At 44.3% G+C, this 526,849-nt stretch overlaps 2 protein-coding genes across 6 annotated transcripts; both read left to right on the top strand.

The window, feature by feature from the left end:
* Positions 1–87,424: 87,424 nt before the first annotated feature.
* On the top strand, positions 87,425–125,410 carry PGM2 (phosphoglucomutase 2). Its single transcript, XM_041753194.1, has 14 exons — positions 87,425–87,560; positions 91,815–91,982; positions 97,944–98,050; positions 100,884–100,968; positions 102,600–102,683; positions 102,808–103,001; positions 106,858–107,047; positions 107,979–108,076; positions 109,756–109,936; positions 110,026–110,119; positions 111,572–111,701; positions 112,506–112,695; positions 119,256–119,389; positions 125,050–125,410. The coding sequence occupies exons 1-14, from the start codon at positions 87,471–87,473 to the stop codon at positions 125,150–125,152; spliced, it is 1,848 nt and encodes a 615-aa protein (XP_041609128.1). The 5' UTR covers positions 87,425–87,470; the 3' UTR covers positions 125,153–125,410.
* Positions 125,411–152,242: 26,832 nt separating this feature from the next.
* On the top strand, positions 152,243–391,256 carry TBC1D1 (TBC1 domain family member 1). Of its 5 annotated transcripts, none has more exons than XM_041753548.1 (22): positions 152,243–152,445; positions 163,333–163,840; positions 269,123–269,644; positions 271,601–271,690; positions 275,228–275,332; positions 275,997–276,129; positions 281,942–282,033; positions 288,721–288,831; positions 296,214–296,342; positions 297,737–297,823; positions 301,426–301,706; positions 303,632–303,793; positions 304,616–304,735; positions 305,889–306,028; positions 340,762–340,947; positions 347,335–347,496; positions 354,571–354,729; positions 368,468–368,712; positions 371,035–371,194; positions 378,771–378,940; positions 385,648–385,821; positions 389,468–391,256. In XM_041753548.1, exons 2-22 carry the CDS (start codon positions 163,424–163,426, stop codon positions 389,669–389,671), a joined length of 3,849 nt encoding a protein of 1,282 aa, XP_041609482.1. In that variant the 5' UTR covers positions 152,243–152,445; positions 163,333–163,423; the 3' UTR covers positions 389,672–391,256. The 5 variants fall into 5 exon arrangements, with proteins under 5 accessions (XP_041609482.1, XP_041609481.1, XP_041609483.1 ...); XM_041753547.1 differs by lacking the exon at positions 152,243–152,445 and adding an exon at positions 152,513–152,960; XM_041753549.1 differs by lacking the exons at positions 152,243–152,445; positions 304,616–304,735 and adding an exon at positions 152,514–152,960.
* Positions 391,257–526,849: the final 135,593 nt, after the last annotated feature.

Raw genomic sequence — 526,849 nt, 5'->3', positions numbered from 1 at the left:
AACCAAAGGCAGACGCTCAACCACTGAACCACCCAGGTGCCCCAAGAGTACATTTTAGATACCCCTCCTTCCTGCCATTTCCTTTTTCACATGTAGGAAATGAGGTTCAGGGAAGTGAGACGCCTTGCCCTGGCCACACAGTGCAGGGGTGAGAACAGAGCGATCCTGCTTCTCTGTGTGGTGCTGTCCACTTGACCAATCATCTCCAGACACCGGTTGGCAGAGGGGGCCCCCCTAGGAGGCAGCTCCCAGACGTCCAGCACGTGAGAATCCTGTCAGCACAGCGAGCTCTATATTATAATGACCACAACTTATAATCATTATTTGTTCATTTGTTTGTTTTGTACCTCATCATTATGTTAATAATATTACAATATATTCGCTCACAGGTGAGGGAGCACGGCGGGCTGCTGACAGTCCTCCCTCTTGCACTGACAAACTCCTACCAGTCCTTCAGAATTCGGCTCAAACATCTCACCATCGGGGAGGCCTTTCCTGAGGCCACCAGCCAGTGCAAGGACTGCCTCTTTGCTACTTCTGTAGTAAATTCTATTTGATGAATGAATGAGCCTTACATGATTTTTTTTTATTCTAAAGGCTTTATTCATAACCCATGTTTTTGTTGGCTAGGTCTACTGTAGCAAACTACCGCAGATGTGGTGGCTTAAAACAGCAGAAATGTACTCATTCATAGTTCTAGAAGCTCGAAGTCTGAAATCAGGGAACCCACAGGACCATGCTCCCCTCTGAAAGCTCTAGGGGAGGAGCTTTCCTTGGCTCTTCCAGCTTCTGGTAACCCCAGGCTCTCCTCACTTTGTAGCAATATTCCTCCGCTCTCTGCCCCCATCTTCACGTGGCTGTGTTCCCTCTGTGTCTGTCTTTCCTCTTCCAGGAGGGCACCAGTCAGAGGCACTGAGGTCTCACTCTGCTCCGGTGTGACCTCACTGTAACTTTACTACACCTGCTACAGCTCGAATTCCAAGTAAGGTGTCATTCAGAGATAGCAGGAGTCGAGCATATGTTTTTGAGGAACACAATTCAACCCTTAACAATATATACCCACAAATGTACACTTAGGTGCACAGCTCCAACTCAAAGTGAACTGAGCCATGTTACCAATACTCAGATCGAGGAACAGACCATGATCAGCACCCCAAAGTCCTCTCACGCTTGCTTCTGGGGACTTGCCCCCTTCATCACCGGTAACCACTATCTTGCCCAACAGAATGGATTCGATTTTTCTTTAAGTTATAATTCATATGCCAGAAAATTTGCCTTTTAAATAAAGTGAAAAAACTCAGGAGTTTTTAGTATATACCCACAAAGTTGTGCAATCATCACCATTATCTACTTCCGGAACATGTTCATCACCTGTGAAAGAAACCCCATACCCATTAGTGGTCATTCCCATCACCCTTCTGGTGACCCCAGTCCCTGAGGAACCACTAACCTCCCACCCGTCTCTACTGACTTGCCACTGCAGACAATTTCATAGAAATGGAATTGTACGATATATGTCTGGCTTCTTTCATCCATGTCATAGCATGCATCGGTACTTCATTTCTTTTTATGATTGAAAAATACCCTATTGTACGTACATACCATGTTTTGTTTGTCCATTCTTCCGTTGATGGGCATCTGGGTTCTTTCCATTTCTTAGCTATGAGAATAATGCTTCTGTGAACATTCTTGTATATGTTTTTGTGTGGATATATGCTTTCAGTTCCCTTGGGTGAGTACTTGTCTGTTTTGTACCCTCATCGTCCAACACAGTTCAAGGCTTAGGGTATATATCAGCTGATGGACTGCAAGTTAAAAGCAACCCCAGCCTCGGAGAAAGCTGGCCTCTCCTACATTAGGGAGTACCTTGGACACTTGAGAGAATTGTAGCTCTCCTCTGTTTGATGCACAGCATCTTTTTATACTCATTCTTCCAGGTAGTTAGTAATCATCTGGTTTTCCACAAGCTTGTTAGTGCAGGAAGCAGCGCACGGCTCATGTGCTCAGAAAATGTCATCTGAAGTCACCATGAAAGGGCATGTGCTTAAAATAACAAAATGAAACATTTTGGAAACTGTTAATTTGGGAGGGGAAAAAAACCCCAGCAGGAAACAAAGCATATACCCATCATCTTTCTCTGATGAGGCCATCAAAGAAGTACAATGTTAGTGAGATTCCCCTGGCTCTGCTTTGTACGCCTGACAACAATGATGTAGACACAGTAACAGAGGCAGGCTTCCAATTCTCTCTACGTCTTTACTTTTTTATAATGTTTCAAAAGAGTGGATCCCCAGATAGACAGACAGACAGACAGACAGACGATAGGTTCTTTTGAATGGATGTATAGCAGATAAGATATAAAGATTAATGAAACAGGGACCAGGAGTTCCTGGGAGGCTTAGTTGCTTAAGCGTCTGACTCTTGATTTCAGCTCAGGTCACCATCTCAGGGTCATGAAATCAAGCCCTGTGAAGGCTCCATACTGGGTATGAAGCCTGCTTAAGATTCTCTCTCCCTCTCCCTCTGCCCCTCACCCCACCCCCACTCATGTGTACCTGTATGCACTCTCCCTTGTAAAAAAAAAAAAAAAAAAAGAATATTAAAACAAATACGTATGTATCTATTAACCCAGCTTAAGAAATAGAATATTATCAAACTTTTTTTTTTTTGAATATTATCAAACTTGTTGAAGGCTGTCTTCCCCCAAGAAACCCACCTTACTGAATTTTGCGATAATAATTGTGTTATAATCTTATTACATTTGTATGTATCTCTAAATAATATATAACGTGGACACAGAGAGCATGAAAACTCGGGGAGGTGGATATACTCAGTTCTCCTAAATGATTTGAATTTCTATTTCCTTGATTAGTATTAAGATTAAATATCTGTCAAAAGTTTGTTGGTCACTTGTGTTTCCTCTTCTGAAATGCTTCTTCATGGGGCACCTGGGTGGCTCAGTGGTTGAGCATCTGCCTTTGGCTCAGGTTGTGATCCAGGGGTCCTGGGATTGAGTCCTGCATCAGGCTTCCTGCATGGAGCCTGCTTCTCCCTCTGCCTGTGTCTCTGTCTCTCTCTCTGTGTGTCTCTCATGAATAAATAAAATCTTTAAAAAAGAGAGAGAGAAAAATGCTTCTTTGTGTCTTTTTTTATATTTTTATACCAAGATTTCATCTTTTTTTTATTCATTCAGAAGAGATTATTATGACAGTGGTGATGATTAATCCAAATATTAATCCTTTGTCAGGTATATGTGTGTTTCAAATATCCCCTTCTAGTTTCTATCCTTCTCTTCACTTATTTTCTTTACTATAATCAACTCATAATTCTTATTTTTGGTATATGTGTGTGCTTTTTTATCTTATTTATGACATCTTTTCATATTCCAAATCGTTAGGGTAATTTCTTATATTCTCTTGTAATATTTTTAAAGTTTTGCTTTTCACATTTAATGTACCAGGAATTGGTTTTCACATCTGAAATGAAATAGAGATCCAACTTCCACTTTTTCCCATATGGAAAAACACCATATCCTGGCACCATTTATGGGCTATATTCCCCTTTGCCCACCTGACTTGCCACCATGATCATAAATCAAGTTTTGTTTTATCTTTATCTCTATTGTTCCACTGATCTCTTTGCCAACCACCATGCCAGCATCACACTCTCTTATAAATACAGTTTTTAAATAAGTTTTAATATCTGTTATAACAAGTTTCCTTACTTTGCTATTCTCCAGAAGTATCTTGACTATTCTGGGCAATTGGGTTTTTCATTTAAGTTTTTGGATCAAATTGTCAAGGTCCTTGAAATGCCTCCCAGAATTTGGATTGAAATTGGAGTTTCCTATAGATCAAATTGGGAGAAAACTGAAATCTTTACCATATCCTGTCTTCCTTCTATTAACATGTCTCTATATTTACTTGGGCATTACATTATGTTTTTAAATAAATGTTAATAATTTTCTTTCTAAAAGTTTTGCCCAACCTTGTTAAATTTATTTATAGTCATCTTAATTTTTTTTCTGTGGTTATTGCAAAACCTTGCCTTTAAGCATTTTCTTAACTGTTGCTGGTATCAGAGATAAGACCGATTTGTATATTGTTCGTTGTTTTTTGAGCTTTTTGTGCCTGTATGTACAGATAGTTATATTATCTGCAAATAACTATAGTTCTCTTTTTTTCTTTCCAGTCCTTAGAGCTACTTAATTTTTGTCTTATAGCTCTTAATTTTTGCCGGTTTTCTAGTGTCTTCACAATTGCAAAGCACAGTTATTTTCTAATTAATCCTCAGTAATGGTTTTCAAAGTTTGTTACATATGATTCTCAACTTACTGCACAGTTAGATGCTCTTTTGTCTTGTGTTTTGACTGATCAGTTATCTAACATATCGAGATCCAATTGTTTGCATGGCCCTTGTTTTTTCAGAAAATAAACCTGCTCCATGTTCTTACACTTCCATTCATCTATCTGGTTGAACACAATAGTATGAAATCAGTGTTTTTCAAACATCTAAATTTTTAACTAAGTTAAAGGAGTTCATCAAAGAGAAGAGGTCAGGAATATTTATTAATTGCCTTCCACATGTGCTTTACATATTTTAAATGTAACCTACTTCTTATGTGTTTTTATATATATTATTGCCATGTAGCAACCAGAAGGTAAGTCCAATAATTCTACTATGTTGTCACTTTAAGTAAAGCGAGAAGTTAAAGGAAAACTTACTTGCTTTCTCACACGCCATAACTAACTCAAGACTGAAATTGTTCCGAATCGGTAAAGGATGATTACCCTGCAAAGCACTGTTGTACACCCCACCTCTTACCTATTATTAACTGGAAACCTGCAGAAGTAATTAGCACAAGCCCCAGTCCCCTCCTCCCTTCTCTGAGTCACTTAAATTATCTAGTGGTTCATGTGAGGAAAGGAATAACTGCGAAGGTTGGCAGGCTTCCAAATGCCTGGGTAACAGTTGAGATAAAAATATAAGTGTTTATGTATGATGACATTATTGGAATCACAAAGTTTTTGTAAGATATATTCTCGCTAAGGAGTGGCTCTGTTCTCCACTGTGCCTGCTGGCTAGCCTCTGGGCAGGGATTTGCTGCTTTTTACACAAGTAAAAAGTATTACAATCACCACCTTTAGAGAGATAACTTCTATCCATTAGCTCATCTTATCCCTCAACAATCTGGTAAGGCACACGGAACTGGTAGTTTTATACTCATCTCACATCTTACAGACCTGCTCATCCTTAGGCTTAAGATTATATGGCTGTTTATATTCAGCCCTAAAAATTAAACACACTTTTAGGGTCATTTGGACTAGAATCATGCAATTCCCTCTTCCTTACTTTATTTCTCTGCCTGGACACCAAACCAAACCAAACAACAGCAGCACAAAAAAACACAACATAAAGCCCTTTGAGTTTGTACCTAATTTCATCCAGAGGTACCTAAGAAGCTGCCTTCTCCTTATGACTTCTTTAAGATCATCTAGGAACTAGAGAAAACTGGTTTTCCATCGACTATTCATTCTGGAGTAGTAGAAGGAAAATAGAGATGGGAAACAGGCTTCCAGAGGAAGAATCAGCTCTGAGATGGTCCCTGATGGGATGTTGGGCCTCATCAGAACAGGTGGATCAGGAATAGGTGCTCACTCTAAGCGTTAGGGTGCCAGGAGGGTCAGAGTGAAAGCAGAGACAAAAACATGAATTTTGAAGTCAGATCTTGAGCAAATGGTTAACTTCTCTGTGCTTCAGTTCCTTCTTCTATAACAATTGAGGCCTGTAATATCATGAGCACCTAACCTCAGAGGATACTGATGAGGATAAAGTACAAGAATATAACTTTAAAGTAGGCAAAACATTCTTAAATAGCACCCACAAGAACTGGCCACAAAAGAAAAGTTGATAAATTGGACTTCATCAAAATCAAGAACTTTGGGATCCCTGGGTGGCGCAGCGGTTTGGCGGCTGCCTTTGGCCTGGGGCGTGATCCTGGAGACCCGGGATCAAATCCCACGTCGGGCTCCCTGCATGGAGCCTGCTTCTCCCTCTGCCTGTGTCTCTGCCTCTCTCTGTGTGACTATCATGAATAAATAAATAAAATCTTTTAAAAATTTTTTTAATTTAAAAAAAATAAAATAAAATCAAGAACTTTAAAAAAAGTTTTTTATTTCAATTCATTGAGCATATAGTGCTATATCAGTTTCAGGTGTACAATATAGTAGTTCAAAAATTCCATACATTTCTCAGTGCTCATCATGGGAAGTGTATTCTTAATCCCTATCACCTGTTTCACTCATCCCCCCACCGACCTCCCCTCTAGTAACCATCAGTTTGTTCTCTATGGTTAAGAGTCTGTTCCTGGGTTTCTCTCTCTCTCTCTCTTTGCTCATTTGTTTTGCTTCTTAAATTCTACCTGTAAGTAAAATCATATGGTATTTGTCTTTCTCTGACTGATTTATTTCATTTAGCATTATACTTTCTGTCTCCATCCATGTTGTTGCACATGGCAAGATTACATTCTTTTTTATGACTGAATAATATTCCATTGTATATATACATCCCACATCTTCTTCATCCATTCATCTACGCATGGATACTTGGGTCACTATTGTAAATAATGCTGCTATAAACATAGTGGGGCAGGTATCCTTTTGAATTTGTGTTTTTGTATTTTGGGGATGTATACCTAGTAGTGTGATGCTGGATCATAGGGTAGTTCTACTTTTAACTTTCTGAGAAAGTAGTTCTACTTTTAACTTTCTGAGAAAACTCTATACTGTTTTTCATAGTGGCTGCACCAGTTTGCACTGCCACCAACAGTGCAAGAGAGTTCCTTTTTCTCTACATCCTTGCCCACACTTGTTTCTTGTGTTTTTGATTTTAACCATTCTGACGAGTGTGAGGTGGTAATTTTGATTTGCATTTTCCTGATGATGATTGATGCTGAGCATCTTTTCATATGCCTGTTGGCCATCTTCTTTGAAGAAGTCTATTCATGTCTTCCTATTTTTTAATTGGACTATTTGGTTTTAGGGTGTTGCGTTGTATCAGTTCTTTATATATTTTGGATACTAACATTCTATTGGATAAGCCATTTGCAAATATCTTCTCCCATTCTGTAGGTTGCCTTTTAGTTTTATTGATCGTTTCCTTCCCTGTGCAGAAGCTTTTTATTTTGATGTAGTCTCAATAGTTTATATTTGCTTTTATTTCCCTTGCCTCAGGAGACATACCTAGAAAAATGTGCTACAACCAATGTCAGAGAAGTTACAGGTTGTGCTCTCTTCTATAATTTTTATGATTTCATGTCTCACATTTAGATCTTGAATGCATTTTGAGTTTATGTTTGTGCATGGTGTAAGAAAATCAAGAACTTTTATTAACTATAAGATACACACACACAAAGTGAAAAGCAAAGTGTGACAGATTGCATTTTCCAGAAATGTCCATAATATTTCACAATAATATGCTCCTTCAGAACCTTGCCACAATCCCATCTAGGTCTATGTCCCAGGTTTATGTCCCTCCCCTGAACCTGGGTGGACCACTGTGGCTATTTTGACCAATACAATATGGCAGAAGCAATGCCATGGGACATCCAAGACTAGGTCATAAAAAACCATACAGTTTCCACCTCTCTTGGGAAATTCACCCTTGGAACTCAACTACCATACTGTGAGGAAAGCCCTCACATATGGAAAAGCCCATTTGAATAAAAACTAAGGCATCCATCCCTCAGCCCAGCTGATAGTCCATATCAACTTACCGGTCAGTGAGTGAGCCATTTTGGGAGGAAATATTCCATTTATATAAGGATCAAGAACAGGCAACACTAAACTATGGTGATAAAAGCCAGAATAGCCTGTCATGGAGAAGGTAAAGGTATTGTCTGGGAAATAGGAATTAGGGAGCCTGAGTGTTAGAAATATATCATGAAAATATATCATTTTATCATGATCTGGGTGGTGGTTATGCAAGTGTATACATATATAAAAATTCTTTGAGGCTTCTTCTGTACAATAAAGATTTATGTACCTTACTGCATGTTACACCTCAGGAAACATTGTTCAGTGCATATAAACCATGCAGCACAGTTTCTGGCATATAGTAAATGTTCAGTAAATGTTTGATAACATGAACCCAGTTGCTTCTTACAATAGTCAATTAATATTAGAGAGTAGCAAAGGACCCATAGCCCTGGAGGGTACAGTGTATTCCCTGAGTTTGAGTTCTCGGAGTTATTGAATGTGACCAAAAGAACATGAAATATGGTAGAAGCAATCTGATGTTTTATCTTTTCAGGTCCTGGTTTGATAAAGCTCCCAGGAAAATCTGTCTTATTTCCAAGTGAACTATTAGCAGTACAGGTCCCAGGAAGAGTAAACACAAAACAGAGTTCTGTTTTAACAACCCTAGGACTGAGACTGGGATGATAAAATGGCCACAATAAATGTAATGCCTGTTAATAAAATGCTTTCTCCAGGGTTACCTTTCCTCAGAAAACAAATAAAACTACATGAGCATTTCCCAAGGAATGTGATCAATGAACTGCCCAGATAAATAATCTGCCAATGAAATGGACTGGAGGAAGTCTCAAGCATCAGGAAGTCTCAAGCATCAAAAGAGTCTTTTGTCATAGTTCGAAGGAAGCTATGATTACCGAAGCAGCCATCAACAAGAGAGGAACTCATGGCCACATGGACCAGAGGAAATTTATCAGTTTCTCAAGTGAGGGTAGGATAATGGTAGTCAACATGTAGTCAACCACCAATTTCTGTAGGAAATACTTATTATTTAACCTCTGTTTGGTCTTCCCAGTGAACCAATGGGAAGCTCTGATGTCCTCAACATGATGATCAACAACTACACTTGCCTATAGACTAAATTCTCCCTAGCAAAATTCCCTCCTAGTTCCCTAATTTTTCAGGACAAGAGAAGTCTATTTAAAAATTATAACATTGGGATCCCTGGGTGGCTGAGCGGTTTAGCGCCTGCCTTTAGCCCAGGGCACGATCCTAGAGTCCTGGGATCGAGTCTCATGTCAGGCTCCGGGCATGGAGCCTGCTTCTCCCTCTGCCTGTGTCTCTGCCTCTCTCTCTCTCTCTCTCTCTCTCATAAATAAATAAATATTTTTTAAAGTAAAAAAAAAAATTATAACATTGAAGTAAACTGGAAAGATTAATAAAATATTCATGGAAATAACTTTGATCCCTCCAAATAGTCTTTGTTCATTCTTAAAACCTCTATTTGTTCATTTCTCAAATTCAAACTATCACTGAGTCCTAAAAATACCTGGCATCCACCCTCTTCTCTTCATTTCCATCCCTAGAAATTGGCTTCCTTCATTTCTCACCTGGTTGTCTGATCTGAATGGTTACATCCTTACATTTTAGCTCTCACTTACCTATACTCTACACTAACACCAGAGTGATCGTTTGAAAACATGACTCTAATGGCTTTACCCCTTTTCCCCTCTACCATATCACTCTAATGGCTTTCCATTGCCTTGAAGATAAATACCAAATCCTTAGCATGTCTATATGCCTTGCATAAGTTTGGTCCCTGCTCATCTCTTCAGCCATGACCTTTCAGCCATCAAATTCATTCAGGTCACACCTTAATTGCTCTTACTGCAGGGACTTTAAACGTGCGATTGCCACTGGTTGGGAAGTTCTTAACCTCCCTCTTCACCTACTCAAACTCTATTATTCCTTCAGGTTTCACTTAAGTCATCACTTCTCAGTAAAACCTTCTCTGATCCTTTAGCACTTAACCACAATTTCAATTTTTCCAATTATTTGTATGATTATTTGATTAATGATCAAAACAATAGAATAGAGAGCAAGCTCCTTGAGGACAGAGATAACATAGTTTTTTACTCATCATTGTACCACCTAGTCCTGGCTGAGTGACTGACACATGAAAATGTTCAATAAATACTTGTCAAACGAATAAATGCACAAATTGCTGAATGACATTTCTAGATAGTACAGTCAAGAGTTATTCTGTGCCAAAACTTGGCCTTCTCTGATACTTTGTGAGAGGCAAATCTGCTTCCAGAAATTGTGAAAGGTATATGACTCATGACCCAAAAAGCAGTGACTACATCCATACTCTGAAAATCCTTACTTGAAACTCATGATGAAGAAGTCCATCCAGTAAAGGAGGGTGCCCTATGAGAAAGGGGACTCCAATAGGATTCAAATGTGTCACAGTAAAAATATCCTGTAGTGATACCTGGTGCTGCTCTTCATCCTGGTGAGAGAGAGACTCCTCTTGAATGGAGATATGAGCAGCTGCCATTTTCTTAATCTGACATCTGACTCTGTTTATTATAATGGTCACAGAATCAGGATTTTCAACATACATACCCAATGAGCAATTCCTAGTGTTTAAATAGAAGAAAATAGACTAAGGGAAAATGGAAGCCAACAGTGTACTTCAGAAGGGATAGCATCTGGGAAGAGCATGGAGGACAGTCAAGATGTGAACCTGGAAAGGACCAAGATAACTACATAAATAAAGGAAAACTATTGTTCTACAACTCTAGGACAGCAAGGTCCAAGGGAAGTAGGGGGTGTTGGTTATAATGGTCAAGGTTACTTGAATAGGTTAAGGTTAAAATTAGAGCACATTGGGTACGCTGCAATCAAAGAGTTAACACTTGCTGCAGGCTTCTGCTTAATCCTGAGGTAGAAAGTACCTTGTGATGAATGTATATCTGAGACCATGGTGATCTATTGGTAATAAGATGATTTGAATGACCTCTTACAGTCATGGTGTCTCTAGCTTCCAAGACTAACTGTCTTTGCCATGTTTCCCTGTCAACACTAAAAACTTGAGAACCATTTTATTCCACCAGGAAATAAGCTTTATGTCTTGGAAATGCCTCATATTAAAAGCTCTAGTCCAGGTCAGAGACATTTTCTCTAGGTCACTTCCATAATTGAGACTCAAAACTCTTTTGAGTCACCAGTTTTCAGTTACAACCTAAGAAACTGTAGTCATAGAAGACCCTCAGTGTGTGAAATGTGGACTCAAAGAATGGATGGTTCAGTATGATATGGAATTCATTCAATCACCCATCCAATGTTGGCATGCAAAAGAGGATATGTAGGTCAGTGAATAAAAAGGAAATATACAGAATATTGTGTTAGCACCGTCTTGTGACCATGCATAATTGGGATCGTTATTTAGCACCGAGATGCTTACAGCTGGCCTGATTAGTAGTTGTGCCATATGAGTTAGTAGTTTTGTCCATGGATTTGTGAAAGTCAATCCAGAGTAGATAAGCTCAGTCTGTCATAATGCCTGACTGATGCCAACACTCCTCTCTAATTTTTCATTCTAAGAATGCACATTCTTAAAATGCAATATTCAGAATATTACCTAAAGGACCTTTGATATCACTGCTTATGTAGTAGTTCCTGGTTCCAATGTCTATAACTACCATGATAGATTCTAGAATTGGTAGAATAGAATTCTAGATTGGTAGAATAGGATTATCCACGTACCCTGCATCAATCCCACTGCTTGCTAGTACCAGTTATTGATGAGAGGCCCTTGGGAACAAGGTCACACTGATAGAGAGAATGCAATCAATAATGAAGGGGAAATACTGAGCTACCACTGAATGTACTCTACTTGAATTGGAAAAATACACAGGCTTCAATTTGTACTTGGCAAGTCTCCACATGACTGGTTGTAGGCACTTCTCAGTGTTATTCATAAGAATATGATTAGGTGCTCCAAAAACATGCAAAATGAAACTCCTACCAAAATCTATATATGCTATGATCATATATTATACATTTCATTTTCTAGAAATTTAGTGACCTACTTGAAGGTTTACAAATAAGAAAAATAACTTTAATTAATGTTGGTATTAATGGAGATCTATTAAGAATCAGATGGATCTGTGTTTGAATATTCTCAAATTAAACACTATGTGGCAATTATTCTTAGTTTTTCACTCTAGTTTTACATGATAAATTCTAATATAAACAATTTAAACTGAGTTAAAACAAAAGTTTCCTAGGGACCTGGAGAATAACAATACATATAATTACCATCAAGTAAAATAATACGATAGTCAAAAATTCAAGTGAATTATTCTTAATTCTCTGGTTATGTGATAAATGGAAATCAAGCTTGTATCTATTTTTTAAATGCTAAGATCATAGGAAACTGCTAAAATTTTAATGCAATACATTTCTGTTAGGGATACTGATTCATTAATGTATTTCAACCTAGATACAATGGAGATCTTTGATTGCACTGTTCTAACCACAAATTAATTGGTGGGTTTTCAAAAAAAATGAATGTAATCTTTTATTAGAAGCCAGAAAAATATTTTTGAGCTGTTCTTTCCACTTGCATTTGAGTTTCAACTATTTCCCTGTTAAAGGTCACACGTTATCATGCAAATAGGTCAGTATTGGCGGACTGTCTCTGAGTCATCACTCTACAGTGATGTGGACATTCTGGACACCATGTCTAGACATCTGCTTATTCAGCGAGAACATGGGGCTTCTTGGGACTCATGCCAGCTCTTGTATTCTCTGCTTAGCCCTGGATGAATCACTGCTGATCCCTAGAGCCACATTTTTCAGTCTTTCAAATAGGATGAAAAACTGCCAGCCTTTCCATCTTCTGTTCTATGTAGCTCTCAGCACTAGGCAAAAATGCCATCTCCAAGGATTCTCATGAGGTCTAAATAGATAATGTTGACACTCCCTGGAAGAAAGATGCTGTGTCAACGGATGAGGCACTTATTATGATGTAATTGAAGACCCTTATTAAAGTAATGTAAATAAGACAGGATGTTGAAGTCCCTAAATAAAGGTTAAATGTTCAACATAGCATTGCTCTTCTGATTGCAAAAGTAATACATGTTTGTTTTGGAAAAATATATATATATATAAAGAAGATAATAAAAAAAACCCTTGCCTATATCTCCACACAAAAATAATTGAAAATATGCAAAAATTTATAAGTGATTGCCCTTTTTCCCCCAAGAGTCATACTCAAAATAATATACTGATTGTCAAACAAACATCTTTGTTGAATTAAATGCATTAATATAAAATTTCAAAGTGTTTTTCTTCCCTGTTTCTCTGAGAAATATACCAAGTTTCTGGGAAGAATTTGCTACAGTTAGAGGAATTTATATACATATTACTAATATATATACATATAATATATATGTAAGCATGCAAAACACACACATATTATAATACACACATGCAATATATAGTACATAAAATATACATGAATCTCAAAGTCTATGTGTGTGCATATTTACATACAAACGCATGCATGTAAGATACACGTGTGATATATATACAAATACATGCCAATACATATGTGTACCTATACATGCACTTATCTATAAACTGAAGTCTACAAGCTTTACCTTTCTCTTAGATCCACCTAGATTCCTTGGCTTGACATCTGGATCTCCATCCTTCTATCATTTTCTCCCATTACACCTTTGATCAAGCTGAAACTTTTTTTTTTTTTTTTTTAGCTCCTCATGCACTTTCTGGCCCCCAGGCCTTTGTTGGCATAATTTTTTCCACCTGTAAGGCACTCTGTATTTCTCATGCTGAAGTCTCCCAGACTATGGTTAAGAGCACGAGGTTTGGAATTAGAGAGTTTTTTTTGTTGTTGTTGTTGTTTTTTAAAGATTTTTTTATTTATTTATTCATGAGAGACAGAGAGAGAGAGAGAAGCAGAGACACAGGCAGAGGGAGAAGCAGGCTCCATGCAGGGAGCCTGATGTGGGACTCGGTTCCGGGACTCCAGGATCACGCCCTGGGCCGAAGGCGCTAAACCTCTGAGTCACCCAGGGACCCCCTAACCCCCCATTCCTTAAGCATGGGATGTGCACAGTGACTTCCTCTCAGAAAATAACTTTACAGTGGGGAGACCTGACAGGTAATCAAAGTCCACTTCAACAGCAGCAAGCCATGTCCGTAGTATGTTCCTTTGTCACGCTATGATGAGAGTATCATGTCACTTTTATAGTCCTCCTTTCAAAAATTCAGAATTCCATTCTAATCACAAAAAGCATTAGACAAATCCCAATTGAGGGACATTTTGCAAAACATTTAACCAGTACACCTCAACACTCTCAAGTTCATTGGAAACGGGGCAAGTCTGAGAAAATGTCACAGCCGAGAGGAGCCTAAGGGGACATGACCACTAAATGTAATGTAATGTGGCATCCTAGATGGGATGGGATTTTGGAACAGAAGAAAAAAAAAAAGTTTTTTTTTCAAAGGACATCAGGTAAAAAAAAAATACCCAAGGAAAAGTAAATAAAGCATGGACATTAGTTAATAATAATATACTGATGTTGGTTCATTAATTGTGACAAAGGCATGATACTAATGTAACAGGGAAATGGGGAGTGGGGTAGGTATATTGCTGACTCTATACTGTTTTCACATCTTGTCTATAAATCTAAAACTGATCTAAAATAAAAAGGTTATTTGGCAAAAAAGGTCTAGCCATACTATCAATTTTCTAGATTTTATGGGGCATCTAAGGAGAAGGTTGCATCACACCTTGCAGCGAAACTTAACCATGCTTCTCCATTCACTTTCTACTCCTCTCCAGATTCTTCCTTCTGTGTTCTAGCTGAGTCTCTGTTCTCTATTTTCACTACCCCCAATCCTCCACTTCTGCTCCAATGTAACAGCATCCAAAAATCCCCAAGCATTTCAGGTTTTGTCCTCAGCCTGCATGGTCCACTCAGCAAAATAAATCCCCATATTCAGCTAAACAGCATTTGGACTTTTTCCTCCAGCATGTGCTTTGGATGGATCTGCTCTGCTGCCATATTCAATTTAGGGAAATGTTCTAAAAAGGTTTCATTCTAACTCAGTGTGTGGTTTCCAGAGAAATTCCAAAACAGCTCCAAAAGTAAAAAATGTATTTGGAAGAAGCTCCTGAACCTAACCTCAAACAGAGAGACGATGTCCAAAAGCCTACAGGATTGGAGGAGGTTTTGTGAAACTCAATTATAATGGTCATAAAAATCACAAATAAAAAAAAGAAGGCTCAAATGGCAGGCGCTTAACAAGCTGAGAGGCAAAATCGATGAGTGCCAAGAGAGCACAAAAAAACGAAGCTAAGGGGGAAAGTTCCTATTGAATTCTAATGATAGATGCTGCTTACACAGGGCTGACTTCGCCCTCAGATGTGGTGATGTTTCGTCCAGACTCACCCACTTGGTCTTCTGATTCTTCTGGGTAAACAACAATAAGTCACCTGAAAAAGAGCCAGGCAGAGCCAGGAATGCCGAGGTGACCAGAAGGCAGCGGTGTCAACTGCCTGTGACCTTGTCCACATTCCCATTTTCCGCTACCCACGCTGAGTGCAGTAGGCAGAGAGGGAAAGACCTAACCCTCTGAAGGTATAAACCACAGCAGGAATGCCCTTAACAGTTTACTAGTATTGAGGTAAGCCAGTGATGCCTGCCAGAGAGAAGACAAATAACAGCACAAATGACACTCTTCTTAAAAAATCCATTATGTATAAATGTTTGTATGTATATTCAAAATCATACGTAGCACTCTGGTTTTAAAGTCTTCAGTGTCTTCAGAATATTTTTGTTTTGGGGTGCCTGGGTGGCTCAGCCCATTAAGCATCTACCTTCAGCTCAGGTCATGATCTCAGGGTCTTGGGATCAAGCCCCACATTGGACTCCTGCTCAGCCAGGAGTCTGCTTCTCCTCTGCCTCTGCCTCTCCCCCATCTCACGCTCTCTAATGTGCGCATTCTCTCTCAAATAAATAAATAAAATATTTTTTAAAAGATATTTTTGTTGTAAGAAACAAATACATGATTTTACTTGGTGCTAATCTTATAGTAAAGGCTGAGAATCTATATTTATATAATCATTCTTTTCCTTTTTTTTTTAAGATTTTATTTATTTATTCATGAGAGACACAGAGAGAGAGAGACAGAGACAGAGAGAGAGAGAGGCAGAGACACAGGCAGAGGGAGAAGCAGGCTCCATGCAGGGAGCAGACGTGGGACCCGATCCCGGGACTCCAGGATCAGGCCCTGGGCCAAAGGCAGGCCCTAAACCACTGAGCCCAGGGATCCCAAGCCACCCAGGGATCCCATAATCATTCTTTTCATTTGCATACCAACCTCTATGGCTTACCTGTGCTTCCTGGCCTCCCATTATTGGGGCCTCAGAAGAAAACGGACAGCGTGAGCTGAAGGCAGAGAAGGGGTCAGAGCAGTAGCTACGAAGGCTTGCAGATAGAGAAGTCAGAAAGCAAGAGTGGAGCTTGCCAGTAGCCATGGTGGCCACAGCAAGGGCAGAAATCACCCCAGGAGGCAGAAGCTCTAAGACAGGAGGAGGCAGGAGAGGGTTGGAACAGCCCTATTCAAGAATCTCTATGAGCCAAGGATAATTAGGGGCCCAGTCCCAACATCTTTAAATCCTAACTTCACACAATGCCCATCCCCAGAAAGCCTCATAATTTATTCTATTACTCTTCCTACTTCTGCATTACTCATGTAGTAAATGGCAGACTTTGGAAGGTTGTCTAGTATTCATGCATTTTTTTTCCTTCAAAGACTTCATCAGGGATGTCTAGCTGGAGGAGCTGCTCTATATTAAGCACTTATCCTGTACGGACATTCCACATGTATTCTCTAATCCTTACAATGCTATCAGATGGCTACTATCATATGGATGATAAAAATGAGGCTTAGAGGAGCAAAGAACGTAGCACAGATCATATCTCTGGAAGTGAAGAGGGACAGTTAAATCCCATGCTCATTCAAATCAGAAGCCGAAGCTCTGACCCACTCCAGAGGCCATGGGGAATCCTTCTGACCAGAAGGGAGAGGGTGGTGGAGAAAGGTGGTGGTCCTGCCTTCCTCCCAAACCTATAAGGATCCCTCCACCTTTAAATATTAGCAGTAAGTGCTTCATTCTCTTGAACATTTCTCTTCTTAATTCTAAATCCACCCATGGATGAGAGCTGCTTACCAGCTAAGAAATGTCTGCATTTTTCAAAATTTGGAGGGGGAGGGTACTTACCTTTTCAGATGACCTCTGAACTTGCTTTCTTTGCTTACTTGAGATTATAAAATGACCCAATGGGCTGCTGGCTGGGTTTTTGTTGGTGACCCAGGAGAGATATTGTCTCTATTTCCTTCTCTTGCTCTCTCTCATTTGTTTTCTAATGTTGTTTGTTTGTTTTTGTTTTGTTTTGTTTTTGTTGTTGTTTTTTTTACTTTCTGAACCTGTTTGAAGTTTCTGAGCCATTTCCTCAATGTAAAAAGGGGAAAGATGTTACTTGGCTCACTTGGCTGGATTCAGTTTATATATTGTCTAATCCTTCTATCTATTTCCAAAAGTGTGCAAGCCCCACCTGCACTTATCACTCTAATGATAGTCAAAAACCAGCTATGAAGGAAGGAAATAATTATTTCTCCTGTTAAACACCTCTATGCAAATAAACACTTTGAACAAACACCTATATGTATGTTAATACTTAAAGTTTTTAATGGGAAAAATGAGCTTTTTGTTGTTGTTGTTGTTGTTAATTTAGCTAATTGGGTTAGATTGTGACAATGCCACTTAGTGTAAATCTAAACTGCTTCTACATTTTGTCTTATTAACAGAGCAGAGAAACCAATGTTACAGAAGTATGTGGACAGAAATGGGATAGAGATGCTGAAACAATTTTAGCAAGCTCAGGATATTTATTGACTCATCCAAAATAATTAATCTTCAATCTTTCACTAGCAGCCAGACTTAACAATTTATTCTATAAAATTTTGCTAAATTTATATCATCTTTGGATGAATAAATAGATTCCAGCTCCAAAAATTCCTTTTGTATGGAACACAAAAGTCAAAACATTCTATCAAATTCATAAATTGCCTGGTGATAAGAAAAGCTCTGAACTATTTAGTTTATCACCTATTTCATTGATAACTAGTGTTAAGAGAAATGTCATAACACTTTATAAAAACTCTGTTATTCCAAGCTTAACTTCTATTTTTGCCCTGTCATTTGTTTCTGTCATTAAAAAACAATGTTACTGGGGCACCTGGCTGGCTCAGTTGGAGGAGAGTGCGACTCTTGACCTTGGGGTCATGAGTTTGATTCCCATGTTGAGTGTAGGGATTACTTAAAAATAAAATATTTTTAAAAGAACAATGTTACTCTTTTTCCTTGCATGGAATGTTATTTATTTAATATTTAATATTATTTAATAATATTATTAAAATATTACATAATTAAATTTATAATAACTTTAAATATAAATTAAATAATATTTAATTATTTAATATTATTAAAATGTGAAGCTATCAGACAATAAGAAAGATGGCTTTTTTTTGTACCTTGAAAAAGTTGGAAGACTGGTTTCTTATCTTGCAGAAATGCTACAAGTTTAGAACTTAAGCATTTCCAACAGAATGTCCCCTGAAAACCCATCACATCTCAGCATTAACAATTGTTCTGGTCAGCTTCTATTTTATAAGCAAATAAGAAGGATAATCTTGAATTTAACATGTTAACCTCTGCATAAATTCTCAACTGTTCTTGCACCACGAAGCACATTGTTTAGTTCAGCAGACATGTTTTCTTTATAGCAAGACTTTCTCAATGAAGAAAGCAGTTGGAGCTCTTGATCAGGATAATCATTCCTTCCACAATGCTGTTCTGTCCCTGATGCTGTCATCAGAACACACTTCTACACAAAGCTGAAACCTCAAACCGCATTTGCTAATGCTGATCAGGGGCTTGGATTTCATGGAGGTATAAAATAGCTCTGAAAGTTCCAAATTGCTTACTCTTGGTTTCCATACTGATCTCCCAGCAGACAGGTAACACGTGGTTCACAGACCAGGTCTGTTGCAGAAAGCACTGTGAGCACGTTCCCCACTGCTCTATCACCCTCCCATTCCTAGGACAGGGCCTGGCCCACGGCCAGCACTTGATAGTTATTTATTGAATGAATGGATGAAAGGTGAATAAAAGCCACAACGTGAGTCCAGGGTTCATTCCTTAAGCACACGTTAGGCTCTTGTGCTCAGTGACTGGAGACACAGAATGTGTGGCATGGTCCCTGCTCATTGCTTTACAGTCTATTAGAGACATGATACATATACAAATACTATAAATCAAACCAGCGTAAGGTGGGGGCTCACAGGAGAGCTATAAATTAGTCTCATGGTTCAGAGGAGACAAAAAAAATCACTTTTTAGCTTAATGTAAAGGGTGATATTTGTGCTAGGCCTTGATAGATGAGCACAACTTGGATAAGACAGATGTTCATAGGCAAGGCAAGAATGTCAATGCATCCCTAAACTTAGTCTGCAAATTGGGAATCTTCTTTAGAGCCAAGCCCAGAACATTGCTAACACTGGAGTGGAGATGTCTGTAAAAATAAAGCAGCAGCGCCCTGATCCTGAGTTTCAGTTTCTCTGAGACTGTTTTAGAACTATGTATATGGGGGCACCTGGGTGCCTCAGTGGTTGAGCGTCTGCTTTTGTCTCAGGTCAAGATCCCAGGGTTCTGAAATCGAGTCCTGCATCAGGCTGTCTGCAGGGAGCCTGCCTCCCCCTCTGTCTCTGTCTCTGCCCCTCTCTGTGTGTGTCTCTCATGAATAAATAAATAAAATCTTTAAAAATAAAAGAACTAAAAAATAAATAAATAAATAAATAAATAAATAAAAATAAAAGAACTATGCATATGTTCATTAGAACTACGTTAACATAGATAATGAGAGGATAGCTGCTCAGCTACTGTCTGAGCAGTCTTGTAAAGTTTCAGTTATACAAGATGCATATTTCTGGAAATCTGCTATACATAGTACCTATAGGTAATAATATAGTATTGTGAACTTTAAAATAGGTTAAGAAAGATAGATCTCACGTCAAGACTTCTTACTATACACAGACACACACACACACACACACACACCACAAATTTTTGGATGGATGTGTTCAGTACCTTGATTGTGATGATGGCATCATGGGTGCATGCATGTGTCTGGACTCCATCAAAATGTTTTCATTAAATATGTGCACATTCTTTGTATACCAGTTGTACCTCAAATAAGCCTGAAAAATAAAGATAAATAAATAAAAATAGTGTATATAGTGGATAGAATATGGAGCTTGGGGTCAACCAGAGTGTCTGCACCCAAATGCCAGCCCTATCACCTTACCAGCTGATGTCCTTTGGCAGTTTGCACTATTTCTCTAAAATCTCCATTTCCTTTTCTATAAAATGGGAATAGTGCCTTCTTTAAAGTTTTTTGAGAGGATGAAATGAGATCTGCATAAAATATTTTGCATAAACTAAGCTCTCAACTAAAACAGATATATAGATGTACTCTCAATCTGGGACGTCAGAGCACCTGCAATCATTCTTTAAAGTCTAGTGACATCCAAATATATGTGAATTTATTCATACTCAATAAAGTGTCAGTTCTACAAAAGTTTGTTCTCAAAGCATCATAAAAATTAAAAGGTTTGCTAGTGCTTATTCGAGAAATACTTATTGAATATATATTATGTGCCAGGCACTATTCTGGGTGCTGGGGAGAGTTATGAATAGAAAAGGAAAAATCCCTTGCCTTCATGGAATTGACAGTGGATAAAATAGATACTAAAAATATAAATCCATAAAAAATATGGTAGATTAGATGATAATATGTATTAAGGAGAATAACAAAGTAGTGAAGGGGGGTGGTTGTGGTGTGAAAGAAAGAGGAGGGGAAAGCTAGATTAATATCCAGAGGAAAGCATTCCTGGAAGAGGTAACATCAGTCAGAAGGTTCTGAGACCAGGTCATTCCTGGCTTGCTCCAGGAACTACAAGAAAGTCAGTATGGTTGGCTTGGAATGAGCCTGGGGATGGAATAGGTAAGGGGCAGAAATGGGGGGAATCAAGTGTGGTGCCCCAGGAGTCAGGTGGAGTAAGGGTTTAAAGAGAGGAGCGAAAAAAAAATAAAATAATAAAATAAAGAGAGGAGCGATACAACTGTTGAGTGCTGCTGATAGCTTACAACAGGATGGGATGGGTGAAGTCAACGGACATTACCAGTGAGCTAGACAAGAGCAGCTTTGATGGAGTGGTAGGACAAAGGTTTGACTTCAGTGAGTTCAAGAGATAGCAATCAGAGACTTTGAAATCCAAAATCTCTTTCAAGGAATTTTGCTCTAAAGGGAAGGAGAAAAGTAGGGCAATATCTGTAAAGGAAATGGGTTCAAGAAACAGGATTTTTCAGATTTCAAATGGGAAATAACAGCAGGTATGTGAATGGATAGGATCCATGAAAGAGAGAAATTTTGACAAGGCGAAAGAGAAAAGGAATTCCTAGAACAGTTCTTGAGTAGGTGAGAGGATCTGAGGGTCAGTGATGAGCAGTAGGGTTGGCCTTACACAGAAGAGAAGATAGATACATGCAGATCAGGTTCTCTTCTAGTGGCTTCTATTTTCTTAGTGAGTTAGAGAGCAAGGTGTAACTAGTGAGCCCAGAGTGAAGGGCGATTGGAGGTCTGAGGAGAGCAAAGGAGATGTGAGTGGTCATCTAGAGTAATGGAGGGCAGAGGTGGCATTCAAGGGCTGCCTTTGGTCAATCACCATCCATATAAAATGAAGCCAATCAATGTGCTTGCTATGTTTTGATCATTCCTATCCAACTACACATAAAAGGAAGGGATCCCATTGAAGAAAAACAACACAACTGAGTTTGATACAAAGAAAAGATAATAAGGCTTTCAAGAAAAAATTATCAGTTCTGAAAGAGTGAGGATTTTTCATGCTAATGAGCTCCATTAATCAGGAAACACTGGAGGCAACAGCTGAGATAGTCATAGCTTGGATATTTTATTAAGAATCCAATAAAAGGAATTGCCTCTGGATTAAGTGAGAAGTTTTAATTATTCATATCACCGGCTAATAGGAAATTTTAAATTAAAGTTTTAGGTGTATGAACCCAGTTTAAATCATTCAAACTACTTCCATTAATGCTTAGCCTACATTTGATGGATTTTTTTTCCAAATAATGTATTTGTGAATCTAATCCTAAAGTGCAAAAGCACTGCACATATATCATTTGATGAGCAAAAGAACCCTATAAGGAAGGTAAATAAATCAGAAATAATCTCAGTCAGAGAAATAAAGATACAAGCCATTAGCAGCCAGGTTACCAAGAGTCATAGGGCTATTTAGTCTTAAATCTGGGGTGTCAATCCTGTTTAAAACATTAGCCTGTCTCTTAAAGATGCAGGTACAGTCAGGGAAATAAACTTTAGAAGATAGAGAGCACTTCTGGGTGGCTCAGTGGTTAAGTGTCTGCCTTCAGCTCAGGTCATGATTTCAGGGTCCTGGGATTGAGGCCTGCGTGGGGCTCCCTGCTCAGTGGGGAGTCTGCTTCTCCCACTCTCTCTGCAGTTCCCATCACTTGTGCTCTCTGGCTCTCTCTTTGTCAAATAAATAAATAAAATCTTTAAAAAAAGAAAAATAAGTGAGAGAGCAGAAGGCACTTACATGCCAGCAACTCAGAAAATCTGTGTCTACTAGCAGTTGCCCACCAGCACCACTGGATTTTCTCTGCTGTGCCAGTTCTCAGTGTGCCCCAACATCAGGCAATAGCTTATGTGGCCAGAGGCCCAGGCCCAGTGTAACAAGCTTCAAACCCCAGGATCCCATCTAGGCCTGAGATTTTTGGCTGCCTACCTTATTATGTATTCATTTCCCCCTGTTCCTTACTAATAAAAACACTGATTTGTATCATGGTGTGTGGCTGCCTGGAGAATGACCAATACATTTCTGCACCTTTAGCCACTGAAATATATGTAGAAAGGGATGACAAATTTGAGGAAGTCTCCTTAAAAGACAACTGGTTCTTCTTTTGCCCTTTCTGATCTCTATCTCACCACCTGGGAAAAAATGCTATGACTGGTGATGCTGTAGTTGCCACCTAGGACCATGAGGTTGAGGGTCCCGCCCCCTGTGGATGATAGAACTAAGAACTGAAAAGTCACCTGGCAGATCCCTAGTGACTCTGTGGAGCACCGTCCCAGCCCTGGATCACTTATCTCTGGACCTTGCTTTCAGGTAAGAAAAATAAACTCCTACTTTGTGTAAGTCATTGCTTTTTTTTTTTTTTTTTTTAACATATAGCACTCAACTGAATCCTACCAGACATGCCAACTCTTAAAATAAGTTAGGGTTACAGTCACAGGTGAAAAGGACAGAAAATGAGAGAAGGGGAGAAGATGCCCATTGCACCACTGTTGTACCCTTGATTGCATCATCTTATTGTTTCTCACTTCCTCACAGCCTGTGAACCCCACTTTAACAAAATATCACAGGCATCTTTTGGGGATCTAAAATTATTAAGAAGTTAGTTATTGATTTTTTTTTCTATCTTCCCTGCTAAATCCGAAATTGGTATTCTCAAAGCCTGGTCCATGGACCACCTGCCTCACAATCTCCTGGGGAGTTTGTTAAATCCGTAGAATCCTGTACACAAACCCAGATCCTTCGCACAAGAATCTCTCTGGTAGGGCACAGGAATCTGCATGTTTAACATGCCTTCCACTTGATTCTTAAGCCCATTCAAGTTGAGGACTACGCCTGCTATCTCCCTGCGTGCCACTCATTTATTTGCCTTTAAAAATTATTTGTTTTCACATCTGTATTCCCCAGTGCTTTGTCCTTAGTGGGCCATAATGTGTATATGAATGAATTAATCCTATATTTGCATTTGTGAATTTTCATTTGTAAATTTTAGCCATTTACACTATCTCATTCTTGTATCACTTCTTCTAGGTGGCAGGTGAGGGAGGGCAGGGATTATTCTTGTTTCAGAGACCAAAATAGATCCAAGATGATAAGTGGTCTTTTTTTTTTTTTTTAGAGCTTATAAAGAGCTGGTATTTAAGCCAAGATCTTCTCACTCAGAGGTCAAGACACTTTCATCCATCACATCTTGTGATCCTATGTGGATGGATGGATGGACCCATGGTGTGGGCAGTGAAAGAATTTACCCAAGGAAGAGCAAAGGATATAGAAGACCAGCACTTCATTTGCTTTGCATAAAGATAGGATCTGAAGATCTGAAAATGCTTTATTCTGAGCATCTCATTCATCTTCACAATATAAATATGGATTTTATATACATTCATAATCAGCCACCAAAACAACATAACAAACAATTCTTTTTTTTTTTTTTTTTAAGGAGACAGAAGTTTATTGAATACAGCTTAAGGGAGCAGCAGGAAGGACAGCAAGGGAGAGACTGTCTGCCACAAGGGGTGGGGGAGGCTATATTATGAGGGGAGTGAGGAGGTTTGGGAACATATGGAATTTCTTTTTTCTAGTCTGGGCCAGGTTGTCAACCAGGGCCTATGGCCATCTCCAGGCAGGCTGCTTAATGAGCCTGTTTGCTTTCAGCCCTGTGGTCACTGTAGGCCCTATTCCCTGACTCAGGTTTCTATTGCTCAAGCCTGTTGCCTACAGGCATGTCTACATCCCCCCTTGATGAACAGACAGTGACAAATATTTGGCACCTGGGCGGAGGTCTCCAGGAGCTCCTCCTGCTGGACAGGGGCACCTCCACACACACACACACTTGCCCCACTGTCAGGGATCCCATGCAACTCAGACTCAAGTTTGGGATCAGATAAACGTGCTGACAGGCCATGTGAGTGAAATTCCTTGGTGGCCAGGCCAGGGGATCTAGGGGAGGGGACCCTCCGATGGTATAGACTGGAATCCCTGTTGAACCATCCTTCCTATTACATGAGATTGTTGGATTCACTCAGCTGCATGGACACATATTTTGCCTACAGATCAAGTTGGTGGCTGGATCCACAGGAACAAAGGGAAAAAGGAGGCCCCAAAAGAAGCAAGGTGGCTGAGAGTCAGCCAGCCTTGGGAAAGGGTCCCAACCAAGCCTGGAATGTGTGCAGATTCACCCTGGACTAGCTTTCACTGCCAGCTTCACCCAACGTTGGGAATGGAGGCCACAGGGGGACGGGGTGGGAGTGGAAGAGGAAGGGAGCCCTTCACACTCACAGGCACCATGGTCCAACCTGTTCATGTTCACTCTGACACCTGCAGAGCTCACCAGGCAGCTGCCCTGGCCTGGGACCTTCAGTTGGCTGGGATGTCCTAGGGTGAGATCACCCAAGGGCCAAAGAGCAAAAGAAGAGGAAGGGAAGGATTCCTCCAAAGGGCAACCCCACCCTTTGTGCTCCCCCTGGGAGCTTGGGATCCTCACCCAGGAGTAACCTCAGCCTGAGGTCATCAGTACCCAAGGAGTACTACAGTAGGCCCACTGAGGGGAAGTCCTGAGAAATTTCTGGAAAATCTGGGGAGAGTCCTGGCCTAGCATGGCAGAGGCTCCCAGTATAGATGCCACCAAACATTGGGCAACCCAATCAGGAGCAGGCCAGCAGTATGGGCAGCAAAAGAGTTCACCCAAGGCAGAACAAAAGAGATGGAAGACAAACACTTCATTTTCTTTGCAGCCGATCACCAGGGTCACATGGGTGAAAATCCTGTCATTGATATAGCATAGAGATAAAATCTAGAAGCTCACCAGGTATAAGTTAACATTTCAATTCAGGCTAACAAAAATTCATTGAACTCCGACTAAGTGTCAGGTGTTGTATTAGATGCTGGGGACACAAAAACAAAATAAACAATACGATGATAAATATAATTCCTACCCTTGGGAAGGAAAATTCTGGGTGAATTTGAGAGAAGAGGCCCAGTTGAGGCAGAATGCCAAGGTTCTGACTAACGAGTCAGAGTCCTCAAACTGGGAGATTTTAGAGATTGACTTGGGGAGGATTTTGCAGGGTTGGCAGTGCTGGTGTCTGGGCGTTACCCTGGTGACGGATTACAATACACTCTTATGATTTTCAACTGTGCCTTCACAATAGAGATCATTATAAGTGTGCTTCCAAGGTTTAAGCCTTGAAAATATACATCTAACTCCAGAGGCAGATGTTTAGAATCGAGCTTTGAAAACTTCCTTTACAGAAGCATTTCTGATAGATGAATGTCCTTCTGCCAAAGAAACCACACAGGAAGTCACAGACAGATGGCAATAACAGAAGCTCTAGGGAGCTCATAATGATATTCCATATGGCATATGGTGTGGAGCTCATGAAAGTGCTTCTAATGTCCAGAAATGAATTAACCGGCAGTCACGGAGGAATTAAATCTACTTTTGTGACCTTCTTTGCCATGCAGGACTCCATTTCAAATCAGCACACGATGCAGCAGGAGTAAGTGTGCAGAGGTAGAGAAAACAAGCCCAAAGTTAAACCAAAATGAGATGCAAGTCAAGCAATCAGCCACAGAACCATGAAGATTTAGTCGTCCAGCAAAATCAATACTACTGATTGGAGGGGTATCGATATTTTACACGAACAGAGTTGGAATTTTAACATGGGAGTGATATTCTAAGGTAGGAATGAGCATACCACAGCCTGCAGGCAAGGCAGGACCCTCTGCCCATTTTAGGACAGCCTACAGGCTAGCAAGAGGTCTTGCATTTCCAAAGGCTTAAGGGGAAATCAAAAGAAGAATAATATCTCATGACACATAAAAATTATACAACATTCAAAGTCCTACTGGAATCTCCAATGGACTTGCAAAGCTTCCAATCGTTTTATTGGACCACAGCCAATACTCACAATACTCATTTGTGTAGGTACTAGCAAGGCTGCTTTGCGCTGTATCAAAAGAGTGGAGTCGTTAGGAAGGAGACAGCTCAGCTTACAAGGCCTAAAACATTTATTATGTCCCCTTACAGAGAAAGTTTGTGTACTTCTGTTCTAGCTCCACATCAACAATTTAAAAATGAGAAACTAGTGCATAGATTACACTATACATATTATATGTAACTTTGATTATATAATACACACACACATACACACAAATGGCCAAGAAAAAAGAATAAGATGTCGGGGCACCTGGGTGGCTCAGTGGTTGAGCATCTACCATTGGCTCAGGGCTTGATCCCAGGGTCCCGAGATCAAGTCCCACATCAAGATCCCCATAGGGAGCCTGCTTCTCCCTCTGCCTATGTCTGTGTCTCTCATGAATACATAAATAAAATCTTAAAAAAAAAAAATGAGATCTCGCCATTTACAACAACAACATGTGCGGACCTAGATAGTATTACGCTAAGTGAAATAAGTTGACCAGAGTAAGACAAATACCATAGGATTTCACTCGCATGTTGAACCTAAAAAACAAAACGAAGGAACAAATGCACAATAGCAACAAAAGCAGAAACAGATTCACAAACACAGAGTGGTTGTGGTTGCCAGAGAGGAGGAGTTGGGGGATGGGCAAAATAGGTGACGGGGAGAAGAGGTACAAACTGCCAGGTATAAATGAATAAGTCACAGGGACGAAAAGTACAGCACAGGGAGTGTAGGGAGAGAACAGAGAGACTAAGCCACGAAATAACTTCTGCAGCACTGGGATTGTAAACTCAGAGCAAAGATCTGTTGTCTTCACTTGGTTAGGGTTCTGGAGCCCACTTGTTGCGTCTACACTTGTCCTACTGTCCTCTCTCTTAGCTACCAACTCTGTCAAGCGGGTCGGCCATGTATTCTGATGTCCGTATATATTTGTTGAGTTAAATGATCCCCTTCAAAATCCTCTTTACGAATGCCAGTGGGATCTTCCTAATCAAAGGGGGAGGGGGCGTCCCCTCCCCAGCCACAGCTACAGACTAAACCCACAGGTGTCTATACTAGGCCGTGACTCTCTATTTCCAGGTCACGGTGCCTCCCATTCTCAGAAAATAGACCACAACTACAGAACATATGCTTCTCTAGCTGGACCACAATCCACACCCTGGACAAGGCCTGGAGAGGACCCTCCCCCTCCCCCCAGAGAAACTGTCACCTCCTGCTCTCCCTGGCCAAGAATCAGGCCCCTCCTCGCATACCCTCCCTGGTGGGCATAGCTGCAACCCACTCACATCCAGAAAACCCCTTCAAAGGCCCAGCCTAACAGAAACTCTCTTGATGTCTGGTCTCCTCTCCAGCCTTGGAGAGTAAGTAAACTCTGTCCTGCTTGTCACTCTACTCTCCGTGTAATTCTTTGCCGCCCGCATCATGGGCCACCCTAACACTAACATAAAAAAATGGGTTTCTCGGTGTAATGCAAGTTTTTACATTCATAAATTACGGTCTAACAGGGTACAAACTTGGAAATGCACGACAGGAGATATGATGAAAAATGAATTTCTTCTTACTCAATCCCTCTCCCACCTAACTCCTCCCAAAGACAAATACCACTGGGGGCTTCTTGGATCTCCTTCTAGAAGAATTCTATGCAGAAATAAGCATACATGCACTTTTTTATTTTTATTTTTTTTTTCACTTTTTTATTTTTAATTGAAGCATAGTTGGCATACAATATTATATTCATTTCAGGTGTATAACGTGGTGATTCAACATTTGTATACATTGTGAAATGCTCACCAAGGTCAGTCTAGTTACCATCTGCCACCAGACAATGTTATTATAATATTATTGACTATATTGCCCATACTGTACATTATATCTCCATGATTTATTTATTTTATAACTGAAAGTCTCTACCTTTTCACTCCTTCACCTATTTTCCTAGGTCCCCCCACACACACATAAATCTTTATTTTACCTAGTGTTGGCATACAGTGCGTACTGTGTGCTATGCCTTGTTTATTCCATTAAAGGACATTTTGAAGCTTGTTTTATGCAAAACACAAGGTGCCTACATAAGAAAACCTAAGAATTTTTTTGTAAAAAAGATAGCTTATCAACATATAACATATAATAAAATCACGGCTATGTTTCCAGACATTATAGCCTGCCAGCATATGTATTGGGATAAAAATCTTCATGTGCCTTTTATTTATTTATTTTTCACATGCCTTTTAAAATTCCCTCAACAGCTCCGTCTTTCACTCCTCCTGCACCTGGTAGCCCCTCCACTTTGGGACCCAGATGGAACACCATGGAGCAACATAGGTCCCAGGGTCCTGGGTGCCACCAAGGGTCAGGACCTAAATGGGAAGTGAGAAGCTCCACCCGTTGAAAACAAGAACAGGAGGAGCCAAGCAGTTGACTTCTCCCTTCTACCTCTCCTGCACAGAGAAGGCTTTTGCTTATAACCCACCTGCTGAGCGAAACACTATGTCTCTACCAGCAATTGATCTGGTGGTCATGCTAACAGGTTGCATGGCCCTGAACCTTCTCTTGACTTACTTCACACTAGCCTCCCTCTCGCCATCCCAGGCTGGTACCTCCCTACATCGTTAGCTTGGCTTTCTAGAGAACGTGATCTAGGACACTGTAGATTTGTCTCATTCTTTAAAAAAAAAAAGATTTTATTTATTTATTCATGAGAGACACAGAGAGGCAGAGAGACACAGGCAGAGGGAGAAGCAGTTTTCACGCAAGGAACCTGACGTGGGACTCGATCCCGGGTCTTCAGGATCAGGCCCTGGGCTGAAGGCAATGCTAAACCACTGAGCCACCCAGGCTGCCCTTATTCTTTTTTTAATAGCTGCATAATTTTTCATTTATGTATATGCAAGATGTATTTAACAAGTCCTCTATCAGCAGATGTCTCGGTCCTCTCCAATCCTGTGCACACATGAATAGTTAAAATATTAATTACTTTGGACCTCTATGCTTTCACATTTCTTATTTGGTGGCATCACACTGCTGTGTAATTATTATTTTTGTTCCCAAAACAAAGAAACTTAAACACTTTTAGAAAGATCTGGCACTGGCTTTCCCCAGAGACAACTCATTTTCTGCCACTCTTATCTTTAAATTTCACAAGCCATCAATATTGAACTCCTTATAATTCCCAGTAATTCCCAGAGCTCTCTTCAGCCTCCTTCCTTTTCACAGACTGTCCTCTCTGCCTGGAAAACTCCTATTTGTCCTTGAGCTAGCATCTTGAGTCAGAATTATACCCTCCATGAATCTTTCCCCAACCCGCTTCCAGGTAGGAATTTCTTTTTCCATAATCCACCTCTGCTCTGAATATGGGACCATCTTAGCAGTTACCACATTGGATTTGTTTGTGTTTCTGTTTCTCCACTGACCTGTAAGTTCTCTGAGGACAGGAATCACATTTTTTCACCTTTGTAACTCCAAGGTTATAAATGATCAACAACAGTTATGCAAAAGCTACATTATACTTGCCCCTAGGGATACCAACAATCACCCACCTTAAGTGGATTTGGTGCCCTTTTTTCTGAACAGCTAAAGTTTTTAACAAATATTTTGTCCTATGAATCTATCAAATAAAAAAAAAAGTTGCATGGATTCTTAAGAAAAGCATGGGTCAGTTGAAACAGACCTGAGTTAGCTCTGCTGCTTACTAACTTATCTCACAAAAAGTCTCTCCAATCTTCTGAGCTTCAATTTTCTCGCTGGTCAAGTGGCTGTAATAATACTTATCAGTGTGGTTGTTTGTAATGATTAATATGTCATAACACAGGGATGTATGTTGTCTTTCCTCTGCCTGGAATAGGGAGCATCGTCAAAGAGGGTTTGTTCTCTTACTTACCCTCCCCCCCTCCCCTGCTCTCATTAACGTACCATCCTCATATAAATCACGTGGTCTCTTTCCATTCTGGAAGAGTTTTTGAAATCTATACCACCACCACCAACAAACACTTTATATAGAACTCACTATATGTAAAACAGTATTTTGTGTGCTTAATGTATGTTGACTTACTAAAGTTGCTAAGAGCTACTCCTTGGGGATGTTACACTTGGATGGTCTCAATGAACTCTCAAAGCACTGAGGTGATAAACATTTTTTTACATATTGTTTTGGGTTCCATTGGTGACATGCAGGACTAGAGAATTCCCATGAGCAATGGTGCTTTACCCAAAATAGAGAATAAGCACATATTTATGGGATCTGAAAAGTTACAACTACCAAAAAATTATTTTTGAAAAAGATATTGTTATTTTTTATATTGTTATTTTTTTAAAAAGATTCATTTATTGAGATGCTTGGGTGGCTCAGTGATTGAGTGTTTGCCTTCGGCTCAGGTCCTGATCCTGAGATCCTGGGATTGAGTCCTGCTTAGCGCTCCCCGCAGGGAGTCTGCTTCTCCTTCTGCCTGTGTCTCTGCCTCTCTCTGTGTGTCTCTCATGAATAAGTAAATAAAATCTTTATAAATAAATTATATAAATTAAAGATTTATTTATTTGACAGACAGAACATGTGTATAGGGTGTGGGGAAGGGGACAGAGGAGGAGGGAGAGAGAGAATCTCAAGCAGACTCCCTGATGAACACAGAGCCCAGCACAGGGTTCTATCTCACCCCCCTGAGATCACGACCTGAGCCAAAATTAAGAGTTGAACACTCAACCAACTGAGCCACCCTGGCACCCCTTGGTCTTGCTATTTTTAAAAAACACTGAAATGGGTACTAGTCATGGCAGCTGTGGGTTGGTAGTTATGGGTTGGACTTCATATTTATTTTCAATCACTTGAGGCAAGGTGGGAGGGAGAAAGAGGACTCCCCAGATCTGTCCATTGCTTAGAACTTGTGCTGTTAATTGGCCCTTCCCATTGCCAATAACAGCAGTTCATCAAATAGCATCTGAAGATCAATAGAGAATCCCAGATAAGGCCTTTAGCCTAGAACGTGGAACTTTCCTTCAGAATACAGGAAAAATGCATTTGTGGTGTGGTTTCAGCAGCCTTAGCCAGAGCTGCTGTGATAAGCATGGCTGCAGCTCTTTTCTTACAAAACCAAGAAGCTTGTGGTTTCTTAATTCCTATTTCTCCTCTTCTTCTTCCTGCCAAGCCATTTCATTGCTTGCTTGTGGGCAAGAGTCTATTGGATACCCAGTAGCCATCGCCCCACTTTTTCTCTGCTAATAACTTCAACTGGTGGAAATCCACTCATCAGGATCCTCTCTACTCAAAAGGGAGGGAGGCATCTATTCTGCTCACAGGTGATTCATTATGAGCGGTGTAAATCATCATGTTGGCCCATCCCCTTTGATAGATAGTGTTGGGTTAGAGGTGGGGAAGTGAGCCAGTTCTGGCCAAAGAGATGCAGGAGGATGTTGGCTGGGGGAAGAATGGGGTCCCCATCTCAGAAGAATATAGCTCTATGCACTACCCCCACCTTCATTCTACCTTGGCAAGCTGATGTGAAGCTAAAATACCTAAAGCTGCATCAGCCATCTTGCAACCATGAGGTCACCAGAACAAGAATGAGAAGCCAATGGCTGGGAATGTCCTTCTTTGCAGAGAACAGGGGTCCTTGATGACATCATGGAGCTTCAGAACAAACCCTGGAATCACCTCCAGACTTCTGGTTGAGTACAATTAAGTGTCCTTGGAGTTTAGCTGCGGTTAACTGGTTTTGTTACTCATTTTAGCCTAAAACACTTACAAATGATACATTCTGTCCCCCATAGCACCACCTTCTGTGTTGTTATTTATAAAAGATAGATGATCAGGAATATTTAGAGTGTTGAGATTTTATGATTGTGATTATTTTTCGCTTTCTTTTCTCCATTTTCCCTGTTACATGAAGAAGAGAAAGCTGCTATGATTTTATAAAAATCTTCACAACTAATATTCAGCCTCGGTAATTTTCTTCCCTGTCACAAGTTCTAATTCTTAATACTTGTTCAAAATACCATCTTGTAGAGTAAAGTAGAGCCAAGGCTGTGGAGACAGTCTTGCATCCCAGCTTCTCTGGTTAAAGGCACTCAGCTGTCATCTCGGCAGAGCATCTTCCTCTCTGCATGTGCTCGCCTGGCTCTTGCTCCTTCCAAACTCTGAGTAGCAGTGCATTACCATCTTGGCAATTTCAGTTCCATCTCTATAACCCTTTCTGATTCCAAACTGCAGCAACCACTTATGACAGTCATCTATGTCTCTCACCTCAAGCTCTTAAGGAAAATTTTAATGAGGTGCTGGCAAGCTCCTCCGTTGGCTCCCCGTTAGTCAGTGGCTACCCATGGTCCACTCCTCTGTGACTATGCTACAGGATCATGAGATACAAACACAGATGCCAAGGCCTGGCCTGGAGACAGGGCAACAGGGAAGGGGTTTGTTAGAAGGACAAAGAAAGAAACAAAGCTTGCAATAGGTCTCATTTTGCTTGCTAATGGAACATTAGCAAGACTTCTGTGTATTTATAGAACATCAACTGGCATGAACCTACAATTATGCTTTGTATCTTGATCAAAAGGAAAGGTATTGAGGGTAGATGAAATAATGACCTCCCTAAAATGGCCAGCACCCATGAACATGTTACATGACATAGCAAAGGGGAATTAAGGTGGTTAATCAGCTATTTTACAACAAAGAGACTAAGTTGGATGATCTGGATGGTCCTTAGATGTGGAAGAGAGAGGTAGAAGAGCCCAAGTGATGTAATGTGAGAAAGATTACTGGCCATCCTTGGCTCTGAAGATGGAAGGGGGACATGCATGCAGAATGCAGGTGGCTTCTAGAAGCTGGAAACAGCAAGAAAACAGATCTTTCCCCAGGGCCTTCAGAAAGGAATGTGGCCCTGCCAATATCTCAGCTTTAGCCCACTTCAGATTTCTGGCCAACAGAACTATAAGATAACAAACTTGTGTTGCTTTAACGCAGAGTTTGTGGTAATTTGGTAGGGCAGCGATAGGAAACTAATCCAAGGGGCAAAATGGGTACTAACTTTTATGTGCTAGCACATCTATTCTCTTCTGATCCAAACAAAACTGGGAAATGGCATTGTTCTCCTACAAAAACAATTTAGGTTAAGAAATTACACAGATAGTGAGCAGCAGACTGTTTGGTTCCCGAGTTCGTGTTCTTTCAAGCAAACCATAGCTGCCTCTTTGGTGCAGTCATTCCCAAACTTAGCTGTGTTTTGGACTCACCTGACGTCTTTAAAATATTCTGATGCCTGGCTCCTGTGCCCAGACATTCCCATTTAATTGATATAGGGTGTAACCTGACCATCAGGAGTTTTAAAATCTCCCCCAGATGATTCTACTGTGCAGCCCAAGTTTGGCAAGCATTATTCTGGAGAAAGGTATATCGCATCTCGATGTTAAATGGTGACAATTCAATCACTTTTTCTCCTAGAAGTAACTTCTTTTTCAGTGGTTCCCACCTGGATTGCCCAATAGAATTGCCTAGAAAGTCTTTAGGGAATATTTATGCTTGACCTCACCCTCACAGATGCAGACCCAAATGGTCTGGAGTAGGACCAGGATAGTTTAAAGCTCCCCCAATGACTCAGATGTATAATCAGGATTGAAACCCCCAGTTTCGACAGAACACAATGGAGTCCTTGCCAGTGGCAAGCCAATCTATTTTGTGAATCATTCTGAAAACCCTGGTTGCCTGTAGAAAGTACAGAAGGTTTTCACAGCAAAGCTGATTCCTCTGCTACCCAGTGGGGATGTTTCAGGGCAAGTGTTCCCAGCTGTCCCTGACAGGAAATGTTTACACATATTTGCAGAACTTCTCTATCAGCATTGAGCAAGATACTGTTTTTGAAGAACCGCCAAATGAACACTTGTAACCTAGGATTCATAAGAAATACAAGAGAGCTCATTGGAGGTACTTAAAAATATGCTAGGCGGCCGTCATGAGTTGCTCTCAAGCCTTCAAGGAGGACAAGGTTGTTGTTTTTAAGGACTAAACCACTCCGTGAAGATTGCTGCAGATAAAGATATGTGCAGGGTGCTAAGTTATCTCCCCACTGCTTTCTAATTGCAAGGGGGGGAGCGGATAGCATTTCAGCAGAAAGTTCTAGCCATTAGTACCTTCACATATTGAATGTCAGTCACAGTCGGATACCTCAACATTATGTGACACCTGATAAAATACAACGTGAAGTGCTCAGGGTCATCTGTCCAATAGTCTTGCCAGAAGTGTAAAAGCTGAATCTTGTCAAACTTCTGGAGCCACCTTCCAGCTGTCAAGAAATTCCTGGATGGAAGGAACAAGGTGAATGACACCACGAGTAAAATCCAGACAGTGGAACATTCTCTAAGACAGCTGGCCTGGTCTCTTCAAGAAGGCAATGTTCTAAAAATGAAGCTAAAATAAAACACGCAATCCTTTCAGCAGAAAAAAGAATAAAGAAATGGAACAACCAAACGCAATGCCCTTAATTAGATCCTCGAGGGGTGGAGGGAAAAGACCTTCACAGATGGGAAACCGGACTTACAGGAAGGTTTCTTGGCTAGTGAGTTCAGGGTCAGGATTCAAACTTACACCTTCAAGGGAGCAATGGACCATCGAAGAAGCTTAGCTTGAAATGTTTTCAAATGATGCTAGTATTACCCAAAACATCACTGAGCCGCATTTAAAAGAAATATTATCAGAGCCAATTTGTCTCAGAAAATAAACATCACCCTGCAGAGTCACACTTGGTGTTCAGCCTCGAGGGCATTCCTGAGCTTGCTGAACTGCTTTATTTACTGCTTGGGACCCTCAGTGATAGTTAGCAGTCCTCACAAATCAAATTCACCCTCAAGGGACAAAGGTAGATGAGTATTGAAGAGAAGGTAAAATGGGCTCTGGGGGTGTGTCTTAAAAGGCGAACTTCCAAGCTTTTTTTTTTTTTTTTTTAAAGATTTTATTCATTCATTCATTCATTCATGAAGACACAGAGAGAGAGGCAGAGGGAGAAGCAGGCTCCCTGCAGGGAACATGATGTGGAACTCGATCCCAGGACCCTGGGATCATAACCTGAGCCAAAGGCAGATGCTCAGCCACTAAGCCACCCAGGTGCCCCAACTTCCAAGCTTTTATGTGCAAGATTATGCTTTGGAACAGGAGTTTAAACACATAAATTACAGTATGCTGTTTCCAAAAAAAAAAAAAAAATCAATCACACTGATGTGGGAAACAAAGGCAAAGGAAAAATTATTAAATTTCCTACTACTTACAGCCCATCAAGGAGCCCTTGAAACAGGCAGAGTGACATTCCTCTGGGGACTCAGCTGCCTCGATGTTAATACTTTCCCAAGGGCAAAAAGCAATCTTAGCCCAACCTCCTGGATCCTGTAAGTCTAGCTTAACACAGAAAAATTCCTTTGGAAACTTCCTTTATCTCTACTCCCAAAACACATGTTGGCAATCATCCCTCAAGCGTATGACCTGCTGATATACATCCGAAGGGTCTCATGACTCAGGTTTTATTAGGCGGTAATAAATTACCTTTTCCTGACAATAGCTAGCCTCTTCAAGGTCCTGGAAACTTTGCTTCCAAAATTTCTTAGATATTTCCATTCTCCCTGACACCCTTCCCAAATTGAAAGTATATAATGGGCCACTCCTCATAACCCCAAAAGCAGCTCCTTCTGCCCATGGATCCTGTCACTCATGCTTTAATAAAACCACCTTTTTGCACCAAAGATGTCTCAAGAATTCTTTCTTGGCCGTCAGCTTCAAAACCTAACATCTTTCCTGTATCAACATCACCTTATGCTCACACGTTACTATTTTTTCTTTTCATTATGTCTCTAACAGAGGCAAGGCATTCGGGCACCTGCATGAGGGGATGTGGTGACTCTAGCTGGTGCCCAGAAGACGAGTCTGAGGAAGGCTATTTAACTTCAGAATCAGAAGAGTGAGAAAGAAGTGGTCCTCTGACGTGGCTTGCACTTGGATGACCACTTCCGGGAGTCTAGCAAAAAAAGAAAGAAAAAACCCTAAGAAAAAGTTACAGGAGTGAATTCTATCTCTCACACTTCCAGAGATCAAATCTCAAAGAGGCTTGTTCCAGCGTGGACAGATCAGGAATGGAGATATTTATCCAAATGTGGAAATCAGTCTCAGCCTGACAGAAGCATCAGCTTTTTCCCAAGACACAATTGTAAAATGTGGAAAAGATGTATTTGAGAATGTGGGAACAGCTAGCTACTCGTTAATCGGGTTATAGAAAGATAGACTTGGCTGAAGCCATCTGGGGCAACAGCTAGTTGCATACCCAATAATTATTCCCTTTATTCCTGGGGCAATATTGTGATTCATAATTAATACATGTATTTGGCCTTCATCCACAGTTCTTGGCTCACACTCCCCAAAGCCCTTTGAATCTCCTGGGTGTAAGAGCAATGGGAGCATCTTTAGTCATATTTGGTCTCTTGTCATCAAGTCCTAAAGAACTTTTGATCCATTAAAGGTAAAATGGGTGTCTTGTTACTCATAAGGAGCCTCTGTCCATCACAACTGGATTTATGTTACTGAAGGGACTTTTGAAATGCACCTAAGGATGGGGGTTTGCTGTCAGTAAAACCAACCAGAATTAGGGGTTGGAAAATTTTAGTCCTACCTCCTAATTTCCAGAGGGGAGAGAAGCTGGAAATTGAATTGATTGCCAATGGCCAACGATTTAATCAGTCATGCCTACTGTGTAAAGACCCAAAGGACAGGGATCCCTGGGTGGCTCAGCGGTTTGGCACCTGCCTTTGGCCCAGGGCGCGATCCTGGAGACCCGGGATCGAATCACACGTCGGGCTCCCGATGCATGGAGCCTGCTTCTCCCTCTGCCTATGTCTCTGCGTGTCTGTGTGTGTGTGTGTGTGTGTGTGTGTGTGTGTGTGTGACTATAATAAATAAATAAATAAAAATTAAAAAAAAAAAACCAAAGGACAGTGTTTGAAGAGCTTCCAGGTTGGTGAACGTGTAGATACTCAGGGAGAGTAGCAGCCTGGAGAAGGCCGAAAGCTCCACGCCCTTCCCCACACACCTCACCCTGTGCACCTCTTTCATCCGGCTATTCCTGAGTTACATCCTTTTATAATCAACCACTCATCCAGTAAATAAATGTTTCTCTGAGCTCCGTGGGCCACTCTGGCAAATTAAAAGAACGCAGGTAGGGGTTGTTGGAACCTCTAATCTAGAGCCAGTTGGTTAGAAACACAGGTGACACCCTGTAATTGATGTCCGAAGGGGACAGGGGTGGGAGAGTGGTGTCGGTCTTGTAGGACTGAGCCCTTAACCTGTGGGATCTGATGTTGTCTCCCGATAGACAGTGTCAGACGGAGTTGAATTGTAGGACACCCAGCTGGTGTCTGAGAATTGCTTGATGGTGTGGGGGGATGAAGCCCTCCTCCACATGTTGAGATTGGGTCCCAGAACACTCTTACTTCACTATCAGAGCCCTAATTTCCTGTAATGTTGGGCATTCACATGTTACATAGGTCACTCCCCAGCGCCAGGGGCATCAATTATGATTAATCTAAGATGACTACTATCATTTGGATTCCTTCAAGAGTCAGGAACAAGGATTTGGGGAGGTGATCCCAGAAACTTCCTAGAAATATAGTATAATAGATTAAAGAAAATGTATGTAGAGGGCAGTCCCAGTGGCCCAGCAGTTAAGTGCCGCCTGCAGCCCAGGGCGTGATCCTGGAGACCCGGGATCGAGTCCCACGTTGGGCTCCCTGCATGGAGCCTGCTTCTCCCTCTGCCTGTGTCACTGCCTCTCTCTCTCTGTGTGTCTGTCATGAATAAATAAATAAAATATTTTTTTAAAATGTATGTAGAGCACCAAGGCCAAAGCTCTGGTCATAGTAGGCGTTGATCTGTCGTCATAGCTGTCGTTATTACTGTGGTGTAACAGTCCCGGCTTACCACAGTGGCATCCAAAGCCCTGTAGGATCTGAGTGATATGTGTGCTAGAATCGATGATTTCCTGATGGTGGGCTCATCTTCAACATGTGCCGGAATAGGCAGTGCTTGGGGCCAACTAGCACACTTGAAACCCATAGCAACAGTGTTGATTCATGGCAACAAAGACCAGCATGCCAAGGAAGAAAGAAGCAGCAGCAGGACTGGGCTTGCTCTGCAGTGATGGGGCAATTGCCTCTTTGGAGGGCAGGGGGAGCACAGAGATTCTGGTGTGTGAGTAGTCTCCCCGGGCTTAATGGAAATTTTTGTTGTATTTTATTTTGTTTTATTTTTGCTTAATGGAAATTTTAAAGCATAACTACAACTCTGCTAAAGGGTGGGAGAAAATGAGAAAAGATTTTGGTTTAGCACTAAAAATGCACACTACAGTGAGGAACTGCTCTACCAAGCCTTTTCTCACCTTCTTTCATAGAACGAAACTTGAGCTCTGGCGCAGCACTGGAGACTACACTTCCCAGCATCCCTTGCAGCTTGGTATGGCTGCGGGATCAGGTTGTCACCAATGCAAGGTGAGTGTGCTCCATCCACCTCTTTTGTTTAGAGGAAATTGCTGCCTTGCACTATTTCTTTTTCCTCTTCCTGGAAGTTGGATCTTCTCTTGACCCAGCTTTGACCATACAGAAGAGGGCTGCTTTTATTCTGAATATTACCTTAGAAAAGCATGCCCCTTCCTAAATAAAACCCAGAAGTATAACATGTAAAAGGGTAGTCAATAAAATAAAAAAAGCTACTGATCACACACACACACACACACACACACACACACAGTTAATGCAGTATTTGCATTGACTACCCTCACTAGGCAAGCTGATAGAGAGTTGGGGGGCGGGCGGTGGTGGTGGTAGGCACACACAACCTTAACAGTCTGGCCAGTCTATGTCTTCCTCCTTCCCTGCTCACTCCCAGGCAGAATGTCATTGACCTCTGCTACCAAGATTGATTTCTGTCATCTACAGGAGGAGATTGGAATCTCCTCCAAACCATGTGCCACCATCTGCGAAACCCAGTTCCATATTCTCCCAAGAGATGCAAGGGATAGATGTCCGATATTCAGTGGCAGCAGGGAAGGCAGGGCTCTTATGCAAAATGGGATCACTAGGGGACTGGGAATTATAGGAGTATCACCTTAGATACCAGTGCCTTCACCGGCTTTCTCTCTGCTGCAGACAACTTGCCTATATTGCTTGCTTTCAGGGATAAACACGCTTTCCTTTGTGTTTTAAACTTTTCTCAAAAGCAACATATGTCATAACAAATTCTATAAATATTTTTATGACATCTCTTAAGTTCAACATGTTTACAGTTTATCACAGTGGGGTGTAAACACTCCGTCAAAACAGGTTCCCTTTTGTGGAAAGGGAGAGTGAGGCACCCTTTAAGTACGAGACAAACCACGCACATCACAGGGGCAGAGGGTGGCACGGAGAGATCCTGAATGATCATATGGAGCTGGGCTGTCCTGCCAACCTGGGCTGCCTGGGGACAGCAAAGGCTTCTTTCCTTCTTAAGCTACCACGTTTCTTTATTTGTTATAGCAGCTTAACCTTTATCCTGGCAAATACACTAAAGACAGGGTGAGTAAATAATCAGCATTTGCTGAGCGGTGCCTGGGTGGCTCAGTAGGCCAAGCATCTGCCTTTCACTCAGTTCAGGATTCCAGGGTCCTGGGATGGAGCCCAGGTGGTCTCCGTGCTCAGCGGGGAGTCTGCTTCTCTCTCTGCCCCTCCCCCTGCTCGTGCTCCCTCTCTAAAATCTTAAAAAAAAAAATTACCAAATAAATGAATGAATGCACAAGTAAAGTGCAAGTGAGTACATATCGGGGATCCCTGGGTGGCTCAGCGGTTTAGCGCTTGCCTTCAGGCCAGGGCGTGATCCTGGAGTCCCAGGATCGAGTCCCACATCAGGCTCCCTGCATGGGGCCTGCCTCTCTCTCTGCCTGTGTCTCTCATGAATAAATAAATAAAATCTTAAAAAAAAAAAAACCACAAATGAGAATGTATCTCCTCATACTTCTAGAATAATGAAGCATCCGGTATTGTTTTGCTTTATCTGTTTCTGGAAGAGCGTGTCCCCAGAGACAGCTCCAAACTGACAAGAGACGCATTGAGTCACACTACGCCTGGCTGGGAGCGCCAGCCGCAGAGTGGCGAGCCAGGTCCACCTCTGCATCATACAGCTGCTGGCGAGCCCCTGAGAAACTAGGGCAGGACCTCTGGCCTCCAGGTGCTCTGGGGCACGAGTACAACGGCATCGCCAACTCTCCCAGCACAAATGCTCATGTGTCAGAGAATTTTGAGTGAAAAATGAAACAACAGATGGCAAAATAAAGACTCTTTACAAATGTGAAGTCTATGCTTTGTCTGTATGCATAGCACACTTTTTGTGTGTTCAGTTAACATTTATGCCACTTCTGGATAATGAGTTCATTTTGCCAGCTCCATTTACAGCTAATAACAATCCACAATCATAATTATTGACGTCCTCGTCACGGCCACCTTCTAACACATGAACATTTATTGTCAACTCTACTACGTAGAAAGGAAAATTGTTCCGAGAGCTACCAAATCAGATCTCAGGGTAAAAATAGCCTTTCTTGACTGTAGCCACATTGATCAAACCACTGCAAGATAAACCTTGGAATGGTGGATTTCTTGGAAGAATACATGGATTGTTAAGATGTAGGGGGAAGGAAAGCGAACGGGCAGCCGGTAGGAAATGTTGGATGTATAATTAACAGGTTTCAGGTTCTACGGGCATAGAGCCTGACTGTCTAAATATTATCTTAGGCTCAGAGACCACATCAATGAGCCCCATCTCCTATGCATGACAAAGTGTCTGGTTTAGTGGCTACCTTGACTAGAGAGGGTACAGGGTACATTATTAGAAAAATAATGATCTAAGGGCAGATGGTCTACTAACCTGTTCCCAAAGTAACTGGTGGCAATTCTAAATTGTAAAATTCTATCTTCTTTAAACCATTCCAGTGTTAGGTTTCTTTATTTCAACATCTTAACAAATAACTAAAACAGGACAGATGAGGTCCCTAATCAAACGCGTGTTGAAGCAAGCGTGCGCAAGCTTAGTTCTCAGATGAATTCACTGGTGTCATCAGGGGGCAGGGAGTATGAGGTACCCGAGAGGGTAGTTCTAGAACAGCAGAGGAAAAGGAGGGTAAAAAGACACCTGGGGCCTGGGGCTGGAAGGAGAGAGAGAATAGGGGACTCTGTTTCTCCTAGTACCTGGGCTTGCAGCTCTTGCAATAATGCTAACTCACGGTCATACTGTGAGTTACTTCACTTAGGAACTTTTTAAAAAAAGATTTTATTTATTTATTTGAGAGAGAGAGAAAGTGTGTATGTATGTGTGGGGGAGGGGGAAGGGGCAGAGGAAGAGGGAGAAGCAGGCTCCCCACTGAGCAGGGAGCCTGATGACCCAGCTGGATCCCAATACCCCGAGATCATGACCTGAGCTCAACTCAGACACCCAACAGACTGAGCCACCCAGGTGCCCCTGATTAGGAACTATTTTAACGTTCATGTGTGCTAAATCATTGCATCCTCATGAGAACCTCTGAAATCAATATACTCATTCTCCTCAATTTATAGGTAATGAGCCCAAGTCACAGAGAGGTTAAGTCAGTTGCCAAAGGCCCCACAGCGGTAAGTGGCGAAGTGATAGTCCAATCCCAGAAACCAGGCTTTACCCATCCTGCTAAACTGCCAAGGCCCTATCCCTGCCAGGAATAGGTGGGGATCAAAATGCTACCTACCAGTGTTCCGCCCTGGCTTGGGACTATGTCTATGCAAAATAAAAGGTACCTTTTTCTAATCGGCTCCAGGAGACTTGTGCTGACCCAGGTTGCATCTGTCCAGAGAGGACACCTTTATCCTATTCTCACGTAGAGCCTGGCAGTCACCTGTGAGCCACCTCTCATTAGTACAGGCCAGCACTTAGGGTGGCCCGCTGGCGTGTGCGGCACCCACTGGGGTGCATGCTGGTCCGGCTACAACCCACTCCCACTCCTACTAATCATGGCTTTTGCGTTCTCCACTCATTTGCTTCCCCTCACATGGCCAGCCCAGCAGAAGTGACCTACAAGGAGCAGGAGCTCAGAGCTGCGGGCAGGCCACCTGCTGGTACCTCCGGATGGAAGGAGCGGAGCTTTGTGCTGCCTGCCATACTGTGCAGAGCAGGAGCAGGGCAGCTCCTTGGGGATGGGACACACTCAGAACAAAATCGGGGTCCGCACCTAAAGTTAAGACTCCTAGAGAAGGCTTTTGTTGCCGTTTCATAAGAAAACAAATGAAACAAATGTTCTGATTGTTCTGCTTTTGAAAATAAGCAGCAAGAAATTAAAACCTTAATCTAGCAACGATGAACTAAACCCTATGGTTCTAGGCCGGAGACAGACGTGGAGTCAGAAGACTCCGGCCAGGGTCATGGCTCGGCCACCTCCTACTACAGACAGCTGGCAGGTTACCTCACCTCTCTGGATCTCACTGTGCCAATCTCTGACAAAACAAGAAATCTGTGTTTGGTCTGGGCTCCTGGTTCCTGACATAGAGATCTTAAATCCCTTGAAATGTCTTGGGTAGCTAAGCACGTATTTTGTTGTAATGAGGTGACCGCTGGTGGGCTCCTGAGTAGCTTCAGGACAATCACCAGAAAGACCAAACTCTGATTAAAAGCTTGGAATCTACAGCCCACCTCTATGCTCCAGGCTGGGGAGAGAGGTCGGAGATTGAATTAATAATCAATTGTGCCTCTGGGATGAAGCCTCCTTAAAAATCCCTAAACCGTGGGATGTGGAGAGCGTTGGGGCTGGTGAGCACATCCACAGGCTGCGAGGGTGGCGCACTCCAACTCCACAGGGACATGCTCCTGCACTTGAGGTCCTAGGTACTTCTTCATCTGGCTGTTCATCTGCATCCTTTATCATATTTTTTTTAATATTTTATTTATTTATTCATGAGAGACACACAGAGAGAGGCAGAGACATAGGCAGAGGGAGAAGCAGGCACCCTGCGGAGAGCCCAAAGTGGGACTCGATCCCAGGACCCTGGGATCACACTCTGAGCCAAAGGCAGACGCTCAACCACTGAGCCACCCAGTATCTTTTATAATAAAACAAAACAATAAGCATTAAATGTTTCCCTGAGTTCTGTGTGCTGTGATAGCAAATGATCAAGCCCGAGGAGGGGACAATGGGAACCCCCACGGAGTAGCCAAGCAGGACAGAAGTGGGGATCTCCCAGAACCTCACTACTTAGCATCTGAAGAACCTCTGGGGGTCTCCCAGAACCTCACTACTTGGCATCTGAAGAGGGAGCAGCCTTGTGAAACTTGGCTCTTGGCTTGCAGGGGGTGCCCCAGCTCTGAGAAGTTAGTGGCAGAAATTACAAGCCCCCCGTGGATATCCGGAGAGTTGGAGAGTGGGTTGGCGTGGGGGGGAATGCCCACGCCTTGCTGTCAGCAGTGGAGTATGAAACCGATTTTCCTTCGCCATCAAAAGGAAATAAATAGGTCTGCCTCACATGGACGTGGCAAGAAAGAAATGAGACAGTATATGTGAAAGGGACCAGGGAGACGCGAAGGAAGGTTGGCTGAACCCAAAAAGATGGCAGGAAGAGGAAAAAAGGAAAACCAGCATTGATTTGAGTCGGGTACCCACAAAGTGATCTCATGTTATGTTTCACAAACCACCCCCTCCACTGACATCCCACCTATTCCAATAAATAAGGCATTTAGGGTTCAGAGAGGCTAAGTGATTGGGCCCAGTTTATGAAGTTGGAGAGTGATTGAGCCAAAACTCAAAGATCGGATCCACCCGACAGCAGGTCACATGCTTCTTCTTGACACAGAGAGGAAGCAGAGGCAGAGGCAAGAGAGGGAGCCAGTGTAGACGCACTGCACTGGGAATGGGAACTGAGAGACAGGCGGGAAGGTGAACGAGGCAGGAGGTGGTTAGGCTGCCTCAGCTGTCGGGGGTCACGGGATGGGGGCCCTGAGCGGATCCTGTCATCCCTGTCACTCGCCTTCATTGGGTTTCTAACTCCTCAGTAGTGAACTCACTATCTGAAGTTATCTGGCTCAATTTTCAGGTTTTTCCTTCTTGGAAATTCCTTTCTCCTTCCCTGGATACCTGTGCCAGCCTGAAAACCAGCTGTGCAAACAGGTCCCTGTCCTCATCCCCAGAACCTGTGAACACGGCGCCTTATTTAGCAAGAGCCACTTGTACAGGTCATTATGTGAAGGACCTTGAGATGAGTGTCCTGAATCTTCCAGGGGGGCCCAATGTCATCACGAGTGTCCTGAGAGGAGGGAGGCAGCAGCGTCAGGGGCCGAGGAGCTGCCCACATGGAAGCCAAGATCAGAGGGGAGAAGATGCTTGGCTGCCGTCTTTGAAGATGAATGAAGGGGGCTGTGACCCCAGGAAAGGAGTCAGACTGTAGCAACAGAAAAAGGCAAGGAAGTGTTCTCCCCTAGAATTTCCAGGAGCCAACCCTGCTGGCCCCTTGACATTAGCCCAGTGAAATGGATTTCAGACTTCTAGCCTCCAGGACTCTACGAGCAGAAATTCGTGTTGTTCATGGTCATTCGTTACGGCAGCAACAGGGAGCTGACACGGTTACCTCACCCCTCTCCCTGTGCATTTTCGCCTCTACAGTTTGGCGCTGTCGGGCCTTAGCTGGCATCACAACATTATAATAGCGACTTGCACAGCACTTCGAGATTTGCAGAGAGAATGAAGCAAAGCCTGAGCATTGATCCTGTGACAGGCCTTCTGTAAGCCCTCTCCATGCTCCGACCACTGGATCCCATGGATATCCTACTGCTTGTCCAAGGCGAGTGGAGCGGAAACCCAAACCACGCGTGTCTAACGTCATAACCCATGCTCTCAATCAGAACCCTCCACTGCCTCTTCACTTTATAGTCTACATTCAATGATCGCCTTTGGTCCTTCTGCGAAGCCTTTAAAGAGGGTATTTTTTTTTTTTTCAAATCAGACTTCATTTATAGATGAGGAACTCGAGGCTCAGAGGGTTTAGGTAATTTTACCAAGACTGTTCATGCAGGAAGAGTCAAAGCTAGCCCTTAAACACCCCGACTGCTTCCTTCTCTCGGACCCACTCATGAGACAGAACTGCTCCTCCCTTGAACTCCACAGGACTTGGTAAATACCTCGGTCACCACAATGCACTCTGATTGTCTGTGTGGAATGTGAGCCTTTAGCAGGCCAAACCCTTGTGGTCAGATTTTCTATGACATCATAATTAAAGAGGCAGAGGCAGCCCAAAACAGGCAAAAAGGACACCTGTATTCTTTCTCTCTCAAAAATAAAGGAGGAAGGGTCTGATTGAAAAATCTCCAGCTGCGTGTGTATATCCGCTCCTCTGTGCCCCCCAATTCCCTCACCCCACACCTCCAGAGCCTCTCATTCCCATCCACCCACCCAACTCTGTCCTCTCCCGGCCCCAGGAGGCATTTTTTTCCTCTCACCTCATCTCTTCTCTCACTCAATTCCCTGTTAGGTCTACTTGGCCTCTCCTGTACACCTGTCATTTCCTGTTATCTAGATTTTTTTTCTCATTGAAGTACAGTTGACACATAATGTTATATTAGTTTCCGGTGTACCATGTAGTGATGTGACAATTCTGTGCATTACTCTGAGTTCACCACGATCAGGGCAGTCACCACCTGTCACCATGGAGCGTAATGACAGTAGTATGGCCTATCTTCTCTACGCTGTACGGTCATCCCCGTGACTCATTTTATAACTGGAAGTTTGTACCACTTATTCCCCTTCACCTATTTTCGATTCTGTATCCTAATCTTTCACCTCCCCTCCAAGAGTGTTTCACACCCGTAGAAGCCCACTAGCGAGCAGCCCAAGAAAGGAGTCAGTCTCTCCATCTAGAGCAGGGTTAGGGGTGGGCAAAGGACAGTCGGGAAACACCTGCACTCAATGACCTCATGCCCTGTCACACGGGTCATGCCAGCAAGCCATTTTGTGAAGACCACTTTTGTCCTAGACGCCGTCCTGGTCAGCTTATCTATGCTATTTCTTATCTTTGCAACCCCCCTGAGAAGTAAGTATTTCATTTGAAGAAACCAACTCTGGGATTATGTGGTGTGCCCAGCACTCCACAGGATACTCCATGAAGCCCTCTTCCTTGCCTCATCCAACATTACCTCCCACCAAGTCTTCCCACTAGACTTGGGGCTCCTCGAGGCCAGGTACCCTGTCTTCCTCATCATTTTATTCCCAGAGCCTACTACAGAGTCAGGCACCAAAAAGCATTTAACAATGCGATGTTCTCACACCTCCAGCACCACCTGAAGAAGTCACCCTGGCACCATCCCACCCCACCCACAAGAGCAATCCTTCTCCTTGTGCTCCATGACTGAAGCCACAGTGTTCACACCTATCTGGGTTCTTAGAGCCCTCCCTCAGGCATGGGGTTGGATGGGCTTTCACATACATCTAGTCCACAAGTAAATGAGCCCAGAGAAGTTGCTCAGCTGGTCAATGACCTTGTTCCGTACCGTTTCCATTATGTGACACGGTTTCTCCTTGCTGAAGGGTAGTTGCAAATAAAAAGTAGGAATTTGGCATTGGCATTTGTCAAGTGGTTTTTCTAGGTGCCAACCTGGACCCATTCCCAGCAAGCTATATGGTGAACAGATTATCTTTTTGCATAATTTTCCAGGAAGTATAAAGCTCTGTCACTGAACTTGGAACGGGTTGCACCAAAATTCTCCTTCAAGCCATTTGATCTCGTAAGGGTTTTATTTAGTCATCCAGAAAAGGAAAGCTCACTGAGCTGAGAACAAAGGAGATCTGAGTTCTAGTCCTGACTTTGATATTTAGTCTCGGGCAATTTCCCGAACATCTGACAGTCAACTTTGAGTCAAGGGCTCCTTGATGACTTTTCGAACACTACACAACCATCTAGGATGCTTCTATCTCAACTTCCTTTTCTCCCTCCTTTACTCATGGTCTGATGGCTCTTGTAGCCTTGCCTGGAATCCCTCTTCATCTTGTCTCAGGTGCTTCCCCTAACAGAACCCTTGAACGTTTTATTCCATGTTGGTGTCTGTTTCTTGGGGGACCCAAAATAACACAGAGTTCCAGCCCATCTTTCCAGACACATTGCTTCATTGGATCAGTCTCATTGCATCCGTCTCATTGGAGTCCTTCTTCCAGACGTGGAATTTATTTTCGTTCGACTGCTATTTACAGACTGTGCATCTTGCACCAGGCACTGTGCTGGGTGCTGGTGGCAACCGAGATGAGCGAGCCAGACATGGTCTCTTGGAGCCTACATTCTGGGGCAGGGTTCTCCCACCTTTATCTCTCCTTATCAAAATCCTACTCCTTCTTCACAAGGTCCCTCTGAGCTCTTCCCAATCCTACTCAAACCATCCTACCCCAGACTCATCTGGCGTCTGCAGAACCTCCCTAGCCCTCACTACCTATATTACTCTGGTACTTACACTGCCTTATGTTACATTTTGCATTTACATATTATCTCTGCAGCTTGATTATTAAATATTTGAGGCTAGGAGCAATCTTTCATATTTTTGCATGCTAAAGCACAAATGGCATGTAATAAAAATGATATTTAGGGATCCCTGGTTGGCTCAGCGGTTTAGCGCCTGCCTTTGGCCCAGGGCGCGATCCCGGAGTTCCGGGATCGAGTCCCACGTTGGGCTCCTGGCATGGAGCCTGCTTCTCCCTCTGCCTGTGTCTCTGCCTCTCTCTCCTCTCTCTATGACTATCATGAATAAATAATTTTAAAAAATGATATTTAGCATTTATTGAATGCCTTCTATTTTTGTCAAAGAGATTTTCAAAGCTGTGGGAAAGGGATAAGTGCATTAAGCACATCTTTGATTTTCTGTATTCTGACGCTTTGACATCTGGGGCTCTGCTGCCCTAGAGTGACTGCTCCTCCCAGGGTTAGTCAATTCCTAGAGAAAATAAACAAGTCACCCGTTAGTGTGCTCTTCAGATACAAACCAACCAACCCAGAATCCACACCCCAACCATCTCCTTCCCTTGTGCTCCAAACCGCTACCCATCTGCCCTAATGATCACAATGTCAGCTACCAGACGACTATGGACAGTTCCTATGGCCTACACACAGCCCACGGAAATCATTCAAACTAGGCAGTTCCTAAGACGGCTTGCTCCTCTTCACCCATTCATTCCTCAAATAACAACAATAAAGACTCTTCCCCACCTCTCCCCTCTCCTGCCTCCTGACCAAGACCCCAGTGCTTTCCTGTATGGCCCCAGCCCCCATGGCATGGCTTGTCCCCTCCTCTTGGGAACTGTAACAAAATACCTTTTTAATGGCCATCAACTTCTGATCTGTTGGCCTTACTGCACCTCAAATTTCTATTACTAGATTGTTTTAAAGCAGTAAAGGAGGTGTTAGAACTGTTTTTTTCAGGGATGTGAGGTCGTATGGGAAAAATTAAATGAGGTCACTTTTTAAAAAAGATTTTATTTATTTATTCACGAGAGACACACAGAGGGGGAGGCAGAGACATAGGTAGAGGGAGAAGCAGGCTCCATGCAGGGAGCCTGATGTGGGACTCGATCCCAGGACTCCAGGATCAAGCCCTGGGCCGAAGGCAGGAGCTCAACCACTGAGCCACCCAGGAGTCCCAATGAAGTCATTTTATATTTGGTAAAAAATATCCAGTTTTCCTGCAACTTTCAATAAAGTCAAGTTTGATTCCATTTTCTTGAGTGGGTGGAAATATCCAGGCTCTTCAATAATTTTCCCCCAGAGTTAGCAGTGGAGTAAATACATGAGGGGGAAAATAGAGACCTTTATGTTTGTCTAAATGGAGCTGTGTTTGGTAGGAGAGGACTAGGACGTTGTAACAAAGGAGAGCAACAGGAGCTTAAGGAGGGTAGGAGCTTATTGCTTTCCCATGAACAGTGCAAGGTGGCTATTTGAGGTTGTTAGATGCTCTGCTCCAGTCATTCAGAGCCTTGGGGACTCGGCCTCATCCACATGGTCAAGGCTGGGCAGACACGTGGAGGAGGCACATCCGGCCTCTTAGCCAGTAGGGGTGTAAGGATCTAATGTAAAACAGAGGGGCCCATCTGATGTCTACTCACTTTCCACTGGTGAGAACTTCGTCACATGGCCAGATCTACCTGCGGACAGCCTGGGAAAGAGAGTGGCCGGGCGGCCCCTGCCCAGCTGCCCCTCAGGGACCGTGGGAGGAGAGAGAACTGGCCTGGCAGGAGAGAGGCTGACTCTGCTACAGTACAGGAGATGGAAAAGCTTGAGAGATACAGCTTTGCTGGCATCTTAGGAGGGATTATTATGTTCATCGGACAGTTGGGGACACTTGAACTCAGAGTGGTAAATAATTAATTAGTCCAAGGTCACAGCCTAATTGAAAGTAGAACTGGAATTTGAAGTCGGGACTATGGGATTTTAAAGCTTTTCTTTTTCTTTCCCCCACCCCAGCTTTACTGAGGCAGAATTAAATAAAACCGTAAGAGCTTTAAAGCACAACGCGATGATGTGATCTATATGTGCCATGTGGAAGGACTCTCTCCCTCATGGGAATTCACACATCACCCTACGTAGCTACCTTGTTTTGTTTTGTTTTGTTTTTTGATGAGAACATTTAACTTCTCAGCAAATTTGTTATGCACTACAGTCTTATCAACTGCAGTCACCATGTTTTACATTAGATCCTTACACCTTATTCATCTGACAACTGGAAGTTTGTACCCTTTAACTAACCTTTCCCTATTTCCCCCAGCTCCTGGCAACCACCTTTCTATTCTGTTTCTGAGATTATTTTTCCTTCTTTCTTTCTTTCTTTCTTTCTTTCTTTCTTTCTTTCTTTCTTTCTTTCTTTCTTTCTTCTTTCTTTCTTTCTTTCTTTTTTTTTCTTTTTTTTCTTTCTTTCTTTGTTTCTTTCTTTCTCCTTCCTTCCTTTTTCTTTCTTTTCTTTTCTTTTCTCTTCTTTTCTTTCTTGGGATTCTCCATATGATACCATGAGGTATTTGTCACTCTGTGTCTGGTTTATTTCACTTAGCATAATGCCCTCCAGGCTCATCCATATTGTTACAAGTTATAGGATTTCCTTCTTTCTCTTAAACACTTAGTACATTTCACATCTCTTTCTCTTCTTACTAATAGACTTAGTTAATATTTCTTCACTGCATTAGTCTAGAGTGAAGTTTTATTTTATTCTCCCTTTGTTTCTTAAGCCTATTTACAAAATGTGTCTATATTGATTTTTTTTTTCCCAGCTCAGGTATGTCTTATTTGGTTTCCATCATGTACATTACTCTTTATTTGGTCATCCTTCTTTCATTATTTAAATTATAATTCAAAGATTGTTGTTCCATTCACTATATCTTTTTTTTAAGGATTTTATTTATTTATTTGACAGAGAAACAGAGCACAAGCAGGGGGACTGGCAGGCAGAGGGAGAGGGAGAAGCAGGTTCCTCTCTGAGTAAGAAGCTTGATGTGGGACTTGATCCCAGGACCCTGGGATCATAACCTGAGCCGAAAGTAGAGCCTTAACCAACTGAGCCACCCAGACGCCCTTACTATATCATTTTTTTGTTGTCGCTTTTTCTGACCTTATCTTTTCTAACAATTCATTCTTAAAGGAATAGGCTAACTCAGACCAAAGATAGTCCTAGCTTGATTGAAATCAATCAATAGGGATCCCTGGGTGGCGCAGTGGTTTGGCGCTTGCCTTTGGCTCAGGGCGCGATCCTGGAGACCCGGGATCGAATCCCACATCAGGCTCCCGGTGCATGGAGCCTGCTTCTCCCTCTGCCTATGTCTCTGCCTCTCTCTCTCTCTCTCTCTCTCTGTGACTATCATAAATAAATAAAAATTAAAAAAAAATTTAAAAAAAAAAAAAAGAAAAGAAATCAATCAATAAAGCCCATGAAATGTTACCTTAAGTTTCCAAAATGTTTGTATATTAAATATCAAGCCATTTTATTAAATAAACTGGAATTAGTATTGATTCTTTTAGTTCCATGTACAAAACAAAATGTCCTATACTAAGGTCATTAAAATCACATAGTGGGTTCCTGGAAACAGCTAAATTCTAAGCAATGACATCATCGTTCACAAGAAAGGTAAGAATGTTAAACATAAACTTGTAGGAACCAACTTGACAAACATCAAGAACTTTATCTCCTGGGTTTCATTATGTGGCCTCTCAGTATACTTGGGCTTTGGTCTGGAGCAGTGCTTACATAAATTAACCAGATTTATAAGGGTAAAATAAATTGGATTTCTAACCTACTAATTTCAAGAGAATATTTCAACTAGCAAGAAAAAATGTATTTTCCTGTTACAAGTAGAGCTATGCAGACTTTGTCCTAAAACTTCAATAGCTTATGCAGTCAAAAAAAAAATAAGTTGAATACTATTTCATTCCCTCAGTCTAATAAATATTCTCTTTTATATTCTAGTAGTCATAAGATTTGGATTATGCTTTTGTGTTTAAAAAATAAAGAAAAGTAGCAAAATTTACAGATTAATGATACTCGTCTAAGTATCACTTAGGAAGCACATGTGGAGGAGGCCTGGGGCCACAGGCAGTGTGAAATCCAGCTGTACCAGTCAGGGGAGGTTAACTGCTGTGACAGTCAGTGCTTGGCACAAAAAGTGCATTTTCATTTAGGAAAATGTGGTATTCCTGGCCAGGCAGCCCTACTGTGTGACTCTCTTCCAATCACCCAGGCTCCTTCGACTTTGTGTCTTCACCATTACCAATGGCAATAGAGTCCTCTGATTCCTAACTTCCTAGATGGCAAGAAACCAAGAATGTGGAGGATTGTGTGGAAGGGTAGTTACCAGCATCAGGGAGGGTGAGCCTGGATAGGGTAGCCTGGTTCTGTACCTTAAAAGAAACGGAAGTAATCAGTGAACACATGGCAGTCACTAACACTATAGCCTAAATACATAGCAACTAATGTTCTTTTTTTTTTAAGATTTTATTTATTTATTCATGAGAGACACAGAGAGAGAGAGAGAGAGAGAGAGAGAGAGAGGCAGAGACATAGGCAGAAGAAGAAGCAGCTCCCTGCAAGGAGCCTGATGCAGGACTCAGTCCCAGACCCCAGGATCACACCCTCAGCCAAAGGCAGATGCTCAACCGCTAAGCCACCCAAGCGTCCCGCAACTAATTTTCAAAGTATTCCCGTTTACACCTACCTTCAAGGGGGAATAACCCTGAAAATGCAATTGATGGCAAGGCACTACTACTAGGGTGTTCATTATTGGCCAGTATTATTTGCACATTTGGAGTTTTAAAAAGTGCCAAATTAAAGCCGGTTATATCTGACTAGGGCCAACAAGTTCCAGATTCACATCCATGAAGGCTGGGCGGAGGAAAACATTTAGCAGAGGTAAACAGAGGCATCCCAGGATAGCCTCTGAGAGGTTAGTTTCCATTTTTGAGGTACCTATCATGGGCAAAATTTTAAGATGATCTCCAAGATTGCCGATCCATAAGATATCACTCCTGTGATTAGGCTATTTTATATGTAATAGGAAAAGGGACTTTATAGCTGTAATTAAGGTCCCTAATCACTTGGGTTTGAGCTATTCAAGAGGATGATGATCCTTAGTGGGCCTGCCCTTAACCAGGTGAAGCCATGGAAAAATAAGTCGAGATCAGAAACCAAAGCAGCAAACCTTCCTGTTGGCCTTGAAGAAGTAAACTGCCATGTTATTTTGAAGAACTCAAAGTCCATTATAGATGTAGATAACACTTATACCACTTACAAGCAAAATGTAGCTTTCCGATTTTACTATTTTATGCAGAGGGATGGAACAACAAATAATTTTATGCTGTACAGTTCACCGCATATGTATTATCTATATTTAGACATGTGTCTCCATGTGGAGGCTCCATTGTCTCCTGTAGCTTTCTCTTAAGGTTTTGAGACCAACACTGCTACTTAGAAAAAAAAGGGAAAAAAATCCACAATTAGGCTTTTGCTCTTTGCCAGTATAGATACCATTCCTTCCACAAAGTATTCCCAAGGAGACAGAAGCCATTTAACATTGCATCTTTGGAAATACTGAAACCACAGCGATATTTCAAATTCACAAATCTGATCATGTTTGTCACCTGCTTAAAATTCCCCAGGACATACCATTGTCTACGACACGGAATCCAATCAGTGTGCCAACAGCCTAGCCACTGCCTCCCTGCCTAGCTTCATCTCTGGCCCCTCTCGGGAGAAGACAGGCTGTCAGTCTTCTTGTTCTGAATGCAAGTGGTGAGTCCTGGCTTGTGTACCTCAGCCATCTCGGCCTTCTTCGTCTTTGGGCTAACATCTCCTTATTCTTGAGGATTTTATTTCAACTGCCACCTTCCATTGTACTGGTTATATGCTTCAGTTAGTTGGCTCTTATACAAATATCACTTTCTCCCCAAATACTCAGTTTCTGATATTGAATGGTGAGAGCCTACATAGCTCCTTTAGGTAACAACAAATGCCGTGTCATCTAAATGTATTTCATTCCTGATTTCAACTTGCATGCAGTAAGAGTATGGATAGTGAAGGCTCTGAGCAGTATGTAAAGATAAATAAATACACACACACACACACACACACACCTCATCAGTTTCTGATGTTGGATAGCAAGAATTCAGAAAGTGAAGGCCACTTGACCACAGTTTTGTTTCAAAACTTACTTCCTACCTGCATGTGTGGTATATGCTATGCAGTCTGTATGGTTAGTGGCGTGGGATCTACAGCAAAACTCCCTGGGTTGAAATCCCAGCTGTGCTGCTTATCACCTAACTCTCTTCCTCACCTCCATAGCTGTATAACAGGAATTATAATAGCACCAGTATTATTAAGCTATGGGGACTCGGGACACCTGGGTGGCTCAGTCAGTTAAGCATCTGCTTTTGGTTCAGGTTATGATCTCAGGGTCCTGGGATGGAGCCTTGCATTGGGGTCCCCACGCAGCGGAGAGTTGGCTTCTCCCTCTGCCTCTGCCCCTCTCTCTTGCTCTCGCACGCACTCTCTCTCTTAGCTCTCTCTCCCTCTCAAATAATAAGCAAATCATTAAAAAATGTTATGAGGATTAAATGACTTTTGTTTGCCCCAAAAAGGATATAAGGCGGTGTGCATATGTGTGTGTATGTGTGTGTGTGTGTGTGTGTGTGTGTGTGCGTGCACTTTACTCTTCAATTTGCCTGCATGCTCCCTGGGGGTTAACAGCCCTGCTGTATCTCTGTGTATCTCTATAACGGCTAGCAGAGTGCCAAGTATATGGTGAGCGAGTATTAGATATTAATCCCTCCCTCTTTCTTCCAAGGAGACACACCATGCCAGTACCTCTATCTACTCCCATGATGCTGAGCGCTGTGCTTGGTTCAATGGCAAATGTGTACTGGTTGGTTGGCTGCACTATACTTGATTGCTACTGGCAGTCACGTCCTACATATGTGCCTCAGCCTCGGGTGGATATTCACAGACCCATACAACAGGCTTTCTACAGTCCTGGTCACCAACCTGTGCGCAGTTCAGGTGAGCGGTGATAAAGGCCTCTGACAGGACAGCAAAGACCAGTCTCATCAGGGCAATTTAAAATAACCCACTCTTCTCAAAGGCACAAAGCTGAAATTGCAGCAAAATACAATGCTTATAAATAGAATTTTTGAAAATGTGACTCACAATTAAAAATATGTGAAGAGCAATGAGCCTGAATGAATGCAATGACTCAGAATGATCTAAACAGTCACTGCTGCCAGAGGAGAGAGACCTGCCCGGAGAAGGCCCTCCGTCCCACCCTTTCTCGAAGTATATCCCACAGAAGTTTAATGATGACCTGAAGCCTTTTAGAAAGCTGATTAGGGGATTCAGGTATGGGAGGAGGGTTGTTTCAAGCCACCGCAGAATGTGTAGTTGCTCTTCATGACCTTCATTTGTAACCTCCCAAAGCGTGTTATCTACACCATCTCCTGAGGCCCTAAGAACTTCTTTGTCCTCTGTGGGCTCATCCACAGCCCTGATGGATAAGCCAGCTCCTGCTCAGACAGGGGGTTCGCACTATGAGAATGTGGTGCTATCACTTAGGGAGGGAAGACCACCTGTCAGGCTGAGCTAAAACAAAACAAAACAAAAATCTGCACTAATGCCCACGCATTTCGACGCTAATATAAACTCCACAGCTTTATGGGCTCTTTGATGTGTCCACCATCCCTTACCTACCCAAATTACCTATTTGCTTTTATTTTCCTTTGAAAGAGAAAAATAGTCACTTCAATCCCTCCGCCACTTGATACCTAGATGGATCTTCAGGTGATGAGCTTTTGCTCCTCCCCACAATTCTGTGGTGGCTCGGGAGGAGAACAGGAGCATGAAAGGGGAGACAAAGGCAAATAAGGGTATAAAAATAAGTGACCTGCTTTCTACACTGTCCCCTTTCTCAGTGGAATTTGAAAACTGTCTTTGTAGGTCCTTTTATGGCAGCTTCAAAGCCATCTAAGCCGAGCTGCAGGTACAGACCAGAAAGGGGCTGGGCTGGAAACCACAGCAATTTTCTGGGGGCAAGTGCCTCTGGGTGGTCCGTTGATCTTCATCATTTCCTACCAGACAGAGAACATCTCCACCTCAAATAAAACTTAGCACCACAAAGGTCTGTTTGGGAGGATGCTTTGTATGTATTTCTTTATTCTTTTTCAATATCATCTACAGTTTTTGAGCACAGGGGCCAACATTTTGCAAGCATGGAGCAACAGCATTCTGGTTCTACATCCTCAAGGTCCTGGAAAAAAATTCTAGAAACACAAAACACGTTTGCATGCTAGCTGAACAGCGCAGAGTAGCTAAACTGGTTGAGTTTCTACATACTTTTTAAAGAGCAGCGTTACTAATTTGACTTAAATGCTCAGCATGATAAATCTAAAGCAAATTCTTTTGTGCAAAGTGCACTCTCAACAATCAATTAAGCATGGGAAAATTCAGAATTCTTACCTCTGTGACCACAAGCAATACTGCGTGGTCAGCAAGAACTAGGACCGTATACAAAGAAATCACAAAGCTGATCATCTAAAAGGCACGGAACAAAAGTGGTCTGGGAGTTCAGTCTAGTATCACAGAACCATTTTGTTAGTGAGTTGGTTGGTTTGTCCCTAAATACAGCTGGAGTGATTGACCTCCAGTTTTGTCACCTTGTTGGAAATCACCCCATGGGAAGACGCTTGCCGGTGCCTGTCTTGAAGTCAGAGATAGCAGATCTGTGGGGCTTGGAGCTGAGTCAGGGTGGGGTTAGCTTCTGGAATCGCCCTGGCAGCTTTCGTAACTGGCTCTAACTTCAAGCTGCCAAAAAAGCCTTTGGAGGGGGAAAAAAAAAAAGTGATGAGCACTGTTGATGAACTTTATCACTTGATTTTTTTAAAATAACATTTTCTGATTAGAAAAGCCCCACAACATCACTTTAGAAAAAAAGTAGAAAATAAAGGTGAGAATAGAGTAAGAGCTTTTTTAATAATCCCATTATCAGAAATCATGCTGTCAACTGACTCTCATATACCAGATATCCATTTCAAACTTTTTTTTAATGTGAATATGCTGACTAGCTAGTGATCCAAGGTTTAACTCTAAAGTTAGCTTAAAAGGGAGAAAAACTCAGCAAACGAATGCTGAGCTGCCCTCAAATCACTCATAAGGGACAGTGTACACAGTTTTATGTTGACGAGCTGGAAAATGCCTCTTAAGCATACTGAGGTCAGAGAAACGGCTCAGCTAGATAAAGGAAGAAAGAAAAGCAGTATCTTAAAATAACTCGGGAAGGGGGTGGAGAATTCTAAAGTTGTCCTGCTTACTGGAAGTTTCTACTCTGTTATGTTTGAATAAAGCAACCATAACCTTGATACATATTAACACATTGGTAATTATGTAGATTAAAGATGATAATGGAGCCACACCTTCCTGGAAATTCAATTTTAAACTTAGTGCCCAAGATGCATATACAATGCAATGCCTCTGTCTCTCTGTGTCTCTGTCTCTCTGTGTCTCTGTCTTTGTCTCTCTCTCTCTCTCTCTCTCTCTCTATATATATATATATATATATACACAAATATATATGAGAAAACTCAGATCATACATACGGTTGGAGCCCACTTCTTTCATTTAGCAAGATATTTTAAGGATGTTCCCCAGATAACTATTCTAAAACACATTTTCTATTTATATTATCATTCAAAGTTTGTTTTAATATAATTATAGTTCCGTTGCTTGCTATGGAGAGATGAGACCTGTCTATTTGAACTTTGCAAATAACTTGCACCAGAAATTATTGGTGTGGGCTCTCTTTGTACCTGGGAATCCAAAGGAACTCCATGCTGCTCTGACAGGGGGCTAAAGATCTGAGGCTGAAGGACCTCTGTGTTTGAAGATAGAGTTCTCAGGAGCAAATGAGAGCACATCCCCACCCTTAGGTGATGGGTGATTAGGATGATTATTTCTATTATTAGTTTAGATGACTATTTCTGTTATTAATTTCTTACCACCATCTAAGACATTCCATCATCTAGCCATTTATTTATTATGCTGAAAAATTGCTGAAAGCAATTTTGCAGTTTTTTGGGTGTTGGACAACAGCTAGATATCAACAAGCTACATGAAGCTGGACTAGTAGGAGAAAAACTTAAGGCAGAGAAACAGGGCTGTGATGGAAATTTCCAGAATGACATGGAAGACATTCACTTTGATGTTAAAGAAGACACTGTGTGGAAGTGGCAAATCTGAAGACCGTAGAGAAGAATAATTAGTAGGAATTGGTGATTAACTAGAGGTCAGTATAACTCAGAGGTTAGTCATGAGATCTAATTGTTGCAATTGCCCCACCCTTCAAATCCACAGCCCATGAGGCCCAAAGCTCTCCCCACGATTTCTGCTACTTCTCGAAGGCTACATTCTCCTGGCCTTCCCTGCTCTGTGTCATCTGACTTTCCCATGAATTTCTTCTGTTCACACTGGATCAATTCCCAGGATGAAACTCATCGCCCTCTTTCATTTCCCAAACTAGTTCACACACAGCCAAGTTTTATGCGTTCAGTAGAAGAGGCAGATGTGGAGGCTGGCTGACCCAGCACCATGCCTTCCCCCCTGCCTGCCTCTGTTAAAGAGAATATAAAGGCTAATTATTTCCTTCCACCCCCTGAGCTCAGGGAGACCACATGGAAATAGAAACTTGCTGCAAGTATTTCCAGGAAAGACTCCACTTTCTTAAAAAAAAAAAAAAACATGGCCATCTTTGGTAGCTTTTCCCTCTTTTTCCTTCTTCCTGCCTTAAAAACCAACTCAATGTGTGAGCCCACAGTAGCTACCTGAGACCATCTATAGTAAGCATGAGCAAAAAGCCAACAGAATAAGTATGATAAAGTGGAAATATAGAAAGTACGTGGATCCCTGATGGTAACACAGAGCAGGTGAATCCGTGCCAACAACTACGTATCTCTGATTTTAAATGAACTCCCAATCATTTAAGCCACCAGGAGTCTGGTAGTCTAATATTTGCAGCCTAATACACCCCTAACAAGAGAGCCAACTTTTACTTGGGCGAACTAGGGAGGATGAAAATTATACCACCTTTTCCCAATTTGCTTATCCCTCATCCTATTTCTCCCTTTTATTTTACCATGTTCTCCAAAAGGCAAAGAATTAACCCTTTGTTCCCAATAAAGCATTAGTAAATATAATAACCCTTTTCACTTAAAATTTAACATAGACATCTCTTCCTTCATTCTACATATTCATCAAATGTCTTCTCCAACAATATAAACTCTTTCACTAAAAGGAATTCTGATGCCAAATATTGAGATAAAAATACCCTCCACTTTCATACATAAAATATAATGCATTTCTTAAAAGGCTACCTACTAATGATACAGCCCTAGAGACTGAGAAAAGAACATTGCCAGTATTGATGAGGTAATTCTGCATAGCTACGAGAATGTAGCAGCATTGACTTCATCTGACTGGAGAGCACTGCCCATCCATGGCTGAACAATTTGGTTTGCTCTTTCTACACAGGGAAGATCATTTCTGTGGGGCATAGTCACCCAAACATGTTCCTCATATCTTGCACATTCACTTTATTTTATTTATTTATTATTTTTTAAGTAGTCTCTATGCCCATCGTGGGGCTCAAACTCATGACCCCAAGATCAAGAGTCACATGTTCCCCTGACTGAGCCAGCCAGGCGCCCCTTGTTCATCCACTTTGAGATAACTTTGTAAACGCTGGGGAGAAGCCATCTGCCCCAACCAGCTTCACCTAAGACCCGCCCTGAGGGTTGATAAGTCATGAAATGCTCATCAGATAAAAATGTGAAAGTCTGCATCAGACTAGGCCCAGAAGGTTCCTGTATTCAGCCAGCAGAGGTCAGCGGCCAAGCACATCCAAGCCTTGGTTTGGAGAGCTCAAGACAGCTTTTTTCAGAAATAATATTTTGTGTGTTTTCTATCAGAAAGAATCAAGACTTCTAGGAATAAATCAGAGTGTACTTCCTTGAATAAATATTTTCAAATGTCTTTATTTTTTTCTTTCTCTCTGTGCTAACCCCACACTCTACCCCCACATATTAGATCCTTTGTTAAACCTATTCAGGACTTGAAAAAAAAATACATTCTAAATTAGTGAGTCTCAAGAGGAGTGATTTTTGCCCTCCAGAAGACATTTGGCAAGGTCTGCAGACATTTTTGGTTGTCACACTGGGGTGTGGAGAAGAATGCTACTAGCATCTAACAGGTAAAGGACAGAGATGCTGCCAGGCAGCTACAAAGGCACAGGACAGCCCCAAATATCAGGGAATTATCCTGCCCAAAATGTCAATAGCGCTGAGGTTGAGAAATCCCAGTCAAATTCAAGGACTAGAAAAAATTAAAAGAGGAAAAGAGTTTAATTCTTAGATGTATTGATGCATTTTTCATTTATTTGTTTTGTTATATGTTGTCAACGCCTCTGATTGTATCTATTATATCCTAATATAATAAATATATTTTTATAATCCAGTGACATTAACTGGATATTTAAACTCCCTTGCCAATATTGATTTTCTTGCCTACCTTTTGTGTATTCTGTTTTTGTTTTTTAGTCTTGAAGCAAAACAATCCCTTAACACCCTTTCTAAAGTGGAAATATTTATCCAGCTTTTTTCCCCTCCATGACGACCTGAGCATTTCCCCTAGGGAAGTCTACAGACTTGGTGCATCCAATTGCTTGGCCTGCAATTCAGGGCCCACCATTGTGCTGCCACAAGTAAAACTATTTCCATGGGGCTTATGTATTTACCAATTTCATACTTGACAGAGAAATCGAATGGGAGAGAGGAGTGTTGGAGGTAAGTAACAAATCCCCAGGAACCTTCCCTCACATCATTTCCTCCCCTGATCCTTGTTATATCAAATTCTACCAATCCCATTTCCTTCTCCTTTCTAGAAGCTTCTCCAAATTCTTTATTTTTTTTTTAATAGTTTACTTTTTTAAAATATTTTATTTATTTATTTGAAAGAGAGAGAGAGCATGAGAGAGAGAGAGATCATGAGCAGATGGGAGAGGCAAAGGGAGAAGCAGACTCCCCACTGAGCGGGGAGCCCCATGAGGGGCTCAATCCCAGGACCCCAGAATCATGACCTGAATCAAAGGCAGACACTTAACTGACTGAGCCACCCAGGCACCCTCCGAATTGTCCTTAATCAGCTCTCCCCCTTCAGAATTCTGAATGCATATTCCCTCTTCCACTCAAATCATACTTTACAAATGTAACTTGCAGTGGCTGCCATATTTTGGTCTGTAGAGTTATTAAACATTTGTTTTCTCTCCAACCACAGAATGATCTGGGGGGGAGGGACTGTGTCTCACTTTTTGTTAAATCCCTGAAGTACTAGACTATTGTAGGGTGCCAACAAAAAAACATCCAATAAACAGTGACATAATACGTAGATCACGGATGTACATGTTTAACACAATATGGATACAATATTTTATGTCCTCAGACTCCTAATTTGGCCATAATGAGGTGAAAGAAAAGCATCTTGTCTTCCTGAGAACATTTTTCCTACAATAAAAGTCATAGGTAGGGGCATGTGGGTGGCTCAGTCAGTTGAGCATCTGACTTTGGCTCAGGTCATGATCTCAAGGTCCTAGGATAGAGACCTGAGTCTGCTTCTCCCTCTCCCTCTGCCCCTCCCCCTGCTCATGCTCTCATTCTCTCTCTTTCTCTTTCAAATAAATAAATAAAATCTAAAAAAAAAAAAAAAGTCATATGAAAGCTTGGCCAAAGTTCACATGACTAAGTCATACCAAAAAGAAACTTGATCTGTGACCTTCAGTGAAATGCTTGATGTAGAAAATGCAAATAGGTTTAATGATTAGTGACGCTTGTTAAAAATTAAAGGCTTTAAAAAATCTATCTGAATTTTTAAGACTACACCATACCTGGAGGTAATAGGTGACATGCTTCTGACCAAATTTCTGTTTCTACTATTTTTCTTCTAATAGCCTTCAGAGCAAATAGAACAACTTAGCCAATCAGAAAAGAGACAGGAATGTATTTTCCATATACCTATCGTCTAATTTCCTTTCAGATGAATCCTTGATCCTCAAAGGACTTGTTCCAAAATAACTTGATTTAAAATACCTCATTTCTATAAATTCTATATAAAACCATGTCTACTATTCATATGGTATGAGTATTCATAAGTTCCTTAAAAAGTTTCTCTTTTGCCAGTAATTGTATATCCTATTTACTGCAGCCCTGGCATAGCACCAATTATTGTATGCTATTTGTGTCTAAAATATTTTTCAGATCTCAAAATGGAAAAAACAAAACATCACAGGAAACAGTATGCCTTTAAAGAAAGAACTACAACAGAGAACTATGTTCTAAGAACATAGGCATGTTGCAGCCAGTGGGGCTCCAGTCCTACCTACAAGGAGATGTTCCCCAATAAGTATTGCTCTTGTGCCCTCTCTTTTTTTATCCTCACTAGCTACCAGTTTGTATGCACTGGCTGACAAAACGTGAGCCAACGATAGTGCTGGACCTGCAGTAAAAGGAAGCCCATCAGGCTGAATGTTAAAAATGCAGATTTTAGGGGCGCCTGGGTGGCTCAGTTAAGCACCTGCCTTCAGCTCAGGTCATGATCCCAGGCTTCTGGGATTCCCTGCTCAGCTGGGAGCCTGCTGCTCCCTCTCTCCACCTGCCCTCCCCCCAACCCACATCCCTGGTTCATGCTCTCTCTCTCTCTCTCTCTCTCTCCCTCAAATAAATGAATAAAATAAATCTTTTTTAAAATGCAGATTTAGGGCAGCCTGGGTGGCTCAGTGGTTTAATGCCGCCTTCAGCCCAGGGTGTGGCCCTGGAGACCTGGGATCGAGTCCCGCGTCGGGCCCCCTGCATGGAGCCTATTTCTCCCTCTGCCTGTGTCTCTGTCTCTCATGAGTAAATAAAATCTTTTTTAAAAAATGCAGATTTAAAAAAAATTAAAATAAAATAAAATGCAGATTTTAGAGCACCTGGGTGGCTCAGTCGGTTGAGCATCTGCCTTTGGCTTGGGTCGTGATCTTGGGGTACTGGAATCGAGCTCCACATCGGGCAACACGATCAGCAGGGAAATCTGTTTCTCCCTCTTTCCCTGCTCATTGTCTCTCTTTCTCTCTCTCAAATAAATAAATAAATCTTTAAAACAAAATTAGTGGAGATTTTAGTACAGAAAAGAGCTAATGAGGAAAAGGTCAAGGAAATCTAGGATGTGGAGTAAGAGACACTTAGGCCTTGGTGGAAGCCCTTGACATTGTGAAAGGCTCAGAAACAGCGCCACAGCCTGGCAAGCCCGACCAAGGCCAGAAGACACAGTGGTCACAGGCAAGGAGTGACCTCAAGGGAGGAAAGCGATTGCCAACGCGCGATGAAGAATGGATCTCAAGGACAGGGATGCCATGGGCTCATGAAGAACTGAACATGTCTTTCAGTTGGAGCCCTCATTTCCAGGAGGGATTTTCATTGTTCCCAGGGCAAATTAAGAATATGAAAGCGTGATATATTTTTCTTCAAATTTACATGCAAGCATCTTTGTGGCACCTGGGAGGCTCAGTCAGTTGAGCAAATCTTGGTTTAGACTGGGGTCATGATCTCAGGGTTGTGAGATTGAGCCCCCACATGGGGCTGCACTGGGCATGGAGCCTGGTTGGGATTGTCTCTCTCTCTTTTTAAAATTTCTTTTTTATTTAGGGGATCCCTGGGTGGCTCAGCGGTTTGGCGCCTGCCTTTGGCCCAGGGTGCTATCCTGGAGTCCCGGGATCAAGTCCCACGTCGGGCTCCCTGCATGGAGCCTGCTTCTCCCTCTGCCTGTGTCTCTGCCTCTCTCTCTCTATGTCTATCATGAATAAATAAATAAATAAATAAATAAATAAATAAATAAATAAAATCTTTAAAAAAATAAAAATAATTTTTTTTATTTAAGTTCAATTTCCCAACATATAGTGTAACACCCAGTGCTCATCCCATCAAGTGCCCTCCTCAATGTCCATCACCCGGTCACCCCATCCCCCCACCCACCTCCCCTTCTGCAACCCTTTGTTTCCCAGAGTTAGGAGTCTCTTATGGTTTGTCTTCCTCTTTATTTTTTCCCCATTCAGTTTCCCTTCTTTCCCTTGGGGTCCCTCTCACTATTTCTTATATTCCCACATATGAGTAAAACGATATGATGATTCCCCTCTTCCTCTGCTTCTCCCCCACCCACTTCATACTTTCTGCCTCAAAAAAAAAAATAATAATTGAACAAATAAATGCAAGCATCTTTGTTCTCCATAGTCATGTGTTTGAATAACATCTATTAAGTGTCCTTTGCTGAGAACTGAGGATGCAAAGGCAATAAGACAGATTTCTCATAAGAAGTTCACAGTTGGTAGCCCGGGTGGCTCAGCGGTTTAGTGCCACCTTCAGCCCAGGGCCTGATCCTGGAGACCCAGGATCAAGTCCCATGTCAGGCTCCCTGCATGGAGCCTGCTTCTCCCTCTGCCTGTGTCTCTGCCACTCTTTCTCTCTCTGTGTGTCTCTCATTAATGAATAAATAAATCTAAAAAATAAATAAATAAATATTATTTATTTAAAAAAAAAAAAAAAAGGAAGCTCACAGTCTTAGAGGGGCTGGCACCGAATATTCTCCTCTGCTTCTTGAGATCTGCTCTCCACGCTGCCCAATGCTTCTGCAGGCTGACTTTTATGGGCTTTTTATGACTAAGCTCCTTTGCCCCCTGGCTTCAGACAGACTTAGTCGATGGGAGGTACCGTAGGAGAAGGATGGGGGGAGAGAATGCTAAAGATTTTTTTTGGCCCTGCTATGGCTTGATGGTGGCTACATTCCCTGACAGCCACAGCTGCAGAGGAGCAGCCTTCCTCAAGATCCACAGATGAAGCCAGATTCCGGGAACCATTCCATCCAGTTGGCTCTTTCAGGCCCAGGGCTGACAGTGGCTTCCCCCTTTTGGTTTTTCCTTGACTGTAAACATCCTGCCTAAATTCTCCTTCATCTATTTCCTGTAGGCTGATACAACAGGCAAGCTGGACAACAGGGAAATGTCATAGAGTATCAAATGTCTGGTGAGGGTTCAAAGGAAGGAGTCATCAGTCCTGACCAGGAGATTAGGTAAGGCTGTGGCTTATATTTTCAATGGCCCATTGACATTTTCCTAGGAAGATGGTATCAACCACATTATTTTCCAGCAAATGCGGTGGAAAAATCTAATGACAACACCAGGAAAAAGTTCAACGGTCATGTGATTGATTACATAATGGAATTCCATTTATCTAAAGATGGCACCTAATTACATTGGTGTGCCTTTAGGTTATGTGAGCTACACACATAGGGTAAGGGAAGCTACCTGTAAAATCTGTTCCATTTTGTAGTTGGCTATTCACAAGAACGGCTAACAGTTATTCTCACTAATTACTATGCTGATTAATATAATACAGTATAATATAGTAATCACACATGGAATTACATGTCTAGATATTATCCAGAGTAATTCCTTACCACATCACCATGGGATAGTAATATTATTATGCCCATTTTACAGCAGAGGAAACTGAACGTTAGTGACTCATTCAAAGTCAACAGCCCGTAAGTGGCCAAATGGGATTCCAAGCCCATCTACCTCCATTCTTTTTTTTTTCTTTTTTTTTCTTTTTTCTTTTCTACCTCCATTCTTAACCACTTGGCTCCCAAATAAAAAATTCTCTTAGGTTATATATTAATTAACGTGGCATTAAATGCTATAACAAACTCCCAAATCTCAGTGACTATCTGTAAGACTTTAGCTCTCACTAATCTCAAATCCAACTGGATTTGGTCTATGTGGGAAGGGTCTGCTCCATATAGGCATTCAAGGAGCCAGGCAGATGGAGGCTCTGACATCTTCAATATCTACTTCTAGAGTTGCCCCAAATGTTGAAGTCCAGTCAGCAGAAAGGGGAAGAGAAAGAAAAGGAAGATTTTTATGGGCAGGCCCAGAAAGGCCGGATGTAAATTCTATCCATATTCCATTTGCCAGCAGTCTGTTGTGTGGTTGGGAAATGGCATCTGGCTGAGTGTCTGGGAGGAAAGAGAAAGGATTTGATGAAGGGCTAGGTATGCTCTGCTTCAGGTGATAACTCCCCATCTGAACACAAGTGTTCCCAGGGAACAGGAAGCTCTGTCTGAATCTGATGACTTTAGAATTCCCCTGAAGATCAAGTGAATTCCACAACATAGTCTTCTCTAAGAACATTAAATCAATCAGATCCTGTCACAACAGAGAACATTCTAGGGCTTTCAAACAATGAGAATTTCAAGGGATGAATTTATAAGAGGACTTGAGAAGCCAAAGAGAGACAGTGAGACTACCCAGATATTAGAGATATGGGAAGTCACTACCACCCCCAGGACAAGAAGGGCCGCAGGATGAAATGGTGTCACCAGAGCCCACTGGAAAGCCACTTTCTGAGATGCACAGGAGAGAGGGGGGCTAATGGGCAGGATGTGGAGATGCAACTGCCATCAAAGACTTCAGCAGAGAAAGAGACATCAGGTGGCAGGGAGAGAGAGAGGGAGGGAGGAAGGGAAAAGAGAGAGAGAAGGAACACTGAAGAGAAGGATGCACAGACACACAGAGAGAAACACTCCCTCTTCTCTCTTCTTCCTGGCCCTAAATCTTCCTTTAGTTGCTCCTTTTAACCCACCTTATCAAGAAGCCAGTTGACAAGGGAGCCTGAGAAATGTAGGCCCCTGCCCCAGAGAGCAGAGCGGGAGAAGGCAGAGAATGAATCTATGAGCAAACCGGCAAGTGATCAGCAATAATGTCTAACCTCCTCCAAATAGACCCTTTAAATCAGAAGGCAGACAGATGTACTGAAATTGTTTAGCTTATATCTATACAAATAAAGCAATGTGAATACCAAGTTAATGAAGCAAAAACCTAATAAGGCTGGGGTTTTTGGTCCTTGTGGCTCTGTTGTATCATACCTCAAAGTCATGTAAAAAATTAGATTAAGTCATTATCAGGGCCGGTATTAAGCATAACTTTTTTTTTTTTTAATAAATCAGAAATACGGAAAACTCTGCAGAAGGGAAAAACCTAGTCGGCACCCAGTCGGCTATGTACTAAGTGCTGCGCTCTCTGCTATGAGCCGGGACAGGTGTAACACACTGAGCATTACCTCTGTCCCATTCCCGGCATTGCACATCCCACAGGTTGTCTCAGCTGCACAACTACGCGGTATCCACACCCAGAAATCTTGTGCACTCTGCCTGTTAATTTTAACCTCTAATGTTCTACTCTCTGACAGTCTATCTTTCCAGCATTCTCGTTCGTGATATTCAAAAATCATCAAAATCTCCAGTCCCATTATCTCCCTTTTCTCCAGATTTTTTCAACTACCATCTTTTCCCTCATCTTTTCCTATCATTCCAGAACCAATGGTCCAGGAGTCAACCACTCTTTTACCACAGTGAGTAACAGGGCTGTATTGTTTGTTGGTTTGTTTTCCTATTCAGTGTCTAAACCCTCTTTCTAACACAGCAAGGGGCGCAATCCCCATGCTGAGAATCTGATGGGAGGTCAAGACTCCTTTCCTGAATGGGAGCTGAAGGGGCCAGGTACTTCTCCCTTCCTCTTAGAAGTAGAGACTGGACACATGGCCAAGGGTTAGCTCTCACCTGAGGTCAACTCTTGACCATGGAGGACAAATGGCTAGTTTAGTATATATTCATGGGTGCAGGATGCAGGTAAGGTGGGTCCAGATGTAGGGGTGGGGAGGCCCGGTGGCAGTGGGCCACCTTAGCAACAGTGGTAGCCATTCCGTCAGGGTGCCCTGGTCACCCATTCCTGTGTGAGCTGTCTGGTCTCCTTTGGTTCACACCTGCTTTTTAAGCCTGATTCTCTAACCTTCCCTTTGATCTATGAGCTATTCATTATTTACTCAAGTTAATGTTTCATTAAATGTTACTTTCAATGAAATGACTGATGTGTTTACCAACACTTTAACTCACATGTTCCATTGTCATTCTTTTCACCTCTCTGCAAACTCTTAACTTTTGTTTATTGACTCTGTCCCCATTCGTTGCGCCATGATCTGACTTTGGATCTCTGCCAGGAAAAAAAAAATCACTCTTCAGACTGCAACAAATTCATGATCTATACCTTCAGCCACCATCCTTCCAAGAATATTTGTTCTGTATCCCATGCCCTAGAGCATGTCCATTCTTAGACAGTGTTCTTTGGTTACTCCTCCCTCTTTTTCTGCCCTCCTCACTCCCAAGTGCTTCCAACAAACAACTCTGTCATCTGATTCACAGAGGAAACACAGACCATGAGACATAAACTCAACTGAATAATGATCACATGAATGGGTTCAGCTGCACTCCGCATGGAATTACTATCTGGTGCTTCTCCTTTTCACCATAAGATTATTTTCATGAAAGCAATTCCAAGTGTTTACACAGACCACATTAACTCTTGCTGCCTAGAGAATATGTCGATGTATGTATAGTATGTATGTATGTATATTAAGTATGCACATACATGCACGTGTACATACATGCATATGCATATATGTGTTGTGCGTCCTATGTTTTTTCTTTTTGGTAAAATAAACTCTCTTTCCCTTTCTATTTATTTTGTACTATAAACAGAGAAGCTATATTTGTGCTTTAACCACTGATATTTTTTCCTCTAACTTTATTTCCTTAGGGTATATTTCCAAAATAGAATCAATGGGTTAAAGGGTCTGACTAGTTTTTAAAGAGCTTGCTATATATTGGGAACTTATTCTCCAGAAAATGTAACTCTTCTGCAGTGAGAAAGTACATTTTGTTTCCTCGTCATGACCATGTAGCCCTGGCTCCATTGAACATTATTACTTTTATTAATTTTTTGCAACCTTATTTTATATTCCTTTTTCTCTTGGCTCACAGACACCTCCCATGAGACAATGCACTGTCTCTTGTTCTGGATTGTCTTCAATGCCTCCTTGATAAACTCTAGCTGTTGATTTTTGCATTGACATACTTGCTGTATTTGAATAGTCAAGCTTTTATCAGATGTTTATTTCCTCTACCCTGTTAGTTTCTTTCAATATTCATTTCAGTACAGTTAGTATGGCACACAAATATTTGTCTGACTTCCCACATTTGACCATATGCTTCGCATCTCTGGTCTTAGCCAATACTTCTGAAGCATCAAAGATCTGTCACTCCTCCACAACTGGATTAAATTTGACTTTCCATTTTCCCAAGGACTTTTTTTTGTCTTTAATAGATTGGTATTAAATATTTAACTTTTTGGTCCACCTGAAGTTTATTTCAGTGAATAACATGAAGTACAGATCCAAGTGAATTATTCTCCTACTGTTCTGCTTGCCTGAGAGCATTTATGAAACAGTGATTTAAACCCATCGTTTTTCTAAACTCCTGACAATGATTTTCAATCCAATTTTTTTTATTAGTCTCCACATCCAACATGGAGCTTGAACTCACCCTTAGATCAAGAGTTGCATGCCCTACTGACCAAGCCAGCCAGGTGCTCCTCCATCCTATATTTTTCATTGTGCATTTAGAGGAGTGAATTATTGTAGGAAGGTAATGTAGATCATTGAGACCTGAAAACCCTCTGATAAGCAGGGATTTGAGGCTTCAGAAAACCAACTGGTGAGGACATGGAAACTTAGGGCTAAAAGATTTTTAAACTGTTTGGTTTAATTTCTCCTTCCTAATACAAATGAGAGAACAAATGAATTAAATATCATATAAGTAACTCTGCTACAGACTGTGGGAAAATAAAGGGAATTAAAGCACATAACTCATAATTAAGAAGATGAATTTCAGATTTTAAAAATGCACATAAGCATTAAAAATACTGTGAATAAAATACATGCAGATAATAATACACATAAATATTTGGCTAATAATAATAAGTACACAGCTAATAAAAACATATGGCTAGTAATAATGGCAGCTTCTATTAATTAAAGATCTATTGTGTTCCAAGCACTACACATCTCTTTTAAGCCCCATGACAACCCTCTAGGGTATGTATTATTATTCCCATTTGTATCTTTAGTAATTTTTCTCCATCTGCCACCCAGTGGTGAAAGCCTGCTTTTTTGCTCTATCTCTCGGACTTGGAAGCTTTTTCCCACTATACAACACTGCCTCCCAGCTACCCAATGATATAAGACGGGGTGGGCCAACTACACACTAAGTAACGTACTCCATTAAGATAAAAACTTGTTACTTAAGTCCATTTGAAACTAGTTAAAAGAGTTATCTCAATTACTAAAATAGTGTGATTTGGAACAAATCAGGTGTACATAGAACTCCATCTACTCAGATGAAGGCAGTGGTCCTCAGTAGGGGGCAGATAATCTCTCAAATATGTAAGACTCTAATTTCTATTGTCTACTTTTTGTTCTTCCACACATTATTAAAAAAAGCACACATTTTCAAAAGCAGTGCAGCCCATTTTTTTTTACTCAATTAACATGTTTTTTATAAAACAATTTTATGGTCAACAAAACCCTTCACAGAAATTCAGTTTATGATAGCCATGAAAGAAAGGAAAGATAATAAATCAAGAAATATTTCACATTTTTTTTCAAACTAACATATAATGTTTGAAAAAGGAATTTCTTTAAAGATTATTTTTCATGCAATAATGACATAAAAAGGAATTTTTTTAAAGATTATTTTTCATACAATAGTGACATAAGATGATCTAAGACAAAAAAAAAAAGATGATCTAAGACAATAAATACTATGCTTGATTTAAGGTTAAAAGAATAGTAATCATAAATAAGTGCTTATTCAGTGAGTTAACAAAGGAACAAATTTAAATTAATTGTAGTGGTGGGGTTAAAAAAATGGATTTAGTAATTCCAAGTTACTAATGCTACAACTTCAACTATATTTTTAGTAATTCCTGTCTAAATGGTAATTTTTACTCAGATTCTTTTTATAAACTAGTAGTATTCCATATTCAGTAGAGGCCTGTGATAGATATTTAGGCTAATCAGAGTAGACCCCACCAGATTTGAGTCTGAATAGATTTTTCCTGTTTGAATAGAATAGAATTCTGAAACACTTGCCAGAATATATAAGCTATTGCCAAGGACAAGAAACCCAGTCTTTCTCACCTGTGATGTGTTACAGACCAGGGGAGGCATCTCAGGCTGAGCAATTCTGTAGCTGTGCCTTAAATCTTCCAAGAGAGGGGTCCAAGGGACTTTGTATACTGATAAGAAATAGAAATTAGGATATAGGGACACCCGGGTAGCTCAGCAGTTGAGCGTGCCTTCGGCTCAGGGCATGATCCCAGATTCCGGGTCCTGGGATCAAGTCCCCCTCATGATCCCTTCAAGGAGCCTGCTTCTCCCTCTGCCTGTGTCTCTGCCTCTCTCTGTGTGTCTCTCATGAATAAATAAATAAAATCCTGAAAAAAACGCTTCCCTAGAGATTTCTAAAAATAAATGACTTCAGACTGACTAAGAATAGTCATAAAACATCTCACAAAGTACCTCTTAGTGATGCTATTCTTTGAGTTTCTGGTATTTTTAAAAGTCTACAATACAGAAGACCAAGGCCCTGAGCACGTTTAGTGTCTTTCCGTACTGGGCAGTGTCTCAAGTGCTCTTGTATACTGGGAATATGACAATATGTATTAATAAAATATTTGTGAATATTCTTTAAAAAAAAGTCTACATTTTGGGGGCTCCTGATGGCTCAGTTGAGTCGCAGTCCTGGGATTCTGGGTCCTTGGATGGAGCCCATGGTCCCACGTCAGGCTCCCTGCTCAGCGGAGAGTCTGCTTCTCCCTCTCCCTTAGCCCCTCATGTTCTCTCTCCCTCTCTCAAATTAATAAAATCCTAAAAAAAAAAGTATACATTTTCCATAAGAAATCTTCCACAACATTGGACATATTTCCAGAAGAGGGCACCCTTTCCTACAAAACCAAGATCTGTTTGCTACACCTCTAATATGTAAACAAACCTGTGGAATAAAGCACTATATTAACTTCAAATGATCAGTAGCGATGTTTTTTCAAAAATTCTATTTCTAGGAAAATATACATTCATAAGTGTATATTTATACACATACGATTTAAAGTGTGAAAAGGAAAGGAACCCCTATGTGCCCAGTACGAGAATTTAGGAAATAGAAGCATTCTAGTAGCTTGGAAGCTTCTGTCTTTTCTCTGCTTTTCTCTGCTTTCTCCCAACACAGCCTCATCTCTCCCCGTCCCAAGGGAGCTACTTTCTTGAATTATGTGCTAATAATTTCCTTGACCATTTTTATAGTTTTATCACCTATGTAATACTTAATTTTGCCCCCGCCGTTTTTACCCTTAATGTAACTATCATACTGCATGAATTCTCTTGTGACTTCCTTTTTTGATCAATATTGTTTGGGATCTATTCTATAATACATGTAAATGTATTTCATGCATTTTTAGTGCTGTGTAGTGTTCCATCCTATGACCAGGCCATTAACTATTGTTCATTGTCTATGCCTCTTTGGTAGACTTTCTCTTTTGTTGCAATTACAGGTAACACTGTTGGAACCTTCTAGCAAAAGCCTCTCTAAGATTTTATTTACATTTAATCAACTAACCCATAGCATATTATTAATTTCAGAGGTAGAGGTCAGTGATGCATTAGTCTTTTTTTTTTTCATTAGTCTTATATGATACCCAGTGCTCATTACATCACATGCCCTCCCTAATGTCCATCACCCAGTTACCCCATCTCCCCACCCTACCACCTCCAGCAACCCTCAGTTTGTTTCCCAGAGTTAAGAGTCTATTATGGTTTGTCTCCCTCTCTGACTGTCTGATTTTTCCCTCCCTTCCCCTATGATCCTCTGTTTTCTTTCTTAAATTCCACATATGAGTGAAATCATATGATAACTGCCTTTCTCTGACTTATTTCCCTTAACACTATATCCTGGAGTTCCATCCACATCGTTAGCAAGAGCCTCCATAACACATGTACGAACAGTTCTTTAGGAAACTCGGCTGCCTGTTTTTGTATGGCCATTAAAGTGGGAATTGTTTTTACATTTTAAGTAGTTGGAAAAAGGAAGAAAGAGGAAAACACTTTGTCACGTGTGAAAATTATATGAAATTCAAATTTCAGTGTCTACAAATAAAGTTTTATTGGAACATAAACACAACCATTCAGTTCCATGTTTTCTATGGCTACTTTGGAACTACAACAGCAGAGCTATGTAGCCGTGACAGAGATCTTCTGGACCACAAAGTCCAAAATATTTACTACTTGGGTCTTCACAGAAAAAATGTGCAGACCTTTACTCTAAGTTATATATCTAAGTTGGAAGTGCTGAAGCATAGAATGTATGTTTTCGATTACACTTGTTTTCCCAGATGGCTCTGTCAATATACCAATTTATATTCCCATTGCCAGTGCACAAACATTCTCGAGGTTCACATGGTGGGGACAGCAAAGCTAGATAGGCTATAAGGAAAGGTATAGAAGCTACGTTGCTGTGGATATATGAGTTGTGGTAGTTATTTGTAATAATTCTTATACTAATAAGCTATTGCAAGATGCTATTAATAATTATTTTGACTCTATCTTGGCTAACCTTGAATAAACTTTCTTAATTTAAACTTATCAGTAGATAAGACCTGGAAGGTTGCTATTTTCTACACCACATCTTAAACTACCATACTTTGCCCGAAGACCATACCCTAAGGTTCCCAACTCCTCCATCTAGAGGAATTTCATCTAGTTAAGACCATTCATGGGCCTCCTACAAAACCAGGAGAGTACAACATGAATTGATCATAATTGGCACAACTACCACGTGCTTGTATTTATTCTGCAATCTTCTGCTTGTGAGATCTAGAATAAGCTCTAGAGTGTTCAGGTCCAGACAGTCTTCATTATAACTGGTGTGTCTTCAATGCAGCAAATATGTTAACATGTGGCTACTACTGAGCACTTGAAGTGAGTCTAGTCCAAATTGAGCTGTAATCCAGAATAATATACTCATCAGATTTCAGAGGGTTAATATGATACAAAGAAAGTAAAATATTTGTTGTTTTTAGCTGCTAATCTCGGATAATTCATTATCCATTGATAGAAAACTAATAAAGTAGGAAAAAAGAGGAAAATGAGATATTTCAAGATACTCGTAAGTTATTTTATTAATTTTCTCTTAATATTTGTATTAGTTTTAATTAGCTTGGCCAACACTGAATTCTTTTTTAAGATTCTATTCTATTTATTTATTTGAGAGAAAGAGACAGAGAGAGAGATCAACAGGGAGGGTCAGAGGGACAGAGGGAGGGGAAGAGAGAGGGAAAGAATCCCAAGCAGACTATGCACTAAGCACAGAGCCCAATGAAGGGCTTGATCTCACAACCTTGAGATCATGACCTGAGCCAAAACCACAAGTCAGACACTTAACTGACTGAGCCACCCAGGCAACCCCCAACACTAATTTTTTAATGGATGTTAAGCATATAAAACAACTATCTTCAGACATTTTTTAATGAGTTGTTTTAGTTCTAGAGACGGATGATGGTGATAGTAGGTGATAATAGGAACATACTTACTACCAAGGAACCATATACTTAAAAATAGTTAAAATGGCAAATAAAATTATATATTTTTTACCACAACAAAAGGGCTGTATTTAATATTTTCACCTTCAGAGAAGAGTATTATAAAGTTGCGTTATAGAAATAGATAAACATTAATGCAAGAAAAATTATTTATTTTTACTGTTACAGGAAGTCTTTGTAGCTTAAAAGATGGCTGCAAAGGGGGACAGAGTTAGCTCAGTGGGTAGAGTGTGTGACTTTTAAAAAACAATTTTTTTAAGTTTTATTTATTTGAGAGAGAGAGAGAGACCTGAGGGTGAGGGGCAGAGAGAGAGAGAGAGAGTACCAAGCAAACTCCATGGTGGATCTGGAGCCCTACTGAGCCACCAGGCACCCCACGTATGCACCTCTTGATCTCGAGGTCATAAGTTCAAGCTCCACACTCGGCATATAGTTCACTTTAAAAAAAGATAAAGAGGTGCCTGCATGACTCAATAGTTAAGCAATCGACTCTTGGTTTCAGCTCAGGTCATTATCTCATGGGTCATGTAGGCTCCTTGCTCAGCAGGTTCTCTCTCTCTGTCCCTCTCCCCACTCATACTCTCTCTTTCTCCCAAATAAAGAAATCTTTAAAAAAAATAAAAAGATGACTACAGGACCAATAACTGAATTAAAAACTGTTTTGTTGGGGCACCAGGGTGGTTCAGTCAGTTAAGTGTCTGCCTTCAGCTCAGGTCATAGTCCTCGGGTCCTGGATCGAGCCCTGCATCCAGCTACCCACTTGGTGGAGAAGTCTCCTTCTCCCTCTGCTCTCCCCACTGCTCACTCTCTCTCTCAAATAAATAAATAACATCTTTAAAATAAATAAATAAATAACAAACCATTTCATTTGCTGTTTAAATTGTTCTTTACAAAAGCCGTTGAAAGAGCAGTTTTGCCTCTTTTTCTCAATGCTTAACTTTTTTATTAAAAAGAGACAACCTGGAGTGCCTGGCTGGCTCAGTCTGTAGAACATGTGACACTTGATCTGGGGGTTGTAAATTTGGGCCCCACTTTGGTCGTAGAGATTACTTAAAAATAAAATCTGTAAAAAACAAAAACACATGCAGTCCTCTGCTGGTGTGTTTAGCTAAGGAACAATTGTCATTGGCACAAAAGGCAAAAGTCTAGAGATCTCACTGCCTTTATTTTTTTTTTTTAAAGTAGTCTCCATACCCAGTATGGAGCCCAATCTGGGGCTTGAACTCATGATCAAGAGATCAAGACCTGAGCTGAGATTGAAGAGTTGGACGTTTAACTGACTGAGTCATCCAGGCACCCAGATCTAACTGCTTTGTAAACAGACTTTCGAGTAATCTTTTTGTTTTTTGCTTTTACTTTCAGAAGTATCAGGATCTACCAATTCCTGAGTCCTTTGGGGTTGTGCCTTTGAATTGGACTGTTCCTGGCTTCCTCTATTAGTTCAGGATTCAGTGCTCTCAAGCCTGCTGTGTCAGTTACATTCTTCTAATTGCTGACCAGCCTCCAAAATTTGTTGCTGTCTCCCATCTCTTCCCATTCTCTTTGTCCATGTGAATTTATAAACTCCTAAAATGTCCCTCCATTTCCATCCTAGTGGGATTTTAGAAGTGAAAGCAAATATATGTGGTCAACCTGCTATTTTGGGGGTCAAATCTCAACCCAGGTCTTACCACTAATAAAACTAATATTTTAATGTTTATCAGATTGATTCTGTGGCTTGAGGTAGTTTGTTTACCATTGTGAGCCTTTTTTAAATCCTATTTTTTGGGGATCCCTGAATGGCTCAGAAGTTTAGCACCTGCTTTCAGCCTAGGGCATGATCCTGGAGTCCCAGGATTGAGTCCCACATCAGGCACCCTGCATGGAGCCTGCTTCTCTCCTTCTGCCTATGTTTCTGCCTCTCTCTCTATGTCTCTCATGAATAAATAAATAAAATCTTTAAAAAGAAAAATCCTGTTTTTCTTGTTCATCATCATAGGTCCTGCATCTAGCCTTCCATGTATTACATATATGTCATCAATGTCACATAAAATTAAACCATTCAATGTTTTAGCACATTGTGAAAAACAGTAACATTTTAAGATGTGATTTTAGGGGCACCTGGGTGGCTTAGTCAGTTAAGCATTGCCTTTGACACATGTCGTGATCCCAGGGTCCTGGGATCCAGCCTCACATCAGGCTCCCTGTTCAGTGGAGAGCCTGCTTCTCCCTCTCCCTCTGCTGCTCCCCCTGCTTATGCTCTCTCTCTCTCTCTCTCTCTCTCTCTGTTAAATAAATAAAACCTTTTAAAAATAAAAATAATAAAATGTAATTTTAAAGTTGATCATGGGGGATCCCTGGGTGGCTCAGCAGTTTAGCACCTGCCTTTGGCCCAGGGCACGATCCTGGAGTCCCGGGATCGAGTCCCACATTGGGCTCCCAGCAGGGAGCCTGCTTCTCCCTCCTCCTGTGTCTCTGCCTCTCTCTATGTCTATCATAAATAAATTTTAAAAATAAAAAAATAAAGTCGATCATGAAACTTCTCTTCCATTACTAAAACAAAACATACACACATACATTTATACATAAAATGTAAGTGAATGTTAAGACATAATGCTAAGCAATGGGCCTTTTGACATTCAGAAATGATAAAATTCATTGCAAACCTTTAATTATTTAGATGTCCAGCTATATAATTATCTAAGCCTTTAATTTGAGAAGGAGCCTGTCTAGAGCAAATTACAGTTGTCAAACCACACTTTAATAAGATTTCATCAAGTCACATGATGACACAGTATTTTTCAGAATGTGCTAATTACCAGTATGCAAGAACTGTGGAAAAATTTTCATTTGAGCTTTTTGCAGAAGTCTGTGTGCTAGTCAGAGGTCATTTGGAAAAGCAAAGCATGAAAAATTTAACAGTAAAAACTTTTCAATGAAGGAATTATGCTGAGTGACATAAGTCAATTGGAGAAAGACAATCATCTTATGGTTTCACTCATATGTGGAAAATAAGAAATAGTGAGAGAGACCAAAAGGGAAAGGAGAGAACCTGAGTGGGGAAAAATGAGAGAGGAAGGCAAACCATGAGAGACTCCTGGCTCTAGGAAACAAACATAGGGTTGCAGAAGGGGAAGTGGAGGGGATGGGGTAACTGGGTGACGGGCACTAAGGAGGGCACTTGATGGGATGAACATTGGGTGTTGTACTGTATGTTGGTAAACTGAATTTAAATAAAATATTTTTTAAAAACTTTTCAATGATTTAAGGTACATGGTGCCTGGAATTCGTTGAGAAACATTTGGGAGGTGTTGAGAGGAGGCTGAAAGCCCTGATTGACCCTCACCAAGCAGGTGCCCCCGGGGGAAAGGTCAAATTCTTCATATGCTGCAGGAAAACTCAGAAGGGCTGACTTTTTTTTTTTAAAATTTTTTATTTATTTATGATAGTCACAGGCAGAGACACAGGCGGAGGGAGAAGCAGGCTCCATGCACCGGGAGCCTGATGTGGGATTCGATCCCGGGTCTCCAGGATCGCGCCCTGGGCCAAAGGCAGGCGCCAAACCGCTGCGCCACCCAGGGATCCCAGAAGGGCTGACTTTTAAAGCCCAAACATTCCTTTATTCCAGCAGGTAAGGACCAGTCCAGGGTGGGTCAGTCAGCTTTGCTGCAATAATGAATGATCCCATAAACCCCTCATGGTATACAATAGCAAGTAGGTCTCTCTTCCCCATTACATGGCTGTGGCTCCAGTGGGAGCCAGACTGCTACAACTCACTGCTTGGGACATCTCATCCCCAGATGGAAGTTGAAGGTGAGGCACCATCTGGGACATGTTGCTTGGTAACAGAGGGAAGGAGAACTGCCTGAAAGATATGGTGCCTGTGGAAATTTTTGTCCACATGTGACCCATGTTTCATGTCCTCACATTCCACTGAGCAAAGCAAGTCATGCGGCCAGGGCCAGCATCAATGGGGAGGGGAAGTTTCTCCCCCAACAGGAAGTCCCTGCATGTTGCACGGTAAAGGGTGGATGTGTAATCCTCTAATAAAGAAGGGGATGACTCTTGAGTCATCCAAAAATGATACTGTAATATCTACAGGTAAAAAAAGCAAAGAGGGGGCAGCCCGGGTGGCTCAGCAGTTTAGCACCACCTTCTGCCTGGGGTGTGATCCTGGAGACGGGGGATCTAATCCCACGTCGGGCTCTCTGCATGGAGCCTGCTTCTCTCTGCCTGTGTCTCTGCCTCTCTCTCTCTCTCTCTGTGCCTCTCATGAATAAATAAATAAAATCTTAAAAAAATAAAAGGAAGAATAAAAAAGAAAGAAAATGGGATTTAAGAAAAGTTGAATAGTGATGAGTACAGGAAAGTTTATAAATTTAAAATGTGTTTTTCTTAGGTTACACATAATGGTATGTTAAAGGATTTAAAGCTGGACTATCCCCCTTAAATTATGGTTTGTCAGTTATCCTTGCCACATAATTTTATTGGAGACCCGTATTTTAACAGTATGCTCTTGGCCTCCTTTCTGATACTGTTTGGTTCAAAGAGTATCAACTAAATTTCACTTTAATGCAGGTAGGATTAACAGACTGAGTTGAGAAGGTAGTAGATCAAAATAATTTGGATGAAAAAGCAAAACACAGTGTATCAGTCAGCTTCATCTAGAGCATACTCATTTACCCAGTGGTTACCCAAACAGAAACTGTGGGTTTCGGGATGCCTGAGTGGCTCAGCAGTTGAGTGTCTGCCTTCATTCAGCTCAGGGTGTGATCCCAGGGCTCCCAGGATCAAGTCCCACATCAAGCTGCCCACAGGGAGCCTGCTTCTCCCTCTACCTATGTCTCTGCCACTCTCTCTGTGTATCTCATAAATAAATAAATAAATAAATAAACAAATTTTTTAAAAAACCAAAACTGTGGGTTTCTGTGGGTTGTAGCTTCAAAAGCAAGGCTCAATATTCACTTGACAAAAAGTGATGTCAGAAACACCAGGAATAATGTGGTGCTCAGGAAAAAAGAGAAGAAAGAAAAGAAAATCCCTTCTTATTAAGTCTCTTAAATTCAACACTCTGTAGGAATGCATTTTTTAGTAGAAGGCCCAGCCACAAGCTGAGATGAGTAGACTAACACTTTAGTGCTAGTGTTTAGAGGATGTTGAGTTTTCAAACATGAATCTCCTAGAGAGTCTGACCCTCACAGACTCTGACAATGTGATCAGAGCATTTCCTTATCTGACCAAAGCAGAAACCAAGACACACAGCAGTTCAGTGATAGCACTTCCCTGAGTTCCCCAGCTCATTAATGCCTGCTCAGATCCCCGTACCTAAGGGGAAAGGACACCATGATGCTTAACTGGTCACCAAAGTTTTAATGAGAATGAACGACCGGTTTCCCGGAGACCTATCTGGCTGGGGCAGGTTGGGGGTAAGGGGCAGGGGAAGGTGTGCTAGACTGGGCACACCTGAGAAGGAAAAAGACGTGGAAATTTTGAAAGCAGAAGCTGAAGTAAGGGAACACAAGCCAGGCCTGGTGTTAAATTTCTAATGAGCAGAAGCCCTAGTAGGTATTCAAGTGCAAAGAATTATTAAAATAAGGAATGAGAGCAAACTAAGCAATTTCATTAATTTACTTAATGAAAATAGGCATAAATAATAGATATTTAAATATTTTCACTGAGAAAGGCCGTCAAACTCCAGCTGGTCTGCAGAAATGATTGTTGTCGGTGTGGTTTGGGTTTATGGCCAGTAATGAATATACTGATAAAGTCTACTGACACATTCTTATTCACTCTCTCAGCAACCTTGAAATTGGGGCACTAGAGAAGAGCGACAGGCATTTCATTCTTCTTGGTTAGTCAGAAATGCTAGCTTATTTTAAAGAAAAGGTTTGTATAAGTATATCTTATTATTATATTCCATCTTTCTTTTTTCTTCTTGAATATAAGGGGACCCAATGATTGCTTTTTCAACAAATATTTATTGAACATCTATTATGAACCAAGCACTGTTCTAGGTGCTGGGGACTCTGACAAAAAAAGGATTTATATTATAGTAGGGTAGACGGACAATATTAAAATCAAATTTATAATACTACAGCAGGTACTGAAAAACACTTTGAAGAAAAAAAAGTAGGATAAGAAGGTGGTGAAAGTCTCATTTTAGGAGAGGCAACAGGTGTTGGTGACAGCTCACACCACTGTCACTGGAACTGACTACTACATTTTTAGGAATTTTGCTAGTCAGATGTTAAAACAGCCATTATTAAAAATTAAATCGCATAACCTTATGAAAAACATTATAAGCAAAGGTAATAAATATGCGAAACTCACCATTTATATTTATTTTTCTACTTGTTACTAGCATCTATGCTCTTTATTTACGTCTATTATACACCTGCGTGTTGGAAATCTTACATACGGGTGTGCTACTACACACCTTTTCCCGTGTCGACTGATGTCACATTGGTAGCTCACAACCAGCTGTGGTGGATGTATTTACACCATGGAAATTGGCAAATAATATAAACCTGGAGCTTTTTTATTCCAGAGAGCTGATTAAACACTTACCAGCACGGTACAGAGAAGAGTGTTTCTGCTCGGGCCGTAGTTGAGCAGAGGCCTGAATTAAATGCAGGCATTGTCATCAGGATATCTGGAGGAGAACAATGCAAACACAGGCCTCAGACCAGCACCTGCTTGACGTGGTCAAGGAACAGCACAGAGAACAGCATGGCTGTTGACTGCACTCAGTGAACAATTTGGCAAGAAATCAGGGCAGGGGACAGATTAAGTAAAATTCTGAAGCCCTTGGTAAAAGATATTTTTTGTGATAAGTACACTAGGTAGCCATGGGAGGATTAAAAACAGGAGAGGTCGTGAGCTGATCTCTGTTACGAAGGAGCACTCTATTGTATGGAAGAAAATAGATTGTTCTATCAAGTGATTTGTTCTAAATTTCAACTGAGTGGCATCTAAGAATTACTCCTTGCTTGCTGGAAACGTACCAGAATCACTGATATTTGCAATCACCCTAACAGTTAATCACAGGCAACATGGAGTATATGGAAGTGACTACGAAAGCTCATCCCTACCCAATTCTCTTCTCCTTCCCAGGCACATGGGTTGTCTACACTTTCCAACACCCTCGAAATTAAGTGGGTTCATTTGATGAGTTTTGGCTAAGGAAATGTGAGTTGGAATGCTATCATATGCCACGACAGCAGAAGCATTTAAAAGCCCCTGGGATCCCTGGGTGGCGCAGCGGTTTGGCGCCTGCCTTTGGCCCAGGGCGTGATCCTGGAGACCCGGGATCGAATCCCACATCGGGCTCCCGGTGCATGGAGCCTGCTTCTCCCTCTGCCATGTCTCTGCCTCTCTCTCTCTCTCTCTCTGTGACTATCATAAATAAAATAAATGTTAAAAAAATAAAAAAATAAAAGCCCCTGGGAGACCTCTACGCTTTTCTCGTCTTCCATGGTGACTGCACAGGCCACATATTGAGACAGAAGGACCACAGGATGAAAGCATCCTGATCCTCGAGTTTCTGTGGAGTATAGCAGCCACCAATTTCCCCTGGGCATGTAACACAAGCAAGAAAAAAAAAATCTTTGTTTCACTAAGTCTTGAAATTTAGGGATTAATTTCTTGCTTCAGCTCAACCTAGCCTATCACGACTAACACAGAGTTTCAAGCTCGCAGTCTTTTTTCATAACACTAGCTAGCTAACGTCTATTCAGTGTTTACCCTATGCTGGGCACTACGCTAAGCATTTTACACATATTTCCTCATTTAAGACCCACATCACCTCTACGAGGCAGACACTATTATTGCTTCATTTTAGAGAAGAGGAACGGAAGAACCCCAAGGAACCCCAAGCGGGGTTAAGTGGCTTGTCCAGGTCACCCGCAGAGCAAAGGGTAGAACCAAGATCCAGTACTGACTCTGGTGCCTTCCCTTTTCCTAATCAGGAAGGAACACACAGCCTCCTGACTTCATTCATTCCCTCACCCATTTATCCAGCACTTATAGTGAGTGGTAGGCTCTCAGCAGGCAAAGATAAATGAAACACTTCAAGGAGCTCACAGTCTAGTGAGGCGGAGATCTTGAAGAGTAGTTTATAATGAAAAAATTTACAGGAAATACAGCAGACAGAGGAACAGGCTAAGAGACTCCAGTCGGCAAAAGCCAGACTGTGGGAAACCCTATAGGACAAATAGCCTGGTTTCTTCAACAAATAAATTGCAAGGAAATTGAGAAAGAACCTACAGATTAAGAGAGATTTAGAAGACTTACCAACCAATGGCAAGATATTCTGGCTCCTGATTCCAGCAAACTGTAAACAAACCAGCCAAAAATGACGACTCCTACTAGATATTTGAAAATTTGAACACAAAGTGGACATTTAATGATATTAAGAAATTTTTAACTTTTAGAAGTTTGGGTGAGATAACGGTTTTGAGGTTATTTATAATGTATCCTTACCTTTTAGAGATACGTGCTAAAATATTTATAGATAAAATGATACAATGTCTGGAATCTTCTTAAAAGTATACAGGAGGGAGAAGTGGATAGACGGAACAAGACTGGTCAAGGATGATCATTGTTGGCCTGGGAGATAGTTCTATGATGATCAATTTGAGCAAATATTTAGAACTTTCCAAAATCCAAAGTTTCAGAAGAACCATTCCTGGGCTGGATACAAAGAAACTAGTAGGATCGCTGACAAGGTGTTTGGGGATGTTGGCAAAGCTTCCAAAGAAAATGGGACATCCACATGTGAAACCATTCTCAGGCAGCAGAGGATCACGCACAAACAAATGAAACTGTTTTGAGCATCACCCAACATGATCGATGCCAGAGATGGTTAATATTTGTTTTTCAACCACAGCTGGCTGCCATCGCATGGAAACATTACCAGAGTTCATGAAACTTCCTTCTATGGACATGCATAGGAATAGACTGAGGGACCAGGAGATTGAACATTGGATTAGAAAGTCAGGAGACCCGACAGGAGAATCCTGGCTCTGTCTTTGTCCAGCTCTGTGTCTCAGAGATGGACTCTCCCATTCTGTGTCTCCAATCCCTCTTCTGCAAAACAAGGAGGTCCCAATTGTTCCCAAAGAACCCTTCCTGCTCCAATAATTCTACACATGTTGGCTTCCATCGACATGACATGTTATTTGGGGGTCATGCGTGGGAATCAGCTGCTTCAGGTCACTGTAGCATCATTATGAGAACCAGAGAGACTTCTGGTAACAGGCATCGCAATTACAAGAGACCCAGGGAAAGTTCCCAGTGCATAGAGACCCCCTGATGCGGCCTTCCCCATCGTGTGGGAAGCAGATGGGGGGTATTACTGTGAGACCAGCGTTCATTGTCTTCAGTACAGTACCCCAGATCTTGGTGCCCTTAGCAGGTTAAGGGAGGAGAATTTACTTACAATTTGGCAACTTCCTTGTTAATCCCATTGCTTTCTTTCCTTGAATGTTGACTATTGTGAAACCTGCCCCCTTGGTGTCCCTAACAGAGGTTAAAATAATACTGGCTGAATGATACGATGGACCCATAATTCTGTGCTGAGAAATACAGTGAGAAGCATCCAAATATCCCCTTACCACCCCACTCCCTGCACCTTTTCAACTGCAGCAGAGACTCGCCTGCAGTCATTCTCACCACGGCAGAAGTGACAGGACCTGAGGTCCAGAACCCCACTAGCTCCCCACCCCCTCCACTCCTACCTGGCAGAAACTGGATGCCACCCAGACTGGTTCGGGAGAGTTCTGCCATTTGAGAGGGAAACGAAGGGCAAGGGAGACCAGCCTGGTCTCTGACCTTCCGGTTCCTGCAATTTCCATCCTGGCATGATTCCCAAGAAGGTGGCTTTGGTTGAGAGAACGAGGCAACCCCAAGAGGGGGCGACCTGCAGACACCCTGACAGATGGGGAGGCTGAGCCTGCCCACCCTTCTTTGCTTCTTTTTGCCTGTGTTCCAATCTCACAGGCCTTTTGGTTCCAGAGAAGAACTCTTGAAAGAGTCTCTCTAGCAGGAAAGCCTCGTCCAGGCTGCCTCCTGCAACATTAACTGTCCCTCCCTCGTGTCTCCACATACACTTCAAGTGTGAAGGGAAGCTTCCCAGACTAGGTCAGCACCCTAAGGGGCACCCTCATGGAATCTCCTCGCTTCCCTTCTAATGTTTCTATCAGTCTGTAATTATAATTAGTGTCATCATATGATTAATCGGCCAGATACAACAAATCCTGGATACATATTGTTCTCTTTTTTTATTTAAGATTTATTATTATTATTATTATATTATTATTATTTTAGAGAAAGAGTGTATGCTGCAAGCAGGGGGAGGGACAGAGAGACAGGGAGGATCCCAAGCAGATGCCCCATTGAGGGTGGAGCCCGACCCAGGGCTCAATGTCACAACCCTGAGATCATGAGCTGAGCTGAGCCTAAACCAAGAGTTGGACCCAACTGACTGAGCCACTCAGGGGCCCCTGTTTTCATTTTAAAATTGAAATAGGACATATAAAAATGTACAATTTATAAGTGCAGCCCAGTGAATTACTACAAAATGAGCACACTTGGGCACCCACTACACGGGTCACTAAAACAGTCCCAGCATCCCAGAAGGCGCTCTCCTCCTTCCCAAAGTAGTGACTGTCCTGATGTCCATAGATTAGTCTTGCCTCCTTTTTAAAGTTTTAAATCTTAAGACTTAAAAGTTGAGATACATACTGTGAATTCATGTACAGTGAAATGTATCTTTCAGAGTATGCAGTTCTATGATTTTTCATTAACACGGGATTGTGTTTATCACAACCTCAATCAAGATACAGAACAGTTCCCTCACCCCCCAAATTCCCTTGAATCCCTCGTAATCAATCCCTCTCCCCCATCTCCAGTTCTTAGAACCCACTGATCTGCTTTCTTTCCCTATCGTTTTACTTATTCTAGAATGTCACATATATGGAATCGTCCGATACTGGTATTGGCAGGGGGAGGGAAGGTCTGGCTTCTTTCCCTAAACCTAATGTTTGTAAGATCCATGATGTGTACAGCAGTTGTTCGTTTTTATTGCTGTATGACTACACCATAATCTACTTACACGATTGTATGAACATACCACAGTATTGTCCTTTGTATTGTTGATGGACATAAAGTTGTTTCCAATTTGGGGCTATTACAGGTAATGCTGCTAGAAATGTTCTTGCACACACCCCTTAATGCTCACTACATACATCTCCTTTATAGTTTAGTGATCTCAAGGTCATGAAGATGTTATTCCTACCATACTTTCTAGAATTTTCGTTCTTTCACACTTAGATCTACAATTGACCCGGAATGCTTATTTGCATGTGATATGAGGTCGGGGCCTCAAGCTTCTTTCCCTTTTTCGCTACCTGGATATCCAGTTGAGCCACCATCATTCATTGAAAACTAAGTCCTTTTACCTGGCTCTACAGTGTCGCCTCTGAAATAAGCTGTCCACACACTTGCAATTTCGTTTCCAGCCTCTCCATTCTGTCCCACTGTCAGTGTCTCTTAACCCTCCCCTTGTGTTCCTTTTCAGGATTTTTCTCAGTTATTCGTGACCCTCCGGATTTCTACACCATTTTTAGGCTCCCGCGTGAGTTCACTCATCCTTGGCCCCAGTCGTGACAAGGTGCCTGGCACACAGTAGGAGCCCGGTGAATGGCCCTTGTATGGATGGAGGTGACGTCGGGATCTTTCAGAGATTCTGGGAAAGACTTTCTCAGCGACACCCTCCTCTCCTCCCCGGGCCTGCCTCCCGCGCCCCTCCACTGCTCCCGCCCCTTCCCCCTGCCGGTTGGGTGCATCCGCCCCAGTCCCCAGATCCAGGCCCCCTGCAGGTATTAGGGTAAACCGCAAGGAGGTGGAGCTTGTCACCGCCCTCCCGGACACCGCCTTCTCTGCCGCGGGTTCTCCCGGCCCCGCCCCGCCCCCGCCGCTCTACCCGCCCCTGCCCCTCCCGGCCCCGCCCCCGCCGCTCTCCGCCCTGCCCCTGGCCACTCCCGGCCCTGCCTCCGCCTCCTCCACCGCTCTGGGCCCCTCCAGGCCCCGCTCTGCGGCCCCGTGCCCGCCCCCTCCAGGCCCCGCCCCTGGCCCCTCCAGGCCCCGCCCCTGGTCCCTCCAGGGCCCCGCCCCCGGCCCCTCCAGGCCCCGCCCCGCCTCTCTCTGCCCCGCGCCCGCTCCCTGTCTGGCCGGAAGGGCCGGTCCCGCCCCCGCCTCTCTCCGCCCTGCCCCTGGCCCCTCCCGGCCCCGCCCCCGGTCCCTCCAGGCCCCGCCCCTCCCCTCCAGGCCCCGCTCCCCGGCGCCTCCAGGCCCCGCCCCTGGCCCCTCCGGGCCCCGCCCCAGCCCCTCCAGGCCCCGCCCCGGCGCCTCCAGGCCCCGCCCCTGGCCCCTCCAGGCCCCACCCCGGGCCTCCAGGCCCCGCGCCCGCTCCCTCCAGGCCCCGCCCCTCCAGGCCACGCCCCTCCAGGCCCCGCCCCCGGCCCTCCAGGCCCCGCCCCGCCCCTGTCTGGCCGGAAGGGCCGTCCCGCCGCCTCCCCAGCTGTGCTGCGGGCAGCGCGGGGATGGCAGCGGCGGTCGCGGCGGCTCCGGGGGGCCCGAGCATGGACCCCCGGCTGGACCAGGAGACGGCGCGGTGGCTGCGATGGGACAAGGTGAGGGGCGACGAGGGGGAGGGCGGGGGAGGGCCGGGGGAGGCGTGGGTCCTTTCCCTTTCCCGCGGAGTGCGGGCGCCCTCGCTCCCCCCCGCGCCGCTCGCGGCCGCCGGGCGCTCGGCCCGTGGAGGACCCGAGAAGCTCCGGCCTCACGGACGTGCGGACCGGGCCGAGCCCCGCCTCGGGGCCGCCGCGGGGGGACGTGGGACCCGCCCGGGAATCCTGATTTCCGTCCACCGCGCGGGGAAGCAGAGGCGCGAGCTGCAGTCGAGTCCGGGGGGGGTGCAGGGGGCGCCCGGGACGGGGTGTGGGGGGCCCGGGACGCGGTGTGGGGCGGTCCTAACCTTCCGCGGGGCCGGGCTCTAAGTGGCTGAGTTTAAGGTGCCCGGGAACGGCGAGGCGAGACCTTGGGCGGGAGTCCCCCGGTGTGAGCGGGGTTAGGAGGCGTGAAGTGGCTTGGCAGCAACCCAGAAACACGGAGTTGCTTTTCCCATCAAACAGGGGTGGCCGGGCCCCTTGCGCTGGGCCTGCGGGTGGCAGATCCCAGGTTTGCTCGGGACCGGCTGCCCCGGGGCCGACCCGGCGGTCCGGGCTGCCAGCTGGGGCGCGGGGAGCGAGGCGGAGCCGCCGGCGACCTGGCCGGGCAGGCCTGTGTCACCCCCGCAGCCCGCCGTGCAGCGCCGGAGCCCGGATCCGGAGCCCTTCCCCCCTCCATCCCGTCGCCTTTGCTCCTGGGAACTTTGCAGACCACTAGGCCCGTCCACCCCTCCCGGGTGCTCCACTGCGAACATAGGCCCTCCTGATTGGGCCTGCCCTGCTTCGGGCATCTCCTTCCAGCCCCCGCCTTTCCTGGAAAGGTAGAAGGGCTCCTTGAACACAGCACTACTAGCTTTTCTCCTGTTTACTCTCCTGGGTGCTAGAGCAGAGAGAGAGAATCAGGGACCCCACTCCAGACAGCACCCCCCCCCCCATGTCTACTTGCTCTCCTACTTGCTCCTTTGGGACATGCGGTTTGTTTTCCCAGAATGTTCCTTGGCTCTACCCCTGAACTAGTTTCTCATGCTGTTACTCCTGTTTTGGGTCTGAACTTACATGTGTTTGATGTCGACAGGCCTGCCCTGGCCACCGACCAGAGGTAAATTAGGGCTCCCTAAAACCATCTCTAGATTGGTCAACAAAAGGAAACAAAACAAAAACTTGTTTGTAGGTTTATTTTTGCTTAATGTCTGGCCCCAGGGCTGACTTCAAAGGCGGGATGTATGTTGGGTGGTACAGCCCCTGTTCCAGGAGGGCCCAGCACTTGGGTTTAATCCTCTGTCGTCCTGCATTGAAATTCTTAAAACTTGTTGTACAAGGAGTCTCACATTTTCATTTTGCCCTGGGCACAGGCAAGTTCCACAGCTGTTCCCCTCTACTCCCTCATCGGTTTTTAGGGCCTGACGCAGCACACTGCTCACACTTGTAGGGCGAAGGAAGGGAGATTGCAAGCTGTCAGCAGAGGCCAGGGCTTCCTCTTTACGTCTGGCCTCTGTACGAGAAAAGTGAGCACATCCCACACAGGATGTTCCAGGCAACCCTTTGGGTGGTTTTCCTTTTCCTGGAAAGGGAGTCTTGTAATTCTTTAGGGAAGGAAAATATTTCCTTTTCTGATAACTTAGTAACTGGAAGTGGGTAGAATCCGTCTTTGTTTTTTGTTTTTTTAAAGGAAGGGAGGGGCAGAGAGAGAGAGAAAGAATAGTAAGCAGGCTCCATGCCCAGCCCAGAGCTCAGTCACTGGGCTCAATCTCACAACCTGAGATCATGACCTGAGCTGAAATCAGGTCAGATGGTTAACCCACTGAGCCACCCCAGGGCCCTCAGGAGCCTTTTAAAGTCATCACTGAGGGCAGCCCAGGTGGCCCAGCAGTTTAACTCCGCCTTTAGCCCAGGGCGTGATCCTGGAGATCTGGGATCAAGTCCCACATCAGGCTCCCTGCATGGAGCTTGCTTCTCCCTCTGCCTGTGTCTCTGCCTCTCTCTCTCTCTCTCTCTCTCTGTGTCATGAATAAGTAAAATCTTTAAAAAATAAAATAAAGGCATCATTGATAATGCATTTTCCCATGAGACTTTCTCTTTGAAGAAATAAAAACCTAATTTCCACAAAATGTTGTATCTGTTTATGGAGAGAGAGGACCTCCCTGGGTAGAGGTGAAGGGATATTATCCTTTTTATTTATTTACATATTGTTTAAAAGATTTTATTTATAAAAAAAAAAAAGATTTTATTTATTTGAGAGAGAATCCCAAGCAGACCACACTGAGCGCAGAGCCCATTGTACAGGCCCGACTCCAGGACCTCAAGGTCATGACCCGAGCAGAAATCAAGTTGGCCTAACTGACGGAACCACTCAGTTCCTTTTTATTTTTTTAATTTCTACCACTCCTCTTGCACTTTCCTCTCTGTCTTCCTCGGTTGGAGGCAGATGCCAAGTGGGGAGCATCTTGCCAGCCACTGCAGCCATCTGGTCTGCTTCCCCCAGGGCGACAAGGGAGGTCCCCTCGGCATTGCCACTGTGCCTCCATCCCCTGCGTCTCTGCTGTCAGCCTTGGTCCCTCTTATGGCTGATCCTGGTCTCTGCCACCCTCCTGACTTAGCCTTCTAATCTGGCTTCTTTGGCTTCTTTCAGGCTATTTGGTCTTTTATGGCTATCAAAGGCCAGTTGGCGTTTGCCACATCTACTCTGTGTACAGGAGAATCACCAGATATTGGGTGTGACCTTGAAGTCCGGGTTTCCTTGTTCACTCAGCAAATATTTATGTGTTGCAGATCTAAGCCCTTCCTTGAGGGCACCTGACAATCTGATCGGTCAGATTGTGCTCTGTGATCAGTAGCTATTGCTTTTAACCAGAAAAGTGGGGTTTTACCGGTTTCCAAGGTGGAACAATCTGGAAAAGTGGGCTTCGTTCCAGAAAGCCAAGGTTTTATTGCAATAGCATTTCAAAGTTTAATTATGTGGGATATCTTGGCTGCATGTTCAGTAGTTGGATAGCGACTAGAAGATAAAGTGCTTACTCCCTTGTTCCTCTGAATTCTTAGCTTAAAAGCCTGATGTGGAATTAAGGTGATTATCATTTTCCTCAATTCTTAACATTTTCTGCAACTCTTGTACAAAGAAAATAGGGCAATGATTCGTATGAGTGTCTATTTGAAACAGCTAATGTGATAGAGAAAGCACTAGATTAGTGTCCATCTCTCAGGCTTCTCCATCTGTAAATTGAGGGTTTTGTTATTTGCCTCTTGGGGTCACTGCAAACTTCACATTTGACCAGGTATATGAAAGAATTGCACACATTAGAATCACCACAAGAGTAAGGTTTTGATATAAATTGTATAATCTCAGGGCACCTGGGTGGCTCAGTGGTTGAGTGTCTGCCTTTGGCTCAGGTTGTGATCCTGGGGTCCTGGGATCAAGTCCCTGCATCGGGCTGCCTGCATGGAGCCTGCTTCTCCTTCTGCCTGTGTCTCTGCCTCTCTCTCTCTCTGTCTCTCATAAATAAATAAAGTCTTTAAAAATTTTTTTTAAATAAAGGATAGGACTCAGGAACAGCCAAATGAAAGGGCTGCTAAGGGAAAGGTATGTGGGAAGGGGTACAGAGCTTCCTTGCTCTATGTATCTACACCCCCAAACACCCAAGTGTTCACCACTTGGAAGGTCTCTGACTCCAGTTGAGGGTTTTTGTGGGGGGGTTCTGTTTCCCCAGGTGGGACTGAATCACTGGCTACAGGTGAGTGAACTCAACCTCCAGGTATCAAATCAGGAACTAAGTCTCCTGGCAACCAGCCCTGTGTTCCACCCCTACTAGCATAAACTCAGGTTTGGCTCCAAGGGGTTTGTTATAAACAGCAGATGTTCTTACCCTTCCCACTCTGGAAATTCCAATGGTTTCAGAAGCTCTGTTCTGGGAGCCAGGGACAAAGACGAAATATATATTTCATATTGTATCACAATATCATGGGTTATAATTAAAAAATTGAATCACCTGAAACTACTGTAAGATTGTGTATTGGCTGTACTTCAATTAAAAAAAAAAAACGTACCTCATATTTCAAATTTCAACATCATCAGAAAACTGAAAAGCCATATGTATAGGGCTTTTCAAATATATACACTTTTCCCCTATAGGTTAAATTATTGTGAGTCTTTTTTTTATATTTCAGATTTTTTATTCTGTTATTCAGCTGGCTGTATCTGTTGTATACATTTCTGTTTCACAGAATCCTTTAACTTCGGAGTCAGTGAAACAACTAATTGCAGACGGTAACAAAGAAGAACTAGAAAAATGCTTTGGAGCTCGAATGGAGTTCGGGACAGCTGGCCTTCGAGCTGCTATGGGAACAGGAATTTCTCATATGAATGACTTGACCATCATCCAGACTACACAGGTACCACACTTTTATATTTCTTGGTTATTCTTAACATACTCCCAGCATTACAGGGTAAACTGAGGAATGTTAAAAATTGTAAGCATTTATTTGGGCAAAAACCTGTTTGAATCGGGCAGTGCCCAACTGGAAGTAGTTAGGAGCACCCCACTCCCAGGAGCTGGGAGAAGGACTTACAGGAAAGAGGCAGAAGTGAAGCAAGGAAATTAATAGATCGGCTGTAGCTCAAGCAGTTGCCTTATTTGGGAAAGTCTCACTGGCTGTCCTTAGGTTTTATTTACTTATTTTTTTTAAGATTTTATTTATTTATTCGTGAGAGACACACAGAGAGGCAGAGACAGAGGCAGAGGGAGAAGCAGGTCCCATGCAGGGAGCCCAATGCAGGATTCGATCCCGGGATCCCAGGATTACGCTCTGGCCAAAGGCAGCGGCTCAACCGCTGAGCCACCCAGGGATCCCCTGTCCTTAGGTTTTAATTTCTTAACCTGCCAGCATTTACAGGCTTGGGTTTTGGTTTGCTTCTATAGGGTACCTGGGCATTAAAGCCTCCTCCATCTAATGGCATCCTTGTCTAATTAATATAACCCTGGGCTCCTTTTGTATTTGAGGGATCTAAATTGTTTTAATTATATTAATTATACCCGGGTCTTGTGGGTTTGCCAAGGCACAGGGAGTCACACATTTACTCGGTAAAGTAAGACTTGTGCAGTGGGTAAAAATGGTACTTGTTTCAAAATTCATAGAGCTTGTCTTCCTTCCTTCCTTCCTTCCTTCCTTCCTTCCTTCCTTCCTTCCCCTTCGTTTCTTCCTTCCTCCCTCTCTCCCTTTCTTCCCTTCTTTCTACAGAGATTTATTGAATGCCTACCAAGTGCCAGGCTTTGAAGATACAATAACTAAAACAGATTCCCTCATGAAACTGTCATTCCAGTGCAAATCCACCAGCTAAGCTGACACCTTTTATGGTCTTAGAATTTTGCAATGGTGGTACAGATGCAAGCATTGAAAAGCTTTTCTAGGGACACCTGGGTGGCTCAGCAGTTGAGCGTCTGCCTTCGGCCCAGGGCATGATCCTGTTTCCCAGGATTGAGTCCCACATCGGGCTCCCTGCATGGAGCCTGCTTCTCCTCCCTCTCCCTGTGTCTCTGCCTCTCTTTCTGTGTCTCTTATGAATCAATAAATAAAATCTTAAAAAGAAAAAAAAGAAAAGAAAAGAAAAGGAAGGAAGGAAGGAAGAAAAAGAAGAAAGAAGAAAGAGAGAGAGAGAGAGAGAGAGAGAGAGAAAAGCTTTTCCAACTGCCAGAATGACCAGGAGCTAATGCTATTTCATCTTACTGTATAGTACAGGTGGAAATTATTGCTGAGTTCCTTTGCCTTCATTTGGGAATTTTACTGTCAGTCTACACCCAACTTCTAGGAATAGAGGTGAAACCTTTCTGCCATGGAGGATCTGGAGTTTTGTTTATGGAGGAAATGAATAAGTTATTCTGTTTCTTCAACTACTTAGGCTTGTTTAAAATGAAGGCCACTTTAATTGGGGGAATAGTCTAGAAAAATTGACTAATGATAATTATGTGTACCTTACATGTAGATCCTGGCATAAAAGACAGACTCGGGCATGTTCCAGTGAAACCCTAATAAGGAAGTCTTGCACAAGGGTATGGGGTTGCCATGGGAACCTTGGCTACAAATTCCTGTTCAGCAATAGGGCTCCCTGAGATCTTTTTGGAGGGAAGGCTTAGAGTGGAGTGAGCCCGGGAAACCTGTTCTCGTCTTTGGATAGCATGGAATTGTGCCACTGCGTAAGGTCACCCTCTGCTCCAGCTACTAGGGCTGTATAACACATCACCGAAAACATATGGTTTAAAAACACACACACACATTTATTTTGCTCACAAATCTATAGGTAGAGTTCAGTGGTGACAGCTCATCTCTGCAGGACTTGGCATCACCTGAGCCAGCTGGAATCACCTGAAAGCTTATTCACAGCATGTCTGCAGTTACTGCTGCCTTTTGGCTGGAGATCTTAGCTGGAGCTGGGACACTCCATGTGGCCTGGGCTTCCTTACAGTATGGCTGGGAGAGCAGCCAGTGAGAGCGGCCAGAGAGTGTGTGCAGGTGGAAGCTGTATTGACTTTTATGACCTAACCTTGAAAGTCACACGAATTCACTTACTTCCATCGTATTCTGTGCAGTAAAATGACTCAATAAAATCGTTCCTGTTCAAGGAGAGGGCACATAGACACCCACCTCTCGATAGACAAATGTCACTGTCCTCATCAGGGAATTAGGTATATTCGCCTGGCTATCTTTGGAAAATCCAGTGGGTGACATCTCCTATTAGGCTTAATTGTTAGTGGATTCTAAGGGATTCTAGATGAACCCAGAACCTTTTCTCCTATCTTCATCCGCATCCAGTTTGTAGGTGTGCTGAAATCTATCTGCAGGGAACGCCTGGGTGGCTCAACAGTTGAGCGGCTGCCTTCCACTCAGGGTGTGGTCCTGGAGTCCCAGGATCGAGTCCCACATCAGGCTCCCCCACAGGGAACCTGCTTCTCCCTCCACCTATGTATGTCTCTGTGTCTCTCGTGAATAAATAAAATCAAGAAAGAGAGAGAGAGAGAGAAAGAAAGAAGGAAGAAAAAAAAGGAAAAGAAAAGAAAGAAAAAAGAAAAGAAAAGAAAAGAAAGAAAAGAAAAGAAAAGAAAAGAAAAGAAAAGAAAAGAAAAGAAAAGAAAAGAAAAGAAAATCTATCCGTGGAAGGGTCTTAGGCCCTATCTCGAATATCTTCTCCCCTAGGGGAATTGGCCTCTTCTGGGAGTAGACCTTGTGATAGTTAAGAATCCTATAAAACTAAAATGAGTTGGTCCTTTAAAGGTCAGCTGATTCCAACCAGCCACTCCTTGTGATAATTTCCTGTATAGCCCCCACGAATTCCAAGTGATTATGCAGCCTACGCTGGGACACTCACAGTAGGAGACACGGATCTTAAGAGTTAGGGCAGTTCTATGAGATCGGCAGGTACATTTTTTAAGTCTTAGGAGTGGTTTAAAAACCAGAGAAAAAAAAAAAAGAAAAAGAAAAAATAAATAAATAAATAAAAATAAAAAAAAAAAAAAAAACCAGAGAAAGAGTCTCCCAAGACAAACCACCCAGGCTTTCATGGGTGGCTTCCTTGGGTGCTGTCACCTGAGAAGAGCGAGCTGGCTTTCTCTGGGGTCTAGGCAGCTGTGCTGGTCTTCTCCAGGGTGGACTCTTCTCCTAAGGGTGCCCCAAAATTCATCTGGTTGGACTTAAGAAGCGGATATATGTGAATCATAAACATCCCCATGGGAAACAGGATAGAGACTGGAGGGAAATTTCTGTATTGTTTGCCTCGTTGCTAGAGGTTATGATTTCCTCTAAGGTTACTTCACCAGGCCACGGCACGTCGAGGGTGGAACACTCACTGTCTCCTGAAATAGCCATTCTGTCTTTGGGTTGTTCTCATTAAAGAAGGGTTTGGGGGCACCTAGGTGACTCAGACTCTTGATTTCTGCTCAGCTCATGATCTCAGGGTGGTGAGATCGAGCCCCGTGTTGGGCTCCACGCTGGGCATGGAACCTGCTTAAGATTCTCTTCCTTCTTCAGCTTTTACGTATTGGTCATAGCTTGAGCTTTTGAAGCCAAAGTTCATTTTTTGTGTCCTGTAATAACATTCCAATTCTGTAAACCTTCCTCAGCCCACACTGAGTCTTTTCTCCAGAGCAAACATCCCCTCTTCCTTTAGCCATTTTTTAAGGCTTCCAGTCTCTCCTGGCCCCAGAGGTTTTTAGAGAAGTTTGGTGGTGTGAGGATTCGGGACTAAGACCAAGTAGACTGAGTGTTCTTTGTGTCCTTGAACACTGGGGCTGGGGAGAGCCTGCTGTCCATGGTGTAAACCTTAGAGGCATTCAGAGACTTTCTAGAAAACCCACAAAACCAGTGCACATGTGTCCTTGCTTCCCTGAATCACTCAACCTCAGAAGGCATTCTCGGTTGGCATTGCTCTGGCAACAAAGCTGTGAAGTATCTCCTCTACCAAAAATAAGAGTCATACTTATTTTTTTAAAGACTTCCTTTAAGGGCAGGAGGAAAAAAAAAATGACATTCTTCAGTCAAAGTGAAGTCAGTAATATTATTACCCAGTCAGCCAGAGGTCTCTTTGTTCTGTAAGAAAAACCTCTTTTGTCCAGTGATATAAACCTGTTGAATTCAGAGTTCACTGTTTTTCTGAAATTAATGATTCTGATTGATGTGAGGTTACCGTTCACACTGAGATACAGGAACTGTGCGTTCCATCAGCAGGTGGTAATAGCCCACACTCTGCACAGTCTTTACATGTATAATTGGCTGAGCTGTGTAGTTGGACTGATAAGTCCTCCATAAAAGCTCAGCCTGCTGGAAAACAAGATCCCAGGTTGAATGGGATTAGATCAGATAATTCTCAAAAAACTTATAAAACATATTAAGTTTCAGGACTCCTGGGTGGCTCAGTGGTTGAGCATCTGCCTTCAGCCCAGGGCATGATCCTGGAGTCCCAGGATCGAGTCCCAGATCGGGCCCCCTGCTTCTCCCTCTGCCTGTGTCTCTGCCTCTCTCTCTCTCTCTCTTTCCCTCTCTCTCTTTCCCTCTCTCTCTCTCTCTCTTTCCCTCTCTCTCTCTCTATCTCTCTCTCTCTCATGAATAAATAAATAAAATCTTTTTTAAAAAATTAAGTTTCTTTGATCGGCTGATTGAACAGAACAGGCAACAGTGTCTGAAACACGTCCTTTTCCTCACTCAGACACTTTAGAACTAGTGTGAAGGGAGGAATAATGGCTTCAAAGGAAAGTAATAAAAATAATGCTCATAACAGCAGATAAATAGTACTTAGTTGGCGTTCGATTGGCAGCACTCCGCAAGTTTTACTTAAGCCTCAGAACAGCCCTTTGAGGTAGGTACTATTGTTTTGCTGTTTTACAAAACAGGAAATTGAGGCACCAAGTGATGAAGGGATTTGTTATTTGCTGGTAGGTGCCAGAGTGGAGTGTGAGCCCACAGATTCATGTGCTCTTAACCCCTGCACTATCTGACCTCTAACCAGACCCAGGTGGGAACCAGGCTCTGCTCTTCCTGTGTGTGGGCAAGCCCCTCTGAGCCTTAGCTTTCCCATCTGTAAAATGGGACTCCTTGGGCAGCCCGGGTTGTTCAGTGGTTAGCGCCGCCTTCAGCCCAGGGTGTGATCCTAGAGTCTCAGGATCGAGTCCCATGTCAGGCTCCCTGCATGCAGCCTGCTTCTCACTCTACCTCTGCCTGTGCCCCATTTATAAATAAATAAATGTTTATTTATTTATAAATAAATAAAATATTTTTTTAAAAAATGGGACTCCTTGGGGCAGCCCCGGTGGTGCAGCAGTTTAACGCTGCCTACAGCCCGGGGTGTGATCCTGGAGATCCTGGAGATCCAGGATCGAGTCCCACATCGGGCTTCCTGCATGGAGCCTGCTTCTCCCTCTGCCTGTGTCTCTGCCTCTCTCCTTGCTCTCTCTGAATGAATAAATAAATAAATCTTAAAAAAAAAAAATGGGACTCCTTGGTAAAGATCTGGGAGTTACTGATGATAGATACTAAGTGTCTAGCACAGGGGATCCCTGGGTGGCGCAGCGGTTTGGCGCCTGCCTTTGGCCCAGGGCGCGATCCTGGAGACTCGGGATCGAATCCCACGTCAGGCTCCCGGTGCATGGAGCCTGCTTCTCCCTCTGCCTGTGTCTCTGCCTCTCTCTCTCTCTGTGACTATCATAAATAAATAAATAAATAAATAAATAAATAAATAAATAAATAAAAATTAAAAAAAAAACTAAGTGTCTAGCACAGTGCTTATATATATAGGTAGACAATAAGTAAATAAAGCTGTTATTTTCTTATTGTTCAGTTTGTTTAATTATCCATGGGATATTTTTTTAGGGATTTTGCAGATACCTGGAAAAACAATTCAGTGATCTGAAGCAAAGAGGTGTTGTGATTAGCTTTGATGCCCGAGCTCATCCACCCAGTGGAGGCAACAGCAGAAGGTATTTAAAGATACTTAAGAACCCATTTTTTTGTAGTGTGTTTCATAGTTTTAATTCTTAATTGCTTCACCTACATTTGCCAGCTACATTGCTTACCTAGAAAAAGGATGAGTACACTCTGTTTGCAACTTTCACGAATTCTGATTTTACTCTTGGGTTAAGGGAATGAAATTATTTAGATAATTTAGAATTTAAGGTCTGCCTAAAAGACTTTTTTTTTCAAAATGGCAACATTGGGCAGCCTGGGTGGCTCAGCGGTTTAGCACCGCCTTCAGCCCAGAGTGTGATCCTGGAGACCCGGGATCGAGTCCCACATCGGGCTGCCTGCATGGGGCCTGCTTCTCCCTCTGCCTGTGTCTCTGCCTCTCTCTCTCTCTCTCTCTCTCTCTGTCTCTCATGAATAAATAAATAAAATCTTTATTTAAAAAATGGCAACATTATTTCTCCCTCGTTTTCTTCCATTTGTCATTTTTTTCTTCCACTATTCGTAAGCCACCTGAGCTCCTTCCCATTCTTGAACACCTGTTTTCAGCTACAGTCTTGTATGATTTCCAAACCATTGGTACTCTCACGTAGCCACAGGCAGACGATGATGCAGAGGACAATGATGAGGACAGTAACAACAATTACTTGGGTGCTGGATATGAACCAGGCCCCAGGTATTTACTCATTAAATTCGCACAACAGCTTATGAAGTGTCTACTCTTACCTCTGTCATCCAAGATCGTGAAGTGAGAGAAGGCGCCACAGTTTCAGATAAAGAAGCTGACATCAGTGGTCAGCAAACTTTATTTCCAAAGAGTAACTAGTAAACGTCTTACTCATTGCGGGCTGTACAGTCTATCACAGCTACTCAAGTCTGGCATGGAGCACAAGCACAGCCATAGTAATACATACCGAATGGGCGTGTGGCGTTCCAGTAAAATTTTATTTACAAATGGACTGTAGGTTGCCACCCCCTGCTCTTAATCCTGTTACAGGACCCTCTTTTTCACTTGAGCACTTCCCCTATTATGATGAATTCTTTGTCACTCCAGAGTAGACGTATTTTAAGAGTTTCTTAGATTGGAAGATATACAAATATTTAACATTAATGAAAAGTCTCATTGCCTTTACAGTGCAGGATGAGTTCATAGAGTCCTATTCTTTGCCCCTAAAGAGCTCCTAATCTAAGAGAGAAGCATTGATGGGAACAAATGTGTAGCTCCAGGGAAGGGAATATGGCCAGGGCATAAGATTAGATGGCATTAGCCCCTAGACTGAGCTCAGAATCACGTAAGATTTTCACTCTTTTTTTTTTTAAGATTTTTATTTATTTATTTTTATTTATGTATGTATGTATTTATTTAGATGTAAAGCGTGAGTGGGATGGGGTGGGGGAGGGACACAGGGAGAGAGAGAACCTCAAGCAGACTCCGCGTTGAGTGCAGAGCCTGACACAGGGCTCAATCCCAGGACCTGAGCCAAAATCAAGAGTTGAACGCTCAACCCACTGAGCCACCCAGGTGCCCCCAATAAGATTTTTGCTCTTAAGCTACAAGCCCAAAACTGTAACTTTTGTCAACAAAGCAAGAGAGAAACTATCACTCTGCATTTATAAGAGAGGGATGTAGCATAAACCAGAATGTCAGTTTGTCAGTTCTCAGTGAATTTACAATAAGAATTACGTCAAAAGCATGCTTTACTGGCCCCAGGGGCAGGCACATCGTCCAGCCAGAGCATGCCCAGTGCATTTATGTGCCTGCTGAGCTTCTGAAATTGCTTCTTTTTAGGCTCACTCTCCTGCTTCTGCTAGACACATCCTTCAGATGTGTTCACATTGTCAATGAAGGTATGAATATTTCTTACTCTGGCCTTGGAGCTATAGCGTTTCCTTAAAGTAACTGCTATTTGAGTTTATGGTTCAAGTCTCAAGTGTTGTTTTTGTTTTGTTCTTTTTTTTTTTTCTTAAGATTTTATTCATTTATTCATGAGAGACACAGAGAGAGGCAGAGACATAGTTCGGAGGGAGAAGCAGGCTCCCTGCGGGGAGACTGAGTGGATCTCGATCCTAGGACCCTGGGATTACAACCTGTGCTGAAGGCAGACGCTCAAACACTGAGCCACCCAGGTGTCCTACAGATCTCAGAATTTGATGGGGGTGGAGTGGAGCTCAAGGTTGCTCTCTGTCACCTACAACCTGCAAGACAATTAGAGATGGTAGCATAAATATTAAACCACTAGAAGGTCAAATATTTGTGATGAGTAAATGGAATCTTCTTAAAGAGTTAGAAATTATTGCAGTTGAAAGATTTTATGCAAGGAACTGTTTATTCCTTGGTCTTCCAATTTTAAGTATCTGGTGGGGAACATAAACACATAAACAGTAACTGTGAAACATATGCAGAGAACACATTGAATCTTTGCTGTGCTAATTTGTGACTTAGTTTGTATATATAATGTATATATTGAGTGTCTCCCTTGCTTCTTTTAAGAAAGCCCCTTTAAAGTGAGCCAGAGGGACGCCTGGGTGGCTCAGCGGTTGAGTGTCTGCCTTGGGCTCAGGTTGTGGTCCCCAGGTCCTGGGATCAGGTTCTGCATCAGGCTCCCTGCAGGGAGCCCGCTGTGTGACTGACTGACTGACAGTGGGACAACTTGTCTGGCTTTTCTTGGCTTTAGTCCCATTTCTGTAAAATTTCTGGTGTGACAAGATGACTCCTGAGATTCCCCCAACTTGAATGTTCTATGCCAGTGGAAATAAAATGAACCTGAAGGAGTCAGGCACTCATTTCCTTTTTTACCATCATCCATAGTCCTGACAACCCTACTCTCCTTTCTCCCCCCACATGTCCAGATTTGCCCGCCTTGCTGCAACCACATTTATCACTCAAGGGATTCCTGTGTACCTCTTTTCTGGTATAACCCCAACCCCCTTTGTGGTAAGTAGTCCTTTCTGTTTATAATTTTCTATCACAGGATCAGGGATGGCAGGTGGCTGCATTTTACGGTCTTCAGTGCTATTGGGATTTGGGTATTTATATGACAGAAGAGCCCCCTTGGCATTTATCAGGCATTCTCTCACCTCTCTGGGTATGTTTTCCCCACATCTTTAAAATATTTCTCTGGTGTTCAACTCCCAATACATCAGAGCTAATTTTCTTGTAAGCTCAAATTTCCATTCAAAGAATATTTTAGCTAGTTAGCAAAATGTCTTTTGTTTGTTGACTGTGTTTCCATTTGGTTTATATTTCTTTTTCTTGCTGGCACAGTTGGAAACTTCTGGGGTCTAAATCTGAATTCGCCCCAAACCATGCCTTACCCTGAATATTTTTGACAGGTTGACGTACCAGCTTTTCATACAAATGTTTTGTTCTACATACTATTCATGACCAGGACATGAAGTATGTTTGGCATATTTTAGCAAGACTTTTTTTTTTTTTTTTTGGATGAAATCCTTAATGTAGCAGAACCTAAAGAAAAAGACAATAGGAGCTATAACAACTGTTGTTTTTAAGTAGATAGAACTTTTAAGAATGGGGCCAGATGCTGAGAATATATGTTTTCAGAAATTAAGTCAAAAACGTGAGTAGAGTGCAATTCCTTACGTCAAGTGGAGAAGAGAGGGGATAAATACACAGGCCAGCCCCGTAGTTTGGTGCTTACTGGCTCTAGGGCACTGACAGGTAGATGTACCACCTCCCAGGTTGTAAATAACCCAGCAGACATGCAAGGTCACATCCAAACATAGCTCAGCTTTCATTGTTTGATGGAAAAACTGCAGTGCATTCAAGCATCCTTGGTCTTCTGTACTATGTGTTACTGCTATTATTTTTCTATCAAACATAAATTATATGAGTGTCTCATGATCCTTTTCCCCATGCTATGGAGTAGTTCTACCCTTTTCTTTGGGGGATATAAAATAAGTCCTAAAGGGACAAATGACCACAGAGATTCTTGGAGGAGGGCAGATGGTTAGAGTCTCAAGCCCCCTGTGTGTAGTAAATCCCACGTAGGGCCGGAGGGAGGATAAGCCCACTCCTCTCCCCACCTGGGGAAGTAGTCTTGCAAACCATGGGAGCTGAGTGGAAACACAAGAGAGGGATTTCTAACCCTGGAGTGGGACATAGGTGAGCAGGCTCTTGGAACATTCCATTCCTTCAACCTTGCCCTACATTGTTCCTAAAAGTGAATGGGAAAGAAGGGAAAGTCGTTGGAGGGAAGAAACAGAATCCATAAGCTTCTGTCCCAAGCAGAAGGCTTAAAAAGAATGTGAAATGGAGGATTAGACCTTCGTATTTGAGCAGATTTCTAGTTCTACCAAGTGGAAGATAGAATGAGAGGAAGGCACCAAGAAAAATATCACCTGTCTCATCGGTGCACGGCCCAGAATTTTGAGCAGTCATCTAAAGGTCATTGTATCCTTGGGTGTGGTGCAAAATTATGGCATGACACCTTATGATGTTTATCTGTTATGTTTATTAAAAGAGAATGAATTGATACGGTCTACAGTAAACACGCTCAGTATATCTGAATTTTTGCTTACCACCGCTCTTCTTTCCTGCCCTTACAGCCCTACACAGTGTCTCATCTGAAACTTTGTGCTGGAATCATGATAACTGCCTCCCACAATCCAAAGCAGGATAATGGGTACAAGGTACTCTGCTTTTTCTCTTGACACCTCTGTCCTTCCGCAGGCATCCTGTACATTTACAGGGTAGGCACGGAGGCTTTGTTTGCATTCACCCTAAGCCATCTGGGTATGTTCCTGCGTTCCCCAGGTCTACTGGGACAACGGAGCTCAGATCACCTCTCCTCATGATAAAGGGATTTCTCGAGCTATCGAAGAAAATCTAGAGCCGTGGCCTCAAGCTTGGGACGATTCTTTAATTAATGGCAGTCCACTCCTTCATGACCCAAGTGCTTCCATCAATAAGAGCTACTTTGAAGACCTTAAAAAATACTGTTTTCACAGGTAAATGGATTGTAAACTCACTTCAAGTGAGTTAAAATAATGTGATTCAGCCAAATTCTATCAGTTTTCATTAAACTTTTCTCTCCAGTCACTACATACAGGGTAGCTGTGTCTGATTTGAGAGACCATAGGTCAGGGTCAGCAATTTTCCTTGAAAGAACAGGTAATAAATATTTTTGGCTCTATGAGCCACTATTTTACAACTACCCAACTCTGCTCTGGTAGTAGGAAAGCAGCCATAGATGATACATAAATGAATGAACGCAAACATAGGTTCAAAAAAATTGTTAGAGACAAAAGCAGGTGGCTGGCATATTGGCCATAGTTTGCTGACCTGTGTTGTAGAATCACACACACATGCACACATACATGAGAGTGTTCGCATATATGTATGTAAAAAAAAAAAAAAGCTTGGTGAAAGGTGGCAAAAGGAAACACTGATTTTTTTTTTTTTTTATCTTTCCAGAAATTTTCTGTGCATGTGCTAGCACATTATGTGTCATATGCTTCAGAACCATAAATAGAAATGTAGCGTGCAGGTCGTTTGTTCTATACCCTCTTTCCCCAGTTAATTTGCCATGGATACCTTCTGTGTGGTAACACATCCCAGTCACGGTCCCTATTAGCTGTGACTCTTGCTGCAATGTGTGCTGTACCCATTTCTTTAACCCAGCGACGCACGTTTGGATACATCCAGTTAGCATGCTGTGGGTCCCGCCACCCCCGACTGTCCCCCAGCAAGAAACCACTGATTTCAAAGAAGCCAATTTCTAGGTTGTCTCTAATACTGTAATTGTTGGACCACTGGGAGTGGAGGCTCCATTGTAGAGTGCAAAACCCTAGCTATACCTGAAGGGAGTGGCCGTCCTAGGGGGTGCGTAGTTACCAGGTGCAAGTGGAAGTCCAGACTTGCCAGATCACCTGACTCATTCTCCCCAAGAGAGATGAGAAACTTACATTTTCTACGTGAAATCTCCTAATTTTTAAACATCAGGGACCATTTCGTAAATGGTGTATACACCGAACAAAGCACACCTATGCGACTGCGCCTTCTTTCTGGCCCACTGATTGAATTTCATGAAGACCAGGTTTTCTACTTGTTTGCTGCTCCACTGAGGCCCAGCAGCAATGTGCCCGATGCACAATTCCTTGAGTACTTGGCACGGGCGTGCGTGCATGTGGATCCATAAGACGCATTTCTGGCAGAAGCACTGTACATGCATGCACAGAGTTGGCAATGATTAATAAATTGCTCTCCACACGTGTCATGCTAGCTGATGTTCCCACCAACATAGTCAAAACAGTATCAAATACAACGACGTCATATGTCAAGTGTGTCATAACTATATGATCCACACATCTGGCCCCTACTGAGTATTACCAGGTTTCTTATTTTGTTAGAGGGAAGTAATATCTTACTTTATCTGGATGCTTTAAGTATGAATAAGCTGCTTTTTTCATATTTACTTAACCTATATTTAAGTATTTATTCATTTTTTGCATTTGTGAAACCTCTTTGCTTATATAGGAAACCACTCTTCATTTATTTCAAGTATTGTTTTCCCTCCTGTTGTCACCTTTGGGCTTTTTTATTTAAACTTTTTTTTAAGATTTTATTTATTTATTCATGAGAGAGAGGGAGAGAGAGGCAGAGACACAGGCAGAGGGAGAAGCAGGCTCCATGCAGGGAGCCCGACGTAGGACTCGATCCCCGCATCTCCAGGACCAGGTCCTGGGGTGAAGGCAGCACTAAACCACTGAACCACCCGGGCTGCCCATTATTTAAACTTTTTGATGGCCTCATTAAAGATGGATGATGTCTATCAGTCTTTTAATTTATGAGTTGTGAGTTTTGTGTTATACTTTCTGTACACCAAGATAATTTTTTTAAAAGTACCCCTTGAAAAAAAATAATAAAATAAAATAAAAGTCCCCCTTGTTTTTTTCCTAGGACTTGCAAATTTACATGTTATGTTTAAATCTTCTCAGTCATAGTGGTTTTTAATTTTGTGTGAGACATGAAGTAGGAAAGCAACTTTTTTTAAGTTTTGCAGTTATAGCAACACACTAAATTGAAGAATCTACCTTTTTTGACTAATTGGAAATATCACCTTTATAAAATAATTCCTAACATGGATTGAGTGCTCCAGCTTCTATATAGGCCTTTACTTGTATTGGTTAATTTAATCTCATTTTAATCCTCACAGTTATGCTGAGGGTAGATTCTGGTATTACCATTTTATAGAGGAGACATGAGAAAACTATGACACAGAGAAGTTAAGTCAATAACCAATAGTCATACAGCTTATAAGTGGCAGGACTCTAGGATTTAAATTCAGAGTCTGGGGATCCCTGGGTGGCGCAGCAGTTTAGCGCCTGCCTTGGGCCCAGGGCACGATCCTGGAGACCCAGGATCGAGTCCCATGTCAGGCTCCCTGCGTGGAGTCTGCTTCTCCCTCTGCCTGTGTCTCTGCCTCTCTCTCTCTGTCTCTCTCTCTCTGTGACTATCATAAATAAATAAATAAATAAATAAATAAATAAATAATAAATAAATAAATAAATTCAGAATCTGTCTTCAAAGCATATTAACCATGAAGCCATTACACCTTCTCATATATATTTCCCATTTCAAACTTCGTGATCCCGGAGACCCGGGATCGAGTCCCATGTCGGGCTCCCTGCAGGGAGCCTGCTTCTCTCTCTGCCTGTGTCTCTGCCTCTCTCTCTCTGTGTCTTTATGAATAAATAAATAAAATCTTAAAAAAAAAAAAATTTCTCTCTCTCTATTCTGTTCATTTAATCTGCCTTTTTACATCTAGTTCTACACCGTCCTGGTTGTGATAACTTTATACTTCACTTTAATATCTGAGTGATTTTTTTCCAGATTTGTTCTCACTAGTCTTACATATTTACTTTTCCAGATGCACTTTATTTCCTATTTTAAGAGAAGACCTTGTGCATTCATCCACCTTCCAAAGAAACGGGTTAGGTTAAGACAATAACCCAAGATTCTAGTGGTTAGAACCCTGGAATCTTTCTCAGTCTTATTTTTACCTTCCTTTTACCTTTTGATATATATTGTCATTCTGTTTTAATTCCCCGACCCCAGGTATTTTGACAAACAGGATTGCTACTTGACAAAGATAAAAACTTTTTTTTTTAATACATCCATGTATGAGGTGTTCCATCACATTTTGTAAAAAGGGACATTTTGAAAATCATTTTGAAGCTAGTAGAGTATTGGGAGCCAGGACTCAGGCATGGCCATGAGCAGGCACCACGGGCAGCTGGGAGTCTCTCCTGGAATGTGAAGCTGGACCGTTCTTTTTTTTTTTTTTTTTTTAATAAAGGGTTTTTATTTTAAGATTTATTTATTATAGACATAGAGAGAGAGAGAGAGAGAGAGAGAGGCAGAGACACAGGAGGAGGGAGAAGCAGGCTCCATGCTGGGAGCCCGATGTGGGACTCGATCCCGGGACTCCAGGATTGCGCCCTCGGCCAAAGGCAGGCACTAAACCTCTGAGCCACCCAGGGATCCCCTGGACCATTCCTTAATCTGCTTCTAGATGTGAAAGCTATCTCATGAAACAAACTCTGAAAGTAATCAGATAACTACAGAGTAAAATTTAAAATCTGAATACGTTGGGGGGAGGGTGCATATTTGGGTAAGAATGAATAAGTTTTGCTTCTTTTTTTAAATGGAGTTAGATAGTCGGTTGTCTTGTACACTCTAATCACATGGATTTCATCCTTTATTACAAATCTGGTCCCTTGATAGCAAAGCTTCTAGTTTTGCAAGCCATATTTGCATCTTTTATCTATATTCTATCCTTTTCTGTGGTGTGTTTAATTCCAGGAGTGTGAACCGGGAGACTAAGGTGAAGTTTGTGCATACATCTGTCCACGGCGTGGGCCATGACTTTGTGCAGTCGGCCTTCAAGGCTTTTGACTTTGTTCCTCCCGAGGCTGTTCCCGAACAGAAAGATCCTGATCCGGAGTTCCCAACAGTGAAATACCCAAATCCTGAGGAGGGGAAAGGTGTCTTGGTAACCTACTCTTTTTTGTTCTAGAACTTACCTATTATATCCAGAATTCTTACTATCGAGTATAATAACTTTGTATGTGTTTCCATTGTGCTGAACAAAAAACCCAGCTTCATCATCTGAGAGATATGTATTAGTCATCCATTTCTTATAGGAACTTGCAAAATACACATCTTAGCATCAGGATGTGAGAGCTGATACTGAAATGTTTTAAATTGAATTAAATTTAAATTGAGTTTATTTTGCTTTCTTAATGTTAAAAAGGAACAGAAACAGAATGCATATTTATCACATGATTTCTATTCCTTAATTTTTATTCCTTAATTTTTCTAATTTGAAATAATGCTACTTAAATTATGGTCTCTTTAACCTTTTTAAAGGTTAGGGTAACAAAGATATTAAGAGAAGGGCACCTGGGTGGCTCAGTCGGTTAAGCGGCTGCATTTGACTCAGGTCATGATCTCAGGGTCATGGGACTGAGTTCCTCGTCCCTGCTTAGCAGGGAGTCTGCTTCTCCCTTTCCCTCTGCCTCTCCCCTCTGGCTTGTGCTTTCTTTCTCATTCACTCTCTCTCAAATAAATTTTTAAAATCTTTTAAAAAAACAACAGCAGTGATATTCAGAGAGTCCATTTATTTTGGTTTGTTTTTGAGGTTGATCACTTGGCAAGGCCTAGAAATACCAGTCTCACCACATGCATGCTATCGGATGTGGGGTGAATCCCGTGGGCAGGTGTGGGTCACGTGGGATGTTCCCATTACATCACCTCAGGATTAGGAAGTAATAGGTGACCGGCCAAGACCAGCTCCAGAAATAAAATCCAGCCTTCGTTTGGGGAAAGTTCTTTTAGTTCTTAAGGAATTGAATGTGTTTTAAAGACTATAATATGATCAATTCTTGACTGAAGTAATCTTTTATTTTACTACTCTTTTTCAGACTTTATCTTTTGCCTTGGCTGACAAAACCAAGGCCAAAATCGTTTTAGCGAATGATCCAGATGCTGATAGACTTGCTGTGGCGGAAAAGCAAGACAGGTGCAGTTGATCATGATTACCTTTCTGATAGAAAACATAATGGGGTGACATCTTCAGCAGTAAAATGTTCCTGGGGCAACTGGACCTATTTGGAAATATTTACCATTTATTGTCCCACAAGTCATCCCTGAACCTCCTGTCACTGAACCTCTAACATATGCAAAACGCTGTTCTGGAGGCCAGCATAATTAATGCAGAGTAAACCGGACCAGGATGGACTTGGAATTGAAATTACTATTAATCTTGTCTCATTTCATCATTGATTTTATTATAATTAATGACTCAGTCCCTAATGCTGGCAAGTACTGTGTTTGGTGCTAGCTTTACAGTTCAGTATTTGCTTCCAGGAAACGTCAGATTTAGGTTGAGGGGACCAGAGAGGAATAGCAGTGGAGTACCCAGTGTTTAAGACAAGTTTGACCATAAGTGGAATAGGACATAAGTGGAGAGAAAAGATGAAAGGCAGGCAAGGTCCACACAGTTTTGGGTGTCAGACAGCACATGTGATGTTTTAAGTTTTTTGAGAGAGAGCGAGCAAGGGGCTGAAGGACAAAGGGAGAGAGAGAAGCTGAAGCCAACTCCGTGCCAGCTCGAGCCCCACATAGGCTTCAGTCTTATCACTGAGATTATGACCTGAGCCAAAATCAAGAGTTGGATGCTCAACTGACTGAGCCACTGCCACAGAGGATTAGGGTTTTAGATTATGGTCGAACAGATTCAATTCTTTTTTTTTTTTTTTTTAAGATTTTTTTTATTTGGGGGAGAGAGAGAGAGACAGCATAAAAGTGGGGGAGGGGCAGATGGAGAGGGAAAAGCAGACCCCCCACTGAGCAGTGAGCCTGATGTGGGGCTCGATTCCAGAACTTGGAGATCATGACCTGAACTGAAGGCAGATGCTTAACCAACTGAGCCACTCAGGTGCCCCCAAACAGGTACAATTCTAATCACTTTCTAGAAAGTTAAGCTAGAGTGATACATGTTGAAACATGAGATGTCCTAGCCACCCAGATTACAAAGAGGAGAGTGAATCCCATGTCTGTTCTTTGGTATCCTCATCGTTTTAGTATGAACTTGCTCTTGAGGCAGGCTAGGCTATTGCCTCCCTGAAACCTCAATACTGACCATACTGAAAATTGAGATATGCAGACTGTTATCCTGGGGTAGGATAGGGTGCGTGGGATCTTGCAAGCATATTTCTATCATCTTTAAAACCAAAGCCTTGGGACACCTGAGTGGCTCAGCAGTTGAGCGTCTGCCTTTGGCTGGGGTCCTGGGATCAAGTCCCGCATCAGGCTCCCTGCAGGGAGCTGGTTTCTCCCCCTGCCTATGTCTCTGCCTTTCTCTCTGTGTCTCACATGAATGACTAAATAAAATCTTAATAAATAAATACATACATACATACATAATAAAACCAAAGCCTTTGCCAAAGACAATTGAAAGCTTCATGTAGCATCACTCTTCAAAGATGGGAGGTTTGTCTAAGCAAACTGGTTGAGACAGAGCTACTACTCAAATGTTTGTGAAGTGACAGTCACGGTTCCAACCAGTTATTTAAACAAGAAAGACAAGGACACTTGCAGGAACCACTTTGAGCCTTGTTTGCCTTAATTGTCATGTCTCAGTCACTTCCAATGTCTCTCTTAAGATCACAGCAATGCATTGGTTGTTTTTTCTTTCAGCGGTGAATGGAGAGTGTTTTCAGGCAATGAGTTGGGGGCCCTCCTGGGCTGGTGGCTTTTTACCTCCTGGAAAGAAAAGAACCAAGATCACAGTGCCCTCAAAGACTTATACATGCTGTCCAGCACCGTCTCCTCCAAAATCTTGCGGGCCATTGCCTTAAAGGAAGGCTTTCACTTTGAGGTAAGGTATTTCTGGGACTTGCCCTTGAATCTCTTTTGCTCTGTAGAAGGTCTAAGGCATTTCCTTCTCTTTTGGGTTATCCCTTTTAGGAAACACTAACTGGCTTTAAGTGGATGGGAAACCGAGCCAAACAGCTAATAGACCAGGGGAAGAATGTCTTATTTGCATTTGAAGAAGCTATCGGTAAGAAGTGATAATGGTGATTATAGCATTAGCTAATATATAGAATGCAAATAAATGGGATTTGGATTTGGGTTAAAAAAATTAACAGTAGAACAGGAGCACACCGGTGCTCAAAGGGTGTTGAACTTCCCTACCCTAAATTTGGCATCTCAAATTTTCTTTCAGCTAAAAAGAATACCTCACAAATAACCAAGCCATTAATAAAAGAAAGTGAATCCATTCCCTTGATGAAAACAGTGATGTTCTGCACACGGGTGCTTATAGCTCCGGAACCCCCATATTTTGGGCAGTTGTGGTAGTTCCTCAAGTCAGATATGGTTTGCTCCTCTCCCAAAAGTGCTTAGACCGAAGTCTGTCCAGAGGAAAGGAGAGGACTCAGTTATGGGGCTTTCATCAAAGTGACTGTCACCTGAAAGGACAGCCCCAAGTCCAGCCAGAATGACTGAGAAAGACTGTCTTAAATTGTCAGTATAGGTGAAGAGAAAGGGGAGCTAGTATAGAAACCTGAAATTTAGATGTTTGTGTGGAGGATGTTTTAGCTATCCATTTAGTAAAAGTTATCATACCTTATACAAGAACATTCCTCCAGGGTCCCTTGGATGGCTGTCGGTTAAGCATCTGACTCTTGGTTTCCGCTCAGGTCATGATCTCAGGGTCCTGAGATCGAGCCCCACATTGGGCTCTGCACTCAGCAAGGAGTTGGCTTGCAAATTCTCTCCCTCTGCGCCTCCCCCTGATGTGTGTGTGTGCCCACACACATGTGCACACGTGTGCCTCCCCTTCTCTCCAATAAATAAATCTTAAAAAAAAAAAATTCATCTGTATTTCCTGCAGCACAGATGCTCCCAAATATCATTTAACTAATTAATCAAATGAAGTGTGCAATAGCTCAACTTTTGCCCTTTTGTCACAATTTGGCAGTCTTTCTATAGCTTTTTATTAAACATTTTTTTCTTGTACTTGTTTATCAAATATTTATTGCACATCAATTACATAGTGACCCTGAGAGAAAAAGATGACACTGACCTCAGCCTAGAGCAGTGTGCATCGAGCTCATTACCAGCCACACAAGACAGCACAGGCTAGGTGTCAAGGTGAAGGACGTAACTCACAAGGACTTTTGGAATTTAGGGAAGATGGAATAAGCATTGACTAGAACAACTGGGAAGGAACCATCTTGTGTGAGCGGAGGGGTTTGAGCTGGACCTGGGGAATGAACAGTTTGTCTAGGAGGAGAATCTCCTAGATTCACCCAATACAGCTTGAAGGCCTGCCTCGCCCCTAGGCCTTGAGCTGGATTCCTGAATATACAGGTGGTAAATGAGAAGCATTCACATATTCATACCGTACAACCTCTTTTGCGATGGGCAAGTTGCGTGGAGATAATGTGCATGTACAGGGTGGTAAAGGAACCCAGTCCTAAGAGCGTATGTATGACACGTGTTTCTGCAGGATATATGTGCTGCCCTTTTGTTCTGGACAAAGATGGAGTCAGCGCCGCTGTCATCAGCGCCGAGTTGGCTAGCTTTCTAGCAACCAAGAATTTGTCTTTGTCTCAGCAGCTAAAGGCCATTTATGTTGAGTAAGTTTCTATTAACTCTGTTTAATTTTTTAAAGTTTTATTATGTTTTTATGTGTGACACTAATATTCTTTCTAATGCCCTTACTTTGGGTGAGGGTTCTTCTGAAAACTAAAGATCACCTTTTCTTTTAATGCTTAACTATTCAATACTAATTATCACTTATGACTGTGTTAATCCTTAACAAATGAGAACATCAGTTGCAGAAATAGCTAATTGAAGAGGGTGATTCCCTGATGTCAGAAAGGACAAAGGTTTTCGTGAAACATCTATTACGTGTTTAGAGCCACTAGTCAAGTCCGCCTTTGTAGTGCAAAAGCAGCTGATGGCAATACATACAGGAATGGGTGTGGTGTGGCTGCGATGAAATGAAACTTTCACCTCCCAAGATAGGCCAAAGGCCAGGCAGCAGTTTGGCAATACCTGGGGTCAATAGTTATACCTCTTTTTTATGCTAAATTATTCCTTTGAAGCTAGTCATTGTTATTCGTTTCATTTAGCTTAAAATATACTGATTGATATATGTTCTGTATACACCAGTGAGATTATTTGTTCCTCATTTTCCATATTTGTACTTTTTTTTATTGAGATGTAATTGACATTAATGTCAGGTATAATAACATAATGATTTGATATTTATATATATTACAAAGTGATCACCATAGTAAGTCAAGTTAACATCCACACCACATATAATCACAAATATTTATTCTTGTGATGATAGCTTTTATGATCTGTGGTCTTAGCAACTTTCAAATATAGCAGTCACCATGTTGTATATTACTTTATTTTATTTCTTTTGATAGATATGGCTACCATATTACCAAAGCTTCCTATTTTATCTGCCATGATCAAGGCACCATTAAAAAATTGTTTGAAAACCTTAGAAACTACGATGGGAAGAATAATTATCCAAAAACTTGTGGCAGATTTGAAATTTCTGGCATTAGAGACCTTACAACTGGTTATGATGATAGCCAACCTGATAAAAAAGCTGTAAGTAATAACATCTTTTATTGATTAACACTCTTCTGTATTTACCTTCCATTATACTTCGAATAGCTTAACTCATTTAATTATGGGATTAATTGAAGCTGATTTTAGGCATTCGGGTATTATAAATAAACTATCGGAATATACAGAAGGTTAAAAATCATGCACTAGAACCAAAAGGATTGTCACTCGCCATCTAAACCAATGCCACCATCTAACGCATAGGCAATCAGTGCTCCGAAGTGCAGGACCTGCCTGCTTGGAAGTGCAGGACCAACAGCTAGTTGGTGACGGTTGTGGTAAAATCTGGGTCTTCTTGCCTCCAGATCCAGATTTTCCTCGGTCTCCACACCTGCTCAAAACACCGAATATGGCAGCCCACTATAGTGTTTCCAAATGAGTAGATCTGGGGTAAGGGCCAAGAACTTGCATTTCCAGCAAGTTCCCTGCTGATGTTACTGCTACACACTTGGAGAGCCACTGTGTGCTTCCTAGGTCGTTTTACCCTATTCTCTGAATGTCCAGGAGCTGTTAGCTATAAAGTATGAGTTTGCATTCTTCACATTCTATGGATCCTCCACTGGAGTCAAAAGAACATTCAAATATGACAGAAGGGTATTGCTAAGTAGTGGCAGGGGTTTGGGGAAGGAGAGTAAGAATATCCTTATTAGATATTAGACATCTTTGATAGTTCCTTTTTATTTTTTTAAATTTCCATCTGCAGGGCAGCCCTGGTGGTGCAGCGGTTTAGCGCCACCTGCAGCCCAGGGCGTGATCCTGGAGACCCAGGATCGAGTCCCACGTCCGGCTCCCTGCATGGAGCCTGCTTCTCCCTCTGCCTATGTCTCTGCCTCTCTCTCTCTCTCTGTGTGTGTGTGTCTCTATGAATGAATAAATAAAATCTTTAAAAAAATAATAATAAATAAATTTCCATCTGCACACAATATATTTTTAAAGAGAAATATTTTTGGAAGAGTCATGGTGAAACATGGCCGCGCCAACCCCTGCCATCTCTTTGCCTTGCCGGGACAGCCACCTTCCCTCTCAGTTGTCTCGCCTGGCATTTTACCACCAGATTTCAAATCGTATGCTCATATGGTGATGCTTGGGCTTCTCAGTGTTGGACTTTATTCCTTTTCCATTATGGAGATAAGGATTTAAATCTGACATTTCTGGGACGCCTGGGTGGCACTCAGCAGTTGAGGGTCTGCCTTCAGACCAGGGCATGATCCTGGAGTCCAGGGATCGAGTCCCATATCAGGCTCCCAGCGTGGAGCCTGCTTCTCCCTCTGCCTGTGTTTCTGCCTCTCTCTCTCTGTGTGTCTCTCATGAATAAATAAATAAAATCTTTAAAAAATAAAATCTGACATTTCTTACATTCACTCTTACCCCTTCTCCCCTATCATCACAAACAGGCCACAACACTTGGTGAATTCAGATTCTGTGCTTGTATTATTATGACTACTTAGCTAAGTAGTCTACTTTGGTTAGGTTCCCCAAAATTGTAGAATTATTTCTTCTAAAATTAATAGTTGTTCTGTTCTTTCATTTTCTTGGATTTTTATATAAAATCCCCAGTCTTCCCACATCCTTCAGATGTCTCTCAGTAGGCTTTTTATGGTCCGATGCAATTTTATCAGTTCTGTTTTATTTCCACCCAGCTCCCTCCCAGTCCTTCCATCCAGACAGAGCCAGCTCCTCTCTGTGTTGGGTAAACACATGTCATCCTGGGAATGCCCTTCACCACTTGTGGGGTGGAGTCCTTTGCTTCTGGACCCCATGACGTCCTCTTGCTGTACTTATTTTCCTAAATCACCTCTTCTTTTTTTTTTTTTTAAGATTTTATTTTTTTATTCATGAGAGACACAGAGAGAGAGGCAGAGACACAGGCAGAGGGAGAAGCAGGCTCCATGCAGGGAGCCCGTTGTGGGACTCGATCCCGAGTCTCCAGGATCACGCCCTGGGCCAAAGCCAGATGCTAAACCGCTGAGCCACCCCGGCGTCCCCCTAAATCACCTCTTCTAGTAGCTTCCTAAAAACAAGTGAATAGGAGGTCAATTTTTGGAGACATTGAAGTCTGCAAATGTCTTAATTCTACCCTCACACTTGATTGACTCACAGTTTTGAAAGCAGTGCTCCACTGTTACGGAGTTGCCAGTATTGCTGGTGAGGGTCTGATCTTTCATTCGGTCAGGAAATAGCTGAGGCCTACTGTGTGCCACCTAAAGGGATGTTGATGCCGTATTTATTCAGTCCTTTCCATGCAGCTTGCTTTTTCCTCTATGAAAAGATTTCAGGAATTTTTTGCTAAACTTTTCCTCTAAAATTTCAGTGATCTGCTTTTTCAGCCATTCTGGACAGCTGGTGGGTCGTTGGTTTTTGGAGTCATTTCCTTCAGTTCTGAGAAATTTTCTTAATTTTCTTTCAGAGAAGGGGGCTGGATGGTTATTTTCCTAATATTCTCTTCCTCTGTGTTTTCTGTTCTCTCTTTCTGGCTGAGTTCTTGGTTAGATGCTGGCTCTCCAGGACTGACGCTCTACTTTCCTTGTTTCTTCTTCCCTAATGTCCATCTGTATCTTCTTGTCCAACACTTTGGGAAATTACATCAACATTAATTTTCAGTGCTTTTATTCACTATTTGAGCTCGTATTCTCCACTTTATTAGAAATAACACCTGGGGCACCAGGCTGGCTTGGTTGGTAGAGCATGTGACTATTGATCTCGGTCGGGGTTGTGAGTTCAAGTCCCATGTTAGACATGGAACCTACTTTAAAAATTTTTTTTAAATAAAAATAACATCCTATTCTTGTTTCATGTATATAGTACTTTTTAAAAAATAATATAATGATTCAACAGTTCTGTATGTTACTTGGCTGTCATCATGATAACTGTATACTTGACCCCTTTTACCTATTTCGTCCATTCCCCTACCCATCTCCCCTCTGGCAACTACCAGTTCGTTTTCTATATGAAGAGTCTGTATTTTCTGTTGTTGTTTGTCTCTTTTTGTTGCTGTTATTCATTTCATTTGTCCCTTTAATTCCACATATGAGTGAAATTATATGAGATTTGTATTTCTCTGTATTTTTTTAAATTTAAATTCAATGAAGTAACATATAATGTATTATTGGTTTCAGAGGTAGATGTCAGTGATTCATCAATCTTATATAATGCCCAGTGCTCATTACATCACGTGTCCTCCTTCATGTCTATCACCAGTTACCCCGTCCCCCTACTCACCTTTCTTTCAATGTCCCTCAGTTTGTTTCCTATGATTAAGAGTCTCTAATGGTTTGTCTCCTTCTCTGATTGCGTCGTCTTATTTTTCCCTCTCTTCCCTATGATCCTCTGTTTTGTTTCTTAAATTCTACATATGAGTAAGATCATATGATAATTGTCTTTCTCTGATTGACTTATTTTGCTAAGCATAATACCTTCTAGTTCCATCCAGATCGTTACAAATGGCAAGGCTTCAGGTTTTTGATGGCTGAGTAGTATTCCAGTGTGTGTGTGTGTGTGTCTCCATGTCTCCATTCATCTGTCAAGGGACATCTCTACTCTTTCCACAGTTTGGCTATTGTGGACATGGCTGCTGTAAACATTGGGGTGCAGGTGCCTCTTCAGATCACTACATTTGTATCTTTGGGATAGATACCTAGTAAGTAGTGCAGTTGCTGGGTCGAAGGGTAGCTCTATTTTCAACTCTTTGGGGAACCTCCATACTGTTTTCCAGAGTGGCTGCACCAGCTTGCATTCCCAGGAACAATGTAAAAGGGTTCCCCTTTCTCCACATCCTCACCAACATCTGTCATTTCCTGACTTATTAACTTTAGCCACTCTGACTGGTGTGAGCTGGTATCTCATTGTGGTTTTGATTTGTATTTCCCTGATGCTGAGTGAGGTTGGGCATTTTTTCATGTGTCTGTTGGCCATTTGTTTTGTCTTCTTTGGAGAAATGTCTGTTCATGTCTTCTGCCCATTTCTTGACTGGATTATTTATTCTTTAGGTGTTGAGTTTGATAGGTTCTTTATAGATTTTTGGATACTAGCCCTTTATCTGATAAGACATTTGTGAATTCTGTCTGTTGTCTTTTGGTTTTGTTGACTGTTTTCTTTGCTGTGCAAAAGCTTTTTATCTTGACGAAGTCCCAATAGTTCATTTTTGCCTTTGTTTCCCTAGCCTTTGGAGATGTGTCAAGCAAGAAATTGTTGCAATTGAGGTTACAGAGGTTGCTGCCTGTGTTATCCTCTCGGATTTTGATGGATTCCTGTCTTACATTTAGGTGTTTCATCCGTTTTGAGTCTATTTTTGTGTATGGTATAAGGAAATAGTCGAATTTCATTCTTCTTCATGTGGCTGGACAATTTTCTTCAATTTGTTGAAGAGACTGTCTTTTTTTCCATTGGATATTCTTTCCTGCTTTGTCGAATATTAGTTGACCATAGAGTTGAGGGTCCATTTCTGGGTTCTCTCTTCTGTTCCATTGATTTGTGTGTCTGTGTTTGTGACAGTACCATGCCATCTTGATGACTACAGCTTTGTAATAGAGATTAAAGTCTGGGAGTGTGATGCTTTGGTTTTCTTTTTTAACATTCTTTTGGCTACATGGAATCTTTCTGGTTCCATATAAATTTTGGATTATTTGTTTCAGCCCTGTGAAAAAAGTTCATGGTATTTTGATAGGAATTGCATTGAATGTGTTGATTGCTCTGGGTAGCATAGACATTGTAACAAGATTTATTCTTCTAATCCATAAGCATGAAACATTTTTCCATTTCTTTGTGTCTTCCTCAATTTCTTTCATGAGTATTCTGTAGTTTTCTGAGTACAGATCATTCACCTCTTGGGTTAGGTTGATTCCTAGGTATCTTACGGGTTTTAGTCCAGTTGTAAATGGGATCAACTCTTTAATTTCTTTCTTCTGTCTCATTGTTAGTGTATAGAAATGCTACTGATTTCTGTGCATTGATTTTATATCCTGCCACTTTGCTGAATTCCTGTATGAATTCTAGCAATTTTGGGTTTTCCACATAGTATATCATGTCATCTTCAAAGAATGAAAGTTTGACTTCTTTGATCTGTCTTAATTCACTTAACATTATACTCTCAAAAAAAACAAAAAAACGAAAAACAAAAAACTTTATACCTTCTGTGTTGTCCATCTGTGTTGTTGCAAATGCTAAGATTTCCTTTTTTTTTCCTCTAAGTAATCTCTATGCCCAACATGGGGTTCAAACTCATGACCCTGAGATCAAGAGTCACATGCTTTACTGAGCCAGCCAGGCACCCCAAAATCTCATTCTTTTCAGTTACTGGGTAATATCCCATGATAGATAAATAGATAGATAGATAGATAGATAGATAGATAGATAGATAGATGATAGATTGATCTAGCTATATATGTATATATCACACCTTCTTTACCCATTCATCTTTCAGTGGACACTTGGGCTGCTTCCATATCTTGGCTATTATGAATAACCATAGGGGTACATATATCTTTTTAATTAGTGCTTTCATTTTTTTTTTTTTTTTTTTTTTTTTTAGTGCTTTCATTTTCTTTGGGTAAATACCCAGTAGTGGAAGAATCACTGGATCATATGGTAGTTCTATTTTTAATTTTTTGAGGAACCTCCATATTGTTTTCCATAGTGGCTGCACCATTGTACATTCCCACCAAGAATTCACAAGTGTTCCTTTTTCTCCACATCTTTGACAACACTTGTTATTTCTTGTCATTTTTAATGTAGCCATTCTGACAGGTGTAAGGTGCCACCTCATTGTAGTTTTGAATTTGCATTTTCTGGGTAATGAGTGTTATTGAGCATTTTTCATGTGTCTGTTAACCATCTTTATGTCTTCTTTGGAAAAATGTCAATGTGGGTCCTCTGCCCATTTTTAATTAGTTTAGTTTTTTGGTGTTGAGTTGTCTAAGTTCTTTATATATGTTGGATATTAACCCCTTATCAGGTATATTATTTGCAAATAGGTTGCCTTTTGTTTGTTGATGGTTTCCTTTGCTGTGCAAAAGCCTCTTATTTTGGTGTACTCCCAGTAGTTTTATTATGCTCACGTATGTATTTTATTTCTCTTAAGAATAGTCATTATAGGGGTGCCTGGGTGGCAGAGTCTGTTAAGACTGTTAAGACAACTCTTGGTTTGGGCTTGGGTCATGATCTCAGGGTTGTGGGATTGGGCCCTGCCTCAGGCTTTGCTCTCAGTGAGGAGTCAGTTTAGGTTTCTCTTTCATTTTCCTCTGTCCGTTCTCCTTGTGTTCTCTCTCTCTCTCTCTCTCTCTCTCTCTCTCTCTCTCATAAATAAATAAATAAATAAATAAATAAATAAATAAATAAATAAATAAAATATTTCTTTAAAATAGGCATGATAACTTTTTAAAATGTAGACATTTTTCTGTATTGCCTTTATATCCTCCAAATATCCTTTTTTTTTTAACCCAGTATATTTGTTGGACATTTATTTTCTTGCATATACAGGGGAAAACTTTTAAGCCAGAACAGTTTATGTTACAATTTAAATTTAAAACGTGTAAATTAATTCCTAGGTTCTCCCTACTAGCAAAAGCAGCCAAATGATCACCTTTACCTTTGCTAATGGGGGTGTGGCGACCATGCGGACCAGTGGGACCGAGCCCAAAATCAAGTACTATTCAGAACTGTGTGCACCCCCTGGAAATAGGTATGAAATGGTGGCAGCACCTGTGATTGTTATTCCCTAAAGCTTCTAATTGGTTCTTTGCAAATGCTAAGTAAAACACTTTATCTTTCCTGTATGTACTTTAATTAGGAATGTTGTTTCAGAACCTGCAACAATATTATGATGTTAACAGCTGAGTAAAGCATCCAGGCACAGGAGAGCTGATTTCCTACTTACTTATTTCTGTCCTGCCTTTCTTTGTAGGGAAAAATTTCATTCTGAGTTTCAGTAATAGTAATACAGTTTCCTTTTTCTAGTAATTTTATTTGAGACTAGTATGAATGAGTTTTCTTCTTTTCCTTCCTGTCTCTGATATAATAAATTAAAATCCATTGCACCTGCACTGAACAAATATCTTTGAGCACCTACTGTGCATAGGTCTGTGCTCAGTTCTGGAAATTCTCGATAAAGTACCATAGCAGAAAGAGGCCTTGCCAACAAAGAGCTGATGGTTTGATAGATTTAGAGTCACATTTTTGTGACCTTGGTTAATTAAGGGCTTGAGTTCACTTTGTAGTACCAAAACACCTTAAACTTTAACAATCACGGTACATGTAGTTAGCATGCGTAAATGTGATGATGCACACCCCTTGAGCCCTCAGTAACTAGCACTGCTCTATTCAGAGTAAAAAAAAAAATCAGAAAAAAAAAATGTTTTTAAAGGTCAATTAAGTCAGTACTGTCCCATAAAAATAAAACGTGGGGGCAGCCCGGGTGGCTCAGTGGTTTAGTGCCACCTTCGGTCGAGGTCATGATCCTGGAGACCTGGGATCGAGTCCCATGTCGGGCTTCCTGCGTGAAGCCTGCTTCTCCCTCTGCCTGTGTCTCTGCCTCTGTCTCTCTCTCTCTCTCTCTCTGTGAATGAATGAATAAATAAAATCTTTTTAAAAAATAAATAAATAAAATAAAATAAAATAAATAAAATGTGAGGGGTGCCTGGCTGGCTCAGTTAGAAGAGCATGTGACTCTCGATCTCAAGGTCATGAGTTTGAGCCCCACATTGGGTGTAGAGATCACTTAAATAATTTTTTTTTTTTTAAAAAGAGGGGTGCCTGGGTGGCTCAGTTGAATGAACTTCTGACTCAGTTTTCAACTCAGTCATGATCTCAAGATCTCATAGTCTGACTCCTTGCTCAGTGCAGAGTCTGTTTGTCCCTCTTGCTCCACCTCTGCTCCTTCCCCCCAACACACACACACACACACACACACACACACAAACACATACACACATGCATGCACTCTCTCTCAAATACATAAAATCTTAAAAAAAAAGGGGGGGGGGAATTAATGGACACTATAAAAAAAGAGAAAATGTGAGCCTCATAATGCAATTTGAAATTTCTACTAGATACATTTTTCAATAATGAAGAAACAGGCAAAATTAATTTAGTGATTTATTCTACTTGTTTTAATATGTGAGAATATTGTTATACCCTATATAATTTATATAAAAATTATTGAGCTAATTTATTGTTTTCACACTATCTTCAAAATCCATTTAGGATTTTATACTTACCACATATCTCGATTAAAATGCTAGATTTTTTAGAAGTACTTGTTCCATACACTTGACCCTTGAACAACATGAACTTGAACTGTGCAGGTCCACCTATATATGGATTTTCTTTTTGATAAATACAGTATAATACTATAAATATATTTTCTCTTCCTTATTTTCTTAATAACATTTTCTTTATCGTAAGAATGCACTGCATGATACGAATAGAAGGCTTTTAATAGCGTACTTTTTGGGAAATCAAGAGTTATTACATGGATTTTTGACTGTATGGGAGGGTTGCTAACTCCCTAACCCTCATGCCATTGAAGGGTCAAATATATTACAATTTCAAAAACTTTACAGTTGAAAAAAATAGATTTTGATACCTAAATTGTTCAAACATACATAAATTTTCCAATAACTGAATTAAATATCAGTTTTTTAATTTGAATTTCAATGAATTAAACTTAAATGACGTTAACCATTCAGTTCCTGGGTCGCACTAGCCACATATCCAGCTCTCAACACTGTAGTGGAGAGAATACCTCTAAGCAGTTGTTAGAACATTTACAAATCAAAGCTTTGCTCCTTGAAAAGTTGTTCTGGTCTGGGGAACTAAATTTGCACCCTGTGGAAATAAAAGCAGAGGAAATTTTCTGAGCATCTTCAATTGGCCAGCCAGTAGCAGATTACATGTAGCGAATAAGAGGGGCGAGGACAGAATTGTTAGCGTATGCTTTCCTTGGGCAGGAAGAAATGACTGCTGTTAGCAAGGTAAAAAATACTAAAACAAAACAGAACTATGAAACAGAGATACAGGAACTCATAATGTTCACTGTTTTATCATAGGGGAGATAAGCATTCCACATCCACGTGGGCCTTGCATTTTCTGAATAAGAGCCCCAGTCCACCAAAGTCATGATTATGGCTTTGCAATTCCACAGCAGTCAAATATATTTAAGAAGTCATAGACTGTGTCCTATATTTTGCTGCAGATTCCCGTTCAAAACCTTTTGGTGTTGCAGGAGCAAAAACTCAGCTAGTAAGCAACTCGAGCAAACACATAAAGCACCTCATTTTCTAAGCATTCTGGATTACTAAGATTTTATTGTAATATTGTGCAAGTATCAGTGTTTCCCTGTGTGTTACATAGTAAGCTGTTTGCTACTCTTGAGAATGGGGTTTTCCATAGACATGTCTTTGTAACTCTCATTCTCATTTAATATTTTCATATTTCTAGGCCTCTTTTTTTTATTTTTTATTTTTTATTTTATGATAGTCACAGAGAGAGAGAGAGGGAGAGAGAGGCAGAGACATAGGCAGAGGGAGAAGCAGGCTCCATGCACCAGGAGCCCGACGTGAGATTCGATCCCGGGTCTCCAGGATCGCGCCCTGGGCCAAAGGCAGGCGCCAAACCGCTGCGCCACCCAGGGATCCCTAGGCCTCTTTCTTTTGAAAACAAAGGGACAATAATCCAACTTAAAGACCCCCCCTCTCTGATTTGTCCCTTCCTTGTCATTACTCTGTGAAAATACATTCAGACTTTATAATAACAATACTCTTTAATGTTTGAGGATCTAGTGTTTTACACTTTTCACATGGATTATTGGTGCCCTTAAATTCAAATATTAGCTTACAGGGATCGCTGGGTGGCACAGCGGTTTAGCGCCTGCCTTTGGCCCAGGGCACGATCCTGGAGACCCAGGATCGAATCCCACGTCAGGCTCCCGGTGCATAGAGCCTGCTTCTCCCTCTGCCTATGTCTCTGCCTCTCTCTCTGTGTGTGTGTGGCTATCATAAATAAATAAATTTTTAAAAAAACAAATATTAGCTTACAAATTCCTAGAAATATTTTGAAAAATCATCCTTTTATTATTCATTGAAACGCTACTCCAGTTTATGAATTGGGACTTGGGCACTAGGTCAGTCCATGGAAATGCTGTCAGGACTCAAGCAGGTCACCAGCCTACCTAATGTAAAACAGCAATAAAGCCATGGATAAGTTTCTTTATTTTCTGATCACTTTAATACTATTACTGTGTTTTATATCATCATTATTCATAGAATTCCATGACCTACTCATCCTTTAGAACAGAAAATACTTTTTTTTAAAGATTTTATTTATTTATTTATGAGAGACACAGAGAGGCAGAGACATGGGCAGAGGGATAAGCAGGCTCCCTGCGGGGAGCCCAAAGCAGGACTAGATCCAAGACCTGAGCAGAAGATGGACACTCAACCACTGAGCCTCCCAGGTGCCCAGAAAATGCTTTTCAAATTTATGTCCTGCTTTTAAAAAATATTTTTTGTTTGGTAGATATCCAATTTTTGATTTTGGAAAATTTCAACGAATACCCACATACTCTCACTTAGACCAAGGGTTGGCAAACTTTTTTTGTAAAGAGCCAGATAGTAAATATTTTAAGAGTTTGTAAGCCATATGGTCACAACTACTCACCTCTGCTGTTGCTCAAAAGCAGAAAGAAATCTTACACATCTGTGTTCCAATAAATCTCTATTTACAAAAATGGGCATTCAACAGGCTGCCAGCCATAGTAGCCTACTTTAACCTAGACTGAACAATTGATAACATTTTGTAATATTTGCTGTCGCTTACCATATATTGTATATGTAGGTTTGTTTTTATTTTTCCTGAGTCATCTGAAAATAAGTTGCAGACATCAATACACAATTCCCAAAAACAAGAATACTCTATCACTATCTCAGGATTTAGATACCAATTATATCAGGCAAGGTTCTAACAGAAAAAACCAATAGGAGATATATATTTATATATTTATATTTGTATATTCACTGGTGAGTTTAATTTTAGCTATATTGTTAGAAAAAAACCAGTAATTATTAATTATGTGCCTTCCTGAGAAATGTTGTCTTCAAAACACATTTATGGAAAAGGAAATAATGACCTATGTGATTCATATATATTTATGAAGCGTAATTACTTTATATGTCACCAATGGGGATAAAAATAATTTTAATGAAGCTACATTTATTGAGGTTTCGGGGCCAGGTTCTGTGCTAATTGCTTTATATAATTTATCTCAATCTACACAACAACTCTCCTGAGAAAATAAAGTCGTTTATCCCAATTTTTCAAATGAGAAATCTGGGCCTTGGAGAGGCTCAACCACTTGCCTGAGGGCATACAGCTTGTAGGAGAGCCAGAATTAATGTCTGCAATAAAATGGATTGTATAGTTGTTAGGGGAACTATTACAATGTAAAAATGATCTTAACTAGTTACAAGAATTTCCATTTCCATTAAAATAAAGTTGCATGTATTGAAGACAGTCAAAGATGAAGAAAGGAAAGTTTGAAATGAAGGATTCAGTTTTTTAAATTCAGCTTTTTGGTTTCAAGTATTCGAAACACCAGGAACCTGATGCAAACATGAGTGGCTCCTTTTATCATTACCTCCCTTCCAGTTGTTTGCATGTAAATGCGTGTTTTCCCTATGCTTGAAAACTTGATTTCCTTAGAGGGGGAGGGAACTAGTTCCCTAGATTTTTGTTTATACTTTAGTTGTGACCCTTTTATTCTGGAGGTAGACTAAAAAAGATGAAAGCTGGGGTGGGGGTAGGGGGATCTGAGTTGCTGGTGTGTGATTAGCAGGCCCACTAGGAGGCTCCCATTCTCTGTACTTTCTGGAAGGCCTTGCAGACCGGGCTGCTGATAGTTAGCTTCCTGTCATTTGGAGGCAAACAGGAGGCTGAAACGTTCCTATCAGATGCCATTTGTAAAAGCTTAGGAGGATTAGATGACCATGACAACTGAAGTCTTGAAAATTTTCTTTGCACTGTTAGGTACCAACATGGCAGATCTTTTAGGGAAGCTAGAGCAAAAAGTGTTTCTTAAAAATTCTTAGAAGAAATGCACAGAGATGATTTTGTTGATAGTAGAAACCTTGGGAGATCTTTTCAGGGAAATAATGGATATTGTCTCTTGGGGTCTTTACATCCAAGTCAGCAGATGCATTCCCATGCTTCCCTCACTGGGGTTCTGATCTGTCTGACTTAGCCCTCCTCTTAAGGGTACGTTTCAATGTTATTTGACCAATGTGGGGAGAACTTAAAATCTGCTTTGGAATAATCCACTGATCTGGGATTCTCCTCCTTATTTTCCAGTGATCCTGAGCAGCTGAAGAAAGAACTAAATGAATTAGTCAGTGCTATTGAAGAACATTTTTTCCAGCCACAAAAGTACAACCTGCAACCGAAGGCTGAGTAAAATATTCTAGCCTTGGGCATAATTACAGTTAAGCTGAACTTCATTCATTCAGCAATGTGTTTGAGGACCAAGTGACTTGAACAATCGCTACAAGTATTTATAAATTTTTAATAGACCTACATTCCTCATTCTATTGTTGACCTTTAAGGTGAATAAAGAAAAGATGGACAAACCTAACCAACATTTCCTTTTACACGGTTGAGCCTGGGCATTATCTGAATTAAAAAATAAAGATTTTTAAAATAGCTAACTCAAAAATATATTGTAATTAGTATGCTTTAATCAGAATAAATCATGAATATGATTTATTCATAATAAATCCTCCATAATATTTTTATGAATAATTGAAACTACCAGAAAGCCTATACAATTACTAAATTATGGGCTGTCATATTATGGGATAGCCACTTTTTAGATATGTGTATATTTACTTTTCTGTCAGCTGCTTATAAGATAAAATTATATAAACAAACAAATGTCATATTCATGTTTAGGGAGACTAAAGTGGAGGAATTTACAAGAACCTCTAAAATGGAGCAAAAGATACTTTAAAAAGATATATTTCTTTTGACCTAAAACTTTTTAGTTCTAATAATATATCATTATGCATCATATATGTGGTAGGAAAAAACAGCCTGACCATCTTTGTGCAGTACATTAACATTCATTTTATCTCTAAATCTTGAATTTTAAAAATTGTTTACTTGAAACTACAAAGTATTTTATTGTACACTTGTTTGCTTTGGTACAAGTTCATGTAATTTTTGGTACTGAGGCAGCAAGGACTATTAAGTATTAACTATTTAGCTGATTTGGGGGTTTTTTTGCCTTGTTCATATGTGATTAAAATCTAAAACCATTAGATTTCACTTTCCAGTTTTGTATTTGACCTGTGCCTCCTACCCTCCTCATAATCAGTGGCCTTTAAAACCATCTAAAATGACTCCCTTTGAGTACCCATGACTCAGGACCATGCTGTTCTTTATATACTTTATGTCCTTTTCTGGTTTTTCTATTTTTAAAGTAAATGATTGCCCATTATTACTATTATTAACCTAAATGGTTGCCAACAGTTTCAGAACAATGAAAAATTACAATCTGATTGGCACTTTTTTAAAGTAAAAGGGAAAGAGGTTTTTATATCTTAGTGATACATAGTTTGTGCCCTTTCAGAACCCTTAAATCTACAATATTCGATATATTTTGTCAGCTGCTTCATTAGAGAAGCTGTGTATATATTTTTGTTTTATGATGTTTTCTAGTCTCAAACTCTTGAAATAAGAAATGTCAGATCTGTATCCTCTCAGCAGATTTTGGAGCATATAAACTATATCCCAGTTTGTTACTAGATATGCGACGGTGGAGACCCACCCTGCTGTGATGATGCTTACAGTCTAACTGGAGGGCTAGTGAGTAACTGTAATGCTTACAGATTGTCTAATGGAGTTATTTGCAAAGCACTGAGGGTTCAGAAGTATGAGAGAGGGATCCATTCTGCCCAGAGGAAGACTCACAGAAGAGAGATGAATGACTGCTGCCTTGCCTTTGGGAGTGAGTAGCAGCTGAAGATGAAGAAGGAGGGATTCCAGGCGTAGAGCACAGCACCAACAAAAGTACAAAGGTGCTGGAAAATGTGTGTGGATTTTGGGGAGGAGGGCATGCTAAAAACACACCCCAGGTATAAACTTCGGGACATACCCACTCTTCTCTGCCACTCTCAGGAGCCGGTGATTCAGAAGGAGATCCCCCAACTCTATTTCTCACTTGTACTTCCAAGAAATAGGACACCATGTGTGCTCACTGAATATTTCATTAGTTTGGGACGCCTGGGTGGCTCAACCGTTGGGCATATGCCTTAGGCTCAGGGCATGATCCCAGGGTCCTGGGGTTGAGTCCTGCATCGGGCTCCCTGCAGGAAGTTTGCTTCTCCCTCTGCTATATTTCTATCTCCCTCTGTGTCTCTCATGAATAAATAAATAAAATATTTTTTAAAATAAAATAAAAATTTAAAAAATTTTTTGTGAGTTTTTGTATTATGGATGGCAGGTAGGAAAATGTGTGTTTCATAAAGCTTGCAGCATAAGAACCCTGAATACCAATCGTGGTCTGCTGTGAAGCGTCTTTGTGACCTTGATCAAGTCACTTAACCTCTCAAAGTCTAGCAGAGCCTAGAACTGCTGTAGAAATATCCTATGTCCCCCTCGCACCTCCACTCTCTGACGTAAGTAGCCTCTCCTGTTATCAACATCCCCACCAGAGTGGTATATTTGTTATAACCAATGAAACTACATTGATATATTATCACCTGACTGTGGAGACAAAAGATCATTGTTTGCCAGGGGTTGGGGCAGGAGCACAGAGCTGTGAATAGGTGAAGCACAGGATTTTTAGGAAAGTAAAAATACTCTATACGGTACTATACTGGTGAGTACCTACCGTTATACATTTGTCCAAACCCATAGAACGTACAACACCAAGAGTGAGTCCTAAGGTAGACCATGGACTTTGGGTGATAATTTTGTCAGTTTTTAAATTAAGAGATTTTGCTAAATGATCTCTGAGGTTATTTCATTCTGCGAGTCTTTAAATTATGTGGAAAATACACGAAGGATGCTATCAACAACAATAAATCATTGGCAAGGGGCACCTGGGTGGCTCAGTGGTTGAGCGTCTGCCTTTAGCTTAGGTCGTGATCCCAGGGTCCTGGATCGGGCCCCTGTGAAGAGACTGCTTCTCCCTCTGCCTATGTCCCTGTCTCTCTCTGTGTCTCTCATGCATAAATAAATAAAATCTTTTAAAAAAAAATCATTGGCAAGTCTTCTTTGGCAGAATGCATAACTAGTCCTCTCACGAGACCTAACCTTGGAGGTAAGGGGAAAACACTTGGTACCAGAGGGGTAGGCAGCCTTGCGTTCCTATCCTGCCTGGTCTTACAGCCTGATGGGTGTGAGCTGAAGCTCGGGACAAGCCATGCAGAACCATGTGGCCAGCGGTGCCAGGAAAGGTTTTGCAAGGGAGTAAGGTGCTGATCAGGACTGAGCACCGTCAGTTTCTAAGAGCTACCCCTGCTTGGGGTACGTGGCCCCACTGGAGTGGAGAGGTGACACCGCTTTCTCTTGGTGTCCTTGAAAGAACAGATCCCGTCTGGTCTGAGAGACTGCCTCGCAGGAGGAAATGCAGGCCAACTTTGAATTTTCTTTGCGGTCTGTGGAGTAACAGCTGTTACTCTTTAAGAAAAAATTGAGAGCGCCTTTCGTTCATCTCATCCATCCCCCTCAATCATCACGCGAACATGGGAAAGTATTGTTACTTCATGACATTGGAAACTCTTGGCCTTAAAAATAAGTGAATGCCATGGGGCACCAGGCTGGCTCCATCAGCTCCATCAGAAGAGCAGGTGACTCTTGATCAGGAGGTCGTGGGTTCGAGCCCCACGTTGGGTGTGGCGATTACTAAAAAGCAAACAACCAAAAACACAAGTGAACTTTCAAAAAATCCATAAATAAAGATAAATGCTTTAAGTGATGGAACAAATGCATATGTCCTACTTTGGAGGGACTTTGAAAGGATGGCATCTGCATCAGATTTCTAATTTCTACCTTCTAAAGACCGATGTGTGCGTTCATGCGCGTGTTCAGGTCCCGTAGCACCGCGTGGCACCAGCCCGGTGAGCTGCGCCCGCTGTGGACAAGCAGTTCGGTGACGGCCCCTTCTGGCCTTGTCCTTTTCGAGCCCATCAAATTCCGATCCCTGACACTGGTGTTCAAAACAGTTTGGCAAAAAAAAAAAAAAAAAAAATTAATTAATTTAAAAAATTAAAAATTAAAAATAAATAAAAATTAAAAATAAAAACAATTTGGCTCCGGGAGGCTCTCTGCAGGTCCTTGCCGTGCATCGAGACTTGGTTCCATCCTGGCTCCAAGCAGATTGGGAATAACTGCAGGGGAGGGACGGCTGTCTGGAGACGTGAGGCCCTGGGGGGCGTCCAGCCGGGAGCGTGGGCACCAGGGTGGAGAGCAGTGCTGGGGCCCAGGTTGCTTTCTCCCTGGCTCCCCCGTGTCAGTCCTGCCAGAACTGAGCTCTTTCTCAGTTTCTTCCCATCGGGCCCAGTTAAAGTGGCTTAGGTGTCGGGCACCCACGTGCTGCAGGGTGCAGCAGGGCACAGGGACCAGAGAGCCAGCTCCAGGTCTAAGCGGCTCTTAGAACCACTTCAAAATAGCACTGGGAAATTTCCAGAAGGAAGTTCAGGTTGCAATTCAGAGACGATGGGCCTGATTGATTCTTAAAAAAGAAATGGTCTGTTCAATATTTCTTTCGTCATTGTGATTGTCAACATTCTCCCACATAAGACATTTACCTCGGCTGCCTGCTCAGTTTGTTTCATCCACAACAAGGTCAGCCCACTCCATCGCGACCGTCCACCTCTGTTCTTTGAGGTGTCCCCTCATTAGCCCGCCTCTGGCTTGTGTGTTAACTAGTGATGCTCAAAGCAGAACAACCCTTTAATCTCGTTTGAGTTATTGATGATAAAGATGATACTGATGATAGGACACAACACTGACCAAACTGTGACTTCACAGACTTCCTTCAGAATTTTTTTCTTTTTTTTAAAGAATTTTATGTATTTATTCATGAGAGACACAGAGAGAGAGATAGAAACATAGGCAGAGGGAGAAGCAGACTCCCTGAAGGGAGCCTGATACTGGACTTGATCCCAGGACCCCAGAACCCCGGGATCATGACCTGAGCCGAAGGCAGACGCTCAACTGCTGAGCCACCCAGGCACCCCCAGAATTTTTTTCTTTGTCTTAGTTTGTGAGATTGATTTTTGTTGCTTGCTGCACAAGTGCATATTCCAGGGAGGATTTCATGGCATCACATAATTTAATAGCTTTCTGTCCAGCATCCTTTCCACCGAAGTTGCTAAATGCGTACTCTCTGAAGAGACATAGACGTAGACCTCAAATGACACCATGCTCATTTAATCTCTTGATACTTTATCAACAAAGGTCGTAGTTTCCATTCTGGTTGCACACCAGAGTATACACCATCTAAAAGAAGATTCTCTTATTTCCTGACTGTGGTTCCATCCACCATGTGGCTGGTCGACTCAAGCAAAGCCTTCAACATGACCTCTTTGGGAATTCTTGGACCTCATTCATGTAGCTCCCTTTATTTGTTGGTCTTCATAACTCAATACAAAAATGTAATTTTGTTTTCTAACAGGCAAGTAATCTGTTAAAAGAAATCACTAAAGGGGCACCTGGCTGATTTCAGTTGGTAGAGCATGCAACTCTTGATCTTGTGGTCATGAGTTTGAGCCTTGCATTAGGCACAGAGTTTACTTAAAAAAAAAAAAAAAAGAAATCACTAAAATCCATAAGATGTGTAAAGTCACTGTCTTTGTGCCATTGGAGCCCAAGAGAACTGAGAGCAGTGCTCTTTCATTAAGGTTGACATAAGCTGGGACACCTGGGTGCCTCAGCGGATGGGCATCTGCCTTGGGCTCAGGGCATGATCCTGGGGTCCTGGGATCAAATCCCACATTGGCTCCCTGCATGGAGCCTGAATCTCCCTCTGCCTATGTCACTGCCTCTTTCTGTGTGTCTCTCATAAATAAATAAATAAAAATCTTTAAAAAAGAAAAAAAAAGGTTGACATAAGCCACAAACCCCACCTGAAATTTTTATCAGCTCCTTCTGTGGGAAGCTGGCATTTTGTGTGACACTGGATGCATCAGTTCATCCCTCTTCTTAACTCCTTTGCCATTTACCTGATTACTTTTATTATTTTTTAAAAAGATTTTATTTATTCATGAGAGACACAGAGAGAGAGGCAGAGACACAGGCAGAGGGAGAAGCAGGCTCCAGGCAGGGAGCCCGACGTGGGACTCGATCCCGGGATGTGAGATCATGCCCTGAGCCGAAGGCAGGTGCTTAACCGCTGAGCCACCCAGGGATCCCCCGAACAGACCATTTCTGAATTGAAAAGCTCAAAAGGATAAAGAAGTTGATACATACATTTGCTCACAAATGGTAGCACAGCATACACGTTGTTTTGCCTCTGCTTTCAGTCCCTTAGAAGGACATTTAAGTTGTTTCCAGTTCTTTGCTCCTATAACAGCAGTAAATAGCACTGACTGTATGGCATTTTCCCTCTCCTTTACTATAGGACAAATGCCATTTTAACAGCTAAAATATCTCTTTGTTGAAAGAGTAATATGAGAGGTGCCTGGGTAGCTTAGTCTGTTAAGTGTCAGACTTTTTTTTTTTTTTTAAGTGTCAGACTCTTGATTTCGTATGGCTCAGGTCATCATGAACTCAGGGTTGTGAGATCGAGCCCCGTGTCAGACTCCAGGCTGGATGTGGAGCCTGCATAAGATTCTCTTCATCTCCCTCTGCCTTGCCCCCTCGCCCCATGTGCTCTCTCTCTCTCTAATTTATTTTTTAATTATTTTTTAAATATTTAATTTATTTATTCATGAGAGACACAGAGAGAGGCAGAGACACAGGCAGAGGAGAAGCAGGCTCCATGCAGGGAGCTCGATGTGGGACTTGATCCCAGGAGCCCAGGGTCACGCCCTGAGCCAAAGGCAGACACCCAAACATTGAGCCACCCGGGCATCCCCTCTCTCTCTAACTGAAAAAAAAAATGGGGCACCCAGGTGGCTCAGTTGGCTGTCTACCTATGGCTCAGGTCAGGATTCCAGGATCTTGGGATGGAGCCACCCACCCCCCAGTCACCCCAGGTCAGGCTCTCTCTTAAGTAAATAAAATCTTTAAAAATTTTTTAAAAAGAGTGACATGATCTGATCTTTGGGAGAACACTTTATAAATTGCTAAGTGTTAAGTATTACCATAATTTGACAAATGAACATATTAGATGTATAAACTATGTTTCATTATTTCCCCGTTTAGTGTTTGTAGGTCTCTTAGAAAATCACTTATCTTTTATGCTGCCCTCATTTTCCCAGATATTGACAATAATTTTTTTTGACAATAATTTTTAAAGAGAAAAAAGAATCTATATATTTTACACCCACTACAACCTATTGGGGTAAGGTTGTGGACTTCGTAGCAACATCTTGAGTTTCAATTCCAACCTCACTGCTTCCTAACTGTGAGATGCTTCTTCACATCACTAACCTCAATTCCCTCATCTATGGCGGGGATGAAACCAAATTATTTTTCAAAGTCACTGTTGACATTTTTCAATTGTCTAGGTCATACAGGACACTCATGGGTGATTAGGGAGAAATTGAAGTTTTCAGTAGAAATTTATTACCTACTGAAGAAATCACACAAAGGACATTAGACCCTGTGGACTGACACACAGATGTACCCTCTACTGCTCTTGCCTAGAAGAGAAGTTTGTCTGGGGAAATGAGACTCACACAGGACCTAGGAGAGTGTTGGAAGAAAATAGGGAATTCGTTCTTTCACAACCTCAGAGTGAGAAAGGCCTTTCTATCGAGACTCATGTTAAAAGAAAGGATTGAGAGCTTAAATAAAATTAACACATTAAATAAAATCTGTGACAAACTGGGCAAAAATGTTTTGCAATTTCTAACAGAAAGGGCTTCTCTCCCTAATGTATAAAGATTCCCTGGATATCAGTCACAAAAAAGATCAACAATCTAGTAGAAGAAAAGAGGGCAAATGATGTGGAAAGATAGTTTATAGAAAAGGAAACATATGGCTCTTAAGACTATTTTTTTAAAAAGCTCAAGATAGTTTGTGCCATTTTACATTCAATTCCATGTGTGTTTGCGTGTGTGGTTACTTTTAAAATCTTAACATGTGGGAGCCCTGGGTGGCTCAGTGGTTGAGCGTCTGCCTTCGACTCAGGTTGTGATCCCGGGGTCCTGAGATCGAGTCCTGCCTTGGGCTCCCCACAGGGAGCCTGCTTCTCCCTCTGCCTATGTCTCTGTCTCTCTCTGTGTGTCCCTCATGAATAAATAAATAAAATCTAAAAAAAAAAAAATCTTAACATGTATATTTCCTTAAACATGTCTGAAGTTACTATCTCTAGTCTCTACCTAAATGATTCAGGAAATTTAATTTTTGCTTAGATAGTATATTCAAATGGTAGAAAATTCAAAAGTAAAAAAGGGAAGATAGTGAAATGTCTCTTGTGTACCAGTACCATGGCCAGTCAATTCCTATTCATGAAGACAATCACTTTTGCCAGTTTCAAGTTTATTCTTCTAGGGATCTTGTATGTAAAACAATTGTGTGATGGATTCTTTGTTTTGACTTATTTTATCCAAATAACAGGACTCTGTACACTCTGTTCTGCATTTTGTGCTTTTTACTGAGCCTACTTAAAAAAAAAAAAGTAGGCTCTATGCCCAATGTGGGCACAGACATTGAACTCACAAACCCAAGATCAAGGGTAGCATGCTCCACCATTAAGCCGGCCAGGCGCCCCTGTGAAAGTGTTTTAATGTTTGCAGTTATTCATTCCTCCCCTGTAGATGGGATGTATGAGAAATCCATGTTCATTGTTAAAATCAACTGACATGGTGTAATTGTTAATGCAGAAAAATCGGACTCATACAAAAATACATTTATTCCATACTGTATTCTAAAATGTAGGAGTGTCTGGGTGACTCAGTCGGTTAAGCGTCTGCCTTCAGCTAAAGTCATGATCCCGAGGTCCTGGGATGGAGCCCGGCAACAGGATCCCTGCTCAGCAGGGAATCTGTTTCTCCTTCTGTGCCTCCCTGTGCTCATTCGCTCTCTCTCTCTCTATCTCTCAAATAAAATTTTTTTTAAAGATTTTATTTATTTATTCATAAGAGACACACAGAGAGAGAGAGAGAGAGGCAGAGACACAGGCAGAGGGAGAAGTAGGCCCCCTGTGGTGAACCTGAGTGGGACTGGATCCCAGGATCCCGGGATTATGACCTGAACTGAAGGCAGATGCTCCACCACTGAGCCACCAAGGCGTCCCCAAATAAATAATTTTCTAAAAAATGTATTTCATTCATTATAATGGCCAAATGGCATCTCAATGATGGATGAATATTGAGTTTGTTTCTTTTTGTTTGTTTGTTTCTAATTTGTGCTGTTTCAATGCCATGATGAATAACCGTGTCATGTATCATTTTGTGTGTGTGCACATGTGTATATGTCTACAATATAACCCACCTAATTTTCAAAACCCAGCAAAATAATTATTTTTTAAAATGAATGCTTATATAGTAGCTTCACTAACATGTTTGGTATTATGCTTTATGCATCCCACCTCTTCTTGCTAAAGCACATATTTTATTTTATTTTTTTTTATTTTATAAAGATTTATTTATTTATTTGGGCGAGAGAGTGTGGGGGAGAGGGGCAGAGGGAGAGGGAGAAATTTAAGCAGACTCTGTGCTGTGTGTAGAGCTCAACATGCAGCTCCACTCGAGGCTTGATTCCATGATGCCAAGATCACGACCTGACCAATGCCAAGAGTTGAGTCAATTGACTTGGGCCTCCCAAGTGCCCCTGAAGCACATGTTTTAGAGAATGTTTTAGTCTTGACCTGGCAATATCTTTAGTCACCCTCATTTATTAATAAAAGTTCTGCTGGGTAAAGGACTCTAAGTTTATGTCTATGTTCCCTGGCACTTTGAAGTCACTGTTGAATTATATTTTGGCCCTTTTAGTTTTCTGTTAATTTAGCTGTCATTGTGCATGATTTTTCCTCTTTTCTCTGATCCCTTTTTAAGTATTTTTATTCAAGTGATAATGTACATAGAAGAAAGCACACAAAATCCTAAGTGTACAGCTCAGTGACTTCTTATATTTCCACAGCCATGCAACCATGATGGTATAAAACATGTCCGGTACCTCACAGCTACCCTCATGCACTTTCTAGCTGGAACCCTTCCCTTGCCCCCCATTGATAACTGATATTTAACAGCTAACATCGTAGATGAGTTTTGCCTGTTTCTCTTTTTTAAAGATTTATTTATTTTAGAGATAGCGAGAACATGAGCAGGAGGGGCAAAGGGAAAGGGAGAGAGAAAGAATCTCAAGTAGACTCTACGCTGGGCATGGAGTCTGATGTGAGGCTCATCCCTCCATCAAGAGTCAAACACTCAGCCTGAGCCCAAACCAAGAGCCAGACGGTCAACCACTCCACTGACTACACCAGCAAGGTATTGCTACTTTGACCTGTTCTTGATCTTCTTATAGGTAAGGTGGTATCTTTTGCTCACTTTTGACTGCCTGCACGCCCTTTTTTTATGCTTGGTCATTTGTAGTTTTGTTATGATTTTAGGAATACGTGTATTTTCCATTTCTTTATGTCGGCATTGCTGTCTCAGCCATTCCCTCAGAGCTGTCTTCCAGGTCACTAATCTCTTATATAAGCTTTTCCTAAACTGCCATTTAACCTTTCTTTGGAATTTCAGTTTTTAATTGTTTTTTTTTCCCCTAGTTCTATTTGATCTATTTTTCAAAGCCTTCCTTTTCTTTCTTTCTTTTTTTTTTAAGATTTTATTTATTTATTTATTTATGAGAGACAGAGAGAGAGAGAGATTGGCAGAGACACAGGCAGAGGGAGAAGCAGGCTCCATGCAGGGAGCCCGACATGGGACTCAATCCCGGGTCTCCAGGATCACGTCCTGGACCGAAGGCAGGTGCTAAACCACTGAGCCACCCGGGCTGCCCAAAGCCTTCCTTTTCTTTATTATTCCATTCGATTCCATTCCATTCTCTTGGTTCCCATTTTTGCTTTTTGAGTTTTTTAAAATAAATTTTAATATGATTGTTTCAGCTTATTCTATAATCTAAAATTCTAATGATATTTCTTCAGTTTACTATGTATATTGATTGTCTCTTGCAGTGGATGGTTTTCTAGAGTTTGTGAAATTGCTTGTTTTTATTTTCAGCAAAAGTTCATTTTTTGTTTTTTGTTTTGTTTTGTCCTTCGTGCTCTACTTTGTAGAAATGTGATAAAGGCTATTCTGTATTTACTTCTGTGAGATCTCAGAGGGTTCTCTATTCTGTTGCTATTATTGTTGCTGTTATTTTGTTTGCTTTCTAAACTATGTTTGTTGTTGATTTGTGGTTTCTCTTTTTTATTTTTTATTTTTTATTTTTTTTAATTTTTATTTTTTTAAATTTTTATTTATTTATGATAGTCACAGAGAGAGAGAGAGAGGCAGAGACACAGGCAGAGGGAGAAGCAGGCTCCATGCACCGGGAGCCCGATGTGGGATTCGATCCCGGGTCTCCAGGATCGCGCCCTGGGCCAAAGGCAGGCGCCAAACCGCTGCGCCACCCAGGGATCCCTTTTTTATTTTTTATAAGATTGTTTTTAAATAATGTTTACACGTAATGTGGGGCTTGAAACTACAACTGTGAGATCAAGAGTCACATTCTTCACCAACTGAGTCAGCCAGGCACCCCTGTGGTTTCTCTTTAAACTGTTAATTGCTTTGCATGCCTACAATTACAGTTACTAATTAATTATAAAATATTATTTATATGCAGTTTTAAATAGCACTTTTTTTTGTTCTTTTTGAGTACGTTTTTTAAATGATTTGAATAAATTTATACCTAGCAACAATCTATCCAAAACAACTATACAGATCGATTTTAAAATTCATATGGAGGGATCCCTAGGTTAGGCTTGGTGGTTTAGCGCCTGCCTTCGGCCCAGGGCGTGATCCTGGAGACCCAGAATGGAGTCCCACATCGGCCTCCCTGCATGGAGTCTGCTTCTCCCTCTGCCTGTGTCTCTGCTTCTCTCTCTCTCTCTGTCTCTCTGTCTCTCATGAATAAATAAATCAAAAGAAAAATTCATTGGAAGAGGCACCTGGGTGGCTCAGTGGTTGAGCATCTGCCTTTGGCTCAGGATGTGATCCTGGAGTCCCGGAATCAAGTCCTGCATCAGGGTCCCTGCAGGGAACCTGCTTCTCTTTCTGCCTGTGTCTCTGTCTCTCTGTGTGTCTCTCATGAATAAATAAATAAATAAATCTTTTAAAAATAATAAAATAAAATAAGATCCATATGGAAGAGTAAAGGGTCATAAGAAACAAAATAATACTGAAGAAGAATGGAAGTCAAGGGACAATGTTCCATTTGTCTCTTGTATTTCTGCACATCTGAGCACAGGCATTGACAGATTTTTGGGGGGCTGTCTTGTATAGCAAGAAGCTTTGGAAGACAGAGATAATGTCTCCCTCCAGGGCATAGGGCAGATTTGTTGAATGTACAGGATATTTAAGAAATGTCTCTATCTGGGTTAAAGGAAGGGCAGGTTTGCTAGTACCTCCCCTTCAAAAAATTGGGGTTTCCTTTATATTTTAAAAGATTTTATTTTTAGGTAATCTCTACGGCCAACAGGGCTTGAATTTACAACCCTGAGATCAAGGGTTGTGTGCTCTGCTAATGGAGCCAGGCAGGCGTCCTAAATTTGGGATCGCCTAATCTCGGGTTCCTCAGTGCAATGTGTGCAGCATTGATGTCAGCTCTTCTGTGTCCCACATGGGACTTGGAAACAAGAGTAGCTCTAAGACTTAATAAAGTCCTTTGCTCCTGGCTTATCAGCCTCTCAAGTCTGCTTGTATCCATGAAACAGTGACAAGCTAACTGTTCCCTTGCAAATGAGATAAATTCTCAGACTCTTCAGTTCTTAACCAGAAGAAGAGAGGACTTGTACTACCAAATATTCAAATTTGTTATAAAGATAGATTAAATAAATTTGGCAGGGAGATAGACAAAGAAGCCAATGGAAGAAAATAATAAGCCCACGTATGTAGAAGAAGTTGGTGTATGACCAACATGGCATCATAAGTCTCTAGGGAAAGAACTTTTGAGTAAAAAAATTCTGGAACAATTAGCTATCCCAATGGGAGAGCTAAAATTAGATCCCCGTCTCAAACCATATCCAAAGCCATATCAAAAAGCAAACCGCAGTTGGATTTAAAATCTAAATGTGAACACTTTAAGCATTTTAGAAGAAATTGTAGATCATCTCTATGATAATATGGTAGAGGAGGATTTCTCAATTGAGACAAAAAGCTGGAGCCATTAAGCAAAAGATGTAACCACATTAGAATTTAAAACTTCCCTATGAAAAAAAAAGCCATAACAAACAGAGTTAAAAGGCAACCTACAATCTGGGAGAAAATACTTGGAACTCTTCCAGCTATGTTAGTGATGGGTTTTTATGTGACTTTTATTAGCTGTTGTAATTAGCATTCCGGTACCAATTTGTGAGCATAAGCTCACACCTCATCCACTGTGTGACTCAGGCTTGGAGTTGTGATTTCTGGTCATGAACTCACTCTCCCTACCTCTGCACCTGCCCGTCCCCCCATTCCCCACTCCCACCCAGCATCTCAAGCTGACTACAAGCTTCCCTGATCCTGGACCAAGAGTACATTTGTTTCCAGTTACCCTTCACAGAGGTGCAGTCCTTTCAGGTTTCTAGGACACTGAGGGATAAGATAGAAGACCATGAAAAAGAATAAGAGATTTGAAAAAAGAATCCAATAGAATTTTTTTGGGTGGGGAGACACCTGGGTGGCTCAGTCAGTTAAGCATCTGCCTTCGGCTCAGGTTATGATTCCGGGGTCCTGGGATTGAACCCTATATCTGGCTCCCCGGTCAGCAGGGAGCCTGCTTCTCTCTCTCCCGCCGCTGCATGTGTACTTTCTCTCTCTCAAATAACTAAATACAAATAAATTCTTTAAAAGAGAGAGAATTTGGGGGGGCACCTGCCTGGCTCAATCCATAGAGCATGTGACTCTTGATCTTGGGGCCATAAGTTTGAGCTCCATGTTGGTTGTAGAGACTATTTAAATTAAAAAAAAAAAATAGAACTTTGGTGGGGGGAGGGGGAACAAAAAGAGCTGAATCTGCTCCAACTACCTGCCTTCTATCAGCCTGGGGCCATACTTACAGTGTGTGTGTGCGCGCCTGTGCATGCACATGCATGTGTGTGTTAGAGACAGAGAGAGAGAGAGAGAGAGGGAGAGAGAGAGAGAGAGAGAGGTCTCAAACTCCTAGCTCTTGAGACCCTATGTCATCTCATAACTCTCCAAGGCCATGGATGCTTCAGCTGCTTTTCTGTTCTTCCCAGTTCACCTAGGAAACTTTTTTCAACACCTAGGAAGCTTTATTTTCTTTCTTTGGAGTTCAACTATATATTTTGAAACATTTAAAAAATATTTTAGGGATCCCTGGGTGGCGCAGTGGTTTGGCGCCTGCCTTTGGCCCAGGGCGCGATCCTGGAGACCCGGGATCGAATCCCACATCGGGCTCCCAGTGCATGGAGCCTGCTTCTCCCTCTGCCTATGTCTCTGCCTCGCTCTCTCTCTCTCTCTCTGTGTGACTATCATAAATAAATAAAAATTTTAAAAAATTATTAAAAAAATATTTTATCTAGCACTAATATCCATTTCAAATGTGAGCCTTCTCCACACCTGCACAGCCCACGTGTAGCCAGAATTGCCTCACTCCTAACAGTCCTTTCCCACACACCCTGCTAGCTCCAGGCGAAATACCATTTTTGCGGGGGGGGGGGGGGGACAGGGCTTGAAAGATTTTTGAAAGATTGTTAAATTGTTGTTAAATTTTAAGTCAAAAAAAATGTTACCGGCTTTGGATAAGCTTGCCTGGCAAAATCTTGACCATTTAGAAAATAATTTTACACTTTTTTCTTTTACAGAAACCATTATACTGTTTCTAAAGTGCACAAGTGCTAATTCCTGAAGAATCCCTGAATTCCCAAAGAACTTCAAAAAGATTGGAGTTTGTTTGATTTGCACCTGAAAGAAATAGTCTCTTAGGTTAGCATCCCGTTCTCCCTCCAGAGAGATAGAAGGCTGATAAGTTCCAGAGAAGGAAAAGAAGAGAAATTGCAACCCTGAGTAATACCGATAATTGCATGCTTTAGTGAATACTAGAATCTGTTCTAAGTATTTTCCCTTTATTAACTCATTAATCCCATTGACAACACTATAAGGTGAATACTATTATTTTTATCTCTGTCTTATGAGTGAGAATATCGAGAACCAATAGAAGTCAGTTAAATATTTGCCTAAATTTACAAAGCAAGGAACTAATCCTTGGCCATCTAATGCTGGTCAGTGCAACAGGTATGGGGTTTTCCTTCAAAGGAGCATTCAAATCTAGAGGAGCTTCTGTGGTTCTGGAACACTAAAAAGGAATTTAACACAGATTTGTGGAAGGAGTCTTGTCACTGTTACAGGAAGACGTGAGTTGTGAAGATTGGAGGCTGAGGTTGAGTCCAGGTGTGATTTTGCAGGATGCCCAATGTAACTAGAATTTTTTTTTTAAGATTTATTTTATTTTATTTATTCATGAGAGACAGAGAGAGAGGCAGAGACACATGCAGAGGGAGAAGCAGGCTCCATGCAGGGAGCCCGCCGTGGGATTCGATCCTAGGACCCTGGAATCAGGCCCTGAGTCGAAGGCAGACGCTCAACCACTGAGCCACCCAGGCGTCCCGTAACTAGAATTTTGAAGCCCTGGATGGGTAGTGAGACACTAAGAAAATACTGGCCACTCAGAAGAAACTCTCTGGGTTTTGAGAACATCTATAGATGTTATAACACAAAGTTTATTAATCTTGGAGCACTTGTGGAATATGGGAAAATTGCCAGGAAACATAAATTTGGAAAACATTACTCACTTGTATAAATTAGCTTTTACTGCAGAAGAACCAACCCCTCCCCCAATGCACACACACATGAATGACTTAAGGCAATAGACATTTAATTAGCACAGCCTGTGGATTCGCAATTTGGTCTGGGCTCCGATAGGTAGTTGTGTCTTGGGTAGGGTTGGCTGGACTTGGTCAAGGCTCACTCCTGTGTTTGCAGGATGAGTGGGTAAGAGATGAATTAAAAGGATTACCAAGAGGTAACCGGGCCTAGTTAAAGTTGAGTAACTTGGAATTGTATGGAAACCTAAGGGTTTTTTTCCTTTTCCTTCCTTCCTTCCTTTCTTCCTTCCCTCTTTCCTTCCATCTTTTCCTCCTTTCTTCCTTCATCAAATTCTATTTTTTAACTATTCTTTAAAAAAAAACATTTTTATTTATTTATGAGAGACACAGAGAGAGAGGCAGAGACACAGGCAGAGGGAGAAGCAGGCTGCCCTTTGGGAGCCCGATGCAGGACTCCATCCCAGGACCCCAGGATCATGCCCTGAGCCTAAGGCAGATGCTCAACCACTGAGCCACCCAGCTGTCCCAAGGGAAAAGCAATCTTTAACTTGACAGTGGCAAGGCCTCCAGTATCTTGTAGGTCTTCCTCAGCACATGAAAATCCTTTTGAAATCTCCCTTTTTTGGGATCCCTGGGTGGCGCAGCGGTTTGGCACCTGCCTTTGGCCCAGGGCGCGATCCTGGAGACCCAGGATCGAGTCCCACGTCAGGCTCCCAGTGCATGGAGCCTGCTTCTCCCTCTGCCTGTTTCTCTGCCTTGTCTCTGCCTCTCTCTCTCTGTATGACTATCATAAATAAATAATATAAAAAAAATAGTTTAAAAAAAAAAAAAAAGAAATCTCCCTTTTTTGCTTACCTCCCCCAACTCTGCAAGTATATAATCAGCCACCCCTCATAGGCCAGGGCAGCCCTCTTCCCGCCCACAGGTCCTGCCCTTGTGCTTTAATAAAACCACCATTTTGCACCAAAGACGTCTCAAGAATTCTTCCAAAGACGTCTCAAGAATTCTTCCTTGGTCGTCGGCTCCGGACCTCATCCAATATTCCAAAACTTCATCACGAGGATCCTGGGATCATGATCTGAGCCAAAGGCAGATGCTTAACTGACTGAGCCACCCAGGCACCCTTCCAGGTTTCTCTTAAAGGAGTAGGGGAATAGGCCACATGGATGGGGACAGATTTGCACATGGTACTTAGAATTCCTCTCTCCTTGCTGAGTCATTTTACTTCAACTTAGTCTTCTAAATCTCTCTATCTCTTCTCATCTCTTTCTGTCTTTTTAAAATATTTTATTTATTTACTTGAGAGAGAGAGCAGACAGAGGGAGAGGGAGAAGCAGACTCACTGCTGAGTGGGAGCCTGATAGGGTACTGTGTCCCAGGACCCTGGGATCATGACCTGAGCTGAAGGCAGACACTTAACTGAGCCAGTCAGGTGGCTCTGTCTTCTCATCTTTATTACAATTGTGATCTCAGGGGCCCTGCTGGTTCAGTTGGTGGAGCATGCCACCACCACTCGAGCTCAGGGTAGCGAGTTTGAGCCCCATGTTGGGTGAAGAGATTACTCAAAGATTTGAAAATTTTTTTTAAAGATTTTATTTATTTGTCCACGAGAGACAGAGAGAGAGAGAGAGAGAGAGAGAGGCAGAGACACAGGCAGAGGGAGAAGCAGGCTCCATGCAGGGAGCCTGATGTGGGACTTGATTCCAGGCCTCCAGGATCAGGCCCCGGGCTGAAGGCGGCGCTAAACCGCTGAGCCACCCTGGGCTGCCAGAGATTTGAAAAATCTTTTTTTTTTTTTTTTAAAGGACAGTCTTTTTTTTTTTTTTTTAATTTTAGATTTTATTTATTTATTAATGTGAGACACACACGGAGGGGGGAGAGAGAGAGAGAGACACACACACACACAGGCAGAGGGAGAAGCAGGCTCCATGCAGGGAGCCTGATGTGGGACTCGATCCCGGGTCTCCAGGACCACACCCCAGGCTGCAGGCGGCGCTAAACCGCTGCGCCACCAGGGCTGCCCCAGATTTGAAAAATCTAAGAAAAAAAACTGTGCTGTCAATGAGGAGGCCCTTCTAATTATCTGATTTCCCCAGCCCACATTCTCCTTGACTTCTCAGGACCTCTTAACCTGAGATGAAAGACTCTCTGATGGCTCTATGCATAGAATCCAGAGACTTTTTAGAAAATTACTTCCAGCAGTTCTAATAAAAATTTAGATTTTCCTTCAATTATAAATGCAATCAACACAACCACAAAAGTTTATCAGTTCTCATGAGTTTGTTATCAGTGGAAGTCACAGATTTTCATGTCACATTTCAGTTGTCACAGGTATCTCAGAATATTATACGTACTCACTACTCAAAATCATGGTTGTTATTAGACTTACGGCCAGATCTTGTTATTTAACGTTATTAGAGAAGCATCTATTAACCCTTATTTGATACGTGGTTTGCAAATGTTTTCTCCCCTGCCATAGGTTGCCTTTTCACTTTGTTGATGGGTCCCTTTGCTGCTCAGAAGCTTTTGAGTTTGATGAAGTCGTTTTTACATTTTAAGTGATTTAAAAAAATAAAAAAATATTTCATGATATGCAAAAATTTGTGAAATTCACATTTCAGTGTCCATGGTCCCTAGAAGACAGCTATATTCATTTGTGGGCACATAGTTTATGGTGACTTTTACACTATCGTGACAGAACTGAAAGTCGAAACAGAGACCAATATTTCTGCAAAGGCTGAAATATTTAGTAAATGGGCCAAAATTTGTTGACTCTGAATTAAAAGAGCATTAACAGTGCTGAGGACGGGGACAATGTGTCATCCGTCTTTCCATCACTTCCGAGCCTAGCTCAAGTCCATAGAAAGAATCGCTGATCAACAAAATTTGATGGGTCAAAAGATTCTACTAATCCCTTTGGGGTACACACCTGCCAGTTTAGGAAGCTTGGTATTTTAAATCTTAATTTTTTCTTAATCTCCTCATATTAATTTTTCTCTAAGCTTCAAATTCGAAAACTCAGGTTCCTTTCCCCTGAATAATACGACAACTTTAGCTTACGTTTTATATTTAGCAACAGGAAAATGAGAAGAGGACCGAATGTCTCTAGCTCAGTTTTGCTGTTAAAGGAAATTACCAAGTAATGAAGCGAACTCCTGCTCTAATGCTGTTGCACAATGTGAATTATTATGCAATAGGAAGGGTGACCAAAAGGAGACTACCCTGCAGCCCATTTCTTCAATATATGCTGATCCAGGGAACCTTGATTCAGTTCGGCAGATGCAATGCTCCCTTAAGCTAAAGGGTCAGAGGGACCTAGCAGAAGCACAGGCCTCCCCCGGGACACCTTGCAGCAAGGAAGGTTATTCTGAAGGCCAAGGAAATAACCAGTCTCCTGATGTCTCCTTAAAAATAAAAGCAAATGTGCACCTGGGTGGCTCAGTGGTTGAGCATCTGCCTTCAGCTCAGGTTGTGATCCCAGGTCCTGGGATCCAGTCCCATACTGGGCTGCCCGCGGGGAGCCTGCTTCTCCCTCCACCTGTGTCTCTGCTTCTCTCTCTGTGTCTCTCATGAATAAATAAATAAAATCTTAAAAAAAGCGAACCCCAAACCTCTGCATGACACCATCTTCAAAAAGAGTAGTTTTAAAAGGTGGTAATATGGGGATCCCTGGGTGGCTCAGTAGTTTGGCGCCTGCCTTCGGTCCAGGCATGATCCTGGAGTCCCCGGATCGAGTCCCACGTGGGGCTCCCTGCATGGAGCCTGCTTCTGTTTCTGCCCCTCTCTCTCTCTCTGTGTCTATCACGAATAAATAAATAAAGTCTTTAAAAAAAATAAAAATAAAAGGTGGTAATATGGTATGGAAGAAAAGAATTAGGCCTGGAGGGAGAAAATCCAGGTTAAAATTCTAATCGCCATCCCCTCCCCCACCCCAAGTTTTCTGCCAATGAGGGAAAGGTGGAAAATAATACCCCTGAGTGCTACTGAGAGGATTAAGTAAGATGAGCCCTGTCAATTACAGAGCCCTGGATGCTTGCAGATCACATTCAGGGGGTGATGAATGAGAGCCTTGGTGCCTCGGAGAGCTGGGGAGCGCTGAGCTGGGGCAGGTCGGTGTGTTCTTTGTTTTGTTACACAAAAAAACAAAAAGTCTCTCCCTTCCTTCCTTCCCTTCCTTCCTTCCCTTCCTTCTTTCCCTCCCTCCCTCCCTCCCTCCCTTCCTTCCTTCCTTCCTTCCTTCCATCCTTCCTTCCTTCTTTCCTTCCTTCCTCCTTCCTTCTTTCCTTCCTTCCTCCTTCCTTCTTTCCTTCCTTCCTTCCTTCCTTCCTTCCTTCCTCCTTCCTTCTTTCCTTCCTTCCTTTCTTCCTTCTTCCTTCTTTCTTTCTTTCCTTCCTTCCTTCTTTTCTTCCTTTCTTCCTTCCTCCTTCCTTCCTTCCTCCTTCCTTCTTTCCTTCCTTCCTTTCTTCTTCCTTCTTTCTTTCCTTCCTTCCTTCTTTTCTTCCTTTCTTCCTTCCTCCTTCCTTCCTTCCTCCTTCCTTCTTTCCTTCCTTCCTTCCTTCCTTCTTCCTTCCTTTTCTTCCTTTTTGTCTGCCACAATCAAAAAACAATTGAAGGTGTCTTTTTTTTTTTACATTCATAAAACTCTTGTGTTTTTTTTTTCAACAATTTTTATTTATTGAGAGAAAGAGAGAGGGAGCAGGGGGAGGAGCAGAGGGAGAGGGAGAAGCAGGTTCCCCACTGAGTAGGGAGCCCTACAAGGGGGCTCAATAGCAGGACCCCGATCATGACCTGAGACAAAGGCAGATGCTTAACCAACTGAGCCACCCAGGAGCCCCAAACCCATGGATTTTTATTTATTTTTAAAGTAATCTCTACACCCAATGTGGGGCTGAAACTCATCTTATGACCCTGAGACCAAGAGTTGTATGGTGTACGGACTGAGCCAGCCAGGTGCCCCTTGAAGATGTCTTAAATGTGTACAAGGCAACAAAAATCTTAAAAACAAGTGAATAAGAAAATAAAATTAAAGGAAGAGAAAATAGGTGAGGTTGTATGAAGCTAGGGGGGAAATCACTGACTCTTCGACTTCAGATTTTCTGAACTAGTAAAATTTCCCCAAACACTAGGAAAGAACAGAAGTGTGTCAGCATCCTCTTTTTGCCAGGTAAAAGCATTCACAAACAAAACTAAAACAACCCGACAAAGGCTCCTACCACTCTCACCATCATTTCATAAAAGATTCTTTTGATAATACATACAAAGTGGAGATAACGTGACTTCAGAATACAAGATAGTCTAATTCAGCTTTGTGGGGTTGTATATTGTTATTTATACTTTGTCTTGGGTGGGTGAAAACACGAGCTGGCAAAGGCTTAGAAAGGGCATCTGTGAATCAATGACTTCATATATAAATGACCTTGATACTCATCAAGAAACGGATCCCAAATCTGACCCATGAGCACATTCGTTAGTGCAAGGAGGAAGATACCACCAGTTACTAAAGAAAAGTTATTCCCGGTAGAACCCTAAGAGCATTGTTTTTCCTGGATTCTCCTTAAAAGGACATTATGTAAGGTATTAAATAATATCCTCAGACTGAATAGGGCATTTTTATAAAACGTATTCCCTTGGTATGGGCAAATGTGAAAATGTCAACGTGCAATTCAATAAAAGGAATTTTTATGGATACAGTCCCAGCAAACTGCTTTTCCCTTGGGTTGACCTGATACAGAAGCTGATTTTAGGGGGTCCAGATTCTAGAGGGCAAATGGGACTGTGTATCTTTCAGATAGTACTCCAAAATGGTATTTTTCTTAACCAAACTTGCGACAAATATTGAGTGTGGATGAATTCTCAGCTGTTCCATGGTTTTACAACCCTTGTATAGTATATCTGGAAATCAGATCCTATGTTGATGGTGAAACAATGTGTTTTACCATTCAGCTCACCTGAAGGGGAGGAATTAGCTCTTAGGACAGTTGAGAAACTGGACAAGATCACAAAGGGGTAAATAGAGGGAAACCTTGAAAGTTTCTAGTCTAAGGGAAGTCCTATATAGATACTCAGTGAATTCACAAATGTCACAAGTTATTTTCATTCATTCATTCAGCACCTATTTATTGAACGTCCACTACATGCTAGGTTCTATTCTATGCATTGAAGATACAGCAGGCAGCAGTGAGCAAGGCAGAAAAAATTCTCTGCCCTCATGTGGTTGGGTGGTGGCAGAGGGAACCGTGACAAGATGTTCAAGTAACAACAACAAGAGATATACAAGTAACATATTAGCAATAAATGATATGAAGAATGGAGAAATATAGATCAGGAAAAGAGGATAAGAAGAGTGTGTGTGGTGGGGTTTTGTGGGGGGGAGGGGTAGCAGTGGTTTTCACTTTCAAAAAATTAGCCAGAGAAGGCCTCATGGAGAAGATACTATTTTAATCAATGACTTAAGAAGGTAAACTAGGGGTAATGTGGATATCTGAGGAAAGAGCCCACCTGGCAGAGAGAAGAGGGAGTCAAAGGCCCTGGGGCATGTATACGCCTGGCAAGGTCAGTGTGTGCAGAGTGACCCAGGGCTTGTAGCCGGCTGGCAAGGAAGTACAGAGGTAGTGGTGTGGGGGTGGAGAAGGGGCTTTATAAACCATTACAATGACGAACTTTTACTCTGGAAAATCTGGGAAGCCGTGAGAGGGTGCTAAGTAGAGCAGTGACACGGCCCAACTAATATTTCAGCACCTTCGCTTGACTGCTGTATTAAACACAGACTGCAGGGTGGCGAGGACAAAAGCAGGGAGACCAGGTAGCCGGCGACTACATTTTTCTTTTCTTTTTTTTTTTCGACTACATTTTTCTAGGTGAGATTACACCCTACGTACCAATACTGTGCTAACAGCAATCGGGATTAAATAAAGCGGGAATCGCACAGTAGTGGAAGCTTGGTCATTTTGCCCATTTGGGTGTGGGTAAAATCCCCAAGATCCAGAACTCCTACAATTTATACAAAGAAACTCTCACTGACTTGAGACAAATCCAGACACCATAACAAAAAGGTGACATGCGGGGCAGCCCTGGTGGCTCAGCGGTTTGAGCGCCGTCTGCAGCCCGGGGCCTGATCCTAGAGACCCAGGATCGAGTCCCATGTCGGGCTCCCTGCACGGAGCCTGCTTCTCCCTCTGCCTGTGTCTCTGCCTCTTTCTCTCATCTCTGTGTATTCTCATGAATAAATAAATAAAATCTTTAAAAAAAAAAAAGGTGACATGCTATCTTATGACACTTGCTGCTTAGCTTGGTGCTTGATGCTCAAACCCACAAAACCGGGCTCATGTGGGCAGTGGGGACCCCAAGTAAAGGCTGGATACTGCTAGAGGGCTGCGTGGAACCGTTGCTTGTGCAGAGACAGCAAGGATTTAACAAACAGGAGAGGACGCTGAAAAGGGAAATGGAAGCAGTGCCCAGAGTTTTATCTGCTTTGTCCATAAAAGGAAATTAGACACTTCACAGAAGCTTACTCTATACACTTCACTTGCTCTCGCTGCATGTAGATTTATGTTGTCTCATCCATGGTAAGCATGAGTCTCCCATGCAGTGTAACTTTTGTTTACTTAAATTGCTGAAATTCCGAGATCCACATTGGCTAACTGCTCATTTTATTTTTCCTACACTATGTTTTATCATTCTTGTGCCTTTCAGAAAGCAACCCCAAGGTTCTAGTGTTGTAGGCTAGACAATGTAATGTATTCTCTGATTTGACTTCCATCATTTCTTGTCAATGAGGAATATTTCTTCGTCTTTTATTTTATTTCTTAAGATTTATTCACTTAAAAAAAAGATTTATTCACTTATTGGAAGAGAGAGAGAGAGAGAGAGAGAGAGAGAGGCGTCATGCACGGGCAAAGGCCAGAGAGAGAGAACCCCAAGCAGACTTCCTGCAGAGTGTGGAGCCTGATGCTGGCTCAATCTCAGGACCCTGAGAGCATGAAACTGGCTGAAATCAAGAGTTGACACTTAACCACCTGAGCCACCCAGGAGCCCTGGTGAGGAATATTTCTTTTCTTTTTTTTTTTTTTTTTTTAAGATTTTATTTATTTATTTATTTATTTATTTATTTATTTATTTATTTACGAGAGAGAGAGAGAGAGAGAGAGAGAGAGAGAGAGAGAGAGAGGCAGAGACCCAGGCAGAAGGAGAAGCAGGCTCCATGTCAGGAGCCCGAAGTGAGACTCAATCCCGGGACTCTAGGACCAGGCCCTGGGCCAAAGGCAGGTGCTAAACTGCTGAGCCACCCAGGGATCCCAGGAATATTTCTTAAAGCTAATGATTTAACGTTTGATTACATGCTAATAGTTATGCCTTGGGTTGGCAGGATTGGGGAATTAGCCAGCATTGCTTCCGCTTCGGCCGTGCTGCCTGTTTCTATGCTTTCCACACTGATTCTCCATCTCCCACCCTTTCCCACTGAGCTTGGGCTGGACTCAGAAACTGTCTCCACCTCAGGCTCTAGAAAGGCACCATCAATTAGTGGGAGCATGTCTGGTGAACCACCTTACCGTCCTAGGGTTCTATCCAGCATAATTGTAATTTTTTGCTTTTATTGATGCTCATTTTAGAAATAGGCCCACTAGTGAAGAACTCTTACCTTATTACGAATATTTAGAAATTAGGTTATCATAGCAATAATAGTTTGGGTTCCAAAATACTATGAACATTTCAACAACTGATCGATTTAATAATATTTTTATTTTTATTTTATTAAAGGTCTCTTTCCTACATTAACCAAAGCTTTTTCACTCCAGATTTATATATGGTTCCCTTGCCCTTTTAAAAGGAAAATGGCCTCTGTGTTTTCTTTCTGTCCCTGGGCTTCCCAGTTGATTTAGTGGCATCACTGGTTCACAATTTTCTAGAGCTCCATAGCCATCTTTAAGCTGATAAAAATGTTCTTGGCCTTAACAATGAACAATTACATATGCTGCAAAGGACTACATTAAGGGAGAATCTATAGGGGAAGTCCCCAGAAGAATGATTCATGGCAGGATTTCAGGAGGAGCTAGAGGTCCAGAGGTTGTCCACACAAGGAAATGACCCTTCCCTAACCCAGGGTAGGGTCAGGGCAGGCGGTCATTTCCCACTAAGTTGTAACTCTTGAGCTGCAACTTGCTAGATTTTAGCAGTGGGGTGGGAAAAGGTTTCGCCCCTCCACACCACAAAAATATGAGAGACTTGGGGTCTAGGCCCACCTCTGCCCCTCACCCGTCTCACTTTCTACCTTGGTGACCTGATGAGCATCCCATCTGGCTGCCTGCCTGTACTAAGTTTTCCTGCACTCTGGAACTGGGGGTGTGGATGGAGTAGTGGTGAAGGGGGCTAGTGAGGAAGAGCAAAGGTTGTGGGGTGGCAGGTGGGAGGGGGTTCTGCATGCAGTGCTCAGCCTTGGCCTGACTCCACCTCCCAGGGGGTTAGTGGCTAGCACGCAGGGTTGTTCGGTCATAGTTTCATAGTTTCGATCATCGCCTGGCAGGATATGATAGAAGGGCAGTTTGGGGGTGTCAGTGAAACGGATGACCGTGTACCTACCTTGACATCCTAGCACTCTGGTGGTAGGTGTGTTCAGAAGGCTGCTGCAAAGAGGGAAAGAGAACTATATAGGGGAATTGGAGATAAAGATATGAAATAATCATGGTGTGATCCAAGAGACAACAATATGGCTTAGCTGGCTTATTTGGTCCTTATAACCTCATGAAGAACAATGTCCATAACCCAATAAAGGTCATAGTCATTAGAGTACTGATGTCTGTATATATATTTGTCACCTCTCTTTAAAAATTCAAAGCTAAAGGGATCCCTGGGTGGCGCAGCGGTTTGGCGCCTGCCTTTGGCCCAGGGCGCGATCCTGGAGACCCAGGATCGAATCCCACGTCGGGCTCCCGGTGCATGGAGCCTGCTTATCCCTCTGCCTGTGTCTCTGCCTCTCTCTCTCTGTGACTATCATAAATAAATAAAAATAAATCTTTAAAAAAAAATAAAAAATAAATAAAAATTCAAAGCTAAGGACACAAATGCCTGTGCTATAACACAGAATGAGCTGATGCTACGAGAGAGGTACACAGTGGCTGGAGAGAAGTGTGTTACAAGCAGCTTTGGATCTGGGGGGGCGGGGGGTCCCAGCACCGCCAAGAGGCATTAACCTCTTAGTTTCCTCACTAGTCAAGTAGGATTTAATAACCTCTGCACAGCAGAATTCTTGTTAGGATTACAAACAATATATGTCCAGCACCTACCATAGCCACTGGCCCCGGCTATGAATAACAGCCACTGCTTTTAGGAGTGTTTCAGAACAAGCCGCGCATAACACTTTTGTGTCCCCCCGAAATACACCTTCCCTGGATGGGCGCATCCAGAGGAACGGGATCAAGGAATCCCATGGGGGAGATCTAATCAAAAAGGCTTCAAAGAGCCTCAGTCAACTTCTAAGAACCCACCGGTAGGGCTTGGGGAGGGGAGAACCTTGGCTTTCTATTTACCTCCCAGCCGCGGTAATGAGAGCTGCTGCCAGAAACCGAGGTCTACACTGGCGCCAGCGTGCTAAGTAAGCACTCGACACGCACTTTCCCACTTTGTCCTCGCAGTCGTCCTCCCAAGCGTGCAGCCGCCCCATGTTCCAGGTAAGGGAATGGAGAACCGCGGTGCAGCAGCTTGCCGGGGCCAACCCAGTGGTGCAGCTGGGATTTGGGTTTTAAGTCCAACTCCGCTGTCCTAACTCTCAGCCACTTCCCTAAAGTCAGCTTCCAGCTACACTGAGCAAAAAAGAAAAAAAAAAAAAAATCCTGCAAGAGAGGCCGCCTGGCTCCTCCACCGCCGCCGCCTCCTGTGGCTGCCCCCGCCGCGCCCCGCATCCCACGGGGTCCCCTTGCAGCTCACTGGTCCCTGCAGCCGGGGCCGCGTCCCCCACCTGCCCCAGATCGCCCCGCTCCCCCTGGAGGGAAGCTGCCCCCAGGCCCCCGCTGGGACGGGCATTGGCAGGTGTGCGGGGTTCCTGCGCCCGGCCATCCCCGAGCCCCCGTCTTGGTCCCCAGGGCGCGCTCCACACCCTGAGGCCCGCGTCCCCGGGCCCCCCCTAGGGGATGCGGGGGGGACCCGGGGGGGCCCGGGGGGTGCGCGCGCTGGAGCCGCGGGAGGGACACGCGCCGGGTCAGAAAGGGGGTGACCGGGGTGCCCTGGGGGGGGGCGACGTCTCAGCCTTCGCTCCTTGCGCCCCCGATTGTCCAGCCCGGCCGGCCAGCGCCCCGCAGAGCCCGGCGCGGGTCGCTCCCTGCCCTAGGGCCGAGGGGCGGGGCGGGGCGGGGCGGGCCGGGGGCGAGGCCGTCCTCCGTCCTCCCCGTGCCGGTCTGGCGAGGTGGCAGCGGCGGAGCGCGGCGGGCAGGGCCACCTGCACCTGCTACGAAGCGGCGGCCGGGCCCGCGCGTGCGACCGCACCTCCCGCCGCGAGCGCCTCGGTCACGCGGGGCCCGGGCCTCGGATTCCGCGCGGCCGGCGGGCCAGGCCCTGCGCCCCGGCTGCTGGGGCGGCGCCCGGACACCCGCACCCCCGCCCCGCCCGGCAGGGTGAGGATGGGCCGCCCGCAGGGGAGAGGCGGGAGGGCCGGGCCGGGCGGCCGCGGCGGGACTCGCCCGTCCCCTGTCCCCGCGGGCGCACGGGGGGGGGGGGGGGGCGGAGGGGGAGGGAGGGCGCCGCGTGCCCCGCTCGGGCCCCCGGGGAGCGAGCCTGGCGATCCCGGCCTCTGCCCCCCCTCGCCTCCCCCGCGCTCGCCCTGCCGGGGAGGAGGAAACGCGAGCCGCGCGCAGACACCTCCTCCGCCTCCTCCGCCTCCTCCGCCTCCTTCGCCGCCGTCGCCGCCGAGCCTGTTGCTGCCGCCGCCGCCGCCGCCGCGGGACCCGCCGCGTCCTCAGCCCGGTGAACGCGAGGCGGGAGCGGGGCGCAGGGGACCCCCCCGGCCCCCCGCCGCGGGACAGCGCGGCCCGGACCATGGGCGCCCCGCCCGCCCCGGCCCGCCCCGCGCCGCGCGCGAGCACCTGCGCGCCCCGGCCGGGCCCCGGGCTCTGAGCGCGCCGCGGGCCAGGTGGGTGCCTCCCCGGGCTGGCGCCCCCCGCGGGGCCCCGGCCGCCCCGCCCCGCCCCCAGCACGCCCCTCCCGGGCCCGCGAGGCTGCAGTCCCGCGGCCCCGGGGCGTAGCTGCTGTGCGGCCGCGCCGGGGGCTTCCGGGGCCCGGGGGGTGCGTTGCCCCCTGCTTGGACGAAAGTGAAAGCTTCAAGCCCCCCGCCGCCCGGGAGCTCCTCCTGCGGCGCGGGGCGCCCTCCTCCTGCCCCCCCGCGGCCTCCGCCCCGCCAGACCTCTCTGGGGCTGTGGGGTGCGCAGGGCGAGCGCGCGGGGCGCGGGCGGGCACAGGGAGCCCCTCGCCACCTTCCCAAGTTCACGGTACTCCGCGGTGGTAACTTTGGCAGCTCCACGCGCGCACGTTTCTTTCTGTGGGCACGTCCCGCGCCGGCCCTCGTGAAACCCTCCCTAATTGTTTCTCGCAGCTTCCTTCCCGGCCCTTCTGTGATCGGGAGACCCCTGGAACTCGGTGGCGCGCGGCGGCGGTGGTTTTCGGGAGGCGGTTTCCTTTGACATCCCCCTAGAGGTGGCTTTACCTGCTATTTTGTTTGAAACAGGCTGTTCTCTGTAGGTTGCTTAAAAAGGAAAAGAAATTGAAAGTGATGGTTGTCCCTCCCCTCCTCGGAGTACCTTCCTGGCGTTTAATGGGTGAGCTGTAGATCTCGTTCCTCTGGGATGCTTGGATGGTTCCGTGTATTGATAGCATCAGACGTTGAAAGAGCGTTTTTAAGTGGCCTGGTCTACATGGGTCACACCCAAGACCCTCCGCTGTCTCAGCGAGCCCCAACTTCAGAACTTTTCGCACTGTGCTTAAGCAGGACTACAGAGGCCTTGGTAGAAACCCCTTCTTTTGGAAAGCAGGAATTCATTCTCTGCCTACATTTGATGGGATTGGTAAGAGTTGGAGCATAGCCAGCTTCAAGTTTTGTTGTTTTTTGGGGGTGGGGGGTGGGGGCCTGCTGTGTGTGGGAGGGGCTGGGGTGGAAGACTGAATGCAGACTTGTTGCCCAGGCCGGGGAATCCACCTTGCTAAATGACTCCCCTGTACTTCTGAACACTTCATGTTCTGTTAGTCTGGGTCAGGGATCCCTGAAACCAGCCTTAGTGAGGTGGCTTCTCTCGCTTGGGGACCAGGAGTTCCTCAGGATCAGCTCCTGCCTGAGAATCCTGAAGCCTGTCTAAAGGAATTAGAACATTGCATGAAAAAAAAAGTTTGTATAAAGAAGGATTGACTGCTTTTGCAAACAGGTGTTTTAGAACTGTTTAAAACGGAATGTTTATCACAGTCTTGAATCTCCCTGTTTCTTTCTTTTTTTTTTTTTTTTATCAAGTTATAGGGAAATAAGGCCATGAAGAGGGGTTTCTCCTTAGATTTATCTCTAGGTAACGGCTGATGTAATAAGAGCTACTGGACGGTAGACACAGCTGTGAATTACAGGGTGTCCTGTGAAATGTTTAGGGGATATTTCCTGAAGTGAACAGAAGAGGAGGATCCTGAGACTATTAATTGAGTGCGAGGAGATGGAAAAGGGACTACGTGTGGCTCAAAGCAGGAAATAAAAGTATCGGGTGATGACTAAAATAAAGGTCTTTATGTTGATTTGTCCAGCCATTTGTAAACCAGTAAAATAGGGGGAAAACTCATCATGGTATAAATTGCTAACGTCAAATTAGAGTTTTGCAAATGGGGCTTCCTGCCACTGTCTTTCCCACTGAGAGGTCTGGGGATTTCCCTTTTCACTGCCATAGCATTCTTGTTGGGTGCTGTCCTACCAGTATTGGGATGACATTAATTGTCCTAGGTGGTACTGGAGGGTCTGGGGAGGAAGTGGGTGACTCGGAGGAAATGCAACTTGCCTCTTCTTCCTCATTACCCAGCTCTTGACGATCTTTGCCCTGCATTTGCGGAGAAAGCAGCCTCCACCAGAGAGGCTGCATCACAATCAGGTGGACTGCTGTGTGGAGCCAGGTGTGGGTGGGTGGCTCCTTTCTGCCAGGCCTTCTGGAACCTTCTAGGGCGTAGGACTGGGTGAGCAGCAGGGAGTGCTGCACCAGGCGGCCTGGCGCTTACCTGTTCCCCATCCACCCAGCATGTCTGATCATTATGGTGCCAGAAGTAGGGATGCCTGCTTGAGAGGACCCTGTCTTTGAATATACTTTTAATTTTATCTTGTCAAAAAGGCAACTCCCTCAGGCCCCTTTTCTGCCCGTCACAGCATTTCTCTGAAGTCCCCCAGCCTCTGCTCTTTACATCCCCCAGATGACCTACTCTGCTTCTGTGTTGGTGTAGTTGGCTTTACCCCTTCCCCTGTCTCCTGGGCTGTGCTTCTCAAGTATAATGGCCACAGAGCCCCCAGTATGTGACATGTTTTCCGGCCCTCTTCTTTTCTTGATCATTAAAACTTGGAGGATCAGAGTCTGTGTGGGAAGGTGCCCGTGGTTCCACTCAGCAGACAGGCAGCCCTGGGTTCGAAGCCCCCTGGTGATGATAGCAGAGGCTGTAGGTTTTCAGTGCAGAACTGACACCTTACAAATTGCCTTAACCGACTTTTATCTTCATTTTTTCCTTCCCAGCCCCACGTTCCAAGAAAAAGATTTTTAAACCAGATTCTTCACAAAGGACATGAGGGTTTCCATTCTCGCAATTTTTGACATTTTCAAGCTGAGATTTCCATTTGCTGGGTTCTTAGATTGAAGGGCACTGTGTCCCTTTTCAGGTTTTCGAATGTTTAGAAAAGGATTCGTCATATTTGGGCCATATGAATAATCTTGACACTTGGGTTTCAGTAAAGCTGTGCAGGATGTAGGAAGTATGTTTTAGCGCCAACAAAGAGGCATTTAATTTGAGTGTGCCTGTATCCTTTGTGACAAGCAGTAGTGTTTTTCTCTTAAAAAGAGAGCGTACATATTTAACGACACATTAATTCTGATCAGTAAATCTAAGTTTCCAAAGTAGGTAAGTAGTTGTGAGTTTGTTGTCAAACTTAATGAATTTATACAAGTAAAGTTCTGAGAATAGTGCCTGATACATAGTGAGCATTCAGTAAATATTGCTTATTGCTATTATTATATTTATATCTTTTACACTTCTAAGGTATAATTTGGACATCATATTTAGATTAATGAGACCAAGCAAAATTCAGATAGAAAAACAAGCCAGCTAATTCCCAAAAAAGATATTTTAGAGTTATTCTCTTCTAGAGATATTTATATCACAAAGAATAGAAATTTGGGCATAAGACAAATCCTGTCTACACCATTAGCCAGGAGACCCTTATGAAAATGGGGATGAGGATCCCTGGGTGGCTCAGCGATTTAGAGCCTCCCTTCCGCCCAGGGCGTGATCCTGGAGTCCCGGGATTGAGTCCCACATCAGGCTCCCTGCACGGAGCCTGCTGCTCCTTCTGCCTGTGTCTCTGCCTCTCTCTATGTGTGTGTCTCTCATGAATGAATAAATAAAAATTTTAAAAAAACAAAAACAAGAAAATGGAGATGATAAAACATACATCTCCAAGTTGTAAGAATTCAGAAGATCATATATGTAATGTCCAAGAAGAGGTACAATGTATTGGTCAATAAATATTCCTCTAGCAAAGCAATTAAGAGCAGGTGGAAAGTCTAGACGGGAAGGACCTGGGTTCAAAACCTGGTTCTGCCATCTGCTGCTGGTATGACCTTGGGCAAGTGACCTTACTTCTCTGTGCCAGCCCCTTCTTTCTCATCTCTTATCTGAAGATTGGCACTGATAATGGTAAAAATCCACCAGAGTCCTTATTTAGATATGATAATAATAGTCTTTATTGTCCAGGGATGTTGTGAGAGCTCTATTAGTTAACAGTCACATAGTGAGTACTATTAGGTTATGTGTTAAAATTATTATTATTATTACCTTCAGGAGAATAACAAAGCAGCCGTGCAAGAGGGAGGGATATTCATGCTCCCTGAGGGCCAGCAAGGGCCCCCACCCCTCTCTCCTGTGCCACAAAGTAGAAGAGAATACAGGAAGTGGCCATGGCATCCTAGAGGACGAGGCTTAAGTTGGCTCTGATCCATGTAGGAAGGAAGTTATTCAAAACATCATTACTTTATGTGTCAACTTAAGGCCGGAGCATCCTTGATGATGAAGAGGTTAGATCCGTGGGCTCCAGGAGCTCCGCGTGGTGGCTCTGGGAGAAGCTGCTCTGATGGGGTGGGGTTCTGGGACAAATAGTGCAGCCACGCCCCACGTGATCCCACTGCGTGAGATTAGAGGATTCAGGTGGCAGAAAAATTCATGCCCACTCTATCTGGGCTAAAGAACAGGAAAACTAAACCACTGATCTGTAAGGGGGAGTGAATAGCTATCCAGGGGACTCCCTGCCCATCCTGGGGGTCCCTAACAACTGGCCAGTCTTAGCTGGTCCCTAACCTGGCTTGGAGCTAGAAGCTTCAACACGGCTCCCTTTATCCCCCTTTTATTCCCTCCTGTCCTCCCACCAGCACTCCGAGAGGGTGACAGCTGAGTCTGTAGTGGCTGTGGTATTGCTGGCTTCTGGAAAGTCCCCATCCTAGTCCCCTTGGTTTGCTGGGAGGGCACAGAGGGGGGCTGGGAAGAGAGGGGGTTCCCAGCGACGGCTTGCTAACTCCCACCATCTCTTCTCTCACTTCCTGATCAATTAGCCCCATTCTCTCTTCCTGTCCCTCCCCCACATTTGTATTCTTGACAGGAAGACGAGAGCAGCTTTCCATCCCCACACAGTGTTGGGGACATTTGGTATTAGACATTATGAAAAATTAGAGTTACCCGATAGAAGACAGCTCGAGGATGATCTTGTTCCATTCTCTTATGAGAATAAACTTGAGATTTGGAGAAGTTAAGTGACTCGTCTTCTCAGCTTCACACTGGAAAGTGTTTTCATCAGGAAACGTAGGTCCTCTGCAGCACTTGGATGGCAGTCAGTGACCGGATTGTCCTCATTCTGTCACCCAACTTGGACAGGCCTCTTAGCTTCTCCACAGCCACGTTTCCTCATTTCAAATATAAGGGAAATTACTAAAGAGCTTAAAAGGACATTTCCAGCTTTCAGAATTTATAATTCTACGTGCATGCCTAAAGGGATGTTTGACATCCCTTGACACAGAAGGACTCACCAACAAGGTGAGGGCAACTGTTCCAATAACAGCATATGTGATAAAAGTGGTTGGGGTGCCTACCATGTTTAGGGACAGTGGTAGGCAGGGATTGTGTAGTGTACAGACGGTCTCTGTGAGGGACAGCTGGTGCACAGGTGAAGCTACCAGCAAGAACACAGCTGGAAGTTCACTGGAATAACAGATTCAGTATTTCTTACTGAGGGTAGGAGGCACACGTGCCCTCTTTGAATGGGTGGTTCTACCTCGGATGGTCAAGGTTGCATGCAAATCCTGTGGACTGAGACGGCTTACAAAATAATCTAATGCTGTCTTAGTATTACTTGAGTAGGTCATCTGTTTCACAGAACTTTTTTTTTTTTTTAAGATTTTATTTATTTATTCATGAGAGAGGCCGAGACACAGGCAGAGGGAGAAGCAGGCCCCATGCAGGGAGCCCGATGCGGGACTCGATCCCCGGTCTCCAGGATCAGGCACTGGGCCGAAGGAAGATGCTAAACCGCTGGGCCATGGGGGCTGCCCCTCACAGAACTTTTTATTGGAAAGTAGTACAGACAGGGGTGCCTGGGTGGTTCAGTCGATTGAGCATCTGCCTTCAGCTCGGGTCATGATCCCAGAGTTTCCGGATGAGTCCCCCATCTGGCTCCCTGCTGGGGGAGGAGTCTGCTTCTCCCTCTACCCCTCCCCCACTCATGATCACTCTGTCTTTCTCTTTGTCTCTCAAATAAACAAATAAAACCTTAAAAGTAGTACAGACAGTTACCTAGTCTAAGTTACCAAGAATCTTACATTAGCAGATCTGAATTGCTGATAAATAATTAGGGCTATCTTTGGGGCAGAACTTAATTTTATTTTTAAATTTTTATTTACGGGGTACCTGTGGGGCTCAGTGGTTGAGTGTCTGCCTTCAGCTCAGGGAGTGATCCTGGAGTCCTGGGATCGAGTCCCGCTTTGGGTTCCCCATAGGAGGCTCCTTCTCCCTCTGCCTACGTCTCTGGCTCTCTCTGTGTCTCTCATGAATAAATAAATACAATCTTTTAAAAAAAGTTGTAAACTTAAGTAATCCCTATACCCACTGTGGGGCTCGAACTCATGAGATCAAGGGTCACATGTCTTCTGACCAAGCCAACCAGACATATTTGTTCATTTACGAGTGGTGTTAAGGACCAATTGGCTTTTTACAGAGAAACAAAGAATGTGCCATAGCTTGTTCAAATGAAAATGAGAGCTCTGCACATTTAAATAGTTTCGTCAATGTCTAATTTGGTAACTGGTTATTTATTAAATGTTTGAAATTCTAAATTGTGTAAATTTATTTTGCACTGTGGATATATTGCCTTCCAAGAAAACGGAAAATAATTCTGTATATTGTTGCCACCATATTAATAATTGCCTCATCTACACTAATTGGTAGATCTCAGGTCTCTCCTTTGTAATAATTCTAGTACTTCTTTAAACATGTCTTGGGATTAGCGGCTGTCAACAGTTAGAACTTGAAGCAGATTCAGTTACAGGAGTGGAAGTTGAGCCAGACATTTAATGCCACTCTCACCAGGTGAGAGGGAGAAAAAAGAAGAGAGAGAGAGACCATTAATATGGGGTTATATGAACTTCAAGTCTGTTTTCATCATCAAGAGAAGTTGTACTTTAAAGGAGACGAGATGGGGAATATGTTGCCATGAACTCTGTTGGAGCTCGAAAGTATTGGTTTCCTTCCGAACTTTTGAACATTCAAAAGTAAAACCTAGCTCTGAACTGTGTTCAAATCCTATTATAAAAATCCAATCTGATATATGCATATGTGTCATGTAGAGTTAAATGAGTAGACCTCAGTTCTATTTCAGAAAATGTTTAGAATTTGTGGGTTTTTTTTTTTAGATTTTATTTATTTATGCATGACAGACACAGAAAGAGAGGGAGGCAGAGACAGAGGCAGAGGGAGAAGCAGGCTCCATGCAGGGAGCCTGATGTGGGACTCGATTCCGGGTCTCCAGGATCACGCCCCAGGCTGAAGGTGGAGCTAAACCGCTGGGCCACGGGGGCTGCCCAATGTTTAGAATTTGAATATTGAATATATTCCGGGTTCATACACAGCCATCTTTTCTCTTATTTCCTCACATGGAAGGAAGCAAGGGAGCACCCTGGTCTCTTTATGAGGATGCTAATCCCATTCATAAGGACTTCAGTCTCATGACCTAATCATCTCCCAAAACCCACCTCCAAATATGGTCACATTGAGGATTAGGATTTCAATATTCAGTCTGTAGCAGTGACTCTTTGGCCTTTGGCTTGGCCAATAAAATAGTGATGCTCTTTACAGAGATAGAGTTTATGGGAAGCAAGAGAAGTTCTGGGAAGGGAGGTGGTGGGACTGAGTTAGTTTAAAAAATAATAAACTTGAGGAGCACCTGGGTGGCTCAGTGGGTTAAGCATCTAACTCTTGATTTCGGCTCAGGTCATGATCTCAGGGTACTGGTGGTGGGGATCAAGCCCTGCGTGGGGCTCTGGGCTCAGTGGGGAGCCCACTTCTCTCCCTGACCCCCTCCCCCTGCTTGCACGTGCATTCTCTCTCTCTCTCTCTCTCTGAAAGATAAATCTTTAAAAATGACTAAATTGAGGCTGAGGTGCCTCTAGGCTATCCAGATACAAATATTGAATGGTCTGCCCTGATCTAGATCTCAGGAAGGAGGTTCAGTGGGAGACATAAAAGTGGGAATCATCAGGGTATGTGGGGTAGAAGACATTTTTTTTGCAGGACTCAAGAGGATGGGTGGAGAAACAGCAGCAAACTCTCCCGTGCCCACCTGTGACAAGCAGCCCAAGCCCTCCAGGCCTCAGTTAGGTCACAACTATGGCAATACTAGTAGTCTGTGGCCGAGGCTAGGGTTGGAGATGAAGATGGAATGAGATGATACTTGCAATGTGCCTGGAGTGCAAAAGTAAGCTGCTCGCAGCAGCAAGAGCATTAGAATGTGGTTGGGGACACCTCAGCCATTAGGACACCTCAGCCATTAGGTGAGACTGTCCAAAGAAAGCAAGTGGAATGAGGAGAGGGGATGCAGTTAGATTGGGGTGGAGGGTGGAGGGGTGGGGAAAGCCACCAAAGAGCCTGGAAAGAAGTAACCAAAGAGATAAGAGGAGCAGCAGAAGGGTTTCAGGCAGGAAGGAGTGGTCACCATAAGGGTTTGAAGCCCGAAGGAGTAGTCACCGTTGAGAAATTCATCAGAGAGGACAAGGCACGGGCACCTGGGTGGCTCAGGGGTTGAGCATCTGCTTTTGGCTCAGGTCATGATCCTGGAACCTGGGATCGAGTCCCCCATCAGGCTCCCCGCAGGGAGCCTGCTTCTCCCTCTGCCTGTGGCTCTGCCTCTCTCTCTGTGTCTCTCATGAATAAATAAATAACATCTTTAAAAAATTAAATAAAAAAATTAAAAAACAAAAACAGACACAGCAGTTAACGACTAAAACACCCCCTTTGGGTTTTACAGCCAGAAGATGTAGATGGCCTCAATGGGAGCAATTTCAAGGCAGAGCCAGTGCATCTATCAGGTCACAGTCGAGACATCAGGCCGTGGAGCAGAAAAGCCAGGAAGAAAGCTGTGTAGGGAAGAAAGAATTGTAGCTCGGGAGGTTTGAGGTTAAGGGAAAAAAATTTTTTTTTCCCCAGATGGGAGAGACTTCATTCACTTGTTCACAATGCTATCGAGCTTCTGGTGTGAGTCAGACACTGCCAGGCACTGGGGCATGACAGTGAATCAGACGGATGCGGCCTAGAGGTGCCCAGGGAGTACGTGAGGGAAGGAAGACCCGGCCAGCAGGTGGGACAGGACGGGGCTGCAGATCCTGGGGACAGGTGGGCTCTGCACAGGAGGGTTTTGTCACCAGTGGAGCAGGAAGGCGTTAGGATGCATCAGATGCGATTGTTGAAGGTCACCCTTAGAGGGGGGACGGCAGGTGAGAGAGTTTGGGTCCGTGGGAGCAGCACCTTCTACGGATGAGGAGAGAGGCAAAGTGTGGGCGTGGCGGCTTGTAAAACGTGAATTAAATGAAGCAATATTTATGGCGATATCTGGAGCGTAACTGGCACCAATTACATGTTAATGGAATTTGAATTCACGTTCAGAACCTCTGGACTATGTCAGGGAGAGCCTTTAAAAACTTACGTAGTATCATAATTGAAAAGATCAGTTGTTGAAAACTGGTCTGGTCCCGTAGACTATGATAATGGATAGCCAATATTTTTTTCTCTCTGGATTGTTTTTGGGGAGGGTGGAATCACCACTACTGAATTTGATTATCTTTAAAAAAGTCCTTGAGGGCTACCTGGCTGGCTCAGTCCATAGAGAAGGCAATTCTTAATCTCAGGGCTATGAGTTCGAGCCCCCGGGTGTAGAGCTTACTTAAAAAAAAAATTCCTTGGGCATCCTGGGTGGCTCAGTGGTTTAGTGCTGCCTTCAGCCCAGGATGTGATCCTGGAGACCTGGGATCGAGTCCCATGTCGGGCTCCCTGCATGGAGCCTGCTTCTCCCTCTGTCTGTGTCTCTGCCTCTCTCTCTCTCTCTCTCTCTGTGTGTGTGTGTGTGTGTCTGTCATGAATGAATAAATAAAATCTTTTTAAAAAATTCCTTGAAATACATGTTAATAGAATGATATTTAAAGGTATCGGAGCAGGACTATATTGCTTTCTGTCCTTGCCTTCGCCAGCTCTGTAAGGCTTACAGAGGTTTAACAGGAGTTTACTGGTGGGATCTCTGTAACCTGTAGTGTGTGTGGCACTTATGGCATCCTCGGGTTTTATATAAGCACATTCTCGAGAAGGCTCTTTCTAGGCCAAGCACCTTGTTTGAACTATTATCTGTTCCTTTTTTTTTTTTTTTAAAGGTATATTTTTAAATTTTTTTTTTATTTATTTATGTATTATAGTCACAGAGAGAGAGAGAAAGAGAGAGAGAGAGGCAGAGACACAGGCAGAGGGAGAAGCAGGCTCCATGCCCCGGGAGCCCGACATGGGATTCGATCCCGGGTCTCCAGGATCGCGCCCTGGGCCAAAGGCAGGCGCTAAACCGCTGTGCCACCCAGGGATCCCTATTATCTGTTCCTTTCTGTTTTTGAGTTCCAGGCTTTTAAGTTCTTCTGAAATAATAACTCTTCAAAAGTAGCTGTTGCTGTGATTTCATTAAATTCTAATGCCTGTGTTTTCTCCCCCAGGGTTCTCCCTCAGAAGCACACCAAATAGATTGCTCGTTCTAAAATAGAAAACAGTGGCAACGTTTTGCTGAGTTTCCAGACGTTTCCCAGGATGGAACCGATAACATTCACGGCAAGGAAACATGCGTTCCCTAACGAGGCCTCGGTGGACTTCAGCCTGCAGCTGGTGGGCTCCCTGCCTGTGCATTCCCTGACCACGATGCCGATGCTGCCCTGGGTGGTGGCCGAGGTGCGAAGGCTCAGCGCGCAGGCCTCCAGAAAGGAGCCTGGGACCAGGCAAGTCCGGCTTTGTGTGTCACCCTCTGGTCTGAGATGTGAACCTGAGCCAGGGAAAAGTCAACAGTGGGATCCACTGATCTGTTCCAGCATCTTCGAGTGTAAGCCCCAGCATGTTCACAAACTGATTCACAACAGTCACGATCCAAGTTACTTTGCTTGTCTGATTAAGGACAATGCAGCCAGTCAGCAGAGTATCTGCTACGTGTTCAAAGCCGACGATCAAACAAAAGTAAGTGGAAGTGGGGATGAAAATGATTGAGGTGTAGCAGGATGGCTTTCATTGTGTGGGGGTCAGGACGCTGACTGTACGTATACTAGAATGAATGAATGAATGAGATAGTGCTGTGGTCATACATAGGTTATTTCATTGGGTTTTTGGTTATGGGGGTAGGTTTTTTTATCGTTTGGAAGAACATTTGATAACAGATATTGGGAATTCTGAGTTCAACAATTCAACAGAGAAATCTGCCTCAACTTATAAATAAGAGCTGAATTGTTAGAGTTTGGATCATTTAAGGCAGGTGTTTTATTTGTTTATTTGTTATTTTTTAAAGATTTTATTTATTTATTCATGAGAGACAGAGAGAGAGAGAGAGGCAGAGACACAGGCAGAGGGAGAAGCAGGGCTCCATGCAGGGAGCCTGATGTGGGACTTGATCCCGGGACTCCAGCATCACTCCCTGGGCCGAAGGCAGGCGCTAAACCACTGAGGCACCCAGGGATCCCCCACTGAGCCACCCAGGGATCTCCTAAGGCGTGTGTTTTAAAGCAGTGCTTCTCAAACAGAAATGTGCACACGAATTACCTGGAGATCTTGTTAAAATACAAATTTAGGTCGAGGAGGTCTGGGATGGACCCTAAGACTGCATTTCTAATAAGCTGCTGGGTGATGCTGATGCTCCTCCTTTGCAGATTGCAATTTGAGTAGCAGAATCCTGGCTAGATCAGTGAGCTCTGCATCTTTGACCCTATTAAAAAATAATACTATTCAGGAGCTGTATATGAATACTATTAGCCAATTTCCCAAGGTATCATGGTCACTTAGGCAAAGACTGTTGATAAGAATAGTGTATACATGGGGCACCTGGGTGGCTCAGTGGGTTATGTGTCTGCCTTCTGCTCAGGTCATGATCCCGGGGTCCTGGGATTGAGCCCACTTATCTTTCTCTGCTCAGCAGGGAGTCTGCTTCTCCCTCTCCCTCTGCCCCTCCCCCTGCTGGTGCATGCTCTCTCTCTCTCTCTTTCAAATAAATCAATTTAAAAAACCTTAAAAAAAAGAATAGTGGGTATGCATCCAAGTTTTGATGCTTTCAGGTTTTGTGTGTGCAGATGCCCACTTTATATCAGATCTGATTAACTCATTGTTATAGCTCATGTGTGGCTGAGAAAACTATCATAGGAGAAATGATAAAAGTATCGTCAGCTCAATTATTTTCCTGTGTATTGGTGCTTGCTTTGTTGTTACCATGCTTTGCGGCTCTGTGCTGGACTCATTTAAAGTCACTTACCATTTTGTGAGGCTCAGTTTCATTTTTTTAATTCATTTTTTTTATTTTTTAAAAAGATTTCATTTATTTATTCATGAGAGACACACAAAGAGAGAGAGAGGCAGAGACACAACACAGGCAGAGGGAGAAGCAGGGGCTCCATGCAGGGAGCCCGGTGCGGGACTCGATCCCAGGACTCCAGGATTATGCCCTGGGCCGAAGGCAGGCGCTAAACTGCCGAGCCACCCAGGCATCCCCATTAGGCTCAGTTTAGATAAAATTGAAAATATAATCCCTGCGGCTACTTTCTCAGCTGGGCCCTTAGGAACTGCACTTTGGTATAGCCTGTGGACAGCGAACAGGCAAGGGCCCACTGCTGACTAGCCCGTGAGCTGAGGACACCCACGCGGGGCCTGGCATCCATCCACGCACGCGAGGAGGCCAGTGTCAATCATGTAGTAAATGTCAGTAAATAGCAATAGAAATGCTAATGTTTCTCTACCTGTACTCTTCTGCTGTTTGTTGGTTTTGCACACCCCCCCCCCCCAGGGTGCAAGACCTTCCCTTGGAAATTAATGTTCTTGGTGACTAAGTAGATTCTTAGAGAGTCACTTTTTAACAGAAGTGCTTCTGACTCCTTCACTCAGCGCTGCTCCGAGTGGCATGCAGGATGTCAGTACAGGCTAGAAGGAGGGCAGAAGCAACAAGAGGTACGTGCTACATGGTCCGTGTCCGGGTTGTGACTGGAAGACAGAGAATGGAGCCGAACACAAGGAGGGTTTTCTTCAGTAAAGGCTAGTTTTGAGCTTACAGCCACTGTTAGACCCACAGAATTGGATAGCTCCTCATTCATAAATCATTCAATGTTACTGTCCACGAATCTCCAACAGACAGAACAGCATCCCAGTACAGGGGTTCTGAGGGACCAAATTCCAGACTAGTCTGCCACTTATAAACTGGGTGGCCCCAGGTGACACTGAGCCTGTTGTCTCCTCTGTAAAAAGGGGGTAATTACTGTGTCTGTCTCATATGTCGCCAGGGGGACCGAATGAGCTAGAACAGCACCTTGATAAGCACGTAAGGCCTCAAAAAGTTTTCATTAAAGAAAGTTTTATTGCAGGGCACCTGGGTGGCTCAGTGGTTGAGCGTCTGCCTTTGACTCAGGTTGTGATCCTGGGGTCCCGGGATCGAGTCCCGCCTCTCCCCATAGGGAGCCTGCTTCTCCCTCTGCCTGTGTCTCTGCCTCTCTCTCTCTCTCTCTCTCTCTCTCTCTCCATGTCTCTTATGAATAAATAAATAAAATCTTTCAAAAAAAAAAGTTTTATTGGAAGCAGAGTACATGCTAATTTCACTTCAACTCTTAGGTAACAGGAAAAAGAAGTCCAAGAGGAGTGTCTTCAGCTCCCAAGATCCTGGTCATCCTTAAGCAACATTTTTATAAACTAGATACTTTAAAACCTACATAAATAAACTTAATGGTTCTTATTATTTGGGCAAATTCCAGAATGTAAATGAAAGGACTGAACAGCTTGTACTCCAGCCCAGCTCTATATAAGGACTGAATTTCCTTGGGGAGAGTCTTTGCATGGAAGAGTTGTCCAGCACTTTACACTTTTGACTCTTTCCCAAAAATGTTATGGCCTTCAGAGAACAGGCTTCTGGCCGGTCATTCAGATACCTAACAGGAAGAAGAGATTTATAACTAAATTCTGTAACTGGAGCTCCCAGTCTTGCCGAAAGTAGACAACCGGCCTTACTCTGTGTTCTGGAAAACCATGGTAGAAATATGAATTAGGTCTTGAGTTATTTTTGGCTTGCATACACAGATTTCCAAACACAAATTGCGGGTACTCAGAGTAATACATCACTGGCATCCTGCTCCTTTTATAAAAGAGTAATTTGTAGCGGAGGTGCCTCAATCAGTGATTCGGTTTTGTTGGAAACTGAATGGTAAACCAAATTGGCCCTGATTCTCTATCTGGCTTTGATGTTCTTGGGACATCTCTGGCACTGTATCTCATAGGAGAGGATTATCTGCTGATGGAGCATGTTCACCTATGTCATCCTTTCTCGTGGTTATTTGTAACATTTGCTCGGTGAAATCATTCTCTAGATTAAGGCCTCTCCTAAATAGATGAGGTCACTTTTGGTTGCGCTTGCCAGAGGAGATATATGCATTTACTGCCAGGGTTATAAGCACAAAACTACTATTTGAGCGGAAACCCTTTGATAGCATATAAATTAACTTGCTGAAGAATGTCCAGGGAGAAGAGGCATTAAAAAAAAAGAATAATATTTAGAACACAAATGAGATTGTGTTTCTCATTGTATGTTCCATAGAATATGTTCAAGGTGTTCCACAGAGAAAGATTTCCACAATCAAAATGCGTTAGGTCAAGGGTGCCAGGGTGCTTAGTGGGTTAAGTGTCTGCCTTTGGCTCAGGTCATGATCCCAACGTCCTGGGATTGAGAGTCTGCTTCTCCCTCTACCCTTTCCTCCTGCTTGTGAGCTCTCTCTCTCGAAAAAATAAATAAATAAATAAATAAATAAATAAATAAATAAATAAATAAAATAAAATCTTTAAAAAATGCATTAGGGTAACATCTTGTCCAACTTTTTGATACAAGAATCCCTTTTCAGTCTTAAAAAATGAGTATCCCAAAGAGCATTAAAGGTGGGTTATATGTATTAATAATTACTGTATTAGAAATTAAAACAGAAATTATGAAGGTACTAATTTCTTAATTTGTTAAAAAACAAAAGTGATAAGCCCCTTATGTGTTAGCATAAAGAATATTTTTGTGAAAAATAACTATGTTTTCCAAAAATACTCAATGATAGGAGTGACATAATTTTATTTTTTTTCTCCCCAGTCTTTTATTACCTGGATTAATAGACAACTACTGGATTCTCTGCTGTTTCTCCATTCATTCTGTTGTGATATGTTGTTTTAGTTGAGTATAAGAAGGAAAACTTGTCCTCACACAGATATGTGGTAGGAAAATGGAGAAACATTTTATAGCCTTTTTTAGAAAATTGTGGATATTTTCTTCAATACTATACCAAAACTTGACAAGTGGTGGTTTCCTAAAGATTTGTTGCAGTATGAAATCTGAAACCATATCAAAGCACCTTTGCACTTTGTTATATTGAAATCCATTGGTCTGCCGAGCATTTTATTTTATTTTATTTTATTTTTTTTTTTTTTTATGCCGAGCATTTTAAAGACTCTTTTAAGCACGTGTGATTGTGTAACATCACGCATTGATTATTTGGAAGATATTGGTTCACTGCGTTATATAGACCACACTCTGAGAAACACGGTTTTAGGGAAGCTATCTTTTCTATTTCACTCTTGAGTGGTACATTAGTCTATGACATCCCCAAATGTATTGGGCCATAGATTACATTTTTTCTCATAACATCCAAGAACACCCCTCAGAACACATGTGAACGCAGTGGGATAAGTTCCAGGTTGAAGTGTCATTTTGAATATGGGTCCATGGTAGGAGATGAAGACATGCATTCTGGAAAGCAGGGGGTTGCATGAGTGACCCTGACGAGGCCTTTCCCTATCACGACACAAAGAGGTCAGGAGTTTCGCTTAGACTCAGCTCTTGAAAAATAGCCCAGGGAAATTATCTCAAGATTCTTTCCTCTAGTTCTTCAGCTTCGTCTCTTCTATGAAAATCTGTACTCACAATAACATCAGATTTGCCACTCACTTGAGTTTTACTTGAGAGTATTCATAAGACTATTTTTATTTGGGGACGCCTGGGGGGATTCAGTGGTTGAGCATCTGCCTTTGGATCAGGTCAGGATGCCAGAGTCCCGGGATTGAATCCCTGCTTCTCCCTCTGCCTGTGTCTCTGCCTCTCTCCGTGTGGCTCTCATGAATAAATAAATACATTAAAAAATACTTTTTATTTCTATCCTCTTCTTTATTTATGGAGTGGGAAAAACCCTCTGCTTCCTTGAAAGGGACTTTCCAACTCAAGGGACCCTGAGTTGTGGGTCATATAAGCGCTGGGGCTTCTGACAGTGTTGCAGTTGTGTGTCAATAGGAAGAAAGAATGAATTTTGAAAGGGGAGTGGTGGGTATTATTGAGATGGTGATCAATGGAGAAGCGTTGGTTGGTGTGCAGGGGAAGGAAGGAGACTGGGTGCGGGACCCAGGGTAAGTCAGAGATTGGGTACACCAGGGTAGTTTTGCTACGTCCCCATTGTTTTTTAAACCAATCTTCCTTTTCTTCTTGAAATATGTCCTGACTTTTCAAACACTGTTCTTGACTCTTTTCAGATTCTGATCTTCTGGATGCTGTATCCAGTCTGGGCACAGCGTGGGTGTTTCATAATGGTTATGGGGACAGATGTCGTTAATGTGGGAGTGCTCATGGGCTTCTCCTTCTCCATCAGAGACTCTTGTATTTGCTAGGATCTTGCTAGCCTTATTCCTCACTCTTCCAAAGAGGAAGCCTTATTTCTTACCAGGAGAAAGGCTCAGTTGATCTCCATAATAAACTGCTTAAAATCTCCAGGATGAGGAGGGGGAATGTGGGAAAGGAGCCCGGGGTCAGGGCTAGAGTTAACTGCATGAACTTATAGTAGAAGTAGACTTCTGGAAGGAAGTCTGCTTATGGTAGAGGACTCTATGTAAAGTGTTGCTGAGGAGGACGTCTTTGAGAGGCTGTCAATGTCCTTTGAGGGAATGGGTTTCCTTTTCAATGATTTTTGGCCTCTACACTGGGTTTCTTGAATGTGACACGTGCCTGAAATTGAACCTGATGGGCTCCCTTCCCACTAATTTTAAGGCTACAGTAAGAGCAATAAGTATTTTCTTTGAAAACTGCCAGTGAGGAACCAGTGTGTGTATTCTTCTATGCTGCCCTGAGGATGGTGGCTTCCTCAGGAACTCCTGGGTTTCAGAGCTCCCTCCCCTGGCCTCTTGGGAGTAGGCTTCCTTACATATTCAGTGAGGAGGTGGTCTTAATTTGTTTTCCTGTGATCAGCAGGTCGAAGACTTCAAATCCCTATCTAAAAAAGCCAGAGTTTGCTTTGGCTGTTTTATGATATAATTTACATTTTTTTTTGGAGTTTGATTTTTGATTGTAGCTTTGCTTTGGTTGCGTTTTATCCATTACTGACTTGTCTTAATAATTCCCCACCTGGGACGCCTGGGTGGCTCAGTGGTCGGGGGCGTGATCCCGGGGTCCTGGGATCGAGTCCCATGTTGGGTTCCCTGCGTGGAGCCTGCTTCTCCCTCTGCCTATTTCCCTCCCTCTCTCTGTGTCTCTCATGAATACATAAATAAAATCTAAAAAAAGAGAAAAAAATCCCTGTCTGCTTGGGGTTTTGCATTAGTCTCTGAAAACTGTACCACTTATTTCAGGATTTTCGGTAGAGACTGGCTCCCATTGCGTCTCTAGCTTGGCTCTTGTATTTGCCGGCTCATTACTTTCTTTCTTTGCTAGAGTGAAGATGGAAATTATAACACTGAGCTGGAGCGTTTTGTTCCTGAGGGTGATGATTCCGAGGAATATAGGATTACTGTTCAGATGTTCTTATCTGTTGCCCTTCTGCATTTGGTTGTCACAGTTTCTAAATTTCAGACCTTAGTGTCTTTTTGCTACTCAGGGGGATGGTTCCGGGAAGGTTTTATTGTGCATATTTGGAGGACATTTTATGTGTTCACCTCCTGCTGGGTATCTTTGATCCTATTCTGGTTTATTATGTAAGGTTTCATGTGGGGTCCCACTCGGTGGCTATGACTCAGTGCATGGCTGCCTGGAACAGTGTATCCGCGTCAGCTCATCAACACTTGACCGTCTGTCACGCTAGACAGGAGTTGGTTGCTGGGTGCAAAGGTTGGCAGGGATTCTTTTTCATCTATAAAAAGAATGTCCCGGACTGCGTGAACTCCGAAGTATTTGTTGGAGGGTTTGGGTTCATGACACGGGATTGATTACATAATTTATTTTCGACTTTGAAAAATGAGTCTAAGGGCCTCAGAAGCAACCGCCTTGTGATAGATGCTTAATTTTTAAAAAGTCTTTGTTTTTAAAAATCACTTAAATCACTTGAATAGAGCTTTTAAAAATCACTTGAATAGAGCTTTGCATTCTTTCACCACGTGCTATGAGTTTGGAATTATTTTTTAACATAAGTCTGTTCCTAAGAATAGAGTTTACAAGTATCTCAAACCTAAAGTTGACTTGAATCATAAAAGCATTTATTTATAGCCTAGACCTTTACTGTCCAGTGTAGTAATCAGTAGCCCAATGTGACTATTGAGCACTTGCAATGTGGCTAGTCTAAATTGAGATGTGGTATAAGTGTCAAAACACAGTGGATTTCAAAGACTTCATTTGAAGAAAAAAAAAAAAAAAACCCTTAAAGGATCTCAATAATTTCTATATTGATTACATGTTGAAATGATAATATTTGGGATATATTGGGTTAAATAAAATATAGCACTAGAATTCATTTCACCTGTTCATTTTACTTTCTCTGATATGCCTACTAGAAAATTTACGATTATATATGTAGCTTGTACCCTTTCTACTTGTCAACACTGGACTAGGCTAGCTTATGTAGGAAGTATTTCCGAAAATAATCTGAACACTTATCACAGAGTGATTCCAGGCTTCCCTCTTTTCTTTGCTGCCTTCTATCTGTTAGTGATAGAATTTTGCTCAATGTTCTTCTGAAAAGATCACATTCAAAACTACATCCTATTTTTAACTCTAGATTTGTATTGTGATGGACAAGAGTGCTGTGAGCTGCTAGTTTGGGATATACTGAAAGAGATAAATTTCTTCTTTCTACTTTTTCTCTCTCTCTTTGTTTTAAAGATTTTTTAAAATTAATTTGAGAGAGAGAGTGCACAAGCGGAGGGGAGGGGCAGATGGAGAGGGAGAAGCAGACTCCCCACTAATCAGGGAGCTCGATCCCAGGACCCAAAGCTCATGACCTGAGCCAGTCAGACACCTAACCAACTGAGCCACCCAGATGCTCCCCACCCCCCTCTTTTTTTTAATACATTTCCTCCCTTTGGATCCTTAGGCATCTGCTCCACTAATTGTTACCTGTGAGTTTGAGCCAACAACCACAGCGGGCCAAGTGCCGAGCTGGCCTGGCTCTGAGAACTTGAGAAGAAGCCGGATGGCAGCTGGGGCTTTGGGGAGGAGCTGATGCAGGACTCCAGAGAAGAGGTGGCCTTGAGTGGTGTGATCACTGATGTTGGACTCTGTGTCTGACTGAGTACTTCAGATGAGACTTGATGACAGCTGGTCCTGCAGAAACACTTTCTTAGTTGCTTTAGTTCTGGGCAGTGTGTCAGAAGCTATGATTTCTTGCGGTCGAGTGATGTAGGTATTTGAAATGTTGCAGATTCAACATTAATTCGTGCTTTGGAATGTTACCAGTATGTCATGTACTTGGCTGGGTGCTCTGGTACAAAATCAAATAAGATAAGATTGCCCCCTCAAGAGGTATAATGATGTTTTTATGTTCTGAAGGCTGCGCTGCCAGGAGTTAGCAACATCTGTAAGTTATAGAAGAGAAAATTTGGGAGAATAAGAGGAGATCTAGTGTAAGCGCCTACAGTTATTTGAAAAGCTGCCATGTAGGTGCAAAAAGAAATGGACACACTGTGAATTGCTCTGGAAGGCAAAATGGGAACAGTAGAAATTTGTAGAGATAGATCTTTGGCCCTTCCAAGCAGTGACAGGCAACTAATTATTAAAGGGGCTGTGTTGAACAATGGATGTGGATGGATTTTATCCCAAAGAAATTTCACTTGGCAAGTCATCTTCCTCGTGTTTCTACCCTTCCCACTTATGAGGAATGTATCACCTGACAATGTTCCCCTTTTGTTTCGGACAACTGACTTGCTCCTAAGTCTATTTTATGTTGAAGCAAAGTTGTTTCCTGTAATGTCTTGCTGTTTGTCGAGAACTCTATCTTCTGGAAGGACCCCGAGTAAATGTATTTTCCGTGGGACATTTGAACGGGTATTAAAGACCCACTAGGAGTTTTCCAGGCCAAGGAGCTGGGTGCAGATTGAATGGAAATTCTAGGTAGAGGAACGAGAGCGTGCCAAGCCATAGTAGGACAAGGGAGTGTGGAGGTGCCCACTGTGGCTGGGGCTGCTGTGATTACAGTTTTGCAAATTGCATGGTCTCAGAGGAGACTGGGAGGAGAGGTTGGGGACAGACGTTATGAGGCTTTGTATGTCTTACTAAGAGGGTTTGGTATTCATTTTTTTTAGGGTTTGGTATTCTTAATAGAGAATAGAATAGAGTAGAGGCATTCACCAGGGAAAGTGAAGTAACGGGACCTGATTTTAGATTTTGTGGAATGAGTGGAGGAATGAGAGACAGATGAGGCCGACCAGTTAGGAGGCTATTATTGGAGCAGTGAGTGTGAAAGCTCAAGAAGTCTCTTGATCCAGGGTGTCTGGCTGGCTCAGTTGGTGGAGCATGCAACTCTTGATCTCAGGGTTGTGAGTTCAAGCCCACACTGGGTACAGAGATTACACAGATAGATGGATTGATAGGTAGATAACGTCTTGATCCCGAGGTACGATGTGAAATAGCTTGTTATCAACCAAGTTGATGTCTTTGGTCACTTTCCCCTCTGGATAAATTAATATTTTAATTTTACAGTTGGTTGATTGGTCTCTGATGGAAGAGAAAACCAGTCATATTCTAATTTGCTGTCCTATTGATGCTGACCTGCCAGGTTCCTAAGGAATGATAAAGAAAAATAACATAGAAGTAAAATTCCTGATCTGGTTCTGCTTGGTCTTCTGAAAATATTTATCCTGGCATCTCCTGTCTCAAAAACAAAGCCTCCACTGACCCCGTATCCCATTCCGAGCCCCCTCCAGGTCCTGGCCCAATTTTCTGCTTTATTTTTTAAGAGTTGTCTTGGTGGCTACCTTTACTTTTACTCACCCATTTTCTCCTCAGCTTACCAGTTGGCCTTCCGTTCTGATCTTTGCCCTAAAAAGGCTCATATCATGTCACCAGCCACCTCCAGCTTGTGAGATCTGGTGGTCCCTTCTCTGCTTCTCTCATCCAATTTCTCAGTTAGCTTTTGGCATAGTTGGCAAGACAGTGTTTCTTCTATCTTGAAACACTCTCCTCTCTTGGCTTTTGGAGAACCATTTCCTCCTGTTTTCTCTTTTGCTTCAGTAGCGCTTTCCACTTTTCCCCTTTGTTTCTTCTTCCTCTTCTCAATTCTGAGTTTTATGTCCCCCAAGACCCAGTCTTCTACATTTCTCTTCTCGACACTCTTTCCAGGTAAACTCACCTGGTCTCGTAGCGTTAAATACCACCTGTTTGATGGTGACTCCCCAAAATTAATCTATTTCTTCAAACTCACCAATGAGTTCCAGACTTGTCTGTCCAGCTGCCAACTTGACTTGTCTACTCAGCTGTTATGTAGACAGCTCAAACTCAACCTGGTTCAAAAAGAACCCTGGAATTTATTCCCCACCAACCTTGTTGCCTCCCCAGTCTTTGGCAGCTCTGAAGTGGTAATGACAGTTGCCCCAGTGGAAATCTAGTCCTTGTCTTGATCTCTCTCTTCACATTCTCATTCAAATCATTCAGGACCCAGTCCAGATCTGCCCCTTTGATTCTGTTGCTAACCCTGAGCCAGAGGCTCTGTCCTCTCTCATCTAGACTGCTAAAGTACTTCCTAACTGTTCTCCCTGTTTCCATGCTTGTTTCTTCTCTCCACCAGCCAATCATCCAGAGAGAACCTGGAAGCATTTCTAGAAGACTTATAAATTCATGACACTGCCCTGCCTACAACCTTGCTTTTGACTTTTCCCTGTATATAAACTAAAATCCCAGATCCTTGCTGGGACCTGCCAGGTGGACCTTGTTCCACACACCTGGTTTCCAGTGCTGTCTGGCCCCCAGCCACAGTGGTGTTTATGTTCCTAAGACATCACAGCCTCATTCTCCACATGGGGACTTTGCATTTGTTGTTGTCTCTGCCTGGAAGACTCTGCTACTTCCCCAGACAATTATGGAGTTGCTTTAAACCTTATCCTTTGGCCACCCTGTTCAAACCAAACCCCATACCAATTTCGATCACTTCATCTGGTTTTACGGTCTTTATAATACTTCCTAGCATCTGAAATGACCTTGTTTGTTGTTATATTTCCTTGTTTACCATGTTCACACCTGCCTAAACTCCAAGAGAACAGGAGTTCTTGCCTTTCCTCTTCATTGCCAGACCTGGGCATCCAGGACAGTGCCTGGCACATAATGGGTACTTCATGAATGGATGGATGAATGAATGTTATCTTCTGGTGACCGTTCTTGAAGATGTGCTTCTCTTTTCTGTTTTTCGTTTTTGTTTTGTTTTTAAGATTTTATTTATTTATTTATTTGACAGAGAGAGAGAGAGCACAAGCAGGGGGAGTGGAGGCAGAGGAAGAAGGAGAAGCAGGCTCCCCACAGAGCAAGGAGCCCAATGTGGAGCTTGATCCCAGGATCCTGGGATCCTGACCTGAGCTGAGGGTAGATGCCCAACTGACTGAGCCTTCTAGGCGTCCCTCTCTTTTCTGTTTTTGATTTTTTAACCCAATCTCATCTGGAAAGCCCACGTGCAGCCATTTTCATTTATATTCCTGCTTTGCCTTTCCTTCCTCATCAGGACAGATTTCTCTCATTCAGTCAGGATTTTGTTCTTAGATAAAACATCCTTCTCTCCCCATCCCTCCTGAGTTTCTTTCCTCTTGGGTTTTGTTCATAAAATGATATTCATTGACTCTCAGCTCTTTGAAATCTGTATGCTTCTCTTCCTTGCTTTTTATGAACTCAGAATTTTCTTGGCATTTATTGGTGAGTATTGGGGGAATGATTTCATGAATATTGAGCAGTCTACTATTGTGAGAAACCCTTTTTTGTATGTGAGTTAAATCCTTTAAGCAGTGGCTTAAGCATTTTTTTTTTGCATCAGTCTTTTATTTTCCAAAATAAATAGTTTTCTGATTATAGAGACATTAATATGTTGAATGTAAAAAAAATTAGTATACAAGTGTTAAAATTTGAAGTTCCCTCTTAATCCCACCTCCTAGAAAGAAACCAATATTAATATATTGGTGTTTATTCTTAGAGATATTATACTTTTATTATATAAACAAATGTTTCTATATGGAATCAATTCATATATTTATTCCTACCATTTCTTTTTAAACTCTGGGCTCTCCATCTGTCTACATATATAGAATAGAAATAAACACACACAAAGATATGGCTGTGAATATAGGTATATCTTAGACACTTTTCATGGTAGTAGAGGTACATCTTTTGGGTGATTGCAGAATTGTATGCAGCAGGGAGAAAGGAAGGGCTGGTTTCATAACTGTGACAGAACTGCTCTTGGGTGACTAGCATCATCTTTGTTTAGTTCTGATGAGCCATTTTCATTATGAAAAGAGAACATGGCCAGGATGGGCTGCAAGTGACTCAGAGCTGTCTAATCTGCTTAGCATAAGAAACAAACAAGATTTTGGAGGAACAAAAGCAAAAAATAAGCAATGGGGACCACATCAGACTAAAAAGCTTCTGCACAGGGCAGGGGGTGGGAGAAAAAATAAAAGGCTTCTGTACAGCTTCTGCATAACCAAATAAAAGCCAATGGAGGGGGAGAAGATATTTGCAAATCACATATCTGATACGAGGTAAATATCTAGAGTATATAATGAACTCTTACAACGCAAGAGCAAAAAACCAGTTTGATTTAAAAATGGGCAGAGGAACTAAATAGGCATTTTTCCAGAGAAGTCATACAAATGGCCAACACGTACATGAGAAGGTACTCAGCATCACTAATTATCAGGGAAAGACAAATCAAAGCCATGATGTGGCCTCATACCTGATAGAATGACTATTGACTATTGTGTGACTATTGACAAAACAAAAAAAGAGGTAGTAAGTGTTGGCAAGAATGTGGAGAAAAGGGACCCCTTGTGCCCTGTTAGTGGGAATGTAATTTGGTGCAGCCACTGTGGACAACAGCATGGGGGCTCACTACCAAATTAAAAATAGAACTACCATATGATCCAGCTCTTCTGTTTCTGGGTGTAGATATAAAGGAAATAAAAACGATGTCAAAGAGATATCTGTACTCCCGTGATCGCTGCAATATTATTCACAATAGCCAAGGCATGGAAACAACCTAGGTCTGCATTGGTGGATAAATGTATAAAGAAGTGGTGGGATCTATAGACAATGGAATACTATGCAGCCATGAGAAAGAAGGAAATTCTGCTCTTTGTGACAACATGAATGGACCTTGAGCACAGGATGCTAAGTGAAATACATCAGGCAGAGAAAGACAAATACTGTATGATCTCACTTATATATAGAATCTAAAAAAGCTGAGATTATAGAAACAGAGTAGAATGGTAGTTACCAGGGGCTGGAGGTGGAGGAAACGAGGAGATGTTGGTCAAAGAGTGTAAACTTCCAGTTATTTTATTTATTTATTTATTTATTTATTGCTGAGGGGTGGGGGGTAGGAGCAGGGATGGGGGGTGGAGGGGCAGAGGGACAGGGAGAGAGAGAATTTTTTTTAAAGATTGTATTTATTCATGATAGAGAGAGAGAGAGAGAGAGAGAGAGGCAGAGACACAGGCAGAGGGAGAAGCAGGCTCCATGCAGGGAGCCCGATGTGGGATTCAATCCCAGGACTCCAGCATCACGCCCTGGGCCAAAGGCAGGCACTAAACCGCTGAACCACCCAGGGATCCCGAGAGAGAGAATTTTAAGCTGGCTCCATGCCCAACGCAGAGCCCGATGCAGGACTTGCTCACAACCCTAAGATTATGACCTGAGCTGAAATCAAAAGTCATATGTTTAACCTACTGAGCCACCCAGGGACCCCTAAACTTCCAGTTATAAGGTAAATAAGTTCTTGGGATCTAATGTATAGCTTGGTGATTATAGTTAGTAATGCCATAGTATATACTTGAAAGTTTCCAACAGAGTAGAACCTAAATGTTCTCACCCCCAGCAAGAAATAGCAGTTATCTGATGAGCTGGAGGGTGTTAGCTAATGGGATGCTATGCTCAGCTGTGGTGGTAATCATTCTGTGATACATACTTGTATCAAATCAATACCTCGTACACCTTAAACTCACACAGTGTTAAATGCCAATTATATCTCAATAATGGTGGCAAAAAGATACACAAGAACAATGAAAAAATAAAATGAAAATAAAATGAAATACACTAATAAAAGACGAGAACCACAAAGAGTTTGGAGAAAGTCAGGCCTTGACATTGAATATGGGAAGCTGAGGCCAAAGTGAAATTCCTAGTCTCATTGGTAGAATTGGGGGAATGGCCAAGGTCTTCTAAGAACAGGAGGTCAGACACTAGTTTTTAGTTAGCTGCAGTGGTGTGTAGTGTGGCTGTAAGATATCTCACTCCTCTCTCACCATGGCCTCTGCGCGTCAATACTCTCAAATAGCTCTCATAGCCCACTACATGGAAGAGGTTGTGTGAGTACCATTTGGGGGACATCAAAGAAAAAGGGGCATTTAGTCTGCCTGCACATGGTGAGCAGGGAAACAACGGGTATTAGGAGTGGTAGGAAGCAGGGGCTCATTTGGTTAAGCAGCTGACTCTTGATTTCAGCTCAGGTCAGGATCTCAGGGTCCTGGGATGGAGCTCCGTGTCAGGCTCCCTGCTCATCAGGGAGTCTTCTTGAGGATTCTTTCTCTCCCTCTCCCTCTGCCCCCCCACCCCCAGTGCTCATTTGCTCACAAACAAACAAATAATAATAGGAGGCCAGGACAGGAAAGAGAGCCGGTAGTTGCTAGGGTCTGGGAATTGGAACAGGGGAATAGGAGAAGCCACGGACTCTCAAGAATCCCCGGAGACTTTGGAATAGATGCTGGCCTTCTTTTTTCCCCAGGAGAAGAGATTTTGATCCAATTTTTTAATCTCTCAAATGACAGAATGACCCCTGCTGCTTATCAGGTCTATATATGGATGTACCATAGTTTAGCCAGCCCTTATTAACAGTAATTTAGACTTTCCCTATTTTTCTCTCTTCATTACAGTTTTTTCCTGCAACAGAAATCCTGCGTAGCTTTGTATCTGTTTCTAAGCATAAATAGTTAATTCATAAAGATTAACAGACACGATGCTGCCTCCCTCAAAGAAAAATGGACTAAAAATATTTTGATGATCCCCTTAGCAGCAGGCATGGCTGGGAGCCCATAGTTGCCCTGTGCTACTTCCATGATGTTGAATTTCAAACCAGAGATTACATTTTAATTATGATGGCAGAAAAAACAATTATGATGGCAGGCCTTCATGAAATTCAGAGTTTTGAAAAACAACTGGAGACAAGTTGTACATGTAAGTGAATAAATGTCACATCCGTGTGATTTCCATCCTCAAAGCTTGATTTATAACACTTGGACTTCTAAAATCTGTTTTTGCCTTTCTCCTTTTACGATACTATGGATTTTCTCAGAACTGTTTATAATAAATGAGGTCACTACCACTGATTTTTACAATGTGAAGAGAAGATAAAACTGTATATACCATTTGTGCTTTTGAAGCAAATAAAATCACACTAAATAAGATTTTATATTTTTCTTTCTTCATTTTCATGTCTTAAATAGTGACTAAGCCAATGTCATCATGGAGTGCTTCTGGCATTTTCTTTGTAAGGCTAGCCTACAATTTTTTTTTATAAGATTTTCTTTGTTTATTCATGAGAGACACAGAAAGAAAAGCAGATACATAGGCAGAAAGAGAAGCAGGCTGCCTGCTGCTGATGTGGGACTTGATCCCAGGACCCCGTGATCATGCCCTGAGCCGAAAGCAGATGCTTAAACACTGAGCCACCCAGGTATGCTCTAGCCTACAATTGTCGATCAGTATCCAAAACCCAGATATACAAATGTACATCTTATCAACTAATTATAAAGGATGCTTTTATTTTTATAAGTATGTAACATATGCTATCTTGATATTTCTTTTTTTTTTTTTAAGATTTTATTTATTTATTCATGACAGACACAGAGAGGGTGAGAGGCAGAGACACAGGCAGAGGGAGAAGCAGGCTCCATGCAGGGAGCCTGACATGGGACTCCATCCTGGGTCTCCAGGATCACATCCTGGGCCGAAGGCGGCACTAAACCCCTGGGCCACCAGGGCTGCCCAATATTTATTACATTCTTGTATATATAACTTTTTTAAAAATGTTAATTAGTATAGTTCAACGTAATTGTTGAATAACTCTTCCTTTAAGGTTTTAGTTGATATTTTGCTTGTAACAAAATACCAAAACAGGGAGAAAAGATGTGAACGAAAATGATTCCTATCTGGAGGCTTGAAGACTTTCCCCCACCATACACATACCTCTTCTTTTTTAAAAAAATTTTTTTTAATTTATTTATGATAGTCACACACAGAGAGAGAGAGAAAGAGAGAGGCAAAGACATAGGCAGAGGGAGAAGCAGGCTCCATGCACCAGGAGCCCGACGTGGGACTCGATCCCGGGTCTCCAGGATCGCGGCCTGGGCCAAAGGCAGGCACCAAACCGCTGCGCCACCCAGGGATCCCCCACATACCTTTTCTTAAGTGAGAAATGTGCATCTTGGAAATAAAAAGGTTCAAAAGAAGAAATAGACCAAAGAATTTTAAGGTCATAGATTTTAATTTGACCAGACAATTTCTGTGCAGCTAACTATACTGGGAAAAGAACATCTACTCCTATTTAAGATTCAAAATGTGATCACTAGTTAAAAAAAAATGCATGTGCATATTTCTCAAAATAAATACTCTAATGTAAATTCAGAATCTGCTGTATCATCTGTTTCATAGCTTAGATATGTGAACTTCCCCTTCTTTTGGCTCTATCAGTTGCTGAGTGATTACGTTAAATTGTCTATAGCGGCTCTTAAAAGTTAACAAATTACTTTCATCACAAGCAGAATGTTCTTATTTAGCGTCACTACAGCTGGTGAGGATTGTTTTCATTCAGTAACATTAACTGAACATATACTATGTGCCAGACACTGTGCTAGGCCTAAGGGGTACAAAACCCAACAAATTGCCCATGCCCTCTAAGAACTCAAGAGTCCAGGGCGGTGAAGGCCATGCAGAGGTTTGGAGGACAGTCACAGACAGATGCTTCAATATAACCTGGTAAGAGGTAGTGGGGATCATTTATACTCAGGGCACTAGATGTGCTGTCCTCCACCTGGGGATTTCAGGAAGCTAACTTGGGGAAGATGGTGTGTAAGCTGAATCTTTAAAGAGGAATGAGGACCAGGTGAAGATACAAGGCATAGAGCCCTGGAAAGTAGGAGGTGGGGGTGGCCAAAAAGAGGAAGGAGAATGAGTGAGTAGGTTTCTGACCTTAGTGGCTGTCTGAAATGGGGAACAGGAAGAAAAGGGGGCAATTCTGGGGGAAGGGAGCTGATGACTTACATTTGGGATGTGTAGGGTATTGGAGCTGTTTGAGGGACATCCCATGGGCTGAAGCTCAGATGAGTGGTCAGGGCTAGAGATACATTAATGGAGCATGATAGTCAGAACTATGAGAGTGGTTGACAACAGCCAAGAAGAAAGAAATACCTGAGAACGTGACTATTTCAGGAGTTGAGCAGGAGAAGGGGAGCTCAAAGGGGAATATAGAGAGAGGAGGAGACCCATGAGACAGCAGTGTCCCGAGAGCCAACACAATGTGGATTTTCAAGAATGAGGACAAGGACAGCAATGTCAAGGGCAGTAATGAAGTTTGTATAGATAATAGCTGCCAGCTGCTCCCTAGGCGTGGCCCCGTGGGAGGTCCCTGCATAGCCACCTTTGCTTCAGTGGAGTAGTAAGGGCCGAATGCCAGTTATCACTGAAGAATGGATGGACATCAAAGACACTGAGATGCTGTTGTGACTCCTAACACGATCCAGAATAAAAAAGTACATGTACACACATATAGATACACACACACAGATAGATAACATTTTCATTTTGATTGACCTACTTTTTCTGCCTTCTCCTATTTTTATCAAGGTTTTGGTTTTGGTTTTGTTTTGATACCACGCCTACCTTTTGACTATAAAAATAATAACTAATTTGCATGGTTCTGTAATTTACAGAATTTTTGCTTTCATATACATCATTGTCTTCCATTTGCTCACCCACCCTTTGAGATGATATTAAAACTAAAATTTTCAAAAAAAAAAAAAAAACTAAAATTTTCAGGGGCGCCTGGGTTACACAATCAGTTAGGTGTTCAACTCTTGGTTTCAGCTCAGGTCATGATCTCAGGGTCATGAGATGGCGGCCTGCGTCAGACTTTGCAGTGAGCACAAAGGAGTCTGCTTAAGACTCTCTCCCTCTCCCTCTGCCACTACCCCTGTGTGCACATATTCTCTCAAATAAATAAATAAATCTTTTTAAAAGACCTAATTTACAGTTATATAGAATGGAGGCTCAGACACATGGAGTCCTAGAGGCCTTCTAATTCAACCTCCTTTTGGGTAATTAGGAAAGTGAGGTTCAGAGAGTGTCTTATGTCAAATGTCACCACCCTTTGGAGGGTCCTAGCACTAGAAGCCAATCCTAATTTTCATGGCGTGATTCTAATTACAGAGTGGGGACATCGGCGAGGTTCAGGCAACTGTGTTAGAACTCAGTACAGAAGGAACTTTGGCCCATGGCCAGCTAAGATCCTGTATATTTAAACCATCCTGACTCACCCATATGCTATTTGGCAGTGGGCAATAAAACCAAACCACAGACCCTCCAGCCTCTTCTGTGTTAATTACCTAAGCCTCCTTCACTCGGTTCCCACTCATGTCCCCTACTGTTGGGGCATTTGTTCTTTTTGCCTGAGCAGCATCTATTCTTACTTAATCTATCAATAGCTTCTCCTGTAGGTCCACTGGGAATGACCCAAAGCTAGTTAGCATACTCTGTTACCTTGGCTTCGATGATTGGTTCAGGGGTGTTTGTGATCCAAGCCACGCAAATCAGATTCAATCTTGGAAAGACAAGCTCTCTGCTGGGGATGCTGGGGAACCACATGGCCCCTGCCTGGAAAGAGCCTGTGAGAATGAAGCCAACATGGAGGCAGGGCAGTGATGGATGGGGTAGCTGGGCCCTCATGACATCATCTCCACCGGGATCCAGCTTGCCTGCGCTCTCGGGTGCATGAGCCAGGAAAGTCCCCATTGATGCCTCATCCCTTTAGGTAGCTGTTGCAACCACAAGAGCTTTAACTAATAATTCTCCTCTTTTTTTCTTTTTTTTTTTTTCAGTTCACTTGCCCATGTCTTGACTTGACTCACTGGGTTTGATCATTCCATTCTCCAGGACTTGCCTCACACCGATCCTCTTACTCTGGGCTTTTTCAAGTATAACTGCACCTTGCTGGCTCCTGCCCTGTTCCCCCTCCCCAAACTGCCTCATGGGATAGTTTCTCATCACTCTGCTCTGAGTCAGAGTTTATAAGTTTATGAGCGGCCTGTGCTTTGTATGAACTGATCATTGCTGTTGTTAATAATGACAGAAAAAATGTCTACCATTAATGCAGCACTTCTTTTTTATGGTGGTAAAATATGCATTACATAAAATTTATCATTTTAGCCATTATTAGAGTACAGTCCAGTGGCATTAAGAACATCTGCAGTGTTGTACAACTACGCCACTAACCATTTCCAGAACTTTCATCATCCCCAACAGAAACTCTGTACCCATTAAAAATAACTCCCCAGACCCTGGTAATGTCTATTCTACTTACCATCTCTGTGAATGTGCCTATTCCAGGTATCTTAAGTAAGTGGGATCCTATAATATTCGTCCTTTCCTGTCTGGTTTGTTTCACTTAGCAGAATATTTTTAAGGTTCATGGAACATGTATCAGAATTTCTTTCCTTTGTAAGGCTGAATAATGACCCATTGAATGTATAGCCCACATTTTATCTATCCATCTGTTGATGGACATTTGTTGTTTCCATCTATTGACTATTGTGAATAATGCTGCTATGAACGTTGAGACCCAAGTATTTGGGTCCCTGCTTCCAATTCTTTGAGAATATATTAAGAAGTGAAATTGCTAGATCAATCCTGTACTTTCTATGTGCTAGGCATTGTGCTGTGTATTTTATGCTCATTATTTAATTTTTCTAGAATTTTATGAGGCAGTATTCATAAGGGACACAAAGAGAAGCAGAGACATAGGCAGAGGGAGAAGCAAGCTCTTTGTGGGGAGCATGATGTGGGACTTGATACCAGGACCCTGGATCATGACCTGAGCCAAAGGCAGACACTCAACCATGAGCCATCCAGGTGCCCGAATGAGGCAATATTATTATTCTTACTTTACAGTTGAGGAAACTGAGGCTGAGGGAAGTTAACATGTCCGAGGACACATCTTTTTTCCATGAACAACCCACATATGTTGGACTCCAGAATGCTGTGGCTACTATCAAGTTAGCCCTTTAGGCCCTCCATGAAACACATGTCATATTCTGTGTGGATATCCACTGGGCTGCAAGCTGGAGTACATAGTCATGCATTCATCATGCCTAGGGTACTCTTTAGTGAATGGAGAAGAAGGGCAATGACTCCATAGCTTGTAGCATGGACTGTGGGGTGTCTGGCCCGCCTTTCTTAATGCTGTATTGTCTCCTCCATTTGCAGTGCTGGGCTTTATTCTTGCCCAGCTGGTGACCAGTTTGGCCAGCCTCTTTCAGAACATGTATAGCTGCTATCTTTTATGAGCCCAAGCCTGTCTGTAGGTGGAGGGAACAAAGAAATAGGCAAAAAACAAATTTATATATTTCATGTGATTGAAAAAATGACACATAACCATTGCAGACAAAAAAAAAAAAAAAACCATTGCAGACAATTTAGGGGGAAAAAAGAAACATATAACAAAGAAAACAGAAACCACCCTAAAATTATGCTATTCAGAGATCACTGTTTTTAATGAAGTTTAAAATAAATTAATAAAATGCTATATTATCCTCTATTAGAAAAGATCAGAATGTTTTGGTATCAATTTACTCTATAAAACAAAAGGGAGAAATTGGCCCTGAAAGTCCCCCCATCTACCTCTAATATGTTTAAATTACTCAATTCAGTTACTGAAGATTTATGTCTTTCTATTTGGATGACATTCATCCTACAGAATTTGCCAGATGGTGCCCTGCAATGGCTCTATGATTATCCATCATCATTAGAAGGAAATGCTCTATAATCTGTCTGCATTAGCTTTAAACTATTTCAAAGGCATGTGTGTGCTTTGGAAGAAAGGTACTACATGAGGAAAACATACAGGGAGACCTTTCTAGAGAAGATGGGGAATGGTAGGAGTAAACACTAAACTCCAATGCTGAAAGCAGAAAGAATGTAAATGACAGGTGACAGGATGTACTCCAAGACATAGATTCCTTCCCTTTGTCATCCCCTATAGGGTGTTCTCTGCCTCCCATCCCTTAGGTCCTGTTGCTGTGGCTCCTAAGTCCTTTAGCATTGCTCTCCAGGGCTGCTAAAGTCCTGTGGCACCTTCGTCCACGTTAGGGAAAGTCTTCCCTTCCTTCCTCTGAGAAGAGGCGGTCCTGCTCTACAGCTTGGCCAGCGGAGCAGTGGGGAGTTCACTCTTCACTTGCTTTCTTGGCCAGGCACCCTTGTTTAGTGAGCAACACATGAAATTCCATGTAATGGTCCTGGCTCTGCCTTTTTTTTTTTTTTTAATTGAAGCATAATTAACATCCAGCGTTCTATTAGCTTCAGATGGACAATATAGTGATTCAACTATAATATACATTATCCTGTGCTCATTACCTAAGTGTTCTCTTAATCCCCTTTATCTATTCCACCCATCCTCCCTCCCACCCACCTCTCCTCTGGCAAACACCAGAGTGTTTTCTGTATTTAAGTGTCTGGTTTCTTTTACTTCTTTTTTTTTTTTTTTTTCCTTTGTTCATTTGCTTTATTTCTTAAATCCCACATATGAATGAAATCCTCTGGTATTTGTCTATTTCTGCCTGACTTATTGCACTTAGCACTATACTCTCTAGATCCAGCCATGTTGTTGTGAATGGCAAGATCTCATTCTTTTTGTGGAAGAATAAAAGTTAAAATTCAAGTAGTATACTGGCTCAAAAAAATCAAATATCTTAGAAACGGCCTGTAGAGAATGTATCAAGAATTCTCAAACCTCGGTTAAAATGAAAACACACCTTGGGAAACAATTTGTTTACAAAGCTTACACCTGCAAGGTGACCCAACTTTTCCACTTCTAGGTATTTAACCAAGGGAAACAAAAACGAACCAACCCAAATATCCAGCAACAACTGAATGGATAAACAATTTGTGTTATATTCCTTAATGGCATATTACTTAGCAGTAAAAAGAATGAACTATTGATATATACAACAAAATGGATGAATCTCATAATTATCCCAAGTGAAGAAAAATTAAGCAAAGGTATATACCATATGATTCCTTTTATAGAAAACTCTAGAAAATGCAGCCTAAACTCTTGGGTGACAGAAAGCAGATCAGTATTTGGTCGGGGTATGGTAAGGGGACATTGGGGGAGAAAGGAAGGAGATACTACAATGGGAAATAAGCCAATTTGGGGAGCTAATGATGGTTTCACGGTATATACGTCAGAACTCATCAGATAATACACATTGTGTGCAGTGTATTTTCTACCAGTTATACCATCATAAAGCTGTAAAAAGAAAAATTTATCTTGATCTCCTTTTCTAAAAGTTTGAGCAAAGACTAGTTTTATTTAAAACCAACACTCAGTGGAGTGTCGAGCTCTTGATTTCAGCTCAGGTCATGATCTCAGGGTTGTGAGATCAAGCACCACATTGGGCACTCAGCAGGTTGTCTTTTTCTCTCCCTTTGCCCCTTCCCACCCCCATTTCTTTCTTTTTTTTTCCTACCCTCATTTCTTTCTCTTTCTCTCTTCCCAATAAATAAATCTTTAACAGAAAATATAAAAATAAAATGAAGAGAAAAGCTGCAAAACTAACATAGTACATCTTTATCCATCATCTCTTGATGAACACTGGGTTGTTTCTATGTCTTGGCTGTTGCAAGTAATGCATCACATAAGCTTTAAACGATGGTCCTGGGTCTGCCTTTTTGAGGCTTGACTCTCTCTGGGCACATGGAGGCTGTATATATTCTAGATCTAGGTGATGCAGCCCCAATTCTGGATGAGCCCTGGTGATGTGGTCCTCAATTCAACACGCATTTATTGAGCTCTATCCAAGCCTAGTTCCCATGGAGAGTTACCTGGACCTGGACATCAGTCCTACCTTTTCCTTGGCCGCTGCTACCGCCAGCTCTGTTTTTTAGAGGTTAGTACTTTCAACAAAGTCCTCTAAGTCTTAGCTGAATTTATGTGAAGTGGTTTTGTCTACAGGTGCTTGAGCGATCACTTTGTGACTATTAGTAGCTATTCAGAATAACACAGATTCCTAATGTAGTCAGGAATACATCTGCTGGATCTTCCAGAGCTCTGATTCCAGTTAAAATTCTCTTCATTTCTGATTTTTTTAAAAATTGAAGCTAGTCCCCTCTCCTGCTAAAATAAATTGTTTCTTCTTTGGATCTTGGTTCTTAAATTTACCCAGGCTACTTGTTGTTCTCAAGTCTTTCCCTCTATCGCTCTCTCTTTTTTTTTAAGAGGGTGTGTGTGTGTGGAGCAGGAGTGGGAGAGGGAGAGAAATTTTTTTTTTTTTTAGAGAGAGAAGATCTTAAGCAGGCCTCACACCCAGTGTGGAACCAATGCAGGGCTCATTCTCATGACCTGAGATTATGAGCTGAGCCGAAATCAAGGATTCAGATGCTTAAATCAAGATTCAGACTGAGCCACCAGGCGCCCCTCTTTCCCTCTTTAAAGCTACTCCTGAAGAGTCTTATTGCTACTTAACTCGTATTTTCTTTGGTCTGGAGAGCCCAAATCCAGGGTCCCAGCTGTGCTAGTTAGGCATCCCTAGTTTTTGCTTTACCACAGCGATGTTTATATAAAAGCAAACCCAGCAAGTATATTGTCTTAGATGTGCTGGATGAGTTCTTTATGTTAGAAACAATCATTGTGCCATTTTGCAAAGGAAATGTCATTTTGTGGAAATATGTGCTAGAGTGTGATGCTGAGCGGCTTAGACACAAATCCGTAGGTTTTTATCTGGTTAATGCACCTTCAAAAAACATTGGTGGCTTGAAACTCAGGTCATTATTGTCTCTTCTCCCAAATAGTAATGATTGCTATATGGCAAATGTGATTAAAAGCTGCACTCTAGAGCCACTTATTAGCTTAAGGACCTTGGGAAGTTCCTGAATTTCTCTGTGTCTTAGTTTCTTTGTCTGTTAAACAAGGATAATGATAGTACCACTGTCTTGGGTTGTTGCATGGATTGATGGTGTTGGGATGTGTCACATGCTAGAATAGGTCCTGGCATGTAGGTGGAGCTACTACTCTGTAAGTATTAGCTATCTTATGAAAAATTCCACGTGGCTATCTTTTGGAAGACAGACAAGATTTAGGTATGCCTATTATAATGTAGCATTACTTTTTGTATACACTGGCCAAGCTATTGTGATCCCAACCCTGATAAATAGCAAATGTTTAAATGCTTTAAAACAGACTGGTAAAAAAAAAAAAAAAAAAAAGGATCCCTGGGTGGCTCAGCGGTTTGGCACCTGCCTTTGGCCCAGGGTGCGATCCTGGAGTCCCGGGATCGAGTCCCGTGTCGGGCTCCCGGCATGGAGCCTGCTTCTCCCTCCTGAATCTCTGCCTCTCTCTCTCTCTCTATGTCTATCATAAAGAAATAAATAAATCTTAAAAAAAAAAAAGACTGGTGTTGGGGATCCCTGGGTGGCGCAGCAGTTTGGCGCCTGCCTTTGGCCCAGGGCGCGATCCTGGAGACCCAGGATCGAATCCCACGTCGGGCTCTCGGTGCATGGAGCCTGCTTCTCCCTCTGCCTGTGTCTCTGTCTCTCTCTCCCTCTCTGTGTGTGTGACTATCATAAATAAATAAAAATTTTTTTTAAAAAGTGGACAGGCGAAATTAATTTTTTAAAAAAGCAGACTGGTGTTCTGTTTTATTTTGCCGAATTTTGATAATTGAATGGCCTCAGGAGTCCCCCCCCCCCCCCTTAGATGGGATCCAGAGTTATCAGAGTCAAGGTAAGGGTAATAATAAAAAGAATCTGAATGTTTCTTTTACATCTGATTGGTTTTTTGGTTTGTTTTTACTTCTGATTGTTAAATCTCTGTTTCTGTTGCTTTTTCTTAATCCAGTGGCAAGATACTCTGTTCTGTTTTGCTTCTTGCACAGTTTGTTTGGATTCTACTTTCTCTCTTACTCACTGCAGTAAGGCAGCCAGCCCTTGCAGTGGGTACACTTTAGAAAATTTAGATCTTGATTTTGCAGCTTGTCTGTGCTCAATAAACAGCCGACCTGTGCCAATTTTTTTCCAGGCTCTTTTTGGCAGAGGAATGACAACTGGCCACTCTGGTCAGGAATGCTCTGCGTTCGTCAGTGGGTGGCTAGAATCTGAGCTAAAATATAAGAAATCCAACCTTAATCTAACTTTTTCTATCACAGACATGAACATCATTATAACTGAGAAATTTTTGGGGGCCACTTTTTATATTGCAGTAGTTGTTTAACCAAGTAACTTCTGGAAATTCAAGGTCATATGAAACATGAACAGAGTTACCTGAAGCGCTGCAAGCTCTTCCTGAACCATGTCTAGGCTGGGCTTAGAACTTTGGGCAGGAAACAGAAAAATGTTCTTCTGGACTACTAGTCCTAACACATTGTTGCCTCCCTTTATCTATTGGTACTTTATTTTTAAAAATTTATTTATTCATGAGAGACTCAGAGAGAGGGACAGAGACATAGGCAAAGGGAGAAGCAGGCTTCCTGAGGGAAGCCCAATGTGGGCTCCCTATCTATTGGTACTTTAAACTGGTTGTGATGAAACTATAAATGGCTCAGTGTATAACCAATACAGTAATTTGTGTCTTAATTTTTTTTGATAATTTCGTGACTAGTGCTATTTTTTTCTTTCTATATGTCTAGTCTGGCATTTATCTGTCTACAGATTCAGTTCTTTTTTTTTTTAAGATTTTATTTATTTATTCGAGAGAGAGAGAGAGAGAGAGGCAGAGGGAGAAGCAGGCTCCATGCAGGGAGCCTGACGTGGGACTCGATCCCGGGTCTCTAGGATCGGGCCCTGGGCTGAAGGCGCCGCTAAACCGCTGAGCCCCTGGGGCTGCCCCAGATTCAGTTCTTGAATCAGAAATGATCATGGATGGTTTACAAGTCGACATGAACTATAACAGTATTCTATTGATTAAAAGTTGGGTGACAGGGATGCCTGGGTGGCTCAGCAGTTGAGTGTCTGCCTTCAGCTCAGGGCGTGATTGTGGGGTCCAGGATTGAGTCCCACATCAGGCTTCTTGCAGGGAGCCTACTTCTCCTTCTGCTTATGTCTCTACCTCTCTCTCTCTCTCTGTGTGTGTGTGTATCTCTCATGAATAAATGAATAAAAATCTTTAAAAAAAAAGAGTTGGGTGACAGAGGAGAGAAACACAATGAGGACATACTATTGAGTCAGAAAGAAAAGTTAGGATGGGGTGCTATGTAACATTATTTTATACTGGTGGTTTTCCAATATGGTGTGCATTGACCTCACAGTTGGGTATTTGTTAAAAGTGCAGGTTCTTTGGCCTTGCGCCATGAACTCTGGCCCCCGTATTATTAACATGTACCTCCAGGAGGTTCAGACACAGTGGTGTGGGGCCATCTCTAGAAGTGCTGACCTGTTTACTTACTGCAGATGAGTAAATTTGGCTCCAAGCTTTCTGGAAGTCAAACATGAAAAGGGAAGGTTGCTTTTGCACAGTGTAAAGAAGATAGTATCTTTGGCTTAGGTATAAATGAAAGTTTAACTATGCTATATTAGCTTTGATCCCTGGATCCGATGTTGACTTGCATAGGAATTTGGAAAGAAACATCTTCTATCATCCTCCCTAACATGAAATACATCAGTGAGTCTGTTGTATTCCACTAAATGGTATTAACTGACTTTTTGGAGGGTATGTACTAAAATCTCTTAGAGAGAAAAGTAAGGATGGGGGGAAAAAGTGGAGATGAGGGGATGGACAAATATGAAGCAGGAAAAAGAATGAGAGAATGAAAAATGCAGATGGCCACCAGTTTGGACAACAGTTTGGGATTATCTGCCAAAAGTGAATATATCACATACCCCATAACCCAGCAGTTTCAATCCTAAGACAATACCTATGAATTTCTGCACACTAATGCCAGAAACAGGAACAGGACATTTATGGCAGCATAGTTTGTGATAACTAAAAATTAGAGACAACCCAAACACCTGTCACCAGTAGAAGGGGAAAACTGTAGAATAGGATGGATTTCTAAACAGCAACAAAAATGAGTAAGTTACAGTTATGTGTAAAAACATGAACTAATTTAGAAACCATAAAGCTGATCAGAGGAAGCCGAGTAGAGGAAAATACACATTGTGTGATTCCATTCTTTTAGGTTTCAAAAGGGTAAAAAAGAACTGAATCTATTGTTTAGGAGGTGCGTGTTTGGAAGTTGGGAATCATCACCTTTCTAGGGAAGGAAGAAGCTGGGATCACGAAGGGGTATGTGGGAGTCTTTGGGCAGATGATGCTCATTCATTTCTTTCTTTTCCTGTTTTATTGAGGTATAATGGACGTGCAGCACTGCATACGTACGAGTGTGTGGCATAATGATTTGACTTACATGTGCTGTAAAATGGTAGCCATGGTAAGTTTAGTTAATATCCATCATCTCATAGAGATATGGAAAAAGAAAAAAGGAAAAACAGTGTCTTTCTCCATGTGGTGAGAACTATTAGGATTTACACTTTTAACTTACTTATATGCCGTACACCAGTGTTAGCCAGAGTCATGTTGTATATCACATCCCTAGTACGTATTTATCCTGGAGCTGGAACTTTGTACCTTTTGACCACCTTCCTCCAAACCACCCCCCTACCACCACCACCACACACACACTGTCACCCCTGGTGACCACAAATCTGATCTCTTTTTCGGAGTTTGTTTTGTTTTTGTTTTCATTTTTAGATTCCACATGTAAATGAGATCATATAATATTTATCTTTCTCTGTCTGACTTATCTCATTTAGCATGATGACCTTAAGGTCTACCCATCTTGTCACAAATGGCAGAATTTACTCTAAATAATATTCCATTTGGGCAGCCCGGGTGATTCAGCAGTTTAGCACCTGCCTTCAGCCCAGGGTGTGATCCTGGAGACTGGGGATCGAGTCCCACGTCGGGCTCTCTGCATGGAGCCTGCTTCTCCCTCTGCCTGTGTCACTGCCTCTCTCTCTCTCTGTGTCTCTCATGAATAAATAAATAAAATCTTTATAAATAAATAAATAAATAAATAAATAAATAAATAAATAAATAAATAAAATTTCATTGTATGGACATACCACAGTTTCTTTCTCCAATCATCCATTGATGGATGGAACTTGGGTGGTTTCCATGTCTTGGCAATTATGAATAATGCTGCTGTTGACATGGAGGTGCAGTTATGTCTTCATAGTGTTTTCATCTCCTTCAGATATATTCCCAGAACTGCTGGATCATATGGTAGTTCTCATTCATTTCTTGACTTGGTTGGTAGTTATCTATGTGTCTGATTTCATAGAAATTGATAAGCCGCTTTAGGTACTTTCCTGTTCGTGTGTTACTTTGTTTTCCTCGAGGCGTATGGTCAGATATTAAAATACTAAATAATTATTTAAAACTGTAAGTAATGAAAAGGTGAAGAGTTAAGGGACATTCACAAGATTAAAACTCACTTCAACAACGGTAGAGAAAATTGGATTGGGTTAAACTTCGAGCACTTTACCTGTCATATGGAGAAAGAATGCATTAGGAAACTCTCTGATAGTGAATTTATATAAGAATAATAATGGCCATTACTGTTTCTTTTTATAAGATTTATTTGTTAATTTGAGAGAGAAAGAAAGTGCAGGGCATGAGTAAGAGGGAGAGGGAGAGAGAGAATCTTAAGCAGGCTCATACCCAGCTCGATCTCACAGTCCATGAGATCATGACCTGAATGGAGACCAAGAGTTGGACGCTTAACTGACTGAGCCACCCAGACACTCGGGCCATTACTATTTCTTGCAGGCCTCGTTCATGCCATTCTCCATGATAGGTACTTACTGTCACAAAAATTTATGAGAAGGAAGCACTGTTCTCCCCATTACTCCTAATCTTTTCTGTTCCCCTCGTTCCTTTCTGTTGAAACTCATTCACACCAGATGTTCTACAATCTCATCCTGTGGTGTAAAGCCTTTTCCTTTTCCCTGTGCTTCACTCCAGACTTCCTTTGTCGTGATGATGGTAACTAGAGCAGGATCGAGAGATAAATTGTGAAAAAATGAATTAGATCTAAGAGCTCTGTGTCTGTTCCATTTTCTCCCCCCGTCAGCCTCAGTCAGTAGGGTTTTGACTAACAAATTTGGAATCATCTGAGAAAACTTTAAACTCATCTGTCGTTGTTGTTTTTTTTTTCCTCCCAGTGGCAGCTGAAGATTGCATTCATGGGCTTCTGCCAGAATAAACAGTCTGAATCTTTAGTGGGATCTCTGAAATCCAACTCCCAGTCATTTCTAAAGGAGATGTCAATACGGGGCATCTTTAGTTTGCCCTTTAAGGAAATAGCTTGTCAGTTCTCTAGAACCAATTCCTTGCATGATGCCTTCTGGAGCCCACTAAAATCAGAATATGCAATGAAATTTTCATTTCTGAGCTTTTCATTGATGTGGGAAAATAAGAATTACCACTGATGGTCCGTAATGGTTATGTTGTAATACATTCATTAGATTGGAGGTCATATGAAATCAGCTTTTCCTGTTTTCATTGATCCTTGGGGAAAATGGTTTTACAAAGCTTTTGGGATGGAAAAAGACAAAAGAAAATCAAAAATGAAAATACTAGTAACTGATGAGCAAGCATTAATCTACTTTAAATATAAAGCTCTTCTTTTAAGAGGGGTTTGATGTGACATTTAATGTCTTCTGAATTGTGGCGTCTTAGAGCAGGAATGACCCTGATGGAGTAAATCAAATTCCTTCATTTTACAGATAAAAAGACTGATTCAGAGAAGGTACGTGCTGCTAGGCAATGTCAGAGGTGGGACAGAGACCCGGGACTCTTGGATTCCTGCCCTCATAGAGCAATCTCTAAATGACTTTCACATAAAATATAATTTTAGAAGAGTCTATTTAATACACTTAAAAGCTTAATAAATCCCAGAGTCTTAAAACTTCCACTGGAATATTGTATTGCACTAGGTGTGATACCAGGCAGTTAAAACACAGTGTAGTTGGGACACCTGGCTGACTCAGTGGGTAGAGCACGTGACGCTTAATCTCGAGGTTGTGAGTTCGAGTCCCACATTGGACATAGATTTTACATTAAAAAAAAAAAAACTGCCTTTCCGCCGCCATCCTGGTTGCGTGTGGTTGACTGTGATCGCCATGTCTTCTCACAAGACTTCCAGAATCAAGCGATTCCTGGCCAAGAAACAAAAGCAGAATTGTCCTATTCCCCAGTGGATTTGGATGAAAACTGGTAATAAAATCAGGTGTAACTCCAAGAGGAGACACTGGAGAAGAACCAAGCTGGGTCTGTGAGGAAGCATCGCGCATCATGAAATAGCCAACATAATTGGCACACGTATTTTTTTTTTTGGCACATATATTTAAGCCGCATGGAGATCACATGTTCCTATCCTGTCAATATGGAAACATCCTTCCTACTTGGCCAATAGACATGTCTTATCAAGGGAATGATTTTCTCTGTTACTATGCCTCTATTCAAGTAGGTTGGTTCAGTAATAAATGTGAGACCTTTCAGCTGAAAATAAAATAAAATAAAAAATAAAAAATAAAATAAAATAAACTAACAGCAATGCATATATTACCTACTGTCTAACAAAGATTAGAAGATTTTGACACCTCTAACTACACACACACACACACACACACACACACACATACAAATAGTGGAATAGTAGGAAATAAAGACTCTAGAATCAAGCAAACTTATACCCCTCCTGGAACTGGCTGTGTTTCCTCCTGCAATTATGTAAACTTTTAAAATCTGAGGTTCCACATTTGTAAAATGAGGAAAGTAAAACTACTCCTCCGCTGACTGTGAGAAACAAAATGGATAACATGTTAAGCATTTAGCACATCGCGTGCAATAAGCTTTCAATAAATGTTAGTAGCCAACAACATGGACAGAATGTCGAACCGTGAGTGAACTTAAGGAAAAGGAGGTGTGTTCATCATCTTGACCCCCATGCTGATCATAAGCATTATGTAGGCTGGCTATCTCTGGTCTGGGGACTGGGTCCACACCAAGGGTGTGGCATAGTTTTGTTCATTTGGGGGGGGGGTGTAGAAAAGACTTTTAGGTGGAAGGAAAAGAAAACATGTCAAGGAGCCTGGAAGATGGGGGAGCCAGACAGCCCAGTGAGTAGCCTTGTCCCGGGGGCTGAGGTTAGCAGAAGCTGTGTCACAGTGTTCAGTGTAAGTGAGGACAAACTAACACATGTCAGTTTGTACCAGGTGAGCAGTGACTCTCTGGTCAACGGGTAGAAAGTTGGTGGATGAGAAGCTTTGGCAGTAAGCATCCAGGGTGTCATGGCCTGAATCCAGAGGCTTGGGTGGTGGGGTTGGGGGGATGATATGCATGAGTATGAAGGAAAGAGGAACCAGACTGCCTGGAATCTGGAAAGGTCCACTGGCCAGACAACTGTTTGTCTGGGGATGTATCTGGGAGCCAAGGCCAGAAGCTCGGGATGAGTCAGAGTGGGCATGGGCACCACAGGTGCAGACTGTCCCAGGGGCTGTGCCAGGAGTCAGTGCACATCAGGCTACCCAGACAACCCAGATCCGGGGAGGGGGGTGGCTCCAAGACCCATGATAAGGTTGGCCAGAAATAAATCTGAGAAATTGGTTAGAAATTGGAGGGAATCGGGCAGCCCCGGTGGCGCAGCGGTTTGGCACCGCCGGCAGCCCAGGGCGGGATCCTGGAGACCCTGGATCGAGTCCACGTCAGGCTCTCTGTATGATGCCTGCTTCTCCCTCTGCCTGTGTCTCTGCCTCTTTCATGAATAAATAAATAAAATCTTAATAAAAAAAAAAAAGATCGTATTCATTTATTTGAGAGGGAGATAGCAAGAGAGAGACCACAAGCTGGAGGGGGGTGGATGGCAGGAAGAGAGGGAGAAGCAGACTCCTCGCTGAGCAGGGAGCCCCGTGTGGGGCTCAGTCCCAGGACCCTGAGATCATGACCTGAGCCAAAGGCAGGTGCTTAACCAAGTCACCCAGGTGCCCTGATGATAATGTTGCTTCTCCTGTTATCTGTCACCAGATGTGCCCCGTGCAGAGTTGGTGTCTATAGGCCTGAAAATTGATGTAAACGGCTTCTGACAAAAGGTAAAGGAACAGAGTGATCAGGAAAAAAAAAAGGATTGCTTTTGTTAGGATGGAAACCCAAGTTGGCCAGCAGAGAGGAGTCTGACAAAGGCTAATTTGTCGAAGTTTCTACACATCAGAGGCTGGGGCAGGAGTGAATTTTCTTTGGAGGCTCCCCTTTATCTGCTGGCCCTTACATATCATTTGCCCTCAGGGTTCCATCACAGACCTGCTTCTCTTCCCACCTGTAGCAGCCAGAGGAGGCCTGGTTTTGCTGCAATAACCCATGATCTTCAGATCTCAGTGACTTATAATAGTAAATGTTTATCATTATCACTTGGTTGCTTGTAGACTTTATTCTGAGAGCCAGGCTCACTGAGTGGCCTCTGTCTGGGATGTTGCTGCTGGTCATAGCAGATGGAGAAGAGACTATGCGGAGCCTTGAGCTGGCCTCAGAGCTTCTGCACAGAAGGGAGGTGACGCCCATCATTTCCGTTTGCACGTCATTGGTCAAAACAAATTACATGACCAAACGTGACATCAACAGGGTGGTAAAGTCTCATTGTTCCCCAAGGAGGGGCAGTGAAGCTTTGTAACAGTCAGTCCCAGTCCACACCATGATTGTACAGACCCCAGGGTCATCTCAACTACTCCTGTGATCTCAGGGGTTGTCTGAATGATCCTAGGTCCCCCTCCTCTACCTCAGATATCTGGGCTGATAGCCAGACCCACATATACAGCTGGGATCAGGCTGTTGTCCTCGGCCACTTTAAATTGAACATGACCAAACTGAAGTCACTTCCTCTTTTGCATTTCTTTGTTTTTTTCTTTTTTTTTTTTTCTAGCATTTCATTTTTTTAAAAAGATGCATTTTTAGGCAGCCCGGGTGGCTCAGGGGTTTAGCACCACCTTCGGCCCAGGGCCTGATCCTGGAGTCCCGGGATCAAGTCCCATGTCGGGCTCCCTGCATGGAGCCTGCTTCTTCCTCTGCCTGTGTCTCTGCCTCTCTCTCTCTGTCTCTCATGAATAAATAAATAAATCTTTTTTAAAAAAATATTTTTTTAAAAATCTTTTTTTTTTTTTTTAAAGATGCATTTATTTATTTGCAAGAGAGAGAAGGAGAAGAGGGACAGAGGGAGAGGGAAAGAGAATCTCAAGCAAACTCCCTGCGGAGCATGCAACCCAACACAGGACTTGGATCTCGTGAACCTGAGATGATCATGTCCTGAGCTCAGATGCTTAACCGGCTGAGCCACCCAGAGGCCTCTAGCATTTCATTTCTTTTTGATTAAAGTCCCACTGTCCACCTGGCTACCTAAATCAGGCACTTGGGTGTTGTCTCTGACTTCTCGTCCTTCTTATTCACCCAGGATCCAGCCCAACCATAACGTCTTCTTGATGGTAACCAGTGAGTGTCTCTTGGATATTTCTGCTTCTTTTCCTCTCTCCTACCCCTGCTAGTTCAGGATATGGTCCATCTATTCTGGACTACTTTAGTGAGCTCTTAAGCAGTCTCCATGCTTCCGTGTTTCCCCTCTTCAGATCATTCCACCCAGCATCCAAGTGATCTTTCTGATTTGCAGATCTGAGGACACACCCTTCCGTGCACCTCTGCGAAAGCTCTAGCCTGGCTTCTGATGGAGAACACAGCTGTAGATCGCTGGTGAAATTCTTCCTCTGCCTCTGCAGTCTCCCCTAAACTATTATCCCACCCCTCAGGCCTGCTTACATTTCCTGCCCCCACCATAGTGAGCCCCTTCCATGTTCTCTCATGTGCCATGCTCTCTCTTGCTTCTAGAATACTCTGTGTGTTGCTCCTACTGACTGTTACGCTCTGTATCCCCTTCAGCTGCCTAACTGTAGCTCATCCCTCAGATCTCACCTTAATCATCACTTTCCCCCAGGAAACCTTCTCTGGCTCCTTCCCCCTAAACTAGATCAGATGTACTTTGGTGTCACCGTACTTCCTTTTCGGTGGCACAGATCATCCATCTGCTTTACCGCTTACTTAAATGCCTGTTTTCTGTCTTTGCTGCCACACGGTGATCTCTTTGAGGGCAATGACTAGTTTTGGATTACGTCTCCCGCTCCTAGCAGAGTGCCTTGAATAGTCCAGGGGCTGGTAAGTGTTTCTGGCGTGAGGGTGAATGACCACTCGTGGTTTCAACTAGCAGGGTTTGTCCTGAACTCAAGAACGAGGCCAGAAAGGCACAAAAGGGTCCTTGCTTCCTTAATGTCAGGGTGAGCTGAGAGGAACTAGCTGGGGTAGGGCTAGAGGGATAGGATCAAAGTAAAGCAGACCTCTGGAGAAAGGTAAAGGGAGGCAGCGTTGGGAAGAAGTGAGAGCCGCGGGAATATAAGCTTCTCAAGGGAATGAATTTTTTGTTCACTGCAAATCCCTGTGCCTACAACAATGTGCAACCTAGATTAGCCAGTTAATGATCACTTTATTGAATGAATGAGTGAGTGAGTGAATGAATGAACGAACAACTTGTGGCTCAGACTTCCAGAGCCAATCCTGGCTGATGGAAGCAGAAAAAGGATTTAATAGAAGGACATAGGTTTGTTCACAGGATCAACATAAAAACCAGGGAATCAAGCCTTGAAAATGAGCAGCAACCAACAGGAGGTGAGCGGGGGTGGGACCATGGTCCAGGTTACATCACAGAAATGCCCCGCTAAGGAATCCCCGCTGGCACACTGCCACCAGACACTGCTGTCCTGGCCCGGCCACCACTGGCCGTAGGCTGCAGTGCCGCAGGCCACTATCGCCACTGCCCTCCTCCTGAGTCCCATCTCACTGACCCTGTGACCTGACTTGACTCCTTCAAGTTTCAAAGTCCCAGACAGGAACACCGGACTGAACCAAGGCTGACGGCCCTCTCAGTGGCTGCCGGGAAGGAGAAGAGAGCAAATAATTGTCCCCCGTCAGCAGAGGGGGCCATGCCGCCACCTGTCTGAGATTCCTCCCTAAGGAAGACCTGCGATGCAGGCCAGCCTAAGAGGCTCTAAGTGTCCTCTGCAGGAGGACCTGATAGAAAAATTGAGAACCAAGGAAAGTATTTTCTTTTCTTTCTTTCTTTTTTAAAAGATTTTATTTACTAATTGGAGAGACAGCACATAGTGTGAGAGGAAGAGGGGGAGCAGGCTCCCTGCTGAGCAGAGAGCCCATTGCGGGGCTCTATCCTAGGACCCTGGGATTGTGGCCTGAGCCAAAGGCAGACACTGAACCGACTGGGCCACGTGGCCCCCCTTCCCCAAGGAAAGTATTTTCTCATTTAAATTATTTTATCATAGACACTATTAAAAGTAGAACCGATTCAGAATTTTGTAAAGTATAAGAGTGCCTGGGTGGCTCCGTGGGTTAAGCATCTGTCTTCATCCCAGGTAGTAATCTCAGGGTCCTGGGATCCAGCCTCATGTTGGCCTCCCTGCTCAGGGGGGAGTCTGCTTCTCCTTCTCCCTCTGTCCCTCCCCCTTCTTGTGCTCTCTCTCCTTCTCTCTCAAATAAATAAAATCTTTAAAAAATAACAGAAGTTTGTAAAGTATAAAATGTAAGTTTACTCCCTACTTCCCGATCCTCTGTTATCAAGAAATAACCCCCATTATCAGCTGGGAATATGTTATTACACACTTACTCAAGAAACCTCTTGGATGAGAATTGTTTCTCGGGGCACCTGAGTGGCTCAGTAGTTGAGCATCTGCCTTTGGCTCAGGGCGTGATCTCGGGGTCCTGGGATTGAGTCCTTCATTGGGGTCCCTGCAGGGAGACTGCTTCTCCTTCTGCCTGTCTCTGCCTCTTTCGGTGTGTCTCTTATGAATAAACAAAATCTAAAAAAAAAAAAAAAGAATTGTTTCTTGAGCCACACAGGGCCAGATCTCATAGCTATTATTGGGTATTTATAATTTACATACAGGGCTTATTATCAGGTATTTTTTTACTTGGGAATCAAGTGGTGCTTGGAATCTCAAGCCTGGTGATGGCATCTGTCATTTTGATGGGTGAGCACAATTTGAGTTCTGTTGGAGGGAAGGTATTCACTCTGCCTTAATTGATTTGAGTTGCCAAGGAGACCACTTCCTATTCCAGATGCCTCATGTGGAGAGTTCTTTTCTTCTTAAAAAAACAAAAATTATCTAAAATAATGCTTTGCTTGTATTTTAAAGAAATAAAGTTCTAGCGCTGCCTGGGTGACTCAGTTAGTTAAGCATCTGCCTTTGGCTCAGGTCATGATCCCAGTGTCCTGAGATCAAGCCCCACATCCAGGCTCCTTGCTCTGTGGGGAGTCTCCTTCTCCCTCTCTGTGTCCTTCTGCCCCTCCCCCTGCTCGTGCATGTGTTTGTGCTCTCTCTCTCTCATTCTCTCTCAAATAAATAAATAAAAATCTTCAAAAAAAAAGAAAGAAAGAAAGCTCTAGAATGAATCCATCCTCAACCAACTTCCAGTGAAGTTATTCTGGATGTGCAGTTGTAAATTTTCCTTATTGTGCTGGTAGCTGGCTTGTCTGTAGTGTCCAGGAAGCAGCGCTCAGGTGCCCCATGTTGGTTGGACAGTTCAACCATAAGACTCTTTGATTCAAGACCATTTCACATAAAAAACAGAGGATTGCTCAAGAAGCAAGTTGAATTTTAACAAAGCAGAACTAGTTGTTAAAGGTCATATTCTTAAGATTTATGACAAACCATATGCTAAAGTTATAAACTGAATAATATACTTAAGTGAGGTAGATAAATGTGTATCAGATTGTTACGAGGCTGACCCAAATTGGTCATGAGATTAGTCCCAAAATAAGTATCCAGTATGGTATCCAGTGTGGCCTCTCAAGAAGGAAGCAAATCTAGTACTTCATTCCAGCCTGTTTTGCTTTATTGTCACATGACTGGGTTTATGTCAATGAAAGATGTTGCATATGTAGTTTTTAAATAGTGCCACGTGCTGCTTCTTTATCAAGTAAGCAGTCCGCAGTATTTCTACATGAAAGGGAGCAGATATGATAAGATTTAGATGAGACATCAGGATTCCCATATATAACCTTGATGTCTGAAGTTTATGTTATGTTAGTACTGAAACTGGTGGCAGTTCAGTCTTATAGTCAGGATAAATTCTCAGTCTTTTTGATAGACTCTAATAAGCAGATATGGGTTGAAAATTTTAAGTGTGGATTAATTGCAATAATTCCAATTTGGAATCTCAGCCAAAATAAAAGTCAGCTTTTTGTGGGCATTTTGATAACAGAGAAGGGTCTTCATTTAAAAATATCATTTTACAAGGGGCACCTGCGTGGCTCAGTCAGTTAAGTATCTAACTCTTGTTTGCAGCTCAGGTCATGATCTCAAGGTCATGAGATCGAGCTCTGCATTGGGCTCCATGCTCATTGGGGAGTCTGCTTGAGGATTCTCTCATTCCCTTTCCCTCTGTCCCTCCTCCCCACTTACACGCGAGCACACACATGTGTGATCTCTCTCTTTCTCTCAAATAAATAAATGTCTAAAAAATATATATCATATTACAAGTAATTATAGCAAAGCAGTGGTGAATATGGCAGAAAGCCATAGTATTTTACAAAGAAACACTGGCTTTTTTTTAAAAACAAGGTACCAGTTCAAGTGGCAACATTTAAAAAGAGGTGAAAAGCATGAACTTTGATGTTTTAGTTGGAATTAAATTTGCCCTTGCCTTGGTGTCTCATCTGTTATACAAACAATCCTCAGTAGACGAGAAATGTTGGAAAACCCAGTATCCTACGCATCTGTTAAAATACTACCATTGTTTTGTCTGAGCAGGAAGTGAACAGTTCTGCTGTGTCCCCAGGGAGAGGCTAGAGCATAACCAGGGCGTTGAAGGGTCAGCAGCTGCCCAACGAAATGAATTAGAGGCATCAGCTGCAGAAAAAGGAAGCTGCACAGTGGTGGCCACCGTGAGGAGAAGTGGGAGCTGTGGTGGTGGCAGCAGGGGATCCGTGGTGCCTGGAGAGGGTGTTTGGGAGTGCAAGTCATGGCAGTGCTGATTCTGGTTTCCTTTTCAGCCTGTGGGCCTGAGCCAGGTGCTTTACTGAGCTTTACAAAATTTTGGTACAGCCACAGGATTCTACATGGAAATGAAAATATGTGTCCATGCAAGTCTTGTACACAGCAGTGCTCCTTGCAGCAATCTCTGTAATAGCCCCAGATGGAAACCAGCCCAGAAACTGAAAACAAGCCAGATGTCCAACAACAGGTGGCAAATAGAGTGCTACTCACCAGTAAAAAGGATGCACATGGCGATGTGGAAAATGTCGAAATCATTATGCTGCGTGAAATAAGCCCCTACCGCCAATAAAAAGAGTACATGCTATGTAATTCTATTTATATAAAACTCTAGAAAAGGCCAGCTAATCTTTAGAGAAGAAAACATCAGTAGTTGCTTGTGCATTGGGTGGAGGAAAGGATGGATTGCAAGGGGGTATATGGATTTTTGAGGGTGATGGAAATGTTTGGTAGGTTGTGTTGGTCTCATAGATTATGTTCATATGTCAAATCACATCAAATTATAGTCTTTGGGGCAGCCCCGGTGGCCCAGCGGTTTAGCGCTGCCTTCAACCCAGTGCGTGATCCTGGAGACCGGAGATCGAGTCCCACATTGGGCTCCCTGCGTGGAGCCTGCTTCTCCCTCTGCCTGTGTCTTTGCCTTTCTCTCTCTCTCTGTGTCTCTCATGAATAAATAAAATCTTAAAAAAAAAAACCCAAAGTGTAGTCTTTAATTTTTTTACTTTTTTAAAGCTTTTATTTATTTATTCATGAGAGACACACAGAGAGAGGCAGAGACATGGAGGGAGAAGCAGGCTCCTTGATGGGAGCCTGATGTGGGACTCGATCTCAGGAGTCCAGGATCACTCCCTGAGCCAAAGGCAGATGCTCAACCACTGAGCCACCCAGGTGCCCCCAAATCATAGACTTTAAATATATACAACATTTGTTGTAAATAAATATTAAACAAAAAAACCCTCCAAAAAAACAAAAAGAATAGGGCCATGAGACAGTAAGTGCTCAGTAGGTGTCCATTAATAATAATAGTAATAACAATACAAGATAGGCACTATTATTGTCTGTTTTTTCAATTTTTTTAAAGATTTTATTTATTCATGAGAGACAGAGAGAGAGAGAGAGAGAGAGGCAGAGACACAGGCAGAGGGAGAAGCAGGCTCCATGCAGGGAGCCTGACGTGGGACTCGATCTCCGGGCTCCAGGATTGCGCCCTGAGCCGAAGGCAGCGCTAAACTGCTGAGCCACTGGGGCTGCCCTATTGTCTGTTTTATAGATGAGTAAACTAAAGCCTAGAGAGGTTAAGTAACTTACCTAAGGTCACACAGCCAACATATAGTATGGCCAGAATGCAGGCACAGCCTGAGACCTGAACCCTAGTGTGAAGACAGAGCTAGGAGGATGAGAATGAGAAGGGTTCCTCTTACCATCTTGTACTTCTTCTGGGTAGAAGATTGTAAGAGGCAACATGCCTGAGAGGCAGTGAGAGGAACGAAGAGCAATCCACGGAGGAAGAGCGTCCACTCAGAACATTTTGGAGGACATTCTTATTGAGTACGGAAGCCATCCTCTTCTCATTCAGTTTTTGACTCACATACCGTGAAATTCACCATTTCAAGTCTGGAATTTGATGGTTTTTGGTACATTCATGGGCTTGTGCAATCATAACGAGCAAACTAGATAACAGTTTTGACACTCTCAACAAAAAAATGCCATACCTATCAGGGATCACTGTCCATCTTCCTCTTCACCCTATGCAACCCCCCTTGCCCCAGAAACCATGAATCCACGTTCGGTCCCTATAGATTTGCCTCTTGGGATATTTCCTGTACATGGAATCATATATCATGTGGCCTTTTGGATCTGGCATCTTTCCCTTAGAATAATGTCTTTAAAGTTCACCTGAGTTGTAGTGTGTATCAGCACCTCGTTCCTTTTCAGGGCCGAATAGTATTCCATCATACCCGTGGACCACATTTGGTATATCTGGTCATCAGTTGATGGACATTGGATTGCTTCCACTTTTTGGTGACTACAAATAATGCTGCCATTCTCAATCAGCGTTGTTTCAGCAACTGATGGTGATTTTAAGGGAGAGGCAGGTATTGGTCATAGGCACCTCTACCATCCACATGGAAGCCGATTTATTGGCGGGCTTCTAGTTCACCCTACATTTAACAACATACGTGAGGATTCTTCTGAAATATTGCCCGTGTGGTAAAGAATTTAGACTTAGGCTAGAGGTTCCAATGCTAGTGTTTCTTAATATTAATGTTTAGGTTAATTGTTGGCAAAATTCCTGATAATGTTTATTGAGCCCTTTTTAATTTTTGGAGTGTATTTTGCAGTATAATTTTACAGTGATCTTGGTGCTAAATGATGATTATTTTTGTTATCGAAGAGGCCTGGAGGCCCAGAGAGGAGGTGGCCTGTCACACATGCTGTGGTTGCCTGGCGGGTGGCTCCTGACCGCCCCCTGAGCTCACCTGCAGCTACATGCACTTAGCTTCCCGATTTGGCCACCGCGTATCCCTGCTTCTCAGCCTGAGGCTTTCTCAGGAGCCCCAAGGGTGAGCTCAGATTGCCTGAGGCCAGCCTGGCAGTGCTGGGGATCTGATGACCCCCGGGCAACCCGAAACTAATAAGGTAAATAAATACCCAGCTTCCCTCTTTTCTCCCGAATGTTCTACATCAGAGGTCAGCAAACTTCTCTTAAGGGCCACATAGCAAATGTTTTCAACTTTACAGGCCACACGCTCTCTGTTGCAACTATTGAAATCTGTCCCTTCTGCAGGAGAGCAGCCGCAGACTGTGCCAAGGGAGGGAGCCTGGCTAGGTGCCAGTTAAACTTTCCTTACAGAAAGGGACGATGGGTTGGAGTTGACCTGCTGGCTGCAGGGTGCTCAGCCCTATTCTCTGGGATTCCTGATGCCCCGGGGAGTTGAACCCCGGTTGCCCCCGGAGGTAACCCATTCATTACCACACGTTTTGGGGCTTTGCCTTCTTTCCTGTGTTGTCACTTGCCTGTCCTCACTTGTGCTTCCGAGGATTTCTAGCCAAACACATGCCCTGCCCCCAATTCCTTTTCTCAGGGCCTGTTTTGGGGGGAGCCGAACTGAGAAGCCAGGGGCAGTGCTAGTCCTATTCACTATAATCTTAGGACAGGCTAACTATGTGAAGAGGCCACAGGCTCTGGAGTGAGTCCCAGCTGCCGCTCTGCTCCTCAGTGGCCCTGGATGGCGGACTTCCCCTCCTTGTCCTGGGGTTCCCTCAGCTGTAAAGTGGGTATCATCATAGAACCTACCACAAAGTATTGTTAAGATTTTCTGTTACTCCTTGTGTAGAGGACCCAATATAGTGCATTGAGGTATTAGAAAGCATAGCAGCATTGGCACAGCTGACGACGTTTTATTTATTTATTTATTTTTACACATGAAGAAGTACCTTGATGGTCTCTTTGCAGGAAAACTTTACAGTGAATTGATGGAATTGTGTTATTTATTAGAGGTGAGAAATATAATTGGCTGACCCACAGTATGCATTCTTACCCACTTTGGATCCTTGCTTATTTGAAAACCTGTTGTCTATCATGTTTAAACTACACAAAGCACAAAGAGTTTTTATCTTTTAGAGTTATATGCTGAAATATCTATGGATGATATAGTCCATTGAGGATAGTTTCCAAAATAATCTGTGGAAGAAAGTAGATGTGGTTATAAATGAAACACGATTGGTCTTCAGTTGACAGTTGTTGAAGTTTGGGTGATAGGACCTAGGGGTTCATTGTAATCTCTTTACTTTCCTATTTGTTTGAAAATTTCTATACTTATAATTTAAAAACACCCACAGTTTCAGGGGCGCCTGGGTGGTGCATTCGGTTGAGCATCGTACTCTTGGTTTCAGCACAGGTCGTGATTTCAGGGTCGTGAGATCAAGGCCCATGTCGGGTTCCACACTCAGCTCAGCTTTGGCTTAAGATTTATTTTCTCCCTCTCTCTCTGCCCCTCCCCTCGCCATGCCCCCTTGCCATGCTCTCAATTCCTCTTTCTCTCAAATAAACAAATAAATCTTTTTTAAAAACCCCACAGTTTTAGAATTTAGAAACAAAATCTTGTTGTTATAAGAACCATGCTGTAGGAGAGAAAAAGGGGAATTATCTCCAGCTGGAGCCTGGGGACCACTGAACCCCAGTTCCTCAATATACCAGAAGTATAGGGTCTTTCTCATTCTTTTTTTTTTTTTTGGTCTTTCTCATTCTTGAGTATACCTGAGCCCCCCCACCCCACCCCCCGCAAGCTTTGTCTTACGTGGTCAGCAGTGAGAGAAGGAGCCTCATGACACTCAGCTGGAGGAGAAAAGTCCTGGTAACACTCAGCAAGGATGGAAAAATAGACCTTATGGTCACAAATTGGCAAACTTCAAAAAGAGTATTTGAAAGAGATGTTCACAATAAATACTGGAAAGAGATCAGAATCTCGGTTCAGTAAAACACTTAGGATTTATAAAGTGGTGATGGTATTTGTCCAGGAGAATAAAACACTGATTATCTAGAAAGGGGTCACAGTCTCTGCCCCGGGGAGGAAGTCATTAAGAGTTTTAGATTTTAGAAAATTATCCTGAGTTCAGTTGAAAATGGGCATGGGATTTTACCATGGTCCCCCTACTCTGTGAGTGTAACCAGTCTACAAATTAATGCCTAAGAGTCCTCAGCCTAAGAATAAGCCTTTCCCTTGATTGTAAGGAGATGTAGGCGAGTCTGGGGAAGACCTTCCTAGGTCTGAAGGAGCACTGAGCTTCTGGGATCAACAAGGTAGAGACCACACGGCCCAGGAGCTTCCAGTTCACGGTGGCCCTGAAATGATTTTTCCTGCATCTTCAGATTGTTCTTTAAGATTGCGTTGTGGTCTTCACTCAGTCAGGGGAGGATGTAGTTTTTGAGATTTTTGGCTTTTACAGTATATGATTTAAAGTCCGTGATTCAGCGGATATTCCTGGGCAGTCATTGGAAGAATGTGAATTAAAACCTCCATCTCTGGAGGCTTCTGGGTGGCTCAGTGGTTGAGCGTTTGCCTTCGGCTCAGGTCGTGATCCCAGGGTCCTGGGATCGAGTTCGAATTCAGTTCCCTCTAGGGAACCTGCTTCTCCCTCTGCCTATGTCTCTGTGTCTTTCATGAATAAACAAAATCTTAAAAGAAAAAAGAAAAGAAAAACCTCCATCTCTGGAGCTCTGGTTTTTTAGTCATCTCTCACATCCTATTTGTTTCACAGATAACGTGATGGTTTTGAGTCGATCTGGGCTGCAGGAAAACTGTGCTAATTTACAGGAGAAATCAAAGCAAATCCACTCATTTGATTGAGGATGTGCAGTCATCACCGTGTGCTGATTGATGTGCAAGGTCTCTGACGGCCCTTGAGACTATTACCCACACACGTCTCATACCTCTCCCACCCTGGCACTCAGGCATGTTTTGCATTCAAATCAGGTGATTTGATGCCTTTTCTGATGAGTTCAGGATGAAAAGTGTGAATGCTAAATTTTGGAATAATATTAAAAAAGATATGTGGGAATATGGTGTAGCATGAAAAGCATGTTGTTAATTAATGACATAGAGTCAGGTAGGAATTCCTTAGGTAAGAGAGGGATAGTGCTTTTAATCTGGAAGTGATGTTGAAGAATTCTTTGGAGTATTTTTTTTAAAGATTTTATTTATTTATTCCTGAGAGAGACACATAGAGAGAGAGGCAGAGACACAGGCAGAGGGAGAAGCAGGCTCCATGCAGGAAGCCCTACGTGGGACTCAATCCCAGGATCCCAGGATCACAACCTGAGCCAAAGGCAGATGCTCAATCACTGAGCCATCCAGGCATCTCTGGAGTATGTTTTTAAGCTGATACACATTAATATCAGACTTTTTAAAAAAGCACCAAAAAAAAAAAAAAGCGCCAGAAAGCTATGTGCAATTAAGGCTTAATCAAGGAGTGACACATGCCTATCAGTACTGGTAATAGAACACTGCTTACGTAGTTTTAAATTCCCACATTACTGAAGCAGAACATACCAGTTATATAATATGATATATAAAATCTACTACTTTGGGCCGCCCGGGTGACTCAGTGGTTTAGTGCCACCGTCAGCCCAGGGCGTGATCCTGGAGTCCTGGGATTGAGTCCCATGTCAGGCTCCTTGCATGGAGCCTGCTTCTCCCTCTGCCTGTGTCTCTGCCTCTCTCTCTCTCTCTCTCTCTCCTTGTCTCTCTCCTTGTCTCTCTCTCTCTCTCTCTCATCTCTCTGCGTATTCTCATGAATAAATAAATAAAATCTTTTAAAAAATCTACTACTTTGTCATTAAGTTTGAGATCTTTCCAAACCATTTTACCTATATGAACATGTCCCTGTAGTTGCTTAATAATGACTTGGATAAAAGACTGTTGAAAAACATAGTTGCAAGTAAGTGCAAATAAGTTAAAATGAGAAAAGTGACCAAGGCTGATGTGTAGAATCCTGGTAAAATCTACAGCAGCTCCTTCAAGAGAGGGGTGAGCATGAGCCATCCGGGAAAGCCCGGGAAACTGTAGACACTGAGAAGTTTGGATGGTTAGTGTGGTCAGTTTGGTGTGTGGGCAAGGACAGTGGACAGTGAGGGTGGGTTCGGCTAAAAATAAAAGAATGTCCATTTTATAGCAGCTTATAGCCTCATTCCTCAGAATGTGGCTTTTTAGACAGCTTAGCAGCATAGGTTCTCAGGCCCCACTGAATCAGAATTTTCATTTTAATGAGATTTTCAAATGATTCATAGATACATTAAGTAAGTCCCATTTAGACAACAAAGATATTTTGATGTCTCACTTAATAAGGAGTTGGAAGGAAGAAGTTCCTGAGTGGGGGCGCCTGGGTGGCTCAGTTGGTTGGGTCATGGTCCTAGGGTCCTGGGATTGAGCTCTGAGTTGGGCTCCCTGCTTTGGGGGACGGAGGTCTGCTTCTCCCTCTCCCTCTGCCTCTCTCCCCCTCATTTGTGCTTCTCTCTCTCTCTCAAATAAATTAATAAAAGTCTTAAAAAAGACTTTTAAAAAAAGAAGAGAGAGAGATTGTAATAAGTAAGAAAGGAATCTTCTCTCCATCTTGTTTCTGAAACGTGCCATTCTCCATTTCTTTCCCAAGGTAATACAGACCTACTGAGATTCCTATACGCGTACATATTTCTCTTTTCCTCGCTCTTAATCATGCTCTTCATGTAAGTCTTCCTCGTATAAGTCTTCCTTGTGTGTGGTTTCCATTTTACTCTTTTCCACAAAAATCCCTGCCCTTTATTTGTCATGAATGGCCTGTGCTCCAAGAATAACCACGGTTACCCATAAGAGAGCTTTACCTCAAAGTGTCCACCTTCCATTTTTCCCTTTATATGTATAGATTATAACCGAGACAGTCTGCCTCTAATGAACTTATAACATACTACAGCATTAAATCTCTCATTTTGTTTGTTGACTGTCCTCTTTGCTAGATGATAGGTTTTGTGAGGGCAGGGATTTGTGTTTGTTTTGTTAACAGACCTGTCCCCGTAATCTATATAGTATCTGGCCCCAGAGAGGTGCTCAGTAAATATTACTGGATAAAAGAATGAATTTCCAGTAGATTGATTATCCTCAGTGTGCTTTGCTTTCATACATTTAAAATCTCCAAATGGCTTTTCCCTGGACCTCTGTTCTGTATCTTCCCCCCTAGACCTCATATGGCATGCTCAAGGGTGTCAGCTAATTTTAATATGAATCTAAAGAAAAGGAGAGTACAGTAATAACTCCCCCAAAGCAGTCATTTGATTTGTGCCACGGTGGAACATGGTTCTTGTTACCTGGTCTCTGGGGTTATCTGTGCCGCCGCCTCTCCTTGCATGGAGCCTAAGCTGACTGGGTCAGCACTTAGACTCCCTTCATGTGTTGGGAGAACATAAACAGTGGATGGGTTTGTAAAATATCCATGGCCACAAGCTCAAGGCGGAAGGCCTATCCCTTCCTTCCCGTAGGCAAGAAAGACACAAAATATATGTGATACGTGGTATCATGCAATGCTTTTACCCCTCCCAACCATTAAAGTCATACGTAATATATATATTTAAAGATTGTATTTATTTATTAGTGAGAGACACACAGAGAGAGGCGGAGACACAGACAGAGGGAGAAGCAGGCTTCTCACAGGGAGCCCAGTGTGGGACTCGATCCCCGGACCTGGGATCGTGACCTGAACCGAAGGCAGACACCCCACTGCTGAGCCACCCAGTGATACATAATATTGTCTTCCTGGAGATGAGGAAATTGAGCTCATCATAAGAATATATAGTAAAAGGAGAGAGTTGAGATGTCAGCATAGCCTCTCTGACTCCAAATTCCAATTATTATTTTTTTTTACCCTTGACTGCTTTTTCATAAAAGTTCAGAACAGATTGTTTGATTTTTTTTCCTTCGTCATTACTTTTAAAAAGGTCAATTCTGACATTTGATTTACATTTCCGACAAGCTACATATCCTTTCTCTTCCTCCCTCCCTTCCGCCTTCCTTCTTCATTTCTTGCATTTATAATGCAACAGATGATAGTTTTCCACAATGTCCTGTAAATGATATGTTTTATTGAAAATGCCAGACCAAAAAAATGATAAGTAATCACTGGTGGGATCCTACAGTGGAAATGATTTCAGCCGTAGTTCTGTAGTTTAAAAATACTATTTTTGCTGATGTGTACCCAGAGCCACAGACACAGATGGCCACATATGCTGGATTTGCTGCTAGTTTTTGTACCCCTTTTCTCATATACATTTATAGTGACCAATTTGACTTTTAAAAACATATGCTAAGAATAATATTTTTCAGATTGAAGTTGTCTAGGAAAAAATGTATGCTAAAGAGAGTCTGTAAGATCATGGGGGTTGGCGTCTGGGTGCCTCAGTCCTTTAAATGTCTGCTTGCAGCTCAGGTGATGATCTCAGGGTCCTCAGATTGAGCCCCACATCAGGCTCCCTGCTTGATGGTGAGTTTGCTTCTCTCTCTCACTCCTACTGTCTCATAAATGAATGAATGAATGAATAAATAAATAAATAAATAAATAAATAAATAAATAAATATCCTGGGGCACCTGGCTGGCTCAGTCAGTAGAGCATGTGACTCTTGGTCTTGGGGTCATGAGTTTAAGCCCCATGTTGGGCATAGAGCTTACTTAAGAAAAAAGAATCTGTAAGATCAGCATAGCAGGCTTATCTCCCAGAAAACCCATTTTCTCATCTGTCCACCTTCCAACCCCAATGCCAAACTCCTTAGCTTGACAGTCAAAGGCCTTGACCATGATGACTTTTCATACTTTTCTAATTCCACGATTTTGTACCCTATTCTCTAGAAAAATGGGACTGTTTATTTTTCTTTATTAAAATATTTAATTTAATTTAATTTAATTTTTTTAAAGATTTTATTTTTTTAATTTTTTAAAGATTTTATTTATTCATCCATGAGAGACACAGAGAGAGGTAGAGACACAGGCAGAGGGAGAAGCAGGCTCCCTGTGAGGACCCTGATGTGGGACTAAATCCCAGGACCCCAGGATCATGACCTGAGTCAAAGTCAGCTGCTCAACCGCTGAGCCACCCAGGTGCCCCTAAAATATATTTTTTTAACTAATCTCTACATCCAACATGGGGCTTGAACCTGCAACTCCGAGATCAAGAGTCACATGCTCTACTGACTGAGCCAGCCTGGTGCCCTGTTTATTCTCCTGAAATAGTCACGCTTTCTTCTTTTTGCTCACTGCTGTTTCTTTTATCTAGAGATGTTCTTCTCTTCCTTAATATAACAAGAAGCATTCCATCTCTCTGAGTTCAAATGCCACCTCCTCCAGAAAGCTTTCCTGGATCGGATTTGCTTTTCACACCTCTACACCCCACTAGTCTTTGTTTATCCCTTCTTTAGGACACTTAAACTACATCCTTTACTTTATTTCTGCTCTGATTCAGGGCACCATTTTAAGACTATTTATTTAAAAGATGAATGTGTCAAAACACTTTGAAAGATTGCAATTAGCAATAGTTTCTGCTAACGGTGGAATGGGGCAAGGTTGCCAACTGGTGCCTGCGGATTCCTTTTTTTTTTTAGAAAAGCAATTCAGGGCAGCCCAGGTGGCTCAGCAGTTGAGCGTCGCCTTCAGCCCAGGGCTTGACCCTGGGGTCCCGGGATCGAGTCCCACATCGGGCTCCCTGCATGGAGCCTGCTTCTCCCTCTGCCTGTGTCTCTGCCTCTCTCTCTCTGTGTCACTCATGAATAAATAAATAAAATCTTAAAAAAAAAAAAAAGCAATTCATGGAATACCTGCAGATTGGCGTGCAGTCTGTTTTACCGGTCTGCGTACTCTCTATGCCTTCCACCCAGCATTTCCCACATTTCCATTGTCTGCCTGGCCCTTAGTGGCCACTGAGTTCACAAGCCCCGTGTAGCAGTCCCTTACACCAGACACCGGATCCAAATCTGGCTCCCTCACTCACTAGCTGCCTGTCTCAGGTTAGGACTAAGAGTTCTGATAATGCCTCTGCGGGCCCTTTTGTATTTGAGGTGGGCCCTCTGCAAATAAACAGATTTTGTTTTTTTGTTTTGTTTTTGTTTTTGTGTTTTGCATGTACACTCAAATTTAGACACACGCTTGGCCACGGGTTAAAGAGTCCTGGAATGAACTGGAGAGCAAGCATATTTATCTTTGAACTGAAGAAACTCTCAGCAGAACTGCCTACAACTTCGAAGCAGAAGTGCCCCCTCACTGCTGTGCATCAAGATGCTGGGCTGGGTTGGAGGGGGTTGGCGAACACAGGCAGTTGTCACAACACTCCTGTACCCTGTGCCCGCGGCCAACGTCACTTGTACTCAGGTTGCCCAGGACAGGAGCTCGGACAGATCCTCGCCACTCTGCTCACCACGGAGGAGAGCTGGTGAAAGAGAAGTCAGGGTGGGGTCAATCCGGCCTCCTGCGGTTGCTTTGGGGTAACTCTGGGGAGCTGCTTTAGTCACAAGTGGAGGACACGAATTTACTAAAGGTTAGCAGGAAGTGAAATCATGTGTGCAAAACTCTGTTATAAATTAGGAAATGCCATGGAGCCCGCCGCGGTTTCTTTTTGGGTTGCTCTGCACTTGAGCTAAGTTAGGTTTTCAATCATTTCAAAATGCCTGAAAAATCACACTCTGGGCATGGAAGTTTGTGATGACAACAATAATTTCTATGATAGTTAACATGCTATTTACATATAAAGTGGGTTGTGTTCCTTCTCATTTTGCCTCCGCTGTCTCATCGTTTCACACTCCTTCCATGCTAACGCTCTCACTTTTTGAAATATGTGAACAGGATTTGTTCCTGCAGAGAAAACAGGAGACAGGAAATAGCAAAGAATCAAGGAGCAAAGGCCAGGATCAGGTCAAGAGCTTCCCACGCCTTCTCCCCAGTCTAGGGGGAACCAGATGAAAGCCTTGAGGAAGGTCCTAAGAGCAAAAGGTGATAATCCAGAGAAGATGGAGAGTTAAGTGGAATATGCTGGAATAATAGGAAACACATTTGCAGCTTGGACTAACATTGATTATCCTAAAATATCTGAATGGTTAGGGGCGCCTGGATGGCTCAGTCAGTTAAGCGTCCGACTCTCGATGTTGGTTCAGGTCATGATCTCAGGGTTGTGAGATTGAGCCCCGCATCGGGGTCCGTGCTGAGCATGGAGCTTGCTTAAGATTCTCCTTCCCCTCTAAAAAAATTGTCTGAGTGGTTAAATAATATTCATAAACTCTCATTTTGCTTCCAACAACTTACAGCTTCAAGCAGCTTATGCCCATGCCTTAGATTCAGAGCTTTGCTGGAACCACAGATGTCCGATGGCAATCTAGGAGTTGCTCTGTGGTGGCTGACTTACAGGATTTAGTGAGTTTTCTAGATCAAGAGTCGGTATTTATCATACGTGTTAGTAGTTTGCTGCTGCTACTGAAAGTGGGTGGCAGTTATGTCTCTGAATGTCTTATTCCATAAAAAGCCAACTGGATATGCCTATTTAAGAACCATCTGAGGCAGCCAGAGGTCAAGGATTCCAGATTCCTTCCCATTCCAAGGATGCTCTAAGGGACCTCCAGAAAAGATACAAAGTCTCAGGCCCAGGGCTGCCTTACAACTCCTTAGAGAAGAGTCATGATCATGAGACCTTCTCTCCCTCTCACATGTCCCACTGGAGAGGGTTTAAGTTTCAGAATTCAAGACAAATCATGAAATGTTTAAGAAATAATTGTAGACAGCTCCCTCTTCCTATTGTTTTCAGTAGTTGGAGGCCATTCTTAATTCTTCTGTCTCATTTCCACCATATTTTCCATTCTATTGCGAGTCATGTTGGTTCTGTTTCCAAAAGACATTTTTAATCCACTGGTTGCTACCTATTTTTCCCTATGAGCCCCAGCTTAATCCAAGCCACCACCACAATAGCCTCCTGAACTGGAGAACTGGTCTCTTATTCCCATCCTGCCCCCCAGTATTCCATCCTCCATATGGTGTAGGAGTGACCAGAGTAGAAGATTGAGCCACGTGATTCCTTTCCTTAAACCCTCCAATACTGCCCCAGTTACACTGAGGATAAAGTTCAATACTGACCACAGCCTCAGGCCCTGGGTAGTCTGTCTCTTGCCTGTATCTCCAGCTTTATCTTGAGCCACTTTCAACCTCACTCTGTTGTATTCACATATATTTTTTCCCCTTCCTTTACACAGAGTCTTTGCACACGCTTTTCTCCTGACTCGTGACATGGCTTCCTCATTCAGATCTCAGTTTTAGCATCAATGACTACACATTCTGAACTAGGTCTCTTACCCATAAGTCTTTCTCTCTCACATTACCGTGTTCCTTCCTTCATAGCACTTAGCATACTTTGTAATTGTATATTCCACTGTTTTCCTTACTTGCTTAATGCCTGTCTCCTCCTCTACATTGTGAGCCCCAGAAGGGACAGGGACCATGACGTCCAAGTACTTACTCTGCCCCTGAAGCTGACCCTGTGGTGGGTTCTTTATATAAGTACTCTTTGTCTTGGATCATTGACCACGAAGGTCAATGATGAGTTTCTGTTAGGTGTGGGCATAAGCTCCTTATGCCCATCCATTGCCTTACGCCCATCCATAGCCTTACGCCCATCCATAGCCCTCTTTAGTGGAAGAACTGGATCTCATCTATGAAGGAGGACGTCATATTGTGCAAATGGCAGGACCTTGTTCTTCAATAAGGTTCATATCTCTGTGTTTTGAACTCAGGCCAAGCATCACTGGTGTAGCCTATGACAAGACTGGAAGTATTGCTGGGGTCAGAATCTTTGTGTCTTTTTTTTTTTTAATCTTTTTAAAATCTTTGTACCTTGTCCCTACCTTTCCTCTATTTAAAAACCTTGAGCCAGCTCTTTAACTTCTCATATTTTACCTTTTGAAGCTGCTGTCAGAGACATCAAATGTGTCTAAATTTTGTTTTAGTGTCTAATGTTTAAATGTCTAATGTTTAGAGGGCACCTGGGTGGCTCAGTAGTTGAGTGTCCGTCTTTGGCTCAGGTCATGATCCTGGGGTCCTGGGATCAAGTCCTGCATCAAGCTCCCTGTAGGGAGCCTGCTTCTCCCTCTGCCTATATCTCTGCCTCTCTCTCTCTGTCTCTCATGAACAAGTAAACAAATAAAATCTTAAAAAAAAATAAATGTCTAATGTTGAAATTTGTATGAATTTCTTAGCTTAATGCCTGGCACATAGTAAGCACCTAACTGATATCTGTTAGAATAGAAACTCAATAAATGTCTATTGAATTATTAAACAAATGAATCATGTAATCTCTCAGACTTCAGGTTCATCACTTATAAATAAAGAGGTTTAGCTAGATGATAACTTTCTAGTCTAATATAGACTATATAGTTATAGTCTATAGACTTAGTTATGAAGCTATTAATAGTTATGATGATTTGTGGTTATGTTCTTATAGATTTTTTTTCAAGACTGTTTGAAGCAATGATAAAAAGTCAAATTCTGAACCAAAATAAACCAAACAAATTAAACAAAAAATTGGACAAAAAACACCATACTTTTAAAAATCACCCTATTAAAAAATAAATAAATAAAAAATAATAAAAATCACCCTATGTTTGGTAATAAGCTGGTGTTTGGTTTAGTGTGCCTGTGATCACCACAGGGCTTGGAGCTCCTCTGATGGTCTTTAACACTTCCAGGACAGTAATTAATCATTTAGTGTAGGTATCTCCTACACTAAATGAACAATAACTCTTCATTTTAGATGCCTCTTTGAATATCCCTGAGGGCAGGAGACATGAAACCGTTAAGAAAATATAAACCAGGGGCACCTGACTGGCTCAATATGCCCATATGACTCTTGGTCTCAGGGTGGTGAGTTCAAGCCCCTTGTTGGGCAGAGGGCTTCCTTAAAATGAGTAAGTAAATAAAATATATAATGAATTTTTATTTTTTTAATTTTTGTTTTTTTTAAGGATTTTATTTATTTATTCACGAGAGACAGAGAGAGAGGCAGAGACACAGGCAGAGGAGAAGCAGGCTTCTTGCAGGGAGCCCGATGTGGGACTCTATCCCAGGACCTGAGATCAGGACCTGAACCAAAGGCAGATGCTCAACCATTGAGCCATCCATGTGCCCTGATAATGAATTTTTCTAAATCAGTTTAAAACAAGACAACTCAGGGCCACCCAGGCGCCCAGATTTTTAAAATTTAAAAGCTTGGTAAAATCAGGACTGACAAGGATGTGAAGAAGCAGGCACGGTGGGAGTATAAATTGGCACAGCGTTTCTGCAGAGGAGTATGGCCATGTGCAGTAGACTGGAAGAGGTGGATACCTGTGATCCAGCAGTTCCATTTCCAGGCAGATATTGTGGACATGTGTGCAGAGAGAGAAGTAAGAGGGTGTTGTTGCTATGGTTAAAAAAAAAAAAAAAGGAAAAGTTCTATATGTCTATCAAAAAATGGAATAGATGGCAGCCCGGGTGGCTCAGTGGTTTAGTGCCGCCTTCAGCCCAGGGCCTGATCCTGGAGACCCGGGATGGAGTCCCACGTCGGGCTCCCTGCATGGAGCCTACTTCTCCCTCTGCCTCTCTCTCTCTCTCTGTGTCTCTCATGAATAAATAAATAAAATCTTTTAAAAAAATGAATAGATTATCAAATTATGGAATAATAATTTGTTGCAACTGAATTTTTCCAACAGTTAAAATACAACGTGTTGAGTTATAAAAAAAAAAAAAAAAGCAACTGCCAAAAAATATAGTATACATGGCGATACCATGTAGGAAAAAATTTAGAAGCACAAAACATGAATATATATTGTTTGTGTATTAATTAGGGAGATAATATATAAAAGCAGAGGGAAAGATAGACCCAGCACGGGAGGGTGGGCACTTCTGGGAATGTAGGGAGAACTCTACAAATTATGTCTTAAAAAGAAACACATATATACATACTTGTGCAAAAGATTTAAAACTGTTAAAACTCAGTAGTAGCTACATGAGTATCATAATATTCTTTTTTAAAAACAATATTTTATTTATTTATTCATGAGAGAGAGAGAGAGAGAGAGGCAGAGACACAGGCAGAGGGAGAAGCAGACTCCATACAGGGAGCCTGATGTGGGACTCGATCCTGGGGTACCGCCCTGAGCCAAAGGCAGATGCTCAACCGCTGAGCCACCCAGGCGTCCTGAGCATCATAATATTCTATTTGATCTTTTTGAAATATTTTATAATTTAAAAAACCTTAGAAAACAAGAATGTTGTGTGTAATGAAAAGTCCACTATCAGATTCAGCTCTTTTGTAGCATAGGGATAAGCTCACTCCTTTATTGCTGTTCTGTGGCTCATTTCTGCCTGGACTTTGTGTGCATTCTTCGTCCTCACTGCTTCCAGGTGGGTTCAGAGGCCCCAGTGTTGGGTCCAAGGCCTTCTGTGTCCTCTTTCAAAGCACTTTCTCTTTTCCCTGTTGCAACACTTCTCACTTAGCTGCGCAGTTTCCTGTTTACGTGCTGCTTGGGCCCACTGGACCCTGAGACGTTCCTCTGGGGGGCAGGTGGCTTGTTTACTGCACCAGCTCCAAGGGACTAGTGTGCACTGGTGTGCACTAAGGTATATGTAAGTGACAATGAAATAATGGGTGCTTCAGTGGTTTAAGTTCATGGCTATGCACGTAGTGGGCTGGAGTTGGATACTTGAAATCACCAAGTATATGTACTCTGTACCAACTATGAATTGAACCTAGATAGCAACATTTCTTGCCCCAGAGAGACTGTGTGCACCATTAATGATTTGGCCAACCTGGTGCTGCAGTGTCACAGTGGAGAGGAGGAGGGTGATGTGCTTCTTGGAAGGAAACCTTGTCTGAGACCCACTGACCGCCTCTAACTCAAGAATCAGTTTGTCATTGAGTTTTGGTGGGGGACATACCCCATCCAGCTAATTTCCTGGGCACTGGGAGGTCAGGGTCCTTTAGCCCATTAGCCAAGCCAGGTCTTCACAGGAAGGATGACTGCTGCCAGCAACTCCACACCCAGGAGCCCAGCCATTGCTTTGTCCCTGGTCAAATCGGGTTTGGATCAGGTGGGGTTACCAGCCTCCAGAGTGGCCTTAGTGGAGAACCTTCTGCAGACCTCATTTCCTTCCTGCTAGCCCTGGGCCATTGGTAGCCTTGGGAAAGGCCTTGCTTTATCGGACCCAAAGAGAATGTTTTGTGGCTCATTTCATCCTCTTTTCTCTTTTCATCCTCTCTCCTTCATTTGATTATTCACTAGAATCCCATTTCAAGCCCACCTCCATGTAGCCTAGCTGGCACTGGCTCAGCCTCCAGCCCCCAGAAGGGGCAGGACCTCTTCCCTGACAAAGCCTGCTGTGGCTGGAAGCTGGTGGGTGTTTTCAGAACCTCTCTGGACCAGAAGAAATCTTAGAGCATGTAGCCCTGTGTCGATAGCACTTAGGACCAGTTGCTTACCTTCCATTGTGGCGAGAGGCTCAGCTCTCCCCAGACTTGACCTCGGGCCAAGTATGTTACCCCTCTGACCCTCAGCTTCTTTGTCTGACAAATGGAATAAATAATACTGTGCAGCAGAGTTTTGAGATAATTAGGGACTGTGTTGTAAAGTGGTTAAGTTGACAGGGTGCTTGGGCCTGAATCCGGGTTCTGCCCCTGCAGCTTGCCCATCCAAAATAGGGTAACCCTGGTCCTACGTGCGTATTGCAAATGCTCAGAACAATGCCTGGCCCGTAGTGAGCACTTTCCAAAGGTTTGCTGGCTTAGTGGTGTCTCGTACACAATATGTACTCAATCCACATTATGTTCTATTACTATTATCTTTACTTGTCTTTACTTGTCTTAGTTCCTCCAGGTTACTATAAGAAAAATAGCACAGACTAAGTGGCTTATAAACAACAGAAATTTATTTCTCACAGTTCTGGAGGCTGAGAATTTCAAAATCAAGGTGCTGGCAGATGCAGTGTCTGATGAGGACCACTTGCTGGTTCCTAGAAGACCATCTTCTTGCTGTGTCCTTACATAGTGGAAAGGGCAAGGAGCTCTGTGGGGTCTCTCTGTAAGGACACTAATTCCATTCATGAGGGCTCCACCCTCATGACCTAATCCCCTCCCAAAGGCCCCACCTCCCAATGCCATCACATGGAGGATTTGGTTTCAACGTGAATTTGGGGATGATATGAACATGCAGTCTATGGCGTTTTGTCCCTGACCCCCCGAATTCATGTCTTTCTCACATGCAAAACACATTCATTCCATTCTCAAACTCCCCAAGTCTTCACTTGTTCCAACATCAACTCGAAAAGTCTGAAGTCCGAAGTCTCATCTAAATATCATCTAAATCAGATGTGGGTGAGACTGGAGATATGATTCATCCTGAGACACACTGAGACAAATTCTTCACTAAGCTGTGAACCTGTGAAACCAAACAAATTATATGCTTCCAAAACACAATGGTGAAACAGGCATAGGATAAACGCCCCCCCGCCCCCCAAAAAAATCCAAACTACAAGGCAAAACTCCATCAGATCTTAAGGTTTGAGAAAAATCCTCTTGGGCTTGATTTCCCCTGCCCTCCAGACCCAGCTGGGGCAGGAGTACCACCGTCTGGACACAATGGGACAGAGGTCCTGACCCGGCAGCTTTGCAGGGCAGCAGGAGTTAGGGTTACGAGACTTTGGGGTTGTTGTAAGAATTAATGAGATAATATATGAAAATACCTGGCATGCAATAAGTATTCAGTAGGTATTATTTCCTTCCTTCTGACCCTTGATCTTGGAGAAGGAGTAACTCAGACAGGAGGCAGGTGACCCCTACCATTGAGTTGTAGGCATTCATTCTCTCAAACTTCTCTCTTGAGGTAAGGAGCCAACTCTAGGTTTCTTGAAAAGCTCCAAGGGCTTTGGCATCCTTGTGACATTAGGATCTTAGGATCGGTGAGCAGGTGTGTTTAGTTCTGCCTTGACCCTGAGCTAAGGCTGCCAGGCATGAACCCATCCTGGGCATTTAATTGAGCACATATTCCTTAGCATTCCTGAAGGAAGCTTGGAAGGGCCCTTGGAGATCTTGAGTCTAACCTCTGAAATGTACACGGTAGAAACAGGCCCAGAGATGTAGCCTGAGCTGCCTGAGAGATCACATAGCCAGTCGTGTGGAGGTAGAAGCTGGTGCACACCTGGATGTCCATCCCAAGCCCCTGCTGCCGCCAACCTCCACGGAGAGAAGGACGCCAAAGGGCTGTGTGCAAATCAATCAGACCACTTTAGATGAATTCTGATCTCCTCAGAAAGCTGATTTATCTTCACCTCATCCAGAGCATAACCTCTGTCATGCCTGAAAAATTCTAGGTGAGGAGAGCAGTGTCTCAGACCTCTTTAGTCCTAAGCATTTGAAAAATCAAAGGAGATGTGAACACAAAGGGAAAGGAGAAGCCATTTCCTTCTTACACCGTCTCATCCCTTATATCTCCTGCCAAAGCGAACAGAAATGGTTTTCAGCTGTGTACCTCCTCTAGCTGTGTATAGAGACTAGGAGGCAGGTGATGGTTTGTTTTATAATCTCTGTATTACTTTACTAAGCTGTGAACCCAGAGGGACCTTTTTTTTTTTTAAGAGATTTTTTATTTATTCATGATAGACATAGAGAGAGAGAGAGAGAGAGAGAGCGAGGCAGAGACACAGGCAGAGGGAGAAGCAGGCTCCATGCTGGGAGCCTGATGCGGGACTCGATCCTGGGTCTCCAGGATCACGCCCTGGGCCAAAGGCAGGCCAGGGATCCGCTGAGCCACCCAGGGATCCCCCCAGAGGGACTTTTCTTTTTCTTTTCTTTTTTTTTTTTTTGCAGGCTCCATGCAAGGAGCCCGATGTGGGACTCGATCCTAGGTCTCCAGGATCACACCCTGGGCTGCAGGCAGCGCCAAACCGCTGCACCGCCGGGACTGCCCCCAGAGGGACCTTTTATCTTAAAGTTTCTAGGGGGATATTGACCCAAGAACGGGCCACTTGTGTTTTAACTTCTAAGAAAGTGTGTTTGCCCTGGGTACCTAACAGTTGCGTTGAGCATAACCAGGCGCTCTTCTCTGGGTGACGTGCGAGTGTACCCAGCTTGGTGGACACTTGGGGGCATCTCAAATGATAGCAAGGAAACAGATGTCAACTGTTTGCGTGACTGTGCAGAGGTACGTGGTTCTGTACCAGGCACAAGTAACCAACATGGAAGAGTCACTGTTCTGCTTTTTAGGCGCTTGTTGCACGGTTCCAAAAATATTGTCATCCAAAAATACTGAAACATACAAATTTAGGCTTTGAAAAGAGTGAGAACATTCACAAGAGAGTTTCCGTTGTGTTTAGAATTCAATTTTCTTTTAAGACTTAATTTTTTTAGAATAGTTTTAGGGTCACAGGAGAAGGTGAGCAGAAAGTATAGAGATTTCCCCTACATCCAGCTTTCAGGAGTAAATAGCTATCTGAGTTGATAGCATTTATTGCAGTTGGTGAACCCACATTGACACAACATGATCACCCGAAGTCCGAAGTTTACCTTAGGACTCACTCTTGGTGTGGTACAATCTATGGGTTTGGGCAAATGTATGATGACATGTATGAATCATTATAACATCATACAAGGTAATTTTCACTGCCCTAAAAATCCTCTGTGCTATTCATCTCTCTCTTCTCATCCCCAACCCCTTGGCAACCACTGATCTTTTACTATCTCCATCGTCTTACCTTTTCCAGAATGTCACATAGTTGGAATCATACAGTATGTACAGCCTTTTCAAATTGGCTTCTTTTATTTAGTGATAGACATTCACGGTTCCTCCATTTCTTTCTATGGCTTAGTAGCTCATTTCTTTCTAGTGGTAAATAATATTCTATTATCTGCATGTGCCACAGTTTATTGATCTATTCACCTACTGAAGGACATCTTGGTTGCTTCCAGGCTTTGGTAATTAAATAAAGCTGCTACAAACATCTGTGTGCAGTGTTTTTCTGTGTGGATCCAAGTTTTCAATTGCTTTGGGTAACTACCAAGGAGCACGATTGCTGGATTGAAGCTTGATGGTATTAAAGAACTAGATGATAGTGAACAAATAGAAATTGTTTTAGAAGTGGGAAATCAGGGTGGGGGTGACTGGGTGACGGGCACTGAGGTGGGCACTTGACGGGATGAGCACTGGGTGTTATTCTATATGTTGGCAAATTGAACACCAATAAAAAATAAATTTATAAAATCCTAAAAAATAAAAAAGAAGTGGGAAATCATCCTAATCAAAGATAAACTAAACTACCTTTAAAAGAAAAAAAAGAAATCATAATCTGTGAAAGGAGAAAGGGGAGTTTGGGTCCAATTTTTATTCACTAATGTATTTGATCAGAAAGTAGGAATTAATATTTTTCAGTCTCATTTTTTAGGAGAAACACAACTTGCAGTTTAGAAAAAAGTTATTTTTTAGTAAAGTTAGTGCTATGCAAAGTGCTGTTTTTAATGTTTCCATTGTAAATTTTAGTGAAAATGTCTGAGCTTAAAGCTGAGCGTCTATGTTTAGTTATAACCCAGGGTAAGGATGTCAAAAATCTTATGACTAAATTTTCAGTGTTTTCTTTTGTGAGCTCATTGCTGCTGGGTTTTTCCATGATTTTGAAACATGTGTGTACAATTTTTGGAAAGACGATTGATTATTTGCTTAAACTTTATAGACCGAGCTAAAAATAGAAAAACATTGTTTCTATTTTTGGAATGTTTTAGCAGCTAAAAAGTGAACACAATTACCATACATATTAAGCAAAAATACTGAGTGAGGAACAGATATTAAAATAGCAAATATATTAATTTAACTGGTTTAGAAATGTCATAAGCATTTTAATAAATTCATTGTTATTTTTAATGAAGAGAGAAATCTGTCATAAAGTAAATTTCTTTCTTTCTTTCCAATTTTAAGTAGGTTCCAGGCCCAGTGGCAGGGATTGAACTCACGATCCTGAGATCAAAACCTGAGCTGAGAGGTGCCTGGGTGGCTCAGTCATATAAGTGTCTGCCGTTGGCTCAGGTCATGATCTTAGGATCCCAGGATTGAGCCCCACGTAAGGCTCTTTGCTCAGTGGAGAGCCTGCTTCTCCCTCTCCCTCTGCTGTTCCTCCTGCTTGTGCTGTCTCACTCTCTCTCTGATAAATAAAATCTCTAAAAATAGCAACAACAAAAACCTGAGCTGAAACCAACAGTTGGACATTTAACTGAGCCATCCAGGCGCCTCTAAATTTCTTTTTTAAAAAGATTGCTGAGTGGTGCCTGGATGGCTCAGTAGGTTAAGCATCCGCTGTTGGCTCAGGCCATGATCTTAGGAGGTCCTGGGATTGAGCCCTGCGGGGAGTCTGCTTCTCCCTCTCTTTCTGCCCCTCCCCCTGCTCATGTTCTCTTTCAAATAAATAAAATCCTTAAAAAAAAAAAAAAAAAAAAAAAGACTGCTGAGTGCAGAGAGAAAAAAAGGCATTCTGCAATTGATGTGAACTTTACTTTTGAGGGGATTTGTCACTGGCTGGTCCTCTCTAGAGTTAATTCAATGGCTCACTTTTTTATACTGCAGTCTTAGTATTTCTAGTTGGTCTGCAGCCAGCTTTTAATTTTGTGAGGCTTTTTGATAAACATACTGAAGGTGTCTGGAGCCATTAAATATGTCTTACTAAATCTGTTTGCTGTTATTTTGGCTAGCAGGAAACTACAGCCTGATGCCCAGAATCAACACAAAATTAGAGCCTTAATTCAAATGTTGATATAGATGCATCAAAGTAGAATGTTCTTTAGCCAATAACCTGAATTTGTTGTCTACCCCCAAATAAGTCTTCACTAAATTTATCCTTCCATTTCTCCCCTTGAACTTTCTTTCAGTCACTCATCAATTTTTTCAGCACCATTTATTCTGAAGTTGGTCTTCAGGTACTTGGTCTTGCCAACCAAAGACTCCACTTTGAATTTGCCATGATTTAAAATGTGCTTGCAGCATCTGGGTGGCTCAGTTGGTTAAGTATCTGCCTTTGGCTCAGGTCATGATCCCAGGGTCCTGGGATCGAGTACCGCATCAGGGAGCCCGCTTCTCTCTCTGTCTCTGCCTCCTTCTTTGTCTCTCTGTTTCTCATGAATAAATAATACAATCTTTAAAAAAAAATTTAAAAAACCCCACAAAATAAAATATCACTGCTTGTATGTGCTTGAGAGAAAGTGAGAGATGTAGACAGAAAGGAAGGATGGGATGTGTGGGAAGAGGAACAGGGGAGTAGTTGTCTGAATGAGCAGGATCCATTGCCAAAGGAGGAATTTCTGAAGTGTCTGAAAGTGAAGGGCAGGAATGCTGGCACATTCCAGTTCTGTGCCTGGCTAGAATCATGGGAATTTACCAGAGAAACTTGGACAATTCATGGTGTGCCTGACAGAGTTAAAGTAACAAATGGAACACAGTCATGCTGCTAGACTTAGCAACTCATAAAAAGGGAGAGGAAAATATTGAGAGTCAGGGAGGCCCACCCGTCCTGAAATGAATTTTGGCTGACATACAATCTCCTCTTTGATCTCAACTGTTTGTCCTGTCTATAAACCCAGTCACGAACTTGAGACCTCCAGCCCATCATTTCTGTTTTATTTTTGCATTTATAGCATATACTGTTTTAGAGTTCTCCAGAGAAACAGAACCAATAGGATATAGATATGTTCGTAAGAGGAGATTTATTGTAGGAATTGGGTCAGATGGTTATCCATAACCATAAAGTCCCATGATCTGCTGCCTGCAAGCTGGAGAACCAGGAAAGCTGGTGGTGTAGCTCAGGACAGATCTGAAGGCCTGCGAATTTGGGGGCTGGTAGTGTAAGCTGTGGTCTGAATCAGAAGGCCCAAGAACCAGGAGCACCGATGCCCATAGGCAGGAGAAGATGAATGTTTCAGCTCAAATAGAGAGCACAAATTTGCCTTCCTTGGCCTTTTTGTTCTATTGAGGTGAGGCCCTCAACTATTGGATGATACCAACCCAACGCTGGGGAGGGGTATCTTCTCTAGGCAGTCTACTGATTGAAATGCCAGTCTCTTCCAGAGACACTTTCACAGAGATACCCGGAAATACTATTTACCAGCCAACTGAGCATCCCTTAGCCCATTCAAGTGGACTCATAAGATTAATCATCATAAATACCGGTCACTAACCAACAGCAATCACCACTACTACTACTACTATTGCTTCTACTACTACAACTAATGTTTCTTAGGCACCTATTATATGCAAAGATTCAGGCTGAGATGCTTCATATGCATCTCATCTGATCCTAAAACTCCACCTGGCTGGCTCATTCTGTACAGCCTGTGACTCTCCATCCTGGGAGTTGTAAGTTCAAGGCCCATGTTGTGTTGCAGGAATTCTCTGCCTTTTGTGCCCAGGTTCTTGGTCACACCATTTTGAAGAATGAAGAGGTAGACCAAATGAAGAGTGGTGGGCACCAAAACAAAGTTCATTGGGCAAGAGTATAAAGCTTCCAGAGAGGGAGGGAGCCTGAGAGGGTTGCCCTCAGAGTTTCTAATTGTAGTGGTTTTTATGAGGTCTTTTGAGGAATTATCTTACGCTATCAGGGTGTGCTGAGTCATGCCAATCAGGGTTTGGTCACATATCTATCTACCTATTAGGTTAATGTCCACATGCTGATGGTCTCTTGTTTGTCTGACATCTGGGGGCTTAGGTCTTTTTTGGGGGGGGGAGGGGAGGGACCTTAGGTCTTAATTGCCCCTTGCCCATGACATTGACAAATGCTTTGTGGTTAATTGTCTTATTTTAGGACGTTTTGCAGAAGTCATTTCTGCAAAGGTTGCAAAGCAGAATGCTAGTGCAGCCCTGTCTAAGCTGTAAAACAGGATGTTAGTGCTGTTTTATTTTAGCTGTCCATTATTTTCTCACTGGGGACTCTGGCCCTGACTACCTACCCAATTGTCCAACTAACTCCTACCAGTTGGATGTAGAGATCACTTTAAAAAAAAAATCCTAAAACCAGCCCTCTAAAGTGTGGATTATTATTCCATTATTATAAAGTCTCATAGATGGTCACCTGGGTGGCTCATCTGCCTTTGGCTCGGGTCATGATCCCGGGAAAGCCGGTGGTGTAACTCAGTACAGATCTGAAGGCCTGTGAATTTGGGGGCTGGAGCGTAAGCTGTGGTCTGAATCAGAAGTCCCACTTACCTAAAGTCATTAAACCATCATCACCTAGAGGGATCCCTGGGTGGCGCAGTGGTTTAGCACCTGCCCTTGTTCCTGGGTGTGATCCTGGAGTCCGGGGATTGAGTCCTGTGTAGGGCTCTCGGCATGGAGCTTGCTTCTCCCTCTACCTGTGTCTCTGCATCTCTTTCTCTCTCTCTATCATGAATGAATAAATAAAATCTTAAAAAAAAAAAAACCATCATTACCTGGAGGGATTTAAAAAATTGAGACATAATTCACATACCATGAAATTTAGGTTTTTAGTATATTTTGAGTATATTAAGTATAGTGAATATACTAAAAGTTCCAAAATATTTTCATTACCCCAAAACAGAAACCCTCTACTCATTAGCAATCACTCCCCATTCCCCCCCGACCCCCAGCCCCGTTCTGTGGAAACCATGAATCCAGTTTGTCTCTCTATGGATTTGCCTATGCTGGATATTTATTATAAGTGGAATCATACAATATGTAACCTTTTGTGTCTGGCTTCTTTCACTTAGCATAATGTTTTCAAGGTTCATTTACATTGTAGCATGTATCAGTATTCATTACTTTTTATGACAAAATAATCCCCTGTTGTGTAGTACGCTGCATTTTGTTTAGCCATTCATCCGTTGATGGACACTTAGGCTGTTTCTCCTTTATAGCTGTTATGAATAATACTACAGAGAACATTCAGGTGCAAGTTTTTTCATGGCATATGTTTTCAGTTCATACAGAGGGATTTTGTTGCTTGATTTTCTTGGACTTGATAGTATCCTCAGCAAATATTTTTTTCTGGAAACAAAGTCTTAGGCCAGAGAGGGATAACTGCACACCTCCAAACTAGAATTTACTAAAATTCTCTTTTTACAATGTGAGCTCTGATTCTGTCTGTAATAAGGCTGGATTTCCAGAGCCCAGCAGTGTATTTTTACTGCCTTTGTCCAGCTGATCCCCGCTCCTGGAAAGCCTCATCACCATCTGTAAAAGTTCTAAAGCTTTGGGGCACCTGGCTGGCTCAGTCAGTAGAGCTTGGGGTTCCTCATCTCCCAGTTGTGAGTTTGAGCCCCTCACTGAGTGTAGAGATTACTTAAAAAAAGAAAAAAAAAAAAGTCCTATGACTTTCCAACCAGGAAGCTGTGTCTTCCTTTATAGCCATAAGTTATCTTTCATTTTTTTCTGGAAACTCTGTGGAGCTTCACCGGGGCCTTTCCAGAGGCATTGTTCACTCTCTCCCTTTCCAACAATACTGGCTACCATCCTCTGCCCCCCTTGAGGTCAAGATTCGGGTTTTAGCACATTTCTCTTCCTTGCCAAGACACGTGTTGCTTTACACAATAGGTGCCGATGAATAGCCCTGAACGGAATAAATCTCTGATTAGTTGCTGCAATATTGTGATTTATAATAAATATATATTTGATCTTTGTTCCCTTTCCTGGCAGGGAGCTCCTAAGACCCTTGGAATTTCCTGTGAAGAGAGCAAAAAATGAAGGTGTTCTTTTGTTATGTTAATGAAGCCACTTTTGGAAAGCCCCTTGGTCACCTAAGAAAGGAGGTTGGTTGCCAGGGAACCAACCACAGGATTAGAGAGTAGGAATCCTGAATCCTACCCCTGGACCTTGGCGGGGGGAGGAGTGGCATGGAGAGAGGACTGAAGTTTCAGTTTAGTCTCTAGGGGCCAGTGATTTAATTGATCAAGTTTAGGTAATGAAGCCTCCATTACAAACCCAAATGAGTTTGGAGAGCTCCCGGGTTGGAGAACACCTGGAGATGCCAGGACAGTGGCTCTCCCAGGGAGTATGCAAGTTCCATGCGCTTCGTCCAGGCCTTACCCCATGCATCTCTCTCATCTGGCCGTTCCTGAGTTATAGCCTGTTATAATAAACCAGTAATCTAGTAAGTAAAGTGTTTCTCTGGGTTCTGTCAGCTAGGCTAGCTAGCATATTAATCGAACCCAAGGAGGGGGTTGTGAGGACCTGTGGCTGGTCCGTTAGAAGCTCAGGTGACAACATGGCCTTGTGATTGTCACGGGAACTGTGTGTAGGGGGCCCCAGGCTTGTGTGGGACCTAGCTCTTAACCTGGGGGATCTCCAGGTCAGTAATGTCAGAATTGAGGTGAACTGTAGGACACCCAGTTGGTGTCAGAGAATTGCTTGACGGTGTGGAAAAGAAAACCATATTGTCATTGGTTGGTCAGGATCATAGTTGCCAAGTCCTTCTGATTCACTTGAAAGCACGTTGAGTTTCCTAGTATTACAACGGCCCTATTTTTAGCCAGGTCTTGTGGGGAGGAAGAGGTTGGCAGAGTGAGGTCATGCTTTTGCATGCTTCCCCCTCTTTGCCTCCACCTCTGAGTTGGTGCAGCACAGCCAAGGAGGTGCATGTCCTCTGGAATTCTCACAGGCGATTTCGCAGTCCTTGCTTCTTGCTCCTTCTCAAAGGAGGAAGATGGCAGGAGAATCGGGCAGCAGTGGTGGGGACTTCTTGGGTGGAGGAGTTCCGGTCAGGCTCAGGAGGGAAGCAAGTCTTCCAGTTCCTAGGTTCTCCCATCCATCTTCAAGTCCTCCCTTAATGTCTCAGGAAAATAGATTAAGTTATCCTTGTAAAGTTACTTAGAAAGACAGCAGTCTTGGATTTTCTATAGATCCTGTTCATTTAGATCTCAGCCATCCTATTTGGATAGCCTATTGCTCTTCAGAGAGCAACCATATCTTATTTTTTCTTTTAATTAATTAATTCATCCATTCATTCATTCATCCATTCATTCATTCATTTATGTAATCTCTACACCCAATGTGGGGTTTCAATTCATGACCTGAGAACAAGAGTCACACATTCTTCTGAGGCATCCAGGCACCCCTTACATCTTTTTTTCTTTTTCTTTTTTTAAATAAGGCATCTAGAACTGTGAAAAGAGGTTCTCAATCCTGGCTGACAGACTCGCCTGTTAGAGAAGGAACACGCATACATCCACTCTCCCAAGCTTTAAGTAGAGCTAGAAGTCAACACCAGTATTGACCTCTGGCTGAATTTAGTTGGCTGACACATTTTGCTTGCTTGGATGGAGTTGTAATAATTGGGTGTCCCATCTCTGAGATGCCACAGCTCGTTCAGTCCTTTATTGTCTCACACCTGGCTCTCTTCATGCATTTATGTGACCTGCCTGCCCTTTGAGGTCCTTGCCCCCAAAGCAGCCCATTTATTCACCCTCCTTCCCCACCTACCCCCTGTCATCACAGGCAACTCTGATGGACGATCAGGGCTGGGAACCATCAGCATCTTTGAGCAACGACTATTCTGTCTAGGGGTTCTCAGTTCTGACTGGAAGAGAATCACTCAGGAGCTGTTAAAAATAACCAGTCCCTGGTCTATGTACAGTCCTTTCCTGGGGGGAATATATAGTTTCTTAGGGGAAAGGATACTTTCTTTTTCAGCCAGGAGGGAGTATGGTGTTTTAAGGAAAATTGTTTCATTATTATGTGGAATCAGTATATTGTCTGATGTTAACAGTTTCCCTTTAATGAAATTCCAAATTATAGCAGATAATTGATAATAATAACAGATAATATAATTCCAATTATAACAGAGTTTCTTCCTGCACTGTGACTACTACATGGTGATAGTGAATTAAAACAAGACCCTTCTCATAGATTTCTTAAGCTGTTTGGTGTTAGAGCTCCGCATGTTCCTGCCCGGCAAGTCTATTCAATGCAAAGGCCCTTACGTTCCCATGAAATGAATGATTCTACACAGTTCTGGATCAGGAAGAGAGATCTGGGGCAGAGGGAGACCTCTGTGTGTCTAGGGGATATGTAAGCTTTGGGCAAGTCCAAACCAGGTCTGACTGATGAGCCTCCACCCTGATGTGTGTATAGGGAGAACTGGATCCAGGTTTAAACAATGAAGACTTGATGTCCCTATTTCACCTGCCTGGGCGCTTTCCTATTATAATTGTTACATCCACGATTTGGTGTGACTTTAATTTTTTTTCTTTGTGCGAGAAGTGTGATTTATATTCTCCTAAATTTAATCTAATTTCTTTTTTGTCACCCCATCTCCGCCCCCACTGGCAGAAAATTTATCTCAGTCAGGAATATTTCATGTTTCTTTCATCAATTTTGGGTTCTTTTCATCGCCACCCCAAAGGTGCTTCTAAGTTATGGGCATCTTCGTAGAGTTCAGTCTGGGGATTGGAGTGATGGAGTATGGTGACATTTGTCATGGGTGCAGCTGGTCCCACCTGGTCCTCAGCTGCCCATCAAACTATGTTGCTGCCTAGGAACCAGGTCTCCCTCTGGATGAGCTAGTGCACATCATCCCTGGGACACAGGACACAGAACAGTTTCTGCTGTTCTCTTAAGAGTCTGTTGGCCAGAAGCTCAGTTTAAGCCCCACACCAATGATTCTCATATGTGCATCTCAAACTTGAATGTGCACCCTAGCCATCTGGAATCACAATAACATGAAAGTTCTGACTCCGTAGGTCTGGATTATTCAGGGCAGGGCCCAAGATTTTGCATTTCTTTTTCTTTCTTTTCTTTTTAAAGATTTTATTTATTCCTGAGAGACACACGGAGAGAGGCAGAGACATGGGCAGAGGGAGAAGCAAGCTCTCTGGAGAAAGCCTGATGCAGGATTCGATCCCAGGGCCCCAGGATCACCACCTGAGCCAAAGGCAGACACTCAACCACTGAGCCACCCAGGCGCCCCAGATTCTGCATTTTTTTTAAAGATTTTATTTATTTATTCATGAGAGACACACACAGAGAGGCAGAGACACAGGCAGAGGGAGAAACAGGCTCCATGCAGGGAGCCCGATGTGGGACTCGATCCCGGGCCTCCAGGATCATGCCCTGTGCCGAAGGTGGCGCTAAACCGCTTTGCCACCCAGGGATCCCCCAGATTCTGCATTTCTAACAGATTGCCAAGTACTGTCCAGGCTGCTGGTTCTTTGAGTAGCAAGGTTGTGGAGTGCAGAAGGGCTCGCAGTGTAATGGAGTTGTCAGCCTCGAACTCTTCTACTGGCATGGGGAAGTGATTGGCTAACAGGGAAGGATTTGGTCAAACTGCTGCAAATGCCCCCCCCCCCCCCTTTTTAGCTCTTCATTTCTTTTCTTTATTCGTTTTAAAGTTACTTTTTCTTTTTTTTACTGTTTTTTTTTTTTTTTTTTAGTTTTTTAAGTAAACTCTGCCCACAAAATGGAGTTCCAGCTCACAACCCCAAAATTGAGAGTCACTTGCTCTACAAAGTGAGCCAGCCAGGTGCCCCCAGCTCTTAATTTCTTTTTTTAAATATTTTATTTAGGGCAGCCTGGGTGGCTCAGTGGTTTAGGGCCACCTCCAGCCCAGGGTGTGATCCTGGAGACCCGGGATCGAGTCCCGCATCAGGCTCCCTGCATGGAGCCTGCTTCTCCCTCTGCCTGTGTCTCTGCCTCATTCTCTCTCTCTGTCTCTCATGACTAAATAAATAAAACCTGGGATCCCTGGGTGGCGCAGCAGTTTGGCGCCTGCCTTTTGGCCCAGACCTGGGATCGAATCCCACATCGGGCTCCCGGTGCATGGAGCCTGCTTCTCCCTCTGCCTGTGTCTCTGCCTCTCTCTCTCTTTGACTATCATAAATAAATAAAAAATTAAAATAAATAAATAAATAAAATCTTTAAAAATAATAATAAAATATTTTATTTTATTCATGAGAGACACACAGAGAGAATGAGGCAGAGACACAGGCAGAAGGAGAAGCAAGTATCCCGCCCTGAGCCAAAGGCAGATGCTCAACTCCTGAGCCACCCAGGTGCCCTAGCTCTGGATTTCTTTAGGGAATGTCAATCACTGCTTACAAGCACGAAAGAGCAGCACTTCCTTAAGATGCTCCTAAGGCCCTTTTCAGTTACCCAGGTGGCCCCCGTTAGAATGCTGGCACTCTTGGCTTTCCCTTTGCATCCCACCTGGAAGGAGAAACAAAAAGATGACATATCCCCCCCCCCCCCCCCCCCCCAGCCCATCCTCTCCTCCTGGCAGTCATGACAGTGGTGTGTAATTCCCTCTTGCCCTGTGTGTGGACTGGAATCATTTCCTCGCATTTTAACCAATAGAATACAGCAGGAATTTGGGGCTGTCACTTCTGAGATCAGTTTATAAAATGACTGATTTCCTTCTTGGACATATGCTCTTTCTTGGATCATTTGTGCTGGGGGATGCGAACTGCCATTTTAGGAGCAGCCCCATGGAGGGGACCACCTGATGCAGCAAGAAACGGGAGCCCCGAGTCAACAGCCTGCAAGGAACAGACTGTGTGAGTGAGCTTGGAAGTGAATCCTTCAGTCCCACTCCAGTTTTGAGATGGCTTCAGCCCCGGCTAACAGCTTGAACCCAACATAAAGAGAGACTTTGGGCCGGAGCAGCCACCTGAGATGCTCCCGGTTTTCTGACCCCCCCCTGTTTTAAGCTTCTTGATTTTGGGGTATTTTGTTACTATGCAGCAATAGATAATATACCCCCCTGACTCAGATGCCAGACATTTGGACATCATTAAAGTGTTCTGTTGGCCCATCATGAAAATAATGCACAACATAAAAGGAAACAGAAGCAAAATCTTGGTTGCTTTCTGGCCTGATGAGCTCAGAGGGTGGCACAACATGACACGTGCATTCACACATTGGCTGTTAGACCTCTGGACTTTTTTTTCCCCCATCGTGGAACTCTAGGGTGTCTTGGGTGTCTTGAGTCAGGAATTTACCTTAACATTTGTGGCTCTCAGCGGACCACACTGTCTTACCAGCTTGCCTCGGCAGAGAAGAAAACTGGTGAAATGTTCCTCCCGGGGCTGAACGCCGCCGGCCTGCGGGAGCCGGAGCTTCTTTACCCCCCGCCCCCCATCCTTGTCTCAGTAGCTTAGTTTTCGGACTCCAAGAAAACCACCTTTGATTATATAAAGGTATTAGGGGCTGGGGAAACACTAGTCCTTTTGTTGGCAGCTATCTCGAGCGTTTAGAAAGCAACGCGGGTGGGGGTGGGGGTAACCCCGGGAAGGTTGGCCCGGCTTTGTGGCCGCTCAACTCTGGGGCTTTTAAGAGACCGCAGAGGGAGGAATTCCGAGTTTTCTGAAAGTTCTTGGACTCCTCCTCCCGGGGCTGCGCCGCCCGGGGCACCCCGGAGTCCCTGCTTCCCGCCCGGAGCGCGGGGTGGGGGCGCGCGGGGGGGGGCGCGCGGGGCGGGGGCGCGGGGTGGGGGCGCGAGGGGCGGGGTGGGGGGGCGCGCGGGGCGGGGGCGCGCGTGGTGGGGGCGCGGGGCGGGGGGCGCGGGGGGGCGCGCGGGGCGGGGGGCGCGGGGGGGCGCCGGCCGCTGCCTGTCCTCCCCTCCCCTCCCCTCCCCTCCCTTCCCCTCCTGCCCCTCCCCTCCCCTTCTGCCCCTCCCCTGCCCTCCCCTCCCCTCCCCTTCTGCCCCTCCCCTGCCCTCCCCTCCCCTCCCTTCCCCTCCTGCCCCTCCCCTCCCCTTCTGCCCCTCCCCTGCCCTCCCCTCCCGTCCCTCCCCCCCCTCCCTCCCTCCCCTTCCCCGCGCTCTCCCCACCCACTTCCCTTCTCGGCCGCCTGCAGCCCTGCGGGCCGACCTCCGCGGGCGGCGCGGAGCGGGGAGGAGCCGCCGCCGGGATCATGCCTGCGCCCCGCCGCGCCCCGAGCGCGCCCCCGGCTGCCCCGCGCCCCACGGGCCGGCGGCGGGAGTGAGCGGAGCGACGGGAGGGGAGCGGCCGCCCGGCGCGCGATGTCCCCATTGTTCAGCTGGGTGGCCAAGGTAGGCGGCGGCGGGGCGGCGGGGGCGGCCGCGGCTCCGGGGACCCCGGGGGCGGGGAGGGGGAGGGGGAGGGGGCCCGGCCGCGCGGGACGCGAGCCGCGGGGGGGGGCGGGCGCCGCTGCCGTCGGGCCCCGGGCGCCCCCCCTTCAGCGCGGGCCGGCGGGGCCCGGGTGGCGTCCGGCCCATTTCGCGGGTGGGGACGGTGAGGCCGCTGTGGCACCCGGGGCCCCGCGCTGTGCCGGCCGCCGGTCGGGTGCGGGAGCCCGAGGCTGCGCCTGCTGCGCTCCGGCGACCCGCCCTTTGTTCTAGCCCCCGATTTCCGTGCCTCCCGCGGTGCGACTTTGGGATGTGAATTGTATTTCCATAAAGTTTTGTCTTCAGGACAGTAGCGCTTTGAGGATAGCTGAGCGCTACGCATCCTGCCAGTGTCACTGCTGCTACAGCGAAGGGGCTGGAGTAGATTTCTGGAGTTCCCACCGGCTTGAACACGTAGAATTATTTTCATTAACCCCCCCGCCCCCCCCCCGACCCCCCCCCAAGCACCAGGCTCCTGGGTGTTTGAGGGACGCATCCCTCGCAGCCTCTGCAAGGGGCAGCAGGGCACCTTTCTCACCCTCCCGGGCTCCTCCTAGCAGGGCTTGCTCCTGGCCTCTGGCAGGTTGAGTAATAAACTGACTGGGTTAGCCATTATGTGACCCTTTGCAAATAATAATTAGGTGCTGGTTGTATCTTCTAGTTGCGCAGAGCTTCCAGAGTGCTCGTTTTATAATAAGTACCTGTTCGTGAGCCACATAAGGCTTTGCCTGTCACTTAAGTGCTAATAAAACGGAGACACAGAAACCAAGTTATTTATTAGGCACTGTATCCTATCTTCTCCTCCTCCCCAGAACTTTCACCTCCTGAAATGAAAAAGTTTTGACTTGTAGTTTTGCAAAAAAAAAAAAAAAAAAAAAAAAAAAGAATGATAACGTGCAGATTTTCTGGTTCGAAAAATTAGCTTTTATACATAATGCTAAATTTAAAAAATAATGATGTTAGGTAGTTAAAAAAGTAACTCAAGGTGTGTTGTCGGATTATATTTTATTTTAGGTTGAGGATTTGAGTCTACTTGTATGTGGTTATGAAAGACAATTGTATACAAGTCGTTTAACAAACGTGTTCAACGAAGATATTTATTAAGTGCCAGGTAGTGTTCAGGGAGTTGAGGATTTAGCAATGAGCAAGGCCGACCAGGTCCCTGTTTTCGTGGAGCTTTGATTCCAGGTTGGGGGAGACTGCACAGAAGCAAGCAAAGAGATAAACAAGGTGGTTATACAAAAACAGAGGGAGAACCTTTTACCAGATTTTTTTTTAACCTCAAAATCAGTAAGAAGTAAATCTAAAAAAACCCTAAAAACCCGAAAAACGTATTGCTGGTACTGTTTTATGATTTTATTTACTTTTCCAAAACATATTTAATAAAGATGTTTTCGCTATTGGAGTGGGGTGGACTTCTGTTTACTTTGGCCTAGGAGTTGACCGTGAAAACACCAGACCAAAGCTTTATTAAAAAAAAAAAAGAACCCCCCCCAAAACAAAACATTAAGAAACTTTTATAAGGATTATCTGCTTCCTCCAACTGACAGTACTTTTGAAAAGGTTATTTAAATGAACTGTATGTTGGTAACTTCATCTGAAGTCTGAATCATGTTATTCCAAAGTTATTTAAACTACAGAACAACAAAACTATGTATGTTTTTAGAGCAAATTTATCAGTTGTCAGCAGAAAATGTAGTTATTTTATATTTTATTTTTGCCAGGTGTTGTGAGATTTTAAATTGCATCCTGAAATTGATTTTTATAGACAACATGTCCTTTGAGTTCTTAGAATATGAAATTACTTGAAAGTCCATTTCTTGAGGTTATAGATTTTAAGAGTGACTTTCCATGGAACCTAATTTGGTTACTGCTAAGAGATAAGGCATTAACACAGTTGGCATTATATATTAGGGGATATTTTAAAAGCAGAAACAGGAGATGCAAATAAGACAATGTGCATAATCCCAAAGTACATTTATATTTGATTTCAGAATGACCCTTCAAGAACACACAAATGAATGTGAACACACACCTCACACAAACACTTGCACATCTAATTGCTTTTCTCTTTTGACCTTTGCAAACTGACTCAACACCTGGTAGGGAAAGAGAAAAGAGTGGACATCACTTGGTACAGATGGTTACCTGAACAGGAATTTTTCTTGGGTGCCACATTAAAATTGTATGAATATTGAATATGTAGAGCAATTTCATGGTTTAGGAATAGAGCCCAAACAGAAGAATTTTATGTTGAAAAAAGGAAAAATTAAGATGCACTTTTCTTTTAAATTGGACATGACCTGGAATAGTAGGGCAGGTGTGCATTATATGACAAATGGGGCAGTTTTTTTTTTTTAAGATTTTATTTATTTATTCATGAGAGAGAGAGGGGGGGGGGGCAGAGACACAGAGACACAGGCAGAGGGAGAAGCAGCTCCATGCAGGGAGCCCAATGTGGGACTTCAGGATCATGTCCTGAGCTGAAGGCAGACACTTAACTGCAGAGCCACCCGGGCGATGGGACAGGTTTTATAGAGGTGTGATTTCTTGATTAGCCTTTCATAAGGGTATGTGAGTTTTTATATAGATTACAAATAAAAATGAATTTCTCAAGCATCATGATTTTTTTATACTAAAGCCCACAGTGGTCCCTAACCACCTGACAGTTTTGAGTATTTCTGTTGATTACTTCTGTGTCTTTTATGCATCAGTTAAGACTGCTGTAGAGGTGCCAGATAACTTTCTGAATTTATTTGGATTCACACCTGCCTGTAAAGATAATGGCTAAGATTATTGCTAGTATCTCACAGTAGTGGATTTTATTTTATTTATTTATTTTTTTCACAGTAGTGGATTTTAAATATATGTTATTCAGTCAGGTAAAGTGGAAAATGAACCTAAATATATCCACATTTGCTGTGTTCTCAAATTCAAGCGCAGTTTCATATAGTTTATGCTTTGTCTTATTTTCCAGTGCGCCTGTATTCACTGGCTGTTTATTGGATACCTTCTATGTACCAAATACTGTTCATGAAGGAGTTAGTTCAATTTGCACAATAGGTTTATCCTTTAAAAAGTGTGCACACTGGGGTACTTGGCTGGCTAAGTGGGTAGAACATGTGACTCTTGATCTCAGGGTTGGGAGTTTGAGCCCCACATTGGATGTAGTGGTTACTTACAAATCAAATCTTTAAAAAAATAGGAAAAAAAGGTGTGTACATTGAGGCTTTGTAGGCCAAATATTTAAAAATGCATTAGATAAGGAATCCTTTTGTAAAATATGGTTTATATGAAACCAAGTTTTTTTCATGTTTTGGCTTTCTGAAAACAAGTCTATAGCTATTACTCATTCAACAAGTCGTTTAACAAATGTGTTGAACAAAGATATTTATTAAGTGCCAGGTAGTGTTTGGGGAGTTGAGGATTTAGCAGTGAGCAAGGCCGACCAGGTCCGTTTTCGTGGAGCTCTGATTCCAGGTGGGGGAGACTGCACAGAAGCAAGCAAAGAGATAAACAAGGTAGTTTCACGTGGTGGTAAGTGCTCGGGAGAAAAGTAAGCAAGCTGCTTTGGTAGAGAGTGACTAGGGGCTGGGGTGACAAGGAGGTGGCATTCATCTGAGCAGTAAGGGTGCTCAACATGTGCCAGGCAGAGGCACCTGTGGAGACCGGGGCCTGGAGGTGGCTCCAGGTGGGTGTGTTAAAGCAGTGGGAAGAAGGCAGGTGTGACTGGAATAAGTGAGCTGGGACCTGGGGCCGAGTTAGGGAGGGGGCAGTCTGGGCTGGGCCCTTTAGGGCAGGCTCTGGAGGCAAGGGACTGGGTTTGCATTTGCTTTAAGTGCTCTGAGAGCCATTAGAGGCCGTGAACTAGAACTCGGTGCTGTGGGCTGATGTACACCTTGGGTGGAAGCAGAGAGCCACGTAGGCTGTTACGTTTCGGGCAGGCGATGATGATAGTGTTTAGCTTGGAGTTTGGTAGTGAGGAAGGGACACCCGTGAATATATCATTGTTCTTTTTTTTTTTTTTTTTTAATCATTGTTCTTTATCTTCTGAAATGCTGTCACCGGGTGGCTTTGCTATCTTGTTTGTCCCAGACTGGTGCAAATGACCGAGAAACCAATTGCTTCTCTTGTTGAGTACAACTTGCCCTTGGTTAGCTGCCTCCCTACGCGCGGCCTCCAGGCCCGGTTGTGTCCTGATGCTGGTCTGGCGTGTTTACTTTTGTGGTTTCCTGCAGCCTGGAGTGGCCCAGGTTGGGTGCCTCTGGCCTTCCTGGAAGGTGGGCATCTGCCTACACCTGGCACTTAGCGGTTCCTCTGCTTTGTCCTGTGAAAGTCAGTTCCCTGTTGGCGTGTCCTACGTTAATGTGATGAATTATTTAAAAACACAAAAGTGTTTTTTTCGGCAGACTTACATTATGTTTAATTAGTGTCTGTTTGAGTTTAATAAAGAGGGGAGAACTCCTCGTCATGGTGAAACTATTCCTTGACTGTGAAAAATTTGCTGCCTCTGCTAAGTGAAGCAGGTGCAGCCGGGACCAGGATTTCGGCTCCCAGGGGGCCTCTCGGCTGCTAGTGGCAGCAGCCTCTTTTTGGGAGCTCCATTTGCTTACAGTAATGACACCGTGGGCACAAGTTGGTTTTATGAAAAGGGAGAAAAAAAGCAGGAGTGGAAATTGTGTCTCATCCACGACAGGACACTGAGTTCAGAGCAGATCTCTGAATGACAAAAAAGCAAATTCGTTTCTTCCCCAAACTGACTTTGGCATATATGTCTCTGCCTTAGTCTGTTTTTGATAAACTGTTCATTTATCTAAACCCCTCTCATCCTTTACCCCCTCCCGGAAGCATCTCTGATTATTCTTCATTCCTCCCAGGAATATATGAAAAGGAGTAGAAAATAGCCCCTGAGACCTTTCCTCTGCCAGGAGGCCAGCCCACTGGCCATAGGGGGAATAGAGAGTGGCCCTTGCTCCAGTCAAAAGGAGGCTGAGAGCTGGCCAGGGAAGGTCAGGGGGGCCGGGTGGTTAGAGTCCTATGTACAAAGGCCTGGAGTCACGTTGGAGAAACCTCACTGTCTGTCGGTCGGGTCAGGCTGGCTGGAAAATCTGTTGTAGGAAACAGGAGAGGAGGAGACTGGGCAGATGAGCAGTCGCCAGAATGCACATGGCACACAGACCCCTGCAGAGAGGCTGGCGTTTCATCCTGGGGCAGTGGGCCGCCCCTAGGGACCAAGACTGACTGGTCCCCAAAGTCTTGTAGCCGCGTAGCCCGTTGGTGTATGATGCCTCTTGTTACGGTTGTTTTATCTCTTCCACTAGCCTGTAAACTCTCTGAAAACAGGGGTGGTGGTATCTCATGTACTAGTGCATACATATGACTTGGGCGTCTCTTTAAAATATAGTTCTGCGCTCGTAGGTCTGGATGGAACCCATGATCCTGCACTTCCAACAGGTTTGCGCCTAACAGTAAGGCTGATGGTCTGGAACTTTGTGAAGCAAAGTTCTCTGTATTTTCTATTATAACTATCGTGAGGCATAGGAATGGCTTAAGTTTTTGGAACAAATGCCTTCACTTTAGATTAATCACTTGTATCTTGGAGGATCATAGTGGAAATAGCGTCCCATGAAATAAAACCTTAAAAAAAATTAAAGTTGAGTGAGGAATAGAAGACAATATTTGTAGTGCATACTCTTGTATCTTTTTTATTTTTTAATTTTTTTTCTTGTATCTTTTTTAAAATGTCAACATTTGTGTATTAACTATTCGTTTATTGAATTTAAAAAATATTTTGGCCTTGGGATGCTGGGGTGGCTCAGTGGTTGATCCCGGGGTCAACCTTTGGCTCAGGGTATGATCCCGGGGTCCTGGGATCGAGTCCCACATCGGGCTCCCTGCGAGGAGCCTGCATCTCCCTCTGCCTACGTCTCTGCCTCTCTCTCTCTCTCTGTCTCTCATGAATAAATAAATAAAATCTAAAAAAAAAAAAAATACTTAGGCGTTTTCACTTCTCAGTGAATTTAACTTTGCCCCAAATACCATTAGGATATTATGTTAGACTAGAAATCAAATTATCACTGAAAAATTGACTCAAATTGCACTCCTGCCTTTTCTTTTTTTACATAGACTTAATTTTTTTTTAAGAACAATTTTAGGTTCACAGCAGAATTGAGCAGAAGGCACAGAGTGTTCTCGTATACCCTCTGTTCCCAAACGTGCATAGCCTTTCCCCACTGTCAGGGTCCCCAACCATTTGTTACAGTTGATGCATCTGGATTGACACATTATCTCAGAAAGTCCAAGTTTAAGCTATAGTTCACTGTTGGTGTTGTACATTCTGCACGTTTGGACAAAAGTATAATGACGTGTATTTTGACTATCCTACAGAATAGTTTCACTGCCCTAAAAATCTGTGCTCTGTCCATTCATCTTGTCCGCCCTCCCCGGCCCCTGTCAACGACCGATCTTGATAGTTCTGCCTTTTCCAGAATGTCCTGTAGTTGGAATCGTGAAGTACATAGATCCTTTTCTGATGGGCTTCTTTCACTTAGTAAGGTACGTTGAAGCTGCTTCTCTGTCTTTTCATGGCTTGATTGCTCTTTACAGCTCTGAATAACATTCCATTGTCTAGATGTATCATTGTGTAGACCGGCACCTTAGTTGCTTCCAAGTTTTGGTGGTTATGAATAAAACTGTAAACATTTTTGTGCAGGTTTTTGTGCGGACATAAGCTTTCAGCTCCCCTCCGCAAACCTCAAGGGGAATGATTGCTGGGTTATACGGTAAGAATATGTTTAGTTTTCTAAGAAGCTGCCAAACTGTCTTCTAAAGCGGTTGTAACCATTTTTGCATTCCCCCCTGCAATGAATGAGAGTTCCTGCTGCTAGACAACTTCCTTAGCATTTGATATTGTCAGTGTTGCAGATTGTGGCCATTCTAATGGGTGTGTAATAGTATCTCATTGTGGCTTTGATTTGCTATTTCCCTGATGACACAATGTGGAGCCCCCCCCCCCTTCCTTTTGATTGTTAACTTTTAGGCAGTAGAGATCATAAATTTGTCCTTTTGCATTTTATTTCATAATACATGGTGGTATTCAAGAACATTTACAAAAGTTATTGAAAAACAAAAAATGTAAATGGTTATATCTGTGTATCTATACTTAAGTATCTTTACTCTTTCCGTTACCTCCGTTGCCTCTGATTTTGCTTTTGGGAGCAGGAACTAGCCGTTTATATCATTTTGTTAGATTTAAAAGGAAGGCATGATGAAAAAGAATTTCCTTAGTTTTTATGTACTTTGGTACTACTTTTGCAAATTATTTTTATATCCTTCATGTGCTATAATGAGATTAGGCTCCTAGGCCTTGTTCATTTACTCTGGTTGGGCTTGGCTAAAATAACCTCCAGCCTTTCTCATCTATAAAATAACGTATTCCATATTCATCTTTTTAAAGATCCTGTTTTAAAATTCAGTAATGTCAAAATCTGCAGAGGAAATTGTGAAGATCATCTGCAGGTGAAAAGTCTTTGAACACGGTTGAGTTTGCAGCTTGTCAGCAGTTTTGGTGCCAGTGTGGTGTAGGCATGAGGATCCAGACATAAGCAGGACACAGGCCCAGCCTTTGAGCAGCTTGCAGTTTAGCAGGGAGAGGTACACCTGTGAAGATGATTTATTGTAATCATACAGATGTGTGCACAGGGAGTCACTCATCTGGGGATTCCGGCGGAGACTTTTTTTTTGAGGATATGAGAACTGAGCAATTTTTTTTTCAAGATATATTTCTTTATTTGAGAGAGAGAGAGGGAGAGAGTACACATGATTGCATGAGTGGGGGGAAGGGCAGAAGGAGAGAGGATCCCCAAGCAGACTCCCTGCTGAGCGTAGAGCCCCATGTGGGAGTTGATCCCATGACCCCCGAGATCATGACCCAAGCTGAAACCAAGAGTCGGCTGCTTAAGCAGCTGACCTACCCAGGCGTGGAGCTAAGTCTTTAAGAGAAGTTGATTGGGTTGTGGGTCACTGATGTGTGGTGAATTATGAAAAAGAATGGTTTGAACATCCTTGTGGTAATTTTCCAGCATGTTTTAGAATCATTCAAGGTTGCTCTCCTACACTGTTGCCTTGTATTTGAGACCAGCGATTTTTAACCGTGGGGAAAGCAGTCACTTTAAACAAATGACCCAGGTACAGGGAGATTCAGAATTAAGGCTCCTTTTCCTTTGTCCTGGGGCACCCCTGGGCCTGCACACACCTGTCAGATATGGAGGCTAGCGAGGTGGTCATTCTTTTGCAACCAGAATATAATTCCATTTTCTCTCTTCTCCATTGGAAAACCGAGACCCAGAGCAAGGAAGTTAATTAACTTGGACGAGATCACACAGCTCATTGCGGCAGAACTGAAACCTAAAATCTTGGGTTTTGCACATCTTGTTGATGTTGCCCTGCTGATTTGTTTGTGCCTTGGTCTTTAAAGTATTTTACTAAAATCAAAAGTATGCATGTCTATCAACATATCCTATTTCAGAATACCTTACTCACCTGGCTGAGTTTATGTGTCTTTCAGAGTAGGCCCAGGTGCCTGCAGGGACACAAAGAAAAAGGAAGCATAAAGTTGAGCCGTCTGCTGGGGCAGGTAGAGGTCCTTCAAAATGTGAAGGGTGTCATAAATGCTCCACAGCCTGGGAGGCCTGAAACCAGGGCCCAAGCATTTGAAGAGAGTGGAAGTTGCCCAAGTCCAGTGTGGCGACACAGCTCCCCCGTGCCGGGCTCCAGTGACCTGCTGAATCACATAGCGCCCTATTTCCTGGAGGGCGTCCTGTGGGAGATAGGGTAGGTGTGTATAACTTGTCTCTTCTCCTCTAATGGGGGAAATGGGGTTTTTGTTCAGAGAAACATTTGCAAAGCAGATTTAACAGGAGAGGAAACTGCATTAGTGTTAATGCAACCGTGGAAAGGAAAAGAGGATTGCATTTTTGAGCACTTACCATGTGCCAGCCTTTGCGTGGGGAGTAGCAGCTTCCAGATCTTCATGGGTGGGGTGTTATTCCCTCCTGTTTCTTTGGGAAAATAGTATAAAGAAACTGGAGTTTGGAGAGGTTAGGTCATTTGTCAGAACAATTAAGATGGAAGCTTGAATTGCCTGGCTGTAAATTCACGTGTTATCTGTTGTACCTGTGTGGTCGCTGTAATAAAGGGATTTTACAGCACATGTTCCAAGATACGAAGCGAGGGCGGTCAGAACTTAAAATATTTTGTCCCACCAAGAATTTGAATTTTCCTTCTTCCTTAGATGAGAGGCATAAAATGTCCACCTAACGTGCTTTTAAAAACAGGTGTGTAAGATTGAAGTCAAACAAGAAGTGGAACTAATATTTTTAAAAAGCCTGAATTTTGTGATGTTCTTGGTTAGGGAGAGAAGAGAACAGGAAATAAGAGGCAAAATCGCTGGCAGGAAGATTGAAGATGGGTCAAGATTGGCGGGCAGGTTAGGGGCAATTAAATGATGGACCAAAGAGGTCAGTTTTGAGATGACCATAGCCTGATTTTTATTTTTTTTTGTTGACTTGAGTCATGGGCCTTAGGAGTATTACATTTTATCTGATATTCTCAAAGCACCGTGGAAGCATATTTTTGCCTCTCTAGGGAAGTCTGTGTGTTTAGAGACTACTTAGAATAGGGTCTCCAATGGCTGTACCATCCGAACACACCCGATCTCCTGAATAGGCTCTCCAGAGAGTCCTGCCATACTGGACATTTCTTCGAGCCTAGGATAGTACACAAGACTGGAAATTAAAGCGTTGGGTTGGAGGCCCCAGTTTGCCTCGAGTTTGCTGTCTAACCATGGCTAGTTGCCTTGGGAGTGGTACTCATTGCCCTGCTGCCATCAGTCATGTTGGGGTGTCACACAAGATGTTTTAAGTGATATGCATGGTTAAAGCCACTTTTTGGGATAAGCTTGTGTAGGAAACAGGATGGGTGTAGCCATATCTTTACATTACATTTCCTGACATTAAGTTCTACGTCCCTGGGTCTCACTGAGTCCTTGATCTGTGAAATGAGAACACTGTGTTGGGTGATTGCTATAATTGTTTTCAGTTTGGACTCTATGACTGCAGGTCAGGCCAGTTATCTTAGATTGTCCACCTCTGATAAGAGAGAGCCCCCGGAGCCACAGGCCTGGGACAGATCCTTCCTCCACGTGTTGTTACCAGTGGAGATGTGACCGCAGACAAGCCCCTTCTCTGCGAGAATCAATGTGTTCATCCACAAAATGGGCATGGTAAGTGCCCTCCAGGCCGTGGATGATTTACCCGCATGATGTACTTGGAGCAGTGCCTGGCTCAGATTCAGCTCAGGGGTGAGATACCACCATCCTCATCATTCAAGTCAGGGGTGGAGACAACACTTGTGGTTGCTTCATCCTGTTCCCTCTTTTTGAAGATGAAAAAGCCGGACCCTCCAAAGGTGAGGTGGCTTTCCCAAAGTCAGAGTGAAGTTTTAGGTATTCTGAGTCTGCTTAGCCCAGAGCTCTTCATGTCACCTTGTACTCGCTATGATATTTAGATTCTTTGTTGTTCTATCACCTTCTGCATGAATTAAACATAAGCCCTGCTTCAGCAGCATGGAACAAGAGCAAAATGCTTTTGTCAGGCCGCAAGTAATTTAGATCAGATAAGGGGAAAATCGACCTCCCCAACCAGCCAGCCCCCCCCACCCCCCCACCGTGTGACTTTGGCCAAGGTCACAGCTTCGTCTTGTTTTTCCCCTTCCATAAAATAGAGGTGGGGAGCAGCTGTCTGGCCGCTTCTGAAGCCCTTTTCATCTCTCAAAATACTGTGAAGAATTTCTTCACTGCCAGGGCTGTAAGTCCAGGAAATAGTGTGCCAACCAAAGATGTAGATTCTCCAATTTTGGAAAACTTTAAAAATAGGAAGGAAGTTTATTTGTTTAACCGGGTTCATAATTGTAGGCCTGCCGAAGGCAGAGAATTGGCCAAATGGCATTTTGCGGAAGTTCTCTCTACAGGGTGGACCCAGAGGAAATCAGTCATTAGGTGAAAATAAACTGTAAGATGGGTGAGACAATATTTGCTCAGAGATATTTACATGGGTCTATTGTGATGGTCACCATTGTGTCAGGTTCTTTTCTTATATGTGTAAGTTTCGAAAGTTGAAACATGAGAGTTTTAATTGTAAAATGTGGCTTCAGAAACACAAACCAGAAACCTGCTTGTGAGTAATGACATGGTGGCCCTTTGTGTACTGACTATTGATGAATTGTATGAATATGAAATATTGCTCATACTTTTACTGTGGTCGCCGCTCTCCTGTAGTTCCACCAATAGCCCTATTACTGAGTTTGTAGGTAAACTGAAGGGCTTCTCTTTCCTTATTTGAAGATATGTGAAGGTAGCACATAGGAATTTATATAGCGCTGGAGTCCTAGTAGGGGCAGCTCCTGGAGTCTGTACCACCTAATATTAGCTGAAAGAATGAATATCCCAGCGACGTTTGATTGCGGCAATTCTGTAGTGTGTAAACTAGCTGAGACTGTGATCTGTGGATGTTTTCCCCCAGGGAAAGAGTTCAGTGACCTAGACCACCAGAGCATCCACTTCTGTATTATTGTTTTGCAGTTGCCACACCATTTTTAGGGTAGTTTTGTGGCATTTCCAGGCGTCTTGGCCAAGAAGGTCAGCTGCTTCAAGTACAGCATTGGTCACGATACGTGAGTTGTGCAACCTCTCTGTGCCAGGTGCCAGGCACTCGAGACACAGATGCTCCAAGAGGAGAAGCATAGCCTGTCCCCTTGTGGAGATGAAGACTGGTGTTCGCAGGGGCTAACCGCATAGGCCTGTGGTAGAGCGGGCTGAGGGAGATGTAAAGCCTCTGAGCAGCCTTACACAGAGATGATACCTGTCCACGCGCAGTGAATCCCACCTGACAGTCTCGTTGTTTTTAATCAGCAGGGACAGGACTGATGTACACGTTTAACTCAAATAAATACTGTTTTTCTCAAAAACAGTGCTTTCTGTTTGGGAGCCAATAGTGTGGTTTGGATATGGTTGTTAAGAAGGTCTGCAGTGTCCTGGAGTACCTCTCTGCAGATTCTGGGGGCTTTTTAGGTCTAACGATGTTTTGCTTTGATCCTGGTTGCATAAAGAGAGGCAGTGAAGCCTGCTTGGCCCGTCTCTGTGGGAGAGAGGATCGTTCCGCCCTCAAAACCCTGCATGCAGACCCTGTGATGGAAACCAGTCTTATCCTCACACTGGGCCTGCTGTTAAACTTGAAAGTGCAAATCCAATAAGGCTTGTGAATCTGAGAGACTAGAAATCTGGGCAGTGGCTGGTGCTGTTTTGTTTTGGGAGCTTTTTTTGGTGTGTGTCTGTGTCTGTGTATGTATGTGTTTTAATTTAATGGTTTAGAGGCTTTCATCTCATAAGGAAAGTTTAAACCGAAGACTATATTTCCTCCTAGGTAAAAACAAACCATGCGGACCTGGTGTGGTCTAGAAAAAGAGTCTTGAATGGGGAGGTCTGGTTCTGTCCGGCCCAACTGACCTGACGCCGGTTGTTCCAGCCGTCTGAGGCTCTGTTTCCCGGTAAAGTGAATAGGTTGAGTGAGTGGTTCGAGGGTCCCATTCAGGGGATGAGAAAGAACATTTGGCTGGAAGAAGCTGCATAAGCCAAGACATGAGGCAGAATCCAAATGAGCAGAAGCCCAAGATAGGTTTGAGTGGAGTTGCATGGACTCCCCGCCCCCGGCCTTGGCCCCTGCTGGGAGAACTCACAGGAGGAGATGATGGCAGTGCTTCCCTGCCGTCTGGAGGTTTCTAAAGGCCTGGCTGCACTGTTAGTGTTTGGTAGAGATGACAGAGGCGCCCTGGGAGGTTTGTGAGTAGTAGACTGATGCCGTCAGGGCAGTCCGTGGAGAGTGGGATGGATGGATATCTGTCCTGGGAGAGGCCCAGCCGAGCTGAGCTTAGTGGGGTCTTGTTATGGCCTGGCAGGGGCGTGTATGGGCTCAGACCAGCGCTTGAGGTTTGGGGCTCATAGTGATGGAACACACACTCTTATCGATGATGGCAAGTAGAGGGAGGAGAGCGAAGAGGAGCTTCCCAGATTTTGAAACTAGTTACCTGGAAGGCATTTGGGGAAACAGGTAAAGAGAGGGGCCTGTTTTAGGGCAAAGAGATGAGCTTGATTTGGATGCTTTAAGGTCATGGTGCTGATGTCTGGGGATTCTTAGAGGTGATTAGAAGTTGACATTCAGTTGAGAGAATTCAGAGCTAAAGATGTGGATTAAGAAATTATCTTTTTTTAAAAAAAGATTTTATTTATTTATTCACGATAGACACAGAGAGAGAGAGAGAGAGAGGCAGAGACACAGGCAGAGGGAGAAGCAAGCTCCATGCCAGGAGCCTGATGCAGGACTAGATCCCGGGACCCCAGGACCACGCCCTGGGCCAAAGGCAGGCGCCAAACTGCTGAGCCACCCAGGGATCCCTCTTTTTTTTTTTTTTAAGATTTTATTTATTCATGAGAGACCCCCCCAGAGACAGAGACATAGGTAGTCTGATGTGGGACTCGATCCCAGGACCCTGGGGAATTATGCCCTAAGCCAAAGGTAGACAGATGCTCAACCACTGAGCCACCCATGCCCTAAGCCAAAGGCAGACAGATGCTCAACCACTGAGCCACCCAGGTATCCCAAGAAATTATCTTTTTTTAAAAGATTTTCTTTCTTGAGAGAGCGCATACATGAGAGCAGGGGCTGGGGTAAAGGAAGAGAGAGAGGCAGAGAATCTCAAGCCGACTCCCAGCTAAGTTCAGAGCCTGATACAGGGCTTGGTCCCAGGATCATGACCTGAGCTGAAACCAAGAGTTGGATGCTCAACTGAACTCCCAGGCTCCCCAAGAAATTATCTTTGTTGGTCTTGAGGCAGTGCGTGAGATCCTCAGAGAGAGAGAAAGAGTAGAGAGAAAAGCAGAAGACCATAAAGAGTCGTCCCCAGGATGTCTGAGAAATGCAAGTGCATTTTACTAAAGACTTCTAGAAGAGCTAATCACATTCATAAGATTTCATTGCCCCATTCCTTCCTTTAGGGCTTATCTTTCTTATCTCACCTCGGAAAATGTCAGGATTCAGAGACTTCAGAAGTCCACTCAGTAGGTGGACCTCTCGTTCCAGGATTTAGAACTAAGCGGACGTCGATCAGAGTTCAGTGTCAGCAGGTCACTGAAACTTCTTGACACCCATTAGCCGTCCCCTGGGCGTGGGAAAAAAGCAGCTGGGCTTTGAAGGCCTTGCAGCAGCTCCTGGCTGGAGCAGCTGTCTTTATCTCTTGTCAGCCTTGGTTTCGGTGTTGGCTCCCTAGGAATGTTCCTGATTGTAAAATATCTTGAAGATGAAGCCAGCCCCCCACGCCCCGACACGTCGGGGAGCCGGAGCCGGGGAAGGAACTGTGCTTTCAGACTCCTGCCTGCTGGGACCCACTGCCTGCTCAGCAGGCCTTTGCAGGCGGTAGAGGCAGGTGCCTGTCTTTAAATAAAGCCCTAAGTGGGTGGGGGGGATTGAAAGTGTGACTGTGAGCAGTGTGGACCTGCCCCCTCCGCCCGGTGCCCGAGTCTTCCCGGGGGACGCTCAGCATTGCTCAGGAGATCCAGACCGATGCACGCAGCTCTGATCGAAAGATTGTTTTATCCTAAGGAGAAATCTTTCTCGTTTTATGTCTCCTCACTTTGCCTTCCCATTTATGAGAGCACGAACGCCTCTTCCCCACGACAGATGTGCAAAGGCTTCCTGGCGTCCCCTTCCCACGCCGACAGCCCTGGTCCCCGTCCGTGGAATTGCAGGCGCCTTGTGACTCTTGCTGCTGCTGCTTTTAAAGTCTGCTAACCCCGAAAAGGACACTTCTGTGTAGCCGTCAGTGGGAAGGCTGGTGAAGCTATGACACCCCCCCCCTTAATGTAAGGATGACTTTTCTCCTAATACCACAGGCTTTTGTTCCTTTTCATTCTTTTGGTATCCAGGCCGCTCTGCTGGCTTATCCTGGGCTTACAGTCAGCTAAAAATCCTTAAATCTTTTTCACATGAACTTCTGGCAAGCCACGTCTGCCCCATGGGTACTTACTTACCTGGCTGAGGTTTTGGTGGTTTTTCTTTTTCCTTCTTTCTTTTGGAGGTTTTTTTTTTCTTTTCAGTTTGCATATATGACAGATTTAACATACAAGTTCCTGATGTTGGGATTTTTTTGTTTTTCATATTTTCATTCTATATTCTAATGTGTTTTTAATTTTTTCTATATTCTAATTTATGTTTATAGAATAGTAGAATTTTGGAATGGGAAGTGATTTTTTTTTTGAAGATTTTATTTGCTTATTCATGAGAGACACACAGAGAGAGGCAGAGACACAGGCAGAGGGAGAAGCAGCAGAGGAGGGGCTCTCCCTGCAGGGAGCCCGACGCAGGACTCGATCCCAGGACCCCGGGATCAGGACCTGAGCCAAAGGCAGATGCTCAGCCTCTGAGCCAGCCAGGTGCCCCATGGGAAGTGATTCTGAGAGTACCGCAGTTCGTTCCCTTTACTGTGACACGAGTCAACCGCCTTAGGGAAACTGGCCGTGGAGGTTTGGTTGGGTGCTAGGACAGGATCGTATTTTCTTTCCCACACACTAGGTAGGAAGGTAGCATGAGTCAGGGTAGGAAGAGAAATGTTAGCTGAGGGCTAGGCCCTGGTTATGAATTCAGGCTCAGGCTACTTTATTTATTCTGTGGGCAATTGTATATTCTTTCATTTTTATCTTGTGTGTCTCCTTCATTGATTTCCTTCATCTCTGAAAGCAGGAAGGCAGTGTTAGCCACTTACTCTGCTTTTGCACTATTGTGCTAGGATATGGTTTGAGTTCCATAAACATTTATTGAAGTTATCTTACATTTAAAACTTCTGAGAAAGCCAAGGAACAGCAAATAGTATTGTTATTGTTATAGTTGGTATTACACAAATTTAAAATACGTTAAACGAAAAACAGATTAGACCGGTTCTAGCTAATATCCTTTACTGGCCAAAGTTCTCATTTGTCTGTTGATCAAGATTAAAGAGAAGGACTGACTACTTGGTGAGGAGAGTTCATTTCAAGGTAAAACGGTACGAGAGAAAAGACCTATTTCTACTCCTGATCTGAGTGAAGCTCAGGATTCCTGAACATATGTGACTAAGTTTTATTCAAGAATGCAATCCATGTCCTAAAAGCTAGTGTGGTGTGCTTAAAGGCTGTAAATAATTGCCTTGTTTGTTTGTGACACCTCGGATTTTTGTTTTTAAGATTTTATTTATTTATTCATGAGAGAGAGAGAGAGAGAGAGAGAGGCAGAGACATGGGCAGAGGGAGAAGCAGGCTCTATGCAGGGAGCCCGACGTGGGACTTGATCCCAGGTCTCCACAATCATGCCCTGGGCCAAAGGCAGGTGCTAAACTGCTGAGCCACCAGGGATCCCCGACACCTCGGATTGTGATGGAGTCTGGCAATCGTGTATTTTTTTTTTTGTAAGTTTAAATTTCAGACATTTCCTTGGCACTTGCCCTGCACCTCACCGATGCTGGTGGCAGGGCAGTGACCGGGCAGCTTGCATGAGCTTCAGCAGGTGCCATGCTGCACAAAGTCAGACCTGCAGTCCAGCCCACGCCTGCCTTGCCAGAGTCTCCCACACACCGGTGTTAGGATGCGGGGTGGAGGACAGAGTTCTGGCTTTGAATAATTTGAGTGGTGCCTTGAAAAAGGCCCCGAAAATGTGAGGAGTAGCCTGGGCTGTAAATAATTTTGTGTTTAAAAAATTAATACTCTTGCTGTCAAAGGGATTCCATACTGTGTCCACAAATGTCAGAATTTAAATTATATTCATTTTATTGCAGTTACTAGGAAGTAGCAAGAATATTTACCTGGTTAATAAGGTTAATGGTTATCTTAAACTTAGGGTTGGACTATATCAGCTTCATAAAATAGACCAGTTCTGCCTATTATCCCAATTTTGATCTAAGCTATAATTTTTGTTTTGAGTAATTGCCTAGGCATATCAAAGGATAGCCTTTTGAATCTTGCTTTTTATATTTAGACTGTCATCTCAAGTTTTTAATTTTTATAGATGTTGACATTTCTTTTTCAGATTGCATTTCATGATTTAAAGGCTTTTTGTATGTTACATAGTGAGACATCGGGGGCCACTTAGAAATGTATGCCATTTCACTTGTACTGTTGAAATAATTTATCATATATTTACGATGAAGATTTTTCTTTCCCCCTCCACTCTCCAAATAATTGTGTCCCTGAAAGGTCTCATCTAGTAAGAGTAGGCCATGATCTCTAAAATTTCTTAAAGTTTAAGAAAAAAGTACTTTTTCAAAAATGAAAAATAACCTTTAGGATCACAAAAGCAATACGTGAAAATTATAGGAAAACAACCTACTGATGAGCAAAGATAAGAGAGCACCATATTCCTGTTCCCCAGAGACTGCCAGCCCTCCAGATCTTCTCACGCTGCATGTCTTGGGCTGAGTAAGTAGAAGAAAGAGCCGCTCTCGAACACACACTGCATTTTTTTCAGTCTATTGGAACCCGCGGCCCATAGGACAGGGGGGTCACAGTGGGGACCCCGAGCCAAGCCACGGCTCACCCAGGCTTGCGGTTCTCAGCGATTCCAATGCTGCTTGGACAAGGAAACGGCCTTGAGCAGAGCGAGAACTCGAAAATAAATCCTAGATTGTAATCTGTGTCAGGTTCCTGGAGGTTTTTCCTCTCCGTGCGTGGGATCTGCTAACCTGTCGGCTGCCCCATCCGCTGGATTTCCCATTTTCGCTGCCGTGTCACCTTCTGGTCGTGGTCGATGTCTCCCCTTCTCTGCACGTGCCCCCCCCCCCCTTCATCACTCATCGTGCGGTCTGGGTGCGAGGATGGGGTGGGCCCCGGGTGACTCTCAGGGTCCTGCTGCCCACTGCCCCCCCTCCTGCCGTGTGTCCCCAGCCACCCTTCTCTCACCCAGGCCGGCCCACCTGTCCCACCCCGGGGGCTTGTTGGTGGGCCTGGGCAGGCGGGTGGGGGCTTCTCCTCCTGCCCTGCGTGCTCCCCAAGCAGGTGCCTCTGCTCTGCTCACCTGGTGGGCGAGGCTCCTGTCTCTCCCAAGGCCTCTCTCGCCTCCTTTCCTAACCAGTGTCCCATCTCGGTCCCCCGCTCCAGGTGGTGCCACTTCATGTACAGCCCTGGCGCCCAGCACAGGTCCTGACCCAGAGGAGCCTGCATTTCTGTTGAGATGGAAATGTTTTTCTCAGATGCTTGATGTGAGGAGGCAGTGAGGTGATCTGTGCAAGCACGGTGGTGGCACAGTTAGGGCCTAGAGGTGGTGCAGGGCCTCGGATGCTGTATTGCTTCCGTTCAGGTGAAGGTGTCAGCAGTTTGGCTTTTCCTCCTGACAGTGTACATACGGTTCTATGTAATACTGAGGTCATACTTTCTCTACCTGATTTTAGGTGAGGTTAGAAAAATAAAGCTCTTTTGTTGTTTCTTACCTTTCAAATTATTATTATTTTTTAAAGATTTTATTTATTCATGAGAGACACAGAGAGAGACAGAGAGACAGAGATTGGCAGAGACACAGGCAGAGGGAGAAGCAGGCTCCATGCAGGGAGCCCGACGTGGGACTCGATCCCGGGTCTCCAGGATCATACCCTGGGCCGAAGACGGCGCTAAACCGCTGAGCCGCCCAGGCTGCCCCTTACCTTTCAAATTAGAGTTCACCTACAGCACTTGGGTGTATTTTCAAATAAATACACTTAAATTGAGATTAATTAGTATTACAATATCCACTTTGCACATTAAGGTAGAGAACTAGAACACTGCCATTTATTTTCCTTTCACATTCAAGTTGTCTGTTAAGTAAATGCTCTGACAAGGTCTGCATGGTCCACACAATGACTTAGATTGAGGTGTGGGAGACAGACTCAGTGTGCTGACCTATGTGACGACAGAGGTCCAGGTGCCACGGGAACCTGGGGAGTGGAGCCGAGGACCTGTTTGAACTGGATCTGTACGAATGAGCAGATGGTAGTGACGAGTTGATGGAAGGACAGTCTAGAATAAAGGCTCCACTGCCTGTCTGCAGTTGTCAAATGTGAGCTGCAACCCAAATAAGTTTCCCGAAATGAGAATTCAAAGATAATAATTTTGTCACATTTTTCCTCTTCTCCCACTGGCAAAGATAATATGAAGTTTGTAGTAGAAAATAATTTTCCATCTGTTTATTAGACTAAACTGTCACATTCTAGGAGTAGCTGGGCAGTAACTCACATCAGACTTGAATTGAGTCTTTCTTGATAACATTTGTATAGAGTTGTAATGGTTTTATATTGATGAAGAATTTGCATTATGTAGAAATTAATTCCATAACTCTAACTAATGGACACTTGAGGTTTACTCTGTTGGAATTTGCTTTCCATATTGACGACATCATTCCATTTTAATTTCTCTTTGTAGACTTTGATGGCCATAGCTTCTGGTGTAGCTTTCCCATTTTCATTTGGATTTATGTTTGTATCAGAATGGTGTGATGACTTTCTTGCATTATTCATATATATAATATGTACACACTGTGGCCCTAAGAGAGATGCCTGGTGGTGATGGTTATGTTATCTTTGAATTAGTTTTTTTAAAAATTGTATTTATTTATTCATGAGAGACACAGAGAGATAGAGAGGTAGAAACACAGGCAGAGGGAGAAGCAGGCTCCATGCAGGAACCCCAATGTGAGACTCGATCCCAGGACTCCAGGATCATGCCCTGGGCCGAAGGCAGGCGCTAAACCACTGAGTCACCCAGGGATCCCATTATCTTTGAATTAGTTGGGTGTACCTGGTTTCCCTTGCCTCCAGGCCCTTCCTTTAGTCCACGGGCTCTCAATTTAGGATCTGGGGTCCGGGAGGGGTGGTCCATGAACTAGAGAAAAAAAATTGTATCTTTATTTTTACTAACTTCTAACTAAAACTTAGCATTTCCTTCAATTATGAATGCAGTCATTAAATCCAGTAGCATTAGCAGCTCCCAAGGCAGTAACATCAATAAAACCAGTTATTTTCATATTGCATTACAGTAGTTATACATTTTAAAAAAAATATTTCTCTGAGAAATAGAGACAGAGCATGTGAGATGTCTGCACATAAGTGGATGGAGGGGCAGAGGAAGAGAAGCCTCAAGGAGACTCCCTGCTGAGCACAGAGCCTCATGTGGGGGCTCGATCTCATGACCCTGAGGTCATGACCTGAGCCAAAACTAAGAATCGGACCCTTAACTGATTGAGCCACCTAGATGCCCCTACAATAGTCACACATTTCTTAAAAATACTGTTGATGTTTATCATTACTCTGAATTATAGCATTTATTTGACTTGCCCCTAGATTTTGTCAAATATGGTAATAAGTACATACTAAATCATAATTTTTAAAAAAGATATATTTTTTCATGAGAAACACACAGAGGCAGAGACACAGGCAGAGAAAGAAGCAGGCTCCATGCAGGGAGCCCGATGTGGGACTCGATCCCAGCACCGCGGGATCATGTCTTGAGCCAAAGGCAGATGCTCAACCACTGAGCCACCCAGGAGTCCCACTAAATCATAATTATTCGGGTAATTCCCTTTTAGTATAATTAAGTTCTTTTGTATTTCCTTGTGTTCTATTTCGTACATTCTAAAAACTTTATTCTGAGAAGATTCCATAGGCTTCACTATGCTGTCACTATGTTTGTCTGGGACACAAGTTTAGGAACCTCTGCTTTGGTCCGTGGGATGCATTCAAGAGAAGAGCATGGCAACATTTGCTCAGGGAGGATTGGTAGGAATGTGGGATATGTAATGAAAAGCTGAGATACTGGCTCTCACCCGAGATGCCTACTAATCCCATGCAGTCTTGCCTGTTGCTCCAGCCCACAGCAATACCCAGTTCAACACCTCAGTAGCTCTTCTTTTTTTTTTTTTTTCTCAGTAGCTCTTCTGATCATCATAATACATGTGCATTGCAGCCCTTCCTTTGAAGGGTTAAACTTCATTCTCTGTAGTCTTTGAAAAAAAAAATACACTAAATGAGTTCCCATCTAAAAATGGTGGAAATAAAAATAGCTTAGGCGTTTAAAGGGGTCAGTCTTCAGCTGTCTAGAAGAATCTTATAATCCAAAAGGACTTAGTCCCACTGTTTCTGGTTTATTATTTTTTACAGCATTTGTTCTTCTGCAAATACTTGGTGTATGCAAACACTCATACCTTGTGTTGGAGATACTACAGATGTAACATGGTTCTCTTCTAAGATCTTCTTGAGATGTTTCTTTGTCATCACTTGAAGTCACTTGAAGTTTTTAAAAAATATTTTATTTATTTGAGGGGGAGAGAGAGAGCATATGCACAAAGCAGGGAGAGGGGGAAGGGAGAGAGAGAGAGAGAATCTCAAGTGGATTCCTCACTGAGTGTGGAGCCTGACTAGGGGCTTGATCTCAAGACCTTGAGATCATAACTTGAGCCAAAACCAAGGGTCAGATGCTCAACTGCCTGAGCCACCCAGGCACCCCACTAACTTTTTTTCAGTTGCCATTATACATTGAGCAAATTTATTGAGTACTTGCTGTGTGCCAGGCACTGTTGTAGGCATGTTGGACTACATCAGTGAATGAAATACCCAATAATTCTGTCTTAGAGCAGATATTCATGCTCTGGAGTTTGTAGGGCTGTCCTGCAAGCTAGAAAAACTGCTTGCAACCCACAGACTGGTGCGTTTTTTAGGTAGTGGTTTTCACACTCTGTTCCGGTGGGTCCTTATGACAACTCAGCGCTGGCTGAAGGAGGGGAAGGGAATGTTCTGCTTTTTCAGCTCCATTTTAATCAGGGCATTCCTGCTTTTACATATTTGAAATTTCTGGAAGGTTAGGGGTGGGGTGAGGAGGTAGGGGAGAGTTCTGTTGCCTTTGGATGTTTGGAAAGATGGTCAGATTCTTGATGTGATTGGCATTATCTGTTGCAGGCTGGCATAGAATAACTTGTCTGTTCTGTACTGAAAGGCAGGTGGAATAATAGCAAGCCCGTTACCTTTAGGTAGTGTCACTTCCGTTAAAAATTTTTTTAATGGCTTAATACAACCGTTTATTATGTATGTGGTTATGTGGGTAAGGTATTTGGGAAGGGCTCTGCTGGGCAGTTTGTCTGCCTGGCTTCCTGTGGGGCCGTGAGGTCTAGATCATTCATTTCCAGTGTGGTTTCTTTGCTCAGGTGTCTGGTGGCTCAGTGGTCCTGGGCTTCTCTTGCTGCCCACCTGGGGACCCCAGGGCTCTTTGGTGTGGCTTGGGCTCCTCAGGTCCTGTCCCTTTCATAGGGGGTTGATCTTTTCTTACTCTGAAAACATGAAGGGAACAGCTAACAGTTATAGGGAGTGAGTATGTGCAAGGCTTCATACCTACAACTTTCACACTTATTGTTTAATTTTATCCTCCAAATCTCCGAGGTACCTGGTAACATCCCATTTTGATAGAAAAGGAGACTTAGAAAGATTCTAAGAAGTGGGTGACCTGCCCAGACTTGCAGGTGCAGCTGCAGAGGCTGGAGCCTATGTCTGCATTTCCAGTTACAGAACTGCCCAGAGGACCTGTCAGGGTAGTAGAATGACAGCTGCGGCTGCACAGGCGTTGTGATCTGCAGCAGTGAGAATTCATCTCTGTCTTTTCAGAGTTATTCTGTTTCAGCGTTTGCTCCTAGAGGGCCCTTTGCTTGCAGTGGAATGCTTCTCTCAGGTCTAACAAGCAACACTGGGTTCATTCTCAGAGTTTCCACCCCCCGCCCATGCACTTCTCTCTCATAACATGCACACAACCACCAAACTACTCAAAAAAAAAAAAAAAAAAGCTAGGGGTCCAGGTGGGGTTTTTTTCCTTAAAGATTTATTTATTTTGGAGAGTGAGACAGCACAAGTGGGAGGGGCAAAGGGAGAGAATCTCAAATGGAGTTTATGCTGAGTGCGGAGCCCAACTTGGGGCTTGATCCCAGGACCCTGAGATCAGGCCCTGAGCCGAAACCAAGAGTTGGATGGCTAACCGACTGAGCCACCCGGGTGTCCCGGGGTCCAGGCAGTTCATGCAAAGGATGAGATGCTCATCACACATTTGGTAAAATGGTGTATTATTGAACAGAGTTCATGACAGTTGGCATAAGCTTCATTGGAACTGGATCCTGAGTAGGTTTAATTTTTTTTTTTTTTTTTGTATTCCTATGTGTATGGTGTTTGCAGTGAATGGAACTGATGCTGTGGTTATCAGAAAGGAATAGATGGTTCTCTAGGGGATGATATGTCAATGCAGTATGCCCATGATTAAAGTTAGTTGCAAAATGCTGATCCTCTGCATATGCCTTTTTTTTCCTTTTTTTTTTTTTTAAATAAAGAAATTACCATTTAGCATAGGCAAAGAACCCCATGTCAGAAAGACCATATCGTTAGCTGGATATTTCTGAATTTAAGATTATATGGGCAACTTTATTTGTTTCTATATTTTTCTTCTACATGGATGTGTATTGAACTTACTAGAAATAAAGATGACTAAGGAATGCATCCTGCCTCTGTGTTTAAAAAGGAGGCTGTTTTGCCGAGAAGTGGTTTTTCGTGGCCCTTGAGGTTGACCCTTTCCCAGCAAGGTGAGCACAGCCTGGCCGGGTCTGGATGGGGCCCAGCTGCGGTGACCTCAGCCCCTGGAAGGGAGGAAGAGGCAGGGGCGAGGTGTTCCTCCTCCCTTGTCCCTTCTTCTCAGTAGGGACCTGCCTGCAATGTCCTGACCTTCAGCCTGGACACGTCTGCCCAGTTGGCCCAGAGGCACCTTGGCTGGTGCTGACTGGGAGCCGAGGGCCCAGGGACTGGGGAGCAGAGTGTAAGTTTGTAAGAGGAAAGCATCCCAGAGGGGGAACATAGCTTTACTTTCCTCTTAAAACAAGGGGACAGGGCGAGGAAGAATTCGAGAGCAAAGGCTACATTGTCCAGTAGTTGGCCTCAATTCTGATTAGCAGATTGCAGTCAGTGTGTTTTAAGTACACAAAGTCAGGTTGTAAGGTGCTGTCTGGGGCGAGTTGTCCGAGAGCCTCAGGGGTTGTACTTGAGGCTGAGAAGGTTCTGATTTGATTAAAAAGACTTTGGGATGGGTGTGGCCTCGGGATGGGTGCGTCTCTGTCCTGCACCCCTGATGCTGTTCCCAGCCTCGTGCTGAGATTCACAGAACAAGTGCAGCCTCCCCAGGGGTGACTCTGAACCCCACACCCGGCCCAGAGAGTTCTCCTGTATCCGTTTGCTTTCTTTGCGGGAGGAAAGGCTTAAGGACAAGCCTTTGAACAGCTAGCAGAAACCAGAAAATTCCTTTGCCGTGTTTTCCCTTGGAGTGGATTCTGCTCACAGGTCAGCGCAGGAGAGGGATGTGCAGCAGGCCCGCGGGATAGCCCAGCAGCCCCAGTCACTGGGGACTGGCACCTCTCCAGCTGTCCAGGTGGACCCTGGTGCAGAGGGGAAGAACACGACCTCTTGAGAGGAGCAAAATCCTCCTCGAGTGGCTCATTTAGACCTGTGTGTAAGGCAGGGTGTGGATACTTGGTACATTACCCCTGGTTTTTGGTCCCGCTTCTTACTTTTGTGTATCATGTGTGATTACAGTTCAAGGTGGCAGGGAGCGGACAGGCTTGGGAATAATGTGTAAACAAGTCATTCAGGTGTGAAATCTACTTTGGCTCTTTCTGAACATTATTGGATGTGATCTAAAATTTTATATAGTCCCTTTTTTTTATAGGGAAAAAATGGAGTCAGTTGGACTCCCTGAGGGTCTTTGGTGGCTGGTTTTATTCTAAGGGCAATGTTTGGTAAATATTTAAATTTTCCTATTTTCTCTTGATAATTTATTTGAAATGCACTCCAGACTGAGATTCTGCGTTTCTCAATCTTCTCACCCTTCTTAGCATTTCATTTTCTGTAGTGTTGGTGTTCTACTGTTTCGAGTCATTTGTCTTCTTTATCCCCTTTGTTTAGGTTGTAGGTTACTGAAGAATAGGATCTACGTGTGATTCATCCTTATGTAGAATTTGGCATAAAGTTTTTTATAGGGTGGGTGTGTGAGCAGGCCTCTTAGGTGCAAGTGGCAGACATCCAGTGTAAAATGGCACAATCAAAAATGTATTGGGACAAGAATCCCAGTTTATTGGCTTCAGGCATGGCTGGATCCAGGTCCTCAAACATCAGAACCATCATTCTCACCCTGTCTCTTCCATTTTCTTCCTCCCTGTCTTTGTTTCATCTAGTCTGGAACTATCTAGCAAGGCTTTATTTGTGATGGCACCAGAAATTCCAGGCTTGCGTCCTTAGAATTCAAAGTCCAAAAGCAGGATTTCTCAACCTGGGCAATACTACATCTGGGGCAAGATAATTCTTTGTTGTGGGGAAGCTCTCCTATGCATTGTGGGATATGCAGCAGCATCCCTGGCCTCTGCCTACTAGATGCCAGTTGCAACTCTTCCCATAAAGTTGCGACAACCCAAAATATCTCCAGACATTGCCCAATGTACCCCGCCCCAGGAGAGGGGGTGTGGTGGTGGGCTGAATTTCCCTAGATGGGGAACCACACTGGTATAAAGCCACAGTAAGTTTCTTTTTTCCTACCAGTTCCTTAAAATGCATAGGCCTGCCAGTCCTGGTCTGGATTGGGTTACGTGACCAACCCAGACCTAATTATATGGCGGCATGTGGTAATAGAATATGCCGGTTGGTTTAGGCCAGGGTTGCCAGTCCTCTCGTGAGCTGGGGCTGGGCCCGGGCCTCTCTGTGCCATCTAACCACTGGAATGAGAGTGGGGTGAGGTACTGCTTATTATTAGGGCAGAGGGCACTGGATTCCACATAAGACCAAACAGGAAACTCCCAAACCAAAGCCAAAAAACACGTGGACCACCACGGCAACTGAGAAATCTTTTTGAATTAAGAATGAAGTCTTGGTGTGGTAGAAAGAGGATGTGTCTTGGCATCAGGCAGGTGCTGTCCTGATTCTTCAGGTCATTAGCGGGGATAACTTTGAGTGAGTTTTTTACCCTTTTCTCAGTCAAATTCTGTCATGCTTGTAAAAATACTATTTTCCCATAAAATTTTCAGCAATGTTATACAAACAGAATTATACATAGATCATATACTCAGTGATGTCAAAGTTTGAATAATCTCATACACCTGGTGCCCAGATGAAGAAACAGAACAGCCCAGAAACCCCACATGGCCTACTCCCAGTCACTCCTCCTCCAGAGATAATCCCTATCCCGTCTTCTGTTGTCATAGTTTAGTTTTGCCCGTTTGTGAAATTTTGCAAAAGTGGAATTCCACATGTGATTCTGTTCCACCTGTTGTTTCCTCTCAACATGACGATGATGAGTATTTACAAATGCCTGTTGTTGCACCTAAAATAGCTTGCTTGTTCCTCTTCTACGTGTTTCTGATTATATGAAAATAATACATATTTGTCAGTTCTATTTCTGGTCAGTGTCTTGTCGCTAGTTTTTGGCTCTTAGAAATGCTGTGACTGTCCTTGCACGGGTCTCTTCTGGGATGCGCTGGGCTGGGGTACTGGTCCTGCACCAGAGGTTGAATTAACTGCTTTTAACCACTGGGAGGTTCTTAAGGACTTCAGTTTTGAGGCATAAATGAAAACAGATGAAAGGGCTTGTGTCTGTTGTTGGATAGAAGAGTTTCATTAAGATTATGGATTTGGACATGAAAAGACAAAACCTGGGCACTTGTTAGCTTGAAAATCAGCTTTAATAAGTTTAGTGTATTTGGCTCTGGATGATTTTAGGTAGAAGCAAAACCATTTTAGATCCCAATGCTCTAGCTGACTTGGCTGTTTTGTCAATAAATACACACTGTGTATGACCAAATACTCCTTTACTAATGGTCTCTCAGTGGCAAAACTTCAAAAGGGCCTCGTTCATAAAAACTGATTGTGGTGTGTGTCCTGGAGAAGGAACCAGTACTTTGATGTTTTTTTCCTAGTACATTTACACATTTATAGTTCCCTACCTTGTAGAAAAGGGACCCTAGTGTCCCTTTGCAAAGATTGTGTAACATACATAATATGAGGGATTGCTGTGATTAACTGCTGGTTCGTTATATTTGTGTTTCTTAATCTTTGAGAGATTTTGAAGTAAACTTTGATCCAAATTATGGGGTAGCATTCCTTATAGGGCATTCACACCTATGTATTTAAAGAGCTCAGACCTTAGAGATACAGTGAATTTGTTTGCCCTTACATGGTATAAACAGCATGTCAAATATCTGTGGTGGGTTTTTTTGTTTGTTTTTTCTTTGTCTTCACTAGTTTGTTCATCTCAGCCACAAGCACAGCGTGGATCTGTGCTGTTGGGCTGCCTCAGTCCTGCTACACGACACAGGTTGCCTAGGGCCTTCATAATCAAGTAGGTTTTGGGGATGATGGTGTGGGGGACAGGGCAGGGAGGGAGCAGTCCTTACCCTGTGACATGAGAAAGGACAGGTGATAGATACATCAGGGCCTCTGCCCGTCAGGACTGCCTGGTGCCTCTGAGCACTGGGGATGCCAGGGCCCCACCTCCAAACAGGCTGCTTCATCTTGGCCAGGGTGCGGCTATACATTAGTTTTCCTTCTTTCTTTCTTTTCTTTTAAAAGATTATATATTTGTTTATTCGTGAAAGACACACACAGAGAGAAGCAGAGACACAGGCAGAGGGAGAAGCAGGCTCCATGCAGGGAGCCTGATACAGGATTTGATCCCAGGACCCCGGGATCACGACCTGAGCCAAAGGCAGATGCTCAACCGCTGAGCCACCCCGGTGTTCCCTATACATTAGTTTTCTTAAAATCCTGGCAGTTCTCAGGCACAGCCCCAGCTGAGTGGAGAGCCAGTGCATTCACTGCAGAGGATGGGACTTGAGGACTTACATTCTCAGGTTGTTGAACATTCAGTGATTTATTCTGTGATCTCTGTCAGTATTTATACCAGCCAATCAAAATGTTTTGACTTCTCAACATTGCTTTGGAAAAGTCACAAAATAATTTCACAATATTCCAGCGCTGCCTTCTCTCACTCTTCTTTGCTTACCTTCTCCCAACCGCTTTCGTTAGCTCCTGCAGCTGTTAGATCACTTACTTGGATTTTTGTCTCTTGTTTTTTAAACATTTGTAGAAACATGTTGGTTTCGTCAAAAGGTTGTAGTGAACCTTTCAAATGATTATTTTGGAGTAGGATGCTGGTTTTTGTGTTTGCAGGGACTCTTTTCAAGGCGTTTGAAAGCTAAGAGTTTGTTCTATTTGCCATTTCAGAACTTGGGAAGCTGAATGCAACTCTGTTTTACATGAGAGGGAAAGATCAAGACCCAAAGGAGAGAAGGATAAAGATGAATGATGTGGGTGGCCCCGTGTTAGGGGCCAGCGGTCATTAGCATTTCTTAATGTGCCAGATGCTGCCCCAGTCAGCTAATGAGCGGGTCTGATCTCTCTTTCTAGAAGACCTAACCCGTGAGTCTAACCTTTGCCCTTATCGTAAGCGTAAAGCAGCAGTTGAGGCCTTAGTTGGCCGTGAGGATCTGCAAGCAACAGGCAGATAAGAGACCTCTGCTCAGGACCAGGCTTCTTTAGCACATAGTCACTTTGCTCATGGTTGTGTTCTAGCATCTACTGGAAAATTCTACATTCTACTGGAAATCACACATCTCTACAGTGTCTCTCAGTTCCTAGACTGTGAGCCTCTCAGGTCAGAAGAATCCCATCTTATTCATGGTAGGAGGGTGTTCGCATCTCTGTAGTCAGTCGAGTCTCAATAGGCCGCACATGTAGGTCCACATGTGTTGTATCTGGATGGTGTCGAACGGGTGTTTTATTCTCTTCCGATAATTTAAGTAGGGAGTGCTAGTAAGAGGATGTCTCTATAAGTGTTTTGTATAAAATCTAAGGCATGTAAGATAGAGGAAATCCAAGGAAATACTTGGATTAATTTAGTTTTCTTCCCCTACGTTTACCTCATTTCTGGCCAGCAAATGTAGGAACCACTCATTACCAGCAAAAATGAAACGCAGGTCTGTTCCTTCTGGAAAATAATTATACAGGATAATTTTCTCTTTGAAGTGCCTGTTTTAACTTTCTGCAGTGATTGAACATTTCGTCCAAGGGACAAAAGCACAGTGCAGCCTGCTGTATTTTTGCAGTTTGGAAATGTTTTAATGTTAAATAACAGGAAAAAATTATAGAATTTTAAATACAAATCTGGGCTTCTTCATTTGATATTTATTTGTTAGTAGTTGGCAGCAAAACAAAAGTATAAATGTAAAGTAAAACAACTTTTCATTCTAAATACTGTTTTAGAAACTCTTTCCTCAGTCCCTGTGAGTAAAATTACACTTGCAGTATGTTTGTAATCCTTTAAAAATCCCTAAATCCTTAGCAAAAAAGTTGACCCAAATGTTTAAATGAGGACTTTATTTACAGAAATGAATGTTTCTAGTTCTTTTACACTAAAGATCATTCTAAATATCATTTTTTCTGGTGACTTATAAAAACAATATTCACTTAAGCCTGCTGCAGAACAACATGCATATATACTGTGCTTTTTTAGTACCTGAATTCAAAAGAAAGTTATTTTGATTGTGGAATAGTGCAGATTTACTTTAAAAAGGAGCTTTAGTATAAACTCAAATAGGTTGTCAGAAGAGCAGTTTAATAAATTTTATGTCTAAACTGGGCTCTTTTTATTACTGGTGATTAATTTTAATTGACATTTTTGTTGTTGTTGTTGTTGTGATTCCCAAAGTAAAAGGAAATAAAATCACAAACCCCTGTTGAATTTATCCCAGTATAATTCTTTTCAGGTTCTTGTTTTTGCTGTAGTTAGCTTTGATTCGCTCTATCTGCTTATCTGTGATCAGAAGTGACGTAGATATTATTGCTGCGACTACACTAAAAAAAGAGTTTGTTAAAAGTACCCAGATCGTATCAGTGGAAATAAACTCCACGGGCCTCAGTGTATTTGCCCTAAAAGGGTCAATGTGTTTGCGGTAAACGTTGTAACTTGAAGTTTATGTTCTCATAGACTAGTTTTTACCTTGAGACACTTTTCAGTTCAGTTTGCTTATTTTAGGGGTTAGTATTGGCATCACCCCTTGATTTAATTTTATATGTCTCTGTAAACTGCCAACTCCAGCAGCTGCTGATTCTCAACGGCCCCTCTGCCTGGGTTGACATCTCCAATGTCATCCTTGACCACATCCCATCCTCCCCCTCTGCCTTCGATCCCTCGGTTTCTTCTCGTCTAAAACACTGGTGTGGCCTATGGTCCCGTCCTTGCCTTCTTCCTTCACTTTCCCTTGTTCTGTTCCCAGGTGTCAGCCCCCTCTTGGACGTCCCAGTCTCCATGTCCTGTCTTGGACTCCAGGCCCATTTGCCCAGCTTCCCACTAGATGCCTTTACTTTCACATCTTCCTGGTCTACTCAACACGAACAAACGCCAAACTGCTCATAATGTGTCCTCAGAACTGTGTTCCCTGCTCACGCAGCCTAAGGCAGACTCTGCACATCACGCGTGCTGGCTTCTGTACCCTCAAGCTCCCCCATCCACATAGCCGCCAGATCTTGTATGTTCTGTCTTCTAGAAGCTTTTATTCAGCCTTTCTCTTGGCTCCCATCCTGGTTCAGGCTTGCCCAGGCCCCATCTCAGGACTGTAAACGTTTAGCTTCCCTTGGGGCCCTGCTTCCTGCCAGGGCAGGGCCGCCTGGCTTCCATGACATGCTTTTGGATCCCTACCTCCTGGCATTTCTTGGTACCTAGAAAAACCTTTGGAAATAACATGAAATAAATGACTCAGTCCCCTCATCTGACAAGTAACCTCATAGGTGAGTCCAGGGCAGAGTTAAAAAAATGGAGAATTCAGGATTTCATCAAAGGTGGATCTTATGCCTTCTTTTCTCGAGAAACAGTGCTCCAGGTCTGTTCTGGTAAAGGGAACTAAACTATCAGTACAGATTTTCAAACTTACACACAGGTGGGGCCCATTTTCTATGGGAAAAGTCGCCTGTGTTACTTACGGTAATCCCCAAACATTAAATTTTCAACTATTCACCATTTATTGCTGAAATGATGCTTGGCAATATGCTGTCAAGTGTTCCGAGATGGTTTGTGTTCTTGTCAGAATGAATCCCAATGATTCTTTTTTTAATTTTTCAAATTTTAAAAAAATTTTTAAATAGATTTTATTTATTTGACAGAGCGTGAGCAAGGGGAGTGGCAGGCAGAGGGAGAGGGAGAAGCAGGCTCCCCACTGAGCAGGGAGCCCGATGCGGGGCTCGAACCCAGGACCCTGGGATCATGACCTGAGCAGAAGGCAGGCACTCAACCAACTGAGCCCCCCAGGTGCCCCCAATGATTCTTTTTAACCCCCGTCGTCTCCCTTCTGCCCATGTTAACAACTCATCGGACAAGGAGAGGGAGCTCACAAAGCTTGTGATTAGTGTGTAGGAAGGATGGGCTGTTGGAACAGCCTGCGCAGCTTCAGCCCTGGCCGAGGTTGTGGTTGCTCCTCAGCCTCTTCTGACCTGGGGAGCAGGGGAGCAGTCGGGTTCTTCACTTTGTGTCTTACTCGTGTCTGTGCCATTTGCTGTCGAGTCACCATCGATTCACATGACTTCATACATTTCCACTGCCCTGGGATCATGTAGTAAAAGCCACCGTTACAGATGCAAGGGAAGACCCAGCATGGAGAAATGACACTTACTTTAACAAGCCTCAGAAGCCTGTATGAGCCAGTGTAAGACTTTTCTGTTGAGAGAGTTTAGTAATGGGGAAGATTCATGGGAGTCCTGATTAAAAAAAATATAAAAAAAATAATAAAAAAAAAAAGCTAGAGTTTTAAATACAAATCGGGGCTTCTTCAGATTCATTTAAAATTTATTTAAAATAGGGCAGCCCGGGTGGCTCAGTGGTTTAGTGCCGCCTTCAGCCCAGGCTGTGATCCTGGAAACCCGGGATCGAGTCCCGCATCTGGCTCCCTGCTCAGTGGGGAGCCTGCTTCTCCCTCTGCCTGTGTCTCTGCCTCTCTCTCTCTCTCTCCTCTCTGTGTATTCTCATGAATAAATAAATAAAATCTTTAAAAAAAAGAGAAAATTCTTTACTTCACAGAAATAACTTTTACCTCAAAGTCTTTACAAGCTTGTTTTTTTTTTTTTTTTTCAAAGAGAAACTGAGGCGGTTCTTGCCCACATCCTACAGTGACTTGTTGGCAATGGTGTGAATGGAACCTAGGCTCCCTCCCTCTTCTCTCTGTCCCGATTTCTTTTATATTAACCACTTTCAGGTCTCCATGTGTTGTGTAATTTGGCAGGAGGGGAGTGTGTGACAGCACAAGCATATAGTGTAAATTCATGCATGTGTTAATTTTGGCTTATTTCCTATCGTTAAGCTTGTATGCTTCAGGAATCAATTTTAAAAATATAGGATATACCTAAATATAGTTTAACTCTTTGCTTCATATATATATCCTGGAAGGATATATCCTTATGGCAGAGATAGTGTCTTTACGACATGTTTGATATGAAATCACAGAGAGAAAAATCTTTTGAATCGTTGGGTCTTGGAGAATAGAGGCATACATTTCAAATCTGCCACCACGTCCCTTTCCTGGACGTGTAGATCTTTGACCTGAATTCCTAATGGGTTTTTTGTTGTTCTTTCCTCTATAATGTTGTTAGAAGACACTGAGCCTGTGGGTATTGGGCCTTAAATGGAATTTTCTTACATAGAAAAAAAAAAAGGAAAAAAAGTTGCTTTGGGTGTTAGGTCCTAACAAAAACTGGTGCTTCCTTATGAAGATTGAGTCTGTGCCGTCTTGTTTCAGTGTTGTGGCTGCACATCATCTAAGGGACCACACAGACACTGTGGTCACAGACCCATCTTCATGCGTGCTGCTGCCGCCTTGAAGGCTCCCGTCGGAAGCTCCTGATGAGAGGGTGTAGCCGTAGGGACCATGAAAGCACACGACACCCTTTGGTTCATTCTCTTGATCACGGCTCTGCGTCGACTTCGGAGTGTGTGTGGGAGGACGCCCCAGGGTGTTGCCGTGATAATGATACTGTCTTGGCTGCTCACTCCTCGGTTAAAGCTCCCAGCCCTGCAGTCAGAGCTGGTCGACTATTAGGAAATAGAGAACCGGGTAATAAATTGCCAGTTGTCCTTGCAGAAAAAATAATGATGTGATTGGAAGAAATGTCGTATACGGTAACTTCAGTCTTTGCTTGTCATCCTCATCCCCCCCATCTATTGTGGAAGATTCTCCAAGACCTACTGTTGTGAAGTCTAGAAAAACCGCGTGATGTTTTGGTGGGCCACAGGGGAGACCGACCTCTGGGAGGTGACAGCAGTGTGGAGAGGACCGTGGTCAGGGCAGTGGCACTACCCGGGGTTGGTGCCCAGGCTCGTCACTGACCCTTGTGCGGTGTCGCAAGCACGTGCAGCCTGCGGCGTGGGCCTCGGGCGCATTAGGGGTGCCCAATAAGTATCGTTCCTCGGCTCTTCCCTGCGAAAGTGTGTGTTTGTTTCCCTGGGGGGGGGGCATTGGCGCCCCCAGATGGCCCCGGGGTCCCGCCTGGGTCCCGCGGGGCACGCGGCCGAGCGGTCGGGAGAGCGCTGCGCGGGCTGCCTGCGTCCAGTGCCGGGGTCCAGTGCGGGGGTGCCAGCCGCTGCGCGCCCAGTAACGCTCTCCCCTTCTCCGCAGGTGCCTGAGATCATCAGCTCCATCCGACAGGCCGGCAAGATTGCCCGCCAGGAGGAGCTCCACTGCCCGTCCGAGTTCGATGACACGTTCGCCAAGAAGTTTGAGGTGCTCTTCTGCGGCCGGGTGACGGTGGCTCACAAGAAGGCGCCCCCGGCCCTGATCGACGAGTGCATCGAGAAGTTCAACCACGTGAGCTGCAGCAGGAAGGCCGAGTGTGCCCTGGTCGCCCAGAATCCGGAGGCCCCCCCGGGGCCCGCGGGAGGCCGCTCCTTGGCCGCTAAGGTCCGGGGTGTGCTCCAGCCCGTGGGGAACGGGGAGCAGGCCCGGAGGCCCATGCGCAAGTCCTTCTCCCAGCCCGGCCTGCGCTCGCTGGCCTTTAAGAAGGAATTGCACGATGGCAGCCTTCGAAGCAGTAGCTTTTTCAGCTCCTTTGAGGAAAGCGACATCGAGAACCACCTCGTTGGCGGACACAATATCGTGCAGCCGACAGATATTGAGGACAATCGAACTATGCTCTTCACGGTAAAATATCCGCAAGCCCCGGGCTCACCCCCAGGCTGAGATGTGCGTTCAAAGAGCAATCTGCTTTCTCGAGCAAGGATTCTTAGTAAATTGCTTTTGGATTTATGGTTGAATCTGTGTATTTTTATAGTGACTGATCCTTTTCTCAGGATAAATTCCTTACTTTAGTCCTAGGACTTTAAAATCATAGTTGGAAACCTGAAGAGAATTTATCCTATATCCTTGTTTTTAGCTCTCCCCTCCCCTCTCCCTTTAGTATTGTAAAAGAGGCCCCCAGAAGGATTTTTTTTAATATGTGTTAAGTTCAAGTACTATATTTCAACAAAATCTTTTAGTTAGAAAATACTCCCTCTGTACTATTTCTATTAAGTCATAAAACATCCTTTGTTAATCAGGATAATTGGATTTTGGGATAAGATGTCATTTGAAATTTGTACCCAAACTGAAATAATACTTCAGCCAATTGTTTACTCCCTTTTTTTCCCTCTAAGAACTTTGGTAAATTAATAGTGAAGTGCCAGAAAATGAATGGACAGGGAAGCTGTGTGTGGCACGTGGGTGGGGTTCCTGGGTTCTGCTCTTCTGGATGGGCTTGCCCTCCTTGGGAGTCCCCTGGATCTGAGCTGCTGGGACCCAGGGCCCTCCCAGCAGGGAGCCGGCCTTCTGTGATATGGGGAACTGATTGTTCTTCGGCCCCCTTCTAGAATGTCATGATCGGTATCCTAGAGAGAGCAAAATTACCATGAATGTAATGTTCTCGTGCCTGACTCCAGGCAGTGAGATGGCTGGTGAGTAAGAGGGGTGTTACTTAGGTTAAGATGTTGTTGGATGTAAGCAGGTTTGAGACGAAGATTATGTGTCAGTGGGTAAATAGGGCTGTTTTCTTCCTCTCTTCGTCATTGACCTACTGTACTATAAAGAGCTCTGTGTCGGCACTCAGGCTTGTGCTTTAGTCTCTGATCTGTATTTAAAAAGAAAAAACTCTTGGTGCCATTGTGAAAGCTGCTCCACGCATGTATGTCCAAATACTTAGTGTGTGACTGCTGTGTACAGGGTACCCCTTGCAGCATGCTAGAAATAACAGCAGTGAACAAGACAGGCATGTCTCGGCCCACGTGGAATTTAGATTCCAGTAAGAGGGACTGAGTGTACAAGTAATTGTCTCATTACACTTGTGGTCAGTGCCACAGGGGAGAAGTAGAAGATGCTGTGAACCATCTGGGGGGATTCTGGGAAGGCTTCTTGGAGGAAGTGATTTTCACGGAGCAGAGAGGTTCAGTGTGGCCAACTAGATATTTTTCTAGTTGGAGTATCCTGGGTTCAGGGAGCAGCAGGTGAGAAGGCCCTGAGGGAAGGGATGGGCTGTTGCAACATAGTCCTCTGCTATAATGGAGTTTAATATGCTGACCCAAGGCTATAAGGCAGTGTTAAGTTATGCTAAAGCTCTAACTTTAAGAAGTCAAGTGAGTAGTATTTGACCGCCTAACACATAGTTGCCTAACACATAGTTGAGTACTCAACAAATGGCAGGTTATTTTAACAATAATTAAAAAAAAACTTTTCAGTAAAATGGTTAATAGAAAGTGTTTTAGAAGTTTCAGAAGGGCAGCTTTAATTTTCTGGAAGCTTTACATTCAAAGAAACCTCACTTCCTTATAAAGGGGAGATGTGGCATCTGCAGTTTCATTGCTAACTTTTGGATCTTTGGTTCTTTGATCTCAAAGACGACTGACTGCTGTCTTATGTAGGTGAATGTACTAGCAGGTGTCCTGTGCTACCTGAAATCCAGAGGGTCAACAGAAAACCTCTAGAGGTGATTCTCCACAGTGGAATAGTCAGAATTTTATAGGAGCTTGCCCCTTTTATTTTATATTTACACGGGTCACAAAATGAGAATGTTTGTATAAGTTTGAATTCGGCTTTCATGAAAAATAGTTTCTTTTTTTGTCTTTTAAGATTGGCCAGTCTGAAGTTTACCTCATCAGCCCTGACACCAAAAAAATAGCATTGGAGAAAAATTTTAAGGAGATATCCTTTTGCTCTCAGGTAAATGGAGATGGGTTATTGGCTCATTTGCATTTGAATTTTTAATGAATTCTTCTATCTGTCATTCAGTGCTAAAAGGTCACAAGATGCATGCCTTCTAGCTACACTTGGTTTACTATCTTGCATTTTTCCTTTGATTTGGTATAGTAAGGCAAAATACACATAAAATTTTGAAATTAAGAAATTCGCTGTTAGCAACCATAATCTACTGGAGAACATAGATCTACCTTTCTCTTTTTCAATTATTGGTGGTAAAGTTCTGTAGTCACAAATTCCAGATGTATACGTGTGTGTCTGTATGCCTGTCTTATATATACATTCATACATACACAAATATTTTTAAATAGATTTTCATTTTTACTTTATAAAAATTCTTATTTTCTTTTTGGATAAGAGTCATTATTTCTTCTTCCTTAAAATAGTGATTATCTTTAAGGATGTTTTCTTCAGAATACAGTGTCTGCCTCTGTTTCTTGATAATCTCCCAAGGTACGTTTCGTAGAGAGATTTTGGAAAATCCGTTACAATGAGCTATGTCAATTGTACTCATGGTCTTCCTAGCAAATAGTAGTTTACTTAAAGTTATTGTTTGGCTATATTTTAAAACACTGGCTTCTTATTTCCTTGCTTCCATTTTCTCATAATTAGTAAGATAAAATGAAAATCTCATTGTTGATTTATAACATGATCTACATAAAAAAAAAAAATCCCTTTTGAATCCTTTTCCCAAAATGTGAAAGAATGTTCCTTTTTATAGTTGAATAGGGAACCATTTACAAAATAAATTTTTCCAAATCCTGTTCCCCAGAGAACTAATGTCTAGCATGTGCTTATCTTGCTGTGGGAGAACATGGATTGAGATGCCAGGATATGTCCGTGATTGCCCGTTTACTGGAAAATGTTCAGCCTGAAAGTGAAATTATCCGCAAAACTTAGTCTCGATTTGCTGCTATTTCTATGGAAATGTTAATGTTTAAGGTTTGCTCCCTCATGTAACAGTTTTATTATTTCCTAAACCGTGCAGCTTACAAGCATACATGATGACTCAGATTTCTAGTTATTAGCACTTGTGTCTCTGCATGCTGGTGCTTTCTGGAGACACTCAGTATTAATATTTATGGGCTATGTCTTATTTGTATCAAGGTGCCTCTTAGTTGATACTTTTCTTCCCTTTTTAAAAAAAAATATTTTATTTATTTATTCATAAGAGACACAGAGAGGCAGAGACATGGGCAGAGGGAGAAGCAGGCTCCCTGCGGGGAGCCCAGTGTGGGACTCGATCCCAGGACCAGAGATCATCACAACTTGAGCTGAAGGCAGGCGCTCAACCACTGAGTCATCCAGGCGCCCCTTAGCTGATACTTTCAAAACAAGTTTACATATTTATTCAAAAGAGCTCATAGGAAACTATGGTGTATGGCCTTGGCCTTCATATCTTACATTTAAAAACTTCCCTGCACTTTATGTGTATAGTTCTTGACTTATTCTTCATACCAGTGTACTTCAGTACTTACCTGTTTGTTCTTGTAGGAGTACAAATATGTTTGAAATCTTTTTGTACTTAACCTGTTTGTTCTCGCAGGAGTACAAGTATATTTTAAATCTTTTTTTTTTTAACCTGTGTGTCTGTGAGTGTTTGCATGTGTGTGAGTATGTGTGTGTATAGTTGTAGTTCATTAATCTTTTGTCTACTTTTGATTTTCAATGTAGGTTTTTTTATTCTTTAGTACTTCAGAAAAGTTCTCATTTTTCTCTGTCCACTTTTCTACACTTCCTTTTAGTACTAAAATGACCATTAAAAACATTAGTTGTTCTTGTATTATGGGAGTAATAAGAATAATATTTTAGTAGAACGTTGTTAATCTTCATATTTGAGAGATGTTTGTAGATATTTAAAATATCTGAGGAAATTGTGTGGAACCACAAAAGACCACAAATAGCCGAAGCGATCTTGAGAACAACAAAACTGCAGTTATTGGAATCCAAGATTGCAATATATACTACAGAGTTGTAGTATTCAAAACAGTATGGTACACACATAGATTAGTGAAACAATATAGAAAGCCCAGAAATAAACCCATCACTGTATGGCCAGTTACTCTATGACAAAGGGGGCAAGAGCGTACAGTGGGGAAAAGACCGTATCGCTTCAACAGTGCTGCTGGGAAAACTGTGGACAGCTACATGCAAAAGAATGACATTGGACCACTTGTTTACATTGTACACAGATATAAACTCAAAATGGATGAAAGATCTAAATATGAGAGACATGAAACTGTAAAACTCCTCAAAGAAAACACAGTAATCTCTTTGACATCGGCTCAGGTAGAATTTTCCAGATATCTCCTCAGGCAAGGGAAACAAAAGTAAAAATAAACTATTGGATTAAAACAAAATAAAAGGCTTTTGCACGGAGAAGGAAACCAACAAAAAAGAAAAGGTGGCTTAATGGGAATGGGAAAAGATATTTGCAAATGATATATCCCATGAGGGGCTAGTATCCAAAATTATGTAAAGAACTTACACAACTCAACACCAAAAAGCCAGATAATCTAATTAAAAAATGGGCAGAGGACCTGAATAGACATTTTTCCAAAGAAGCTATATAGATGGCTAACAGACACATGAAAAGATGCTCAACATCACTTACCTTACCAGGGAAATACAAATCAAAATCACAGTGAGGGGTTCCTGGCAAGGATGTGTAGAGAAAGGAACCCTTGGTACACTGCTGGTGGGAACACAAACTGGTACAGCCCCTGTGGAGAACAGTATGGAGGTTCCTCAAAACATTAAAAATAGAACTACCATATGGTCTAGTAATTCCACCACTGGGTATTTACCCAAAGAAAACAGAAACACTAATTCAAAAAGATCTGTGCATCCCTGTTTTTATTGCAGCTTTATTTACAATAGCTAAGATGTGGAAGCAATCCAGGCATCCGTAAATGAATGGCTCAAGAAGATGTGTGTCTATATACACAATGGAGTATTACTCAGCTGTAAAAAAGGATGGAGATCTTGCTATTTGTGACCACGTGGATGGACCTAAGGGGCATTATGCTAAATGAAATAAGTTCAAGGAAGACGGATACTGCATGATTTCACTCATGTGTGGAATCTAAAAAACAAAAATGAAGAAGCAGAGACCGACCCAAATATACAGAGAACAAACTGACGATTGCCAGAGGGGACAGGAGTGGGAGGTGCAGGCTTCCAGGTGTGGGATGCTTAAGTCACAGGGACGAAAGGCTACAGCACAGAAACTACAGTCGATGGTATCACAGTAGCATTGTATGGGGACAGATGGGAGCTACACTTGGGGGGAGCACAGGATAACATATAGTCTTGTTAGATCACTGTGTTGTACACCTGAAACTCCTGCAACCTGGGTATCAGCTGTGCTTCAAAAAAATCTGGGAAGTGACTTTAAAGTGTTTGAGAAGACCACGCTGTGTAAGTCTTGTTGCCTTCTGGCGCTTGTGCCTCTTTGGGATATAGCTCAATGTTCCTTCCTGTCTCTCCCACCTTCAACAGGGTATTAGACATGTGGACCACTTTGGGTTCATCTGCCGAGAGTCTTCAGGGGGTGGAGGCTTTCATTTCGTCTGTTACGTGTTTCAGTGCACAAATGAAGCTCTGGTAAGTGAGACTAAGCAGTCCTTTTTTTTTTTTTTAAGATTTTATTTATTTATTCATGAGAGAGAGAGAGGCAGAGACACAGGCAGAGGGAGAAGCAGGTGCCATGCAGGGAGCCCAGTGGCGCTAAACCGCTGAGCCACCCGGACTGCCCCCAGACTAAGCAGTTCTTACCTGGAAAACTAATTTACGTGCAATTTCAGCCTCACTAATTTTCCTTTCCTCGGCAAACCATACATAGAACTTCATCGACGTGTGGCTATTTGGCTGTAGTTATCAGTCATGACTGTTTAGTAACTAGGTAGTGCACATGCAAGACTTGTTTATGTGTCTTCAATTTTCATTGTTTTTGAGGAACCTGCTCCATTCCACCTCTATGGCTTAGCATGAAAAAAATGTCATTTTGAACGTTTGAGCCGGAGGAGTTGGCTTTTTCATCAGTGTTGAATTTGTGTTTTTAATTCTTACCTTCTGTCCTTTATGAGCTTTGAGCATCTAGGTAGTGTTTTTCAGATTGCAATCCTAGCAGTTATTACGGTGATTATTATCTGTCAGCAGGTGATTAATAGTCCCCCTCCCCCCCAAACCTCAAAATCCTAAAAGTCTTTGCAGAGTCCTGAAATCTCCGGGCTTTTGGCTGGCTACCGTGTGTCTTCTCTCCCATCAGGTTGATGAAATTATGATGACCCTGAAGCAGGCTTTCACCGTGGCTGCGGTGCAGCAGACGGCTAAGGCACCTGCCCAGCTGTGCGAGGGCTGCCCCCTACAGGGCCTGCATAAGCTCTGCGAGCGGATAGAAGGTGAGTAGGGGCCCCCTTCCAGGCTTAGCACTGCGGGAGTTAAAGGGCTCGGAGGTAAAGGGCCCGGAAAAACCTCAGGCTGTCTGCCTTCCTTGAAAGCTTCTGCCAAACAGAAGCTCCCGTTAGTTACAGGGATCACTGGTGAACTTTCAGCACGCGGGGCGGGGCGGGGTGTGGGGTGTCTTCTGTATGTTGCCGAGCTGTTGTGCTAGGCGCTCAGGATGTGAAGATAAACATCCATGTCCCCATAGACCATCACCCCTCCAGGGGTCTTGGTGGAGAGAAATAGAAGCTACAAATCCAGCCGCCTAGCATTTATCCAGGTTGTGAATACAAATCCAGGTCAGCCCCCTTTGCTGCCTTGAAGAGATCTGGTAAGGTAAGGCCACAGAATCTCCACCAGCTTTTCAGTTACACGGTTGTTGGTAACCCCTGCCAGAACCAGGTTCATGGAGCTGAAGGTGGCACCGACGGGTTGTGTCTGAGTCATGGGGAAGGAGTAAGAGGGAAAAAGTGTCGACTGTAGTTTCTGGACACGTGGTGTAGGGAAAAATTTGTGGCAAGTGTTATCATTTGCAGCTAATACTGAGTCCTGAAGATGAGCCAGGCACTGTGCTCTGCTGTCTTTAACGTGTGGGAGGAGAGGGGATTGTTTATTTGTACACTTTAAGGATAATAAGTCAAAGACTTGTGAAGTCTAAGGGTAAACTAGTGTGAGTCCAGGAGTCTGCCCGGGTAGGAAAGCCCTCCCTGTTACCTGTCCCCAAAGCTGCCCCCTGCCCCCCCCAGGAGAAGGCTGTGCTGGGGGAAGAGCCAGCTGACCTGGCTTTGCACAGTTGGGGAGGTTTGAGCGAATCCAGAGCCACAGGGGCCCAGTGGATGAGAAGGAAAAGGAAGAGACCCCTCCTGAATGAGGGTGAGAACTTTCCTCAGGTGGGAAGACAGATGCTCTGTTTCTGGGCCTGCAGTGGAGGCCGGGCAAGGGGAAGAGAATCAGGGTAAACCCGTTACAGTGATCCTCCAAGGGAACCCAGCATTGAAGGGGTTCATCCCCCCTCTCACTTCGGTTTTTCATTTTTTTTCCATTTATAGGAGGATTTTAAAAACTGTGTGTGATTATGAGGGGAGTCACAGGATTGAAGCAACCCATGTTACTGTTAAAACAACAAAAAAACCCCAGATTTGATCATTTCCCATGACTCTAGAATACTTCTAATAAGCTCAACTTGGGTAGCAAAAAAGCCCCTATACTATTTAGATTTCATCTCCCTTTTTTCATAATTGTGGTAAAAGTACACATCATATAAAATTGCCCATAAAATTGAAGTCCATTCATGTTGTTTTGAGGCCATCACCGCCATCCATCTCTGGAGCTTTTTAATCTTTCCGAATGGAAACTCATTAAACCCTAACTCCCCAGCCCCCCTGCCCTGGCTCCTGGCAACCACCATTCTACTTCTGTCCCTGCTCGTGTGAGGGGCTGCAGGTACCTCATCTAAGTGGAGTCGTGCAGTTTTTGTTCTTTTGTGACCGGCTTATTTAGCATGACCTCTAGGTTCATTCATGTTGTAGCATCCGTTTTGTTCTGTTTTAAGGCTGACTGGCATCCTATTGTGTGTTCATATCGCATTTATCTAGTCATCTACCCATAGACATTTGAATTGTTTCTACCTTTTGGCTGTTGCAAATGATGTTGGTGTGAAGTTGGTGTATAATACCTGTTCATGTTCCTGCTTTCAGTTCTTTTGGGAATATACCCAGAAGTGAATTGCTGGATCATATGGTAATTATGTGTTTAATTCTTTGAGGGACTGCCATTATGTTTTCCACAGTGGCTACACCATTATAGATTCCCATTAGCAGTGCACAAGGGTTCCTGTTTCTCTACATCCTTGCCAACATGTGTTACTTTCTTTCTTAATTTTTCTTCTTCTTCTTTCTTCTTTCTTCTTCTTCTCTCTTTCTTATAACCATTCTAATGGGTGTGCAGTGATATCTGATTTCCCTTTTTAAATGAGCTAAATTGACAATTATCATCTTAAGTTTCAAAAGTTCATTTGCTGGCATTATAGTGCTCTTTAAAATGAACCAAAGTGATTAATATTTTCAGCTCTGCTTCCCTAGTTGTTACTATTTGCTGACATTATACAAAATATAGCTGGGAAGGAGAAAAGTTGAGCTTTACCTAGAGATCTCATCGGAAAGGATCACTAACCCTTCTTTTAGTGGTTGTCAAGTTAAGGGAAACGATGACAGAAATGTCCCCTAAGAGCTTATTAAGAAGCCAAACAACAATGTTGGCCTTGAAGATAAAGCAGACTGTGATCTGCAGGGACTGGAAGGATTCCAGAGTTCTACTTGATAAATCTTCTGTGGTCTGGCTTAGCTTTCAGAAAGTTAGAGCTGAGAAGTTCAGTCAAGGAAGGGATTTTGCTGCTGTAGTATTGGAATTATTATTTAATACATCTTTTTACCCGATAAAACCCAAGCAAAGCAGAAAGCTCTGCTAATGTAAAAACAATCTTGATGGAACAGTTAGAAGGCTGGTGTACTGCTGTCCTGAGGAGAAGCATTTCTTAAGTACAGAGGGCACACAGTACAGGCATCCTTAGTTGGGGAAATGCTAGTTTTACGAATACTTTGAGGCCTTGGCTTTTTGCTATAATGCATTCCTAGTAAGTAGAATGAAGCAGTTTATTTTTTTAAAGATTTATTTATTCATGAGAGACATGGAGAGAGGGAGAGAGGGAGAGAGAGAGAATGGCAGAGACACAGGCAGAGGGAGAAGCAAGCTCCGTGTAGGGAGCCCGATGTGGGACTTGATCCCGGGTCTCCAGGATCACGCCCTGGGCCGAAGGTGGTGCTAAACTACTGAGCCACCCGGGCTCCCCAGAATGAAGCAACTTATTAAAGCCTATGGTGTATTCCCATAAGAGTTGCTTTAATAGGAAGTGAGACTCTGGCCAGGAACTCCATACACTGGGGAGAGGACCAGTGACATGGCCATAGAAAGAAAGACGTAAAGACTGTTTTCTTAAGTCAACTGATATAGTCAGCTTGTGCTCCAGGATTTATATAAAAGGATATATACACTGTCCCCACCGATCACCTTGGATGCGCCACTCACAACATGTAAGAGGTGCAGCTGTGTTCAGGGCTGGATTGGAACTCTGAACAACTCCTAGTAGTGCTTAGTTAGCATTTTGATTATTTTATTTCTTTTAAAGATTTTTATTTTTAGTTTTTTAATTCATGAGAGACACAGAGAGAGGGGCAGAGACACAGGCAGAGGGAGAAGCAGGCTCCATGCAGGGAGCCCAATGTGGGACTTGATCCCAGGACCCCAGGATCATGAGCTGAGCCAAAGGCAGATGTTCAACCCCTGAGCCACCCAGGCGTCCCGGCATTTTGCTTATTTTAAAGTTGAGCAGAGCATTTGGGGAATTATTAGAATGAATTGTATGTTCACTAAAAAGGAGAAAAAGTTGACCTGAGTCTCTGGCAAAGCAAAGCCGTTTGTCAGCCCTCCCTTAAATAAGAGCCTTTTCTGCTCCAGCTGTGTGAAGGTGGCCTCTGTAACAGCTGGGCTGGAGGGATTAGGGTTTTGGAATGCCCTTGACTGTGGTTACCTCTTTCTCTTCCTTGCGTCCCTTTCTCCCTGTAAGCCTTTGGTTCGGCATCACATGTGGAGGTGGGGGTGCCACCTTCTTGCTGTAGAAACCGGCCAGGAGTGGCTGACATGTTGAGAAGCCATGTGGAAGGCTCACTGTAACCTGGACAGGAGAGCCAGGCACAGGGGCATTGGGCAGGGGGGGGTCAGATACCTCACCCCCCAGCTTGAGGTGGGGCAGGAGGGACCTGATGAGCTGAGGCATCCTGAGGGCAGGGATAAAACTTGTCAAAGAATCTCTTCAGGCCCCCTGAATATGAAGAAGAGTCTGTACTGTGGCCTGATTGTCAGAAGGGTATAGTTTATTGTGTAATTTGCCTGTTATACAATTAGTCTGTTGTATAATTGGTTGAAATTTTCTTAGAGCTCGGGGGTTCTCTCCACACGTGAGTGTCTCATCAAAGAATTACCCAGATGTCCAAAATAGGATGCTGATTACATTGTGTGGGAGACCCATGGAGAGGGCTCTTGGTTAATGATGATAGTGTATTTTACTCGCAAATTTAAACACTATTTTGACTCACCATTTAAGTAGTTAGTGCAGTAAAACCATCTCTCTGTTTCCCTGGCTTCCAGTTTGCTGGAAGAGTACCTGAACACCTCCCCCCCACCCCCTGTGGGTCAGGCGACTTGACTCTGGGCTGAGGGAGGCAGTGGAGAGTTTAAGGGTTGTCTGTGGAGGTAAATGGACATGTCTGTCCCTTACTTAGTCAACGGCCTGGGACAAAATACTAGACTTTGCCTGTGCCTCTTCATTTATACACTGGGATTCCTAAACATGTTGCCCACTTCAGGGATTATTTTGCAGATTGAGACGATGCACATAGCATTGAGCGTAGCGCCATAGCAATCACTTAAGAAGTATTGGCTTTATTTTTATAGGATCTTCTTGGCAAAACATAAGTGGGGGAGCAGGGGTGGTTTGCTGCTGGGAGGAAGGATGTCTTGGAAGCTGAGAAGGCCCCTGCAGTTTGAGGGACAACAGCTTCCACCAGAGATGTGAGCAGGATGGGGGCTCTGCATCCAGCCGGGGTGGCAGCTCCGGGGCAGGCTTGGCTACTGATTGGCCTCCTGACTTGACTAGTCACCTGCCTGGTTTCTCTAGACCTCAGCAGACACCTCCGTAACACACAGGCTTGATTTCCAAGTCCCGGGTCCAGACTTCAGAGGTGTCCCCTCTCTGCCATCCTTAGCCGTGTAGATGCACTCACACTGTTCTCCGGGGCAGAGCCTTGGCCGAGCACCTGCCCAATGGCTCAGCCTTGGGAGGAGGGGCAGGGAGTTGCAGCAGGTGGGTGAGGTGAGGGCTGCCCTTGGAATAAAAGTCCTCAGCCGCAGTTTTCCCACGGTAGTTAGGTCAGCAGATCCTTTCATTCTCAATCTTCTCAGCATGTGCAACATTTATCTCGGGCACCAGGAAAAGGCAAACAGGATCTAAGCCGTATTTGCGTGGGGAAAGAACTTTCCAGAGTTATCAGATTCTCATTGGCACGAAGATTGTGAATTTATAACTTTTCCTTGCAATCCTCTGTAATGGTCATTAGATGGGCTTCTGAATGTTAATAGGCAAGGGGTGATAAAACGAACATTGTTAGGCACACGAATCCGTTTTATGTGAAGGAGCCTCCCATGGAAGAGAAACATGTTTCAAATTGAGCAGTAGTTGTCAAGTATATATATATAAATACTCAAGAGAATCTGTTTTCTGAGGTCAGTGTTCTGACTGTGCGAGGTGTTTTAACACGGAGTGGTGGAGAAAAAAGCAATTCGGCATCGTGCAGACCCCAGGTGGAGTCCCACGTGCTGGTCTTTGGAGAGCACATCAGCTTTCTGGGTCCCCGGTTTCCTTAACTGTAAAATGGGGATAACTGAATCCCCTTCACTGATTGTTCTGAGTGTTAAATGAGGCAGGCCCAGGGTTTTGAAAACCGTGCCCAGCACACAAGGGCTCAACTAAAAAATGTCAGTTGTCATCATTGCCATCATGAACATTATCACTGAGAAGAACGTCCGTAAACATCGGAAGCCTGAGGGAGGTGGGTAAGGATGTAAGAAGCACGGGGACGGAGGTTTTACTCTGCCCTGTGACTTCTCCATGGAGTGTTCTCATGTCTCTCTCTCTCTCTCTCTCTTTTTTGATAGGAATGAATTCTTCCAAAACCAAACTAGAACTCCAGAAGCACCTGACGACATTAACCAATCAGGAGCAAGCAACTATTTTTGAGGAGGTTCAGGTAAAGTACTGGTCTCTGATTTGTAGACTGCAGGCAGAGGTGAGCAGCTTACCTCTCACCTCTCCTGAGATAGAGGTATGTATGAAAGATAGCACACGAGAGCTGTCACGGCTCTGAGTTCTTCTTGGTTTATGCTTAAAAGCCCCAGGGTAAGCGCCGGGTCAGATGGCAGGCTCACACCAGGTGAACATGACCAACCCAGAATAGGACTCCCCCCCCCCTTTTTTTTTTAAAGATTTTTATTTTTTCATGAGAGACACAGAGAGAGACAGAAACACAGGCAGAGAGAGAAGCAGGCTCCATGCAGGGAGCCTGACGTGGGACTCGATCCCGGGATACCAGGATCGCACCCTGGGCTGAAGGCAGATGCTCAACTGCTGAGCCACCCAGGTGTCCCTAGGACTCCCCTTTTAAAAACTAGTTTGGGGGACGCCTGGGTGGCTCAGTGGTTGAGCAGCTGCCTTCGGCCCAGGGCATGATCCTGGGGTCCTCGGATCAAGTCCCACATCGGGCTCCCTGCGGGGAGCCTGCCTCTCCCTCTGCCTGTGTCTCTGTCTCTCTCTGTGTGTCTCTCATGAATAAATAAATAAAATCTTCAAAACAAAACAAAACCCAAAACACTAGTTTGGAATGAGAGAAAGGAAATTGCAGAGTGGAAAGATCCCTCAGCCCAGGAGACGGAAGGCGTGAATTTTGGTCCCCAAGCACTGCTCTGCTCCACAGGAGGCATCTTCCAGCCCCTTCCTGCCCGGGGTTGCAGCCCCGAAGTGTGGGGGGGCGGGGTGGGCAGAGACCGCATTTTGTACGTGAACTTGGTCAGTAATGTGGTCAGTAATTGTTCCTGCCTTCTTCCTCAGTGTTGGAAGTGAGTTGGGATGATGTTATCTACGTAGAACCATCTGTCAAGCCTAAGTGTAAAAACAAAATTGCAAAACTGAGGCCAGGCTCGTCGGTTTTCTGTGTTAAACCTGGAAATTGGCTCTTGCACGTAGATGCGGCGTATCTGGGGGAAACCATGCTGCGTGTGCTGGCATGCCCGTAGTGTGCTCATTAGGAATCCTTAATGAGCTCATCACAAATTTCACATCTGCTTTAGCTGTGGGGCATTTTCTGTGGTTTCCTGGCACTTCTGTAGGGAGGAAAGCACATCAGGACAAAGAATACGTATCTTTTTGGGGGTGGGGGGAGAGCAGCAGGGGTCCTTCGGAGGAGGCACGAACCAAGAAGAACCAAGAAGGCCGGCAGCCCTGGATCGCAAGTTCTCTCTGCCTCCTCACTCGGTGCAGGGTCTGTTTTCTGGCAGGACTGACACATGTTCAGAGAAAAAGCACAGGAAGGTTTTTTAAAATTTCGTAAGTAGCTTAGAATGTAACCTTCACAATTTCCAGTTGCCTTTAAATTTTCCTGTTTTCTTCTGAATTGACTTGAGACAGGCTACTGTGTGTTTTCTTAAAGGATCTTTAGAGTTCTGAGTGCACAGTAGTCAGAACTTAGTGTGATTTGTACTTGGGATTCATAAATGGGCAGGTAGTTTGTGTTAACGCATTTACAGTGGAGGCTGGGGCCTTTGCATGTGATGCCGGTCTGCTTGCTGGTCTTGTGCTATCAAGCCACTTTGGGGAATGTCTTTGCAGCAAGCTTAGGAGATGCACATCTTTCCTCTCCTAATGTGAGTTTTATTTTTTATTTAGATAGCACGGTGTAGCCATCTCAAAACTGTGTGATAAATCAGCATAGGTATTAAAGTGTTCTTCAGCAATGAGAAATTCCTAATGGATGTGATCCTGAGATTCTCTTTGATCCATGTAACTTTTTAGACATCCATCCAATACATTATGGAAAAGAGACTTTAGAAAAAAGTGACACGAGTTTTTTTTTTTTTTTTAATGCATGCAGTTAATACCTTGGGGCCTCTATGTGTTGTTCTAGGGGCTCTGTTAGTCAATTGGCTTAAAGACTAAAAGGAAATGACACTGGTTGTGAAAAGCCAGCTCTTACTTTGTCCTCCATCATCTTAAGTGCGGTTCTTCCTTGGATACAAATTTGACATGGAGCTCTTCTAATGGCTTGAGGGTTTTGCTGTATTATTTTCAATGACCATTCTTGGTTCTATAAAGCATTTTATAAACCCAGTTCTTTCTAGGTAGCACTGCCTGCTAATGCGTTTGAAAATCATACCTTTCAAAAAGAGCATGAAGAAAAAGGTGGCTTAGGTAAATAGAAAAGAAATAGAAAAGGTAAATAGAAAGGTTAATCACGTTCCTTTGTACAGTTTTTCTGGAGGATAATTTATTTCTGAAGAACTCTCCACTGGCAGATCTTCATAAGACAAATTAATGGTACATGATTACTTCGTTGTTAAAGCATACATAATCAGTGTTTTTGTAAATAAATGCTTAATACAGAGGAAAAAAGTGCAGAGCACAGAGGACTTGAAGAACAGAAATCCGTGATAGCCGTGGAAATGTTGCAGGAGGCTGACACCACTGCACGTGAGCTGACTTTGAGCACGCTGAGACAACTTGGTGCCAGAGAAACATGTGGTCCTATGAACCCTTTTGTGAGAGGGCTCGTGACACTTCAGAGCCATTCTTTAATTTATGACCTTCTGAAACACCTGATTTTCAAGCATATCCAACTGTGCAGCTGTGCAGGTGGTGCACAGGGTCCTGCTCTCTTCCCAGGCCGTGGTGCTGCTTTCCCAGGTCACTTGGGTCCCCCTCAGTGCTTTCAAGTCGAAGTAGGACTAGTAAAGAAAATGGCTCAAAAGTCCAATTCTCTTCTTCTGAACGAGTGTTATTTCAGGGAATGGCTGAATTCATACGGAGGAGATAAATCAAGTACATTCGTACTCAGTAGGTGTCAATAATGGATTAAAGAAGATGATTTTTCACAGGTTTTATTTTATTTTTTTTTTATTTTTTATTTTTTTGGAATTTCACAGGTTTTAAAGATTAATGGAGGAGCTTTTCCCCCTCCACTTTGTGAAGAATATCAACTCCAGTGGATTTTCCATGGCTTTAAAATTATTTCGTATATGATTTTAAAAATATTTTATTTATTTATTCATGAGAGAGAGAGAGGCAGAGACACAGGCAGAGGGAGAAGCAGGCAGGGAGCCCGACATGGGACTCGATCCCGGGTCTCCAGGATCATGGCCTGGGCTAAAGACAGGTGCTAAACCGCTGAGCCACCCAGGCTGCCCCGTATATGATTTGTTTATGACTTTTGAAAGATGTCAGAAAATAGCGTCCAAGTGAGCATTGCCATTTTAAGTAGTATCCTCAGAAGACCATAGACTCTCAGCATTCTGGTATTCATCAGTGTTTGAAATTCAGTTTTCAGTCACCTTTGCAACCGATTCTTAAGCCTTCTCAAAGAAATAAGGTCAAGAAGCATGTAGCAGAGTTGGCTTTGTTACTCTTAACAAGCAATCAATTGTATTTGTTTAAATGAAATAGAACAGTAGAAAAGCACACAAATCAGTGGTGTGTGTGTTTCAGTGAATTTTTAAAGATGAATACACCTGAGCAGCCAACCAGCCAGCAAGCATGAAGATTAAGAGGTAGTCCATTTCTAGCTCCTCAAAATCACCCCCCAAACCCGGCTCTGTATTGACCCAAGGGACCCCCACCCCTGCCTCCTGACTCTGACATTGCAGATTGATTTTTTTAAATTTTTTTTATTTTTAAAGATTTATTTATTTATTCATGATAGACAGAGAGAGAGGCAGAAACACAGGCAGAGGGAGAAGCAGGCTCCATGCAGGGAGCCTGACGTGGGACTTGGTCCTGGGACTCCAGGATCGCGCCCTGGGCCAAAGGCAGGCGCCAAACCGCTGAGCCACCCAGGGATCCCCTGCAGATTGATTTTTTACAAGAAAGTTAATTTTTGATGGAGAGTGATGCTATCCAACTTGATTACCCATTATTTTTCTCAGACTTGTCTCTCTGACTAATGAATGTTTATAAAATTAAATCACCTGTAGAAAGGAATGATTTGCCACTGTGGGAGGGTAGTGAAGCCATATGAGAGGTATTTAGGGGCAGACACCTTGCTTATCATTTTAACTCAGTAGAAGAGTAGCCCTAATCATGTTTCAGTATTTTAAGGAAGGATTTATGTTTTGACCTTGCAGGACATCATGGATGTGGATTTCTAAGCTTAGTGACTTTCCTCTATGATGTTTGATGAGCTCAGTGATGCAGCTTTGGGTCCTTGGCTTCAGTTTCATGGGCATTGACTGTGATAGTACATGGTGCTTGGTTGTCTCATTTTCTGTCCATCTGAACAGATTCCCCATAAAACCTCTCAGACCCCACCCTTACCCTGAGGCCAGTTTTCCCTATTATTAACATCTTGTCTTAGTGTGGTACATTTGTTCCTGTTGATTAGCTCATATTGATACATTATTATCAATTAAAGTCCATAGTTGACTTTAGGGTTAACTTTCAGTGTTGTACATTCTTTGGGTTCTAACAAATGTATAATGGCATGTATCCACCATTATGGGATTATACAGAATTGTTTTTCACTATCCTAAAAGTCCTCTATGCACCATCAGTTCATTCCTCCTGTCCCCCCCAAACCCCAGGCCTCCACTGATCTTTTGCTGTCTCCCTAGTTTTGCCTTTTCCAGAATGTTGTATGGTTGTAATCATACGGTGTGCAGTGCAGTGGATTGGCTTCCCCTTAACAACATGCCTTTAAAATTCCTCCATGTCTTTTCAGGCTCGAGAGTTCTTTTTATTTTAGTGCTGAATAATATTCCGTTTTATAGAGGTGTCACAGTTTGTTTATTCACTCACTGTTGAAGGACATCTGGGTTGCTCCTAAGTTTTGTCAGTTACAAATAAAGCTGCTATAAACATTTCTATGTTGGTTTTAGTATGGACATAAATTTTCAACTCATCAAGCAGTGTGATTTGCTGGATTGTTCAGTAAGAGCATTGTCGGTTTTGTAAGAAGCCATCACACTGGCTCCCAAAGTGGCTCTTGGTCACTTCGCAATCCCACCACAATGAATGAGAGTTCCTCTTGCCTCCTGGGCTTGTAGAGTCACAGTATTTCCATCATCATCTTGGGGGTACTCGGTATAAATTTGGGATTGTGGCACTTGACTCTCCCTTTCCTTTCTTGAAGATCTCATGGGAACTTTCTTTGGAAAAATGCACTTGTTGGGGCACCCGGGTGGCTCAGTGGTTGAATGTCTGCTTTTGGCTCAGGTCATGATCCCAGGGTCCTGGGATCAAATTTCACATCAGGTTCCCTGCATGAAGCCTGCTTCTCCCTCTGCCTGTCTCTGCCTCTCTTTCTCTGTGTCTCTCATGCATAAATAAATAAAATCTTAAAAAAAATCCTTAAAAAAAAGAAAAATACACTTGTTGCATAAAACATGTAAAACTTTATAACATCAAGGCTTGTGGCGTGGAATCAAGATTGAGAACATATGTTCTAAGATAGTCCTTAAATCTGGAATTTAAAGAACAGGAAGTTCTCTATGAAAACAACCTTTCTAATCATTTACTATCTTTTCCTTGAGTTACAGGAACAACTTATCATTTCAAATGATCTTTTTTTTTTTTAAAGAGAGGGAATACCAGAAGGTCTGGGTTAGTGTTAGACCTTTGCTTCTAAAACCTGTGACATGAAGGGGTAAGATCATTGTTTCTAGGGTGGTTCAAGGAGGCGGTTGCTAAGAGTGGCATTGATCCAGACTAGATGCTTGTATAGTCCATTTATTACACCCTAACTTTGTTTTGAAGGGCAGGCTAGAAGTCTGGAAGAGGGAGAGAGGGGGGAGGGCAAGAAAATGGATAATCTCACTATGAAAAACATATTTTCAAGGTTTATAGACACTCTGCAGAATAACATTTTTCTTCACATTCAAAGAAAACAATACATTAAGTTAGATGGTCTTCTAAAAATGAACACTGATGTTTCAGATCTGAAGAATTTGGGACCTTGGAGTTTATTTTGTGCATGATTTTTCTTTAAACAGATGAGGAAGTTAAGATTACATGACTCACCTTTGGTCACACTTCTAGGCAGCACCCAGAACCTGCATACCCTGATTTCTAGTCCCCTGTGTTTTGCCACTATACCCATCTGAAAAATAAAAGATGTAGGGAGAATTTCCTTAAAAGAGAAAGGGAAAAAAAAAAGTGAGTCTATGCCATGAAATCCTGCGTGCAAGTTTATGCCTTGCAGGGCTTGCAGAAAGCACTTCATGCTGAACAGCACATTGGATGTGTGGGACCATGACCCTGGACCAGTTTCTATTTTCCTTTCCAGTTCCCTAGCCATCAAAGTTTATAAACATGTAGTCATTATGGCTCTTGACCTCTGGATGTTTACCCAGATTTTATTCTTTTCTGTTTTTCAAGACTATTTGTTAAATATTTTGTCTGTGCTTCTATCTGATGTGAAATATTTATTTTAGGTATAAGGACATTAGAGGTCAGAAGCTAAATCTGGCTCCCTGGGTCCAGGGTCCCTTAGGAATGGTCTCCCTGTCTAGCTAAGATACTTAGTGCCCCCTAGTGAGGTGCTTGGGTAAGAACACCCGTTACAATGGGTGAATGGAAGCTGTTCGCATTTTCAAAAGCACTGGTTTAGCAATTTATATTGACAATTAAAAACAAATGTAATATATTCTTTTTCTTTCTTTCTTTTTTTTTTTTTAAGAAATCGAGACCAAGAAGTGAGCAGCGAGAGAATGAATTGATTATTTCTTTCCTGAGATGTTTATATGAAGAGAAACAAAAAGTTCACATCCATATTGGGGAGATAAAGCAGGTATGGCATTTCCCCCCCTTCTTTTAATTTTACTAGGATGCTGAGGAAAACAGACTCTTGAGGGTTTTCTCAAGTTCTGAAATCCTTTTTTTTTCTCCCTGTATTTTTATTTGTTGCACATATAGGGGAAATTTGGAAATATTTAGACTCTGCTTGGAGGAGGTGAGAGAAGTTGCAGGCTGCGTCATAATGGGGGTGGAGGAGGCACTTCAATAAGAGGGCTGCTGTAGAGCTTCAAGAATGAAGTTTAAGAGTAGATATTGTCACAAGCACCTGACCCGCAGGGAGCGAGTCTGTCCCCTCACTTTGTTCCTTGGTACATGGGAATGACATTGAACAGCTGCCTTCAGAATTATATGAAGTACCTGGAGATTCTTTGTAATATAAATATTCTGTGCGTGGAAGGGAGCACTACTGACAAATCCGGTACAGCGTTAGAGAGCCTGGCTTATGTGCTCTTCAGACACAGAACTGGCATTAATTCCATTTTGCATGGTGGAGGTCCAAAATCTGCTTGCCTTCCTCTCCTGTGCACAAGTACTGTTCAGCTGTCCTGTCTCGGGGTGCTGTGCCAAAGCTGGGGCTACCTGCACGTCTCTTCTTTGAAGATCTCCGGGTGTGTGATTCCGTACACAAGGTGTCACGGATCATTTTCTTATGTCCTTTAGACTCTGTGTAAGTCAATTTGTGATAACCAGTGTAGCTTCAAATGTGCATTTTGTTTTTAAGTTACTTGTAAGCCAGAAAATCTAGAGAAGAATCACTGAAAGATGTTCATAAAATCCTCAATTTTCCAAAAGTATATTGACTTATAAAAAATATATTTATTTTTTATTATTTGAGATAGGGAGCAAGAGAGTGAGCACAAGTAGGGGCGGGCAGAGGGAGATGGAGAAGCAGGCTCTCCACTGGGCAGGGAGTCCAATGCAGGGCTTGATCCCAGGACCCTGAGATCATGACCTGAGCTGAAGACAGACACTTAACTGACTGAGCCACCCAGGCACCCCAGGTTTTTATTTATTTATTTATTTTTGGAGAGGGAGAGAGAAGGAGAAGGTGGGGAAGGAGGGGAAAAAGAGAGAGAATATCTTAAGCAGGCTCCATGCCCAGCACGGAGCCCTACATGGGACTCCCTAAAACCAAGAGTTGGACGCTTAACTGACCAAGCCCCCAGGCACCCCCAGGGTGTTGCCTTTTTATGAAATGCTTAACTGATGCGTTCTATAGGGGCCTTAATGTTCAGTGGTGTGCCCTCGCCCTGTAAAACACCTTTGCTTTTCTGGCCACTTCAGCGTAATAAGGTTTTACTTGGGTGAACACATGGCAGCTCTCCCCAGATTTCTACCCTCCGGTTGGCCCTGGCAATCAGGAACCTTTCCTGAGCACACAGAGCCCATGTATAGTGTCTGACATTTTTAATCTTCGTGGCCAACCATAGCATCTCTTAGCAGGGAGATTTTTTGCTAGTCCTCACTGCCCCTCCCACACTAACACGGGTGCCCTGTCTGTTCCCATTCCTCCCTCCGCAAGATTGCATAGGAGTTCTGTGCTCCTCCGATTGACTTGGGTGGGCCACCCAGCCTACGCTTACAGTTAGTTCTCTGCTGCTTTTCAGCCTATTTCTTTTCTTGTTTCCATTCCATTTTTTCTTCTTTTGTGCCATTAATAGTGTTTCCCTGTTGGTAATTTTTTTTTCTCTGTCCCAACAGGAAATTGATAATTTTGAAATAATTTATAACTGCTCGAGGGGAATGAAACATTTATGGTGGGTGGAAAGTTTTGACCCTAGTACAAACTGATATTTAGGGAACAGAGTAGTATCTTTGTAATTTGGATATAGTTTAGTCCAGTGGAGAAATAGATTTAATTTTTTTTCTTTTTCCATTTGAAAACATTAGAGAGTTTAATGTCACGGAGAACAAGCCTCACAAAGTAGAGCCATCAGCGCTTTCTCTTAGAGTTTTCTAAACATCCTGTTACCCAGTAGGCTCATATCTGGGACTATAAAGAAGTTGCTCTGGGGGATCCCTGGGTGGCACAGCAGTTTGGCGGCTGCCTTTGGCCCAGCACGCGATGCTGGAGACCCGGGATCAAATCCCACATCGGGCTCCCAGTGCATGGAGCCTGCTTCTTTCTCTGCCTGTGTCTCTGCCTCTCTCTCTCTCTCTCTCTGTGACTATCATAAATAAATAAAAATTAAAAAAATATCCATATTTATAAAAAAAAAGAAGTTGCTGTGATCCCCAGTTGCGGTTGGGTCTCCCCCAGGATGGACATCCTCTCAGGCTCTGAGGATCGGGCTTTCAGAGCAGCAGTGGCTTTTCGATGGATCTGATGAAGCTTTGAGATTCACCAGGAGATTCCTGCTCTCATTTTCTGCTACTAAATAGTGTAACTACATGGATTTCATTACATTCTAATTGCACCTAAAAATTCATGTAGCCTTTGGAAATGTGTTATGACCCGACCGAGAGAGGCGTAGAGCCATGGCTTTAACAGTGAAATTCTCTGGCCACCAGCCTTAAAAAGTAGACAGAAGACACTGAGCAGACTCAGGGCTGCAGTTCTCAGAGCTAGTGGTGATGCTGTATGTGCTTTTCTTTTTTTTTTTTTTTTTAATATTTTATTTATTTATTCATAGAGAGAGAGAGGCAGAGACACAGGGAGAGGGAGAAGCAGGCTCCATGCAGGGAGCCCGACATGGGACTCAATCCCGGGTCTCCAGGATCACACCCCAGGCTGCAGGCGGCACCAAACCGCTGCTCCACTGGGCTGCCCTGTATGTGCTTTTCAAAGACTAAAATGGTAGTGTTGGATAGTCGTCAGAGGAACCATTTTAATAAAATAGCAAACAAACCAAATGATGTTTTTGTTCTAATGGAAAAGGAAGAATGGCTTTGGGCAAAGAGCTGTAAAGTACTAAAGTTAGAAGGTGTCGCATTTTAGTCAGATGTATCGTTTCTACTTGTCTGGATAGAGCTGGTGCCAAAAATTAGTACTATTCAATCAGCTGCCCCTTTTTGAATGTTTGCCATGTACCAGACAGACTTTTAATTTTTTACTTGAATGATTCCATTTTTTCTACAACTTTTTAAAAAGATTTTATTTATTTATTCATGAGAGACACAGAAAGAGAGGCAGAGACACAGGTAGAGGGAGAAGCAGGCTCCATGCAGGGAGCCCCATGCGGACTAGATCCCAGGACCCCAGGATCATGCCCTGAGCAGAAGGCAGAGGCTCAATTACTGAGCCACTCAGGTGCTCCTCTACAACTTTTATGAGGCAGGTGGTGTAATTCTGTTGTTAGAGACGAGGACATGGGGAACAGAGGTCAAGCAGCACGTTAGGGAATGGCAGAGCCAATGTGTCTCAGGTCCAAGGGCACTGTCTTAATCATTATGCCTTTTAGGAGCATAACTAAATAAATAAATAGATAAATAAATTTATTTAGATTTTATTTATTTTTTCATTAGAGAGACAGAGAGAGAGGCAGAGATACAGGCAGAGGGAGAAGCAGGCTCCATGCAGGGAGCCCGACGTGGGACTCGATCCCGGGTCTCCAGGATCATGCCCTGGGCTGAAGGCAGGCACTAAACCGCTGAGCCACCCAGGCTGCTCCAAAATTTAATGTTCTATAACTACTCTATAGCCAACTCTTGTTTCACCTTCTTTTTGATGACTTTTAAAGTAAATGTCTGATACCAGCACTCTTTACTGTGCATGTAATTAGCTGTAGTTCAATATTTGTTCACAATTTCTTTTTGAGATTTACATCCTGTAAGTTGCACAGATCTGAGTGCACTACATCTTGAGTTTTGAGGACTCCTACATTCAGGCAGCCCACGCTCCCATCAAGGGAGAGAGCTTCCTCCTTCACACCAGAATGTACCCCAGTACATCTTTGCTAGTCCTCACTGCCCCTCCCCAAGGCAACCACAGTTTTGATTATTTATACCATGCATTAATTTTGCCTGTTCTAGAACTTCTGCAGACAGATTCACACAACATGTAGTCTCTTAGTTCTTGTTCCTTCATTAGCCTGATGGTTCTGCTCCTCGTATGTGGCATTGCATGGATCACTAGTTTGTTCCCTTTTATTCTCGTGTGCCAGGACCATAGTTTTTCTTTATCCTCCTTCTGATGGACACCTCTGTAGCTTGTGGGTGCTAGTTGTTCTGAATAGGACTGCTAGTGGGTATGCCGTGGCACCAAGGGATGGTGGTTCTGACCTGGATACTTCAGGGTAGCCACATAATTTCAAACTTGGCTCCAGATTTCCATGTGTAGAGTTCACCTGTCCGTCATGGGATGGGCAATGTGATGACTGGTGAGATTTGCTCAAGGGCCCCAAATTGGACACTTATCCAAGAACCAGCATCATCTTCAAAGGAGAAACCTCTAGATGCTTATTTTAAGTAAGGAATGTATTTTCTAAACATGAATTATTTTCAAATTGTATTAGAATTGTGGTGATAGACCTGGGAAAGTGTCTTGTTAGGTGGTAGAAGAAGGGGGAGGAAATACTGAGCTAAGTGTACAGACATTCTTAGGCCTGGTTTAAAAAAAAAAGGAAAAGTGCAGTTGTATATACTTTCTACTGTGTACTTGGTCTTCTAGCCAGTGTTTTCTTTATATATCAAAACAATCCATTCAAAATGCTGCTTCTTGATGGAAACTTTAGTAGAGTTTGGAAGCAGGCCCACAGCTTTTTAACTTTGGGAGAGAACTGGTGGCAAGTCAAGGGCAGACCCCCAAGGACCTATGTGGATCCTTCCCTTTGCTGTGGAGTCTTTTGCAAGTCTGGATAGGCCCTGATATTTGGTAAATGATTACACAGGACCAATTGCAATGAGTGAGGCTCCTGCCCATGGTGCATGGTGTGTAGTAGGCACTGAGTCAATATCCATTGGGTGAGTCTTGCTTCAGGTATGTGTTTCCCATGGGCCTGCCTAGTGATCATTGCTCATTCATTCATTCTTCAACAAGTGAGTGTGAAGTATGCAGAATATGCTCAGTATACTCTGTGAAAACACAGAGATAAATGACAGTCTCCCTTAAAGGAATATCTAAGCTGGTCATCATTCTCTTAATGCATATTCTAATTCTCACGGAAGTAAAACTCTGATGACTGCATGAAGCCAAAGGTAGCTCTTATCAGAACCATTTCTCTCTCTTTCATGCCTTGCAAAATGTATGACATTCATTTATGAATTAGGATTTCATCAATTTCAAAGAAGACATAGTATCTTTGACCAGCAAATAACTAAATAAAATTTAAAAGCATAATCAGATAGGAATTAGGAGAAGACAAATTAAGAGACCATCTATACCCATCAAATTGGCAGAAATTGAAAAATCCGACCATACCAAATAAAGGTGAACTCCTATTTACTGATACTGGGACTATGAGTTAGTACCATTTAGAGGAGGAAAATTTGACAGTATCTGGTACATATGAAGACACATAGATCTTGTGACTAAGCAAGGATAGTTCTGGTTATTTACCTTGCAGAAACCTTCACACGTGTGATAAGGAGCTATGTTCTGGAGAGATTAGTGTAGTCTCCTTTGTAAAAGCAAAAAGGAATCGATGTTTAACCACAGGAATGTGTACAAAATATGTTGTCCTACAGTGAGCTACTACACTCTAACTACGCTGTAATTAAAGCGAGTGAATCAAAGAACATTTGTCAGCATAGATAAGTCTCAAAAACAACATTGGAAGGCAAAAGGTATTTATGGGAGAGTATGTATAGGATGATACATTCATTTGAAGCCTCATCTACATGTAAACCACCATATATGGTTTACGGATACATACGTAAATGTAAAGGTACAAAATACCAGTTGACGAATACCAAATTCAGGAGTGGGTTATTTGTGCAGCTGGGAAATGGAGAGTGGTTCTAGTAGGCATCAAAGATGTCTGTAAAGTTTTCCATTAGACATAGGAAACAGAGTAGCTAAGAATCATGATCACTCATGTTATACTGAGTGTCAGGTATATTCTGAGTGCTTTAATGTGTATTAATTCATCTGAAGCTCAGAAGTGCTCTGTGTTCTCAGCCTGCAGGTGGAGGAACTGAAAGGCCCATAATGACCTCTCCAAGGCCACAGAGCTAGGGTGCCGCAGAGAAACGCCTCACCTAGGCATGGGCTCCAGAGCCCACGCTTCTCACTGCTCTCAACATGTTCGTGTTCACTTGGCCAAAGCTGGGGGGGTTGGGGAGTGGGGATGGTGCAGATGCATGTGTCAAATTGGTCCGTACACTTTTCTGTATACTTGAAATGTGTAACAAAGAATAGTCTGAATTTAGAGTATTGGTGGATGTGCTTGTTTGTGCTTTTCTTAAAAAACAAAACAAAACAAAACAAAAAACAAAACTTTGTCTAGCAGGAAGCAATCAGGCAAGAATCCATAGAAGTAAGAAGCAGTTTACTCCAGAGGTCTTTTTTAGTTTTTTTTTTTTTTATAAACATACCTCTTTGTTAACGAATAACAGTAAACCTCATTTCGTGGTTGGCATCCAAATGCCATTGTGTTGGCAGCTTCCTGTTGGGGTTAGTGAGGGGGACAAGCGTGGGTGCAGAGGGAAGGGGTGGTGGAAGCAGTAGGAGGGAGAGAGGAAGACATGGAGACAACAGAGCTCCATAGAAAGCAAAGAAGGTATTAATTTAGGGTTATGGAGTGGATTCTTCAGTTGATTATTTGTTTCAGCCTCAGAAACTCCCCCAAAGGTAAGTTATTCTTTACTTTGAAGAGCTAATACTGGCCACCTTGATATGAGAAGCTCTGCTCAGTGCTTTGCATGATTTACCTGTTTCAATCTCAGCACAGGGTTATGATTAGATCTTGAGGTGGGTCTGAGTTGACAGAGGAAGTAACTTGTTTAGGGCCAGTTAGTGACTGACACCTCTCTGATCCGAGCACAGAGCCCAAGCTCTCCAGCTCTGTTAACTGAATGGTTTCCAAGCACATTTCCTTGTTTCATTTGGAGCGATTGGAGCAACTCTTTGAGGCAGACTTTCCTTGACTTGTAGCCATGCCATCGAGGAGCAGATGAAGTGTGGTCACAGGATCAGAATAATGGCCTGGAGTCAAAAAGATGCATCATTTATCATTCCTTTAAGAAGGAAGGAAGAGGGCAGCCCCAGTGGCTTAGCAGCTTAGCGCCGCCTTCAGCCCAGGGCATGATCCTGGAGACCCGGGTTCAAGTCCCACATTGGGCTCCCTGCATGGAGCCTGCTTCTCCCTCTGCCTGTGTCTCTGTCTCTGTTTCTCTCTCTCTCTCTCTCTAATGAATAAGTAAAATCTTTAAAAAGAAAAAGAAGGAAGGAAGATGTAAATGACTTACCTAACTTTGCATTGTTTCACTTTTTAGACCTCACAGATTGCAGCAGAGAATATTGGAAGTGAGTTGCCACCTAGTGCCACTCGATTTAGGCTGGATATGCTGAAAAACAAAGCAAAGAGATCTTTAACAGAGTCTTTAGAAAGCATCTTATCCCGGGTAAGTAGCATGATTTCTCCTAATCTAAGTTAAAGTACTTTTTAAGAGGACATATGATTTAATTCCATGCCCTTATTAAAAAAAGTTTAAGTACCCTCTATGTTCAACGTGGGGCTCAAACTCATGAACCTGAGATGAGTTGCATGCTCTTCCAACTGAGCCAACCAGACACCCTCATTTCTTTGCTTTTGTGCCATCAGTGTGTGTTATAAAGTATAGAAGGGTAAAAACCTTTTTAATGTCCTCTCAGTCTTAAAGCAATGTTACCTACGTTTCAGTTTTTAACTTGAGTTAGGTTAAAAGAAATTTTCTTATATAGCATGGTATTTTTTGTTTCCCAAAAGGATGTTATTCATTGGCCAGTCTCTGTGAAGAGAACAGATTAGACGTAGTAAAGTATGGGCCACATCCCCCTGAGTGCCACCAGGCACAGCTTAAAAAACCATTAACTGTCAGCCACTGCTGGTACGGGTTTGGAACTCTGTAGCGGGTCAGTGAACTGTGGCTCTCAGGTCAGATGCCACCTACCTCCTGTTTTTGTAAATAAAGTTTTGGAAACAGAGCCATATGCATTCATTTATCTATATTCTTAGTTCTTTTGTGCAGAGTTGAGTACTTGCCACAGACACCATATGGCCCACAAAGCCTAAGAGATTTAGTATCTGGCCCTTTACAGACAGGTTTGCAGACTGCAGCTCTATATAGGAAGAGCGAAGTAAACATATACCCCAATCTGGGAGTTCCTTAAGAAATTACGTGCTGTGTGCTCCCCACCCCAGCGGATATAGATAATCTGTGGTGGCACTCCTGAGAAATCAGAGCTTGGTTTTCTTTCAAGGTGTCACACCTTTCTGGAGCTTGTAGGGTTTTTTGTTTTTGTTTTCGATTTCATGAAACACTCCATCTGAACCAATAATGTTGTTCTAGTTAAATTTTATTTTGTTTGACGTTTTTTCTCAGAATTTTGCAACATCCTTAAAATTAAAAACAATCCATTTGCAAAGCCAGGTGGCCACCTTTGAGAGCTCCCGAACAGATAGAATGTTGTCTGGGTGTCCTACAGCTGGTGTGTTGTGACAGCTTGGGACTCAGGGGAGAGAGGTGCTGAGTGTGTTTGCTTTAGTGCTTGCTTTTCTTCACAGATTGCCTCTTCTTCCTGCCCGCCATCCCTGCCAAATGACTAATCCACAAGGTGTTCGGGAACATTTAGGTTGCTGTGCTATTAAAACAAAAAACAAAACCAAAATGTTGATTATCTTAATGCACATATGCGCTCAGCAGCTTTTCTCAGTAGATGCATTTTTCCTGAGATTGTTTAAATAGACCAAGCTGCCTCTACCTGATGCCTTTGCATAAGCCTAAGGGATCATAACTAGACTGCTTCTCTTTTGTAGGGTAATAAAGCCAGAGGCCTCCAGGAACATTCTGCCAGCCTGGATCTGGACAGCTCCATGTCTAGCACTTTAAGTAATATGAGCAAAGTAAGCACATTTCCCTTTCTGTGACTCCCTGAAGAAATCAGCAAATGGGTCATGCTCATCTGCTGCCTACAGAGCCTACAGAAGGATTACAGGAAGCCCTGTATCTTACATCATGAAAAGTTTGGTGCTTGCAGACTTCTTGGTGCAGGGGGAGGGCTGGTCTTGCAATTCTGTAACTTAAGAGTTTCACATAACAAAGCAGGTGGCCATTTGGTAAGTAAAGAAGCAAGATCACAATTTTAGACCACTAAGAGGTACTTTATCACAAAGCAATCAATGGACTTCTTGCCCAATATTAAAAATAATTGAAAAAAAAAAGAAATTGGGAAAACCTCAAAAGTGAGTTTGTGAATTCCATGAAGTTTGCAACTTGAATTTCTTTTCTTTTCTTTTTTTTTTTTAAGATTTTATTTATTCATGAGAGACACAGAGAGAGAGGCAGAGACACAGGCAGAGGGAGAAGCAGGCTCCATGCAGGGAGCCTGATATGGGACTGGATCTCGGGACTCCAGGATCACGCCCTGGGCTGAAGGCAGGCGCTAAACCTCTGAGCCACCCAGGGATCCCGCAATTTGAATCTCTGAATGTACTTTTACATTTTGGCTGCCTCTGGGATTATAATTAAATATTACTGTTTTTATAAATAGATAATCAAGCTTCACCCTTTGGGTCTGTCAGCAAGCACAGCTTTGTGATCATGAACAAGCCAACGGTTCTCTTAGGTACCAAACCTGCGTCTGTGTCCTTGTTTAAATTTCTTGCTTTCTAGGACACTTAAGCATCTTCAGTTTTTTTTAACCACCAAAAAATGAATCTGGGGTTTGCACTAGGGAGGACAGCTTTCCTTCTGTTACCAAAGCTCCTCCAGATGCAAGAGAGAGGGAAGGGATGTGGAGGCCAGCTCCTGACCATAGAACTCAAGTTCTGAGTTTCCTCCTGAGGATGTGGCTTTCAAAGTTTTTAGCCCATAGTCAACAGCAAGACACTCATTTAACATTGCAGAATGATTCATAAACACACATACATACACACTTTGCATCCAGAATTAAAATCTCACAATATTTACTGCAAAGAACCTGGGGTACATATTGTTTTCTTTGGTTCTTTTTGATTTTAAAAATGTCCATGGCAGACCATTGAAATTGATACTACCACCTGCAATCTACTGCTTGCGAAACACTGCTTTAGAAGTGTGCCTACCACGTTCTCAGTTGCACCTTTAGTGGGTTTCTGGCAAAAATACAGATTCTGGTTCAGTAGGCCTGGGGTGGAGCCTGAAATGCCACATATCTGACAAGCTCCAAGGTCGTGTCGATGCTGCAAATTTGTGGACTCCCTCTGGGGAGCGAGGCTCTAAACACCAGTCTTCTAAATATGATTTTCTGAGTTAAAATCTAGTGGGATGGAGCATCATCTGACCTACATCCATTACATGCTGGCTTCTACCCCACAGTTTAGTTTTAAGTTTGGAAATCGTATGGTTAATCTGCGATACACAGATGAGTGGAACTAAGCCCCTGCCCTTAGGAACTTACCTGGGAGGTGACAGATGCTCAGCATCAGAGTGTAGAAGGAGCCCTGAGAGTTTAGAATAAGAGAAGGTGGTAACTTAGCTGCCCCAGGAGCAAGGGGAAGGGCAGTTATTTTCGATCAGTGGAACCAGAGAAAGTATGGGAGTGGGGGCAGTGATGCTTTTGAATTAGATTTTATTTTATTTTTAAAATTTATTTACTTTTAAAGATTTTATTTTTCATGAGAGACACAGAGAGAAACAGAGAGAAACAGAGAGGCAGAGACACAGGCAGAGGGAGAAGCAGGCTCCATGCAGGGAGTCTGATGTGGGACTCGATCCCAGGTCCCCAGGACCACACCCTGGTCTGAAGGCGGCGCTAAGCTGCCAAGCCACCGGGGCTGCCCTTGAAATAGATTTTAAAGGATAAGCATTAACACCTGTGGAAATGGATGGGGAAGAGATTTTCCAGATCATTACAAGTAAAGATACTATGAAGAAGTTCATGTGACTCAAGTGACTTTTCTAGGAAGTCTTATTGTTTTGAATTCTTCAAAGTACAGATCTAGGAATATGCATGTAGCTTAAATGTCTAGGGTAATCCTAAGAGAAATGCAACTTTCAGAAGCTACCTGTTTGTATTGTGTATGGGAGTATCTGTATGTGTACTTCTTTACATCTTTTTTATTCTGAGATTGAGAAACTGTTGCAAAAATAAGCTAGTTTATGTAATTGGATCTCTGCCAATACATTGATCATCTAATTGTTGAGAAACATCCAAGTGGCCCTTTTAGCTAACTGATCCTTAGTTTCAAAGGATCAGTAATTTCATGTAATTTGGAGAGAAGTTAGTAAGAGTTGGGATAAACAGGTTTGCATAGCGGAAATTGTTTGCTGTGGTATATTGTCTTAGACAAAATTCTAAATCCTTAAAAGGATCATTAGAACTACAGAGTTTTGAAGAATGAAATATTCCATCTGTGTTTAAAGGTAATTAATATTTTATAGCATGTTGGGAATTAAATTTTTCCGGTCTAATTCCTACACAATTAAATGTATATAATCTCTCTCCCCTCGATAAATACGTTTCTAAAAATTAAAATCCTTAATACCTATCATCTGAAAGGCATTCAACTGTGTATCAGGTGAACACAATTTAGATACTTCAGTCCATCATTAGATACATTCATTTCGTTTTACTCTTTCCATGTTGATTAATTTACCCCTTTTAGCACTTTCTTCAGGGGCTAGCTGATTTGTGCCCCCCCCCCTTATTTTATATTTTTTGATTGGAAAAGAATATATTGGCCACCAGCTACATCCTGGGCACAGTGCTAAACATAGGATTGCTTACTTTGAAAAAGTATGCATCCCGAAAAACCTGTAGTATTAAAGTATTGCCATGATTCTCAACAAATGTTGGCGTTACCCACTCAGTAGATTCCTTGAGTACCTGATGCAATAACTTATACTTGTATAACATTTTTACAGTGCACTTTCACTCGTATTCCCTTGCCTAATTCCTGAGACCTAATGAAATAAGTTTTCACTCTACCCTTTTATAGTTGAGAAAATTGGGGGTACAGAGAGAAGTTAAGTGATTTGCTCTGAGCCGTGGCAGTGAGTGCCTAAAGAGAGATTCGTCATATTCTAAGAATATTAGTTTTTAACCTCGGGATCACCAAGTTAAATTTTAACATTAGAACAACATCAGAGAGTCTTAAGCATGTGGGCAGAACAGGTATGAACGCACTCAGCAAGATAAAGAACTTCTTGATCTGTGCAGACAAGTTCAACGAGACCCTGTGTGCTACTTAAAAGCACAGTAGAGTCTTTTACAGAGAGAAGGGGTTATTTGCAGCTTCACTTACAACAGCTAAGTCCTTCCACTTGGACTTGGGCAGGTTTCCCCATTTGTGCAGCAGCCTAGCATTTGGTCTCTGATAAGCAGGCACTTAGTGGGCCTTCGTTTCCTTATATTTGTTGGTGGCCTCTAGATAGTGTTACAGTCAAGTGTGTTCACCTACCAGAGTGTTTTCCTGCCACTGAGATTCCCCGTGATATGCCTGACCTGCTGTCCCTCTGCCACCAGGAGCCATCTGTGTGTGAAAAAGAGGCCTTGCCCGCCTCTGAGAGCTCCTTCAGGCTCCTCGGCTCCTCAGATGACCTGTCCAGTGACTCGGAGAGCCATCCCGTCGAAGAGCCTGCCCCACTGTCGCCCCAGCAGAGCTTCCGAAGGCGCGCCAACACCCTGAGTCATCTCCCTGTGGAGTGCCAGGAGCCTCCGGAGCCGGCTCGGGGGTCTCCAGGTGTCTCCCAAAGGAAACTTATGAGGTATCACTCAGTGAGCACAGAGACGCCTCATGACCAAAAGTAAGATTTGTTTAAGAAATGTGATTTTGTTGTATAAATAGCTGGGGCATATCTGTTGTTAATCAGGCGTGTTTGTTGGGTGAGAGAGAAACATGAGTCAGGTTCTACTGGGGGCTTACAGAGCTGACACCTGCCTCCCGCACCTTCCTCCCGTGGGGACTCTGTAGATGTGAGGGACCCTTGTTACGTGCTCAAGTAGCAAGTGCAAGTGTCAGGAGGAAGCAGGTAAAACGGAGCAGAAATGACCCTCTGCGTGGGTAGTAATCACTGCTCAAGCAGCGTGAGAGGCAGGAGCTCTGAGGACAAGTAGCAGAAGGGGTGGGCAGGTGAGTCCTCATCTGGAAACCCGGATTCTTTAAGTGGTGGGGTGGAGATGCGGCCTTCAGTTCATGAACGCATCACATGATGCGTGTGAGAGGCAACGTGGGTGCCTCTGCTGGCTGCGCGGCCTTGGGTTCTGGTCCTTGCTCTGTCCTGAGCTGGTTGTGACCTGGGCACATCTGCTTAGCTTCTCTGTGTAGCAGAATCGAATGGGTGTTTTCTAAAATTTCCTTCAGTGTGAGAACTCTTAGTGTCTGCTAACCAGATTTACGAAGTTTAATAATTTGGCTCGGATGAGCCGTTGGAATTTTCTGGTTGTAGAGATGGGTAAGCGGCAGAGAGGCAGGTCTCCTGGTTCCTCCTGGTTCCTTCTGGGGTCCTTTGGCAATTCATTTGACCCTAAACGTCAGAGACTATAGACGGTCACAGAGTTATCTTTCAAAATAACTTTAAAAAATCTCTTAAGATCCCTCACTTCCTAAATCTGGATAAGGGCCGCACCTGTGTAGAGTTTTGCACGTACGAGCATCAGGGGGCTCATGCACGTGTAATGCCGAGTCTGTACGGAGGTGTTGGAAGTGTTTTGGGTGAAGAAATGAAACCATATGTAGCAGAGCCCCTCAGCTTCTTTTCTAGTCAGCCACTGAAAATCATTATGATGGTTTTCAAGAATTCAGCTGCATAACTCTGATCCCAAAGCAGGATGCATGCAGGAAGCTGGTATTTAATATGTGACATCTTAGACAGCAATAATTTGAGGGTTTATAGGGTTCTTGTCGTGTTTTTAAAACCCTGTATGCCCATTCCTTCTTTTTTTGCCTCTCCGCTGTGTCCCCGGCCCTCTGTTTCTGGAATTTTCAGTGATCGTGGACACATTCCTGTCTAGAGATTCCCAGTTCTCTGGCTAGGCCTTCAGTTTCATACGAGCAGAGGTGGTAGGAAAGGAGTATCCCTGACAGTACATTTCCCTTCTTGCCAGGAATGCAGCTTCCTAATGGGTCGTGCTGGACAGAGGGGAGGGGAGGCTGGAAGGAGCCGCCTCCCCGTCTCTCATACCCGTTTTGCTTCCTGCTCCTCGTTTATGCAAAAGAAATGAGACCTTGAATTCAAGGCAGGTTATTGCTCATTTTTCCCTCATTTATGCAAAAGAAATGAGACCTTGAATTCAAGGTAGGTTATTGTTCATTTTAAAGAGCAATGTATCTTAAAAACCATGGATTTTGTTACATTTTCCTTTGCTTTTGGTTTCAGTGAAAAACAAAAAGGAAATTGCTGTCAGTTTCTAAAAGGGGAAGAGAGGAACAAGTACTATGGGGTGCATACATGTATCAGAAATGGTCAAGAATGACTTTTCGCAGTACTTTTTTTTTTTTTTTTAAACTGAAAACTCCCTTTACCAGTGAGACAGTGGATACAGAAGAGAAGAGCAGTCCTCTGGCTCTGTGACAGCTGGTGTTCAAGCGGATACCAGCAGCCTAGCCCATTCTTGCCTGTGTCCTCCTTGACCCCCCTGGGATCCCCCCTCTGCGACCCCCTTCGGGTCCCCCCACGGGTCCCCTCCTCTTCCCGCTAATCGCCCTGCCTTCTCTCTAATTGCTATTTAGTGTGCATCATCCACCTGTGGGCGAGCCTAAAAGTTGCTCAGGTCAGTCTTCAGCTCCTGTTCCTCCACCTCGTCTTAACCCCTCCGCCTCCTCGCCAAATTTTTTTAAGTACCTAAAACATAGCTCAAGTGGAGAACAAAGTGGGAATGCTGTGCCGAAGAGGTGAGCACACTCACGCGGCAAGTTCAGTGTCGTTTGTCTTCATCTTGCACAGAGACGATATGCTGCATGGCGGGAGAGGACCCAGGGCCACCGCTTGTGTGTGTGTTTGTGTGTGTGTGTGTTTGTGTGCTTGTCTGATTTTGGTTTTACTGTTTTCAGTCTATCATCTGAACTGACTTGATTTACTATTGATTAATTTTACTGTCGATTAATTACTATCGTCAGGTCTTGATGTCAAGCCGCCTCTTATATACTTGCTTTCCCCTGTCTCTGTCCGGTGTGTGCACACACGTGTGTGCACAATCACATGTACACAGTTTTTTAACAAAAATTGTGTTTGTCCATTTACACTGTGCTATGGGCCAAATCAGAAATTTCCTCATGAATTCAGGAAAATTATTTTTTTCCATTTTGAAAGTGAAAGTCATTTTGGAAGATGGACTGATTTTCTTGTTATGTTTTTATTTTATTCTGGCAAGAATGCGTAATGTGAGATCTGCACTCTTAACACTTTTTTAAAGTGCACAGCACACGATTGTTAACTACAGGCACGATGTTGCACAGCAGATCACTAGAGCTTGGTATGTTGCATAACTGAATGGACTGAATGGTTTTTGAATTATTTCATTGATTCCATTCACTTAAAATAGAATTTTATTTACTGAATACAGAGGTTAGGTCTCATTTGTAAACTTTTAAATTTCTCACCTGGTTTAATTTTCTTAGCATGAGAACTTAAGTGTTTATTTTAAAGCTTATATTTTATACTTTTTATGTTTGTATTTCATTTATCCTAAACTCTCTTCTCAACCAAACTCTCAGCATCTCCTACCGTAATGCCCTGCGGAAAAAACTTCATTCTTCTTCCTCTGTGCCAAATTTTCTAAAATTTCTGGCTCCTGTAGATGAAAATAACACCTCTGACTTTATGAACACGAAAAGGTAGGGATTAATTTAGATATATCAAGTCTGGGTAGAAGTGTTAAATTATTGATACACAGGGATTTTTCAGCCAATTTTTTTTGACACTCAAAAAATAATTTTAGCTAAATCGATTGTATCTTCCTTTTTACACCTTCTTACTGAATGTTGCTTTAAAAACATCATCCTGTTCTCTAATTTTGCCTAGGAGTAGTTTATTAATGTGGTGTTTTCAGAAGATTCAAGGAAATCTTAACGTGTTCTCTAAGTGATAGCAGATATGGTGGTGGTAAATAAGTTGGGATGTCTGACCTGTGAGTTAAGGTGATCATTTAGTTGTGTGTATGTGGGTGTAAATCACAAGGCCTTCCCCAAGTTATCCTGTGAATAGGAAGATCACTGACCAGACTATATTTATGATATGTGTTGATAAATATACTTTGTTTTATAGTTTAAAAAATATAAATGTTAAAATTGTTGTCATCAGCAAGTGACTATGTAATTATTGCCTTGATGACTCTGCGTAATCTAAATTTTTTCGTTTTGGGGGCCGTCTGCGGAGATGCAGACCTATGCTGAGAAATTATTCCCACACATGGACTAGGGGAGATGGTGGCCCTGGTGCCATTGCCCCTTTTAGACAGTTTCTCTTTTTTTTTTTTAATTTTAATTTTAATTTTAATTTATTTATGATAGACACACACACAGAGAGAGAGAGAGAGAGAGAGGCAGAGACACAGGCAGAGGGAGAAGCAGGCTCCATGCCGGGAGCCCGACATGGGACTCGATCTGGGGACTCCAGGACTGCGCCCTAGGCCAAAGGCAGGCGTGAAACTGCTGAGCCACCCAGGGAATCCCCCAGTTTCTCTTTTCTGAAGTGGTGCCAAGGAAGGTCCAGTTGGAAGCTAGTGTGATGTGTGGAGCATATTTCTTAGTATCTTTTACAATGGAAATAAATTAAGGGCGTGTGATCTTGTGCTTCTCAAGAAAAGCATCCTGTAAGAAGGCAGGCCCCTGAGGAGTGCTGAGCCACTGTGGGCTTGATTCAGGTTTCATGATGATCTAATTGTGTTCTCTTATACAAACAAAATTGATAACGTAGCGTTTTGTGTAAAAACACAAAGTCAAGCGGTATCTCCCTGCCGCTCATAAATCCATCATTCTGTGCTTTCAGGGACTTTGACTCCAAAGCTGAGCACCTTGGCGATGCCAATGGGACCCCCGTGAAGACACGGAGACATTCATGGAGGCAGCAGATATTCCTCCGTGTGGCAACCCCGCAGAAAGCGTGCGAGTCTCCCAGCAGATATGAAGGTACCGTACACCCTGGAAGTGAGACTCCTAGATTCCGGCAGGAGTAACAGCTGTGCAGTTTGGTGAAGGGCACGATGAAACCAGATTTCAGGTCAAAATCATCCCCTGATTTCAAAGCTCCCTTGGTAGGAAGCTCCAGTGACCATGCCTGTCACTGTTTCCAGAGGATCCTCAAATTCCAGGGACATGTGTCAGAGAACTCAGCAGCTTGCAGCACCTCGCGTGAAAAATAGTGCCTTTGCCGAGTCTTTGTGGACCCCTGTCCCTGTGCATGTGGGATTGTGGAGTGGCTCGGCCGATGCCCCCACTGGCTCCCTCCCTTCCACTGTGTTCCCAAGCGTGTCTTCATCACCCCTGCAATCTGAGCATAGGTTTACACACTACCGTGGCGCAGCATGGTGGCGGGGGTGCTCCTTGGTCCCCGCGCTCTGCTCTCGTTCCGCTCAATGTCCCCTCCCTCATCGGTTGCCTTCCCTCAGTGTGGTGTCGCAGGAAGACCACCCTGTGCCCTCTCATCCTGCTTGTGTCTCCCAGAAGTCTGTGTCCCGGCCTTCCTATGTTGAGTCACAATGTAACTAATGAGTTTACATGTAGTTCTAAGCTTAAGATTTTTCTCTGCCCGGTGATACCCTAAATTTTTAGCAGCAAGCATTTCTTTTCCTTAATGCTCTTTATTTTTTAATTTCTTAATTTTTTTAGTTTTAAAGATTTTATTTATTTACTCATGAGAGACAGAGAGGCAGAGATACAGGCAGAGGGAGGAGAAGCAGGCCCCATGCAGGGAGCCCCATGTGGGACTCGATCCCAGGACTCCAGGATCACACCCTGAGCTGAAGGCGGACGCTCAACCACTGAGCCACCCAGGCATCCCTTCCTTATGCTCTTTAATCAGAAAACAATTTTTTCTTTAAAAAAGGCAAAGCAACAATAGTAGACCTTCAAAGAGTTCTTGAGTTCCTCAAGTTGCATGTAGCACAGATTCATTTTTGCCCCTTGAAATACTTCTGTGCATATGTTGAGCAGCAGCACGGGCTACCTGGAGAGTTTGCAGAGTACGATCTGTGTGTTTGCACCCTCCTTGTGCTCCTCACCTTCTGCCCCCTTTCCAGCTTTCTCTCTCTCTCTCTCTCTCTCTCCCCCCCCTCCCTCCCCCTCTCCCCCTCTCTTTTCCCCTCCCTACCCCAGAGCTCTCTTTATTATTTAATTGAAAAAATGCATCCTCTGCCAAATTAAACAAGAGTCTGGTTTGGGTTCAGCTGGCTTTGTGATATGAATCATATAACTTTACTTACCTTGAGTCATAAAACAGTTATAGTGAATCCTGGCCCTTCCTATCTTGCGGAATTACATTAAATTATAAATGTGAAAGTACTTGGGAAACCTAAAGACCTATCAAATGTAAAGCAATACAATTATTTTTGTTAACCATTATTGAGGTCAGAACACTGGTGTTAAGCTTATTATATGGTTGTTCCTCAGCAGGAAGGAACAAGTAAAGGAACACGGGAAAGATGGGTTTATAAATGTAGTGAGCTTTTTTTTTTTTCTTAAGTCATTAAGTTGAGTTTTTTTTCTTAAGTCATTAAGTTGAGTTATTAGAAAGTTTAGTTTTAAAGACTTCATTTTGATTTTTGTAGATTGTCTGGTAATGTCCAGCAGCCAGATGGTATGACCAGTTCCTACCTTCCTAATATTCTAAGCCAAAGGGGTCTGCTGGACTGGCGGCTGTGGAAAACACCAGGCTTGTAAAGTGCACAGCCTGGGAGACTGTACTCTTTGTGGGAGCACTGACGGCTGAGGAAGTGCAGTGAGCTCTGCAGGCCCCACCCCAGGGCTGCTCTGTGCCTGAGTAGGAAGTGTTGGTGAGTGCCCCAGGTGGACACTGGTGTCTGCAAGTCAGTGTCTGAGGGACCAGAGTCAGAAGGTTGGTCAGTGCTGGCAAATGTTTGCCTCCCTGGAGAACCCCAAGATAAAATGGGCCAGTAGAACGCACCGTGAGCAGCATGAGAGAATGTGACCTTGTGTGGCCCAGCAGGTAGAAGCGTGGGCGCCATGGTGTGTGTCCACCTTTCTTTTTGGAAGCTTCTGTTTTTAACTGGTTTAGTCTGAAAATGCTATAAGAAACAGATAGTTAACCCCACGCTGAGTTCTCATGGTGTTTGCAGTTGACAGGGTTCCTTGGTGAATTCTGGGTTAGGCAATGCTGTTGGGCAAAAGTTTGCAGTGAATGAGATGGGATGATGGGTCGTTGCCCTAGAGTCCAGAGCATGGAGCAGATCACCCCCAGTACCCCGAAGTCTGGGCAGCGTGGGCTGTCAGGCCCTGAGAATAGAACACGTGGTATTTAGCATCTGCCCCACTGGAAACGGTACTCGGGAGTATCTGAAGGTCTACCCGGCAGGGCCCCCAGGGTCACTCGCGCACATACAGATGGGAAGCGGAGAGGTGGCCTCAGTATGGGAGGGTCTGGAGCAGCCATGAAGGTGAACTTGGGGATGGAGTTCAGAGCTCATTTTAGGGACCTCTTCCGAAGGCTGGAGCAGAGTGGCTGCATTTAAATTCCAGCTTTTCTGCAGTGCCTGGGTGGCTCAGTGGTTGAGCATTTGACTTCAGCTCAGGTTGTGATCTCGGGATCCTGGGATCGAGTCCCACATCAGGCTCCCCATGAGGAGCCCACTTCTCCCTCTGCCTGTGTCTCTGTGCCTCTCCCTGTGTGTCTCTCATGAATAAGCAGATAAAAGTCTTAAAAAAAAAATTCCAGCTTTTCGCTTTAGGAGCTGTGAACTGGGACAAGCTGTTGAAACTTCTCCCTCCCCTATGATAGAGGATTAATTATGCTTGTTGCCACACTGAGATAAGAGCATGAGATTTCTACTGGTATTTTATTGAAAAGCTTTCAGAATTCAGAGATTAGAAAATCAGTGAGCTGAAGGTTTCCAGTGTAAAGTTACCTCTCCCTGGTGCTCTGGGCCCACCACACCTCAGCCCCCCCACACAGGGGCACCTTCCTGCTGCCTGGAGCCCCTCGGGGGGCTGCGGTGCTGAGTGGCAGGGGCTCTGATTTCTCTCCCTGCCATCCTGAGCTGGGTGGCCGTGGCCAGCCGTGCCTCCTCCTCCTCCTTCCCCTGCCACAGTGGGGAGGCCTGCCTGCTGCAGAGGGCTCTTCCTCCCAGGCCCCAGGGGGGCCTTGTTAGCAGGTGGGGCAGGTGGAGCAGAAGGGGAAGGAACCAGAGCGGAGCCCAGGAGGAGGAGTCGAGCTGTGATTTGTGGCTGAAACTACAGGACGGCAGTTAACACCAGAGGTGGGGTTTCGAGGCTTAACAATAGTGCCCCATGTTGCATGGTGGTTGCGGAGACCGCCGCGTGGAGATGTATGTAACGTATTTAAACGTGCAGCGATAATGGGTTCAAAACTCGAGGTGCGCTAGTTGGGCACGTAGCAAGGGTCAGGGACGACTGTGGGAAGCAGCCTGTCCCATCTTACAGCAGTTGTGAATTTTCCAGTGAATCTCTTGGATTGAGCCAAATCCTGCTCCCTGTCATCCCATCCCGTGGTGCCTCTCTGGTCTGAACGTTCTTCAGCTGGCAGGAGGGCCTGGAAACCGCTGCTCCCCTTAAAGCTCCTCCCCCGCCCAGCTGCCCTCATTGCTTCGCCCTCCTCCGGATAAGCCCAGGTCCTGTCCTCTGAGCACACACGGTCCCTTGCCGGGGGGCCCTGCACCCACATGGTGTTCCCCCGTCCCTGGCCCTCCCATGTACCTCCTCCTCCCACGGAGTGGCCTCTCCATGTATTCTTCATACCTTCATCATCTGTTTCTGCTTTAAGTGGTTAACTCACATTCCTGGCTCTTATGATATCTTGTCCTTTGGGGCATTAACTGTTATTTAAAAATCAGAATGACTTCTAGGTGCCCTCGAAAAGGCTTTCTTTTTAAAAAAGCTGTTTCCCCAAGCACCTTGTACCGGTGAAGTGCTAGAGCATTGGTTTTGGCCAGTCCTTGTGGGATGGCTTTGAAGCCTGATACTGATGACCAGGACGTTGAAGAGAGCAGCGTAGAGTTGCGAGCCATACCTCTGTGCCTTGAAGTACTCAACACAGCAGAGCTCTGCAGGGGCACTGCTCCTGCCCTGCCTAGTCCATAATCATCACTCTTCCGGCCCCAATTATTGAGCTACTGTTGATTCTCACCACCTCCTGCAGGAAGGTATCCCAAGGGACCCCCATGCAGCGCTAGGTGACATCACGATCCTTGCCCACCTGTTTTCTCTGGTGGAGGCTTCTGCTGGGGTCCCTCACTCTTGCCACACATGCCCTGAGGCCTTTGCATGGGGTGTTCTCTCTGCCTGGAATGCTGTTCCCTGATAACCTCCTGGTTAACCTCCTTACCTGCTTCAGATCATTGGTTGAAATCGCCTTTTCAAGGAGTCCTCTCCTGGCCACTGTATTTCAGATTGGACCCTCCGCTCTTACCACCAGACATTCCTAACCTCCTTATCCTGACTTCCTATAGCACTTATCTCCTTATAATGTGCTCTAGTATTTACTTATTCATGATCGCTCTCATTGGTTTCTCCAGTCATTACATGCTTGTTGACTTCTCAAGGAAGGCAAATAAACTCAGATTTTTACAAACTTATTATATGCTCATTAGTGATTTCTTAACTCCTTCTCTCTTCCTCCTCTATAGGAACATGTCCTTCATGCTTTTTTTTCTTTTAGAATTAAATGTATGATTTTGTGGGGGGGTATAATGTGGGTACTCTGTATGAGAGAGAGAGAAGAGAGAGAATTATGATATTTAGAACTCTGAATTGGTATAATAATAATCACTTATGCCATTATCTGTGGCAGGTGCTTTATAGGAGTTATTTAATTCCCAGTCAGCCTTATGAAGGGTGGCATTTTTATGATATCCATTTCACAGATGAGGGAGCAGAAGCTTGGAATAGCTTAAATCACTTTCCCCAAACCAGAGAGCTAGTGGGCGACCCAGACAGGCCTGGAGCTCACGGATCTGTGCTCAGAAGCTGATGCTGTGAACACTACACAAGGCTGGCTGTTGCCAGAGATGCACAGCATTACCTCCCGGGTGTGCTGCTTCTTCAGGAGCCTCTTCCCACACGAGGGTCCCTGCCAGCACCTGCCCTGGAGCCCCACAAGTATCCCTGTCAGCCAGGCACCCACACGTTTCTGAGTATTTTATTTTATTTATTTTAAAGACTTTATGTGTTTGTTTATCAGCGAGAGAAGGAAAGAGCATAAGCAGGGGGAGCGACAGGCAGAGGAAGAAGCGGGCTCCCCGCCAAGCAGGGAGCTGGTTGCAGGGCTCGATCCCAGGACCCCGGGATCATAACCTATGCTGAAGGCAGACGCTTAGCCGACTGAGCCGCCCAGGCGCCCCGTTTCCTAGTATTTTAATGTATGGACTCCCCTTTGGTTAGCCGTCTCTCCCTCCATGTCCACGTCGGGAGTGGTGTGTGCAGGGGAGGGAGAGAGGTTTCTCAGTATCTGTGAATATTCTTCTCCCAAATCAGCATCTTCATCCCCTGCCACTGTCTGCTCCCCACCCATAGGTGCAGAAATGTCCCCACCTTCCACTGTGCCCTGGGGCCACCTGGCCCCCACTGCAGCTCTCTGTGTCTCCCTGCAGCTGAGACACCTCCAGGTCCTCAGACATGTTAGAGCCCTGAGCTCCGTGTTTTTGGCCAGACGGTCTCCGGAGGGCTGTGTGCTGCTGGAGGTGGCTGGTGGCCTCTCTTCCCTCCTTGCCCTGGCGGCTGCGCTGCAGCGGGTGGCTCCAGGGAGCTGGTGCTCTGCCTTGGGCACAGTGGAAGTGAAAGTGTGCTTGCAGGGAACCCTGAATCGTGCCTTTTCAAGTGTCTCAGATGCTCAGCGTGGCTGCCTCTGACCATTTGGCATTTCTGTTTCGGCAGTGCAAACTTTAAACAGATGGGAAACTTTCTGGCCTTTTTTTCCAGCCTAAAAAGTGAGGCCGGTATTTGTGCCGTCCCACCCATGTCATCCCACCTGGAAAATACTAATAAAACCACCAGTAATTTAAAAGCCATGCTGTTTGCACGAGTGTTAAGGATATAAGTGAAAGAGAAATAGAATTTCCTGTAACTCTGGTGTCCTCATTTTTTTTTTTTAACAGATGGGCTCAAACCCGGAGAGGAGAGTGTTAGTGAGGAGCGTGGCTCTAATTATAGTGCAAGAGGAGGAAAGTACAAAGGGCATGTGGACAGAGGTGGGCATAGAACCGGGCAGATGTTGTCTCCCACAAAATCAGCCTGTTGTTTATCCAGGGGAGTGTGACTCTCTATATACAGAATCTCTGTGAAATAATTAAGTGGTAGGAATCTGAATTTTATGTTCTGAGAGCCTTCTGAACAAGACAGGCAGTTAATTTCTATTTAGAAATTTACTCACATATGTCTAGTAGGACCAGCGCAGACGTTCCCAAATCCCAGACTGTTTTTTTTTTTTTTTTATTTAATTCAACAGAGACCAGTTGGTTTCTTGTAGGAATCCCTGCTTGACTTTAGCAAAAGTCCAGGAGGAATTGTTTCCATCCTGAACTTCAGACGGGCAGGGCAGGTGTATGCCATTGGAGGGAATGGAAGGGAATCTGTAAGCAGGGGAATCACCAGGTTGTACTTGCAGACTTGGCAGGGCGCATGTTTTTGCAATAAAACAAACATAGATCATAAAATAGAATACAGACAGCTGCGTGGTTGCTTCAATTTAAAACAAAAGTCTTCAGTGATGCTTTTTAAGTTTGTGGAGATCACTTATGGCTACTGTCCCAGAAACCCCAGGAAAATGCATTCTGTCTCCTACGTGTTCTGGGTTCTTTGGTGAGGAGTTTGTGAGACGCTAAGTTAAACTATCAACTCCACAGACATGGTATCATGGGGTGCAGTTCAGTCTGTCCCAGGGCGAAGCTGCTGAGGGTTGTAGGGCATGGGCTGAGCGCAGAGATCATTGTTCTGAGCGGGTGGTCGTGCTGGGGTCTGGATTGCAGCCTTCCCATTTTTAGAGCCTTCCCACTGTTGATCCGACCATAGGACTATACTGAAGGTGAAGCCAGGGCAGGTGCTCCCATCTCACAGATGAAGATGCGAATGCCTCTGTGCATTGAGTGGCTATGGTCTCGAATGTTCGTGTGCTTAGAGTCCTTTGGGGAGCTTGTACAGAGACAGGTTCTGGTCTGGTCCAGAGGGTCTCCCTTTCTGATAAACTGGTGATGCTGGTGCACTATGAGTAGCAAGGGCTTAAAACAAGCAACCACGATAAATCCAGTCCAGACCTTCCCCCCCCCCTTTTTTTTTTTTAAGATTTTATTTATTTATTCATGAGAGACACAGAGGGGCAGAGACATAGGCAGAGGGAGAAGCAGATTCCCTATGGGGAGCCCGATGCGAGACTCGATCCCAGGATCCCAGGATTCCAAAGGCAGATAGATGCTCAGCCACTAAGTCACCCAGGTGCCCCCAGCCCAGACCTTCTAGACCTAGAATGGGACTCCTGTGCCTCTTTCTGCTGCTGTGCATCCCTACGGATAACAATAACCCAAGGAGGCACCGGGTGTCTCAGACCTCCAAGAAATCTAGGTCACCGGTGACATTTTTTGAGAAGGTTGGTGCTTCCTAGAGAAGGCAAGAGTTTGGTGGGGAAAATGCAGTGGTAAACGTGGGGATAAACAGAGGGGTAAGACAAACTTGGTAGCGTGCCAAATGAAACCAAGCATGTGGTGCTCTGCCTCTTTCCTGCTGCTTTATTTTCCGGGGGAGCTTTGTCTCTTGGGTGGGCCCCAGAGCACAGGGGCTCTGAGCTGGTTGTCAGGCCTGCAGAATGCACAAAGAAACTTGTGACAGGTACTTGGTGGGAACACTCCACAGTTTTGCCTCCTAGTGCATCATACAAAAGATGATCCTTTGTTGTTAGAGAAATAAGTTTTTAGGTAACTCCTGGCTCTGGAAAGGGGAAGCATCCTTTTATCTACCCCGTGTGCCAAGGAACAATTTTAGCGTTCGTCTAATAACTTTCATTGAAGTGTTTTAAATTAGAGATTTCACCAACAACTGAAGCGTTCAGACTTTATATGTCCTGTTTAAAAGAAAAAAAGAAAATCTAGAGATCTATTGATTTGAAACACACTGTGTAAGCAAATAGTCCAGCAAAACTAACATTCAAAGGGTTTTTTGTGTTGTGAGTATAGCTGTGTCTAATTTTTGATCAGCTGAAGCCTGGCCTGTTGGGTTAGGTATTAGATGTTAATACCAATGGCAAGACCAAGGAACAGAATCTTAGTCTTTATCATGATTAATTTATATTGCAAAAAATGTAAAAACTGTCGGGAGAATTAGGATTGGCTTGTGTTGCACATAGCCAAATTTTAAAGAATTTTTATACCGTCAGGAAATTTTAATGGATTGTATAAGCAGGAGGACTGCAAGTGAAACTTTACTGAAAATATAAGCATCATGGTGACATCTGTATGACCTTTTGTTTTGATCCCTGGTTCTTAGCTTTCCCTGTGCACCAAAGTCACAGAAGAAGGAGATTTTACATACAGGTGCACCTGCCCCTCTGCATCTTGCCTCACCCAGTCAGTTGGGTGGGGATGGGGCCCAGGCATGAATTCTTTAAAAAAAACAAAACACACACGCGTGCACACACCCATCCCACAAGGCATTCTGATTGCTGTCCCAGCTGAGATCTTTGGTCTAGATGTCAGAGGGTGACTTGAGGCACCGTCACCACTTGGTGGCAGTGTTGTTCCCTCTGTCTTGATGGTCCTGCATTCTTTTCCAATCTCCGAAATCCCTTCTTTTTCCCCCTGTGATTTTGTTTTTGGGCTTGTTTTTGTTGCAGTATGTTTCTCCCTTGTTCATTTCCAGCTTATTTGAATGGAGAGCTACCTTCTGAAATTGAGATGTGCTTTTTTCTTATTCTACAGGGTTCTAGGACGTGGGTAAAATAAGAAAGGAAAAAAAAAAAGGTCTCTGATTGCCAGTTGCATGGCTTTTTAAAATTGTTCTTAATTTACTCTCCATGTAACTTTGCTCTCCTGTGGTGAATAAAGACCAGGTTCAACAAGGTAAATATCGCAAGCCAGAAATGATTGTTCATGGATTTCTGTAGTTTCAACCTCCTAGATTTTCCCCTCTTTATTGTGGTTCTTGGCCCGTCATTACAGACTTTGGGAAGCATAGTGAATGGCAAGATTTTACCTTAGTTTGCTAATTTTGTGCATGGTAACAGTTGTTAAGTTAGCATTGATTGAGCTTTTCCTTTTTTTTTTTTAAGATTTTATTTACTGATTTGACAGAAAGAGTGCAAGCAGGGAGAGTAGCAGGGAGAGGAAGAAGCAGGTTCCCTCCCGAGCAGGGAGCCCAATGTGGGACTTGATCTTAGGACCCCAGGATCATGACCTGGGCCCAAGGCAGACGCTTACCCAACTGAACCGCCCAGGTGCCTGAGCTTTTCCTAATAAACCATCCACAGTAAAACACCCTGCCCTTAACACTTTGTGCACAGGCTGGAGCCAAGGTTGTTGGTGAGACAAAGAAACCATCTCAGCCTCTCTGCTTGGTGGGAAGGCTGCAGGAGCAGAGGGCCAGGTGCTGGGCACTGGAGGCCCTGGAGGCCCTGGGATCCGAAGGCCTGGGTGTGAATTCCTGCTTACAGCACTCTAGTTCGTAGGCTTAGGGCTAATTGAACTCCAGAACCTTGGAAGGTGTGTCTGCAGGCTTAAAGTGCACAGAAGATCTTGATTTGTCACCTTTGAACCTTAATCTGTAGGTCATAGAGAGCTATTGAAACTTATAAAGTGAAGGAATGGTTAAGTAGTCTGAAGATATTTTTAGGGGGCTACAATATGTAGATATATTCGAACATGAAGCAGCCTCAGAATCCGGGCAGGACTGGGGTCAGGCAAGCAGGTGTCTTGCATGCAAAATTAAAAGAGGCGCTCACTTTCAGGGTCCCGTAAGTCCAGACCCTGAGAATAAGGATCTCCTTAAATACCGCACCTTAGGTGCCTGTGTCCCTCATCTTCCTCCAGGCCCTCCTCGCAGTTGTGCCCTTCTACCCTATGTGCCCTTCTACCCTATGTGCCCTTCTACCCTATGGCCTGCTTGTGTGAACTGGACAGCTCTGAGAATGGGTTTGGCAGGAAAGGTTTGTTTTATTTAAGAAACTGCTTTTTTGAAATATAATTCGTATACTATGCAATTTACCCATTTAAAGTGTACATTTGAAAAAAACTGTACAATTCATTATTTTTCTAAAGATTTATTTATTTATTTGTTCATTCATTCATTCATTCATTCATTCATTCATGATAGACATAGAGAGAGAGAGAGGCAGAGACACAGGCAGAGGGAGAAGCAGGCTCCATGCCGGGAGCCTGACATGGGACTCGATCCCAGGACTCCAGGATTGCGCCCTGGGCCAAAGGCAGGCGCCAAACCGCCAAGCCACCCAGGGATCCCCCAATTCATTGTTTTTATCCCTGTGTTCATAGAGGTGTACAGTCATTAACACAACCACATTTTATTTTATTTTTTAAATATTTTATTCATGAGAGACACACAGAGAGAGAGAGGCAGAAACACAGGCAGGGGCAGAAGCAGGCTCCATGCAGGGAGCCCAATGTGGGACTCAATCCCAGGACCCTGGGATCATGCCCTGAGCCAAAGGCAGATGCTCCACTGCTAAGGTCCCCAGGCATCCCTAGCACAACCTAATTTTAAAATATTTTTGTCTCTTAAGAAAAAAACCCATACCTCCCACCCCTCCTTCAAACCTGGGGCAGACGCTCATCTCTTTGCTGGCTGCCTCTTCTGACCATGCCATGCAAGTGGAATCATGTACTATGTGGCCCTTTGTGGATGGCTCTTTTCACTGAGATGTTTTCAGGGTTCATCACATTGTAGTGTGTATTGGTGCATCATTACTTTTTGTGGGCCATCAGTATCCATCATAAGGATAGGCCACATTTCGTTTATCCATTTGCCAGTTGTGATGGACATTTGGGTTCTCCCCCCCCCCCCCTTGGGCTGTTGGCAACAATGCCGTTGTGAACACTCATGGATATGTTTTTGTGTGGATGTATGTTCAGAGTGGGTTTTGTGGGTGAGCTGGTGTGAACACGTTCTCCAGGGGGGCTCTGAGTTGTCCTCTGTGATTCTGACCATTGGGATTGTTAGGCCAGTAGGAATGGCTGAGGTTGGGTCCCCCAGTACCAGGTTTCCCTGCTGGCTGGCCTTGGTTGCCTTCCTTCTGTGTCAGGCTGAGTGAGAAGGTGCAAGGAGTCTGGTATTGTCTCCCCGGAGCACCTGGGAAGGTGAGGGGCATAAGGAGCCTCCCTCAGGAGGCTCTTTCAATCCCAGGGAGGCTATCAGAGGGCCACATGTTAGTGGTTTTGGCCCAGGACTACATCTCCTTTAGCTGCTCTCAAACCAAGTGTGCTTAAGACCCTTTGGAGGATTCGTGGAGACACACACTGCTGTTCCTTGATTCTAAAATTTCTGGTTCTGGAGATGGAATTCTTGGGGGAGCCTGAGAATTTGCATTTCTTACAGCCTCCCACGTGATGCTGATTTTGGAGGTTTGGGGACCACACTTTGAGGCCCTCCGAGTTTCTCACACTGCAGTGGCTGGTAGGCAAGGGTACAGCCTATCCTGATTTAAAATCCAACCAAAAAAGCCCTCAGTGGTCGTTAGTAAAATGAACAACAGACTGAAAAGTAGAAATGTGTTCTATGGCAGATTATGAAACAGCCAACAGGTCTTGTTTTCTTTGCAATAAAAGTAATCAAATATTAATACTAGCCATTGTGTGATTATCGTGTATTAAGTCTTTGGTGTTTGCACTTTTCCACAGTTGGATGGTAATTCTCACACTGATCTTCTTAGGGGTGAGGCTGGAAATCTGGGTGACGTGGCCACGGCTCCCGCAGCACTTAGTCGGCACAGCTACAATTCAAACCACATTGGTTCTAAATCCAGTCTCTTTTTTTTATATTTTATTTTATTTTTCAAAGTAAGCTCAAAGCCCACTGTGGGACTTGAACGCATGACCCCAAGATTAAGAGTCACATGTTGTGCTGATTGAGCCATCCAGACACCCCTAAATCCAGTCTCTTAATCCCATTGATGAACTGTTAAATTTTGGGAATATATGCTTAAATTTGTGTTTGTGATAGATGAAAGAACAATTTCTTATGTTGGAAGGATTCTAGAATTCCGCGTTAACCTTTGTTAATACAGCATCTGGTTTAGGCATTATTACATCCTAAATTTTTTTTTTACATCCTAATTTTTAAAAACAGAACTAGAACTTTCCTAGTTGAATGGTTTCTATTAATACCATTTAAGTGAAGGCACGTACATCTCCTGGAGGTAGCAAAGCCATGCCTTCGCACTGGATGTAAGCTAGCAGCTCCAGAATTACAGCTGTTGGCATACATGGTGAGCTCTAGGTTTTGTAAAATGCTGAGATAAAGCCAAGGGATGCATAGAAACTACTTTCTAAATGGATCTTTTTTTTCAAGTAAATTTGTCTTACCACTTTCATCTGAATGAAAATATTTACAGAATGGACACTAACAAGATTTTAAACATCATTTATTGATAAAGAAATGCTGTTAACCATGGGCGTCTGTGATTCCGAAAATAATTTGTGGTACCAAACTGTGCATTTTACCCTTGAGGGAATAGTAGGTTGGTCACAGTAAGTTGAGGTCTTGTCTACTTCCTGTCCAGGTGTGTTCACTTGAGAGAACTTTTGATGAAAGACAGTTTGGTTTTTAGAGGTTTGTTTGTTTGTTTTTTTGTTTTGTTTTTTTTTTTTAGCATCACCTTCCCCAAACAGTTACCGAGGGACAGTGTTTCTTACTGGCCCCGGCCTGGTTGTTGGGCGGGTCACAGAAGCCAGCAGCCTCTTGAGCCTTGCAAGGTTCGCAGGACGACGTAGAGGTTCAGGGGTGGGGATGGGCGCCCTGACAAAGTGCTCTTTCTTCCTACTGCTGTTTGCAGACCGCGTTCATCGTTCTCCCCTGGAGCAATCTGTGCACACACCATGTTCTGGAATTTTCTTCCGTCGTTCCTAACACCGTGGCGTGTCACGCCTGGTGTACTCCCCGGTACAGAGCAGGCCAGTTATACCAGATGTTTTACTGGCACCAAGCAAAGCCATAGGACTGCCGCTCATTTGCTGGGGGTCCCTCCTCACCTCCTCCCCAATTTCCTCCACCCTGCTGGTTCCACATTTTTTAGCCTGTCACCTCCAGGTGCCAAATTCAATGTTATTTAGAGATCGTCTGACTGAATGCACTAGAAATCTTGCTACTCTGGTGTAAGCGAGGAGGGACTGATGTTTCTCCCCAAACTGGCAGTTTGGGGGATGAGAGGGCAAAAGCCTGGTTCAGTGGCTTCATTGATGTTACAGCAGGTGATCTGGGGGCGGGGGGGCTTTTCTGTTTCCCCGTCCATCCTCCCCAATGCCTCATGGTCACAAGGTGGCTGCCGCACCTTTGGCTTCCCTTGCGCTTCCAAGATGAATGAAGAGGGAGGCACTGAGGAGGAGAGGATGACCCCTCTATATCAAGAGAGTCAGACTGTTGCAGAAATCCCTAGTAGAGCTCCACTTGGTGGTATTATCTGGAACTGTGTCACCGGCTGCTAGTAGCCACAGGGGAGGCTGGGAGACGGTGATCTTTGGCTGAGCTTGTTGCCACCTAGTGCAGTATCCACAGTTGTAAGGGCGGAGGGGAGAATGAGTATGGGGTGGGAGCCAGGGGGCCTGCAGCATGGGCCACAGTGCTTTGCTGCTCACGCACTTGCTGGGTTTCTTCACGCAGCCATGATCTTCCAGGGATGGATCCAGAAAGCTCCTCTTCCTCTCTCGTCCTTTCTGCACCCAGCACACCACACTTCAGCCCTGACAGCCTCTCCAAATCCTTCCAGGCCACTTCAGTGTCACCGTCTCTTCCTCTTTTCTCTTGGACGTAATCAGCTTCTCCTTCCCCGATGCTTGATCCTGCTGGAGAGCCCCATACTTTGTCTTGGGGTTACCTGTCCTGACCTCTAGGTCTACACTGTCCCATGGTTGCCACTACCCACGTAGGGCTCATTAAACAAATGTAAACTAATTACCCTTAAATAGAGTGCAAAATTGAGTTCCTGACCCTAGCCCCACTTCCAGTGCTTAAGAACCACGTGTGGCCAGTGGCTAGCTCTAGAATGTTTCCCTCACACAAATTCTCTTGCACAGGCCGCTCTAGGTGATGAATTCTTTAACGCGTTACTTAGCCCTGACCCCGTCACTCAGGACTGTGAGCACAGCCTTCAGGATGGTGCCTGTGCTCCGTCATCTCCTAACTGATGTGGTAAACTTGGCACAGAGCTTACAGATATTCTATGACCCACATGGCTTCCAAAAATACTGTCACCGTGTATGTAGGAGGCACTGGGTACATTGCTTTTAAGGAATCGTTAAAAGCACACAAGGACTTGGAAATTTCAAATGTCTGATTTTATAGATTAAGAAACAGGCTCAGAGAGGGAGGGGGATCTACTTGTGGTCATGCAGGCAGACCGTGGTCAAAAGGTCTGGGCTCTTGGTTGTCATGGCTGCATTCCCTTCTCTTTCCGTTAAACCAGACCCGATTATCACCAGCCTACTTTCCCTGATTATGTTCTCTTCTTGCCTACCCACCAGTTGCTAGTTTCTTGAGAAAGGAAGTTGTTTTCAGCTCTCAGCTGTCCTCAAATGCCCACTGCATATAGGCGGCGCTCAGGGAATGCTCAGGAAACAGATGAGACTTATTAGTCAGGGATTGTTTTGTTGCAAGAGACAGAAAATGAGTCAAGCAAGCTTAATCAGAAGGAGATTTTAAACATCAAGATAAGAGCAAGAGCTGGAAACTAGAAGTTGTCTGGAGACACGGAAGTCTCTCTGGCTCCCTGTTTTTAGGGCCGTGTAATGTTTCTTCTGGTTTCCTCTTTATTCCACACACCAGCGTTCCCAGCTGGCCCGTCACTCTACTGTACAGTCACACCAGCCTCCAAGTGCATGACCCCTTAGCTCCAGAGGCGTCTGATTATCTAACTGCCGCTCTGTGTCTCCCCTTCCATGCTTGGGAGCTGATTGGCCCAACTCATGGCAGCTCCTCCAAGGAGGGACAGGAGAAGCGTGGTGCCAGCATGGCACAGGGGACCCACTCAAGTTACCATCTAGATGGTGGGGAGGACAGGGCAGGGCCTGCGCTGGGAGGAGAAGGCACAGCCTCCAGCTTCCACAAGTCAGTGTATTCCTATTAATGATGCTGTTGACCAGCCAAAGGCAGAACCTTGACAATAACTGGAGTTCACTGGCTTTATCATGGTTACTGGTTATCGGGAAGTAGGTGAAATGGTGTGTGACAAGCATGTGCCTCTCTTATTACCAGAAGTGCTTGGAAAGAAGCTGGTGACTTTCTCTCAGAAATTCCACTGCTGGGATTGCAGTTAGATTAACATGTTTATCCATAGGAATTTGGGATTTTTAGAGTAAGGTGTAGTGGTCATGTGGCTCAGCAGCCAGAGATGGTCGCAATGTCCCCGGAGGAAGAAGGACGGGTGAGCCATCGCCGGGCTCTCCATGGGCCCGAGGCCTGTGGTGTGAGTGAGCCTGCCTGGGGGGGACCCCCACGCCTGTGTCCCCTTGTGCCTCCTCGACAGGCCACTGCAAGCACTGTGGGTACGTCTCTGAAACTGAGTTTAAGTTCCATTAAGGCAAGGCCGCAGTCTTCTTATGCTTCTGGACCTGGCACAGGGTTCGGTTCATAGATTATTGCTTGATTTCTGCTGGATACAAGATAGATGACTTTGCAGTACTAACCAAATATGGGTATTTTATTATAACTACTCAGATTATACTCTGTGACAAATAACATACACACAGAGGAAGAAATACAAGGACATTTTCTACAGAGGTGTGGGAAGTTGTGATAATAGGTGATATTTTCCCCTTTGTCTTTTTCAATTTTATAATGTGACATTGATAGTAGGAAAAATTAATTTTTGATTAAGAAGGATGTTCAAAATATATTAGTCTCATAGAGGGTTATAATGGAAACACATTCCTGTCTCAGATCATGACGCATAGCAAGTATTCAGATTCTGTTTTTCTTTCTTTAAAGAAAGAAATTTTCTTATTCATAAGAGACACAGAGAGAGAGAGAGAGACAGGGAGACAGAGACACAGACAGAGGGAGAAGCAGGCTCCCCGCAGGAAGCCCGATGCGGGACTCGATCTCAGGACTCCGGAATCATGCCCCGAGCCAAAGGCAAGCACTCAACTGCTGAGCCACCCAGGCGTCCCAAGTATTCAGATTCATTGGAAATGGGACCTGATGATAGAATTAGTTCTCTCTTTTGTGGACTTGAACTACAGACCTCATTTGGTGATTTCCCCCCCTTTTCTGTCTGGAATTATCAAACTTGGCATAACCAGTAATTTGAGCAGAGAAAGTGATAGCCTTAATTTGCAGATACCTAGCCTAAAAGTTAGAGATAAAACTCTTCGTTTGAAGGGCTTTTATTGTGGCCTGTGGGCCACAGTCATCTTTTTTGTGCCTCATCTTTTGGGCCTTTGCCTCACTAGGGCCACACACTACCCACTCACCATCCCAGGAAGGAGCCTCAATGTCCCTAGCACCGTGTTGTCTAATGATCCTTGAGATTACAGATTTCTCTGGTTTCAGCAGAAATTTGGAATTAAAGTAACATTAAGAAATTTAAAAGCCCGTGGAATGTTTTTCTCTATATCCGGTAGCTTTAAAGATACCACATTTCATCTCAGATTGCTCTGGCTGTGCAACTAAAAACTTCTCTTTTGGAATTGCATTCGATAGACGAGTCCAAATTGGTATGTTCTATTTCCATATTAATATGGTTTGTTAAAGTTTAAACTCTGTGGTTGACGTCATTTTAAGGTTCCTGATGATATCATGGTTTACTGTTTCTGAAGAAGTCGTATCAGTGATATGAAGATAGGAAACATATCATGGTGTCTGTATTTCATTTTATTATGTTGTTAAATTGAGGCAAAATTGGTAAATTACACATATAAGTGCAATACTATATAACTTAATGTCTGTATTCATTATGAAGCAATCACTTCTAAAAGTCTGGTTACCATCCATCCCCATACGTTCGACCCCTTTTGCCCATTTTCCCTATGCCCTCCCCTCTCCTCCCATTCTGATCACCACCAATCTGTAAATTTGGTTTTAGATTCCACATGAGTGAAGTCATACTCTTGTGTTTGTCTTTCTTCTTCTGACTTCCTTCACTTAGCATAGTACCCTCAAGGTTCATCCAAGTTGTGAGACATGGCGAGATTTCATTCTTTTTTTTTTTTTTTTAAGATTTTATTCATTTATTCATGATAGACATAGAGAGAGAGAGAGGCAGAGATGCAGGCAGAGGGAGAAACAGGCTCCAAACAGGGAGCCCAACGTGGGATCCGATCCCAGGACCCCAGGATCGCACCGTGGGCCAGACAGGCGCCAAACTGCTGAGCAACCCAGGGTTCCCCCTCTTCTTCTTTTTTTTTTAGTGGCTCAGTGGTACTCCACTGTAATGTATACATCACAACTTCTCTCGCCACTCATCATCAGTGAACACGTAGGTTGCTTCTTTTTCTCAGCTCTTGTAAATATTGCTACTGTGAACAGAAAGAGCACGTGTCTTTTCAAATTAGTATGTTTGTATTCTTCAGATGAGTCCAGAAGTGGAATAACTGGATCATATGGTAGTTCTATCCTTAACTTTTTGAGGAACCTCCAAACACTTTTTCCAGAGTGGCTGCATTGGTTTATATTCCTGCCAGCGGTGTCCTGAGGGTCCCCCTTTCTCCACATCCTCACCAGTACTTGTTTCTTGTCTTCTTGATAACCATTCTAACTGGTGTGAGGTGTTCACTCACTGTGGTTTTGGTTTGCGTTTCCCTGGGGTTTAGGATGCTGAACATCTTTATATGGTCCTGTTGGCCGTATAAATATCATCTTTGGAAAATTACCTGTTTAGATCCTCTATTCATTTTATAATCAGATTGTGTTTTGTTGTTGTTAAGTTGTACGAGTTCTTTATATGTTTGGGATATTAACCCCTTGCTGGATATGTGGTTTGCAATATCTTCCATTCAGTGGGTTGCCTTTTCATTTTCTTTTTTAAAGATTTTATTTATTTATTCATGAGAGTACAGAGAGAGAGAGAGAGAGAGAATGGCAGAGACAGGTAGAGGGAGAAGCAGGCTCCATGCAGGGAGCCTGATGTGGGACTCGATCCCGGGACTCCAGGATCATGCCCTGGGCCAAAGGCAGGTGCTAAACCTCTGAGCCACCCAGGGATCCCTGCCTTTTCATTTTGATGATGATTTCTTCCACGGTGCAGAAGCTTTTTAGTTTGATGTGAAGCTATTGGTTTTTGCTTTTGTTTGCCTTGCCTTTGCAGTGAGATGCACAAAAACATTATTAAGACTGATATCTAGGAGCTTTCTTCTATTTCATACTCCTGTTATGATCCCCTGAGTCTGTGGAGCTCAATACTGTTGACAAGTAAGCTGATTTGGAGCTTTTCATATTAGAAAGAAAAGGAATTCTTAATCCAGTGCTCATTTTACAAATGAGAAGACCAAGGCCCAAAGACCATATGACCTACAGGGGCCTTCATCTGCACTGTATTTAGGAACAGTGTCCAGGGTCAGCACCCCCAGCCTTGGCTGAGTGCAGGGCAGCCTGAATAGGAGCTGTGGAGGTAGGTCGGTCTGGGTCTGGGTACCGGCTACCCTGGTTGCCTCCCACCTCAAGGACTCTGGGCCTGCTACCTGACGTCAGTCCCTGCCTTTGTAACGTGGGGCCGGCAGTAACTGTCTCCCTCCATGAGAGGCAGTATTGCATAACAAATGAGAGCTCAGGCCTGAAGAAGGCAAAAGTGCATGGCCTTGGAAAACCTCAGACCCAGGGAAAGACACCTGTTTCCATGGCAGAGAGACAGGGCTTGGGAATGTTCTGACTGCATGTTTTGGATTGGCATGACCTTTGGGAGGATATCCTGGACTCTCAGATTTTCATTTATACCAAGACTCTTTCCTTGCACGCCCACCTTTTCTGAGTTGCCAGAGTTTTAAAAATGGGCCTTTTTTCATTGTCTCAGTCCAGTTCATGGTCCTCTGTTTTGTCAGTCCTGAGGAGAAATAAGGTGAAACTTGGTGCTGATTGGTAACTCCCATCATGATGAGTATTGTTGCAAATGGCCTCTGGCTCTTGGAGAGAAAAAGTGTCCTGCATAATTTCAGAAAGACACTGGTGAAGAGTATGGATTTAAGAAGAAAAACATTTGAAAATTCTTAGTTGGTAAGAAACACATAAAATTTACCATCTTCACCATTTTAAGTGTGTAGTTCAATGGTATTAAGTAAATTCACATTTTTGTGCAATGGTTCTACGGAACTTTCTAATCTTGCAAAACTGAAACTCTATACCCATTAAACACCAACTTTTCATTCCCTTTTCCATCTGACTCCTGCCAACTGCCATTCTACTTTCTGTCTTCTGTGAGTTTGACTACTGTGGCCACTTCACATCAGTGGAATGGGGATAGTATTTGTCTTTTTGTGACAGGATTATTTCACTTAATACAGTGCCCTCAAGGTTCATCCAGCATGTGACAAGACTGCCTTCCTTTTTAAGGCTAAATAATATTCCATTCTGTGTGTGTGTGTGGGGGGGTAGATCTTGTTTATTTTTCTGTCAGTGGATATTTAGATTGTTTGTATCTTTTGGTTATTGTGACTAGGGATGTAGTGAACATGGTTGTGCAAATATCTGCCCAAGATCTTGCCTTCGGTTCTTTTCCATATGTATCTAGAATTGGGATGGCTGGATCACATGGTGATTCTGTTTTTAATCTGGGGGGAGGGGAACCGCCTTATTACTGTTTTCCACAGCAGCTGCACCATTTTTCATTCCTTCCAACAGTGCACAAGTGTTCCGGTTTCTCCTCCGTAGCCTCACCGATAATTGCTTTCTGGGGTTCTTTCGAAGTGGCCACCGTAATGGGTACAAGGTGATACTGCATCATGGTTGTGATTTGCATTCCTTAAATGAGTACTGGTGTTGAGCATCTTTTCATATGCTTATTGGCCATTAGTGTATCATCTTTGGAGAATCGTCTTTTCAAGTCCTTTGCCTGCTTTGTAATTGAATTATTTGTTCTTTTGATGTTGAGTTGAAGAGTATGGATCTTTAAGCCAGACTGGGTTTTGGGCTTCAGTCCTGGCCCTTCCATGTATGAACTGTTGACCAAGGGCGGTTGCCACAGAGTCCTCTACTGTCATGTGGGCTTGATGACAGCACCCACCTCGTGGAGTTAAGGATGTTAGGCTTGCCAGCGAGGACACACCCGAGAGACGGGAGCTACATCAGACTGTAGACAGTCTGTTCCTCATAGGGTTTGGAAGCCACTAAAACCAGCTGCCTTCTCAACCCTCACCACCTTCCCTTCTATCATCCCTGGACTTTTAGGACAAGCAAAGGGATGTTCTTGGGACACCAAGGACTCCACAGCATATGGAGGATACTCACATGGTTAGAAAGAACCTCTCTGAGCCTCCTGGACAGTGTGCAGGGTGTTTGCACCGTGGCTTTAGCTTGTTGGCAAAGTGCATGTCATTACTTGAAGTTAGAGCCAGAGGAGACGTGGGTCCTGCTCCTGTGCCACCCCAGGTCCACACCTGGGGCGACAGGCCCCGCCTCACTCACCTCGCCGCTGTCTTTTCTGGATTCAGGGATGGAAAAGCCAGGCATGGGCCAACAGTGCTGGCAAACATAGGAGACTGGTCTCTCTTCAGACTCCCTCAATGGGGAGAGACAGACGACCAGAATCATTGCAAAGAAAGTCAGAGACATTGCACTCTTTAAAATCATCCCAGCAGAAGGTCCAGAGGATGGGCAGCTTTCCAGATGTCCAGAGGTTGACACGTCTAGTGAGCTGAGATCTGGCCAGCTAAGCACACGGTCCCAGGCTCTGGAGGATCGGCTCCTGGCATGCTGACCTTTCTGGAAATATAAGGTGCCGTTTCTGGGCACAGTACTTGGTTTTCTGTGTTGTGCCAGGGTGTTTAGAAAAGTGTCCGTCCTTTGGAGTGGAAATAAGTCTTTACCAAATGACTTTGTTCCATCAGAGCAGCCAATTTTTCTCATTTGTTTTGCGCCATGTGCACACGTAACACCTCTCACTTCTTAGGAACTGTACATGGAAGCTTGGTGTTCTGGGAGGTGCCATGTTCAGTCATGGTCAGTAGACTTTCAGAAGGAAATGTTGTTTAATGAGTTTTTTGGGTGAAGTAAGCTCTGGTAATGTTTAAAGAATTTGCTTACTACAAACAGTTTTCAAAGAACATTTGAACTTGATATGTTCACTTTAACTCATAAACCAGATTGCGTGAAGTCTGTTAGGGTTTTGAATGAACATCAAGGTGCTGACCCTGGGGGGGTGGAAGCCACCATAGTGATCACACTGTTGGTGTCCATGGTCTCATTGAGGACAAAGCCTGCAATCTTACACAGCGACAACCCAAGCTTCCCAACCTCCGAGCAGATATGGCTGCCGAAGAGAGTGCTGCTTCCTGAGTTGGCTTCCTTCAGGATATGGGCCCTTATATGGAAGGCAGTGAGGCTGGGGTTTTCCAGGTGGAAAGGTCACCTTTCCACATATAGCCCAGTGAGCAGTGTGTCAAGTTGGGGGAAGAACCAGGGTCACTGTTGTAAACTTCTTGTTTCACAGTGTGGATTTCCCCATCCCCTCTCCCCAGTGAAGCACAAAAAAGTATTTCCTAACTTTTAAGTCATGGGCTTCCTCTCATGGAGTCTGACCTTAGATCATATCCAGATAAGCATTGTGTAATGGGATGGGTGGGGTTCGCATGTTTAGCCACAGATGCATGAGAAGGGGTGAGGGGAAGGGCAGCAGAGTTTGTAGCTGGGGCCCTTAGCATCATCCATCCTTGTCAGCCACCAACTCAGAGTCCTCACTGCAGGACCATTAGGCAAGCAGAACCTCATCGAGCTTCCCTTGCTGCTTGGACAGGTCACCCGTGTGTGCCATTAGGACCTTTCCTTCCTCCCTCCTGCCTTGGATTTTTTTGGAGGGGGGAAGGAGGGGGTGTTGTTCAAGGGTCAGTTGTATTTTCTCTGATTTTATATCAACAGATCGTGTTTATCTCATGTCTCGAGTCTACAGAGTTGTTCTGTTCTCTTCTTTATCATCTTACGCGTGTTCAAGTGATTTTTCACTGGCAGGTGGGCTTATCATGGCCAGCAGTGGAGTAGCCCTCCAGGTAATCTGGGGACTTAGAAGCACATGTTTGTTAAGTACCTAGTTGGTGCCCTGGAACAGATGGGGTTGGAAGTACCATTCAAAATCTACTTCCTGCACGGGGGTACGTCAGGTTGTCCTGCACTGACAAGGAAGCAGGCTATGTGAAGAAGTGGGATAAAAGGTAGACCAGATGACTGTTCACCTCTAAGCCCTATCCCAGGAGCTGGTTTATAAAAGATGCCCCCCAGATAAAATATATAAGATGTCACATGGCAGCACAAGTCAGCTGCCTTATTGACATGAATAGCAAGTAGCATGGATTGGGAAGGGAGGGTGGCTCTGAGCTGGAGTACCGTGGCACCTTTGCTCAAGCAGCTCTTTCTTCCTGGCGTCCAGGTCTCCTCTTCCCCTGCCAAAAAAAAAAAAAAAAAGGTTGTGATTTTTGCCAGTCCATCAAGACTCAAAATACCATCTTATTCCTTCTGGTCATAATAAAACCTTGTTACCTGTACTTTCATAATTTTTTTCTTAGCTACTGACTGCACTATTTTTTTTAGAGGAAAGTTCTTAGAGGCCCTAAACCCCACGCAATCTGATTGCTCTGCCAAAATGGAGAGAAGGGGTAGCGTAGAACTCTATTTGTTCCTCCTGTGGATTGAGTGTGTCCCCTGAAAATTCACATGTTGAAGCTCCAGTACCTAATGTGCTGGTGTTTGGAGGTGGGGCCTTTGGGAGGCAGCTGGGTTTAGAGGAGGCCACGTGGGTCAAGCGTCCACCATGGGATCTGGGATCCATGCCTCATAAGTGAGAGGAGGAGGAGACCAGAGTGTGCACGCACTCTTTGCCACGTAAGGGCAAAACAAGAAGGAGGCAAGCCAGGAGAAGGGTGCTGGCACTCTGAATTTGGATTTCCAGCCTCCAGAACTGTGAGAAATAAATGTCTGTTGCTGCAGCCACTCAGTCTATGGTTCGTTGTTTCAGCAGCCCCAGCTAAGGCAGCTGCATTCCCCACCCCTCCCCAGCCCTTGACTTTGCTGTCAGCTTCGTGGGGCACAGTTTGAAAGCTCTCATTCCGTGATGCAGCCACTCATACGTGCCAGATTCAACTCTAACACCCCCCCACACCCCAGTGCCCTTCACTGTGGTCAGGGGGGATCTGATGGTGAAGATGTTGCTTTCCTCTCTAGGCTTCTAGGAAGACCCCTGAGACTGAGCGTACCTTCCTTGCAGGGTGTGGGGCAGGAGCTGTCCTGCCTGGAGGAGGCTCACATGGAGGAGGTGCTGGAAGCTGGGCTGTAAACAGATGAGCTGCTTTTCTGCAGATGGTCAAATATCACGAATTGAGAAATCGTGATCTTAGCTTTTAGTAGTATATTTTTCTGTTTTTGTCGGGTGACTCATCGGTCTATGTTTCTGACTATGTTCATATCTGGAAGTTTTTTGGAAGGAAATTTATTATCATGGTAATAGTGTGGGTAGTTGATCTGGGTCAGAAGGGAGGGATGACTTTCTGAATGCATTTCTTGAGAGAACGGTATTAATTTTATTTCAAACAATTGCCTTTGACAAAGATAAAAGGAGATTTGGCTGGTATTTGACAATCAAGATATGTTCTATTTTAGATTTTTACTTAATGTCAGGTTATTCGTTATGGATGGAGTCCTTAATTTGAAATAATTTATTTAAAAGGTAACTCCATTTCCTAGTGTCATATAAGGTGAAACCACCAATTAAGATAAATCTGTGACCTTAAGTAAGTGGCTAAAAAAAAGGCCAAATTCCAGAGGCCAGGGATTCTTGAACTTCATGGTGCATAGAATTCCAGCTGTTAAAAGCCGGGTCATGGAACACCTGGGTGGCTCAGTGGTTGAGCATCTGCCTTTCTGCTCAGGGCATGATCCCAGGGTCCTGGGATTGAGTCCCACTTTGGGCTCCCTGGAGGGAGCCTGCTTCTTCCTCTGCCTGTGTCTCTGCCTCTCTCTGTGTCTCTCTCATGAATAAATAAATTAAAATCTTAAAAAAATAAAAATAAAATAAAATAAATAAAATAATAAAATAAAATAAAATAAAATAAAATAAAATAAAATAAAATAAAATAAAATAAATAATAAATAAAATCCAGGTCACTGGGTCCCACCCCAGAGTCTGTGAACCAGTGGGTCTAAGGTGAGGCCACGACTGACGTTTCTACCAACCAACCAGATGATCCGATGCTGCTGGTCTGGAGACCACACTGTGAGAACTGCTCTCCCACAGGCAGAGTTCATGGCCCAAGTTCTGTGGGTGCTGCCCCCATGTCTGCTGTGAGGAAGCGGGTCAGGGAGACTGTCCTCCATACCCACTGTGGGGTCCAGGCAGGGTGAGCTTGAGCAGCGGCTGTCCCCTGACGGGTCCTCTTGACAGACATGTCAGAGAGAGCTAACAGTGTAAATGGTGAGTGTAGGATGGGCTGACATCTTTTAAAATCTCCATGTGGATGAGATCAGAGGCCTAAGTATGAGTAACAGGGTCACTCCCCACGTTAAATACTCACCAGCTCTGAAGCAGAACCCCATGGCTTGTCATTTTTTCACTTCCCTAGAGCTTGTGTCCAGATGACGGTCTTGCTTATCAGCGCAGGAGGCCCTTCACTGCTCAACCTGACCCATTTCTCACCATCTGCGTGTGCTCCCCCGACCCCAGCGTACACCCTTGCCCAGGGTCATGTGGAACCACCTGAAATTCCCAAAGTCATCACGGTGTTATATTTTTTTTATTTTTTTTTTAAGATTTTATTTATTCATGAGAGACACCGCGAGAGAGAGAGAGAGAGAGAGAGAGAGAGAGAGGCAGAGACACAGGCAGAGGGAGAAGCAGGTGCCATGCAGGGAGCCCAATGCGGGACTCGATCCCAGGACTCCAGGATCACGCCCCAGGCCGAAGGCAGGCACCAAACCGCTGAGCCACACAGGGATCCCCATCGTGGTGTTTTAATTCCTGTATTTCATGCGGCGTGAACTTCCGTCTCTGGCGGTTGTCCTGAGGTCGTGCTTCGGGACTTGGCCCTTGACCATTGCCTCCAGCACTGTCCCTCCCCTACCCCCACGAAGGGATCAGAGTGGGACTAGCCCTCCTGGAGGTCAGTCTTCCATGGTGTTCCTGTGAGTGCTGACCGTGTCCCCCACTGTCCAGACGAGGAGGGAGAGAGCACTGGGGTGCGGGGGGCAGTGGGCATGCAGCGGGTGCTGGTGGGCGTCCCGGTGCCTCCTCACACACGCGTGCTGCTGGCACCACCCGGGGGTCTCTTGTGCTGCCAGTGGTGCTTGTCCACCCTGATGTGTCCCAGGACATCACCAGAACCACAGTTTGAAATCCAGTGTTCTGGACGTGGCAATAGGAGAGCAAACTGTGACAGAGCTCAGCATTTTATAGTCCAACAGACCAAAATATGCTCATCTATAACAGTTTTATTGACTTTAATCAAGAAACAAGAGCCCTGACCTTCAGCCCTCTTGAAAAGTACAGTATCCTTCCCCTTGCAGATGCCAAAACAAGTGCAATTTATTTCAAAGGTTAATTTTATCTCGTGCATTAAATATAAAAATTCATCTACAGCATTTTCCTGGCTCTTCTCAAGCTTTTATGCAGGCCTTAGGTTTCCTAGGCACCACCTCCCCACCGCTGGGGAGGAACCAAGCTCCGGGTGCCTCTGCTCTCAGCAGTGCAGGTGGGGGGTGCGGGCTGACCGAGTGCCAGGAGCGCCCCTGCCCACCTTTCCTTCAGTCCTGGGCCCTCTGCCTGGCCATCTGCCCTGCGCTTCCACCACCACGGCGCCCGCCCTGCAGTTCCTCGGAGCTGACCTCACAACGCCGGAGCAGGTGGATTCAGGGCTTTTGGCTTCCTTGACCCCAAGTCCTCTTCATAGAGTCTTGGAGACTTCCCACAAATAGTTAATTTAGAAGGGTGTAGGGACAGAGACCTGGAAGAACCAAGAACCTTGCTTCTCTTTCTAGTTTTTTTTTTTTTTTTAAGATTTTATCTATTCTTGAGAGACACACAGAGGCAGAGACACAGGCAGAGGGAGAAGCAAGCAGGCTCCCCACAGGGAGCCTGATGCGGGACTCGATTCCAGGACCCCGGGATCACACCCTGAGCTGAAGGCAGATGCTCAACCGCTGAGCCACCCAGGCGTCCCCTCTTTCTAGTCTCTGCATAGCTTAATAAAATGTGTGTGCCCAGCTCCCCAGCCCTTACCGTGCCCTCCCCTTGCACCCCACTCCAGAGTTAGGCTCGCTAGCCTGTCTTCACAGCTCCCCGCGCCCAGCCCTGGTTCACATGGTTTTATACCAGCCCGTCGTCTGACCCGCCGAGCTGCGCGTTCCCCGACAGCCGTGGTATCTTCCCAGTGCTGAGGAATGCGTAAGTGCCATACATCTTCCCAAAGGCTCTGAAAACCTCACATCTCTCGTGATTCCCAGTTCCTTACTCATTAATACAGAAGTTAACCGTTCAGTGCTTTCTGTAATCTGGGCTCAACCACTCCTGGCTCGTTTTCTCACACACACACACACACACACACACACACACACGCCTCTGCTCATTAGCCGAAATGGGTCATTGGAGGAGTCATTGAGAGTCGCCTGGGCACCTGCTTTATGCCGCCCCGTTTACTTGAAATGCCTCCCATCATTTCCATCTGTGTGACTTTTCCTTGTCCTTTAGGAAGGATCGCCGCTTCCAAAAACTGGTCCTGATGATGGTGATAAGAATGGCAGTTGCCATTTTATTGAACACTTGCTATGTGCCAGGCTTGTATTTTCCACACATTTACCTATTTAACCACACACACACACACACACACACACACACACACACACACAACTCCACACGGTATAGATACTCTTACGCAGATTGTACAGACGAGGGAACAGATGTAAAGCGTCAAACCACATGTTTGCGGTTGAGTAGGTTAGTGGTGGAGCTGGGATTTGACCCCGGATGTGTGACCCCCACCACAGGTCATGCTCTTGACCTGATAGACAGGAGAGGTTTCATTTTTCTTTGAATTTCTAGAACACTTTCTTTGTATTTCCCAGCGGCCAAGTACTTCTCCCAATCACCCTGTCGAAACTTGAGGGATTATGTCCCACTCATGTCTGGATTTCTAGCAGGCATGTGGCAAAGACTTCTTTCTACCAAATGTTATTATTTTTTTAAAATCCCATTTTCCTGGGGCACCTGGGTGGCTCAGTGGCTGAGCATCTGCCTTTGGGTTCGGTCGTGATTCTGGGGTCCTGGTATTGAGTCCCGCATCAGGCTCCCTGCATGGAGCCTGCTTCTCCCTCCCTCTCTCTCTCTCTCTCTCTCTCTCTCTCTCTGTCTCTCATGAATAAGTACATAAAATCTTAAAAAAAATAAAAATCTTGTTCCTCTATCCTCATCCCTTGGTAACAACTGTTTTACTCTCTTTTTTTAAATGCATTTTTAAAAATTTTTAAGTTTTTATTTAAATTCCAGAGTGGTCCATGAATAAATAAATAAAGTATTTAAAATAAATCCCATTTTCCTGTGGCTGGACCATTCTATAATGCAACTGTAGAAAATAACAAGGTTCTTTATTATAATTATTACTATTTTCCATAAAACATCCAAAGAAGTCCCAGTTGGATATAGAGCAGCCCTGGGTAAATGAATCCTTTTGGCGACTGTTCCACGTGTCTCTGCTCTTCCCTGGGCACAGGGCAGAGCCGGGAACACAGACGTCTCTGCACTCTCGGCAGCTCCGTCCTGTCGTCCTGTCGTCTTGTCCTAGGAGAGGTAAAGTTGTTCATGCTCTGTAAATAGTTTGACAGCATTCACAGAGGACTGCCTGTTCCTTCCTGAAATCCACACGGCTATTTTACTCTTTTTTTTTTTTTTAAAGAAATTTTCTTCAGCTGTTGGTAACAACAGATGCTGCAGACGCTAATCCCTGTTGTTGACTTTTCTCTAGAGGCTTATTGTTCAGTTTTAGTTCTCATTTCCAAAATCTATTGGTGTTGTTAAAACAGAGGTTTCAGAATAACTGGAATCTTAAACATTTCTTCTTCTTTTGACGTGGGACATCAGGATTCTTGAAATGGAGAGAGTTATAAAATGCTTCGAAAGCCAGAACGTCGAGAGAATAAGGGCCTATGCCTTGATGTTTTTTTCCCCGGATCTCCCCTTTCTTACAAGGCACTTAACATGTGACTTAATGCCATGTCTATAAAAGGTGGAGAAACTGCAGTTCCAACCTGATACAAGTTTGTGAAAGTACCAGCCAGGGGTCCTGTGTTCCATACTCGACGGGCAGAAGCCGGACAGCTGGGGGGCTGTGTGCGTGCTCCTTTTTCTCCTGCCCTGTCCCAGCACCAACTGTGTTCATACCAATGATGCAAAGTCATGCTCTTCCCTACGCATCTGTGGCAGAGAGAGAGAAGAATGTAGCAGCAGCGTTTCAGGAGAACAGTTTGGCAGCTAAAATATTGACACCCCAACATAGATCAGATTTACGACCCCGTTGAGAATGTCACAGCAAGGATTTCAGTGGAGGCAGTTGTCTCTCAGGACTCCTGAATTGTGGCTGGCTTTAAAATTCCCAGAACCCATAGAAACCTATGGTTTCTGAAAGGCTCTGTAATTTAAGCGTGCTACGTCCTGTCATTAAAGGACATGTGAGAATAGTAAAGTCTATTCCTAGGCTAACGTGCTATTGCAGCTGCTGGGTTTTGTGGCCCTGCAGACTTTATAAGTATGTTGTCTGTAAGTGCCTGGGGGCTCCACCTTTGGGGTGGTCAGAGGTGAGTATCATTTCCCACACTTTGTACCAAGGGACTGGAACCCCAAAGGTATATGTGTTTCCAGAGGTTTCCAAAGAGGGACTGCCAAGCTGGCCTGGGGGTGGAGGAGCCATACCATACTCGTACCCCATCAGCCTCTGTGCAGCAGCCTCTCAGCAAGAGCATAGGTTGGGGAAGGAAGCCGGATCCTCAGGGTTACTCTGAAGAATGTTAGAAACATCTAAGGAGCCTCTCTTAGACCACGTAACACCTCACATCCCAGGCACATATAAGGGATTCTATATAAATACCGGTGCGAATGGCTTAGGAATTATCCAAGTTAACGCACATATTTGTTATTTAGAATAAGGTTCTCAGCTGGCAGCTGACCAACATCTTCATATTATCCTCACCCAGAACCTGTCCCTCCACTCGACCCCCTGCATGTTGAGTTCACGTCTCACCAGACTGTACCCCAAGCACAAGTGTGCGTGTCCCCGTGAAAGAGGACTAGTAGAAAGCTGTGCCCTGGGACAAATCTGGATCTTTTAGCACTGACACGGAAACAGCCCCCTTGGATTTATTTAGCCAGGCCACATTTAGAACAAACCAATATTTGTCCCCCTTTCATAAATTAAGCAATTTTGCAACTAGGCTTCTCTTAATATGAACAAAGGATAATGTATTTAAAAGCTGTTCATTATAAACTGGAACAATGATAATTGTTATCACATAACATGAATTTGGGTGAAGGGGATGTATTTTTCCCCCTACCAGAGTTTGGGAGAAGAATAAGTAATGGATTTTTAAAATTCTAAGTGGGGGTTCTCGCTGGGGTGATTTTTGTTCTCTCCCTCCTCCTCAGGGGGCAGTTAGCAACATCAAGGCATTTTTGGTGGTCACTACTGGAGTGGGTACTGTCCTCTGGCAGGTGGTGCCTAGGGAACCCTAAATACTCTCAAATGCACAGAACAGTCCCCCACGACAAAGAATTACCCAGCCTAAAATGTCAGTAGTGCTGAGAAGTTGAGAAAACCCTGCTGTCAACTGTTAGGTTTATTCGGTGACCTTTACAGCAGATTAGCTTTTATTTCGTGAATTCAGAGGTGAAGTTAACACTAGTACTCGTGATCCTTCTTTGTGTTCCGCACTTGGCCTTGGCACCCTGGCCAAGGTCGGGACAAGCTCTGGCCATGTGTGAACGCCTCGACTCAGGTAGCCGACAAGAGCGCCTGCACGGTATTCTCGTGGCAGCAGTGAAGGGGAATGAAGAGGTGACTTGCTGAGTACAGAGGGTTGCACGAGGGAATGAAGAGTAGAGCTGCAGTGTAGAGCCCCAGAATGTGCCCTGAGGACCAGCAGCGGCCGCAACCCCAGAGAGCTTGCTAGAAATGCAGATGCTCAGGCTCCACAAAGACCTACTGAATCAAAATCTGGATTTTAGCAAGATCCCCACGTGATGCTTGCACATCTAGGAGTTAGAGAAGCACTGGGTAAGCATTTTGTACTTCGCGTGGTGGCCTGGACTCTTCCTAGCTCTGACCTTGATCAGGTTACAAAACCTCAGTGCACCTTAGTTGTTTTGGCTATAAAATGAGGATGACAGTGTCACCTGTTTCATGGGGGTGGTCATGAGCATCAGACAAGCTGATTTGTGTCAAGGCCTCACAGTAAATCCTTAACAAACTGAGCTGCAATCAATAGTAAAAAGTCGGGATCCCTTGGTGGCACAGCGTTTTGGTGCCTGCCTTTGACCCAGGGCGCGATCCTGGAGACCCGGGATCGAGTCCCACGTCGGGCTCCCGGTGCATGGAGCCTGCTTCTCCCTCTGCCTGTGTCTCTGCCTCTCTCTCTCTCTCTCTGTGACTATCATAAATAAATAAAAAATTTTAAAAAAATCAATAATAAAAAGTAGGGGCAGCCTCGGTGGCTCAGCGGTTTAGCGCCGCCTTCGGCCCAGGGTGTGATCCTGGAGACCCGGGATCGAGTCCTGCGTCGGGCTCCCCGCATGGAGCCTGCTTCTCCCTCTGCCTGTGCCTCTCTCTCTGTGTATGTGTCTTTCATGACTAAATAAATCTTTGAAAAAAATAATTAAAAAAAATAATAAAAAGTAGGCATAAGTAGAGAACGTTAGGGAGGCAACACATGTCATCATCACCAACAAAGCCTGTACTCCTTGCTGATCTAATTCTTCTGAATAAGAAAATAGCAAACACTGGAGTGTCCTCAGACTCTGGTTTTGTCAGAAACCCAAGTGGCAGAGAGTAATGGATCTGGGGACCAAGCAGCCTCAACTCCCAGATGCGTTCCATCAGCCCAGCCTGGGTTACCCTTGCTCTGTTCATTACGTTGCAGGATTTGAAAGTAACATAGAGGGAATTTTCAAGACACACCAGAGAAGAGAGGGCGGTGGTGAAGAGGAGGGATGAGGTTGGAGACAGGATGCGAGGTGACATGAGCCCTTGACTGATGAGCAGGGCTTTAGGGTGAGGAAGAATGTCCAGACTGCACCTTGTGCCCTGTCACTGGGGTGGGTCCCTGGCTGTCTCCTGTGCGCACCTGCCCAAGGTGAGGCGGTCTCCCCTCGATCGCTTTTGGGAAACGAGACCCTTGCCAGGCAGTGGGGATGTAAATCCTTCAGCGTGAGATGAAGCAGAACTTGAATCACCACCGCAGTGTCCAGCAGAGTTTCAGCAGCCAGGATGGTAAAAGAGAAAAGGGAAGAGCTCAGACGGAATACTGCAGACTGCAGAGTAAGATTGAATAAGAAAACGGACAAATGCCTTCTGAAAGAAGGATCAACTTTAGCTATAGCGTATTCAGGACCAACTAATGCTAAGTACACAAGTTTGGGGAGATTGGTTTGTCTTCTGAGTGTTTTGCAGAACATCTTGCAGTCTTTGATTTAAATTGGAACAGATTCTCATTACTTTTCCTCAGTTGATTATAAAAATGACGTTTTTATTGTCACGAATTTTGAAAATACAGAGAACAGCAGGCACGCCCAAACCAGGCACCCATCTGTCTCTCTCTTCAGCAGTATCTGCCAAGCACCTGCTGGGTGGCTGGGGCTATGCTGGTTGCCAGGTAAACCCTCACTAACAAGGTGGCCTGTCTTGCCTCAGAGCTTACAGTTGAGAGGCTAAAACTTTTTTTTTAAGATTTTATTTATTCATGAGACACAGAGAGAGAGAGGCAGAGACAAGGCAGAGGGAAAAGCAGGCTTCATGCAGGGAGCCCGACGTGGGATTCGATCCCGGGACTCCAGGATCAGACCCTGGGCTGAAGGCAGGCACTAAACTGCTGAGCCACCCAGGTGTCCCTGAGAGGCTAAATTTTGGTGTGTTTCTTTCCAGTATTTCTTTTTCTGTGCTGTTAAAGACTATGTAATAACAAACAATAAGAGCTAATGTTCGCTGTATATTTACTGTGTGTTCGACTCTGTTTCAGGTACTTTGTATGATGCGTATTAATCCATGTAACACTTATTTAAAAAAAGATTTATTTTAGAGAGAAGGCATACAAGCAGGGGGAGGGAAAGGGACAAACAGACTCTGCTGAGCGCAGAGCCCACTCTCTCTACCAAGTGGGGCCCACCCTCTCTACCATGGGATCATGACTTGAGCTGAGATTGAGAGTGGACGCTTAACTTACTGAGCCACCTTGTAACACTTCTGTGAGGGAGGTGCTGTTATTCCTGCTTGACAGATGAGAAACTGAGGCATTAAAGGGCTAAGCAACTTGTCGAATCACAAAACCAAAAAATGCAGAGTCTTGATTAAAACCCAGGCAGCCTGGCTCCAGAGGCTGACTTTACTTACCGAATGGTCTTGCTTCTCATAATAATTTTAAGATTGACATCATCCAGTACAGACAACTGTGATTCCTGCTTTTATACCGACCATTACACACGAGTATCCTCCAAAAGGAAGAATTTTAATTTATTCATTCATTTAATAGGATCATAATAAATTGACATAGATAGAAACGTGATAAGCATTTAAATACTTACAGAGACAACAAAGCATTCTTAATTCTCATCATAATTTTTTTTTTAATCCAGTAACTTTTAAGAGGAGTTAAATGGACAAGTCACTTTAGGAAATGAAACATTTGGTACCTTGTGTTTGATTTCATAGATTTTGTAGCAGGAAATCAAACCCACCTTTAGATAATAAGGAGTCAACGTTGAAACTGTTCTGTTCTGGAAATTATAACATGGAATTTTGTTGGAACTGTACACTGGAAGAGATTGTATGTTGTGTTCTGGGTGGTTGTATGATTCAGGTTGTCTGTGAAGGGCTGTTCACAGAGCGTGTTAGGACCGTGATTTTTATTTAGGTTCAGTTTAGAGAGAAGTTCCCAAGAATACATTGCCTTAAGTGAGGCCCACTCATATAGGAACTTCTGCTGTTCGTAGCTAGTTTCAGAGTAAGCAGGTGGGATGTTCTTTCTGCATGTCTGTGAGGTATTTGTGAGAACAGCACTGTGTACTAGCAACGTGGGGTCTGCAGTTGAGAAAGGTACTCAACTAATAAACAGGAATCTGAAAATTGATGATATAGGAAACATTTGAATTACAGGGATATCTAGCAGAAAGCATGGACTTCCAGTCAGAGAGACATTAGTTGGGATCCCAACACACCTGCTTGTTCACTGTCTGAACCTGGGCAACTTACTCTGCTTCTCTGAACCTTTGTTTTCTCTTCAGGCTAATCCCTGTCTTCTGGCATTGTCATCAGGATTAAATGAGTCTGTCTATAGAAAACACCTGGCATGGTGCCCAGCACTTGGTAGAGGACCCTTTAATGGTCACTGTTATTATTGGCTATTAAATACGCTTTAATCTTCTTCCAGAATACCTAGTCTTATAGCTTAGTGGTTAAGAATGCACGTGGAAGCCAGCCTTCATGGGCCCCTACCCTTCCTAGCTGTGTAACATTGGGCAGGTGTCAAATGTACTTAGGTTTGCTTTTCTTTAAAACTGAATAGTTATAGTAGCTACATCTTAGAGTGGTTGAATGTTAAATAAACTAGTATCCATAGAGCCCTCAGAACAAGCTGGTACAGAGTGAGCACTCTGAATGTTTGCCATTACCAATAATACAATCATCAACTCAGAAGAAAATAGAAATATTGCACCTTTAAAAGTAGATATCTTTGAGCATTTCCTCAGCTCTTACAGCTTTTGCTTGCTATTTGATGTATAATTTGATGGTTGTGGCTCAATTGATTTCAATGCATATTAAAACTTGAATTTTAAATCTGGTGATATCATTTCATAGTTTCTGAATGGACAGAAATTTTCTGATTTGACACTATGTTTAAATTTGTATTGAAAGGGATGCCTGGATGGCTCAGTGGTTGAGCATCTGTCTTTGGCTTAGGGCGTGATCCCGGGGTCCTGGGATTGAGTCCCACATCGGGCTCCCTGCATGGAGCCTGGTTCTCCCTCTGCCTGTGTCTCTGCCTCTCTCTGTGTTTCATGTGAATAAATAAATAAAATCTTTTAAAAAAAAATTAATTTGTACTGAAAAAAAAAATGACCGTTCTGAAATGTCCTTTTCCATCCCCAGATTATTCGGAACTGGGGGAGCATCCGCCACGATCTCCTTTAGAACCAGTTTGTGAGGATGGACCCTCTGGCCCTGTCCCAGAAGAAAAGAAAAGGACATCTCGCGAGCTTCGAGAGTTATGGCAAAAGGCTATTCTGCAACAGATTCTACTCCTCAGAATGGAGAAAGAAAATCAGAAGCTGCAAGGTTGGTTTGCCATTCTCTTAGAATGAACAGGCCTGATCATTTTTCTTGGCTCTGAAGCGAATCACATCAGACCACAAGTATGCTGCCTTTAAAAAGAAAAAAAAAGCAAGCTTCTCTCTCTCTCTCTCTCTCTCTCTATATATATATATATCTGTTTACTTTCCCAAAGTCAAGTTAACACTTTTCACTTTCTGAAGAGTTAATGATAATCTCACCAACCATATGAAATTACTCCTGTATGGTCATTTTAGCATACTGTCTAGAACTTCAAAGAGGCAACCTTCAGATGTAAGCTTCAACCCTCAGAAGAGTGTTTTTTGTTTTGTGTTTTCTCTCTTTCCCCCCCTACTTTGCCGTCAGCCACGGTCTGTGCTTGGCTGGTGAGGTGTGAGCTAATCCTACACAAGTCATTTAAGTTTGTAACCTGTATGTGCATTTTTAGTGGGTTGCAGGTAATCTGAAGAGGATTAAGCTTTTTTTTTTTTAAGATTTTATTTATTTATGCATGAGAGACAGAGAAATGCAGAGACCTAGACAGAGAAGCAGACTCCCTGCAAGGAGCCTGATGCGGGACTTGATCCCTGATTCCGGAATCACACCGTGAGCCAATGGCAGATGTTCAACCACTGAGCCACCCAGGTGTCCCTGACGAGGATTAAGCTTTAGTGTTAGCTGAGTTTTACCTGAACCATTACCAACCTTTCCTATAGGAAAGGAGTTTAGACTCCTATAGACTCGTTTAATGCTCCTGACAGAAGGCAGGTGTTAGCCTGAAGAAGAAACTGAGGCTCAGACCAGCCACATTCTTGCCGGGGGTTATGTCAGTATGAAAATAAGACATGAACTTGGAAAGTTTAGATGTTGTTCATTTCCTGTTTCTGTACTGTTGCTTTAACCAAAAAAAAAAATATATATATTATTTTCATAGTAGCTAAGAAGCTAAGTGGGCGGTATAATGGAAAGAACATGGGTCTTGGAGTATAGAGAGCTGGCTGGATATAAAATAATGGCCATTCTGATCAGGAAGTCTGAACGTGCTTGTTCAGAGGGAGGCTGTGCAGAGTTGTGCCACCATGGCCCAAAGCAGTTTTGCAATTAGGCTACATTTCATTGAACTTACTTCTCAACTGTGGATCTTCCACCTTTTATCTTGATATCTGTATAGAGGTGAAGGGTATTAAGACACCAAATCTGATGAATAAGGTTCATGGTCCAAAAAAGTATGTCATCTTTGACCAAAACATGAAGTCAGATACAAAGTAATAAGACTTTTTAAAAAGATTTTATTTATTTATATATGAGAGACCAGAGAGAGAGAGAGAGAGGCAGAGACACAGGCAGAGGGAGAAGCAGGCTCCATGCAGGGAGCCCGATGCGGGACTCGATCCCGGGTCGCCAGGATCATGCCCTGGGCTGAAGGTGGTGCTAAACCACTGAGCCACCTGGGCTGCCCAATAAGACCTTTTGATATGAAAGTGGTTTAGTGGTTGGAATGGGCTACTTATGGATACAGTGGGCTCTCCTCCGTACCTGGTATTGAGGCTGGGCAACGGCTCAACCCCTGAAGTGGCCGTGGAAGGGGTGCCACAGTGGGGGGACTTCACCGCAGCGATGGCTGTTTTCTCCAACTCTGTTTTTCTACCATTTTCTTGTGTGTTCTTGAAGGCAATTCCAAAAGCAGATGTCTAAATAAATCTTTAAAAAAATAAATAAAAGCAGATGTCTACAAGAGCCCTGACTGTGACGGCATCATTGAGTGTGCCATCAGCTGAATGACCGCTCTGGACTGCAGCACTCACGTTCGTGTGTCTGTTGGTTGGGATTTTTGTTGAAAAGCACAGAGGCAGTTACCTTCCTCATGTAGATCATAAATCCTAATACGTATCCTGACTAACCTTCTTGGAAATGACAGCCATGGAAAATCGGAGCGTAGCTGTAAAATGGGAATGGCACTGGCTTCTTGGGATGTGGGAGGAATCTTGACTGCAGTTGATGAGACAAGATCAGTCTGCCGCAGAAGCACAGCCCCTGTAAAGCTGCGTATATGATGACTAGGCAAACCAGGATGAACAGGGAAGAGCTTCGTAGGGTTACCTGGAACACCCTGCCAGGTGTCACGTTCAGTTCACTGGCCCTTGCCCCCACTTTCTTGCTGTTTCCTCATTCCACCTGGCAGTGGTCAGTCTTGTGTGGTCTTTCATTCTTGCTGTCTGAATTCATTTCTCTTCTTAGCTCTGTAAAGTTCAGCATGTTTACCTTTGTGGTGAAAGCATAATAAATTTCCTTAATAGAGTTTAGGAAGCGTGGTTTCAGTGCATGCAGTACCTTTGTTGCTGAGAAGCTTAATCATCAAAAGAGCCTGACCACGAATTGCCTAGAAAACATTTAGTAAGCTTTGTTGGGGTGGGATGGGGGCAGAACTTTCTCATTAAATCCAGAAGCAAGGGGTACCTGGGTGACTGGGTCAGTTGAGCATCTGACTTTTGGTTTTGGCTCAGGTAGTTGATCTCGGGGTTTGGGCTCAAGCCCCGTGTCCAGCTCCACTGTTGGCACGGAGTCTGCTTGGAAGTCTCTCTCCCTCTCCCTCCCTTGCTTACTTACACTTGCTTGCTGTCTCTCAGACAAATAAATAAATCTTTAAATAAATAAACACAGAAGTCAGATTTGACAAGAACCAAGCAGGAGTATGCTGTGTACTCGAGAGAGTTATTCTATTGCATTCTTTTTTTGGTTGCTTTCTATTTTTTTTAAAGATTAAAAAAAATTTTTTTTTAAGGTTTTATTTTATTTGGGAGAAAGAGCACGAGTAGTGGGGAGAGCCAGGGGGAGGTGAAGAAGTAGACTTCCCCTGAGTGGGGAGCACGAAGTGGGATTTGATTTCACGACCCAGAGATCATGAACTGAGCTGAGACCAAGAGTCGAACTCCTAACTGACTGCACTACCCAGGTGCCACTTTTAGTGGCTTTTTAAAGGAAAAGTTAAAGTGTAGCTGGAAGTGGTTGAAGTTGATCAGATGTTAAAGCTGGATTGCTTGCTGCTTGGGAAAGAAATTAGAACATGTATCAGGAGGATCTTCTATGCTTAAGCCTATGTCCTGGCTTTTGAATATGTGGATTAAGTATATCTGTTACTATTCCAGAACCATGGCATCTGAGAAAGAACCAAACCACATCATCTAAATCCACCTCCCTCCACAGTAGGCAGTTGGAAGCTGACTTGTTTTCCCCAGAGTTAAACAGCTAACTTTCTGTGGTGCTGGGACTAAAGCACATTGCCTGTCTCCCAAGCCAGCAGTCTCCACCGTGCCCTGGTGCAGGGCCATTTTCCCCCGTTATAAACGAAGATGCAGGCAGCCTAATGCAGGACAGGATGCCGTTCAGTACAGCCATGGTTTGGGGTTAGCACATTATCGCTTGTTGAACTGACTCGTAAAATTCAGAATCTCATGCTTTAAATTAAAGTGTTACACTGTATTTGCATAATGTTACAACACATTGAATTTTAATTGAATTGTAATGAAAGATATTTTTTAAAGGTTCTTTTTTCCTGGTTAAGCAGATATAATAAAAAAATAAAGAATGAGTGTGGTTTTTCTAAAATCTTTCTACAAGTTTGGAGGTCATTTCATCATTGATGTTTCCAGCCTCTCAGCCTTTCCTGACTGAGTTTTTAAGAGATGGTGGGAGTTGGACAAACATTTTATCTGTGAAGGCAGTCGCTAGTGGTGTGGGATTGGGGATGGTCAGCTGCAGCCCCCCAGTGTAATGGGCATAAATCAGACCTGAACATTGTTGGTCTTAAGTCCAAGTTAGCTCATACGTCCATGGTAAATGGTAATACATATTTTAGATGATTCTTTTGCAAAGTTACATTTGATCTCATGTAGTCCTGGTTGCCCTAAGCCCAGAAATGCACAATCATGGGTTTGTAGACCCTCATTTAATATTTTAAACAGTTTGGTCGTATATCTGAAGGCCTTGGCTGGGAGCCTTGATATTTGTTGCAAGCATGTACCAACTGTCTGGCTTGATAAGGCATTTTGGAGGCTCTGAATTTTAGGCAGCAGTGTTCAGATCCTCAAACAGCAGGATGGTGCCTGGGCCAACAGTGAAATACACAGATTAAGCCTTTTCAGTGGAATCTTCTGGCTGGATGTTACCGCTCTGTTGACTTCAGAGCAGGTTCCTCACGTTGCTTCCTGGGCTCCTTCATGCAGCCACACAGGCTCACAGCAGATCTCAGTGCCAGGGAAATGTCCACTGGCACCAAGAGCCTAGTGCTACGTGAAGTCACTGTCCCCAGCAAAGCTAGTCCTGAACCCAACTTGCCACAAGGATTGTTTGGTGGGACCTTAAAAAAATGTATTATTCAAAGCAAGAAGGAAAAGAATAAAGATGACAGATGAGAAATCACAAGGGCCAGAGTCCCTTGACAACCCACCAGCTGGCAAATAACGTTGGGCAAGCCCTGTACTCGCTCTGAACTTTAGTTTCTGGGTCCATGAAATGAGACGCTGGACAAGGGGTCCCTGCAGCCGTGTGCAGCACCATCTTTTGACGCATTTGTACTTGAAGGTGGTAAATTGGGTCAGTTAAGTACATAATCCACGTGTCAGATGAATAAGGGCTTACCGTCGGGAGCGCTAAGCAGATGAACTGAGTTATTAGCCTTTGCTCAGTTTCTAACATGGAAAAAGGAAATCTTTTATTTCGTGTTAGCAGCACTTTGTAAAGCAGTGTTTCATACTTTTCCTTACTTGACTTTATATTTCTGATAATTTGGGAGTGCTGAGGAGTAGACATTTTGTAGATGCTCAGCATATTTCATCTCCTTAAATCCTCACCAGAGCCATTCAATGAGGTAGCTGTAATTCCCATTTTAAAAATAATAAGCACTGGGGTGCGAAGTGTAGTGGTAAAACTGGTGGTGTTGGGGGGGGCGACGTTTCAGATCCTGCCTCCAGCGCTTCCTGCTTCTGTGGCCCTGGGCAAACTCTGAGCCTGCTCAGCTTCCTCTCCTCCTAAATAAAGTGAGGGCAGGCATGGGGAGCGTGCAGGTATTTTCAGGGGGTCAGGAGAGGACTCTTGAGATGTTTGCATTGACTGATCTGTGTCTCTCGGACTAAGAATGGCTTTGTGCCAGGAAACTTAACAGCTTAGATGAACTGGACAAACTTCTTGAAAAGTGTGATTTGCCAAAACTGAAATGAGAAGAAAAAGATCTGAAAGACTCTGTATCTGTTAAAGAGATCATATTGGTATTGAAAATCTTTCACTTGAAAAACCCCAGGCCTAGAAAGCTCCACTGGATTCTGTTGGACATTTAAGGCCCCTGATAGATACATGCCTGGTCACAGAAAAACTATATAATTAATAACAGCCAGCTCTGCAGTGCACTGGAAAAGGACCAGGGCCCCGCGCCCCTCCACCTCCTGCTCAGTGACCTTGGAGGAGCTACCCGGCCTCTGCGCCTCGGGTTTTCTCATCCAGAACTCTGCCTCAGAGAGTCATTAGGAGGAAAGTTTGCTAAATATAAAGTACTTAGGACATGGTATTTGTTTATTATTATCATAAATATGATAGTTGATCAGTTCTGCAGAGGCCTAGGTGTATTGGCTTATACTTAGCTATTCATCACCTGCTGTCCTAATAAACTCATAGTCAAGATCTGAGACGTGAAGTAGAATGGGTTTGGGGGTTGGTGACATTACTCCTAGGTCTAAATAGGATATAGTGGTTTAGATGGGAGTGAAGTCCCATTTAATCCTGAGAATTGTGAAGTTAAACTTTTCCTTGATTGACTCCCCTCCCCTTCTCCCACCCCATTTTGGTAATTTAGGTACAATTCTGAATGCAGTTAAAACTGAATGAGGTTGGTGGGGAATAATAACTACCTTCATATATTTGGGGCGATAGCTTAAGAAAAGGGCAGATTTATTCTGTTGAGCTGCAGGAAGCAAAAACATGACTAAAGCAGAAGCTACCTAAGGAGGTTTGGCTCTAAACAAGGGGGAACTGTCCTTGGAAAATTGCTCCTGGTTCAGATAAATAAATTGTGTTGGTCTCTGACCATGCCCAGGCACCAGGAATTTTAACACATAGCTCCTGTCCTTGAGATATTTGTGGTTTAATAGGATGTGGAGATTGCTAGAACTGGATAGGTATGGGATATATTTTACTAGTAGACCCAACAGAACTCATTGGAGGTGAAGGAGCAAGAGAAATCTGGGATACCTCCTAGGTGTGTTTAGCTTTTTCCCAGGTAAGGAAGATGGGGTGGGGCAGGAGCAGGGACTTTAATGTGGACCTGGCGAGCTGGCTCTAACGGCTCCACATCTCAGCAGTCATGGTGTCCTTTCTAACGTGTTCCTAAATGATCTCTTCCAGCCTCTGAAAATGATCTGCTGAACAAGCGCTTAAAGCTTGATTATGAAGAAATCACTCCTTGTCTTAAAGAAGTAACCACAGTGTGGGAGAAGATGCTTAGCACTCCAGGAAGATCAAAAATTAAGTTTGACATGGAAAAAATGCATTCAGCTGTTGGGCAAGGTAAGCTTTAATGGGGAGTCCGTCCAGCCATCCTTACCTCCCATTGATGATTGGGTTGGGGAAAAGTATGGGATAAAAATATGTTAAAGTCCAAATTGGTGGCCATTTCTCTACTCGTTACCATATCTGTCCCTGATCCGTTCCCAGATTTCTTACTTGATGTGAGTGTCGTCACCTTTCAGGATCCCTCTTAATTATTTTTTTTAAAGATTTATTTATTTATTTATTCATGATAGAGAGAGAGAGAGGCAGAGACACAGGAGGAGGGAGAAGCAGGCTCCGTGCCAGGAGCCCAACGTGGGACTCGATCCTGGGACTCCAGGATCGCGCCCTGGGCCAAAGGCAGGCGCTAAACCGCTGAGCCACCCAGGGATCCCCTCCCTCATAATTAATTAAAATGTCCAGAAGCTCAGATAACAAGAAGCAGATAGGAATACGGCGCTTAGTTGCCTATAAACTGAGTAATGGTGACACACTCTGAGTTAAATGGTAAGGTGAAAACGAATCGTACAGCTCCCCTCTGAGCACTGTCAGGAGACAACACGGGGTTTTGCGTGAAGACTTCAGACAGGTAGTCCCAGGTTTAGACCCCAGCTGTAACTGATTTACTTTGTGATCTTAGGCAAGCAGCTTCACCTCTCTGAGCCCCACTTTCCCCATAGGTAAGATGTGGGTGATGACAGTGATGGCTGTGAGCAGTAAATAAGCTGGTACCTGGAAGGACACTGCACGTGCCTGCTGTCCTGGAAGGCCCGGGTGGGTGGGCAGTGTTTGCTGACTGTGTGCCAGTCCACACCGCTGCTGGCGTAAGTATAGAACTTGAGACTAAGCATTTAGAAACTTGCAGCGATTTGATAAGGATGATCCTTTAAAAAAAAAAAAAAAGTGGGCTTATATATTGTCAGTCTTTCTTTTCCTGTTTCATTTTTATATGAATTCACTTTTAGTGTATTTTGTAAAAAAGAATCAGCAGTGGATTGGAGCACTCTCTCTATATTTTTAAAGATTTTTATTCATTTATTTGAGAGCAAGAGGAGAGAGAAAACAAACAGGAGGAGGGGCATAGGGAAAAGCAGGCTCCCTCCTGAGCATGAAGCCTGCCGCAGGGCTTGATCCCAGGACCCCAGGGTCATGACCTGAGCCAAAAGCAGACACTTAACCAACTGAGCCACCCGGACACCCCTATTTGGAACATTTTAAAAGAAAACAAAAACTGGTTCTTCACAGCTAGTTTGAATAGCTCTATTTTACATTCTAACTTTGGTCGATTGTTAGTGTTGTTTTTTTTTTAAGATTTTATTTATTTATTCATGAGAGATAGAGAGAAAGAGGCAGAGACACAGGCGGAGGGAGAAGCAGGCTCCATGTAGGGAGCCTGATGCAGGACTCGATCCCAGAACTCCAGGATCATGCCCTGAGCCAAAGGCAGACGCTCAACTGCTGAGCCACCCAGGTGTCCCTGTGATTGTTAGTGTTTAAGTAAAACAACTATTTCTTTTAAATAGATGTTTATTAGCATCTCCTGGCAAAATCGGAGGCTTTCGAGTCTAACTCTAGTGGTTACTGAGTTCTGGTCAATGTATTCATGAATAACCAAGAATTAATTAATTAATTTTTTATAACCAAAAATTTAGACAAAGCTTTGCAAACATGTATGAAGTTTGTTAGTTTTCTTCTGACTTTATTTAGCAGCTCAGTGGAAGAAGTTGCACAGTGTTATTCCTCTCTAAGACGGTACAGCAGAGCAGTTTTCTGTCATCTACTATGGGCACTATTTAACCTTTATCTGAATTTTGTAGCATCAGTTTTAGTAATAATAAGTTGTTGCTAAGTTATGACTTTCCCCTTTCCATGGACAAGGAAACATTACTCAGAGGTAACGGGCTCAGGACCCCAGAGCTCCCCACACACCCTTCTGCTAGAGTTCTCACCACCACACGGCACTACCTGTGGTTGAACCTGCCTCGGCAGCGCCAGAGACCAGAAGTGTTGCAGGTCTTGAAGGGTCAGGCTCCAGATTGGCCAGTGACTGCCGCTGTGACCTTCGCCGACATCCTCCCCTTTTTGGGCTCAGGCCTCCCAGCTGCTAGAATGAGAGGCACAGACCATACTGAGGGTCTCACAGCTCTTCCTGTTCTCACATTCTTTGTGCAGTTGCTGGAGGCTTAACCACTGCACCACATGGTCCCAGATTCCTATCTGGAAACAGGAGAAAGCAGAGAAAGGAATGAGTCTGTTCTTTCCTTTTCACTGCTGACTAAATGATAGTCTTTAGGTGGCTTTGCTTCTACAAAAGGGAAGTGGCAAGGGTCTGTGACAGCTATTCCAGAAGCGTGAGCTTCTTATAAGCCTGGCACCTGGATGCATTGGTTTTTCATTATGCATTTTACAAGGTGGGGGGGGACCGATGGAAACATGGTGGGCACCTGGAACCTGCGTGGTGAAGTATGACATAGGTGATTGTATAGTTTGCATGCCGAGGTGAGCCAACCTGGAATTCCCTCTGTAGCCACGGACATGACCACATCACTGCCTGTGGCAGGGACTCTATTTCTAACTGCACAGAGAGCTCTGTCAGTGATTCAGCTGCTTTCGACACATAAGATGTAATGACTCCAAGCAAATGCCGACAGTCCATCTTGCAGCCCAGAATAGAAAGACAAGACTAAATCAGAACCACCCCCTTGGCCTTTATGGTAGAGGCCAAGTTACTATGGAGCCTTTGAAAGAGAAGACAGTCCCTGTATGGGTGATGAGGCCCTTCCTCCTAATGATCTGAAGACTCCCCTAAGTGATAGGAAAAAGGCATTTATAAGCTTCCCAAGTTAAAACTAGATCAGAACAGCAGGATTAGGGTACCAACTTGGGACAACAAAGAATAATTCTGCAGAGCTTTACATAACTCAAAGCTTAGTTAGGGTTTGAATGATTTCACTAAAGAGAGCGAGGTAGAAGTGTATGAACTGGAGCATACTCTTCAGGAATGAGATTGCTGAGAGGCCGCCTGGGCAGTTGGCAAGACGGGCCAGATGCAGACGTTCCTCACCTTTGATCCGGCAATGCCACACCTAGAAACTTAGTCTAAAAATTAATCGGTCAAAAACGTGCTGCAGTAGGAAGGATGACATAGTAGAATCGGAAACCAAAACAGAACCCCAAAACCCCAACAGTGTGACCATCGTGTGCCATGGTCCTTGAAATGACACAGTAGTTATAATTACCGGTGTAAAAGATGTCCGAGACAAGTAGTTAAATGAAACAAAAGTGGTGCATGGTCTAACAGAGTTGTCTATTTCTGTGGGCACATAGGTAGGAAGCCGCGCACAACACATTTGCAACGTCTGCTTTACCCAGCATAGCCCTGGTTTACAGCTCTGCCCGGTGCAATAATTAATACCTTCCTCCCCTTGCTTTCAAGAGCTTCCTGCTTTGGGTGGTGAATTCTATGTTCACTGTAGTTTTGAGTGGTTTTTCACCCTCTTTATACCTTTTGCATTTTTAGAAGGGCTTAAAAAAAAAAAAAAAAGGGCGAGCACAAATCATGTCCAAAGTCAGTAAAAAATAAAAAGGTACTGACATTGAGGGGGAGGGACCTCCTGTCCTCACAGAAGCCAGCCTGCCCACCCAGCATAAGAGTGGGTTATGAGTGGAGGCAGAAACACTGGCTCTGATTTGCACGACTCTTTGTTTTTAAATCACAAAACCCAAGCTCTCTTAAATACCAGAATATGTGGTCTGGTCCAGTGACACAAACAGTATTTTTTTCCTCCAAAAAAATGAAGGTCTGATAAGATAATGGGAATGATTTAGTAATAAAAGGAAATTGGTCATCTCATACCTTGGGAAGATTTCCCAGTCTGAAAAGAATATTTTGTGAAAAGTCCCGTTATAAATCACTTAACATGTTGATTGTTTTTCAAGCCACATTTACATCTTTTTTTTTTTTAAGGATTTTTTTAATCTATTCATTTGAGAGGGCAAGCACGAGCAAGGGGGAGGGGCAGAGGGCGAAGCAGAGTCCCCGCTGAGCTGGGAGCCCAATGTGGCACTCGATCCCAGGACCCCCCGGGATCAGGACCTGCCTGAGCTGAAGGCAGATGCTTAACTGACTGAGCCACCCAGGTGCCTCTAAGCCACATTGACTTCTGATATAGTTTCAAATATTAAGGTCTTGTGAGTGCATGTGCATGTGTACTGGCACCCTAAGAAATACCTCTGGGCAGGGAGGGCAGGGAGAGAAGGAACGGAATGGTATAAAAAGGCAGACGTCAGGGTATATCCATTTTGTGTTGCTACCATAACAAAATATTACAAAATTGGTGGCTAAAACAGTAGACGTTTTTCTCTCCCACTCCCGGAGGCCAGAAGTCTGGAGTGGGAGCGGAGGCGTCGGCGGGGCTGCCCTTAGCCACTTCTGGAGACTGTCGGCATTCCTTGGCCTGGGGCTGCGCCCCTCCAGTCCCTGCCTCCTGCTCACAGTGCCTGCTTCTCTTGTCCTCTCCTCTGTGTCTCTTATAAAGATGCATGTCCTTGGATAGAGGGCCCACCTGCATAACCAGCATGATGGTCTCATTTCAAGACCTTAATTATCATCTATAAAAACTTTTTCCAGGGCACCTGGGTGGCTCGGCGGTTGAGCGTCTGCCTTCAGCTCAGGGCATGATCCTGGGGTCCTGGGATCGAGTCCTGCATCGGGTTCCCTGTGGAGACCCTGTTCTCCCTCTGCCTGTGTCTCTGCCTCTCTCTGTGTCTCTCATGAATAAATAAATTTAAAAAATATATTTTAAAGAACCTTTTTCCAAATCACATTCACTGGTTCTAGGCACTAAGATGGGGACATATATTTTTGGGGGGCCACCATTCAACCCACTACTACACAGGGTCATGAGACTAATATTGAGACCAGCATTTAGAGAAGGTGTGGGTGAGGTCACAGTTATGTATGGCCCTGTGTTTCTCCCACAGGCTCACTTTTTTTTTTTTTATAGCTAGTTTGTGTAAGGGAAAAATCAAATTACTTCCATACCTTGAGTATTTATTTATTTATTTATTTTTAAGTAGACTCCACACCTAGCGTAGTGCCCAGTCCAGGGCTTGAACTCATGACCCCGAGACCCAAGCTGAGACCAAGAGTCAGATGCCTAACTGACTGAGCCACCCAGACGCCCTACCTAGAGTATTTCTAAGAGATGGCTGATTGTTCTAAACAGTTTCTTGTGGATCTGGTAATAAATGACATGGACTACTTTCTGGTTCAGATCCAGAAATGATGAATTTATTACTAACCTCCAGGCAGGAACATAACATATGTTTTTCCAGTACCCATCTGAGTAGCAGCTTGTCTGACTGTTGTGACAGGGAAGACATGAAGAAAAAACAGCAGTCCCTTTCTCTGCTCTGCTCCTAACCAGCTGGGTGATCTCGGGCGAGGGACCTGTTCTTGTTGGCCTCAGTTTCCTTGTCTTTACCCTGAGGATCATCATCCTATTTACCTCTGCAAGTCGTGGGGATGACAGAGTACTTAGAATGGTGGCAGCACCTGGTCACCTCATGGTAAATGTTACCTGCTGGTGAGACTTCTCTCAGACGTGGCCAGTGGAAAACCAGGAATCCTGGCCAGGCACGCTGAGTAGCAGCGAAGTGTACAAAGCAGTCACAGTTTTTCCTGAATGGAAGGAAAGATCCATCCCTAAATCGGAGGTTCCTCTTCTCTCAAGGGAGCTCCTGTCAGAGACGAGAAAGATTCAATGTCTTATTCTGCAGGCTGCCTTTTCTCCCCATCTCCACATTTGGGAAGAATGGTGAACCAGAAAGTTGTTTGTTTTTTTTTTTAATATTTTATTTATTTATTCATGAGAGAGACACAGAGAGACGCAGAGACACAGGCAGAGAGAGAAGCAGGCTCCATGCAGGGAGCCCGATGCGGGACTTGATCCCGGGACTCCAGGACCATGCCCCGGGCCAAAGGCAGGTGCTAAACCGCTGAGCCACCCAGGGATCCCCCTGAACCAGAAAGGTGTTTTTTTTTAAATATTTTATTTATTGATTCATGAGAGACGCAGAGATACAGGCAGAGGGAGAAGCAGGCTCCATGCAGGGAGCCCGACATGGGACTCGATCCTGGGTCTCCAGGATCACAACCTGGGCCAAAGGCGGTGCTAAACTGCTGAGCCACCCAGGCATCCCCAACCAGAAAGTTTTGACTCAAAAGCGTCACTTTTCTAATGAAGTTTCCCTTAAATAACATCATTGGCTTCAAGAGAGCTTTTCCTAGTTTTAGACGACGTTTTTAACCACTTGGAAAAGTGTTCAAATCAGTTGTATTTAAAACATGAGCTAGAGAGGCTCTCGGATAGCTTTTCTTGTGTCCAGGTCCCCAAGGCACGTTTGTGTGGATGGTGTCCAGCCTCTTGTCCCTTTCTCTGCCCACCTCGCTCATGGTGTCTAAGCAGGATTCCCCAGTTAGGCTGCTCAAGAACATTCCGTAGATCCCCAGAGCTGCCAGATAAAGTGCAGGTTCCCTACCCTTCATTTCGCCTCTCGAGGTAGCCCATCCAGCCTGACTGCCCTTAAGGTTTCCTTCCTCTGACCTGTCTTCTCTCTCGCCTCCCACATTCAGGCATCTTGGCACAAGTGAAGGATTCCGTGCCATCTTGGTCTCCTTCATCTGAACCCCCGCACTCGGCTCACGCCCCCTGTGTGAGACGGCATCTTGCACTGTAATTTTGCGTGGCTGGGTGTCTTTCCCTAGAACATTACTAAATAGGCACCAGAGAGGGGCTCATGCCATTCACCAGTTCAGCCTTTGCTGGGTCTGGCCCAGTCTGAACATAGTATGTACTTGAGAGCCACAAGGCAAGCAAGAGGGCCATGGGAGGTGGGGGGAAAGATGGGGCTGTGCAAAGAGGGGAGCAGAGAGGACAAAATGTTGGTTGTTTGACTTTCCATTTCGATGCTCTTAATTCCTGTGGAACAAGAGGTTGGGTCAATGGAATGAAACCTAACTCATTTTTATTAAGTCATGCTCTGAGCATAACAATCTACTTTCTACCCACCCCCACCACCCCCTTGAAGGTGTGCCACGTCATCTTCGGGGGGAAATCTGGAAGTTCCTGGCAGAGCAGTACCGCCTTCGACACCAGTTTCCCAGTAAACAGCAGCCAAAGGACACACCATACAAAGAACTCCTAAAACGGCTCACCTCCCAACAGCACGCGATCCTTATCGACCTGGGTAAGTCGGCCGTCAGCCTGACATGCCAGCAGAAGCTTCACTCGCTTGAAAAATGGGAAGAGAGCGTCTGAGTTGCTTAGCGATCTGCCTTTAGGTTTAGCCATCAAAATTTACTACTGAGACTTCCAGTTGGAAAAGCCCTGGGGCAATCACAGATGCCTTCAAGTATATAAAAATCTCTCTCTCTTGTCCGGGCAGCTTGTTAACTCCGCTCTGCATGAAGGCTCCGGTCGTGATCGCCGTTCAGTTCAGTAATTCAGATACTGATAGGAGGTTTTAGAGTCCACCGAAGGAACATCCTGGAAAACCTAAGTGTCAGAACCGACGCTCGGTCTAATAGCAGGAGGCATGCCCTAGTCTTTATCAATTACAGACAGGACTTATTAGAAAAGTTGTAGAAAGCAATTGTAGGTGGGTTTGGGACCGGTTTATTCTGGAAACAGGGTGGCATCCTTGTCTCTTGAACAGTGTTAAAAGCCCTGAGATGGGGGAAACTGTGTTGGGTACATCTGCACCTGCCCCAGTGAGGAACGAGTGGAATTAGGATTATCACTGTGGTGTATGAAAGAGCCCCCCGCCCCCCTGACCTGTCAGTGGCCATGAGCGGGGTGGAGGTGGGGTGCATCCTCTTCTGTCTGCTCCCCATCACAGCCGCTAGCAGCAGGGCTCCCAGGCCCCCACCGGCCCCATGTGGCAGGAGCTCGGGCCTGTGGCTTTTAGAGCACGTGGTCCTGCTTCTGGAACATCCATCCTGGCGGCTGCCGCTGAGGGCTCCCCAGAGTTCCTGTCTGTGCTCCGGGCCCCACAGTGGCCTGGCTCCTGAGGTTCCTGCAGCTGGGAGGGAGGGAGGGAGGGAGGGAGGATATTGCCCAGTGGTTTGGGGTGTGGGCTAGACGAGACAGCATCGAGTCTTACCTGTCCAGCCATGTAGCAAATTAAAGGGTTAACTTCAAAATGAATGAATGAACGAATGAATGAATGGTTAACCTCATATGAGTTCTTTGTTAGGTCCAAGCTCAGATGTCCTAAGAAACTGCCCCAGACCCTCGTAGCCTCTTCTCCCTCCCGCCTTCAGACTGGATCCGGTGTTTCTGCTGGGCCTTTGGGTCCCACCCCCTGCTCCCCCGCCGTGATACTTCCACATTCGACATTGTCACGATTATCATTAGTATTTAAAGCTAATATGTACCTTCACCCTGGGCTGAATGTCCTGTAAAGTTACTTAAGGTACCTTCTTTAGTCTTTGCAACACGCCCAGGCAGATATTGTTCTATCTCTGTTGAGAGCTGAGAAAACTGAAACACAGAAAGGTTAAGTAACTTGCTCAAAATAACCTGCAGGGCGCACTCCCTCCCCTGCCCCCATAACATCTTGAGGAATGGGCCCTGAATCTTCTTAAGAAAGAGTAAACTGAGGCACAGGGAGGACTGCTGTGGAGCACGGACATACGGTTAACAGGCAGCCCCCCTGAAGGCCAGCCCCCCCCTTTCCGAGGCCCCCTGAGCCTGGGATGCCTGTGCGTTCCCATGGCGATGGCTGGCCCAGGGTGAAGGGTGATGCTGCTGACAGGCCGTGACTGCCCCTTGGGGACCAAGTGTGAGGCCTGGGGCTGGAGCCCGTTTGGCCCACTGACCCCCAGAAGAGCAGTTTTGTGAACTGGCAGCTGTGTTTGCTAATGTGATGAGTAACAGAAAAATGTCATTATGTTCCTATCACGTGAAATGAAGTGAAAAATAAATGGAGAGTAGGAGGGGGCAGGGGGTGGGAGGTACAGCCGGTTTCTCTGCCTGCTCGCCACTGTTTCGTGGGATGGGAGGAGGAGGAGGGGAGCCTGTCCCCCCTCTCATTACAGATGTCCTCTTAGTTTTCACTAGTATTCCTCTCGTCCTTCCCCAGGCAGTGTGGACCTTCTGCCTCCTGGTGCTCAGAGGTACTCACTTTCCTGCAGAGGGGGATGAAAAGGCCTGGTCAGCATTAAGGCCTGGGGTGGGGGTCCCTCCCCTGCCATGAGCCCACTCCACTTGTCATGGGGTCCGTGCGACCGAGACTCTCCCTTTCCTCATTCTCAGAGCCAGGTGACACTTCTGCCCTCTCGTCCCTACCTGGCTCCCCCTCCCACCCCTCTGCACCCCCTGCTCCCACCAGGCCAGCTCAGCTCCACCCCGCTCTGCTCCCCACAGCACTGGCCACCTCTCCAGCTCACTTCTTTCCCAGTCCTGGCCTCCATTTCAGATGCCCTCCACATACCCACCCAGTGCCCAAAAGAAGCTGTTTTCCAACAATACATTTTCCACGTAACCTCTGTGCAGGTGTCCAGGTTTTACCCAGGGACCCTCCCAGAGCCGGACTTCTCTCCTGACCGGAGCTGGAGAAACTACCCAGCAGCGGGCCCAGGGTGCACACTGCTGGCTCCGCTCAGCAAGGTTCGGAGAGGCCTCACTTAGGAGTTCCTGCAAACATTGCTTCCTGCTCCCCTCTCACCAGGGGTGGCATTTGCCCAGTTAGTTGTTTGGTCTACACTGTGGCTAAGTCGAGGCCCAAGAAAGGTGTGTAGTGCTGAGCAAAAACAAATCAGTATTTCAGTTCTTCTTAGGAAGTGGCACTTTTATCCTGGTCACAAGAACAGAGTGCCTGTTGGTTAGTTGTATTTTGGATCTTCGTGGGTTTTTGTTTTCCTGCCTCTTGCTTTCCTTTCTGAAATTAGCTCTTCATGTAATCAGCGTTTCATAAGATTTTTTTTTTCCTCCAAAGAGTAAGAATAATAGACTTTGTAGTCAGGCAGTGGTTTATAGTTTATAAAACTTAATTCTTAAGCTTTGTCTGACTTCAGCTTTACACAACCCTGTATGAAGCTGGGCACATACTATCTGCGCTACAGTGGAGGTGATAAATGAAGCCAAGAGAAGTGTGTACTTTGTCCAGCTGACAAGCTACTCAGTGGCAGAAAGTTCTAGGCCTGGGGTCGTCTTAGTTTCTGTATCATGCCCCTTCAGGGACACCATACAGCTGCTCTTTCTTGGATCTGCCTGCCACACACCAACACAGCTTTCCCCGAGGCAATGCACCTTCAGAGTTGACCACACCCAGCCAAGGGAAAATCGCTTCTCCTGGGCTGAGCAAAGACCACTTAGCAAATCATTCTTAGTTCGGGAACCTGCCCCACCTTTTAAGTCGGGTTCTACCTCCTATCATCTGTGCAGCCCACAGGTAATCGCAACCTTTCTCTCCTCTGGTCCTCCATACCGAGCAGACAACATGGACAGACAGGCACCCTGCCTTCTGGCTCTGCCTCCCACTCCCACACTACAGGCTGCCAGCCAGAGACCCCCTCAAGCTCCCTTCCTCTGTCCTCCACCGCTTCAGGGGCTCCTCTTCCTGACACCCCAGCCCCTACACCTCCTGTCAGTGAAGACTTCCACCCACGAGGCTCTCCAGCCTCTCCCCTGACAGGAGGGATTTAGCCGGAGCAAAATGTGAGCAGGTCCAGAAATACAGGAACACCCTTAAATCTAAGAGCAGAGACAGGAACTGTCCCTAATCCTCCTCCACATTGATGACTTGTGTTATTCATCTGTGTTTTATAGGTCACTAAAGTGGTAACATAGGGGTTTACATACCCCACAGAGGTCTGGTGAGTCTTTGGTGACCAGAGCTAGTATTGTCTGATGGGCTTCTAGAGACCTTCCATCAGTGACCTGTGAACGGGCGCAGCCGTGCCCCTGCTGCAGTGAGGCGCAAAGCGTATATCCAGAGACGTGGCTGGCTCCATAGTCCAGCATGAGAGCTGTCGTATTGATGTTGGCTTCCACTTAACATATTTTAACCAAAGGTATAAAAGCTGCCTGGTGTCTTAAAGAAAAGGAGCTATTATCTGAGTGTTAGAAAGAAGAATTTTCTCCTTGCTTTTTTAGAGTCCATAAAAGATGAGGAGGAGAAGAGCCTCCAGAATGAAGGATGGGCTGAGAGTGTTTAAGAACAGTGACTATAGAAGGGCAGAGAGGGTTTTCCCTTCTCACTCCCTTTTTGGTAATTTGCCTTGCTTGGCTGCACCACAAAAGCTGAGTCCTGTGTGCTTTGGGTAGTAGATGGGTGCTGAGAGTGAGCACCACTTTCTGTTTCATCTTGGGGTTGACGTCCTGTGTGAGAAACTAAAAAGCGTTAATGGCAAAAACCAGAAAAGTACCTAAAATTTGCCGTGCAGTGATCTTGTTCTGTACCACCTGTCTGGCCAGTTGGGGACTTGCCTTTATGGGGGTCCCTTGAACAGTCACAACTCAAGAGTGTAAGAAATTCTTGCACTAACAGCTACATGCATAATTCCCAAGGGCCTGTCCCTGTCTGTTGTGGTATCATCCAGACCATATACGATAACCTATTGCTCATCTCAGTGGCTTACCGATCACTCTTTAGCCTCAGACCGACAGAACTAAGTGTGGGTGTGATAAGGTGAGGTGACTTCATCTCCTCTTGTAGGGGTCTGAACTCTCCTTGTGACCTCCAAGCCAAAAAGAAGTCCTTAGCTAGAATTCACAAATTTCCACAGTGTAAAGACTCCCACCTTGGCTAATGTTCAGCTACAAACTTGGGGTTCACTGACTGTGGAATTTAGCAGAGATGCGCGCGGACTCCGGAGGAGCCAGTTCCAGGGGTCACTGGACTTAGCCAAACATTTCTTAAAAGTAATCTGTCCAGAGAGCAGCTCTCTCTCTCCCCCTCACCCTGCCCCTGCCCCTACTCATTCAGTAGTGGTTCCTCAGATCCTTCCTGAGCACCTGGTACATTCCTTGCCCTCTCAGAAATACACGCTCCAGTGGGGAAGACGAACACGAAACAACCGATAACCACATTATTACACTAAAATCGTGAGGAGTTCTACAGAGCATATTTTCTCCCCGGCCTTTCTCAAATGCCACTCAGAGCTAAATGCAGCAGTTTAAGAAGACCTTAGGATCACAGCGCTCATCAGGGAAGGAGACCTGGAGGTGGTTCGGTTGTTGGGTTGCTCTGCTTCCCCTGCCACTGAGGAAGCCGAGGGGCAGGGAGTCAGAGGGTCCAGGCTGAGTGCTGATTAGCCAGTCCTGCCCCCTGGAGATGCAGAGATCTCCAGGCTCTCTGTGAAAGAAGCCAAAGAAAGAAACTTGTTTGTCAAGTGTTGGGGCCGCCACTAACTGAATAGTTCTGCAGGTGACCCTGTGTGTGCCCCCAACTGACCTCTGGGCTCCCCGAGCAGCTGCAGCCAAGTCAACAAAGCTCAGGGGCCCCAGGGTCTCTCCTGGGATGGAGTCAGGTGGCCTGTGGAGACAGTGGGGCAGGACACTTGAAAGGTGGGGAGGGTTTCTCCTGAGACCAAGCAGGGGTCCCTTGCAGGAGTCCTTGAAGACCCTGTGAAGAACATGTTCCTGGAGGCCGCCAGCCCTGCCATGCCGCAGAGGAAGCATTTCTAGGTGAGGGTGGTGGTGGGGTGTCCGCATGTTCACAGGCACTCGGGTGGCTCTGATGTGGTTAGTGTTTGAAAACTGCTGGAAGAAAGCTGATCTTCACCTGCAGAGGGACAGAGAAGGAAAGAAAGAGTCGTCCCCGAAAAACATCCCTGAGAAGGACCACTTAGATTGTCCTGAGCACTGCGTGAAATTAAGTTGTAGGTCATTTGGACATGTGTCCGAATCGTGGGTCTCCTCCCCGGTCTTGCCAGCACGTGGCTCCACTGCCACACACGAGACACAGGATCACGGCAGGTCTTTTTAATACAGATGAGGAGTTAGTATTCACGTTTGACTCTCGCCACTTTGCGGTCTCCTCCTCCTCCTGCGTGTGAGGGACACCCCGCCTGAGAGAGAAATCTGAAGGGCCTGCCTTTCTGTCCCTAGGAGCCCATGAGAACCTGGAGAGAGGCAGGGCCCGTCGCCGGATGCGTTTGCAGGAAGGGTGTCACGGCTTTGATCCAGCCTCCTCGGCTGGCAGGAGTGAGGTTCTCTTCCCAGGCTGGAGTCCTTCAGCGCCAGGCCGCTCGCTTCTTATTGAGTCAGACGCTCTTTCGAGAATCTTTTCACAGGCTTCGAACAAAACAGTAAACCGCGTTTTGCTTGTAGTTACTGCGCTCTGAGCGGTGAGGTCCAAGGGGCTAGACGTGTTCCCATGTGTGCCCTGCCCCAGGCTCCAGTCCCTGCTGGGGATTAACATGCAGAGATAAAACTAACTTTATAAATTAGTTCATAAGAATAGTTTTTTCTTTTTTTCTTCCCAGTGCTAACTTAGTACCTTCTAAATGGGGTTGGAGGGTTGCAGTACTCAGTGCTGGATTATGTGAATGCAGATGCACAAAGGACTGTAATAAACACATACGTATAAACATATCAGTGTGAACTGTGCATTTTCCAAAAGAAAAGAAATTTAGTGAGAGGTGTTGTTTTATGTTTTTTTTAAATGAAATTAAATTAATTTTTTTTATTGGAGTTCAATTTCATTGTTTTATGTTTTAATGCCTGGCTTAATAGAATTAAATGCCTTCTCTCATTTTTGCTTCTGCATCCAATCTAGCACATTTATGTTGTTTGAAATATATGAAGAAAAAGCTAACTTTGCATCAATAGATAACACAGTTGGAGAAGGGAGTGGGAACCTCATGGACCCTGGAAAGATCAACCATACAATTGAGAACCACTGACCTAGAAAAATGCCATGTAGGGAAATAGTGTCCTGTTCCCCCCACCCCCACCCCCCAAATAGCATTTGGTGTAATACATAGACTGCATTACGAAGTCAAATGGGCAGTCATTCTTCCTCTCCTCCAGCCAGGAGCTGGAGACCAGATGCTTGTGATTGCTCCCCAGCCTGGGAGTGGGCGTGGGGGCCTGTCCTGCACTGAGTCCCAGACCCTGTGGGACAGGAAATTGTGTCGGGAATCTCATGAAACACACAGGACATTTGTTTTAGCTTGATGAGGTTTGTATGAACAGGCTTCTTGCATAAAGAAGGTCAGCGACAGCTTCTGACACTGCAACATGAGAGACTGGGCTGGTTTGGGTGTAATAACTAAAGATCTGGAAGTTCAGGGTTCCCAGGTGTGTTTGGCGATTTGAGATGGCGATGATGTTTGTTTCTGTTATTATTTGGAATTCATATCAGCTTTCAGTTCCCCATGTTTATGAATTCCCAATTTCACAGAAATCAGTTGCTGGGTTAAAACTTGCCTTTGCCTCTGGAAGTCCGTTAGAACGGGAGATTTTCAGGCTCAGATGGAATGTTGTAGTCAGTAAAGGGATAGTTGTGCCCCTACCTTGAAATAGAAATTGTGCACTTTTGCTACAGAACTGTTATTATGTGTGCCTTACCCCCCCCCCCCCCCCCCCCGCCCCACCACACACACACCTTTCTTGGTTGGAAGCTGGATTTTTGTATGTTTTCTGTGTGGTGTATCTGAAGACAGTTGCCCGTGCTTACATACCATCAATTGCACCCACTTGTGCCAGGCATTGAACATGTACCCTCAGCTCCACAAACTCTGCATTCTGGCCTTTGTCGAGAGGGGACTGAGGTTCAGAGAGGCGAGGTGGTCGATTCTGAGCTGCACCTGTTGCTGTTGGGATCGGGGGCTACTCCTCTGCACTTGACCACGCTGCCTCGTAGGCACATCCACAGAGGAAGATTCTCTCTCCATTCATCAGAGTTCACATGCTATGTTGTAAGATGTTCAGCTAAATAGTAGAAACGTTCTGGGTTCTTTTCTCCACTATTGAGAATGAGGAGCATAATGCCTCCTGCTCAGGTGGCAGGGGGGAAATAAGACCCAGCCTGAGAACCGAGTTCCGTCCTGGTCCAAGATGCGCACCCCACCACACCCGTGGTGTCTTTCCTTTCCATCGTTATCAAATGTCCGAGGGCTTCAAATAAAACCTGAGTGTTCTCATATAGGCCCCCGTGCTTCCTGCTCACCATGTGAGTCCTTTCTGTCTAGGTAATTACCCTGGTTTCACTTCCGTAAAAACGAGTCCTCCAGGAGCGAGGTTGAATAGCACTCGCCAAGCCTAATTCAAGCTACGTATTCAGAAGCAGGAAAGGTACTTTCCCTTAAAAATATTCTGTGATTTATCCTTTCACCTGATTTGTAAGTTGTAATAGAAGTTAACACAGATCTATAATCCTATAATTCCAAAACCCAAACTATGAAAACCAAAAGTTGTCCTGTAACTCATCTTTGGCAAGAACATAGTGAGTCGTGAACTCTTTGGAGGCAAACTTTGACTCGAACTGCCACGAGCCCTTTAGTAGACTCGCTGTGGTCCCCAGTGTGGCTTTTCCTGTGTGTTTCCGCAGACTCGTAAGTGTGTGCGACTGCGGGCTGCTGCCCTCGGCCCTGCTGGGGGTTAGCTAGTACACGACCGACACGCTGCCACCGTTCTAAAAGTCACAGATTTTGAGTTGTGACATGCATTTCAAATCTTCAAGGGTTTTGGTGGGAGGTTGCAGAACTCGACTGTGTTGGTCCCGTTTATGAAATGCCCCAAGCTTTATAGGTCCAAGGAGGAGTTGGCCGGCGCTCTACCCTCAGCCGCAGTCTGCTCTTCCCCATCAGTCCATCTTGATGACCCACCTGGTTCCCCGTGCTCGCAGCTCCGCAGTCTGCACTCCCTTCTCTCAGTCTAAGCCTGCCCCGAGAGTAAGTCTGGAGTCCTGCCCTGTTCGCTGTGCCACTGGTGCTCTCCGAGCTAAAGGACTGTCCCCTGGCTCATGTGCCAGTTGACCTCCTCTGGTCTCTGCTCGTCCTGGGCCATCTCATAGGCTGGCTCTCAGAGTTTTCTTTAGTGAGGAGTCCCCTGTCTCAGCCCCCTCGGTGGCCTGCGCTGGCTCCATGTCCTTCACATGGCCCACAGGCTAAGCCTGGTATCCAAGCTTACAGGCCCTGCTTTTAACTTTCACATCCTCCCTCGTGATGGCCAGCCCCTGACCTATGGGCCATGCCCATGAGCAGTCTGCGCCCTGCCCATGTGGTTCCTGCTGCCTCTGTGCTTCCCCACCACCCTCCTTTTGTTCATGCCTCTTTCCCCTGCTTGGTTCAGCTGAAGAGTCACTTCCTCCAGGCAGCCTTCCCAGACTCCTACCCTGTGCCTGGGCCAGTCCTCTTGGCTTTCCGGCTCATCTCCGTAAACTATACTTCTGTATACCTCTAACCTCTACTCTTGGTGCTTGTTACCACCACATGATGGAGGAGAGCCACTAGCACCATCAGTCATCTGAAATGGTCTCTCTTATTCTTGTGAAAGCCCTGTGCAAGCAGGGCCACGTCCCTCCTGTGCCCAGCACCCTGTGGAGGTCCTGTGGTCAGTAAATACTTTAATTTTCTGGATTTATCTTTTTTTCTTTTTCTACCAGATTGTGAGTTTCTTAGGGGCAAAAAATAAATAAATAAATAAAAAAGTTGGTCTTTCGGTTCTGTGGCACAGTTCCTGTCACAAAGGGAGCTCTGAGTACAGGGGCAGGGGAATGACTGTTACTGTGCTCACATGAGTACTTTCAAAAGCCCACATCTAAGCCTGCAGATTCTTTGGTGCAAGGAGCAGGTCTGTTGTTGTGTGATAACCCTGTTTCTCAGAAAGCTGGCTTGGTGGTCATCTGGAGCACCCCACCCTAGTGGCCATTACTCATTCAGGGCCAGCTGTGTGTGGCGTCACACCAGGCCTGACACCCTCTTGCATTTAACCCTCACAGCGGCCCCCAGTAAATGCAGTCACACTCCTCCCTTTTCACAGGTGGAAAGTGGAGGCTCTGAGGAATTAGCCAAGGGCCCAGGGTCACACAGCCAGGACAGATATAGGAGGCACGACTGGTACATGTGGAAGTACTGAGTGAGAAGTTAAGCAAAAAAACACTAACCTGCGTTGGAGGAGCCGGGACTCCCCAGGGGAAGGCTTTGCTGAGGAGGTGGAGGACTTGAACTTTCCATGATAAAAGGAAGGCGGGACTTTGGCTCTCCTGACAACTCGGTGCTATGAGCTGGGGACGACAACGTGAGTGGTGGTAATAGCTGTGTTTCCCCAATTCCCATACCTTTTGCTTTGACATCTGCAGTGTGAGAACTCAGTCTCTGGAGTCAGGGACCAGTGTTCGGATCCTGGGTTTGCCACTTCTTAGTGGGGTGGTTTGACTAAAGGGCTCTAATGCTTTCACTTACCACATTTTTCTCAGGAATAAAACGAGGGTGATGTTATTGTTTGTGTAAGACTTGCCTAAAATGCTTCATGGGGTATTATCTGTGTGATGTATGGTCTGTGGTCTTGTGAGATAAAGCCTGTCCCCACCTAGAGTGCTTGGTTGGCTTTTTGAAGTCCCCTAAATCAAGGACCCACAGTCCAGAAGGGGTTGCTAAAGTACTGCAGTTGCCACTGAAACGTACATCTGAGGATGGCTTGTTCTTAGCCTAAGAGATGCTCTGTGTAATTTTTTTTTTTTTATTGGTGAATTGGATAACATTCAAGATCTGTAGTTGATCAGAAAGTGTTGGGGCCTGGCCACCAGTGGCTCTGGAGCAGAATGTAAGGCAACGCCCACTGGGGCCGTGTCCCTGCACCCCTTGGAGCATCTGTGTGGGACCACTGGTGGCCTGGGCTCTGCCGTCAGACAGACAGTACCCTCCTCCAGCTGAACCTTTCCCAAGAGGTGCTTGTTGGAGGCCGGAGGCCACAGCATGAGACGTTCTTATGTGGTTCTCTTTTCACATCAGCGTGCTAGTAAAGGTCATATGTTTGGTGGAATTTGGCCTCTCATAACATACTGCTTGGTGGCAAAGCTGTGGGAAATGTGGCTGTAGCAACTCCTGGAAGCTACCATGGGGGCTGCCTGCCTCAAACAGGGTATATAATTTTTAGGGCCTGTTGCAAAATGAAAATGCAGACTCCCCTGTTCAAAAATGAAGAATTTCAGGGCACTGACGCAGAGCATTAAACCCAGCACGAGACCCTTCTGAGCGCAGAGCCATTGTGGTTATATAGGACATGAGGCCGTGAATGCCCTGCCGCAAATCTTATAATTGTCAAGTGGTCTTATAATTGTCAAGTGGCACCAGTTACTCCCCAGCCGGCTGGGCTTGTTCTCTTGGGAGCCTTGCAAGGATTAAATGGAGAATGTCCCCCATTGATAGATGAATGGATAAGGATGTGGTATGTATACAGTGGAATATTACTTGGCCATAAAAAGAGTGGAATCTTGCTGTTTACAATGTGGATGGACCTCGAAAGTATTATTATGCTAAGTGAAATAGAGACACATACCATGTGCTTTCACTTATATGTGGAATATGAAAAAAAAAAACAAAAAAACAAAAAAAAACAAAGCAAACGAACAAAAAAACCAGACTCATAAATAGAAACTAGTGGTTGCTAGAGGAGGGTGGGGTATGAAATAGATGAAGGGAATATTCAGAGAGAGGTAGAAGTGTCCAGTCCCAAAATAAGTGACAGAGATGAAAAGTAGAGCATAGGGAATGTGGCCAGTAGTACTGTAATAAGGTCATATGGTGACACTTGTCTCGGTGAGGATTGAGTCATGTGTAGAATTGTCGAATCAGAATGTGCGCCTGAAACTAACAACGCTGTACGTCAGCTCTGATAATAAGAGTAAAGGTAAGTCTGGGAATGCCCACTCCACAAACAGGGCCGGTTGGTGCTGGCTCTCGTTTCTGGGAGGGATGGCATCTGATAGGAGAGGGCATCCAGTAAGCAGAAGGGCTAACGTTGACAGGTCGGAAGGGGACCCAGTCTCTCCTGGCCTTCCCTCCCACATGGGGCCGGTGTGTGTGCTGCGCTTGTGCCTGTTTGAGACCCAGAGGACGTCGGAGCGAGGGGTGGATGGATGGCAGGCTGGGGTGGGCCATGTGTGGAATATGCAGAGGTGGGAAGGGCCCCACTGCTGGGAAGCAGGTAGCGATGCTGGAGTGAGACTCAGAGGAAAGAGGTATCCCGGGTGCTGTCAGTCCAGTGGTCAGGTGAGCTCACTGAGCGTGGGAAGTGTGGCTCATCTCCAGCCTGAGGTGTGCTGTCAGCGTGAAGAGGACACTGGGTTTCCAAGGCATATTAGTATGAAACTTAAAAAAAAGAATGCAAAAGGAACGTCTCGGTCATTTGCATATTATGTGTTGAGATCACATTTGTTTATGTTGGTTTTTTTTTTTTTTTTTAAGATTTAATTTACTTATTCATGAGCGACACAGGCAGAGGGAGAAGCAGGCTCCATGCAGGGAGCCTGATGTGGGACTCGATCCCAGAACTTCAGGATCACGCCCCGGGCTGAAGGCAGATGCTCAACCACTGAGCCACCCAGGCGTCCCTAAATAAGTGGTCTTAACATTAATTTTACCTGTTGCCTTTTAATGTGGCTGCTAGAGAGTATTTAATTATGGTTGAGCTGTACATGCCATGGTAGACTAGGAAAAGGCACGGATGTAAGTACCCCCCCTCAGGCTCATGCACAGGCACTCGCAGTTACACACACACACACACACACACACACACATACACACCCCATGCAGAGCCTCCAAACACCCCCTGTGCCACCCCGAGGCTATGCCCCGGAGGAGAGTCTGGGGTTTGGGGGAGAGGAAGTGAGGAGGTGTGCAGAGCTCCCCTGCTGGGTGCGCAGAATTTGTTCCTGGAGCACCGAGGGCCACTGAGTGCTTTCTAGCAGTGGGGGTGACATGTTCAGGGTGAGTTTGGGGACATCTTGTTGGGGGAAGAGGCAGAGCAGGCAAGAAATGGGCGAAGGACAAGAAGCCCGGAAAGTAGTCAGACGGTTGCTAGCCTCTTAAATCAAGGTCAAACAGATCCAGGGTTGATTAAATGCTTTCTTACTTACAGCTGAGCAAGAACACACGAATGCGTGATCCCTCCCTTTCCTGAGGCCGAATAATTAAGGTGAACAAGCTTGTGGCCTAGATCACCTTCGGCATTTGCTGATCCAAACGAGGCCATAATTCTTACCTGAGTCCGATCTTGGCCCTTGGCTTGGCTCTAGACCTTTCCTCTTTCACACAAGTACTTTTTGCCCTGAAAACACATTTCCCCTTCAGGCACATTCCAGGAGGGAGGTGGGTGAGCTGGGATTTGACAGGTATCAGCCACAGGAGCCTCCCAGACAAAAGAAGTCTTTAAACCTTATCTGAACACCAGCTTTTTGTGAAAATAATCAGGATGTTGAGGGTTTTAAATTTTTTTTTTTTTTTTTTTTACTTCTTTCTGGAAGGTAACTGTTTTGTGTAAAAGAAAACACCTGCTGTTTCAAAGCACTGCCTGTGGTTTAAAAGTACAGAAATACGCATGTAGTGTGAAGCATTTGCAGGCAGAATACGTGCAGGCCGGGAAAAGCTGATGGGGCGGTGGGGGGGTGTCCGCAGCGCCCTGAGGCCTTGGCTGCACGCAGGTGGTGTGGGACAGGGCAGCTGCAAAACCCCACAGCTCTCGGCTCCTCTTGAGAGGAGGCAGTTTTCTTTTTGTTGGAGCTTGAACTCCAGATACCTGCAGGACCAAAGATAGCCCTAATTTCTTTCACTGGAACCACCACCGCAACAGCATAAATAATTGCCGATTTTTCATTGCCAACCTTATCCTAAGAACGACCACCTGCCTGGTTTACAGAGCTGATTTAGGATCCAGCTTCCAAAGATCTGTTCTTTCACCTGAAGCACATCCGATTTCTGGTTCAATAGGCTTTCTTTTTTTTAAATTACAGCTAATACACATTGTTTTTGCAGGGCGAACCTTTCCAACGCATCCGTACTTCTCTACCCAGCTCGGAGCAGGGCAGCTGTCACTTTACAACATCCTGAAGGCCTACTCGCTTCTAGACCAGGAAGTAGGATACTGCCAAGGTCTCAGCTTTGTAGCAGGCATTTTGCTGCTTCACATGGGTGAGGAAGAGGCATTTAACATGCTCAAGTTTCTGATGTTTGAAATGGGACTGCGCAAACAGTATCGGCCGGACATGATTATTTTACAGGTAGAGAGCGTTCCTTATGTGTTTGCTAGAGACAAATGCCAAAAATGTTTATGACCCCTTTCCCGGTCTCTCTCAGGAACTTTTCCCACCATTGGTTAACATTGGAGTAACTGTCATTGCTGAGCCCTGTGCTAGGCACTAGGCCAGGTGTTTCATATTGCACTTATCGCCTCAGTAACCCTCAGGATGACGTTATTGATCGGCTCAATTTATAGATGGGCAGACTTACCTTAACTCGGGTTACCCCGCTAGCAAGTGGCGGAGTTGGGGTTGAAACCCAGGCCTGTCTGACTCCAGGACCCTCCCTTACCCTTCGTCAGACCATCTTCAGATCCAATTCCTACCTCCCACTGTATTTGTCACTTCCTCTGCCAGGGATCCCCCTCAGGCCACCCTTAGCCCTTGTCACCCAGATCCAGCTCAAATATCCAAATCCTGGGAGAAGCTCTTTCTGACCACCCTGACATGTGCCTCCCTTCCCCCCAAATTCCATCCCAGGCACGTGTATCATGTTATCCTGTTTCATTTCTGTTGGCATAAAACACTAACTGCCTGAAATTATCTTGTTTCCTCGTTTCATTTACCTGTTTATTTTTTGACTTTTTAAAAAAAATTTTTTTCTGACTTTGCTTAGCATGTATCATAAGAAGGAGGGATCTAACCTATTTTTGAGCTGCGTCTCTAGTTCTTAGAACAGTTCCTGGGATGAAGTAGGCACCCAGTCAGTATTTGTTGAACAACCAAGTGGCAGGTCAGAGCAAAGGAAAGCCAAAGAGCAGTGTGTGCCAGGTGCTGCTTCTGCCACCTTTCAGAGGTGAGGAGAGCTCTGGATTCTGCTTTGGGAATATTCCTAAATGTTGGATTGCATGTATACATGTTCATTTACCAGCAAGCTACTCTGATTTCAGAGCCTGAGTATTTTTTTTTTTTCAAGAAGGGATGCATTAGAGCCAAGGACTCTTTGAGAGTATCAAATTGGGTGGTTAAAAATCCTTTTACCTCCATCAGTGAATATGAACCCTATGAACATGAGTCTCATATAAGGAAGTGATTTAATTTTTAATTTTTTTTTTTAAGATTTTATTTATTCATGAGAGACAAAGAGAGAGAGAGAGAGAGAGAGGCAGAGATAGGCAGAGGGAGAAGCAGGCTCCATGCAGGGAGCCCGATGTGAGACTTGATCCTGGGTTTCCAGGATCAGGCCCTGGGCTGAAGGCGGTGCTAAATCGCTGAGCCACCCAGGCATCCCAGAAGCGATTTCATTAACTAAAAAATTTTGACCCACATAACACCACAGATACTGTCAGGTTCTTTCTGTGTTCTCCCCCACTGGCTTTAATATAGGTGCACCTGCCATCTAGGAGAGTGCCATGTTCAAGTTAATTTAGTATTGAAACACCTGACTCTCATTGGGCTTTTAGTTTTGGTGACTAGATTTTTTGCAATCCAGAAAATCCATAGCTGGTACTTTAAGGGCTGTGTTGTCTATGTCCCTAGAAATAGCTTTTTTTCTTTTTTCTTTTTTTTGGAAGTTGGGGCAGTATGTGTCCAACCCAAAGCGTCTCAGTGGGGTTTTGACCCTCTCTGGATGGTGGTTTCTTTGGGCTCAGGCCACCAGACTGCTGAAACCCAGGCTGACGCTAGGATCCCTGTAAGCTGTGGGACCCATCATGGGCTTCCTGCCAGAACCATAGCACTGTCTATAGAGGGGACCCTTTGGAAGTTATTTTCTCCATCTTGAGATAAACAGTTGTCTTATTTTAACTTGCCCAGGTTCTGTATATTTCATATGTTATAAACCTACAGAAGTGACACCTGTCCTGCCTGTGGAGTGACTTGAGGAGTCTAGAGTGAATTTGCTGAGTGAACAGGTATCATAGAATCCTTCCACAGAATCATCATATGCCCCCACTTTGCTCTTAGCAGAGAGGCTGGCTTTACATTTTGAATTCCCCGGGGTGTGAGTTTTGCTAGGAATGTATATTGTAGGAGAATTTGTGAAATGTTCCCACAAGACAGATGTTTAGATTCTAGTAGCCAAGGAATACAGGGGACAGTAGAAAGAAAGGAAATGGTAGGAGAAGACCCAACATTAGTGTTCCCGGCTATGTCTGACCACTGCCTCCTGGACACCAGGAACCCGAGAAGTGCTTATGGGCTAAGTGAGTAGTTGAGATCAGCAGTTATCATAGTCCAAATAGAGTATCCAACACTGTAATAATTCTTCTCTCACAGCCTGTAAGTAACTGAACACATGTAGCAGGTATCTAATTCTGACACCTGCGTGTGTGTGTGTGCATGTGTGTCTGTATGTCCCCCCAGATCCAGATGTACCAGCTCTCGAGGCTTCTCCACGATTACCACAGAGACCTCTACAATCACCTCGAGGAGCATGAGATCGGCCCCAGCCTCTATGCCGCCCCCTGGTTTCTCACCGTGTTTGCCTCACAGTTCCCATTGGGATTTGTAGCCAGAGTCTTTGGTAAGTGCGTGTAAATCGGTTTGCCTGAACCAGCTTCCTCCTGTCGGGGGTGGGGTAGGGGGGACATTTATTCTCATTCCGTGGTGAGTCCCCTTTTATACCTGTATCTTCTACAAGAACAGGGTGGTGGTTGACATTCTGGATCTAGTCAGCACTGGGTTTTGTGAACTTCAAGACCAGCTTCACCTCTGATGCTCTTTGGGCTTCCCTGGATGCCACCATCTGGTGGGGTGTAGACCCTTTTCCCCCACTACCAGGCTGTCCCCAGAGCAGACATCTTCAAAGACTTGGCCAGGGGGCCCTATGCCTGTATTCCAGGCATGTGTCTCTCATGAATAGTCTTCCTCAACCTCTCTGACCTGAGACTTCATTGATGATGGCTCCTTAAAACTTTTCAACTGATGACTTGTGGGCTGCTGTTCTTTCTCGAGTCCCTTCATATCTCCTCTTCCCATTTCTCTTCTTCCTCTGCCCTTGGCTTTTCATTTCCTCTGCTAGCTCACTCTTGATAGACCCCTCTGTGCTGATGACTCACTGGACCACCCTCACGGCCCCCCACTCTCCCCCGCCTCATCTTCCCAGACTCCACAGCCCCTTCCACTTGTGTGCCCCACTGTGGCCATAGGCGGTTCACATGTCACACCATCTCCTACTTTCTTGATGTAATTTTTGCCAAGATTGTCAGAGTTAAGCGGGTGTTTGCATGGTAAGCACATCGCTTGCCCTCCAGGAGCCAAGTGACCACTGTGAGCACAGGCACTTCCTGCAGGGGTTTTTCCCTGTTTCAGAGTGAAAGAATCATTTTGACAATTCAGATTCTTTTTAATTTAATTTTTTTTTACTACGGAGGTTTTTAGGAAATTGATAATCATCACACATCGAGTGTTTTTAAGGTGTCACTGATGTCCAGTCACCTTTTAGTTTAAAAATCTGTGATCTCATACTTTTCTCAGATTTGCTTCTAGAATTAGAGAACATCTCAAAGGGAGCAGGTGTGTCCAGAACCATTGAGAGAGCATTCCTTTGGCATGCTTGGGAAAGATAGCTTTGTAGATCCAAAATCTAGAAATCCTGAAATTTGCTTTTTAACATAAGTGGGGACTGAGCTGGTCTTCCTCATCTTTCCCCCAGCGTGCTAGACTTATTCTTACTCCTATCCACAAGAACTTCTGAAGAATGTTCCATTGGGCTTTACTAGAAGAGTCTGTATTCTACTAGAAGAGTCTGTATTCTTAAACTATTCACTACCCCCACCCCCTTTTGCATAACTCCCTCCCCATATGATTCTTACTTTCTGTCCCTTAAAAAAATCATTGGGAAAAAAAAAATAATTGGAAAAAAAGAGATACTAAAAAAAGGTCTCCTGGTTTTAATAAATCATTAGTGAGATTCCATGAGGGTTTTATACCGTAGATTAAAAAGAAGATAATTAAAAGGTCACAACAAAAAAAAAAAGTGTGAAAATTGTCTGCTTTAGTTTACTAACAAGAGTCACCCAAATCATAAGATCTCTAGCTGTAGGCTGAAGTCTTTCTTGCCACAAATGTCTTTTTTTTTTTTTTTTTAACTTTTCTTACTCTGGAAATGAAAAAATCATTAGTCTACTTTTTCTCCTGATTTTTTAGTGTATTTTTCAGACAGGGTAGCAGAGAGGAGTGATGATTGAAAGAAGTGGGAGGGGAGGAGTTGGTGTTAATGGTTTGAAAATAGTTCGAGCATCAAATTACAGCATTTGTGAGAAAAAAATCCACAAAGGGGACTCCCATGGGTGGGTCAGCATGAAGGGATCACTGCCCAGCACCCCAGCCTTGGGCTGCTGCCTTGCAGATAGCTCTGGGGCGCCAGGGCCACAGAACTCAGGAAAGAGCCTTTCCTGGCATAAGAGGCACCAGCAACAAACTCTGCTTTGGAAATGCCAGCCCTCCCGGTAGAGAATATTCGCAACTCTAAAGCGCATCCTGACGACTTCATAAATTAGAAGCTAAAGCCGGCAAAAGCAGGATACTTCTATTACATAATCAGTGGTGAGTCTCGGAGGCTCTTCTATATTATGCATAAAGATGCCAGTGTCTCTAACTCCCAGGTCCCACAGACCCCTGCTGTACTAAGTGGGTTCGTGTCCAGCTGGCTGAGGCTCCTCAGATCCTCGGCAGGAAGTGGGACTCAAGGCAGCACTGTGCGTGATGTCATTTTGCAAAAACTGTTGGTTTTCGTTTTTGTTTTGTTTTGCACAATCTAGTCCATCTATCAGTACTTAAAACCAAACCATTTTATTAGTAGGCTCCACAGAAAGGTTTTTTAAAAACCCACTTCTGTATTTAGCATTGGCGACTCGAACTGTGTGTGTTTAGCTCCGTGATGGTGGATAGCTTAGTTTTAAATCCCCGAACCTGCCATTCATACACAGTCGTCTATTTTGGCCTGAAGCCCATTTCATTGTAAGCCTTTAGGCCTGAATAAACCCTTCAAAACAAATGGACCTTTGTCAGATGTTCACCATTTCATAGGTAAGTACAGGATTCTCAGCTTGCGGACGGCATAGCTCATATATTAATTACCAGGTTACTTCGAATTAAGTATATGCTCCTTGGAGGAACGCCAGCCAGTGATGCGTGTGCCTTAACCTTCACGTGATGATCACACTTCCTGAATGTCAGCCCTTCTGATTGGGTGTCACAGAATGTAAAATAGCCTCCTCCTGTATGCTTCTAGCTCGGGCCTAGAGGGGTCCTGGGAGAGATGCTTGCTCTGTTCACTTTCAGATCACACCTACCTTTGGGGGGAAAAGATCTGAAAAATAGGACCCGGCTTGCTCCTGATGGAGGAGGCGGCTGTGGTATGAGGCTCCTGATGTTTGCTATAGGCTGTGCTGCCAAGTAGATGAGGGAGTGTAGAAAGGAAGGGTTTGGCAAAAAACACAGAAGCCACCTGTAACATAGGGATTCAGAGAGGCTTTAGGACTAAAATAGACTTAGAAAAAAACAAGATGGTTTAAATGGCCAGGAAGAAAGTTCTCCCCCAGAGAACCTGATACAGTGGCAGGGAAGTGAGTTTTTGGAAAATCTGCGCTGTCTTTCTGCCGTGGGTCTGCAATCATCCTTCCTTTTCCTCCCACCTGGTTCTGGTAGGAAGGTGGGGCTCTCACACCTGGGGGACCCCGCCTCCTACAAGAGAGTTGAGGAGAGGGGTTGCCCTTGACAAAGACAAAGGTGGCTGGACCAGAAGATGCAGGATAGGTTTGCTTCACTGGCCATGTGTTTGGCATGGATGGTTCCCCCTGTAGGAAAACTGCACCTTTATGTCACGGGGCGTTCCAAGTAATTCCGATACATGTCAACACAGTAACAGGCCTGCTGAAGTGTCTTCAAAGGAAAGGAGTTATTTGCATCATTCTCAGCGAACAGTCTGCACAAGTGGTGGAGTCAGCCGAATTTCAGGTTCCCTTTCCTTCCTGCTTGATAAAACCCTTCGCCCATCTCTGAGCAGCTTGAAACCGGAGAGAAGGGAAGTTGGCTGCAGGGTGGTGAGCAGGGCTTCTGCGGGGCCACTGTGGCTCTGGCAGTTCACTTTCTTGTGCAGTGATTTTCAGATGCAGGAAATAAACTCACTTTCCCAAGGAGGTTTTTTGTTGTTGTTGTTGTTTTTTAATTTCCAGAATGTAAATGTATAAGGATTGAAAAATGGACAAAAATGAAAATAATTGGGTGGGAGCAGTGTGTTTCTAGGTGACATTTTTCTTTATTATTATTTAAAAATTATTTAAGTTTTAGAATTTCCAGAGGGAGAGAGAAAAAGGTAATGATATGGCCCGAAGTCTAGTCAGATAAATTAGAAGCCCCTACCCCCAAGCCAGACTTTGGGGCTGGGGAGGGAAGGCGGGGTTCTCCCTTTAACCCTTCAGGCACATTCCTTCCTTGTTTGCCCAGATGAGCTCCTTATTTGAGGCCTCCCCAGGCTGATAGGCTTCTGGGGCTGAGCTCCCCCAGCCTCAGTAGTGGGGACAGCTGGCCAGCTTGTCCTCAGAAGGATGGCACCCGGCTTGCGCCTCCAGGCATGCTAGATGAGCATCTTGCAGCTGGCAGCCGATACCTGTGAGTCTGCTGGTGGGAGTCAGTGTGATCTTACCTGTGGTGGCTTTTCTCTGAAGCTAAATAGCCTTTGCAAGGATCATACTCATACTGGATCTCATTAACATCATCTCCTTACTAGTGCGGTGACCCACTCAGAAAAAAAGGAACGGAAAGCCTTGGGTGACCCTTGCTGTGCTCTGGGTAGAGTTAGAATGCTGGTGTTGGGACGGAGAGCCCTCCTTGACCTGGCCCCACCCTGTACCCCACAGGGTCCCTCTTCAGGCTCCCATTTGTGCTGTGCTGTTTTCACACCTCTGGGCATTTACACCTTCTTTTTCTCTTCCTTCCTTCCTGACTTCTTACCTAGCAGGTTTCTTTTCTTTTCTTTTCTTTTCTTTTCTTTTCTTTTTCTTTTTCTTTTTCTTTTTCTTTTTCTTTTTCTTTTTCTTTTTCTTTTTCTTTTTTTAGATTTTATTTATTTGACAAAGCACAAGCAGGGGGAGCAGCAGGCAGAGGGGGAAAGAGAAGCAGGCTCCCCGCCGAGCAGGGGGCCCGAAGCTGGGCTGATCCCAGGACCCTGGGATCGTGACCTGAGCTGAAGGCAGATGCTTAATGGACTGAGCCACCCAGCTGGTACCCCTCCTTGCCTGTTGGTTCTTCAAGATTGGATTTGGCAGCCACCTTTCCTTAGAATGTTTTCCGACCCTTTTGTTCTCATAACCCCTGGGCATAACTCCATCACACCAGCAGCTTTCAGCATCTCTGCAAGTTTGCTCTTTATGCTTTTGTTCATGGCTGGGTCTCTGGTGCTTGATACAAAACCTGGCAAGTATTAGATGCCCAGTGAATGCTTGCTGACTTAAATGAGAGACATGCCTCAGCAGGGAGAAGAGTGCTCTTAAGCCACTGGGCACAGCGTTAGGAAAGAACAGCATTAAATACAGAGAGGCCCGATGAGACAAATATATCCAGGGCTATATTTTCAAAGAGGGTTTAAAAAAAAAAAAAAAAAACCCACCTCTCCTAACTTTTTTTTTTGTTTGTTTTCTTCGTGCAGACCAGAAAAGTCTGAGTTTAGAGTGCTAGGCAGCACTCTGCTAAGTAGATTTGTTATAAAAACTAAGATCCTGGGGTGCCTGGGCAGCTCAGTTGGTTAAATGTCTGAATCTTGATTTCAGCTCAGGTCATAATCTCAAGGTCATGAGATTGAGTCCCACATCTGGCTCCATGCTGGGTGTGGAGCCTGCTTAATTACGATTCTCTCTCTCCCTCTGTGCCCCCCCCCCTTCCCCCAAACCAAACAACAATGACTCCAAGAACCTAACAGAATAAGACTTGGAAGACCTGTTGTCAGCCTTAAGAGATAGCTGATATGGATTGCATATTTGATTGTGCTCGTAAAACCTCCCCAATCATTCTTTATCTTAATTGGCTTAGTCGAGGTGCTTTGCCCCATTGTAAGGGATGAGTCTCAGAGACTGAAGACACTGCACCATGGCAGGTGGTCTGGCGTGCAGTCCTCTCCCAGGACCCTTGCACAGAAAACTTGGTATTTATTCTGATAGATGCTATCAGTATTTGTTCAGCAACGAGTGTTGATCTATTGAAAGGAAGTTTTGCTGTCTGAACCACAGAAGCTTCAAGTTTGCCTTGTTTGGGGAAATACTTCTTTTTAAAAACACGTCTTAGTTATAGCACTGTTTGGGATCTTTTTTATTGTCCGTAGTGATGAATTACAGAGGTGTATTTCAGAAAGCAGACATTTCACAAGAATATTCTAACATAGGGCTGTCTTGATTAACATAGCACTGCCCCTAAGAAGCCCAGATTTCAAAGATACGACCAGTTCTCTAATTTATCTTCCCAGCCTCTGCTGCCACACGTGAGAGGGAGGCCACCCTTGGGCCTTTCCAGCCTCGTGGGGCCCTCCCAACTGCGAGCACTTGTGTTGTCTTGTGGCAACCGTGGGGCCCTGAGCTCGCAGAGAGAGATGGGGAGCACCCACCCTGGCACCGAGGCTGCTGGTGTGGCTGAGGCCGTGGGAGGATCACAGAGCATCACCAGGGCCAACCTGGGAGGATCACAGAGCACCCACCCTGGCGCCTGGGTCTGTCCTGTGCTCTGTCCACAAACCATTCCGATGCAGACCCCTTCCCCACATGCACGGCAGCTTCCAGCCTTTTCTGTTTCCTAATGGCTTTTATGCATCCTCAAACTAAACCACCTAGAAGGGCACAGTGCTGGGCGGAGTGGGGGAGGGAAGCGACTCTTCCTCTCATTCCAGGACTTGATGAAAAGGACTTCTTAGTCTCTCTGTTATCCTGCAGCCCTCCCCCATGTTGACAGTTGTCTCTAACTAGATGTGTGCTCTCATCTTTAGAATTATATTTTTTTTCTTGTATTTTTAATTCCAGTTGTTAAGTAATGTGCCTGAATTTAGTCATCAAACAATTAGTTGCTAGGGGTGTGCTCTGGCACTGGAACAATTGGACTCTTTGTCAGGTGGCTTCAGCTCTGTGGGGTGGGGGAGCTGGGGGCGGGGCGGGCAGCTGCCCGCCCGATTGCCTGGCCACTTGCCCTCCCTCTCGTGGTGTACAGTCAGTGTAGGGGTTGCTACCACTGGCCAGCTGTTCTAAGAAAAATCTATGGAGGGACGCCTGGATGGTTCAGTGGTTGAGCGTCTGCCTTTGGCTCAGAACGAGATCCTAGAGTCCTGGGATTGAGTCCCACATCCAGCTCCCTGCATAGGGCCTGCTTCTCCCTCTGTCTGTGTCTCTGCCTCTCTCTCTGTGTCTCACGAATAAATAAAATCTTTAAAAGAAAAAAAAAAAAGGAAAGAAAAATCTATGGCAAGAACTAGAAGATAACTCTGACACAGTTCTTTGAATTTCTCTGAAGGGTCTGTTACTGTATTGTTGGGCTAAAATCCAGTATACTCGGAAGTATTTAATAATGTACTTCTGTAGCTCTGCAGACAATATGCAGATTTTAGAGATCTTTTAATTCAATTCCTTATTTCAAAACAGAGGGAAAAGGTGCAATTTTTTTTTTACTTTATCTTAATTTCTGATGCTGTATATCTAAAAATCTTTCAATTTGACTCATAAAAATATGTTTTAGTAACTCCTTCAAAATCCCAGAGCATTTCTAGAAAAACAGCATAATAAAAAGTTTTTTTAAGCTTCTGAGGCATGTTTGAGTTTAATATATTTTTAGAACAATAATAGAAAAGATTTTTCTGAACCTGTGACAAAATCTTAACAGTACATTTATCTGTATTTCTTTTATTTCTTTTTAATTTTTTAATTTTTTTGTATTTCTTTTATTATTTGCAATATTGTCTTGACAAGCTTACCTGAAATATCAGGCACTTAAAAAGGAAATAAAGTTTGCAATTTGGGCTTGCATTTCCCACCATCCTGCGCTGATGTGTAGACAAGAAAATGCAATGTTATTTCATTAGTAACTGGTCTGATTTAACTTTCTGCATTTCTGTGTTTTCCCAGATATGATCTTTCTTCAGGGATCAGAGGTCATGTTTAAAGTGGCATTAAGTCTGTTGGGAAGCCATAAGCCCTTGATTCTGCAACATGAAAACCTAGAGACCATAGTTGACTTTATAAAAAACACCCTCCCCAACCTGGGCTTGGTACAAATGGAAAAGACCATCAGTCAGGTATGATTCAGTCTGACCTTCTGAAGGCTTATGCCACCCTGGATTTGGAGAGCTTAATTTTCTTTTGATCGGGACCTATTTCCTACCATTTTGCATCCTGGGCAGCATCTTGAGTGACGCCCGGCAAGTAGGAAGCACGTTGCCAAATACGTGTTCTAGGATGAAGTGCGTGTCTGAGCGTGTGCATGTTGGCAATGTGATGGGACCGTGCCATGTGGAAACTGGTGGCCATGTTCAGGTGTGATAACCAACAGAGGTAATCAGAAGTTTCTTAAAATTAAGAGGCTTCACCCCTAGTTATTCTTCTCAAACACATGTGCTATTCGGTGTAAGTTCGTATCAGTGCTTTGATTTTTTTTTTTTTTCCTGCTGCGTGGTAGTATTTGGAATTTCTCAAAATGACCCTTCGGTTGCAAAATTGTGATAGGAAAATATATATTCTAGAGGCTTGTTCTGTGATGTGGTTTTTAAAATAGGATTCAGTTCCACATCTGTGGCTTTAGCACCCCTGGTTTCTGTAGGCAGGAGAATCGTTACTCTGAAATGTTAAGGGCAAGGGTGAATTGAGCCAGAATTACAACTAGATCAGTTGTTCAATGGTCTGATTTAAGAGTGAGAGCAGAGTTTGACTCTGTACAAAGAAGAAACTTCTAGTAACGTTTGCTGACTCTAAAGAACTGTGATATTTAGTGAAGGGTGGGACACGGCTGTTAATGTCCAGGGGCTGGGTGGCTTAGAATGCTCTGGAAGGGGTTTCTCCATTGGGGCCTGCATCAGGCCTCTCCTAAGCCTCTAATTCACCTTACCTGCTCCAAATACAGTGAAAACATAGAGCAGTTGGGTAAAAACAAGTAGCGAAACAAAGCTAGTTTTTAAAACAAATCCTTATTCTGAGGAATTTTGATAGTCCTGAGAAATCGGATGATTCCAACGGACTGCCCCCGGTTCAGTGTTTGTGGTTTCATTTGCTGCCCCTCCTTCGGTGGTGAGCACAGAGAAAGAAGCAGGTGTGAGCCCGTGTGACTCTGGGTCTCCGCACATTTCCTATCCCTGTGCTTCAGAAAGGGCACTTCTTTTTTACTCTGCACTTTCGTTTTTAGTTAATTGGTAGGCTCTCTGCGTTTTGCTTCCCTGGCACGTTTCTCTCAATGTGAATCGCCTTGGCTTGTTCAGGCCCTACTTTCTGCCAGGTTCTGTGTGACTCCACATGTGCCCATGATGTCATTTAACCACGATGGCATTCCTGAGAGGATAGGTGGTTTTAACCCAGGAGGAGCGTAGGGCGCAAAGAGATGGACTCATTGGCCTGCAGCCACCCTGCTGCTGAGTGAGGTGATAGGGCTTCTCTTGCCTCAGAGTGAGTTAGCAGCTACTCGGCACCGCCGAGGGCATCCGGGTATCGTTTAGTTACAGTTTTTCCTGTATTTTACCTGTATGTTGATACTGAAGCCTCTGCCCTTTTGATTCTTTAGTGTTTGGCACTTATGTGCACTGATCCCTTTTCAGAGCTTTCATTGTATATGCTTATATTTTATGGCCATTGGGGCAAACACAGAGAGCCTCGGTTACCTAAAGTCCATGCCCAGTGAGTGCCTTGACCCTGGGACCTGGCTTTAAGGCAGGCAGTCTCAGCTGACATTCAGTTTACCTGCTGGATATTGAGCCCCAGAAAAGAATCTCATTTTCTCCTCCCTTTTCTGTAAAGAGAACTTACCAGGTTCTCTTTAAATGTTGGAAGAATAGAAAATGGACACAGCATGGAGAAAGAACAGTTGTGTGTGTGTGTGTGTGTGTATACTGATTTGTTTCAGGCAACTGTCAAACTTGGCATCCTTTATTCCATTGACTCCTTGACAACCCTGGATGTGTATTATAATCCCCATTTTTTATAGGTGGGGAACCTGGTCATGGGGAGAGTATCCTGCCCAACACCCTGTTTACAGTGGCAGAGCCAAGAATGTAATGTGTCTCTGACACCAGAGCGCATCCTGTGCAGAAAACGAGCATGTAATCCAGTAATTACAAGTGTGGTAGGAGCCACAGTGGTGCTTGTGCAAGGGCATATGGGAGCCAGGCTGGTGGAGTGTGCACTGCTGATTGGGAATTGAGAGGGTTGGATTCAGCGGAGTCCAAAGAATGAGCTAAGAACAGGGGTCAGCACACGTTTTCTTCAGTGGGCCAGGTAGGAAGTCTCAGGCTCGGTGGGCCAGAAGGGCTCTGTGGCAGTCACTCCACTCTGCCTTTGCAGCACAAAGGCAACCAGATAATAATGTACATGAATGAAGCGACTGTGCTGCAATAAAACTGTATTTAAAACACATACAGTGGGACAGGTTGAGTCCACAAGCAGTACTCTGCTGATTTCTGATCACAGGCACAGGAGTGAGAATAGAGAGAAATTCTAGATGCCTCTGCGTTGAGCGTTGAGCTATGAAGGGAAGGGTGGTTGTGGATTGGGAGCAGCTGTGTAGGGAATTCAAAATCTACATTTTGGAGCCCAGGTTTTCATCCTGCCAAAAGTCTTGATGGGCAGCCCTTAGGATGCCAGGCAGCTCTCTGCCCTCCCCCTCCCATGCTTCCCATCTGGAACTTGACGTCTGTCAGGCTCACTGCCCCTCTCCCACCTACTTAGAGGGTGCTCTCATTTCCAAGTCCTACTCAGAGATGAGGCCTGAGGGCCGCTGCAATGCCTCGGCAGCCGTAGAGGGCCCTCAGGCTCAAATCTCGGGGGCCCACAGGGTGAAGGTGACAGATGCATTCACTGCACGCGACAGGTCATGTATATGAATGGGCAGAGTCTGGACGGTCCTCTTGATAGCTCTGGCTCCATTTCATTGGGTGCCTTCCGCTCGAGCAGCGGGGACACAGCCTGTGTCCAGGGTGGGAGAGAAGGTAGCTAAGGACAGGGCTCTGTGGCTTTGGCTCGGCGTGGGCAGCCTGGGAGCAGCCAGCCACAGCAGGGCAGGTCCAGAGTTGACAAGAGGCCAGGGCAGGAGGAGAAGGGCCTCTGAAATCTCTGTGGCAGTTCCTCAGTTTGACTTAACTGTTAGTTGAATATGAGCCATAAAAGTCCTCTGCCCCAAGAAGGGGGAAGCCCTGGGAATAAACAGAAATGAAGAGAAGGAGGTCAGGTTTGTATGCTTGTCACGGTGAGTGCTGTCTGCCTCTGCCTCTCAGTTCAGTGTGAGGAAGAAGGCCAGAGTTGGAGGGGGACTTCAGGAGACAGAGCAAAGAGCCTGCTTTCAGTGTCCTTGGGGCTGCGTTCGCAGTGTGGCCCCAGACCCGCACCTGTCCTGGTATCCTGTAGGAACTTGTCAGAAATGCGGAATCTGGGGCCTCACCCCAGACCTGCTGAGTCAGAATCTGCATTTTAACAAGATCCCCTGGGGATTCACACACACTGGAACATTTGAAAAGCTCTGCTATGGGCAGCTTCATTGAAAACACACTAGACAATTCCCTGTTCTAGTTGAGCTTGTAGGCTAGAAACCAGAATCTTAACAAGGTTCCTTTGTTCAGAAGACACTCATCCAAATCCCAGCATTGAGACGGCCTCTTCTGCACGGGGAGGAGCCCTCACCACTTGGGCAGTCTGCACTGTTGAAAACAAGGACTTGGGTAGCCCTGGTGGCTCAGCGGTTTAGCGCTGCCTTCAGTCCAGGGCCTGATCCTGGAGACCCAGGATCGAGTCCCACGTTGGGCTCCCTGCGTGGAGCCTGCTTCTCCCTCTGCCTGTGTCTCTGCCGCACTCTCTCTCTCCCTGTGTCTCTCATGAATATATAAATAAAATATTTCAAAAAAGAAAAAAAAAAAGAAAACAAGTACTTGTTTCAAAGGGCAATCAGTGCCATACCAAAAGGGTGGGGTACACTGAGGAGGAATATTTTACCACTGGTATTGTTTAGAATTGCTTGCATGTGGTGATAATAAAAAACAGACCAGTTTTTAGTTAGGTTTCTTATTTTTAAATTCACTACAGGCCCTGTAGCCCTGGTTGCTGACACCCGGACACACTGCTCCGCTATCCAGCCCTTGGTCCACCGCTGAGACGGACGGACTGGTCGGGGAAGGGCCTGGAGGCTGGGAAGGTGGAAAGTATGTGGCCAGTTCTGCAGACGTCAGGGTTAATGGTTCCATTATACAGAGTGTCCACGACTGACTGCAAAGAGGAACTCTGGGTCTCCCAATAGCAAATGAGCCAAGAACATAAACAATTCACTAAAGAGGAGCTCCATCTCGTAAACAAATATCTGGGAAAATACTTCACTTCATGCATAATTTGAATGACATATAATGCACTACAAACTTGATTAACAAAATGAAAAGTATTGAGGCCAGTACCCAGTGCCAAGGGTATATATACTATCCCTGGCACGTCGGTATGTTGTTGTTAATGGCATTGTGCGTTGATTATTCCCATTTGGGAAGCAGTTTGGCGATGTGTATCACAAGCCAGTAAAATATTCATACCCTTTGACTCGGTGATCCCATTTCTTGGAATGTATCCTTAGGAAATAATCCAAAATATGGGAAAAGCCATATGTACGAGGATGTATAGAGTTAGGTACTTTGCAAGTTAACCAGACATCTAGCACATGATGAATGGATTAACATGGTTACGGCACGTCAAGTAGATAGAATAATGAAGCCATTTGTCATTCTGGTCAGGAAGCATAGATAGCAACTCGGAAAAGCATCATTTGAGGACCTGGGCCCTTCTTTCTCCACCAGCCACGTACAGCCATGCTATGGGATCAGTTCTAGGGCACAACTGCAAAATCAAGGGCTCTCGGTGTTTCAGGAGCCAGGAGATAACGATGCAATTTTTCAGCGATGATCATGACCCAGGATGGTTCCTGGGAATGGATGGGAGTCCTGAGAGCGCCTGCGGCTTTGGGCACAGCTGAGAGCCATTCACCTTAGCAGGTCATCAATCTATTAAAGGCCACAGGTTTTGTTCCCACAATTTCCAGATTAGTAGCTCATTTAAAAACAAATCTCTGTGGAAGAAAAAAGCAACTGCATGACATCTGTTGGGCCTCGTATTTATAATTGTACACCAGCGCCACGGCAATCTCGGTTTTAATGTTTGTGGTTTTCACTGTGTTTGAGCTATTCAGAGGTTCCGTGATGTGGCATCCTTTGTAATTTTGCTGAAGCACAAAGTTGCATGTGAGGGTTTCATGACAAGCGCGTGGAAGCGGCTTCCTTAGCTAAGTGAGCACCTATTCACCTTGCCAGGTGTGTGCTGGGAACTTCCACAAGTAATGCCCACGGTGATGCTGGGAGCTGGGTGCTCTCACCCCCTGTCGGGGGCCAGGAACCGAGGCCGGGAGAAGTCAAGTAATTTGCTCAAAGTCATTCAGGGCATGGCCAGTGGAGCCCTGATTTGAGGCCTGAGTCAGTTGGCTTGACTGTGATACAGAGATGGTAATCCCCGCTGACCCCACAGCCACTGAGGGCCAGCAGAGATTCCCATGCATACGGCAAGCTTTCACACGCACGCACACCACGAGGACAATGCGTATTTGCTTTTCGGCATAGAATGACCTTTGTGCCTAATTGGTCTTGTCCATTGAATTCAGTTGAAAAGCAGGAAGCTGAAAAGTTAATCTGAAGGCAGAGAAGATTGTTGGGAATGGTGAGAAAGTAAACGTGGTTCTTGAATATCGATTTCAGGGAAGATAGGGTTCATCCATGTTTGAGTGATTATGGGGCGCCATTGGGGAAAAATGAGTTTTTCATTGATTTTCACTGTGTTGGGAGTTCGTTTTTCACGAGAGGCAGTGAAGAGTTCCTTTGTGCTCTCGTAAGGTCCAACTGCATCCTCTCCATGTGTGTCCTGAGATGCTGGCCTTGGGTGTGTGGTGCCAGCATGACCGAATGCTCAGGCCCGCACACAGAGCCGCTCTGGGACTTTGCTCCTGTGCTGAGCCACGGCCTGTGGGGTGATCCCACAGAGACAGCCTGTGGGGGAGGCAGTGGCCACTCCTGACCTCCTCTTCAGCACCGCTTCCATCCAGCTCACTCAGAGAAAGTACAAACACCAAGAACTCACTTGTGCACTTTGGGGCTGTTTTTCACACGGGTGGTTTTTTGATCACTGTTACTATTATGGGCAGGAAGGCATTGTTTCGTGTTCACTCATCGGTGTAGGCGACATTTGGGTTTTGGCTCATTTCTGCATATCTTATGTGCAAAGGAGGGTTTTTTAGTAAACAGTTCCATTACTTAGCTGTTCTTGTAACTCTAAAAACCCAACTGAACTATAATTAAACTTTGACTCGGTGACTGGGCAAATGGAGCTATGGTTCTTTTGTTTTGTTTTGTCCCCCCACCCCCCACCCCTTGACCTGTGGCTGATGTGTCTAACATAATAGAATTTCCGGAGAAAAAGGAAATTGGCACTGAAATAAGAAAAATAGATTTTTATAAAAAGCTTTTGAAAAAGTAAGGTTCTCTGGCTTTTGGAAAAATGAGTATCAGAGACCCAGACCCATTGCTACCTTACGTTTATTTCTCAATGCCTCCTTTGTCCTTTCTTCCCGATTAGAATTGTTCCCTTTTCAATGCGAGTTTTCCTTATCCATCACCGACGGCATGGGGCATGGCGTAGGTGCGTGATGGATGCTCGTTGCCGTGGCCGCGCACGCGGCTGTGTGTTTTTTCTCATTTCCAGGGCCTGACGACTTTTCTGTATATAACAGGTATTTGAGATGGATATCTCGAAACAGTTACAAGCCTATGAAGTGGAGTACCACGTGCTTCAAGAAGAACTTATCGATTCCTCTCCTCTCAGTGACAACCAAAGAATGGACAAGTTGGAGAAGACCAACAGCAGCTTGCGCAAACAGAACCTTGACCTGCTTGAACAACTGCAGGTAGAGCATATTTATGAAGCTTGCTTCCTGCACCCGCTGCTCGTGGGAGATCATTAGCGCACCGGAGCACCAGCGGCCTGGGCTTTCCCATGACCGCGGGACCTCTCTCCCCCTCGGCCCCCCAACCGGTCTGTTTATAGTTGGGATCAAAGGTATCCCAGGAGAATTGGTCCTTTTTATTAGGGAGCATTCAGATTATCCTCCGCTGAGGTCAGACAGTCCTGGAACTTTCTGAGCGGCTGACCCTGCACTTTAACCCTTTTTAGGAGAGAAGCCCAGCGGGGAACTGGGGGTCCAGGATGCTGAGGGGACTGTTCGCTGAACGCCAGCAATTGTGCTTTGAGTAATAACCAGAGAATCAAAGGCTTGGGCTACTGTGAGCGAAACCAGCTAGGTCCCTGGAGGAGGGTTTGGAGAGGGGAGTCCCACAGAGCTCTACCTAACAAAATAAGCCAGAGCCTATGGTCATGATGTGTGAGTCCTTACTGCAAATAGGAAAGTTTGATTAAGAGGGACATAGTTCTCCCCTCTAGCAGCTTCCGTTTTAACATGGATAAATGTGCATGAGGACATCTGGTAGGAAGGCAAACAGGCCATGCATACGGAACGGTGAGTTGGGGAGAGCCTGGGCATGTAGTCCAGACACCCAGCTCTTGCCAGACCTAGGGTTGTCACTACCCCACTGTCATGCGGGCAGACTGCTGACCTGCTCCATCCCCATTCCCTCCCCTGCATGACACAGAATCCCTCACTGCTTAGCACAGCTCCTTCACCAATCAAATAGGATAAAGTAATATATAGTCTGCTTTTTCAAATGCCGTAAGTGGGTGGGAATGCTGTTAATGTTAAGGGATTGTTTCGGGGGGATTTAAATTTTTGAGTTGCTGCGAGGACAAATACATATTTGTCCCCAAAGTCCGTATTTTATGGTGTTCCTGGGCTGTCCTTAGAATAAGCTTTCTAGCCTGACCTAAGCCTCTTATTTTTCTCCATAGAAAGTTGCCGCTTTGCAGACACAAGCTTGGCAGTGATACGAGAAAGGCCAGCGTTTGAGAGCTTAATAAATCAACCCTTGTCCAAAATGCATTCCTCCCAGCAGGGATTTATCCCAGGAGACCTAGTGGCTATTTACTGTAGAGGAACAAAGAAAAATGCTTTCCCTGACCAGTCCTAACTACCAAGCACATTCTGAATTTTAGCTTTTTTCCCCCTAAGACTGAGATGTCCCACCTGAAAATATGCTTGTGTACAACAGTGTCTCCAGGGTGTCTCAGCTGTCCCCCAAAGGGGAGGCTCACCAGGACATAGAGCCTTATCTGGTCTTTAACGGTCTGTAGCAGAGGTGGTGGTTTTAAGTGGCTTCCAAACAGTAGGTCTCTGAAATAGAACCTGATAGGAGCATTTCTGACAAAGCTCAGACTTGCATTTGAAGCATTTGGCTCATGAAGATAGTATGGAAATAAAAGGTTCAGTTTACTGGGCTGATGCCCATGTGACCCTTTTGTGGTAAAGGGTGCACATAGCTTCACGTGGCTTCTGTGATAGCATACCCCTTTCGTGAGGAGAGGAAGCCTTGCAGAGTTGCTCGGCTCCCTCCGTTCAAGAAAGGCACCAGCCAGTAACCGGTCATGACAGACATCCTCCTGGCAATGGTCTCTCTTTCACCAAGCGGCTGTGCACTTCTGGGGGTGCCATTCAAGACTGCAGCTGTGCCGGCCCACCAGTATGTGGAGCCCTTGCCTTGCCGAGGCCGGGGTCACGGAGATTCAGAAGACCCTGCTGCTGGCCGAGAGTTGGGACAGAGTTGGGACAGGGGTTCCACTGTGTCAGTTGTGGGTGCCTGAGGGTCGTTCCCCAGTTACCCTCCAGGAGTCACGTGGGCTCCTGTCTTGCAGCCAGACTATATATGTTCTGTGAGACTCACACCTCCTTGCCTTTTTCCTTTTTTTAACAGTTTTCAGAGTCCAAGGATGGGTGTTAAATATAATAGTTTCCAACCAGAGATCTTGGGTTTTTCCCAAAGTATCAAAATTGACCTGTTTTCTAGCTTTGTTCTGTTCACATGAGTTGTCAGACATACCAAGGGCCCACGTTATCTTCTCGTTGAACACACAGTGTTACGTAGCAGCCAGAGAGCAGTGTTCCACCTGTCTTGTCCAGCAGCACATAGAAGACGCTTGCGTGGACCTACCAGACGTGCCAAATGATAAAGGACGTACATTTTTTTTTTATAAGAAGCACTGTGAGTCATCGAGTGCCAGTGAACTAGGTGCCGTGGGAGGCCAGACCCACGCACAGGATGAGACGTGCTTTTTTCCATGAAAGAGCTTCAGGCTCATTGAGAGTGACGTTCACGCAGAATCGTAAAGGACCGTGCAGCACCGCTCACCACTAAGCTGTGTGGCACAAGGGAGTTCCACGGGCCTCGAGAACGAACGGTCCTTTGGGTGTGGGGGTGTCCCAGAGCTCGCCCGTGGGTAGGAGCGCTTGCAGGTGCGCACCTCAGCGTGACCACCCCTGCCCGGAAAGCAGACACCCTTAGGATCTCAGTCCTTTTCTTCCTTCTATTTTGAGCGTTGAGCAGCGCAGCCAGAGCTAGACTCCGAGTCGTGAGTTGTCTGTCTGGCACAAGTGTTGTCTCGTTCAAAAACCTGCTTCCCTTGTTTTGTAAAGGAGAGAAAAAAAAATCCCATTTTCTCTGCCCCCAAATAAAGGGGAACATGTAGAGAGCTGGACCGGATTGGCGAGATGGAGCAGCGGCTTGCTGGGCTGCCACCTGAGCGCGGCGCCAAGCAGCATGAGCCGAGGGATGGGCCAGGAAGACCTCGGGGACAGGCCGGACTCCCTGCGGCCTTCTCAGGAGGCCCCTCAGCCTCACTAGAGCCCACCGGCTGCCCGGAGGCCGGCCCGGGTAGATGAGGAGGGTGAGGGCCAGTTGCTAGACAGAAGCACCTTGGAAGGAAGTTCTGTCCACCTGACATCGGGTGCCAGGGCCCGAGGAGGCACACTGGGCGGGGGGGGGGGGGGTGGCCCCCTTCACAGATGCTCGGCCACCTGTGCTGCCGGGGCGATGCCCGTGCCCTTGACGTGGCCCTCTCTGCACCTAAGGAGAGAGGAGAGGACGTGTGCACGAGACGGCGGGCGCCGCCGGGGCCTTCCCTTGGGAACCATTTGCCTGTCGGTCTGAAGCGCGTCTGCACATACGCGTGTGGGTGTCTGTGCAACTAGGCCGGGCGATGCTGCGGTCGTAAATAAAGCTCCAGGTCTGGGTGGCGTGGAGCAGCGGGAGTCGCTTGTTCCCCGACGCTCCAGCTCTTGTTCGTGAAGCATCCTTGGCCCATATCAGAGCTGTCCTCTCTGGTGTCGTCGGTGACGGGGATCGGCTCCCTGTGCCCCCTGAAGCCACCATCTCAGAGTAGCCACAGCAGGGAAGGAAAATGCCAGAGGCTCTCAGACCGGCCCGGCCTTCCCACGGGGGAACCTGGGAAGTGGAGTCGTCCTGTGTGGCCAGAACTGATGATAGACTCGTCTCTGCCAAAATCGGGCTCCACAGCGTCTCCAGGGCTGGACGGTGGCATGTGCAGCAGCCCCCCCGCCTCCCCGGGTTCCCGCTGCGCAGTTCACACTCTCTTCCCTTATTCTCCAGGTGGCCAACGGTAGGATCCAAAGCCTGGAGGCCACCGTTGAGAAGCTTCTGACCAGCGAAAGCAAGTTGAAGCAGGCCGCCCTTGCCTTGGAGCTGGAGAGGTCGGCCCTGCTGCAGACGGTGGAGGAGCTTCGGCGGCAGGTGACGGCGGAGCCGCGCGGGCTGGAGCCTGACCTCACGGGGCCCGGGCCCGCGGGCGACTGACCGCGCGAGAGACAGCTCCTCGCCGGAGCACGGCTCCGGAGGAGACACCGGGGCCCCATCCCAGCACTGGCCAGGCCTTAGCTGAGAGGGACAGAAGATGCCGGAGGGAGGAACAAGGCATGATGCGTGCTTCTCAGGGAGGACACTGGCTTGCCAGCCTGCACGCTGGCACGGACTAGAACTTGCAAGTCGCAGGGCCTGACCAGGTCCCAGTGTTTTTGTTTAGGCTGCAATTTGTCCCTTCTCCAGTCCTGATTACTGTACCCAGTAGGTGTAGGTGGCATGGACATGAATAAATGCACTTCATGTTTCCCCGGTGTTTCCTTTTTCAGTATCGCTGTGTTTGCAGAGGACGCTTAGTCCTGTGGATCCGAGAGGCGGAAGGGCTGGAGAGGAGCCCGCTGGCCCCAGTGTGGGTCCCTCGCCCTGCCACACGGTTTGTGGGCCTGCACCCTGCGGGTCACCGGCAGGGGTTGCAGCCAGCCCCCGTCTGTTCTCGTTCCAGAAGCCCCAGATAACCAATAGGACATCTTGAATTTCTCTCTCTTCTGGGTATTTAATGAAGTTTGTCTTTTAAAAAGAATAGTTTTCATTTTTTTACTTAGTCCTTAAAGATCAGTCAGAGTCATTGTAGATAAACGTTCCACGGGTCAATCACCAGTTTTTAGGCTCAAACCCAGAGCTGCTAGCGAGCCCCCTGCATTCACAGACTCAGACGTTGATCTCCCTGTGGGTTTTCATCGCCACGCTACAGCCGTGTATTTATTTTTGCTGCTGTGTGATGCAGGGCGGCCGTGCCCCTCTGAGTGGCCACCCCTGGGAGTCGCGTTCCCTTGCAGAAGTAGCGGGTGCATCAGGATTGTCAACGGGTGCCAGAGATTCTGGGACTTTCAAAAAAAATGTGATCAGCCTCAAATCGCGATCAGACATATGGCAGCTGAGCGCCGTTTTTCAGAGCTAGGAAATGGGTTTTGGATGTAACTCCCAACAGTGACCCCCTTCTCATCCTTCTGGATGACCAGAACCCTGTGCCTTCAACAAGCAGCCACTCCTGGCTGGCGTGGCCTCCTCTGGCCCCCGGGTGACGCCTCTCCACAAGTGCTCTCAGAATGGGCTGTCGGCTGAGAGAGGAGCTCCGAGGGCACTTCGTGTCCCTTTCTGACAGCAGGACCACTCTGGCCTTGGTCATCGTAGTCCCTTCTAGTCCACAGGGGCTTGCCGTGACTCTCTGGGCAGCAGGTGTCGCTTTCAGCCTGAGGTGAAAGGAAGGATTTCCATAATGGAAGTCGTGCTAGGTCTCCCCAGGCGTTTCCAGGGGGTGACAAACATGCCATCCCCAGTACCTAACAGCCAGCATTTGGGACTCTCCTGTTCTCTGTGTCAGGGGACAGCAGCTCTCCTCACAAATCAAGACAACCAACCCCCAGGAGGCTCTATCCCAAGCTGTTGTACCAGAACTTAGAGGAGTTAACATCTGAGGGCTTCTTTTCCACATATTTTACTGAATGTTTAATAATGTTGAATTTTGGACATCTTATAACCATTACTCAAAAGACATTGACTCTGCAATAAATCCATGCCCACACTTCGATGGTGTCTGTTTTACTTGTAAACTTCGGATTCTTGCTTTTTCAGCCCAGGTAAGGGAATGAATGCCTCATGAACACCAACGGGTCAAAGTGTAAATATTACCTAACCCACAGTGAAGTCATTTGAGGTATTGGCACCTTGTTTCCAGTATTGTCACCCAAGTGCTTGTTACATTTAGCACCTCTGCAGGAGGGCGAGTAGTAGCAGTAGTGAGGCCAGCTACATCAGTAGCAGGTGGCAGCGAGCGAGTGCTATTAGGAGGTGGCACTGGGCAGTGAGGACTAGCGACACAAGCCTGTGGATACAGGTCAGACAGCCTGTGTAGGACTTAGCCAGGGAAAGAACCATCCATAGAGCCAGTTCACGTTACTGTGTGAGGATTTGCAGAGGCAAATTCTTTTTTCTTTTTCTTTTTTTTTTTTTTTTTAAGATTTTTATCCATTTATTTGAGAGACAGCCAGAGAGAACACAAGGGGGGGGGGGTTGTAAGGGAGAAGCAGGCTCCCTGCTGAGCAGAGAGCCCACCGTGGGGCAGATCCCAGGACCCCAGGATCACGACCTGAGCCAAAGGGCAGATGCTTAACCGACTGACCCACTCAGGCGCCTGCCTTTAGTTTTATAGAAGCTGACTCTCCATTTATGTCAAGTTTTTTTTGCTGCCATCTTTGGAAAAGATTAGAAAGAATAGGGAAATGGAAAAGCTATGGAGCAACCACAGCGGTTATTTTTTGGATAATTTGAAACTTTTGATGACAAAAGATGAAAAAGAACATTCTTAGTATCCGGGCTTCTCCGCCTCTATATCTCTCAACTGAATAACCAACCATTTTGGTTGTAAACCCTTATTAGCAAAGTTTGAATTTACACCACTATATACATATTAAAGCATTTTGCACATGAGTATGTTTTATCATAAAGTAGAACATTTAAATGAGTTGAAACAAAATAGTTAAAAAATTGTAATGATTAAAATAGTGATCTCCAGTGTTGTTTTTTTCTTTTAAGATTTTAGTTACTTGAAAGCACGAGAGCACACACATGAGATGGGGAGAAGGGCAGAGGGAGAGGGAGAAGCAGACCCCACTGAGCGTGAGCCCCCGACGTGCAGTCCAGTCTGATCCCGGGACCCTGAGATCATGACCTGAGCTGATGTCAAATGCTTAATGGATCGAGCCACCCAGGCACCCCCTCCCGTGTTTCCAAGGGGAACAACAAACACCTGATCATTTAAAATACAATTTTAAGACTGTGACACAATAATTCAGATGTCAGTTCCCAAGTTCAGCCTTGTTGGATTTAATGCTGGAAAAAGATGCCTTCCAAATTCTAAAGGGAGGAAGGGCACTGCTGGTCATTAATTCACTTTTATTCACCAATTACGCACAGGTGTTTACTGAACTCCAGCTAGTAAATTTCCATCTTCCCTCCTGTCAGACTAATGCAAACTAATCGAAACACATTAGGGTTTTATGTTTTTTGTTTTTTGTTTTTTTCAACCAAGGACTTTAAAGCCCTCAAACTCTTCACTTGGAAAGTTTTGAGCAAGTTATGAAAGCATCTCCAAGACTGTTGGAGCAATGTTTACATGTTTTTTGGCCAAGAGATGACCTAAGCACAGCAACACTTCCAAATATCCTTTTCTGAAAAGCCCTTCTTTCCATAGGACTTCGCTTAGTCTTGTCTTGGGCTCTGTCTGTGATGGGGCAGGGGGTGGAGTAGGTTCTAGTGTGTGGCTATGTGGCTGCCCACTCAGCCGCCCGTGCCTGCTGTAGACAGGGGGTCTCACTGCCCCCCCCCCAGAGTCGGGGGTGGGGTGGTGGGTGGGTGCAGAGGGCCCAGAGAGGAGCAGGAAGGAGCTAGACATTAAAAATAGCGCCTGTGATTCACTGCACTTTGCTGCAGTGCCCTTCGCTCAGAACCTCGGAGATAGCCTGGGCCATCTGACGGGGAGGGGGACCACATTTGTCACATTGCTTCTCCCAGTCAGACCCAGCTGCTGTGCCTCAGCCTTCTGGCTAAGTCCTGCCTTTGTTTTTGTCTTATTCTGCGAGATTAAGAGGCGCGTGCTCCCCAACTGAGCCAGTCAGTGTTTTTGTCTTATTCCATGTGCAGATCTAGGCCAATTTGGGGTGTCTTCTTACTGTTCCTCTAGACATTTCTTCTTTCTAAAATTCTGTGTTTCTCATTTCTTCCAACTGTAGGAAAAGCTAACTGGCTACTGTTAGACTCTGGCTGTGGCTGTCAGCCCCCTGCAGGGTGACATCCTGGGTCCCATCTTGAGGAGTCCGGAGATGGTGAAGTAGCACATTAGGGAAGTAGAGGCAAGCTTGCTTGAGGTGGGAGGGGAAGCAGGGGTGTTCATTTAATGACATCAAATTTCTGCCCACCTCAGGCCTTCCTGCCTTCCTACCAAGCATGGCATGATCCCATTTTCCTTCCTTTGAGGTACACGGCGATCACTTTACTCCTAAACTTGAGATGCTCAAATCATCTAAATGGCTGGGTTATTAGAAAGGACGAAGTGAACTCTTTCACTCAGGATCCTTTCCTTTCTCCCATATGTGCTGTGATCATTCCTAAGACCACTATCCCCTGCTGTCTCCCATAGTGAAGAACCGGCCCGGCCCTCCTCTTGGGCCCTAATTCTGCAGCCTCTGATACCCTGCTTGCTTGCCTGCCTGCTTGCACTCTTCCCAGCAAATGGTTGTGGTGCCCCCTGCTCTGAACCAAGCCCTGATGGAGGTCCTGGGACTACCAGGTAACTGTCTGCCGTCACTGAGCTTATGTTTAGCAGGGGGGACAGGTCACTGAAATCAATCACAGCGTGGGGGCTGCCTACTGAGTGGTCAGCGAAGGCTCAGCTGAGGACCTGGTATTCAAGGTGAGAGCCCAGGGATAAGAAAAGGAAGCAGCTGAGGAGGCTTTGGGTGAGTGTGTTCTGGCCAGCTTGATGTTGGAAGAGTGCTTTCCAAATGATGTCTGATTCTATGCCAACCTTGAGTCCTGTACCAAGAGAACCCTTTTTAAAAATCCCAATGCAGAGGCACCTGGGTGGCTCAGTCGGTTAAGTGTCTTCCTTTGGCTCAGGTCATGATCCCTGGGTCCTGGGATTGAGCCCCGCTGAGCTGGGAGTCTGCTTGTCCCTCTGCTCTCTCTCAAATAAATAAAATCTTTAAAAAAAGCTGTTTTTGATGCACTTTTAACACTACATCTTTTTCAGATGGCAAGGAAATAGCCAATATTTTTCAAGGTAAAACTCCCCTTGCTGTATAGTCCCGTAAATATAAATGATCCACCAACTATTTCAACAGACCCAAGGGAATCTGCTGTTCTCAACTTTGCATGGAGCTACAAGGAGGAATGAGTCGGTGAAATGACATTGTGATGGGCCCCGGCCGGGGAGTGACCTCGCTGTTTCGGTCTGTGCTGGTCTCACTGCACATCTCACAGCTTGCACACATGGCCCTCTCAGCTCCACATGGGGACGATCCGCAGGGGGAAACTAGCAGGGAGGGAACATCCCTTAGAGTCAGGTGTGACTTCAGGGCCTGAGAGTCCAAAACGGAAGGTGAGTCAAAAGACTCTGAAACTCTCCAAAAAGCAGATCCTGACTGCTCACATCACATTCTGGGTTACGGAGGAAATGTGGGTAAAGAATCCTTGATTACTGTGAATATTCTCCTGGAATGGGTTGAGGATGGTGGGAGAGGTACTGCAAACAGTAATGTAGAAATTTTGGAAGAATTATAAAGTTAGCCAAAATTCCCATTTTTCTTTTTTTTTTAAGGGAGGAAGTGGACGATGTAAATGATGGTTTGTTGAGACCCGTGAGGCTCCTGTCTGTGTGGATCATGAGAATATTCTTGCAGACATTCCTGGAATCTTCAGCATCTTCTTCAGGGCCTCTCGGGTACTTCTCCTGAGCAATGTTTGTGTTTAATTAATCCAATGTCAGCTGTGCCATTGAACATTGCATTGACATTTCCAGAACACTCAAAGCCAAACGGGTGACCCTTCAGTTAGCAAATGCCACAAGCATTTGTTCTGACCCGTGACTCATTTTGACCTTTGCTGGTCGTACTTTTACTACAATTATTTCATGCTTTCTCATATTTTTAATATCTTTGAAAGTCACCGTAAAACATTTGAGGAACAAGATGGAGCCTGGTGAATATAAATAGAAGCAGCTTCTAGTGGTTAAAAGCACAGGCTCTTGAGTCAGTCGGGATCCAACCCTGATTCTGAGTCTTAAAAATAGAAATAATAATAATAGCCATTTTGTAGGATTATTTGAATATTTATAAAGAGCCCTGAGCATTGTCACTGAGACAACGTTAAGAGATAAATATTAGCTATTATTACATTATGATTACATAAATGAAATGTATCCAGTTCTGTGGGCTTGATATTGGCCCCAGGCAAAATTCCTCAAGAGACTATAATCCTATTTAAAAGGTGATCTTTAAAACTAGTATGACTCCCTAGGACTGTGTCATATGAGGCCAATATAATTTTACGTTTCTGAAAGCGTGATGACCAAAAAGAAGATGGAAAGCTGTAGGAAAATATACCTTGATGTCAGCAAAGCTTGTCACAACACAGGTCAGTAATTTAAATAAGTTAAAGCTTATTTAACTTATTAAAGCTTAAATCAGTTAAAGGTACATGGAAACAGAGGACACTTTAGCTGGGCTGATTCAACAGATGGAACCAGCAAGACCTCTAGATGGTAGTTCTCAGCCCCAGTTACACTTTGGAATTCCTAGAGAGTTTTTTTTTTTTTTTTTTTTAAGATTTTTATTTATTTGAGAGAAAGAGAGAAAACAAGTAGGGCAGGGGCAGAAACAGACTCCTCTCAAACCAGGGAGCCCAACATGGGACTCGATTCCAGGACCCCAGGATCACAACTTGAGCAGAAAGCAGCCCCATTAACCGACTGAGCCCCCCAGGCACCAGAGAGACTTTTTTTTTCTTTTTTTCCAAGTTCCAGTGCCTGTGGGTTGTCCAGGCTGATAAACTCAGTCTCCCTGGGGTGGGGCCTGGGTGTTGTGTTTTGTTTAGTTTTTGTTTTTTCAGCTCCCCTCTGATTTTAAAATTTAACCAAGATTAAGAACTACTACTGTAATTATATGGCTTGAAGGGAACCTAAAAGCTAGGGCTTTTATCATCTGAGCTGGATTTTGTCCTCAGCCCCGTCCACGTTTATATCAGTGACCTATAGAAGGACCTGGGGCGCATACCTCTCAGACGCATGGGTGCCGCAAAGCAAATGCAGTGAATGACCTGACAGGCCTTGATTGATGTTGACAAGCCGGACCCATGACCCGATTTGAGCAAAATGCCCTTTTAAATGTCAGGTTCTAAATCCACGTGTAGGGCAGTGGGTCCCGGAGTGCAAACCCCGGACCAATAGTGTTGGCATCATCTGAAAACTTGGTAAAAATATAAAGTCGCTGGCTCTCCTCCAGTCTACTAATTCAGAAACTGTAGGGGGTGGAGCTGGCAATCATTCTAAAAAGTCTTCTGGGGAATTGTGGTGCCTGCTAAAGTTTAAGGACCACTTATGTGCAGGTGTAGGGGGATCACAATGGCCAAATACCAAGTGGCAGACTCTTGTGTTAGCAACAACCCTGGGAAGAGAATCTCCTTATTTGTGATCTATTATCTTTATCTGTTTATTAGTGATCTTTTATTCTCACTTTCTCATTGCTATGAAGACCTTTCATTCTTTGTGGGTTGTGCCACTTGCTTCTTTGTACCTCATTCATGGAATAAATCCGTTCATTGAAGATCTAAGTAATTCCAGAGACCGTCAAAGAGTGAGAAATGGGAACGCCTGGGTGGCTTAGGGCATGATCTTGGGATCCTGGGATCGAGTCTGGCATTGGGCTTCCCACAGGGAGCCTGCTTCTCCCTCTGTCTATGTCTCTGCCTGTGTGTGTGTGTGTGTGTGTCTCATGAATAAATAAAATCTAAAAAAAAAAAAAAAGTGAGAAATGTTGAGTGTAGCTAAAAAACAGCAGACACATGGCAGGCACTGTTATGAGCCCCTTCGATGAGTATGAACTCTTCTGATGAGGGAAGGCACAGTTAGGATTTGATCTACTGCAGCCATGGAGTGATGGCCTTTTTGGTTGGTTACCAAGGGTTGAAGGGTGGGTTTGGTTAGCTTCCAGTGTTTTTAGCAGGTCACTAGGTGTGCTGTGCCCAAGGAGCTTTTGGGTAAATAGTAAAGAAGATTAAGAATACCTGACCACCAGGATTTAAATTTTAAACCTCCCTCCCTCCTCCCTTCCCATTCTCTGAAAAGGGGCAGGTGAGGAGGAAAAGAAAAATCTGCCTCAACACATTGGAGGAAACAGATCAAGGCCTAAAAGGTCAGGAGGGTCCCTGCAAGGTAGACAGCTGGCCCTCTTCCGGGGAACACCAGAACACCCCTCTTGGGGGCCACGTAGGGGGAACAGGGTGCAGAGGATGAATATATGTCTTGGACAGTGGAACAAACACTTGCCCTCCTCCAGCTCCTGGAGAACTTGCAGGTAGTTCATCCACAAGGGGAGGTACAAACCCGAGAGACACCCCCGCCCCCAACGCCCAGGGCTTTTTTTGAGAGTAAATTGCCTGGAGCCAGTCAAAAGTTGCCTGAACTGTCATGTCTCGAGGTGCATTTCTCAACCAAATGTGGAAGGAGCAGTCTCATTCCAGAAAAATGTCCAGAACCGATTTTTCTGTGTCTATGGCCAGACTCAGCCACTTTGAACTGTGTCCTGGCCTTGGAGGGCTCCAGGAAGCTGTGACCCCGAGTGTTCTGGGGCACACCATTTTGGATTTTGCTCCTCTTGGAGATTAAACACATGCTAGTGTGTGTTAAGGACACTCAGTCCTAGAGTAGACATGATATTATTTATAATAAGAAATAGACATATTTGTTCTCTATCCCAGTTCCTGGTGCAGAGCTCCTAAAACCATTGGAAGCTCCAGGGATGGGAGCAAGAGAGGTATCATTTGTGATGTTAATGAGGTGACTTTTGGAAAGCACCTCGGACTGGAGGCCCGTTGCCTGTGGAGCCAATTTACTGTCCCTACCCCCTGACCTCCTAGGATGGTAGAGGCCTCCTCCCCAGGTTGAATCAGTCACCAATGGCCAATGACTTCATCAATCGTGCCTATGAAAGGAAGCCTCTATGAAAACCCAAAAGGACAGGCTTCAGAGAGCTCCTTGGGTGGGGAGCACATGGAGATTCTGGAAGAGTGGCATGCCCAGAGAGAGCGTGGGAGCTCCACACCCTCTCCCCGTACTTCCATCCCTCCCACCTGACTGATCCCGGGGTATATATAGCCTTTTACAATCAATCAGTAGTAAGCAGACTTCTTATATTGGTTTCCCGGGTTCTGTGAGTGGCTTTAGCGAATTAACTGACTCCAAGGAAGGGGTCATGAGAACTTTGATCTGTAGCCAGTGGGTCAGAAGCACTGTGACAACCTGGACTTGTGATCAGCATCTGAAGTGGGATGGAGGAGGTAGGGAGACAGTCTTGTAGGACTGAGCCCCATAACCTGTGGGATCCGATACCGTCTCCAGGTAGATGATGTTTAAATTGAGTTGAACCGCAGGACCCACAGCTGGTGTCTGAGAATTGCTTGGTGGTGTGGAAAAACCTCCCACACAGGGGTTGGTTTCAGAATTATAGTCAAGAAACCTGGTGTCCACTTTCCCAGTATGTGGTCTTTCTAGAACATGTTCCTACCTGATTGTTGTGTCACATGCACGTGGTAAAAACACACAGCAGAAACATGCGAAGTGAAAGCAAAGTCCTCCAAGGCCCCCTCTGCCCATGTGCTGCAACCCAAAGGCCATGGCTCCTATTAGTCTCTCAGCCCTTCTTCCAAAAATTGAAATGGATATCATAGGAAACACGCGTGTGTGTGTTTGTGGAAGCCTTTTTAGGTTGTAACAACCTGGGGGCCAGGCCAGGCCAGGTGTGTGCCGCTGTCTTCTAGTGGGTAGAGGGCAGAGACGCTGCAAAAGCAGCCCCCAGAGCCAACACCGCCGATGTGCAGAGACCCCGCTCTGGGGGGTTTGGGAACCTGACTGCATCACAATCCCCTGGAGGTGGATTCGAACATAGATCGCTGGGCCCCATCCTCCGAAGTTTCTAATTCAGCAGATCTGGACTGGGGCCCCACACTTGGCACTCTGACAGGTTTCCAGGTGGTGCTAACGTGGCAGGCCCGGCAGGCACCCCACTTCCCCAGCCTCTGCCTGGGGCCTGCCCCTCGTCCTCACAGGCCCGTGTGGGCTCTCCAGCGCCGGCCCCCGGTGCCACCAGCAGGAAGGGATGAGAGACACCACTGGCCCTCCGCGAGCCCCCAACCGACAAGCAGCAGAGGTAGCAGAAATCCTTCCCAGTCGCGGCCCCGCTGGCAAGAACCCAACAGAGAAGCCACAGCCAGTTGCCCAAGGAGCTGGAAGATGTGGCTTCTTGCACCGTGTTCACTCCCAGAGATGACAGCAGGGGATCTGATTGCCAAAAGGGAGGAGAGAGGATGGCTGCGAGGATAGTTTGCTGAAAGGCGCCCTGCGCCGCACCCCTGCTCACCCTCATCGCCCCCACCTCTCCCCTCACCTCTCTCCCACCTCTCCCCCCTCTCCCTCCCCCACCTTTCCCTCCCACCTCCCCTCACCTGTCCCCTTCTCCCCCACCTTCCCCCAACCTCTCCCCCCACCTCCTTCCCACCTCTCCCCCTCTTCCACCTCTCCCCCCCACATCTCCCTACCTCTTCCTCATCTTCCCCCTCTCCCCCCCACCTCTCCCCCTCTAACACCTCTCCCCCCCCCCACGTCTCCCTACCTCTTCCCCCACGTCTTCCCCCTCTCCCCCCCACCTCTCCCTCCTCTCCCCCTCTCCTCCTCTCCCCCTCACTTGCTGTTCCCTGGACACACCCGGTCTCCGCTCTCCGGCTGCCAGCACACTCCCTGCTCGGGCATTTGCGTTTGCTATTCCCTCTGCTTTTGGAAGCTCTGGTCCCAGTCACTTGGCTCGTTCTCACTCCATTCTGGTCTCAGCTCAGTTGTCCCTCCTCGGGGTGGCCGGCCCTGAGCACCCCAGCAGGGAGCCCCCACCCCCACCTGCCCCTGTGCGCTCTTTCCCCCCTTGGCCTGCTTCCCCTGCCCCCAGCGTGCTGCCTCTGCGTCTGCTTCTCGTCGTCCCTGCCACAGGAAAGCAAGACTGCGGAGGGCAAGGCCTGTCCTCTTCGCCGTTACATCCTGGAACAGCACGTGGCACAGAAGACGCTCCTAGATCTCTGCCGAACAAGTGAAATCTTCCATTGTTGACGGGCCCTGCCAGATTGCTCTTCCAGTAGATTTGTGTTTAGGTTTTAAATTCGGGAGCCCGCTCACCCCCTCATTAATGTGGAATATTTTCTCTGGGCTTCTTGTGCAAGTCGTGGCCCTGAAACACTCCTCACTGGTTCCTCTGCCTCCCTGGGGTGGCCTCAGCTCCCCAGGTCCTGGAAGCTACGCTTCCCAGCTGGGGTGTGAGCCAGAAGAAACAAAGTGGGCTGGCAGCAAATCTTCCTAACTAGGCAACACTGTTTCTCAAAGGAACATGTGATAGTCACACTCCTTTATTGCAAGAGCCCAATCAAGGGAGAGGCATTGATGCAGCCCCCATCAGAAAAAATCATCCCCTATCTAAACTATCTTGATTTACAAGATTCTTAATGGCTCAAAAGTGCTGTATCAGCTTAAGCTGATCTAAGAAAATAAACATTTCATAACTGTGATAATATAAGCGCCTCGAGACACAGAACAGCTCAGCCCCGATGGACGGTTCTTATAAATAAACCAGGCAATAGCACACTACAGAAATAACTAGAATTTCTGTGACTTCACGGGGAGCCAAATGGAAATGCCCTTGCCAAGTGAATGCTAAAGTCATCCCATCGTCAAAATATGGTCAGGCACTAGATGTGAGCCAGACATTTCGCTCCAACGAGGGCCACTTCTCAAGTGGAACCTAGTTAACTTGAGCCCTCAAATGGAATTTTTTATGCTTTGACTTTAGAGAAAGGGGACGCGCTACAGCAAAGTGAGTTCATCTAAAGGGTCTGGTTAAAACCAAACGGAAACAAAACGCCAGCAGCAGGCCTGGAACCAGCTTTGACTCAGTGGCTTATGTGTTCTACATCAACCGCCCATGCCATCTGGATTCACAACGCCCCATAGCCCAGCAGGGTCCTGTGTGATTAAAAACAGGCTAGGCACTGGTCCATGAGACAGAGATTTTCAGCATCACTGGTTAAAATAAAAACAGCTTCCTGTTAATCAGAAGAGGCCAGTTATCGGAAGAACCTCATTTCCTCAGCATTTTAATTTTTGAGATTTTATGGTGATAAGAAGAAAGCAAATTATTTTTCAAGGGAGTGTGCTATAGCAATTTCTCTGGGAAATTATATTTTCTGGGACAAGGTGTCTGTGTAGGTCTTTTTTGGATGGACATAGGAGTATCCCAGACAAAGGGGCACTCTCCCTGACCCCTTTGCCCATTGGCTCAGTTCTGGGGTAACTGTGTGTAGGGGCTGGGCTGCACTGAAGCCAGGTTGGCCAGAAGAGGTCATTGGGTTCAGATTGTCCCCATAACTTCCCCTGGCGCCCAGGTGAGGATTTTTTCCTTACTCCCCAGATTCCAGTAATTAGCTTGGCATCTGCATGATGGGCAGTCAATAGGGAGGAGTGAATGCTTCAGAAAGCTAGGCCAACCCAAGGTTTGAGAAGGCCCCAGGACCTGTGTGAACCTAGGGGTCGTCACTTCCGTGGCTTCAGGACTAGCAGGCAGCAGCCACAAAGTCCCACCTTGGCCCCATCCAGTCTTCTAGAAAGTTCTAGCATTTTCTGCACAAGGCAGGGATCCTAATCCTGTTAAACCACCTGTTTAAGGGGGGGAGGGTAGGCGGGGGGTACAGCTGCCACGGTGGCAGATTACCAGTTAGGGAGGCCCTTCCCTCATGCTCACCGGTTGGAGCAGCCCTCAGTGAGCTCAGGTCCTCAGAACACCAGAAGAAAATATTTTTCATGTGATGTGTTTGGAAATTGTTTCTCATACACAGAGGCACACGGACCCTTCCTTCGAAGGCCACAAACCCAACGGTGTTGCAGACACTTTGGAAGCCAAAGCAGCTTTTCCAGTTTCCGAGGCTGTGTGAAAAGGCTGCCGCTGTTCCCACAGCTGGTGGTTCGAAGAATTCTTGCCCTTTCATTCTCTTATCTTAGTTTCTTCCTCCCTCATCAGGTCCTTTCCCTGGAAGGCTCCCTTGATTTCCCCACCCCTGACAGCCTGGTCTCGGCGGGGAGCCTCACCCCAGCTATGGATTTGGAAGGAGCTGCAGAAACTACGTCCCCTGAGAGCAGACGTCTCAGCGGCCCAGTGTCCTCCAGACTCTTGGGGGCCGCGGCCTTGTAGGCTCCGCTCACAGTGCCCGTGACCCATCTGCACCCTGACGATAATACCCACCCCGTCAGGGGCCCGGGAGGAGAAGACGGAAGACAAGCTGGACGTCCCATCTCCAGCTCTGTCCCCGGCCGCAGGCCTTTCCTCCCTGGCAGGAGCACCCTGCTCCTCTCCCGACACCCTGGAAGACCTCAGCTGGAGACCACCCCCGAACAGTTCCATGGCACGTCCAGCCAGTGCTCCGGGACCGCACCCCGTGTGCAGTCCAGGTGCCCCAGCCACACGTGCACACCGAGCACTGGAAATGTAGCAGTGGGAGTGGGAATGTGCTAGAAGTATAAACTACACAGCAGATTCTGGATACTCGGTGTAGAAAGAGAATGTAAAATGTCTCATTAATCCTGTTTCTATTGATGACATTGTGCAACGATACTATTTTTGATATATTGGGCTAAATAAAACACATTAAAATTAACTTTGCAGTGTGTTTCTTTTTATTTTTATTCATGTGGCTACTAGAAAACTTAAAATGACCTGTAGGGTCTGCATTACAGAGGACGAGGCTACTCTAGAAGCTCTGGAAGGAATGCCAGTGTGCTCTGAGGATCAGGAAAGTTCTTGAAGGGCAGAGTGGGGGACAAGGTTTCACCAGAGAAGGAGAGGAAGTTTTTTTTGTTTTTTTGTTTTTTGTTTTCTTGCTAGGGAAATGTTTGGACTCCCCAGCGGAGCAGCTGGGCCGGGGCCGCAGGACGCCACCTGGATTTTCTCAGGTGCCTGTTTCAGATGATATAAGCTCAGGCCAGCCTCTCCGTGTGTGCCCTGCAGCTGGCCAGCTGTGATGGGGTCCGTCTCCAAGCCCCTGGGCCCTGCAGGAGGAGAGGGACCTGTGCTCACTCTGCAAGTGTCTGGTCCAGACAGTGGCCAGCACAGAGGCATTTTTGCATCTGGGCACAAAGTCCAAGAGCTGCTGTTTCAATGCTGAGGAACTATCCTAAGCCCTTACTGACCAGCGTTCCCCCAAACCCTGCTCAGTTCACTGAATTACTGAGCGTGTTTTGTAAATAAGGAAGTGGAGTCTTCCAGGGGTTAATAACCTGAGGTCTCACCAGGTAAGAGGAGAAGCCAAGATTTGCCCCCACGGCCCTGCTTCTGCACTCTGAACCACCGTGCTCTACGGTGCTCCAGCCTCTGCTTGGACCTGGGCCCCACCCTGGCCCCCCCACCCCCACCTCTCTCCACCCCGGCCCCACACCCCGGCCTGCAGCTGGCTGCCGGCCCAGGCCAGCTTTCCTGGACTCTGCCGGCTGCTCTTGATCCAACAGGTACAGCCCTGAGTCCCTGCCCAGCACCCAGCCCTGTGCCCCAGGCTGTGGAATGTAGAAGCCTCCAACAGCTGCACTCGAGTTCCCCGCTGGCTGGGGCAAGTGTGGCTTGGGTTGGGCGAGAGGGTGAGAGGAGGCACTGGCTCCCCCTGCCCTCCCCCTGCCCTCCCCCTGCCCTCCCCCTGCCCTCCCCCTGCCTTCTGGGCGCCTCCACTCAGGCTCTGCTCCCCACGGGGCTCTCGGGCCTGTGCCTCTGGTCCAGTCCTCTGTTTTCTGTTCCACCCTGGCAGGTTCCATCTGGCATTTAGATCTTATAAATAGCCTGGCTAGGGTGTGACTCGGGTGGAGCCCTGGAGCTGGCACTCCACCCTGAAGGGAAAAAAGGCTTATTTAATTCATTTCTGTGCTTGGAAGCCTCTCCCTGCGTCGAAGTCCAACTAGGCGGCAGCTGCTGGGGTTTTTCCTTTCCCTATCCCAAGGTGGCCGGCGGATTTTCTGCGCCTGTTGACTTAAGCTCTTACAGGAGGTTGGGTGGGGCGGGCGTGGTAGGGCCAGAGCGGCTCTGAAGTGGGCTGGCCGACTTCCTGCGAGGGCCTGTGGGTGGGGGTGGGCGAGGTTCCACAGGGCACCCAGCCCTTCTCTGTTGCTTCCAGGATGCAGGAATTGGGGGGTGAGGTGACGGTTTCCCTGAGAGAGGGAGATTCAGCTGGCCAGTGCCTCAGGAAGCCCCCAAACTGGTGCCCTAAACAGACACCCCCTGGAAAGTTCTAGGTCTCTTGTCTCCTGTAGAATTGGGGTCTCTGCACCATGCATCCGGCATCCACCCTGTGGTTTGTATGGGCTCTAAAGAGCTGTGTCCTGTCAGGGTAGTGGGGATTACATGCCCACCCGGAGTTCCTGGGAGGGTGGCCTGGTACAATGCATGGAAAGCACTTGGCACAGTGCCTGGCACCCAGGGAGGGCTCACAGATGCCAGCTTTCCCCAGCTTCCGTATTAGTTTGGGACACAGAGCCAGATAACCCTCAAAGAACAGTTCCTGAAGGCTCGAAAGCCACTTATAGGAAGACCAGAGGTAAACTGGAGGGTTTCCAGTTATCAGCCAAATGTTAATATCCTAAGTGATTGTTAAAAATGAGAGCATTAGATAATAAAATGTAAAATGTATATTAATGCATAATTTTAAAAAGCATCACAAGATAAAATAATGACTAAAAAAGCAAAGTAAATGGGTGTGTCAGCAGGCAAAAATGAGGAACAGCCAGACACTCTCCACATTGTTGTTATGACAACTCCTTGATGTGTGACCTTTTGGTTCCTTTCCTACACATATATTAATTTGCGTGTGTGTGTGTGCGCACATGTGTGCATCTGAGCAGGCTGGGAATAAGGCTCTGATGTAGTTAGTGGAAGGAGTTCTTTGGATATCTGTGGATGTGCCTGGGGCCTGTGTGACTGAAGTGGGGGAGATGGACCTGGGTCATGCACGGAGTCCTGCAGACAGAAGGGGGATGACAAGGAAGGATGTTATGGCCCTTGTCCTCCACCCTCTTTGGAAGCAGGTTGGAGTTTTCTCCACGGAGATGGGTGAGGATCATCGCCCACAGGAAATGTCTTCATGAAAGACTTTATGAGACTCTAGGCATAGGCCTCAGCACTCAAGTGACAAGCTGTGGCACAGGGTTGGGGGGCAGTCTCGACACTGTCAGCAGTGGAGGGTTTCTCTAAGGGTCTATTTGGTGGACTCCAACAATGGTGACTTACTGCAGAAAAAACCAGTGGAGAACTCTGTGTTTCTTGTGGCCAAGATGCTGACAGCCCTTGGCAATTGCCCGAAAATAATGAGATTTCAAAGGGAGGCTCAGGTCCTTCTATTTGGCAAGGGGAGCTCAGCGTGACTGGAATTTGGGCATAAATGTGAATATGATGTCATTATTAAATAATATTGAATCATTTGTAACACTTCATAAGTAGCCCTTGTGTGGTTAATTAGGGTGAAAACATTGATTATTTTTCAGTTCAGGTATAATTAGCATACAGTGGTAATTAGTTTCTGGTGTACAACAGAATAATTCAACAATTCTACATCTTACTCAGTGCTCATTGTGATAAGTGTACTCTTAATCTCCTTTACCTACTTCATCCATCCTCTCACCTGCCTCCCCTCTGGCCACCACCAGCTCGTTCTCTATAGTTAAGAGTCTGGTTTTTTGTTTCCACAGAGTCCGTCCCAGCATCCATTGAACAAGAATAAGGAGGTAAGATTCAAAGCAATTGCCCAGTATTCCTCAGATCCCATCAGCTGTGAGCCTCCATGGGTATTCAAAGATGGTTGGCTGCCTTTCGTTCCTTTGAATTCCGTCGTTCATTGGCACGATGGAAAAGGAAAATGAACTCAAGAACCCACCTAGCGCAGCCTCTTCCACCTAATTAGATACCAACTGAGGCAACAAGTTGAACTTAACACATCCCAAATTTCAAGAGTGGGCCAAGTCTCTTGGCACGTGGGACTACAGCTTAGCCTCCTTCAGGAGCTAGAAGAAATCCGATGCTCAGGAGAACTTCAGGTATGTGCCGTGTCCCCGGGAAGAAGCGCGCCCTCCTGTGTAATGCAAAGGCCACAGTCTGGACTTCATTCTCATCCCTGTGTCTAAAGGGCAGGTGCAACAGAGGAGGAAAAGCTACCTACAGAAGCATTAGCCCTTTCTGGGGGATAACACTGTGTTGCAGGGTGCTTTGGGAGAGCTCCATTGTATGGTATGTTCCCTCTGTACACGGCACCTGTGGGTCATGCTCCTTAGGGAATATCCAGTGAGAGAAAGCTTAGTGGCTGGCAGGTGCTGCAGGTTCTTCAGATAGATCCTTGTCTTGGGACCTCTCTGATCTGAGTCTTTGGGGGTCAAACCTCCAGTTCTTTCTTCTATGGGCCTCCCTTTCACGACTAGATGAGTACCATCATCTCCTCGGAACATCGTTTAACTTCCTCTTCTTCATACATGAAGTCTTTATTATCAGATGTCAAGATGTTTTGTGCTCAGGCATCAATGTCACTTTTTAGAGAGACAGTATTTTAAAACCTGAAGATAGAGAAGAGCATGGAATAGCTGTAGATGCAGGCAGCTGATTTCATTCATTCATTCATTTTCCCCTTCACTGAGTGCCTAGAGAAATACTTCTTAAATCTGTTGTTTCCACTGCTGTCACCTTGTTCAAGCCGACATGCTCTCTGAGCTGGACTAGTGCGATAGTTTAATAGTTCTATTTGCTTCCATTGTTTTTTTCTTTGATATTTTAAAAAGTTTATTAATTAATTGATTTTTAAATAATCCCTACCCCCAGCATGGGGCTCAAACTCACGATCCTGAGATCAAGAGTTGCTCTTCTGACTGGGCCAGCCGGGAGCTTCCATTCTCGACTTTCTGCAACCAATCTCATCAAAGTGATCTTTAAAATAAAAAAAGGCAAGGGGAGAGGGGATGCCCCTGGGTGGCACAGTTGGTTAAGGATCTGACTCTTGGTTTTGGCTCAGGTAATGATATCACAGTCTTGATCTCAAGGTCCTGAGATGGAGATCCTTGTTGGGGTCTGTGCTCATTGCAGAGTCCGCTTGAGATTCTCTCCCTCTCCCTCCTCCCTTCCCCCTTGTACTCTCTCTCTCTCTCAAATAAATAAATCATAAAAAATATTTTTTTAAAAAGGAAGCACCTGGGCAGCTCAGTTGGTTAAGCACCCAACTCTTGATCAGGGTCATGATCTCAGGTCATGATCTCAGGGTTCTGAGATCAAGCCCCACATCAGGCCCAGGGTTGGGCTTTGAGCTTCATGGGAATCTGCTTGAGATTCCTCCCCTCTGCCCCTCTCCCAACTTGTGGGCATGCACTTTCTCTCTCTCAAATAAATAAATACATTTACAAATAAAATAAATACAACTTTAATCTTGCCTCCCTGAATCCTACTGAAAGTCATTGACTGGTGTTTCCCCTTCCATCCACGGCTCACTGGTGAGGACTAAGCCGTTTGAGAGCCTGCAAGCCGTGGCTGCTGCCTGTTCCCAGGGCCAGCTCCTCCTCCTTCCTGAGCTGCAGTGACCCTGGCTGTCTTTCAGATCCTCAAATCTGCACGAGCCTCCCCTCCTGCTCCAGAGCCTTTGCCTGGACTGTCCCCTCCCTTTCCCTCTTCACCTAAAATTAACTCCTTTACTTCAGATCTCAGCTCAAACCTCGCTTCCTCAAAAAGCCTTTCACAGCCTCCAGGCTTGAACAACTTCCTTGAAATATGTTCTCTGTACGCTTAGTAATGTCCTTTCATATCACTTGTCAGAGTGAGGGCCTGTAAATTTTTCTGGGTGGTCATTTGATATCGACAGGCATTAGTCTGTGTCCCCAATAGATTGTAACTACATGGGAATCGGGACTGTGCCGGCTCCCTCTCCATCATAATCTCAGTGCCTAGCAGGGAGCCCGATGCAAAGGTGCTCAATTAACGTTGTCACATACTTGCCAGCTACATAGACTTGGTTCCTGGGATTTTGTCATCAGCTGGGCCAGAAAAAGACTTAGTCTCCAAAGCCCTCTGCAAATGTCATCTTCATTATCCTACTTCCCTTGTCTGGTCCCCTTTCCTCCTCCCGACCTGGCCCCCCATGAAATAAATCTCCTCCAGCATGTGTCCCAGCCTGCTCTGTGCTCCTCAGTGATCCCTCCTTGGGCTTTTAGAGGAAGCCTGATCTGAGTTCACCCATACTTTCAGCTGGGCAGCTCCACCTGGATGCCCATATCCGTTTCTTAGGACTGCTGCAACAAAGTACCATCAAAGTACCAAAGTACCAAAGTACCATGAACCACTCAAAACAAGAGAAGTTTGTAGTCTCACAGTTCTGGAGGCCAGAAGTCAAAAATCAAAGTGTTGGCATGGCCGTCCTCCCTCTGCGACATATAGAGGAGAAGCCTTCCTTGTCTCTTCTGGGTTCTGATGTTTGGTATTTCTTGACTTGTGGGTGCATCACTCCAACCTCTGCTTCTGTTGTCACATGGCTGTCTTCTTATGAGGACACCAGTCACACTAGACTATTCCACTCTATGCCAGGTGACCATATCCTAATCTTAACTTACTAGATCTGCAACTACCTTAGTTCTAAATAAGATCATGTTCTGAGCTCTTGGGGATTTTAACCTGAACATATCTTTCTGAGGGATGTAGTTCAGCTCCTAATAAGCCCATTAGGTGACTCACACTCAGATCCCAAATTGCCATCGGCGTCTTTCCCTCAAGCCCACTCATCCTTTTGTATTCCCTATTAATTGGTGCCACTTCATTAGTGGCATCTAGAGCAGAATAGAAAGTCATCCTATTTTCTCCTTCTTCCATATCTAATTAGTCATTTAGTTCTACTGTCTCTTTATTCTTTCTCGTATTCATTCCCAATGACCCTATTTTAGTTCCTCCTTCATCTTTAACCTGGACAACGTAGGGATCAAAGTGATCTTTCCATCTCCTATTTCAATCCCTTTCTAATTCATCCCCTAGGCTGCTGCATGAGGAATGCACTTAAAACACAAATATGGGGTCCCTGGATGGCTCAGTCGGTTAAGCATCTGCCTTTGACTCAGGTCATGATCCCAGAGTCCTGGGACCAAGCCCATGTAAGGCTCCCTGCTCATCAGGAAGCCTGTTTCTTCCTCTCCCTCTGTCCTCTACTTGTGCACTATCTCAAATAAATAAATAAAATCTTCAAAAAAAAATAAACACAAATATGACCATACTACTATGTTTTAAAAGTCTTCGAAAGCTTTGCTTGGCACATACAGTGGCCCAAACTCCTATGTATGGCACACAAGATACCATCAACTTTCGTTACTGCCTCCCTGTACTCTCTTCTCTAATCATTTTGAACTGTTCAGTTTCCTGAACCTGGGAAATGGCTTCCTGCCTTTGTGCTTGTAGCAGAGACATTGACTATCCACCCAGAAAAGCTGGGTGTCCCTGTACATTTTACCACCTGGTAACATAGGGGACTAGTTCTGGCCAATGCAGTGAGAGCGGAAATTATACATCTCACCTCTGCGCTGAGGAATTGGCCTCCGGTGTGTTCCCTTCCAGTTTTTTGTGTCCTGTGGTGCCAACTTGGAAGCCACTTGTTCTGGATGGCACAGCTATAGGAGTGTACGGACTCTGCTAGCTTTGATCAAGGGACTGTGCAGAGCAGAGCCTTGCCTATTGCTCCACCTACCACACCCAAACCAGCTCACCTGCATGGACATGCAATTTGTGTGAAAAAGAGATCTTAGCTTATTTAGCTCCTAGGACTTCAGGGTCGTTGTGTTATCATGGCATAACGTGGGCCATCCCGACTCCCGCAGTGCCTCTGTGCAAGCTGTTTCCTCTGCCTGCCTACCGCGCTTCCACCCCCTGGGAAAGTCTAAACTGATCCTTCCAGCCCTGTGGTCCTCTATTCTGCAAAACTGATCTGATCCATTACCAATCAGAGTTAATTACTCCCTCCTGTGCTCCCACTGCCCCTGCTATATAATGCCAACAGCATCCCTATCACCTGTCATCCCGATAATTTAGTATCTATCGAATCATGAAATAGTAGAAGGTGTGTGCCTCGGGGGCAGGGAGTGTGTGTTGTTCAGCTATCAGTTTTATACCTCCAGCACCTCACAGGGTGATTGGCATAAAGGGGGTACCCAAGCTGATAAATGATGAATGAATGAACTGACTACCTGTAATCTGTCAGTAGAGACTGATGGGGAAGGCCTTAAGGAACATGGGAACACCGTGCGGGACTCCGTGGCTGGAGACGTTAGGAGTCGGTGACTGCGATTCGGAGCTCAAGCAGTGTTCAGAGTAATATCAGCCCCATTATCTCCCTGAGGTTTCAGTAAGTCAAAGGCTTACGGAAGCTAAAACTCTCATGTGTGCAGTCAGGAAGGTGAGGTTTAAAAGGAAGTCCAAAAGTTACCTTTAACTCATGAGTGAGTGCCCTACAGTGGAATAAAAGTGGGTCTTGTTAGCAGAAAGTGATGATTTAGGAAATAACATTGCACGTGTGTGAGGCAGCCAAAATGACTATCAAATTAAAATTGTGTACTACTGGCTCATTGGAAAAGCATGAAACAGGGATCGTGAACAAAATGCAACTCTCTCTCCACACCACCCCCCCACATCTGTCTATCATCTATTTGCCCCCAAGAGCAGTAGGGGCTGATCCAAGTTTTGTGGGGTCCCTCATTGTCTCCTTAAATTTGATTTGATGGCAGCAAAATCCTTCTTCCTCTGATGCTGACTTGGGCAAGCCGATGAACTCACTGTCATGTTCAGACAGTACAAAAACCCTTTGGGTTGCAAAAAAGTAGCCTCATTTCAGACCTTAACATTCCAAGTCCCAGGTAATGGTTAAAGCCCTGAAACTGATTTAGCCTGAAATCTTTTTCTTCTCCCTTGGCTCAGACCTGCGTCACCCTGGAAGCCTGCCCTGGGAAAGGGGGCATGGTCTCTTTCCTCGCCTCTCCCTCTACTCACCTCCTCCCCCTTGCTAGCTGCTGTTCCCTCCATGCTTGGAACCAAGCCCAGAAAGGGGAGAGGTAAGGGAATAAGATAGTTCTCACGTGGCTGGGTGGCCTCAGCCCTTTGGGCCGGCAGCTGGCCTCTGTGGGGTGGCCTGGCAGATGATTAAAGCTGGCTCTGTCACGGGCTCCGCAGCGGCCTCCAGCTGGGCCCCCTGTCTCCTGCGGTTCCCTTGACCCAGGCTGAAGGTCTCTATCCGTCTGGGTGGTCTCATGTGACTCCTTCCCCAGCTCCTGGGATTCCGGAGGCATGATGGCCAGCCCCTTTCTGCCGAGCTCTTCTGTTCATGCCCACAGGCCCCAGGACCACCCCACGCTGCCCCACACCTGCTCCCTTTCCCACGGGGCCCACATCTGGTCTTGGGACATTTCCCCTTGCTCTGCCACCAAAGTAGTATCCACTGCTAACGTCTAAACGTCTCTTACACCGTCCCAGCGCTGTTCTACACGCTTGACATTTGAGTTCTCAGGGAATGCTCCCAACCACCTACAAAGTAGGTAAATCTGGCCGCCCCTATCCATGAGTGTTTATTTAAAAACTTCTGCTTTGAGTTCTGTTGTCACAAAGCACCGCAGGCCCATTTCATCTGTCGCCGGTTTTGATGACAAGCAGAGGAATTGAGAGATTGAAGCTCCCATTTAGCTTGATCCGTAAACTCACAGTGAGTCTTAGGGCAAGTCAGTAATATCTCTGGAATGGACTCACCAACACCCAGGTTCCTTCTCACCTTGAAGTTTGGGGACTTAAGAAATAGTTGTAGGGTAAGGAATTGCATGTAGGCATTTGGTGTGAGAGGTAAAAAAAAAAAAAAAAAAAAAAAAAAAAAAAAGCTGGTTAAGACCTAGGATGTGGAGAAGCCCAGACAGTATAGATACAAGCAATCCTTAAAAATCTGGAGTTGTCTCTACGCTCTGAAAAAATGATATTTAAAATGTCTCAAAAATCTGGGTCTTTATCGTTGTTTCCTTTATAATCCTAATGAGAAATCCCAATAAAAAGAGAGGTTGGGGTTTCCTGGGTGGCTCCGTCAGTTGAGCATCTGCCTGCGGCTTAGGTCGTGATCTCAGGGTCTTGGGATCAAGCCCCAAGTTGGGCTCTCCGCTCAGCGGGGAGTCTGCTTCTCCCTCTCCCCTGCCTACATGTGCTCTCTCTCTCTCTGTCAAATAAATAAAACTTAAAAAAATAAAAAAAAAGAGGGAGAGGTTTCAGCATGTGGTTTCAAGAACCTGAAGAACATTTGTCCCTCTGACTCGTCAACTCCACTACCAGAAATAAATTCTAAAAAATAATCAGCAGCATACACAGAGATCTGTGAATCACACTAATCTTTTGTAAAAAGTAAGAACAACTCCCCCCATTCAAGTGCTGCTCCTGTGACACCCCGCCAGAAAGGGTCTCACATCTCCCGGAATATAGTAGCCTTGCCCTGACTTTAGTTTTACGTCAAAGCACTCATCACCATCTAATGTTGTCTATGTTTACTTGGTTACTCTTTACTTTCTTTCTTCCAACTAAGATGTTAGAGAGCAGCACGGAGGATCTAAATTTTGTGAGGCCTAAAGAGCATATAAGACCGAGGTCCTTGTTTAGAAAAATGATTAAAAAGAAGAATATGCAATTCAGCATGAAAATATTGATTTGGAATGAGAAGAAAAAGTCCTTGGAAGGCTCCTCATGAACTCTCTGGTGAATCTGCTTCAGAGTGAAAGGGCCGTGGTCTGTCTTGTTCGAAGCTTCGTCCCCTGGACCTAAGACAGAGTCTGGCCCATAGTAGGTGCTCAAGAAATACTCACAGGATGAGAGAGTTTCTGATGAAAGAGAGCCGGTTCAATGAATGAGCTAGAGGAGTAGAAAGAGTTTCCATAACTTGCCACTAGACACAATCAGTAATCCAAAGAAGTGGATTTGAGCATTGGCTCTCTCTCCCCTCCTCTCTGGGTTCGTGGCTGAGACTCCGTCCTCGGCGTCCCCTGCAGTCAGGGGTTATGTGACCATGTGACAAAATTCTTGCAAGAGAAATGTGAGCAGAAACCATGATGTCACTCTTCAGCTTGGGCCTTAAGACCATGGGTATGTTTCCTCCTCACACGTGGCTAAACTCTGGATGTTGGGGGTGGGGGTTGGATTCAGTTTGAGAGGATCGTGAGGCGGTTGGCAGAGCAACAACTTGGAAAGAACCAGGGTTCCTGAATGATCATAAGGAAACAGGCCTCCTTCACTGACAGCACAGTCTACATCAGGATTGTGATGGGACAGAGAAATAATCTTTGTTCTGTAGTTGTGTTTTTTTTTTAAGATTTTTTTAAAAGTATTTATTTATTTATGATAGACATAGAGACAGAGGCAGAGACACAGGAGGAGGGAGAAGCAGGCCCACGCCGGGAGCCCGATGTGGGACTCGATCCCAGGACCCCAGGACTGCGCCCTGGGCCAAAGGCAGACGCTAAACCGCTGAGCCACTCAGGGATCCCCTTTTTTAAGATTTAATTCTTTATTTGAGAGAGAGAGAACATGCATGTGTGCAAGTGGGGAGGGGCATAGGAGGAGGGAGAAAGAATCTGAGGCAGATTCGGCACTGGGTGAAAAGCCCTACGCTGGGCTTGATCTCATGACCCTGAGATCACGACCTGGGCCGAAACCAAGAGTTGGAAGCTCAACCAACTGAGCCACCCAGGTGCCCCAAGTCATGGTGTTCTGGGGCCCCCATGGCAGCTCAGCTCCACTCTAACTAATGCCATTTTAAAATCCAGGCCCCTTTCATCCCGCTGTGCTTTCTCTTAGCAACGCTACCAGAAGCAGGAAGGGGATATACTTGCAGGCAGCCTGAGAAAGCCCTGTGGCTTCCTCCCAGCTGTTCCTCATGCTTCGTCCCCCAGTGACAGAGCAACAGTTAGCGATGTGTCCCGCCATACTGTCCTAAGTACTTTTCTTTTCTTTTCTTTTCTTCTTTTCTTTTCTTTTCTTTTCTTTTCTTTTCTTTTCTTTTCTTTTTTCTTTTCTTTTTTTTCTTTTCTTTTTTCTTTTCTTTTCTTTTCTTTTCTTTTCTTTTCTTTTCTTTTCTTTTCTTTCTTTTCTTTTCTTTTCGTTTCTTTCTTTTTTCTTTTCTTTCTTTTCTTTTTTTAAAAGACTTTATTTATTTATTCATGAGAGACACAGAGAGAGAGACAGAGACATAGGCAGAGGGAGAAGCAGGCTCCCTGTAGGGAGCTCAGTGTGGGACTCGATCCCTGGACTCCAGGATCACGCCATGAGCCAAAGGCAATTGCTCAACCACTAAGCCACTCAGGCGTCCCTGTCCTAAGTACTTTCTATGAAAAGGCTCATTTAATCCTTACTTTTGCATCAGATGGATTATCTCCATTTTACAGCTGAGTAAACTGAGGCGCAGAAAGGTTAAGCAAGATAGCTGATAAGTGACAGAGCTGGTTCCACCGTTTTTTCTCCCAGGCACCATGGTATGTTCTTCTGACGCTCTTGCTTCAGTTCTTTCTTCTTTCTTTCTTTCTTTTTCTTCTTTCTTTCTTTCTTTCTTTCTTTCTTTCTTTCTTTCCTTTCTTTTCTTTCTTTTTCTTTCTTTCTTCTTTTCTTCTTTCTTTCTTTCTTTCTTTCTTTCTTTCTTTCTTTCTTTCTTCTTTCTTTCTTCTTTTTCTTTCTTTCTTTCTTCTTTCTTTTTTAATATTTTATTTATTTATTTGAGAGAGACAGTGTGCACGCATAAGCAGGGGCAGAGGCAGAGGGAGAGAGAGAAGCAGGCTTCCTGCTGAGCACAGAGCTCATCACGAGGCTCGATCCCAGGACCCTAAGATCATGACCTGAGCTGAAGGCAGATGCTGAACCGACTGAGCCACCCAGGTGCCCCTTGCTTCATTTCTTTTGCTGTCCTCCTGTCCTTCAGACCACTCAGTTCTCCGATTGTGAATAGGCCAATAGGACACCAGATGGCCATAATAGAAAGAAGTTTCTGCCCCCCTCTCTGTGAATGGTTCTACCTTTTATGTCTCTCCGGTGTCTTCCCTTGGTGCTGGGAACGCCAGCGTTTGGGGAGTGCCGTTCGGTAGAAATCAGCCAGCATTACACCAGGCTTCCCGGGCACAGTGAAGAGACCCCTGAACTGGAAGCCAGAGGGTCTGTCTCTTGGCCTGGCTCTGCCATGGGTTGGTGTGCAACCTTGACCATGGCCCTCTTCGCTGTAAAGTGACAAGGATGGATGATCTCTAAGGTTCCAGGACTCTGAAACCTACACCTGGTGAGCCTTTGCTTCCTTGGTCCTCTGTCCGTCCTCATGCACTGCTGGCCTGCCCTCAGGCAGAAGGCCAGGGAGCAGGGATGGGCTCCAGATCAGGGTTTTGGAAACACACCACATGGTTTCACTGGACTTAGCGGTGCGGAAGGAGAAGACGGGCAAGAGTCAGACTGTCCGCTTCCTAGCAGTCCTGCTCTCTAACAGGCCCAACTGTCTCTGGCACCTACAGATGCAAAGGAAACAGGACTGAGGAGTAAGGGTGGGGATGAGGAAGCTTCGAGGCGTGGGGAGGGAACCTGAGCCCACTGACCAGTTGAGTGGCCCCAGCCCAAAACCCTAGCTGGGCTGCAGGTCGGGATAGCCTGTGCCCTCCCGGAGACTAACAGATGAATGGAGCCCCAGTGCCCCTGAACTTCAGTCCCCCATGGCAAAAATCGGAATCTCCTGAGAGAGAGACATGGGGCAAGAAGAACTTGAGGATGCGTGAAGGAACACGTAAGGGGTAAGGCCATTCACCTTCCAGAACACCTTGGGCCAATGGAACAGAAGAGGCATTCAGCTCTCCAGGGAGGACTTGGTGGGTCCCCCATCACTACTTCGTGTTGAGCTGGTCGTGGCTGGAGCACGTGGAGGCGACTGAGGCCTTTGAGTTGGACTGGCTGCTAAAGAGGGCCCTTCCCACCTTCTACCGACGTCCCCCTTCTGGAAATACCTCCATGGGGTTGAGAGTGTCAGTTCTGGGCTGACACTATGATGAGTGATGACATCATATGATATATGATGAGCAGTGACAGGGAAACCCAGGGCAGAGATAAAGCCTTAGACGAGGTGCGTCTGGGCCCAAGGGGGTAGGAAGGGGCCCACTCCGCTGTGGTTTCTCAGCAGAATCACAGAATCAGCACTTTGCCCTACGTGGCCACGCGGCCCTTCTCCTTGCTGCGGGTCCCTCACCTGCCCACTTGCTTCGTTGAGCAGGTGGTGCAAGGACAGGGCTGGTGGGGACAGGAAAGGACGCGGGGGTCTGAGAGGTCAGGAGCCGGGCGACAAGGACGCTGGGTTCAGGGGAAAGAGGCATCTGGGAGTAAGTCTGCCTGCACCCAGTTTGGCTGCCTTCTTTCTAACGGGGGAGCAACTGTGCGCAGCCCCAGGTCACCTGCAACCCGAGGAGCCAGCGCCAAACTGAGGTGAAGCTGGACGTTGTATGGAAAAGGCATTCGTTGTATCGGTGTCCCAGGGACCTCCCCCACCAAGGGAAGTGCCCCCTGCATTTGAGGACGTTTCCATGACACGGGTCGCTCAGCGCCACCACTTGCCTCTCCCGCCTTCGATCCCGGTGGCACACGTGCCTGGGCCTTCAGTGCAGTGCGGCCATCTGGAACCTTCCCTGCTAGACGATACAGCCCCACCTGAAATTAAAAACGGCCCTTTCCTACTTGATCGGAGGCCCGGCCTCAGGACGGTTGAGGACGGTTCCCGAAAGGCTGCGTGATGGGGCGATCTCTGGGGCCACAACCTTGCTCCCCTCCGCCTTTCTGAGAAAAGGTTAATCACGAGGGGAATGAAAACGACTCGCACTCTTAGGAGAAATGAGGACCGGGTCAGAGGGAAGCCCCAGAGGCCGGGATTTCCTTTGTCGGACCGCAGGGAAAACTGCATTTCCATTCACTGCTGCAGTAGGAAGGAGGCACCGGCGGTCACCGGATAGCGTCGCCCCGAGGTGGCCGCTGGCCGTGGTGGCCCATTCCCATCGTCGCCCTCCACACAGGCCTCGGGCCGCTGCAAACCAGCAAGGCCGTGGCTTCTGTGTGGGAAACGAGGCCCAGTGCATTGTATCACCGGGATTGAAAAAATGTTCCCTTCTCCTACCCTTTTTCGGTGACCTTTCCTTCCCTGATTTGATTTTGTGGTTTTCTGCCTGTGTCCTGCAGGAGGCCAGATGGAGGGCGGTCCTAGTAAGTGACAGTGCCCGGCGCCTGGGTGGCTCTGGGGTTGAGCGTCTGCCTTTGGCTCAGGTCGTGATCCTGGGGTCCTGGGGTGCTGGGGTCGAGTCCCACATCAATCTGCTGGCGGGGAGCCTGCTTCTCCCTCTGCCTGTGTCTCTGCCTCTCACTCCCTCTTTGTGTCTCTCATGAATAAATAAATAAAAGCTTAAAACAATAAAATTAATGACAGTGTCATGTGCCAGGGACCAACTATGTGCCAGGCAGCGGACCTGGTGCGTCTTTTACCTTCTCCCTCCTAGTTTCCATGACTCAAACACCCGAGATTGTCCTCCCAGTGCTACCCTTTCCTTTCTTCCTTAATAATAAAATGCCACATGTTTAAACTAAGCACATGAATTCCTTCAAAGAAGACCACAGAGCCCAGCCTCCCCTGTAGCTACACGTGCCTGTGTGGTCACTGTGTTGTCAGCAGAAGTGTCGCATGCAATTCCTAGGAAGTGTCCTAAACAGGAAGAAACATGCCCCTTTCTGTCTCTTCCTTTCTATGCCAACGGGAATGGGGACATGATGGCTGGATGTGGTGGAGTCGCTTACTGGAAATGCTAAAGCAGCAAGAAAGAGTTGCAGTCCCTGATGACCGTGAAGGAGACTTTTGAGAGGTTTTGTTGTTGTTGTTGTTGCTGTTTTTTGTCACTTGCAGCTGAACCTGTCCTGCTGGAAACACCCTGTGAGAAGGTAGTAGAATGAGGTGTTGGAGAATATGGGCTCCAGCGTCAGACACACCTGGCTTAAAATCCTGCCTCTTTCCAGCTCACTAGCTTCACGATCTTAGGCAAATTACTTTGCTGCTCTATATCTGATTCTTCAATTGCAAAATCAGTGTAAGTAAAAAATAAAACGGATTGGGGGAAAAATTAAATTACATAATAAAAATTTTCAGCATAGTGCCTGGCACATGGTAATTGCATGACAAAGGATAGATATTTTTATTCTAATATTGCAAGTGAGGAAACAAACCTGGATGAAGTTAGGAGACTTCTCCAAGGCCGTGGACACAGATAAACACCTGAGAGTATTAGACTGGAAGCTCCCAAGGCTTGTGATTCTTCTATGACATTGACCATGGATGCCCAGACGTCACCATGCAATACAAGGGGAGAAAGTTAACTCTTTTTCATACTTGCCAGTGAACACACCTACACACACTGCACACTTGGGGGGGTTTAGCTCATTCTTTGAATGTAAGATTTTTAGTTTTACAAAAGAATCTGCCACAACGGAAATGTAAATGTTTGTTGGAGCTAATCTGTGCCAATATCAGTAGGTACAAGCTGTGCTGTTGTCTGCTGACCCCTCAGGGTCACTGGCTGGTGATCAATCTCCTGTGACATGATCACGTTCTGCATTTCCTTGCATCCACACTGAGCTCGAGCTCATTTTTTAATTTGTAGATGAGTTGAACTCAGAGATATGAGTGCTCAGTATTTCAATTCTGTGGCAGTGGTGTCCTTCCTGCCCAGACTTTGTGTCAGACCAGGGCTGAGGTTTGCATGGGACTGGTGTACAGCAGCTAAGAGCTCATGACGACGGGGGTGAACTCAGTGGCCTGGAAGTCGAGGGGGATGATTTGAGGTGGCTGTGGAACTCCATACAGGCAAGAGACTTTGTTCCGTTCGCTGATGCATCTCTACTCAGAAGGGCTTAATCACTATGTAGTGAATGATGTTGGGATGAATGAGAGCTCTCAGGATTACCGTGCAATAAGCCCTCATGGCTAAATCAATAGCCACTGAGCTGCAGCTCACAGGACTCCCCCCACGGGGCCCAGGTATGGGGTCCTTTGTTCAGCTTTGTCCCCAGCACCTGATCCCACCATTCCAAGAGCAGTCCTTCTTTCTTTTAGGGAGCTTTCCACCCCCACCTGTTTTTTTGGAGGGTAAGAGGTAGAGGGAACTGTCTGCTCTTAGAAACCAAAGAGGCCAAATCCTCTCTCTGGGAGCTCTGAATTTGAACAACCACTGGGAGAATGTGGGATGGTTAGAGGCCATTCACTGCAGAGCCAGGCTACAGTGCAGACCACTTGCCTGTGCTCGGAGTCTCCCCCCGGCCTCACCTTTACCAGCTTCCTTCGTCCCTTCCCACTTTCCCACCCTGGACTTCAAACCTCCCACGGATTCCCATGTACCATAAAGCCTTTGAATAATCCCCAGCCCCCGTGTTTCTTAAAATAGCTTTCACGCAAAATCGCAAGACAGATTTTGCTGCTAATCTTTGTCTTCACTGATAAACCTAAAGATTATTTGGTAAATTTCCAAAAAGCAACTTGGGAGCAGCAGAGGCAAGTTGTAGAGTCAAGGCCAATATTTTTCAATTTGAAATATGGAGACTGAAGTAATTGGAGAAGGTGACAGTGACTATTTCTGAAATGATTATTAGGATCAACTCTTTGGCCCTGAAAACGTTGGAAAGAAGCGAGTTGAAAACTGGATCCATGGCTAAATACGGTGCCAAACACCTAATTTTACAATTGTTGATGCATTTTTCTCATCAACAAAGAATGTACTTTGGCAGGTTTCTCTCCCACCCTCACAGAACGGTCATTGCTATGCAGCCTCTTCACATGTTGTGATGATTCTGGGTCACTTTCTCAAGTTTGAAACTGTGGATGTGGCCATGGCTACTTCCAGACAGAGAACAGTGGAATCCTGGAAAGCGTTGAAGAAACTATCAACTCTGATTTTGTACTTTGATCCAACTGAATTAAGAAAGCAGGTCCTTTGGGTTTTATGCATCCATGAAACCAATCAGGCTCTCCTATTCTTCCCCTAGGAGTGTTCTTTTCTGAAAAGAACGCACTTTCATTTTTCAAATTATGTCAGAAAATACGGGGTTTTTTTTGGGGGGGGTCTTTGTATCTCAAAAAGAATGATTTTGAGAATCAAGTTTCACAAGCCAATTTAATAGTATAATTTCTGTTGGCGTAATTAGCTTTTTTTCTTCCTCATCTTTTTCTGAATCCACTGGAAAAAACAAAAGGACAAAGGAGGGAGGCAGAGAGACACCAAAATAACATCTTTGCTATCGGTAAGGCTGATATTATAGCAAGTGGAATGTATCTGTGGGCAAACGGACTTCTTCATCCTGAGCCCACATATTGGCAGGATGTGCCCATCTGGCCACGTGCAGAGTCAGACCCCTGCAGCCTCCACACAGGGTAGGCATGGAGAGCTTTACTGCTATGCTTGCCATGGGTTTGAGAGCCACCTAGATCTACTTTCTCTGATATTTCCTAAAAAGAAGACACAGGATGGGTCTGGGCTGTGCATGCTCCATTTCTTTTCACAGATTTCCCAATTAGGTTAGTCCCTCTGCTGTCCTGGGGACAGGTGTGTGAGGGCTTCTGGGAGATGCTGTGCTAAGGGGCTTACACCGCAGAGAAGGGAGCTCCTAAGTGGGAAGAGGTACCTTCCCTGTAAGAGCCTTCAGTGACAAAATCTATTGCAGTAAGCATTTTTTGCTTACCAGTTTTGGTTTCTATCCCTCTCTCCTCCCCACGGCCCCTTGAACATTCTAATTTAAGCAAGAGAAAAATAACTGCAGAGTAAAGAGACACTGGAGACCTGGGTCCTGGTTGGGCTGGTGGGTAAGTCATGTGGGCTCTCTGGGTCTTGTTTTCCTACAGTCTGAGAATCCAGGAGAGGTTGTTCCTTGCTCAAGCCAGCCCTATGGTCTGGCACCCATACTTCTCCTTCTGGGAACCTTGCCTTCCTCTGTATTTTCAACTTTTTTTTCTCCTCCACTGGGTTCCTTCCATAGGCTTTTAGACATTTGCAGATCTTTCCCACTTAAAAACAATATCCTCACTTGACCCTCACCCTTTCTAGCAACTTCTTTATCTCTGTATCTTCTTTTCTTTTTTTTTTTTTAATAGAAAAATAAAATGTTATAAGGTGCTGTGTCCTCCATCTCCCCCTCAAAGCAGCCTGGCTTCCAGCTTCTCGTCTTAGGATCCTCAAATGCTTCTCACTAAGTGGATCACTCATCTTTTGCAGCTCAATCCAGTGGACATTTTGGTTCTCGTTGGACTTGATTTCTCAGCACTAATTGACCCTGCTGACCAGTCCCGGCTTTTCAGAAACCTAATTTCCCTTTGTTTTTCTGACACTACACTTTCTTGGTTATCTGCTTCTGAAGGATCATGTTCTTCTAGTCAGCTAGATCTTGTAGTTCTGCAATACCCCAGGCCCTCTCTGGATTTCTCTTTATTCTGTTTTGGCAAAAGAATGATCAGATGGTTTATTTATTCAACAATTTTTTATAGGCACCATCTTAAGCACGGAGAATTCGACAGTGGAAAAAAAAATACTTGCTCTGATAGAGCTCCCATGTTCTAGTGGGAAAAGAGATCAAGAAATAAATAAGAAAATAAATATATAATATATTAGGTGGTGATAAGTGCTACAGTGAAAAGTAAGTTGATGCCAGAGAATGCGTATTTGTGTGTGGGGAGGTGATACTATAGTAATAGAGAAGGATCCCGGAGGGCAGAGTCCTGAAAGAACTGAGTGACTGGAAGAGCTTTGAGAAGGACTGGTGTTAATTTGTCTTTAAATATTTAGTAGAATTCACCCGTGAAGACATCCAGTCTTGGACTTTTTTTCATAGGGATATTTGATTACTCTCACTCTCTTTGCTTGTTATAGGTCTGTTGTGATTTCTATTTCTTCTTGAGTCAACTCAAGAAGGTAATTTGTGTGTTTCTAAGAATTTGCTATTTGGGGTAAGTTATCTAATTTGTTGGTGTACAGTTGTTCATAGTATTCTCTCCTAATACTTGTTACTTCTTTACAGTTTGGTTGTAATGACCCCACTTACATTTCATTCCTTTTTTTTTTCTTTGTCAACCTGCCTAAAGGTTTGCCAAGTTTTGAAGTGTGTGACTGAACTACGGAGTTATCTCGTAGCAGAGCATTCTAGGTGAGACAACAAATAATACCAGCTAACATTTACTGAGAACTTCCTGTGCATCAGGCATTTATTGAAGGTGCTTCACCCAGATGGTAGGTGTAGTAATTCATCTTCTTCTTTTTCTTCTCACTTTCCAGATGAAGAAACTAGGGCACAGAGGGAGGTGAATGTCTTGTGGAGACCCATGGCTAAAGGGACAGAGGTGTGATTTAAGCCAACATTTGACTCTAGGACCTCATATTTACCTCCACACTCTTACTTTCCTGGTCTGTGAGTCCAGCGAAAAGAATTATTATCAGAATATCAAGACAGAGACAGTAAAATGAAACCTTGTCTCATAGATCTCAGTATATCATTTTTCTTTTTTAAAGAAATATCTGAGAAATATGTCATTTCCAGCTTGGAGTAAGAAATGGTACAATAATTTTACCACCTAATTTTACTCCCTAGCTGGTTTCAGGATATTAATAACTAGAGTTGGACCATCTCTGCTACATTTTGGTTTTCTTAAAAATCTCCAGCTATTTTCCAGTATATGCCATTTTATAGAATATATTTTTCCTATTTTTTCCTTCCTGGGGAAACAAAAGCATGTTTTAACAGCACACAATCCATATGCTTCTGATTTACTTGTACTCAAATCTCAAAAATGTTGCTTTATAAGAGCTGTTTTATTCCTCTTCAAACTGACTTGAATACAAATTTCTTAACATTTTCTTCCTCTTGAAAACTAAATGGTATTTTGCTAGGGAAAGAATATTCTGATATCCCCATAATTTTATTGGTTCAAAACCAAAAGCCAGAGCTTCTGAAAAGGCCCTGGAAAAACATGCTTTCCCATCTAGCCCAATCATGGGATGATTTAGAACCTCTAGGCAGCTAATAGCATAGGTTAAGGTCCTGGTGGCTCCAAAGACACACAAGAGTTTTTAATCATTAACCATTCATTCCTATGCACCCCACAGAGGAATTGTGTTTTTTCTTCTCTGTATAGAAAAAAAAAAAAGGTGAGTGGGAGAAGAAATTTCTCTTGTCAGCTTGAGCTTTAAAAAGAAGAAGGAAGTATGGGGTAAGTGGATGTTTTTAAGCTCAGGCATATGTTAGAGGGGGAGGAAATGAGACTGAGTGAGAAACAAAGTGCTGATGCTGAGGATCCTCCATGGCCTCAGGATGACCCAGGAATCTCACCAGTTCCTATAACAAATGCCACATACTAAAAGCATGTTTTGTCAAAGAAGCATCAGCACTGAGTGAAGTCAGCAGAATTAGGAGTGGTGCCAACCAGGGTTCCTCTGTAAGGTGAGAATTCAGTTTCCCTTCATTCATCCATCTGTCCATCCATCATATCTGCCCACCCACCAATCCATTCATCCATCCATCCTTCCATCCATCCGTCCATCCATCCATCCATCCATCCATCCATCCATCCATCTATCTACCCATCCGTCCATCCATCCATCTGTCCATCCATCACATCTATCCACTCACCCATCTGTCCATTCATCCATTGGTCTGTCCATCCATCTGCCTATCTGCCACCCTTCTGTCCATCCATCTATCTGTCCATCCACTCACTGCCTGTCCATCCATCTATCTGTCCATCTGTCCACCCATCCTTCCATTCATCTATCCATCCCTCTGTCCACCCCAGAAACACCAGGGAAGGCAGGCAAGAAGGATAGAAGGGAACGGAAATTAAGTTCCACTGATCATTTGCTACACCAGTAATGACAGGATTAATCTCAAGACAATGCTGATGGATTGCTAGTGTCTGCCTGGAATGCTGTACTGAGGATTCTGAGTTCTGGTCTACTATAGCAGAGAGTATTGGGCTCAGCTCAGGGATATCAGCTATGAGCATAATTGGGGCAAGTACCAACAGTCACACACATCCTCAGACCCACCATACTGTGCACAGTCCCAGATCAGGGCTAGTTAGGGGAGCAGACAAAGGACATTGTGGCTTGGTACTCACCCAGGGGGACGAGAGTGGAGAGCTGGCTGTGGTTAGAGGCAACGTGGGATTTGGGGAGTGAGGGCTTGGCCTGGGTAGTGTGTGCCGCTCTGCTAGGAAAAGACTTTATTTAGCATGCTGGTGAACTTTACTCTGAGCCCTGATGTGTGTTACACAGTGTCCTGATCCCTTCGGACCTGGTTACTGTGCCCTATAAGTGAAAGCTTCCCTGGGTCATCTGCTGAAGCCCTGGGAAGTCCAAAGAGGTGATGAGCACAGCTTTGCACGTGAGACCGTCCTGGAATTCCACCCACAGCACTGAGGAGCAATGTGCACTCCCAGAGTCCTTCTGAGCCTCAATTTTCTCACCTGCAAAATGGAAAAACAAACAAAAAAACAAACAAAACCCCACCCACCCCTACAGGATTGCCGTGAGGATTACACATGACGTAAACGTCCTGGCTATCATGACACTTTCAAAATGATTCATATTTTTATAAAAATGCTCTTGGCTTTAATTTGGCTCTAGACTTTCTATCAGTCACTACACACTTAGCAGCTACAAAAGGGAATAGAAAGAGGTGTGAGTCAGGGTGACAGGACAGTACAGAATAGAAAACTGCAAGATCAGGGACAAGTGGCTTATTCCTAGCAGACGCCTGGAAGAGGTGGAGAATTTGAACAGGGTGTACATTTGAGGACAAACAGTGAAGTGACTTCCCTCTTCCAGGCCATGAATTTGGGATATTCTTCTCTTTTCCTGCGTGGGCTTTTGTGTTCTTCCCAGAAGAGACCTATAATTCTGAAAAGTGGACTGTTGCTCCTGAAACAATGACGCAAAACCTTGAGTCTCTTCCGGGTTTACCTACACTTCAACACCACCACCACCACCACCACCAAATCCTTGCCCTCCCCCCCCCTCCCCAGATCTGGAGAAGTGGAGGGAGAGGCAGTTGGGGGGGGGGGGCTCCTGTGGCTTTCTGGCTGAGGCAGGCCAGGTATGGGGAAACCCTGCAGGCCGCCCCCACCACCAGAAGGAACCAAAACACAATGAGAAACCCCATTCGGCAGACCACGGAAAAGTCCTCTTTGTTGTTTGAAATTTTTATCTTGTTTGTGGGAAATCTAATGATTCAGTAAGGACCACAGCTGGGTTGGGGCCTGCGAGTTTCCTCAGAGGCTCCCCCCCACCCCCACTTCAGGGCAGGAACACCACCAGCTGGTGAGGTCCCCCCCCCCCAGCTCTTTCCAGTTTCTGAACTGGGTTGGGGAGCAGCAGGGCTCCCAGCGGCCCCAGGCCGGAGATTTTATCAGACTTCTCAGGAATGGAATTCCGGGGGGAGGAAGCCAAGTAGAGGGGGCTGTTTAGGTTCACGGACAATGCATTTCTGGGCACGAAACGCAGCTGTCTCTACCCTGCCGTTGAAGGAGGGGTCTCATGTGGGTGCTCACCAGGGTGAGGGCAGGCCATCCCAGAGGAGACCCGGGCTTCCCGGACCCCACCGACGTGGGGGGCAGATGGCATCTGCCAGTGACCCCCTCTTGCCTCTGAGTTCCCCTTGACCAGAGTCTCCCCAAGGTGCTCTAATCCCAGGAGCAGCAAACAGGAGGCGAGGCCAGGGGCGGCCACGGCGGGGTGCAGCGGGCAGGGTGCGGCCAGGCCTCCCCCCAGAGCCTCACTCTCCTCATCTAGGAAACGAAGGCATGGAGGTGTGTGTGGGGGGACGTGTTCATTCATCCATGGGCCTGTTTATTCACCCCCCCATGATTCCGGGCCAGGTGCTGGGCATGCAGAGATGAATGGCATGGGGTTCCTGTCCTCCTGGGCTCACAGTCTCGTGGACGGCAGAGATTGTGCTCAAATGGATCTAGAAAAGTCATCTGCGTGATAACGGGAGTGGAAATGCTGGGAAAGCTGATCTGGAAGGATGAGTAAAGGATGCCAGAAGGGTGGAAGGGTATTCCAGGGACAAGCCCAGATCTTGCACAAGAACTCTGCCCGAGGACGATAGCAAAGCTCAAAGAGATTTTTAGCACAGAGGGAAAGAAAAAGAAGGCAGTAGGGACTCTCCAGTTCTCAGGATCCAGCTGAGACTCTAGTTTATGGAGAGAGAGAAGAATTATCCCTGCCTCTGAATTTTGAAAAACATAGGGATCTTTATCAGGATCACCCAACTGTTTATATACCACAGATCGGGCCACGGATACTTGTTTTTCCAGGGCCAGGCATGGGGGGAGATATCTCTTGTTGCGATTTCTCACACAGATCCTTCACCAAGCCTGAGGATTTTATGAAAACTGTTGTAATTCTTACTCTCTATGGGATCAAGGGTTCCTTGGAGAATGGAAAGAAAGTGATAGACCGTCTATCTCCCCAGAAAATGCACATCAATTCACATGACATTTCAGGGGCTTCCAGAACCATCCCCCCCTTCCCCCCCACAAACCCACTCATACAATCTAGGTAAAGAGCTTCCCACCCAGCCTCAGGTGTGGATCAGGGGGCTGGGGTGACCCAGTGCAGACACAGTTTTATGGTGATACGGCCTGAGTGGGCATTAAGCGTGGACATTCTTGAGAAAGTCAAGTTCCAAGGAAGACCCTCAGCCGGCCCTGACCAGAGTTAGGTGCTCCTTGCTCAGGCCTGGGGGTCTGGGACCTGGAAAAGCAGAGGCAAGTCACCGCCTGCTCCAGAGCCGTAATCTGTGATGAGGTCAGCGATGGGCATGTGTGTTTGGTCAGGCTCTTGGGCAGTTACACTGCAGCGCACACCCGGTTTGGGTGCTTGCTTTTGACTTGAGCTGGCGAGTCGGGTAGGAAGGGGGGTGGTGACGCCGAGAGCATTCTCCCATGGGGCAGGAGGAAACCACCGGAGCCGTGTGTAGCTCCTGCACCGACACAGCTTCGAGGAGAAACAGAATTGTCCCTCAGAGGGGGACGTGCCGATAGTAGGGCGATGCATGAGGTGTTCGCTGCGTGTGTAAGGTGTGAGGGAGGGGTGCCCCAAACTCAGTGACGGAGAGAACTCATATGTTAATGCACTCTCAAGAAGCCAAATGTAATGCAAAAAAATCCACGGTGAGAAGAATTTCAGACTTTTAAATAAAGATGAGTGGCAACCCTGCCCCTGCCCAGATCTGACTCCTACGTCAACCAATCAATCATCTGTCTATCAGTTGATTGATTGGTGTGCCTATCTATCACCTATTGGTCTATCTATTTGATACGATAAATGCAAACTACTTTGATGTACTAATTAAGACAGCCCTGCCTGGCGGCCTGCCTCTGGCCTCACCTTAGTCCCACTAGGCTTTGGAGCCAGGAAAGGCCTGCCTTTAAAGTTCCCAACTTGCATTTGAGTAAGACTTTGGACCTCATGAACTCAGTGCCTGGGCAGGGCTGAGCTATTTCTCGTGGGCACCTAGGACCAGTCCCTGGCGGTGTGGACACTGGTCTGTCCCTGGGGTAGCTTCAGGGACCCCGCCCGCCTCTGCCCCAGGAATATTGTTGGCAGTGACCCAAATGTCCCACCAGGTGGCACTCTTGCTTTGCTCCAACCTGGGGCCCCCGGTGGAGGGGATTCTCAGCCAAACTAAAGAGATTGAAACTAGTTGCTAAATTGTTGCCAGTTGTTTTCTGAAAGGCCTGCAAGGATCCTGAGCAGGGAGGAGGCTAAGCAGGGATGCCACATGAAGGGGATTGGACGGATCATCCAGGGAGCCCCGAGCCGCATACGGGCCTGATTAGTGACAATAGGCTGTACCCAGGTGAGAAAAATGAGAATTTTAAACCATCTTTTGTTCTTGCATGCAGTGTAAACACACGACGTGGGAGAGAAAAGGGGGATTAACGGTTTGCTGTGAAGCAGAGCCTGGTGGGAAGAGCTCCGGCGCTCACCTGCGCAATGCTGGCTCTACCCCCACCAGCCGTGAGCTTAGACAAATAAGTGGACTTTGCAGAGCCCGAGAGTCTTCATCTGTACATGGGGATCCTTGTACCCGCCCCCCACCCCGGGGGGGGGGGGGCAGGAATCACGAGAGGATTAAGTATGCGGTGCCTGGCACCCAGGAAGTGTTCAACAGAAGAGCGATGCTATCATGGGCTTTCAGGCAGGGGCCGAGCAGCTAGATTTTGTGGGCTCCCCCCACCCCAGCTGGTATTAATTAAGAGATGACCTCAGGGTGACCCGGAGAAATAACTTGATAATGAACCGTGGCTTCAGCAGAGACAACCAGAAGAATTTCCCACCTGGCTCGAGTTTCACAGGTGTGATTTTTGAACCAGGAAATCAAGCTGGGTTCTCCAGCAAAACCGTCTCACCCTTGGTGACCGGGGAAACATCTGACCACCAGGTGACTGGCCCCACTTAAGCTGTGCATTGTTGCGCAAAGTATCCATTTACAGGTGCGTCCCTCGTCACCTTCCCATTAACCCAGTCTGTCTCTCTACGGTTCTGAAATCCTGAACTCGCAAAGATGCCCCTAACTGAACTGTTCAATAGGAACGGGGACGATAGTGGTCCTGGTTCCGCTGAGGCTGACCTTATGTCAGTCACTTCATCAGGCACTTTACACGCGGTTTCGCTTACGCCTTCACACCACCCAGAGAGGTAATCGAGCCCATCTTACAGACGAGGAAATGTAGGTTTGAGGGAAACTTGGTACCTCGTCAAGGCCCCTCCGGCCAGTCGTTGGTATAAACGTAGTTCTGACTCCTACATCAATCAATCAATCAATCAATCAATCAATCATCTGTCTCTCTATTGATCGATTGGTCTGCCTATCTATCACCTATTGGTCTATCATCTATTTGATATGTTAAATACAAGCTACTTTGATCTACTAATTAAGACAAGTTCCTTAGAAACTTCTAGGCTCTAGGGAAATCTTCGTTGGTCTCAATTCAGGCTTCTCTTTTGAAAATATAGAGATGTATTTGTGGGCATAGTTCTGCAGGCACATGTGTACATAACACATGTGCGTGGCCTTCTGAGATGCATGCACAGGGGCCCCATAATCCAGACAATGATCGGCTCTGTGGCAGTCACACGTCCATCTGGGAGTCTCTGGAGAGTTTTTTGCTGTATCCTCTCACTTGGGAGGACCATCAACCAATGTCATTCTCCACCCACCACTGAACTCCCTTTGGTGCCTCGCACAAACCTTGTTGACCGGGGTGCTCTCACTTTTGAATGGGAAGCTGTTGAATGACAGAGGACATGTCACAACACCCAGCACAGTTTGACCTGGCTGCAAGAAGGAGCGGAAGAGCAAATCTGTTTTCCCAAAGCAAAAATATCAGCAGCCACTATGGCGGGAACTTGGTTTTGGGTTCCTCACTGGAGAAGACAGCTCTCTGCCCCATGGTGTGGGGTCAGCTGGGGAGCCAGTGTGGATAAGTGAGAGCCCCACTTAGAGCATGCATGTTCTTCTTTCCAATAATGCAGTTTATTTCCTCGAAATTCCTATTGTAGCTCATCTCAGATTAATAAAGTTTTCTCTATTAGAGGAGGCCCTTGGAGATTCTACTTTATTACATAAATGGGTTTTAATTAGTCAATTAGAGAAGGAGTTCTTCTCCAGACTTAAAAAAACCGCCTTGTCAAATATTTCAATGAAAATACGGTAGGCTTTATTTATTTGGGGACCTTGAAAATACAGTCACTTCCTGTTTATATTATTAGAAATTAATTCAGTCTTAAAAGTGAATGGGGTGTATGGATTAAGAGAGGGGAAAAATAATGTTTTTCTTTTGCACATAAATCTTTTTATTAAAATAGAAATAAGCCAAAGTAGTGCAATAAAATATAAAACCACTACATTTTCTTAGGGAAGTAGATGCTTTGAGAGTCATTTTGTAGTTTTTAATAGCTGCATGTGGAGATATATCCAGGCTGGGAGGAAGGGGCCAAGCCTTACCACTTCATCCTCAGGCTCTAGCAGAGGGTCACCATGCGGTATGTGCTCAACACATGTTTACTGATTGGATTTCAAGTCCTGAGCACGGATTCTCCTTTATTAAATTCCCTGAGATGGAAAGGACCAGTCTTCTATCAGCACTGGCTCCTTCTGCAGAAGGTGTGGCACAGGAGCCTGGCCTCAGAGCCACCTGCGGAGGACTCACGATAGGGACAGAAGAGAACACCGGCCCCATCTGCTTTCCTTTTTCTTTTTAAAGATTTTATTTATTTATTTATTTATTTGAGAGAGAGCAAGAGCACAGGCAGGGGGTGGGGCAGAGGGAGAGGGCGAAGCAGGCTCCCTACTCAGCAGGGAGCCCTTATGGGGCTCGATCTCAGGACCCCAGAATCATGACCTGGGCCAAAGGCAGATGCTTAACCGACTGAGCCACCAAGGCGCCCCCCCCCCCACCTTTTTGGCATGGACTGGAGAGAAGGATGGGAAGTCAGCTGAGCCGCAGGCCAGACCAGGTGGAGTGGAGGCTCTATGACTGAGCACCTGTGACAGCGAGCACATTGGGAGCCTTATTTATGTATTATTCTCCCGACACAGTACAACAGAGCTTTATTTATTATTCTTCCATCGAATGCTTGCAAGGAAATTGTGAGGATGCTCACATTGCTCATTTCCTTTCCATTCTTAGAGAGTCAAATAACCTGCATGAGGGAAGGACCTGGGATTTAAATCTGGGACATGAGAAGGGAAACTCCTAGCATTAGGCCAAACTTCCTCTCCATAGCAGGCATCCATGTAGGAGCGGGGCTCCGCCTAGAATGGTACCAGGTGTTTGGGACTTTCTGAACAAGGGCATTTCTAGGGCACTAGAGGACAAGTGGTTGATTTGCCAGGCACCCCACCAGAGAGCTAGGAAATGAAGTTGACCTGAAACTGAATAATTTCATGTTCGATTTTTCCCCCTACAAATCTACCTACTGAAAAGTCCTAGGGCAGGAGGGGACCTGAAAACAGTGATGAGATGGAAAACATTAATCTCTTTCTTTTACATTTATTTATTTATTTTTTTAAAACGGGCCTTATCTAAAGCTCCCTAGATCTGCTTACATCTTATATAGGAAGGTGAGTGACTGTCACGCTCTTCAATTAGAAAACCATCTCCATAGATCAAAAGAGCCAAAGGAATCTGAGGTTCTCTCTACATCTTCAAAAAGAAAAATTCATTTCTAAGCTCAACAGCCATTCTCCTTTCATGGACCCTAATTAAATGTCCATTTATCATTTTTTTAACTGGCTTGCGTGACCCTGAAAACTACCACGAGTGCCTTGCTGAGATGCTCACTTCTTGTCCTCTCTGCATCCTGTGATCTGTGAGCTCTCTGTTTATCCTGGTCCCCGCACAGGAATCAGGTAAGGAAGAGCAATCTCTGTGCCCAAGGAAGGGTTAGGTAGGAGAATTCAAGGGAACAGCTATGAAAATAGGGCCCATGGTGAAGGACAGAGTCCCTTCCCTCAAGGGACTCGGTATCTGGTGGGAGATACAAGCTATTGTTGTCCAGGACCCCCTAGGCCACCCCATGGGTCCTCTGCCAGGGGCCTGATTAAGACGCCCCCCCCCCCCCCAAGCTTTCTTTTGAATCCAGAAACTATCCCTTTGAATCTTGATCCCGGCCGACTTCTAATTCTAAGATTTTTCTCCTTGCCAGGGAGACCTTAGATTTTTAATTGATTAAAGAGAAAGGCTCCTTTGATGCTAAAAAGGAGAGCACCCAAGTTACTAGGTAATTTAATGCAATTACGTGTCCTGCTCCCAACAGGCTGGGATGAGCAAGGAAGAGAAAGTGTAGGAATGGCCACAAAACCAGTTACTTTCTCACTAGCTATCAGCAGATCAGGAATGTTCATTGAGGTTTATGATGCTTCCAGCTGCGGTATGAAGGGCGTTAAAACAAAAAGCAAACAGGGGATCCCTGGGTGGCTCAGCGGCTCAGCGCCTGCCTTTGGCCCAGGGTGTGATCCTGGGGTCCTGGGATCGAGTCCCATGTTGGGCTCCCTGCATGGAGCCTGCTTCTCCCTCTGCCTGTGTATCTCTGCCTCTCTCTCCCTCTCTGTCTCTCATGAATAAATAAATAAAATCTTAAAAAAATAAATAAAACAAAAAGCAAACAAAGCAACATGATTTCTCTGAGTTTCCAAATAGTTTCCAATGCTTTCCAGTGATTTCACTACCTAGAGAGATTTTGGGTTTTTGTTTTTAAATCCATTTGGAACATTTGGGTATTGAACTTCTGTTTGCTTTTTTTGAGGACTCTCCCATAGTGGTTTGCTAGGGCCTGCCAGGGCCACGGTAACAAAGTGCCACGGGCTGGGTGGCATGAGCAACAGGAATGCATTTTCTCACAGTTCTGGAGGCTGGAAGTCCGAGATCAAGGTGTCACTAGGGTTGGCGCCTGCTACGGGTGCAAAAGCAAGGATGTGTTCCAGGCTTCTCTCCGGCGTCTGGTGGTTTGCTGGCAATCCCTGGCATTCCCCAGCCTGTAGATGCATCACCGTGATCTCTGCCTTCATGTTGACATGGTGCGCTCCCTGTGTGTGGGACTGTGTCCAAATTTCCCCTTTTTATCAGGGCACCAGTCATCCTGCATTAGGGGCCCACCCTCCTTTGGCATGACATCTTAGTTACATCTGCAATGATCTTATTTCCAAATAAGGCCACATTTTGAAGCCCGAGGGGTTAGGACTTCAACACATGCGTCCTGGTGTGTGTCTGTGTGTGTGTTGGGGGGTGCTCAGTTCAAACTCCTGCTCCACCCGAGGCACCTCCCTGTTGCTGGCTGGCGTTCACCTGCTTGCTTCTGATGCAGGAACTCTCAGCCCTGGATGCAAACTGGAATCACCTGGAAAGCTTTTGAAAAAACAGTGAAACAGGATACCCTACAGGATCGCCCCTCACACGTGAAAAGCCTGGACAGATGCCGTTTGGTGGGGCTCCTGTCTATGAAACAAATTGATTACAAAACATATGGCAAAATTCATAGACCCCGATCAGTGATTTATTGAAGAAATATTAGAATAATAGGTAGAGAAGAGCTATTTATATATTTATGGTCGCGTAGAAAACAAGTTGGTTACAAAATTCACTGGCCTACATGAGGTGTAGTGATTCACTGAAGAAGACTTAGAATTATGGAAGTGGAAGAGCTGGAAGAGCTACTTTATGTATTAACTTATTGTCCAGTCATTGTACACGAAGATTCTTTTTAGAAAAAAGAAAAAACTTTTCTATTTGAGAGAGAGTGAGAGTGAGAGAGATCATAGAGGGAGAAGAAGAGGGAGAAGCAGACTTGCCGCTGATCAGGGAGCCTGATGCGGGACTCGATCCTAGGACCTGAGACCATGACCTGAAGGTAGACCCAGGCACCCCAGCACGTGAAAATTCTTTGTAGGGTCCACACATGCTTTCCCCCCTTGTGCTTTATTGTCCAGGGCACCATTCCTGGCCAACTGCCATTGGAAGGGAGCACCACAGTTACTACAGCGCCAGGGCTCCTCAGAGCCAGTCTGGATTGAGAGGGAGTCGATCTTCTCTCTTCAGCTTTTCTTAACACCATTCATTTGAGGTCGTTGCTTTGTCACTGGTGAGCTGTCTCCTCGTGGCATTCCTGGAAGACTGGCTCCCCTCTGCTCTCCCAAAGGTGGTACCTCTGCTTCCCTCTTGCTGATGAACATGAAATGCAGGTGTTCCCCAGGATGCAAAAAAGTGTGAAGGATAAAATTCCTTTTTGGTAACATTAAATTTGCTGTTTGGAATGTTCTAGCACAGGTGTAAAGTGATCTTCCACTGTGTTCTGAGCTCTTTGGGTGGTCATCATTGCCTTCCTAGAACGTGATCTCTTTCCGTGGAGGCCACACCCCTCCTGCACAGGCCACCAGCCCCGAGGGTAATGGCCTGCAGCAAGAGTGAGAGGAACAGTCTGCTCCCCACCAAAAAATCCATCCGCATCAGGCAGAGCCAAAGACAGGAGCACTGAGGTCACTACCAATGGGACATCAGAGAGGACACTGACCAGCAGCATCCTCTGGCATCGAGGAGGAACAGCCTGGAAAGCCACCTGGGAAGACTGCAGGGCCTGCCTTGGGGGTGGTTGGTCATCCTATGTGTCAGCAGGATGGGGTGGGGGGTGGGGGGTGGGCTCACAGGGCAGGGACACCCCTTGGTGCTATGGACCCAATGGTCTGAACCACTAGATTCCACACATGCAACTCCAGCAGGGCGTGTGGTGGGTAAACCAGAACCCCAAACACGCCCCACGTTTGATGGGAGTTGTTACCCCAAATCAGGTGTTAGCGCCACGGGCAGCCTGATAGCTCATGTAAGACACGGCACAGCAGGAGTGACCCAGGCCGTCCTCCTGGGACCGCTAAGGCCTCAGGTGACCTGGCAACCTCAAAACAATGAGACATTCAGCTCGGAGGGCATCTATCTCCTGGTCCGGGGGGCCGACCCTGATGGCTCCGATGGGTCCAGGCACCCACCCAGGACTCAGAAAATTTCCAGGAAATCTCCCCAGAGCTGGGGGAGCACTGGCTCCCTTCCCAGGGCTAAGGGCCCCACTGCCCACACCCGAGCCCCAGAGAATCCGATTCTGATTTACTGGGCTGGCGGCCAGGCTCCCCCACCTTATGTACAAAAACCTCCCCAGGTGATTCTAATGTGCAGCCAAGGTTGGGAATCATGGTGATCTAGCCCACTGGTTCGCAAACTGGCCGCACATTGGAATCACCCTATAGGTTTAATAAATTCTAACGCCTGGACACCACTCCCAGGGTTTCTGGCTTAATTGGTCTGGAGTGTTAACCTGGCATAGGGCTTAGGGAATCATTACCTTTCACCTGCGTGGCAGTGTAAACCTCAAATGGTGGCTGGCACCTAACTGGCGATCATTGCAAACTCGGCTTGGAATAGCTCTAAATGTTGGTTTTGTGGGAGCGATCCCACTGTTTTCCACTCTGCCATTGTTGATGGTGCCCAGTGGCCTCCCCTCTGCTGGTATTTTCCTCAAATCAAGGAACATGGCAGACAGCGGGGGTGAAAGGAAAATAGGACACGCTTACTTGAGGAAGGGTTTTGGGAAGACACTAACTGTGCTCCAACTCCGCCAGCAGGCCTAAATATGAGTGTGGAAAGCCATTCGTATTATTATATTCAGAGGCCAAGCCTGGGCTCCGGCCATCTTCCAAAGGCTTCCGAGTTTTCAGACTGGGTAAAAATTGCTTTTCTCTCACCCAAGGGGTCAATGGGGAGCTTCCGCCTCCATGGAGGAGAAGTTCTATTTGGCAGGATATGTTTGGAAGGTCCAATAATCATACTGAGTAGAAACTGAGGACAGTAGTTTAATGTCAAAACGTGTGACTTATAAACTATAATGCGCAATTTGCACAATTTTAAAACATGAAAATAAATATCTGAGAGATTTTTAAAAAATAGTTTATTTATTTATGAGAGACATAGAGAGAGGGAGAGAGAGAGGCAGAGACACAGGCAGAGGGAGAAGCAGGCTCCATGCAGGGAGCCCGATGTGGGACTCGACCCCGGGTCTCCAGGATCAGGTCCTGGACTGAAGGCAGGTGCTAAGCCACTGAGCCACCTGGGCTGCCCTATCTGAGAGATTCTATGCTACCTGAGACTAATCTAATGTTATATGCCAATGATATTTTGATTAAAAAATTCATAAAAAAATAAATTTCACATTTGTGCTGGATTTCTGACTAGCCCTTCACAGATTACTGCTGTTTTGAATTACTTGTTAGAAAAATTTGAGCCAGGCAGCCCAGGTGGCTCAGCGGTTTAGCGCCACCTTCGGCCCAGGGTGTGATCCTGGAGTCCTGGGATCGAGTCCCATGTTGGGCTCCCTGCATGGAGCCTGCTCCTCCCTCTGCTTGTGTGTCTGCCTCTCTCTCTGTGTCTCTCATGAATAAATAAATAAAATCTTAAAAAAAAAAAAAAGAAAGAAAAGTTTGAGACCCATTTGAAATGAGTGGTTTCAACCAGTTTTTCTATGATTTTAATGACTTTTCATATGCTTTCCTCCTGCTGGGGATGCTCTTCCCTTACGAGGGTATCTCATAAACTCCTACTTTTGCCTCGAAACCCACCTCCCATCTCCTGCCCTCTGCACACCTTTTTTCCCCCTCTACCTGTTAGAGGTTATCACCACCTTCTCCGTACGGTGCAAAGTCTGTAACTCTACTCTTGTACTTATTCCACACCAGTGTAACTTATTTGTTTATGCATCTAATTTGTCTATAAGACTGGATACCCTTTGAGGGCAGGAGTGACTTTTATTCACTTTTTTTCCATGTGCTTTGCATTGGGCCTGACATAGAGCAGACCTCAGTAAGAGTCAGGTGATTAAAAGCAATCATTTTTTTTCTTTTCTGTTTTGTTTTTTCACTTCTTAAAGAACAGCTGAAGAATCCCAAATGCTCCAAGTTGCTGCTCCTTAAAATCCAAAAGGAGGTTGTTAATGTTTTTTTTTTTTTTTTCTGAGTCAGCTGTGTGACTCTGAGTGTGTCCAGCAAACAGAGGAGTTGCCCTGGCAGGGGGCTCAGGGAGGGGTTGCCACTAGGTCCCGGCCCCTGGGTGGGAGGGAGAGAGGAGGGCATGGAAGGAGGGGCGAACCAGCAGCTGGGCCAGCTGTAGGGCCTGCCGTCTGCTCCCTCCTCCCAGGCTCTTTGAACAGCTCTGTACTTAACAGCCACTTGGACAAGCCCTGGCATTGTTTGCCTCTGGTGTAGGGTCAGAGGCCTTATAGGAATGGCATGATTCTACTTCCTTAAATAGCGACTTGGGAATGAAATGAGTAACCATGTCTTTAATTAGCCATACCCTAGAGGCCCGGAGGGGGCTGGTAAACAGCGGGCGCCCAGCCAAGATCAGCACTGTGCTGCGGGTACTCGGTCCAGGCCGACTTAGTGGGATGTTTTATTTGCCTCACCCCCCCAGAGCGATCCTGCCGGCCCATCCTCCATTCTGCCCTCATCTCAGCCTGATAGGCTGCTCGGGGTTGACAGAAGGGAAGAAGGAAGGAAACCAGCTAACTTTTGCTGAGCACCTCTCGGGCGCAGGCTCTGGGCCACACAACGGGAAGAGTAGAGCGGAAGGTCCGAGAAGCCCAGGATGGCACCCAGTGGAGGGTGGTCGGTGCGGTGCAGTCCCAGAGCAGGGTTAAGAAAGAGGGTCCCAGTGACCAAAAGGTGTTTCTGAATAATGTTAAGTCCTTAACCGGTGGGTTGAAGCTCCGTGAGTGGAAACCACAGGGGCAGTCCTGAGCTACCCTTAATGCAACCTCTTCCCTCTTGTGGCCTGAGCCTCCCCGGACACTCTTTCTTCAACCCCCCCCCCCCCTCGCAGGGAACTACCCCAAACCAGTTTTCCTTTTCTATCCTTGAGATAACAAACATCCTCCGGGCCTACTGCACATGCCTCTTGTCTCTTCAACACCTTCTTTGCCTCTGTCTCTTCATTTCTCCCTCCCAGCCTTTTGATTCTGCATCACAGAAAAGAGAAGAATAAATTCTGGCAAGGGAGACCTCTAGCCCGAGAGGAGGGAGAGGATGGTAACAGCCGAGTGGGAAGAGCCTTCCTAGCTGGCGAGGAAGGGGAGGACGGGCTGGGAATCCTCAGAGCTTAACCGTCCCTCCACTGTCCCCCAGTGCGTAAACAATATGGCAGCACACGGTTCTGAGCCAGAGCACAGCGGAAGTCACGGCGACGCTCCCTGAGGTGCTGAGGGTTGGCCTCCCAAAGCCAGAAAGCCTGAGGTGAGTCTAGAGGAAGACTGGGAGCTCACCACCAGGCCAAGGAGGATGGGATTTCCATTCAGAGGGAGCAACAGGGGCGCCATCCCCTTGGACACAAGAAGAAAAGGTGGAGGCCCTCAATGGACTGTGTCTTCTCTACTCTCTTTTCTGGGTCTAGACCTCCAGACTTTCTAGAAGTGCAAGTGATTGGGATCCCTGGGTGGCGCAGCGGTTTAGCGCCTGCCTTTGGCCCAGGGCGCGATCCTGGAGACCCAGGATCGAATCCCACGTCGGGCTCCCGGTACATGGAGCCTGCTTCTCCCTCTGCCTGTGTCTCTGCCTCTCTCTCTCTCTCTGTGACTATCATAAATATAAAATAAATAATTGTTATCTTCTAAAAAAAAAAAAAAAAAAAGAAGTGCAAGTGATTGCGCTTGAGGGGCAGGATCCCTTCCTTTTGGCTGTTGATGCTGAAATCTTAGATCCAGCAGGGACCTTGATGAGGTTAATGAACCGGCTGGGCAGGGTGGACACAGGTCCCCGTCTTCCCCAAGGACGGAGAATGCAAACACACACCTCCGTGGTTGGAGGCAAATGAACTCCCCCGAGGAAGGAGAGAACACCTCGGGCAGGCCTGGGCTGGGCAGGGCAGGGCTGGCTTTGCCCAGACCAACTCTGGGACAGTTAGGAATGAGAGGGGGAGCCTGACTATAAACAAGTCTTTCTCTGCAAGTTCTTTCGGCTTCCTCTTTCCTCAGCCCCCCATTCCTGAGAGGCTTAGTCTTAAGTGGCAGTCAGCCTGGGCTCAACCTGTCCCCGTTTCTTCGCTTGCTCTACCTCTTACCTCTCGCATTCTTGTGCTTCTGGGGTATTAAATGTCACGTTGTGCTGGAATTGTGTTGTCAGCTGCGAGTTATGGGAATGGATTTGCTGGTGCTAACGGAGCACCCAGAGCTCTACAGGGCAACCTCTGGGGACACGAAGTAGGGTCCCCAGACCAACAGCATCCCCTGGGAACTTGTGAGAAATGCGGATTCTGGGGCTTGAGCCCAGCCCTACAGAACCAGTGGGATGGTGCAGGAGAACACGGCCATTTGTGTCTGAACAAGCCCTTTGGGCATGTTCTAGGTTTGGGCTGGAGGGTTTGTGCTCCGTGGTTGCTTACTGACTCGCTGTTGACCTGCGATGACTAGGACTGAGTCCCTGGGTTTGTAAGGGTTCCAAGTCCGAAAACACAGTTATCGAAGGGCCTCTTCTCCGAATGGAGACAAAAGCCCTCTCTGCCCTTTTCCACGAGCACTGTGCGCTTGACAACACGCCAGACCTGTTGCATCAGAGGCAGGATTCTGACTTCTCAGCAGGCGAATGAACCTTTGCTCTCTGAGGGTGGAAGGAGGGCAGGCTTCCACCGGGATGGAAGTGGGGCTCCCAGGGCGACTTCCACTGGAGGTGTTTCCGCTCCGGCCACAGTGGACACATCTGTCCCCTCAGTGCCTTCTCTAGGACCCGCCCCACCCCTTCCCTCCCAACTGCTCGGAAGCCACTATGCCCAATTCTCCAGCTCCCCTTGGAGCTGAGCAAGAGGAAATGTGCTGTAAGAAGTAGACACATTCAAATTCCCTTTAAGGGACTTTCTGAGGGCAAAGCCTGGAACAGATTTTCAGGACGGGTTGCATAATCCTTTTCGGACATCTCTCGTAGGGGCCAAGAGATAGAGCGTTCAAGCCGGGGCCTGAACGACGTACCATCCTGGCCTCCTGTGACTCAGCTCTGTGATCTTGGGGGGAAAGTAACCTCTCAGTGCCTTCGTTTGCTTGATCATACAATGGGGAGTCATAATGGCAAGATGCTCGCAGGCGTTTGGGAGGATTAAATTAGATAATGTGTCCCGAGTACGAACTCAGAACCTGGCCTGTACGTGTTGGCCGTACATGGGCTGTTAGCTGTTGTCCATGCCTAACGCGGTACAGGCACTCAGTGCGGGCTTGCTGAGTGGGCGATAGCATCCACGCTCCCGTCCGGAGCAGCTGGGAGACCCCCGAACGTCGAATCCACGGCTACTGTGGATCCCCTTACATTCTGAACAATTCCATCGCCAGGGAACGGGCCTATTTCTTAAGGCTTAACGAAGCTCTAGGCAGGTATTTTCACAGTGGTTTTCTATTTCTGGAATGTCTTCTCTTTTCTGGTCTGTTGTCATCCAATAGGCTGTTAGTGGGGAATCAGAGTGACTTAAATTGCTCCCTTGGACAGAGGGAGGAAACAATTAAGAAGAAATGGAGGCTTCTCGGGTAGAGTTACAAGGCTTAACACCAGGTAGCATTTCCTGACAAGACTCGGCTTGGAATTCTCTCGGCAAGTTGGAAGAGTGACATCTGCTTGGCTCCTCCTGCCCCGCGTTCCTGGCAGCCAGAACTTTATCAGTGCTGATGTCTGATAGGGGGCCCATTTCCTTGGCTGAGCAGCTTAGGGAAGAGAAACTGGGTTTTATCACTCACCCTGTGCTCACAGGGAAAGGTCCCTTGAGGAGCAACACGCCAGACCTTGGACCATGTAATTCCCTGGAGATTTGTGTTCGTCATATGCTTTCCTACCCTCACGTAGGTGGTTGATCCCTACTGTTGATCCTGGGTGTTTTATAGGGAGGCTGTTAAGAACCTCCAGAGCAGGTGCAAAAGGTGAGGGGTAGGACCATTTGCAGAGTGCTATGGGGTCCACTCCCTTGTAGAACCCTGCAGTCTGCTGGGAGTAGGACCAGAGGCCCAGCAGCGGCAGGAACTTGGAATGCACGCTTTTGATTTTGCCCAAGTGGCCTGATTTTCCCTGTGGATGAATCATCCAGTTCCTGCAATAGCCCTTCCTCCACCTTAATTCCCCGGCAGGGACCTCCAGGTCACCTTGATGGCTGGCCATTCCTCTGTGGCTGCCACCAGAACTTCTGCTTGTGGGTGAGTTTTTAACCAACATTTAAAAACAGGAACTCACAAAACAGATGAACTGGGGAAGTGGATGATTATTTGTATTTGCTATATATAGGAAAGAGTCCGTTTATAACAGAATTATTTTTACATGCTATTTTTTTTTCCAGAGCTCAGAACAGCCATCCAATCTACTGATGCCTATAAGCATTTATTTTTATAGAGTCTCCTCTCTCCCTCCTTGGGGTCAGGCATGAGCTCTTCCTGGCTCTTCTGTCACTTTTATGACTTTTCCCAGTGCCTGGCGCTGAGCTCAGCACGCAGCTAGGCCCCGAGAGGGATCCTGACTGCTGGTTATACTCAGACCTGAGCTAGGGCAGTCATATGGGGGCCTTGGGGCTGTAGCCCCTACCTGGCCTTTCCAGGTGGGAAAGGCCTCTTCCTCTCAAGGTGGCCCAGCAATCAAAGGGCGCAGCAGGTGTGTTCCCCCCACCTGGCCTTCTCCCGTCTTGGCTGGGATAATCTGTGCAAAGTTGGAAGCAGCCTGAGTGCATTCTGTACGTGTCTGCATGTGTGACCCCATTCCTCTGCAGCTTGAAAACAGGCAAAGCGTGAAGCATGAAAATATATGGGCTGCAAGGAAGAGAGCTCCGTGCATTACTGCTGTCTGACTTTCCACCTCTCAGATTAAGTCTGATTTATTTGGCTGTGATGGAGTCTTATGTCTGTAACTAAGGGAGTTGTTTAAAAATGAAGCTTAGATCTCCGAGCAGGGCAAGGGTTCAGCTGTCAGTGTGGACTGCTCAGCCAAGGGTTCTGTGCTCTCTGGGCTTGGTGACCACGGTGCCTCTTCACTTTATTCCCAGATGTCTGCATCACACCCATTTTGCACCTTCTCTTCAAATGGCCCCATAGCTGTGCCTCTGGAGCCTCTGCTCAGACTGTTTATCCAATCAGGAAGCCCTCACACCTCTGTTCAGGTTGCCAGCCCCTGGAGAGGACAGAGTTCCTTCTCTTTACATCTCCAGGACCTAAGATAATGCTTGGCATAGAGAAGATACTCAGCTGATTATCAGGTGCTTATTAAGTGGATGGATGGATGGATGGATGGATGGATGGATGGATGGATGGTCACCTCTCACCTCACCTGTCCTGCTCACCTGGCACTCAGGGAAACGTGTCAAGTGCCTACTATGTGCCAGGCTCTATTCTGGATACTTGGGGCACAAAATCTCTGCCCTTATGGAGAGAAATTACATTCCAGTGGGGGCGACAGATTAAAAAGCAAGAAATAAATAAGTTATGCAGTGGTAAGTGCCCTGGGAAAGCAGGAAGAGTGAAGTGGGAGTTGGGGCCCATTGTGATCTTCAATAGGGTGGTCAGGGCAGGCCTCAGCTGGAATGGATGGGTCCCTACCTGAACAACCACTGTACTTTATCTGCACCTTTCCTCTGGCATTAGTGCTTGCTCTTCGTACTTATGTATTTATACACCCACGTGCACATGTGCATATACACATACACATACATACCCACATATGTGTGTTACACCTATGTTGGCTCTCTTACGAGGCTGTCAGCATCCAGAAGCAGCTTTTATGCCTTATTAGTATCCTTTTCAGCATCTAACACATAATAAGTGTTCAATAAAAAGTGGTCAAATGAATGAGTGCTTGATAATTGATTTGCTGAAGAGAATTGTACTGACTCATTTTTCCCTTCCCGCAGCAATAACAGCTGCCATACTGCCTGCTGTATACACACAGAACTTGCTGCCTTTTCATTCCATATCAAATCCCTTTGGACACTTTGTGAAGAGCATTCACTCTTAAATTTGGCTGAAGGGTTGACCTGCCTCAGTGGCCTTTAGGAAGAAAATATAATTAATCGGGGGACACCCACAGGGTGGGGCAGAGGGGGCATGTCCTTCTGTGTGGAAAGGATCTGTTTTTCCAAGTTGCACCAATTCTTTTAGTCTGGCCAGGCAAGCTTCTGTAAATATTTTTGCTTTGGGGGACTGATGAATGCATTGGAAGCCCTAAAGTATTAATGTAGTCACTTTACAAAAGGTAGTGACGTGGACCCTGGGGGACAGCAGTGGGATTAGGTCAGGTAATTCCTTGTTTGGGAGGGAAACCAGGTGCAGAGAGACGGGGTGGGGAGCAGAATTGTGTGGTGTGAGTGCCTGGGCACTCTTTTGGCCGGATAGGGGGAGAAGACTTTCCTCCACACCCCGAAGGGGACAATTGGTCTTGTCTGTTGCTGGGAAACTTAGACGAAAGTTACACTCCTCAGAGTTCCTCTGTGCTGTGCTATATCCTGTTTGAATTACCGAAAGAGAATAATAAAAACAGTGCTATTAATAAAGCCACTTCCAGTTATCAGTATGGACCATGTTCGGTTCCATGTTCGGTTTCTATCCAATACCATTAATTCTCACAGCTATTGGGGGAGATAAGGGTCACCATTCCTTTTTTATGGGCAAGGAGACTGACATTTCAAGAGATCAGTTTCACCAAAGTTGCTCAGATGGCAAATGTCAAACTCCAGGCCTGTCTGACTCCAAAACTTGGCATCACAACCACCAAAGGAGGAGGGAATTATATTTCCTTGAAAAAATGTGGGGTAGGGGCTCCTGGGTGGCTCAGTCAATTAAGCATCTGCCTTCAGCTCAGGTCATGATCCTGGGGTTCTGGGATTGAGCCCCGAAATGGGCTTCCTGCTCAGCGGGGAGACTGCTTCTCCCTCTCCGTCTCTCACCCCCACCCTCCCATCCCCTGCTCCTGCATGTGCATGCATGTGCTCTCTCTCACTCTCAAATACATAAATAAAATCTTTTAAAAAAGAAAAAAATGTGGGGTACCCCTTAAAATATAACGGTAGGGACCGTGGAGACATGGAGTCTAGGAGGTGCTGCATTTTGCGTAGCAGTGTATGCTGCAATGACAATCGGGGATGACAACACAGTACCTGTGTGATGGTTGTAGCGAATGGGCCACTTATGTGGTGCTAGAAAGTTGTGGTAAAAATGAAAGAGGTTAGGTGAGCTTAGTGAGATTATGGAGGGTTTGATTTTTCAAAATTTTCTTTAATGTCATTGATATATATTTCTAATCTCTCTCTCTCTCTCTCTCTCTCTCTCTCTCTCTCTCTCTCTCTCTCTCTCACACACACACACACACGCATGTGCAGTATGTTTAGCTTCTTCTTGCTTCTGTGACCCAAGGCCAGCCCAATGCAGGGCTACACTGACGTCTACCACCCCCCACCCAACACTCTCTACCACATTCCTTTCTTGGTTCCCATCTATCCAAGTAAATCAACAGCCTTCTCCACAGTGATGGATGGTCTTGCCCGTTCCTTTCCATCAGATCCTTTTCTTCTGTTTAATCTACCGCCCATTTCTATATACCAATCCTGGAACAAGTAGACACTCTGGAAATATCTGTTTAAACAAATCCCATCCCACTCAATTATAGATTTACCCTCTTGCACTCAGCTTTCAAGTTCATTTTGCTTGACAGCCAGGATTAGCCCACGAGTGTAAACATCCAAGACTATAAATCACCCTTTCAACTTCCTCTGCTGCCCCTGACCCCACCCACTGTGCTAGGCTCCAGCCAAGCAGACTCATTTCAGTTTCTCAGACCCACTAGATTCTTTCCTACCTCAGGGCCTTTGCAGATGCCAATTCTTCTCCTGGAAGTGATCTTTCTTTGCTCCACCTCCAATCTGACTCTTCCTGAGTCCTGCTGCTTCTTCTCTTTGGACTCTTCACTGGAACATCACCTCCTGAGAGGGGCCTCTCACCACTTTTCAGGGCACAGAGAGGCCCTGACACTTCATTCTTTATCAGTACACCTTGTTTGCAGCCAATTGCTATTTCTAATTATGTATCTCTTTGTCCACTGCCTTGCTTGGTGTCCTCCCCCTGCCCCCCACCCCCCCCCTGGATGTCAGCTCCATGAGGAAAGGGATGGATTCTGTTGTTTTCAGCACACACACCTGGCACCTAGAAGAGCCTGGCACAGGCTCTAAGAGTTGCTCAAGTATTAACTGAATTGAATAAATGAGTGAATGAATGAATGAATATTTTTCATAATCTTTTTTTCTCATTTTTTTAATCATTAAAAATAACTGCTTCCTCACTGTTGTTCTTCTGGTTATAGAAATGAATGATTTTCCCTTGACTCTGGTTTTAGGGTTTTATGTGTACATTTTTCCCCTTTAAGGCTCAGGTGTCATTTTATTTTCTCTGAACCATGCAGGCAGATCTTCTGTCTTGTTCTCCCCCGCCCTAGTGAGATGTACCCCCCCTTCTTGACAGCCAACTGGGAAAATCAGCATGACCGTAGAGAACAATGTGTAGATGGGAGGACAGCCAAATACTGCAGGGGACAGAGGAGCAGATTTCAAAGGTAGCAGGATACAAGGTTCTTTAAGGGAAGATGGCATCACAAGGTGAGAGCCTTTAAAAACAGAAGCTCCACGATGTATGAAACCACAAAGGGTGCCAGCCAGGAAGAAAAGGAGGGTGTCTAAAAAGGTGGGCGTGGCTGCCCAAGGTAACTTATGGAATGCAGACATGCCCGGAAGGAGGAAGGAAGAACACACGACCGAGCATGAATTTAGAAGATTTTCTTGGAGCTATACCAAGAGTGGCAGGTGGCTAGGAAAGAGGAAAAATGTAACTTGTGAAAGTGTTGACGACAAGAGCTTCTCTGGGTAAGTGTAGAGCAAAAAGGGCTAGAGAGGAACATTTATGCTATTTGGAAAAACAGACGGTGTCACTGGCTTCACAAGGCCAGCCTGACCACTGCCACCCCCCCCCCATGCTGTCTCTGTCTATCGTGTCGTTCATGGCATTTATTGCTGCTTGGAATTGGGTAGGTTATTTATTGTTTTCTTATGCCTTATCTACTTCGACCTCTTCTACGATGTGAGCTGCAGGAGAGCAGTGACTTCATTTCCCTGACTGGCCACCAGATCCCCAGTGCCCGGGCTGTGACAGGTGCCACATACATGTAAATGAATGAACCCAAGTCTGAGACAAAGCCGAATGCCTCAACCCCTGTGTTCTGGGGGAGGTAGCCAAACTCTAATCACTCCTGCTCTGCAGTGTCCACATCTGGACATGAGGATCTCCAAAGGACACTAAGCTTATAAAGAAAAGAGGAGAGTTAGTCACCTTTCTTGAGAACCCACACTGTGTCCACCATGTGTGACCTAAATCACTCCACTGAGCTCGCACACTAATAGGGGGCTGCTCTTCTCATTCCCATTTAACAGATGAAGAATCAAGGCTCAAGGAGGGAAAGCAACCTGCCCGAAGCTACTCAGGAAGCTAGATGTGAATTGAGTCTCTCTGGTTCCAGAACCTAGGCTTTTTATTGTTTTGTATTGAGGCTTGACAGGAACTGGAGTAGAAGACAAATGTACCCTTTAACTGCTTTAAATAAGCTTAAATCTCCAAGCCCTGAACAAGGTAAGTATAAGTTATGGCCACAATAACGCCACTTAGAAAACCATTCCGAAACTCTGTGGTGGACAACGAGCACTTATTTCTTGTTCGTGTGTTTGTGGGCTGGCTGGGGTTTCGCTAATCTAGGCTGAGCTCTGCTGGGCGTGGATCTTCTGCTGCTCTGGATTGGATCCAGGTTTGCTCCATGAGTCTTGCATTATGCTGGTACCAGTGGGCCTCCTGGGGCATGTCCTCCGCCTGGCAATGACAGAGCACAAATAGGGTGAGAAATTCATGATACATAGGGCCTAGACTTGGAAGGGGGCCCATGGTTCCTTCTGCTGAAAGTCCAGTGGCCGAAGCAAGTCCCACGCGGCTAAGCTCAACACCAATGGGATGGGCGATACATCCCATTCTCTAGTGTGGAGAACTGTGTATCACCTGGCAAAGGGGATTGATCCTGGGAGAAGGGAAAAATGGGGCGTAATGGTGCGAGTGACCGTAGGAACATGTGTGGCACATGCATGGCCTGCAGGGACTGTGCCATGTGCTTTAAATACGTGACTTAGGGGAGCCTGGGTGGCTCAGTTGGTTAAGCATCTGACTCTTGACTTTGGCTCAGGTCATGATCTCAAAGTTGTGAGATTGAGCCCCAAGTCAGGCTCTGTGCTCTGTGAGAAGTCTGCTTGAGATTCCCTGTCCCCTGTCCCCTTTCCCCTCTGCCCCTCCCACCCCCCCTCCCGGAACTCTCACTCTGTAAAATCAATCAATCCATCCATCAATCAATCAATCAATCTTTAAATACATGATTTCGTGGAAGCCCCACAAAGATTCTATTCAGTAGGATTACTGTTCTCCTTATTTTTCAACATGGAAATGTAGGCTCATATTGGTTAGTTGCTCAAGTTCTCACTGAAGTCAATGACCTAGCAGGGACACACACCCAAGTCTGGTTGGCACCAAAGCCCATATTCTTAGCCTTGACTCAACTCTATTGAGACAGCCAATGGCTATGATGGAAGAGGAGCTGCCAGAGAATTTTTCAAAAACCGTGGCTGAAGAAGAAGAGGCCAGAAGATTAGACACACCCAAATGGATGAATTTTCAAGAGGTGGGAGGAAGTGAGCTCCTGAAACTGTATATAGGCTTGAGTTTCTTTTTGTGTCATGGATGGATGTTTTATGAAATACTCTAGAGAAAAAGCCATCATTTCTGTGGCTGGACCAATAAATCAGCTAATCCCTCAGCTCGGGTGGGTAATGGTCAGCCGATCTCTTCTGCTCCCACTATTGGTTTTATACTCGTGTGCTCTTTAATGCACAATTGCCTTCATTCTCAGCTTACCTATTCCCTGTACCTTTGATTTGGTCCCTTCAGGGGCGGTTTGAGGGCTCCTTGCATGACTGCCCATTTAGGTTCCCGCTGCTTACCCACACTGCCTTGCGTGTAGCTCTCAACGCCTGGCACCTGACCCCCTTCTCTCCTTAACAACCTGGCTTGCCATCAGGATTCTCCCAAGTCCTGTCACCCCAAGGAGAGATACCTCCCTGGAACATTCTAGAACAAATTTAGAATAAGAAGCCTGTGGGGATTTCTAAAGGTGATTCATGAGGGTTGCATGAGTTCAATAAGGATGAACGTGGTCTAGCAAATCTGATTTCCTCTGTGAAAAGAGCTGGACTGGCCGATCAAGGGAGGGTCATGAGGGCAGCGTCCTGGGTTTTCAGGGGTTTGACAAATCCTTTCATGATCTCTTTTAGAAGATTGGGAAACACAGGCTGATTTAGGGCAACTAGATTAGTTCTTGGCTGGTTAAAAAATTTCGCTGTCATTAATCAGACGTGCTGATTAGTGATAGCTTGAGGGAGGCTGCTGGTGTCGAACAATGGAACTCTGTCCTCAGCCAGATCCTGTCTGGGTCCTGCCCCACCTCACTCCCCCTGCCACCCCCATTTCCCACCCTCCTTTGTCTCTCTTTGAACAACTTGAATGAGGATACAGGAGGCTGGTTTATAAAATTGGTGGGTGGTAAAAACAAACGGGGTGTAGCTAACACACACAAGAAAACGAGGGCCAAGGTGTTTAAAATAATAACTAACATACATAGCACCTTACAAAGCCCTTCTCGAAAGAATGATCTTATTTAAGCCTCTAAACAATCCTGTGTGGTAGGTATGACCAATTATCCTCATTTTAGAGGGGACTCAGGACTTACATAAACTCCCCAAGATCATGCAACATTATGCTGCAGAGCACCCAGGTTTACGTCCTGGTTTTTCTGATTTCAAATTCGATTCTCTTTAAAATGGGCCAAAACAAACAAGAGAAAATGAATAGAAATGTATTTTTAAAAATAGACAAGCACAGGTTGGGAGAGAGCCCCGGTGTACCAGCTGCCATGGGAATGCCTCTCAGCATCACTCCTGGGTCTCAGACCTGTGCCAGTAGCCCACTCCCTCCCTCTTTGACAGCACTGAGCTTCTGCTCCCCAGCCTGGCCTCCTCCAGGCCACTGGTAAATTCATCCAGTTGGAGGGGAACAGGAATGCGAACTTGGTCCCTACTCTCATAAAGCTACCAACTCCTGGTCTGATTCAGGGGTACCTGTAGCATGGTGGAAAGGCATGAGTTTAAGAGTCTTGCCAATTACTGGCACCATCCTCTCACCCTTTCTGGACCTAAGACCTGGCTTCAGGAATCCGAGAGACTCTAGGGAATTTTGATTCCTTTGGAGAATGCCCACACGCGGTTAGTGGGGTATTTATTCTGGTGTACCTCCTGGGCACCTTCTCATACTGCAGACGGTGGCTCTCTGGAGTCATCCCGACAGGCAGGTAGACTAAGTAACTCATCTCCTGTCCTTTCCTGTGGTTTGGTAGGAGAAGGGACAGAAGGAAGGGTGAGGTGGAGGGAGGAACAGAAATTGTGGGGGCTGGTACCTTCGTGGATTTCTTTGTTGGTGTTGCCTTTTGCCTTTCTGAGTCCCTCCATCTTCTGGGTGATACAAGGAAGCTACTGTTTGCCTGGAATATAATAGTCCCTTCCGTTTGTTTTAATCCTTACCAGGACCAGGTGTTTCTTTGGGGTTTTTAAGTTTTAATCAGTAGAAGTTTACTCATTTGGCACCATAAAACTGTACTTTAAACAAGACACACGGTTTTGTACATCATAAAAGTAGAAACAAATTAAGTATTTTCAAGATAATGTATTTTAAACTCTGTCCAAATACCAAACACTTACCTCGGGCAATAACTTAACTGTCTTCGAATAATAGATTGTAAAGCTGATGGATTTATTTTGTACAATAGTAGATAATAATTTACCCAAAGCTTCCTATGGTCAGGACTTTATCCACAATGCAGTGGTGAGGCCGGCAAAACATGAGGGCCAGAAACTATGGACCTTCATCTTACTTGCAGGTTAAGTTTCTGACAGTGGATTTTATACGAACTTTTAATCTCTCGAATTTACATTCATAGGCATCAAAATTTGATGTTGGTCCTCTAGCCTCACACTCAAAACTTTGCCTTTCTGTTCATCGCTGGCCCTCCTCTCTTGTTATCATCAGTTGCAGAACCATGGCACGTTGGTCCCGTATTTCAGTCTTTATTCACTATTTGTCCTTCAGGCTAACCCTACAGCCAACAGTCCCTCACGGACACTCAGGCCAGGGTTACCCATTGCTCTCCACTTCCTAATCAATCTCTGAAATCCACATAATAGCACTTCCTCCTCCTCTTCCTCCTTCTTTTCTCTTTTAACAACTTTGTCTTTTTTCTTTTGAAAACTTTATTGAGGCATGATTTCCATGCCATAAAATTTGTCCATTTTAAGTACATAAATTCAGTGATTTTTAGTATACGAACAGAGTCATGCAGCCTTCACCATCATTCAGTGTAAGAACATTCCCGTCACTCCTAGGAGATCTGTCATGACCATTTTTCCCAACCCCAACTCCAGACAACCCTGAATCTATTCCCTGTCTCCTTCAGGTTGCCTTTCTAGATATTTCATGTAAATAGAAGCATGTAGTCTTTTATGTCTGTCTTTTTTTCATGTAGCATGACATACTTGCCTTTCCTCTATGCTGTAGTGTATATTAGGACTCTGTTGCTTCTTATTGCTGAATAAGATTCCACTGGGGTGCCTAGGAGGCTCAGTCGGTTAAGCATCTGCCTTCCATTCAGGTCATGATCCCAGGGTCCTGGGATCGAATACTAGATCAGGTTCCCTGGTCAGCGGGGAACCTACTTCTCCCTCTTCCTTTGCCACTCCCTCTGCTTGTGCTCTCTCTCTGTTAAATAAAATAAAAATAAATAAATAAATAAATAAATAAATAAATAAATAAATAATATCTTTCCAAAAAATAGGATCCCATTGTATGGATGGACCACCCTTTGTTTACCCTACTGCCAGTTGATAGACATTTGGATTGTGTCTACTTTTTGACTATTGTGAATGCTGTTGCTATGAGCATTTGCATACAGGTCTTTGTGTGGACATAAATGTGTTTTCATTTTTCTTAGGTAGTTCTTAGGTATGGAACTGATGAGCACAAGTTTGTTTTTTTTTTTAAGATTTATTTATTCACTTGAGAGAGAGAGTGTGTGTGTGGGAGTAGTGGGGGAGAGGCAGAAGCAGAGGCAGAGGGAGAAGGGAATCAGACTCCTTGCTGAGCAGGGAGCCTGATGCAGGGCTTAGTCCCAAGACCCTGAGATCATGACCAGAGCAGAAACCAAGAGTCAGATGCCCAACCTACTGAGCCATCCAGGCACCCTGGGCACAAATCTTTTTAATAGTAATTTTAACAGTGTCATGATGGGCAACATACAGATATACTAAATTTTTGAAACAATTTGCAAAGCCAGTTGATCACTTGGTTCAAACATTCCAATGCTTACTCAATTTAGTTGTCATATCTTCATTGAAGGAGGACGTTTTATGGCATCTCTGAACTGACACTGCTCCTTCTACCATTTTGAATATATAAAGAATCATGTATTTACTCCGTGAAAATGGATTAATTTTAGCATTTTTAAACTATGCTTCAAATACTTTAAACACTCCACCAAATGATGTTTGCTGTGCCATATTATAGCATCAATATTCATGTTCCCCTTAAAACCCTGGACCCAAGTGTTTCAGTCTCAAAATGGTATCATACTGGGACACCTGCATGGCTCAGTCATGCATTAGACTGTTGATTTTGGCTCAGGTCATGATCTCAGGGTCAAGCCCCATGTTGGGAGTCTGCTTGAGGTTCTCCCTCTCTCTCTGCCCCTCCCCCACCATTTCCTCTTTAAAAAATTATCATAATTAAGAAGCACAGTACAACAGCCAAAGTAATTAAAAAGGAATTCCACTCCTCCCTTATATCTCCTGAAGGACAGTGAAGCAGATCTAAGCACACAATACACAGACAATCCCTTCCTCACACATGCATACTTCCTACCCTCGGCTCAAGGCCCTCCGGGCTTTCCTGTGCGAACCCTTCCCTTTTTCTGCATGCACTGTTATTTTTCTCTTCTGCCCATACTGTCTGTTCATCCACAGATGAACTTAGCTTCTCTCCCAGCAAGAAAGAATTCTTTCTGGATGGAGGAGGAAAATCAGATTGGCAACATTAGGATCTCTCTTGGGTGCATGAAACACCCTGAGGTCTTTTCCCATGTTATAAAGTGTGAAATACAATGAAAATGTAATATATTATTGTGATTTCCATAGTCATCCACATTATCAGTGATATAAAACGATGCAAGAGATATGCCTGGTACCCAAAAAAATCCGTTACCAGTTAAAATACTACCAAGTCTTTAATACTGTATTCCATCCATTTTTAGAAACCTCTCCTCCCCCATCTTTTAACAGTTCTGAAATAAGAATGTGCCTTTCAATGAATGATGTTTTATAATCACCATTAGCCATTTCCCCCTCCCACTGCTTTAAAGTCTCAGAAATCTTATAATCAGGGAGGTCTGAGCTAAAATAAGGACCGTTAAAAAAAATGAATAAAATAAATAAAATAAAATAATAAAATAAAATAAAATAAAATAAAATAATAAAATAAAATAAAATAAATAAAATAAGATAAAGACCGTTGATTTCACCTATTTAGTGCTGTATACTGAGTATGCCACTGTGAGTGCAAGCCTGTAATTGCAATTGAGAGCAGTGCTTCCGGGTCATTGTTGCAGAAGAGGCAGTAGGGGCAGCTTGCCCATGAAGAGGAAGGGGTCTTGGTTGGGGGGGGAAGTCAGGCCTGTGGCCACCTGGGGTCAGGTAGCTTACCTGACTTCTGAGACTCAGAGGAAAGGGAGCATCGGGACTCCATTTATACCTCATCGTGTGGCGCACATCCCACTTCCCAATTCCTTGCTGGGCACATGGGATTCCTCACCAGCCAACGTCAATATAAGGCAGCCAAGCAGCCAATCTTGGAGATAGACACCACGTGTGAAGTCAGGCCTTGCATTCCATGACATTCACTGCTGCTCCTACCCGGCACCTGAAGCCTCTGCAGTTGGAATGTGTCCAGACAATTTCAACGGTGGTGTATCCTCCTGGCTGCCACCCAGGGGTGCCAGGAATGTGTGATCATATTATGGTAAAGAAGTTAAAGAGCACAGGAAATGAAAACAATACAGTGGCCTGGGATGGAGAATCTGAAGTCAGAAATGACATCAGAGTGGTCAGGGTCTGTCTGTAATAGCCTTAGGTGGTCCAAGCACAAACCAACTGGGGCAGAAATCTATAGCTGGCCGCTCCTGGAAAGCAGCTTGCCAGGAGAAGGACAGAAAGTTTTCTGAGACTTTTCCACTCGAATGGGGTCTCTTGTGGAGACGGCAAAGCTGTTGCGTGTAGGGAGAATGTTTGGTCTGGCTGAGCTCCAGCAGGGCCAGATGTCCAGACCCTAAGTCAATAAAGGGCAGTAAGAGTGTACAAGTGCTCACGTTTCAGAACACGTATTTCTGTCTTCCTTGTTTCCTCTTATGGTTTGATGGCTTAGCACATACTGTGATAGTTTTTGATTTTGGCCTGATGATCAGAGAGTCTGAACTATCTGGAGAGGGTTTAGGATTCAGATCACTTATTAGTGTTACATCATGCTAGGCTGGTCTGACTCCTGGAGGTCCTCGAGTGGGCTGACCTTGGGCCTTCCTATGTCAGTACTAGGAAGTCAGTACTTCCTTCAGAAAGTACTAGATGTGGCCATCATCGTCCACTAGACCTGCAGGTACCCCACAATAACACCTAAGCCCATGGCTTTGAAATAGTTGGCTTCGCTCCTAGAATATTATAGAAAGGCTAGCATGTTATTCCATCTTGCTCCAGCCTAAACCTGAGTCTTGCATGCACCTGAAGCTTATGAAATAGCAGTGCTGGGGTGAGGCTGCAGGCACCTGGGGTGCTAGCCTCTGTGGGGGTGGAGAGAAAGAGGGAAGACATGGATCCAGCTACAAGCATTTGTCTCTTCTTACCACTTATGGAGAGATTTGTACATTCGAGGCACTATGTAATTCGTTTTTTACAAAACTTATCTCATGTAATCCTTATAAGAACCCGTATAACAGTCTGTTTCTCCAGAGAAACAGAACCAACACAACTGTGCATGTGTGTAGATATAGATATGATGTAGATCAATGTCTCTCTATATACATAACACATATAGTCCATCGATATCTACTATATCTAGATCTATACCCTCTCGTTAAAATCTATATGTATATATATACACACTATATATATACACTATGTATTTATTTGAGAGAAAGAGATTTTTTTAAGATTTATTTATTTGAGGGGGAGAGAGAGAGAATAACAGGTGTGAGCAGAGGTAGGGACAGAGGGAGAGAATCTTCAAGCAACTCTCCAATCAGCAGGGACCTGCCTTGGGACTTGATCCTATGACCCTGAGATCATGACCTGAGCTGAAACCAAGAGTTGGACACTCAGCCAACTGAGCCACCCAAGCACCTTGGGAGAAAGAGATTTTAAGGGATCGGTTCATGTGATTGTGGAGCTGGCAAGCCCCAAATCTATAGAGTGGGCCTACAGGTTGACTTGGGAAGAGTTGATGCTGCAGATGAAGTCTGAAGGCAGTCTCCTGGTAGAAGTAACTCTTGCTCAGGGGAGGTCAGTCTTTTAATTCTGTTTGGTCCTTTACCTGATTGGGTGAGGCCCACCCACATTATAGAAGGCCATCTCAATTCTATTGACTTAAATGTTAAACTCATGCAAAAACACCCTTGTAGACACATCCAGAATAGTGTTTGACTACCTATCTGGGCACTGCGGCCCAGCCAAGTGGATGTATAAAATTAACCATCACAGGTATGTTTGTTGTATACATTTTACAGATGGAGCAGCTGGGGTTTAAACTCTCAGCAATGTGACTGAGATCACAAAGCCAACAAGTAGCAACTATAGGCTGTTTTTGCTCTTACTGTTTCAAACTCAGGTATTTCTGTGTTTAAAGCTTGGGCTCTTAGCTACTTTGTCTTTTTATCTCCTTACACACAGTAGTTCTGGAGAGACCTGACACATAGGAAAGTCAGTCAGTGTCTGCACGTGAGCTGACTATAAGGGTAAGTAGAGCATAAGTAGCTAAGAGATGCTGGCCAGATGAGGGCCTCTGTGGGTCGCAGGAACCAAATAGGAGAGGGGCCTGAGGAATGGGGCTAGTTAGACCACCCAGACTTTACTGGTTGGTTTCCTGGAGGTGAGCTGGACCGTGTAGACTGGTCTGAGTAGGATTAGTGACAGGTGAGAAAATGATGCAGGAAAAAAGACCAAAAATCCCAATATCCAAGTGGGTGCATGCAAGGAATGGCGCTGGCCTGTTCCAAGAGGGGAGACTGGTCTACAGGCAGAACTGTCACCCTTCGCTTACTCTAAGCCAAGGAATCAGACTTAGGAAAATCCTATCCATGAGGAAACCTAGCTCCAAAATGTTTCTCCTCTGGGGGTGAGGTGGTGATTCCCAAATCTGCAGCAAAGCCCTCAGGGGCTGAGCTACTCTGATACAAATTTCCAAGAACATTGGCAACCAGGTATAGTCTTAGGATCATATGACATTTGACATAAGAGAGACTCTAGGGGGTTACTTAAAAAAAAAAAAAAAAAAGATGATCTACAAATTTTGAGCAAGCAATAAAAAAATCATAATTCAAATAAAATTCCATGTTTTGGGGCTCTTTTAAGAAATCAGAAGGTTGGGACGCCTGGGTGGCTCAGCGGTTGAGCATCTGCCTTTGGCTCAGGGCATGATCCTGCGACCCTGGAATCAAGTCCCATATCGGGCTCCCTGTGGGGAGCCTGCTTCTCCCCCTGCCTGTGTCTCTGCCTCTCTCTCTCTCTCTCTGTGTCTCTCATGAATAAATAAAATCCTTAAAAAAAAGAAAAAAGAAATTAGAGGGTTGACAGCACAAAGTTCACATTCCTGTGGTCGTTCAGTTGAGTTGCTGTAGTTGAGAATTCCTCACTTCAGGGAGGGTCCTGTGCTAGATCTCTGCAGTCCCCACCACTCCCTTAGCCTTCTGGACACCAGAACCTTCTTTACCCTCACCGTGCTTCCTTCCTTTACATATGCTGCCTGGCTCTGGAATCCCTGCTGGAGACCAACATTTCCTTTACTCAGGAGGAAACCGAGGCCCACACAGGGACTACATCTTCCCCAAGATGAAGTAAATTAGGACTTTAACCCAGGATGTTTCCTACCAAACCCAACCTCTTTTCTACACACCCAGAAGAGAAACCATTGTGAAATCATGCTCTCTTGACTCCAACCTAGGGCACTGTCCATTACTACTCTGGGAACGCAACAAGGACTCTGGGAAATCAGAGCCAGAAACGGAATGTGAAGGTGACAGTGATAAGAGGTTTTTTGTTTTTGTTTTTTTTTTTTTTTTTTTTTACAGTAAAAGACTGTGACTCGGAGAGGAAGAACTGTCCCCAATCACAAAGATCAAGGAAGCAAAATGTGGAAGAGAAAGAGGAAGGAAGTTCAAGCGGCCCCAGAACTAAAGCTGTCAGAAGCACCAAAATCCCCCAGACTTGGGAACCTTACAGAAAGCCTTGCTTACTTCAGAGTCTGGGGACTGTCAAAATTGAGAAACTTTAGAAATTGCAAATAGTTTTTTTTTTTTTTTTTGTAGAGGGGAGATAAAATAAAAGTTGGAGGGGGAAAGGGGAAGTTCTATTTTTGAAGTGGACGCTGGAATAAATACTAAGATGGTGACAAAGGCGCACTGCTTCAAAGCCTAAAAAACAACTTTATTTGCATGATCTTACAGGTTCCGAATAGCTTCTAATTGTTTTATGGCCAAAGGGATCTGTTCTCCTAACTTTTTGCTCCCCTGATGGAATCCTGTGATCTCAGAGATGACAGAGGAATGTCTGGGCCCAAATATCTGAATATCTGTGACAACAGATAACATTGTTGCAAAGTGGTTTTACTTCACATAAGGGTGTTTTTTGTTTGTTTCTAGCAAGTGTCTGTAGACATTGGCTCCTCCAGCAGAGAGGTCTTCCATTTCTGCTAGTTAATCCAGTCTTTACGGAGCTCTGAAGGTCATGCAAGGCTGGCCGTGGCCGCTGGGAGGAGAGTGGAGAATAGGAGTTCTGTGGTCCCCTTGCTCGCAGAGCAGACTCGGGCCTCCTGGGCACTGGGACGCATTAAGGCTGGATGGAGGTGTGACATTTCAACGATTCCTAGTAGCCTTTTGCTTCCCCCAGTATGACTTTCCAGCTGACCTCTAATATGGCCCGGGCAGTGTGCCTTGCATACACACGTCCCACCAAAAATGTGACGCCGCGTGCAAAGTCTTAAGATTTGCAGGACTTAAATTTACGTAGCATGGAGAAGTTATCTGAAAATTTTCCCTGCCCCCGTAACCTGTTTTTACTCAAAGTCAGCCTTAGGTGCGTCCTCAGGAGACTCTCTCTCTCGTGGTTCCTTCTTGTGCAGGGCAGGATTTCCAGGGAGATGCTGAGAAGTGGTCACAGTTGTCATCATGTCCCTGATCTTCAAGGAACTGCTTTTGGGCACCCTGTTTTGTGCACTCACCATTTACTGTTATGTGTGGGGTAGGTTTTAAAAACAGTATTTTCTTCTTTTTCTAGTTTAATGACTTATCATGAGAGATGTTGAATTTTATTAAATGCTTTTCTGCATCTCTTAAAAGATGATCGTGAGATATTTTTCTTTTGATATTGCATAGTCAACCCATCCTGTTGTGTGGTCTTTTTTTACTGTGTATAAGTGGATTCAGTTTGACGATGTTTATGATTTTGTGTCACGTTCATCAGTAGGATTATATTGTCATATTCCTTTTCCAAATTGACCTTGGTTGTTGGTGCCTCAGAAAGTGAAAAGAATCAGGCATTTTTCTTCTTCTTTTTTTTTTCTTTTAAGATTTATTTATTTGAGAGAAAGAGAGAGAGAGACAGAGAGAGAACAAACAGGAGGGGCAGAGGGAGAGGGAATCTCAAGCAGACTGCCCTGAGCATGGAGACTCAATCACCACCTGAGCTAAAAACCAAGAGTCGGATACTTAACTGTTTGAGCCACCCAGGTGCCCTGAGTTATGCAGATTCCTATTTGTGGAAGAATTTATCCAAGGCTGGAATGATATATTTATTTTGTGGGAACATTTTTAACTATGGATTTGATTTTTAAAATTTTCAAAAAAATCATTAGGTTTTATTTATTTTATTTTTTTAAGAATTTTTTTTTAAGATTTTATTTATTTATTCATGAGACACACACAGAGAGAGAGAGAGAGAGAGAGAGAGGCAGAGACACAGGCAGAGGGAGAAGCAGGCTCCATGCAGGGAGCCCGATATGGGACCCGATCCTGGGTCTCCAGGATCACGCCCTGAGCTGAAGGTGGCACTAAACCGCTGAGCCCTTGGGTTGGCCAGGTTTTGTTGTTGTTGTTGTTGTTGTTTGGTGCCACTTTAGTACTTTGTTTTCTAAGAATTTTTTTTACCTGCTTATAATTTTTTGGCACAAATATATTTATAATAATCTATTTTAATATCTGCAGCAACTGCAGTTTCTTTTTCATTTGTAATGTGATTTTTAAAAATAATTGTTCTTTTTTTTCTCTTTGATCAATATTGCCAGAGGCTTGTCAACTTCAGTTTGCTTTTTAAAGAACAGTTGCAGATTTATTGATCTTCTCTGTCTGCTTATATTTATATTTATTAATTCCTGCTCTTAATATTATTTCCTCTTCTGTGGGTAGGTTTATTGCTCATTTACCCTAATAATGAGCTTCTTACTCTTTGAGGTCTCAGATCTACAAGGGGGAACTCCCTATGCTTCTTTTCCTGGATAAAACATTGGCTTTGAGTTTTCAGTGTCAAAACAGAAGTTCAATACCAGGGTTTGACTTAAGCCCCCAAGAACAAAGTGGATTGCCTATCTGAATTCTCACTTTTTTTTTTTTTTTAATATTTTACCTATTTATTCATGAGAGACACAAAGAGAGAGGCAGAGACACAGGCAGAGGGAGAAGCAGGTTCCCACTGAGCCACTCAGGCATCCCCTGAATTCTCACTTATACTTTATTTCTGGCCTTTGAGAAGTTCTTTTTTTTAAACAGCCCAGGGATATAGTTACTAAGATAAAAGTTTAAGTGTTTTGTGAAGCCTGTTAGCTCTCTGCAGCAGGAGGGCTGTTGGTGTTGTCCACACTGCTCTGCTGCAAGAACTAGAAGTCATTCCTCTCTTTTCTTCCCCAGGTCTCATGTTTTTTGCTCTTGGGTTTCTGGCTTCAGATTTCAGGGTCTGCACTGGATCTTTGAGTCCCACGTGTCTTTGCTAAGGTAGCTTCAAATACTTCCGAAGGCACCTCCAAACAACAAATAACCCTTTTTATGGCTAAGGTTGATGGTCCTTTATTACTTCACTCACAGGTCGTACTATATTTCCACTGTCTCTGTTTTTTTACTCTGGAAAGGCAGGAGAGTGGAGCTGGGGAGAGAAAAGGAATAGGAGGAGAGGTAGGGGTCGAACAGATCCTTCACTGCTGGTCTCCAGAGCTCTGAGACCTTCTGGTGCTCCTCCCCACACAGAGGAGAGGCCCACTGTAGACCAGCTCCATAGGGCCAACTCCCTGAGGCTGAAGCAGAAATGATCAAAGGCTGTCCGCTTTTTTCTTTCTTTCTTTTCTTTTCCTTCTTTCCTTTCCTTTCCTTTCCTTTCCTTTCCTTTCCTTTCCTTTCCTTTCCTTTCCTTTCCTTTTCCTTTCCCTTTTTCTTTCTTTCTTTCTTTCTTTCTTTCTTTCTTTCTTTCTTTCTTTCTTTCTTCTTCTTATGTATTTATTTGAGAGAGAGCAATAGCACAAGTGTGGAGGAGAGGGAGAAGCAGCTCCCTACTAAGTAGGGAGCAGATGTGAGGCTGGATCCCAGGACGCTGGGATCAAGACCTGAGCCAAAAGCAGATGCTTAATTGACTGAGCCACCCAGGTTCCCCTGTAGGGTTTTTTATTATATATATATAAAACTTTTAGATAATAAAAGTCTTTTAGATAATAAAAGTCTTTTTTTTTTTTTAAGATTTTATTTATTTATTCATGAGAGACACAGAGAGGGAGAGAGAGAGGGGCAGAGACACAGGCAGAGGGAGAAGCAGGTCCATGCAGGGAGCCCAATGTGGGACTCGATCCCAGGTCTCCAGGATCACACCCTGGGCTGCAGGCAGCGCTAAACCGCTGCACCACCAGGGCTGCCCACAATCGGTTTCTTTATACATACAAAAACATAATTTTTTATAAATGTGAACATATCCTGCTGTCTTTTCTTTGTTGTCATTTGTGCTCGATTTTCATCTCCTGAGCTCCTTCTTATTTATCACCCCATGGACCTCGGCCTCCACAAAATAAAACATGTTATAGTCCAGGATGTGTTCTTCTAGATTTTTCTCCGAGCACAGGTAATCATACAAATGAAGATTTGCCATTATTTATTCTACAGGAATGGGTTCATATTATGCACACTTGTGTTTTCTATTTAATAATGCCTCATGGAAATCCCTCTAAGCCAACTCATACAGCTCTAATTCATTCTCTTAATGGTTATAAAAATATCCTTTTGTGTGGATATACATAATTTATTGGATCATTCCCCTACTGATGGGCATTATTTCCAGGTTTGTCACTACAAACAAGGCTACAATAAATATTCTTGTAAACATGTCCTTTGTACCAGTAGTTTTATGTTTATGGGATAGATTCCCAGGAGTGAAATTGAAGGGTGAAAGGGTAGGTGATATTTATTACATTTTAATAGACATTGTCAGATTGTTTCCAAAAGGCTGTGACAATATACATTTCTATCAGCCGTGTAGGAGAATACATCTTCACTGCATCCCCTAGTTTTTACTCCATTTGTAGTCACTTGATGTTTTCAATTTAAAATTCTTTTGGCATATAATGGGAGTAAAGTGATATCTCATTATTGCATAAATTTGCATTTCCTAACCATAATTAATTGAAATAATTTTGCTACTTGGATTAGCTCTGAATTGTCAATTTACTATCTTTTGTGTATTTTTGGTCTTTTTTCTTTCCCAATTTGTCAATGCTCTTTTGTCTTATAGATGTTAGTCTTTGGTCTGTCATGTGTATCATATTATATCCCAAATCCATTATTTTTCTGCTAATTTTATTTGTGGTTTTTTTTTTTTGCCCACAAATGTGTAAGAATAGTTAAATGTATTTATCTTTTCTTTTCAATGTCCTTCTGGTTTCTAGTATTGAAAAGTATTTGTCAACCTGAGGATTATAGGTCAGAGCAAAGAGGTCCCAGAGCCATGGGGTGAGAGGTACTTACCCCAAGATCCCCAAACCTGAATGATGGATAATAAAGTGAAGAAGGTTTGCTTATGATTAGGTAGACTCAGTTCTGACAATGGCTAGTGAATCTGTCTCAGGTTAATGGACCATTCAGCTAGAATTAACCAGTGGGTTGATATTACACCTGGGACCTGCACCATACCCAGGGAGAACAACTGATGTCACTGCAGAATGATCTGGAGCCCAGGGTGAGAACTGAAGGAGAGGTGAGAAGACTGACAAGTAGGTGCCTTCCCTTTTCTCATGAATAGGTAGGACTTGAGAGATGAGAAGTCCAAGTGTGGATGAGGAAGTGAAAGCTCAGAGAGGGGTAGGATTGGCCCAAGATCACATAGCTTATTCAGTGGCAGAGCTGGAATTTGTCAGGTCTTCTAACTCAAAGACCTGTGCTTTCCCCCAATTCCATAGACTCAACTCTTGGTAGAAGTTTGGTCCTAGCCATACAGCGTCACTGAAAGCTTACTGCGTGTCAGGCACTTTTCTAAGCACGTAGCAAGTACTATATCATATTTTGCCCTCATAAAAGTCTAGGAGATTGGAGTTAGTATTTTCTTGAGATGGGAACTGAGGCATAGAGAAAATTAAATACTTCATCCAAGGTTATATGGTTAAAAATTGGTAGAGCACTGATTCATACTCAGTGTAATTCCAAAAGCCTATACTACTAAGCTGTTACACAGCCTTTTGACATAAGTTCCCTGCCTCTCTTCCTCTTTTGCTTTCTCTCCTTTGTAAAACATATATGTATTATGTCTGTTTCCCAGTGTGTCATTTTTAAGGTTGCTTCTCTGTCACTACAGTAAAGTTTAGTTGAGTAAAGTTCATTGGGGAGTTGTTCTGTGGCCAGGCCTGAGTTATTGATGGTGTAATTGACCTCATGAAAGGTATTTGCTGATGTTCTAGATTACAAAGACAAACCAAAGAGGAAGAGCTGGAGAGGAGAGACAGTGAAGACACAGAGAATTCCCAGAGTTTGCCATCTTTCTCCCCGTGGGCTTGCTGGGCTCCTCGAGGTTCTCCCAAGACCCTTCTGGTTTATCCCAGATTATGCAGAGTCGATTAGGGTGCTGGTCATTAGCTGTGCTGATTCCTGCCCAGGAGTAAGGAGAAAAATCTAAAATACAAAATAGCGATGGCTGAAGTTTTCCCATTCTCTGTTGTCACGCTGGCTTTGCTGAAGGGGTTTGGGAATCTTTTCTTCTAGTAGAGTCAACAGATATTTCTAAGCATCTCCTCTGTGCAGAGCACGATGCTGAGCACTGTTGGAGACTCCACATGCATTAGCTTTAGCCTGTGCCCAATAAATACAATTTAAAAAAAATCCTTTGGGGGGGCAGATACATATTCACTTTGACATGAAATTGATATTGTGAAGTATCCTACTAGGGGTCAAATCCAAATACAAAGGGAATGTAGGGGGAGAGAGATGAGTATTCAATAGGAGTTATGGTAAAGCTATCCTAGTATGATGTATGAATAAAAAACCCAAACACTATATTTAAACAGACAGATTCGTGGGAGTTGTGGGGAGGAGACACAGGTAATGTTTTTATTCAGGAGTTCAGAGATCTGGGCTCTGGCCCCATGTCTATAATCCTTACCAGTTGGGCGACCTTGTGCAAGTCACTTAATCTCTCTGAATAAGTTTCTTCATCTGTAATGTGAGGATATTAAAAAGTACCTACCTCAAAAAAAAAAAAAGTGCCTACCTCATCGATTTGTTGGGAGGATTTTATTTATTTTATTTTATTTTTAAAGATTTTATTTATTCATGAGAGACACAAGAGAGAGAGAGGCAGAGACACAGGCAGAGGGAGATGCAGGCTCCCAGTGGGGAGCCTAATGTGGGACTTGATCCCAGGACCCCAGGATCTTGACCTGAGCTGAAGGCAGACGCTCAACCACTGAGCCACCCGGTGCCCTGTTGGGAGGATTTCAGTGTAGTTTTTGGAGGTTCTCAGTAAATGCTTGAGATGAAGTGTGTGTGTGCAGGTATACATCCCTGTGTGTTGAGAGAGGGTTTGCAGGTGGGCAGGTAGGGAGCACTGTAGGTGACTGTGCTTATGGGTGGGTGGTGATGACAAAACTGGGGGAGGAAGATGTAGTGAGAGATAAGACTAGAAAGCTTCATAAGAATCAAAGAGTGGAAAATCTTAGATTTTACTCTGTTGGAAACGGAGCTAACTATGTTTCTGATCTGACGATTAGAAAGTGCCCTCAGGTAATGGAAGAAATGACCAGATTCTGTGGTTGTAGACTCAAATATTTACTTAGCATCTATTTAGAGCAACCACTCCCTGAAGCTGCACCCCTATCCCACCCTTTTTTGGGTTTTAAAGACTGTCCTTCCCTTCTGTTTGGAGACCTTAGAAGACAAAGGTGATTTGAGCTTTCGGAAAAAAAGAAACCCACCCCAAATTATGTGTCATCCAGTCACATTCTCCAAACCAGCTCTTCCTGAGTTTCTTCATATAGACTCCAAAAAATGATGGGGTTGGGGCGGGGGGAGAGGCTTATAAGGTTAGCAGAACATGTCAAACCGCATGAGACTTGATTTACTTCCATGGAACCATCGTTTCTTTCCTGGAACAGTACCCTGCAAGATTGTAAATAAGGTATAGGAGCTAATAAATCAGTCACAGAGGGGCCGTCCTGCTGCCAGCCCATCCTCTGGAGAATGGAATCCTGAGGGCAGATTTAGGGAACTGAAATCCAAAGCTGAGGGACTGCCAAAGTGCCCTGCCTTGGCCTGCCAAGTTCAGCCTGAACTTCTGTGAACTTCCTTTGCAACAGTTAGAATCAGCTGCCTTTGTGCAAACGCAATTCCAACGTATGGCATTAGTGAACGTAGGGTTTTGGGAAAGATACCAGGCCAGGGCATTTATTCAACTCGTGAAGCTTGATTGCCAACGTTAGGTCCATGGCTCCGGCAATCTTTTCTGATTAAAAAGCTGCTGGGAGCTCAATCTGCCTCCAGTCTCTTTTATTAGTGTCTTTGGAAGAAAGTCTAAGAATCGAGCCTGTCGTGGGAGTTAAGATTTCAAGTCAATGATTAATGGCACGATTGCCTGTGTTTTCTTTCTGAATTAACCCATGTGACCCATGGCATTTGCACCTCATGTTAACCATTAGACACATAAATGAGTCCTGTATTTATCTGGGTGGTGCAGCCCTGGTGCCCGTTGTTTCACTTTGTAGTGAGAGAACTCTGTGGTCGGCAGGCCTTTTCCCGGGGAGTGGGGACAGGGGGCCTGCCTTCTGTCCCTCTGGAGGAAGAAGTTCTGTTGGCCTCTGTTTGCTCTGTGACTGAGGCTTGTCACAGCGGGACCTTTCAGTGTTCCATATAAAAGTCCCTTTGATGGTGCATGGCCACCGAAATCTAGAACCAGCACAGGCCGCTGTGCACTTCTAATGAATCAGGCCTCTTTCTTTCAAAATGTCTGGTTTTCTTACAGCAAATATATAGTTGTTACTCTTCAAACTCACACTTAATGGAGAAAGAGGCGGTTTGTAGAGGTACCCTTGCCAAAGTTGTAGTTTTAGGTAAAAGCTCAAATTTGAGCAAGAAAATGAAAAGTCTGATTTTCAGTTTCTGCAGAGCCCTTCCTCCTGCCAGAAACCGAGTTGAGCTCAGGACCACCCCTACTCCCACTTGCTTTCTGCTGCATTGCCCGACATTGTGTGTGTGGTTTTTGTTGTTGTTGTTGTTGTTTGTTTTTTGGGGGGCTTGTGATGCCATGCGGAGGTAGGGAGAAGGGATGAGGGATGTTTAGCTCATAGTTTTCTGGCTTTGGAAAGGATCACCTTCACATTATTTGTTCCTTTAACAAGAATTGTGTGGGTATATGGTGGGGGAGAGAGACAGAGAGACAGAGACAGAGAGAGAGAATGTTGGAAAGAGTAGGATTTAGTTTGAGGACTTCATTTTAATTACTTCAATTTGTTTTAAGTGTTGATGTTTAATTTATTTTTTAAAAGATTTATTTGAGGGATCCCTGGGTGGCGCAGCGGTTTAGCGCCTGCCTTTGGCCCAGGGCGCGATCCTGGAGACCCGGGATCGAATCCCATGTCGGGCTCCCGGTGCATGGAGCCTGCTTCTCCCTCTGCCTGTGTCTCTGCCTCTCTCTCTGACTATCATGAATAAAAAAAAAAAAAAAAAAAAAAAAAAAAAAAAAAAAAAAAGATTTATTTGAGAAAGAGAGAGAGAGAGAGAACAAAGGGGGCGGGGGGGTGCAGAGGGAGAGGGAGAAGGAGAGAGAGAATCCCAAGCAGACTCTGTTGAGTGTGGAACCCGATGTGGGGCTTGACCTCCTGACCCTGAGTTCATGACTTGAGCTGAAATTAAAAGCCAGACACCCAACCGAATGAACCACCCAGGTGCCCCGATATTTATTTTGAGATTCAAAAAACAGTCAATGAGGATATGACTTTTTTATGTTTATTGAAAGAAAGCATGAATTAATTAATACGGGAATATATTTGACACGTAACATTGTATAAATTCTAGGCCTACAACCTGCTGATTTGATACATTTATGCATTGTTTAATAATTTTTTTAAAAGATTTTATTCATGAGAGACATAGAGAGAGAGAGGCAGAGACACAGGCAGAGGGAGAAGCAGGCTCCATGCAGGGAGCCCGACGTGGGACTCGATCCCGGGTCTCTAGGATCATGCCCTGGACTGGAGGCGGCGCTAAACTGCTGAGCCACCGGGCTGCCCCATTTATGCATTGTAATAGGATTGCCGTTGTAGCCATAGTTAACACCTCTACACTTCACATGATTACCCTCTGTTTTTGTGGAGGGAATAATTAAGATCTAATCTCTCAGCCAGTTGTGTGTTCATAACACAATATTGTCTAGATTCACCATCCTGTGCACTAAGTCCCCAGGACTTATTTATCTACTAGTTGTAAGTTTGTACCTTAAGTCACAAGGTACATGCAGCCATGAAAACAAGAATTTAATAAAAGGCTAGGGAATGGGGACGCCTGGGTGGCTCAGCAGTTGAGCATCTACCTTGGGTTCAGGGGTCCTGGGATCAAGTCCCGCATCAGGCTCCTTACATGGAGCCTGCTTCTCCCTCTGCCTGTGTCTCTGCCTCTCTCTCTCTCTCTCTCTGTGTGTCTCTCATGAATAAATAAATACAATTAAAAAAAAAAAGGCTAGGGAATGTAAGTATAAAGTCTCCTAATACATGCTCTGATGTCACCTCGATGGCTCCCCTCTCCCTCCGTCTTCTCTAAAGGGAAATGCACTCATTTCCTAAAGCCCAGCACACTGGGCCCTCCCTGAGAGGCCTGTCCTGACCATCCCAGCCAGGAATCTTTCCTTTTCTCAAAATCCTACTGCGCTTTGTGGGAAGTGTCTTTTAAATGGTGATTTGGATTGCTGTTACATCTCTGAAGTTTGTCTGTTTTTGTACTGCTGCTGTGCCTAGCATGGGTGCTGCACACAGGTATAAGTATGCACCTGAAGGTATATACTCAAAAAATATTTACAGTGTAAACAAAAGGATGATCTTGCAATTTGGAGAAAAAGAAAAGATCGTGTAGATGAATATACAGGAAAAAGACCTAAATCTTAGAAGACCACCCTGTGGCCCCAGAGAAGCTGGGAAAGAGAGAGGGTGCCCGGCAGCAGCCGCTGGGTGGGGGGTGGGCTTCCTCCTCCCCTGAGGTTCTCAGGGGCCAGTCCTTTCACTCTTCTTGCTCTATTCATTCTGGGTCCTCCAAGCCAGATATCTTAATCGTTGATCCTGACTGATGTTTCGATTTATCTGCATTTCTTCTGCAAACCTGCCTTATAAGAAGCTTCTGGACCCTATTGTGGGTTGTGTCCTGTTGCTCCCCAAATTCTTCTTTCCCTCTTTAGCTCAGACCTCTGCAGCTGGGGGTAGGGTCAAAGGGGGCCCATTCTGTGTTCATTTTGAATCTATCACCAGAATGCCAGATTCCTAGATCCAATTGCGTATTTAACACTTTCCAGTGGGTGTCTGGTAGGTACCTTAGGCTCCATATATCCAAAACCAAACTCTTGCCCGGGGACACCTGCCCTTCTCCCAGCTGTCTCGTTTCCATGGATGTCAGATGCAGGCCTCGAGTGTTCAGGCCAGATATCTCGCTGTCACACGGTTGCCTCTCTTGTTTTCGAACTCCACATCCAATGCCGCAGCTGTCCCGTCAGAATAGTAATTCACCCAGTCACCTCTCACCACCACTAATGTGGCTTCGAGCCACCACCACCATTTGCCTGGCTCCTTGCAATGGCATCTGATTTACCTGTTTCTGTCCTTGTCCGGCCTCCGTGACGTCTTCATGGCAGCACAATGGCCCAATCGTGTCATTCCCTGCTGAGTCATATCTTCCAGTGGCTTCCTAAATCTCTCGGGATAAAATGAGAAGCTCTTCTAATTACTTTTAAAATCTCGTAGGACCTACCCCACCCCCTTGATTCCATCCCCTGTCATTCTTAGCTCCACACAGACCTTCTTACTGTTTCTTCTTAAACATGCTGGCTGTGTGTCTACGTCAGGTCCCACTTTATACTTAGAATGCTCTTCCTCCAGGTATTCAAATCATTTCATCTCTATGCACTCTCTCCCAACAGCAGCCCTCTCTCATCATTGTCTGTTCCCCATCCTTCCTAAATTTCTTCTTTAGTCCTTCACATTTACTACATATGCACTATTTTACCACCCACTTGAAGAAAAGCTCTAAGAAAGCAGGGACTTTCTTTGGTTTGCTCTACGTTGAACTGTGCCTTGCACCTGGTAGGAACTCATGAAACCCTGGCTGAGTGAAGTACATGAGGTCCAGAGAGGAACACTCTGGATGGGTATTATAGGACGTTGTCTCCTGTGACAGCTGTTGGGGTCTAAGGAATGAGGGAAAAGGCCAAGGAGCATAGGGAAGAGCATACCTACCCTTGAGTTAAGTCCTTCTCTTTCCTACAATGAATGGTTTAGCTATTTTGTATTATTTTCTCAAGTGACTGAGACAACTTTAATGGCCACTCAAGTTAGTATTTTCTTATGGTAGGTCAATAGCACATGCTATCGACATATCAGTGTGCGTAACATCCCAAAGGCCTTTTCCAATTATTTCCAACTGTGTCAGAATGGATAACTGCTCTATATTTGATCTTAGTCAGACAAACACCCTCACTGCTGGCTACAGTCATGATATGATCTGGGTTCTCCAGTCAAGGGACTAGCAGTCTGTTCTGGACACCACAAAGAAAATCTAATGTTCTCATGAAGTTCTAAACAGTTTTGGAGAAGGAACTCTGATTTGTATTGCAAGTGTTTTAGATTTTCTTATTCTTTACACAACAACAATAACACTAATAATAATTTTTAAAAGTCTTAAAGATCATTCCAGAGAACCAATTACTAATTATCTTCTTATTATTAGTCTTGGATGTGTAGCCAGGCTTGAAAACTGAAAGGATTCTGGCTTCGTGTTCAGATAGATGGTGGACTTGATATGCTTATCTAAGTTAGCTTTCTCCCTCAACCCAACTGAAAGTATAGGAAAGACTTAAAAAAAAAAAAAAAAAAAAAAAAAAAAACACCAGAAAACTCCTCCCAAGGACAGGGAGAAGAGGAGAGACAGCAGCAACACAATTTTGGAAGTTGGACAATAGATGGCCACAGAGTAACTGACTTAGCAGATTGGAAAAAGCCATAACCCGAAATGGCAGTGAAGAAAGTGAAGAAGCCAACCTGTACAAATGGCGTGGATGCTTCTAGTACTGTGCACGAGAGGGGAGCTCATGGAGGAGGTAGAGTGAACCTACTTGAGAAGTTACTAGATCTCTAGATCACCTTCCCCAGTCCATGCCTCTGAGAGTGTCACCTACATGAAAGATGTTTGGAAGTTTATTTTCTAGAAAAACAGAGGGTCCCTCCCTGGTTGAGAGATAGCAGGTAGATGGGCAAATATGGCCAAAACTGGGGGATTAAGTGATTGTATGCAGATTGAATACTGATATTGGCAGAAGATACTTTAAGTAAGGCCCACATCATAAAGGGAGGATGAGTAAAAGTTAGACCTCAGTGGCCGAGCCTCTGTAACCAGCAGGGTCTTGGGCCTGGACAGAGTGATAGTCATAATGTTTAACAATAAGCAAGAGCACGGGACAACCAAAAAGATGCCAGTTATAAACAACTGGTGAGACCTGCATTGTACAGTTGTGTGGGCTGTGTACTGCACAAATGTGGACAGTAGCCTGGCCGTATCAGGGCAGCCAAGCTGAATGTGTGTTCTAGTCTTGGGCATTCTGTCCTCACTTTTGATTTGATTTGAATGCCTTATAGGTAGAGCCGAGATTATCTGCAGAATGATGTCTTCTGTAATTGGTTATTCTAAGATTGGGAACACATTCCGTAGCAGGGTCACCCTGCTGGTCCCAGTTTCTCCTCCTGACATTTCATATTAGTCGATTGATTTTGGACTCATAATTGTTAATGAAATAAACACAAGAAGCAACTCCTGCTGGGAAAAGAAAGATAAATACTCTAAGCTTGTCCCCAAATCAGTGTAGTTGAAAAACGATGTTAATTGAAAACAGTTTAACTCAGCAAAACTCACAAAGTTCTTTTCAGTGCGTTGGCTGAATTAATCATTTTAACATTTATCCTGCATTCTTAAAACAAGATCGTTTGCAAAACAGTGACCTGACTTGCAACTTGCCACTGCTCTTCAGGATGGGGGAGCAGGAGGAGAGACGAGAGACAGGTAGATCTAGAACTCTGGCGAAACAGGGCACCTCGCTCTTCCCTCTCTGACTATCTGAGTCCTTACCCTGAACAGATCTTCTGATTTTAATGAGCTTCAGGCTTGTCTGAGAAAATACCAGCCTTTAACAGGGCTGATTTCTTTAGTTAACGTCTGAATCGAGGCCAAGGTTAAAAAAAAAAAAAAGTTGCAGCTATTAACTCACTGGGAGCTATAGAGTTCAAGCCTTCTAGAAGCTTGCATTTCAACTGAGTTTTCTTAATTTATTGTGGATGAATGATCCAGAAAGTTAATGTGCTCCTTTTTAGAAATAGTCTGGTTGTAAATCATTCACTAGGTCTCTAACTGGTCTCCTTGTAGGGAGAGAAGGAACCGCTTCAGGGCCTGATACCCCTACCTCCCTTCGTTCCATGCCTTCCCTGTTACCCCCTGGATGCCCATAGAGATTTTGTTGCTGGGGTCTGGCTGCAGACCTGCACTCTGGGTGTGTGCCTTTTGGCCAGGTTCAAACCAGATTTGGTGCTGCTACCTGTTATTTCTTGAGGTGGAGCAGTGGGTGTGGCTGCAAACCAAAATAATTTCATCCTGAGGAACCAGATGGTCGGGAATGGTGTCAGCAGGGCGGATCCCCGCTCGCTCTTACCCAAGCTCAAGGTAAGAGCCTGGAGTCACACTCTTTATCTACGGCTCCTGACCCGGGGTCAGGGTGCCAGGAAACCTGGCTGTTTCAGACACGCCTCATGATGCACCTGGACACTGGACCGTGGAACGTGGTTCTGGAAAAAACAGATGTTGGTCATCATCCGGCAGTGATAGAAGCCCAGGTCCCTTTCTTGAACAAATCTGGAAGGGTTGTGGATTCATTTCTTAGTGGATTAAAAAAGACTCCCCTGAGACAAATGACCTTTTGAATATTCATGTGAGGTTGAGTAAACCAATGTCCTTAACCCTAGCTCCCATCAACCTCCAGCCAGTGCTCTGAGTTTCTGTCCCGAGCCAGCTCCTGCCCCTTCTCCCGACAGTACTGTCCTGTGGAACTTAGACACTTGGCTGAGGCCACTGCTGGTCTGCAAGTCCCTGTCACTTGTCCAGACCCCTGCTCTTGGCTTCCTTGGGGAAGTTCTCACCTGGTCTGGCATGTGTAACCCTCGTGAAAGAGTTACAGAGCAGCCCTTGTACGTCCCCTGTAACCCAGCCTACAGACTCAAATTCAGCTTTGAACAGGGTGAGAAGACAATAAACAAGGGCCCTGTATGTCTCTGCTAAACATCAGCCTGGGGTGAACTTCCCGAGTATCAGTCCTCGAAGGAAGATTTCTCTGAAAAGGTTGATCTAGTAGGGACACTCTAAGTCTTACTATTCTGGAAACCTGGCTGCGAATTCGATTTAATACGTGTAAACTGTCTTCTATAAGAAGGGCCTTCCACTCAGTCTTGGCCTTAGCACCATCTGCTTGGAAACCCCCATGCCATGAGAGAAAGAAGCGAATATGCAGGCTGCAGGATCACAGAAGAAGGATAAGACAGGGGTCCAAGTAAGTCATCGGCTTGTGCTCCCATGGAGACCGCAGGGGCAGAAATAAGGAAAGCCAGAGGTCAGGGACAGCATGCTTACATCTAGAGCTTGTTTCCATAGATCTAGAACATCCATCGCCATCCGATCACTGGGACCACCTTTGGGAGACCCGCTTTGCTCATACTGAACCAGTCTTTTTTGGTCCCTTGCCTTGGACCTGCAACTCTGGGGGCTGATTCTGTTTTCATCTGTGGCTCAGTGTCTTAGCTGAAGAAGAAAAAAGGGGGCCCTTATACCCAGATACATCTTGCCGCTCCACTTTCTAGCTGTGTGATGTTGGAAAAATTACTTAAGCTTTCTGAGTTTCTGTTTTGTAAAAGCTTCTGTTTTACAAACAGCTCCTTGTTTGTACCATGGCGATGATAATGCCTATCCTGGTTAAGGTTGGATCGTTGGGAGGATTCAATGAGATAACATATCAAGTGTGGGTGAAGAGACAGCATTTAATCCTTGGGAAAGTGGTTGTACTATTTAACATGTGTCATCTATGGACTAGGCCTAAAGTTAAAAAGACATGGGGGGATCCCTGGGTGGCTCAGTGGTTTAGTGCCTGACTTTGGCCCAGGGCCTGATCCTGGAGTCCCGGGATCGAGTCCCACGTCAGGCTCCCTGCATGGAGCCTGCTTCTCCCTCGGCCTGTGTCTCTGCCTCTGTGTGTGTGTGTGTGTGTGTGTGTGTCTCATGAATAAATTAATAAAATCTTAGAAAAAAAAAAAGACACAGCCCTGTCCGTCCACAGTTAATGGCAGGGGGTGGGGGAAGTTGGACCCATGAGCAGGTCATTTCAATAGGGTGTGGGAGCAGAATGCTAGGAGCACACAGATGGCGCTAGAGCAGCTCATCTGAGGCCAGCAGAGAACCTGGTACTACCTGAACATCTTTATTTTGTTTTGTAATTGCCTGATGGTGATGTGTCTTCTGGCCAGTTGGAGTCATGAGTGTAATTAGGTGGGGCAGGTGAGACCCGAGGTCAGGTGCAGCCTGGGGAAGATGTGCAGGCGTGGGGAGGGCGTGGTGGGCAGGGCTCTGCGGTGCCATCAGTGGTCTAAAGGGTGCTACTTGCTGGAGAGGCGAGACACCATGGTCAGCGTCACCAGTGAGGGTCAACACAGTCCGCTGCACTACTCCATGTCCCTTTACCCAGCCGTACAAACTGTAGTCTAGATTGTGACAATATTCGCAAACATACCCATTGCTGAGAATTTCTTCCTCCCCTTTCTCCCAATACACAGCCTGTTTATTTTTCTTAATTTTTAAAATTTTTTGGTAGTTTCAAGACTGTCATTTTTTAAAAAATTTTTTATTGGAGTTCAATTTGCCAACATATAGCATAACACCCAGTGCTCATCACCAAGTCACCCCAACCCCCCCATAATGCCAAGTGCCCCCTTCAGTGCCTATCACTCAGTCACCCCAACCCCCCCCACCTCCCTTTCCACCACCCCTTGTTTGTTTCCCAGAGTTAGGTGTCTCTCATGTTTTGTCACCCTCACTGATATTTTCACTCATTTTCTCTCCTTTCCCTTTATTCCCTTTCAATAATTCTTATATTCCCCAAATGAATGAGACCATATAATGTTTGTCCTTCTCCGATTGACTTACTTCACTCAGCATAATACCCTCCAGTTCCATCCACGTTGAAGGAAATGGTGGGTATTTGTCGTTTCTAGTGGCTGAGTAATATTCCATTGTGTACATAGACCACAGCTTCCTTATCCATTCATCTTTCGACGGACACCGAGGCTCCTTCCACACAGCCTGTTTATAGAACCTCTGCTTGGTTGTAGTCACGGAAACCCCCTTATTGTCATATGTGCTCTTCGGCAACATCTTTTCCCTCTGGTGGTTTTTGTGGAGGTACAAGCTGTTAGTGACTTGACTTTCTCAGGAAAATCCAAATTCTGGGCCTCGCGAAGGGTGTGGTCAGCAGGGACATGTGATGGATTTATTGAAGTGTTCAGTCATTCTTGGGTTTGACAACAAACTCACCAGCCTGGCATGGGAAGCCGTTCATCATTGGCCTTTATGAATCTCCCATCTATATCTCTCCATAGCTCATATTCTGTTCCATGCAGCCTCTGCATCTTCGTCCCTTCTGCTTGAAAGGCTGTCTTTTCTTGCCACCTCTGACTGGATACAATCCTTTTCTGGCACTTGTCTCAAAACACTTTACATGGTGGTGTCTTTAATTATAGTTACGTAAGTACTCATTCTTTCCATGAGCTAGCAAGCTAGTGAGCTGATGGCAGGAGCCTTCTCCCTCTGTATCCCAGCACCTTACACAGAGGACGTACTCAGTAAATATTTGTTGAACTAAAGGATATTAAAAGAACACGATTAAACACCTATGGTGCGCTGGCTGGTGGTGACTGGAGAAGCCTTGAAAGCCAAAACGCCAGTTTTTATGTCTTCCTGACTTGCCTTGGTCTTGGATCATAAACATTAAACTCATTTGGGGCCTTCAGAGTATTCAAACAAGTGTGTGCCCTTGATGTGGTTAATGTTAACTTTAGAAATGGATAATGAACAATAGAAAACAAAGTGTCTGTGGGTAGCAGTGATTAATAATAGTCTACGTACCAGGGCGTTGGGCGTATGGGGTTTCTGCAGGCACTTCGATATGACATGTAGGTCAGTAAGTTTTGTTCAGCCAGCTTCCCCCCACCTGACTCGTGGTTCTGCAAATACCTCGGGTGGATGAGGGAAACGCCACTATAGGGTGATGATAGGAGATTTCAATTCTTGTTTTTGAGCAAGAAAAAGGCCGGAAGATAGGTGTGGAGGGTAGCTCTCTGTATGGGACTGGATGCTTCGGGTGTTGTGATAACGCCGTGGAACAAACAACCTCAAAGTTTCAACGGCCTTCAGTAACGTGTATTGTTGACTCGTGTGATTTGTCAGTGGCTGTGAGTTGGTGCTATGGCTTAGGGCTGCTGCCATAGACCTTCTCAATCTGAGACCCAGGCTGAAGGAACACAGCCCCCCACCGGGCAAGAGTGTTTCCGCGTCGTGGGAAGGCAGCTGGCAGGTATTTGCAATGCCTCTGTAAGGCTTCACTTGAAGCGGGTGTGCTATCCCCTCTGCCCACGCTGCATTGGCCAAAACGGCCTACACAGCCAAGTCCCAATTCAGTTGGGGGCAGAGAATGGGGAAGGGGAGGGGAGAGTGAATATTGGCTAAATTATAATTCAGTCTACCGCGGGGACATTTAGCATATTTTATTCCTTCTCCAGATGGAGGTACCAACTCCTGGAAGAGAGAGCCCCGTGCCTTTGCTTTGCCTGGCACATTACGGACACTCTGCACAAGTTTGTTGAATGAATGATTCAACTGTCGTGGAGCAGTTTTACTAGACGCATGGCCTTTCTCTGCCTGCATCGTGGAAAAAGTCATTTCTTTTAGAGGCACAGACCATGTGGAGGTTAGATGTCGGTGGAAGCTCTAATCCTGGTCAAGGGGGAGTGTTGGCCGCGCTGTCGGGAGGGCAGCAGCTGCAGCCAGAGTCGTCCTTGAGACGGCTTGTGGGTGAGCAGATGGGAGGTCCCCACCCACTGCCACACCCAGCGCGGGGCCAGCCCTGGATGGGGAGTAAATAGGAGGTTTCACCTGGTGAGGCTGCCCCCACCCAGGGAGGAGGATGGGTGTGCCTTGCCGAGGGAAGCTCATTATTATATAAAAGTTTAAACTTACAAGGCGGGAAGCGGGAGGAGGCCCACTTCGGTGGCAGAAGCTGGCTCCTTTCGGGAGAAGTCAGAAAGGATCCCCTTTTGGTGCAGCGATGAAGCAAGGAGGTTGGAGTTCGGAATCTGGAGCCGAGCAGGCCCGTGTGGGAGTCCCAGCACTACCACTGGCTGTGTGGCCTTGGGCAAGTCACGGCACCTGTCTCGGGCCTCAGTTTCTTTGGCTGTGAGCCGGGCAGAATGACAGTACTCCCTTCAAGGGCTCCTGCTGAGGATCAAAGAGGCCGGGGCCTGTAGTTCTCAGTACAGTGTCTACAGTGGAGACGACGCAGGCACCAGGCTGCTCTTGTTGTCAACATGTTGACTCTCGTTGTCAACATCACCGCCATTATTTGAAACATGTTGACCAAACTGCAAATGTTTGCAACTTGACTTACTTTCAATCTCTGGGACAAGACGTGTTCTTCAAGGCAAGGAACTCCTGGGGCTCTTCTGAGGAAGAGTGAGAGGCAAAATAAAGAGAATGTAGAAAAACGTAGGCAGGAGCAAGGAAGCACAGAGGGAGAGTAGGGAAGAAAGAAAAGTGGGAGGACTGGTGTTTTGGGAGGTGTTCAAAAACGAGAAGTTAATAGGGGATGGGCTAGAAGAAGAAGTCTCGGGCTTGGGGGTTCTTGGAGAGGAGGGGGGTGGCCAGAGCTGGGTCTCAAGGGACGAGGAAGGGGGCTGGGGGATGGGGTGGGTGGTAATGGCGGCCCCACGCAAGGTGTCTGGAAACAAGGGCTAGGAGGCTGACCACGTCAGGAAAGAGGAAGGGGACCCGGGGGTGATCACTTTGGGACACACACACCTTGTCCCACAGGCTGGATGGGTCCGGGCTGAGACCGAGGCAGGCCTGGGAAGAGCAGAGGACACAGATGACACGAAGGTGACAACAGTGGCACAGTCGTGCCAAGACTGATCGGCCTCATGGGTGCTCAAGGCCAACCTTCACTTCAAAGACATTGAGGCTCTCTTCCCTCCCACAATTTCTTCTTTTGTTCGGTTGCATGGCCTTCCCATCTTCCGAAGGTCTTTTCTTACATCGTGAGGTGTTGAACATAAATAAACACTCAGAAGGAAAAGGCACTAGGCTTCAGTGGGTGGGAGGACAGTCCAACAAGAGGCACCTCCCTCTGCAGGAAGCAACCCCTCTGCGGAGCACTCGGGGTTACTGGTTTCTCGGGGCCAGCACTGAACTGTCCACCTTGCTCAGACGTGTGCGTGGTGTCTATCTCAGGGCCTGGCACGTCGTAGGAGGTGCCCGATAAATATTTGTTAACCGAATACATGGAAAATGCTAGAACACCTGCAATAGCTCTTGTTAAGAGAATGTCAAAGTCCTATTATGTCAAAAAAATATGAGAACTCTGAAAATGCTAAATGTTTATGGATCTGAGAGAAGGCTGAGAGGCTCCCTCAGAAGGGATCTGGGGTCCCTGCAGTCTGTCTGAAGGACCTAGGCCACGTCCAGCCCAGCAGCTGAGTGGCATCATGCCAGCCATATTTTAAGGGTCCTAATGAAGAGCAGATGGCACTCTCATATTGGGTAAATCGAGGATAGCCTAATAAAGTGACTATTTACAAGGAACAGGCAAGATGTAGGGGAGCCACTGGGATGAGTTGGAAGCCCAAGGATTGTACAACAGGGTGCTTATCACCCCTGGGACTGAAAGGGCAAGGAGAGGATGTGGGTCTGAAAACCTAGAGAGAGCTCTGGGGGAGGAGGGCTTCCTGACAAGGCAGTGAGCTTTGGTGGAAGGACTTGGCAACAACTCTAAGGGAATATGCTCAGCGAATGGATGCCCTGACCTCATGCTCCTCCCTCCCCTTCATTCCCTATAGTGCTCCCTATTGGCTGAACCCAAAGTGGTTGCCAGGGGGCTGCGGAATCTATCGAGGTAGCCCCTGTAGGTCAGCCTCCTGAGGTATAGAGCAAGCAGGAGAGGGGCGGAGCATGCAGCTGGAAGGCACATGGAAGGTTTGCAGCTCAGGGGATCATTTTAAGAGCCTTCGGAAAAGAAAATGTGAGGTGGAGTCTTCAAGTTCCTAGGTGTGGTCACCACTTAAGGCCCTATGTGGGCTGACCATGGAGTCTGGCTTCTTCAGTCAATGTGTGATCACTTGGGATGAAAATTAGGAAGCACACAAGTGTCCTGAAATTCAGGATGAAACTGACACTGGGTGGAGCCCTGGGTGGGGCTGGGGAGGTCAGCTTGGGTGTTGCCCATTTCATCTTTACTAATGATCCCTAAGGTAGAAACACCTTGATAAAATTGGCCAAGGTGACCAAATTATAAGGTGTTACAAACCCTTGGCAGAGAGGAACTAATGACAGACTTACCAGTGGAAAGTGCCTCTGGCCTTAAAAGACAGGATATAGCCCAATGAGATTTAGAGATCTGGGCCCAGCATGATTCAAAGCACACACATCCACTAGGAGGCAGAAAACAGGAAGGCCAGGATGTGAGCAGCCAGGATGACTAGAGAAACAGGCTGCAGGAGATGCCAACCTGCTGGGGACTACTGGGAGAAGAGAAAATCTGTGGTAGGTGATTCATTTATAGTATATACATATTTGCAGTTTGGCAACCGTAAGTTCAACCACCAAAATCATTTAATTAACCAGGAAATCACACGGAGCTAAGCTCAGGAATTGTATATGCTAATGGAGGCCTCTCACAAAATCTAAATTAAAGGATTGTCTCTCCTGGAATGAAAATAAAAGAGTTGTTTCAAATTTTTTACATACCTGTTGATCTAGAAATTTAGTTGAAGGAATTTATTCTAGAGAAATCATCAGGTCAGGGTGATTCTTAGCGCTATTGGTACGAGCATGTTCACTATAGAATTTGTTACAATGGCTCCAAATTAGAAATAACCTAATTTGGTTATTGGTAATCCAATGGTAGGGGATTGTTAAAAATATTTTTTTTGTTAAATATGAATAGATGTTACAGGAAAAATTTAGTGACATTGGAAGATGTTCAATTTGTGATTTAGAGAAGAAAACACAGATTCTATAACACTTTGATCTCAGTTTGGTTATAGACACACACACACACATACGTACACATAAAACATTGGAGAGATCTCTGTGAAGTGATTAAAAGGAATTAACTCTAGAAAAGATGGTATCAATAGTTTCACCTTTTTCTTTTTTCTTATCCAATCTACGTAAATTTATATAGTGGACATACTTTATAGTATGAAAGCAAATTATTATTTTTTAAACCCCTAGAGAGGACTTTTTTGCCTCTCCTGCAGCGTGTTAGCTCTTCGGTGTTTTACCAAATCAGTAAGATGGGATAGAGACAGATGTGTAGAAGTGCTTATGGGAGGTTGGGCAAAGGACCGAGGGGGGCCCTGGAAGCACAAAGGAGGTCATCGTCGTGTATTTTATGGTGACATTGAAGAGTGTGTCTGAAACCAAGAGAAGATCATGGATTACTGAACCTCAAGGAGAGATACCATTTGGCTCATACACTCTTTATTACTTGGCTTTGAATAAAAAGCATACCAAAGTCAACTGCAGGAGGGGGATGGAGTTGGGGTATATCTATTACTAGATTGTCAAGATTGTAAAGGATCCTATGATCCTTTATCGCTAGTCAGACATGCCAGAGGCTCCCTCCTGTAGCAGATATGAAAGCAGAACCCTGACAAACATCTGAAATTTCTAATAGAAGGGGATTTTAAAATGAAGTTACAGAGAAATATCCCTCAGTCCTTGCAGGTGGCTTTTGAGGAAACTCCCCGGGTTTGCAGAACACCATTTGTGAACATCTGAGGTCCCCTCTGCTCTAAAATGCTATGATTTCCCGGCTCTAAGATTGCCAATAGTCCTGGAGAGCCTAACTGAAGAGAAGTGAGAGGACCAGGATGTAATCTGCATTTCAAGAAATAAGGAAGAGAATTTTCTTTCTCTCCATTTATAAACATTTATTGAGCACCTGCTCTGCACCAGGCCTCGTCATGCGTGGTGGGGTGGAGAGAACAAGATGAAGACATAATCTTCTCTGTTAAGGGGTTTACATTCAAGCAGAGGAAACAGTCCCTGAAACAATCATAAGAAAGGAAAGCAAAAAAAAAAAAAAGAAAGCAAGGCAAGTCCTATGATAAAAGCTCATACAAAGGAATATGTAACAGCAAGGCAAAGAAGGACCTTGAGTATGGCTTAAGAGAAGGGACATTGAAGGACAGGTGAACGTTCAGCAGTCAAAGAAGGTGTGTGTGTGTGTGTGTGTGTGTGTGCACGTGCGTGTGTGTGTGTGTGTGTGTGTGTGTGTGTGTCCTGGAGGAGAATGCACACATTAGCAGGATTGAAAAAGGCATGGCATGGCATTTTCTGGTATACCTCCTTCAGTAAAGTATCAAATCTTTTGCCCATTTTTCTTGGGTTGTCTATTTCATTACAATTTAGCTCTAAAGTTCTTTATATCCTGGAGTCAAGTCTTGTAAAATATTTCCCCCGGATCTCTGGCTTGCTTTTTCATTGATGTTGTATTTGAGGAGCAAAAGTTTTTCATTTTGATCCAGTCCAATTTATCTTTTTTTTTTTTCTTCTGTGATTCATGTTTTTGTGTCCCATCTAAGAGATCGTTGCCTACACTAGGATCACAAAGATTTTCTTCTGTGTTTTCTTCTCGAGGTATTTTCGTACTTTTAGCATCTACTAGCATTTCCAGTTAATTTGGGGGTATGGTGTAATTACAGGTCAAGGTTCATTTTTCCCATATGGCTATTCAGCTTTTCCAACATTATGTGTTTAAAACACTATTCTTTCCACCATAGGAAATCATTGTTAAAAATCAATTGACCGTATCTGTGTGGGTTTATTTATGGACCCTATTCTGCTGCATTGATCTACAGGCCTATTCTTATGCCAAAGCCAGTCTCCGTTGATTACTGTAGTTTTATAGTAAGTCTTAAAATCTTGTAGTGCCTCTAACTTGGTTCTTCTTTTAAAAATCCACTTGGCTATTCTAGATCTTTTATACTTACATATAAATTTTAGAATTAGTTTGTTAATTCCTAAAAAAAAATGGCCATTAGGATATTGATTGACATATTGTTGAATCCCTAGATCAGTTTAGAGGGAATTGACAATAATTTCGAGTCTTCTAAGGCATAAACAGAGCATATAACTTCATTTCTTTAGCTTCACTTTGATTTTCTCAGCAAGGCCTTTGTAATTCTCACTGTATGAGCCTTACACGTATTTTGTTAAAATTATCTCATAACAGGGACGCCTGCATGGAAGCTGCTTCTCCCTCTGCCTGTGTCTCTGCCTCTCTCTGTGTCTCTCATGAATAAATAAATAAAATCTTTAAAAAATGTATCTCATAACATACTAGTTTTTGATGCTATTATAAATGGATTTACCTCAATTGCTAATTGGTTTTTGTTAGTACATAGAAATATTTTATATGGATTTTCTATCCTGCAGCCTTGTTAAACTCATTTATTAGTGCTAGTGATTAAAAAAATAGATCCCTTAGGATTTTTTTGTCTTGATCATGTTGTCATGATCATGCCATCTTCACATAAAGACATTTTACTTCTTCCTTTCCATTCTTAATGCATATTCTTCCTTCCTTTCGCGCTGTTTCTTTTTGCCTTATTACCCTGGCTAAGATCTCCAGTTCAATGTTGAATAAGTAGCAGAAGTGTATATACCTGTCTTGTTCCTGATCTTAAAAGGAGAACATTTAGCAGGGCCTGGTACATGGAAGCTGCCAGAGTGCCCAGGGCTTCAAATGATCTTTGAGATGGATACCAACCCACCCACTTCTCACTTTTTCACTGTGGACTTTGGTGCACACAATGATCACCTCTCCACAGAACCTTACCAGTGGCTTCCCGACTCATCCTCCTGCCCCCACTCCAACTCCCTTCCTCAGCCCCATTCCCAATTCTAGTCTCCTACAATAGCCACGCTATCCTTTTAAGACACAGATCAAATATGGCTATAAGGGCTCCTCTTCTCTCTCCTCCTCTATATTATTGCAGGGTCTTGATTCACCTTCCCCGAAAGTGACATGCCTTCTCTTTCTGCATGGCCTAGAACATTGGTTAGTCTTGGTTCTTCTCTCTTAGCTCCTCCTAAAGCCTGGGATTAGGTTCACTGTACCCAACAGGGGTGCTAGTGGGGCTCTTAGAGCCTCGTACTGTTGGCATCTTGGTGGCCAAGTACAGAAAAGTCTAGGAAAGCTGGTAGGTTTGCCAAGTCTCGGAAGAAAGACGTTCCCCGGGGCTTCTCACTGAAAACTCTAAGTAATGTAAGTGCTTCCTAAAAAGAGACATAATGACTTTTTATCTTTCCTGCAAGTCTTTAATTAGAGACTCCATCACAGACATGTCACGTTAAATGGGTTAGGAATTCCACAGGAGGAGGGAGTGAGTAGGAAACTCCTTGGCCAAAACACAATCAAACCAGTTTGATGCTTGTAATAATGTCTTTGCCCCTGAAGACTATATCCATTATCCCTTAGCTTCTGGTGAAAAGTATTTTTAAGAAAGCAAGGAGGCCTTGTCCCCCAAGGCGTTATCAATCACCTGGGCAGTCAGTCCATCAGCAAAAGCTTTGCTGGGTACTTATTATCGGCTCATTGGTGGAAGGCACTGCACTGACATATGCCTTATCTCCTTTCTTCCCTCAACCACCCGGTGAGGTGGGCAGGACAGATGTCACTCTCAGACAGATAAGGAAGATGAGCCCCTAGAGGCTGAGTGGCACAATCGTATTGCTAGATGGTGACAGAGCTGAGGCTGGAACCCTGTGATGGGGTTCAGGGCAGGCCACCCCAGAATATTATGCTTTGGCATCTTGATTATTTTGAATTCAAGTTACTGAAGAAACAGCCAATGCAGGGAGGAAACTCTGCCCCTCTTTTGTCCCCCTGAAAGCAAAAAATGAATCTTCCATTTGAAAGACACCCGTAGTAGAGGATAAAGAGACATTCTGATCACCAGAGATGGGGAATTTAGGGCCAAGGAGTCATATAAACAAACTCTGTTACTTCTTCACTGACTCACTACCTCAAGCCCAAACTTCTTTGTCTTGGCCATTCTATTTTCTTTGTAGAAAAGCTGTCTGTTTTGGTCACTTCTTTGAGTCTCATATTTCCAGAAGCTCCCATATATACGATATTAAAATCTATTTTTTCTTCTGTTAATCTCTCTTGTGTCTAGTTACTGAGGCCAGCCAAAGAACCTAGAAGGGAAGAAAGAAAAAGTTTCCCTCCCCTCCAGTTTTGGTGCTCAACATGAGGCAATCCACAGGCTGGACATCACTCGCTCTGTGGCCGCTGTGGCAGCTAAGAGATCCCTGGGCCTTGGACAGAAGCTGGCAGGTCAGAATTACCTTCTCACCGTATCAGCCTCTGGGCCTCTGCCTGCAGAGTCTGATGTACTGGAGATTGGCTGGCGAGAGTCAGTTATTTATTTATTTGTTTGTTTGTTTGTTTGTTTGTTTGTTTTTTTATTTATTTATTTAAGTTTACTAGGATTACCAGGAGAAGATTTTATGTGAGCTAGTTCTTTGGGTAGAGTGAATCTGGTAAAGATTTGGTAAGAGTCCTCTTGACTTCTATCGAGATCTTGTTCCTCCTGGAGATGGTTGTTGTTTTCTCTGTCTTCTGTGTCACTTGTCATCAGGAGGAGAACTAGCGTAGAATGCAAGCCTAGACCCTCTAAGCCTACTTGAGCTGGCCTCATAGATGGGCGAACTCCCAGTTCTCACTAGGTTGGTGTCTGTTCAGATGAACTTTGCTGTGGGTTCCCTCCATAGGAAACTAGATGAGGTTTTCCTTGTGTTTTATTCCACAGCTTGAGAGCCTGGCTTTGTGACCAGTGAGAATATTCTCTCCGGCCTCCACCATCTGGAAAGTGCACTTACTGGTGTGCATCTCTGGCTGGCCAGATAGATTGGGGTTCTGAGACCCCAAGTCCCAGGCAGCGCTCTCTGTGTCTGACTGTGTCAGCTCTCAGGGCACTTTGTCAGGAGGGGTCCCAGTCCACAAGGGGCATTTGTCGTCTCAACTTTCATTGTCTTGTTAGTGCTGGTAAAGTCCTGGCCCAGTAGTTCCTGCCCAGTGTCATAGATCCGCGGGTCTGTGACTGGAGGCATCATCTCATATTCTATGAGAGATTGAGGACACCGTTTTCACTCTACATGCCTTTGCTTTCTTACGTCAACCAACTCTGGGTGTGAACTTCCTGGATTTTGTGGGGGCTGCGTCCTTTACACTCTCCTTGGGGATGCCTCTTGCATCCTCAGTTTTGAGCTATAAAAAGCCATATTGGTTTGAGTCACTATTGAAGTGGGCGGAGGATGGATCTTTGGAATTGGAACAATTTCTATATTTGAAATATTTTCTTTAGAGAGCTCTCGTCCTAAACAATTGTCTTATGGGTACCTCTGGAAAACGCAAATGAAAAAGTGGTTACAAAAAAGTAAAACAGCTAGCCTTAGGGATCCTCTTCACAAGATGAAAGAATGGAAATTCACCTTAAAATAAAATTGAAGTGCACATCCAACATGAATTCCCTTTCTTAAATTTGGTCTCATCTTCTCAGCAAATTCCCTTAGCTCCCCAAACTACTCTACCTTCCCTAAAAAATCCTATCAGCACCCAGCTGCCCATTTTAGCTTTTCTTTCCCCACGAGATTCAAACAGAGCACTCCAGGGATGCCTGGGTGGCTCAGTGGTTGAGCATCTGCCTTTAGCTCAGGTCATGGTTCCAGGGTCCTGGGATCGAGTCCCATGTCGGGCTCCCCGCATGGAGCCTGCTTCTCCCTCTGCCTGTGTCTCTGACTCTCTCTCTCTGTGTCCCCATGAATAAATAGATAGAATCTTAAAATAAATAAATAAAGTACCTCCTCCTTCAATGCAGCGTTTGTATTTTTTCTCTGCCCCTTAAAGAGGTAAATCTTACTGGGTCTTTAGAATGTAAACACCTCGGGAGGTAACCAAAACTCATTTCCTCATTTGAGGTAAAAAAGCAAAAGAGGGGGGAATAAGCTTTTTAAAAATACAAACTGCTATTTTTTGGGGGGTGTTGAGTTTGATAAGTTCTTTATAGATTTTGGATACAAACCCTTTATCAGATATGTCATTTGCAAATCTCCCATTCCGGAGGTTGCCTTTTATTTTTGTTGATTGTTTCCTTCACTGTGCAGAAGCTTGTTATTTTGATGTGGTCCCAAGAGTTCGTTTTTGATTTTGTTTCCCTTCCCTCAGGAGACATATCTAAAAAGAAATTGCTGCGGTCGATGTCAAAGAATTTACTGCCTGTGTTCTCTGCTAAGATTTTTCTGGTTTCAGGTTTCACATTTAGATCTTTAAACCGTTTTGAATTTATTTTTGTGGATGATGTAAGAAAGTGGTCCAGTTTTTCTTCTGCCTGTGGCTGTCCAGTTTTCCCAACACCATTTGTCGAAGAGACTTTTGCCCACTGCACATTCTTTCCTGCTTTGTCAAAGGTTAATTGACCATATAACTGTGGGTTTATTTCTGGATTTTCTGTTCTGTTCCATTGATCTGCGTGTCTATTTTTGTGCCAATACCACACTGTTTTGATTACTGCAGCTTTCTAATATAACTTGAAGTCAGATTTGTGATGCCTCAGCTTTGCTTTGCTTTTTCAAGATTGTTTTGGTTATTCGGGTCTTTTGTGGTTCCATACACATTTTAGGATTGTTTGTTTTAGTTCTGTGAAAAATGCTGTTGATATTTTGATAGGGATTACATTGCCATATGATTTCACTCGTGTGGAATTTAAGAAACGAAATAAATAGGCAAAGGGGGAAAAAGAGAGAGAGAGCAAGAAATAGAATCTCAACTGTAGACAACAATCTGATGGTTACTAGTGGAAGTGGGTGGGGGGATGGGTGAGATAGGTGATGGGGATTACGCAGGGCAGTTGTGATGAGCACCGGGTGATGTATGGAAGTGTTGAATCACTCTATTGTACACCTGGAACTAATATACCACTGTATGTTAACTAACTGGAATTAAAATGACAACTGGAGAAAAAATAAAATTACAAACTGCTCGACAGGCTCTCCTGCCCACAGCCTCCTTAAGATTACTTGGGACAAATTCAAATCTTAAGTCTTCTCCACAAATATTAGCTAACAACAACAATAACAAATCCACCCCCTGACCAAAATCCCTAAATCCCTTCAGTGGGTAACCTTAATTTGTTCTGTCCTCCAAGACAGTTCTTTTTAAATGAGTTTTATATTGTACTCGATTCATGGCTGTTTTGCGATCTCTGTGTCTGTCTGTATGTTTATGTATGTCTATGTATGTGCCTTAGAGACGTAATATTTTTCTACCTCTGCATGGTATTGTAAATATTAATCTGTAAAGATCTCAATTGGCCCCAAAATAAGTGTACAAGAATTAAGTATTTTTAAATTTCAGAAATATAATAGAAACTAACCCAAATGTTTTTCAAGTTCACGTGATCCAGGATAAGTTTTGGTAAATAAAAGCTAGTTTAACTTTGTTGGTTTAATTAATACAGACATGTCTGTAAAGTTACCAGCATTAAGTATAATATTTTTATTCTACATAGATTCACTAAAAGTCAAATAAGCTGGCTCTATCCCTGCTACAAAATCTGTCAGCAAGAAAGATAATTTAAGATGATGGCTAACCACTTTAATGTTTCATGAAATTTTAATGAGTAATCTACAGTTGTTAACAAATCAATTAGTAAGTGAAGTAATAATTTTTAAGCAAGCTTTTTACAATAATTGTTTTATGGTATGTCTACCTAATAATAGTTACCCACATCTCTTTGGTAACTTCCACTGTTAAGAGTTTTGCTAAGTTAAATTAAATGACAGAATTTTGTTATCTAGATCATTTCCAAATAAGATAAAATACTAAGACATTAATAGATAAACCCAGGCTTTCTTTCACAGAGAAACTAAAGATAATTGGGTCTGATTGTAAATACCTCCGGAGCCATACTGAAAAATTTACAATGAGAAAACATATTTCTAGAAATTGTAAAAAGTGTTTGTAAATTTGCTAAGTCACAGAATGGTAATATAAAAGTTGATAATTGTTTACTTCTTTATTTTCACTAAAAAGTTAAGGATTTTAAGGGTTAAAAATGCCAATATATGTAATTAAAGCCACTGCAAATAATAAGGGAAACAAATGCCAAGAAAGCAGAGTGTGTGTTTTCAGTTAAATAAACAAACAAAAAAAGGTATGAGGAATGGACATGTATTTTGCTGAGGGGAAATAAAACAAGTCTGTCCTAAAGAGAGGCTAATTATTTCAAAATGGAAAAGAGGAAAAACATGGGATAAAATCTGACTGTATAAAGAAAGTTGTAGAAAGTTTATGGAAAAAGAATTTTTGGAAAAGTATTTTAATGTGTAGTCAAGCTGGTTAAAATTAGAACAAATTTAGTTAAGTTAAAGAGATTTTAATATCAAAAATAAGTTGGTAAAAATTAGAATTTGGTTTTCTGTCTAACTCTAAGGACAGAGTTTTCTTGAACTACTGGCCTGTTATTTGCAAGAGATTATAAAAGTCTTTTCTTTGCTCTATCTATCTATCATCTATCTCTAACTCTTAAAAACCTATTTCGCTCATGTGACCTACAGAGTATATTCTATGCACCTCAGTGTGGTAAACATACATTTTTCAAAGAAATAGTACTTTACATATTCTCATAGTTAACCAACATTCTTAGAAACAAAGTTTTTGCATTTGTTTTTAGAGTATATTCAATTAAGAACTTTTTGGCACATGTATTCATTCAGTGACGCACACTTGGGTGCATGAGCATGAGCACCCAAGTCCCATTCTGGAAACATATTTCTTACTTTTACGAGTAATTTGCCTAGAAAACAAAAATTCTGTATCTTGTTAAAATAATTTCCTGTGTCTTGTCAAGGTCTTTAATTATTTAAGAACTGAGTCTTCTCTAGTAAAAGAGCTAAGGGTTTTTTGTTTGTTTTTTATAACTGTTTAATTTTCTGCATTTACCTATGAAGTCTTTAACTGTCACTATGGTTAAATGGATAACTAAGTATTGTTTTATAGTGACCTACAATCCTATTTTAAAACCTCTTTGATATTTTTGACACGCTTCTGTCAAATCAAACTCTACATTAAGTCGTTTTGACCTTGAACCAACTTTGCGATGTTTCTGAGGGTCCCCAGAACATCTCAAAAATTTTGTTTTCTTATAGAAAGGGAGATGTTAAACTAATTAGGCTGATTGGGTATGTTAAATTCATGGGAAGCATTGCCACATAAAAAGTAATACTAAGTCTTCTTCATGTTGTATGGTATAGGTATGTGTAAAAGGGATTCTACAAATTGTATGAAATTCCTAGAAATTCAATATGTTCTGGTATTATGTTATCAGTCATAATTCTAGTTTTATCTCAAAATGTTATGTGTCACAGACATAAGCAAATTTCCTTGTCAATTGCTTGTAAGGAACTCTCAGCAGATCTTTAATATGGCCATTTTTAGGTCTTTTGTCATTTACATACGATTATTGTTTCACTCTGGTGCTTTTGAAAAAGCATTTGCAAAATGTTCATCCTCAAGTAGACTCAAGGGAAAGTACTCTAGAATACAGGTTTCTGATATCTTTACTACATATTAAAAAAAAAAAAAAAAAAAAAACCTGGTAAGACTTTGCAACTAGTGGAAAAACTGGACCCAAGCAAAATAAGTATTAATTACAAAGGACTGAATAAACCAAGGAGGATGTTTATAATTTTTATGCATGTTTTGCTTAAAACATAGCTGATATGTTTAATGTTTTGTTTTTCCAATTAAAAAACCCACTTTTTCTCTTAAGTTACCTATGACTTAGAGCAATTTGGTAAAATATACCTTTGTGAACAAAGAGGAAACATTTATCTTTTTCTCCCGACCTGACCCCCCCTAACCCAACCCCCCACCCAAGAATTCAGAAATTCTCAGGGAGTAATCTTATTTTCATGGCACTATAGTTATTTATATACATTTACAAAATCTGTTGTTCTTGTAACAGGACACAATTGGGAAACATTGATTATATTACCAAGGCTTTGACTTTCACGTCATATTTGAGGGAGATCGACAAAGAGTCAAGTATGACCAGATAGCTTTAAGGAACTAAGATTGACTTTATGGAGCCGATAAAGCCCCCTGGAAAACTCAGCCTTGTACCTTGCTTATAGGGTTACCAGTAGCCTTATTAGGTGAGCAAGGAAGGTCACTTCCTGGAAGATGCAAGAAGCTCAGGATATTTTGGGGACCTTGAAAAGAGAGAAATTAACCCAAGTCTATAGGTATTATAGGCAAAGTCTGATGGCAAGTCCTTGGCTTGGCTTCTCAGCCTTGAGAGGCTTTTAAAAGTCCAATCTGAGGGGTGTGTGGATGGCTCTGTTGGCTAAGTGTCCGACTCTTGATTTTGGCTCAGGTCATGACCTCCCCATCCTGGGACTGAGCCCCAAGTTAGGTTCTGTGCTCACTATAGAGTCTGCTTGAGATTTTCTCTCCTTCTCCTTGAGTTTTTTTTTTAAAGATTTTATTTATTTATTCATAGGAGAGAGAGAGAGAGAGATTGAGAGAGAGGCAGAGACACAGGCAGAGGGAGGGAGAAAGCAGGCTCCATGCAGGGAACCCGACATGGGACTCCATCTCAGGTCTCCAGGATCACACCCTGGGCTGAAGGCAGAGCTAAACCACTGAGCCACCCAGGCTGCCCCTGGCTTAGGTTTTAATAGGTAAAACTTCCAGGGACATTTCAGAGAGGGAACTGATGGGCCTTCAGGGTGGGTTGCCCCCAAACATGCCTCTTTGGCCTGTTGATTATTTTGAATTAAAGTTCCTCAAGAATCGCTTCTCGGCCTTTTGGCTAAGATTAAGTGTAAAGTTACTCAAGAAACAGACAGTGCAGGGAGGACACTCTGACCCTCCTTTGTTCTCCGGAAACAGGAAATATATCTCCCATGTGAAAGGTACCTTCCTTGTAGGAGGAGGTGAAGAGACATCTTTATCACCAGAGTTCGTGAATTCAGGGCTGAGAGAGCGATATAAACCTACTCCCTTAATTAATTCACTACCCCAAACTTCTTTGTTTTGTCAATTCTTTGTCTTGTCACAAATTCACTGTTTCTTTGTCTAAAAGGTATACAATTGCCTGCTTTGGTCACTTCTTTGAATCTTAGATTTCTCTGAACTCTGTACATACAAAATTAAAATGTGTTTTTTTTCCCCTCCTGCTAATCTGTTTCGTGTCAGCTTAATTATTAGGCCAGTCAAAGAACCTAAAAGGGAAGAAAGGAAATTTTCCTCCCCGACACCAGGTCTCCTGATCATGATTTACTCTTCTCGACATTCAGATAACTTCCCTCTCTAGGCGTCTAACAGTGGCTAAGCATCCCAGGATACAGCACAGAGAGAGGGCTACACTCCCTGGCCTCAGACACTCCTTTATAATGACTTTTGCTTTGAGTTTGCTGTAGATACTATCTTAAAAAGATTTTCTCACTCAACACAGTCATGTATGACAGGAAAAGCCTGGGGCGTTAGGGGTGACCACCACCCACTGCAGAGAGAGGACAGGAAGGAGGGTGGGGTGGGCTTCGCAGTGGTGGTGGGGGAAGGGTAGAAATGAAGGGAGGCCACCTGCAGGGTTTTGCTGGCTTCCCAGGCTGCTGTATCCCTCTGAGCTTTTAATCTTGGCTCCTTTCTGACCACTATGTTCTGTTTAAAGAGTTGCTTCCCCCACTGCTCCCCCTCTGCCTTTTTTGGAGAGGCCTTTAAAGCAGGCCTTAAGTTAAATAAACACACAAGTGAGACAAGCCAGGGCAGTCCGATGTGAAGGATGCAGGCAAGGAGGTCAGAGAGGCCAGGGTCTTAGGCAGTGTGTATGTATGTGCGTATCAATGTGTGTGTATTTGTGTGTGTGTGCATGTGTATGAATGTGTGTGAGAGTGTGTGGTTGTGTGTGTTAATATATGTATGCATGGGTGGGTATGCATGTATATGAATGTGTGTAAATGTGTGTGTGTGTGTACATGTATGGGGATGGGGTGCTGGGTCCCCAAAGCCCTTTGCCTCTTTCTTCTTTGTTCTATTTCCTGGGCTTCTCATTGAGTCCCTGAGGCAATCTCTACCTGCCGTGATAGACGTGCTGATGCTCATCTTAATCTCACTTTATTTTGATCTATCTCTGCCCTCTGCCTATTGGCCTTCCTGCTCTTTCTTGCTCCCTCCCTCCCTTTTCCACCCCTTCCCTTCTTTTGTTTAATTCTCCAGTAGAGTAGATCTTTCTGTGACCTTAAAAAATGAACATGTAGCTGATAGACAGTGGAAAGGGAATGAGCCATGGAGCATAGGCTTAAGCTTCTCTGAGCTCAGCTCTCCATATATATAAAATGGGATTAACTATGGTGACCCTTTTAGTGGTTTGGAAAATTAGATGAGACAATATACATAAAACATTGAGAACAGTAAACATTCAATATTATTGAATACTAACATTAATATTATTGTAGGTTTTCCCTTTAGCAGGTACTGCAGCCCGGACAGTGGGTCTTACTTTGGGTCTATGGATCAGTCATTTCTTTTTAAATATTTTATTTATTTATTTATTCACGAGAGACCCACAGAGAGAGGCAAAGACACAGGAAGAGGGAGAAGAAGCAGGCTCCATGCTGATAGCCCGATGTGGGACTCAATCCCAGGACTCTGGGATCATGCCCTGAGCCAAAGGCAAACGTTCAACTGCTGAGCCACCCAGGCATCCCTATGGATCAGTCTTTATCACAGTACATAAAAGCTACTTTCTGTTTAGTCAATTTTTTGCTTATCTGACTTGAAAATGGCTGGTCTACATAAATGATTTTCATGAGATCCCTAAACCTAATGGAGAACAACAGAGAAACCCCTAGAAATATTTGGAGGCTAACAATTGACCCTACCTCCAGTTGGGACAAGGCAACTCAAAGGAGATCAGAGTACTCGCCCAGCCTTTTGTGAGAACTTCATGACTGGGTAAATTAATCTTTCTGGGTTTCAGTTCTTAAGCAATAAAATAGGGATAATGAACAAAATCCTTCACAGGATTTTGTGAGGGCCAGTGAGCTGATGTCTGTAAAAGCACTTAAAACTCTAAAACTAGACAGATGGGTGCTGAATTGCTAAGGCTATTCTTTCTCACCCAAGGAAAGAGCCTTGGGGAAAAATCATAGAAATTTAGAGGACTGAGTTTGACATTTTTATAGTCCAAGTGAGGCATTTTACAGATGAGAAAACAGGACTGGAAGGGGAGGTGACTCGGCCGTGGCCACACAGCTGTGTAACTACAGAGCAGACACCGGGGTCCCAGCACGTGCTCCTTTCACTAGACCACACTGAAGGACACCCAGGGCGTACAAGTGTGAACACCATCCCACTGACAGACTTCCCTGGGCAGTTTTCAAGGGTTACAGCCTTGTTAGTTGTTAGTACTGACAGGTGATACGGTCAGGTAACCACCACAACTCAGACACAGACACTTCCATCACTTCTCTCTCCCTACCCCACTCCAGGAACCATTGGTCTGGTTTTTGTCCCTGTATCATTTTTGCGTTTTTTCGGATCCATCATACGTCTTCATCCCATATTCAGGTCTGTTATAACAAATATATCATAAACTGGGTAGCTAAAAAAAACCCCAAATTTGTTAGGCACAGTTCAAGAGACTGGGAATTCCAAGGTAGAGGCACCAGCAGATTCAGCGTCCCTGCAAAAGCCCACTTCCACTTCCTGGTGCTTCTAGTTGTGTTCTCACACGATAATAGGGGCAAGGGAACTCTCTGGGTCCTCTTTTATAAGGGCACTAATCTCATTCATGAGAGTGCCACCCTCATGACCTAATCACTTCCCAAAGGCCTCACCTCCAAATACCAACACACTGGGGGTTCTGATTTAACACATAAATTTTGGGGACACAAAGTTTTAGTCTATGACATCCTATAAATGGAAAATCAAGTGTGCAGCCTTTTGAACCTGGCCTTAGTCACTTGGCATAATGCACTGGAGATTTATCAGTAACTGCTGCATGTACCAGTGGGGGACTCTTTATATCAGTGAATAGTTCTTGCATGGATACATCACACATTGTTTAACTACACACCAACTAATGTACATGTGGCCTATTTCAAGTCTTTAACTATTAAAATAAGGCTCCCAGGAATATTCACATACTTATGCATTTTTGTTTTGTTTTTCCTCTGGAAAAATACCTAAAAGTGAAATCCTCGGTCATTGGGCCAGTGTATGTTAAGTAACCATAGAAGGAACTGCCAAATTTTTAAATTTTTCATCCTTGCCAGCAACGTCTAAGAGCTCTACTTGCTCTGAATTCCTACCGGCCCCTGATGGTGACAGTCATTTTATTCTTCCCATTCTAAGAGGTGTGAAGTGGTATCTCAGGTGTGAAGCGGTTTTAATTTTTACTTCCCTGATTACTGATGATGTTGAGCATCTTTTCACGTCCTTATTTGGCATTTTTATGCTCTTCTTGGTAAAGTGTCAGTTTAAATCACTTGTCCACATTCTAAAATCAGGCTTTTGTTTTCTTAATACTGAATTTTGAGAATTATTTATATTTCCTGGATATAAATCCTTTAACTGATATATATACTTGATAAATAATTTTGTCCCAGTCTGTGACTTGTCTTTTTATCCTTGTAGCAGTGTCTTTTGAAGGGCAGAAACTTTATATTTTGATTAAATTTAGTTTAACAGTTTTTTTTTTATTGTTTTTGCTTCTGGCATTGTATCTAAAAAATGTTCATCTAAGATTTCTAAAGTCATAAAGATATTTCTCTCATATTTTCATGGCTTTAGGTTTTACATTTATGTCTAAGATCAATTTTGAGTTAATTTTTATGTGCAAGGTAGGTATTGAAGTTGCTTTTTTTGCACAAGGAAAATTTGCATTCGTTGAAAACACTATCTTTCTCACTAAATTACTTTGTACATTTGTCAAAATCATTTATCTCTATACATGTGTGTATTTCTGGACATTCTATTACTGTTATACTGATCTATTTATCTATTGTGATTATAATACCACATAGTCTCGATTACTATAGCTTTATAATGTCATGAAATCAAGGAATGTTAATTCTTCAGCTTGTTCTTTTTAAAAGTTGCTTTGGTTTTTCCACATTCTTTGTACCTCATTGTAAATTGTTCAATCAGTTTGTCAATTTCTATCAAAAAAAGAAAAAAGCCCTGCTGGCATTTAGATTGGAATTGTGTTAAATCTACACATCAATTTGAGCAGAATGGACTTCTTAATAACACTGAGTATTTTGACCCTTGAACCCAGTATTGTTCACCTCTTATTTAGGTATTCTTTAATTACTTTCAGCAATATTTGTAAGTTATCATATTTATCCTCAAGTATTTCATATTTTGGTGCCATTGTAAATAATATTTTTTAAAATTCGGTTTTGCATTATTTATTCTAGTATATAAGGATACCATTGCTTTCAGTATATAGAGCTTATGTACTGTGATCTTGCTAAACTCACATATTAGTTCTAATAGATTTTATCAGAATTCCACAGATTTTCTACATAGATGATCATGTCATTCAGGAATAAATACTTCTTCCTTTCATAACTTGATGCCTTTTGCTTCTTTTTCTTGCCTAATTTCACTGGCTGGAACCTTTAGTAGGATGTTGAATAGAAATAGTAAGAGTGGACATCCATGTCTTGTTCCTAATCTTAGGGAGAAAACATTTGATATTTCATCATTATGTGTGACGCTAGCTGAAGGTTTTCATAGCTGCTCTCCATCAGATTGAAGTTTCTAGTTTCTGTGAGTTTTTGTTAGGAATGGATATTGGAATTAATAAAATATTTTTCTTGAGGCTATTGGAATGCTTATGTAATTTTTTTGGTTAATAAGGTGAATCTTGAATGTTAATGTCGATCTTGCTTTCCTGTGATAAACCCCATTGAGTTTATTCAATTTTCATATTGTTGGATTTGATTTGCTAAACGTTTGCTTAGAATTTTTCTATCAATTTCCATGAAGGCTATTGGTCTGTAGTTGTCTTTTCTTAAAATATTATTGATCTGATTTTGGCATCAGAGTAATGCTGGCCTTAATAGAATGAGTTTGAAAAAATTTCCTCGTCTTCAGTTTTCCACAGGAGTCTATAGAATTGGCATTTTTCTTCCTTAAATGTTTGATAGAATCCAAGTGAAGCCATATGGACCTGGAGTTTTCCTTGTGCGAAGGTTTTAAAATTAAAATTAAGTTTCCTTAATAGATATGGGGATATTGAGGTTATATTTGGAGGGTTTTGGTAGTTTATATTTTTTGAGGAATTGGACCATTCCTATGTAACTTATCAAATTTATTGACATGCAGTTTTTCATAAGGTTCTTTCTTTTTTCCTCTTCATGTTTATAGGATCCATAACGGTATTGCTTCTCTTGTTCCTGATATTGGTAATTTGTATCTTGTCTCTTTTTTCTTGATCAGTCCAGCTGGATGCTGTTTAATCTCATTGATCTTTATGAAGAACTTTTGGTTTCATTGACTTTTGTTTTCCTTTTTCTGTTTGCAATTTCATTGATTTCTGATTTTATTCTTTATTATTTCCTTCCTTCTGCTTTCTTTGGGTTTAATTTGCTCTTCTTTTTTATAGTTTCTTAAAGCAAAAACTTAGATAAGTGATATATATATATTTTAAAGATTATATTTATTTTTTGAGAGAGAGGGAGAGAAAGGGAGAGAGACACAGAAAGAGCACCCATGGAAGGGGAGAGGGACAGGGAGAAGCAGACTCTCCACTGAACAGGGAGTCTGATGTGGGGCTTGATCCCAGGACCCTGGGATCATGACCCGAGCTAAAGGCAGATGTTTAACTGACTGAGCCATCCAAGCATCCTTTCTTTCTTTTGTTTCTAATATAAACATTTAACCTTATAAATTTTCTTCTACACTCTGCTTTAGTTGCAGCCACCAAATTTTTATAAACTTTATTATTTTTATTCAGCTCAGAATATTTTCTAGTGACCCTTGTGAAATACTCTCTGATTGATGAGTTATTTAGAAGTTGTCTAATTTCCAAATATTTAGGGATTTTCCTGATGTATTTTTGATGATTTCTAATTTAATTCCATTGTGGTCTAAGGAATTACTAACACGATTTAACTTTAAAAAAATCGTTGAAGTATATTTTATGGCCAAATACATTGTTTACCTTGGTGAATATTCTATGTGTACTTACAAAGAAAGTATGTGCTGACATTTTGGAGTCTTCCATAAACGCCGATTAGGTCAAGTAGGTTGATAGTGTTATTAGGTCTCTTTTAGCCTTACTGATTTTCTGTCTGCTTACTCTGTGGATTACTGGGAGAGGAGTATTGAAATCTTCCAACTGTAATTGAAGATTTGCCTATTTCTCCCTTCTGCTCTAGTAATATTTGCTCTATGTATTTTGAAACTCTGTTGTTATATGCATACACATTTAGAATTGTCACATCCCCTCTGGTAAATTGATCCCCTTTGATTCTATAATGCTTCCCTTTGTCCTTGCTAATATTCCTTCCACTGAACTCTGTGCTTCATGTAGGTTTTGCAATCAGAAGGCATTGAGATTCAATCATATGAGGAACAAACAACTCTCCAAAATTTTTCTCTCTGTTCTTGTTTCCATGATATATCCTTCTCAAGTATTGTGTGGGTATGCTAAATCCCGGAGAGAAATGAGCTAACAACAGCAACAACAGCAACAACAACAAAGCCACAGGCTGGATGTTGAGAAATCCTTTGGTTCTTAAGAGCTTACGTTGTGAGATATTTCAGTAATGGCATGGCTATATCCCCAGGATACCTGGAGGGAGAGATGGCAGTGTGGTTGCTGAGATGTGCCAGCCAGGCAGTACAGTAAGCAGTACTTGGGCATGTCACACCCAAGTGTCCTGTAGTTCCTCAAACTAGGCTTACATCACAGTCAGATGTGTTCACTTGAAAAGATGCAAGAGACTGTGCAGTTTCTGTCCTAGCTGGAAACCTCCCAGCCTAGGGAAAATGACAGGCAGCCCTTAGAGGTTTGAAAGGGCAGTTACATGGTGGATATGAGGGTTCTGATGTTTGGAGAATGCCATGGAAGAGAATGATTTGGACACTCAGTCACTACGGGAAGAAGAACAGCTAAAACAATCTGCTTTCACATAGGTCCCTTTTCTCTTAGTAGTATCCATTTTAAATCTCTATTGGCAGTATTGATTTTATTTTTTTAAAATCTTTTTTCCTTCTTTTTAAAAAGATTTTATTTATTTATTCGTGAGAGACACAGAGAGAGGCAGAGACATAGGCAATGGGAGAAGGAGGTTGCCCCAGGGGAGCCCAATGCAGAACTTGATCCCAGGACCCCAGGATCATGACCAGAGCCAAAGGTTGACACTCAACCACTGAGCCACCCAGGTGCCCCAATCTTTTTTTTTTTTTTAAGTAAGACTTTATTTATTTATTAGAGAGAGAGAGAGTGAAGGGGGGAGGGGAGGAGGAACGGAGGGAAAGGGACAAGCAGACTCTGCTGAGCACAGACCCCGATGCAGGGCTTGATCTCACAACCCCGAGATCATGACTTGACCCAAAATCAAGAGTTGGATGATTAACCAACTGAGCCACCCAGGCGCCCAGGTAGTATTCTTGTAAATCTCTATTGCCATATCTGGAACACAGTAAGAGCTCATGAAGAATTTGTTGAATGAATAAATGCCTAAACTTGAGGAAAAAAGGATGTTCCCTCTATGTCCTATATATGTCCTATATGTCAATACTGTGACCTTGTCCTTTTCTTTGAAATACATGTATTAGTCAGCTTTTGCTATGATAATGGTATATAACAAACAACTTAAAAAAAACCTTAGTGATTTACAGCATTAAGTATTTATTTTTCTCAGGGATCTTTGGGTCATGGATTTTTGGATTGACTAGGTGGCTCTATCTTATTTTGGGCTTAAGTCTGTTCTCCAAATCTGGCATTGTGAGATCAGCAGCTACCAGAGACATGTATTTCTCCAGGTTAGATTCAGAAACTTAAGAGCCCAAATCAAACCACAAAAGTACATTAAAGCCTCTACTTGTATCACATGTTCTAACATATCACTGGTTAAAGTAAGTCATAAAGCCTAAAGTTAGCCAGGGAGATTTTAAACATACACACATGCATACACACACTTTTACATTGTTCTCACAGTTACTCTGGGAGATACAGCAAAACCATATGGCAGGATGTGGACATATAATTCCATTGTAGGGAGAGAGTGAAGAGCCAATAAACCAATCCTTCAGTAATAATTGCAACCACACACATATACACAAGGCACTGTTCTAAGCATTTTGCATATATGGACACATCAGGCTTAATAATGCCTTTTATAATACGAAATCAATGCCCAGAAATTAGTGGCATTTCTATACACTAACAATGAGGCTAAAGAAAGAGAAATTAAGGAGAATTTGTTGCACCCATTTACAATTGCACCCAAGAGCATAAGATACCTAGGAATAAACCTAACCAAAGAGGTAAAGGATCTATACCCTAAAAACTACAGAACACTTTTGAAAGAAATTGAGGAAGACAAAAAGAGATGGAAAAATATTCCATGCTCATGGATTGAAGAATTAATATTGTGAAAATGTCAATGCTACTCAGGGCAATTTACACATTCAATGCAATCCCTAACAAAATACCATGGACTTTCTTCAGAGAGTTGGAACAAATAATCTTAAGATATGTGTGGAATCAGAAAAGACCCCGAATAGCCAGGGGAATATTAAAAAAGAAAACCCGATCCAGGGGCATCACAATGCCAGATTTCAAGTTGTACTACAAAGCTGTGATCATCAAGACAGTGTGGTACTGGCACAAAAACAGACACAGATCAATGGAACAGAATAGAGAACCCAGAAATGAGCCCTCAACTCCATGGTCAACTAATATCTGACAAAGCAGGAAAGACTATCCACGAGGAAAAGGAGTATCTTCAATAAATGGTGCTGGGAAAATTGGACAGCCATGTGCAGAAGAATGAAACTAGATCATTCTCTCACACCATACACAAAGATAAAGTCAAAATGGATGAAAGATTTAAATGTGAGACAAGAATCCATCAAAATCCTAGAGGAGAACACAGGCAACACCCTTTTTGAACTTAGCCACAGCAACTTCTTGCAAAATACATCTATGAAGGCAAGGGAAACAAAAGCAAAAATAAATTATTGGGACTTAATCAGTATAAAAAGCTTCTGCACAGCAAAAGAAACAGTCAACAAAACTAAAAGACAACCTACAGAATGGGAGAAGGTATTTTCAAATGACCTATCAGATAAAGGGCTACTAGTATCCAAGATCTATAAAGAACTTATTAAACTCAACACCAAAGAAACAAACAATCCAATCATGAAATGGGCAAAAGACATGAACAGAAATTTCACCAAAGAAGACATAGACATGGCTGACAAGCACAAGAGAAAATGCTCCGCATCACTTGCCTTCAGGGAAATACAAATCAAAACCACGATGAGATACCCTCACGCCAGTGAGAGTGGCTAAAGTTAACAAGGCAGGAAACAACAAATGTTGGAGAGGATGTGGAGAAAGGGGAACCCTCTTGCATTGTTGGTGGAAATGTGAACTGGTGCAGCCACTCTGGAAAACTGTGTGGAGGTTCCTCAATGAGTTAAAAATTGAACTACCCCACGATCCAGCAATTGCACTGCTGGGGATTTACCCCAAAGATACAGATGCAGTGAAACGTCGGGACACCTGCACCCCGATCTTTCTAGCAGCAATGTCCACAATAGCCAAACTGTGGAAGGAGCCTTGGTGTCCATCGAAAGATGAATAGATAAAGAATATGTGGTTTATGTATACAATGGAATATTACTCAGCCGTTAGAAACGACAAATACCCAGTATTTGCTTCAACGTGGATGGAACTGGAGGGTATTATGCTGAGTGAAGTAAGTCAATCAGAGAAGGACAGACATTATATGGTCTCATTCATTTGGGGTAGATAAAAAATAGTGAAAGGAAATAAAGGGGAAAGGAGAGAAAATGAATGGAAAATATCAGTGAGGGACACAGACCATGAGAGATTCCTAACTCTGGAAAACGAACACGGGGTAGTGGAAAGGGAGGTGGGCGGGGGGTTGGGGTGACTGGGTGACGGGCTGAGGGGGGGCACTTGACGGGATGAGCACTGGGTGTTATGCTGTATATTGGCAAATCGAACTCCAATAAAAAAATATACAAAATATAATAATGCCTTTTATGTGAGTTTAAGGATGGATGGAAATGTAAAAGTTCAAGCTGGTTTTGTTTAGATTTACAGGGTTGTAAAGGATGCTGAATGTTATGTATGTGATAATGTTGCAAAAGGCACTAAAAATATTAAATTCTATGTAAAAAATAAATCCGTCATGGAAGGAATCCAGATATTTTGTATTGTTATTCAAGGAGTTGTCTGAAAATATTTCAGTCATTTAAAAAATCTGTATATGCCCTTTGCACTTATGATATCAATCAACAAATATTTATTGCATTGCTGTCATATACAAGAGTTTACATGCTGTACTGTGGGGGTTCCTGTCCTTGGGGAAATTAAGATCTAGCCAGGAGGAGAAAGTATTTCCATGAGGACAACTAACTATAACTCAAGGCAGAAAAATGCCAAGTGGCAAATGGCAGCTGTGAGGACAATGGAATTCCATGGAAGGTGTGGTCCATGCTTTGCCCTACAAACATACTTAGAGGTCTGCCTTTAAAGGGTCTATAAGACTAGTTATCATAAAGCCCTGATGCCTCTCCATATCTTTCTATTTGGTTCATGTCCTGTCTGAAGATTTGTTTCAGCCATTCAGAAGAAATGTGGATTGTGATACATGACATCACTTCCTAGAATTCCAAAAGTTTCCTAGGGAAGCAGGGAGCAAACCATGTTACACTTTATTGACCTGGTAACCATACTTAATGCCACTGATCCTTCCTTCCTCTGTCCTCCACTCTCTATTTCTAGGCATCAGAGATTGCAGCCCAACAGAAGTAGATGTTTGTTCAAAGTCTTCACACCAATGCTTACAAAACCATTTGCCTCTAAATACTTCAGTGTCTTGATTTTTTTGTTTGTTTGTTTGTTCAAAGGTAATTTCTGTTTACACATGGAAATTTCTGTTTACAATGAAAAGGGAATTGAAAGTTAATTTCCTCTCAAGGCCCTACTATGTTTTTTTAAAAAATGTCTTACTAGTTTATTTATTTATTATTACTTTTTGAATTTAAATTCAATTTGCCAGCATATAGAATAACACCCAGTACTCACCTCGTCATGTGCACTCCTTAACGCCCATCACCCAGTTACCCCGTCCCCACACCCACCTGCCCTTCTGCAACCCTTTTTTCCCAGAGTTCGGAGTCTCTCATGGTTTGTCTTCCTCTCTAATTTTTCCCCACTCAGTTTCCCCCCCTTCCCTTATGGTCTCTTTCACTATTTCTTATATTCCACATATGAGTGAAACCAACCTACAGAATGGGAGAAGATATTTGCAAATGACATATCAGATAAAGGGCTAGTATCCAAGATACATAAAGAGCTTATCAAAATCAACACCCAAAACAAATAATCCAGGCCCTACTGTTTTTGCCAATCCCAAATATGAGACCAGGGTGGGGAAACCGGGGCGGCAGTGTTGGGGCAGGCAGGGAATGCTGTGATTCCTGAAACATGAGTGCTATGAAAAGTTATGTTTGACCTTGCATTTTTCTCTTTGAATGATATCCTAGAGATAGGGATCTTTTTTGTCCATTTTGACTTTCCTCTCAGCCATTGCATTATTGATTTGAAATATTTTTGTTCAGACACATTATACTTTTCATACTCTTAACTCATAGGACACACTATGTAAAATGGAGGTCAGTTTAGAAGCTTTAATTCCTGCAGGTTATAAAACACTTGTGGAGTGACTCTGGTCTTATTTGATGCATGAAATAGGATACCTTTCCGAACACTCCATTACCTTGGAAATCAAGTTATATTGACTGAGGTATCAGTTAACATCCACAATCAAATTTTTGAATTGAAAGTGATGAAATATGCCCTTCGAAACCACGTAATAACAAATTCGTATTCACTTATTTCCATAGAGCAATTCCCATTTTATTTAAATTTTGAGATACAAGAGGAAAAATGAGTACCCATCTCATTTTCGAGAAGTGGCTATATGAAGTGTGTGAGTTGAATAATCCCTTAACCACAAGGCTGCCTTTGCATCTTCCTGTGATTGTACCCACCAGGTTTGCTCACCTACCTTCTTATGCTTTCGATTTATGTCCAAATACCAGTGTACAGAAAGCCTCAAGAGGAGCTGGGCCTTCATTCACCATTATCTTGCACTGTGTACATGTCTCAGGCCTTTCTTGGCTGGAGAAGGAAGGAAAGCAGGAGGAAGGAAGGAGAAAGAAGTGAGGGAGAAAGGAAAGGAGGGGGACCGAGAAGGAAGGGAAGAGAGGAAAAAAATGTTTTGTTTTTTCTAAATATAAAAATAAGGACATTTGGACAAATCATAAAAATTGGTTAATTTCACTTCATCAAAATTAAATACTTCTTTTCATCAAAAGATATGATGAACAAGGAAAACCAGGGCACAAACTGAGAGAAAATATTTGCAAGTGCGTATGTGATCAGAGACCTGAATAATAAAGCTCTAGAAGAAAACACAGGAGAAAATCTTTGGGACCTCAGGATGGAAAAGATTTCTTAGATACCGTAGAAAGGCACAATTCATAAAGAATTAATAAATTGGGCTTCATCAAAATGGAGAACTTCTGTTGTTTGGAAATGGAAACTACTGTTACGAGATGAGCCACGAACCAGGAGAAAATATTTACTAATCACATATTGATGAGGGATTTGTGTCTAGAACAAATAAAGCACTCTTGTAACTCAGTAATGAGAAAACAGGCCCTCCAAAAAACCGAATTGAAGATTTGAATAAACTTCACCGCAGACCAGATACAGATGCAAATAAGCATATGAAAGGACACCCGAGAGCATTAGTCATGAAAGAGATGCAAATTAAAAGCATAGGATACCCCTACATTCTTATCAGAATGGTTTTTGAAAAATAAACAAACAAATCTGGCAATACCAAGTGCCTGTGGGGCTGGGGGTGGTGCAGCCGCTTGGAAAACAGTTTGGCTGCTTCTTCTAAAGCTAAACATACACTCATTACATGACCCAGAGATCCCACTTCTAAGTATTTATAAAATACATATGAAAATATGTATTTATTCACGCCACACCCTGAATAAAAATATCTACAGCAGCCTTTTTTTATGGCAGCCAAAGACTAAAAACAACCAAAATGTGCATCAACTCATGAATGAATGTACAAATTGTGGTGTATCCATGGTATGAACTATTGATTTATGCAAGAGTATGAATTACTTTTAAAAGTTTGATGCTAAGTTAAAGAAGCCAGACCCAAAAAGTTACACATGAAATGATTCCGTTTCCGTGAGAGAAATAGGTCAGTGATCGAGGTGGAAGAAGGGATTGAGGACAGAGAGACTCAAGGGAATTTATTTGGGGTGATTGAAACTTCTATCTAGATTGTGTTGTGTTTGTCAAAAGTTACAGGAAAATATACTAAAATGTAATTTTTTCTATGTATCTAAAATATATCTCATTAAACCCAATTAAAAGGAATTGTCCACCTTTACCATAACATTAACAGATGTAGTTAAGGGGCGCTTGGGTGGCTCAGTTGATTGAATGTCTGACTCTTGATTTGGGTTCAGGTCATAATTTCAGGGTCATGAGATCGAACCCTGCCTAGGGCTCTGCTTTTCAGTGGGGAGTCTGCTTAAGATTCTCTCTCCCTTTCCCTCTGCTTCCCTACCCCCACTCTTGTGTGGTCTCTCTCTCTCTAAAATCTTTAAAAAATAAAAAAAATCTTTAAAAAATGCAGTTAAAATTAAAAAGATAGCCAAACCAAATGGAGTATAGAAAGTTTAGAAAATAAATAAGCAAGAAAAAAATAATCACCTATAATTATAGCTCCTATAGATGATTAGTCAGTATTTACATCTCGAGGTACATACATTTTTTATATAAAGTTTTATAGCTCACTCTGATTTCTTAATATCTTTTCATGACCATTTTCTCCTACAGCATCATTTCCCATGGCCACAAGGTTATTCCATTGTATAAATACATTCCAGATTATTTAACAAATGATCTATTATTGGACACTCAGGTTATTTAAAATTTTTCACTTTCATAAGTGGTACTGAAATAAATATTTTTATATGCATATTTGTGGATAACCATGATTTATTTCTTTAAGATAAATTCCTAGGAATGACATTGCTGGTTCAAAGGAAAGGCACATTTTTAGGGATATTTATATAAGTGTTATCAAATCGCCCTGCAGAGAGTTTGTACCAGTTTTCATAAGCCTATTTTTAGGCTCTCTTTCTTTTATCCCCATTTCACAACCTTTCTTCTAAATTCATCCTGTCCCCTCTTAATAGAAAAATTCTAGCCCAGAAACTATGCAGAGGACTTTCTGAAGGGCTGCATATAGAAGAAGGGGATTCTTTGAAAGGATCCGATAGTAGCTCCAGGCCTCTCTCTGTCTCTTCTCCTGCCCTCTTCACTTCCCATGGATTGGAGTTTTTTTTCCCCCACTAAATAAGCTTAATTTATTAGTTAATAATTCATTTTTCTCACAGAATAATTTTAGTTATCAAGCTAAGGGGTCTGAAGTTCAATGGAAAAAAATCAACTTCACATTTAATTTAGTATTTAAACTTATGCTAACATGTGATTTCTGATTAACATTATGTGCACTGAAAACTCCTTGTAGAGCCCTGTGCAGGTTTCAAGGACTTTTAGAGGATTGAGACCCAAGGCTGGGGCCCACAGGTCTGGTGGAAACAAGCAGGAATAAGGGGCCCCATGTTCCAGGGAGTACCTGTCACTGGTCAGTTCTGAGCTCCACACACATCCATGTACCATCCGGTAGTGTCAGATGCTTCAGTAATTACTTTAGTGAGTCTCATAATGTTCCTCCTACCTGTTGTTGTGAGGTTCAAAGAAGACAATGCAGGATGCCTGGGTGGCTCAGCAGTTGAGCATCTGCCTTCAGCTCAGGCTGTGATCCCAAGGGTCTGGGATCGAGCCCCACATTGGGCTCCCTGCTATGTCTCTGCCTCTCTCACTGTGCCTCTCATGAATAAATAAAATCTTTAAAAAAAAAAAAAAAAAGCAGTGTCTTTTTTTTTTTTTTTTTTTGAGAGAGAGAGAGAGAGGAACAGGAGGCAGAGGGAGAAGTAGGCTCCGGACTGAGCAGGGAGCCCAACGTGGGGCTGGATCCCAGGAATCTGGGATCATGCCCTGAACAGAAGGCAGATGCTTAACTGACTAAGGCACCCCAGAAGACAATGGTTCTGAAAGCATTTGAAAAGCTTCAAGGATGAGTCGAATGTATATGAATGTCTACTATTTTTTGTTGTGCTAACACTGGAGAATAGTCCTGACAGGACCAGCATCAAGGGCTCAAGCACACTCAGTTCTATTCCAGGAGATGTGAGTGAGATCACCCCTTCCCCTTTGCTGGGCCTCGGGTCTTATATGGGGTGCTGAGGGTGGTGTTCTCAGATCTCAGAATAGCCTCTCAGATACACTCCTATCGTTAGTTTTATCCCTTCAGAAACTGGTCTTTATCCTGGAGATTGCAAAGAGCTATTCTGATTACATTTAGGGGAGCTAGGGAAACAAAGTCAGATCTGCATTTTTGAAAGGACCCCGGGCAGCAGCCAGGGGGGAGGAATCAGAGCGGTGCCCACAGGCTGCCTGTCTTCCTTCGGTCCCACTCCCTACCCTTCTGGCTCTTCACTGTATCACAGGCTTCCTTGCCACTGGGCTCCCAGATAGATGGGGCCCTTGGAAGGCTCTGGCAAAAGCCAGGTAGGGAGCAAGTTGGGGAGAAGCCAGGGTACTTTTACTCCTTCCCTCTCTGGCACCATCTCTTCAGAGGCTGCATTTCTCCAACCATTCCAGTTCCTGCTGAGTTTCAACACTGGTCACACAGCCCCGGCCTCTGGACTCTGGCCGACTCATCTCCCTGCCCTAGAAGCGGTAGCAACTTCCTGCAGATGTTAATCTTTGAACTGCCTTGAACCTCCAGTTGGCCTCCTACCTCTTCTATCAATTGCAAACCAATTCCCTGTGTTCCATTCCCACTTTTGGAAATACCTAGAACATCTGTTATCTTGATTGGATTCTGATGGACCAAGAGGGGAGCTATAGCAGATAGCAATTCAGGTCAACAAGCATTCATTAAAAACTTAGGGCACAGGCCCAGTCTCCAAGGGGAAGACAGGCATACACGTGGACAATTTCCATATACTGTTGTACTAAGTGTACTACAGGGGTGTGTGCCAGTGACCAGGGAATTACCATTGCTATGGGCCAGACTTCAAGACCCACAAAGAACTTGAACAAAGGCCATGATGGATGATTGGAGAAAGGACTTGATGGTCAACTAGATGTGAAGAGGATCTGAAGAAGATCCACAGGTGGCGGATTCTTCATTCCCCACCTCTAGAGTGAAATTCTTTCCTTTCTTCCAAATGCACTTCACAAGCTACCTCAACCATGATTTTCTCTGCTATAAAAATAAATTTTAAAAACCTGGTGACTCAGTCAGTTCAGCGTCTGCCTTTCGGCTCAGGTCATGATTCGGGATCGAGCTCCGCATCAGGCTCCCTGCTCAGCTGGGAGGTCTGCTATTCCCTCTGCCCCTCACCCTACTCCTGCTCTCTCTCTCTCTCTCTCTCTCTCTCTCAAATAAATAAACAAAATCTATAAAAAATATTTTAAAAAAAGTCCAAGAGAGCAGAACATACATTCATTGTACTCACCATTGGTCACCTGTAAGGGCACCCAGCACATAGTAGGAGGTGAATTAGTAAGGAGGGATGCAGTCTTCTCCCCGAGGCACGTAAAATATGTTCTCATCCTCATGTGACACCATGATGAAGAAATAATTCTCTGAGTAGGAATGTGATGGAAGGAGCAATTAGACAGAAATTAGAAACTGGGAGTTTTTAAAAAGATCTTAAAGGTAAGAAAAGAATGGTGGTCACAGGCATTCTCCAAGAAAGCAGTTGCAGTGAGTCCATCAAGGGAATACATAATTTCCCTTCAAAAAATGACTAAGTCTGTTTGGCCTGGATTTGCTTATGTTTTGTTATCACTGTCATATCTGAGATGAACCCCGCCCACGTTTTGGTTCTCCTGAGTCATGGATGCTTTCTCGAAAATTCCCTTCACACCCTGACGCAGGCTCCCGGTGAGATGCCGCAGAAAGCCAAGATACAACTGGTGAATTTCGTGGTTAGTCACAAAGCCCCCGAATTTAACATCTGTTTGATTGCAAGTCTAAATTTTGCAATTTTGAGATGAATGATAGGCCGTTTAACCTGAAAGCTAATTATAGCAAGAAGGCTGTATGATTGCAAATGCTTGTCACCAAGTTATGAAATCAGCCTGCAGAGGGCCCTGCCTTTCTCAGGGTTTATTACGCGTATCAGTATATCAGTTAACCTCCAAAATTACAAGATACCAACAGCTCTCAAATTTTTATTTGAAGAACTTTCACATTTTAAATAATTCAGTTCCTCTGTGTAATATACTCTACTTTAGGAACTGATGTCTGGCTAATAATAGTATAAAACCTGAAATAGGAAAAGGATTAAAAACGTTTCCTCAGCTAGGTGAAGAAAATACTGACAAGATATAAGAAAAAACAGTTTGGCAAGTCTCTTGGGGAATCTTTAAATACACCTGGGTGTGCACACCTGCGCAGGCACACACACTAATTCAATCAGCAAGCATTTGCTCGGCAGTGTGATCAACTCAAAATATGCTACAGAAGGATCCATATCATGTTTCTCTGACCCTTGGAGGCCCATTTGATAGACTAGAAAACTAAGGCATAGAGAAGCTGAGTACTACAGAAGATCATCTAGCACATTGCTACTCAGAGAGTAATTCTTGGACCAGTCGTATCCCCTGGAAGCTTTTTATAAATACAGTCGGTCCCCAAGACCGACTCAATCAGAATTTACATTTAAGTAAGATCCCCTGGTGATTTAGAAACTCATCAAAGTGTGAGAAGCACGAGTGTGATGAATCATGCTGGAGGTGGGATTGCCATCCTTATCTTTTGGTTTGGACACACTGCCCCACCTTGGGTCTTGGTTGGGATGTCATCCCCTTCAGGGAAACTTCCCATGACCTCCCCAATTCCATTAGTTGTCCTCACCATGTGATTTCAAGGTACCCTACACTTTCTAAGTCGTGGAAACTGCCACATTTTATAGCCAAACAGTGCAGACAGGCAATTCAATGGGCAATTAGAATAAACTCACTGAGGGTCAGGATCCTATATGCCTAAATCCGGGTGCTCAAGTCTCACTGGATACACAAATGAGAGATGTGCATTCAGGGTTATCTTCTTTCCCAAAATGGCTTCATTGCAAAGACACCAAGTACATATCTGTATTTAAGATGGCTATTTGGACCTGGCCTTCAAATGACATCCACTTAGAAGCTTCAGGGTAGTCTATAATACTCCCATTCCTCCTTAGAGCCCTAGCCTGCCATTTATGAGGTCTCGTTAATGAACTTCTGCAGTTGGTAATAACCACACCTCAAGTATCATCCCAATAAAATCCAGTAATTAGGGCAGTACCTTTCCTATCATTTTCAGGCCAGAGGGCCCCACCCTGTCCCCTAATTACCACAGTCTGCAGGGCACAGCCCCAGGAAACCCACAAGGAAGCCCTCTACTGCCAGCTCTTCCTCAGCCTCTTGACAATTTGCAGAGTGGCCCCGTCTCTTCCTGCCAAATAAACTATGTTGTGGTTTGGGAATGAATTGTTGCCCCTTTCTAAATTATGGTCAAAGTTCTGGGTATGACAGCATTTGCAGTCATCAGAGGTCACTCACCTGTTTGCTAATTCACAGACTATTTTGGGAGGTAAGGTCCTTGAGGAAGCAAGCAGTTTGCAAATGTCCTGTGCACACACAGACACACATTCGTGGAAGATGTATGAGTTAGCTTTGGAGGCTGTCCAGCTCTTCTAAACAAAGTGGTCAGTTCTGCAGCTGATTTTTAAAGTTTCCCTAGAATTAAGGTACCTCCGGACCCAAGCTGGATTTTTTTTTCCCAAAGTCTCCTTCCTATGTTATCCTGACACTCACATAACACTTTCTCAAAGACTGGAAAAAAGAGGTTCAGATGATGGTGTAAAAGGAAATGCAGAACGGCGGCATGCATGGTGTGTGAGGGAATTACGCTGTCCCAGGGGACATAGGATGGGGGTGGGGGCAGTGGAGCTAAATTTCGGATAAGAAAGCTGTGTTGAAAGTAGAGAGAAGTGCTTGAATGTACAAGTTTACACATAAAATTTGAGTGGCTCTTAAAAATACTACCTAGGTAGGTTATGGGACTACTCTTTTAGAAACTACTTTAAAAAAGAGAATATTTTCTGGACTGGCTTAAGTTTAATTCTCTGTAGCAGTAGCAAAATGGATGGCACAACCCTTTATGAGGACATGCCCCACCTACCCCCCCAGGCTCTGATATCCCTTTCTGGCAGTACCTGAAGGGGTCATGATTTTTGTTGGCCCCTCCTTTGTATAGTCAAAATCCATATGAAGTCTCACATTCTCCACAAAGTCTTTCTAGGCAAATGAGAAATAGACTACAGGGGCACCTGGGTGGCTCAGTTGGTTGTGTCTGATTCTTGATTTCGGCTCAGTTCATGATCTCAGGGTTGTGAGATTGAGCCCCGAATTGGGCTACGCACTGGGCATGGAGCCTGCTTGAGTCTCTCTCTCTCTCTCTCTCTCTCTCTCCCTTTGCCCCTACGCCTCCAAAAAAGAAATAGACTACAAAGTGTATTCTTTTTTTAAGGAAGAGAGGAATTAACATCTCACGAGGGCCTTCAAAGTGCCAACTCAGCCTGGACTCTTGTTTATCTGACTCCATTGAATCTTCTTGACAGCTGTGCCTGTCTACCTATGGACATATTTCATTTACTTTATTTATTTCTCAGATAAGACAGTTTTAGAGGAATTAAATCATTTATCTATGGTCATGCAAATTAATCCAAATACTTAAGTCTAAAGCTCATACATCTTCTAAACTTGCTCATTGTTTTGCACACACATAGACAGACATGCAGATAGACCAACACATGAAATCTAGCCTCAACATTAAATAAAATATAATATTTTTGTTTATACTTACGTTAGATATCTATACTATTTGTAATACCATTTCTTAAGCTTTATATGATTGGATTCAAATGTTTAAAGAAAACATTTTCTTTTAATGATACTGTAAATTCCTCAAGGGAAGAGCCCAACATTTTCACTTATTCTCATTCCTCCTCCCACTTGGCCCGCTGGCTCTAACATATACAGTGTTTGCACTCAGTAGATATTAGTACATATTTGATAACCAACAGAAGACAAGAGGTCTTTCCATTGAATTTTCTTTTTCGTTAATCTTCAAAAAAGGAAAGAAGGAAGCACATGAGGTGTCCCATTTATAAAGGAGAATCCACTGCAAATGCCTTTCATCAGTTTGTCATAAAAACAGCTTTTTAAAAAATTAAGCTTCCTAGCCGGTGTTCCAACTCAGAAATCTGACTATCCTAAAAGGAACTAGAAGTCTTTGTCGATTGCTAAGGATATGGCTGGGCGCTGGTGGACCTGGCCTTGCCTCTTAAAGCCCTTTCAAAGCTATGAGATTGTAATCCATGATGAGTCAGGACAGGAACTGAGGACCCAGTGACATCAGGCTAAGCCATTTCAGTGATCTAAATATTCCACTGGCATATGCTCTGTTTTGTATATCTTACAGGATTCTAACTGCAATTGGCTATTAACTAGATTTTAAAATATTTCTCTATGTTACCATGTTAGACTTTTTGTTAGCCCCGCCCCCCACCCCGCCCCATGGATTTAAAGCAGTGCATTAGTCAGGGTCCTGGCAGGAAAAGGGGGGTTTATGCAAATGGAATAATTCAGAAAGCGTTTTAAAGGGACAATGTACCAAGGATTGGACAGAGTTAAGGGAAACTGACCAGAGATGGAGCAGGGACCTGGGATTTGCAATGTGGGGGAGCAAGTACGGTGCACTCTTGGCCTGAAGGACCAAGAACTGGTTACTAGAACCTGGAGGGAATAACAGTGAACAGAGGCCCACTGTGCTCTTCAGATGGTAAGAGGCAGTATCCTTGAAAAGAATGCGCTGGGGAAATCAATACCTTGACTTCCCTCTGCCTGCCCTCATGTCTCCTCCCATTGGTTGGACTTGACTAGAAGTCAGCAGGCAAGAGACTCTTGATGCCGTTTGGACAAATCAACTTCTCAAAGCACAGGGCAGAAAGAAGGATGAAAGTAGACCTGTGGGCACATGGAAATGTCCAGCTAAAGCAGCAGTCTTCAAGTCTTCCTGTTTGGAAACTCTCTCTACTGGATACTAAGAAGTGTTCTTTAGAAATAATAGAGTCAAATGAGAGGATAAATTTGCAAAACATTGATCTCTTTACTCTAGGACTTCTTTGAAACTCTAAAATTCAAAGGCACAGTATGGTTCTTTAATGGAAATAGACAATTTCCCAAAATTAGTTGGCCAAGACCATGATCCTTTATTTTAAGAAGCATCTCATAGCTCTTGCATCATCAAGAACTTGCTTTAGTTTAAAATCTATTGATTAAAAGTAAAAACAAGCAAAAAGACTGAAACAATAATAAAGAAATCAGGAAATCTTAGAAGTTGGTGGTGCTAAGTTACAGGCAACAGTATCATTTTAGCTGTCAATGAACAATGACCCAGAAACCAAAAAGGAGCATCACCTTGTATTTTATTAGTCTGTGTTTGGCTTTGACATGAAAGAGTGTAAAGAAGGCCTGGCCAAGTCCTATGACCTCAGCCCACATGGGTCCAGCTGGTGACACTGTCACCCTCTTCTTTTTCTCTGAAACTGGAAAATGCCAGTAGCCTCTCAAGACCACCCACAGTTGCCCCATGACCCGTACATGTGGGTGGCCTGTCTGTACCTGGCAGCAGGACAGCCAGACTCTCAAATCAGCATGGGCTGAACTAGTCATTTACTCAACTCGTTCTGTTTTGTTTTGTTTTGTTTTGTTTTGTTTTGTCACTCAGCTCTCTGAGGCACAGTGTGAGAAAACCAACCAACCAACCAACCAACCAACCAACCAACCACCAACCACTTACCTTTTGATTGATCACCAACTGCATAAATAGTAGTTTCCTTATTAAAGATCCTAACAATCTTTCATTCATCTATCGTCTTTTGCCACTCTTAAAGTTTCCCACATGTTTTCTTATTTATAAGCATTAGAACAGTTCTGTGAGACATGATGCAGCTGTTTAACAGTGGGGAAACCAAGTTTCAGGGAAGTAAAGTGACTTATTCAAGATCGCTTGGCAGTGACAGAACTGGAAACTGGGTGTCTTGGTCCTTAAATTGATACTTTCCTTACCTCATTGTGTAAATAATGTGAGGAGGAGAATTGCTATTTAAAACCCAAAGCACCTATGGAATACTACCTACATTAAGACAGAGAATTTCCCTCTATGCTGCTCCCTTTCTCTCCCAGAGACAGAAGGAGATAGAAAGAAAAATCACATTTCAAAGCCTGTTTCTAGTTCATTGCTGCTGGCATGGACTGGCCAGGGTTTGGTAGAGCACAGCAATGATCCTGCAGTGATGCTGTAGAGGGGGGAGGTAGAGATGAATTCATCCACATTAAAAACTGTGGAGAATTGAGTTCAAAGGTGAGAGAAAACCAAAGGATGGTGGTTGTAGGTCAGAGACTAAGGAAGTCTAAAGCAAGATTGTAATGAGACAGACTGATTGGTAAGAATAGGAAGGTCCTTTGTTCAACTTGAAGATGTTTAGAGTTTTGGTGCCATAATTCTTTTCTGTGTCTCAAATTTGAGCCTTGTGTGGGTGGTATTTTTGGAGAAATGGTGTGCCCTAGCGGGGGCAGCCCATAAATAAGAGTAAGGCACTTGTTCACCGGACTAATTCAGGGGAAATGAGCTCAGAGATGGAAGTGATGGAGAAGAAGTGAAGACCCAGAGAATGCTTTTCTAACACCAAGAATCCCCAGGGGATTTGGAGGCACAAGTGCTACCACTGCATGCAAGATGGGGTTGAACCATTTTATTGGGCCTCAAACAGTCCAATACTTTGACATTTGGACTACTGCTATATCTCTCCAGGTTGTCCCCATCACAGTGGTGTGAGTGTCCCAGAGGAACTCCTGGCTCCCGGGCCCCTACTTTTAAGTTTCAAGCACTCAAGGGGTCTCTCTTCATATTCCCATCAGCCAGTGGAGAACCCCCAGTTCCTGCCTCAGGCTCCTGACTCCAAGAGCACTTTATGCTGTGATACCTACAGTTACAAAAAGCTGTAGGGTTTTGGGTTTGTTTGTTTGTTTACTTTTAACTGACCTGAGCAGGGCTCCCAAACACCTGATGGGAGTTGACCTACTCTTGAGCGAATACCACACCTATGAGTGGCCCCATTCCTGTTGCTTCCAGAAGGCATGAACTCTGTGCACTGGTTGTGACCCTAGGATTCTGCATTGCTCTGGGGAGGCCCACTTGCCACTCACCTGTCCCCCAGCCAGTCACAACTCTATTTTTCCCTCTCTTCAGTTCTCCTGTTTGGTTAAGACCTTGTTGACATCATGCAGGAACATGGTCCCCTGCAAAATGTGAGCACAGAGCAGATGGTGAAGTGATCTACCTGTGGTAGGTGAAAAATGGTATCCCAAAGATATCCATGCCCTAATCCCTGGAACCTACAACTATGTTACAGTCTGCAGCAAAAGGGACTTTGCAGATGTGATTAAATTGGTGAGCTTGAGATGAGGACATTATCTTGGATTATTCAGTTGAGCTCAAAATAATCATGAAGGTCTTTACAGGAGGGAGGCAGGAGGTCAGAGTCAGAGAAGGAGATGTGCCATTATATAATAATATGGAGGGAGGAGCCATGAGCCAAGGAATGTGAGCAGCCACTAGAAGCCAGAAAAGGCAAGGAAACAAAGTCTCCCCTAGAGTTTCAGGAGGAACATAGGACTGCTGATACCTTGATTTTAACCCAGGGGAACGTACTTTGGACTTTGGCCTCTGGAACTATAAGATAATAAATATGTGTTATTATAAGCCACCGCATTTGTGGCAGCTTGTCACAGTGACAGCGGGAAACTCATATACTACCTCAACAGAAAATGGAATCGTAAAAAAATAAAACTGGGGTCAAAAAACATTTCCTGGATGTTTATGTATTGTCAACAAACAAACAGTATTGAGAGCAAACTACAAAGCCAAAATAAAATTCACTCACATCTTATCACCCTCAGGCCATATGTCTGTCATTTGACCCTGTTCCCTTTCAATACTTGACCCTATGGATTTTTATTTTTATTTATTTATTTATTTATTTATTTATTTATTTATTTATTTTCTCTTTTTTTTTTTCCCTATGGATTTTTAGTTAGAATTGGAACACATAAAATTTTGCCATTGCTTAATCATAAACATGTTTCCAAGTTGCTACCAAGTCTTTGTAATTATCATCTTAAAATACAGTGCTTCCCTGAGAGAGTCTGCATAATGGTGTTTCCACACCATGAAGCATTTTGGCTGAAGCCAGCGCTTTGCTGTAAATGAGTGTGTATCCTAGATGAGCACAAGTTTGTTTTTTTTTTTTTAAATATTTTTATTTATTTATGATAGTCACAGAGAGAGAGAGAGAGGCAGAGACACAGGCAGAGGGAGAAGCAGGCTCCATGCACCGGGAGCCCGATGTGGGATTCGATCCCGGGTCTCCAGGATCGTGCCCTGGGCCAAAGGCAGGCGCCAAACCGCTGTGCCACCCAGGGATCCCGAGCACAAGTTTTGATGGCTGAGCAGTTGAATGGCCTTCAGAAAAGTCCTGCAGGCCTCTGGGGCCTCATTGAAAAGTGAGACTGATAAGCTGCTATCTCTGGAGTTGCTGTAAGTTGCTGTAAATGAGCTACTGAGAGTCTGGGGCCTTGCGTGATGCTGAGCACATGGTGGGTTCCCAGTAACAACTTGTGTGATTTCTTTCTTCAAATGGTAAGGGTAATTCGACAATAGTTCTTATCACCCATGGTCCAAATTTCCCCAGCTGCTTCATAATTATGACCGTTATTGAAATCGGTTGGTAAATCTTTAAGGCCTCTTTTAATCTACATGCTTCCTCTCCATCATCTTTCTCTATTTTTTTTCTTCTTTGCAATTTATATATTGAAGAAACGAGCTCATTTGTCCTGAAGAATGTCTGTCGGTATGTTTTTGCCGGTTGCATTTCTACAGTGTCATGTGTCACGTTCCTGTGTTCCCTGTATCTGTACATTGGCAATTAGAACTAGAGGGTCTATCAGATTTATATTCAATTCTTTTGGTAGGAATACTTCCTAGGCAGTGTTGTGAACTTCCATAAGGGGGCACGTGAGGTCTGCTTGTCTCCTGTCCGTGGTATCAACCTCACAAATGCCTAGGTCCATTAACATGCTAGAAGTCGCAAAATAATGATAGTTTAAATCTTTTTTTCTTTTCATATATTAGCTGGACTAATTGATTCTTTATTTACTAGTTATTTTTAAATAAATAAGTCAGTTTCCAGGTATCTGCTAAGAGGAACAATGAATTTTCAAAAATCGTTAACCTTATGAACTCATGAATGTAGTTCATTGCAGTAAAAGTCCATACACATTGTCCCATTTTTGGCAAGTTTTTATGTCCATTGTTTTGCCATTATAATATTTTTGAAGATTTTATTTATTCATGAGAGACACACAGAGAGACAGAAACACAGGCAGAGGGAGAAGCAGGCTCCTTTCAGGGATCCTGATGCAGGACTCGATCCCACCCTGAGCCGAGGGCAGTTGCTCAACCACTGAGCCACCCAGGTGTCCCTGTTTTGCCATTATAATTAACACTGAAATGACCTTTTCCATATGTACGTATTTTGTTGGAATTTAGGTCTGTTACTAGGAGGCATTCCTATTTAAAAAAAAAGTTATTGAGCATATCATATAGGTATTGCAAAAACGAACTAGCTCAAAACTTAGTGACTTAACCATCATTTGTTGAGCTCATAATTCTGCAATTGGGCTTGGCTTCCTCTAGGTGGTTCTTACTATCTACACTGACCTGAATCATACATCTGCAGTTATCTGCTAGATGGGGTGGAGGTCAGCTGATTTTAGATGGAATCAGCTGGGACAGCTTGTCTGTGCTTCACGTGGCCTCATCCTCTAGAAGGATGGCCCCAGCTTGTCACATGATGACTGGACAGAGCTAGCAGAGTGTGCAAAGACTTGCAATCAGCACACCACAATTTCTGGTACATTCTATTGGCTAAAGAAAGTCAGAAGGCCAGCCAGCCCAGATTCAAGGACTGGGGAAATAGAGTCCACCCTTGGCTGGGAGGAGCTGTAAAGTCACATTACAAAGGATACAAAGGACATAGATACAGGGAGGGGTGGGGAACTGGAGCCATTTGTGCAAGCAATCTACAACTTTGGGTCAAAGCATACGGACCTTTAAAAGCTTCTAGGATATGCTGGAGGGCCTCATTCTTTTATTGTTTTCCCCCATACGACTACAGTCATATATTCTATTTTCTCCCAGATGACTGCTGTTCCTTCAGTGTAAATAGGCTGTACTTTATTTTTATCTAAGCATAAATCTCTGGGAGTAATCATGAGTAAAATAATAGGAAATATGTATTTAAAGCCTCATTGACTATAGTATCTGTGAGATGAATCAACACAGTCCATATCCTGACAAATCCAACCCTGTAACCACACGTGGGTCTGAGAATTCCATTTTGCTTAGGGTCCAAACTCAGCAGACTAGATGTATGGGAGGGTGCTATCAGTACTTGGATCTGATTCGGAGCTAGTCCAGGATGTAACCCAGCATCCATGTCCTCTCCCACTTCCCTGGAAACTTCAGGGTTCTCACAGGCTGCTCCAGGTCAGAGGGAGATACTTGCCAGCTGGTGCAGCAGAGAGAGCAGTGCCCCGGAAGACAGGAGAGATGGGTTCTAGCCCCGTCCCTGCTGCTGACTAGCTTTGTCATCAGACAATCATTCTCCCTCTAAGCCTCAGTTTTATCATCTGTAAAATTGGGACAATGTTACCCACCTCATAGAGTCAAGGTGAGGACTTAATATCATGTAGTAAACATGACTTCTTTACTCTCAGCTGTACTATTTTGGGGACTGCTCCTAGCCGACAGAAGAGGTCAGGAAGGTAGAATAAATCCTTCATCAGCCCACAAATATCTCACACCTCTCAAGGCACGGGGGCCAGGGCGTGCCTTTGTCTAAGCACCTGGCTTGTGGCATTGAGCGTTTTATGGGTGTTAAGTAGTTACCTTAAGGGGGGAGGTTGGCAATTGCACAGTTCAGGTCCAAGCTTTTTGAAGAACATGGTGCTCTTGCTAGTGCCAGAGCTGGGATGGTTATGCTACCTCCTTGATTCGGAAAAACCCTGTCTGCCCCCGTACCTCGGGGCTGCCCCCCCATTCCCAGGCCTCGTCCTCACTACTGAGCCCCGATGCAGGTGTCGAGTAGCACAAGGAGGGCAAACTTGTTTGGTTAAATGTCTGACTCATCACTCACTCATAGCTTCACAGCCTTCTGAGCTTGTTTCAGACTTAAAAAAAAAAAAAAAAGGTGGAGGGTGGAGTGGAAATAAGATCCTTTTATTAGAGAACACTTTCCTGAGGGGTTATTTTCTCGAATGTTAATCCAGACCCAGGTTGTTATTCTAAAGGTGCACTGGAGCTAAAGCCTCAGTTTCGGGTTTGGCTGTTAACCCATTCCTGACTCAGTCGGTGATGGCCACCCAGGGGCTTGGTAAGGGCTGCAGTGCCCAAATGGGAGCCTCCCGGGAGCCCGCGGCCCTGATTTTTTCTCTGCAGACTGAAGGCCCACCTTTACCATTTGTCCATAAGGCCAGGGATTCTTGCTTCTAGGTAGGAAGGAGCTGCTGGATCCCATCCAACATCCCTGTGTCTGTCCGGTCTGGTAATGGATTTCTTCTGGAATTAAGTTTGAACCTACATTGCTAGCTATTTGCATGGGGTACATGTTGGCTGCATGGAGTGCCACATGAAGGTGAAGCAAAAATGTGGGCTTCAGTCATGGGGATCAGCAGATATGATTAAGCAAGTGTTGGCAAATTATGGCCCACAGGCCTAATCCAGTCTTTTGCCTGGTTTCATTTTTTTTAATAAAATTTATTTTTTAGAGCAGTTTTATGTTCACAGCAAAAACAGAACAGAAAGCACAGAGATATCCTATTACCCCCTGCCGCACACATGCACAGCCTCCCCCACTATCTACAGCCTGCACCGCAGTGGTACATTCATTAGAATCTATGGACCTGTATTGACACATCATTATCACCCCAAATCCATAGTTTATATTAGAGTTCACTCGTTGGTGTACAGTCTATGGCTTTATCATGCATTGTAGGGCCATACAGAATAGTTCCCCTGCCCTAAAAATCCCCTGTGTTCCATCGGTTCATCCCTTCCCCCATGCCTTGGCACCCACTAATCTTTCGACCCTCTCCCTAGTTTGGCCTTTTCCAGAACATCATATAGTTGAAATCTTAGAGTATGCAGCTTTTTCAGATCAGCTTCTTTGACTTGGCAATGTCCACTTAAGACTCCTCCCTACCTTTTTTGTGGCTTGATAGCTCATTTCTTTTTTGTGCTGAATAATATTCCATTGCCTGGAAGTGTCACATTGTACGTATCCGTTTACCTACTGAAGGACATTTTAGTTTTCAGGCTTGGCCAATTATGAGTGAAGGTGATATAAACATCTGCATGCAGTTCTCGCACAGACATACATGCCCAGTTCCCAAGGTCCCAGTCTCATAGTTGATGGCACCCGAGCCTGGGTCCCCTGGGCCTAGAGCAGCACTGTCAGGGAAACCAGCATTTCCACAGCAGCCTTGCTTTTTCAAATTCCACAAGGCAGCTTCTCTCTGCTTTTGATCCCTCTAGAATTCAATTCTCTAGAGTATTCTAATTAATAGTTAATGAAGACACAAAGAAATGACTTTGAAGAGGGCAGCATCAATTTCCTAGGGCTTCTGTGACAAATACCATAAACTGAGAGGCTTAAATAATAGACATTGTCTCTGGAGGCTAGAAGTCCAAAATCAAAGTGTTGGCAGGGCCATGCTCCCTCTAAAAGCACTAGGTAAGGACCTGTTCCAGGTCTTCTGGTAGCTTCTGCTAGTTCACTGGCTTGTAGGTGGTGTGCTCCCTGTGTCTTCACATCATCTTCTCTCTGTACATGACTGTGTCCAGATTTCCCCTTTTTATATGGACTCCACTATATTGGATTAGGACACACACTTCAACTTTCATTAATGACATGCGGTGACTCTATCCCCAAAGAAAGTTATATTCTGAAGGCCAGGACTTCAACATGAATTTTGGGGGACACAATTCAACTAATTACAGGGGCTCCTCCTGTCTACTACATGCCTATGCCACGTGATAACGTGAAAATCTGATGACTACGATGAACAGAAAATAACCTAGAACAGGTAGCACAATAATGTATTAAACTTCTCCATACAAACCTCCACGGTAAGTTCAGAAACGTTTAAACCTTCTAAGAGCCCTTTGCAAATGAGAAAACTGAGTCCCAGCATGCCTAAGTAACTTCTCAAGTGGTAGAGCAGGTTTCAAATTCTGGTTGGCCTGATTCTGAAGCCCACCTCCTCCTTCCCACTACGCTGGTAGTTTGCAAACTATGATGCTGGAACCGAGAGCATCAATCTTACCTGGTGACTTGTTAGAAATGCAAACTTGCAGGCGCCACCCCAGACCTACAGAGTCAGAAACTCTGCTACAGTAGTAGAAAGGATTGTGATACTGCCAAAGTTCTAGAAAGCAGGTAGGTTGACACCTAACTAAGCATTTATGTGCCAGACATGTGGCTGATTGCCTCCACTTAAGTTGTTTTATGTGATTATAGTAGGCAGATTGACACCCACCCCCCTCAACGATGTGTGTGTTCTCATCCCTGGAACCTGTGACTGTATTACGTATGTAGCAAAAGGGACTTGGCAAATGTGATTAAGTTAAGGATCGTGAGATGGAGAGAAGATCTTGGATTTATCCAGGTGGGCTCTATGTATATGTAATCACAAGGGTCCTTATGAGAGAGAGGCGGGAGGGTCGGAGCTGGAGAAGATGTGGCAGTGATACACTGTTGGCTTTGAAAGTAGAAGAGAGGGGACACCTGGATGGCTCAGTGGTTGAGCGTCTACCATTTGCTCAGATCATGATCCCAGGGACCCAAGATTGGGCCCCACATTAGGCTCCCCAAGGGGAGCCTGCTTCTCCCTCTGCCTATGTCTCTGCCTGTCTGTGTTTCTCAGAAATAAATAAAATGTTTTTTAAAAGTGGAGGCAAGAGAGGCAGGCGGCCTACAGAAGTTGTAAAAAGGCAAGGCAATCCTCCCCTAGAGCCTCCAGGAGGAGCACAGTCTGGCTGAAATCTTGATTTTATCCCAGTGAGACCCATTTTGGACTTATGACCTCCAGAGCTAGAAGTTAATAAATATGTGTTGTGTCAGGCCACTGTGTTGCAGGGATTTGTTACAGCAGCAAGAGGAGACTAATACAGTGATGCCGAGCAGCCCTTGTAGCAAAGTAAGGCATCTCGTTTGATGTGAGCAATGTTAAGGTCTGAGAGATTAAGGAACCCTGAGGTCACAGGGCTAGCTGATGACTCAAACCCAGGGCTGTGCCCCCCAAGCCTCCTAGGGCCTTGTCCCTCAAAGTGTGGTCTGTGGCAGGGGTGGCAGCAGCATTAGTGGACCCCTGTTAGAGGAGTGGCATCTGAAGCCCCATCCCACACCTACTACAGCAGAACCTGCACTTAACTCGTGGCCACAAAGATGTTTGAGAAGCTTGCACCATGGCACGCTTCATTTACAACGTTTTCTGTTTCAGAAATCCCCCCCCCTTTGAGAAATACACACCTGTTCAAAGCGACTAAAGCACTGCTGGGGGGTGGGGGCAAGACCCCTGCTGGAAAAAAGTCCTCTTCCAGAGCTCATATGCTTTGGTCTATGCAAAAGTCCAAGTTCCAGCTGCAAAAGCTGATGCCCGGGGCACCCTTGCTCCGAGGAGCCAGGCCCCAAAGCTGCTGAAATCAGGAGCTAGTGCAAAGACCCGCCACCACCTTCTCCCGCAGGTGAGCCAACCGAGGGCAGGGGCCGTTTGAATGATGTGGGGTACAGACCAGCCCCCCTTGGGCTGTGATGTGCACGCGCCTCTCCTGGGAAGTTGATGAGAATGCAGAGTCGGCTTCAGAAGCCCCGCTCTTCTGCATTTCTCATGAGCTCCCGCCGGGGAGGGCATCGGTTTTCAGGGGCCCTGGAGCAGGGGACTGCGGACCCCCACTCCTCAGGGACCCCCCGCCTCACTTGACGTCGCTTCTGCACCGAGGCCTCCAGGCAGAGGCTTTCAAAATCTGGTGGGTCGTTACCCGTCCCCGGGTGCCGGTCCACAGCGGGCGGACTCGGCCCCCGGCCTGCAGAGTCAGGGACCCGCAGGTCTCTCGGGTGCCTGGGTTCCCAGGTGCACAGGTCCAGGCAAAGCTCACGTGGTCCGAAAGCACGGAGGGAGTCCCAGAGGCGTGGCTGGGGCCTGGAACCTTCCCTAGCAGCCCGTGGGGACCTCAGCTCCCCTCCCTACCACACCCTCGGGCAGGGCTCCCGGCGACAAAGCTGCTTTGATGACATCAGCCGTGATTAAACTGACCTAATTTCCCGCAGGCGGGCAGAGTCCAGAGCCCTACTCAATAGGGAAACCTATTCTGCGGGCCTCGGCTAAGCACCCGAGAAAAGAGCCCTGCACCTTCTGCTGCGGTAGGCCCGGGTGCCTGGGCCAGGCTGGCCACGACGTGGGGGAGAGGCCCAGCCTCCCCGGCCGGCCCCCTCTCTGCTGGGGACTGCAGTTCTGGAAATGTCCTGTCCCCCCCCCCCCCGAGGGCCACCTGCTGAGGAGGCTTGGAATAGACCAGCAAAATCTTCCCTTGGGGATGGCGGTGGCATCCTCCCGGGCAGCCGGGCTGCTGCACTCGCTCAGAGCCTCGCCAGCCTCCTCTGTGACCCGTGGTTTCTCAGACCCAATGAAGCTATTTCTTGGCCACTTTGTTCAGATTTTCTTTCCCCCCCTAAACCTAGGGTAGCCTCTCTTTTGCCTTGTCTGTCTAATAAAAACCTCAAAACTCTGCTCAGGCTTTGATTCTTCCAAAAAGGCTTCCTCCCCGCTTCCCCGCCTCCCCACCCCCAGGTCCCAATGACTTCCACGTGTGGGATTCCGTTGGTTCTGGGGCTCCAGAGTGTGGTCTAGAGAGTGGAAGCATCAGCGTCAACCTGGTGACTTGTTTTAGATGCAAATTCTCAAGCCCGAGCCCTGAAGTCTGAAGTCAGAACTCTGGAGGCAGGGCCCAGCAGACTATGCTTTAACAGGCCCTCCCCGAGATTCTGGTGCACCCTGAAGTGTGGGAAAGATCGAATTTGATCATGAAGCATGCTGTATTGTGTTCTCACGGTGGTCTGTGAGCTCCCGGGGCCGATATGGTATCCTATTCCTATAATCCTTAGTCTCAAGCTAGGCATATGGGCAGGATGATCATTTTGAAGGAAAAATCTGACAGGTGAGCTCTTCTCGAACCCTTTGGTGGCTTCCCATTGCACCTTTCCATGACCTGAAAGTCCCTGTGCATCTGGCTTCTGACTCTTTCTCAACCTGGCTCACTATGCTCGGTCCATCCTGCCTTTTCACTGCCCTTCAGACATGCCCAATGCCTCCTTGGTTCAAGCCAAGGCCACGTTGCTCCCAACCCTTTGCTTGCCTGCTAACCTACTAATTTCTACTGACCTCCAATTATTGGCTTCAAGATCACTTCTGCATGCAAGCCTGCCCTAATCTTCCCCCATAAACACACAGGTGAGACCCCCACCCCTATGGCATCCCATGCTTTTCCCATGTGGCACTTGTCATGATTGTCATGATCTGGTCCTTTGTGTAACCTCGTAACCCCATAGACTGTAAGTTCCACAAGGGTTGAGATGGATCATATGTACACCCCCCACCCCCTGCTGTGATGTCAGCCAGTGCCTACAACCTTGGAGGGGCATTTCCTCCCTGGACCCGTCATCCTTTGGTCAAGCGTCTTCATCCCTGAGCTCATAAATGTCCAGGTCCTGCTCCTGGTTCCTTTCCACAGGCCTGGGGAGTCCCTGGCCACAGGGCTTCTGGCAGACTGACTTGCCACACAGAGCTCACAACCTGGCCTGTGTGGTTAATAATAAAACAGCTGCTGGGTAGTTTCCAAGTGGCTACTTGATCAATCAGTCTACACTGCCCAATTTCCATTTGACTCCTCCTGGTTTCTTTTGGTTTCCTGGCACAGAGTGAGTGCTTTCGTTCTTGACTTCAGGTTTTCTGATATTATCTGAACGGAACAGGGGAAGTCTTCCCTTTAGCTTGCTGATTCATTCTGCAAGGTGGCTGAGCACCCCCTGAGGGCCTCCAGATATCTCCCACGTGCCACGCCGAGGACAGAGTGGTGAACAAGACCGGATTCATGAGGCTTACGTTCCCATGAACGTCTTTGCATTGGTGTTGAATGAACACAGGCCCCCAGTAAGCAATGTTTTGCTAGGTGTTGGAAACTGCGCTTCCTTCAAGAGGAGTTATGGGTTTAGGGTTTAGAGCTATGGGAGAGGTGGCCCCTGTCTCTGAAAGATGGTCAGTTTTCCCTAAGGGCCCAAGGAATCTATCTTAGGCACCTAGAGGCTGTAACACCCTGAGGATTGGGTCAGTCTCGAGCTTCTAGGGTGAGGTATGACAAGAGAATGTTCTATACTTGATATCTGGGGATGGGAAGGAAGCCAAGAGCAAACTTCTTCATCCTTCAGTGTAATCCACCTGGTACTTAGTCTCCTAGCAGCCTGGGCTTTCTCTTCAAAACACTTCGTTTTATATGATTATTAGTTTCATCTCACTCTCTCTCTCCCTCCCTCCTTCCTTCCTTTCTTCCCTCCCTCCTGTCCCTCACCCATTAGTGAGCTCATCCAGGGCAGGGCTACCTCCATCTAGCTCACTGCTTATCTCTAGGAGCCTATTATGTGCCTGACACATGGTGGCACTCTTAAAATCAGGGTTGGGTGGCAAAGGTGGGGGGATGAATCCTGAGCTCAGTCTTAGAAGTGACGCAAACAACACTTGTGCATTTGATGTTTTTATTTTAGGGCAGATGAGTTTCATTTTGGGGGTTTATGGCCTAATGGAGCTTTTGCCCATTTTTAACACTCTTCTTTCAAGCTCTGGAGTCAGTCTATTTCATTAAAAGTAGCCACTGCCTTTTTAAAGAGTATTCCCCGGAGCAGGGACTTTGTATTCTGCTTCTGGCTCTGCCTCTAATTAATTAAGTAATCTTAAGTAAGTGCCTTTGCTTCACCAGCCTCTGACCATCCTCCTTGTAAAAGGTGTTGGGTCTGTATGACTCCGCCAGTTCTAAAATGCTTTCGCTTTTTGGCCAGTCCTGTAGGGAATTTGCCAGGATGGTGATGGACACTGGGAGATTTCCAGAAGTTTCTTTCCTGGAACCAGGTATACTAATAGGCATAAAGTGTCACCTCTGCCTACCTGAACTGCTCCCCCAGCCCTCCACAGCGATGTTTGGGGAAGTACAGCCAACCCCAGAAGCCTCACCACTGCCAGCCAGTTCTGCTGATGGACAGGTTGTCAAGATAATTTTCCAGGCCTGCGGAGATGTGAGTCCTCCTCACCTACAAGTTGGCCACTCAGACATCCACAGACTCGTGACTTGTCTTTGATGCTTCACTAAAGGACTCTCTAAAACGTCTCAAGGGCTGTGTGCGTAGGTCTCTTCTAGACCTTGACTCTTGAGGGGGGGAGGGGGGGTCACAGTGATTCATGGACAGTACACACCCACTGTCTAGTGTTAATGCTGGGCTCGTGACATCCTGCAGCTGGTCCTGGCCTGCACCTCACCCGCTTCCTGTAGATCTGTCAGCAAGCAGGTGATTAGGGTTTAGTTCCTCCGCAATTGCATTTCAACTTGGCTATTCATTTGCTTTGAACACGATGTTACTTTAACCACGGTCCATGCCAGGGTTTTCCCACCTGGAAAACTGGAGTTAAAAACTGACCTTGCCATAGACTTGCTCTGAAATGGCCATTTGCTGCAAAAGTGCTTCGTAATAGAGAAGTCACACCAGGTGGAGCTTCCCCTTGTCCTTCCTCCTCTGGCCCCTCCTCCACTCTCTCTCCCACCAACTCTTCCTTCTCCTTCCATTTTATTTCTCTCATTGAACTGTTTCTAATGTGCATTTAAAAAAATGCAGAAAATTGCTCAAAACTCCAGAAAGACTTAATAAATGAATACTCGTGTAATTACCACCTGAGCCAAGAAACAAAATGTCATCAGCTCTAGAAACTTCCCAAGTGCCCTTTCCAACAAGCTCTTTCATCCCCTCATTGATAACCACTATCCTGACTTTTAAATTTTTAAATCTTTTATTTTTTTTAAAGATTTTATTTATTTATTGGAGAGAGTGAGTGAGAGAGCACAAGCAGAGGGAGAAGCAGATTCCCCACTGAGCAGGGAACCCGACGTGGTGCTCCATCCTAGGACCCCGGGATCATGACCTGAGCTGAAGGCAGATGCTTAACTGATTGAGCCACCCAGGTATCCATATCTTGACTTTTTAAAAAAAAATCCCCCCCCCTTTTTTTTTTACTTTATTCAAAAGCCAGATGCAGATTTCTGTATTGTTTCCATAGACTTCTTCATGCACCGCTAATACTATCTACCACCCACACAATGCTTCCTGTGTGCCAGGTGTTATTTGAAACACTTGACAAAAATCAACTCTTTTTATTCCTACAATGACCTTAGCAGATAGATATTTTTATTGCTATCCCAGTGGTACAGATGAGGAAACTGAGGCAAGAAGTTTGGGTAACCTGCCCAAGGTCATGCAGCTAGGAAGGAGTCTGGATTTCTGGCTCCCAAGACTGAATGCCTATGGACGATACTGGTTCTCATTAAATGGGATCTGAAGCTGCACTGAACAGTTGTGATACCGGTGTAGTCTCTCTCACAGATGTGTAAAAATTATAGCAGCAATAGAATAGCCTTGTGATTGAGCCAAAACAACCCTGCTTTCATCTTTGTAGTGAAACCAATTTAGGGGTGTGTGTGTGTGTCCTTTCTGGACATCCTATCATTTCAAGGTTAAGTTCTCTAGCGATCTCCAAAATCAATGAAGCCAAATTTGTAAGTGCCCAAGACAAACTTCTGGTTCTATATGCCCTACAGAGTGACTCTTATTTCCAGAATGGTTTTAACTCAGGTCTTCCCAAATCTTTTGCTATGAAGAACTGCTTGTCATTATTCCTTGGCCTTGACTAAGTAAAAACCAGTGTTCCCCTTCCCTCCCACGTTTTATTACTGAAGACACGAACATCTGCCAAACATTGCTTCTGATCACCAGGCCATGACTAATCATAACCAGTGAACTTCGACTCTTACACTTGTTAGCTGTGTCATCCTAGGCAAGCCATCTAACCTCTCTGTGTTTCCTCATCTGTGAGAGGGGAACGATGTTATCTCCCTCCCTGTATCAGAAGAGACAATGAGTCCAAAGTGCCCAGCACAAAGTGCTCAGGAACTATTTGCTATTGCTGTATTCTTATTAAGCAGAAGGTAACAGTAGTACTTCATATGGGTTTGTCTTGAACTCTAGCCCAAAGCAAAGATCCTTGGACTTTTGTTCTGGCCTGTTCGTCTTTCCTGAAGATATGTGAATTGGATGGACTTGTAAAAATATTAAAAATTATTTAGGACT

The sequence above is a fragment of the Vulpes lagopus genome, chromosome 4 (assembly GCF_018345385.1).
Source record: "Vulpes lagopus strain Blue_001 chromosome 4, ASM1834538v1, whole genome shotgun sequence".
NCBI classification, from domain to species: Eukaryota; Metazoa; Chordata; class Mammalia; order Carnivora; family Canidae; genus Vulpes; species Vulpes lagopus.
The sequence above is the reverse complement of the archived record's forward strand: the minus strand, read 5'-3'. Positions and strand labels throughout refer to the sequence as shown.

Excerpts from the sequence above, each read along its gene's own strand:
- PGM2 (XM_041753194.1), top strand. The coding sequence starts at position 87,471 with ATGGCAGCGGCGGTCGCGGCGGCTCCGGGGGGCCCGAGCATGGACCCC. Across the intron at positions 102,684-102,807 it reads AGCAGGATAATGGGTACAAG|GTCTACTGGGACAACGGAGC; the intron begins GTACTCTGCTTT and ends TGCGTTCCCCAG. Across the intron at positions 109,937-110,025 it reads AGGAAGGCTTTCACTTTGAG|GAAACACTAACTGGCTTTAA; the intron begins GTAAGGTATTTC and ends TATCCCTTTTAG.
- TBC1D1 (XM_041753548.1), top strand. The coding sequence starts at position 163,424 with ATGGAACCGATAACATTCACGGCAAGGAAACATGCGTTCCCTAACGAG. Across the intron at positions 303,794-304,615 it reads GGGAATGCTGTGCCGAAGAG|CATCTCCTACCGTAATGCCC; the intron begins GTGAGCACACTC and ends CCAAACTCTCAG. Across the intron at positions 340,948-347,334 it reads AGAAAATCAGAAGCTGCAAG|CCTCTGAAAATGATCTGCTG; the intron begins GTTGGTTTGCCA and ends GATCTCTTCCAG.